This window comes from Patagioenas fasciata, chromosome 15 (genome assembly GCF_037038585.1).
Source record: "Patagioenas fasciata isolate bPatFas1 chromosome 15, bPatFas1.hap1, whole genome shotgun sequence".
NCBI classification, from domain to species: Eukaryota; Metazoa; Chordata; class Aves; order Columbiformes; family Columbidae; genus Patagioenas; species Patagioenas fasciata.
The window spans coordinates 12,808,845-13,364,142 of NC_092534.1; the positions used below are offsets into that span (position 1 = coordinate 12,808,845).

Below are 555,298 nucleotides of genomic sequence, written 5' to 3' on the forward strand. Positions count from 1 at the left end.
CCGAGCAGGATCACAGCAAAGAGCTGAGCAACAACCGCGTGGTCTGCGTTCCTGCAAGGGCCGATCATCCCCAGGGTGTTCACTGCACAGGGGATCCCCGAGGCTCTTCCCACCAGCTGGGGAGCAAACATGGAGGAGCTCAAACCCCAAGAGCTGAACCACTCGTGGGTGTTGCAAACCCAGAAACAACCTCCACATTCAGAGCACAGGAAAAGAAAACCACAAACCCACAGCTCCCGCCAGGCTGCAGAGAGCAGCCGGCACCCTCCGCTGCAGCATTAACACAGGCTGCGGAGCACAAGAAGAGAAGCTGCCAAATTAATGTATACTCTGAGTTTATTTCTCCATTTCACACAAGGACAGCGGATTACCCGCGCTGGGCTTGAGATAACTTTCCAATGCCTGCCCATGGTTGGGGCACAAATCCACTGAGAAACCATCCTTTGGTCATCAAAAACAGGCTTGAACCTCAGGAGGGAGCTGCAGAGAAGCGAGGGTGCAACACAACCCCCTTTCCCAACAGGGTGCGGGTGATTCAGCGTCCCTTCCTTCAGAGGGAAGATCAGCAGAAGCATCAAACTGCTGTAGGCTTCTATTTTTATACCTCTATTCAGGTCAAGATATTTAAGTACCCAAATTCACCTTGGAGAATATCACTACATTTAGTGCTAGACTTGCTAATGGAGACATTAAAAAAAGAAATGAAAACCCACTGCCGTCACCCAACACAACCCCAGCCAGCCCACGGCCTCCTGGGCCATATGTGCTGTTACACCAAGGCAGAGCTGGTTCCCTTCAGCTTGCTTAAACCAAAAGAAATATTTCATTCCCCAGGAAAAAAGCCCTCCACGAAGAACATGGATCCCACTGCCGGATTTTCACGGGTTCCATGTTCCCACCCTGGGGGGCACAAGGAAGGCGTCTCATTATTTTCCACCTTAGCCCCCGCCTGGCTGGATTGAGCTCAGATCCGATCTGTTTAAACAGCGCTCAAGCCCACGCTGCTGTACCTGCTTGTGAGGATCTCCCAGCATGTATTTCAGCAATGGAACCGCAAAGCCGGCAGCACTCGAGGCCCAGAGGGATTTCGCGTCAGGCAGCAGCAGGCGGGCAGCTGAGAAGACAAGCTCCACCTTTACTACTGCTGCGTTCCTGCTACTGGAAATGGCATCGATTTTCTTCCACCCGAGAACAGGAACGCAGTTGCTCAACCAGTGGCACAAGTGTTGGGATTAGATCAGGTAACGTGTCCAGGTTGATTTAGAAGTGTTGAACAGCCACGATGAGTTTTTAATACCTGCACCCCCAGCACTTCACCCAGGCCTGGCAGGATGTGGATGTGCTACGAGTCCCCGCACCCCACAGCCACTCTGGTGGTCGGGAAGATGTTCAGGTGCTTTATGAGTATTTTGCACTTCAATGGTATTTTTTACCAGCATTTCAATACACATCACAGCTAAGGATTCTGCTGGTCACCGGTTTGCTCAGGACTAAAGTTTGCACCACTTCCCTGCCCCATCCCCCTGGGGAAAGGACAGATTTCCCCTAATCTCCTCAAAAATATATTTACCACATATCTGAAGGTCTCACTACTCAATCCAGGCTCTCCAAAAGGTATCTCCCCACTCCCCCATCCGTAATTCACTATTTCAGCCTCTGCAGAGCTCTGAGTTGTGTTGCACTGGTAGGATGCCAACCCCCTATCGATCTCCAGACTGCTACCAATGAACCGCCCTAATGGGCAACTGGCAGGATGTCTGAAACACCAAAGGGAACTTCCACTCTCTGAAACCTCAAGTCCTCCACAATTACAGGGTACGATCGATCGACAGTAAAACATGAAGAGACAGGGTCGCTGCACAGCGTACAACACCAGCTCTCTGCTGTTTAGAATCCAGAGCTCCCAACCAAACTCCTTCCTTCACAAAAATCACGTTCACTCGGGTCCCAACTCACAAGTCTGGGAAGAGATTACTTGGAAGGCAGATAACAGCCAACTTTAAAAGAAAAACGGAAGTTTTAAACGTGAAGGGCTGTATAAATCATGTCTGTTCTCCGAAACGTAGATTGCAGGCAGCTGCAGAAGTCTTGCCAAAGCCAAACCATTTTCTCACAGTTCAATGAAAACGAGCGGAAAAGCAGAATTGCACCACTCGGCCCAGCGCAAACAGGAGGCAATGGCAACGTACGTGTTCAGCAGAAACCTTTGGCAACACCGGGGCGGATGAGCGCAAGCCTCTAGATAACCCTCTATCCAGATAGCCCTTTTCCTCTGCAAAAAGCAGATTCCAGCTCGCTTCAGCCAGAGGAGGAGGAAACCCGGGCCCAAGGGCAGAGGAAGGCTCAGATCTCTCAGGAGAAGCTTTATCAGCTCAGGCTCCCTCCAGCGACCCCTTGGCTTCAACAGTCTACACCGTTCAGCTCCTTCTCATTACAGAGTCATCACACAAGTTCCCCTTCCTAAATCTTTCCTGTAGCAAGCAGCTTTATTTTAATAATGGGCAATTTCTAGAGGCCAGAGACAGCGCAGAAGTACCAATCGCACAGAAAAAGAGACCGGCCAAAGGAGCAATAAACACGCACAGAAAAGCACAGGAGCAAACAGCATCCTCTGTAAAAATGAGAGGCACAAAAAGCACCAGGTACCAGGGTGGTAAAGGAGGTTTTTCTGTTTTCTTTACCAGCTCAAACACAGAAGCAAAATAAATCAGAAGAGCTGACTGGAGTTGGCCTCACGTAACCGGGATGGTGGGTTTACAAACACCCCCAGCCAGCTCTGTACCACCCACCCAAACCAAAACTGATGGTTGTTGTTTTCCCCATGGCCGCCTTTCCGATGGTCAGGTCTCGAGCATTACTGCAGTTTCAGCATTAAGGGTGTGATTAGTGATGAGTCTGATTGGCAGCAAAACCCAATAACTGCAGGAAAGCTGGATGGGCTCTGGAGAGGTAGCTCTGGAAACAGCCTGCTAATGAAGTACCTTCCAATTAAACCATCCAGAATTAGTGGCTGCAATCACTTCCCAGCCGGAGCCAGGCTCCGTGCAGGGGGCAGAGCCACGGCTGCGGGAAGGGCAAGACCCAACTACTGCAAAAACGGGAACAAGGACTCAAAAAGTCAGTTTTGTCACAGTCCCCCAACCCTCGTTCCACGAGCGACACCTTTGGAAGTCAGACCTTGCCCAGGTTTCTGTCTTGCCATAACCACGGAAGCCTCCACCGAGATGGTGCTTGGTCATCCCTCCAGAAGCGCCGTTTAAAAGAGTAATGTGGTTTAAAGAAGCAATTCAGCCACCTGCAACACAAGTCTGCATTTTTATTGAGTTAGTAAGGTCTCAACGGATTCCGATTTAAGTGATTTATAAGAAACTCTCCTTTCTCACAGCAAGAGCAAGGCCTGCCCCAGGAAAGCGATGAACGCAAAGAAATCACATCACCAACGTACAAGCAGCATCACCCTCCGCAACGGCCGGATTTCTCCTCACACCTCGGACTCGTAGCACAAACCTTAAATCACAGCAATCAACCCATCAGCTTTCTTGAAATCTAACTCAAGCACGGCAGTGACAGATTTTGGAGTGGGATATAAACGCTACACAGAGTCTTGAAAAAGCAACACGGCTGGAATATAAGCAATACAATTTTAATTCTGACCAGTCACCTACAAACCCCTTGTCTTTCCACTGTTCTGATGGCGTTATTAAATATCACGTTCGTGACATCACTTGGGAAAAAATGACACAAAGATACAGACATTATGATACAATAGTACAAATGATAAATTATTTATACAGTAAATAATGTCAATAGTCAGCACAAATTCATAAAAAGCAGCCAGCTCCCAGTATTATGAAAACAGTTTGGTAAATATTTAAATTTTAACACTTGTAAAGGAAGCAAGTCTTGTGAGATTCTGCTGTGAAAAATAAACCATAGATTTCTCCACAATTTGTGCAATATTAATACATACAGTACACATTAGAAACTGTAACAGCAAAAGGGAGGATGGATAACAATAGTTGTCTTAGCTACGGGACTTCAAAAAGACTGTAAACACCACAACCCACCATGGTTTTCCTTCCCTGACCCCTCAATGTAGTTTAGTTTCTATATAGTATAAAACTGAATAAATAACTGAGCTTATTTTGGGTTTAAAATTATGCCAAGATTTTTTTTTTTTAATTTTTTTTTTTACAAAATATTTAACACTTTCTCTTCGGTCAATTTGACCAGTAAGGCTATTTCGGGATACTAACATTTTTAAAAATTAAAAGCACTTTGAATATTTGCAAGTGAGAAAAGAAGGGGAAAGAGGGAAACGCATTTGGAGCGATACGCCAGAGCGGACGCGATGGGATCCGCACGGGAGGGCGAGGAGGGAGGAAGAATTATCCTGGAGAGCAGTTAAATTATCGCAAAAAGAGATGGACCACTCTGGGCACGACTGACGCTCCCCCTGGCCAGGACAGAAACCACCGCTCAGCATCACCACCGCGGCTCCAACCCAGGAACCCAGCGGATCTACCAAAACAGCCGCTTCTCCTCTTAAACTCGGGTCCTGCCGCAAGCCCCAGGTTAGGCTGGGAATCTCGGCCTGGTTAGTCCGCAGCCTAATGCTTCCCAGACCACAGGCTGGGCTGATCGCTCTTCAGAGTGCCCTGTCATGGCTTATTGTGCGATATACATCTATATATATATATATATATATATTTATAATGTCAAAGTAATACAGCTCTTAAAGAAGTGGCTTGGTAAAAGCAACAATTTGCCATTCAGCAGTTTCATTAAGCTCGGGCTCCCTACCAGACCTACAGCATGTTTATATCGATTCATGGTGACTCTGAACTGTAGATGACTTTATAATTTTAAATACTTACTAAACAAACCCCATCTTGCCTCCAATAACAGTTTTCTAGTGTTCAACGAGAGGATGCGGTCAGAACTTTTTGGCTGAACAGACAATGCCCCATCTAACTGTTGCAAATGCATTCGGGTGACAGACTAAGGGAAAAAACATCAAGTGACTTCAACTCCACTGTTGATAAAATTAAACTGGAAAAATAATGAACAATAAATCTTGCCACAGATCAATTGGAAAGCACTTTCCCCCCCATTCTGCAAGTATCACACCCTTCCTGGTCTACACTTCTCAATAACTTCAACAACAACAAAAAAAAGGTATTTTTCCTTACTCTGAAAGGCAACATGAATGGTTTTTTGTTTTGTTTTTAAAGACATACTGGGTGTGGACAGCAATTCTCCTTCCTCCTTTATAAAAACAAGAGCAGATGAACATTCCGAATCCTACTTGCAAATTCAACAGCGGTCAAGAGGATCGAACAATCTGCATAGAAACATCCACACGTTTAGCATTCCGCGTACTAACAGAGCTACACTGACCTACACAGCTACAAACCTGTGATTGTACCCTAGATTTGATAGTCTTCCAGCCTCCCCTGCCCACCACAAGATAGAACCCGGTCCCTTCCACCTTCGCCAGCCCACACGACTCGGGGCTGGCACAGTCCCACACAGCATCATTTCATCACAACACACAACTCTGGCAATTTATTTCAGCTTTGTTTTGTATTTGTTTTCCCCTCCTAATTATGGAAAGGCCACCAAGATGCATCAGTTCATTGAGGAGATGCCCCCGAGGCAGGAGCGAGCTCTGGGACGTCCCTTTCCATGGGCCGAGCTCCAGCGCTGCTCCAACGTCCCCGAAAAGACTGAGTTTCCCCCAGAAACGCCGCCCAAAACCTGAGCGCGATTTAGTGCTGATGAGTCCAGACATGCAAGTTAAACCGTCTAAGTCGAGCTTACAATTAATAGTTGCAAATGGAACCTGTTAATAACGTGGAGCGCACCTTTCATTAAGAAAAATTAGTCAAGAAAATGAATGAGTCGTGTTTGTACATGAGAATTTTTAACATCTCAAGAAGTATTACAAGGAAAAAACAGCCTCTCTTGTGATCTTCATAAAGGCTGAAGGTCTGTCCGTTTTGGCAGTCGGAAAACGGGAACAAATCAAGGGAAAGGCGACTTTAGTGTTTGTTCTTTTTAATGTAGTCTTAAATCACGTTATGCTCAAATTCAATTAATCTAAAAATAATTAGTCACGAGAATTTGTTTTGATTTGCATTATGAATACTTCATTTAAAAGTAAATATTTTAGTGTTAATCTTCCCTTTTAAACTCTCTTTACAGAAACAAAGAGCTAAAACCATAAATAAGAGGGCATTAAAACCATAAAAATGACATTTGCCAATATCTTAATTTTTCAGCCAGACTGGATAAATCTATCAAAACCAGACAGTTAAATAAGAACCACATTATAAAAATTAGCAAAAAAAGGACTATTAGGTAACTCTGCAAACTCAAATATGAAACTGTACTAAACAAAATATGTGCAAAAGTATACAAGAATAACTGCATATAGCAAGGTTAAGCCTGAATTAGTTTTAAAGCTTGCCCCGTTGAAACTGAATCCAAAGTTGTCCCGCTGTATTTTTTTTTTCTCCTCTTCCAACTCACATTGTAAGTCAAATAAAAACAAAATACACATGAAAACTTCCAAACGAAGCTGGTACTGGACAAGCACAGAGCAGGACACTCACTCAGCACGAGTGCAGCATGCCACTCACAGAGAGTTCCTCGGGAGTCCTTAGAGAGTAGTGTACAAATTCAACACCGCATACAACAGCACACGTTATACTCGACAACTTGAGAATGTTCTTGGGTTTTTTTTTTTTAATCTGTGTTTTTACGTTTTTCTCTTTTTTTGTTGTTTTTTTTTTGGTTTTTTTTGTCCTTTTTGAGACAAGCTTGCTTTCTCGGTCAAACCTCTGATAGGAAAGCAGTGCGATTTTTGCGTTGCAATGTTTAATGCATAAAAACCAGCCGCCTGGGCCCTCCGAATCGTTCTCTTCTAAGAGTAAGGACTATGGGTGAACCAACAGTCTAGAACTGTGTGTAGGTATGTGCAAAACATTCACTAGCACTCTGAATCTCAGGTCTATCGTACGGGCATAGGAAGTGACAAATGCAGGTATAGAGTAATTTCAGGATCCAGCACATCATCTGACATCTACAAAATGGCCAACTGGAGTTTAAAATGCCAGGTTCTCCCTAGAAAGTGTATTGAAATGATTAACAAAGTAACAAAATGGGCAGAATCTAACTTTGGTGAAAAGTCTGAACATTTCACGTAATGCTCAACAAGCCAAAGTAAGGTACCATCTGTAGCAAAGACTAGATTTAGATTAACTGGTAAGTAGAGACAACTCTTCAAAGATCATAACTGTAAACTGCAAATCTACTTCCAAGTCTCTTACACACCGTTCAGTCCACACAGGCCACGTTCATCGCGCTGTAAAGACTTCAGCCTGGAAACACTATGAAAAGAAAAGTTCCTTTAATTGGGTCTTTATAGGAGAAAAGGGTTAGTTGTATTTGTAGCCTGGGAGGCTGACGGCGGGATTCCCGTACTGTGGAGAGGTTGGGTCATTGATCCTGCAATGCTCACGTTCAGCCCCTGGCCCATCCTCGTTAGCGTGCCCATCGCTGGTATCGGCGCCATTCCCACTGGCACGGGGGCCATGGAAGACAGAGGTATCGGCTCCATGCTCATCGGTGGCACGGCACTGAAAGAAGGGCTGGTTCCCATCACGGGACTCGCTCTCATCTGGTTCAGAGTGAGCGGCTGAGGCTGATTCACCTGGAAGGGGTTGATTGGAGTCGGTGCTGTAGCGGCACCTGGTTTGGAGAGAAGAAAGGGGAAAGAGATGGCACCTCCATGAACACGAGGGATTGGAGATGGTCTTTTCTCTCAAAGAACACACCTTCTGTCCATCCCCAAAACACCCTGTGGAGAAACCTGCATGGGTGTCATTCAGCAAACTGGGGCTGCGCTGGTGCGCACGTACAGTCTGTTTCCTTCAACCTACCAAGGCCACAAAACAGCCCTTTGATGACCAAGTTTCCGCTCCTGATAGTAGTCACAGGAGAGAGAGGATCTAAATGTGGTTACCTGGAACATGCCTAACCGTGACACCCACATCGCTACTTATTTTTTCAAAATGCTACTTAAAATTTGCATTACAGAAGAGAACTGCAGGCTCTCCACACTCCTTTACTGCAATCTGGCTTCTGCAGATCTGTGCATTTACTTCAAGATCTCGCCCAGTCAACTCCATTTAGAAGCTGTACATGTTTCTGGCACCGAGTTTTGACAATAATTCATAAAGTAAACAAGTTGTTTCCGAATTACAGCGGTGCTAGAAAAAGCAGCGAATAACTTTCCCAGCGTTTGAGGTCCTTTGGGCTGCTGCCAACACTACAAATTCCTTTTACCATATACGTATAGCGTTATTTGGATGGCCCAGTGACCCCTCATAAACTTTTTGTAGTAACCGGTAATGGCAGATACACAGACTTCCTCTTGCTAAACACTGCCAAGGCTGTTCAGAATTACTGTTTTTTTCCTACCCAAGGAGTTTAATAAACTGTCAAGTTTTTTCCATTGGAAGAGTGAAGAAAATAAATACTGAATAGCATTTTAAAGTATTTCACCATACTAGCCTCACAGAGAAGTTTCACTGCATATGAATAGCTTTTAAAAAATAGATATACCTTCCATGTGTTTAGTGTCACCATCCAAGTCTACTCTGAGTAAAGACTCACTTCTAACAGGGGCCAATTTACAGGAGAACTGCAACAGCCCATTTTTTTTTCCAAAATACACAGAGAGTGTGTTTTGATCAGAACTAGTTTATCACGGTAGCCTAAAGACAGCCTAACCAGCAACCCACTAGACGACACTGCAGAGTTTACAACCTGAAGCTCAGGCTGTTGTCAGATTCTGTGCCTGCTGTAGCACAAAAAAGGGCAATTCCCACCCTGCTCCCACAAGAGCCTGCCCCTTATTACCCTTTCGAAGGATTCCTGGTGGTGCACATTCGCATCTTACCTGTTCTGACAATCAATCGGCTTTACCTCAGCCATTCTGAATAACCCAAAGCGTTCTAACACAGATCATTTGAAGAAAGTAAATGTAAAAGTGGAAGAAAAATTTCTTGAACAAAGCTCAGCCAACAGATCAGCTGCAGATGCAAGAGAAGAAACTCTGTGTGCTCGGAGTCGGCAGTTTGCCTTGAAATCATGGTAACTCCCCCTCCTGCTCTCAGGAGAGGTTCAGGTTGGACAGGAGGAAAATGTTCTTCACCCAGAGGGTGCTGGACACTGGAACAGGCTCCCCAGGGAGGTGTCACAGTCCCAAGCCTGACAGTGTTCAAGAAGAGACTGGAGAACGTTCTCAGACACATGGTGTGAACTGTGGGGTTGTCCTGCGCAGGGACAGGATGACTCAATCATCCTGGTGGGTCCCTTCCAACTCAGGACATTCTATGACTCTATGCTCTCTGTCATGATCTGTTGGCTTAAGTAATCAAAAAAAATAAGCCAATACCAGCTTATGTTACATCAAATAGGACTGAGTTATGTAGAATTTTCCTATAGAAAGGGAAAGCTAAACTAGAAAACTATAGGAACGTGCAGAAACAGACCTGGCGCCAAGAATGGATTCAGTGAAGTAACCGGTTGCGGTGGCTTAGACACCAGTGAATCCAGGTTCACCAAAGCAGCGTTGGGACCCAAAAAAGACTCGGGGGTTTTCCGAGCTGCACTTTGTTTGCCTGATGTTGCGCTTGAGTGTTGGGAATCAAAGAGATCAGGACTTGTGGTACCGCTATGCTGAGATGGCAAAGTGGAACCTGATTCAGCTGAAACAACACAAAGAGAAAAACAAAACTTATCTCATTAATCTACATAGTCAAGCAAAGAAAACCCGGAAGTCTCTGACAACAGAAATGTTTTAAAATCTAATGTTTGTATTAGTCAGATTTAAATGTTTCAGTACATGTTACACCCTTATAGCACGCAAGCAGATAAATGTTCTTTAGAAGAGCATGAAGAAGCTACAGTTAGAGTTGCAGCGCTCTACTGAAGGCACTACCTGATTTTCCCTGATGAATATTCTCACAACTACGCTGCAACCGATGGGACTAAGGGTTTCCAAGGAAAAAAATATTCCAAAGCCTTGGCTCCTGCCCTTGCACTGTGCCACTGTTGCACCCTTCCTAGGGAGATTCTGCCCAGGCCTTCCCTTTTGTGATAAAGTAGCCCAGCCCAGCTTTGAATTAGTCACCACTCTTTCAGGTAGAACCATCCTGAAAGTACACAGTATCTAAGCACTCACGGGTTAAGGTCTGGCAGTTTTTATTTTCCTGACTAAAGACCAAATAAAAAATAAAGCATTTGTAGAAGTGCATTTGCTCATCATCTTACTGTTGTTACACACTAGAACGTACACATTCGAGAAATGCAGTCAACATTGTTCTGTTTGACTCTCTGAGCATGAGCCATACTCCAAACATGCTGGAGTTGTAAATTTAGAACTCAAACAAATTTCTGGGTCAATGCCATGAAAGGTTACAGAGTGAAATTCTATAGCTTACAATGCAAAAGGCCGATTCCCCATAAGTTCATGCACAGGCCAAAATTTTAACAACAAGCTTTTAATGCTGCATTACCACCAGCTTTAATCTTTGCCTTTGCAAAAGTCAATTTTATTTATTTTAATCAAATTTAAGAATAGAGACATTTGTTGCTGAGACTATCACCCAGACTGTCCGCATGCTAAGAATTTGATTCATACCTGGCTTTTTGGAAGTTCGAAGTGTGTCAAATTCAGAAAAATCATCTTTAACTGTACCATTCAAATTACTGAAGAGGTCAAAAGATGTACTTCCTGTTCAAAACAACAAGACTGTTGTCATTTGTCTGTCATTTACAGATCTCTGGATGCATCACACACCTGGTCCTACTGAAAGTCATTTCTAATCCATCCATGTCACCAAGAAGTCGCCCTGTCAGGTTCCAGGACAGCAGTTCAGATCTGCTCGAGTGCTCCTACTCTTCCCCAGGACTAGGATAATGTCACAAAATCGTCCTTTCTGACAGTATTAGCCAACTAATTCAGAGCGATGTGCTTTTGAATCACCTTAGCATGCTGGGTTTGCACTGTGTGTCTGCACTAGACAGATGTATAAACAATACATTGCTGCGGAAAAGGAGAACGGCGACAAATTTAGAGCCTAAACTATAAAGTGTGTTAAGCAGCCCTCAAGTAAAACACAGTTCTGAATACAGGTCCAGAGACAAAAGTATCATTGCTATAAATTAAGTGATGATTTGAGTTACGCTTCCCAAGTTAAAAGGAGCAGGAATGCAACAGCAAAGGTTATCTACGCCAGGTAGAGAGGGTGAGGCCCCGTTAGCTAAAGCACCAGAACTTGCGCATAGTTTGCAACAAATGAGAACGTAACATTTTCAGAATGTGGATACACCTGTACCTCAAAATGGAGGAAGAAAAACCACACCTAAATGAACAGCACTCGCACTCCTGAAAAGCTTTAAAGTTTGCTCTTTTTTGGTATTAATGTTTTTCTAACTTCGTTTTAACCTTCAACACATTTCCAGCAAATGAACATGCAGACTTAGTTCCATAAAGAGCATAAAGAGACAAAAACCCAAGAGAAGGAGTGAAGACTGTATGTAACAACAATACTTCTTCTCAAGAACAAAGACCTGCCATAGTTAAAGAACCATTCTTGTAATGATCCAGTTTTTGCCCTTTGCCCAGCGAAAAGCTGATTAGACAACTTTTTGCAGTACTCAGACTCCTTTTTTTATTATTTATCACGATGAACAACTCGCAGAAAACGCATTTAGGATGCATTTAGCCACGGTGCCAACACGCAAAATACCAGGTATTAAGACCCATCGAGGCTGCATTAGTTACAGAGCATAAATAGACAATTACATTAGCACCTGCTGTATCTTGCTACACAAGGGCTGAGGGACAGTTTCACACCCTCCATCTGAAGGAACAAACCTTCATTTGCACCTCTAAACATCTCCGCAGAGCAAGGAGCTGCTCAACCTGTCAATCTGCCTCTGCAGAGACATCCACCTGCAGAGCTATTTATCATGATGAAAGGTAAAATTAGAGTATCATTCATTTCCAGAAATTAAGTCCTTGTCTGATTGAAGATAAAACCCATTTAAAAACCCAACAGCAGCAGCAGCCCTAAGTGCTCAGCACTCATCCACACATCCCAATAAAAGAATGTAGAAGGGACAGAGGATGAAGAAGTGACATGAATTCAGAGCTCTAAGTCAGAATAATTACACTTGAAGTTCTTTTTGCTGCTAGCTACTACAACTCCCATTTATTTTCCAGACCAGTACTGCAAATTGTTCAGCATGGGATGAGATCATTTCTCACCAGAAGTAGAGAGAGGTTTGTTTGCAGGTGCTGGTCCCCAAGGATCCACAGAAGGTTTTGCTGCAGTAGAAGATGGCTGAGCAGGAGCCCAAGGGTCAACATTTTTGGACAGAGACTGAGCTGTGGATCCTGCTGGTGCTGCCCAAGGGTCAACAGAAGCAGCTGGTTTGGCACCTGCGAAAGAGCCAGCAGGAACACACGTCAATGCAGCTCTACTTTGGAAAGCCTTCCTTGGAGATCGATGCCTCTTATGAGTCATTATTGCCAATTAATACCAAACATGAATAGGTGAAGCAGTTCAACATGAGGAATACTTAAGAGTACTTAGGAATTCCCGCCTAAATGCAACATTAAATACTGGTAAAGAGTCAAAACCCACGACACTGGACACAAGTTGTAGTCAGAGCAGGAGCATCCGCCTGGTCTGAGACAAGTTGTTTTTGTGGCACAAAGACAACAGAAGCTTCGCTCTTCTCCCCTTCCTTCAGATTCAAAATGCACACACAAAAACGCAGCAGAGTGCAACTTCCATTTGTTTCTGGTTGGAAATGTGTCAGGGAACATTAGTTATAGAGTATGGAAAACAATCAGAATGGACTAATATACGGTCCTTATCAAGCAGGACATTGTACACTGAGGAACTCGGAAAAGCTCAACAATAAATAGTAAAATCTTTTAACCAAGCATTCCTTCTGGCAGTCTGTTCTTACCAAATGATTGCCAGGGGTCAGAGGCAGTGGCTGCAACTGTGGATCCTCCCCAGGGATCAGTTTGGTTTGCAACAGCAGGAGGTCCCCAAGGCTCCGTTTTCTGCGGGGCCGGTGCCGAGGAGGGCAGGGCATCCATTAGGTCCAACAGAGTGGTATGCTGAGGACAGGAATCAGCTGAGCTTTAATCAAAGGCATTACCAATCTCAACTACAAACCCATGAGAGTGAAGAAGCAATTTTTTTTTTTCCTTTTACACACCTGCATTGACAAGTAGTTTGAAATTTAACCCACAAGGAAGCAGCTTTAAGCTACACAACAAAGCAATCCCAAAAGCATTAAAGAGCTCAGTATTAAGCTATTTTGTGTTACTGTATTTCAGCTTTTGGCAGCATAACCAGGAATTTCTTAGTCGAAGGCACTACCTCCTTCTTTTTGGGAATTTTAATTGTGTCTCTGCGACTCTCCTCCAGAGCCATCTGTAATCTCAGATCATCTCCGCGTCTGAGGCGCTCCTCCTGCAAAGGAAATCAACACTGTTGATACAGACCATGAGCCTAGACTGTGCTGAGCCTAGACTGCGCTGAGCCTAGACTGCGCTGAGCCTAGACCACACAGTGGGATTGCCAGCATTATTTCATGTAATTTGTACATAACACAAGCTGAGGTTATAAATATTTCTTGTGGTTCTTGTCTCAAATAGAGGTCAGGAGCACCCTGAGCCTGTAACACCAGTGTGATCATAACAACAGCCAGTTCGGTGACTGCAATTTACCCTTGTGTTGTTTTGCTCCTAATGGCAAAGGTATAAATGAAACATTCTTGCCAAAAATTCAGCTAAAATGCTAGAAACACTACGGAAGTAAATATCCCATCTTTAAATTACTGTAATATTTTTGAACATTCAGATCACCACTGAAGGATACAGAGATTTAAACTTCACATTTCCTGGCTTTTGTCAGCTTCCTTCCACATCCGATACAACTGGTATAAAGAATGCTAAGTGAATTAATCCAGCCAACTCCATGCGTATTTTGCAGGTTTTTAAATATCTTTGCTTGCATCACGTCTTTCAGAAGTTGACTAACTCCCTAGCTGGTATTTCCTTTGCAATTTTTAAAGCTATTTCAACTGTTAGATTCTGATTTTTATTTTCTTTAACTTCACTGCTCAATAATGACAAAGCTTACTGGGTGATAGTTTCCCTTTCCAAGCACAACGATACTAATGTCTAACATAGAACAGCAAGTTAGAATTGTCACAGGAAGCCTCTAAAATGTTATAGACACTCTGCTGGCTGACTTGAATTTTCACTCGTAGCTGAGGTTCAACAACTTTGTTATATATTAATATGCATTAAACTTTACCCACAATTACAGTATTTACAGCAAATTCAGAATGAACCTCCTAAGAATTAACAGAGTAATATAACTCTTGTGATAGATTAGGAGCCAAGTTATTTTAAACCAGGTTCTTTATATAGTCTAGTACTTTGTGTCAGGTCACCCTTCAGTTCCAGACTACCTCACCAAACGAGCAGATCATTCAAAATGTCATTGCAATCAGAATTCACTGACATTTCTTATGCTCGCCCTATTAACGAAGGTTTCTCAGGACTAGTCACGTTCTCAGTTCTTCCTAACTGAAAACATCTTCAGTAATGTGATGATTAACATCCTCCCACACCAAGTCTCCTTGCAAAGTGACTGTCGTCTCCCACTAGTCTCAACAGCTCAGAGGCTGCAGTTACTTTAAAAAGAGATGAAATAAATAAAATAAAATAGCAACATCTCCCAAAACGGCCTTTCTCTCTCCCCATTCCACCCAGAGCAAACCCCAGCTGACACTAAAGACAAAAAAAAACCCCAAAACACCCCAAAAAAGGACTGTTGTCTGAACAATCAAAGCATGGAGACTATGGCAAACCTACTCGAGCACTGACCTGCTCCGCCACCTCCCGGCTCATGGCCAGCGCCAGCTGCAGCTGCAGTTCCTCTTCTCCGCTCGTCTGGGGCCGGGCCTGCTCGAGCTCCGAGGAAACTCGAGGGGATGTAGCTGTTGGAGGCAAAACCCAGCAGATTTAACACCAAACAACGAAAAGATATCACAGGTTTGATTATTTCTCTGACCAGAGCACCCCAGTGTGGCAACAGGTCCCCCGGGTGCCATGGCCACTGACCACCAGCAGATCCATGGACTGTCCAAGATAAAACTGGTACCAAGGCCAAGGTTAACGAGGCAGGGAGAACCATGCAAGGCAGTTCAATTGCTTTAAAGCAAAAATGTCCCTAGAAAACAATGGCTTTTTGTGTTAGTGGGGTCATAATATCAAGGAGTATCACCAATGAACACTGGATACGCTGTGTCAGTGTATCAGGGCCTCAGGGGCAGGACATTGACTTCAAAAACTGTAGAACTGATCATTCCAGAAAACATTTATTGGTATTTCTTACATCTTTCAATGTCAGTAAGAATCTGCTGGGAGTTGGCCAATATCAGGGTAAAACTGGATACCACCCACTCTTCTGTAAAATAATACAGTCTTAATCGGGCAGATAAAGAACTATTCTGAACTGCCAGGCAGGCTCTGAGAGCAACAAGCCAGCGATTCATACCCAAAATTCACAAAAATAGTGTCATTCTGTTTAAAAAAAAAATAATCTGGTATATATGTTAGAGGGTGGTTTGGTTTTTGTTGTTGGTTGGTCTTTCTTTGGATGAAGAACAGAATAATAGCAGCTGGTAATCTCCTCCACTCCTCCCCAAAGAACAATCAAGATCAACAGCTAAAATACACAATTTCTCAATTCACAAATATTATTCTACTGATGTTTTCACTACAGTAGCACGCAGAAATTCCCATCTGAATGGGACAACACTAACAGTTCTGTCACTATACAGTAATTAAACAATTTTTGTCCCCCATCTCTCCCTCTGATAATTCTCTAGCATCTAAATCATTTATACAGACATTTCAGCTTGGCAAGGAAGTTTGTATTGAATGGTTGGAATGATAATTAATTTGGCAAAAATATACACTGACATTTAATATAAAGGAACCATATTTTTAAACTATGACGTCAAGCTCACAGAAATCATGTTGTTTCTTAATATTTCAGCTAAGAGTGTAAAAATTAGATTGCCAAACTGTAATTTTTAAAAATACTTTTTCAGTCTCTACTTCAATCCTCAAAGTTATTTCCCAGTCTTGTGCCCTCCCAACTTCTAGGCCAGAATGGCACAAAATAAAAAGCATGACCTTCTCTGTAATCCAGCAGCCAGAAGGTGACTCTGGGTAAATGAGAAATGTCCTTTCCACCACATGCCCAACGTGCCATCCCATCCCACTCCATTTCTAATGGAATAAATTAATTTATCACCCAGAACAATTCATTCTACATTGTGCTGATCCTGAAGTTTTTATGCCAACCAGACAAGCTCCTTAACTTCATATAAGGATGTTCCTCATGCCTCAATTCTGTTACTTTTTCAAACTTGCTCATATAGTCTCTAAATTTAGCCCACTTCAGGAGTACTTTTTGCTCCAATAGCCACAGAGATGCTCTCCAATATATTACAGACTTAAAGTAGGAATAAACATGGCATCAGATAAGAGGATGTCTGACAGCATGGAAAACATAAACTTAAAAGTGTTTGTAAAATATGAATATTCTTAAAATATGAAAATAAAGCGAATTATTAATAAAAAGAAAACAGGATAAAACTCAACATGAGGTTACCAAAAGGTAGCCCATGACAGAAAACTGAGATCCTTCTCTGATTCTTCAGTCAAAAGGAAAAAGTAGTAAAGTTAATCTATCTGGACTCAAAGCACTTGATGACGCTAAATAAGATGTTAAACAGAGGGTCATGTAAGAACTGGAATAGATCAAGAACCAGCTGAAGAAGAGATCGCACCACCCTGCCTGACACTAAAGGGCCTTACAAACAGCTTCTCAAGAACTGGCTTTAAGGTTTTATGTAATAAAGAAATGCAAGAGGTCATATGAAAATGCAAAGATAACGCTAAGAAAAATTGTCAAACTAAAGGGAGAAACACGAATATTCAGAAAAAGAGATGACTGAGAAGGGAACAATAGAAATGGGATGATATAGAGCAAGAAAAACCATTTGACGGCCATCTCTTACTAACTGGGGACATTGACTGGAAGTGACAGAGATGTAAAGAACTTTCTTTAGTACTAAACCACACAACTCCAGCCACCAACCTCATACAGTTCCTACTGACACCAGCACTACTGCAAAGTGTCAGTTGGAATTCATCTAACATACCAAATGCAATTCTAGGCAGTCAAACCCAAGACAGGTTATTTCCAAACAGAATGGATGTGGAAACACTTTTCTTCTGAGCACAAAGAACATTTTACGTGTTTATCTTCGCAAAAAGAGCACTGAGCAGTTTAGGGTTGCTAAATACATTGGGCCTGCAAATACTACAGAGTGAGAAAAGCTATAAGATAAAGGGCAAGAACCAACGGTATAAATTGACCATGAATAAATTTGAGATACAAATAGAAGCAGCTTTCCAGCAAGAATTTAGGAGGAAAATGGCTGTGCACACAAATGGGACAGCAAAAGTCACCTGAGAACAGACAGCGACTGGACCGTGATCAGGTAGGTACCTCCTGCTCTTCTGTTTCTTTAACTGCAACTGTCATTTCCTGCACATTTTTCCATCTCTGTTAACATTACTACATTCCATAACAACTAGGAGGCTGATGGTAAAATGACTTTAAAATGATGTGAAATAGGTTAACCATTGGTTTTTCTCCCATTTCCCACATGAAGAAGTACTTACTGAAAGTAGTCACCAGTTCCAGCTTTCACCAGCACGGAGCATTTTGTGTATTTAAGAAGCAGCAGTGGTTGGATCCCACCCCAAGCATCTCCCTCGCCCTCCCATGGCAGGTCCTCACCCCAGCCCCACAGGTTTTGCTTCGGCCGAGCTCCAAACAGCAACTGGTGCTCAGCAGCCCCAGGGGCTGGACACAGATAATAAGGAGTCTCACAGATACAGTTTATTTCTTCTCGCTTTTGGGCTTTCCAGCAATTAATTCTACTTGGTTTTACTAACTCTAAATAGAAATTCAGAATTCCTTTTGAGGAAACAAAAAAGGGGGAGGGCGGGAAACTGTCAATTTGAAATTCTTCCTTAGGCTTCCCATTAAAAAACATCCTCACATTAAAAAACATTTATAAAAATATTGCTATTTTACATTTAAACTCCTGCAGCAGTTGTAAAACCATGTACATTAAATAGCTGCCAGTACATTTTTTGAAAAAGGATTACAGGAAATGTAACAAACTGGTTTTGGTAGTAATCTGACATGTTTTATCCAGCAACTTCACTCCTGAATTCCTGCAGTGTTTTAACTGCCCTCCTATATTGGCCTCATCCTGTATTAATGGTTGAGTTGAAAGGATCCAGCATAAAGTTTATTGCCTTAGAACAGCTGCCACACAAAGAATCTCTTATCCCACAGCACATGACAGTTAACTCAGATGTTTATGTGAGATGGGACTCAATAGATCCATTTGGACCCGTTCAGCCCTGCTTTGGTGCTGCTTTGAAAATATGGAGATCAGCTCCCCTAGGCTGCCCAGCAGCAAGCGCGTGGGATCTACTGCTGGGATCAGGGACCAGGCTGGCTCCTCAACCAGACTGGAGCTGCAGGGCGGGGAAATCATTTCCGACCTCAGTTAATCTCTAAAGCAGGATTCCGCTCCACCATCTGTCTCTAGGCCAGGCTATGACGTCTTTCAGATGTATTTATTGGTAATTTACTATATTTTGGCTCTATTAAAAGGCCTCCATAGATGGCTACAGGTTTGGTTAGCGAATTAAAGTGTATATACAGCACACAGCTAGAAAGCAGAGTTGTTGCCCACATTAATGATAAAAACCAGTCCCAGCATAAAAATCAGAGCAAGTATTTCCATTCAGAAGCATGTGCTTGGTTTTTTGGCGCTGCTTTTTTTTTTAATATCACCCTACACCAAGTGATGGCACAGAGTGCCATGGAAAATAAGTCCCAGCTTTGTAATTTGCAGGTGGCATTATTAAGAACAGATTTCAGTTCTTAGTCACATCTGTTCGGAAAGAAAAGCTGCTTCCTCAATCAGTATGCCTACAAAAGGAGACAAAAACAAAGCTGACTTGGAAAAATTAGAACAATATCAAAGTAAGAACTCAGAAACTGAAAGCAATTCACTTGGGAACCAAGCAGAGATCCCATTTGCTAGTCTTTAAATGACAGGCTATTCAAATAAAGGTGGGATACTTTCAAAAAGCCAATCTAACCTCTCGAACTATGAAAGGGCACGTGCAAACTGCTTAATCTAGAAGGAATTGTGTAATCCACCTTTCCGTTGGGAACTGAAGAGATCTTTCATATACAAGAGAATTAATAGCACCTATTAATGTGACATGGTGGAGCTGATCAGCCTCACTGCATGATTTCTAATTGCACTGAAGCAGACAGAGCACTTCTGAAATTAATTTAATGCTGAACAAATCCTCAAGGCTTGTTTGGTTAAAGAACTTTTTTTTTTCTCTCAAGTGATCCCCACACTCATCTCATTAGACAATTTACTACAACTACAGAGGCCTGGTTAAACCACTGGCACCCCCCCACCTTTACTCAGGGCAACAAAAACAGAAGTATGAGAGGATCAAATCAAGTTGTCAAGTGACATCTGACTGATAACACAGTAATCTACCAAATTCCCTTTACACCTCAAACTATAGAAATCATCCATGCAGCTCATCCAGGTTCACTGCTGGATGATATGCTCTATATTCCTTAAGATGGAAGGTCAGAGATGTATTCCACCCTGCAAAGATGCAGAACAGGTAAGAAAACTTGAAAAACAGGAGTATTCTGAATTTCCTATAATGCCAAACCCAAATTAGCAATTCCTCTGAATTGTTTTCCACTCCAAGAAAAAGAGAAGACTAAGCTGAAACAGACGAGTGAACAAAAATTTGCTGACGCTTCATGAAACTGCTTTAAAATGATGAGTCCACTTAATGTGAATAATCACTGCAATATAAAAACTCATCATTTCAGCTAAAAGAAATTGCTCACAAAACCTTTACAGGTAAGGTTAACACACTTGGCATTTCATAAGATCCATAAAAGCCCTTCTCAGTCTTTCACCAATCTTTTCTCGAATAGGCTGTAAGGGTAACGAATCTGATTTCTCAGGCAAGCCACCCACCCTCGGACAAAGCACTCTCGGAAATCAGGTCACACTGTGCAACGTTGTGTTGCTCCCGACTCTGCCCCGTTTGTGTACGTGAAATCAGGGCATTGAAACACACACCAGTCTCGCTCTGCCAACATTTCTAAGTGCAACCAAACCCAAAGCAGCAGATGGGCATGGAAAGTGACATGTGTACAACTCAAAATAACACAGGTAGGTCCTGGTTTAGGCAAAATAGGATTGGATCTCTTTGAAAAGCAAGCCTTCAGTAAATTTGGTTTTAAAATAGGGAGGCAGTACAGGGAGAGGAGCAGTATTGTCCAAGGTTCCTTCAAAGCTGAAACTAACTCAAACACACTAACTTCTGGTGGCAGGGGTGACAAGGAATTGGCTTTCTCAGTCACTTCCCTCCAGGTAGAGGTTTTTTCCACCCTTTTTCCGACTCCTGTAGCCACCCCAGCCACGAGGAGCTGCAGCAGCCATCGCTTTCCCAAGCAGCCACAGCTCAACTGTGACAATCCTGGACGGGTCTCCTGAAGACAAGACAACCCGCCCCACGATGGTTGAGAAAGAACAAGGGAATCATATCACAGAATCATAGAATAGTTCGTGTTAAAGGGATCTTCCCAGCTCCCCCAGTGCCACCCCTGCCATGAGCAGGGACATCTTCACCAGCTCAGGTTGCTCAGAGCCCCGTCCAGCCTGGCCTGCGATGTCTCCAGGGATGGTTCATCCACCACCTCTTTGGGTACCCTGGGCCAGGCTCTCACCACCCTCATTGTAAAGAATTTCTTCCTCATGTCTAGCCTGTAATCCAAGTTCCTACACTTGAGCCCCTTCTCCTAAGAGCTTCTGCAGGTCCAAGGTGTTCGAGCACAGCGTTTTGCAGATACTCCAAAGTTTAGAGTCTAACCCACCTGCCTCACAGCAGCACCCATGGGTGACACTTCTGTCATGCTGATGACTTGGGTGTAACAACAGAGTAATGCTCCTGTGTGAGCCCCTACTGAAAAAAATATTTTTAAGAGACAGTTACTAGATTCAGGACTTTATCAAGACTAGTAGCTCTAACAAATGCACTCTCAGGCTGTAAACAGTACTGCAGTTCAGACTTAAGAGTTCTATATTAAGAACACCCTACTTTTCCCCATGCAGCCATAAATCCAGAATCCTATTTAAGTGGTCATTGGCAGCTGTAGATGAAACAAGGCAAGGAACAAGAGGCTCAAGTTTTCAAAACTGGGTGACTAACATGTAGCATAAAGACAATCTTTAGATGCAAAGCCAGATTAGGGGTGGGGAACTATTGCTCCAAAAGATTTCAAATATTGACCTCGTATTCCTTCCTCTCCCCAGTAGTTTTGTTTCAGCACCACACAAGAGCATTCCCTTAATGTGAAATAAAACCTGATATCAGATTTCATGCAACTCCATACAACTTACACATTTTCCAAAGTAAATAAAAACTCCAATGTATTTTGTCATGGAATACTTATTAGCTTTTAATCTGAACATCAAGGCCCTGGCTTAGAGCTGGAAGACAGCCCATTGTCCCCAGTTTGGCAGAAATTGTTGATAAAATGGAGGTTGGTAGAAGTTATATTTTTGCTTTTAGCTTTATGGTATCTCTCTTGGCTTCCACTTACAGATTACAGGACTAGATAGCAAAAACATACTAATACGTTCACAAATGTTTGCTTCAACTGTCAGTAGTATTCACATGCCGTAATGTAGTCCCTAGAATTATACAAGCTTTACAGCACCGAGATCTTCAGGTCCAACAGAGTCATTGAGGCAAAGCTTTGGGGAAAAGGATTTTATTAAAAACTATCATGCTTCACCATTTCACTTTCCACAGTTTCTAAGTGATTGTTAGAGATGAGATGAAAATATCTACAAGGAAACAGGGAAAATGTCTTTATTTGCCCCTGTGTCCTGCCTGCAGCAATGAGGACGATGGCACATCAGTCAAGAGATCCTTTTCCATCTTGAAATCTCCCGCACTACACAGGCTATCAATACTGCTTTTACTTTTTCGTAAAGGATGAACTTGGGACACGAAGACCAGCAGCTCTACAAGAAAAACCTTTCTGGTCCAGCGCCAAATACAAAACCCCAGTTCTTACATCCGCTGTCAGATATGAGGCTGCACATTCACTGAAATAGCAAGAGAAGAGCAGCAGTTTGAGCACTGCAGTGTTTACAGCCAACGCTGTGCAGCTAATTCAACACTTTGAAGAAACCGAACAAAACCAGGTCCCTGACTTATCCAATGTCGCATTTGCAGTAACTGACAGAAGGGGGAAGAGATCCCCCATGGACAATCCCAACACATTATCCACGGGAAGTTACTTGTTCCCCTAGCGATCTGTGCTGGGGAAACCAGCTCAGGCTTCTTTTCTTCTGCAAGAAAGTATTAAAAATAAGGATATTTAATAATGAAACACGATCTTTTCAAGTTAGTGGAATGCATTCAGCTAAGAATTCTCAAAATCTGCAATCCTCACTTATTGCATCTAGCAAGGAAAAGTAAAATGTGCTAAGAAAACACTGGGAGATCACACAATCATAGAGATTCATCTCTCATCCAGAGATGAAACATTTCACTTAGCTATGCTGGTAAAAACATTGTTCCAAACTTTATTTATATTTGAATGTTAATAAGACATGCTAAATATTTAGCAAAGAGGGTGGACGTACATGTTTTTAATAGGCAAATCTCATGCTATAGGTTGCAGATCTACATGCCTCTGATCTCCTCTTCAAAGGCTCAGAGGAACAAGACAATTCTGCCAGAATACACAGTACAGCAACTGCATCTTAGAACTGCCATAAAGAGAATATTTCCCAAGAGCTAAGCATAACTTAAGTCCTTTTATATATTTTACTGAATCCATATTTTCAGAACAAAAGGAGGGTATCATTAGAGAATGAAAGAAAACACAAAGGATACAACCTCTTTCACTTCAAATAATGAAAAGCATCTTTCTCGTTAAATTTAGAACACACAAGAATAACCTTACATTTATAGAACACTAAATGTCTGGATTTTGATGAAACTCCTTCCTTGTTTCCCAGGATAAAGGACAAATCTCTACACAAAGTTTTCCATATGGGAAGTAATTAGCACAACTGTTTGTGAGGTGGTGGTTTGCTCTGTATACTCAGTAAAACCATACAAGAAACATATTAAAATTTCAAAAGATACAGATCATAACAATTAACAAGCATCTGTATTTTTACTGATAGACAAAAATCAAGTCCAGGAGAATCTACAACAGAGGAAGAATCTAAAGGAAAAAAAAAAAAGCCTGAGATTTCTAAAGCTTCTTAGATACATGTATAGTGGAGGAGAAAAAAGGATTAAGAAATCGTTACCTCAAAAGCAACCCTGCAAATAGAGACATACAGCAAAATCAGATGCAGGCAAATGAGAATATCCAGTAAATCAGCCCTTCATGCCGAAAGAATAACTGAACTTGTTTCTCGACATCTAGTCCCCCATCAAAATTCTTAAAATGTCCAAGGGACAGCAATTCAGAAATACACCTGCACTGCCCAACCCTTGCTGTGAGGGACGCTAGTGGTATTTGACGTGACAAACAAGAGTGACCTGCACTAATTACAGTTAAGAGCTGGTGAAGAAATCACCCTGTGGAACAAACCAAAGGTGCACTCAGCATACCTTAGTGACTCTTATTTCAGTCCTAAGTTTTAACCAACAATAGTTCAAGCTATTGACTAAATTAAGAATTTTTGTTGTAGGCAACAGAAGTCTAAAGAAGAAATGTTATCATACTGATAATAATATACATGTTCTTCTTTAAATATTCACACTTGAATCAATGCTTAAGCATGGTTATTACAAAAATCTAATATGTTTGTTATTTCACTGTTAAATAAGAGACAAAATAGAAATCTTCATACCTGGAAACCTCATGTACTTTTTTTGAACCTCTCATCCTAAAAGCATTTTCTTAAAAAAAAATATATATATATATATAGTTTTCCTGCTTATTTCCATAGCTTTAATTGCACAGAGATTTTCTTCATCCCGGTTTGATTTGTCCTGCTGCCTCCTCCTGCCTTCCGCAGAAAACGCCTGTACATGTCAGGGCTAGTGACACCATTCATATATTTATAATTTGAGAAGCGCTTGGGAAGACGGGACATGACAAACTTCAGATTCTTAAAACTGGTGCTCAATCGATTCACCACCCTGGCTCAGTTACAGCCCTCCACACACTATAAGCATTCATTTAAAGAGAAGATTTTTCCTTCAGAACTAGACCACAACCACTGACATTCCAGCCAAAGCAGCTTTCATCAGATCATTACTTATATTAAGAAGGATTTAGTGTCAAATCAGGGCTCTTCCTAACATGGCAGGGAGCTCCCCCAAGCAGTGCTATGAAGAATCCATTCTTTCCGCAACATCGTATTTTTTTAAAGAACGAAATGTAGTATGTAGTACTGATACTTACACGCCAAATGTGATAGTCTAAACAAACACTGACATATTCAAAGGGTTACTACTCTAACAACTGCTGAGCAAGCAATAAAGGAAATTAAATACCAACATTTTTCCTAAAAATAAAATAGCAGCAACCTAAAGAAAATATCTAGCAAAAGGATCCACGAAATACTCTGTATTTCTCCTTTTTTTCTTGAATTATTCTTAACAAAAACAACCCTCAACACAACAAATATTCAAGGACTCCTTTCAAAACCAGAAACAAACAAATCCATTAAGAATTTCCCTACTGAGACTGGAAGCCTATCACATCAGACATTGGAGTTCAGTCACAAAAGCGGCTCAACAATGTCACCTTTGGGAACCGACAGTAAACAACTGCTTTTTAAATTGGTTTATATCAACACACACATCCTCTCCAAAACAAACATTTAACTGGTCATTTGAAGAGACATTAGTGCCACAGAGGAGACCTACAAAGACTCAGCCATTGCAAAAAGCCCTCGCAGTCAGAATATTCATCCTCCTAGCAGGCACCATTTCTTCTCACATCTAACAGCAAATCAGAATATAACATCTCTGGAAAGAAAAGGAAGAGAAACTTCTTTTCTGTGCATTTGCTTGTACTTACAGCCATGGTAAGATGCCGGGGATCCTCCAGACTTCCCATATTCTTGCTCCGAGTAGCTGGTGGAGAGGTTTGGTTGGCTGGAGCCTCGGCCGAAGGTGATCTGGTTGCTCCCCACTCCAGTGGCCACCTGAGCCATCCGTTCTTTGGTCTTCAAGGCCTGGGCCCTCTCTGTCTTGAGTCGCTCATCATCCTTCAGAAGAGACACCAGCTGCTTGGATTTCTCCCTCACATTGATGCCCTGGTCTTTACCGTCTCGATCAATATACTGAAAATCTTTCAACGTCTGGATGGCAAAAATATTCTCTTTACACTGCTGCGCCACTCTCTCAGAACCAGTTTTAATCAGGTAATCTAACAGAGTAAGGGCCTTGTATACGTGTCGCCAGTTCTTGCCATGGTCATTCAGTCGTTTCCAGATCATGCTCATAATTTCAGAAAAGGCCACAACGTTGTAAGTCAGATCTGCTATTTCAGTCATTAATGAACTGGAGGGACCCCAGGGGTCATTAGAGGTCGCTTCTCGAACTTTTATTTCGGCCTCTGAATAATTGTTCACAATGTTCTTCATCTGCCGTCTAATAGACGAAGTCGTCATTTTTATTTCCCTTTTTAATGAGACAGATTCCAGAACACAAACAAAAACGGGCTATATCTGCTCCTCTAAGAACGTTTCTGAACTGCGAAGGCTCCGTATCAGTGGCTTATTTGTAACACGTTCCACTACAATCATTTCCTCTCTTCAAGAGAATGACACGAGAAAACGAAAATCATGACCTGAGTAAGGAAAGAAAACAAAACACATTAGTTGCGTCTCTAATTATTCCTACATGTCAAGCAATCTATATCCACTTTTGACAAGTTTTGCTACAGTTAGCTGATAAATTTTCTCCCTGCGTATCTCCAGGACACCTGATTTTGAAAACAAATTGCTATTCTCACAAGTAGTATCAAACATCGAAGACTGAAAACCTAGACTGCTGAACAAGACAAAAGCAAGAAAATACCCATGCTCATGCAAATGCAAAACTTGAAAAGCAAAACAGAAAAAGTCCATAAACAACTCGTGGATTTAGTTTCCAACAAGGTAAAACCTACCTAGAATTTTTAATTCTAGAAGTTACAGTGCTACCTTGCAGAGCTGAGGAGAAGCCCCAAGAGAAATTCCGTGTTTAGCAGCCATTAGCTTCCCTCTGGCAATTGACAACTGCAGTTTGCAGCCACTGCTGTAGGAATCTGCGTACCCAGAGAATAAGCAAACCTCTTAAAAATTAACCAAGCTATTTCTGAAACCTCGGGTAAGTTTAAAGCACTCTCAGTTTCAGGGAAGAGATCTTGACTAGTGCTCTGCATTCAGCTGAGGCCTGGCGAAGAGAAACGAGCACCAGAACGATGCACTCCGACTTCAAGGCGACCTTTAATGCTAAGCAGATTAGACAGGAATACATATATATATGTATTTCAAAATGCATTTACTTTGTGCATTTGACAACACTCATCAGATCCACAGTTTCTTCTCCATGTGTCCTTCAAACAGCACAGAAGAATTTTTAATTGTATGAAAACAGAATTGGAAAACCAAAGTGACTGGCAAGGAAACCCAAGGACAACCTTCGAAGCTGGAAAGCTGTTTCAGTTATTTATTTAAGGTCACTGTTTCATGTAAACAGAGGCCTATTAAGCTTTAGCATACATTACTTGAGTAAACTGGCAGATTTGGTATTCATCAGTTGCTTGAACCCCAAGCATTGATTCTGTGACTGAACTTGCCAGATTAATAGAGATTGCGCATCCGAGACATCCTCTAATAACATTTCTCCAAACACTCCAAAGAAGCAACAGTATCACTTACAAAAGACACAGAAAGAAGCACAGATTTCAAGCCTAACATTGTTATCATTCCTTGAATTACTACCCTGCCATTTAGAATGAAAGCAGATTTAAGCGTCAGCTTGGAGAACCTGCAGCTCTATAATGACCTCTCAGAATAACGGCATTTACCTTTCCTAGAAACCATTCTAGGCCAGTTAAAGTACCACAGAACAGGTGCAATGAGTTACTGCATTTTGTTCCAGTAAAGTTAATTTTTGGCAGAATAAAAAGCTATTATGACATCATGGAAAACTAAATGAGACCAACGCTAAACTTGAGGGAAACTGCATCATCCTTTTCCCCAATAATTAAAACAAGCTGTAGAAGAATGTCCATCTGTTGTCAGATGCCCAGTAGCAACCAAAACAAAAAGGGGCATCTCCTGGAGCATGTGCAGGTTTGTGCATTATAAACCCAGAATCTGAAAAGGCTGAGCCTGTATAAGCAATCCCAGGTGCTCATTGCTGTTGCTTCGCTCCAGAGGTTAACGTCGTCCAAATCTCTTGGCTCCCCTGCCCTTGTGATCACTCTTTCATGAATCACTCTCAAAAAACGAAGCATCAATTAAAAAAAAAAAATAAATCCCACAACGCACAGATCTTACTTAACCTAAACTATTTCTTTGTGTCAGTAATGGGCTAAGGCAAGTTCCCAGACAAAGCTGAAACAAGTTATCTGTGTCTGATAGAAAGACGGTCCCAAGGAGCTCAAAGGAGGCTGCGGGTGACAACTTCAGGTGGTCAAACAAGAGTCAGCAGAGGAAACCAGTGCCCTCCTGAGCAGGAACACAACTGCCTGACAATATGGATCCCAGATCAGAAGAATGCAACACCCCCTCTAAGGGCTGAGCTTGTCACCCAACCTGACAAGCAGTAACACCACAAAAAATGAAAACCATGAGAACTACAAAACCTCTTTAACCACTTCACTAAAAAGTCCACCAAGTCCAGCATCCTCAGACACAAATCTTCATGTACAGAGCATGAGAAAAGAACATATATATTCCCTTGCCTTATATTACCAGTAGCTTAGGCACCTTAGATGCAACCTGTGCTGGAGGCTCCTCTGCCAGCAATGGGCACACTGTGTCTCTGCCAACCCCTTTTTTGAAGCCACTTTTATTTCCCATTGCACCCTCAGCAAGAACACAATGGCACAGCGACCACACTACACAAACAAGGACTTCAGCTTATTTTAAATTTGGCCATTTATTCCCCATGCTGTACACTGGAGGCATGCTTTCTAACAAAAGAACAAGTCGCCTTTGGCTTCTTTGTGTCACTCATGATTCTACAGAAATGGGCCATCTCCTGGAATTCAGCTCCTCTATTTAGTAGCTGCTCCACACCTCTGATCATTCCTGATGTCTTTCCATGCATCTACTACACTTGCATTTCTTGAGATATTCACAGTTCCAAGCGCTCTGCATTTCAGGTTTGACAGTAACAAAAGTTCATATCACAACATAGTCATTTACTGCTTAAGATTTCCCGTTCTTTAACAAATACTTTCTAAAAGTCCATTCGCCTCTTGGTATTTGTGCCTCTACTCAGGCACGTTTCTTCTCCCATTGCCAAGGCACTGAGGCTATTCCATCTGCCATTTTATCACTTACCAGATCTTAATCTTCCTCCTTTCAACTAAGTTTAATTTAAAATTTGACTAATTTGGTTCAATTTGGCCTCCTCATTATTTAGAAATGATCTGAAAAAGGAAGCATTCGCAAGAGCGCTGGTTTCTGGCAGGACTGTGAGAACCAATCATTTACTCCTAACCCTGTTTCCTGTCTTTTAACCCACTGTAAATCTATGAAAAACATTCCTGTCTTATGAGAGTCTTGTTTCTTTAAAGGCCAGGGATGAGAGTCCTTACCAAAATATTTTTAAAAGGCAAGTACAGTAAAGAAGCAAATGGCTCGCTTACCTGTGCCTCCACAACTAAAGAAATGAGAAAAAATTGTTTCAATACTTGCTACAATTTCACAAGCTTTTGAAAAAAACAATTCATTTTAATGCTGCACACAATATTTGGAAAGGTAAATTCTACAGTATATGGGAACACCTGCTAGTCCTAAGTAACATCAACTGTGGCCAGTGAAATAAATACGTGCAGAATTAATCACAATTACAAGACAAGCAGGCACACTGGCAATCAAGGTGCAATTTCACGTGCTATCTCAAGCTAATTGTGAGCCAGCGCCAAACCCAGTGGCCTCCAACCGCTTCCCCTTTCTTCCTCTTGCATCAAATCTGGCAATCACACAACACCACAGAAAAATTAATCAACTTAAGGTCTCACAGAAAATTAGCTTTTTAGCTGATCAAGATGCAGTGACACAGTCACAAGCTTTGCTGCGAGGCAGACTGTGAGAAGAGTAAAAGCAGCCCAAGCCCAGCTTCACTTTTGAAGGAGTTGAATAAATATAAAATAAAGCTGTCAAACTCCAAAAACCAGCACCAGCAAGTGAAGAGTTTCACTCCTGCCCAACTACAGCACAGGCACAAGGAACCCACACACCTGGATCAGAGAGACCCAAAGTGGACGCCTGGAGCTTTAGCTCCTCAAGAAACCCACCAGCAGAGACTGGGTCTGGATGGCGCTTTGGAAAAACCAACCCAGAGCAAACATTTCAAGAAGAGAACACACCAGATTAAGTGAAATGAGCATTTTTCACTCTTCCAGAAAATTAAAGATTTCGCTGGCATGATTCTTTACCTTCATAGCTTTGATTCATGAAAACAAAGGCATTTAATGAGAATCACATTAATGTCTAGTTTCTTCTTTTCTTGATGGAAAGACATGTTTTCTAAACCTATTATACTTTTAACCCATTAAAGATAATTTACTCTAAACTTCATTTCACTCTATTAAGATCACAAAGGGTGACTGGGGTGGAAAGACAATAGATGTTTTATTTGTCCTCCCAATCTGGTTGTACCAACACTGGAGATGACCCTCCCCGAGAGCTCTGTGTGCCTTTCACTATCTGCTTTACAAACTCGGCTTCTACACCACACCAAGGATGCATTTTACTTTATTATTACAGGCTGTGGAACGCCGTAACAGCCTGCCTTACGGTTAAAGAGATCAAAAAGCCAAATATCCCTACTGCATAAAAGTGAGAAACCATTTCTAACGCGTGATTAAATACTTACATAGAAAGTTTAGGTTTTTCTTTTTTTCAGCGACCTCAGTGAATTAACTTCTCACAACAAACCACAAGGAAGTACAATGCACTTGCAACTTCAGCACAAATCTGAGTTTGCATTTTTAACAGTACAATTGCAAAGAAAGCAGAAAGCAAGACCAGTTGATTAAAGCTGCTGTTCCTTGCTAACGACAGGAAAAAGGCGATCAGCTTGAAGAGATTTCTTTAAAAGGTTAAAGAGAGGGGAAGAGTTGTTTTCTTGTTCAGTTTAGGCAAGCCTTCCTGATTTTCTTTCCCTTGGTCCTTACAAGCCATTTTCTGTCTGTTTAGTAGCTTGTAAACTTCAAATACATAGAAAAGGCAACGTACAATTCTGCAGACTAAAAGGTGACGCTTACCTGTGCTATCGAGGGTAACCTGGAGGGGAATATCCCGTTCTCTTTTTCCTATTTCAATAGTATCATTACACAAATAGAATTCTTGTGGTCCTTTTTTAGATACAATGTGCAGACAGAAGGAATTCTTGACTGAATTTTCAACAGCTCGCTCTCAAGAGATTAAATTCAGTAAATGAAATCTACATGAGGAAACCATCTTTAATTTGCTCAGACTAACACAGAAAGGAGGCCAAGCCACAAAGTCCTTAATAAACTTAGTTCAAAGAAACAGCCACACAAATCCACCTCTAGACAGGCTTTCAGCAGAATCCATTCAGACCTCTGGAATGTACAACCCAAACCAGGGTTTGTCTGCACTGATAAAATGCCCTTCATATCAAGCCTGAAAGCAAATACATACACAGTCCAGCTAAGTATGGACCAGAAATATATGAAAAGTCTCTAGTAGTAAGTGGACAATAAAAAGTGTGACATTTAAAGTTAAACATAATCAGAATTTGCATAAAATTTCAGTTAACATTGTATGTTAGATTAGGTATTTACTGCAAGTAACATACATAAAAAGTAAATTTTTGAAAAGTTATTAATACCACCATTCTATCATTCAGGCAGTTTCTACAGACATCTTAATCTACATAAAAATATCCCCCCTTTCTTGAAATACACAGAAAGATGACTACAAGTTTTCATCCAAAGATTCATACTGCAACTACACAAAGAGATTTTTCTGGTCATCACTAGAACATACACTCCAACAGCTCAAGCAGGTTCCTTTACTCAGTTCACAGGACTATCCTCAACAGCGACCGAGAGACCAAAATCCTACAACACTGGGGCACAAGGTGGCTGTGCATCCAGACAGCTTCGTGTTCTGAAAGCACATCTGCGGTATCAAGGCATCCAAACAGCACCATCTTGGATATTTGTACCCCACGACAATTTCAAAGGAACAAAAATTAAATATAAAGTTTTAAGAGCCATGGAGAGCATCTCCTACACAAGACATGCTGAAGCAGCTGCTGTGAGAAGTTCCAACACATTGTAAAGCTGAAGCATGTGCCTTACCCTAAAACGTGAATCCACACAAACAGTTCGGTCTGTTCTCCTTGCTATCAGGGTGGAATGATAGCGGCTGGCAATCCGTGGGGACCTGTATTCCAGGGTAAATTGAAGAACCCAGGGCCTGGAAAGTGCTTCTTGCCAGGCTGCAAAGAATTGGACTAAGAGGAAAGTGCTGCCAGATGCTGACTGAGGAAGAAGATCCCCCAGACAGACACTGAGAACACACCTGCACAGAGCAAAAAGCACCTTCTCAACAATCCAAATCCTAACAATAAGTCAGCTGTTATTTATGGCAAAACCCCACGATTCCTATTGCCTACTGCTGTCAATTCACATCCTAGTTTTCTTGTGCTAGCTCGTTACATGTACAAACCCAAACCCACCATGCTTTGAGAAAGTCTCCCTTTCCACAAACAGGAACCAGAAACCTTTGACAAAAAATATGGAGCACAAACCTTTATTTAAAAGTCAATACAATAATGCAGAAAAAAATGCCAGCAAAGACATTTTTCTTATACTGGATCCCACACTGCTAGAGAAATCTATTTCATGTTTCCCCCCCCATTCATAAATAATTCTTGCAGAACAACTGGATGACCAGAGGCTATCACTACACTGCCCACGGTATAATATCCTACTGTAATACAAACATTGTTCCCAAAACCAAACAGGAAAAAAGGCAACTGTACAGAGCGGTCACTTGGAGCATGGCGCTCAGAGAAGCGAAGCAGCTTGGCACTGTACAGAGAAGCCAACAAGCACCACACTTATTAGCCCTCTCTCATTATTGTACAGCAGATAAAACAGCAATTCATGTGTATAAGACAGTAAAACGAAGACACTGAGATTACCATCAATGCCCTTCCTCAACCTTCAAAGTTATTTAGGAAATTAGTTACAAATACAGATTGGCAAATCGTTTGAAGAACAGGGTTAACTTCAGAAGAAAGGTTTCATTTCCATTTTTCACAGCTTAAATGCTTGTCTTCTTCAGTGTTATTTCTGAGAAGAGGAAATGGTTCGAAATTTAAAGTTTTGGAAGCTTTCCACTCCCTTTTACAAATGAGAGAACAAGGTCAGCTTTCACAGACAGCAGGTGGCCAAATTATTTCTTTATTTAAAGAGTTAATACTGAAAGATAATTCTCCTTCAAATTTATGCATATTCATGAATCCCATGATTAGATTCTACACTGATTTTTTTAGTCATGCCTCAAGACTTGCAGAGAAAAACTAACTCTAGCTTCTACAGCCACTTCGCCATAAAATAGATTTAGACACACAAATTTGTTTGTTTTCTCTGTAACACCTTTGCTTACTATGTGTCTACTTAAATTACCAGGGCAGTATTTGAGCTCAGTGGAGAGCTTATCTCATTACCGACAGAGCCTACAGGAAGAGGGAGCAAGGAGCAGAAATCTCTCATCTGACCACTTGGCTTGGGGACCCACCAAGCCAGAGCTGCCGGTGCTTTGATTTTCGCAGTCACATTTGACTTCGCAGCCCACAACGCAGCTGGAATTATTGACAGCGTGGGAAGCAGTTGCAAATACGCTCTAAAGTGCTGCAAACCATCCAAATTCAACCCACTATGGAGGCCTAATTTTAGGATTACAAGCTTTGATAACACCTCTTTTAAAATAACACGTTCCTCCTATGGCTGGTTCAAGTGTCATCGACAGAACTACCTGCATTTCAAACAGATCTCAGTTTATTTTTCATTAGTAATACAGCAAGTACCTGGTGTGTAATGAATAACAGAATATTGCAGAATTACAAAACAGTGTAAGGTCAAGCCATTATGCACTGAACCAGAAATTCTAAATGCAAATTAATCCAACACAGCCCTGAAAATACCTACCCAAACTCTCAAAAGGAATTTGTTCTCTGGGGATTACCTACTTGAATGAAATGTCTTTTATTCTCACAAATAGAGTAGAAAAATAGTAACCTAATGTGTGCTTTAACAAAAAGGTAATAATATGAAATAAATTCAGTTTACCAGGTATATTTGAGCAGCATTTTCCACTGAACTAAAGACAGTAGGAGACATTTCTCTCCTTCCATATTTTCATTTTGGAAGGGGGGGAGATACCTGATCTTCTTGCCAGAGAATGCATCTTAAAATCTATTACTAATTAGAAAAATTCAGCCTTGTCACCTAGGTTGCTTACTGGGTGACAGGCAACCACCAAAGAGAAGTCATTAGATCTTATCTCCCAACAGCTCAGAGCCCAGATAGATCAGTCCGAACACAGGCAGAACTTCAAATAATAAAATCTAAAAGCCTGCAAGACTATCAAACACTCGTTACATTCTCTAAGCCACAGAATTTTCTTATACGATGGGAATTTTTAAATTTAAAACTGACAAGACCTACTATATCCATATATATCTGCGCTCATGTATCAGACCAGGTGTGTTGGGAAGGTACCTGCTACTTAGAATTACCCAACGATTTCATTAACTACATACATTTTGCACTTTATTATTATGAAGCAGACGTCACCACGAGCAGTTTTCTATCCACCTACACACCCCAGACAGGCAACCACATTAATAAATTCAGTAGGCCAAAGGCAAATGTTCATCATGACAAAGATTAGGTGAAAAAAATAATAGTTTTAACTCTCCATGTTACTCCTGGCAGAAGCTAAGAGACTAATTAATACTTCTACTTTACAACCTGAATTTCTAATGAAAAGGACTGTTCAAGGAGCAAAGCCATATCTGTCCACACATCCAAAACACTATTTTCTGCCCTTTAAATTGTTAAGCGTGCTGTTGCTAACACAAACTACAAGCCTGTAAAGAAACACGACTGATTTATTATCCTACCTACATTCATAGCATAAAACTTGGAGCACCATTCCTTGCACCCCGCACTTGCACACTCATCTTGAAAAGTCACCACATGGTCTTAATTCAACTATCAATGGTGACGATTAACATAAGGTTACTTTAACCCTCAGAAATGAAGCTACATGTGGTTGTGTGTTCACGACTAATTAAGTTGCTATAAAATTCTAAAGCAGGAAACATATATCCTAAAATCCTCCATGCACCCTGCTGGAGAAGCATTTTGGCCCAAAGCCAGGGTTTTACACTAGGCTCAAATGCTCGGCAGTCAGGCTCAGGGAGGAATCGAGGATGCGGCTTCATGTTACACTTCATCCTCAGCTGGCTGCTACCAAAGGACACATCCTGCTCCTACCTGCTCTGCTGTCACCTGTCACCTCCCCGTCCCTCATGCCAGATCTCGAGATAGAATCAGTTCAGTGAGCTGACCTGACAAACTGTGGGAGGCGAGGGGGAGATGGATAGCTGGGCTTTCTGACAGATCAGGTCACCAAACCAATTAATCCCAAGGTCGCTCTAATTACTTTAAAGTACACCACAAATAAGGGAAGTAACGTTCATTTCAACAGCCACAGTCACCTACAGCTGCATTTCACAGTGCAAAATGTAAAGCTGCACCTTGAAAGATCAAATTGGTGGTCAAGTTAAAGATGACGGTGCAGACCTGGGGCTTGTCTTCAGCATGTAACAGCGCAAGAACTGCAGCGAGTTTTCTGGGAAATATATTACTGCTTAGTTGTTAGTAAAAGTAACACATTCATTTTGTTTCATGTTGAAGACAGCATAGAAAAAAGGAAACTGGGTCCTCTAGTCTTTCAAAACTGCCTAACATCTTCAAGCCTTGAACTCTTTCACACTGATCTTAGCCATCTGTTCTTGTAACACTTGTTATTCAGCTTTCCCTCTTATTCCTCCATATCTTTATCTTTTGGAACTATACACATCAGTTTCCAAAATCTTTTCCAAACAACCCTACCTCTTTCCGCTCTTCCTAAAAGAGCCGTCTAGTATTCCTCACATCACCACCTTGGCAGGAACAGCAATGCCACCCCAAGGAGTGCTGTGGGCAGACAGGACGCGCAGCCAGAGGAGGGGACGCCCCAACCCCACCGCCTGGATTTGGACTGGGTTACACTTCCCATGAAACAGCACCCAAAAATACTGCTGGTCGCTTTGGTCTACCTCTGTGCTGCCCCAGTTTCTGATTTTGAGCTATGTTCTTAAGCTCATCTTTGATGGAAGTGAACCATTAAAAGACAAAAAAATCAGCACATTTGATATAAGAATTTTTCCTCATTGTGTACCTAAAATTTTCTAATTGCTTCATTCAGGCACTAATAAGAATCATTTCTATTCATAAGTGAAAAGATTTGTTATTATTTTGGTTTAGTATTACTTTGTTGATTTTTGCAGAATTATGAAAAAAAAATCTGGCTTGAAGATGCCAGTGAATCCCACATTCTCCCATGCAGATACACAGAGATTTTCAGTTGTCACTGTAACAATTTCTCAGGTTTTCTGAATCTACCCTTCAGCAGTAATATTCTACCTACTCTCTTATATATTCTGGATATTTAGACGGAAAATTATTTGAGTGGGAGTTAGCTTGCGCTTCTCAAAGAGGATGACAAAGACTCGTTACTAAAAAGCATCTGTGCCTGTTCCATTATTAAAGGTCATTTTCCTCCTGGCAGCTCCTGCAGAGAACACGTTTTACCCTCTTGGCTTTGAGACTCTGCATCCAGCAGCCCCGCACGTGTCCTTGGGACTCCACGCACCTTGTAAGAGTCCAGCTGGAGAAAATACCTACCATGTGTAATCAAACCTCAAGACACTGATATTTCTGAAGCAGCTGATTACAGCTTGAGACATAGTAAAAAAAAAACAGCAAGTAAATCCCATGTGTAGTACTACTACTATCTGTACCTCCCATAGCTGCCTCGTATCCCTGTGCTGTGGATTATTGCTTTAACCACTGTTTTAATGCAAGTCACTATTCTCTCTCTTTAGATTTATAAACAGAACAAGAAAGTGACTTAAAAACTCACGCACTCCATTTTTCTGATCTTTTTTGGAGAGCATTCCATCTAGTCCAAATGGACAGAAGAAATTCCAGTCCATTAACATCCATCAGCTAACAGAAAGCATTATGAATTCATCAATATTGCTAAAACATGTGGGTACAGTATCATTCTGAATCATTTAGTAACTACATCTGCAGCAAGAATAGCTCAAACAACTCACCTTACACTGCCAGCAACCATCTTCCTGAAGGAGGAAAAATGAATGTATTAAGATCACCTTCAATTTTCTTATCCCTCTTGACAGAGTTGGTGGTGTCTCTACACACCAGCATTTCCATGACAATCAAATCCTGTCTGATGTTGGTCCCCTCTGGACATCAGCTTCCTTACCCAAGCCACTTGCAAGAAGTTTTCACTGCTCATTTTTCTGCAAAGCCTGACTTTTCCCTGCTTGTTAACATCCAGGTCAAATGTGTTAAGTCTTAATTTAAGTTTTCGATTTGCAAAGAAAAAAAAAAACACAAAACAAAACAACAAAATAAACCCCACACATTGTTCTCTCAACACAAGGTTACTGCCACTGTTACAGTGACACACACCTCTGATTTTTTTGTTATCTGTTTACAAAGCTATGGAGGGACCATCATCCTTCTCCAGCAAGAAGTGATGAGTTCTATACATGAGAAAAGCCAAAAGCTACCAAAATCAGTCAGTCTTAAGAGAAAATACATTATGGACTAAGATGAAAGTGTAACCACCAAAAAAAGCCCACACCTGGGGTTGAGAATACAGGCAGAGCACTAGGGGTAAAAAGGAGAGTGAAGAAACCTTATTATGGAGTATAGCAATATTAAGTTATTGTTCTCAGAACAGTGAAAGAAAAAGGTATTTACTCTTAAAAAAAAATCAGACTTAATAATATAAAGAAACAAAATCATTACCAAAGTCTAGATTAGAAACTACTTTGCTTGTTTTGCCATGTTCAGGTATGTCTAGTCTGGTCTTCTCTGTTTCACTTCAGTTTTTAAAATAATAGTAAGTATACGGCACTTTTGTTTACACTTTCAGTTATAATGATACCTAATCTAATTAAGTCCAGGAATAAAAATGTTGTTGTTAAGGTAGCCTTTACAAACCGAGTACAATTAACTCAACTCTCAGTACCGTAGTTTCCTTAATATAGAAAATGTCTTAGAATACATACACTTACACATGTATCTACATATCCTTAACTCCCACGGCTTAATTCAATTAATACTATTAAATCTTTAATGCTTAGCTTCAAAGGCTTTTTTAATTTTTAATAGCTCTCATAGGTTAGCACGAATGTTTTAAGTCTTTCTACTATATTTTAAATAAACTCCTCTTTTCTTTCCGCTTTGATGTTTGCCTTTCTGACAACCCTATACTCTGTGAAGCTCCTGGAACTTTGTTTTCTGTGAAATGATGACATTACAAACTCAAAAAGATATGTTAATCACTGAGCTGTAATCAGGGATTTTTTTCTTCTCCCTCTCACCTGCCCTCTGGGCTGGGAGTTGGCAACAGAATCACTTTAATCAAAACAATGTAGAAAGCCAGGAGGAGAGAGGATGCAATCGGGAGGGACGGGGCTCTTATTTGCATCTGTTCAGCATGCAAGCGGCAGGCGGGGCTTAATTCTCTTTTACTCTGGTTTCCCATGAAAGGAGAAAATGCAAAAGCCACCACACGTTATTAGAATAGTTAAAATAGGCATTTTGACAAAAGAGAGTTGAGATTCATGGAAGCATTTAAAGATGCATCTGTTGCACAAGCCTGATAGGCACAAAACGTGCTTTTAATGTAGACTTTGCCAGTACCAACAGCATTACCACTATAAATTGGGTCACCTAAAGCTCCGATTCGTAGATATATGATCTACACAGACAGGCACACATATATCTATAATTCACCAGTTCTGCTACCTGGTAGAAGTGCCACTGTGAGCACATTGTGCTGACACCAAGGTAACTTGCACCAGCGTGTTTCTCCCCTTCCCTTCCTCTCACTCCCTCCAGACCCCCCCCACCTTCCACAGCTCCATTTCTAAACTTTGAATTCGTGAGACAAGAAGTCTGGTGGCGTATTTCAGGCCTTTCTATAAAGCATAAACTAAAAAAGGGGAAAAAAAAAGGCGCAGACTTTCATCCACCTCTAACATTTATTTTTCTTCTGAATAAGAAAAATAAATCTCTTCTTAAAATAAAACTAAAAATCAGAATTTCCATGGACAAGAAAAAGCACTATAGTATTATATACATTATTCAAGTTGACTTAAAAAAAATTTAAAACTGGCTCTGTCTCAAGGCATCCAGGCACAATTTGGTGGCAGCACGTACATAAACAAAATTCCCTCTGCATTCCAGATGTTCAAGCATGTTTCTTGCATTTACACCTGGGAAACTAACAGTACTAAAACCCAATGTGGTGTATTTGACATTGACTGTAAGTCAACGACCAGTCCCAGATCCCCAGACCACTCCCACGTTCAAAGTCAAGTACGTGCTTCCATACTTTGCTCCATCTAGAGCATAAGCTGCAGAACAGAAAACCCCTCATAAAGCATATTAAAAACAGTCTAATGAAGACAATCTACAAAAGTATCCTGCTGTTCTTCACCTCTTCAACATTTCAGCAGCCTGGAACATGGAGAGAACAAGAGAGCTCCAACCACACAGAGCCCTCCCCAGCATTGCATGTCTGCAATTATAGAACATGTTCTGTCTTTTAAAGCCGATGTAAATATTCTCTTGGAGATATCATATGTTTGTATTGTTGTGAAATTAAATATATGCAGACACTATTAGTTGGCAGATAGACACCAAAATGTCAATTATGCTATTCAGTGTGCTTAAACCAGCCAGTTAGGCAAAAGGAGATTATTCACTAGGTAGTCAAATGTAAAAAAAAAAAAAAGCCAGACATTTCAGTCTCTCTCAGTGTTTCACAAAGGGGTCAGCGATTTGTAAATTTTAAATGCGACACTTAAGCAGTTTTGCAGACTAAAAAAACCCCTCACATCCTTTGATGATATACCTCAGTGCTTCTCTGCAATAAAACAGCTTAAGAGTGATTTTGCTGTCACACCACCTTTTATAATTCAGCGTCTCTAAAATTTAAGAATTCTGAAAACCACGTAAATAAAAACAATTATAAACCTTACTTTACTTACTAAATCTCCCCAAGAGAACTAGCAAACACATAAACACAAATATCTTTCAGAGGAGCCATCCAAGTACTAATCTTTTAAAACCTTCAGAAAGCAGTTGCTTTGCTGAAAAAGTATAAAAAACATGGGCTGCATAATTATAGTCCAGTGCAAAAACAGACTTCCTGTTCTTCTGAGTAGCATGCAGAAATTTCTGCTTTAAAAATACACATAAGAAAGTTCTAGAGATTCCCCAAAACTACAACTACAATATTAAAAATTGATTTCTGATCTGCATTTGCTTACTTCTAAGAAAAGCACTTGGTGTCAACCCTATGCTAGCTATCTAAAAACATTCCAATGACGCATTATCTTTACTTTCTGAGAAACACTCTCCTAAATTGGTAGACAAAGTTTAACTTAATGAACTCTGCTCAACGACAGCAGCAAAAAAATAGCAACACTTCTCATCAGTAATAAGCATTCCAAGCTCTTAAAAAAAAAAAAAAAATCACTGCAAGCAGCATAATATTACAAGAAGCAATCATAAAACCATGCAATAAGCCAGGATGGGCTCAGAAGGCAAATATTTCATGAGATAACAGAACAGATGCGAGTCTTATGCTTTCAAATGGTCATTACAGAGAGAGGTTTTTATCAAATGATTAAATACCTGGGCAGGGCCATCTTAAAGCTTCACCAGATCTTCCCTGGATCTGAATATTGCTGGAAACGCACAATTCAGATCTTTCTCTAAACAGACATTCCTATTCACATTCCAGCAGTGTCACAAAATGGTAGGGTGTTTCACTGATTAATTAGCTAACTGAATAATTAAAATTATTAAATTTCTGTTTTTCAAATAATAATTCAAGTGCTTTCCTTTACATATAGCACATGACAGAGTACATTCTGCTTAACCATCCATCAGAGAACGGGAGGCGTAGTGAAATAGTTCTATTTAGAACCGAAGGATGAGGATATATTAATGATCTTCAATTTTGGCTGATTTCATAGCGTTAGAGAACAGGCCGGATCACACATCTGTGCCTTCCTGCTGTTGTCACAAGCCTCAGCCCTGTCCGAGCAGAGTGGAAAGTTAGTACAAAGGGAGCTGCAACACCAATGGGGTCAATGGATTTGGCTGAAGAAATTCTGCTAAAAGGAAAAAAATAAATAAAAATAAGGAGAATGACAAAACTAAAACGCTGCTTGGGGCCTGTTCACCCAGTTAGCAACACAGAATTAGTCACTTGAGAAAAGATTTCCTACCTACCGGGAAAGCTGTTTGAGGGAGTCTCTCAAGTCTGCATCTCAGGGGAGGAAGTTGCCTTTAAAAATACTTTGTTGTGCTTTTCCCTAAGGAATACGAGAACTGTATATATCAGTTATTTTAGTGGGTTTTGACCATGAGGCCCTACAAACAAAGGTCTTATTTGTGAACTGTACAATCCTCACACCAGTGAGCAATTACTCACGCGATTAGTCCCAATGAAGTCAGAAGAACTGTTTGAGAAATTGCTTGCCAACCTAAGGGTTGCACAATCAGAAAAAAAAATATAACAAAAACACAGAAGGGGATAAAATGCATCTGACAAAAATGACCATCAAGAAATAGCTGGTGACAGATTGTTATTTAAGTAGAAGGAAGTGATTTAAACAGTCAGGAGCAGTTGTAATAAGATTATTCTCTATTAAGATTCTTAAAATGTCTTTGTTCTAGCAAAGCTATGAAAAGACCATTGTCCTTGTAAAGGTTCAGAAACTACTAAATTGATATTAAGTCTAGAAATTAACATGATTTCAAAGCGAGCAAGAAAAAACTGTACAAGAACATCCCTGACATCATTAGCACCTTTGTTGCATGTCAACATTTTTACCTGGCATGGATACAATGTATATTGTGGTATTTCTTGGTGGCAAAACTCAACCAAAGAAAACAGACCCAACAAACAGAAATGCAGAGCGAGTTCTGTTTTTTAAATAATGAAAAGGATCAGTTTGATTTTAGTAGGCACTTCATTATGTGACATATACAGAAATGCAGGAAGGTCTCTATCAGGTTATACTGCAGGGAGATTACAGCAACATCTGGCTGCTGAATTTCCCTAGAGAAACAGATGTGACATTTTAGCCCCGATCCTCACACTCCATCATCTATCTTTAAGATACCTTCTAGAACAACAGGCCCAAATACTGGCCATAACTACTGCAACCCCGAAAAACAAGCCTTCCAATTTCCATCTTGAAGGATGGCCATAAAACATCTCCAGGTAAGGTGTCTGGCATGATTTTAAACTAATAAGCAGCTTTGAAATAAAAAAAAAAAAAAAAAAATTACTTAATTTGTAGAAGTATTGTTCATTGTCCTGCACTATTAGCACTGTAAGCATAAAAGAGCAAATGATTCACAGATGAAAGGGATATAACAGAAATTTCCATTGAAAAAGAACATCCGCCAAAATACTGGGTCTAAAGATGATCAAATCTGTGCCATAGGAAACATGTACGTGACCCAACTGGGGAGAGGAACCAGGAATGGTATTCAAATAAGCACTGAACCAGATGTAAACATGTGCAAAGTACAGGGAAATTATGAGGGCAAGAAAATAGGAGGAGACAGAGAGAAGTCTAAAAAAGAAAAGACAAGTTGGACCTTTTCTACAGCAGCAGATTGCACACAAGTGTTCTCCTGCCTGGGTCAGCCCCCAAAACTATTCTACTTCTCATGCCTTGCACATTTAATATATTTTTATCATATAGTTACATGACAGAAGACTCAGCAACTGTAGACAACATTAATATAACAGCATTTGGAGGAAAGACAGAAGCAGCCAGCAATGTGGAAGAAAACTGCAGAAGTCTCATGCAAAAATTTCAACTAATTACTTTAGGCAGCTCAGGGAGCTCTACTCCTAACCACAGAAGAACTACGTGAAAATAAATGGTGTGCATCAGGACAACAAAACATGCGGCGCTGGAGATCTGTTAGAACTTCACCCAGCCACCTCCACCATAAAACTCAGATAAGCGGAGCCTCCGAGGCAGAGCTAGGGGGGTTCTGGGCTGGGACTGGTTTTACCCAGTGGTGCTGCTGGAGCCAGCCGCGCTGCGCTGCCTGCGGGGACCAACGTGTGCCCGGGCTCTCTGCTCCGTGCTCGTGTTTCCCACCTGGAAAGAGCCGGCTTTTGCAAGTCGGAGCGCAAGCCAAGGCACAGGCAGCATGAACAGACCAGGTCTGACCTTGAACGTGAGCTCAAGGCACTAGTAAGAGGCATTTGTGTTAACAGGCCTGGGTGACATGAAAACAGATATACACACTATTAACAATTAATGCAGTACAGGGCATTGGTTCAGAGATCAATCTTTAAGCTAAATTTTTGTAAAAATAATAAAAAAAAAAGCTAAAAATTATCTATGCAGAAAAAAAGCATTTCACTAAGCATAGTGATTCAAAGTAATATTTCCATGTAAAAATGCACAATAGCAAATTACAAACCAAATTCTGGTAAATATCTCCAGTTGCCAGTGACATTGCAACTGGAATCACAGAATGTCCTGAGTTGGAAAGGACTCACAAGGATCGAGTCCAACTCCTGTCCCTGCATAAGAAAACACAAAATACTTTTATACCAATTTTCTAATTAGTAAAATCCTTCATATAAACTTCACTATTAGATATTTACATGCATTTAACTTTTTGTGGTAACTCTGAACATATATAATAGTTTGAAGGAACTCAATCTCCGTAATTTAAGCTACTGTCTCCTTAAAAAGTGCCTATGACCTCTAGTTACCTAAAAAATCCCACACCTTGGAACTGTTTGATCTAACTATTTTGAATTTTATCATTAGTTTGGAACACTGTCATAAAGTCAACCAAATCCCGAATTTGAAAACCAAAAGCAAAACCAATATCAGCAAAACGATAAATAAGCAATACCAGCTTTTCTGCAGCTTTGTGCCTCCTGCACCACTCACCAAGAGCCTCAACTGCGACAACCGCTTGGCTCTAAAGTCATCCTGGAGCTTAGTTTCTGAATTCACTTATTCTGACATACAAGCATTCTAAATTCCAGCCCCCTCCCCCACCAGAACAGGAAAGCAATCCTGTAACAGCCACCTAAACTGATTAATTCTGGGACTTTTTATGGTCTACTATTCAGCACATAGCAGTATGTAACCAAGCTGCAGAATACCAGCGCTAACAGACCTACAATTAGAGCTAGCAGGTTTTATTCAAGAGGACAGCATACGTGTTGTTCTCCTCCACGGTGTCTCATGCCTTCTTAATGAGCAGCCTGGCTACTGGAATACACAAAAAAAACCCGCTGTTCTTTGAAGCACTTAAGACAGCAGGATACTGGTACGTTGCGATACTTTCCCTGCACAGATCAGAGCAAGGGAAAGTGGAAAAAGCACATTACAGATGTTCATACAAACCAAGCACCTTTCATTTTCTATTAGCAAGATCCCAAGAGACAGTTTAGCGCTCTGCAAATATGGCACTGGAAGACTGGGAAGTTGCTTCCTGAGTACCAGTCATTAAATAAAGATTTTAGAGTAACATATTCTTCTAGACTAGGCAAAACCATTTCCCCATCCTACATACGAGATCTAAGAAAAACAGGATCGTGAATATCATAACCATTCTGTATTTCTCCTAAACCAGATTATCATTTAATGATTTCTCTCTCAAAAAGAAAACCACAAAAAACAAAACACCAATTTCACTATCAAGAAAAACTATCAGCATTTTTATGAAGTAACAAATCAGGCCTTTGGCATTTCACAGCAGTGATCCAAGATTTGAGGCTTTTTAAAAGCTCCAAGTTTTAAAGCAATCAAACGGCTGACAGATGAAACAAAATTAGCATGATTAACCAGTTATGTAAATAATGATGTGGTCAGTATGAGCTGAATTCATCTATGATCATTGCATTATACAGCACTGTTTGCAGTGGACATAGGATGTTTGTCAACTATTCATTAAAAATGACTGTAGGAATAATGGACGTGAAAAACAACATGAGCGTTACCATCCGGGCTACCTGACAACCAGCTCTCAGGTATCTCTTCTCCTGTTAGGACAAGATCATCAGGTAACTCGCAGATTGGACTTTTCTTGTCCAAATATTATCCAACGCTACTTAACTCTTACCTAAAGAACAGGTCCATTATTTTTTTTTTCTAAAGAGAGAAGCCCACCCTATTAGTATGTCATTATATCTCATTTCTTAAAGGCAGATATTAGTTTTCATTTGTCAGCACACGTAAAAGTCAAGAACCGTCCTCACAGAGGGATGATGTCATACGGTTACTTGATTGCATCAAGGAAGTTCCAATCAGCACCTGTAAGTCAAACTTCCTGAAGTAAAACTTGCCATCAGTTCAGTCTTATCGGAATTCGTCTCCAGGAATGCATACTCATGGTTAGTTTGTACTTGATAATTTTCGATAACGCAGTTAAATATTTAATATATGGAAGATTATCTCTCAAACTCTATCTAGCTAGTTTGCCATTACCTTGAGTTTATAAACTAAAAATTATCAAAAGTTTTGATTCTTCACGATAAAACACTATATATGAGTTTGTTCAAAATAGTGTATCCGAGAATCAGCCAAAACAAACATATTTGAAGTACGTCCTAAATAGGCTTCATTTTGCTAAGGATAACATTACAATGTATTTAGAATCAAAAATCATCCTAAGACCCCATATTTTACATCCTAACAATCCCATTTTCTATGACCTTGTCTCGCACAAAACACAGCAACACATTGGAATTATGCAAGAGTTCCATATTACCATAAAACATGTATTTCAGCAGAGAGAATAATAAAACTTAATCCTGTGGCCTGATTTGCATTTTGAACTCCTAAAGTCAGCCTCTACGGTCCATAACATCCGCAAGACATCTTGACAATCTGAACAAGCATTTCAGGCCTCCTGTTGAAAATGTACACATATAATTCAGGATACTTAGCAGATTAAGAAAAATAAACTTATCTGATTGATGTAAATTTTGAATATAACTTAGCTTTTCAGATCAGTGACGATGCCATACTTAAGAAGCAGGGGAGAAGCATTATAATGTCCATTGGCCAAATAAAACCAAGATCAATTGTTATCAATATGGCTTTAAAATAGGAAACTTCCATTGTAGGTAGCTGTGATAATTCTTGTTTTAATATGTTTCACAGCAACAATACTGCTTAATGTAATACAGCACACTGATTACCCAAGAGCAATCTATAGCATCAAAGGTACTGCACGTAAAGATTGGGGTGGGGGGAAATAATATATATATATATATGTATAAAATAAACTATTAAAAACAATTAATGCACTATTATACATCTTCCAAACGGACTGTGCTACTGAGGGGAAAAAAAATAAATAAATAAAATGAATCCTACACCACCAGAATTAAGGTTCGTAAGGCTGTGAGGAGGTGACGGACAGGGCGAAGCAGCGGCCCCCGCAGCCGGGAACCCCCCCGGTACAGGCCGCCATCCCCAGGTGGATCCAGGGACGCGGCCGGTCCCATCGCTCGGCCCGACACCGCAGGCCAAACTTTCGACCGGCGGCGAAAGCCCTTCCGGGGGCTGCCAGGTCGGAGCACCCCGAGAGGCGAAGGGCCGGGGCGATCGTGTCCCCGCCTCCAGCCCCGGCAGCACCGACCTGGCGGGGCCCGGAGGCGCGTTCCCCGCTGCCGCGGCCCCGCCGCCGGGCTGCCATGACGGGCAGGAACTGTTGCTGCCCACCCCGCCGAGACAACAAAGGCCACCCCGCGCCCCCGCCGGGGCTGCCCCGCCGGCCGCCCCACACCCCACGGCGCCCCCCGGCCCCGCCCCACCTGCCCCGGCCCCGCGGCCTCGGCCGCCGCCCCGGCCCCGCAACCGGCCGGCGGGCCCGCTCCCTGCCCGCAGGGAGCCCCGGGGGGCCATTCCCGCGCCCACCCCGCACCCCGACGCTGAGGGGAAAGGCGGGGGGAGGCTCTTCCGCCGCCGCCGCCGCCGCCGTCCGTCCATCCCTCCCCTCCCGCCCTAAGCGCCCCGCGGCTCCCGGACTGACCTGGCGCTTCGTGCGGAGGGTGCGGGAGGAGCGGGGAAGGGGCCGTGGGAGACGCGGAAGGGGGTGTCCCGGTGCCCAGCCGCCGCCGCTGCCGCCTCTGGCTGGGTTTGACACCCACACGCACCATCCAACATGGCGGCGGCCGGGGGGAGGTGGCGGAGGAGGCGGAACCGGCGGCCGCGCGCGCCCCCGAGGCGCGGCCCCGGCCCGGGCGCGGCGGGTGGAAGGGGAATCGCAGGGTGGGGGAACGGCGGCCCCGGCCTGCGCTGCCCGGCCCCGCCGCCACCGCCCGCCCAGGGGGCAGCGAGCTCTCTCGTCCTTCCTCACTCGCCGCTGCCGGGTCTCCTCACAGCCAGGCCGGCTGGCCCCTCGGCGCTTCCGCCTGAGGAGGGACAGGGGCAGGCGGGCAGCACCCCGGGAGAGGGCCCGGCTCTTGTTCAGGCCATGTTGATGGAAGGAAGACGCTTGGGGAGCACCCTCCTCACCCAGATCGCCAAGAGGAGACCGACTTGGGGTGGGCAAGCCGTCATTTTCTGTCGGGAGAGGGGATCCCCCCAAGAGCAGGGCCCTGGGATGGTTACCAGGCACCAAAGCATCTCCTAGCACCTCACACAGTGCAGTTACCCCACCTTTCCCCCTCCCCACAAGGCCACCGGTACAAAATAAGAGCATTTATGGGTCAGGGGACATTTGGGAATGGTGGGACAGAGGTTTCTGGTCAACACACTCAGTGATGGGGAAGGGGAGCTCACAGGAGACAACAGTGTGAACGTGGCAGGAGGTGCTAGGTGGGCTGGAGCTCACATCCTCCCCTCTGGGGACAACTAAACCTGCATCTGGGATCGCAGGCTGGGGGAGGTTTGTGGTCTCATTGTCAGTACTCTGAATGTATTTGTTCCCATCGTAAAACCATGAGACAATTCAAGGAAACGGGACGTGGCTGTTGGGGAGACAGCCAGGGTTGCTGTGGGTCAGGAGAGAAGCTGGTTTGCAGGGCAGTGATCGTGTTACAGTTGGCTCCAGGCAGTGCTACTGGTCATTTAAAACCCAAATTCTTGAGAAATCTTGCCTTACCAGAGCATAACAAAACAAAGTAAACTCAGAGCAAAAGCCAGTTTATAAGGTATTGCTTTTCAAGGGAAAGGAAGGTCAAGCCAAGCACTGCAAACTTACAGCCCGGCCCTTTCTGCTGTGGAGTCAGTAGCAAAATTCCTGCTGACCTCCATAGGAGACTGATCAGGGTTTAAATACGGAAGAACTGGGACTGCAATGAAACACCAAGTAAGCTGCATTAAAAGCAACTTGTTTAGAAACGCTGCAAGTTTGAATGCTTTGAATACCATCTGGTTGCTGGGAAGCCGAGTCTTCTGCAGCTATCTGTGATGCCGGCTTAGCTGTTAACCTTGAGCTAGGCAGAATAAAATTCTGGGTGAAAAAAAAATCAAGGATCGGCACACATCTGATGCTATCAGCAGGAGCTGAAAGAATACTTCCCCTTTTTCTTTAGAAGAAAACAGCAATGATGGAAACCTAATGTTTCTGGCCACGTTCATTAATCCTAATGATTAGGTGCTGACAGTTCTAAAGAACGAGAAGAGAGCTCTTGGTTAAAATAAAACGGGAAGAACAAGATGATTCTTGCTGCCTGTCTTCCTTCCAGGTCTGGGCAGACAACGCTCCGAAGCAGGAGGCGGCTTCCTTTCCATTCCCAGCTCCATCCCAGGTGCCTCTGTCTACAGCACCAGCGTATGAATCAATGAACCCAGCAAAGAGCTCCTGCAGCTGGTGCACCTATATCAACAAAACTCTATTTTCCGTCAACTAGATCAAGCCACTTAGTGCAAGCAAAATAAGCCAGCCAAGTAAAATTATACTTTTAAAAATATTTTTTTATTACACCCATGTTAATGGCTTAAATCACAGCGTTCCTGCTGCACTGGTCAGGTACCTGATTGATAGAGCTTCACCAGGCTACAAAGTGACAATCGCTTCTGATGGTCCCCTGAGGACATCGACAGTGAGACAGGGCTCCTGGCAGTGGATCTATGGCCCTTGTTTTGTATTAACAACAGGACATTGCTGTGATTTGACCCGTGATTTTAAAGCCAGGAGCTAGTGCAGAAAACTTCTCATTGCGGCGCTGCCCATCCTTCTCTCAGGCAGGCTGTACCACGCCTTGGATGTTGACCCAACTCACTATCAAATCCCAGCCCACAACATTTCAGCTGTGTTGGCAGAGCCAGAGTTCAAGGCCATTATTCAGAAAATGACTTCGCCATCAGAAGCCAACGGTTGTGCCACCTCCCTGGTAGCCGCTCCGGCAGCAGAACAGTCCACACGGAGAAAGCAGATGGCAGCAGCAAATCCAGCAAGTGGGAGTCAAGGGGCTGTTCCATGGCAGAGAGCAGGAGGAAGACTAGCAGCACTGCAGCGCAATATCTGCCGTGCAAGAGACTCTCCCAGCAAAGACAAAGCGGGTGCAACCCCCCGGCTCTGCCCTCCCACCTTACCTAGCAAAGAGCCACTGCCAGGAAGCCCCAGGAGGGCCTGTTCCACAGCCATAATGTGAATATCGCCCACACAGCAACTACCGCCACGTGGGGCCGAGCACACCACTAATTAGCTAATGAGTTTGTTCCAAATGTCTACGAGTGACAACAGGAACGGGGCTTGAAAAGCAATGAACAATGACAAGTACGTTCATCTCTTCTCGCTGACCCCAGCCCCGCATTAACAAATAGGTCACAAACAACAGTGCTTTACAGTGATCTAATCCGCCAGCCATATGTCGGCTGACCGAAAAAATACAGGAAAAAAAAAAAGCGCTGTGCAGAGAACACCAAAAAGCTCTGCGAAAATTCTAAGGAAAACTTGATAAATATATCCCTGCAGTTTGAAATTTGATTTCCTCACTCTATTGTTTCTCATTTCCTGAGAGCTGGCTCAGTGGATCACATTTTCTGCTGCTGTCTCCAGTGCTTGTAACCAAACAAGACTGAATCTCATTACCCTGATGCATGGCTCTAACTGTATGCAATCCGATCTCTAAATCACAGTCATTTTTGCTCCATTACTGATTTTCCTTCCCACTCCTAAACTACAGGTCTTCGAAGGAATCAATTTGAAAATAGAGACTAGCATCCTCTGACAAAGGTGTGTTTAATGTTCAGCACTTAAGTCCATATTAAGTAGCCAAGTAAGAACGTGCCTCATGTCTCAGGAGGTTGGGCACCCTCCACTCGCACCGACTCCAGTAGGAGTTGGCCTTTCTCAGCCTCCCTGCAAAGCCACATGCTTCCACATGGGGTAAACAGGGACTTAAATCCTTCAGTGCCCAGTTTGGGAAATCCGCTAATTAAATGAGAATCTGGGCAAATGCAATCATTATTGTCCTTAGAGCCAAAGAAGCAATTTCTCAACAAACACAGCCCTTCTTCTGAATTTTCTGAGCTGTCTGCATATTGCTGACAGCAATACAGAATATATTCAGATTCATACAAAGTGCTGTTCACCCCAGGTTATTCCCTCCTGGATTCATGAATATTTCATTGAAATATGCAAAGTCTGAGTTACACTCTTGTCTGCTTTGATTAGACACATGGATCCATGGGGTCTGCAGCCTTACCACACATAAAGGATTTGTCTACAAGCAGGGAAGAACCAAAATAAAAGTTTAATTTCCATCATGTTTAGTTGGGTTTAGGTTATTTCTTCAAACATTTTTAAAGCAGAAGTAGTTAGAAGGAGCAAAAAATCAGAATGGTAATGAATGGGGGAGAGTCCAGCCCAGTAAGTCTGTGCCCAAGTTCAGCTGGAACTGACCCAAGTTTAATCAGAATAGAACATGTTTACAGCCAGCGTTAGGGTTTTAGTTTCATTCGTGATGCAGGCAAGCTTGTAGAGCTGTTTCCCATACAAATATTCATTCTGACAAGTTCAAAATTAATACACCTCTAATACAGGCTTTCAAAAACAGACCTTTTCTGAGCACATTAGCAGATTCATGAGGAGAGAGAATGCAAGCCCAGCACATTCTGTTTTTCTCAAAATGAATATGCACTGACAGTGCAGGAGGCAGTGACGTGCTTAGTTCTAATAATTACCAAGCACCATGTCTCTTCAGAAGTTGGAGCCATTCTCTTCTGCGGGCACCTTCCCTCATTCCTTTCTCCTTACTGCTCCATAGGTGCAGTTTGCAGTTTCTCCCCATGCCGCATGGAGAAGCCAAGGCTACAACCTTGCTTACAGTAATTCCCACTAAAGCCTCAGGGTGAAATTCCACAACAGTTTTAATTGACCTAAGTCAGGGTGTTGTGGTTCCTGCCCTTCCTCCACCACCCGTTCCCTCCCTACCACCAACACCAGCTTATACCATCTGTGATGAAGACTAATCACTTTTTTTGGGGGGAGGGTTACTACTTAGCCAGTTTAGCTTCCTGAACCAACTCACTAGAAGGTCAGATGAGCACCCACATCAGCAAAAAGGAGGTGACAAAGCCACTGCAAGGCCCCACTGACTGGTGGGGAGGTATTTTTCTTGTTTAATAAGATACAATCAGCACATTTGACCTAAAGAGCCTGCATTTGCTGCTTGTTCCCAGGCTGGGAACGCTCACTCACTGGAACTCTCCATAGTTTTCAGCAGTAAACTCAGGCCCAGGATATTTGCCATGAAGTTGGGCTCATTTTGTGTTACCATCTGGTTCCCCGAAGCAAGTGACCGAGTCAGAGCCTGTAAGCCCATACAGGAGGACAAGCATTCCCCTGCGATTGGTACGGTTCGTACTATCCCTCTCGACTTCCTCCTTGCCACGATGAGAGGACATCCTGCCAGGAAGGAGCTGATAGACAACATCACCCATCAGAGTTCCTCTTTGTCATTCCTGCAGCCACCCAAAGAATGTCACCCACAGAGTCAGGCCCTCCCTTTCACCACCAGCTCATCCTCAGACCAATTGAGGCTTCATAATAACAGCCAAAGCACAAGATGACTTGTGCTGTTGCACAAGAATCTCACCTGGCCAGGGATTATCCTCACTCCTCCCAACTGTTTCGCACCTTGAGGGAAACCACCCTGTGAGGGTCACGATGAGGAAAGTATCAGGAGAACAAGAAGAGCTCCTGGCTCTGTAGCATCATCTGGAAATTGGGTCTCCTTCCTCCTGGTGGGCTCAGATGGTGGTGTGGGCTGGGACGGTGATTTAGGCTGGACCTATCTGGCTGAAGAGGGAGGCAAAAGATTTTGTACACTAATAGAAAGTGGGAGGGGGAAAGTGAAGTGTCCCTACAACCAAGCAGCGAGTGGTCACTGCTGTCAGAGGACACAGTACACTCAGGCACAAAGAGTTTCACATTTATGCACAAAAATCCAGGGCCCATCAGAAAAGCACCACCTTGCCCACAGGAGGCAAGTGCACTGATTCATCTCACACTTACCTGGGGTGAACCAGGGATACCAGGACCAAAATCGGCATTTTCGCACCAAGAGTAGTGCCTGGCAGCACAGACTGGCTGGAAAATCACATCAGCTTATAACCGTGGGAACTCAGCAGCAGAGCTACAGCCATTTCTAGCTCAAATTGCATAGTATCGCGCTCAGTCCCAGTAGCAAAGACTGGACCCCTGAAGCAGACGGAGCACTGGAAGCTGCAGGCATTTTGAGCTCTGTCTCTTTTAAACCAAGCAATCAGTAACACAGTGCTGCTGTGTCCCCGGATTACAGCTGGATGCCCATCGCTGATTATCAGAGCTGAAAAGCTGATAGTTTTTCCCCTCGACAGATGAAAACTGAGGGCTGTCTATTTGGTTTGTGTTTACACAGAACCCAGCCAGTCGCTTAATTACTTGGCCCAATTTCTAGGTTTCCAATTCCCACTTCTACAAGTGACTTCCTCAGTTCCCAGGCTCACAAATCCAGTTACAACTTTCATATCTGCGTTCACAGTCACAACTCTGAGCTCGTTGCTGCTGCGCCATCACAAAAAAAAGCATCTCATCCTCAACAGGGCTTCCCAGGTATATTCATAATGCAGAAAAAAGAAAAAACCTAAACAACAGTGCAGAGCTGTAAATACATGATCCTCATGTAATCAGCAAGCAGATTTTAAAAAATTCACCAGCTGGTATCATGACAAGATATCAGGACTCCACAAAGCAAACAAACTGTACAACACTGCGGGCAAGAATTTCTCAGGAACGCATTCAATTCTAACGCTATCCAACCAAGCTGCTCCACGGATCAGTCCTGCTGAACAACTGCTCCACGATATACTTAAAACCAGAAGGCATCCTTGGTTGAAGAAAAATGTCCATCTTCAACAACAGCAGGTTTCAGTAGCCACTTGAGCATCTTGGCTAGTCTAGCAGGTTATAATTGGCTGTAATTAATGCTTCTATAATACAAGCTTATACATCCTTATGGTCTGAATGAGATGGTGAAATACAGGATTGCTCCCTGACCTTGTGAATATTAGAAGAAGTCAAAGGAACCGATTCCCTTCTGATCTTCAGAAATCAAACATCTCTGTGATCAGAGATGGCAAAAGGCAAACAGCAGCGCTGCTGGGAACTGGCTGTGCGCAGCCTGGTTTCTTCTAAGGCACAAACCACAGCGGCCTCAACCTCAATCAAAAATAACTGCAAAGCAAGTTGCTGAAGACAGTAGGTTTCCTCAGTCCGTCAAGAAGCCTGTTTTTATGCTTACACGTCACTCAGAGCGTGTTGGGAGGGTGGCGGGTGCAAACCATGGTGCAGCCACAATAGGTTTTAGCAATACTGAAAGTGGCCTTCAGTGAGATGCGTCAGCTGAATAACTCGATCAGTAAAGGTGAGAGGCAAATAAGCCTAAACTGTCTGATGTGTTGAAAACCCCACATCTGTTATCAGTGGGCTGGAAGAACAGCTTGTGACACCTGCGCAGCTCAGGTTAACAGTGCTTTACACTCAGCAGGATTTGAACCACTTGGAACAGACGGGCTGTGCAGATGATTTCCTCAGCTGAGGCCACCAGTCCGACCCTCAAAAGAAAACTGACAGATATTTCCAGACACCCTGTGTGTCTTGCTGTCTGTTATTTTGCTTGCAATCCTTCATTACAGGCACATTGCAAGGAGTGGGTCTGTATCAGCTTTTGCAGCTTGCACTTGGTTACCATCAGAGAGAAACATGAGAACCAAGTGTTCTCCCTCTGGCATGGCACAGCCTCCCATTTTGCTCCAAGATCAGAGCCTGGGGGGAGTCAGGAAACTGAAGATGCTGTCATTTATGGCTGCCTCTTTCAAGATACATCTTACAGACACAGCTTTGCTTCAGGGAGCATCCAAGCCCCATGTTCCCAACATCCTAGGAGAACCTAACAAGGAAAGATGTGTCTTCTTACGTATTTCCAATACTTGTCCTCCAGCATTCGCTATGGACCACTACTGATGTTTGGATTCTGGACTGGATACCTTTGGTTTTAAGCAGGATGAATGCTCTTATTGTCCCACGCACTGGCTCTCAGCTCTGCACTTCGAACCTGCGTGGATATCACCTTTGGAAACAGAAGCCAAGTGCAGCATTCATGTGCCATTTCTCAGCTCTCCTTTCCCTGAAAGCTCCACCCCCACTTGCCTTTCCCCAGACTCTCCATTAATGGGGATGCTTTACACCTTCGAGTCTAAAACCTCTCCTAAGCCACACAGACAGGTAACATGCTTTTTAGGCCTGCAGCACTCAGGGTGCTCAGACCCCATCCTACACAGGTACACTTAAACAAATGCTAAAATGTTTTACTGAACCAGTAAATGCAGCTGCCCTGGGAAGCCAAGAACAGTGCAGCCGCAAACCTCTGGAGGCTGCATTGCTGGTCCCAGCTAAGGAAGCAACATGCAGATATCAGCTTGGGCTGCGGACTTTGAGTTTGTCCCCTGGCCTCCAGAGGGAGAATATTCCCGAGCTGTTTTGGAGGTCTCCCAGGAGTGACTCCAGCCCTTTGTGCCCTGTGCACTCAGTCATAGCCGTCCCTGAGAAGCAACCAGCCCCAGTCTCCCACGCACTGCCCTTAGCTCTGCCAAACCCACTTGGAGCTGGAGCTTGCCCCAGATTGAGCCATTTCACCTCATTTCTCATCTGAGCCCTTGCAAGGAATCAGATGCCCCATGGTGCCTCCAACCCCCTGCTCCCAGGCAAGCCCAGAGAGGCTGAAATCCCAGCGCCTGCAGCTGGAAGGACCAACAGGGCCCCAAATGCTTCTCCAGCACCAGAAGACACCATCATGTAACATTAATATGACAAGACAACATGTGGACATAACACACCAAAACATCCTGCTGCCAACCAATTGTTAGCTCCATGAGCTGGCAAGGTGCTCAGATGTGCAAAGCCTGTGATGGCCAAGACAATCAGGCAACCGCAGCTCCCCAGCAGAACCCAGAAGCCACCAAACCCCAAACCCAGTTCCTCTTTCAGCCTGAGAGAGAAGAGAGGGAAGAAGGATGGAAAGAAGAAATCTGCATTTCAGATGCTTGCTGCCTGATGAGCTGAAAGGAACACTTCATATATAGCAAAATACTGTTATATGTCTGTTTATGCTTTGCTAGATGTTGCAAGTGCATCTGTATGTATGCATGTGCCATACATACACCTACATGGGAAATATTTTTATTTCCTGTGCTAATGTTAGTGCCTTACACTACTCAACCCATGAGCATGGCCACACTGTTCCTTTGCCATTAACTTCCCCAGGAGGAGGCCCTTGTCCCCAGTTTCCTGGGGTTCTCATGAACTCTTCCATTAAAAGAAATGCTGTCATTTCCAGCACTGCAGGAACGTTTCTGGAGAAAGCAGTGCCTCAACTTTCCCTTTAAAATGAAAAATTGCCTTGTAGGAGTGCTGCATGTAGCATTTGCTAAGAGAGGCAGAAATCAAGAGCATGCAACTTGAAACTATCCCCTGGGCAGTTTTCCCTTAAAACAGACCTGATCCTGGTCTCACTTACACAGGCAGATATCTGGAGAGGCTTTTGTGACATTACCATGGATTTCCACAGCTGATGTGTCAGAAATCGCAAACCAACACAGCCCTGGGGAAGAATCCATCAGGTTTTTTGTGGCATCTTAAAGAAGTCTTTGCTCACTCTTTCCTCTTGCCTTGCACAGGCAAAAGCCCCACTCAGGAAAATGACCCGAGTGTCCTGTGCCACCAAGGCAACAGCAACAGCTTTATTTAGCTCAGTTTTCTGAAGAAGTAGACGCAGTAGCACTGTGTGGGTAGGGATGGGCAAGGCAACGAATGTGGATTCCCCCTCACAATTTTTGAGGCCATTTGCTCATTTCAGATGAAGCTGATGACAGCCTGAGCGGAGTTTTCACTTCTACTTCATTTCTCAACATTTCCTGAAGATGAGCAGCTGGGGAAGGGAGAGAAGTTGTACTAATGAGGAACAGCTCAACCCTACATCAGACCTCAGAGAATCCACACAGACTTGCTACCTCAAGGTCCAGCTCTATAGGATCAAAACAGCTGCACCAAACACTGTGGCAGCAGCAATAAATCAGAGTGAAAGCAGAGCCAGGGGCTCTGGGAGCCCAGGGGAACTCCGGAGTCCATCTCCTCCTTCCCCGCAGGAAAGGGCACCGCGGAGCAGCCGGGGAATCCACAGCTGCACCTGCATCCGTCGCTGGCCGGACACAGAGAGCTTCAGTGCTCCATCTTCCCTCCACTTCCTCCCTCTTGTCTTCCCCATCTCTGCCCTGAATAGGAGGTTTCAGGAGGAGCACAGTGCCCGGATTCTCTCGGGTTTTACAGCACATCCGGCGCTCCGTGCATTATCCCAGCGGGCCCTGCTCCAGCGGCCTCCTCCTCGCTGCCCGGCGCATCGCCAGCCTGGCCAGGGGTGCAGCAACACATCCTCAGCCCAAGGAAGCCACAGGCAAGTGAGACTTATCCCTCCAGCCACCATCCCTTTGCCATGGGTGGTCCCCACAGCTGACTCACACCATCTGCCCTAGCACCGACCAAAAACCTGCTGCACAGGGCTCCTGTTCTGCACACCTGCTCCCCTCCAAAGGGAGCCAAATGCTCCACAGCTGAGTCCCCTCTGCACCGGTGTTCCCACACAGCCCTGCCTGGGATGTCCCCCTGGGCATGTGCTCCCCCAGAGCAGCCTGGGGGTGACAAGGCACCTGCCCAAACAAGCTCCCCACACTCCTACAACAGGAACAAGCACAGGGTGGGTTTGGTGCTGAAGGAGGAACTGTGGCCGCTCTTGCCACACTTCCAGAGGAAGGCGTGACATGAGCTATGGTTTAATTGGTTATTAATAACTTCTTTGTTAACAAGCCAGCCCTAAGGAGGAATTGAAATTTGACTACTCCTCTGGTGGAGAGCTCAGCCACCCCTCCACGAGCAATCATTCACAATTTCTCCCTACATTGTTTTTATTCTCGGAAAGCACAGACCTCCCCAGTGAGTCACGGCCCCCTCACCTACACACGCGTCACAAGGCTTCTTGGTTGTTTTTTTTTCTTTTTAAAATCCTAGAAAAATAACAGATGCTGTTGTTGAGGGGAAGCTTCTCAGAATCTGTTCAACCACCAGGCTGTGTCTGGATGTGACCCAACTCACAGTTCCCCTAAAACAAGCCTTCTGGGAGCCACAGAGCTCCCCTGCCCATAGGTAGTTACTCCTGCCAGCCTGTGCTGCCTGCTCAGGGTGAGGAGCCTTCCCCCATGGCAAACACTGACAGCAAATAGCCTTCACACCCAAACCCCCCCACCTCCCTGCCCAATTTTTTTGGTGCTTCCAGTTAAAGAAGCCCATCCATTTTACATCCCATGCAAATCAAAACAGTGATATGACTCTCTCCACCTCCATGGTATGTTTCCAGCCCTGTCTGGGTATGGCTCCTGAGGGCCCACAAGAGACAGCAAAGAAATCTCCACTCCCACACATGCTGCAGCACCAGTCTACCCTGATAATATTTGTGTGGCAACCTCACCTTCCCCATAACTCACCTGGGCAGCCCAACACCAAGGATGAAGATTGGAGGCCAGGCACCACAGCAGTTTTTCACCACAGGAGCCTCATCAAACATTTCCAGAGCAGCACCCAGCAGGTTCAGCAGAAAACTAGACATGAAGAATAAATTTTTTACAATTAAGATGGTGAAGTACTTGCCCAGGTTGACCAGAGAGGTGGTGGATGCCCCATCCCTGAAGACATCCCAGGCCAGGCTGGACGGGGCTCTGAGCAACCTGAGCTGGTGAAGGTGTCCCTGCTCATGGCAGGGGTAGCACTGGGGGAGCTGGGAAGATCCCTTCAACACAAACTATTCTATGATAACATTGCTCACAGAGCTTAAAGCAAAGCCTGGGTTGACTTCCTTAAAAGCACCCAGCAAGTCTCAGAGTTAACTCAAGACCCATCAGTAACCACAGTAAGGTCCCAGGACAGAGCCCAAGGACGAGCACAGCCCAGCCATGGAGTACACAAGATGATCAAGGTAGAGCTGCATAGCTCAGTCTTCTCCAGGTCACACACAGGGAAACCACATCTTACAGACAGAGGAGCAGTCCAGGTCCTGCTCTTGGGGTGTCCCAGGCTGCCAAGGGGAACAGTCCCAGGGAAGAACAGGATCTCAGGAGCATCTCAAAGACACAATAGAAGACACACCCTCCTCATCAGCCAGAGCCCAGCTTCTGCCTTCCGTTTACATTTTATAGGGCTCAAGGAGCTAAATAGCCCTCAGCTGTTGCTGGCCCTGATGGTTAACTCATTAACAGTTAACATCTCTGTAAATGATCCTCACCTGAGTCTTCATCACAGCTGTGTCCCTGAACAAAAACAGAGGCAATGCCTGTCCCTGGAGCCAGGCACCAGCACTGGTCACATCCAGCAGCCCAGAACTGAGACCTGGGAGCCCCACGGGACATCTTCCACATTGGTGCCCCTAAGGCTGCTGCTTGTTGTGTTTTGTCTCCTCACCAAAATCGTGTTTGGCCCTTTCCGAGGAGGCTGGTCCCAGCTGCCATCCAAGGCTGGACACGTCTTGAGGAGGCTGTTTGGGATGATCTGCCTCCTCCATGACCCTTTCCTGCAGCTTTGGGGTTGAATTTCACACCTGAGACTTCAAGCTTTCCAGTCCTTTTCCAGATCCATCATCAGGCCCACATGAGGTCCCATCACCAGTCTCCTGCCCTCAGGTTTTCCCCAGGGAGCTCGAAGCACAGTTCCACTTCCCATCCCACCTGCACCATGGGCAAGAGTGACCTGTTCTGATTTATTAGCCCAGAAACCCTAATATCAGCCCCAAACACCTGAATTGACCCCCAAGGAGATGCAGCTCCATGGCTGGAGGCCACCAATGCCTCAAAGGGCGTCTTGAAGCTCCGTTTGAGCAAGCATGGCAAACTGGTTCTGGATCTGCTGGCTGCTCCTCCTGGGAATGTTTTCCTATGGGTCCTGTGGGATGATGAGAGGTTCAGAGGGGCCTGATGCTCCCAGGATTGACCATGCTCTCTCTATACTCAGTTACACCAGGGTGTAAACAGTGACACAAGCTCCTCGATCTGAGCTGGGCTTTACAGAGAAGTATGGTTACACACAAGGACAGTCCAATGCTCAGGAATTACTGACATGGCCTCTGCTCCAGCAGGAAAGTGCTGCCTCTGAACTCCTGTTTACCACCACTGAAATGACATTTTCAAGCCCAAGACATCGTTTCCTCTTGCTGTGGGGGCTTAGTGGGGCACCTGCTTCCTCCAGAGATGGAGGATCCCCATCGCATCCTGTGCTCCAGGTGTGGGTCGGTACTGGTCCCCAGGTACACAGGCGGCAATGGGTGATGTGACACCTCTAAACAGTGTGTGCATCAGCAGTGCCAGCTGCTGACCCCTGAGCCTGGCTCTATTCACGTGGCGTGAGCTTAAAATTGGGCTGAATCCCTGCAGCCACCCCCAGGGTGGCCAGCCCTGCTGTTGGGGTCACCTCCCCATCACCTTGCTCTCCATGTCCCAGCACTGGGGACAACCTGGGGGAGTAGCTGTGTCCCAACAAGTAGTCTGGGGCCATGTTCCCACCCTGCCCAGTGTAGGACGTTTATTCTGGTCTCCAAGGTCTTGCTGGGGGGCAGCTGGTGGCCGGTGGGATGGATGACCCATTCTCCTCCCTCCATCACCTGATTGTCCATCCCTCTTCCTCCCCATCACCTCACCTTTCTGGCTCCATCCCCAGCCAAACATGCCAGAGTCGTGAGCTCCATCCCCAGCAGTGCTGAGTTGGCAGCACTTGGGCTGCCTTCCCGTTGAGGCAAGAGGAGTTGCCTCACACCCGGTGCTCAGGCTTGTGTGCGTGGGTGTGAGGACAGCGTGACGGCCATGGCAGCCAGCCCGTGACACACTTCTTGGCTCGGTGGGCAGCTCTCCTCTACCGGAGACAGAGAAAGTGGGAGGGGAACAGGCTGTGGGGTTTTCTTCTGAGAAGAGCTGCCCGTAGTGTCACACCAGCTCTTTTCTCTGTGGCTCTCTTGGGACGGTGTTTTGCCCTGAATTTCCTTTTGCAAGGGGCAGCACAGCGTGTGTTGGGCTCTCTGCGCTGGTGTGTGATGGGGCAGAATCTGTCCCTGTCGCTGCTCACTGGCCAGAGCAAAGCCCCTGTGCACACCGGGGGCTGCAGCAGGAGCCACTCCCATCATCCAGCCCTGCCACCATCCAGACCAGGCTTACAGCCCACAAAGCCAGGCTTGAGACACCCGCTCCTCTCCCGTCCCCTTCCCAAAATGTCACCTGGGGCCACGGCACTGCAAGGAGCTACAGAAGGAACCTGCCAGAGAGGAGCCCAGGATCGCCTCCTTAACAAAGCTCCCCGGGCCCGCAGCGGAAGGGGAAGAGGCTCCCCTCCCTCCTCTTCCTCCCTCGCTGCTGGGGATTGTGCAGCCAGGTAAACACAGGATGTTGATGAAACAGGCTCGACAGATTGGGCAACCTGGGAGGGAAAGGGTGATGCCGGAGCCGGCTGCGCCATCCTCTGCCTGTCCTCGGGGACACAAAACTCTGTGTGGAAAGAGCAGCAGTGTGGGCTGATGGTGTCACCGGGGCAGGGTGGGCTCCCTGGTTTGGCTCTCTCCCACCCACTGGGCACCCTTGGCTGAGCCACTGCACCTCCATGGCCCTTCGGACTCCCTCGCAAGCCAGGCTGATGTTCACAGCGTGCAGCCCCAAGCACCTTGCTATACCCAACCTAGGTGACCACGGGGCACCCTCAGGGTCCCTTTGAACACCAGGGCCATGCAGGACACAGGGATGGGGATACAGACTTTGCCAGGATTGTACCAGATCAGGCACTGGCTCTGCACCCACCACTCATGGCTGGCACTGTGGGGACAGGCTCTTCCCTGCTCCGGTACAGCATGAGCTGTACGAAATATGGCTACTTGACAAGGCACAAGAGGGAAGATAAGGGGAAAAAAAATTAAAACCCAAACTTGTTCTCATGCTTCTTGGATGTCTCAGGCTGGCGGTTAGTCAGTCCTTGGCTCTCAGGCTGAGCCTTGCAGAGCTCTGCAGCACAGCCCTATGGCTGGCAGCCGGGCACCATGGGGGACCCTGCTGCTTCTGGGGGCTCCCCTGAGAGTGGGATGGGACGTATTTGGGGTTGCTCATGAGCAGATGGAAGGATTATCCCAGGGGATGAAGCAGAAGAGACCCAGCCCCTGGGCAGGGACAGCAGGCGGGAACCAGGCAAGGGAAAGGGGGACAAGGAACAAGATGTGGTGCGGGAGGTGGCTGAACAAGGATGCCAAAGGGGCTGCCGGCTTCCTTAGAATATGAGAGAAGGGACATGTGGCACTGTCCCCAGTGTTCTCAGTGTCCCCCGGGACACTGCTGCCATCTGCTGGCAGGACCCAATCCTTCTCCGGTCCTCAGTCTGGCCAACTGTGCCAAGTCTTGGGGACCCCTCTGTCACCCACTATGCTGTGCCTCGCTCCTCTGCACACAGGGCAGCATGACACCGTGCATGGCTCCAGGATCATGGGCTCAGCATCATCCAGTTTGTGCCGGTAGATACTGGGACAGGATCAGGCCCTTGGCCAGGAGCAGGGTTGGAGCAGCAGCTCTGCTGGGGCCAGTTTCTCCAGGGAACATCCAGTTCCATGTCTTTCCAGGGATGCAGAGGATGCTCATCCCGAGATAGTGTTTTCCCGCCTCAGTCCCGTCCCCTGGGTCTCACTGGACTGTGGAGATTCACTGAGTCCTGTCCTCCTCGTGACAGGCGTGTGCATACCGAGCCTCTTCCCATGGCCTCTCCTGCCATCCCCGGCATTCCCAGAATTTCCACTTCCCCTGGGACCTGCTGGGGATAACTGTCGGGGACCAGGGCCTCGCTGGGTCTGGGGACACCCAGGGCCACCCTGCACATCCCTCTCTGCTTCCCAAGGGTACCAGGTCCCCAAAAAAGGCTTCAGACGGTGTTATATGGTGTTTGCTTTTCAGATGCACTTGGGAAGGGGGCTAAGGTTTGGAGGAGGTGAATCACCAAGCCGGTGTTCCCCAGAGGCCCTGCGAGCACCGTGGCAGATGGCAGCCACGTCCTGCTCCTTGCTGGAAAATGCCCGAGTCCACAGGCAAGGATCGAGCCATAGCTGTCCCTGGCTTAATTCCTTGCAGCAAAGCAAAACCAGCATCCAGAGTGTTTTCTGTGCATTTCATGCCCTGCCCCACACACATGATAGGAAGGCTGCACAGCATCACAGACTTCCCCACTGGGAAGGATGCCCGGCATGTGAGCCCTGTGGACTCAGTGCTGGATGCCCATGACAGGTGCAGGAAGTCTAAAAGGGATTTTTTTTCCCCTAGCCCTATAAAACCAAGTTGGAAAAAATCAGCTCCCACAACCCAAAAAGCCAAAATCAACTGTAGTGAAACCTTGCTGTTCGGACGTGGGACCTGGCACATGGATTTTGGTCCAATTTCCAAAGAATTGTAGAATCACAGAATAGTTTGGGTTGGAGGGACCTTCCCAGCTCCCCCAGTGCCACCCCTGCCATGAGCAGGGACATCTTCACCAGCTCAGGTTGCTCAGAGCCCCGTCCAGCCTGGTCTGGGATGTCTCCAGGGATGGGGCATCCACCACCTCTCTGGCGAACCTGAGCCAGGCTCTCACCACCGCAGTGTACAGAATTCCTTCCTCATGTCTGGCCTGAATCTCCCCTCCCCTTTAGTTTAAAACCATCACCCCTTGTCCTGTCAAGCAGGTGTTTGCTTCCATCCTGCTCCTCTGTGCCTCTGCCCATCCCACCCTCCATGATCTTTTTTCTGCAAAAACAACTATTCCCACCAAGCCACCTTTCAAAGGCTGTGCTGGCAGCTCAACCCTTACAAACCATCAGAGAGTCCCCATCAGCACTCCCGGCCCGTGAGCCGTGCTCTTCAGGCTTCGCCCACATCCTCAACCAGCCCATCACCATCCTCTTTCCTCTCAAAACCCCACGGCTGCCCAACGCCACTGCCCACGTCCCACACCAGCCAATGCTCTGGGGTCCTTTTACAGATGGAGCTCCCCCTCTCACCTCCCAGCACATCTGGGCAGCTGTGCCCGATCGCGTGGCACTCACCGTTTCGTCCCGGCAGCGCTGACATCAGCACGGCTTCCTGCCACCGTCACCACCACGCTGCGCTCATCTCGTGCCCCACAGCCCCACACTGTGGGGCAGCAAGCCCCAGGCAGTCCCCCCCCCGGCACGGTGACCCCCCTGGGACCCTCACCACTGCCCAGTGACAGCCAGCGCCATGGAGTCAGTGGCTCTGTACAACTTCCAGGCGACAGAGAAAGACGAGCTGCCCTTTCAGAAAGGGGACACCCTGAAGGTATGGGGAGCAGAGGGGTCACCAGTCGCGGGGGTCATGAGCCATGGGGAGGTGCATGCTGCTGATTTGGGGGACAGAGCGGGCACATGGAACGGGGTGACACTGTCGCCTTCATTGCACGTGGCTTTGTTACCTCTTCGGGGCTTTCTGTGCGGTTTAAGCAGCCATCCCTGAGGTTTTCGGGGTGCGGAGCAGCACCCCCAGCAGTGGTGGGTACCACTTGTCTGTACCACCAACCCCACCTCCAAAGAAGTCCCACCTGGGACAAGGCATGTGGCCTCCCTGGCCATTGGTGCCACCAGCTGTGCCCTTCGGCAGCCCCCCAGGGCTGGGACACATTTTCCCTTCCCCTCAGTGGCACCGGGGGCTGCAGGGACCATGTGCCCACCCAGATACCAACCTGGCATCCCAAAGAGCTTCAAAGGGGCTCAAAACATCCCTCAACACACCCCCAGGGCACTGTGGCCTTGTGGTGGGGATGAGGGCACCCACTCCCTGCCACTCTGCCTAGCCACTCGCCCTTCCCTGCGGGGCTGATGCCAAGATGCTGGTAGCTTCTCCCGGACCCCACGCACCCAGGAGCCCCCCATGGATGCACCCAGCCCCGGGGACGCCGAGGACACAGCCTGGCTGTAACCCAGGGCCCCAAACCCGCTGTCGTGCCCGTCCCTGCCTCCCTGGCGTGTTTTCCTCGGCGCTGTGCTGCGGGGTTTCGGATCCTGTTTGCACAGCTGTGCTGGGCCCCTGCGGGGGAGGCTGGAAAACAGTGCCACGCGGAAGCGGGTGTCAGCACCCCTTGCTCGCACTGGGGCATGTCCTCCCATGCAGAACCCAGCTGTCACCACCACAGGGGACACAGGGGGCTGGCTGCCACCCCAGTTCCTCCAGTGACAGATTTTACCCCGTTCTCTGGCCAGGGGTTTGGGGCACCGCTGGGCACCCCCCAGAACCCACGGTGAGCCAGACCAACTGTGAGCCAAGCTCTGTACAGGTCCCCCCAAACCATGTCACCTTTGTCAGAGCCCACTTTTCCCCAGGTTTCAGTGGGGAACATGGCGTCTGGGGCAGTGGTGGAGACCCCACTTGTCTGCTCTCCCATGGGGACAGTGGCTGGGCTGACACCTCCCTGCTCCTTTCCTGCCTTAGATCCTCAACATGGAAGATGACCAGAACTGGTACAAGGCTGAGCTGTATGGCCGCGAGGGCTTCGTCCCCAAAAATTACATCAAGGTCAAGCCACACCCGTAAGTGCCATCCCATAGGGATGGGGGGCTCGCAGCCCCACTCTGGTAGCACCCACCGGCACCAGAACATCCTCTCCCACCACCCAGGCAGCAATCCCAATGGTGCATCCCGATGCCCAAAGGTCTGCCATGAGCCAGGGTAGTCCCATATGTGGGGAAACTGAGTCACAGAGCCATGGGGTCTGCCTGCTGGGTCACTCTGCCATTGCCACCACTGCCAGGGGAGACAGGAGGCAGCAACGTGCTCATGTCCCCCCAACACACAGAAATCCAACCCTCACACCGGGCTGCCCGCTAAATAAATGATAGTTGGGGAACAACAAAGCGTTATGGGATTACGACTGCATTAGGCACAATCCTATTACCATGTTATTAAAGCCCAGCATAATCCATCCCTGCTTTAACCTATGTTTTATGTATCATTATCCCCTGGTAAATCACATTTAAATGCCATCGCAAAACCTGCTCGCGGCTGTGGCTGGGGAGCGGGAACACGTGGGCTCGAGGCAGCCTGGGGCAGATCCCGTGGCCTCCCCAGTGTTGGTGAACAAACCAGGACAGGCGAGATGCAGCTTTTGCCCTGCAGCACCTGCGGGGATGGCACCGGGAGATGCTCTGTGCTAAAGTCCATGATTGATCATTCAGGGGACAATTTTAACAGATAGCAGAAGGTGTCTGTGGGCAGGGGCTCCCAAATTCACAGAGACTCTGCTCCTCCACCTTGCTCTGGCAGCTGTCAGCAATGCAGGCGGGAAGGGTTTCATCCTGGTTTTCTGCTCTTCAGCCCCCCCACACACTTAGCATGTGGCAGGGCTGTTCCCACAGGGGGTACGTGGGACGTGGGGACAAGTGTGGGGACAGGCAGCAAAGTGGAGGATGAGGTCTGTGATGTGGGGAGCCGGGTGACAGGATGTGGTTGCAGCTGTCAGTGATGCTGCACGAACCCTGCGTGGGGACACGTGAGCACCTGCAGCACCCTGCTGTCCCCCCATCTCCGCCAAAGTGCTGTGACAAATTGGGGGTGGAAGGGAAGGGAAAAGCTGCTGTTGGGGGGTCATGGCCCTGTGGAGTGCCCAGTAGGGATCCCATACCCACCTGCACCAGGGCTCCCGGTACATGCATCCCATGGGGTGAGGATGTGGCACTGGGGTGTCCCCGGGTGTCAGGGGGTGTCACATGGCTGAGCCCAGTGTCCTGGCAGGTGGTACGCAGGCAGGATCTCCCGGCACCTGGCAGAGGAGCGGCTCCTCCAGCGCCAGCACCTGGGAGCCTTCCTGATCCGCGACAGTGAGAGCAGCCCAGGGGAGTTCTCCATCTCCGTCAAGTAAGCGGCCTTGGGACGTGGATGGACAGATGGTGGGGTGAGCAAGGGTCCTGCAGCCCCCACTTTGGGATATGAGGCATCAGACCACCCTTGTGTGTGCTCCTCGACATGGAACTGGGGAAGGGACGAGCTCCCTGCCCCATCTGTCTCAAAGGGACTGGGGGCTGTGGAGCTGCATCCCCAGCACATCCAGGCACAGCCTCGCACAAGGCCTTCCTCTGCTTTCTCTCCTTCCTCCTCTTCCTTTTTTTGCTCCTCTTCCTCTCCTTCCTCCCTTCCGCAGCCTCACGCTCCACCTCCATCCCCACCACTTCCTGCCTGCACCCTGCCCGCACCCTGCCTGCACCACCGGTCTGCATCACTGCTGGGGTCCCTTGCTGGGGCGCCCCTAAATCAAGCCATGTGGGAAATGATGGGGCTGGGGCCCAGCTGCCAGCACAGCCCGGGAGACATGGCCTGAAGGAACAAGGTGCCCAGAGCATCCCCAGGGACAAAGGGCTGCAGCATCCCAACGCCACGGGGGCGATGATTTTGACATCAGCACCCTGGGCTGTACAAAGGCAGAACCTGTCCCCAGGGCTCACACCCCATCACTGCCCCTTCCCTGCCCAGGGCTGGGGTGGCAGGAGCTGGCCCCAGGCCAGCCAGGCACTTTCTCATGCTGCTTAATCTCTAATTAAGCATTTAAGGAGGTTCTTGCTCATAATGAAAGGGAGCAGTGTTCTGCCATGCATCACCAGTGTGGCCGGGTCCCTGCCCTTGCCTGGGGGTCTGGCAGCAGTGGGTCCCCACAGGGTCTTCACACCAACCCTGCATTGTGGGGGGACCCCAACCTGCCACCCCCAGGTACACACTGAGGGCATGGTAAGGGACATCCCAGCCTGCCCATCCTCCTGTGGCTTGGGGATCCCTGGGGTCGCAGGGGATTTGGGAGCCTGAGCCTAGCCTTTGCAGTTTCCTCCTGTATGTGCTGAGCTGAGACCTGAAGCTCTCATCACACTTTTCTCAGAGATGTCCCATAGTTGTTTCCTGGTCAAAGTCACTTGTGGCTGGTGCTCTGCCAGCCCTGACCCCACAGGCATCCCACCGTTCCAGGCTCTGAGCTCCTCTGTGTGTGGGATGAGCTGTGTCAGGTCTCAGCTGCCTGCATGCTGGGGACAGTCACCCACTACCTCGCTAGCAGGGCCAGGAGTGACCCCAGTGCCACTGTCACCCCTGGCCATGGCATTACGGCTGCAGGGGGACCTGTGGGCACAGCTGTACCCCCCACAGCCCCTCCAGAGCCCCAAACCAGTGAGCAGCTCCTGGGCTTTGCCCGTGATGCTGGAAGGGGGTTGGTTGCTGCCCCCATCCTGCAGCCATGGTAACATCCATTCTCCTCCTGCAGCTACGGGCAGGATGTCCAGCACTTCAAGGTGCTCAGGGAGAGGAATGGCAAGTATTTCCTCTGGGAGGAAAAGTTCAACTCCCTGAATGAGCTGGTGGATTTCTACAGGACGACCACCATCGCCAAAAAGCAGCAGATTTTCCTCCGGGACGAGGACCAGACCCAGGAGGTAACTGTCAGGGGATGGGGCTGTGCTTGAGGTGATGCTGAACATTTCCCCAGCTCCCATCTCCCATCCTCGAAGAGACACCCCAGGTACCCCCTCACCCTGTGCCTTGGTCCTTGCTACATGGTGGCACAACCTCCCTGTCACACTGGGAACTCAAGCAGTGCAACCCAGTGCAGAGGGGCTGGTAGATGGGGGCACCTCTCCCCCCACCAACGCCTGCCCTTGACTTTCCTCCAGGTGAGGAGACCCAAATTTGTGCAAGCCCAGTTCGACTTCTCGGCCCATGACAGCTCCCAGCTGCCCTTCTTCCGCGGGGACATCATCGAGGTCCTGGACTGCCCTGACCCCAACTGGTGGCAGGGGAAGATCTACGGGCGCGTCGGCCTCTTCCCCCGCAACTACGTCCACCCCATTCGCAAGTGACGGGAGCACCACAGCCCCTGCTGCCCCCCACTCACCGGAGCTGCTTTGTGCCTACACACAGACCACACGTCCCTCTGTCCCCACGGACGGTGACTGTTCCAACGCTGGGGCTGCCGACGCATGTGGTCCCAGTGGCGTGTGGGCTGTGTCGTTGGTAGAGTGATCTCCATCCAGGGGCTGCCTGGCTCCCGGCACCCCAAAACACCAGCTTTGGCTCTCTGTGACGCAGGAGAACCCCATGGTCCCAGCGCAGGCATCGCCTGTGGGTGCTCTCCGGGGTGAGAGCACAGAGCATTGAACTGGGGCCATAAAAACTTATTCGAAGCCGTGACCCAGCAGGGCGGCAGCAATGGAGGGGACAAGCACCTGTGCCCCAAACCTTCACTCCTCTCTGGACCCTGGAAGCAAGGCCCCAGGTAACACTGCAGAGGGGTGTGGGGGCTCAAGGCTGGTCTGGGGAGATTCAGTCCTGCCAGTGCTGTTCATAGCTGCAAATTGTGGCTTTTGTTTTAACATTATATTTTTATTTAGAGCTAGTAAAACGTGTTTGGGTGACACCCTTGAGTGTGGCTGCTCCTTTTCTAGTGCCACCACAGTGGTCCTGTGACCACATTCACTGCTTCGCTGTGGTTTTCCTTCCTCTGCAGCCCCATTCACTCACCCCAGTACCTTCCCTGGACCCCTCCTGGGGTCTCACTGACCCTACAAATGCCCCCACACACACCTCACAACCCTGCTGGGATGCATTCAGAGTCTATGACGCTGAGAACGCCCAGTGGATTTAAACATCCCATGTCCCAAGATGTGACAAATAAAAACTATCACCCAAATCCCCATTTCTCCCCCTCTCTCCCAGCACCTTTCCCATGTGCCGGGGGTCTGGCAGGCCACTAGGCAAAATAAGCATAGCAGAAAATATTGACGCACATCAGGATAACAGCGTTGGTGGCGCAGATGCGGGCCCAGAACGGGGGCTCTGTGGGGTCCCTGAGGGCCACGGTTGGGGGTCTCTCAGGCTTTGATGGCTGCTGGCTGCCTAGGGTGGCTGGGCAGGAACCTGGCACAGAAAGACGGCAAGTGTAGGGGACAGGAGGCCGTGGGGACCAGCCACATCCAGGCAGGTGGCACAGCCCTGGGGAAACTGAGGCATGGCGTATCCATGCTGTCCTGACGCCCATTACAGGCAGGGAGCAGAGACACTGAAGATGTGTCCCCTGCCAGACACCCCCAAGGACACACTCACCATCAGGGGGTCCCTGGGATGTGCCATCCATGGAGGGTTGGGGCGGCTCCCGTGAGAGGGTCCACCAGGTGAGATCCTTTAGCTGGAAACCATGGTGAGATTTGGTGAGAAAACACCTCTGGGACAGACCCCCTCATACGATCCCCTGGCTGAGGTTGGGGTGCAGCTGCGTGACACCCACATCCATGACTGAGGGGGTCCGGTGGGTGGGCACAGTCAGGAGGGCCGGGGTGGGGGGTCCCAGGTGCCCCGCTCACCTGGGCCAGGGGTGGTGGGGGCGTCAGCAGGCTGCCCCCCACCACGATGGCACCCGTGATGGCGCAGAGCAGCACAGCGAAGTGCAGGTAGTGGATGCTGGCCAGAATGTGGGGCCGCAGGTCGAGGGTGCCACAGCGGGGCGGGGGGTGAGCCAGCTCCAGCCCCATCCTGGCCATTCCCAGCGCCAGCCCGACCATCAGCCCCCAGAAAGCTCCCTGCACAGGAAAGATCCAGAGTGGGAACAGTCACCCTGTGAAGGGGAAAAGCCCCCCAGGGAGCTGCTCCCTCCAGCCAGCCCTAGGAGAGGGTCAAGCAGCTGCTGCACATTTGTAGAATCACAGAATAATTTTGGTGGGAAAAGACCCTCAAGATCATCGAGTCCAACCATAACCCCACCCCTGGCACTGCCCCATGTGCCTGAGAACCTCATCTCCATCTGTTCAACCCTCCAGGGATGGTGACTCCACCACTGCCCTGGGCAGCCTGTTCCAATGCCCCACAGCCCTTTTGGGGAAGAAATTTTTCCTAATAACCAATTTAAATTGCTCGTTGGGAAAAAACCCCATACCTTGGCCAGTCAAGCCATGGCTCAAACTTGCACTCCCTCCACAGGGGTTGTCCGCTGCCCGCCCCATCAGCCATGCCACACTTGGTGCACATGCATGGTGGCACCTGCTTCCTCCTCCTCTTTGCACCAGTGACCCACCAGCTCCCCAGAGAAACACCAGTCAGACTCGGTTCCTCTCCCAAAAACCCTCCAGCATCACTTCCCAGCCTCCTGAGTCCCACTGTATCCCTGGAGCAGGGCACCCAAGCTGTCTCCAGGGCCACCCAGGGTTGTACCTGCTCGTTAGCTCGGGGCCAGAAGACAGCCAGAATGAAGACAGCGGTGACAGGAGGAGCCAGGTAGCTGGTGACAGCCTGGATGTAGACGTAGAGCTGGCCGCCACTGGAGCTCTGCAGGATGGGGATCCAGACCACGCTGAGGGCCACCAGCACCACCGTCACCACCCTGCGAGCGGCAGTGACACGGGGTCAGACTCCAGTCCCGGGCAGCATCACCGTGGCGGTGAGAGGTCCCTGGGTCCAGGGTTGGGTCCCAGCACTGGCGGATACAGGCAGGTCAGCAGGAGGATGCTCGGCACCAGGTAACATTCCCATGGCCACCAAGGGTGACAATTATGCCAGTGCCGGCTCCATCTCAGGTGGGCAAGTACTCCCCAGGATCCTGCCCAGCCAGGGGGCTGCTAAGCTGGGGAAACACCGGGCAGTGGGAACTTCTGCTATGAAAAGCCTCCAGTCGCCGAGACTGAGTCTTCTAGCCAGGTTTAGGTGATGTCCTCAGCCCAAAGCAGCCAGCTGAGAGCTGGGGACGTGTACTGAGCTCAGCTCCCCCCGGCCAGGCTGCGACAGAGGGCTTTGTTTGTCCCCCAGCACCCCCCGTCCCCATCCTCACCCAAAGCCCTGCTGCACCCTGCAGCATCAGCCTCCTCCAAAGCAAGAGGCGCTGGCCAAACTCCAGTTTTTCAGGCCCAGTCTGAGCAGGCAGGCTGGGCAGGACACGTCCCAAAAGCTGCCATATTTATAGCTTAGCTCAGCTTGTTTACAGCTTTGCAGAATTACCTACGTCTCCATCTGCTCATCTCAAAAAGCAGGAGGAATTAAAAATAAAATAAAAAAGCAATGAAAGCATCTCTAGATGGAGTCCCCCCACCTGCCTGGCAAGCTGGTAAGAGGAAGCAGCCTCAAAACACACACCCTGACCCAAGGGGTGGGAGAAAACCCCATATTTCATATGTCTTTAAGACACAGACAATGCTAAAAGGTCATGGGAAAAACGGAGTGTCTGAGTGTGGTGGGGAGCTGGGGGTGCCAGGTGGCCATGAGCCCCTCCACAGGTCAGGGTCCAGGTGGGGATATGCTGTAGAGCCCCAGCACAACATGTTGTGGGGTTCTGGGGTGATCTGGGGAGGATGGGGTGTTCTCACCACCGTGCCATCGCCTCAACACAGAGCACACAGTGAACACCAGTGGGGATTTCCAGCCACCAGCATGGCTGTGGCTGCAGCTCACACCCCTTGGCCCCAGCTCTCTCCAGTCCCACCAGAAAATCCCTTCTCTCCCCATGCGGAGCCAGATGGGGCACACAGAAGGTGGCCAAGACCCACCGATGGCTGCTCAGAAGCAACCGTGAGCCGCATGTCCCTGCACTGGCAGGTAGGAAAACCTCAAACTTGCAGCTTAAAGAGCTTTATTTTTCATCTCCAGAACATTTATCATTTGCTATGTTCCCGTGGGGCCGTACGGCGGCGGCAGTTCACAGCACCCTGAGCCCACAAACCGCCCGATGCACGAACGAACCGCCAGGGATCGACGGCAGCAGCGACTCCTGCTCCGGGCAGGCAAAGCCCTTCGCAAACGCTCATTAACCACCCTCACGAAAGCTCCACGGTGTTATTACACCCCTTGTCACTGAAGCCAGTGTCAGGGCGGGGCGAGGCCCCAAGACAAGCACCCCAGTTCCTCTGGGGGAGCTGTGCGAGGCTGTGGTTCCCTGGGATGGATGCCCATCCCCTTCCCACCCTCCGGAGACGGAGGGTGCCAAGAAATAGCTGCTCCCGGAGCCGCCGGACCAGCCAACCCTCCCCACAGCCCCAGCACAGCCCAGCCAAAGCCCTGACCCAGATTCTCTCCTTGTCATTGTCACTCCCCATGCGCCCCAGCACTGCACCGGGACATTCCCCAGCGCTGACTCTGCCGCCCTGAGCGTGGCACGCAGGTGGGTTCCTGGTCCCCCTGGGAGCAGCTGGGGCATGTGTAGGCAGCGCTGCCCTTTGCCACCCGGTGATGGTCCCCTGGGCTCTTGGCCTGTGACCTTGGCAGGGAGCAGCCATCGACTTCCCCTGGGGAACAGGCTGGAGGCGGCGAGGAACAGCCCTGCCCCTCCAAACGCCCCGAACACCCTGTCTGCCTTTCCAGCACTTTCATACATCAAATAATCCCAGGGCTTGTTTTCCTTTCATAAACAGGGCTGAGCACAGGCACTTTGCAGGCTCCCAGGCACCAAAGGCAGATCACAAAGGGCTGGACCAGCCCCACCGGTCTCCCCGAAACCCATGGTCTCCCCGAAACCCTCCATTCCTACCTGCCCACCAAGAGCAGCTCTCGCTCGCCAGCCCCCGGCCTCAGCTTCCTCCAGATGTCCATGGTGAAGAGGGTGCTGCTGCTGTTGAATATGGAGGTCAGGGACGACATGAGCGCGGCCATCATCACGGCGATCATCAGCCCCCGCAGCCCTGCGGAGGAGAGAGAACATCAGGGAGCAGCTGAACTGGGGGCAGTGATGGGATGGGGTGGGATGGGGTGGGATGGGATGGGATGGGATAACCCAGATACTTTACCCAAGGGTAATGCTTTCCCCTCCTCAGGCACACACCGGGATCTCCCCTGGGGCAAACACGGGGTTTGGGGACACCCAGCTGCACCCTGGGATGCCCTGGGGTCACCCAAATCTCCTGACCTCGCTTCCACAATCACCTATGGGTCTGCATGGGCTGTTTCATGAACAATCCCAGCCCCCAGACAACCCACAGGGTCCCCCCCAACAATTCAAACCGTGACGGGCTGCACAGGCAGCCCTGGGGTGCAGCAAACCCCAGCGGAGATGGAAGTGCCCCCCCTCCCCCACCCACCTACCGCTGGGCATCAGCTCCACCACCAGCTTGGGGTAGGCGATGTTGGAGCAGCCCACGGCAGCCCCACACACACGGGTGCACTCCTCAGGGTCCACGCAGCCCACAGCATCTAGGAGACAAAAGTAAGTGACGTGGCAGGACCCCTCATCAGATGCAGACCGACCCAGAGTCCCCTCCCTCCCCCAGCATCCCCTCCCATTAGGCTGGATATCAGCCCTTCGACTACAGCCACATTTACAGCCAACAACAGCTGCCCCGGGGGGGGTCTCCAGAGTCAGGACAGGCTCCCCCCAGGATCTGGGAACATGGCTGGAGGTGCTACCTGTTCCCACGCACATGGCCAGGTGGGTTCATGCACCATTGCAGCAATTACCCCGCATGGGCAGCACCCGGGACGCGCTGGGCAGCTCACCAGGACTGTCAACGCCCAACAGCTTCCATGTCTCAACGAGCGCTGAACCCCTTTTTAAAATTTTAATTGTTATGCTCATAAAATATTGAGATGGATGGAAATTAATGTCAGGCATGAATATGGATGGGCTGCCCGGTTCTGCATCCTCCCACCCAGGAGCACAGGGAGTCACGCGGGTGATCCCCACGCACAACCGTGAGCATCGTCCCAGTGCTCCTGTGTGGTGACCCCCACCAAAACAGGGTACAGCCCCTGGCCAACCCCCAGCACCAGTGGCTAGGGAAGGCAAATACCAGCTGGTGACACCCCAGGGCTTTCAGCAAAGGAGTGAGGGGTGCAATGGGGTGCAGGCAGCAAACTGCAGGCAACGCTCAGCCCTAAAAAAGCCCAGCACTACAAAAAGCGCAGCCTGGGCTGCCTTTCCCCAGGATCAGAGTCAATGCCAGGGCCCCAGTGACTCTGTCCTCCAGCAGCTGTGAGTAAAGCTGTCATCATCACTCGGTGCCTCAGTTTCCCCCTCTCTCAAACACCACGTTGTGTGCGGCTCCATGCAAATGGCTGGCAGCCGGTGGGTGGAAGATGCTCCAGAGGGCAAAGCAGCGTCTGGGTGTTACAGCCCAACTGAAACACCCGCCCCAGGGCTCAGCGCTGCCACTGAACCGCTCGGTGGGACCCGGCAGCGTGCGGGAAGCGGGAGCCAAGTCCATGGAGAGCAGTCGGAGCCCCAGAGCTGGGAACAGAGCCCAGTGTCATTCCCCACTGCCTCGTTTTGTTATTAGATCCCTCTGTTAGAGTTAGGAAATTAATTAGCTTGTAATTAATGCTTCCATCTGCAGCCAGGAGGAGCCAGCCCCAGTGCTGTGTCTGCGCCGGGTGCTGCCTGTCCGGCTGGGTCAGCCTGGGGCGACTGAGCAGGGACACCCGCAATGGTGGGGACCGACCCGCTGGGCCACAGGGGTGCTGAGCTCTGTCACCCTTGCTGTCCCAGCAAGGTGGCCACCACCGCTTGCTCAACAGGACTGGGATTTCACCCAAAATACCCAGTTTTGCCTCCAACACCCTCAGCCTCTGCTGCACCCCTCACTGCCCATGTCGTGGTGTGGAGGTGATGTCCCAACACCAGGAAACCCCTGCAGGGTCAGCGCAGCTTCTCCGTGAAGTCATCAGCTCCATCTGGAAAACCACCTGAGCCCGTTTTCAGTGGGAGCCAAACACTTCCTCCCTCCGTATCCTGATCCCAACACACAGTTGTCACATCCCTGCATCCCCCTGTCCCCGCTGCCACCTCCTGCACACCACAGACCAGAGCTGGGCACAATCTGACACACAATTTCATACTGGGAGGTGGGCAGGGGGGTGATTTTACCAGCCTTTACTGTGCACTTGCGTAAACCCTTTAGCTCCAACGCAAAGGGAGAAAAGCCACTGTTTCCTCTCAACAGCCCAAATTCCTTCCAATCCCTCCCTGAGCTTGACCCTTTGCCACACCATGAGTACTGGACAGGGATGGGGCAGCCGGGATGCTGCGTGGCCACCATGTCTGCACAGAGGAGCACTTTGGTGGCCGAGCACCCGGACAGACGGGCGGCTTTGCCTGCGGAGCCTGACTCAAGCTGGGCTCATTTCCACGGCTGCGAATCCAGCTGAGCTGCTCCAGCGCCAGGGAGCGAGACGCAGCCCCTGGCGCTTCCCTTTCTTTTTTTTTTTTGCATAGGTGCAAGAACCTGACCTTGATTCTTGAAATTCATCTCTATCTGAGTTTCCAAGTATAAAGCTCCATGGTTCTGGCTTGGAAGCACCAACTGATTAATCCAGGGTGGGGGTATTTTGCCCATTATTAACGCAATCTGCCATAGCAAGGTCAAGTGCTATGACAGTGTCCCTGCTGCAAATCTTGCGCCAAAGAAGAGGAATGTTTGGGAAGGGGATTGTATAGAATAAGAATAGACTATTTTCAGTTGGAACGAACCTACAATGATCTCTAGCCCAACTGCCTGACCACTTCAGAGCTGACCAAATGTTAAATCATGTTATTAATGACATTGTCCAAATGCCTCTGAAACACCGACGGGCTTGGGGCATCAAGCACCTCCCCAGGAAGCCTCTTCCAGTGTTTGACATACCTCTTGGTAAAGAAACGTTTCTTCATGTCCGGTCTAAACCCCCTGGTGCAGCTTTGAGTCATTATGGCAGCTCCAACCTGGTGCTGCCCCCAGGACCCACCTGGGCTCTGAGCTCCCGCAGCAGCATGAGGATCCTTGTGCTCGGCACAGGAGGGGTTAACCACGAGACAGAGCTGCTTTCCTGGAAAATACTGGCTTACCAGGGGGAGATTTTAGGGAAGAGACTTTTTTTTAATGACAAACACTCAAAACCCCTCCCCAGCCACCCACCGACCTCCCACATGGTCCCGAGGGACCCCGGGGTCGGGGCAGAAGTGTGAGGCCAGCATCAGCTGAAAGAGTTAACGTGCAGCAGGGCTGGGAATGCGTGAAGGCAGCATGTGATGGCAGGTGGGGCAGGGCGGAGCGATGATTCACTCTTTTGCTTTTCCTCTTTTCACTTCTTGCTCTTACCTGTCCGGCCCGGCACTGTGTGTGCTGGCAGGAGCCCGAAATAACCGACCAGGGCAATGCACGAGAGGCTGATGGAGACGCTCGCTGCCGCAAAACCCACCAGCTGACCCGGTTCTCCAGATACGATAACCCAGGACAGCATCTGGGCTGAGAAATCCTGCTTTTCTCTGCTCCCTGTTAAGCCTTTTTGTTTGTTCATTTGTTTTCCACTTTTTCTTTTATCCGGTATTATTGTTGTCTTGAAAGAGTGGAGGATGAGAAGAGCGTGGAGCCAGAGGTAGAGGACCTTCCCGGTGGTGTGTGCCTGCCCGGGGCCATCTCTGCCCCGCAGCCCCAGCCGTGGGAAGCTCCAGGTTTTCCTCACTGGCAGAGCCGGGAGCAAGTGAGAAACCGAATCCTCCTCCCGGGCCAAGAAGAGCTCCAGCGTGGCAGGAGCCGGTGGAGAAAGGAGCAGAACGTTTCCCCAGCTGCGCATTGAGCCGGGGAGGGCAAAGCCAAGCAAATCGTGTATTTAAAGACTGGGGAATAATTGATTCCTTATTTATTGTTGACATCCAGTGCTCACCGGAGGTACAGAGCTCCCTTCAGAGAGGGCACCGGTGTGCACGGTCACCATGGCTTTCTCCCAGGTGCAGTGCCTGGACGACAGCCACGTCAACTGGAGGTCCAGCGAGTCCAAACCCGAGTTCTTCTACAGTGAGGAGCAACGCCTGGCCCTGGAGGCACTGGCCTCCCGTGGCCCTGATGCCTTCTATGAGGTCCTGAAGAAGGAGAACATCAGGGATTTCCTCTCTGAGCTGGAGCTGAAGAAGATCCTGGACACTCTGGAGACATACGACCCCGGCTCCGAGTACATCCCACGTCACGGCAGCAGCGCGGGGGACAACGAAGGTGACCACAACAGCCAAGGGGATGAGCAGGACGTGGCCCCCTCCCTGGAGTACTGGCCCCAGCGGTCCGACCGCTCCATCCCCCAGCTGGACCTGGGCTGGCCCGAGACCATCGCCTACCGCGGCGTCACCCGCGCCACCGTCTACATGCAGCCACCCATCGAGGGGCAAGCGCACATCAAGGAGGTGGTGCGGAAGATGATCTGCCAGGCTCAGAAGGTGAGGTCCGCCGCGGGGACAGGGCAGGATTTTGCCCAGGCTATCCTGCCAAAGACAGATCCTAGAGTCCAGCTCAGCCAGGCAATCCCCATCCTGCGGGAAGTTCTGTCTGAGCAAAGGCGTTGGGGTCAAGCACTTGGATTTTTCCGTGTTCGTTCAGTGTAACCGATATTTGGGGATCAGGTTTTGCTGAGGATGCTCTTAGCCTGGTCCAACGCTTCCTGGAGCAATGTGGCCCTTCCCATGATCTGTACAGCAGCATCATTAATCCTAGGGTCCCTATGGGGCTGTGGGGAAAACCACCGGGGAGAAAAATGGGTTGAACTGCTTGCCAGCTGCGAGCCCATGGTCCCAGGCACCTCACGGCTGGTATTTCCAGAGCTCTGTGTGACTGTGTACGGCAACACACAGGAACCGGAGGAGCCAAATTCAGCCCTGGGGCAAAGCAGCCACCGGTCTGATGCTGACATGTAATGAGGGTCAAGCTTGGCCTGCACTCACTGTGGTGCTCCAAGGTGGCCTCATCCTGGCTTTAAGAGGAAAAGGATGAACTGATGTGCAGGACAAAGCTGGGGAGATGCCAAAGGGATTTGGGTTGAGGCTTGTCCTCCCTGTGGCATCAAAGCAAGGAGAAAGGAGGTGGGGTGCAGGAGCGATGGAGTCAGGCTGGTGTCATGGGCAGGAGGAGCAGGGAAGGAGGGAGATGTGGCATGTGTTGAAGGCCAGAAGTGATATTTCCCAGTGACCCAGTCCCAGCTGGGAAGCACAGGAGAGGTCAGTATCTGCTAGTTTTGTGGTGCTTTGAAGCCCTTTGAGCTCTGTATGTCCACTCCCTTGAGAAATCCAGCTCCAACCCTAGGGATGCTCCAGCAGGAAAACAGGAAGACCCTTTCCAGGGTGGCCATGGAGCTGGGGGAGACAGGTGAGGATGTGTTGGGTCTGCCTGGCTCCAGGGATGGTCCTGGGGCTGGCAGATCCTGGTAGGAGGGAAGCCTGGTGGCACACAGCCTTCAGAGGATCTCCAGGACCAAGGGCTGTGGGTCTGAGCACAAGAAGCTCCAGCTCAGGCAGGAAAACTTATATCCTGACATGTCTGAGGCTCACAGGGATGGCTGATGCATCAGATCAGGGCCGGGGACAAGAGCCATCTCTGGCCACTGTCACCTTGCAAAAGCTGACATGACCTGTCCTTATCTGCAACATTTCCCCCACCAAAGGGCTTTGCAGTGAGCAAAGGGAAGGGAAGGCTGAAGTCCCTTGGGATGGAGGATGGGAGAACTCACCCACTACAAATGTCTCATTGTTGGGTCTTTCCAGCTGCCTCTGACCTGGGCTTGCAGCTCCTGCCCGGCTTTGCCTACTCACCGCTTCCCACCTGCCCCCACACCGACAGCATCTCCTGAGTCATCCCACCACCTCCTGCTCAGCAGAGCGGCGGGTGAGTCAGGCAGCTGCCAGGCCCCGCTGCCGGCACCGTCCCCACCTCTCCCCGAAGCGTCTCCAAGCCGCAGGGACGGGGCCGCGGTTGATGCCGCTGTGCTTGTCACCGGTACCTTGATGCCACGTGAGCAGGACTGGGCTCTGCTTCCTGGTCCAGGTGGTCCCTTGCTGGTGGGATGAGATGTGGTGACACCACTGGTGATGTGCAGGATCCTGCTTGGTAGTTGTGGCATCCCAGAAAACATAGACATGGGTGTGTAACTTCAAACCTGCAGTCTGTGGGGCTTCCAGACCCCCCATCTCCTATACGAGGACCGCAGTTTGTCACACAGCTGCACCCAGGTGACCACTGATGCGGTGGTCCTAAGCATGGGGACACTGGGCTAGACCCCCCTTCCCCTGCACCCAGAGCTTTCAGCTGAGGCTTAAAGTCTTCATGGCAGCTCAGAGGTGAAAGGGTTCAACTGAGGAAGCCAAGATGGGACAGAGAAACAGTCCAGCTGCCACCCCGTCAGATGTCACGTAGGCTGGCCATGTGGCACATCCTTCCTGCAGTGTTCCTGCGGAGATCCCAGCTGAATTGTCCCATCCGACCGGGCAATACCCGTGCTCTTCATCCTCCCGTGAAGGAGCTCGGGAGAGCGTCAGTGCCACATCCCAGAGCCTGACCCTTGCTCCAGCTGTTGTCAAAGCCACTCAGTCAGGAATACTCCCAGGTGACAAGCACCAAACACTGCCACGCGGGTTTGCTGTCCTGTGGCCAGAAGAGCAAAGTTCACCCGACAGACGGCCCAGACAAGGAAAGTTCAGAGCCCGCATGAGCACTGCTGACGCTGGAAAGCCTCCCAGCAGCTCCGAGCTGGGGTGAGGAAGCCAAGAGCTGGGATGTGAAGCCCCTTTGATGGTGCAGATGAACCTACTTGCCTGCAGGATCAAGGCCAAACGCTGCTGAGTTCAGAGCTTTGCTCTGCGGAGAGGCAAACCCAGGCGAGCCGGAACAGGGGATGCAAATGATCTCCTGCTCTTTCTCGGAATAAATGGAAGCCAAGAGAGGCAGGATCCTGTAGCCATGTCCCTGCTCTCCCAGCAAATCCTCATCTTCGTGGGCAACAGAGGTGGTCAGGGACATGGGACTTCATCCTGGAGACCTTCACCAGGTCCAGGCATGGCACGGCTGTCTCCATCTTGATGCGGATCCCCTTGGGCTGCAAAGCTCATGGGAGGGGTGGGGAGGCACCTCTCCTCCTCTCTTCTTTAGATTTTTTTGGATTTTGGGTCAATCTGACCAGAAACCAGAGCAGGCTGAAAACACTGACCTTGGCCAAAAGCCACTGGGGACAGCAGTGATTCTGACCTCTTCTCTGCACCTGAGGTTCCAGGCTGGGATTGTGGTGACATAATTAACCTGAGCAACTTCCAGCAAAGGTTGGGAGGTTCTATTAATTACTGTTTACAAAACCTTCTGCCATTCCTGGATGAAAGGGGTGACAGGGGAGAGCAATTATTAACGTTACTTGTCCCACCTCTCCCTCATCCCAACGCGCTTCCTCTAATTGTGCCTTGGTGCCTCCCTAATTTATTGAATGCCCACGTGGTGCGCCCCAAAAGTCATTATCTGATGACTCAGAGTGAGCTAATAAAGAGCTGTAATTTCCTCTATAAAACATGATCCTGCAGTTTACGTGCTCATCCAAGCTGTTCAGTAGGATCCCAACACTGTTTGCCCAGTGTCTGAGGGGATGTGATGCTCGACACTCCTCATGGTGTTGGGGCCTGGCACCAAAACATCTGCTGCATCCAGTGGACCTTGGCAGCTCCTGGGAAGAAAAGCATCACCCACTTAGGTGCTGGGAGCTGGAGATTCAGGACTGGTCCTCTCTGCGCCCTCCAGATGAACAGCAAAGGGATGGCGACGCTCCTGAGATGATGCAGCAGCAAAGGGGTTTTGGGAAGAGACGCAACTCTCCTGCTGCCAGGAACCATCCCAGCACTGAGCACGAGGTTAGAGGTGACAGAGGAATCAAGCTCGCTCCTGTCAGCAGGGTTTGCTCCAGACACTCCCATTCCCTGGGCTGGGGAGCAAACAGCACACAGGATTTCACTTCTCCGGAGCAGACCAACCTCCATTCTTTGCAGATTAAACCCTACACCTGGGTTTGGCCTGGACCCAACTGGTCGCAGCTCAGGTTCAAGCACAGAGAGCCCAGCAGCAGATTTCATCCCTGTGGTCCCCGGACAGTCACAGCACCAGGAGCGCTGCCAGCACTGTTCTCACTCTCCCCAGCCCATTTCGTGCCAGGGCAGCGCGTTGGCAAGATTCTGTGTGATCCTGGTGACAAACGAAGGCCAAGCCTGCCCTGCAGGCAAGACGCGGCGGGGAGGGAAGCAGAAGCATTGAGAAGCGACGAGATGCACCAGCCCAACAGGAGGAATCGGGTTGAAAACGTGGGCATTTGCAGCACGCTGCCTGCTTGCCATCCCCCACCATGAGCGGTGCTGGGTGGGGTGGACATCACCGTGCCCTGCTCGCATCCCTGCAAAGCATCTTCCCATCTTCAGAGCCATGGCAGCGAGCCAAGGCCTTGGGAATGCCAGGACCACAGTGAGAAAATGCCTTTTTCCTCCCAAAACAGAAGCAATACTATTCTCATCACCATTTTGTAAGCCCTCAAACGCCACTGGAGAAAATGCAGCGCACAGGCAAAGTGACATGACCGTGGCCACAGGTAACATCGGTGTCAGAGACATGAGGAAAGTGACATCAAACACACCTTCTCCAGCTGGGGAGACACTGTCCCAGCGCAGGTGTCCCTCACCCAACACTCACAGCAGACAGCACAGCCCCTCCCCGGTTGTTGCAAATAGAAAAGCCAAGCCCTGAGCTTTAGGAGTAGCTTTGAACCTGTCCCACTTTACATTGCTGGCGAGACAAGCGCAGCCCTAGCTGGACAGCCCATGCAAAGTGATACCCAGTTTTCTGCCTCAATTTCCCCGCCAGGACATCCAGGACATGCAAAACACATGAGTGGGTGCACAAGAAAACAAGGATTTATCCTTTCATGACAAGGGCTGTTGAGAAGCTCTCAGGTGAGGATAAAAGGAAATTTGGCGAAAATCAAGTGGCACAGCCATGAAATCGCCTCTCACTCAGCTCACTGGCACCTCCCGAAATGTTTGTGTGTGGCCAGGGTTAGGGAGGTCGAGGCAGCACCAGAACCAACATGGGCTGGGGCTCCCCACGCAGCCTCGCTCCTTGCCCCATTGCCTGCAGAAAAGGAAGAGCCGACAGTGTCATCATGCACAATCCTCTTCCTAATTAAAGCTCTCCACCTCCTGTGGCACAAAGCTAATTAAAAGGCAGCTTGGTGCTTTGAGAACCCTGGTCTGAACGTGCCTGAGTGTACAAGTGCCTGATACCATCCTGATCCCTTCTCTCCCAAGGAAGGAGCATCCTGGGGCCTCCCTGTGTCCTCCTGGAAGGGCAAAGGACCAAGAGCCCCCATCTCCCCTGACACAGGCACAGCCACAAACATGGTGGCACTGACGGGTTTCCAAGCATGGGACAATGACATGGTGACACGCCAGTGCCCTGAGGACAAGCTGCTTTCCTGCGTGGCTGTTGCAACCCCGTGCAGGACGAGGGGAGGCAGACAGGTCTGTGCTACCCGATTGCTACCCAGGGATTGCACCGAGATGCTCAGCTGCCTGCAGCCCCTCTGCCACACACATCTCTGCACTGCTGTGCCATGGGCAACGCCACCTCTGGGAAGGCAAATCCACAGGCGTGGAGTGAACTTTGGTGCCCAGAGAACCATCCTAGCAAAACCCCAGTGCAGCTGGACACGGCACAGACCCACCTTTCTATCACACGTGGGACTCGCCCCAGCTTCACCACAGCAGCAAATTCCCTGGGTGCAAAGGCAGCTCCGTCTTACAGGGAACAGTGACACTGCTTTGTGACAAACCCTGTTGTCACTGTATGGGGTGCTGGTACCATCGTCCAGGCTCCCAGGCATGCAGTGAGACCAATAAAGCGATCCGCAGCCCTGATAACAAAACCACCAACCGTCCCCAGTGCTCTGCTTCGGGCCACCCTTGAACCCAACCACACCGCCAGCAGCAGCAGCCTGGACTTGGAACATCAGCCAGTCGCAGGCACTGGGAGCTGCAAACTCCTGCCTGCTCTTAAGCAACCTTGCCAGCTCACACCCTAGCCTGTTTTTCAAAAAGGTATTGAAAGTCATTTCGGCTCCTGAATGTATCCCAGGGGTGTCCAGATACTCGGACAGACAGACATCCTTACATCACTGGTGCTCCCCACGGTGGGGCTGCAGCAAAGAAACACCAAACTTCTCAGCCAGAAAGTGGTCTCTGAAACACGTGGAACTTGTTAGAAGCAAGAAAGTTAGATTCTCCCTGAGAAATCCCTTTTTCACAAGTATATTATGTTACAGGCCACCACAGAAGACCAAACCTGTAGTGACAGCAGAGGAACAGGACAGGGGGCTCCTGCTTTCCACCAGCTACATGCCAGGGTTGCCACCTGGCCATGCCCCACAGACTCACGTCTCTTCTCTCTCTAGGTCATCGCGGTGGTCATGGACATGTTCACCGATGTAGACATATTCAAGGACCTCCTGGACGCGGGTTTCAAGAGGAAAGTGGGAGTTTACATCATTTTGGATGAGACCAACGTGAAGCACTTCCTTCAGATGTGCGAGCGAGCCCACATGCACGCCGGACACTTGAAGGTACGGGTGACCCAAAGGGACTGGGGCCGGGTGACCTCTTCCAATGCAGGGAGATAATCAGAGCTATCAGCCCTGCTCCCTCCTGTCTTGGGGGCATCACAACCCCAAAACTTTGGCAGTACTGGATGAGTTAAGTCCATTTTCCATGTAGCCAAAGCTGAAGGTGGTGCCCAAACCCAGAAGCAGCAGAACAGAGGGGAGAAGTGAGAGATGGGGACACAAATTTCCCCACAGCAAAGCTGGACGCAGAAACCCCAGCAGGGCTTCAGGTACCAGCCGGAGCTGGTTTGGGGGCAAATGAGGGATCAGGGGGCTGCAGAGCACTGCAAAGCCCAGGGCAAACCTCTATTTTCAGCCCTTGCTGGTGAATAAGACAGCAAAAGGGATGGTGTGAGAGGCAGGATGCTCTGCCAGGGCTGGGTTGTCACCAGCCCCAAGGTCAGGACTGGCAGGAGCAACCATCGGCCAGTTCTCTCACTTTCAGGCTTTCTTGCAAGTCAGAGGCTGGAATTGAAACACTAGATTTTCCCCTTTTCTGGGTCCTCCACCCCAGCACGGGGCCAGGAGTGGAGCAGGGAGCTGCTTGTGGCCCTGGCAGCTGCCAAGGACGCCCTCACTGGGCAGCGCACCGGTGGGACCAATCTGCCCGCACACACCGTGTTCACCCACTGTGCACAAATCCTGTTTGAAAAGAGGGAAGATAAAGCAGCACAGAGGATGCCCAGCAGCACAGGAGCTTGGTCCCCAGCCCAAAGTGCCCAAAAAGTCCTTACACATCTCTGTCCATGTGGGGGGTGCAGCAGAAATCACTTTGTATGGTATTCATGCAAAGGTGGAGGGGCTTGAGGGGGCAGAGGAGGGGACATGGGGTTATATCAGCCTCAGGAGTTAGGACCCTTATTCTGGACAGAGCCCTGTGCTCTCTGCTGGGCACAACCCTCCAATGAACAGTGACAGAAGCAAACATGCTGGAGCAGCCCAGCAATTTAAACCCGGGGCTTGCAGACACCCCTCTCCTGGCTGTGCTTCACCCGCTGCCTGCGAGTCGCTCGGCCTCGCCTGTTGCTTGGCAGAAAAGTGATGTTTCTGCGCCTGACGTCACCCGGCCGCGCACATCAGCTGCCAAAGGGCTGGCGGGGATGCCCGTGCCCAGGCAAGCTCACCAAAATTTGCTTACGGTGAGGGCGAACCCCCAGCTGAGCAGGAACATGTAGGAGCCACGACACCCTCAACACTGGGCTGGGACACAGGGGGAAATTAGGGACCCCCTTCCCAGGGAGCCAAAAGCATCAGCCAGCCAAGCATCACACCTTCCCCAGCTAACAAACCTGCCAGCCCTGCTTAATTGCTGCTCACAACAATTAAAGCAGACTCAGCTGAGCTTTGACCCATGTCCAAACTGGTATCCTGCAGACTGCTGCTGCTCCAAGACCAGAAAAGCCAGAGCTGACGCACGCCGGTGTTTTAATGCAACCCGGTGGAAGGACTGGAAAAGCAGGAGAACATCTGCAGAGCTCGGCAACACGTCTAGAAGTTGGGATTTGCCACACATTGCAGCCAATTTGCTGGCATGGGACGCAGGAGGCAGTGAGGAAACTAGGGCAGTGTCTGGGAGCTGCTGCTTCGTTAGCCAGGAGATGCTAACGAAACATCGTTATCTCAGTGCCTTCCACGCTTCACAATTAGCAAGCCGGCTCGGGCAAGACGGTCGCTTTGTTGAGCAACGGCGAGTGTTTGTGGAGTGATTCAGCCCGTCCCGGGCTCGGCAGGCGGCCACGGCGCCGGGCGCTCGCTTGCTGCACGCTCGTCTTGGGAGAGATTAAATAAACAGATCTTACCTAACAGCAGCAACACGCCGGGAGCGAGGAGGCAGGGAAAGGGAACCAGCACCCTGATTCTGGGGAGATGCGGTCCCTGGGGTGTTACCTGAGAAAAACCCACGGCTGCTTTGGGCCGTTGTGTGAAAGTCTGGTTTGGAATGGGAAGCATCGGCATCCTGGGGGAGCTGTGAGTCAGGGACCCCATGCTGGCGATGGGTAGAGGGCTCAGCCTTGGGTGCAAGCGTTACCCAGCAGCTGCTGGTGTGATCCTCAGTCCCTGGAAAGCCACATGTGTAGGAACAACATGGGACACGGATGGGAATTGTCACCCCAACCTCCTTGCTTGCCAGCCGCCCGTAGTGCTGCCTGCTGCTGGACACTGGGGTGCTCAGCACTGGATTCCCCCCAGCCACACCAGGAAAAAGCTGAATGCTAGAAAATACAAAAAAAAACCCCACAAAACCAAACAAAAAAACCCACAACAAAAAACAACCGCCCTTTTCCACCTAGTGTGGAAAACTTCCCTGGAAACTCAGCTGGGAAAGCTTTTGCTTTTGCACCACACTAAAACCAGAACTGAATCCTGTCCCTCCTACCAGGTTCACAGGAGTGGGGACCGGGGTGCCCAAACTCAGCTTGCACGCCAGCTTAGGGCTGTGCTGGGTCATGGGCTACAGGGCGAGGGGAGACCCCAGGGAAGCAGATGAGGAATGCTGGAGGTGGGGAAGACAAATACTTTGCATGCTTTTTAAAAACAAAACAAAACCACAAAGAAGAAAACCAGCCATGGAAGGGTATGACCTAGTGACAACACAGTGCATTTAGCAACGGCTTTGCCAACATCTCAGCAGGAACAGGAGGAATGCAGGTGTTTTCTTGAGAAAATATTTTCTCCTCACCCCAGGGAGACCATTTGCAGTGAAAGATGCTATCTGCTCCACTGCAAAAATGTGCTGGTGCCCTCCAGAAAAAAAAGAAACCACAGAGGCATGAGCCAGACTGAAGATAAAAGTCACTTTCTCAAAGCCTGGGCTGCCCCTCCATGCCCTGGCTCCCTGCTCAGGGAAATGTCCCACTCCCCAGCCACCTCCGCAGGGACACGCCGTGGGATGAAGCCTGTTGGCCCACGTCTCCCGGTTTCGTTTCCCAAGGGTGAAAAGATGTTGCCACGCTGTTTTTCTTTCTCTTTTTTTTTTTCCCCCACTCATCATTAAAAACAGGGGGAGATGCTCAAATTTCAGAGCACAGCGAGGGGGTAGCCAGGTGGAGGACAAGCCCACTACCATCAGGTCCACATGCACTGTCGTGGGGTCACCAGCTCCCCCTAAAAACCCTTCTTTGTACATCTCCTGCTGGGTCAGAGGTGGAGAATCACCTCTCCCATGGTGACATTTGCACAGACTGCAAGAGATGGAAAGTTTGGCAGCAGTGTCACACGGGGCTCACGCACAGATGTGGGCAGCGCTGAGTTAGAAAACTCTGCCCAACATACGGGCAAAGTGGGAAGTTCTTGAAGCCAACTCCTTGGTTCACTGGGTGGCCTGAGCAAATTATTTTATCTTCCCATCATTGTGGGCTCCTGTGAGCCGGCCTTGAAGGACATTTCCCAATGCTTGGAGGGGCAATGGAGAATCCTCAGGTGTTGGTGGAGGTGTGACGATGCTCTGCAGACCAGCCCTTTGCTTCTGCTCACACCTCTGCCTTTGCTTTGCAGAACCTGCGAGTCCGGAGCACGGGGGGGACAGAGTTTTTCACACGTTCAGCCACCAAGTTCAAAGGGGTTTTGGCCCAGAAGTTCATGTTTGTGGATGGGGACCGAGCCATGTGTGGATCCTACAGGTAATCAGCAGCATCTTCCTTGCCCACTCCGCAAAGGTGTTGGTCAAAGACCAACATGGACCCATGTGGTCCAAGTCCTGGTCTCTGCTCAGCCTGGCCCCAAGGCTCCATCTCAGACTTGCTCTTCTCCTCCTAACCTGGGACATCATAGAATCATATAATAGTTTGGGTTGGAAGGGAACTTCAAAGGTCACCTAGTCCACCCCCCCTGCAATGACCAGGGACATCTTTAACTAGATGATTTTGCAAGGCCTTATCCTGAGATTTGGAGAGGGACCAAGGGGCCCCCCATGGGCAGGTCTAGGACAGAGACCTCAGAGGTGGTGGGACACCATGTACTTCTGCCATGGATGCAATGATGATAGTGCACAGTGCTAGGCAAAAGGCTCCAAACCACAGCCAGTCCTTGCTCTCATGTTGACCTCAGGTTTTCCAGTTAAACTTTTCCTACCCCAAATGTTGTCCAATTTGTCCAAATGAAAACTTGCTTTGATAGAAACAGATGACTTTCAATAAGCTTTTCAGCTCTAAAAGACAAGTTTCATAAACATGGAACTGAAACATTTCCTACTTTCTGGCCACAACAAAAAACATACATTTACGTGCCTCCTTTCTTAACTAACCTAAACTGTGAAAGGAAAAGCGACCAACACTAAAGTGAAAAACTAACTGGCCCACAGCAAATACCTTTTATTTTGACTTCAAGTTCCGTGTGATCAAGACTTCAACCCTTCATTCCAATTTAGGACAAGAGCTTTTCCTTTGATCTCGTTATTATTAATGTTGACAGCGAGATCACGTCCCTACCAGCACCGTCCATCCCCTGGGGAAAGCCAGGGCTGGGGAGAGGTGTGTTATTTCCCAGCGAGCGCTCAGAGAATTTCCAACACATTTCTGTTCCAGCTTCACCTGGTCTGCAGCCAGGACGGACCGAAATGTCATCACAGTCCTCTCGGGCCAAGTGGTGGAGGCGTTTGACAAGCAGTTCCAGGAGCTCTACCTCATGTCCAAGGGAGTCAGCCTCAAGTCCATCTCCATGGGTGAAGAGCCTGAACCCGAGCCCGTAACGCTGCCCTCTGTCGTGCCGGTGACCCCCGCCAACGCTGTGGTGAAGAAGCTGATCAACCCTAAATATGCCCTGGTGAAGGCCAAGAGCGCTGACCAGATCAGCAAGACTTCATCTGAGAACCAGGATAAAAACCAGAAGATGGACAACAAAGGTAAAGGCCTGCCCGAGGGCCAGGCAGGTGACAGGCATGGTGACACAGCAGACCTCTCCCTCCTCATCCACCCTGGCCTCCTGAACCTGGAGAAAGCCAACATGTTTGACTATCTGCCCACCTGGGTCGAGCCTGACCCTGAGCCTGGGAGTGAAGTCTTGGGCTACATCAACATTATTGACCCAAACATAAAGAACGTGAAGCTCTCACAGATGAACCGCATCAAAGTCTGCGATGTCTCCCAGGCCAGCGCCCAGCACCGGCAGATGCTGAAGAACAGGGAGATGGAGATGAAGAAAAACTCAGATCAAGAGCCACCTCTGGTGTCTCCCTGCCAAAGACAGACTGCGCAGACCCCCATGGAAGCTCCTGCAGTCCCCGCTACCAGCCCCATTGAAGGCACCAGCTGGACAATGAAGCAGACAGGCATGTTTGCCACTTCACCATTGGGCCACCGCTTGAAGCCACCAGAGGAGACACCGGAGGACATCAAGCCCCTGGTTCCAAAGCCAAGGACAATCCCTGTTGGTGTTCTCGTGACCAAAGTCATTACACCCTGTGACAGCAGCACTGCCCCAGAGAGTGACACACAACCACCACTGGCCAACCACGCGGGCATGAAGCAGGAACTGGAAGAGAACCCCAAAGGAGCTTCAATGGACACCTGCCATGTCCAGCCAGACCGGCCAGTGGCAGGGCCACAGGAGGACAAAGGGCCACCCTGTGCCCACAATGGGGTGGGAGAAGAGGAGGAAGAGGAGGAAGAGGAGTACATCACTCTCAGTGACCAGGAGAGCTACTCCAGCAGCTCTGCTGACCACAGCTACCGCCGCTCCAACGCCTCCTCCATCTCAGATGAATATTTTGAGGTGAGGGATCGCTACGGGCCACTCCGGCGAACCAACTCGGACGTCACCCACAACGGGGAGATCCTTCCCATCCAGAGGAAGCTCAGTGACCCTCACATCAGCCGGGGCACCTTCCTCAGCCCCCTGGGAAGCCTCCCATCCCTGAAGCACGTCCGCATGGAGGACATAACCAAGAGGAGGAGCAACGCCGTGGAGATTAGGTGTGTGCTGCCACGCACCGTCCTGGATGGCAACAGCTCCTACCCCAGCAGTGCTACACAGGTAGGACTTTTTACTATAAACCTTCTCTATGTTCCTCCACCCTACAAAGCCTGCAAACCTGGAGGTGACCCAGCCAGCCAGCTCAGCCAAGGTGTGGTTTCAGCCCTAAGTTTTGGTGTCGCATCCTAGATGCCAAGATCAGACTCCTCATACAGGAGACTAACAGCCTACACGCGGCAATAGTAGGAGTCACCCAAGAGGTACTCTTGGTTGGGAAGGTCGTGGCCAAGTCACAGCTCTTGGTGCCTGGGAGTGCAATGGGAACGGCTGGTAAAAGACAGGTTATTGGGAATTAAAGATTATCTCATGGCCCCGTCCCACAGCCCATCAGTGGTGGCATCGTGCCCAGCCAGGGACAGACTGCGCATGCAGGCGTGTCCTTTTCAGGCTTGTTTTCTAGCTCCTCGCAAAACTGATTAGCATCAAAGTAAAAGCGCTTGGACAAGTAATTAGGCAGAGCAAGATGGTGGAGAAACAGGGATGGCAACCTCTGTGGGCAAACATTGCAGTCAGCAGCTTCGTGGATGATCCACGAGTGATGCCAGACCTCATCACGCCATGGGGTGCATGTCAGCACCCCGCTGCAAAACATGGGGTGCACACCAGCACCCCCGCCACAGCAGGAGCATCACCCCATCTAGGCAGAGGGATTGCAGGGTCAATCTTCTGTTTTTCCACCCAAACACTGCAGCCTCTTGCACCATCACCAAACATTTTGGTTTCTCCGCACTCGCTGTTTTCAGAACATTCAAACCCTCCAGGGCTGAATCAGCAGCTGAAATCACTGAAGCCATTTGAGGTTACCCCAGCTGAGCATCTAATCTCTATTTACAGGGATTTAAATTTACTAGCCCAGAGTCCACTTGCTTCTCCCTTCCCAACTGGTGACACAGGCTCAGAGCAGGGTTTTAATCGTCACACATGACATATTCCCTTCGCGTCCTGCGGAGCTGCACAGGGTGAGGAGCACCAAGCCCTTTGATGCTTTGTGACCCAGGTACCCGGGTGCCACCTTGCTGAGAGTAGCAGATGTTCCTGCAATAACTTCTTGTGGCCCTTTGATGAAAGGCAGATAATTAATACACCGTCAGGGTTAGGAAAGCCAGCGTTCAGCTGGTGGAAATGTGCAGAGAGTTGTTTCTTTTGTGTGTAAAAAAATATAAACCAAAGCTCTCTAGAAACCTCAGCTCTGACAGGAACCACCATCAACCCCACCAAACGTTTTTATTCTGGGTCCACATTTCTCATGTGCTGGCCCAGAGCTCAGCATAGCCCAAAATCCAGGTGGAGGCTCACTCAGGATAAACATGATGTTTTCCATTACATCAAGAACATGACATCCAAGTCACCCCTGGAGCATTGTCCTGCCAAAATACATGGAGCAGTCCTGCTCGCACCAGGTGCACGGTTCATAGAGTATAGGAGAGTTGATTGACGCACGTTGAGCACAAGGAGAGCACTGGGGACATGCAGGTCCTCTCCTGTCCCTCTCCCTCCCACAGAGCCCCCAGAACAGAGGTTTCCAGACAAATTCCCACCCTGTCAGCTCTGCGTCCACACGGCAGGGCCTTACCTGGGTACAGGACCCTGCTGATCATCCCTGGCATGATGATGATGAACAAGGGCAGCATCTTCAGGTAGCTGGCCAAGATGGAGCCGGCCTTGGCGTGACTCAGGCTCTTAGCAGAGAGTGACCGCTGGACGATGACCTGTGGGAGAGCAGCCACCAACATCTCCTGCTCCACAGCAGTCTCCTCCTTGCTAAACTGCATCCTGAGCATCTCCAAGTGCTGGAGCCACCAGGTATCAGGCCCAAAGGCAGCTCTCAAAAGCAGTGTAGATGTGTACCCAACCCACGGGCTGGGTTTCTCTCCAGACCAGTAACGGGTTGGTGTTGTACCATAGCACCACAAAAGCCCAGTGCAACCACAGCAGCGTGTCCTGCTGCCAGGATCAACCATTCCTCACCACCATCCTCTCCCTTCTTGCCCCTTCTATTCAGCTTCCTCCCCAAAGAGTGACCACAATGAAATGGACACCACGTCCAGCCTCCTCCCACCACAGCTCTACCAGCCAAACTGGCCAAACCATCGGACCTCAAAGCTCTGGCCAAACCGTGTCCATTCACAATACAGCCAGCCCTTGGGCTTTGAGGAAATCACTCTTCAACAGGTATCATCTGTAGGAAATGCTGGCTATAAAAGAGCTCAGGCTCTCCCCAAAGGCTTACAGAAAACTGCTCAGCATCCAGCAGGATCTGGTCACTTTTGAGCAAACCCTGGCTTGTGCCCCTGGTGGGCAGGATGCTGGTTCCTGGGATGGGATGCTCAGGGAACCTGTGGTTTAACTTCTGTCCAAAAGTCAGAGTATATCAGGAGCCACAGAACCCATCATCCGGCTGAGACACCATGTGCACCACACCAGGCACGCCATTACCTCCAAGGGAGAGGAGCTAAATCACCCTTAGTCCTTCCCACCTGAAGACATCTCAGACCTTAACACTGATTTTGAGCAAAATAAGTAAATCAATCTAGCATTACCTAAGCTAAACTGCTTTAATGCAACCCTCTTGGTCAAAGCAGGAGGTGTCTTAAGGACCAGAGAGGCCATTGGGATACCAGGACTAAAACACTGAACCCCGAGATGATGGCAGCAGCGTGGCGGAGATGCGGCGCAGGCAGCACGGGGGGTCGCAGCAGCGGCAGGGCAGGTCGGTGCAGCCTCCCGGCTCCTCCTGCCATCAGCACCTGTGCTCGCCAGATCCCATCTCACCTGGGTACATCTGCAAAGGGTGCAATCACACCTCCCGATTGCGGTGCAGACACACCCAAGGAGGCAGATAAATATCTGGTGACCACAGCTGTGTGTTAAGGCCTTACCCAGTCCAGAATTAAGTTTAATGGTGCTTAGACCCAATCCAAACGTGTCTCTCAACCCAGCTAATCAGAGCCACCCCCGCAGCGGTGTTGCAGCTCGCTGTTGTCTGCTGATCCCACCTCCTCTCCCAACCCTCCATCCTTTCATCTTATCTTGGTAGCCATCTAATCCCATAGGTTGGGTCTGGATTACTGAACACTCTTTGGGCCTGAAATTAACACTTAGATGATTAAAACGGGTGCTCAGGCTGCTGCTGGAGAGAAGGTGTTGAGATGCTGCTGGCGTCCTTGGTCCTGGGTCTCCAGGCAGCAATGACTTGGCTCGGGACAAGCTCTGGGCTGCCAAGGCTGCTCAGGAAGCACCTGCTGAGATGTTGTGATGTGCAGGACAGTGTGTTGCCAAAGCAAGAAATCGGAGGAGCAGCACTGGTTAAGACTTAAGGCAGTTTTGAGCTGCCACCAGTCTCAGAATAATTTGGGCAAGGCAGTGCACCAGGTGCCAGAAGGATTTGTCCACAAGGATCAAGTCCACAGTGCAGACACGTGAAGGGGTGCCCTTGTAGGGGCACAGCACCCTTCCACCAGCAGTAACTCATCTCTTTGCTCTTTAACAAACAGGGGACACACATCTACCACTACAAATCCAGGAACCCCCTGGGCAGAGAACAAGGCAAGGAGGTCTCCTGCTCCCCCACACACGAGAAACACCTCGGGGCCACCAAATACAGAGGGGATGGAGCTGAACCCAAAAAGACCATTGCAGGCAGCCAGCCTTACTGGCAGAGCAAAGCCTTCAGCCCCAGCAAGCCCACCCAGCCCGGCCACCTCTCCCCAGGCAACCCCAAAGCATCAAGCAAACGCTTAACTTCCCTGCCAGAGAGCCAGAAGACAACGGAGGAGATGAGGACACCCCTCGGCATCCCTCTCTCCAAACTGTCGCAGTCCAAACACCTCAAGAACAGGGTTGCGGGAACCACAGGTACTTCTACTGACTCCAAAAAGAAGCCCCCCGAGATCACTGGCCAGAAGGACCACTAGGCACTGATGCAGGTGGACTTGTGTGGTGAGAACGGTGGTAGAGCGTGCCTGGAGCCCAGGCAACGCTGTGTTACATGGGGCAGGGGATTCTTGTTTACATTTACCTGGTCGGTGCACCAGTACCACGTGGCCATGATGGACAACCCAAAAGTCATCCCGGTCCAGGGCAGATCTCCAGAGATCGGGTCTCGGAAAAGGTGCATCGCATCCGCTCTGGGCAGGTGGCAGGTAGCGTTGGGAACGATCTTGGATGGCATGGCTTTTAAATAGGCCTCTTCCAGGTTGGGGTAACCTCCGATCTCATTAAAAGCTGGAAAGTATGGTTGGGGGAGGCTGGTCAGAGTCGAGCAAAACCCAGTGGCCTCTGAGATCAGCTGGCAAAATGCTCGCCAAATTGTTAGCTCGGAAGTGCTGCCTGGAGAGTGAGGGCTTGTTTATTATTGTGTTTTCTTCTAGTTATTTAAGAGACTGTTGTATTAGCATTTTGCACAGCACGTCCCATTGCAGTCCACCCTCCCTTTGGAGGGTGATCCATGTCCTGGGAAAAAGGCTCTTCAAGGGACCCATCTCTTTCGACTTCGTACTGTAAAAGCAACCTGTTTGTTAAAGCACCCCAGTCCCAGAGCAGGGGAAACTCTCCTAGGACTATTAAAATGCAAGATTAGGTAGCCTTTGACTTGGTATATTAGAGCTCAAGGTGCCTTGGCACAAGTCTCCAGCCAATCTCCCCAGAACCCCCAAACACAGCTCCATCCCCAAACCTCCAGCACCCAGAGGAGGAGAAAACAAACAAACAAACAAAAAGACGACACTTCCCTGTATTTTTCTTAGGAAATGGGATCCCAGGCCTGGGTCTCAGCCATGAACAAGCTCCGGCAAGCAAGGCTCCAAGCCCTCACAGCTGCCTTGGCTCCCTCCCGCGCCACAACCACCAGCCCCAGCAGCAGCTGCCGAACCCCCAGGCTCTGCCCTGGCCCCCAACACCTCCCCACTCCAGGGGGAGCACAGGCTGAACACTGCTTGTAGCTCCCCAGTACCCCTGGCAGGAGAATTTCGGAGCCAGAGGCATCACTTTTTGGAGGAGGGAGGGATGGGAGGCACCCTCCCTGCTCCCCCCACAGCCACCCACGCAGCGGGTGCATCAGTACCCCATACCCACAGCAGCTGCTGGCGCTCAGGAGAAGGGAGGAGGGTCTGGGCTCTTGGTGGCTCTCACGGAGGGGAGACTCCAGACAAGACCCATGACCATCCCTCAGTGGGTTTTGCCGTCTCTGGTCCGACTGTCGCATTCTGCATCCCTCCCACCCTCCACCCAGTCTCCCTCGACATGGCAGTGTGAGGTGGGAACGTGCTCCTGAGGATCACACCCATGAGCTGCTGTCTTTAGGCCAAACAAATCCCTCAGGCATTGGGTGCTGGACACCAGGATCAGCATCACATGCCAGCTTGGGCAAATCCCAATTTCCAAGATGTCCATCCTGCTTCATTGTCCCCTCCCACCCAAGGACAGCCCTTTCCCTGCAGCCCTGCCAGTCCCATCACCAACCCACACCCCCCTCCCCATCCCAGGACATCTCCCCAACCTGAGGCTTTTGGGGAGTTTGCAAAGGGGCATCATCCACCATACGCCTCCTTTGCAGGTCAGCCCCCCATATTTCACAGGGAGTCAGTGTTTGTATAATAAACTCCTCTTGCTCTTGTGCAAGCAGCTCTGGCCTCCCTCCAGCGCTTGGTTTATCCAGGCACCGGCTACTCCCAAGCTTTGCCTGGGCGTTGGGCACCAACAAAGGTTTTCCAGAGGCAGAGGGTGAGCCCTGAAAGCAGAGATTTGCACCCAGGGGTGCGGGCTTGCTCCCTTCCCAAAGGTGTTTGCTGGCAAGTCACGACACCAACGCCTGCTGAGATGGAAGAGCGGGGCAAAATCCTCTGGGCAGCGGGAGCTCAGGCTGCAGATGCTGAGCTGCAGCCCATGGGATTAACATTCCCACAGTGAATGCCAAGCAAAGCTAGGGATGGCACAGTCGGTTTTATCCACAATGCCGGAGCAAGAAGAGCCACCACTAGCACCGCCACCAAGATCTCTGTTAAACAAAATGATTTGTCTGCAACCCCTCGATCTGCTCCCACTTGTCTGACTCAAGGCTGCTCTGCCCAGCATCACACCCAGGATTTGCACAACTCTCCCGCTTTCTCTTGGGAGATGCAGCCTTGGAACCAAGCAATGAGCTTTTTTGGCCCTCCACAGCAGCAGGGGGGTGATGGTCTGGGCAGAGCAGACCCAGAGCAGTCACAGCTCAGCAGACGAGTGTTAACGTCGCTGCTGCAGCTGTCACAGTCTGCAGCTACAAACAATGTAGAATATGGAGAGTCTCCTTCATTAGATGAGCTTGACAAGAGCTGGAAAACACCAAGCACCCTTGAGCACACCACCCTCTGGACCAACCTCTGTGTCCTCAGGTCTCCCAGGACCCAAGGGAAAAATCGGGTGACCAGCTGCTTGTCTTTCGGCTGCCCTGGATCAGTCCCTGCCCTCCCTGCACACACCGTGCCAACGCCTGCAGCTTGGCAAAGCCAAAATAAAAAAGCTGGGCTTCGCAGTCACCGAAGGGGATTTTCCAGACTTTGCCTACCTGCCCTCCTACTCGGGCTCTGTGTTTTGCTGCACCCAGCCAAGCTCGCCAGCCACAAGCCTCAGAGATCCCCATGGCCAGCTGCAGCTTCAGACAACCACCAGCAGCATCCACACACCTCATCTAATGCAATGGCTGTGGCTTGGACAGACAGCGCGTTCCTCTGCCCAGCACAGCTCCTTGCTTCTGCTGGGGTAATTAGTATTATTGTCGCTTCTCCAGGAAGCATCTGTCCTTTCATTTGGTATTTTGTAAATATATCTTGCTGCGTGCAGGGCTCGCCCAGGAGCAAGCTCTGGTTCTGTGGGACCAGGCTGACTGCTCCGCAGAACTCCTGGGCAGCGCTGGGTCAAAGCCTTTCCTACCTGCCCGCCTAAGCAGGCTTCTCCAGGAGATGGTGGGAATCACCTCAGGAGTGCCTCTGGAAATCCTCCTCTGTAGTTAAACACCTGCCTTTGAAGCCAGGACCTGACTTTTTGCCTCCTACTCCCAGGGGCCAAGAGCCCCGATGGCAGAACAAGGCTGATGAAAGCTCCCGACCTCGTCAGGGTGCTCTGAGCTAAATGCAGAGACACAACAGCGCTGAGGGTTGGGGAAGGGCTGGCGAGGAGCCATGCTCAGCCAGGAGGAAGGCACAGCACCACACTCAGCATCCCCCAGTACCTCGTACTGGCACCACCTTCTGCCATGCCATTCCCACATGGTGGGATCCCATCTGAAGACACAATGCTGCTGCAAGTTTTCCGGAGCAAAGCTGGAAATTCTGCTTTGCTGTCAAATGCTCGATCAGTCTCTTGGAGTTTGTGGACTAGAAATAAACACGTGGAGCAGCGATGACTGTGAGAAAGTCACCAGTGCTGGGGACAGCCCCTTATGGAGGACCAGGGGGATGCTTTGTGGCATCTTCCCCTGGAGAAACAGCACGTGGAAGCACAGTGGCAGACACAGAGGGACCACAAACTTTCTGTAGCTGTTTGTCCTGATAGGCATCTTGACCACTGAACTGCTCAGACTGAGTTTTTTTATTTATTTCCAAGACTGCTCGAGTGGGCAGAGAAGGTCCCCACGGAAAGGGGATCTGTGCTGTCCCAGCTCTTACCTTTCACCGCAAGCACGATGGCTCCGAGGACCATGATAAGCGTCTGCAGCGCATCGGTGTAGATGACGGCCGCCAGCCCCCCTGTGTGAGAGCAAGGCACAGCGTTGGGAACAACAGTGGGTTCAGGCTCGGCTCCGTCGGGACGTCCCAATAAAGCTGCCCCCGCTCATGGGGACGTGCCTGTCACCGGCCTTGTCCTGCCAGCACTGTGGCAATGGGGGCTGCAGCGGGAGCGTGAAGGGGAACAGCCCCTTGGGGGTCCCTGCAGATGGGGTGGGGGACCAGTCAACAACTGCAGGAGCTGCCGCCCTCCCAGGGCAGGGAAGGGGACCCAAGGGATGGCAGGAGGGGAGAGATATGGAAGAATTGTTTTACTCTGAGGGTGGTGAGAGCCTGGCCCAGGGTGCCCAAAGAGGCGGTGGATGAACCATCGCTGGAGACATCCCAGGCCAGGCTGGACGGGGCTCTGAGCAACCTGAGCTGGTGAAGATGTCCCTGCTCATGGCAGGGGTGGCACTGGGGAGGCTGGGAAGGTCCCTTCAACCCAACCTGTTCTATGATTCTACACAGTCCCATGTCCCCACACAGTCGAGGGGACACCACCCAGGTCCAGCCCCAGCTCTTTGGCTGCTCCAGCATCAGACCAGATCCAGGACATTGATCTCATCCTTCACCCCACCTCTCCCTCACACCATACCAGTCCTCCCCCTTCAAACACCCCTCAGCTCTCCTCCCAACCCTACACTTTTATTTTTCCAGCACCTGATGCTTAGTGGGGTCCCCTAGGCCATCCAGCCAGCAGCATTTCTCCCTTTCCACCCCAAGATCTCCCTCCAGACCTGTTGCAAACCCAGGACCTGCTTACTTGGCCAGAAAACAATTACTCAGCACACACACACACAAAGCATTAAAAAGTAGCGGAGCTAGAGAAAATGGGTCAAAAATTGAACCAGTTTCAACCCCAGTCAGCGATTCACATCCCAGGAATTCAGGGCTGCGCCCTCCCCAGCCGTGCCTGGGACACAAAGGATGTTCTCAGGAAGGGAATGACACAACGATCACACCCTCTGCCTGAGCTCACACTTTACTTCACAACGAGCCTTGTGGGCAGGAAAAAAAGCCCGAGATGGGATTTGCTTATAACCAAAGTCTTGCAAAATCCACCTTGTTTTGGATATGCTTAAAGTGTTTCCCATTTTGACAGCTGGGATGAGATAAAGAGGGAGAATTTACTGCCTGGTGTCTCCACCAGCACTACCAGGGGGAAGGAACGTCCCAGCCAAAATAATAACCCAAAATGCTGGCAGGGATACACAGCCTCACAGCCCAAAATCAGGATTGCAAGCCAGGAACACCCATTTTCCAAATCCAGCTCCGAACTCCTCATCGCCTCTGGATCACAAAAGAACCATATGGACCGAGCCTGGACCAAAATATCTGGTCCTACAACAGGGAAACATGGGCATGGACTATTCCTGAAAACTTTGGGGAGGGAGGGCAGCAAGTTGCATGGCAGGCAGGACAAGTGGGAGGGAAACGGGCTGAGTAAAGTGTTCTCAGATTGCAGCTTCCAGAGTAATAGTCCTGTAATAGGAGAAGCCCTGATTATTGCTGTTACAAATAGGTACACACACAAGAAAGCACTCAAATAGGTGGTGGAGGAGGATTAATTACAATACAAACGAGAAGCCATAATGACAAAGGAGAGGTCACGCACTGAGTCACTGCCTGAGCTGACACTCAGAGGATGTTCAGATCCTGGCTGGATAGGGCGGGGAGCACGAACCCCGTTAGTACGAATCCCCAAAGACCTTCCAGGAGCAAAATAATAATAATACTAAAATAAAAGCAGGAGTGTAAGTTGTGTGGTTCAACCAGAGCAGAAAGATTGAGGTCAGCAGATGCTGAGCAACCTACCTGCGATGGTGTAGAGTCCAGTGACCACCAGCATGAGGACAGTTGAGAGGTAAAGGTTCCAGCCCAGGCAGACTTGCACGAAGAGGGCCCCTGAGTACAGGTCCGTCTGTGCGTAGGACAAGAGATGAGGGCTGGGACAAGTGACATCTACCTGGTGAGACAGCACTCAAGGGCTGTGCAAGGGCAGCACAGCAGGGAAACGGTCAACGCTACCTCCTTGCTGCCCCAGTACTCCCAGTTCCCCCAACTGGTGGCCATGCCCTGATCTCCAGGTGGCATCTCACCATGCTTCCTGCAGAGCCCTGGAGATGGGGCACCTGGTACCACCCAAGGGGCTGCGCTCCCCCAGGACACCAGCACCCTTGGGTGCTTCCCAGAGGCAGCCCAAGCCACCTCTCCCAGCCCAGCATCCCCATGCTGTTCCTGCACCCCATGGGGCCAGAACTGGGGGGTGGTCATAGCTGATATTTCATGTTCTGCTTGGCAGGATTCGCTCTCCCAGCACCCCTACTGCTGGCAAGGGAGCTGCCAAGGACCAGCTCAACAGTCTGGGTTATCAGATGGGTCAGGAGGGAGGCAATGAGCCTAAAAATGTTGCTGAGGGCTTGCGGGGCATCTCCCCCCAGGTGCAGGAACTTCTCAAGCTGTTTGGTGGCACCTGCAATGGCTTTAGCACTGGATGGGACAGCTCTGTGCTACATCGCTTGAGCCCGTTGCTGCTGCTCAGGTGGGTGCTGGTGGGACAGGGCAAGGGGCTGCAGCAGCTCTTCAACCTCTGCAGCCACCCCAGGGTCAGGAGCACACATGGGCAGCCCCAGCATGGAGAACAAGACCTCCAGGTCCGCCATTCCTGAGCACTGCCCCAAAAAGCCAGGTCTTTGCTGAGCATCTCTGGGAAAAGATCTCCTCCTGGTTTTGCACAGATGGGGAAACAGAGGCACAAGCAAGTGGCACAATTTGCTTTTGGCCCCAAGAGAGAAGCAGCATCCCAGGGGTCCTGCACCCCAGCATGGACCAGCACAAATGTATCCTCCAACATGTCCCCTGACCTTTGCAGTCCCCATTGCAAAGGCCCTGGAAGAGGTCTAGGTTTTCTGCTTGGACACAGGACAAGCTGACCCCATGTCCAACCCATTGCCTCCACCAGCCCCAACACCTCTAGTGCGTGAGTCACATCCCAAAGGGACATTGGGATCGTGCCTCTGCCCAGAGGAGCGTGCACAGGCCTGTGGCTCAGCTGCCAAACTCCCTTGAGATAACCGACACCGCAAAAGTGACCATCGTTTCCCACCCATGAGAGGGCTGGACGCACGTGGGGTGGTCTGGTCACAGTCTTGTGGGAACAAGACATCAAGTAGAGACTCAGAGGGAGCTGGGGCAGCTCCTCCAACAAAAGCAGTGATGCTGCGGGAGGAAAGGACTCGTGTCACCACCATGTCACCATCAACTCTCCACCCTCAGCCAAGATCTAGCCATCCCCAGTGCTGGGCTGGGAGATCTTCACAAAAACCCTTGTTTGGAGAAGGAAACGAGGCCAGAAGGGGCAGGAAGAGGCAAGATGAGCCGACTCCACGCCCTCGCCCGCAGCTGTGACGGCTTCCAGCAGCCAAGACTTCGGCTCCGATTTGACGTCTTTCTTCACACGCCTCCCAGAAACCCTCCCCCAAACAGCAGGGCTTTCTTGCCCGGTCATGCGGGAGCAGTCACCTGGGATTAGTAACATGGAGCATCGGTGTTATTTCCCATGTCGTGCCTCCTCCCCCAGCTCTGCCCTTCCTCCTCCTCCCAGCGCTGCTCCAGCAAGCCCAGGAGCTGAGGACCATCAGATAATGGAGAGGGGCCACGCAGGATCACGCAATGGGAAAAACAAGGCATGCACCACCTAACGTGGCTCCATCAGCCATGGAACCCAGGAGGTGAACACACAGCCAGCTTCAGCACAATGTGAAAGCCCATTTCCTGAAAGATGAGCCCACGCCATTAGGCATGACATTGGTTAAATCACAAATAAAACTGACCAGATGAGCACTTACACCATGATCTTGAGGATCCTAATTCAGGCACTGTTCCACGACATCTGGACCAGGTTTTACACCACAGTCATGTCTGGCATTCCCAAGGGAGGCACCACATGTCCTCAGCTGCACTTGGGCTTGGCCATGTCTCTGGGACAGCCCTTACCGGCACCCAGAAGCGATTCAGCTCTGGAATGCCCTGCTGAAGAGGAACCAACTCATGGGCAGCCATGCCAAAACCTCTACCACCAGCTCCTCTGACAGCTTTGTACCACAATGCAACCCAACCACAGCCTGACACCACAGAGACCACCAAGCAACCCTACAAGAGGACACCTAAGCCATTCGTGCAGCACAAGCTTCAGCTACAAGGCAGAAAAGCCCCAACCAAGGGTCTTCTGCCATCTCCTCCCAACACAACCCAAAGTGGGAACCCAAAAATATCTTGAGCCTCCCTAGCACAGTACCAACCAAGCATCCTTGGTGTCTTCTGAAGCTTCTATTGTCCCTTGGAGGGATCTATCACTTGTCATCTCAGCACCAGCCAGAAAGTCACATTCCCCCATGACCACCTGCTTCTCCAGCAACCCTTCCCCAGAGTCCAGCTACAAAGACTCAGCCCCGGACAAGATATTTCATAATCACTTCTCCTGGCTTTCTCAATGCTTAATCATTTTTTGCAGTCGCCTGCAAATGAGTCTAAGCCTTTGCTATGAGGAAGCAGAGGTATCTCCACCTCCCTTCCTGGTAATTCTGCTAGGGTGGGAAAAAAATAAAAGCGCATGTGACTGAGTTGTTAATAAGACATCTCAAATACAAAAACAAGCTAATTAAAGCCAGGCATGACCTATTCACAAAACAAGTCCTTTCAACTGCAAAAGGCGAGGAGAAGCCTTTGAAGTCAAGCCTCATAATCCAGTGAGATCCCTGCCTTCACCGGTGACCTCACTTGGAAACTTGTTCTTACCCAACATGGTTAATGCCTTCCCAATGAAAGCTGGCTTTAGAGACAGCTTGGATTTAACAATAGGTGAAGCCAAAGCATCGGTAGAACGAGTTGTCCAGGGTGCAGAAGTCTCCAGGGGCTCTTTGCCAAGGCCAAGATGCCTGTGAAACTCCTCACGTGTTCCTGGCCAGAGGCACGGCAGCTCTCAGCAGGACCTTGGGCTGCCATGAACCACGGAAGGTTGGGGTCCACCAAAGGGTAAATTCAAGAGAGGAGGGACCTGCCCCAAAAGAAAAGCCAAGGCAGCAGCGCTGATGCTGTGTCTCAGCTCTGCAGAACATGAAGATCCATCCGTAAACTCAACATCTGCAGGCAGGGGAGGTAGGAAAAGCCCAGCTGACCCTGGACTTTGAGGCATCCCCCAGAGAGGACCAAAGGAACCCCGCCAGGAGACAGCACTGCCTAATTGCTCCGGGTTTTGCATTCTCCTCCCACGCTCCCTGCTGCGGTCACCACTGGGGACAGGACACTGGACCAGTTTGGCAACGCCTCGTGTGTCTGCATTCACCCCAGCCCACTGCTGGAAACAACCATTGTTTGTGAGATTTACCATGAATGGAGCCAGATGCCACAATAATCCCCTTATTAGGCTGATTCCTCTTCTGTTGCATCCTGTGTGACTCAGAGACCAGAGAAAACTCAGTAGACCAAAGAAACTACAGCCCTGGCTGAGAAAAGGCGCAGGAAGAGGCACTTGGGAGCGTCCACCAAACACGAGGTTGTGCTGAGAAGGGCCAGGAGAAGCGCAGAGGTTCCCCTTGGGGCAGGCACTGCGTAGAGGTTGTCTGCAAGTTCATCTGGTGTTAAGCAAGGGGTGACACCACAACAGTCTCCCAAGCTAAAAATAAACTTGTAGGACCATCTCTTCCTTCTGGGCAAAGCTTGCAGAGAGACTGGAATCCAAATGGACCAAGCACATCCCCATGGAATGGTAGGGCACCGCTTCATAAGAGAAAAGGGAACATCTGTGATAGTCTGGAAAGAAACTCAAAGACAACCAGCCCTCAACCAGTGATTTCTTTCTTTAAGTTCAGAGCAGCAAGAACAAACTACCCCACCAGGAATCTCATCCCAGCTTCCAGCCTTTCCTGTCAAACGCCAGTAGGGATTCACACAGATCCTGGGGACCGACACCACAGACACTGATGCTCCAGCATCTCCCTCGAGCTCCTCCTGGGGCTTCATCAGGAGCAGGGAGAGATGTCTCCTGAGCAGTACACAAGAGGGGAGTAAGCGACAACCATTTACCAGATGTTAGGACAACTGGGGAATAATCAAAGTGTCATTGCCCAAACTTGCAAACCGAATTGTGCACAGCCAGGGCTGTTTGCAGCCACTCCATCCTCCGCATCCCGCAGGGGGACACCCAGGGGAACCCCCTGCGGCTCAGCCCAGGGCCTGGGGCTGCAAAACCACCAGGGATGAGGCAGAAATGCTGCACAGGGAGTGACGCTGCATCCAGCCAAGCTGGTGTTTGCAGAGCACAGAGCTGGTGAGCACAGAGGCAGACACCGAGTGTCTTGCCATGGGGAAACACTCCAGCATTGGCCCTTCTGCCCTGCAGACAGCCTCTTCTTGCAGACAGGCACATGCAAAAGCACATTTCTTTTAGCCCGTGAAATGCAGAAGCCCCAGCAGCCGCCAGGTCAGATGGTGGTGCAGGGTTGCTCCTTGGGGAGGTTTTCTCCTCCAGACCATTTCTGAGCTGTTTGCTCTTGATCTCTGCCTCGCTGTCTCCAATCCCCCAGGGCTGTCTGTGCCCGGCTCTCTCCTGTTTGCCCTGGGCCTGGTGTCACAGGCTCTTTAGCTGTTTTACCTCAAATAAACCCTTCCCAGAGTTACTGATCAGGCAGCAGGAGCAGGGGTTGCACACAGGGAACTGCAAATGAGGCTAAAATAGGGAAAAACATCCCTGATGGCATCTCCTCACCAATTCCCACCTCCTGTCCTGCTCCCTCCTGGAGCATCCCTGCAGCAGCTGCTCTTCCCTGGCTTGGCTACACAAAGTTTGAGCCCCAAAATATTTTCCTTGCTAGAAATCAGTGACAGAATTGTCACAGAGTTGAGTAGGAGCTACTTACTGAGATTTTGGTGAAGATGGAGAGCAGGAGCGACAAGGCAGAGAGGTACATGCGGATCCTCTCCCCTCCAAACCTTCGCTGGAGATACTCGGGCATCGTGACAATCTGTCAGAGTGAGACGAGAGTGACAGCGGCCCTGGCCAGGGCCCCGCCGGGGATGGTCCCAGGAAAGGCAAAGGGACAGCTGAACTCATTTTAAATTGGATATTAGGAACAATTTCTCCCCCAAAGGGCTGTGGGGCATTGGAACAGGCTGCCCAGGGCAGTGCTGGAGTCACCATCCCTGGAGGGTTGAACAGACAGACATGAGGTTCTCAGGGACATGAGGCAGTGCCAGGGGTGGATTAATGGTTGAACTCAATGATCTTGAGGGTCTCTTCCAACCCAAATGATTCTGTGATTCCCAGAGCAGGACTCAGGAGTCTTGAGGATAGCGGTGACAGCCCTGTGGGGAGCAGGGAACCTGGCCAGGGCCGTACTCAGCTGGACGTACCCCAGATGAGATGTAGACCGGCACGAACACCCAGGCCAGCGCCAGGAGAGCGTAGGTCGCCTGTTGGGAGGGAGAGCCAGAAAAAACCCCAATCCTGCTGCAGCTTGACACCGAGTGCACTGCCAGACACCATCCACCGCTCCTGACCAGCCCAGGTTCACCTTCAAGTGCACATTTACAGCCCCAAGTGACTTCAGATGACACATGTTGGGGCATGAGGCCATGGTGGAGACCCCCCCATCCCACCAGTAGGAGCCCATTCGCCTCAGCCCTTCAGCTCCTGACCAGATGTTTCCCACTAATTCCTTGAGCACGGAGCAAGCTAAATGCCATATTTTTGCTGCAGAACCCAAGGACTTTGGATACAATGTGTAGGGAAGCAGGGAACAGGTGACCCATTCAGCCATGTCCCCATCAGGGTCATGCAGGGGCTGGACTGGGAAGCTCTGCGCTGAAATGTCCTTTTTTTCTGAGTGCATGGACCTGAGCTGACTCCAAACTCAGTCTACGTGCACTAGACACAAGCTGGAGAAGCTGAGTTAGCAGAGCTGTGTTAATTACCCCCTGCACAACTCCTCCCAAGCCTTTTCAAAGCTGCCGTGAGATGGGCCATCTGCTGCGACACAGCTCAAGAAATTAATTTGCTTAATCACACAGCACGTTCCTTACATTCCACTCGAAGCCGGTGACAGCGATTCCCCCGGCAGCGCCGGTCCCGGCCAGCCCGATGAAGAGCCCCGAGCCTTCACTGCTGGCGAAGAGGGAGGCGCCGATCTGCGGAGGAGCAGAGGAAATGCTGCCGGTGCTCGCAGGGGGATGCTTGGCCACCGGCTCCCCGCGGCTCGGCACGGCTGTCGTGCCAGCTGGACCAGCTTTGGTGCTTCCCCAGCCAGCAGCGCAGCCCCGAAGGGATAACTCAATAAAAAGAGGTGGCAAAAATAACATCTGAAAGGGAGCAGCAGAGCACAGACCTCCCTGCCAATTCTGCTTTTAAAGTGTGGCCGAAGACACACCATGTGTGTGAGGGAGAGGTACGTATTTTGCAAGAAAAACCCTTAACAGGCTCCAATCCAGGTTGCCATGAGACCCAGCAACCAGTGCTCTGGTGCATTCAGCTCATCTGGACATCCTTGGTGGGTTTTGGATGGACTTTCTTGTCTTTGGGAGGATGAGGAGAAGCCACACACGTTGCTGCATTTGCCAGGGTGGCCACACGCCCTGCCCAGAGGTGGCCCTGTGCAAGGAGCCAGTGCCAGACATGGGAAGGACCTGCGACCAGCTTGTCAAGATGATACAAAAAGGAGGGAAAAAAGCAACTTGGGGCACCCATGTCTTGTTGGAGCCACCAGGACCACAGGGGGCTGGTGGTGACAAATGTGTGACTCCAAGAACTCTCCTTCAAGTTCAGAGCAGCCTCCAACAGGACCCAACAAGCCGGGTGGGCTCCAGCACCCTTAGGGCAACGAAAAGGGAAACGCAGCTTGGAAAAGACTGATCCTGGCAGGAGGAGGCGCGCAGGGAGGGGGAAAGCAGGGACGCAGAAGAGGGAATGGTGTTGGATGTCCCTGTGCCGCCCAAGGTGTCCCAAGAGGGACAGATGTCTCTACTTACTGGCCACCATGCCATGTCTCTGCCAGCAAGGAAATAGCCACTGACGGTGTTCCTGTTCACCCTGCATGAAGACTGGGAGGAGAAAAGATCAGCATGGAGCACCCTTTACCTTCAGACCCAGACAAGACACCGAGAACCCAGGAACCGAGTCTCCCAGACAAGAAGCCAGGAGACAGGAGACTCTGGATAATTAATGGGAGCTCTGCAACTCCAGCTTAATTACACGAAAGGGTGGCAGCACCCCGAGTACCTGGTGCCATGAATAGCACAAGGAGGCTCGAGAAGGGGAGGATGCGCCCAACCGACCTCCATCCCACAGACAGGTTGGCTACTAAAGCCCAGCTTTGGCTAGGAGATTTCTGCAAGGCAGAGTAAATGACTTTGGAGATCCTTTGTCTGGAACTGCAGGTTCTGTTAGAGGCATTTGTCTCAACACCCTTTAATAGACAAGATTTGCTTACACCCGAGGCCAGGGGAGAGGTTTGTGCCGGGGTTAATTCCACCTGTTTTTCAGGCTACTGGAGTCTTTCCATGGGGGCTTGGGGGTGGAGGGTTTGTAAAACAGAACAGCCAATAAAGCACAACACACAAAATACATAACAAATGCAAACTAAGTAACAGAGGGTTTCAAAAGGCAGAAAAGTCAGCTCTGAAAATAAACCTATTCAAAAAAGAAGGCAGAAAGGGAACAAGAGAAAATCCTCTTACCCATATTCCCACCGCAATGTTCAAGGAAAAATAAACCACCACAACAAGAAGGTCAGCAATGCTGAACTGCTGCGCGGGGGCGAAGGCTCCAGCAGTGGAATTGCGCTCCATCCTTCCTCTGCCTCCTTCCTCACCCTCAGCCTCATGCGGTCACCGAATCAGTAACTCGTTAGCAGTCGAGGGCATTTATCATTAAACAACAGGGCGGCAGGAGCTCCCCGTAGGCAGCACCACCTGATTTTGGTGTCTCACAAACTAGCAGCTCCTTAATACCCACTTCTCTGGGGGTTTCTTCTGCATTGATTTGGAAGAAGCTGCGGCTCCAGTCCAAGCTGCTCGGGGTTTTAGACGATTCCTGGGACACAGACCCAGGGCATGGGCTCCCAGCGCCTCTTGCAGCGGTGCCTTAACTCCAGATATTGCTGGATGAGAAACAACCAAGAGTTTTGTCTTCTACAAGCTGTAAAACCCAACTATTTTTCTTGCAGAATCAAAGCCTGGAAAGAATTTGCACGATCTTCTGCCTAGTTAATTACTGTAGAAGTTGCTGAGTAAAGCAGAGATTTTAAGTGTTTATTACATTTGAAGGATCCCAGAGAAACACCTCTAAGAATCACTGGCATTTCTGGTGATCTGATGATTTTTGCTTCTGGTAAAAGCACATGGCATTTTGGTAGCTCTGCTGTTATGTGGTGTAATGGAAGGAGAAGGAAAAATGCCCAAGTGAAGCCACACATGCTTCGCTCCCTTTTAACCACTATGAAAAGCCAAAGCACCAGCAGCTCAGTCTCACAACCGCAACTTATTCCCAAATTCTTGAATCCAAATCAATACAATAATTGCACTGCATGAAATTCAGCAAAGTTGGGGATTTTCTACATGCTAAAGCGATGACCAAACACAGGAGTTGGGTGAACATCCGAGGTGGAGCCTCAGCACCCAGTGAGGACAGAGCAGCAGAAACACTCACAGAAGAGCTGAAGCAATTCCTCCAAAGGTCAACACGGAACAAGCAGCAGGAAAACAACCTTTAAATTTAATGTTTTGGGGCATTTAGCAATTCTGCAGTTTGCTGCTCTGGATGCTTGGCTGGCTCTTTGACAAGTGGCAGCACATTTTCTAACCATGTATTACAAGGTGTCACTAATATAATAAATACACCACAACTAGCATGCCCATCACGGAGACAGGTCAGCGTGTTTCTCTTTGAAACAGCCGCTGACGTGCCCAGGAGCAGGTCCGCACACTTGCGAGAGGAACTGCAGTTCTTCCTCACTGCTCCGCTGGAATTTAACCTGCATTAACACATTCCAAGGACACAGAAGTGTTAATATGTCAGCTCGGTCTGTCTATTAACATCACTGAACTGTTTAATAACCTACTGCTATGGAAGTATCCAACAGAATAATCTTATGAAAGATAAGCTCACAACCCTTAAATGCTCATTAATTCCACCAGTTTTCTCTACAACAGATCAAGAAATGCTAAGTCCCCAAGACTGAAGCTCAGAGGGTGGCAGCGAACAGGCCGTTCCACCCACACTGACCCAAGGATGGCTGGGAAAACAAACCTGAATGAGCTCTGCTGTGTTTTTTAGCTCATCCATACATCCAGGCCAGGCCACAAACCTCAAAAAAAACATTTACCTGTGATGAGCTGATTCAGATTTTACAGCTGGAACCTCTGCCTTCCAGAATCTTCCCAAGTCCCTGTTGTTTCGTGACATCCAGCCCCCGATTTGGCTCCCTCCACGTTCCCTGAAGTGAAGCAGAGCACTGGACATGTGCTGGAATCGTCAAATTATAACTGATGCACAAACTTTTCTGACAGCACCTGCAACTGGCCAGGGAAAGGTTCTGTTTTGCTTTTTACAAGACTGCTCAGCAGTAGACAGAGAAATAAGTACCAATATTAGGGAAAAGCGGTCTCTGCTCCTCATCTGCAGGGGTTTCACTATAACAACAAGCAAAACGCACATTATTCTCCTCACTGCCAAGAAGCCAGAATTCTGTTCCTATTCCAAAGTAACACATTAGCATAAAATATCAATTCTTGATTTCTTTCAGTAACATTAATACCTGCGGATCATTTTTAAGGGAACACTTTAGAAGATGAGTGAGTAGGACGTGAACATTTTTAGAAAGCTCACACAAAACAAATCTTTATTCTTTGTCGCAGAAAATAAATACAGGTGCATATTTCATATGCTTTTCTATAAAAGCACTCCTACAAAATCACTGAACCGCATACGACAGTACGACCTTTTTGGCTTTTAAAATGCAAATATTATACAGTCACTTAATTTTATTATCTTTTAAAGCACTTGTAGCAAGCAGCTTTGGAAAAGGAATGCTTAATTTAGAAGCCAAATTCTTGCCTCAAGTGTTTTGTGGGTTTTTTTCCATCAGGTATATAGTGCAACTAACCCAAAAGCAACTAGAACAGTTTTCTTGTAAAATCTTTATTCCCCACCCACTCCCCCCACCCCAAACAACCCTGCAAAGGAAAAAAATAGCTCTTAAAAACTGTTCTACCTTGATACTTAAACCAAGAGGAAACAAAAAAGTGGCTCAACAGAAATATTAAGGTAAGCATGATGCTTCACAGCTCGTTATCTGTTCGCTTCCAGTTTGGCCCGGAGTGTTTATTTAGAATAAAAAACATTAATCATCCAGTCCTATATTTCTGAAAAGGTATGACATGGACTCCCCATTATGGATCCTGCGAATGGCTTCTGAGAGGATCATGCTGATATCCACAGTCTTGATCTTCGGGCACTGGAGTTTTTGTATTTCGTGTGGAATTGTGTTTGTAACAACCACCTACAGAAAGAAAAAATAATTATCAGAAAGACGCAGCTCTGTTATGTTTTGCACCTTCTGCATCAGAACTGCTAACAGGAATGTCCCACCCACCAGATCCTATGAAGCCACCGTTCCTGGTAAAAGAACAAGATTTTATGCTACTGTCAGGGTCAAAATCTTCGGAAGAGCCACGCGCTGCTATAGGATTGAACGTATCCATGGATACCAACGGCACCGTCCTTCCCCCCTCTTTTTCTGCCACATGGGTTTAAAGGAAGGTACAGAAATATTCCCCACGCTGAGGGGAAGTCTGCGAATACCAGCAGTCTGTCGGCTCACTCCTGCCCTAGTTTCCCACTGCTACAGTTTAAGGACACGTAGATGCTCCCATTCCAGCACACAGCTCCACAGTAAGGAAGCCTCAACCCAAAAACCTCCCAGCTAAATTCTTAATGCCAATTTATTTTAAGAATTGAGTGAGGAGCAAACCAAACCAAACCCCAAACCATTTATCAGAAATTCAGAATCCATGCTTACTTCATCGATTGCAGATTCCTCTATCAGCCTGGGAGCATCTGAGGACAGCAGCCCATGTGTGGCCATGACGAAGATCTTGTAAGCCCCCCGTTCCTTGAGGGTCTCGGCTGCAGCAAGAAAGCTGTCAACGTCATCTATGATGTCATCCTGTCCAAAGAAATGGAGCCGGTGAAGATTCACCCTGTCCTCAGACGGATCAACACAGCACACTCAGACTGACAGCTCTTTCAAGTCTAACTTTTTACAGCCAATGCAAAATGAGATTTTTATTGATGCTGTTCTTCAGACACCTGAGCTAGATGGTAAATGTGAAAGAGTGGAAAAGCAGAGTGTCTAAAACACAGCAACACCAAGCAGCAAAGGGTGTGCTCCATGACGGGAAGAAGGAAAAGACAAATGACATTCATTCAAAAACCAAACTGCCAGAAAATTGTCCTTTTCCATGACAAGGCCAGAGATTACACCCCACTTCAGAGAAACCGTGAGACTGTATCATAGCTACTTCACTGGCATTTCTGTATTCAGAACAGAAACGTGACAATTTTCCATGGTCTAAGGTATAAGCACCTAAAACTCCTCACCTTCAGGCAAGCACTTAAACAGTAATTTATCTGGTCTGTTCATAAAAACAAGGTTCAAATGCCACTTTTTCCGGCATGGATCACTTCATCGTTCACGGTCGGCTTCACTAAGTGCAGAGAATGCTGCCTCATGGTATAAAAAGTGCAGTATCAAAAGCCCACCATCAACCAAAGTTTAGTGGCTGATACAGCAAAAAAAAATCTACTTGATTTCTGCAACTTTAACATATTTAAGATAGTGTATCTAAAACTATGGTATCTGACTTACCACAATGATAGCTATTCTTCCTCCTACATCTCCAACAACTGTGATGGGTGGTTTTTCCTTGGGAATCAGCACTGATCAATGGCAAATTTTTTTAGAGAGGTAGAAAGAAGAAACAAAGAGAAAGTTTATACAGTTTACTTGAAGTGTGGAAATGCCAACTTTGGTTAGGTTATAGAGAGAAGTGAAGAAACAATGATTTCAACCATCACAGGGAAAAACAGTAGGATTTTAACACATAATTTTTTTTTTAACCTTTGTCAGAATATTAACTACATTTATTTACACCCAAATTCTTAATCAATTTAATTAATTCTTAATTTTAATACAGAGAATAGAGTGGCTTGCAGGCACATCCAGTTCAGTCACCGTACTGAGATCCAAGCTAGGTTTAAGCCATGAAGTTTTGCTGGCACAGCTATAGATCACATCCACCTTCAGCAAAGTTATTCTGTTAAGGCCCATGAAATTATCCAGCTACACACAAAACCAGTGTCAACTCAGCTTATTAGCTCTGTGCCCCAGAAATATTCCAACAGGAAAAGTAAATGGCAGAAAAAGCATGGCCTCTCTGCCAGGAGCTTTTCTGATGAGCTGTAATGACACAGCCCCTCCTACGCAGGGACATAACTCACATCACAGACAAAGAGCATCAAAAAGGAATCTTTCTCCCCTTCTACTAAGAAACAAGTTCTATTCTTTCCCCCTAAAGAACCACTCTCTTTTGATGGTCCCTCCCATCTCCCAAACCCATGAAAACCCCACAGGTGAAGGCTTTCACACGCAAACTAACTTACTGGGTATCTCCAAACTGGGATGAATAGCAGCTACATTTTTGGCCGTGGGTGGCGAGTGTCGACCATCCACCATGTCAGACTCAGCATCTTGAGCTTCCCCATGAATCACAGCAATTCCCAACCGTAACCGCTCAGCGAATGACTGTGCCCTGTAGGGAAAGGGTTAAAAAACAGAAATACATTCAATTTAAAAGAATTTGCATACTTGCAATCCTAATCTATTTCCATTTTATTTCTTAAGTTTTGGAGTGAAATGATCCTAAAATTTTAGGAAAATACATAGAAGAAACCACTCTCCCATTAGCATCTTGTTTTCACCAGGCTTCTAAGAGTGAGAATAACCTTAAAAGTATCCAAACAGGCCTTGAAGCAACAGGACAAATGCTGCAAGTCACGTAATGCTGTTAACTCCCTTCTGTTTTGCCCAACAGTCAAAAACACATTTCCTAGTCTTCAGCATTCCTGAGATACAATGCTTTACCAGGTCTCATCCAACGGTAACCAAGAATAACCTAAATGACCAGACTGTCTTTATGTAATAGGAAAAAAAGATACTCACATGAAGACAGAAAACAAGTGTTTCCCTATTTATTTTTAGCAATGTGTGCTAAATAAAGACAATATCCCTGACCTTCTGACACATAACCTTGGGTATCTTATAGAAAAGAGCATCCAGGTGGCCATTTTACCTGACAAACTACTCTTTGAAGTTAAACAGCCTGGATTTTTACAAGCTTTAAAAAAGTTCCTTCACTATGCAGTATTTCTTCAAATGAGAAATTTCTGTAAAATAGTGAAAGGTTAGCTGGGGGAATGGGGAAAGCAGACAGTCACGAGAACAGGGATTTCACAGACAGTGCTTGTATCCCAGGTACTGGAAGCAGCATGTGAAAATCAGCAGATTCATCCTACCTCACCCTGCACACCCAAAAGTTCAGTATTCAGCCTAAGGCAGTGACCTCGTCTCCTTCTGGTCAAAGGGAGAGTGGCGTGTCCAGAGTGAGTCACTTTGTTCTAACACTGGCATCTAAGACCTATGGCCTGAATCACCTCCTTTACACTGAAGCCTTGTTTCACTACGCAAACAACTCAAAGTCCAGAGAATAATTTGCTCAGTTAATTAAAAATGAAGAGTCTTCTGCCCTGTGGTTATCATACAGTCAAGATTTTTTTTCAAGTAGTTAACTACAGATAAATTATGATTCCAAACATTAAGAGCCATGACTTAGAAGGCATAATCCTATCAATGAAAACTTTAAAATGCAATATTAAACTGAAGAAATTTCGAAGTAACTGTAAAATTATTTATTAATTTCCAATAAGCTCAGAAACTACAGAAACCCTCTGAACTCCATCAAGCAAAGGTTCTCTTCCACAAGTAGATGTTCACCTGAAAAGCGTTCTCCTTCATTAGGCTGAAGAATTCAATCACCCTTTTCCAAATACAGTGTGCCTGCCCAAATACTGCTCCTAAACGCTCACATGTACACGTGAAGCTGAACACCACAGCTCGGGGATCTTCACCTCCACAAATCAGTTACAGGTAAAACTTATCTGTCTGATCAGTTAAAGGTATGTGTAGACTGTTTGCTGGCATGCAGAATTACCTGACAAGCATAAAAATGCTTCAGCGAATGTCTGCCTATTCCTAAGACGCAATGCATCAAAGACAAGACAATGTAACATAACTGGCCAAAACAAAAGAAATCACATAAAAAGTACTGCTGGAAATTAAAGATGACAAAAAAATCATTCCCCTTGCTAGACTTCTACAAATTAAAGCATTTCTGATCTGCTACATAAAATAATAAAACCTTTCTTACAAAGAGCATCATGGTTCCTTGGCATGGAAGTCTAGGTAACTTTTCAAACTGTTTGGCACCACAGCAAATAAAGGATCTCTTCAACCATCACCCAAGTCTTACACCACCTGCTGAGAGCAGTGTAATTCCAGAGAGTTTAGGAACAGTCAACCAAAAAGCTTCACAGATTAAGAACAGTCATTTGGCCAAAAAGGGCTTCACAATCAAAATAATCTCAAACATCAAATTCTGTTTCACCATCCCAGATTGTAAAGCACATGTATTTAGGATTCGATCAACCATGTTCTAAGTGATGACCAGATTAAGCAATTACTTTGGATTAACGGCATTATATTTCCAGCTATTTTTCTCCATTTACAGCAGGAAATTTATGATGTAAATGCACACAAATAGAATACGATTAAATGCCTTATTTATCCTAAGCACTGTATTGCTTTACCTCATCCTTTTGTTCCTTTGGGTTTTTTTAACTCTTAGGTTTTAGCAATGATGTAAAAACTACACATCCGACAAAACAGAAGTGGTCAGGATTTGAAGGCTGCATCTTCTAATTATTGGACATCTGTCCTTCCCTTGATCCTAAAAACAAAATCACAGGAGAGATTTCCTGCTCTAACACAAGAGAGCAGATCTTACCCACCTCTTTGCAGATGCAGGTGATTTGGCCACAATTACAGCATTCCTGTAGTCTGGTATCTGTAGTAAATAACAGATAGCAATGTCTACTTCATATCTTTAGACAATGTTAAACTCAGTAAGAATTAGAGAACTCTATTTTGCCCGAAGAATTTTAAGCATTGAACATTTTACCTAGCATAAGAAAGCAACCTCAAGAATGCACGGTACATGATCAGGGTTCACAGCTCAGTAAAAACAGGTACTTAGAAAATGCAGGTTTTAGCTTAAAACTGTATGTTAATGTCCTGGTTTTGTTAAAACTTGACAGTTTCATAAACACCATGATATTTTACAGATTACACAAAAGTAACTGCTTTAGAACATCAGGGCCACATGGACAAGTGTTAAAAGAAACAGGAAACCCTCAAAATTAAAGCTTCATGGTCAACTTAAAGTGTCTTGTGCCTGCACCTAGAAGTCTTTAATCACTTGCAAACACAGCATTTCATCTGCTTCCTAGTTTTAAGGTTGGTTTTCAGAGTATATAAGAAAAGGAAGTAATGCTTCTCCATCACATCACACTGACTCTTTACATGGACCATCAAAACAGATAAAAATTCCACATCCACTGCACTGATCCTGGAGCCACAGTCTGATATTGCTGCAAACTGTCTTCTGTGCAGATCAGCACAGGAGGATGCTGCTGCAAATGCTGACAGTAGCAAAGTGGGGAGGTCAAGACCTCTGGGTTTCATTTCCAGGTCTGATGGGGACATCAGTCACTCCTCACAAGCACCATTTACTCCAAAGTTTGCTGCTCCTGCCCTGCCCCATCCTCATATTGGCTTTTCACTCTGGACCTCCTCCTTTCTGTTTAAGCAGCGTTTTAGTCCCCAACTGTCAAAAGTTTCTTATCCTCATCTCCGTTTTCCCTGCAAACAGCGACTCTGCATCAGATTTCTTTCCTTGCCCATAATTTCTCGAGCACCATTCACACCTCCAGCCCTCCTTTCCAAAAGCAGCCTATGCTCCCTGTAATATCTTGCTTTATGCCCTTTCCCTGCAAACTCAGCGTTTTCCTTCACTGTGCCACCATGGGACGATCCGTCTGTCAGGGAGAGCAGCTTACAGAGATTGTCTGTCATCCTACCCGTTGTCATAACCACAGCCACTCTCAGTTGCAAACAAAGTCCAATCCTCAGAATCTCAGTGTTAAGAGACAAAGACCCTTCACTAAATACCTGCAAATTTATCTGTTACAGCTGTAATTTCACAAATCTGGGAGGACAGTACCCTGACATGCAGTCCATCACCTTGCTGTCAGATGTTAAATATCAGTTCCAAAGCACAGAAATACTTGGGGTTTTTTTCCAAACACAAGCAAGGTAAGTTCTTCCACAATCTTATCCTCAAATGCACTATACAAACCACACTTGCTGAGTATTTCCAAAAGCACTCTACCCGAAATAGGCATGGAAAATAAATAATTAAGTTCTGAACATGGATATGTGCCTAACCAACCGAAAACAAGAGCTTTTCTGAGGACATGTCAAGCAACACTGACAAGCCACAATGCTGCTAACTCCACCTACAACACTGGGAATTCAGCATGCTCTGTCCTTTATAAAAACTGAAGTTATACAACAGGCTATAAAGATTAACATGATGGAAGGTATGGACAAGGCAGGGCCTGTCACTTGATATAATACAGGCTTTGATCTTGTTCAGACATCATTGCCTCATTTTTCCCCTGCCAAATTATCAAATTTGTTCTCAGCTCTTTAAAAATGAAGTCAGAAAGCCGGAAATGTAATCCAAAAGCTAGTGAAGACATCAACCATGTCTTGCAACAAAGAGCTACATCACTTTGAAACTAACACGTATGCACAGGAAACAGAGAAGACACTAAGTACTGAACACTTGCTAAGCATACAAAAGAAAATAATCAAATTATTTTTATACCACATTAATTTCACCGACTGGACTGTCTTCATCCCAGAACACCAAGTAATTCTCTTTGCACCTATGCATAAATTCCGGACAATGAACAACTACAAGCCCTTGTCCTCTTGACTTTCAGTTAAATGCATTTTAAGTGACCTTCATTCTGATCAAACCGGACTCTATTTCATGCTATTCAATATATCCATCAGAACTCCCTCTTGAAACATTTTTAATGCTTGGGGACTCACAGTGCAAGATACATAGCAAGCTGCTGCCACTGTGAGCATGAGACATACAGTAAATTCTTCCTGCGCAGCACTGGATCAAACTTTTAAGAAAAGGTACTATAAATGACCTGGGTGGAAAAGGTACTTGCTCATGTAGATCCCATGTGATGAGATACACCCAGTCAACTCAAGTTTTAGCAAGTCATCTCATGGAGTAGTAGGGGAATGAAGAAATGAAAAACTGAAAGTATCTTTTAGGACCTTTCTACACGTACTTCAGCAGATCTTTACAAACATTCATTTATCAGACTGCACAGCAGAACTAGGCTCCAAGCTGCACCAATTCTTTGTAAAGCATTGAGAGGTCATAGATCAAAATGTTCTTCCATACTAAACCAGGAACATAATCTTGTTAGTGACGATAATCCATATGTTCAAGTAACATAACAAGGCACAACTTGTCTTGTGTCTGAATATTTGGTTTTCCACTTTTTTTTTTTTTTAACTTACAAAGTGATTACAGTGTGCAGTATTTCTCTCCTGGTATACGAGATGAATGACTGTGGCAAAGCCAGAGCCTGAAGTTTTGTTCTATCATCCCCTTTGACTCTAACATCAAATGAAATTATCATAGATCAAATGGTAACTGATTCCCCAAACAGATTTTAACACTGTGATAACAAAATCATATGTTTTTTTGTTGTTGTTGCTGGTTTTAAATTGAGGCATTAATCTCTCTATAAAAAGAAATAGCTTGGATTCAAAAGTAAGAGTGAGCTAAACCTTTTCTTTCACCAACAAGAAAGCATTTGCATTATTCCAAATTACCATTAGTCAGAAGCATAATATATCTTTACCTACAATTATCATTTGCACAATTTGTATACATGAATCTACCAGCAGTGCTTCTCAAAGCACTTATAAAAATAAGATGGAGAAACAGACACACAGAACCTGAGAAATTAAGCTGCTCAAGTCATAACATGCTGAACAAACAACAGGTGAACATTTCCACACCAGAAGTCATCTGTTCTTACGTTCAGAGTGTGACTGACAGCCCTCTCATAGTTTACAACTTGACTTCCGAAGTGTTTCCATAATGCACTATAAATTACACCTACACATGCAGTCCATCCTACAAATGTCAAGGAAATGGAAACAAGAATGGAAGAGGATATCAAGAGCAAGAAAATCCTCATTTTTTTTTAACTACTACTTAGGGAAATATATCTAAGAAGACAGAACAGCATCACTGCATGGGTAAGAAAATGCCAGCTCTTCATAAAAGCAAATTTTAAGCCTGTGGGAAGAAAAGAACAAACTGCTCCAACACCAATGCCTCCCCCAATATGACCTTTCCCACTTTAAAATTCTGCGTGACAAGTTTGTCTTTTCAGAGGAATTTGTTTCAGAAGCCCTGAGTCATGACAAAAAATAATTTTTAAAAGCAACTGTAATAGCAGGCCTTCCTCACCTCTTCTTGAATGTACTGTAGTAAAAACGGAGATGCCCTCAAGTTATCAACTGGAATATTGAAGAAGCCCTGTATTTCCTTCTGATGTAAGTCCATGGTAATAAGATGAGTTAGCCCTTTAATAAAAAAAAATAAAAAGATATACAGAGAAGCACATCAAGAAAAGAGAGAACAGACATACTCTTTATTTCTCTAGTAACTTTAACTGAAGTTTGTCCAGAACAAAATACCTAAACTGCATGAGAACAAGAATACTACACTTAAACTACATAGCATATTCACTCTTTAAGTACACCAGCATTATCATGTTTTGAGATTTCTACTGTCATTTTAAAAAGCAACCTCGGAACACTCTACATAATTGACTCAGTAGTGCCACGCTGAGGCAGGCAAGATATTTCTTCATTTGACACATGACAAAATGGAAGCACTAAAAAGATAAATTGTGCTGTGCCACACAAGACCCCAGCAGCAAACATCAGTGTTCTGAACTCCTGAAAAATGGACCCAAATCCTAATAATCAAAACACTTTTGTCAAAATAAGAAACCTGATATCATTGGGTTCACTGTAACTGCTCGTCTTTCCCAGAGACAGTAGCAAAAAGAAAGCAGCATAAAACATGTGGAAGGCTGTGAAAATGAATTCTCATTCTCCCACGTCATCTCAAATTTAAAGGACAAAGTGTATTAAGCTAAAAGGTAAAAAACAGGCTAGAACTGACAAGACACAACTGTTTCAGAGTGTTAGAAAAGCAAAGAACAATATTAGGAGAGAAGGATACCATGGCCCAAAGAAGCAGAGTCCAGGAGACTCCTTCTGCCAGCTCAGGAGGACACATTCTAAAATGACTGTTAAAGGTCTGGGGTTTTTCTATGAACTCAACATTTGGAAACATTTCTAATTACATCCCCCTTTCCATATAGGTTTTAAACTCAGGAAGGACGTGGCAGTTATTTTTCAAAGTCTCAGCTTGTGCACAGACCTTTCTAAATCTGAAAGTTGAGAACAGGAGCCCGCATCACCCTGATTATTTCCTAACAACCTGCATTCTTACCAGCTTTGCACATCATGGAAGCCAGTAATTTACAGACAATGGAGCCCCTTTTCCTCATCTTGCACTGTTTGCTGTACGGGAAGTAAGGAATCACTCCAATAATGCTTTTGGCACAGGAGGTTTTACAGGCGTACACCATGATCAGGAGTTCCATAATCGTAGTGTTCACATCCCTGGAACGAGAAGCATCTAGTTCTGTATCTCGGGATTAAAACCCCTGTATCCAACACAGTATCTATACGAGCTCCAGGGCAGCAGAGAGGATGGTGACTGATCTTCACTAAGAATCCAGCTGTGCATCTCAAGACAGCAAGTGCCCTGAACCCAGCATCTGAATTCTTCACTAAAATTACACTTCAGTATTTTTTTTTTTTGCTTGGCTATTTTGGGTAGTTTTTGTTACACCATTTTCAAGCTTTTGGTAATACAGCATGTTGCTGTAACAAAGTAGCCCATAATTTATATCAAACATCTTTCTATTGTGCACAAAACAATATATATATCTATATTTTCTTTTTTATATTGATAAGCTTTAAACAAAAGTTTCAGACTTTACAACATATTCCTCTACTGTTAAAGCAAACAGCAGGCTAAATATTTAACAATTACCATCTATTTTCTGTTCTAAATCAAGATTGGGAGGGTATCTTTTTAGATGAGAAGTGGTCATCAACTAAGAGACCTACTACTTCTGTTGCCATTAAGAAAAACGTCTTAGCATTTGTAAAGGTCTTTTCACATTAAAAAAAGTTGTTTTCTGATTCATGGGACACATTGCCCAGGAAATGCTCCTCCTACATTTAGAACTTTGTAATGGTGCTGGAGACGGGGTAGCTGAAAAGGGAAGAATTTAAACAGAATGACATAAGCAAAAGAATGCACTTAGCAAAAGAATGCAGAGACGCAGGGCAAAGTTTCATTAACATATTCACTGAAAATTAAAATAGAAGTTAGCTTATACTGAAGTCTTCTTTGTGCACATACTAAAAAAAAAAAAAAAAAAAGACAAAAATTGCACAAAGGCAAGCACCTATCTAGTCAATTTAAGTTTATTATACTGTATCATATACATAAAATGCAAAGAAAACCTAAACCAGAAGCAGTCCTATGGACAGGCCATGTCAAAATGCTAGCACACCATCTTTAAACAGTTACTCACTTTGAAACTGTTTGGATGATAAAAACATCCTTTCCTCTCACAGACTCCTGAATCTGCACTCTTGTTTCTGCCAAGAAGAGAAATATGTAATATTTGCAATAGCAAAACTCAGAGTCTAAGAAAAGGGCAGCCAATATATGCACATCATAGTAAAGTTTCTAGTTTTGCCTCTTTCTTACCTCTGTTTGGCTCCTGATAAACCAGAACCTTCCCCATCTCAACTCCTAAGCGCCTGCAGGAACAGAAAAAAGAAAACCAGAAAATATGGGAAAATGAACGGCAAAACAAATGCAAAGTCCATATAATGCAATAGTTAGTGAAAAGGTCATATTTCACAGGAGTAAAGAAAGAAAAGAAAATCCCAAACCAGAAAGCCAGTAGTTACAGTGGAAATCTCTTAATAAGGCATCTACAATTTCCAGAAGCTGCACTGCAGACTAAGCTGAACTCATTTTCAAGTCAAGCTCATAAGAACAAGCAACAGAAAATAATAAAAAGAATAATGCTTGATTACTAAATTATGTTAACAATTTCTAATTTTTAATATGTATTTCTATACATGTTATATATATGTTGCCATACATACTTATATACCCATGGCAACATAAACATGCGCAGTGCTTAAGAGATCACTTTTAAATCATTCTTCTTTACAGAAAAAATCCCAAGGTAAAGTGACTAGGAAATACTAGTGAGCTCTATTTGATGAATAACAGAAGACTGATGTCTGCTTTTAGTTCACATCAGCATTGGCACAAACTCCCATCACTACAAAAAGGAGACAATCATGCGCTGGGCACGTACACCCAAGTCCTTGCAATGTGTAACTCCAACTCGTTTGTACTCTCCTTTCTCCTCCTGTCTCTAACTTTGGGTACATTGGCCTCAGGAAGAAACCCAGCACGCATAATACTCTTGGTAATGTTACGGATCCTAATGCTGCTATAGTAGGATGGTAGAAATTTCCTTACGTCATGAAAGTTCTATTGAAGCTACTCATGCATTTGAAGCTAAAGAAATGTCCCCATCTAAAATATGCAGTGAGCAGGATGGATGCAGCTTTGCCATCTTATGAAAACTCGGTTACAAGAACATTACAAAAACTTCTGCTGTGATTATTTAATGCTCTCCAAACATTTATTTTCCCGCATGTTTTCTACAACATATCACAGCTAATCACAACTCGCCATTGATCGATTTAAACACAAGTTATTTTCTTTGTTATTGATCTGCTGAAATATGCTGCACAATACAGTACACTAGATGTTCTTGCAAACCCTGGCAGTTTTCTCGTGCAACTTTCCTTAAACAGATAAATCAGTCTTTAGTAAAATAAATCCCATCATAACACCGCCAAGATAAGCTCAACTGCCCTGCAGGAGATTTTACTTACTCAGCAATCCTCTTCGATAGTTCCATGCATGACGAATTGGAATTAGCTGAAAACAGCACCAGTCCACCCTTGGTTATATTCATGACGGCCCCAATTTGAGTTGATAGCACACAAAACATCAAACCTCAGTTGTTTTTCCACTTCTAAAAGGCTGCAAAAGATTAAAAGTCTGTTGAAACAATAACATTAAAAAGAATAAACAAATTTTAGCTGTTTAGAATTTTTTTTAATTTATTTTTTAGTTTCCCATAAGACTCTATTTTCCAGCATCCTTGTTATCACCACTTTAACAGTACCAGGAAAATATCCCCACAGACACTGTGACCCACAACCCATGTCGTTACCCACTGAGCTCACCGTACCCAAGGAGATGGCACAAGGAATGGGGCTTCACCCTGCCTTGCTTTCCTCCTCCCGACCCAAAATTTACAAACCCTCCAGCAGAATGCTGCCCTGGAGGCCTCCAAAGACCCCCACAGACAACCTCCTCACTTCTACAGGTTTTTTTTCTCTTTTTTAAAATGTTATCCTCAGGCTATCATCTAGTAACGTGGAATCTCTTTTGCATGTACTTGTCCAGTTCATTTTCCAGAACTACCAGGTAGAGGTAGAACAGAGCTGAACAGAGCTCTTGGGTTCTGGCTTCCTGCTGATTTGGCTACAAGGGTCTACTTCCATAGCTGCATACCTTTCCATCACTTTGTAATAAACTATGAACTTACAAATAAGGATGAAATGTAAGGAAGAGTTCAATAGAGGTGGTAGCTGTAAATAATGAGCTCTTGCACAATGCATCCACTTGGTGAAGCAGCTGTCATTCTTTGATACTAATATTTCTCCTGTGAAAACAGGAGAAAAATATCAAGAGGAAATCTATACTATTTTTTTCCAAATAAAGGCACAAACCACTAATCCTGCCAATGATTTGATGGGATTGCATCTTCACACCTTTTATATTTATTTGTAACATCATATTTTCATTACTTCTTCTAATATAACATTTTGTTCAAATAAAAAAAATTAAAAAAATCACATTGACCAGCAGCCACCAACGGACCAAAGCAGCATTCAACTCAGAAAGTCCCAGGCTATTGCACTTTGCTTCTGCTACGTACACAGACCAATCCCTCATCATCCATTTTGGCGTTACATAGGGGACTGAAAATATCAAATACAAGTAGGATAATTCAAAACAAAGTCAATAGAAGTTATGACAAATCAGTAACTTCTTTTCCAGCAAACATCTCCCTGTTGAGAAACATAATTATCTAATAGTCACACACAATTTGTTCCGAAAAACTGATGGTGTATCAACTATTATGTACTCCAAAACAGCATGTAAGAGAAAAACAACAGCTTTCATACTTAGAGAACAGCTGGCTAGCTCTATAAAGAAATTCATTTGGTCCACGTTACAAGAAGATGTACTCTTGCTCAGTTTGACCTTGTTAAGAAACTGTATCCGATTCATTCTCAAGTAAGAGTCAAAGCCAAGTCAGGAACTTGCAAAGCACCTGTGCTATGCCCAGTTGCTGTGAATAAAAACCCACCTGTCATCAAAACTTCCAAGCTGTGAAGAAAGACAGCATAAATAGTGACAATTTCAGCAACTTGAACACCTACATGTTCTGACCCCACTAGAACCTGGTGTGCTCCACTATCCCACCAAAGCCGGACCCCACCCATCACAGCCTTTGCTTTCAGGTGAGAACATTAAAAAAATAATCCTAGGAGGCAATATGGTTAGACATCCAGTCTAAAGCTCAGCTATATCCCTCCCAAACTAAGTACCAAACAATTTAAGGAGAATTTAAAATGTATTTCTTAGCTAGCATTCCTTTGTTCTGCTGCAACTTACTCTCTGTAATTCCCAGCTGTTAACTAATGGCCATCACCATAAAATATTCATAACAGTGTTAGAGATACATCTGAAACCTGAAGTGAGCATGTATGAGAAATGCTTTCAGGTCTCAGAACACCACCTGAAAAGATCCAGCTTGTGCAATTAGATGGGAACAACATGAAGACAACTTTCAATGTTACTAAAAGTATTTGTATGGTGTTTTGAAGACTTTCTTTTCCAGTTATATTACCTTTCTTTGTTCAATGGATTAGGGAAATGAGAGTTAAGAGATCTGCTCAAAGACAAGTGTTGTTGGCTCCTGATTATTGCTCCGGGTGCATTTCATACCACCATAAGTTATTGACATATTCACAAGAAACGCTGAACATAGTTCATATAACCACAGGTCAAGGACTTTCTTGGGGATGTATTTCAGCAACAAGTGGGCTACAGTGTGTAGGGGGAAAGTTGCATTTGTGGAGTAATACTGATTTATCATCCAGGTGTTGGAATGAGAGCAAGCTCACAAAACTTTATTAGATGTGTAAAGACCTGACTCCGCAAGGGTACAAAGAATCATAACCCCCTGACTTGAGGTGGACAGGTCTTGCAAGCCTGCATCAGATTTGGGAGAATACATGCACCATGGTACAGGCTACAACCCACACACTCCTACCCTTTCTTCTGGGCTGCACACAATTACACAGATATCATGATAAACATGAGAATTACCAGACTGGGTACATTTACACCCTACTCCCACTGGTTTCACACCTCCATAAACTGAGCATGTCCACACTGAAAGCAAGAGATGCAGGAATAACTGTATGGAATCATCATGGTACTAAAGAATTGCTCTCCCCAGGGGCTGGAAGGAAACTGAGCCCTCTCACCCATCACCCCAGGCAGAGTTTCCCTGGCCCAGAAGGTCCCTCCACACTAACCGCCCCCTGGGCTTAACACAGAGGGTCGACCCTTGCACCCCACACCTCCCTAGAGGTCCTTCCGCTGCTCCAGGTGGGTCACACACGCCCTGGGAGGTGGAAGCTCACCCAGGCATCCCGGGGCACCGGAGGATCCCGTCCCTCCCCTCAGGGCAGCGCCCCGGCCGCGCCGCAGCCCCAGCCCGGGACACATCGAGCCGCTCTTCACCTGTGGGGCTGGCGAGGAGCCCCCGGAACAGGTCACCCAGGAGAGGGCCCCCCCCTCACAGGGCCCCTGAGAGGAGAGCGGCGAAGCCCCTTGCCCATGCGGGGGAACCCTGTGTGGGGATGGGGAGAGAGCACTGGGGATGTCCTGCCCTCACACAGCCGGCTGAAGTGGGCTGAGCCGGGCGGGATGCCCCTTTCTGAAGGCCTTACCTGCCGGCTCCGGCTTCCCGGGCCCAGGGAGAAGGCAGCCCGGCCGGAGGGGAGGGGGAGAGGCAGAGGCGGCGCCGGAGCTCAGCCCCTCCGGTTGTCCGAGTGCAAGATGGCGGCGCCCGCGAGGGAGGGCGCGGACAGGAGCGGGCGGGAGGGGCGGGCGCCAGGCGACGCCCTCCTCCCCCTCCCTTCCCGCCGCGGCCTCGCGGAGCCGCCGCCGGCGCCATCTTGTCCCCTTGTCCCTGCGATGCTGGGGGTGAGGGGGGGATAATCACACACACTGTCGGGACGCCAACGCCACAATTCAGCTTCCCCCCGCTACAATAAAAAAAAAAGTGGGATGGGTGGGTAACATCTCCCACCAGGGTTGTGAGAGCCCCACTGGAAAGCCGATACATCATGAACCAGCAGATGTCTGTGAGGCAACAGGGGTTCTGAGCTTCCACACCCGCATCCAAGCCAGAGGAATGGCCGAGCGCTGCTCTGGGCACCACAGCGGTGATCCTTGCCATCCCCACAGGCACCAGGGTACCAGCACTGGGCCCAGCGTTTGGGAAGAAGGAAGGTTTTCTGGAAAGCAAATTAAGAAACAAGTGGTCTCTCAGTTCACTTACACTGTGAAAGAATACACAATACGTCCAGCATTCCCTGTCCAGGACCTCTTTGCAACATACATGGGTTAAAACAGATGAAAATGCATTTGATAGCTGCATAAATATGCCAATTTTAGTCACGTTCTTTATCACAGGACAGCACCCATGACAAAGGTTGTGTCCTTTGACAAACAGTCATCCTGCACAGCTCCAGGAGGATAAAGCTCTTGATTCCCCCTTTCAAGTAAATAAACAAGCACCGTGTTTCCCACCAACTGGCGATCTAGAACCTGGTCTAAATTATACTTTTGCAGTATGCCCAGCAGCATTTTATGGATCAAAATTTTAGCATTTAGCATAAAGATACAGATCAGGTACTTTCTGCCACAGATTTTCTAACAAAAAGCAATTAAACTTAATTATCCCTGGACCACATGGTGCATTGGAGCACCCCAGAAGTTGCTTCTCTGTATTGGCCTTACCACGAAAGAGGAAGAAAAGCCACCAGACTGCCAGGACTGCTCACCAAACGTGCCTGCAAAAGGACAACATCTAGATTCATATTTTGAAAGCACAGTTTCTGCTTTTATAAGCTGTATTTTCCATTTTAAATATCCACATGCCAGCGTTTCCCCTGTGTTTCACAACACTTGCTCATTGCTTCTTGCATTCCAACACTTCACCAATTGTCTTTTTTTTTTTTTTTCCCTGTTTAGACAGACTCTGAGCTGGGGAAGGAGAAGCAATTTAACCAGGGAAGGAAAACAATTTAACCAGGAGCTGTGGAGCAGCTGCCAGATGCAGAGCACTCACACAAAGCAAAGACAGATGTTTGAAATCGGTGAGCAGAGGGGCCATGAGCCTTTTCATACCCTCCCAGAGATGCAGCAACGATTCTCTGCCTTTCATAGAGGCTCTTCTGAATTACACTTCCCTGTAATAAAACAGACCTTTCCCATCGCATTGCCACCCCCACCCTTCTCAGTCTGTATTTTTCTGCTTACATGCTGGTGCTTCCACACTTGATTTCAGGGTCATTGACCTTAGTGGGTTCTTTTTGGACAAAGGGGAAGGGAGTTTTGAGCTTTTTGTCAGCCTCTTCACAGAGCAGCAGAGATTTCTCTTAGCATCAGTGTTCATCACAGGATTTCACTATGGGCTGGTATGACAGAGCAGTTTAAAGCTAGAAACAACACGTGGTGAAGCACTGACCCACAATGGAATTCGCTGCCATCCCCAGAAGCATTTTTCAATACCCTAGGGCACCCAGAATTTGCTGACTATTTGATTTGTGCTGCCCCAAATTACTGACATTGCTTAAGCAAACCACAGGATCAGGAACTACAAGATCTTCAGATCCTTTTTATAGGGCTACTGCTTTGTTTTCTTAGAGCAAATAAAACTAATTCCTGTCTCTGTCCTACCAGTCGCAGGAATGCAAGTTTAAATCTTGGCTCCCAAGGGAGACGGATTGGTTAATTTTAGGCCATGCTATCCAAATCCTAAGAGTTTAACAAGTAGTTTCTCCAAAATGAGCACACGGGTTTTATTTCATTTGTGTTCATCCAATTAACAGTCATCTAAGGAATTCTGAAAAACTGCTGGGTGTGAATACACTGGCTCACAGAGATTTGTGGTTCCTAATCCAGATGCAACCCTGGCAAGCAAGGATGTGCAGAAATAAAAACCCCACACCTAGCCCAGACAAGGTGAAGGGCACTGCTCACCAGCGCTTGGCCAGACAGCAGCTGCATCCATCACCCGAGAGAAGACAAATGCTACTGTCACCCGGTCTCCTGAGCTCCATCCATCACTGCTCAGCCAGGCTGGATTTTTTTTTTAAAGGTGAATGTTAAAACTCACCTACCAAATGCCTTGACAGTGAGAATTAGCAGACATGGTACACAAAAAAACCCACAACATTTTGATTTAATCCTAATGGACTCCTGTGAATAGGTTTGGTCTCTCCCAATGGCTGGTCCTACAAGGCATCCCAAAACCATCCTCCATTCTGCATGCCCCCTCTGAGCCTGCCGGCAGGTTCTGCAGCACACAGGCACCTCCACAGCGAGCACAGCCACAGGGCCACCACCTCCCTGCTCCCCTCCCTCCAGCTCTGCTGCCTTGGGAGAAACTGCATCTAATTTCCAGAAGATGCTGGCTTGGATGGTACCCAGCTAGGGATGCAAAACTCAAAGTGGCTAGAAATGTATTTCTGAATCAAGGGAGGGAGGGAGGAATAATTTTATCATTTCTTGGAAGTGATCTGGAAAATAGCATCCTTCACATCTGGGAACAAAAGTGCCTGATAAAAGGTCCTGAGCAGAGCACACATCTTTTCTATGTGAAGGTCTCTGTAAGCAGATAGTACTCTTCTTTATAGTCATATTTTTTAATCAAATATTACTGCCTACCCGTGGCTTGGCCATCTGCAGGGAATAAGCACTGACTCATTTTGCTGCAGTCCTGTTCCTCCTGAGTCATGGAGCTTCGACTGAAAGCCTCAGTGAGTCCAGTTTGTTTTCCTGTTTCTAATCACGCTGTCCATCCATTCCAGGTCAGTCTGCAATGATTAACAGAGCTGCTGCACCAGCTTCAGCACAGGGTTGTCTCCAACCAGCCTTCAGACAAAGAGACAAGAGACTTGTTGGAATACCCAGTGTTTAACAGGTCACTGCACAAACATCTCAAGCTGGATGAGAGGACGAGGGTTTGAACAAACACTGCACTCAGACGAGAACTGGCAGTAGCGCCTTTTGCTTTGCCCACGGATTCTCTTTGCCTTGCTGCATTTGTATGCAGTTCCAGCCTGCAAAGTCCATGTAACATCCAGTTAACATCCATCACAGATGTGTTTGCACTTTGATTTGCTTTTAGACAAAAGCAGTTGAACTGGACAGTGAAGTCATGTCATTTTAGGGAATTTAAACAGCTACACAGCACCAAACACACGGTTCCTCTTTGTCCTAACTACTGGGTCCTGGCATGACTTGCCATTCATTGCACCAAGCTACAGCTCCACAGCCACAGAAGGAACAAGCTCATGTTGTGCCCTGCACAGGCATTTAGCAAACATACAGGAAGGGCTTGAGTTAGTCACTGGTCACTGTAAAACAGGCTTGCAAATTAAAGCAGAAGTTAGGATAGGAGAAGAGATCCTGTGCTTTACATACACAGCTGCACAGAGAGAGACTGGGGAGTGTAACAAAAGATTTGGTACCAACCCTGCCCTGTACAGCTGAGCAGAAACTGGGAAAGGAGCAGGGAAGGACCGAAGTATGACCAGCAAAGAGCAGACTGTTCCCTTCCCAGTTTGGCACCAGGACAGACCCTGGATCAGCACTGGGAAATGAACTGCGCTGGGTGGGACCCTCACCCCCCCTGCTACACTGAGAACAGGCCAGGAGACCTGGGTGAGGCTTGGCCATCACCAACACCTCCCCTTCACAGAGAAACCTTTAACCAATATCAGTCCTCTAAGTGCCATGTTGTTTCCTGCCTGATTTCAGCAAGCTCTGGAAGAGGTTCTGCTGTTAGACCTCTGGGCACTGTCTTTTACTCGACCGTATCTAACTAGTCCATTCCCCAAGATTCAGAGTAGAACACTTAAAAATGTTACTCACCAGGAAAGCTTCACCAGAGGAAAGGCCTAGGGACTACTGGGTTTCACACGGGCTTTTATTGTCTCATTAAGTGCTCCTGAATGAGAACTTCATCACCCGCTGCAGTGTCCCTCCCATTCATTTGCACCCATGATCATGCTGCTGGTACTTTCAAGGCTGTCTTAGCTCCCACATCCCCTCCTCTCTCTTTCCTCTCGACTGTTCTGAGCCCAGTTGCTCTTTCCATGTCCCAAAGAGAAAATACCTTTTCCTCTTGAGCACTGCTTGCCACAGCCTCCTTGGCTGTTTTTTTCCCTGATGTCTCTGCAGCTTCTCCCAGCTGCAGTCACCTGCTGTACTCTCTCCTCTAAAGCAAGGCAGTGGCAGCTCTTGTTGAGATTCCTGACTTGCATGCTTGCTAAAACAGGGTAGAACTGCCAGGCAGAGCAATAATCCATGGCTGTTGAGGACCTACTGTGTGCTGCAACCACTTGAGGTTCTTGATACATCTTTGTCTGAGATCCTGTCTTCTTTACAAAAGCAGCTGTGTCACAAAACCCAGTTACACCATGGTTGTCCCTCAGCGTGATTAAAACACCTCAGTTATGTTCTCTTGCACTAAAGGTATAAGAACATTCTGCTAGACCCTAATCTGACCAAAACTGTAACACTGGTGCAGTGCCGCTTAGGCCTTTGATTAGATCAGGACAGGACACGACCAGGCTGTAATTGGATTCTGCCAGTTCTTTTTTCAGCATACAGAGGTCTATCATCCCTCACCTAAACTGGCCCCATGACATAATTCATCCCATCTATGCCAGCTAATGAAGCATCACTATCCCTTGCTCCCATCCTTCAAGGGCAGCTCTGAACCACTCCGAAGACCCAGCCAAAACCTTTAGCCAAAAATAACCTGCCAAGTCTTTCAGAGCTCTTCACCAACATCTTTTGGTGATTCCATATTTACCTTGCCCAACCCCAAGGTACTAATCACCTAATCAGACTCCTCACCCTGGTCAGCTAATTCGTACCAAACGCTCTACCGAAACTTAGTCTCCTATCAAAGCTTATTCTCCTTGCACAGCTCCCTGTGCACAGCCTGAGCCCTGCAGGTCCCAGTGGCTCTGCCCATCCCTGCTCACTGTTTGTATGAGCAGGGCTGCCGGATCGGCCCCTCTGTGGGACCAATGGGGCCTCACGCTGGTGGGGCAGCGGGTTCAGCGTCTTTCTCAATAACTGCAAATACTGGGAGTGTTCAGGCTGTTCCACCCATCCGATCGCATCTGAAAGAGCCTTGAGAGCAAAGCTGCGTCAGAGGGGGACACAGCTGCCAAAAAAGTGGTTTGACCTCTTTGGATTGTTTGCGTGCCTTTGGAAAAAAATTTCCCCCTCTTTTTTTCATTCAAGCGTTTCTAGATAAGCACATGACAAACGTAAGTATCAGAGAGAATGAACAGCTTGCCGCCTAGTTGGGAATGTGGGACTATCACAATTATCACTGTGGTAATGAGATAGTCTGAACATGAGAGAACTCGATACAATGGGAGATTTATCTTGGAATCAGTCCCTTGGCACCTGACCCTGTATTGATGTCCACGCAATTTCTCATCGCACAAAGGCTGCGGATCAGCCCCAGAATGACAGACCCATCTCTATCTCAAGTGCGTCTGTTCCTGTGGATAAAACATTTGCTTCCCCGTTTTTGGGAAATGTTCTCAGGAATGTCTGTCTGCAACCTTTCTCAGTCCCTTCCCTGTCACACAGGGAGATTTTCAGCTTTGTAAAGACACGCTATTTTGCTTAGACATAATAATGTGACCCACAGAGTGGAAGTGACTTCTGGGAGGGATATTGCAAGAGAGAGAACAGCTTGGTCTGGATTCTGGAGCAGGATGGTGTTAGCCAGAGAGGGAAAGCGTGCTGGGCTTGGCTGGGATGCTCTGTAGGTTAGTTACCTACTGGCATTCCTGTGGTAATTCCTTAAATCACCCACACACTCTGCTTCATGTAAATCATGTTGTCCCGTGAGAACCACGTACCCGCCTTGGAAGCCTGAATGACCCAGAAAATCACTTTCTTTCCTACCACAAACCAGGTCAATACTTCAAGTCCTGACCTTCAAGAGTGCCAGGGTGAGGAGAGAGGCGTGACAGGAGTCTGAGGCCTTGGTCCAACACTCTCAGAGCCTCTTGTCACAAGGAATTACGTGGCTCTGCAAACAGATAAGGCAAAGCAGAAAGAGCAAATGCTGGTCTGTACAACCTTGACACTTCAATCAATGCTGCAATTTACCACCAGGAGCAAGTCAACAGCCCTGGAGTTGCAAGCTGCATAGCAAATGTTGCAGTTTTATCTGGATGACAGGCAACAATTTGTGGCATAGGGTAAATCTCTCCGTTCACTCATGCTTGACATATGGATGGTCTCATTACATTCCCTGTTCTCAGCGGGTTTATGCATGAATTTAAGGTTAAGTACATGCATGTCTGTAGGATCACGACTTTCACTTAGTATCGCTTGGCCCAGCAGACCCATAATTAATCCCTAAATGTTCAAGTGACAGCTCTCACTCGATAATGTCATCCACGCGGAATAGTGAGGTACATACAAATGCATATGTTCAAACTGGGAGTTAGAGATTTTCCAGCCCTTGGAGCAATGAGGCTCCAAGGCAGCTTCCTGGCAGGATGGATGGGACATTTTACAGGCAGATTGGGCTGGCCAGGAGAGGGAGGTGTGAGACACTCACCTGCTCCTTCAGCTGCTGTTCCCTTTTACATGACCAACATTTGGTACTATGAAAATTCAAGCAGTTTAGAGGCTGATCAAGCCTAGGAAGAAAACCCCCACCATCTTCATCTGAGCAGTGTGCAAATGAGAAACTTGATCAGACCCAGCTTAGCCACACTGGTTCTTCTTTCTTCTCCAAACTGCTGCTTTTTAAATGTACCAAAAAATCTGAAACCCACCGATAAGCCGGAACTGTGGGCTGGCAATCAGAGCCACATGGACAGGGTGCCCCAGGCAAGCCCTCACACCCAGGTCAAGCCCTGTCTACTTCAGTCATGAAAGCTGGTGCTAATGCCAGTGGTTTCCAAATTCTGAGTATTTAACCTTTTTATCTAGCTGTTTTATTACCAAAGATGGGCATGCTCAGTCAGATTGGATCGAGTTTTATCCCACAGGCAATACAACAGGCTGGGTACATTTTACATAACTTTAATGGTGTTTAATATTCATTCACCAACAGTAGAAAATGTCAGATTTCTGCTATTTAAGGGCCAGAAACATGTCAAACACACACACAGACAAGCTTTGCTCAGAAACTGTATGTCAAACCTGAGTAAGTGGAGCACAACCAATAAGCTGTCCTGGCACATGTGGGGAATGAAAAGATGAGTGCCTTACTAGCTATTGGAGACCCTACAAAAATACACATGGCCATTTCATTTAATCCTCTTTCTTTCAAAGATGTATGATGGACCATAGGGGATGGAAAACACAGAGGGAAACAAGGCAGCCAAAGAAGCGGCACAAGGAGCAAAATGTACTTTGACTTTCCCACCTTGCTGCCACTCCACATGGTTGTTTAATTCCTATAGTATATTAAGTCATAGTAGGTTTGAGATACCCCCAAAATGTCAAATCACTCTGTGTTAGCATGCACAGCCCTTTGCAGCCCCCAGCCCTGCGATTACAGCTCTGAAATGAGGGGAAATCGAAAAGAAAAAAAACAAGAACTGCCTTCTCCACACCAGTGCCCACTCAGCCCCTCGGGACCTCCGCTTCCGAAGCAGACCTGGACTTTCTCCTGCTGGTCAGGCTGCCCAGGACCGACTCCTCGCTGAAGGCCCCTTCGAAAGTTGACAGGATGGACTGGCGAAACTTCTCCTTAAAATCCGGCCCCACAAATACGTACAGGATGGGGTTGATGCAGCTGTTGAAGAAAGCAAGGCTGGAAACCAAGGGGATCCCAATGTAAAGAGCCATTTTCATCTCGTGACTGGAAGAGTTTTTGGATATTTCCAGCAAGGAGAAGACATGATAGGGGAAATAACAGAGGAAAAATGAGACTGTGACAGCAATAATAATTCTGTATGGCTTCGCAGAGTTGGCTAACTGCCGCCTTTTCAGCTTGACAGCAACGATGCTGTAGCAGATGAGAATCACCGTGAAAGGGATGAGGAACCCACATAAGAATCGTGTGATGATCATTGCTTTGTGGCGCATCCTCCACAGCTTCCGCGTAGCCTCGGACGTGTAGTCACTGGACAGTGCAAAATTATTATAGCAGCTGGTGATGTTCCTGGAACTTACCACGGTGTCCCGAAAAACAAGGTATGGGGAGCTGAGGAGAAGAGCCAGGACCCATGTCCCCAGCGCGATCCTGGCCGCCAACTCAGGATTCCTGCGGTTGTGAGACCAGACCGGAAAGGCCACGGAAACACAGCGGTCCATGCTGATGACCGTCAGGAGGAAGACACTGGCAAACATGTTGAGGAATGCCATGGTGCTGTTCAGCTTGCACAGGAGCTTCCCGAACGGCCAGTGGAAGTCCAGGGCGGTGTAGGTGATGCTGAGGGGCAGGAAAAAGGTGAAGATGAAGTCAGCGATGGCCAGGTTGAGGAACCAGACTGAGTTCACCGTCTTCTTCATCTTGAAGCCTGCAATCCAAATGACGAGGCCGTTCCCTGTCACCCCCAGCAGACAGGCGATGCTGTACACCACCATGGAGAGGACGTGCATGCTCTTCTGGAGGCCAGAGTAGTAGTCATGGGTGGTGGCGTTCTCAGATGGTGTGGTGGGGGAAGCAGCAGAGAAGGGTGAAGGGGAAGAAGAGACACTCTCCATCACCAGCAAGCCCAAGTCCTGAAATTGTAACAACACACACCGCTGTCATCTGCTGCCCTGCGGCTCAGGGGAGGTGAAAATCTTTTGCTAGCAACTGTACATAAATGTATATGCAAAGCCAGATTATATACTTACAATATAATTAATATAAAGTCCTTCTCTATAGCATCTGCATGTCACAGAGACCACTGCGACCAGAGAAGGCTGGTTTGGCTGCTGGTGTCGGTGTCACAACACCACCTCCATAAACGGCCTCCAGCAGCAACCCGAGATGGGCCAGCAGCAGAACCGTGGAAACCCAAATCCCTCTGCTGTGACGAGTCTTCTTCAGATGACCAACGACAAATTAACAGACCAAAAAACACATAGATTAAGTAAAAAGACTGTTCCTTCAACACATACCTTGCAGGGAGGTGCACAGACAGCAGAACAGTACCAGAGGAGAATTCTGCTGTAACTGTCAACCCGTTACCCACAAAACACGCCCCTGGTCAGCCCTGGATTCCCCTCGCCCCCTGCCCACCCCACCACCCGCCTCGACTCACCGCCGTGCTCCGTCAGCGCTCTGTCCGCAGCGGGTGGTCTCGTCCCTGACTCCTCTCTCCGGTGGGTGACTCACCCTGCCTTCTTCCATTTTCCCCTGGCTTGGGATCACGAGGAATTTAGTTGGATCTCTTACTCCCTAATCTTGTTCCTCAATTTGTGGTGCATTAATTTAACCCCCAAAGCCCCAGCAGTCGCAGGCTCCTTTGGGCTGGCTGGCCAAGCCCATCCCCTAACTCAGACTGGAAGCACAAGGAAAACTTGGCCCCTCTCCTCCCTACACCACTCGTCCCTCCAGGCAGTTTCCTTCCTCCGGAGCACGAGGGAGCACCGGGACCCCTGCCCGACTCCAGGGAGACAGGGCAGACTCTGCTCCCCACGGCAGAGGCACCACGCCGGTGCTGCCAACCCGTGCCATGGCCTGGCACGCCTGCTCGTCTTGAGACATGGCCTCGGGCAGCAGCCCGGCCGGGGAGGGGGTCTCCCGTCCTCCGGATCACGGGGGAGGCGAGGGGCACCCCCGGATCGCGGGGCGCTGGGAACACCCCAGAGTTGGGGGAGAGGACCCGGCGACAGGCGGGACCGGGTCTTCAGGGTGACAGCAGAAGGATGACATCAGCGGAGCCCCCTGGATGACGACAGAGCGGTGACGCCAGCGGAACCCCTACCCGCCCTGCCCCGGCCAAGGTCACCCACGCCCCGGCAAACACGTGCTGGCAGCGCCGCCGGCCCCGCCTCCGCGCGGGCCAATAGGACGCGGGGCGGTGGAAGGACGCAGCGCTGATTGGTCCTGATGCTTCCGGAACATTATCCGCACTGCCGACATACTGGGGACGAATGAGACGCTGATTGGTCGAGGAGCGGAGGGGCGTGTCTGAGCGATCTATGCCAGGTGCGCGGGTTCCCGCGCGGTGGCGGAGCGGGAGTGGGATCGGGATCGGGATCGGGATCGGGATCGGGACCGGGACCGGGACCGGGATCGGGATCGGGACCGGGACCGGGACCGCAACAGCAACAGGGCCGAGCCGGGAACTGTGCTGCGGGGTGAGAGCCGGGCAGGCAGCGCTGTTGCCCACCAGCGGTGCCCGGGCGGGGGAGGGCATCAGCGGGAGCTTCTCGGGGTTGTGGGGGGGGAGGGCATCAGCGGGAGCTTCTCGGGGTTGTGGGTGGGGATGGATCTGGGTACGGGGAGTGCAGACCCACTTGGGGATGGAACATCAAGGCTGGGGTTCATCCCTGCTCCAGGTGAACTGCCAGGGCCGGACCAGTGTCCTGATATGAGGGTGGAAATGGGGGTGCTAGGTGGGGATCGGGGAGCTCTGTATCCTCAAGCGTTCTGCAGGTCTCGCAAGGTGCAAGTACCGCTGTGATCTGCTTGGTAGGGATACGCTGGACCAGGTCGCTCTACTCAAAGCCAGAGCAGTGCACCCTGCCCTTTCTCTTGCAGTGTTTTCCCCAGCCCAGCTTTTCTGATTGCGGGGACTCCCTCTCCACCCAACCCAGGCTCGGGGAAGAAAGGCGACCAAGCGTCCCTGCCCAGCAAGGGCAGAGTGCAACAGCCCCACACCAAACAAACTTCAGCAGTTTGACACGAGCAAACTAAGTGCAATTGCTCAATGACCTGCTCATGGCCCTTCACTGGCCTTGCAGGGTTAATGGATAAAGAAATGCATTGTTTTCTGCCAAGGCAGAAGCTGGGCTGTCATGTCTGCCCAGGAACTTGTGCTCTGCATTGTAATGTGAGCAGCGGTTCCCTCTCAGGGCCCAAGTCCACAAGCTGTGTTTGCTTGAGTTAGAGTCTGGAGCCAGACTCCAACTCACTGTGGGTTTGCCCTCATGGGTCTACACAAGAAGGTAGCTGAGAGATAACATAATGCACTTTAAAAACTTATGTCTGTAGGTGTGAGCACTTCACTGCCTTTGAAATTAAACAGCAGTTTTAATAAGACCACTTGTGTCTATGAGGGTGTCTGCTACCGTTTCCTAGAAGCCCTAAGACTCATGGGTATACGGGAGCAAGAGGGAAAGTAATTGCCCGTGTTGCTGATCTGGTTTGGTCTGTGCACAGGTTGACCATGTCCCCAGGTGTTTGTCCAGGTGCTGTGGAGCAGTAATGGGAGAGTATCAGAAATTATCAAAGTATTATAATTAATGAACTAGTCTTAAATCAGCAGGGCAGCCTGTTTGTTTTCCTTACCCAGCAGCAGGTCCCAGCCCATGGCCGGACCCTCTGTGCTTCTGGGGAAGATGTGGGGTGCGAACAGATGGAGTGCAGGGACGCAGCACAGGGGTACTCAGCCTCACTGCCATCCCAGCCCATCCCACAACGCCCCCTCTCCACTGGCAGGTGACATTGGACGCAGCAGGAGGATGGAAAACTCAATGCAGAGCGATGGGGGCCTCCTCAGCGCGGAGCTCTGGGCCTCCCATAACAGGGTGATGATAGAGCCGCTCGAGAGCAATGACCCGGAGGTGAGACCCCCATCCTGGCCCTTGCCTGGCAGCCACTTCTTTCATCCCCCAGACAGCCACAGGGATTCTGTGCTCCTCAAGCCAGGGATGGGGCAGGGAGACAGTCCAAGGCTGAGCCGGTGGGACCCATCCATCCTCCGTGCCCTCTCTACCTGCAGCGAGAGGTGGAAGCGGCAGGCATCCTCCAACATGGTTATAACTTTGCATCTATGGCTCTTATCCTCGGCTGGAAGCTCTAATGTCCACACCAGAGTAGCCAGCCCACCAGGCCACGTGGCAATTGCCCTTGACTCTTGAGCCCAAATGAGATCTGAATTATCTGGCAGATAGAAACAAAAAACATGGTCTGTGACTGGACACAGGAACTATTTGGCATTGGCTGTACTGAGAAGGGATCTCCCCTCCTTTCTCCAGCACCTTTCTAGACCCCTCCCCATGACCCATCCCTTCTGAGGGTGCATCCCCTAGAGTGGAGTCAGCACGGGTGAAGCTGTTTCTCTCCCCTCCCAAAGGTGCACAGCATCATCAAGAAGGAGAAGCAGCGGCAGAGGCTGGGGCTGGAGTTAATTGCGTCGGAGAACTTTGCGAGCCGAGCGGTTCTGGAGGCCCTGGGATCCTGCATGAATAACAAATACTCTGAGGGTTACCCAGGACAGAGGTAGGGGCTGGGGCCGAGTCCCACCCAACCCAAACCCTTGCAGGGAGGGAGAGGAACCACCCACGGTGCCAGACTTCACCTCTGGGAAGGAAGCGACATCCTGGCGCTGGCATCTGACCCTCTGGTCCTTGGCCATGCATGGGACAATCTCAGCAGGTCACATCTGCTGCAGCTGCTGTCCGGGTGACTGTCACAGCCACGGCATCATTGGGTCCTTGGTCATGGGGTTTGATTTAGCTGCTGCCTCATCCTTTACCGGCAGGTACTACGGTGGGACAGAGTTCGTAGACGAGCTGGAAAGGCTGTGCCAGAAGCGAGCCCTGCAGGCATATGGGCTTGACCCTCAGAAGTGGGGTGTCAATGTCCAGCTCTACTCAGGTAACAGGATGCTCAGGAGAGCCCAGCTGGCTGCACAGACACGTCCCTGGCACCCATAACAAGCTCGGTGTGCTCTCGTTGCAGGATCACCGGCAAACTTTGCGGTGTACACGGCTCTGGTGGAGCCCCATGGCAGGATCATGGGGCTGGACCTGCCCGACGGGGGCCACCTCACCCACGGGTTCATGACAGACAAAAAGAAGATCTCTGCCACCTCTGTCTTCTTCGAGTCCATGCCCTACAAGGTACAGAGAGCTGCTCCAGCCAGAGCCACGATGCTATTGTCATAAGCGTTGGTGCCTCTTAAAGTTAAAAGTGCCAGTGTCAGGCTCCTGGCACCCTCTCCTGCAGGACAGCATTGTGGCTGACCTTCACCCATACCAAGGTGGCTGAACCTTCCTCTTCCTCTCTTCTTTGAATCACCATCCCTAGAGAGGTTTAACAGATGTGGAGATGAGGTTCTTAGGGGCTTGGTTTAGTAACAGCATTGGGTGAGCATTTGGACTCAATGATCTTAAAGATCTCTTTCAACCAAACTGATTCTATGATTCCTCTCCCAGGTCAACCCCAAGACCGGTTACATCGACTATGACCGGCTGGAGGAGAATGCTCGCCTCTTCCACCCCAAGCTGATCATAGCAGGTGAGGATCAAACGCTTACTGACCTCCTTGGGGACACCCCTGGGTGGGGGTGGCTCCCTGAAGCCAGTAGCACCCTGGTAACCCCATGGATGCTGCAGTGCCAGGAGGAGACCTCAAACACATCCACACTGGTGGAAGCTTAAGTGCTGTCCCCACCATAGGGCTGGACGCAGGGTTGTCCCAGGGTCCTTGAGCATCTGCTCCTCTCCCTTCCACATGCCACCTCCCTGCAGGTGTCAGCTGCTACTCGCGCAACCTGGACTATGCCCGCATGCGGAAGATCGCCGACGCCAACAGTGCCTACCTGCTGGCTGACATGGCCCACATCAGCGGGCTGGTGGCTGCCGGTGTCGTGCCGTCCCCCTTTGACCACTGCGATGTCGTCTCCACCACTACCCACAAGACCTTGCGGGGCTGCAGGGCCGGGATGATCTTCTACCGCAAAGGTACCTGACCTGGCCAGGGAACCAGGAGAAACGCTCTCCCCAGGCTGTGGGAGCTGCAAGTTAAAGCTCCTTCCTCCTACAGCTGGGAAGGAAGGAGGGCAGGCAAGTCTGGGGTCTCCTGGGAGCATCTGAGGAGCTTCCCAGTGCCAACCATGGCCCAGGTTTGAGGAGGAACAGCTGAAATCCCTGTTCTGAGACACCAGAGGGTGAAAGCTCATGGGAGAAGGGTGTGAGTGACCCTGATCTCCCATCCTGCAGGCACTCGCAGCGTGGACCCCAAGACAGGCAAGGAAACACTCTACAACCTGGAGAGCCTCATCAACCAGGCAGTTTTCCCTGGGCTGCAGGGAGGACCACACAACCACGCCATCGCAGGTACGCAGCCAGGCTGGCCACGAGCTCCAGAGTGGCAAAGGGAGATGGCAAAGGTGTCTTGGCTGCACTCTGACCCCCAGGAGCAGTTTGGGGGTTCCAGAAGTCCCGAGGGGTTTGCAATCTGCAAATACTGCCCCAAGGAGCAGCCAGGCTGATCCAGCATTGCCTGAGGAGCAACCAGGCTGGTCCCATCTCCTGCCTTGGAGCTCATGGTGATGCCACCAGCCTGGTTCAGGGAACTGTGCATCAGTTTGCTCAGCTTCCAGGATGGTTCTGCTGGTGGTGCCACACGTCCCTGCCAGCTCTCCTGCTGGAGTCCCCAAAACCTGACCCCACTCCACGTTCCCTCTGCAGGGATCGCCGTGGCGCTGCGACAGGCCATGACGCCCGAGTTCAAGGCTTACCAGCAGCAGGTGGTGGCCAACTGCAAAGCGCTCTCGGCTGCGCTGATTGAGCTGGGCTACGACATCGTCACGGGTGAGGACAGGTCTCAGTAGTGGGATGGGGCTGACCCCAACGTGTGGCCCGGAGTCCGAGCCAGATGATGACAGCAGCACGTGCACTGCCGTGACAGACAGGGCTGTGCCGTCGCAATTCTTCAACCTCCACAAAACCATTTTGAAGCAGCCCTCTTTCCCAAGGGCAGGCACCCCTTCTACCCCCAAAACCTGGTGCAATCCCAAGCCCTTTTTTGCAGCATTTACCCCGATCCCACATCCCCACCAACCCACTGTCTCTTTACAGGGGGGTCCGACAACCACATGATGCTCCTTGACCTGCGCAGCAGAGGCACAGACGGTGGCCGGGCTGAGCGGGTACTGGAGATCTGCTCCATCGCCTGCAACAAGAACACGTGCCCTGGTGAGAGATCCCATCAGCTCCTGCCCTCCGTGGTGGGGATCTCCCGTGGCCCATGCAGCACTTCCTGCAGGGCTGCCAGCTCCCAGTCCACCCCACATAGTGGGAACCAGGCTGAAATCCCGTGCGTGGTGGTTTTGGTACTGGGTTTGGTGATGCATGACTTGTCCTGGTGCAGGTGATGTCAGCGCCCTGCGCCCCAGTGGCCTGCGGTTTGGGACACCAGCTCTCACCTCCCGCGGCTTTCGGCAGGACGATTTCCGCATGGTGGCTCAGTACATCCACAGAGGTGAGGCTGGGGCCATACTCACAGGCAGGGACCTGCAGGGCTGAGTCTCAGCTCCAGCAGCAGCTCTGGGGCTGGGGCAGCTCCTCTGGGAGAGGAGGCACAAGTTGGGTGGTTGTTGCAGCAGCTGGCAAGGGAAAACACACACCAGTGTGAGAAAAAGTGTCACGGGGAGCAGCTGAGGGACCTGGGTGGGTTCAGCCTGGAGAACAGGAGCTGAGGGGAGACCTTCTTGCTCTCTGCAACTGCCTGAAAGGAGCTTGGAGCCAGGAAGAGTCGGGCTCTGCTCCCAAGGAACAAGCGCCAGGAGCAGAGGAAACGGCCTCAAGTTGTGCCAGGGGAGGCTGAGGTTGTATCTTGGGAACAATTTCTTCTCCAAAGGGCTGTGGGGCATTGGAACAGGCTGCCCAGGGCAGTGCTGGAGTCGCCATCCCTGGAGGGGTTGGACAGACACAGAGATGAGGTTCTCAGCGACATGGGTCAGTGCCAGGGTTGGGGTAATGGTTGGACTCGATGATCTGGAGGGTCTTTTCCAACCAAAATGATTCTATGATTCTAAGTGAGGAGTAACTGTCCAACCTGCACATCTGGATGTGGGGGAGGACATCTGGCCACAGCTGGGACTAGCCAAACCCTCCCCACTGTGCAGGCCGAGAGCCCAGAATAGAGCTGTACCTTCCGCAGTGTTGTTCCAGCTGTTCTCAGCGGTCCCACACTGGTTTCCTGGGGCAGCGAGTCCCTCACAGCCACGTGTGTCTCAGGAGCAGCCCCAGCGCTGCTCTGGGGTGTGTGGGGCTGCCAGAGCCACGGGATGTGGCAGCTGGGGGCGCAGGCACGAAGGCCGAGTGACATCTCCATCCCCGCAGGGATCGAGCTGACACTGCGCGTGCAGAAGGACATGAGCCCCAAGGCCACACTGAAGGAATTCAAGGAGAAACTGGAGGAGGAGAAATACCAGGGGGACCTGAAAGCGCTGAAGGAAGAGGTCGAAGCCTTCGCAGGGACCTTCCCACTCCCAGGGCTACCCGTGCTGTGATGGGAGGCACCAGCGCCGCAGCCATGACCATGCCTGGGATTACCACATGCTCGCACCCCCAAACCGAGAGCAGCACCCCGGGGCCTCCTCCCAGTACATCCCAGCTGGCACTGGCTGCAGCGGCTCCTTCCTCACCTCTCCCCTCCCATCTGGGGCACAGGAGCCCCTGAGCGCAGCCTCTGCGGGGATACCAGCCTCGTCACCGCTCAGCAGTCAGGACCCAGCACCGGCTGACCCGCAGCCTCACGGCCGCGTTTGATCTTGTGCCTTCACCCAACACGCCAGCCCAAAGCATGGGGCAAGAGACTTCACAGCCATAACAGCTGGTTTTCTGCCTCAACTATTTCCTTTTGTGCCTTCCAGGCTCCCCAGGCTGTGACAAAGCCAAGCCTTGTCCCAAACCCACCGGGAACAGCCCTCCCGGGACCACTGTCCTGTCCATCACCAGTGTGTCTGGTATTTTCTCAGACCTCTGCGCACAAATCTTAGGTAGAACCATTTTTTAATAAGCACGGTAAAATTAGGAATTTAACCACAATGTATGACAAGAATTATACGCTTTAAAAAATACAACCAATTTTTTTTTTCTTTTTGTATTTCAAAAATATCTGAACCCAAATAAATAATTTTTTTTTAAAAGTACATTTCTCAGACTAGTCATTTGGTGTTAACATCTGTTAAACTCTTGTGCAGTAACACTTACAGCACAACACTAAGACATGCTTCTTGGATTTCTCCCAGTCACACTCGCCCTAACTACTGACGCAAGCATTCGGCACGCACAGGCACACACACGGAACTCGACATGCAGTGATAGGATACAGTGCTTTAAAATATATGAGAATTCATCACGGCCTCCTCGCCGCTGCCAGCCCAGCCCCATCCCCACGCCAGCAGTGGGACCGGGTACCCTGTTTCTGCCTTCCAGTTAAAATGCGTCTCTGGGACCTGTTTGCAGTGGGTTTGTGACCCCCCTGGTGTTGGGTACAGTCTGTTGCTCTGAGCCGGTGCTGACAGCGCGGAGCGGGTGCTTTCCTCCCACCTGGGCACCTTAGGAGCATTTTCAAAGTGCTGCCACAAGACCCAGTTCCTGCCCAGCCCTCCAAAACACTGAATCCACAGCGTGGGCTGTCACCCCATACCTGGCTGGGGGCTCAGAGCCCCCCCACGCTCACCAAAAAACAAAAAGTCACCAGATCTCATCCCTCAGCGCCTCTCCCACCCCTTACCAAGCGGTGAATATTGCTGGAGTAGAGGCAGTACTTCCCTAGGCAAGGCAAGGCAGCTGTGGAGCTGCTTAGGAGTGATTGCTACTGGATGGAAGTAAATTGGAGCATTATTCTCTGAGAAACGGAACCTGTGTAGGGTTAAATATCGCCCACTCCTATGGCTGACCCTCCTCAGGTGGGAGCTAAGAGTGATGGGCAAGGGGTGACAGCCCGTCTTGAAAGCATAGGAGTCAGAAAACGGAGCTCTGTCCTCGCGACCGGATGAGACCTTCACTCTGATAAATTCTTGGTCAGACTTACAGCCTCCTCTCGCTGACAGCCAGGAGGGAGTGAGGAGGGAGCCAGAGCCGGCGTGTGGCGGTAGGGGCATGCTGGCAGCACTCATGGAAGTGAGTGGCACTCGGGTGGTGCAAGCTGACGAACACACATGCCAAAGTTCATCATGGGAGCTGTTAGTGTGAAGATCGGAACCTGTTATAAGTCTGCTAATATGGGGAACGAGTGAGGTAATGCAGTGAAGATGATGAAAGAGTCTTACAGTGCCGACAGAGGGATCCTTGCTTTACAGTAGCAGACAAAGAAATTACTGAGCAAAGAGGAATTCGGCTCCCGAACCACTCGGACTTCTCCTGATTTCTGCCGCCGCTACAGGCACCACGAGCAGTGCGGACAGGCTGGGCTCTGGCTGTGCCGAGGTGCCACAGCCCGACATGATTCCCCTCTCCTCGCACCCAAGCTCAGAGTTCTCTGCTGCGAGCTGCTTTAGGATGACAAGATCCCCCCAAGACACATTTCCCCACAGCTCCTACTCGAGCTGAGTTGCAGAAAGCACAGAGCTCCCATTTCAAAATTGATGATGGTGCCAGCAAAGCCCCAGGGGATCCTCCCAAATCAGAGCCGCTTGGTGGCGGAGAGATGAAGCAGGTCAGAGAGGTGATAGTGCAAGTATTGCTCAACGCAGCCTTGAGTAGCAGCTACTACAGGTTGGATAGAGAGAGCAAGGAGTTATTGATCAATTTCTGAGCGCAGCTGAATGCCACAGGCAGAGACCGCTGTGAGTAAGAGATCAGCCAACACTCACCGTCGATCCTGCTCCGCTGCTCTGTGCTGTCAGCCCCAGGGAAGACGTGAGTCAGCAGGAAAAAAGTTTGTTGCTCCTTCCTCAAACCCAAACAGCCCCGGGTTGTTTTCCAGCTGAAAACAAGCTCTGGTGTGAGCTGCAGGTCAGGCAGGATGCAGGGAGCCACGGTCTGTGCCGTGTCACCAGTGTTACTCATTGACACACCTCTCATCTCCGCTTCAGTACGGCAGCCATTCAGGTGCACACGAATCGACATGGGGACATCTCAAGTCGCTTCAGAACACAGGAGTTTTTGGTGGACACCGAAGTCTTGCACCAGCAGACCCAGTTCACACATGATGGGCACGGTTAGGAAAGGAAAAGGCCTTTAAACACGCTTTCAAGTTGTGGGGGACTACGGTGGGTCCGTGGATTCCCTGACGTGCAGCTCCGCACACAGGCACACTGCTCACCTCCAGCCATGCTGCTTCCCAACTGCCACCTCAAAACACTGTCACAAGCAACCCCTGACCTTAGGAATCCCCCTGGAGAGCACCACGAGCTAAATCTGCCCAGGCTGGCAGCCACCGGAAACAACACTACCACTTAAACCAGTCTTAAAACAGACGGTTTAGAGCTCCAACAGCCTCCCCATGGAGCCTCCTTGCCTTTGGGTTTCGGAGCAGCATGGTTCTGGCCACAAGTTTCAGTGGGGTCTGAGCCGCACGACAAACCCCAGCCTGTCACAGAAACCTCCCCGGGCATGGATGGAACGTTGTGTTCACCTCCAGCACAATAAACAGAAGTTAAAAAATCCAAAAACAAATAAAACAACACTTCGGCTCGTCTTGTACAATCTCAGCTGTTCTCACTCCATAACAAGAGTGCTAAAAAGAAATAAAACCAAGGTTTTCTTTCCCAGCAAGGCTTTCCTTGCTTAGAAGTACCCCAGGGGCTGGTACCACTCCATGGATTGGGCAGAGCAGCCCCCGGCCCAGGACCAGTGGCCAAAGAGTAGAATCTCCTACAGGACTCCAGTGGGACACACCGTGCCCAGGTACAAAGCTTTTGGCACTGACAGGAACAACCTGAGAGTGTCACCACAACCTTTATGGCACAGGCAGCAGAATGGAAGCTTTGAAAGGAAAATCCTCAGCATATTCTGCCCCGTCTGGAGCCAGGAGAGGTAGTAGAGACACTACAAAGGCTCAGCCAAGAAGCAGCATGCAGCGATGCTGACCCTGCTGTACTGCAAAGCACAAAAGTCAATTCCCCGACCAAAAAACAAACCAAACTATTATGGATAAAATGTGGAATTCGGTACATTCACCCCTGATCTCTCCTGAGCACTAGTATTGCACCAACCTGCTCTAACAGCTCGCTGTCTCACAGCTGAATTGCACTGTTCATTTCCCCATCGCAAAAGCACCTAAAAATGAGGGTCCCCCGTCTCCAATGAGTTCCCCTTGCTCCTTAGAAGGCCACCCTCTGCCTTTGGGAATTCCCGATTTCCCTCCCACCCTTCTCGGAGGTTGCCCAACAAATGGGACGTGACAAATTAACAAGGCACAGCACTCAACATTCACAGCAGCGGGCACCTCGATGCTCGCTGGCATTAAGGAATCCTTCTACATTCCAGATCTTAACAAAGCTGAGAGAAGCACACGCGTCTTTGCTGCTCTCCCATCCACCCAGGGACAACCTGTCCTGGGAAGCGCCAGGAATTTCAGAAAAACACAGGACTGGACACACCATCCACTGCTGCTGCGCACAGATGGGTCACTGCAAGCTGCCGCCCAGCCAGGGAGCTCCCAAGCTACGCTCATGTGAGACACAAGTCAATTAAAAACTTTCACGTGGCTTTTACATCCCCCCTCTGGCCTCTACACCAGCTCCACAGAAGGGACAGATGGGATTTTGGGCTCTGGCAAAAGCGTGCAGTATTTTGAGGGCTGCACACTAATAAATATTGATCCCCAAGACAGCCCATCTCTCTCTCCACACCGTAATCCCCCTGTGATACGCTTTAAAAGTCAATAGTGCCCCTTCGAACGTTTAAAAACGGAGTGCTTGGTGGTTTATGTGATGGAACATCTACATTTGTGGCTACAGGGAACCACACAGCAAGCCACTCCCTCAGACACTGGTTTCTGTGGAGCAAACACATCAGCTTCTTCGCTCCTTCCCAATGGATGAGCTGCTGCAGACGGCGCAGACGCCAAGCACGGGTGATCTGTCAGACTCTGAGCACGCAGGCAGGCAGCCAGCCCCTGGGCCAGCCTAGATTTTGTACAAAAAGCTGGGGACATAGTCAAATCGGAGGACAGGGTTCCCCCCCTGGCCAGGTTCCTGAATGTACCGCAGCTTCAGCAGCTCCGCTAAATACTGCACGATTTTGATATCTTCATTGGCAAGGCCCAGCTGGAGCTTCAGAAAGTTCATTCTGCGCTTCGCAACGGATTCCTCCGGTTCCCTTTCGTTGATGGGAAGGTGCAAGTGATGGCAGAAGGTGAAGAGGAAGGCTTTAGAACACAGCTGGGTGAGGATACTTTGGACGTGCATATAGTAGGTGCTCCCTCGCTTGATCTGCGTGCGGTGATCTGCCAGCCGGGACACCACGGTGCCTTTGTAGAGCGGGCAGCGCAGAGTTTTACTGTCGGCATCCAGAATGCTGATGTAACGGCTGTAGCGGCTCAGGGCGTGCAGGACGTTCACCCCGGCAGGCGACACTGTCCTGAAACGGCAAGGAGAGAGGTCACAGCTGGAGGGGACCAGAAAATTAAGCAGCGAACTGTGTCTTTGCTTGTATCACACGTGCCTTCCCCCTGGTGAAAGAGCCTCTGTGGGCAAATAAAGTCTAGCACAGATGGAAATGGCCAAATAATCTCCCGGTCTGATAGATCCCCAAAAAACCATGATCTCCTGGATCCCCACCGTGTGCTCATCTGCACTGGGTGGGTGCTGCTCTATCCCCCACTGCGCTGGGGGCAGTTTCCCTGCTTAGCGACATGGAGACAGGACGTGTCTGGGGAACAGAAGTGAATCTTGCAGCAGCTGGTGGCTTCTGCATGTGACGAGGACTTGAGAACCCAAATGAGCTCCATCCCCTAGCCGAAAGCTCACCTGTCCCCCCAGATCATGGGTTTGGGAGGGAGCTGCTCGAAGGTGGTTGAAACCCTGAGAGGAGTGAGTCCTCCTGTCCTTCCTTTAAAAAGAGAACTGGCCTTAAACTAGAATATTCCTCAGATGAGCCTGAGCATTTTTAACTCGAGCACAAACCCATGGCACATTCACAACATGCAATTATCCAACAAGCCTAAATTAAAGTCATTTAAATGCAAATCACAAGCCTACGCAACCTCCACCTTCTGCTCCTCAATTTTGTGTGGGTAAAGTCACTGGAGATGCAGCTCCTAGTCCCAGATTGGGAGCCCCAACTTGTGGGGTCAGGGTTGTCCCTGTCCCCAGCAGCCTCTGGCCTCAGAGGACACAGCACCTGCACTGGAATAATTAATTTAACCTCTGGGTTCCATCGCAAAGCCCTTGAACAAACGGTTTGCTGAGAGCAGCCACGTTAAACTCGACACTTAATTAATATTCCACAGACTTACAAGCAGTTCTTAAAAAAAATTACTTTTGTTTATAAATATGGTATCTAAGCACAGACATTGAGCAATGAGTAAACACTCAGTGCATTTAAAAACCTCCCTGACAGACAGAGAAGTCTGGGAGCAGCTGTTGGCAGAGTTGTCATCCCACCTCACGAGCGCAGAAATGAGGATAAACACACGGTTTAGGATAATTTTGTCATCCACAACCCCCAGTGATGCAACACTCAGCAGCCCAGAAAGCAGATTTCTGTATTTTGATTTCCACACTGCCCAGAAACTCTTTGAGGAGCTGCTCCAGCCCGGCGCTGGGCTGCCGCTCTGACTTGTGTCTTCCACGTTAGTGACAGCGATGGCCATTCCTTGTCAAACCTGCACCCCAAGCGCCAAACATATTCTGGTAACGCACCAAGAAAAGCCTTTTCATAACAGCAACAAAGTCAGGGCCAAAATCTTGCCAGCTGAGCAATTACTCTTCACTAATATAAACTACATTTCAGGGTTGGGTCCTTGCCTTTGTGATGATCCTCACCCTGAGCAGGAGTTTCCTTCGCATCTGAATTGCGGTTCAGGTGCAAAACCCTCCCTGTATCAAAGCATCTATTTCACAAACAAAATTTTAACTAGAAACGTCAGAGGAGTTTTAGCAGGAGCCAGAAGCAGAACACAAAACAGGACTCCAAGAGTGCTCTGGTATTGGAGCAACCAGGAAAACAGCAGGACTTGAGTGTTTTTTCCGTACTTGGCCATGCTAAGACGTTAAACCTGAGGGAAACCTGCCCGAATTACTAGTCTGAGCCAGCAGAAAGGTCCCAGCACATGTTTTAAATATTAACTCTCAAGTGAGATTGGATATGAAGAGAGATAAATCTACCTCCCTTCAAAACACATCCCATAAGCAAAAACTTGTGTACGTAATTAGACAGAGACCTCCCCTGTGCACCCATTCCCCTCTGAAATTCTCACTTAGTTTTTATCATCCACCTCAACACCGATAAAGCCACGATTTACCTCTGGAGTCCAATCAGCTTCCACTTCTGGAAATCCACCACATGCAGAGGGGAAGTCACCCAGTGCTTCACGGGCTTGGTGTACACCCCACAGTTGGGCACGAAGATGGAAAGCGCCGTCACCAGCTTCTTGACGATGTTTTCCTCCTCCCCCAGCACCACCAGTGTCCTCCCACTGAGCAGTGAGTAGATGGCAGGGTGGGCAAAGGGGTACTGCCGGATGAAGCGCAGCGCGTTCTGCCCGGCCTTTTTTTTGTGCCTTTCGCTCCCCTGGCAGGTGGGGTGAGCGGGGGACGGGGTCCTGTCGGAGCAGGTGGAGGCGGCACTGCTCATGTAGCTGGTGGAATCTGAGTACTCATCCAGGCTGCTCTTGCTGAGCTCCCGGCTGCCCAGCGGGTAGCGTGAATCGAGCTCACAGGGAAGGAGCCCCCCCGAGATGCCGTCGTGGGAGGCAAAGCCCCCAAAAGTCCCACGCAGCCCCTGCTCAGCCGGGCGGGACGGCTGTGGGGGGATCCTGACGACCCCCTCCTCGTCACAGGGCTTCTGGCCCAGCTCAGCCTCAAGGAAGTTTGGACTCTCCTTCCCGATACAACAAGCGGAATCAACCTGTGCCAAGCTTTCCTGTTGTGAAAGGTCTTCCCGCTCGTCGGCGTCACCCGGGTTTAATCTTGGGGTGAAGCGAAGGCCTCCGTCTTCATCATCATCCAGGTAAGGTTCCTCGTTAATGGCACTTGGGTAGCTCGCTTTGAAATCTTCTGGGATGAGAGATTCAGAGGGGCAGGTGCTGAGCACCTCGATGCTGTCCTCGCTGACCGTGCGCCGGCTGCCCACCCTGCTCCTGCCTGCCTGGGGGCTGGGGCTCACGGGCAGGCTGCCCTGGCTCTCCGATTTTGGCAAGCCGGCAGTGGATTTCTCCGTCCCCAGCACCTCGATGCTCTCGCCACTGCTGATGCTGCCTTTAATATCAGCGTCGAGATAGTCCAGGTTCTCCTGGGGCTCGAAAGTGACAGATTCACTCATTTTGGGTTCATTGGTGTCCTCGAGCTCCTGCTCCATCTTGATGGGCACAGACTCCACGCTGGACTTGTAGGAGCCCAGGCTGATGACAACTTTAGGAGCAGGGGACTCTTCTGAACACTTTCTATCGACAGCATCTTGACTGAGCTCCTGACAGCCTCTGTACTGTTTTTCAGGGGGTTTTTCATCCAGAAAAGAGACATCCTCGAAGAGGAAGTTCGTTACGGTTTGTTGTTTCAAGAGCGCTCTACTGATCTGATCTGTCAGGAGGTAGCAGACATCACCTCTGAACGTCCTCTCAATCTGATGCAACTGGTCAAGGGTTTGGGTGAAGAAATAAATATCACAGAGCTCCTCCAGCGTCTTCAGCTTCTTGTCAAAGCATTTGGCAGACTTGGCTTTGATGAGCTTGGGGGTATAGGACGGCGCATGGGAGTAAAGGTGCGTTGGGCTGGGCTCAGCTTGATCCGAGGTACTCAGGTCCTGGTCACAGCCCGTCTCGGCTGGATCCAGCGCAGCCTCTGGCTCGTAGGGGTGGAATTCGGACTCCTTCAGTTTCCTGTAGGGATATGACCGGATTTGTTTCAGCAGATCTTGGTGCTCGATGATGGACTTTTCCACGCTGGCCAGCTCGTTGGCCTTCTCGATGGCTTGGGTGGTGTAATACCCTTTGTCATTGGCTTTCTTCTGTATCTCAGTTTCATTGTGCAGGACAGTTCTGGTGTAGTCGAGATCTTTCAGTTTCTTTTCCAGTTCATTAGCAAAAGCTTTCCTGTTCCCCGTCTTCAGGCATTCAGAGGCTTTGGAGAACTCAGCAGAGAGTTCCTGAAACTGCTGCATGATTTTGTGCTCATCGGCAGAAATGTATGCCATGCAGAAGGGCCTGACAAAACCCCTGGCTTCCAGGTCATAGAGCGTCAGGTGGTGCACGTAGGCGAAGGCTCCTTCCTTTGAGTCCCCCAGCACCACCTTGGAATCCTCCACAAAGTTCAGCTTTGGGTAAGCAGAGCCGGGCGGGTGCCCCACGAAGGAAGCCTGGTAATCCACAGACATGATCCGGAGGGAAAAGTAATTGAGGTCGAAAGTGCCCGACACTTTGGCATCGTCGGGGATGGTCAGGAGGGGCTGAGGCCCCACTTGCTCCGAGAACTCGGAGATGAGGATGAAGTCGCGGGTGAACTTGGAGCCGGCGACCTTGGCCCAGGGGTTGGCGCCGTGGCTGGCGAAGGGGAAGAGCGGCACCGAGTACTCCTCGGGCAGCGGGGGCTCGCTGCACAGCTCGTCCTCCAGCTCCTCCTCCCTGGTGAACGCCACCACGTCAGGGGCGCTGATCATATTTCCCGCAGGACAGAACCGACGCGGAGCCCCGAGGCCCCCCCGGCCCCCCCGCCCCCGCGGGACAGGCCCCGGCACAGCAGCCCGGCCCGCAGCCCCTCGTCCCGCCGCTCACGCCGCCGCCATGGTCGGAGCCGCCGGCCCGCGGCCCCGCTCCGCCGCCTCCTCACGGCCGCTGCGGCCCCGCAGCCATCTTGGGGTCACATGACGCCCCAGCCTCTCACCCCGCCACCCGGAAGCGAAGCTGGTTCCCTCCTCCTTTTCCGTTGTTTCTTTTTTTTTTAAAATCATTGCTGTTTCTTGACGTTTTTGAACCCGGGACGGGCCCGGTGACGGCGCGGAGTCCCGAGGCGGGACGGCGGGGGGAGGTGGCTGAGGGGCGACGCGGGGCATCTTGGGAGCTGTAGTTCTCTCCCGCCACAGGGGAGCGCTTTACGGCAGGACGTAACGGTGAGGGAAAGCGCGCCGCGGCCCTCCGCGCCTTGCGACAGAGCGAAGCGCGGGAGTGAGGGAGGTGAGTGAGGAGAGAGCGGCGGGGAAACGGGAGGGGAAACGGGGGTATCGGGGAGGGGCTGCCCCAGGTGGGAAGAGCCCGGCTGGAGTCGGAGGGTGGTGGGGGTCCCGGTTGTGGCGGGCGGGGCCAGCCCAGGCCTGAGGGGAGGCCTTGGCGGGGCAGGAAGCGGGTTGTGATGGGGGGAGAAGCTTCTCCAGCTCCGTGCAGCTCTGAGGGGGCTGTGGCGGGCAGAGGATGCCCTGGGCCGGGCGAGGGACATTCAGCGATCGCTACAAGGAGGTGGAGCCGTGGGGAGTCGGGCTCTGCTCCCAAGGAACAAGCGCCAGGAGCAGAGGAAACGGCCTCAATTTGCGCCAGGGGAGGTTGAGGTTGGATCTGGGGAACAATTTCTTCCCCAAAGGGCTGTGGGGCATTGGAACAGGCTGCCAAGGGCAGTGCTGGAGTCACCATCCCTGGAGGGGTTGAACAGACAGAGATGAGGTTCTCAGGGATATGGGGCAGTGCCAGGGGTGGCTGAATGGTTGGACTCAATAATGTTGAGTGTCTCTTCCAGCCAAACTGATTCAATGATTCTCCATCCTTGGCAGGATCCAGCCCCAGGACAAGGCCACAGCACCATGTCTCTGCCTCACAGGAGCTGTCACCCTCTCCAGTGATGAACATCTCAGCAAGACTCTCAGCCACCTGCGGGGTCAGGATGCTGCCCCAGCGCCTCTTCTCCCGGGCCGCAGAGGACATGGCATTGCAGAGGATCCGGAAGGTTCTGTGTGTGGCTGAGAAGAACGACGCTGCCCGGGGGATTGCGGATCTGCTCTCCAACAGCAGAATGCGGCGGGTGGGAACACACCACATCTCCTTACCGCTTCCCCATGCACGTACGGGTCTGGCGTAGCTGGCTGGAGAGGATCAGCTCAGCAGCTGTGCAGCACAATCCTAATCTCAGGTGTAGCCCATGTTGCAGCCCCAGCCCACTTGGCAGAGCTCGGCACAGGCAGTTCCCATCAGCATATGCAATATCTCACACTGCTTTTGTCTCTGGCTACTTCTGACCATGCCAGGGTACAAGAGCAGCTTTTGTGGACAAACACCACTTGCCCAAATGTATTTGGGAGTCTCAGATCCCCTGTGCTTGTGACTTAAGTCCTGTTGGAGTTCAGCTCCTTGTACCTGATCTGCCTTCTCCAAGCACTGAGCTCTGGTCGAAGGTTTCCCGTGTCATTCCTGGCTTTGCAGTGTCTGCAAAAGGCTTCAGGAACTGAAACCAGCTGCTGTTCTGTATCTCCCCGTGAAAAAGCACCATTTCTGCAGCGTCAGCAAGTGTGAGGGGTTTGCTGAAGTTCACATAATAAAGCAAAGATGGTCTGTGGTTTGGAGAAGAGTTCAAAGATCTCTCCTCTTTGCTGCTTTGTTGTGTGACCATTAACAGTTTGCATAATTACTTGGTATTTCCATGGTAAGGAACCAGAAGGTGCTTTTACACCATAATTATATTTGAATGAAAGGTGTTATTGACATTCTGAGCACTGACAATCCCAATCAAGGAAGATATCTTCCTCCTTCTATTCATCAGGAACATAACTGCCCAGCCCCATTAAACAAATCTGTTCCCCACTCTTTGTAGTCACTTTCAGTGGCGTGATAACCCCAAGCCTGGTTTAAAATACTTTTACACTGGAAATCATGGTTTCAATGTCTCTATAAATGACACAGGCAATTTCTATGAGCTGCAGTACCTGGTTTGCATGTGCGTCTCTGTGCTCTGCCGTAACAGCGAGGCGGAACGGGTTTGGTTTCTGTTTGGAGCCAGAAGCTCATCAACTCTCCTTTTCCTTCTAGCGAGAGGGGTTTTCCAAGTTCAACAAGATCTACGAATATGACTACCAGATGTTTGGCCAGGTAGAATTTCCTTTCATTCTGCTGCTGGATTAGAAAAGTGCAAAATCCTGATTATTAAAAGCCATTTGTCAAAAGTTATGAAACCCATTGCCAGTGACGGGAACATTTTGTCCAAAGATGAGGAAATGTCAGATGTTCTTTTCTTGGCTCAACCACTGACCTGTTTTCTAGCTTTAATTCTTTCAACTTTCTGGTTTTATATCAGCCAAACAAGTATTGCCATTTAGAATTGGGAGCTTTTTCCAAAAATTGAGGATAAGTCCACAGATTTAGGGAGCGAAGAGCTTGTTGTGATCCATTAGCAGGAGGGAGGCATCACTGATGCGTAAATTGAGAACTGCATCAAGGTCTTGGGGATGTGGGCAGTTTTTAGCCAACGATGGGCACTAATTACCTCGCTCTGTCTCTTGCAGAATGTGACTATGGTGATGACGTCCGTGTCTGGACACTTACTGGCTCATGATTTTAAGCTGCCATTTCGCAAATGGTTGGTACTGGGGGGTTTGTCACCCTCTGCGTTCAGCCCCAAGCTGGGAGGGACTCTGCCACTGCATGCTGATGGGTGCCAAATTTTAGGTAGAATAGCAAAAATACTGTCTTCCAAGTGCTGAAATACCCTGAAGTCATAATAGTGGGTAAAATACATTAAGGCAGACCCAAGGAATTAACTGGATTCCAAAGCCTGATTGTTTTGTCGTGCTCTTTGTTGAAATAGGAGCTGTTGGGGGAAGTGAGGTGCTTTCTCCGTCTTCCCTCCCCTTTGTTCCCTGTGCTTGAAATAAGAAAAGTCGCTTGTTTAGGGCAGCCATCCAGATTTGCAGTTACCTCTGGTTGCTTTTCGATTCTGTTGTTTTCAAGCGTAACTCAGCATTTCACGCAAGCTCAAAGTTGTCTAAGACAAGGCCCATGATAAAGTATATTATTAATTCCAGCACTTGAACATCACTTCCTTACAAGACAGCACCAGTTAGTGTCTCCCAACACATGTTTTTGTTGCGCACTCTCTTTATCCTCTCTTTCCCAGGCATAGCTGCAACCCTCTGGCTCTTTTTGATGCTGAAATTGAGAAGTATTGCCCTGAAAATTACTTGGATATCAAGGTACATTGTTTTTAAGAGTTTTTCTGAAACTCTTGAGTTCAGAGGTTAGTTCTACAAATATTGTCTCAGACAGGAGGAGGATTGGACCTGTGTCCTTAACGTCTGCGTTTCTAGAGCTTAGCAAATTCCTCCTGCTTTTCCTAGGACTACATACGCTGTTCATTTGTGACACCAAAAGGCTGCTGCTCATGTACAATTAACTGCAGTAAAGGAACAACTTCTTTGCTAAAAGTAAAAATTTTTTTTCCAACAAAGTGGAACTGGCAATTATGTCTCAAATTTACCAAAAATATAACATTTTCAGCAAACAGATTGTGGTACAATCCAATCCAAACGATGTTTATTAACAGAGTCTGATGTAAATAAATGACTCAATTCTTTTGAAAGCTGCCTAATCTCATGAGAGAGACAATTTCAAAATGTTATTGCAACAATCTATCTCTATGGATACACGTCGCATGTCGTGTTCAGTCAGTGAGTCATTCTGAAATTAAATGACAAAGCAAGTGGCCTGGGATGTCTCACATCTCACTCCGGGTTGTTTTCTCGTCTCAGAGAACCCTGGAACGAGAAGTCCAGCAGTGCCAAGCTCTGGTGATCTGGACCGACTGTGATCGAGAGGGGGAGAACATCGGCTTTGAGATCATTCACGTTTGCAAAGCTGGTGCGTAGAGCATCTTCTGCATCAGTCAGAGTTCTGCTAACATGCTGATGTAACAGTTATCGCTGCTCAGAGGCCGTTTAACAGTCATGTTTTCAATCTTGCTGTGTCCAGGTTAAATATTTTGACTGTAGTTCTGATCAACATGTGGCTTTGATAGACCATAAATATATTCAGCTATTGGAAAGCTTAGAATAGTTTGACGTCATGCTTTTTCAAAGCTGATTATTATTTGCTCCTTTCCATTGGTGTTTGAATTGCTCTTTAATTTTTTTTCCTCTCATGTCTAACAGTAAAGCCAAACCTCCAGGTTTTCCGAGCCCGTTTTTCAGAGATCACGCTTCACGCTGTCAGAACAGCCTGCGAGAACCTCACCCAACCAGATCAAAAGACAAGTGATGCTGTTGATGTCCGGCAGGAGCTGGACCTCAGGATCGGTACGTGTGCAGGGAACAGCTTCGTTATCAGCATGTGGTTTATTGTCTGTAAGTGCTTGAGCTCCCTTAGGCTGCTGCGCAAACAGGACGGCGTCCATCAGGCTCTTCCTCACTTCTCGTCTGACCACATTGAATGCACATTGTTAAAGCCCAGCAAGGGGTGGTTTAGAAAAATCATGTGTTACTGTCTCCTCAACACAAGACAGAAATTCCCTCTGTGGTGTCGTAAACCAGATTTTTAGACCAGATCTAACTAAATCACATCTCATGTTTTACTGGAAAACACTCTTTGAAGCAGATGTTAGGCTTATAGCTCACGCAGCACTGACAAGCTACTGCAACTGAGTATTAAGCTTAGAGTAAAATTAATACTCAGAGTATTAAAAAGAACCATCTGAAATGTTGTGTTTATCCTTCGACATTGTTGTGTTGAGTCCTGGTGTTCATTTTGTTTTCTCAGGTGCTGCCTTCACCAGATTCCAGACACTGCGTCTCCGGAAGATTTTCCCTGATATTTTAGCAGATCAGCTGATAAGCTATGGCAGCTGCCAGTTCCCAACACTGGGGTTTGTAGTCGAACGCTTTAAAGCTATCCAGGCCTTTGTTCCTGAAGCCTTCTATAAAATTAAAGGTATGTTTTGGGAAAACGAGTCCTGGACTCCGTTTGAAAGGGCTTGATATGTACAGAAAGGAAAAGTATCAGGGCAACAAACGAACTGTGCAGCAGAGGGGGTTTCCTCTTTTTTTCCATGACCACTAAGCAGAACTGAAAGGTTTCCCATTACTCTGGCCCCACTGCCTCTGTTGTATTTCTGTTGTATCGCTACTATTTCACTCCGATCTATTATTCTCCACAGTGACACACGATCATGAGGACGGTAGCGTGGTCTTCAACTGGAAGAGGAACCGGCTCTTTAATCACACAGCGTGCCTGGTCCTTTACCAGATATGTATGGAGGTCAGAAAGCTTGTAAATCGTTGTATAATCCAGCATCAGCCAAACATTTCCCCCAGCCACCTCGCTCGAGATGTTTAAAGACCAGTTTGTGTAAACTCTTAAAGAAGGTTTTGCTTTGTTTAGGATCCGGTAGCGACTGTTGTTGAGGTTGGGAGCAAGCCGAAGAGCAAATGGAGGCCCCTGCCCCTGGACACTGTGGTACGTTTGAACTGTGCTGAAAGGACTTATCGGAAAGAAGCTTTAAGCAGATATTTTACCCATCATTTGGAATGATGCACAAACACGTTTTTTTCTGGCTCCTCCCAATACAGGAACTTGAGAAGTTGGCTTCCCGCAAACTGAAAATAAACGCGAAAGAAACCATGAGAATAGCAGAAAAACTCTATACTCAAGGGTAAGAAAGCAAGACTTGGCTTGGTAAACTTAATTATTTCAAAAAGAAACGGCCTTTAGTACAAAATGAGAAGTATCTTGGAGCACCTTAAAGTGCTTTCCTGTCTTTTTTTTCTTAAGGTTCATTAGCTACCCCCGAACTGAGACCAACATTTTTCCCAAGGAGCTGAACCTCTCTGCTTTAGTGCAACAGCAGACACAGGACCCAAACTGGGGAGCGTTTGCACAGAGGATTTTGGATCAGGGTGGGCCAACCCCTCGGCGCGGAACCAAATCAGACCAGGCTCACCCTCCCATTCATCCCACAAAATACGCTGCAAACCTCCAGGTGAGTTTAACAAAGCCAGAGGGAACTGGGTGATTTGTATTGCTGGATAAATAAAGATAGAAGTCTTAATAATATGGTCATTAGCACAATATCGGCACCTGAAATCTCACTGTAATTTCTTGACCTCTCGTTAACACCAGAGGACACTGACCCTCTTTTTCTGTTTGATATTAGGGCAGTGAGCAAAGACTCTATGAATTCATTGTGCGCCATTTTTTGGCTTGCTGCTCTCAGGATGCTAAGGGACAGGAAACAACTGTAGAGATCGACATCGCTAATGAGCGATTCATTGCTCAAGGACTAATGATCCTGGCCCGAAATTATCTGGAAGTCTATCCTTACGAGAAGTGGAGCGATAAGGTGAATACCCCGAATAACGTAGATGGGAGAGGCTAAAATACCGGGAGCTTAAAATCGCACTTCACAGCCAGCTTCAGACCCCTCTGCAGAGTATTCTTTGACAATTCCTGCCCCATGGGCTGTTTCCCCCAAAGCGATCTCTGCTGAAAACCTGTGCAGCTTTATTGTGCCAGCTTTGGGGAGATTCTTCCCCTTCTGACACTGCAGCAGAGGCCACACAGGGCTGTGGGGTTGACTTTACTCACCCAGAGGAGCCGCAATCGCTGTTCCGTGGGCTCTCGCAGCTCATTCCTGGCTAATCCCGCAGGCCCTGAGCCTGGATCTCCTCCAGAACAGGGTGCTGCTCTCTGCACTGCCTTGCTCTTAACATGACATTTTGCCTTCAGCAAACAGACCAGGAGGCAGTTTTAAAGAGATTCTCCTTCCCTTCAGGTTATCCCACTGTATCAGAAAGGGTCTCGCTTTCAGCCCACTACGGTGGAGATGGTGGATGGGGAAACCAGCCCTCCATTGCTCCTCACAGAAGCGGATCTGATTGCTCTCATGGAGAAACATGGCATTGGTCAGTATTGGCAGCATGGCCTTTTGCTTTTGGAAGAACTTTGCTCATAAGTTTCTCCTCAACTTGTCTAACACCAGTTCTGTCCCACCTTCAGAGTAGGGAATGCTTGAAATGTCACTTTTGAGAAGAAATCACTTAAATGTAGAGAACAAAGGGGTAGTAGAGGCCTGCAGGCAAAGTCCAGAGATCTTGAGGAGCCTGCAGAGTGCCTCCAGTCCCACGGAGATGTGCGATCTCGCGCACAGGCTGTGCCTGCCAGCACATTGTTGGCCTCAGTGCCTGTGGGACACGAGGACAGTGCTACTCCTGACCATCAGTTGTCTCCTCCCTTTAGCACCTTGCATTCTGCAACAGGCACAGGGGGAAGTCACTTCTTGGCATGTAACTGGGCTCAAACCCATCTGCTTTCAGGGACTGATGCCACTCACGCCGAGCACATCGAGACGATTAAGACGCGGATGTACGTGGGCCTTACAGCAGATCAACGGTTCCTGCCAGGCCACCTGGGCATGGGGCTGGTTGAAGGTAAGGGCAGGCCAGTTTGGAAGGTGGCAGGTTCCTTACTTGCTCCTTTGTTTCGCTTACCGTGCAGTATGTTCCTCAGGCTACGATTCCATGGGCTACGAGATGTCCAAACCTGACCTTCGAGCTGAGCTGGAGGCTGATCTGAAACTCATCTGTGAAGGGAAGAAAGACAAATCAGTAGTGTTGCAGCAGCAGGTCCAAAAGTACAAGCAAGTCTTCATCGAAGCCGTGGCCAGAGCCAACAAGTGAGTTGTGTCTTCACCCTCTTCCACTTGCTTTGCTGTTCTGGGAGGTGCTGGCTCTTCTGGAGTGCGATCCTGTCACACTCTTTGCCTGGAGCTCTGCCTGGTCTGCGTGGGCATTTGCACAGGAAGGGATGACTCGCAGCCTGGCACGCTGTTGTGATTCGGTGCCAACTAACTGCTCATCTTGTTTTAAACTCTTCAAGATTAAATTCAGAGCTGGCTGAAGGAGATGGTGACATGCACTGACCTTTTTCAAGTTGTACCCTCACCTACCCTGTTCCAGAGACACAGTGCTGAGTCAACATGCTGGTGGAGAAGCTCAGAGGGGCTGCGTGTGGGGCAGCAGGGCCTAATTCACCACAGTGCCTGGTTTCTCTTTGCAGAGGAAACACACAAGATGCTCTGCTTGTTGTTTTTTATAGGTTGGACCAGGCCCTTGCTCAGTATTTTGGAGAAGCCACAGAAATTGCAGAGCAAGAGGAGGTCTACCCAGCAATGCCTCTTTCCGTTCGGAAGTGTCCACAGTGCAACAACGACATGGTCCTGAAGACCAGAAAGAACGGCGGGTTGGTGATCTTCCCTCTTGTAGAACATAGCCTGCGGTGGTGGTTTATGTTTTTCTAGGTGTTGTTTGTTTACCTGCCTTCTTGCAGCAAGCATGAAAGCTTGAACTGCAGCTAGCTGACTCTACCAGCTGTGTAAGCTGCGTGGACTCAGGCAAACCTCTCCCTCAAGTACGTAGTTGCCCTTAAAATTTGTTGTTTTGATCATTTCTGGTGCCTGAGAAGATGGGAGAACAGATCACTGACTGTCTTGACTTTGCCTCTTCCTCATCAGTGCCTCTGTTCCCCTGCAGGTTCTATCTCAGCTGCATGGGCTACCCAGCATGTAAAACTGCGGTCTGGTTTCCCGATTTTGTGCTGGACGTGGCCAGGGATGAGAGCGTCTGTGCTGTGTGTAAACCGCATCCAGTTCACAGGTATGTCATACCAGTTATCCCGTGGGGAAATGCAGCCCCTTGGACGTTGCGTGTCAGCTGTCAGGGCCAGACTTCCATGGACTGGGCAACCATTTTCCCCTCAGATCTTGGTGAGCTGGAGCAGCACTTTCATGGCTTGGAGATGGAAAAAAGTGGAGTTGGGGAAACTTAAGTATAGCAGAATTTAAAAAATAAAACATGAAAATTCAAGTCCAAATTGAGGTCTGTTGGTGACAAGTGATGTGAACTGGGAGACTTTTATTCTTCCTTTCCTTTTAGGCTAAAGTTTAAATTCAAGAGAGGCAGCGTTCCACCCATGATGCCCCTGGAGTTTGTTGGTTGCATCGGGGGCTGTGACGAGATGCTAAAAGAGCTCTTGGACCTGAAGTATTTACACAGGTCATCCCAACCCATGTCAGCATCCAGCCAGCAAGTGAACCGCTTGCAGGTCAGCAACTCCAGCAGGGCTGGCGGTGACAACCGGCACATGAGGGGGACCACAAACCTGGCAGCAGGACATCTGCTCTCCTTGAGCTCCACGAGAACGCCCAGGCCTGTTCCTTCCGCCGCTCCAGACGATGGGAACAATGCCGTGGTGTGCAACTGCGGGAACGAAGCCCTGCTCCTGACTGTGCGCAAGGAAGGGCCCAACCAAGGCCGGCAGTTTTACAAATGCAGCGCCAGCACCTGCAACTTTTTTCTTTGGGCTGATCAGCACTCAGAGGACAGAAGCGAGGCGGCTCCCTGGGACTCTGCGCTTCCTCGGCCCTTTGCAGGAAGGGGCTCAGCAGAATTCCAGCGCCCAGGAGGAGGAAGAGACCCAGGGCTCTTTGGAAGCAACAGCTCCGATTCGAGAGGTGGCACGGTCTGCAAGTGCGACCAGCCAGCCATCACACGCACCGTCCAGAAGGATGGGCCCAACAAGGGGCGGCAGTTCCACACCTGCTCCAAACCCCGAGAGCAGCAGTGCGGCTTCTTCCAGTGGGCAGATGAAAACGTGGCGCCAGGTGAGGCTGGGCGTGGGGCGAGACACGAGGTTTGGAGGCTGCGCTTGGAGCTAAACTTGAAGCTAAACACACTCGTCACACATGCATAACGCTACTGCAGCACGGCAGCTCTTGTAGCAACTCACACATTTAACAGACTTCAGGTTTTTTTCTTTGGAACAGCTGTCAGCAGCATTATAGCACTTCAAATCTTGCTGGTAACAACCAGGTCTGGCTTACCTCCCCAAGTGCTGATGCATATAGGTTCCAGTATAGGTTGGGAAATTACATATTAGAGAGCAGTGTAGGGGAAAGGGACTTGGGGGTCCTGGTGGACAGCAGGATGACCATGAGCCAGCACTGTGCCCTTGTGGCCAGGAAGGCCAATGGCATCCTCGGGTGTGTTACAAGGGGGGTGGTCAGTAGATCGAGAGAGGTCCTCCTTCCCCTCTACTCTGCCCTGGTGAGACCCCCTCTGGAATATTGTGTCAAGTTCTGGGCCCCTCAGTTCCAGAAGGACAGGGAACTGCTGGAGAGGGTCCAGCGTAGGGCAACAAAGATGATTAAGGGAGTGGAGCACCTCCCTTATGAAGAAAGGCTGAGGGAGCTGGGTCTCTTTAGTTTGGAGAAGAGGAGACTGAGGGGTGACCTTATTAATGTTTATAAATATATAAAGGGTGAGTGCCATGAGAATGGAGCCAGGCTCTTCTCAGTGGCAAACAATGATAGGACAAGGAGTAATGGGATCAAGCTGGAACACAAGAGGTTCCACTTAAATTTGAGAAGAAACTTCTTCTCAGTGAGGGTGACAGAGCACTGGAACAGGCTGCCCAGGGAGGTTGTGGAGCCGCCTTCCCTGGAGATATTCAAAGCCCACCTGGACACATTCCTGTGTGACCTCACCTAGGCGATCCTGCTCCAGCAGGGGGATTGGACTGGATGATCTTTCGAGGTCCCTTCCAATCCCAAACATACTGTGATATGTCCTCATAGCACACATCTGCTGAGCTCCGAGCTGGATGCTTTGCTTCTGCGTGCCGTAAGCTCAAGTGTCTGTCTGTCCGTGACTTGTTGGATAAAGCCCAGTGCTCTTCCCAACGGTCTGTTTAGGAATTTGTCCTCCCAAATGACGGTGCTCAGTTTGCAAGAGCTGTTACTGACTCAGTACAGGGTTGAAGCAGCAGCACCGCTTTTGGAGATCTCAAACCCCATTCTGTCACGCCAGGGAAACCGCGCTGCTCCTTCTGCCCTAGTTTAGGGATTCAGTGAAAGGCCAAGTCTTTCTGAAGCTTTGATCAGAGCTGAGAAACTGAGTGTGGCTGCTGTGGAAAAGTGCTGAAAACAAGTACCCATAAAAAAAAAAAATCACAAAATAAGGTTGCAAAAGGTAGAGCACTGACACAAAGGGACAGGAAGCAAAGTATGAGGTGGAGATGTGGTCTTGGGGGAGATCTTCAACACTGGCCTGCTCCTCCTTAGACGTTAGGACCTAAAGGGGTAGAATCAAGTTTTCAAAACTCCTTAAACCCCAAGTTTTCCTCTGGCATGTGTTGTTTCTGCCTCAGCTGCAGAACAGGGCTTGCAGCCAGGCAGAGCCATTTCCCCTCTTCTGCTCCAACATTGCTGTATTGCTGCAGGACAAATGGTTAACGTTTAACTGTTGAGACAAATCTGAAGCAAGTGCAGTTCCAGGAACAATCTGAGTGGCTGAGATAGTAAAATCATTGATCCTCCATTTTGAACTTCTGTTTCTCTACCTACTTATATTTTCAAAGGTACTTAAACACAAGTTGTTTCTCTTTAGGGCCATCTGGAGATGTCGCTTTGAATGACTTTGGCAGCAGTGGATACTCCAGAGGGTTGGGAAGTAAAGCCAAGAGACCAAGTGGTCTCTCCTCAGGAGCCACTGCCAAGAAACCACGGACCTGTAGCGTTTGTCACCAGCCTGGCCACACAAGGAAAACCTGTCCCCAAAACCACTGAGGCTGGGCAGACACATCTCTGGAGAGCCTGAAAGGTCCAGCCGGGGTCATGAGCTGCTACAGGAGCAACTGCTGCTGAAAGGAACTGCAGTTGAGAAACAAGCCTGGCAAATGGTTTCTGGAAGGGCAGGTTGCAGGACGCTGCTGCCGAGGGAGACCATCGTCCCGCAGGAGTTCCATGCCTGGGCAGTGAGGGTTCCACCAGCTCTGAAAGGTGGTTCTGCTACTGGTGTCAGCCTTTGTTTTCAGCTGCTTTTCTCCTGAGCAGATTGGGATAGTCTAAACATTTCAAGGAAGCATTTAGAAACTGAACCTGCAGAGAAAACAGCGCTGGAGCTTGTCCACCCACAGCTCCCACCGCGCTGGCGGTTCTACACAGCTGTTCTACCCGATGAAGAGCTGGGTCATAGCTGCCAGGACAGACACCGCGGCTGCTTCTTGCCTCTTCTCATTCCCAACCTTCCACAGTGTGGAATTTTATTTGAAGTTGCCTTCCAAGTTGACATTATCTGAGCAACATTCCCATTTCTTTCTTGTCCCCGTGCCATACCACGTACCTCGGTTGTCCCCAGCCGGGTAGGTTGGCCAGGTGCGGAGAAGCAGGATCTGGAATCTCAGCTGGAGGGCTCAGGAAAAGCCTTCAGTTTAGGCAGCTCCTGAATTTGAAGCTGAGTTCTTCCTCAAACCTTGAGACATGCCTCTGTGATGCTGCTAGCTAATGGAAGTTATTTTTGTCAAACTAATAAGTTTCTTATTAAACGATTATTTAATTTTCATATTCGATACAGTGACATCTTAATTCTGCCTATTATTTCGTCCTACTTAAAATAGTTAAGCTATTACTGTAAAAGCATCCACCCAAATCTTGCTCTTTCCACTCACTCATCGGAACAATACAGAATCTTGGCAGAAACTCCCCACAGTGATTTAGAACTGAGCTGCAGGGGGTATGGAGAGTGGTTTTATCTCATCGGCTGCAGCACTGCTTCCCCGGGGAAGGGCAGGCAGCTGCTTGAACCCGATGGGAGGTTCCGTTTTCCTGCACTTCATTTATACTGAACTCCCTGGGGTGCCAGGCTGCCTCCTCCCGCTGTACAAAGCCAGGAGATCCACGAGATTCCCGTGTCCACTTCTGCCAGAGGACAGCGTTCAGATTTTTGCCCCCAATGCTGCTTCTTTGGGACACAGAGCGGTTCCCTGAGTCAGCACCGAGGTGACATGCAGAGAATGTTTTAACACTGCAGCAGCCCATCACTGGCTCTAAATCTATGGAGTAAGGTCAGAACTCGGGCTGCGTTTCCCTGGACCCCTCACTCCCACGATAAAACAGCTGCAGCCTAAAAATACAGACCTGACGGCTAAAATAACAGGATTACGAGGCTTTGTAATGCAATCACTGAGCTGGCAAAAGCACGGCAGGAGCCCAGGGACAGGCAACTGCAGTGGGAAGCATTTGGGCAGCAGCTGGGCAGCATTTGGGTGACACAAATCAGCTGTTTCCAGCTTCCCATGTCCAACCCTGCTCAGCCTTCAGGCAGAGCTGCCCAGTAAATGTGTCCAGAGGACTCACGTACTGCAGCCAGTCACTCTGCAGCACAGAGGTTTGGAAAAGGAGAAGGAAGGTCTGGAAGGATGGGGTCTGACCCCCACCAAGCTCTCTGTGCAGTGGGGGGACACCCTGGGTCGTTTTTGGGCACTTGACCACAGCTGAAGCATCACTTCAGCCCTTATCACAGGAAAGGAGACAAACAGCCAACACAAGAGAACCAGAATGCACAGGAAAGGTTTATTCTCATCGCTGACACCTGGGAAGTGGTTTGGAGGAACAAACTAAGTCATTTCAGACTGGGAGGAAAAGCACTTTTTTTCCCCCTCCCATAAACAAGATGATAGCTGTAAATAAAACTAATCCACAACAGCTGCTCACACTTAAGTCCACAGGACTTCTCCATCTCCACCAGTGTGCAAAAACAACTCTTCCCATTAAATACAATAATATATTCCTTCGCCTCAGGACTACAGCCAGAACCAAAGCCTACTAGCAGCCACTCAAAGGAAAAAAACACAAGACAAAATAGCCAAACAAAACATACCTTCTGAATAAAAAGCACAAACCGCTTCAGTTCATGCGAGCACTCTGCTCAGAGCATCATTCCTGCCCCGTATGACGGGGCTCTGGGGGAACAGGACCCCCAGACAGCAGCAATACTTGTGAAAAGGTCACTGGACAGGCTGGACGGGGACACGTGGATCATTGCAGAGCAGCCAGTACCACAGAGGGACACTGGCAGTGTCCCACCCGCCTGGGAGGGGACACGCAGCCCCGCTGCAGCCTCCACTGAGGGACCCACACCAGGAGCTTCCTGGGGGTTGGGCACAATCCTCCTGGTACCGCCTGTTTTGGGACATCTTCCAGCAAAACCGCACGGTGGGACAAGGGCCAGGAAGCCCTGTCACTGCGCTGGACACACGTCCCTTCCTCGAGGCAGAGCCGATTCAGGCAGAATGCAAAGGTAGGGCTGAGCTTGCCCCTTTGGCAGCTGAAAAGGTTTCCAAAGAATAACCCCTCAGCCCATTTGCTATAGCTGTACCTCCAAGTGCCCAGACAACCCCTCAGGTCATCGCTTGGCAATGTCCTGCAGACAATGAGGCTCTCACCCCATCCCAAATGCCAGCTGAGGGCATGGCACAGTGACACAGAGCGCCCAAGGGGACACCGCAGCCCATGGGGGCTGCAGGACACAGCAAGGACCTGATCCTGCCAGCTCCGGCTGGTCTCGGAGTGCGAGGGGAGCCCCAGAGCTGGGACAGGTGGGGGACACTGGGAACCAGGCACCAAACATGCTCCTCATCGGCTCCCAGCAGACGGGACTCACCTGCAGGTACTCGAGGCATGGGCTGCACAGAGCCTCCCGGGGAGAGGCTCCTCACACCACCATCCACCTCTGCTCTGTCTGTTTTATTCAGACAGAAAATAGTTTGGTTTGTTTGTTTGTTTTTTCTCATAAAGTGCAAAAACTTCGCCTCTTACTGACCAGTCAACTAGAAGCATCACAGCCCTCGCAGCGGGGAGCAGCAGATGGGTGAGGAACACCCTATGCTTGGGAGCTCCCGACGCACCCGTCATTTCTCCGTCAGCAGGAGCTCCGGCTCAGATACGGCCCTGTAGAGCATGAAGCCCATCTCATCGATTTCCTCCTCCGACAGCTCGCAGAACAGGTTGATTTTGTGGTTGAAATAGGAAGGCAGGACCCCTTTCTCCAGGTAGCCCACCAGCTCCTCAAGCACCTGCTGGAACCTGTCAGCAAGGTCTTCTTCTGCCCAGTCCGTGCTGGCAGCACTGAGGTGAAGGATGACATGGGTCAAGGGGCTCCCAGCGAGTTTGTGCAGGGCAGGATGAGTCTTGCAGACGTTGTTCAGGATGCAGAGGCAGCACTGCCGAATGCCGGAGTCACCAGCATCCAGCTCCTTCAGCGCCGAGACCTCCGCCCTGTAAAAGCTCTCAAGCCAGAGGTTTTCTACCAGTCCTTCAGGAGGAGCAGCCAGAAGAATCTTGTCCTCCATTTCCACCACTGGGAAGAGGGTGATGCTCAGCTCGACCTGATCATGTTTGACTTCCAGCTTCAGCTCTTGGGAGGCCACCACGGGGTGGATGACGCCGCCCAGCAGGCTGCCGATGGCCGGCCAGTTGATGGAGGCCACCAGCAACTTGTGGAGTGTCTCGTTGAGCACGTTGGAGGAGAAGTACTGGCCCACGATGAACCTGTCCCACGGGCTGCACCCACGAGGGAAATACTCCAGATCAGTCCTCTTGATCATCCAGTACTGGGGGTTCCTCACCACCGTGTCCTCTCCCGGGATGAGGCTCCACAGCGCGGTGTCGAGGACCACGGGCAGCATGAGGTGGACCTGCTCGGCTGTGAGAGCCCTGAGGCCGTCAAGCAGGGGACCACTGAGGAAGAGGCTGCCAAAGGGCAGCTCCGGGCACTTGTTCCGTAGGAAGTTCTGCAGTTGGGCACAGATGCCCCTGGCCAGCTGCAGGACAAGGGACACTTGTGCCTCGGGCACAGCCAGATGGTTGCTGTAGTGGGAGAGGAGCTTCTCCTGCAGCGTGAGGCAGCGCGGAGGGCTGGACTCCAGCCGAGGGGTCTCCAGAGGGGCAGGGGAGACCCTGGGCTCTGTGAGAAGGGAATGGGACAGAGGGGAGGGACAAGTCATAGCTGTGACAAGGTCACCTGCAACCTGTAGCAGCTTCTCCTGCTGCAGCTGAGGGGGAGGCATGGGCTGGGTGACCAGCTCCCAGCCCACCTCTCTGGATGTGAGTGAACCTGGCCTTGCCAAGAGGGGCACCACCACGTCCTCTGACCTTCACAGCACTTTGCAGCCAAGGCAGGGCCCAAACTGACCTCAAAACCCAACAGCACCCAGTCCCGTCCCCCAGCAAGAGATGGGTAAACCAGGCAAAGCACCAGCAGCTGCGCAGGGGACTCGCTGCCAGGGTCCCTGCGAGCCTCAGCCCCACTGGTTGTCCCTGCTGTGCCCAGGGAGATCCAGCTTGCCCCGATGACGACCCCATCGCTTGAGTCCTGGGAATGATCCCACTCCAGGTCTGGTATCTCAGGACCTGCTCTGCGCTAAGCCGGGCTGCTTTCCCACTTGGAAAAACACAGAATCAGAATTTCTTTGGTTGGAAGAGACCCTCAAGATCCTCGAGTCCAACCATTCCGCCCCCCAGCACTACCCCATATCCCTGAGAACCTGCTCTCTGCATCTGTTCAACCCCTCCAGGGACAGTGACTCCACCACTGCCCTGGGCAGCCTGTTCCAATGCCCGACAGCCCTTTGGAGAAGAAATTGTTCCCAATATCCAGTCTAAACCTCCCTTGGCCAACTTGATGCCATTTCTACATCTATCTCTGCAGACAGCCAGACAAGGCAGCCTTTGTGTGCAGCAGCTCCCGAGTGCACCTTCCTCTGGGCTGACCGAGAAAACGAGCACAACAGACGCCGCTCCAGAAAAAACAAAGCCCCAGCAGCCTCCACCTCGACACAGCAGCCGAGACGCCCAGGACATTACCAGAGGTGCTGATACCGCAGGCATTGCCTAAAAAGGGGCCGCAGCTCAGAGTCCTCCCAAGAGGGAGGGGACAAACGTGTCAGCTTTCCCATCACTGAGCTAAAAATAACACAGAGCTCCCAGGCTGCCAGGAGCAGCGGCACAGCCAGCCCAGAGCACATCAAGGTGATCGTCCCAACCATGGCAGGAACTGGCACTGTGAGCCTCACCTGTCACCGGCGGCCGAGCCGGAGAGAGCAGCGGCTCGCTGAGATCTTCCCTTCTCTGCTTTGGGGCAAGGTTTGGGGTCGCCTTGATCAAGGCCAACTCTGGCCAGCTCTCCTCCAGGGTCTTCTGCTCAGCTTTGGGATCGCCCTCATCACGAGGGCTGGTGGCTCGGTCTATCAGCTGGAGGGAAGGAAAACATTATTATCTCCGAATGTTTCCCTAAGGTCACACCCTGAACTAACCACAGAATGGTTTGGGTAGAAGAGACCTCCCCAGCTCCCCCAGTGCCACCCCTGCCATGAGCAGGGACATCTTCACCAGCTCAGGTTGCTCAGAGCCCTGTCCAGCCTGGCCTGGGATGTCTCCAGGGATGGGGCATCCACTACCTCTCTGGCCAACCTGGGCCAGGCTCTCACCACCCTCAGGGTAAAAAATTTCTTCCTCATGTTTAGCCTGAGAGGGGACAACAGCCCCTCTGGTCACACACGGGTAGACACAGCCCCAGATAAGGCTTCTACTCACAAAAATATACAGTGTAGGGGACGACAAAGCTGCATGTTTTCTTCCCACAGGTTTTAAGTGGGCAACAGTCAGATGTCCAGATGTGAATTAAGGCCAAGATGCCTTTCTTGACGGGATGCCATATCCCAAATGTGTGATGTTCCAGGAGAGAGGAGTGTGGGGCTGCCTGTGCCCCGCAGGGCAGGAACCAGCAGAGCTCTGTACCCACGGTGCTGCCACCAGCACCGGCAGCATTTCTGCCAGACCCCATGGACCAGCTGGGGAACAGCCAGCGAGGTCTGCAGTGCATCTTCCCCACCGCAGCCAGAGAGTAAGGCAGTTTTGAGCCCCAACAGCAGCCACACCAGCCTTACCCGCTTCACGGCCAGGGTGGCAATGGCCAGCACAGCCGCGCCAGTGACGCCCAGCACCAGCCTGGCGTTGGCCAACAGGAGGTCGAGGACACTGCCCAGCCCGTTGTCCTCCTGCCGCTTGCCCCGCTGCCGCGTGAACTCGGCCATGGTCGCCCTGTGGAGAGGAGCAGCGGAGTGTCACCCAGGGTGGGGGAACTGCCTCCCCGGGGGACACAGAGCCCGCAGGACTGGAGGGTCTGGGGAACGGGGATTTCTACCGGCCCTACCGCTCCCTTCCACCTCCAGGGCAAAGGCTCCCGCCGCCGGAACGCTCGGGTGCAGCGGAGGAGCAAGGGTCACCCTGGAGAAGGATCACCCACTCCTCGCTCGGCCCTGCCGCAACGGCCTCCGGAGGAACCGGTGGCGCAGAGCGAGGGGTCGGTACCGCGGCCCACGCCTCCGGGAAGGACCGGATCGGAGCCTTCCGCGCTGCCGAGGGGAGGCGGCCGGGCAGCGGGGACAGCGCCCGGGGCCGCCTGCGAGCCCCGACTCGCTCAAGGGCAGGAGCGGAGCGAACCCGCCCGCAACCCCTGCTGGCTCCTATCCGCGTCCGCCCCCTCCGCCCGCACTCACCTCCGCGCTGCCGCTGGCCTGCGCGTGCCGGCGCGGCGGCACGCCCTGGAGGCCCCGGTGCGACCCCAGCCAATAGGGGCGCAGCGCAGCGCGGCCCCGCCCACCGGCGCTCGGAAGCAGAACCCGGTTCCGCGCCCCTCTCCCGCCGAGCGTCACCGCCGGGGCGGGGCCGGGCGCTGAGGGGGCGGGGCCGGGCGGGGCGTGCGGCTCCGCCGGGTCCCTCCGCCCTTCCGCCGGCAGCGCCATGGCGGCCACCGGGGTCCTGCCCTTCGTCCGCGGCGTAGATCTCAGTGGCAACGACTTCAAGGTGCGGGGAAGGAAGGGGGACACTGGGGGAGGGAGGGACAGCCCGGCCCCAGGTGATCCTGGGTCCCTGCACAGCAGGGCCGGTCCCCGCAGGCTCAGCTCCCCCGTCCCGGTCCCCTGGGGCTGGGCGATGTCGCCCCCCCGGTGCTGTTCCTGTCTCCAAAACGGGGGGGGCTCATCTAGGGGAGCTTTGGCCCCTGACCCCAAAACCACTACAGGACTTGGCGATCCCTGACCCCCCCGTCCCTACAGCTGGGCAACCTCTCCCCCAGCCCATGGGGACCCAGAGAGCTCGGTGATGGTGGCCCCCCCAGGGCCAAATCCCATGAAACTGGGCGATCCCAACCCCCCCCAGCTCCTGATCCTATAGGACTGAGTGGTCCCAGTCCCCCCCAGTTCCCAATCCCATGAAACTGGGTGATCCTGCTCCCCACAGCTCCCAATCCCATAAAACTGGGCGATCCCATCTCCCAATCCCATAGGACCCCATAAGATCCCAGTCCCATCCCATAGGCCCCAGTCCCCGCCAGCCCTCACAAGGCTGGCCACACTGGGGTCCCCAAATCCTCACCCCGTTGGGGCAGGTGCTTTTCTCACCCTCCTCCTCCTCCTCACAGGGCGGCTACTTCCCGGAGCATGTGAAGGCGATGACCAGCCTGCGCTGGCTGAAGCTGAACCGCACGGGGCTCTGCTACCTGCCCGAGGAGCTCGCTGCCCTCCAGAAGCTGGTGAGCAGCACGTTTTGGGGGCTCCAGGGCTCCCACAGGGGCTGTGGGGTCAGACAGGGCCCCGCGCGGCGGTGCCGGGAGCCCGGTGCCTGCCAGGCTCGTGGCTCATCAGCGGATGCTCTGGTGTCTAATAATAGGGCTGAGCTACAACGTGTGGTTGAAATTGGATGCAGGGGCTGTTAGGAGCGGGGTTGAGACAGACTTGTACTGGGTTTCACCTTGTTTTCCTAGAAAACCAGACTAAACCCCATACTTAGATCCTTTGCCCTCTAATAGAAGGGAAGAATGAAGGTTTAACATGGAGAGGATTACGGTTTTGAGGCTTCTTTTTCCTCCTCCTTTGCTGAAAGATATAAAGAGCAGCAGCTGGCAGCTGCCTGGCTTTGCTTTTTGGGCAGCTCAAGCTTTGTGCATGGCCAGGCCCTTCGTGGAGTCCATGCCTGAGCTTTGCTTTGGCGGCGTCCTGCAGCACGTTACAGACATCGTTAAATCAGCGTCACACAAACACAACACTTAAAATGCTGCCAAAAAGTCCTCGTCACCGTGCTGAGTGCGCCCTGCTCGGCAGCAGCAAGTGGGGAAGCCCTTTGTGCTGCTCAGAGCTGGGCTCCCCATCTCTTGCCAGATTTAAACCCGGCATCTCGCCCCCAGTCAAGGGGTGCAGAGACAGTGTGGGCACACTGGGACCAGTTTGAGACTGGGAGCATCCAGCATCCTTGTGTGGGTCAGGGTTGAGCTCACCCTGTGCCGTCAAAAGCCCCCAGCTCCCCTGGGATCCAGGAACCCCCCATTGGCGTGGGGGCCTGACCACAGCCCCGGCTCCTGTCTCTGCTCACTGGGGTTCTCTGGGGTTCCTCACAGGAGCACCTCTCCGTGAGTCACAACAGCCTCACCACGCTCCACGGCGAGCTCTCCGGCCTGCCCTGCCTCCGGGTAAGTGTCCCCCCATCCCATGTCCCACCTGCATCAGCGCTGGTGTCCCCAGGCTCCTCTCAGGTTCCGGGGACACCCCAGGATCGTCCCTGGCCACACGAGGGGCTCAGCAGGCGCGTGGCTGCAGTTCTGCCTCTCTGTCCCCTTCCAAGGCCATCGTGGCTCGTGCAAACAGTCTGAAGAACTCGGGGGTCCCTGATGATATCTTCCAGCTGGATGACCTATCGGTGCTGGTAGGTGCAGAGCCTCCTCGGTTAATGCAAGAGCCAGCTCAGGCTCCTGGGTCCCGGTCCTGTACCTCAGTGGCCCCTTGTGCCCTTTTGGGGAGCACAGTGGGGCTGAGTAGCATCCAGGGTGTAAATCAGGGCTCAGTGCTCCCCAGCTCCCTTCAACTTTTGCCCGTTTGCCCCAGGACCTGAGCTACAACCAGCTCACAGAGTGTCCCCGGGAACTGGAGAATGCCAAGAACATGCTGGTCCTCAACCTTGGCCACAACAGGTGGGTCTGGGTCAGGGCAACCATCTCCCCCTGGTCACGGCCACTTCCATCCATACCCCTCTCTTCACTTTGCTCCCTGCCCCTCTCCGGGGGGAGCCCAGGGCTGGTGTGGGTTCTGGGCAGCCCTGAAGATCCCCATGTCCCCACAGCATCGAGACCATCCCCAACCAGCTCTTCATCAACCTGACGGACCTGCTCTACCTCGACCTGAGTGACAACAAGCTGGAGAGCCTCCCGCCACAGATGAGACGCCTGGTTCACCTCCAGACCCTCATCCTCAACAACAACCCCCTCCTGCATGCACAGCTCCGGTAAGGTGCTCACTTTCCAGGCTGGATCCCACAGTTTTGGGGCTGGGCCAGGTTCCCTATCCAGCCCTGACACCATCTCTGCCCCGTGGTTCTCCCTGGCATGCAGGCAGCTCCCGGCCATGACGGCCCTGCAGACCCTCCACCTCAGGAACACCCAGCGCACGCAGAGCAACCTGCCCACCAGCCTCGAGGGGCTGGTGAACCTGGCAGGTAGGACCAGGGTGTCCATTCCCACTGGGCATGGGGCTTTCTGGCCAGTGGCATCACGCCATTGTCTTCCTCCCCCAGACGTGGACCTGTCCTGTAACGACCTCAGCCGCGTCCCCGAGTGCCTTTACACCCTGGGCAGCCTGCGGCGCCTCAACCTCAGCAGCAACCAGATCACGGAGCTGTCGCTCTGCATTGACCAGTGGACCCAGCTGGAGACCCTCAACCTGTCCCGCAACCAGCTCACCTCCTTGCCTGTACGTCCCTGCCGACACGTGGGGTCCCTGCCCATGTCTCCATGCCCCCAGGTTCTCCCTCACCCCTCATCTCCTTCCACAGTCGGCTATCTGCAAGCTGACCAAGCTGAAGAAGATGTACCTGAACTCCAACAAGCTTGACTTTGATGGGATCCCCTCGGGCATCGGCAAACTCGCCAACCTGGAGGAGTTCATGGCAGCCAACAACAACCTGGAGCTCATTCCTGAGAGCCTGTGCAGGTCAGTGACAGCCCACAGCTGGATCTACTCTGTCCCCAAGAGGGGACACAGAGGCTGTGTGGTGACAAAGGGTCTGTGAGTGTCCCTTAAGGATGTGGCCTTGGCCTGGCCCTTCACCATCCTCTGTGTCCCTCAGGTGCTCCAAGCTCAGGAAGCTGGTGCTGAACAAGAACCGCCTGGTGACACTGCCGGAGGCCATACACTTCCTGACGGACGTGGAGGTGAGAGCCCACCACCCATGTCACCACGGGCTGGGGCCACCACAGCCCCCACCTGGCCTTGGGACCCCAGGGTTGGATGGGACAAGGTGAGGACAGGGGATCTGGTGGCCAGTATATGAGTCTGGCACATGGCTCAGCCCAGGCAGGAGGTAATTTGGGGCTCCTTCTGCATCTCCTCACCTCACTGAAGCCCAGGGTGCTGCAGGAGTCTCCCATCCCACCCCACACCCTCAGTGTCCCCATGTTTCAGAGCAGTGAGGTCTCCTGTCACCTCCTTGGCAGATCCTGGACGTGCGAGAGAATCCCAACCTGGTGATGCCCCCGAAGCCGGTGGATCGCACGTCGGAGTGGTACAACATCGACTTCTCCCTGCAGAACCAGCTCCGCCTGGCCGGAGCCTCCCCAGCCACTGTGGCGGCCGCTGCCGCAGGCAAGTGTGCGAGGATGTGGGGACAGTCCCTGCCTCGGGGCTGGGGTATGAGCCATGCCCCTGGCATTGCCCCAGGGCAGGCATGAGTGTCCCAGCTGCCCCTCACCCCATCCCCACATCCCCAGGGAGCAGCACCAAGGACCCTCTGGCCCGCAAAATGCGGCTCCGGCGCCGCAAAGACTCAACCCAGGATGACCAGGCCAAGCAGGTGCTGAAGGGAATGTCAGACGTGGCCCAGGAGAAGAACAAGAAGATAGAGGTGGGGTGTGGCGGTGGAGAGCAGCCCCGCGGTGCCCCTGGCCCACCCCAGGTGGGACCCCATTGTCCCCAGCTTAGTGACCTGCCCTCGTCCCCGTAGGAGAGCGGGGAGGCGAAGGCGCCAGACCTGAAGACACGCCGGTGGGACCAGGGGCTGGAGAAGCCGCAGTTGGACTATTCTGAGTTCTTCAGCGAGGACGTGGGGCAGCTGCCCGGCGTCTCCGTCTGGCAGATCGAGAACTTCGTGCCCACACTGGTGGATGAAGCTTTCCACGGCAAGTTCTATGAGGCCGACTGCTACATCGTGCTCAAGGTACCGGGCCAGGACCAAGGGTCCCCCACGTCCCCAGCCCAGGGCCGTGGCCATCCCCTTTCACACCCCATCTCTCCCCAGACCTTCCTGGATGAGAATGGGTCCCTCAACTGGGAGATCTACTACTGGATCGGGCAAGAGGCCACGCTGGACAAGAAGGCCTGTTCCGCCATCCACGCCGTCAACCTCCGCAACTACCTGGGGGCCGAGTGCCGCAGCATCCGGGAGGAGATGGGAGATGAGAGCGACGAGTTCCTCCAGGTGACACCAACCCCTGGCCCCCCATCCCCCCCCAGCCCATCCATTCCCACCCTCACCCCCTCCTTGCCCCCAGGTCTTCGACAATGACATCTCCTACATTGAGGGTGGCACAGCTAGTGGCTTCTTTACTGTCGAGGACACACAATATGTCACCAGGTACGGCTGGGGACAGGTGCTGGGGGGACACATGGGGCTGGGGGTGCCCCATGTCCCACCGTGGCTGTCTCTCCCCCAGGCTGTACCGTGTCTATGGGAAGAAGAACGTCAAGTTGGAGCCAGTGGCACTGAAAGGGACATCGCTGGACCCCCGGTGAGCAGTGAGGGGACACAGGGGGACTGTGTGGGGACAAGGTGCTGGCAGGGGCCACCCAGGACATTGTAAGGAGGGGGTTCAGCCCACCCCACTCTCTCCTGACCATCTCCTCACCTCTGTGTGTTCCAGGTTCGTCTTCCTCCTTGACCACGGCCTCAACCTCTTTGTGTGGCGCGGGCGCCAGGCCACACTGAGCAGCACCACCAAGGCCAGGTAGGGCTGGTCAGGGGGTTTATGGGGGCTGTGGGGAGCCCCCCTGCCATCTCATCCACTCCTGCCACAGGCTCTTCGCCGAGAAGATCAACAAGAACGAACGGAAGGGGAAAGCGGAGATCACGCTGCTCACCCAGGGTCAGGAGCCCCCCGAGTTCTGGGAGGTGCTGGGGGGGCAGCCTGAGGAGATCCGGCCCTGCGTGCCCGATGACTTCCAGCCCCACAAGCCCAAGCTCTACAAGGTGGGGACCCACCATCTGTGGGGCCATCAGTGCTGCCAGGGCCCTGCAGCCACCCTGACCCCCATCCTCTTTCCCTTTCAGGTCGGCCTGGGCCTGGGGTACCTGGAGCTGCCCCAGATCAACTACAGGCTCTCGGTGGAGCACAAGAAGAGGCTGAAGGCAGATCTGATGCCAGAGATGCGGCTGGTAGGATGGGGTGGGGACATTCACAGAATCACAAAATAGCTTGTGTTGAAGGGACCTTCCCAGCTCCCCCAGTGCCACCCCTGCCATGAGCAGGGACATCTTCACCAGCTCAGGTTGCTCAGAGCCCCGTCCAGCCTGGCCTGGGATGTCTCCAGGGATGGTTCATCCACCACCTCTCTGGCCAACCTGGGACAGGCTCTCACCACCCTCAGAGGCAAAAATTTCTTCCTCATGTCTGAGCTGAATCACCTCCCTCGACCTGCTGGCCGTGCTCTTTCTGATGCAGCCCAAGATACAATTTGCCTCCTGGGCTGCAAGCACCCATTGGTGGCTCATGTCCCATCTTTCATCCACCAGTAGCCCCAGGTCCTCTCCACAGCGCTGCACTCCCACTTTGACCAGTGCAACTGGTTTTGTGTCCCCTCTGCCTCCAGCTCTGCCCTGGGAGGGGCAGGTTTGGCCAGCGTGGGGGATGCTCTGCCCTTGCTGGTTGTTTTTTTGGGAGCAGGCAGGCGGGGTTTTTTCCAGCCACGGATGGCTGACCTCTGTCCCTGCCGTGCTCACAGCTGCAGAGCCTGCTGGACACCCAGAGTGTGTACATCCTGGATTGCTGGTCCGACGTCTTCATCTGGATCGGGAGGAAATCCCCACGGCTGGTGCGGGCAGCGGCGCTGAAGCTGAGCCAGGAGCTGTGCGGGATGCTGCACCGGCCCAAGCACGCCATGGTCACCCGCAACCTGGAGGGCACCGAGTGCCAGGTGCGGCAGCGACGTGCCTGCAAACAGGGAGGGAGACCAGGGGACAGGCCCCTTGATGGGGTGCTGTGTGCCAGGGAGCGTGTTGTGACCTGGGGTCCATTACTTGCGTCTCGATTTAGGTCTTCAAGTCCAAGTTCAAGAACTGGGATGACGTCCTGCGCGTGGATTACACCCGCAACGCCGAGACGGTGCTACAGGAGGGCGGCCTGGCTGGCAAGGTCCGCAAGGACGCCGAGAAGAAGGACCAGATGAAGGCGGACCTGACGGCGCTGTTCCTGCCCCGCCAGCCCCCCATGCCCCTCAGTGAGGTAGGGCTGGGGACTGTCCCCCATGACCCCCTGGATGGTGACAGAGGGGCTGGGTGGCTGTGAGGTGATGGAACATGTGGGGCTGCAGGCGGAGCAGCTGATGGAGGAGTGGAACGAGGACCTGGACGGCATGGAGGGCTTCGTGCTGGAGGGAAAGAAATTCGCTCGGCTGCCTGAGGAGGAGTTCGGCCACTTCCACACCCACGACTGCTACGTCTTCCTCTGCAGGTGACACCTGGCTTGTCCCCTCGCCAGGGCTGCTGGGCCCCCTTCTCCCTGCCCAGATCCCCAACCTGCCCCATCCCTCACATCACCCTTTGTACCCTCAGGTACTGGGTGCCGGTGGAGTACGAGGAGGAGGAGGAGAAGAAGAAGAAGGGTGAAGGCAAAGGGGAGGAGGATGGTGAGGAAGAAGAGGAGGAGAAGCAGCCTGAGGAAGACTTCCAGTGCATTGTCTACTTCTGGCAGGGCCGGGAGGCCTCCAACATGGGCTGGCTCACCTTCACCTTCAGCCTCCAGAAGAAGTTCGAGAGTCTCTTCCCTGGCAAACTGGAGGTGACGCCACTGGGAGGGTCCCCCAGCTTTGCCTCCCTGCTCCCCTCTGCCCCCCAGGCTGAGGGCTGGGGAGTGGCAGAAGAGACGGGGGTGCAACTGGGGCTTGGGATTGTATTTGGGGAGGGTCCCTGCTGACACCCACCCCTTGGCCAGGTTGTGCGTATGACCCAGCAGCAGGAGAACCCCAAGTTCCTCTCGCACTTCAAGAGAAGGTTTGTCATCCACCGGGGCAAGCGGAAGGAGAAGACCAGTCCGCCCCAGCCCAGCCTCTACCACCTCCGCACCAACGGGGGGGCCCTCTGCACCAGGTCAGCCCAGCACCCATGGGTGTCAGGCCCCAGGCAGGGGATGTGCTGGTGGCCACAACTGCCCCAGCTCTTGCTGACCAGACCTCCTGGGCTTTTTTTCTAGGTGCATCCAGATCAACACGGATGCTGGTTTGCTCAACTCCGAGTTCTGCTTCATCCTCAAGGTACCGCTCATGGCTGAGCATCCCTGAGGATACTCACTTGTCCCCCTCCCTGCTGGGGTGGCTCTGACCCCTGTGCTCCCCGCAGGTGCCATTTGAGAGCACAGACAACCAGGGTATCGTCTACACCTGGGTGGGCCGGGCGGCTGACCCTGACGAGGCCAAGCTGGCCGAGGACATCATGAACCAGATGTTTGATGACTCCTACAGCAAACAGGTGAGTGGTGGGGACACACAGTAGGGCTCAGCGCCAGCTTACCTGAATGACAGCGACCAGCCAGGCTCAGCCCATCCCTGTCCTTGCAGGTGATCAACGAGGGAGAAGAGCCTGAAAACTTCTTCTGGGTGGGTATCGGCAGCCAGAAGCCCTACGATGAAGACGCTGAGTATATGAAGCACTCCCGGCTCTTCAGGTGGGTCCTGGCCCAAAAGAGGCTGTTTGGGTCTGTGCTGGGTCCTCTTCCTCAGCCTGATTGCCCCTTTTCCAGGGGCTCAGTCCTCCCAGGACACGGCTCCCCACGCCAGACAAAGCCCTTCTCCCAGCTCTGTCCGTCCTGAGCATCAACCAGCTGAAATGGCTGCCCCAGCACGTCTCTTTTTGTGTGAGCCAAGTCCTGACAAACTCATGTCTTTGATGCAGTCCCCCTATGGCTCTTCCCACAGGTGCTCCAACGAGAAGGGCTATTTCTCTGTATCTGAGAAATGCTCCGATTTCTGCCAGGATGACCTGGCTGACGACGACATCATGCTGCTGGACAACGGGCGGGAGGTGAGGCCGTCCTGGGTGTGGGGACGGTGTGGCGGGGGCCAGATCTGCCGGTGGCTGCATCAGCTGAGCCCGGTGTCACCTCCTTCCTGCAGGTCTACATGTGGGTGGGCACCCAAACCAGCCAGGTGGAGATCAAGCTGAGCCTCAAGGCCTGCCAGGTAGGGACCCCCTCCTCCTTGCTGCAGCAGGGGGGCAAGATTTCGGCTTCATCTCCCCTCAGAGCCCAAATCCTGCCCTGAGCACTGCAGTGTGGAGCTCCCAGGCTGGGGGGACAGCAGCCCTGGAGGGGGGTGAGTGTCGGGGACCGCCACTGCTATCCTCCCCTCCCAGGTCTACATCCAGCACATGCGCTCCAAGGACCCCGCGCGGCCCCGCAAGCTGCGCCTGGTGCGGAAAGGCAACGAGCCCTGGCCCTTCACCCGCTGCTTCCACGCCTGGAGCGCCTTCCGCAAGCCCCCCGCCTAAGTAAGGGCCAGGGGCACCCAGAGCTCCGGCCACAGCCCCCCATGGCACCGCCGGGCCCCCCCCCAGCACTCTGTACTGCCGCACACGCCTGCGCCCAACAAAGCACGACTTGGAGCTGCTTCTCCCCCAAGCTGGGACCAGCAGGGAGCACCGGGGCTGTCTCTCTGCCCCCCTACTCAGCCCCTTCCCAAGGAAGGGGGGAAGCAGATAAGGCAGCATGGGTCCCTGTTAGCCCCCGCTTGGGGACACTGCTGCCCCCAAACCAGTGCCAAGCTCCCCCTGCAATGGGGGGACACGAGCATTTCCCAGTTTGGGTGGGAGGATGCTTTACTGAAGAGCAGTGGGCATGGGGGGTGAGGGGCTCTCAGCCCTGGGTATTAGAGCAGCCCTGCTCTCTTTGCGGGGGAGGGGGGGCACTGGACCCCAGCCCATCAATATCATATCAATAAAGGCAGCATTCCCCCCCAAGGCCGTGCCAGGCTCTGACTGCGCCCGTCTCACTCCCAAGCAGGGTCCCCCCCAGTCTGATCCTGCTCCTCCACAGCTCACGGGGTGGGGGGGAATCCTGGCACCCCCAGCTCCAAGCCCACAGCTGAGGCTCCCCAGATACCTGCGGCCCAGGCAGATGATATTAAATGCTTTATTTTCAATATTAAAAACCAGTATTTTTAATAACTAAATGCTAAATTCATCTTACCAAAAACAAAAAAAACCAAGATGAGGTGGGGGGGGTTCTACCAGGGACACTACAGCCCCGGCCGGCAGCGACAGAGCCGGGGTAGCGCTGCCCCCCCAGCCACACACGTACCGCAAGAGAGCCTGGGGTGGGGAGGGGGGTCCAAAATGGCCCCCAAAATGGATCCCCAAAAGGAGAGAGGCTGAGCCCCAGAGCCACATAGGGACAGGGACAGTGTCACTGCAGCCCCTGTGAGGACAAGGCTGGGGAGTCTTGGGGGGTGGGGGGGAATTTGGCACAATGAGACCCCCAGGGTGGGGCAGGAGGGGGCCAGGAGCCGGTCTGTCCCCCCACAGTGCATTCCCCCCCGCCACAACCCACCCGTGGCAGGAATTAGTGTCACAAAGGAGCTGCAGGCACTGAGCCCAACACGGAGAATAGCCCTTGGAGAAGCCACTAAGAGAAAAAGGCCATTTGTGACCCCCTCGCCGTGTCCCCCCCGGGCTGTTCAAGCCCTCCAGTGGCCACCTGGTAAGCCAGGGGATCCACGCTGGGCTACCCCCGGGAAGGGGACAGGGCTGTAAACTGCAGGGAGCCGGGCATGTAAACACAGACCAGGGGATGGAGGAACCCTGCCTGGGGGCTCCCGGCCCCCCACCTCCCCAAGGGACCGAAACTGGGGGACAAGGTGGGGTTCACAAGCCCCAGCCCTCCCCGTATAGCCAGGGAAGCAGCAGCACCCCGTGGGAGGGGGCTCTGGAGCTGAGGACAGTGACACTCGACTGTGTATAAAAAAGAAAATGATCTTCCCCGGGAAGAGTTTGTGCCCCACGGTCCCGGCTCAGGGGGTCGGGGAGGAGGTGGGGGGACCGTGCCGGAGCCAGGGCTGCGCCAGTGGCTGGTGCGGAGGTTAGAGAAGAGACGAGTCTATGTTACGTGGGGAGGGGGTGTGGGGGGGTCCAGTCGAGTCACGCGTCCCGGGAATCCGAGCACCGAGATGGGCCGGGGGCAACAGCGGGTGCCAGCAGTGCCTGAGGGGAACAGCCACTGAGAACGGGACCTGGGGGTCTGCAGGACATGCAGCCCTCCCCACCATACTCCCCATGCCTCTACAAGCCCCATGGATGCCGGGGCATCCCAGTTCTGAACCCTCCAGGCTCCATGGAGTTTGCAGCCAGAGCCGTGTCCTGGAGTCATAGAATCACTTCGGCTGGAAGAGACTCTCAAGATCATCGAGTCCAACCATAACCCACCCCTGGCACTGCCCCATGTCCCTGAGAACCTCATCTCCGCGTCTGTTCACCCCTCCAGGGATGGTGACTCCAGCACTGCCCTGGGCAGCCTGTTCCAATGCCCCACAGCCCTTTGGGGAAGAAATTGTTCCCCAGATCCAACCTCGACCTCCCCTGGCGCAACTTGAGGCCATTTCATCTCCTCCTGTCACTTGTTACTTGGGAGAATAGACCAATCCTATCCATGCTCCAGCCTCCTTCCCACCCCTGTGCCCACCTGGGACCCCTCCAGCCCCCCACACACCTCACTTGATGAGGATCCCTGCCGGCCGGGCCTCCTCTTCACTGACGTTCCTCAGGTTCTTCTCGGCTTCCTCTGAGGACCTGTGGGACAGAGTGGGATGAGGGGTGGCCAGGGTCACCCCTATGATCCCTCGGTGCTGGTTACATCATCACCCCCCTGACTTACGCCAGGAAATCCTTCACTTCCTCCACGGTGATGTCCCCGGTGGTGTCCAGTGGGTTCTCCAGGCTGCTGTTGGGGGAGTCGATGGGGCCAGGCGAGAAGGCAGCTGGGTGCTCCTCTGGGGACCCTGGGGAGACAGGGAGGGCTAGGGGGCAGCTGTGAGGACACAGGGGACATAGCAGAGACTGGCAGTCACTCACTGTCACTGTCACTGGGGGAGCGCTGGCCCTCAGGGCTGTGCGGGACGTGGGTGCCATTTGCCTGCGGCAGCTTCGGCGTTGCTGTCAAGCTGTTGCTGGAAGGGACACAGGAAGAAGTTACCGCCAGGGCCAGTGCCATGGAGTGGGGGCACAGGGGTGCTGGAGGGGCAAAGCCCCCGGGGACACATCCCACCTGAGGCAGGAGGTGTCCTGGAGCCGGGCGACCTCCAGCCGGCACAGCGGCTCCGTCACGTTCCTGGCGCTCAGTGAGAAGCGCTCAAACTCAGATGGCGAAATTAGGTAGAAACCTGGAATGGGGAGGGACAACAAAAACCTTCTGTGGGGCTGCAGCCAGGGACAATGTCCCATCTCTGGGGAAAGGCTGAGATCTGGATCTGTTCAGCTGGAGAAGAGAAGGCTGAGAGAGGATCTTACTGATGCTGACAATATTCAAGCCTGACAGTGTTCAAGAAGACACTGGACAACGTCCTCAGACACATGGTGTGAACTGTGGGGTTGTCCTGTGCAGAGACAGGAGTTGGACTCCACGATCCTTGTGTGTCCCTTCAAACTGACAATATGCTATGGTTCTATGAAATATCTCCAGGGTGGGTGTCAGAGGATGGACCAGACTCTGTTCAGTGGTGCCCAACGACAGGATGAGGGGCAATGGGCACAGACTGAAACACAGGAGGTTCCATCTGAATATGAGAAACTTATTTCCTTTGAGCTGCCAGAACCCTGGACCAGGCTGCCCAGAGAGGTTGTGGAGTCTCCTTCTCTGGAGACATTCAAAGCTGCCTGGACACGACCCTGTGTGATCTGCTCTGGGTGAACCTGCTTTAGCAGGTGGGTTGGACTGGATGATCTCCAGAGGTCACTTCCAACCCCAGCCATCCTGGGACTCTGATCTGCCAGAGCATCACCCTCAGCCCAGGTCTGGTGGCCTCACCCTGGCCGTGCTTGGTGAAGACGCAGGAGGCGATGCCGCTGATGTCCTCCTTGCGGATGCAGCCATAGTGGACCTGGGGTCGTAGGCCAGGGATGGTGAAGATGTGGATGTCCCCCAGGTTGGTGAGACAGGCCAGGCAGTTCTCCAGCCGCTCCTCAGAGCTGGCACTGGCCAAGCTCACCAGGGCCACCTTCCGCACCCGGCAGCCCTCGTGTGCCGTCAGCTTGAACTTGGTCTTGGCGCTCACTTTGGGCAGTGTGAAGACCTGGGGAGTTGAGAGGAGTCACTTGATGGGGGGGAACAGGAACTTGCAGGGTTTTTGGGGACACACGAGCAGCCGCTCGCCATGGGAGCCCTTGGAGCCTCCACACCGGGGAGAGGCAGGGGAGTGCCCCAGGACCTCACCAGTCACCTCCAGCCCCATCCCTGCACCTGAGGCGATGCGGACACCCAGAGAGGACAGGGGACACGTTGTGGGTGGCCCCTGCCAGGCTCACCTTGAACTGCTCCTCGGAGGAAATGAGCATGGAGTGACTCCCCTGCATGTCAGGGGCCTTGGCCAGGTCCCGTGACACCTCGTATGGTTCGGGCAGGGGGTTCCCCCGCCCATCCAGCACGGCGATGGCCACCACCGGCGCCCGGTGCATCAGCTGGATCTCCTTCCCCAGCACCGCCTCCACCGCCCGCTCCGAAAACTTCTCCTGCGATGGCACCTCCAGGGCGTAGGCGAAGACTGAGCCTGAGTTGGTCCCTGCCCACATTGTGGGGCCATGGTGGGCAGCTGAGGGGACAGGAGCAGCGTCAGAGTTCCCTCCCTACAGCACAGGACCAGCCAGACCCAGCTCTGGGGGCTTTTCCCAGGAAAGGGGGAGGTCTCACCATCTCGGAGGAAGGTGTCAGCGAAGTAGAGGCATCGCACCACCCCTGAGAGCGAGTCGTCAGCTGAGCGCGGCTCGATCCGCCGCTGCACAGGCGTCATCTCCACCTCGTGGGGTCCCGCCTGCTCGGCCAGCTGCGCGTTGGCTTCGTGCACCTGGGGAGTGGGACACAGGGGTCAGTCCCTGCCCAGCGGAGCCAAGGAGCAGCCGTGAGGGCCCCCATCTGTCCACCTTGCTGGAGGGGCTGCTGGCGTTGAGCCGCTTCTTGCCCGAGACGCGGCTCTTGCGGATGCGGCGGAAGGATTGGCGCAGGGACTTCTTGAGGGACTTCACGCGGGACAGGGGCCCCTCCATGGCCAGCGAGTCATTGGGGTGCAGCGTACACCTGTGGGCACCAACACTGCTCAGCACCTGGACCCCCGCCACGTCTCTCCCCGGCAGCGAATTTCCCCCCATACCTTGCCAGCACGGGGTTGCGCCGGTAATAATCGAAGAGTCCAAAGCCGTGGCTAGTGCCAAATGCCACCAGGTTCCACTCGGAGTGGAGGGTGACAGCGGTGACGGCAGCGGGGGGGACACACTGCACCAGGACGCTGGGCTGGAAGCCGGGGGCAAAGAGCAGGGGCCCGTTCCTGGGCGCCAGCCGGTCGTGGCCCTTCCAGGTGAAGCCCTCACGGTCCTGCAGCAGGTCCACAGTGGCCACGCTGACCGTGTGCTCTGACTTCTCATCACTCAGTTCCATCACCAGCACCTGCAGGGGACAAGCAGGGACGGTGGGGGACATGTGCCAGCCCAGGACAAGGACAGTTACCCTGCTGCAAGCTAGGGGCCAAACTCCATGGGTGGAAGCCCTTCACAGACAGGTGTGGGAGTCATAGAACAGAATCATAGAATCATTTTGGTTGGAAAAGACCCTCAAGATCATCAAGTCCAACAATTACCCCACCCCTGGCACTGCCCCATGTCCCTGAGAACCTCATCTCCACGTCTGTTCAACCCTCCAGGGATGGTGACTCCAGCACTGCCCTGGGCAGCCTGTTCCAATGCCCCACAGCCCTTTGGGAATAAATTGTTCCCCAGATCCAACCTCAACCTCCCCTGGTGCAACTTGAGGCCGTTTCCTCTGCTCCTGGCGCTTGTTCCTGGGGAGCAGAGCCCGACCCCCCTGGCTCCAAGCTCCTTTCAGGCAGTTCAGAGATCAGAAGGTCTCCCCTCAGCTCCTGTTCTCCAGCTGAACCCCCCAGGGCCCTCAGCCGCTCCCATCACACTTGTGCTCCAGCCCCTCACCAGCTCCGTTCCCTTCTCTCAACTCACTCCAGCACCTCAAGGGCTTTCTTGTTGTGAGCAGCCCAAAACCAACCCCAGGATTCGAGGTTGGGCCTCACCAGTGCCATGTTACCCCAATGGGGTGCTCAGGTATCCCCCCACCTTACCTGCCCCGCCGTGCCGGCCACCACCATCTTGGCCGTGTACTTGCAGAGTGCGATCTTCTGCACACCCAGGCGCGGGTCATCACTGTAGGGATCAAAGCAGCCAACCTGCGGGGGGGATTGGAGGGGTTGGCACCTTCACACAGCTGCAAAGCAGCCTCCCCCACGCACCCCCTTGTGCCCCCCAGCAGCTGGCAGGCACCGGCTGCAGGGCACGGGCCGCTCTGGGCATCACGCCCAGGAAACGTCTGTCCCCACGTGTCCCCTGGCTCTCTCCCGACAGCAGAGCGGACCCGTGAGATGGGACACATGGAACAAGCGTCTCTTGTGTCCCCACGGGGCGTCACACAGCAGCTGTGCCCCGCGCCAGGGGACACGTCCCCCGGGCGCAGCAGTGATGGCTCCGCCGGGTGCATCCTCTGTGCCCAGCTCTGGGCTTGCCCCCCCGGTGTGGCAAAGGCAGTGGGCTGCTGGGGTTCACTGCAGCGTCCCCCCCACCCCGGGGACCTCACCAGTGTCCCCTCCACCTCAGGGACCTCACCTTGCGGAAAGGCGGCCACTCCTCCTCGCCCGCCTGGTTGAGGCTGTCGTTGTGCTCGCAGTCCGTCTGGAAGATGCTGGCAGTGCCCAACTTGTAGAGGGGCTTCAGGGAGACCCCCGAGGCGTCCCAGAACCGCACCGTGCCATCCTCGTGCCTGGGGGGGGACACAGGGAGGCCCTGTTAGCACAGGGCCCTGACATCTGCCCGGCTAACAAGAGCCGCCTGTGTGCATGCCAGAAGGGGGGACGGGGAGGGGGACAACGCAGTGGGTGACACACTCCTACCCAGCCACCAAGCTGAACAAGGCGGGGGCTCAGCCCACTTGATAGGAGCAGCCAGAGCCCCCCACATCCCACTCTCACCACTCCATCCCATGGGAAGGTACTGAGAATGTCTCCCCTAATCCTCCCACCCGGTGAATTTTGGGTTTCCCAGGACCCGTCCTCCCCACTGCCAGGCCACTCACCCGGTGAGGAGCAGCCCCCTCTGTGTGGGCTCCTGGGCCAGGTTCTTCCCCCCATCGATGGGCCAAGCCTGGAGGGACGGAGGGAGGGATGGAGTGAGATCATCTGCAGGGAGTGGGAGCAAGCATCACCCCTTCACCAGCCCTTCCTGGGGAGCTCAGGGACCCCCATCACTCACCGCAGAGGAGAGCCGGGGGCTCTGCTGCTCGCCGGCGCTGATGATCCTCTCCCAGAGCTTGAGAGGCACATTGGAGACATGGCAGGAGCAGGTGATGGCAGAGGAGTGGAGCGGTGCCAGGTAGGGCGCGGGGATGGCGGGCCAGCCCGGCGTCTGCAGGTCGATGGCCACCAGCTCCTCCTCCACCAGCACCACAAGGGCACGCGGGTTCTCAAAGCCTGGGGACCGGGGGGACATAGAATGATTTGAGTTGGAAGGGACATTCTAAGCTCATCCAGTCCCACTCCTGCCATGAGCAGGGACATCTTCACCAGCTCAGGTTGCTCACGGCCCCATCCAGCCTGGCCTGGGGTGTCTCCAGGAATGGGGCATCCACCACTGCATGGCTGCTGCCAGTAGAGACACCCCCATCACCCCCTCCCCAGCAGGACGTACCTCCCTCAGGCGTCTCAGCGCTCTGCACAGTGAAGAAGTCAATGACGCGGGAGGTGAAGTCCAGCGTGGCCAGGGTCTGGCCCTGCAGCACGGTGACACAGTGCCTGTCACCATAGCTGGCCCGTGGCATCCCCCCACTGAAGATGATGAAGGGGTTCCTGGGAGGGTGAAGCAGCCTCCATCAGACCCCCTACCCTGTGGGGCATCTTCCCTCACAGCCCATGTCCCCCTGCCCTGCACCCATCACCAGCCCAGCACGGCTGCTGGGGGGGTCATGCCAGAGCAGTCCCTCCCACGCCACAGGGACATACCCCGACTCGCAGGTCCGCCAGAGGATTTTGCTGATGGCTTTGCAAGGAAATGGACCTGAAACGAAGATTTTCACCCTGCACTTGTAACACTGATGCTGGGAGGGGGTGATCAGCCCCCAACCCTCCCAAGTCCCCTCCTCCCTGTACCATAGGGGATGGTGGACATGACGGGCTGGTGGGTCCTCTGGCCGGTGTCACCCACCGCCCACACCATGTACCCGCCGTCGCTGTGGGAGCTGACGATGCTCTTCCCGCTCTGCTCCCAGGCCAGGCTCTCCAGCTGCTGTGGGGGCACATGGCGGGGTTAACACTCAGGATAGGGGGTTCACACGAGGCCACAGCCTCCCCTGCTCCCCCAGCAGTCCCAGTACCTGGTTCCCCAGGAACAGGTGCTGGACGGTTCGTGTGCTCTGCTCCCAGAGGGCCACCAGCCCCCGGCTGTACCCGATGAGGAGCCGACCGCCGTCACGTGGGTGCTCCTGGATGGACTCCACGGGCCCCAGCGCCTTCCCGCAGCGGTACTCATCGGGGACACTGCATGGGAGGGGGACACAGGAGGCTCAGGGGGAGCTGGGAGCGGTGGGGAGGGGGCACGGAGCCGGCGGGGCTCACCTCTGCAGGATCTCATCCGGGAAGAGGGTTTTGTCCTCCAGCAGCATCAGGTCGGGCAGGGTGACAAAGTAAACCGCGCCGCCCTCCGTGCCCAGGCAGGCCACTGCGCCGGCGGCCATCGGCAGGACCACTGTCACCCGCGTGATGCCGGGGGAGCAGCTGGGGGCGAGCAGGAGCTGTGTCAGCCCCGGGCTGGGTCTGGGGGAGCGGCACAGAGACCCCAAACCTCCCCTGCCCCAGTGCTGCATCCCCATCCCTGCTGGCCCAGAAGGATGGGAACAGGGACAGCACCAGCGCGAAGAGCAATTAGAGCCATTAATCACCTCCAGCACTGCCAGCACATATAAAAAGCCCAGGGCTGAGTTTCCCCCCTCAACACAGCATCCCAATTGGGATCGGGGGAGCATCCCAACGGGGAAGCCACTACTGAGGGGACCTTGGCTGCCATCCCACCACTGGCTGCTCCCACGTGCCGTTCCCAGTCAGCTGCAGCATCACTCTCAGCTGCAGCCCCTTGAGGAGGAGGCAGCTAGGGACCCCCCCTGAGGCAAATACTTATTGCTATCGGACCCTGGGCGTCCTGGGAGGCCGAAGCTGCGGGTCTCTTCCAGGTGGGAGCAGCCGTCCTTCTGGCAGATCTCCCAGAGGTGCAGAGTGTTGTCATCCAGGAGGGAGAGGAGCCAGCCCTGGGTGGGGGGGACACACAGCAGGGTGGGTGGGGGGGTGGGGGAGCTGCCACCAGGCCCCCAAGGCCACCCACCTACCTGGCCAGGGAGGAAGTGCAGCTGGGTGACAGTGGCCATCTCCTTGTGCAAGCCCGTCAGCTCCACGCCTGGCGCACCATATCTGGGGCAGCCGTCAAAGAAGTAACGAGGGTAGAGCTGCCCCCTCCCAATCCCAGAGAATGCCTGGACCCCCTGGATCCCCCCCCAGGTCACAGTTCTGCAAACAAGAGCCAGTTTAGCCCAAAGGGAGAGGCAGGGCTGAGCATCTCCAGCAGCACCCCGGGGATGCAGAGGGCACCCCAACCGGGACACCGCGGGTCAGGATGGAGCCAGTGAGTGTGTGAGGGCCAGGCCGGCCCCCACCACCCTCCTCTTCCTCAGCCGCAGGCCCGTGGCCGTGCAGAGGTGCCTGCGGCAGCCCCGGCCAGCCCAGCAGGCAGCGGCGGCAGGGTGGGGTTCGGCATGCGCCGGCACAGCCCCACTCACCCGACTGGTCCCGGCTCCTCCACCGGCAATGCAGGAACCGGGGCAGGACCCAAGGGCAGCTCCGGCACCGCACAGTGCCCCCCGACCCGCCACTCCCCGCAACCCTGCAAGCCGCTTTCCCCAGGCACGGGATCACCGGTGCATGGTGTGGCTACAGCTCGGCGCATCGCGTGTCAGGGGTTTGTGCCTGTTGGCCCCTCAGTCCTTGCCCCTACTGCTGAGAACTGGCCCAGCGGCTCTGCCCGGACAGACAGGCAAGAGCTGTCTGGCAGCGCCAGGCACGGTCGAGCCGGCAGAGCCAGGAGAGAACCAGGGAGGTTTTTGGGGAGGCCAGACACGAGGGTGTTCAGGGGGAGCACACAGGGGGCTCTGGGTGCTGCAGTGATGGGGGATGCCACCCATGCTCAGGGACTTCCCCACCCAATGGTGCTGCTGGCCCAAAGACCAGCAGCCCTTGGGGAACGCTGGTGGCACGGGCTCACCACGATTGCGGTCTGAGCCCACGGACCCTCAGCTGCCCCAGGGGACACCCCAGGCTGTGGCAGCCCCCCGATGTTGGGCTGCCTGCAGCCGGATCCACCCATCCCGGCCGGGAAGCACCCATGGGTGCCCCCACTAACCAGTAGCACCAGTCAGGCCAGCTGTAGCTGCCGCCTCGCCCGGCACCGTGAACCTCCAGAAGCATCTTCTCAGTGGCAACCAGAGCAGGGCTGGGTGGCCACCGGCTGCAGTGCCAGCATCAAGTACAGTGTCACGGGAAGGACCGTGCCACCGCCAAGCTGGGTACCACCCCAAAATCATCCCTGTAGAGGATGCCACGGCTCCGCAACCTCCCACAGCATCAGCCCTGCGGTCCCGGGGGGTTCGATGCGGGGGTGGCCACAGTCAGTGCCCGGTGGCGAGGCAGCCGAGCAGAGCGGCCGGCGACGTCGCGGCGGGGGCTGGCACGGGGGCAGCCCCGGCAGAACAAAACCCGCCATCTTTGTGCTCGGGAGGCAGTGAGCCACCGGCCTGGGGGAGGGGAGCACGGTGCCCCCCCCCCAACTCTGACCCCAACCCCAATGCGGGCGCAGCTGCCCCCGCGCCCCCCCCCGCATTCCTGCGGCGCGGGGCCCCCCGAGCGCGGCCGCATCCAGGCCTGGCCGCCCGCCAGCAGCCCGCTGAAGTCTCCCTGCACGCCGCCGGCAACAAAGCCCGGCCAGGCCCCGCGTCCCCCTCGGCCCCCCCGCACCGCTGGCCCCCCACCCGGGACCGGGCTCAGCGCCCGCTGTAGCCCCCCAACGCCAGCGCCAAACCGACCAGAGGCCCCGCAGCCCCTTGCAGGGCTCATCCAGCAGCCGCCACCGTGTTGTCCTCCCAAAGGTGGCACGGTCAGGAGCCCTCCGGGGATAAGGGGGGGTGACACCAGGAAGCACCTCCTGCCCAGGACAGCCAAGCCCCTCTGCTCCCTCGGTGTTTCGGGCAAGGCGGGGGCTTCCTCTGTCTCCCCCTCTCCAGCCCAGCTGCAGCCCAGCTGGATGGACGAGGCGCTGCCGGATAAGCCAGCACAGCCACGTCTCCCAGTGTCCCTGGGATGGGGGCAGCTGGGGTGTGTGTGTGTGTGTGTTTGGGGGGGGGTCCTTACCTCCTGCCCTCGGGGGTTTGAAAAGGATACAGTTTGACGGCTCCCGCCTTGGTGCCGATGGCCATGACACGCAGGATGGGGTCGTAGGTCAGGGCGCTGGGCTGGCTGGGGAATCCATGCTCCACCGTCTGCCGCAGGGACAGGCAGGTCAGAGCCAGGACCCCCCACCCCTGAGCCCACTCAAACCCCCTCTCGCCCCCACGGCTCCATCCCACACCAGCCTGAGCTTCATCCCTGCAAAGCAGGACCATGAGGATGCTGCTTCGTCTCCCAGCGCCACCGAGGAGAAAGTCCTTGGGGAGGGGGGACACCAGTCCTCACCCCATTTCCACCTAACCCCTCAAAACAGACCAAACCCACCAGCCACACCAAGGGCCGGGGTAGGTCTGAGCTTGCACAGGACACCCCACGAGCCACTGGCACCTTGGGGAAGGAATCCCCCACCCTAAACCACCCTCCCAAGGTGTGGATGCCCCCAGAGGGGTGAGCAGGGTCCAGCTCAGCCCCACAGGGACCCCCATGATGATGTCCCCCAGGGGTCCGCAGTGCCGAGTGGCAAAACCAGGCAAGCGGGACCCGCCGGCACCAGGGACGTCCCCAACGGAGCAGCGTGCCGCCTGCAGGCACCTTCCCAAGGAAGTCCCGGCCGGTGACGACGTGCCCGGACTCGCTGGCTGGGGAGAGGCAGCCCGGCTGGCAGCGGGGGGACGCGGGGGGCACCCACCGCCCCAGCCCACGGGGCTCCCGGGGGTGCAGCCCTGGGGACAGCTCAGTTGAGTGGCGACGGCGGGATCAGACGATTTGGAGGCCGCCGGAGCCAGACTGGCCGGATCCTGACCCGCTCCCTTTGTCTGGGGTGGCTTTGCACACCCGCTGGCACAGCCACCGTCACCCCAGGGCCACCTTTGGGAGGGTGACAACATCCCCAGCCCACCCAGGGGGTCCCAGCTGGGTTGAGGGGGGGAGTTCGCGGACACCTGTGGTTCGTGCTCCCTGTGACAGCCCCAAGCAGGGTCACCCCAAATCCCCCTGGGATGCTAGAGGGTGGTGGTGGGAGCAGCATGGGGACAACCTGATGATGCTTTAGGTTGGGGACTGATATGACAACCCTGGCAAAGACCCTCCAATGCTTCCCCAAAATGCAGCTCCCCAAGCCCCGAATGAGGGACCCTGCTGGCAGCCCTCCCTCCTCCCGCCCGGCCGTGGGGCCGCATCCGGCAGGCAGTGCCGGCCCGGCCAACGCACGTTCCCGGCCAAATTACTGCAAATCCCCGGCAGATCTGGAACTCGGGAGGAAAAACAACCCTTAATGGGAGGCAGGTGGGCAGCTGGCGGCCCCAGCTCTGGAGTTGGGCTGCTCCCTGGCCCCCCCAGGACATCCCGCTGGGCACAGACCCCCCAAAGCGCCTGCATGGGCAGGACCTAGCCATGGGATCATCCGTCCCAAAAGTGGGGGGCTCTGGTTGGGCTGAGCACTGTACCTCAGCCAGACCCTCACCCACAGCAGGGAGTTTGGGATGACAGGGCTGTGGGTGCCGGCTGTGACCCCCCCTACTGCAACGCACCCCGGCACCTCCAGCCCAGCCCCACTGCAGGGTGAGCTGGGGGTCCCCACCATGAGTTTGAGCGAGTGCCTGGCAAACAACCAGTGCTGCGCTGCTGCCGAAGGATGGACAGACAGACGGACACAGTCTGGGGCTGCTGTCGGTTTTCTCCAGTCCCCACGGCCATGGCAAGGCGACGGTCCCGCCACCGCGGGGCTCCCGGGATAGGGAACACGGACCCCCAGACGGGCACTCCCAGCAGAGCCCATCCTGCTGGGGAAGGGTCCAGCACCCCAGGGCTGGTGGGATCCCCAGGTCATTTGACGAGCCCCAGGGGGGTCCCCACCTTGAATGAGGGGGCCAAGCAGGAAACATCCCTGGTGTTGGCGGGAGGACAAAGCTCTGGGCCTCTGATGCCCCCGTCCTTGGGGTGCAAGGGGACCCCCAGCCCCAGGGGTCATTACCGTGGCTCTTCCTGCTGATGTAGGGGGTCCAGCCCCCCCATATCCCAGTGCTACAGGTGTTTGGGGTGAGTGGCTGAGCCTCTGCATGGGGCACACAGCCTGGGATGGTGCAGGGTCAAACAGGATGGGGGCCATGGGGTACCCCAAAAAATGGGGGCAGCATGGGAACCGGGATGCTAATGGGAGCCCTCACCCCCGTGGTGCCTGGTAAGGGGGTTGTCGCATCCCGCCCCAGGGTGCCCTTGGGGTGCGAGAGGGGGTGCACCCTGCACCCCAGGGGAGGAGAGCAGCCCCCCCCCGCCTGCTCCACGGGGGGCATCCTGCTCCTGGGGTCCGGTACCCACGCGCGGGGATGCAGTCACCCCGCGGCACCCCCTCCCCTAGGTCAGACCCGCTCCCCGGGCAGCCGGGGGTCCCGGTGTGTGGCTCCACACTGCGGCCGCACCCCCGGGGCTGCACCCCGGTCCCCGGGGGGCGGTACCCCGCGCACTGCTCCCCTCCCCGGGGCAGCATCCCGCCCGGGGGCTACCGGAGCCTGCGCCACCGGGGGAACAGCCCGCACCCCGCTTCCCGGGCTCGGCCCGACACTCCCGGTGACTCCCTGTGGTCCCCACCCCTCCGGGGTCCGCCGCCGCCGCTCCCCCCGCCCCGGGCGCACCTTGCTGAAGGCGAAGAGATCGTGGCGGAGGCGGTCGCGGTGCGGGTCGGCGCCCTGCCGCCGGAACCGAAACTTCATCATGGTGGGGCCGGTGGCGGCGCGGTACCGGGCGAGGCGGGCGGGGCCGGCGATCCCGGGGCCGGTACCGGGGCGGGCGGTGCCGGTGCCGCTCCCGGGGCGGGCGGTGCCGGTGCCGTTGGAGGGCGGTCCCGGTTGCGGGTCCCGGTACCGGTGCGGGTCCCGGTGCGCGCGCCGAGCGCCGAGCGCCGCGCGCCGAGCCCGGGGCAGGCACCGCCGCGGCGGGGCGGGGCGTAGCCCTGACTGACAACCCTATGCACCAATCACCGCCCGACCGCGCGCACCGCGCGGCGCAGCCCCTCCCACCAGCGCTACGCATGCGCCTTCGCGGGGGACGACGGGATTTGTAGTTTTTATCCCCACCCCAAGCGCCCTCTACGGGCGCTTTATTTATTTATTTTCTCTTTTCTCGTCTTCCTTTCCTTTTTTCTCTCTGTGGTTGGGGGGACACAGAGGGCACCCCCAGGCTGCTCACCCTGGTCACAGGGCCCCCACAACCGCGGTGTGTGTGGGATCCGGGGCCTCATCCCGGCCTGCAGGCCCCACCACCATGGGTGTCCCAGTGACACCGCGGCCACCAGGCCTGGGGCTCGGGGAGCTGAGCACAGCCCTGAGCGTGCTGAGCGGGGCCGGGACCAGCACCCTGTGCCTGCTGCCATTAGTATTTGGGCCCTGTCCCCAGCTGGGTGATGGCATTGGCCCGGGGTGGGGGTGAGTCACCTGGGCAGGGCAGGGCAGCCCCTCCCTGCTGACTAACCCCGGGGAGATGCCACTTTGGGTGATGCGGGTTTTGGCATGGAAAACACCCTCAGGGGAGTGGGGGCTATCACAAAATCACTTGGGTTGGAAGAGACCCTCAAGATCATCGAGTCCAACTGTTACCCCACCCCTGGCACTGCCCCATGTCCCTAAGAACCTCATCTCCATCTGTTCAACCCCTCCAGGGATGGTGACTCCAGCACTGCCCTGGGCAGCCTGTTCCAATGCCCCACAGCCCTTCGGGGAAGAAATTGTTCCCCAGATCCAACCTCAGCCTCCCCTGGTGCAACTTGAGGCCGTTTCCTCTGCTCCTGGCGCTTGTTCCTGGGGAGCAGAGCCCGACCCCCCTGGCTCCAAGCTCCTTTCAGGCAGTTCAGAGATCAGAAGGTCTCCCCTCAGCTCCTGTTCTCCAGCTGAACCCCCCAGGTCCCTCAATGACTTGATGCCCTGGGGATGGGCTCCTGGGTGGACAAAAGGAAAGGGTTTGATCCTCGGAGATGGAGAAGACATCACCAGAGTGGGCAGGAGCTCACGGTGGAGGAAGAGGAGGAGGAAGGCCACCCTGCAAGGCCAACAAACCCCATCCAGCCACACCATCCTCTCTCAGGCACTACATACCCACCCACCAGCCAGGGAGGACAAGGCGCTTCATGCGAGGCTGAAGCGCGGGGTGCAGCCCCTGCAGGTGGCTGGGGACAGTTGGGGACCAGGCACTGGCTGCACCAAGTCCCCAAGGACGGAGAGCAGGAGAAGGACAGAGAGCCCAATCCCCGCTTTCTAGGGCAGCACAGGAAGGACAGACACCACGTTTGGCCGCCCCATCCCCAGGGAACCAGAGACTCCCTTTATTTAGAAGCAGTTCCCTGCAACCTCGTTTCTGCCGGGGGGACGCGAGGCACAAATCCCAGCTGCCAGCACCACCACACAGGCAGGCAGAACGATGCTTTCTGCTTTTATTCAATTAATGCAGCAATCTATACAAGAAAAAAAAAATTATAATGAAACCATGAAATTCCAAACCCTGACAGTGAAGAACCAAATTCTTCCTAAGAATCAACCAGGATTAAAAGATTCCCCCCTCATCAGACTGTACATAAAATAATCTCTGCCCCATTTACAGCGTTTCACACAGTACTTCTGGTATCTCAAACTTCAGAACTGTACAACTTTGTTACAAACCACGCTTTTTCCTAGGAAAAGCTTAAGGAAAAAAAATATTGCCACTTTCTTTTTTATTTTTTTTTAGATTTTTGTTCATAACAAAACAAAAAAAAAAAGAGAATCTTTAAAAAAAACAAAACTAAAGTCAGCCAGAACTCGTAAGTGTGGGCAGGGGCGCGGGAAGGAGCAGAGATGTGCTTCTCAGCTGAATATTTCTCCTCCCGATGGGGAAAGTGAACACTTTTGGCAGATAAAAGACTATTTGCTGCTGGTGGGGGTCTGGACCCTGTCCCCCCGCGCACTGCTCAGAGCATCGCAGCCATTTCAACCCGCGGGGTTCGGACACTTAGTGGCGAACGCAAGGTGCTAACAGCACCAAAACTCAAGGGACGGAGCTCTGGTCGCGGCAAAGGGCGGCTCGTGCCAGTACTGCGGGTGGAAGCCCCTGATCTCTGGGATGAGCCGAACATCCCGGGGCTGGGACTGCAGCTCCTGCTGACGTAGCAGATCCCACTGTCACAGCTCTTGGCTAACAGCTGGATGAGAGCTCAGTGGGTGCGGAGCCAGATGTGGCAACCCAGGCTTCCCTGCCTGCATCCCTGCCTGCGCAGGGACCCACTGCAGGTTGACAGCCCCTCCCTGAGCCCGCTCACTGCTTCCCACCAGCAAACAGCCCTTTCTTCCCATCCTACAGACATATCAAGCCCACGCGACCGATGCATGAGCTTCAGTTTGATGACCAAGTCTCCGAGATTCAAAAAAATCCCCAATTCCTCCTGCTCTTGGCAGAGAAGCACAGACAAACACCACTTTCCTTCCCATTCCTCAGGAAAGACAGTTCTCGTGGTCTGGGTGTGTGGGACCATCGCACTGGACGTAGCCTTATTCCCAGTTTGTGGCTGAGGTTACACAGACAACACGCTGTGGGTGGGTGGAGAAGAGGTCAGACCGCACGACCAACACGACAAAGCCAATGATGTGACCAGGATTTTTGAGCCAGTCTTATCAGACAGGTGACATCAAGGGATCTGGACATCTGGATTCATGTGAAAAATGTGTCTTCTCATTTCGTATCAAGGTTTCACTCTGATGTTGTTCAGTTCAAAAGAGTTAAAAAAACACGTTATCTACACATATATATCTCTATGTATAGAAAATGTCTGTACAGGTGGGGAAGATACCTGCCCACACGCTAGGGACGACTCAGCCAAGAGATCAGACCGGTTACATCCCACTCTCCCTCTCTTCAAGGTGTCAAGCCCCAAACCAGTCCGGTTGAAAACCAAGCTCATACGAGAACACAGCAGCTGGTGAGCAGCTCCAGCGAGGAGCAACTCCTGTCCCTCCAGCCACGGCTGCTGGCTCTGACCCACAGCACGAGCAGGGGGAAGGAGGAAGGAGAGAGCTCCTCACCACAGCACGCAGGAATCCCCAACAGGGAGAAGAAGGACACTCACATGTGTCCAGACTGCACGAGGACCAGGATGAGGTGATGGTTGGTACCGGGCTGGAGGTTTAGACCTCAAGATCCTCATTCAGCCTTTGGCGGAGATTGAGCCAACGTGAATCCCTCTCTAGGGAAAGCTCAGCTGCCTCCAGCTTCGCTTTGACACCAGGGTATAGTACCCATATTGCAGAGTGTAGGTGTAAAATTGAGAGCTGGTGGGGGAGAGGGGGCTGCACAGAGCCGAGACCTCCGGCAGTGACCGCTGCCAACCAACACAACACCCGCACGGAGGAGAGCGCAGCCAGGCTGAGTCCGGAAAGACAATCTGGAGCAGGCAGTGTTGGACATCCTGCTCGCAGGTTGCCAGTTTGTCAGAGGTATTTGCACCAGCTCTACGGAGGAGAAGGGATCACTGCTCCCTGTGTGCCATTTGCTATCAGGGGAATGCCAAGCTTTCCAAAACAGGGGGTTTGTAGCCAAGAGCTGGCCTGGATTCTCTGCAGAAAGCTGGGAGGGTAAGGAACACCCATTCAAAGACTACGCGTGGTCTGAAAATTGATTTTTAAAGGTTTCAGAAGCAGAAGTGTGAACTTTGTGATCACTAGGCAAACAAGAGAGGTTCCTTTGAAGGCTGGCTGCGAGGTTGTGCTCATGCCTCTGCATGGAGCCAATGAGGGCTCTCATCAGGAAAACAATTGGGTAAAGGGAATCAGAGACAGCATGACAATAATTTCCTTTGCACTAATTTGACCGCTAGATCCAGCCTCAGCAATAACCCCAACAACAGGTGAGCAACAGGAGCTGCAGAAGTCAGCAGGGAAGGAAAAGGACAGTGAGGACCAGATGTCAGCAAGCGTGCTCAATTGCAAAGGAACGGCGCTCCAGGAAACAACTGGGTTCTGGTTTGGGTGTTTTGTTTTTCTTTTACTGTGATCCCCTCAAGACAGCAGCAAACAGGTTTCAAAATATATTACATCTTTTTATTGCCAAGCGTGCAGACCATGAAGTGTGTGGGGGACACGACACTAAGAAAAACTACAATTTGAGGGAGGGCAAAGCAGTAAAAATTTTAAAATAAGACTACTCCTTACAACTGCCAACACTTAGGTTCAAAGAATCTATTTGAGGAAGTTTCTTAAAAGTTTGGTTCTAAATATGGTGTCGGGCCCCAAACTTTGAAAATGCTGAGGCTTCGATCTGGCCTAACGCAAAACGGGTGGGAGGAGAGGAGGAAGGCGGCAGAGTTTCTAACACTAAATCCACGGGGCCAAATGCCCAATTCTTAGCATTTTCTGTAGCAACCAGAAAACTCCCTCCCCCAAGAATAAGCCAGGAGGGGAGGGGCAGCTGCTGAATGTGCTGAGCTGGGGCCAAACCAGACCCTCGCAGCGTCCTCACTCCCAGAGCCAGCCTGGAGGAGACGCGCCACAGCCACAGCCTGTTCCTGCTCTGACACAACTCCCTCAGGATCGGATGCTGTTCTGGGACGCTGTGCCACCTCAACTCTCTTGTTTTCTCCACCTAAAAGGAGCAATGTGCTGAAAACCAGCCCCCAGGCAGCGGAGAACAGCTCTTCTCAGGAGGTCCCAAGGAAAGCGTCCGCACAAGAACAGCATCTCTCTTCCTGCTCTTTCCTCTCGCCAGCAGCACGTACTCGATGTGCTCACTCACTGGGCAGCCCCAGGGCTCCAGTACATACCTCAGGTTAATACTGGGCCAGCCTCAGTGACACCAGTTTCCTTCCTCCTCAATCAAAACACTCCCCTGGTCAGCCCGGTACTGAGAAACCAGAGCTCATGTACATTCTTCTCAGAAAGGGACACAAGGCTGCGAGCCCACGCTGGCTTGGGAAAAGGGACTAGAAAGGAAACTTATGGCATTTAAAACTGGTACTAAAGTGCAACAAAAAAATGTCCTAAACTCTTTGAAATCAATCGCAGTAAGAGGCGTCTGCAAAACTTCAAACTTCCAGTTACTGCAGGGCACCTTTAAAACAAACCCAACAACAACCAGGTAAGAGCAGACCAAGGAGCCCTTTGGTGAAGCAAAGAATACGAGGCCACCACAGAGTGTTTCAGCTCCTGGGGTCAAACATCATATTTAGAACATTTGGAAAAGAAGAAAGTTAAAGCAAAAAAACAAAACAAAACAAAACAAAAAAACAATTATTGAATCTTGCGCAATGAAACAGTTAAACTTTTTGGTGTTTTCAAAAGAAATCCCAACAGACAGCCTGGCATAACTTTATCTGCTTCCTAAGGGAGAGATGCCCGCTTGACTCATGACTCAGGACACCATGTGCACTGGACATGTTCCATCCTTACATATGTCTCAGCATTCCTCCATTCATAAAAACCAAATCGCTAGATCCTTCCTGTTTACCCTTCAGCCTGAAAGGAAAAACCAAAACTGAAGCTAGATGGAAGATAGCCAGAGGGAGGAGAAAGTTTTCACAGACTGGAGGCAAATCTCATCATCTCCGCGAGCCTGGAAAGTGCAAATCCTCAGTGTCGCCTCATTTTAACTTTCCTGGCTGGGCTGCCATCCTCCTCTTCCTCGTCACAGTCCTCCGTGTACTCGTAAGACCTTCGCCAATAGTTCTCAGAGCTGAAGTTGCTCCGTCTCCTATGTTTTGGTAAGAGGACTGAGCGCCTGTTCTCCTCTTTATCCATTTCTAGAATCCGTGGCCTATGGGGGGAGAGAGAAAGCGGGAGTGAGAGCACATCCACCACAGGATTTAGACATTCCTTGTGCAGACGCTATCTGCAGTTTTGCATTCTTCGAGCGATATGACCAACTGTTTCCACATTGCCTGTCCAGTGCTGGGCACTGGGCAGAGCCTGAACACATAATCAAGGTGCAGCTCCCACAGGGAGGCTGAGAACTTTGCTTTTGATGGAGCAAGTCCTTCCCCTTCCCAGGACAAGTTTTGGTCTTTGCCTCCAACAGGAACACTTCCAAACAGCCCAGTCACCTCTTTCTACGCACAGCTTGTGGCCCCAAGAGACATCCCTTGGGCAGAGGGGTCTGTCTCTCGCAGCACAGAGTTGTGTTCCTTTTTAAGCTGCTGAGGTGCTTGTGCCAGATTAAACCATGACTCCAAATGCCTTTGTCTTCTCGCTAGTTCTCGCAAACGTTACCACAGTGCAATCAGTTATTTCTGCAAAACCACCTCAGCTCTCAGCTGCACCTGGGCTGGTGGGCTGCAGACCACTGATTTTATCCTCAGTGGCAACTGCTGAGTTCTCTAAGAGATACCACTACCTGATATCCGTGCTGTTTACCAATGTTATATCGGAGTCTTTGAGGCCAAAAGAAGAGAAAACCGTGTGTTTGACACTCATTTGCTGCAGGAGTCTACACAAGCCGCCCCCACCCCGATAAGGTCACATCAGGCTGAACACCAGCTCTCACGGCTCTACAGATTTGTCCTGCATGATCACCCCTCCAATCACAGAGGAAAGATTTTGTTTGCAGTTGACCTCCTTGATTTACCTTCCCAGTCTGCATCCAGGTGAATGAACACCGCTCACAAACAACCCGTCCCCACCCTCCTCACCCCCGGACAGGTTGAAACACGGGCTGGGACCGAGCCCCAGGACCACGCCAACTTCTATTTTTTTACACCATGTGCAGAGAAAGACGTGTCAATCCTGGGGAAGCTTTGGAATTGGAAAATACCAAAAAAATTGCATGACAGCTGGCAGACTGGCTATCGGTACATTCACACGCAGCATGGTGGTGTTTAAGGGAAGCCTTGTTGCAGAGCTCAAGCTGTCTGAAACCTCAGCAAGGAGCTCTCCTGAAGGTCAGGCTTACACATTCACACAGTCTGGTTACACACAAAAATAAACACATGCAGCTCTGCAATCAAAACAGGTCTGAGAAGCTTCCCAAGAAGACCTTCACCTTTCCCAGATAGCAAAAATTCACATTCTCTCCCAAGACTGCTTTCATAATATAGTTGAACGCAGCTGCACAGGTTGCTTGGCAATAGAGGTCAAAAATAATTAGCTGCAGGGAAACTATTGTTCTGAACGACGGCATTATCAAGACCCAGCCAAATCTATTGCTTCTTCATTATGCCACTCACAGGATAAACAATGTAAGCTGCTTACAGTCAGAGCTTAGCCTCCGCAAGCCTGGGAGGAAGGTATAAAGAACCTCATTCTGATAAAACAGATCTGTACGCCACAGAAAGCACCCAGGAGGTGCAAACTAGGATGTTTTTTAAGTGTGCTGTGCAGCCTCTCTCGTCAGAGGCCAGGAACCTCAGACACACACCAACCTAGAGATATGATCCAAAACATCGCTCTTAGGGGAGCCCATCCTACCTGTGAGCAGCATCGGGATCTGCTTTGCGATGGGACCGCTTGGGTTTCAGAATCTGGTCCCGGTTGTTTCCTGACAGACGGTCGGAGTTATAACCTGGTGGCAACACAGAGCTACTCAGGGATTTTGTTTCCAATCGAGGTGCATCTAGTCTTGTTCTGCAAATAGTTAAAGAGAAGAGAATTTGCAAGGAGTTTCTACAGAACCGCTAGTGAGCTGCAGCAGACATTTGTCCTAGATGTGCTGAAGCACAACCCTCGATCCCAGCCATGCAACTTAGGAAGAGGGTCAGGACCATTACACTCAACAGCAGAAGCAGCTGCAGCTTTCTCGTACTTGACGCTGCAGCTTTAACCTTTACTGCATTGGTTAGAGGGAAGAGGAAGGTTTAGAGACATGCATAGTCATGAGGTGTGAACGGTGCTGGGCTCGCTGCAATCCCAGTTACAGGATACAGAGCAGAGGCGTTGCGGCCCCTGTGAAATCCTATAAAAAAAAAATCACAGTGACTCGTTGATAACTCACAGCTCCAGTTAAGCCACCTGGGAGATGCCCTGTGAAACTTACCATCGCCTACGACAGTAATAACTGCTTCTATCTGGCAACTCCCTGCTGTCTCAATACCTCATGGGGTCAGGCGTAAACTAAGAGGTTTAAAGAGTTGAAGTACAAGTCAGGAGAAGGTCCAGCAAACAGAAGCTGCACCACATCCCTTAAAGCACCACCTTGTTTGTGCTGGGATAGAAAAGTGCTCGAGCTACCCCAGAGAGTGAGCACAGCTCATCCCAGAGCAGAACCGTTGCTGGTCCAGGAGTGACTGTAGCCACAGACACATGGAGGGAGGCAGCAGGAATGAAAACTGGGCAGCATGGTCTCTTATCACGGCGCTATCACCGTCTCCAAGCACAGCATGGTCACCAGTCTCAACTTACAAGCACTGCTAAAAACCTATTTCAAAACACCAACTGAAATTTAAAAATGGGCAAAACACACTAAAAGATGGTACTGGTGCTGCAGAGAGAATCCAAGCCACTTCCCAGAAGGAAAGGTACCTTGATATTGTTGCTGCAGCCTGTTTCCCTCCTTGGGATTTGGGATGAATACAGAAGGGGTCTGGGTGAAAAATTGGGGAAGAATCACTACTTGCTGTCTAGTGCTGAACTTTAGCTCCTGAGGGAGGTTTACACAGGAGAATCCCAGCCTAAACTGCTGTTAGGAAGCACATCCAGTTGCCAAGACTCCTCTCCACCATCAGGAAGAGACTCTCCAGTTAACCATGACAATGCCAGGCGGTACACGCGAAGCCAGGCCCGGCAGCCCAGCTCTGCCCAGCGCGCCAGAAACAAGGAAGGTTTCCACAGGCAGCTGCCAGGCTCCACAACATCGCCGTCCAGAGCTGCTCCGGGCTCCAGGGCTGGACCCAGTCCAGCTCCAACACCAAAGGCATTGCGGATCCTGCCCCAGACATGTTAGGTGGTTTAAATACCTCTCAAATATAACAGCAACTGCAGGCTGGCAATTAAAATAAACAAACCACCAAATATACTGCAAGGGCAAGGGAACAACAGCCATGCTCTCTCTGAACACAGAGCAACACAGCTAGGAGCTGCAGGAGCAGGTACAAGAGGCTAAATCAAAACAGAGAGCAAATTCCCTACCAAAGCTTAAGTTAAACAGAATAACTCCCCGATGTAACTGCTCACAAATGGCAGCATAAATGCTCTAAAATGACTTTCAAGACCTGCTTCTATAGGTCTCATTTCTATCCTTTACCTCTTTCAGCATCTCATGAAATTGAGAGCATGGTTCCTCCCCCCAGCCTCTTGCTCAAAGCATTTCCAAACCTCGCTGGCTCCCCACAGTCCTGCACTCCGACACGCAGGAAACGCTGTAAATATCATCACTGAAGTGTTTATGACCTACTTGGTAACCACATCGCTCTCCAGCATCCTGCAAACCCCAGCCGCTTCTCCAGCTCGCACAGCTTTGCTCTCCCACCGCTGCCAGCAAAAACCATCTCTAGAATCAGGCGCTCGGAGCGGAGGCAGGAGCAGATCCAGACTCGAACGTCTGGGACCCAGCAGGCTCTGGCAGTCCGTTCAGAGACAAATATCCCAGCTCCTACCTGCAGCAAAGTTTATGCTGCTGTATGACCCAACTGATCCAACCCCGCTGGAGAGCTCGAGGCCGATTCTTACCACGAAAATGAGGAAGAGGAGTTTTACGAGACCGCTGGCTGCTCCCAAGCCTCCTGTGCTTGCAGGGCAACCAGCAGAAGTAGCTGTTTTCCCGGTTGCATAATATTCTATTTCAGATTGCACAAAGTCGCATGATCCGGGGCTAGGAAATGGCATTTGCTGCGGCGCTGGATGCCGTGGGGATGCGGGCGCAGCTGAAGGTCAGCACAGCCCTGCTGTGTGTGCACGCACGTGGGGCTCGGCGAGGAGACGGCCACCGTCACAAGGGATAAACAGCAATTAATAAGCTCTGTTTGGCAGCAATCAGCGTGTACCCCTTTGGCAAACTGGCAACTGCAATCTATTCACCAGAGCTGCTAAGCTCTACGGAGATTACACAAAAATAATTACTGGGGGGGGTTTCCACTTTGCTTGAGAGAAAAAAAAATAAATAAAAATCTTCTTGTGGTTTCATTCAGCCTGCAAGTTGAATCAGCCCATCATTCTCTGTGTATGATGGGGCAGAGACACCTTTGCTTTAACACTAAGCAAATCCAGCCCTTAAAATCAGGGGAAGACAGAAGGACACGGTGTTACGGAAGGACGGCGACGCAAACGTAGCCCATACGGCTCTGCTAGGAGCTAATGGGCCTTGTCTGCTCAGGTCAGCCGGGCACGTCTCAGCCAGAAAGGTTGCAAAAAAAAGCCTGGTTGCACACTGAGGGCAATCGGGCTGGCCTGAAATAACTCAACTTGAAAGCAAGAAGTAGACTCAGTTTAAACATGTAAGATATCTGCAGCAGTTTGGGCAGCCTTAGCTTATTTAGCTGAGCCTGTCTTTTCTAGGGAGAAGCTCCACAGCCCAGGACAGGCAGCTTCTCCACCCCAAAGTCCAACTAAAGCAGCTACAGGGTTTGGAGGTGCATTCCACTGCTGTTCCTCAGCACTCACACCGCTTTTCCTTGGCTGCGGAAACCAACAACACAAACACAAGAGCCTTCTAGTTCTTGTTGCAACCCTCTTGCCTTAAACCTCACGTGGCCATAACCAACTATCAGGTGGTTTGGTTCTGATCTTTCTTTCTTTGATCCCCCTCTTTATCACCTGCCACATCTCCTCCTGCCTCCTTGGGTCTGTGCTGATCTTGCCTGGCTGACGCCTCAGGGCTGCTGTTTTTCCTGCCTTCATTCCATGGGTCTCTCTAACCAGATGTCCAACTCCGCTCCACTGGCTTTGTGCCAGATCTTCATGACGTTGACAGACTTGTTCTGAATCCAACTCAGCAAGTCTCAATCTAGACCACTCACCCGCGAGACTTATGCCAGCGTGGGCCACAACTGCAGCCCCGCCATCAAACCCAAGCTTTTGTCTGGGTTTACAGCACTCAAATCATGTGTGTTTTCACTTGCAAAATGATTTCTTGACAGCAGAATTACTGCTAACACCTTTTAAGGCACAATCAACATGGGTCAAGAAGTGGCAGTCACATTTTTTTGGTCTCCTAGTAGAAGGAACTGATGAGAGGGGACATTTCTGGCCACAAAAAAAAATAAAAAAGGTTATACTGAGGAATTTGGGGTGGGGTTGGTTTGGTTTATTTCCATTTTATTTTCTGAAGAGTTTAGGAACAGATACTGGCTGACGAAATGTCGTCAGCTGACCAGGACAGTGCATCTTCTAAAGAGGAAGCATGTGATACAGCAAAAAGAGCTCGGCTTCCCAACACTGACTTGTAGGACAAGCTCTGTAAAGCTATCACTGAATCCACCGCATCCATTTTCCTTCGAAGCCAGTGACTCTCTCCCTCTCCCCAGGAAATGAAAGCTGTGCTACCAATAAAACTTCATCTGCTTTATAGGAGACTCTTCACCGTAAGCATCAACTTCAAAGGACTGTCCAGGTAATTCACATACGTGGATATCGTATGATCAGACACCTGAATACACAGCCCAGAACAAGAGAATTTGAAACCCTAGCTGTTTGGAGTTAGGAAGCCGATAAAAGCCAGGTGTTTGGACACAAAAAGCACTTGCAAACCCAGACATTACAATGAAGTACTGCTGCATAGTGCCAAAAAGTGATTAACTCCACAGTAACGAGTCCCATCTACTCCCACCGGCCACGCGATGGGTACGGCAAGACATAAAGGAGCATCAGATTGACATCTAATCAAGACACAAGATCAAGCCAGCAAATTAATAAGCAAGACAGTTTTACAGTGTTTCTTTAAAAACACCTCAGGAAACATCACAACACCATATCCAAGTTTATCTTACTGTCCGGAGGGCTTCAACACTTACTTTCGAAGGATGATGACAGCTCTTCTCTCCTTGATGTCCTGTGGTCGGATACAGTGTGTAATTTCATCGGCTGCGTATCCACTGACAAGAGAAAACAAAAAGCCGCTGTGAGAAAGATGACAGGCAGAAGCAGAAAGTGGTTACCGGCCTCAACAACTCAGTTTGGCCAGTCACTTCCTAACCTCCACCAGAAATTCCTCCTCCAAACACCATCCCCAGCCCCATGGGAGCTGGACTTATAGTACAAGAAACTTCAGGGAAGAGTGAGGACAGTCAGGGGTTTTTTTCTTTTCTTTTTTGTACTCAAGTTTTTTAACATACACCAGAGGAAACTGCCACCTGCCACAACACTGTGAAATAAGACATGTAGGAAATGAGTTTATGAAGCGTAAATTCAGCCAATCTATCAAGAAATTAGAGAGCAATAGGGAAAAAAGATCAGCATATTGGTCCAAAGCATCTCCTACCACATATCCCCCAGAAAAACCATCTCTCATGGCTGAGATGCACAGCATACCCAGACACAAACACGTAGCGGAGCTGATGAGACGATCTGTTATTCGAGGAGGGGGGAAAGCCAAGTGTCTCACCCCCTCACATGGGCACAGACGCTGCTGTCCCAGCACCCTCGCCCTCCAATTCCCCCTCACATGGTGCATCCTCAGCCACGGCACAAACATCTCCTCCAGCACAGCCCAACCCAACACACACCAATAACCTTCAAATCCAGAGCTGCAAACCAAGCCATGCTCCTAAAACCTCCCTGCTGCAGGGCTCCCGAGGCGAGACAGCTTCCCTGGGCCGAAGCAAATCACAGCCAGCTCGGGCAGCCGCATGGTGTGAACTGTGGGACTGTCATATGCAGGGACAGGAGTCGGACTTGATGGTCCTTGTGGGTCCCTTCCATTCTATAGCCACGAGCAGCCATTCCCAGCAGGAACATTTCACCGGATGAGATGACTTCGCCTCCCCACATTTCTAGCAGACAGTAGCAAAGCCACGGCCACCGTGGGCCCCAGCCACCTGCAACATGCAGGAACAACTTTCTCGTGGCTGCTTCAGTTTCTCAGCACAATCCTGGGGTTGCGACAGGTCCGTGGAGAGCGGCCGCCACATCTGCTGGGACAGATGAGCCACTATACTGGGAGCAAATCTCATCACTCATGTGGGTGCTGAGAAGCAGGTCTGAGAGCTGGGCCTGCCCTCTACCTGCTGTTTGGAGAGTGACTATTCACAAAAGAGCCTTCTGGAATCAAATATGGGGAAAAGAGAAAGTAAATGCCTTCAGAGCCTCCTGAAATGGCTGGCAAGGAGAAGACAACCTTTGAAGGGACATGGGTGAAGACTGCTCATACCACACAGAGCCAGCACACCCCACGTTAGTTTAATGTGAAGCAGAAATCACTGAGTCTGCTCTCCGGAGGCTTTACCATGAAGCTGCCACCACACCGAGTGCCACCCAGGAGCACAGCCAGGGACATCGGCTCGTAGGTTATTCAGGACGCTCAGAGCCAAGACCTGTACAAGCAGGTGTTCTCTGGGGATGGGACCAGGTTTCCTTTATCTGATTAGATAACCCACCCACTCACTGAGAAACACCTCCCCAAGATGGATTTGCTGCTTTGAGAAGAGAGTTAAGAGTGTAAAACCTGATCACTTAAACCAGGGGTTGGTGTCCATCCCCCCCAGTCCTGTGGGGCACTGCAGAACAAGCCAGCGTTAGATGAAAGGGCTTATAATGATGCTCTATTATGTTCCAGGAATCTCTGCGTCAAGCTTCAGCGAATTCGTTAATGTCATGCACATTAACATTCAACTCGGCACATCCTCAGCGACACCCCGAACATCAGGAAAAGGTCTGTTGTCACACGAGATGTCAACCTGGCCGCTCGTTCCCCCTCCCCAGGCAGGAACCTGCTTTCCAGTGAGCTTTCGGAGCAGCACCAGGCAGAGCTCGTGGTCCCAGATACACACAGGCAGCACCAAAGTAACAGCCCCAGCACTCCCGTCTAAGGCCCTAATGGGGGCCCACCAGTCTGCCTCAGTGCCACACTGCTGTGGGAAAAGCCAGATTGTACCGTATCACATATAGTGACAGCGTCTCTCTGCATGACCCGCCTGCAGAGGGGTTCACACAGGCACCAGGTAGAAAAACGTAAGAACAAGGTTATTTGGTTATGTCACACTTGTTCTGTTTTGTGCTGGCACAAACTTCTCGCCCACTGCCCGGCCTGGCTCCTTCCTGATGACGGGTAAAGGAGCAGACACTGGAATGAAACACCCGTAACGATATCAAGGGTCTACCCGGAGAATTCTTGTGCAGAGGACAAACCTAAAGCACTAGGTAAGAGGTGACTTGGTAAGGAAAACCTTTAACTGCTGCTCACGAGAACACCTGAGCATGACATCTCCAGCCTAGAACACTTTCCAGAACACAGGGAGGTGCAGATACATCCACACGCTCCCCCCATTAGCACCTCAACTCCTAAGCAAAGACCTCACACCCCAACTCCTCCCAGAGTCTCAGGCCGAGCTGCTGCTGAGCCACAACATAAGCCATTCACATAGAGATGAAAGCAGATTTCTTTTTGTACAAATATCACCAGAAAAGAAGCCTTCTGCACAAACCCCACCAGAAGTTCTGCAGAGCCTCTGACGAGAAATATTTCTAGGGGCTGACCACAGCCGGGCCAGCTCAGAGGCAGATGGACCTCACACATGGTCCCATCGCAGGGTCTGAGCAGCTCGAGGCTCCACTCGTGGTTCAGGAAAGCTGCTGCCACAAACCACGCATGTGACACCGACCAGTTCAAGCAGAGCTTGGACAAACCTAATTGCCTCGTCACCGCTGGCACATGCAGAACTTCCTCCGCACCAACAGCCTGTTCTGAGGGATCAGACTTTTCTGGAAAAGCACCTGATCCAGGCAATTGCAGAGATTCCTCCAGCTGGGAATAAAGCAGGTTCATCCTCCAGAGACTCCGATTAGCTCTGATTATGCTACCGCCAGCCATGCCCTGAGACAGCAGGAGAGACAAACATCACGACATTTCCACTGCTATTACAAACAGCTGGGCGAGGACCTGGAGCACTCAGCAGCTGCAGAAGGGAAGCCCGTATGGCCTGCAAGCTCTCAGAACCTGGGAAACGTTACCTTTGGTCACTTATTCCTCTGGCCAACTGCAGCTGTGCTATTTGCAACCACAGTTCTCAGACGCAATGCTCAGCAATTAAACATCTGGTGCAGTGCTGAGATTTGCCACCTACAACAGCGGCTGCAGGGCATGGTGTAGGGGTCTGGCTGGCTCTGCACCCCCCCCCGGCTCCCTCCTTTTATTCCAGCCGAAGCCTTTGTCACAGCACATGTTCCCCAGATGAACCAGCAAATTCCTTCATTTCCTCCCCATTGCTTCTATCGATTGATGCTTATCAAATTATTGCTAAAAAAAGAAAACCCACAAATGTGGTCCAGCCAGCAGCCCCCAGGAGACAGCGGATGGTCCATCCGACTGAAATCCAGCTTAACTCTGACTGCCCAAGAAGAGCAGCATAGGCGGAGGCAGCAGCAGGACAAACCTGCAGGAGCAGCCGCATCGTGGGGCTGTGAGAGAAGAGTGGACTGGAGGAGGTCTCTTCTAGGTGTCAAAACCTAGAAGGGGGAATCACTGCAGATTTCACAAGGAGAGGAGGAAAAAGCGTCTCACTGGAAGTGCAAAGGGCTTGCTAGCGGGTCACAGGGTGGTTCAGCCTTTGCGCAGCCCAGCCAGGAGAATCTGTTCCACCTTTTAAACACTAACCTGTCATCTGGAGATCTGAATACTTTCCAGTGAGTTTGAAGAGGGTTCAGTGTTTGCAAACACCACAGTCTGCTTCACAGTAGGCAAATCAAGTCAAGGGATACGGGGAAAGCACCTCTGCAGACTCTCTGCTGGGCAGGCAGCTACAAAATTGGGAAGACAATCTGGAACAGGCCATGTGTGATCTGGGGACAGCCTGAGAACGATGTGGGGGCAAAGAGAGAGATCCAACAGCTTGCTTTCGATCCTCACGATTTCCACGTGGTAACCAAACACACATGGCTACCCTGACTTCCCCAAAGAGGGCGGCATGCCAGGCACAGCCACTAACCCAGCAGTATTTGAATCACAAGCATTACAAGCGTGCCATTTCGATCTGTGCCGTTTCCCTATCTCCAGGGCAACTACCTTCAGCAACTGTTCACTGAGAGGAGAAAAAGCCAAGTTTGGGGATTTGACTTAAATACAGAGCAAGGGCTGGATTTTGGATCTACCCCTAAGAGCCCATCGATGGTCTGCACCTCTCGCCGCTCCTCCTGAACTGCTGAGGTTACAGGGGAGACAGGAGATCTGCAGGAACTTGCATCCAGCCAGGATCATATCATCACACAACAATCACTTTGGCAGAATCTCTCTTAAGTGAGTGCTAAGTATCTGCTAACTGCTGTACCAAAATTGAAATAATCCCTGATTTAAAGTCTATTATTTGCTGGAAAGCAGAACATCTAACCATGGATTAAGCTAGTGAACGCCTGCGGTGGGTCACTCAGAAAGCATCGCTTCTATTTGGAGGGAAAATGATATCTTCATATCTTCGTTTGATTTGTACAATTGCTTCAGTCACGTCAATAAGCTGATTATGGCACCCAGGTGACACAGGCCAAGGAGCAAACACACAGGCCTGGGAGACACCCTGCTCCAATGTCGGGAGCCCTTCCCAGCAGTTTTGGGGGATGAGGGAGGGTCTGGGACAAGAAAACATCATTCTTTGGTCCTGGAGCAGACAAAAGCACCTCTCCCTCCTCCCACCATCCTCCATGTCCTGATCCTCCTTCCCACATAGCGAGTTTTCCTTGGTGGCTTTGACTACAAGACTTCAACCTGACCCTGCATTTACTGCTAATGCTTCAAAGTGAGGAAACACTCTCACTGTCCTTAAAAAAAAGAGACTTCTTGCTACAAAAGGACAACTATTTACTCCAAGGCCCCCAGGAAAAGGCAGCACAGGGGTTCACATCGCCAGCAGAAATATTGGGGTAGAAAGTTTCCCTCCTCCTGTCTAAGAGGAGGAGACAGGGAGCAGAGCAGTTGCCTCCATGCCCAGGACAGAGCTTGCTCTGCGGTAAAAGGACATGCGGCAGGACTGGTCCCCCAGGTCCCATTTCACAAAATCACTGACCTCTGCCCCCCACACACTCTCAAGAACAAGAAAATTTCCTCAGCGCCGGTCTTGCTTCCTTCCACAGCCTCCTTCATCCCTTGCTAATCCCCAGAAGTTACCTAACGCCAGGGGTACGGTGAGGATTAGTTAATGTTTGTGCAGCTTTTCTGAGATAAAAACTACGCGAGATATCAGCATTTATTATTGATGCACTAGTCAACGGTGTGAGGCTGGGGGGGGTGGGGGGAGCAAAAATTCCTTCCTGAACCCTGCAGCGATCACTTTACAAGCCAAAGCAGGGGATTGTGTTACGGCCTGGGAGCCCTGAAAACTGGCCTGGACCTTCACCGGTCCAAAACTAAAAAAAATATAAGAGCTCAAATGAGGATACAGTTGGTAGCTCAGAGCACTGCTGGCAGAGCCTGGGCGATCCTGCCCCGGCAGGGATCACTCCCACGTCGTGTCCCCGAAGGTCAGCACCGAGTTGGGCAGCGCTGGGCTTCGAGCTGCCGCTCCCAAGACTGGGACACTGATGGGTCCGTATGTACCCTGCCTGTCCCCTCACCTGCCCCACTGTACCGGGAGGCAGTGGGGATTAGGCAGCAGGCATTTCCCAGTGCCAATCCCAGCTTTACCACCGACCAGCTGCATGACCTTGGGCAGGTCATTTCACCTTCACAGCTCTTTACCCATTTGCAAAAACGCGCATAAACTCCTTTCTCGAACCCACGACCCACCACGTTTCCCAGTGACAGTCCCATGGGGCTCTGTGATCCGGTGTCCCCATCGGCATCGGGCAGGGAAGGGTTTAGCATTCCCAGTTTACAGACTGGGAGGCCGTTCACACCTCCTCTCCACGCTTAAGGTCAGGTCAGGGAGGTACCGGCCAAACTAAGAATAGACCCAGGAGCCCCGTCCCAACCAGCTGCTCCACTCTGACCGCTCTTGGGCAGAGGATCCATTTTGTGCCTCGATATGTTATTTTAACCATTTACAGGAACTACGGCAAAGATCGTCTCCGTAAGTCACCACACTCCCACTAGAACCTGCCTCGAGCTCCGTGGAGAGGGCACCCACACAAAAATCAATCACCCATCCAGATCCCATCCACCACAGCACCAGGACCCCCCTCCAAATCCTTTCTTCACCCCTTCCGCCACAGCGAGACTCTGCACGCCTACAGCCAGGCGAGATCAAGCCCGAGCTGCCGTCGGGATGTGCATCCATGTGCCTCATGATAGCGTTACACAACCGAGACCCGGCACATTAGCGGAGGCCTCGGCAACGCGGGCGAGTTACCTGAGCACCGTGACGCTTCCCCTCTTCACAGGCAGGAAGAGAACGGGCTCCGAGACCCTGATGGGTTTGAACTGGAATTTACACCCGAAGCAGAGAGCCGAGTCGCTGAAGAAGGAGACGGAGACGATGGGCCTCTCAAAAATATGGATGGGGTCCACGTGGGAGACAATGCATCCCCCCGGCTGGTAGTCGTTGATGACGGCACTGTTCACAAACCCCTCGGGAATCACCCGGTGCTCCACCAGCTTCCTGATCACCAGGTCGTGCACCCACTCGGGGATGGTGTCCACCTCCCCCCGCGGGTACAGCCGCTCCTGCCCGGGGCCCCGTCTCTGCAGCTGAGATCCGTAGGTGTAACCCTCCCCAAAAAAATATTTATTCCGTAGCGGTGCCCGATCCACTGTGTGCTCCTTGTAGAGCCCCTTCTCTGCCCGGGACACCACGTCCTCGATGCGAGCTTCAATCTTGGCGCACTCCTCGGCGCTGAAGAGGCGAAGCTGCCGGATGCCGCTTTTGACTTTCCGAGCTTCTTCCTCCTCCTTCTGCTCCTCGTAGTCGCTGGGCTCGGAACCGGAATCCTCCTGGTGCCGCCGTTTGCGATCGTAGGGGGGTTCAGGGGGCTCCCGGGGGAGGCTGCCGCCGCCACCGCCTTTGTGGCCGTCCCGGTAGGGCATCATGGACTTGAGCTTCTCCCGCAGGTCCGTGTAGCCGCTGCCGGCCATGGTGCGTCCGCAGCCCCCGCCTCTATCGATCCCGGTGCTGCAGGCGGCGGCGGGGGACGCGCAGCTGCTATTCATGGCACCCGCCGCCCTGTTGGGAGAACCCCGGGGGAACGGGGACGTGAGGACGGGACTCCCCCCCGCTCTCCGCCCCCCGCCACCCTCCGGTACCGCCATCGGTCGGGCCGTGCCCGCGGGAGCCCGGTTCACACCGCCCCCCCCAGCCCCGGGGAGACGGGACCCCCCTCCCTCTCGCCCGGGGGGAAGGGCCCGGCCCAGCAGACGCCACACTCACGGCTTGGCCCGGGGCGGACAAAGCTGCCGGTGCCGGTGCTCACGCGGCGGCCGGGCCTGGCACATGCCCAGCGGCGGCCCCGGTGCGGCGCGGTGCCCGGCCCGCTCCAGCCGCCGCGGTGCTGCCCATGGCGGAAGGGGAGGAAAAGCGGGGGCCCGGGCGGCGGTTGGCGGTGACCGGGGGTCTCGCGCAGCCCTTCCCGCGGCGCGAGCGGCGCGCTACGTCACCAGGAGCCAGCCCGACATCCCGGATCGCCGCGGGGCCGCCCACCGGGCCCGCCACGCCCCGACGCGCACGCGCCCCGCCACCCTCCCCGGCCCCGCCCCCTCATACGCACGTACGGGCGACGCGGCGGCCCCGCCCCGGCCCGGCCGCCGCCACCTCCGCCCGCGCCTCGCGCCGTAACGGGCACCGGCGGCGCCGCGACGCCCCGCCCCGCCTCCCGGCTCGGCGCTGATTGGCTGGGGGGCGGGCGCGAGCGGCCCGAGCCGGTGGCTGATTGGGCGGCTGGCGGGCGGCGCGGGGGCCTAACGGGCACAGCGGCGGGTGGATGTTGGGGTAGCCGCCGAGGTGCCTGCGGGCGCAGCGGCGGGGGGCGCGGCCGCCCTCTGGCGGGCGGGAGGAGCGGGACAACCGACCGGGGGTCACCCGCGGGCGCCGCGTTCCCGCACCCCGGCAGCGGGAACCTCCCGGGCTGCCGGCGGGGGGACGGGCACGGGGACCGGTGGAAGGTGATGGAGGGGGCTGATGCATGGGGACACGGGGACACTGAGGCACGGGATGCAGAAACATCCTCCCAGCAACGAGCGCAGCACAAAACCACGGACACCGAGTCGGGCCGGGCTGACGAGCGTGTGTAAGCCCCGAGAACGACAGCAAGGCGCCAGCAGCACGGAAGAGACAGCGGCCACCAGCCGGGTTGGGGACACCCGGGGTCGCTGCGCCCCGTGTCCCCCGCGGCGGGGCTGGGGGGCTCAGAGCAGGGTGATCTCGCTGGGCGGCAGCGTCAGCCTCTTCTCCCGGGCGCCCAACAGCATCTCCATGTGCGCGGCCACCACGCGGCACAGCTCCAGGCCCTGCTGAGGGGTCACGCCGTGGGTGGCCGTGCCACCAGTGTGGGACACCCAGCAGGGTCCCCCCCGGGACATCCCCAGAGCGTCCCCCACCTGCTCCAGCTGCAGCTGGGTGATGCCCTGAGCCAGGAGCTCTCCCAGCGTGATCTCCACGTAGGGGGAGCTGGATCCGGCCGCCGGCCGCTGCGTCCGCGTTGACTGGATCTCCTTCAGCGAGAACTTGGCCATGGGCTCCTGGGGGAGGGGCAGGAAGGTGGCTCATGCGCCCTGGCAACCCCACCGAGGGGGCTGAGGACCAGAGGGGGAGCGGGAGGCAAGAACAGGGGTTCCCTGTCCCCCCTAAGCCCCCCACCTACATGGGTTTCCTTGCTGAGGAAGTTGAGGCCGTTCTGGTTGACGGCCAGGATGCAGGGCGAGATGATGGCGTTGTTGCTACAGCTCTGGATGTAGAAGAAGGATGAGCCGAACATGGGGTAGGCGCTCAGCAGCCCTGCAGGGCAGAGGACAGGGACTCAGCACCCGCTGCCATCCCTTCCCACCTGGGCTGGCACCTCAAGGGCTCTGCCAAGGGTCCCAGCCAGCCCCATGCCTCCAGGAGCTGGGTTGGCTCCCAGGGCCTTGCACCACTTTAGGCTCTGGACCAGGAGCAGGACCCAGGAGCAGCCAAGGGACCCATTGCAGCCGGGAAAGCAGGTGGCCTGGGGACAGCCTGTGCTGTCACTGCGATCCTGCCCCCCACATGCAGCATCCTGCTGGCCCCAGAGCACCCCAGGCCCCACACATGGCCAGTGTATGTCTGTCTGTCCCAGACCCCATGGAGGAGCCACCAACAGCATCTCATCAAAATGGCATCCCCAGCAGCATCATGTCCCCAGCAACATTGTACCCCCATTGGCATTGCATCCTCATTAGCATTGTGCCCTCATTAAGAGGACACAATCAGTATTGCATCTCCAGCAGCATTGCATCATCATTAGCATTGCATCCTCATTAGCATTGTACTCTTGTTAGGAGGACACAATCAGCATCCCACCCCCAGAAACATTGCAACCTGATTAGCATTGTGCCCTTGTTAGCATTACATTCCATTGCATCTCCAGCAGCATTGCATCCTCATTAGCATTGCATCCTCATTAGCATTGTACCCTTGTTAAGAGAACACAATCAGCATCCCACCCCCAGCAGCATTGCAACCTCATTAGCATTGTGCCCTCGTTAGCATTACATCCCGTTAGCATCACCCCCCCCCCCCGTTACCGTCACCTCATGGTCCCTATGCGGTCCCCACTCACCCAGGAACTGCGCCCGTGCCTGGTGGGCACTGAGCGCCTGCACCTGCTGCACATGCGGGGTCACCATGTGCAGCCAGGACTGAGCCTTCAGCAGGCGGAAGAGCTGTGGGGGGATGTAGTCCTGGACCTCCCGCCTGCAGGGACACAGAGGTCAAGGACAGCGTCCTCCAGTGGGTCCCGCACACGTGTACCCCCCCAGACCCCTGCCCTGGGCATACATGGTGGGGACGTGGTGACGGTCCTTGGCTCGGTGCTGGAGGGCGGCCAGCTTGGCCACGTGCGGGAAGTGCTGCTCTCCTGGCCTGGCGGGTGGCAGGACAGTGAACAGTCCCTTGAGGTAGTCAGGGAGCACCTGGGGAGAGGGACAGAGCACAGGAACACGACTCGGGGACATGGGATGAGTGGAGGGGACAGGGAGGTGGCCCCAGGGGTGTCCTGACCTGGTTGTAGTGGACGGTGACATAGAGCTCGTTGTCGAACTTGAGGGGTTGGCTCCAGACCACGCGGCGGCACCAGAAGGTGTAGCTGGTGTCCCGGAGCTCTGTCTCGGCAGCCACATCCAGCACGTATTCCCGGCGGGTCAGCGGCCGCACGCTCTGCCCTGTGCCACCCCGGGAGCCTGAGTGTGGCCACCACACGTGGCATCCGCCGGGGGCACCACCACCCTGTCACCACCAGCCCCTCACCTCTGTCGGTCACCACAAAGAGGATGTATTCGTCGAAAGCCTCTGAGTGCTGCAGCCCCATCTCACAGCACAGCTCCTCGATCACGTCCAGAGCCACCTGGGCACGGGGAGAGGCGTCTGGGACACTGTCACCTCACCCTGCCACACTCGCGGCCACCAGCAGGTCACCCCATACAGTTCTCCAGGGAAGGAATCTCCCTTTCCCAGAGAACCAAGTCCCCCAGCTTGGGGACACCTGAGGGGTGCAGCCCCCACAACATCTGCACACTTGAGGTGCCCACAACTGGGGGGTCACTGCAGCTGGGGGTCACCGAGCCGCTTGCCCCCTCCAACTCACCGAGCATGTCTTGATCTTGAGATGCCTCTCGATGCCACCGGGCAGAAGGAAGAGCTGTCGCTTGGCGCTGCGTCCAGCCTGTGTGTGGGGGTTGACACACATTGGGGTGCAGGGGGGCCATTCACACAGCAAGACCCCAAAGGACACCCCAATTCCCAAGCTACCCCGCAGGGACCCTCCCATGGGGATCATCCTGTAACTTGCCCACCCTGCCAGGGTGAGTCATCGTGCCCCCCACCCCATGTGCACATAGCTGCGGACCCCTGAGAGCTCAAGGCACCCCGAAAGTGCTGCCCTGGGAGAGCAGCCACACAAAGGACTGGGCTCCCTGCACCAGCAAGGGGCCAACAGCTCAGCAGTATCTGTGGTGATCCCAAGTCCATGGGGGGACCTCGAACCCTTGGGTGGGATCTCAACCTGGCATCAACCCCATTCCACACCCCACGGGCACCCAGTCTCACCACCATGGCCTTGAGCTCCATGCTGCTGGGGAAGAGGCTGCGACCGCCAAACTGCAGGGTTTTCCGCAGGTTTTGCTCACAGGCTTTGGCGATACCTGGTGAGGACAGGGACCAGGGTGAGGACAGGGCTGAGCCACATCTCCAGAGCCCTGTGACACTCCTGGGTGTCCTTCCCCAGCACCCTGGGGCATGTCCAGCTCCTACCCTGGTACAGCAGCTCCGGGCGGCTGCTGACATCCTGGAGAAAAGCCAGGAGGAAGGGCCGGAGCACCTCGGAGCACTTGTAGTACGCAGCGAGGATGTAGAGCAACCTCCAGCCCTTCTGGCAGCTGTCCCTGGGGTTGGCAGAGCTGGGGCTGAGCCCTCCGGAGAGGGCGAGGGTGTCCCCAGCAGCTGCCGTGGCACCCACCACCCCGGGGAGCAGCAAAACCGCCCTGCGAGGGTGGGGGTCCTCAGGGTGCAGGGACTCACGGCTTGGAGCTGGTGTTGTTGGTGACCTGCTTGATGATCTGGCAGTACACCTCATCCCGCAGGACCTCGTGCTCCGCGCACAGCTGGGGAACAGGCAGGGCTGTCAACTGGCTGCCACCAGGAGACCCCCAGGACTTGCCACCCCGGCGGGGGATTTACCTTGAGGATGGTGCTGACGGCGTCCAGCTCCGTCTGCCCCCGCAGAGGGTGGTCGCCCATGAACTTCATCACAGCTGGGGATGACAAAGCCACACAGTGACACAGCTCACTCTGTCCCCTCCCTGGGGACACACTCCCCTGGGTGGGGGCAACATCCTGGGCTCCCAAGCCATAACGCAGGGGGCAGAGGGGCTGGAGGAGCTACAGCCCCCCCAGGCCACCCCATCTGCCCATCCTGGTCCTGTCCCCACCCTCCTCTGAGGATGGGGCTGGCGGTGGCCATGGAGCAGGAGGATGGGGCACTTGTGTCCCCCACGTACCTTGGAAAGCCTCGGTGGCCAGTTTGCTGGTGCCGCCATCCACAAATTCAATGAGTGACTCCTGGATGGGGGTCTGAGGGGGCAGAGTGTCAGCCCCCAGGGACAGCCAGAGGGGTGGGATAGGGGTTGGGGTGGCATTTGGGGAGATGCTGAGCATGCCAGGATCTCGGAGGGACCCACGGGTGACAGCAGGAACACCCCAATACACTCTGCTTCCCCACACCTTGGTGAACATCAGCATCTCCAGCACATCAGGCACATCCCTCTTGGCCTTGGTCCCACCAGAGTCCCTGGGAGAGGGACAAAGGAGCAGGTGCACACAGGTGTCCCCACCATGGGGCATCCCCATCCCACCACTGGGCACTCACATGGTCCCGTGCCGTGCTGCACGGAAATACCGCCGGGCGAAGGCCAGCATGGGGCACGTCCCCACGTTGTCCCCAAGTTGCTCACCACTGTCTCCCTCCAGGCCCTCTTCGACAGTGGTGCTGGAGGGACACACCTGCGGAGCAAGTTAGGGGGTGCCGGGCACAGCCACCACCACACCGGCGACATCCCCAGGGCCAGCACCCACCTCGGTTTTCCGATCCAGCTCCTGGGCCACAGCGGTGGATGCCACAGCCACGGCCACGGCGGCTGAAGCTGCCACCTTGCCCTGCTTGTCCCTGGGCTCCTCTTTCCTCTCCGCTGGCAAATGGACGAAGTCAGGGGCTGCGACGGGCTGGACATACTCGGCGGGAAAGAGCCCTGACCTGCCATGTATGGCCCCAAACTTCCACCCTGCGCCAGGGAGACAGTGGGGATGGCCCTGGGTTGGCAGCCCTGGGGGTGACCCCCCAGAAAAGCCTCTGCTCGCTCCCTCCTGCCCCCTGCACCCCAAGCCCTTTCCAGGGGATCACACTGCAGTTTTACGTGGAAACGGTTGCAGTTTGGCATTGATCAAGGACCAGAGGCCACAAAGCACATTGCTGGCAGGGACATGGGGCAGCATCTGGTGCCACTTGGGGTAGAAACCACAGGGGAGCAGCCCCCTGCATCAGGTTGCTGCCAAAAAGAGCCCAAATGATGCTGCGAGTGGGTGACAGAGGCAGGGTCCTGCCCCGTGCCCCAGCCCCAGGAGAGGACATGGCTCAGGGCAGTTGTACACACACCGGGGATGTGCAGGGAGACAGCGTGGCACTGCGGAGTCACCCACCAAAATCCTGAGTGCCCGTCTTCAGCTCCTCCAGGTACATCACCTTCTTGCGGACCACGCAGCCGTAGTAGTGGTCTGTGGTGACACAGGGCATCGCGGGGACATGGGGTGTCATGAGGCCAGGGCACAGTCACCTCCGGGGCCACTGAGGCCATCAGTCCTCCTATCTCTGTGCCCCATGTCGAGGGTGTTTGGCACATAGCAGAGCAGCAAAGCTGGGGGCCATGGGGGGCCATGGGGGCCACTCACCTCTCTCGGGGTGCTCCAGTGGCTGCAAATGGATGATGTCCCCTTTGTGGAAGCTGAGCTTGTCCCCATCCTCCGGGCTGTAGTTCCTCACGGCCACCACATACTGGGAGTCCTGGGCACGGGGGGGCTGGCACAGCCCAGGCACGCGTGCACACCCACGTGCCTCCATGCACATCTATGTCCCACCCAGCACAGGGGCTTCAAGCACCCACAGCCACAGAACCACCCTGGGGTGCCACCCCTCAGCCCCAGGCACAGTCCCATTTGCAGGGTGCCCTTTGCTGCCCACCCCAGCCCCCCAAATGTGGGCACACAGGTGGATCCTGGCCCCCAGAACACTTCATCAGCCACCCTGGAGCCCTGGGGCACCCCCCACCTTCCTGAGCTCTGTGATGAAGTGGTCGACCATGGCCTTGACCTGGGGGGCTTTGGGGGAGAACAGAATCAGCTTCTCACTGCGCAAGTTGAACTCCAGCATGTTCCTGGACGGGGTGGTGACGAACAGCACGTCGGTGTAGCTGAGGCAGGATGAGGGGAGGCTGAAACATCTGGCACCCACAGCCCCCACCTTGACCCCTCTGGGCTTCTCGCCCTCACCTGTACGCCCGCAGCACCCGCAGCTGCTCCCCGGGGACATTGGTGCCCTTCACCAGTCGCAGCAGCTTGACACCAGCATGGGACACAGCCAGGATCTGCACACCCGTCCCCACACTGCCCTGTGGGCAAGGACGATGCCTCAGCTGGGGGCACGGGGCTGTGGTGACCCACCCCAACACCCACACCCCCATGGCTGGACCCTCACCGTGGCGGGGAAGAGACGGGAAAAATAAACCTCACAGCCATCCCGGGCAGCAGCAATGATCTCCCTCTTGACGCTTTCAGTGGCCACGGGGCTGAAAGAGTCCAGCTTGTTTTCCGCTGCGGGGAGAAACACCCCCAGTGAGGGTCCCCCCATCCCTGGGGAGGATCTGGACACAGGGTTCAAGGTGAGAGCAGGAAAGGAGCTTGGAGCCAGGGGGGGTCGGGCTCTGCTCCCAAGAAACAAGCGCCAGGACCAGAGGAAATGGCCTCAAGTTGCACCAGGGGAGGCTGAGGTTGGATCTGGGGAACAATTTCTTCCCCAAAGGGCTGTGGGGCATTGGAACAGGCTGCCCAGGGCAGTGCTGGAGTCACCATCCCTGGAGGGTTGGACAGACGCAGAGATGAGGTTCTCAGGACATGGGGCAGTGCCAGGGGTGGGTTAACGGTTGGACTCAATGATCTTGAGGGTCTTTTCCAACTGAAATGATTCTGTGATTCCATGCTCAGCCCCTTCCCCAGCCTGGCAGCACTGTGATGGCAAGACAGGTGTACCCCCAGGGGACACCCTGAGGCAGCAAGCTGGGCTGAGACTTGACACAACTCATGACTTTGTGGAGAACTAAGTCACCAGGGACGCATTGCATTTGAAGGCAAAATTACCCCAACTTTAAGGGGAGCTGGTTGTGACTTGGAGATGATCAGGACATGAGGACCGGCACCAGAGCGGCTGGGTGTGACCCACTAGGTTTGGACCCCCAGGTGGGACCCCCAGCCCGGAGCAGCAGGACGCAGGGGTGTGAGTGTTACCGAAGAGGGATTTCAAGCGGAGCCGCTCCTCCTGGCTGATCCGGAGGCAGGTGTTGGAGAGCGTGTCATTGAAGATCTGGGGAAGGGGGTGAGGAGCAGCGGGGCCGTGTCGGGGGAGCAATGTGCACGGCCCACCCCCAGCCGAGGTGAGGGGATACCCCAGCTCCCGGGGGACCCCTGGGTGACTTCGGGGCCAGACGTGCGCCTCACCTGCCGGAAGATGAGATCGAGCACCAGCGGGTTGTTGATGCTGTCCTTGGGGTAGAAAACCTGCCAGGAGGGAGACCCATGTGGTGTTACTCTGCAGGGCTTTGGGCTTGGTAAAAAGCCCCCTTTATCCCCACACCAGCCTGGCTCCAGAGTCCCCCCCAGCCCCTCCACCTCCTTGCGGATGTATATTTTCCAGGGCACATTGTGGTAGGTGTAGAAATCCTCGCTGCAGCTCCGGTGCAGCTGGGTCTGGACCTGCTGCCCCTCGGCTGGGAGCTCCCGTGAGACAGAGACTGTGAAGGGACAGAAAGCCCTGAATGTCTCTGATGGGGGACAACCAAGATTCCCTCTCCAACTGGGGAAACTCAGGCACAGAGGCCAGCTGTGGGGCAGTAAGCACAGCAGTTATCCCATGAGGATGCTGTAGAGCTGGACCTGTGCCATCAGGCTTCACCCAGTGCCGGCAGGGAGGATGAGGTGCCCCACTCCGCTGTGACCCCACCACATCATAGCCCTGTGATACCTGGGGGCCGAGTGGCCACTGGACGTCCTGTTGGTGCTCGCAGCTGGTACCTGCTGCTGGTGACCGGCCTCACCGTGGCCACCGTCTCCTTGGGCCCCTATGAGGCAGAGCGGGGCTGCAGCCAGGGCTGGCGGCTCCCCCAGCCCAGCATGGCAGCCATGGTGGGGCACAAGGGACATGGGGGTGGCCACATCCCTACCGCAGCTACCGGCACTCGGGCTGCTGAGAGCTGCTCCTTCAGGATCTGCATGGCTTCCTCATGGGGGTCCAGCTTCTTCCCAAAGAGCTTGCTGCAGAGACAGCACCCCACATTGCCTGCATCCCGGCATCACCTGCACCCCAAGAACCACCTGCATCCCCAGAACCACCTGCACCCCAGCATTGCCTGCACCTGGCATCACCTGCAGCCCAGAATAAACTGCAGCCCAGCATCGCTTTCACCCCCAGCATCATCTATACTCAGCATCACCTGCACCCTGGCATCATCTGCATCTCCAGCATCACCTGCATCCCAGCATCACCTGCACACCAGCATCATGGCCGGCACACACCCCCACAGGCAGGAGAAGCCCACAGCTTGGTGGGGGCCAGGGTGTACCTGGGGGGCTGGGAGCCACGTGGGGCCAGCTGGCACTGCCGGATGATGTTGCGGATGTCGTGCGTGGGCCGCGGGAAGTGCTCCGAGTTGAGCCGGGAATTCTGCACCAGCTCCCCCGGCCACCGCCGGCCCACGGGTGCTGTGAGGCCAAGTACACGGCTCAGGGGGGGGCGAGCATCGTCCTCCCCATTGCTGCCCCATCACACCGGGACCCCTTACCAGCTTTCTGCGTGTAGGGTCGTGGCTGGGGGGCGCGGGCGGGGGTCCCCTCTGCTGCTCTGCCCTGCAAGGGACACTATGCCATGAGCACCTGGCATCCCACCAGCTGCCCCCATCCCTGGGCAGCAGCTCAGGAGAGCTGCCCCACAGAGCTCAATTCCACCCCCCCAGTCTGTCCCACTGACCGGGGGCCCAGGCGGCTGATTGGCATCTGCCTGGTGCGGCGGGGACGGGGCTGGCTCTGCATCTGCGATGGCAAAGGGGTAGAGCTCAGTCAGTGTGTCCTGCAGCCCTGTCCTGGGGCTGTGGGGTGCTGGGTGCAGGGGTGTCCCCCACACAAGGGACATGGGGTCAGGTGGGGAAACTGAGGCAGGGAGCTGGGTCAGGATGCAGGAGCAATCGGGGCGCTTACCCCTTGGCTGATGCGATTCTGTGGGCTTGGGGGGTCCGGTCTGCTCAGCATCACCACCATTATCCCCTCCTCCTGTGCCGCCTCCTCCCTTCATTCTCTGCGTGACGGCAACCGGCTTCTCCAGCTCCTGGAGCACACGTGTCAGCAGATGGAAGCCAAACCATCTGCATCCCCAAAATGCAGGGCTGCCTCAGGGACACCCCTCTCACCCCATTGCCATAAGAGAGCACAGGGTCGAAGAGGCTGTCCAGGTACCGGTCCAGACCCCTCTGGCCGCGCGGCTCCCCAAAGTCCCCGTCTGCTGGGGGACAAGGAGGGATGAGCGGGTAGCAGCAGGATGTCACAAGCATGGCAGGGCTCACCATCATGTCAGGGTTCACAGCCCCCCAGAAGCTACAGGGTCCAGGTGTCCTACCATGAGTGAGGTATGTCTCCGTGGACGGCAGTGTGGGGGCTTTCACAGCTGGGGGAGGAGGCACTTCATCCAAATCCAAGCCATGTCCCAGCACCCTGCAGAGAAGGAGAATGTGCTCATCCTGCACCCGCTGGGTGCCAGGCCCCCACCCAGGACCCCAACCCACACCTCTGCCAGTATTTCCCCCAGCAGCCCCACGGCAGGGGACACATCCCTGCCCAGCTACCTACGCCCGGCTGTCCCGGCTGCGGCTCTCGGTCCCCTCCCATGCGACAAGGAAGCAGGACTTCTGCTTGGGAAAGCCCCGGAGCAGCTCGAGGTCAGAGACGAGGTCCAGGACATAGTCATGACCGGCCAGCTCGGCCCACTGTGCACCCGTCTTCATGGCCACGGACCAGCCACGCCAGCCCTTAGCCAGCCCCCTGCCAACAGCGGGACACGCTGGGGACAAGCATGGGCTGCCAGCAGCGTCCCGGCTCTGCAGGGACACCCTACCCATGAGCTGGACATCCCAGCTCCCAGAGTCACCCGAAATGTCCCTGGGGTGATGCTGTGCCTGGGTGTGTGGGTGCCAAGCTGGTGCGTACCTGTGCTTCAGGACATCCCCTGCCAGGTCCTCGCCTGTGCTCCAGGAGTGGACGGGGCAGGAGAACTGGTCACCTGGGGAGGGAGGGGCGGTGAGCAGGTCACCATCTTGTACGTAACAGTGACAGGGTGGCCAAGGGACTGACCCTCCCCAGCCCCGCACCGTTGAAGCAGTGCAGGTCCAGCGCCATGCTGGCTTGCTGCCGGTTCGCCGTCCACTCCAGCAGTGACGGGGGGAAGGTGCGGGCGGCCGCGGCACCCAGCTGTGACCGTGCCATGGCGTGCATCAGCTTGCGCTGGCACACCGGCTTGTAGCCAGCAAAGGCGTAATCAGAGACAAACCTGCGGGGAAGGGAGATGCTGCAGGAGGAACCCAGGCAGCATCCCTGGGCACGTGTGACAGGGACCACAGAGGGACTAAGAGCATCTTAGACAAGGTTTCTCAGGACATGAGCTACTGCCAGTATTAGGTTAACTGTTGGACTTGATGATCCTAGAGATCTTTTCCAACCAAAATGATTCTATTAACATGATTCTATAATTCTGTCCTTGGAGAGACCTGGGCATAAGCCCTGGGCACATGTGCCAGGCTGGCCCTGGAGACCCTGGAGGGACCCAGCAATAGAATCATAGAGTCACTTCGGTAGGAATAGACCCCAAGTTTTTCAAGTCCAACCATTACCCCACCCCTGGCACTGCCCCATGTCCCTAAGAACCTCATCTCCGCGTCTGTTCAGCCCCTCCAGGGATGGTGACTCCACCACTGCCCTGGGCAGCCTGTTCCAATGCCCCACAGCCCTTTGGGGAAGAAATTGTTCACCAGATCCAACCTCTACCTCCCCTGGCGCAACTTGAGGCCATTTCCTCTGCTCCTGGTGCTTGTTCCTGGGGAGCAGAGCCCGACCCCCATGGCTCCAAGCTCCTTTCAGGCAGTTCAGAGATCAGGAGGTCTCCCCTCAGCTCCTGTTCTCCAGCTGAACCCCCCAGGTCTCTCAGCCGCTCCCCATAAGAATGTCCCCAGGCACGTGTGCCAGGCTGCCTGCAAGGGTCCCAGCCAACCTGATCCCTGTTCCCATCCCCAGCCGTGACTCACTTGAGCAGGTACTTGTCGAAGGCGGTGGAGGGGGGGAAAGCGCTGAGGCAGGCGGCCAGCAGCAGCCAGCCCCGCTCCTCGTTGTTGACGTTGGTGTTCCGCCAGACCTGGTTGGCGGCTTGTGCCAGGAGCTCGTCCCGCAGCCCCGGCGCCGACAGCCCCTTCTGCACGATGTAGTTGCCAAAGAGGGTCTCCTGTGAGCCACCCAGCCTTGGGTCCCCCATGAACCGCAGGATCTGCCATGGGAACAGCGAGGTCCTTCCCTCCATCCCCGTGCAGAGAACAGGCAGGGGACTATGGTAGCAGGTCCTGCATTGTCCCACCTACCAGCTGGAAGATGCTGAGCGCCTCGTGGCACAGCTCTTCATCCAGACGGGTGAGCGGGGCTGCCAGCGGGGCCGTCAGCATCCCGAACGCCGGCTCCTGCAGTGACACCCGCACCCGTGGCTACCCGGGCACTGGGGACAGCCCCAGGCCATGGGGGGGCTGGTCCAACAGTGCTGAGCATGGGGTTGATGCTGGATGGGGACTGTGGGGCTGTGAAGGGGCTGGGGGGCAGGATGGAAACAGGGACGGGCTCAGGCTGTGCTGGCAGCACCGGAGATGCCGACACCTCCGTGAGGCTGAGAGCAGGACCCAGCCCCGGCGCTGTCATTTGGGGAAATACGTGGCAAAAACAGGGGGCGAGGAGGAGGAAGGGGACAAAGTGACCAGGGGTGGGGCTGGGGTCTCGAGAACAAAGCGACCTGGTCTCCCGCCCCAGTGTTTCCAGATCCGCCCCGCGTCGGGCGTCCAGGAGGGCTCGGCGGGTCTCTCTCCGATAACCTCAGCGGGGTCCCCCCGGGTTCTGGAGATGACAGGAACCCACGGGGAGGGAAGAAGGCCCTGGCTGGCTCCCCACAGCACCGCGGCCATCCCAGAGCCGGCCCCTGTCGGACCCCGTGGCACCCCCAGGGCCAAAGCCGGGGCAGAGCCCGGTGGGACGGTGCGGGGAGCCGCCAGGCAGAGCCGCCACGGGGACCCTGAACCTAAACCGCTCAGCCACGATCAGGGTGCCGAGGACTCCCCAAAAGCCGGCTGCCCGCTGGGACAGGCTCCCCGCTGCCGGGCCACGGCACCCACCTTACCTGGAAGTGGCCCCGCACGTACTTGGCCATGGAGTAGTCGTTGATGTCGAGTGGGAGGGTGAGCTGGGGGTCGGGCTGCAGCGGCGGCGGTGGCACCAGGACCACGCAGCCAGCATTCACCTCCCGGGAGGCTGCAACACAGTGGGCAACTATGGCACAGCCGCAGGGATGGGGACAGCAAGCTGGTGTGGGATCCCACTCACCTGCAGCGGCCTCCAGCAACCCCATCAGCTCGGCTGGGATCTCCAGGTGGGTGACGTCCACCACCTCCCTCCTTGTCAGCTCCTGCCGCCACGACACATGGATGCAGCCACTCACCACAGTGTCACCCACCCCAGCACCCATGGGTGCCCCGGCCAGCAGCACAGAGAGCAAACAGCGAGGACGAGGGCACGGACACGAGTTGCATGTGCATCACATGTGTGTGTTCCCCCCAGCACCGCAAACCCCAGTACCTGCTTCATCCTTTCCCTCTCCTCCTCTGCCCGTCGGCGAGCATCCTCCTTCTTCTGCAAGCAGAGCAGCCACCCTGAGTCCCCGACGAGATGGGGGGAGACCCACAGGCAGTGGGACATCCCCTGGGGTGCCATCGCCCCCCCAGCATCACCACTCTTTCACTCCAAAGTTGCACAGCCCATACCCCATGGGGCATTGAGGCGGTGGTGTGGATGGGGTGTAGGGGAGCTTGTGGTCTGGCGGTGCTGCTGTTCCCCCTCCAGACCCACCACTGAGTGCTTGGGAGGGTGGGAAAGAGTGTCCAGGATCCCCCGCATGATGTACCAGCCCCCACCTCACCTTGAGATACCGCCGGCGGTTCACGTAGATGTGCACCAGTGACCTGAACTTGATGAGCGTGCGCCGCATACGCCGGTACCGCTGCCTGCGAGAGGGCACCCGTCACCCTCTGCCACCTGGCAGCACCCACCCGCCGCCCCACCCGGGGCCCCCACCTGGCCAGGTAGCCCCGCGCCCGGCTCTGCAGGAGGATGATCTTTCGGCGGAGGGAGCGGAATCGTCTCATGATGAAGAAGGTGCGAGCATAGCGCTGAAGTGTGAGTGCGGCCAGGTGATGGGCACGGGCTCGCTTGCTCTCCAGCGCCTGGTACAGCTGCTCCTTTAGGAAGAGCTGGGAGCGGGGGTGATGCCGTGAGCCCCCCATCTCAGCTGCCAGCTCCTGGGATCCCTGGAGCCGATCCCCTGCTTGGGACCGTACCTTGGTGACACCGACATAGTACATGCTGGGGCTGACGGGGCAGAGGTTCCTCAGCATCTCCACGCAGTTGTTCCCATTGGGGATGACGTTGGACCACATGTCAACGAGGCAGCGGTACCTGGGTGACCCCACAACACCGTCACCATGCGGGACCCCCCGCAGGACACTGGTACAGACCACCCCAGGACACTGGCACGGACCCTCCCCGCAGTGCTGACCATCCTGCCCGGGAAAGCAGCTTCTCCCAGTGTTGTGCGCTGAAGGGGGGGCTCCCACCTCCCATTGTGGGGGATCCTCAGGCCAAATGCTGCCCCCTAGAACACCCACAAGCTTTGTGGTGTCCCCTCTTTGGGACCCACAGCCCGCAAAGCACCTGTCGATGAAGACGAGGAAGGGGATGCGGATGGGGAAGCCCTCCTTGCGAATGCGGATGGTCTCCAGTATCCCTGCATATCGCAGCTGGCTGCTCACCACATCAGCCTCGAACAGCCCCGGCTCCTGGTGGGACATGGGGACAAGCCTCGGTGGCTGCACAGGCAGCTCCCAGCCCAATATGCACCCCCCCACACTCCAGCACCATGTGCAGGCAGCACCAGCAGTGCTGCGGGCAGGAGAGCCCCAGGTGGTTCTCACCTTCTTGTTGTTGGGTTTGAGGCAGCGCACGAAGAAGGGGTTGCACCTGTGTTGGAGAGACCTTGTTGGCCACTGGGGACAAGGGACAAAGCCAGCTGGGCCACCTCATGGCCTGGCTGCCTGCCCTGACCTCTCCATCTTTTCCACCAGGTCCAGGAGAGACTGCTGGAACCGGGCAGCCACGGTGGGAGCCTTGTACCGCCGCGTCCTGGTGCTGCTCCTCCTGACCAGGCTCCTCTGCCGGGCCATCACCTGGGCATGGCCAAAGAAGAGGTTGGCCACCACCTTGGGGAGAGGGAACGGGTTAGGGAGGAGGAAGGTGGCCAAGATGGTGCAGCATTTCTCCTGGCTCCTCTCCACAGCCCAGCCACTGCCTTTTTGCCCACTCCTGAGTGAATCAGATCCTGTATTTGCAGCTGGGTTCCCCGGAGGGGGATGGAGATGATGGGGGTGGAGATGGGGATAGAGATGGGGATGGGGATGGAGATGGGAATGGAGATGCGGAAGCACAAGAACAAGCCACGTGCCCATTTATGCCAGTGCTGGAGGGGTCAAAGCCCAGAGGAACCCATGGGAAGTGGCACAGGGTGGAGCTGGAAGAACCCTCTGCTTCTGGTCCCCTGGGGTTCGCTGGCCATGGGGACACACACTTGAAGATGTGAAGAGCGGTGTGTATGGAAGGGGGGTGTCTGTGCCTGACATCCCCATAGCACCGCACAGCCAGAGCCAGGCAGGGCCCTACCTTGGTCCTGCTGCTGATGAACAGGTCCAGCACGTCCTGACGGACCTGGTCATAGTTTTTATCCAAAAACTTGTGAACCTGATAAGAAGCAAAACCTCACAGTGAAGAGCCCAGTGGCGGGGGGAAGGAGATCCAGGCTGGGATGGGGGGGGTCCCAGCCAGACCCCTGGGTTGCCCATCACCTCCTGGGACAGGATCAACCGCATAAACCTTCTCTTTAATCCTCCAAACCCCAGCTGGGCATCCCACCCCCGCACACCTGGTAGGTCACCTTCCCTGCATAGTGCTTGATGGTGAATTCAGGCAGGGGCATCTTAGGCTTGGTGTACAGGGGGTTGGTCCCGTGGTGGTAGTGACACTTCTGGAGGAATGTGTGGTCAGTGGCCTGGGGACAGACAGAGGGGTGAGGCACAGCTTGGACAACTCAACAGCCCCAGGGACCACTGGACAACCACCCAGACCCCACTGTCATCTCTGAGCAGCCATGTGGTCATGGGCATCTGCTGCTCTGTGCCTCAGTTTCCCAATTGTCAGAGAGGGTGCAACCACCCTTCTGTGGTAGGACGAGAGGAGTGATAGGATGAGAGGAAATGGCCTCAATTTGCACCAGAGGAGGTTGAGATTGGGTCTTGGGAACAATTTCTTCCCCAAAGGGCTGTGGGGCATTGGAACAGGCTGCCCAGGGCAGTGGTGGAGTCACCATCCCTGGAGGGGTTGAGCAGACATGGAGATGAGGTTCTCAGGGACATGGGGCAGTGCCAGGGGTGGGAGAACGGTTGAACTCTATGATCCTGGGGGTCTCTTCCAACCAAAATGATTCTGTGATTCTTACTTTTATGGGACAGCTGAGAAGGGGTTTTCAGTAATTCTTACAAAAACAATTCCTCTGGGGGAAGCTGCTCCAGTGGCACTGACCTGGGACCTCTCAGGGCTTGTCCAGCCCAGAGGAAGCTGGGGGAATATCTCAGCTTGTCCAGGACAGCCCAGGACCACAGTGTCACCCCAGGGACCGTGACCACCTAGTGCTGCCATCCTTGGGCAGCCCCTCACCTGGGGGAAGCAGCTTTGGTCGTCGAGGATCCGCAGGATGCCGTAGGGCTTCTGGGAGATGAGGTCGATGCAGGGCTGGTTGTCACTAAAGGGGATCTCCTTCCACTCAATCTGCTCCCGCAGATACTCCTCCTGCGGGGCCAGCAGTTGCTCAGCCCCACAGCGATGCTGGGCACAGGGCAGAGCCCGGCACCACTCCCCAGCCCACCTGCTCCTCCTGGAAGATGATCTTGTTGAAGAAGAACTGCAGGTACTCATTGGCATAGTTGATGCACAGTTGCTCAAAGCTGTTGAAATTGAGGTCCTGCGAGAAAAAGGGGGTGCAATGACTGAGACCCTGCAGCCCCGGGGGGATGGAGCCAGGATGGATCCTGCTCACCTCGAAGCCGTAGATGTCCAGGATGGCGATGGAGAGGGCCTCCTGCCGCGGGTACACCAGCTTGTTGATGCGGTCGGTGAGCCAGGCGAAGAGCAGGGAGTAGAGAGTCTTGGCAATGGCATCCCTGGGAAGCGGTGAGATGAGCAGAGCGCTGAAGCTCCGGTACGGCACAGCATGGTATGGTATGCCATGGCATGGCATGACATAGAATCATTGAACAGTTTGTGTTGAAGGGACCTTCCCAGCTCCCCCAGTTCCCCCCTGCCACAAGCAGGGACATCTTGACCAGCTCAGGTTGCTCAGAGCCCCGTCCAGCCTGGCCTGGGATGTCTCCAGGGATGGTTCATCCACCACCTCTCTGGGCAACCTGGGCCAGGCTCTCACCACCCTTACAGGGAAGAATTTCTTCCTTATGACCTAACCATCCCTTTCCCCAGCCCAACATCTCATTTCCCACCCTGTCCCCAGGGCCCAGACACCCCTGAATCCCCAGACACCCTCACCACTACAGCCCCCCATCCATCCACCTGGCATCCACGGCACTTTCGACTGTCAGGGGGGTAAAAATCTTCTCCCGCAGCGTTTCCTGGTTGGGGATGAACAAAACCAACAGTGTGATGGAGTTTTGGCAACACCAGCCACGGTCCCCAGGGATCAGGGACACCCCTTCCTACCTGTGCCCCCCCTACTCACCGTCACCTTAAAGGTGATGGCTTTCTGCAGCCCCTCGGGAGACACCTGCAGCAGCTCGGCCACGGTCCGGATCTCAGTGGCACTCACCACTGTGGCCACCTCCTGGCAGTCGGTCTGGGGGACACGGTGAGAGGGTGGGATGGGGTGGGATGGGGTGACTCCCCCCCTACCACACAGAACCATAGAATCATAGCATAGTTTGTGTTGAAGGGACCTTCCCAGCTCCCCCAGTGCCACCCCTGCCATGAGCAGGGACATCTTCACCAGCTCAGGTTGCTCAGAGCCCCGTCCAGCCTGGCTTGGGATGTCTCCAGGGATGGTTCATCCACCACCTCTCTGGGCAGCCTGGGCCAGGCTCTCACCACCCTTACAGGGAAGAATTTCTTCCTTATATCTAATCTAAACCTCCCCTCTTTCAGTTCAAATCCATCGCTCCTCATCCTATCGCTATGTGCCCTTCTCAAAAGTCCCTCTCCAGCTTTTACAGAGTAAGATATTAGAGAAACACCTTACTCTGGAGAAAGTCTGGTATTTCTCTAATCCTAAATGGGACCCAAGGAGCACAGCTCAGTTCTGCTTTGAGTACCTCGTATTTTTCAAAGTAGACATTGCCCAGGTGGAGGACGGAGGAGAGGATGCGGAAGATGCTGTTCTGCTCCTCCACGCTGAAGCTCAGCACCTCCATGGTGTTGAGCAACCGACGGAAATCCTCCGCGTCATCCTTGCCGGGGATCTCACAGTTCCCCCCCTGGCACAGCCCCCCCGCGGTGCCATCAGTGGTTTCGGGGGTGCAGCACTCAGGGTTTGGGGGAACACGCTGCCCTGAGCACCCTCCCCATCCAGGACTCAGGGACCTGCCAGCAATCTGGGCTTGGGCAGTACCCCAAAAAGTGGGCAGAGTGGCGGGGTCTGGAGTGGGGGGAGACGCTACCTGGTTCAGGTAGTAGTAGGTCTCGGCGCCCTGCAGGCAGTACCGCTGCCGCTGCTGTGCGGGCAGCCCTGCCAGCATCTCGTAGAAGATGTGGTAGTTGCGTTCGCTTTTGGCCTGGGAAGCAGAGGACCAAGCTGGGGTGGGGGCAGCAGGGGGGGCGGGAGGGGGCAGAGATGGGGACCCCCTCGCCACCCACCTGGAAGACCACGCGGGATTTCTCCAGTAGGTACTGCGAGGTTATGGCACCGCAGATCAAACCGCTGCGGGGGCGAGAGCGGGCACCTGGCTGGCAACCTTGGTGCGAGCAGGGGCTGTGCCCCCCCCGTGCCCACCACTGCCCCCGGCACACAGGGGGGGTCCCTACAAGTCCCCAGGTGCCCCCCACCAGGGACGGGTGGGCAGGCAGAGGTGCTCACATCCGGCTCTTGAGCGAGGGCTGGAGCTGCCACACCCCAGGGTGACATGGGGCACCCCACATTGGGATCAGTGGGGACAAGCCGTGGTGACAGGAATGGGTAGCAGAAATGGTCAGGGTGCCAGCCCAGGGCATGGCATCCCAACGTTGTCTTCAGGGGACATCACCTTTCCCTCACCAAAGCTTGTCCCTAAAATTGTCCCCCCGTATGTGTCCACCCAGGGCTGAGGGACAGCCTAGCAGCAGGGCTGGGAGCCAGGTTGGGCACCTCCAGGGCGGGGGGACACACAGGGGTGGGGGTCAGCCACACACGAGTGTTGCTCAGCATTACTTACTCCTCCAGAAAGATTTCCACAAATTTCCCAAACCTGCTGGAATTGTCATTCCTCACGGTTTTGGCATTGCCGAAGGATTCCAGCAAGGGAGTCGCCTCCAGGATCTGCCGCAGTCACAGAGGGAACTGTGGGGTCAGCCTGGGCACCCCAACATGCCACAGGCTGCCCCCATGGTGCCGTGACCCTCCTTGTCACCCTCCCACCCCTGCCACCTCCTGCCTCGTGCAGACACACATGGGTGCCCAAATTCCAGGTGTGCACCCTGGCCAGGTTGCACAAGGGTGCAGAACAGTGCAGGGACCCCCAGCATGTGCGTGCACCAGGCTCCATCTTCCTGTCCCTACTGTCCCCCTGCAGCTGGGGTGACATAGCAGAGATGCCACGACAATCCTGAACCATCCCAGCCCATGTGTCCCCCCCTCCCTGGTACCTCTATCTGCCGTGATCCGAATGGAAGCGTAGGGACAAGGAGAGAGCGGCAGAGGCGTGAGCAGGGGGTGGAGGAGAGCACAGGGAGGTGGGACAGGGGACAGGGACACAGGGACATCTCCAAGGCAGCACCCTACCTGCGGGGCAGTGCTGCGTTTCTGGCTGATGGCTGCCAGGTAGCGCAGGATCAGCTTGGTGGCCTCAGTCTTCCCTGAGCCGCTCTCCCCGCTGAAATGCAGAGAGGGGACACGGCCGGGGCTGTCACCAGCTGAGCAGGGGACAGGGGGGTGCATCCACAGCAAACACACCCAGCACACCAAACCCAGAGCACCCATGGGGCCCGGGGCCAGGCAGGCTGTCAGCAGCATTCTGCAACTGGTAATTAGGGCAGTGCTAATTAGGGATCATCCCAGGGCGGGTACTAGGTAGGGGACAGCTGTGTCCCACCTGATGACGATACACTGGTTGTGTTTGGCATCCATCACTTTGGAGTAGGCGACGTTCGCGATGGCAAAGAGGTGCCTGGGGGAGTTGGAAGCAGAAATGGGGGGGTGCAGTGCCATGTCCCCCCAACATGGGGACCCCCCGCTGCACCGTGAGTGTCCCCATGCACAGACACAGTGGCCCAGCACCCTGAGACTGAGGGTCCTGGTAGCCCCAGGACCACCCAGTGCAGGGGTTGCTGTAGGATCCAAGGGTGGGTGACAGCATGTGGGGGTGTCCCTGTCCCCACAGGGTGTTTGGGGACACCCTGGTACTCACGGGGGGTTCTCGCCCAGTGCTCTGCCCTCATACTGCAGAACCTGCTCCGTCCCGTAGATGTTGAGGAGCCGGTACGGGTTCACTGACACCAGGATGCTGCCGATGTAGGTCTGGGGACAGAGAAATTTGGGGCTGTGAGTGCCTGGAGAGCAATGACCCCCCTGGCAAAACCCTGAGCATGGTGGCCTTGGGAAACACTGTACAGCCCTAAGCTTACGTAGATGAGCTGGCGCTCGAACCGTGTGCGGATGTTGCTCAGCACTGCGGCCTCCTGGAGGTCCCTGGCATGGAGCAGAGGCTGTGTTAAGGGGTGGCAGGGGGACGGGAGGTGTCTGCTGTCCCCAAGCGTGTTCCCAGCACACCCAGGAGACTGGAGCAGACCCTGTGTTGGGACAGGATGGGGAGCAGTGGGGGCTGTGGGATGCACAGAGCGGGGTTGTAGCATTGGCCCCCATGATGTTGGGTCATGGTGAGTGACAAAGGGGACAGGGACACTCACTCCAGCTGGGTCATGTCCTCCAGCCCGTCCTCCTCCTGTGGCTCCTGGTACCGCACGATGGGCAGGCTGCACAGCGACTGCATCTGTACCAAGCACCCCCCATCACCGCGGGGCCACACTGGCCCCCTCCGGTGTCCCCAGACCACTCCAAACCACCATCTGTGACCCCAAACCAGACCCCAAAGCCAGCACTGGCAGGGACCTCGAGCAAGTGTCCCACAGCCCCCAAACAGGTGCCTCAGCACAAGTGTCACATATCAGGGGAGAGCAGCAGTGCGGAAACAGGGACATGGGGCCACCAAGGCATCTTTGGGGACTGTCCCAGGAACAGCACTGGTGTCACTTGCCATGGGCAGGTTAGAATAGGCAGAGGCAGCTGTGCCCACCCCATCACAACACCCCACATTTCACCCAAACTGCCATGGCGGCTGCAAGGGATGGGTGACAGAGACCCCCGTACACGGTGACATCTCCCGGGGGAGAGATGGAAGGGTCTGAGGTGGGGACTGAGTGGTGGGGCCAGGGGCTGCTCCCCATAGTCACACTCAGAGGTGACATGAGGAGGGTGACACAAGGCGGGTGGCACGAGGAGGGTGGCACGAGAAGGATGTCATGCAGCAGTTCACGCTGGCAGCCAGCCAGGTGGCGGGCAGGAAAGCAGACACCCGCCAGGTCACCGTGTCACCTGTGCCCGTCCCAGCTACAGATCAGGTCTCATCATTTCCATACGCGAGAGTCAAGTGTCCCCAAGGGGGCCGTGCACGGGGGACACACACACAACAGGTGATGACCACCCCCCTTTCCAACCTACTCCCCACAGCAGGACCCCCACCATACCCCCATGCCCCCATAGCCCGTTGGCCCCACCCTGGGTGCTGCAACCCCCCTGGCACCGCTGGCTTTATGCCCCAGTGAACCAGCAGCCACATCCACATGCCACCTTGTGCCCCCAGCTGCCACCTCGCCCCCCAGCTCTGACACCTACGATGAGCCCCCCACCACCGTTACCTTGCTTCGCCAGGGCTGTTTGGAGCCCAGGTACCGGTCTGCCCAGGGGTGCCTGTCCTTCCAGCCACCCCCCGCCGAGCGCTGGCTCAGGTACCGGCCGATGTCGGCTCCCCGCTGGCTCGCCCAGCGCCGGGTGGGCTGCCGGGGGAGTCCCTGCTCGGCCGTCCAGGCGTCGGGCATCTCCCGCACCCGCACGACGTGCTGCGCGGACCAGTGCTGCTTGTACATGCGGGACGCCCGTCGGAAGGAGCCCAACCTTTGCACCTGCGGCGTCACCACCGCGTAGCGGCCCCCACCCTCCTCCCCGGCCGCCTCGTCGCCATCGATGGGCTCCGCCGGCACCGGGGCTCGGGTTCCGTGGCGGGGGGTGATCGGGGAGCCGGGGGGGCGGCCGCGGGGGGACGGGAAAGCGACACGACGCTGCGGTGAGGGGCTGCGCTCACGGCGTGAGGAGGAGGAGAGGATGGGGCGGGCGGCGTCAGCCCAGCCCCGGTGCCCCCCCGGTGGGCTCGGTGACCTGTGGGTGCTGCTGTCCCGCCGGGATGGGGGCCGGGGCGAGGAGAGTGAGCGGGTGGAGGGACGGCGGATGGGCGGTGAGGACGAGGGGGCTTTGGCAGCGTTCATGCTCCCCACGAGCAGTGACGCCAGGGACTGAGCTGGGGAGGGACTGCGGCCCCCCGCTTGGGCTGGGGACGGTCTCGCCGAGGGGGAGCGGGGGGCCATCCCGGCAAGGGGCTGCCCGATGCGCTGGATGAAAGATTTGGGGGAGCCGGGAGCGGGGCTGGGTGGGGGGGGCACCCCGGCGAGACCCCGCGCAGCGCCCTGCCAGGGGGGCAGCTCCTCGTCCCAGGAGGGGCCGGGGGGGCTGACGCGGCGGCTGCCGGGGCGGGGGGTCGCTGCCAGGAAGGGGCTTCTCTGCAGCGGCTTCACCGCCTTCGTGGGGGGCTCAGGAAGCCGGGGCCAGGCCTGGGGGAGCGGCAACCCGGGGGGGCTGCCCCGCCGCGACGGCCTTGGGGTCGGGGGTCTCGCGGACCCCGCCGTGGGCACCCCCAAACGCCTCCCCCCCGGCCCTGGAGAGCAGGGGGCGGCCGGCAGTGGGGTGGGGGGCTCAGGGCTGAACCTCCGAAGGCTGGACCTGAGTGGGGGGGGTGACCGCGGCCTCTCGCCCCGCACGCTGCTGGGGGGCTGCCGGGCTGGGGGTGATGAGGAGCGCCCGGGGTTGGCGAAGGGGTTACGGACTGATGGGCGCCGCACAGCCCCTGACTCTCGGGGAGGGGGCTGCCCCCAGGGCCCCACCAGTGTGGAAGGGTCCCTGGCCAGAGATGCTCGTGGTGGGTGGTCCTGGCCCCCCAAACCAGCGTTCTCCATCCCCGCCAGCCTGCGGCTGGAGCGTCTGTAGGAGGGTTGGGGGGTGCGGGGCTCCCGAAATGCCCCTGCACCCCGAGGGGGGTGGCTTGGGGGCTGCGAAAGGGAGCGCTGGAGGAATTGCCCCAAAGGGCTCCCGCACGCCCGTGCTGCCGAAACTCGGCGCCCCGGAGATGCCATGGGACGAGGGGGTGCCAGGGATGGCGGTTCGTACTCATCATAGTCATCGTCATCACGGGCAGTGGGCAGGTGTGGGGACGGCAGGAGGGGGACGTCCAGGCGATCTCTGCCAAAAATTTTAACCTGGGGCCTGGGGAAAAGCCTGAATTTCCTATTGAGGGAGAGCTTGGAGGAGAGCGTCTCCCGCATGCCCCGGAGCGAGGAGGCGCTGAGAATGGAGAAGGGGTACTCTCCGTCGTCCTCCTCCTCTTCCTCCCACTCCTCGGGCTCCTCGGCCTCAGCGATCTCCTCCAGGCCCAGGGCATAGGGGTTACAGGAGGACTGGGCATGCGGCGCCCACCCTCCCTCGCTGTACTGGATGCGATGCTCGGGGTATTCGCCCCCGTGGTACCCCCTGGCAAGGGGCTCCCCGAAGTCCTCATAGGGGTCTCCCCCATAGCCGAAGGGCCCCACCCCCTCCTCGCCATACTCTGGGTCACTGCCATAAGGATCATAAAGGGTGTGGGGGGACCTGCCACCAAATGGTCCCTCGTCCTCGAGCTCTGTGTAGCCGTAGGGGTGCCCTGGATTGTCACCCTCATCCCAAAACCCCCTGTAGAAGCCGTACTCCTCTGTCTCGTAGTCAGGGTAATCAGTGTAGGGGGTCGGCACCGTGTCCTCGAAGCCATACCCCGCCGGGTAGGCTGGGGGTTGGATGTAGCCTTCCTCCTCCTCGGCATAACTGTGCTGGGGGCTGTAGGCTCCATCCTCCTCCTCTGCGTAACCGTGCCAGGGACTGTAGGCTCCAGCTTCCTCTGTGCGGCCATGCCGGGGTCCATAAGCTCCATCCTCCTCCTTGGCGTAGCTGCGGCGGGAGCCGTAGGCTCCGTCTTCCTCCCTGGCATAGCCACGCCGGCGGCTGTAGGCTCCATCCTCCTCGGCCCACCCGTAGCGCGGCACCGGTGGTTCCGCCGGCAGACGCTGGGAGTGCCGCCGGGACGGGCGCCGCACGATGCTGCCGCGCCGGTCCTGCCCGTGCAGCGCAGCGCCAGGGGCCGAGAAGCTGCTGCCACCACCACCGATCCGCTTCATGTTGGCCCGGTGCCTGAGGATCTCGTCTTCTGCGGGGAACGGCAGCTTCTTGGCGCCGATACGGGAGAGCCAAGCTGTGTCGGCCGCCCGGCCGCCCCCCGCCAGCCGCCCGCGCCGGGACAGCACCTTCCTGGCCAGCCAGCCCGTGGCGGCGGCCGCCTTGCTCAGCACCTGCGCCCGCGGCTTGAATTTCCTTTCCGGGCGGCGGCGGAAGAGCGACGCGCCGTCCTCGGCCGCCTGCCCGCCCCGCCGCAGCAGCAGGAACGACGGCTTTGCCGGTGAGGAGCTGCTGGCCGCCTCCTTTCTCTTCTTGCCCACGCGCTTGAAGCGAACCATGAAGTTGGAGGTGGACTTGAGCACCGCCTTGTTCTTCTTCTTCTTCTTCCTCTTGGTGCTGTGCTTCTGCAGCCCCCAGAAGAAGCGGGACGTGTTCTTGAACTGCCCCTTCTTAGGCCGACGCAGCCCCAACTTCTTGAAGCCCAAGAAGAGTTTGGAGGTGCTGCGGAGGCTCCGCTTCGCCCGGGCCTTTGGTGCTGCCGCCGCCTCCTCTTCCTCGGCCAAGGTGGGTTCCATGGATGCTTTGGGCTGGCCCTTGGCCTCCGTGCCCTTGGCCCCTTTCTTCTTCTTGGCATTGTCGGCTGCCAGCCCCATCACCAACTTGGAGGTGCCTTTCAGGTTCTTCTTGGTCGGCGCAGCATCGCTCTCGCCCTCCTCCTCTGTCTCCGGCTGAACCTTTTTCCCCCGGCCCGGCTTCTTCACCACCACCCCCTTGAGTGCCCCCTTCTTCTCCTTCCCTTTCCCCTTCCCCTTCTTGGGCTCTTCCGCAGCCATTTCCTCTTCATCCTTCTCCTCCTCCACCACGTCCGTCTCCTCGCCCTCCTCTGCCTTCAGCAGCTCTGTGTCCGAGGTCTCCTCTGACTCGCTGGGCGCCTCCTTCTTGCCCTTCTTCCCATCCTTCCCTTTCCCTTTGCCCTCCTTCCCTTTGGCCTCTGCATTCTTTTTGGGCTCCCCCTTCTTGCCAGCCATCCCAGCGGTGATGGATGCTCATGCTCCAACCCCAGCAGGACCCTGGGAGACGATGCCCCGCGCCGGCACAAGGCAGCTCCCGGCCCAACGTCCAGCTCCCAACCCCGCAGCCTGCCCCGGGGAGAGATTTACCTGCACCTGGTTTCGGTGAGGCACGTGCGTGGCTCCCTTGGCCGCCAGCAGCCCCCCATCTGGCATGGCGCTGGGACGACAGTTGCGGCACAGCCTGGCGGGAGCTGCCTCCTGCCTCCCCGTGCTCTCGGCAGCACGGGGCTGGTGCCGGGCTCGGGCTGTAACCCAACCGCCGGGGCTCGCGCCATGAATAATGTAAGGGATGCGCCACTTCAGCCCTGAGAGTTTTCCGAAGGAGCGGGGAAGGGCCCCTGTGGGGGGGTCCAGGGGAGCGCCGGGCCTCGCAGTAGGGAGCATTCCCCCAGCAGGACAGCACAGAGCACCAACACCTCCCCAAAACCAGACCCTGTCACCTCCCCACACCTCCAAGTTCCTTGGGGAATTACTGCCTTCCTCTGGCCAGCATGAGGGAGGATGAAGCGCATGGATCTGTTTGACACGGCAAAGCCAAACCACGGCACCAAGAAAGAAGAGAGAATTTGCAGAGCCCAAGGCACCAGGAGCCCGGCCAGGGCAGCACCGTGGCGGAGGAACCAGCACCAGAGATCGAATCCTGCAGTGCTGCTGGCAGGCAGAGAGGAGCCCCGGGGGTGCCCCCACACTATGCCAGGCACACCATGTGTGTGGGAAGGTGCCACACGTGCCCACACGCGCTGGTGAGGGTGTTGGCGTGTGCCACACATGTGCCCCGCGGCGGTGCCGGCGGCGTGTTCACACACACACGTGCCCAGGCGCGGGGTGACCACATCAAATGTTAATGCCGGGGCTGGATTCCTGTGGCTGCAGGTTCATCAAAGTTTAAGCAGCGGCGCTGGGAAACTGCTGCCCCGCGCAGATCGGGACCAGCATGGGCAAGGGCAGCACCCGCTCCCCGCCTCACAGCGGGTGTTTGGGGAGAGCCAGGGGAGGAGAAGCAGCTGCATCCAGCTGTGCAACAGCTGGGGAAACCCAAGAACCAGCAGAAGTCGCTGGACTTAACCCATTGACCTCCCCTAGGACCAGGAGAACCCCACAGCTGGCCCTGCTCTGGAGTGCAGCAGGAGCGCTGGGACTGCGGGAAAGTGTGAGTTGGAAGGGGACACAAGGAGTCTAAAGGCAGCAAACAGGCAGGGACAACCAGAGATGAGGGGACACCGTATGCCCCTCCCCAGAGTTGAGCCCCACACTGCAGTGTTCACACAAGGACCAACATCACACACAAAGGTGCCACCCTGCTCCTTCCCATCGTGGCCTCCATGAACCCAAGGGATGTGCCACCCTGCTGGGGGACTCACAACCACTCACCTAGGGTAGCCCAGCTCACCCGCATGGCACCAGGCCAGCTCGGCACCCCCTGAAGCCCCCGGCTCTGCCACGCCACGCTCTCAGCTCCGTTGAGTCCCCCAGGGACCGTCACTCCCCAGCAGCCGCAGCACCATATTTGCTGCACGGCAGCTGCTGCCACCCAATGCATATTTGATAACCGCTATTATTCTCATCTCCACTCCCAAGCCAGGGGACGGGAGCTTGTCCTCCCTCTGCAGAGCTGGGGAGCGGCTGGAGGGGCAGCCAGCGCTGGTCCCTGTTCCTTCATCCCTGTTCCTTCTTCCCCTGGTGACACAGACCCTCCCTGGGATGTAGATTTGTGCCACCTCTGTGTCACAAACCCCATATGTGAACAGCTTGTGAATGGCCCTGACCTCCAAACGAACACAAGTTTAGGAGAAGTCCCAGGGACACAGGGGTGGTCATCCCCCCTTCTCCAAAATATGGCTGGCACCAACCAGGCACAGGGAAGGGATATGGCACCCGTCACCCCAACAATACCCAGCAGCAGCACATCTCCACCTGCCTTCCCAAAGCATCTGAGAGCCTCAAAGCTTCATCCTCCCCAATCCAGCCCCAGGTTCCTTGCACCACACCACACCGGGGACTGTTTTCCCATGGGGATGGAGCCCACAGCTCTCCCAAACCCGGGGAGCATCCCTCTGTGGGCACCGCACTCCCCAAGCCACGAAAAATCCTCCGCTTCCCTCTCCTCCGCACAGACACGTCCCTCCTGCTGTAATGCGGTGGGTATTTATTATGCTGATTCCTCAGAAAGCGAAGGCTTAACTGCAAATTACAATCAATAGCCCAAATCCCCAAGGGGCAGGTTCATCATTTAAGCAGGCAGCAAGCAGAGGAATTCTAAACGATTTGCCAGCCATAAATCCCTCCTCTCTGCTGGCTCCCCAGCCAGCACCGCACGGCGCACGGTGCCGGGTTGGGGTGACCCTTGTCAGCGTTTGAAACAATTAAGCTGTCGCTGCGGATCGTGACTCTTATAAACAGCCCTGAGCGGCGCTTTGAGATGTCAGCGTGATGGGGCGAGGGAAGCGAGCCCGCCGCAGTAACTGTCTCTCATTGAATTAAATGAATGTATTTGGAGTCAGAGGCTCTTTTTATTACTTTGCAAACGATTCCTGGCTAAATTAAATTATAAAAAAGAGTGTTCAGCCAATCAAACCTGCTTGATTGCCTGGAACAGGCATTTTAAACGAAGCACGCCTGGGGCCGCCGCAGTTTCCAGGCTGAGATGGAAGGCGGCCGATGGGCTGTGTCGCAGCCCATCCACCCGCTTCACACCCGCAGCGATGGCTCCGCAAGCAGAACCAACAGACTCACGGAATACCAGGTTGGAAAGGACCACGAGTATTGTGTGGCCCACAAGATAAAGCGGGCTCGGGGCAGGATCCCTCTGGGATCGGGGGACGATGCTGATGGAGACGGCGACAGCTGAAGAAGCAGATAAACAGCAGGGGCTGCGGTGCCCAAGAGCAGATCCCCAGCCAGGCTGCTGAGGGCGGCTTTCTCTGAGCATCGTCCATCAGAGAAAATGCAGCAGGTTCTGCTCTTTGAGGGGTCAAACCCACAGCTCCCGCCTGCAACCGCACTCCATCCCCCTGGAGAGACAAAATTCTCCAATATCACTCAGCAAGAAGGCTCTGAGCCCATCTTGCTTCATTAACTCCCCTGCAGAACTAACGAGGGGTCTGACCAACTCCAAAAACCTCAGGAAGCTCCAGTTCAACCCTAACACTGCGGTAGATTTCCACACCCCCTCCCACCCTTAGGACCTTGATTTCTCAGGATTCAGAGAGATCTTCAGGCAAACCTGCTCCTACACCAAACTGCAGCGTTTGCAGCTTTTAACGTTCGTGCAGAACAATTAGGGAAGCTGTCTGGAAGAATGAACACTGCAATTAAACGCAAGCGTTGTCAAATACATCTATAAATTTGCTACTCTCACTAAAAAAAGAAGTTAGCTTTTTCTGGTTTAACTATTTTACTTCATCCCCATTCCAAATTTAATCGCGTTCATTTTGAACAGGATAAAATGCCCCATTTCCTAAATGAAGAGTAAGGCTAATTAGACAGAGGGTTTTTTAACGATGGCACGCTAGACTAGTCAATTAGAAACACACACACACTGAGAGGCAGGCGCTAACTAACCAAGGACACGTTTCAGCAGGTAATACTGTGCATTGCAGCCTCACACAAGCACCAACCGTTTCCCAGCCCCACACACGACCTGGCCTGAGGATGCAGCCCGGTCAGCACTTGTGGCTGCTCTGGGGCTTGGGAGGCTCTGGGGTTTGGAGTGAAAAAGTCAGAAAACCGGGGACAAAATGAAAGCAAAAGAACTGTTTGTGCAGGCAGCTCTGCCTGTGCAACCTTCAGAGGAAATTTAAAGGGTAAGTTAATGTGCTGGAACGCCATCTCAACCGATTCACGCAGAGAAGCGCCCGATTTCTCCAGCCACCTCAGCCAGAATGCAGCTAATTTGGAGCTCGTTCTCCGCTCGCTGCCACCGCGGTCGGGATTCGCTCTGCTCTCAGCTGCGAACAAAGCCAGGGACAGGGAAGGGAACTTTCAGAGTTCAAAGTCACCTTCCTAGCTTGGGTGTTGTGTACAATATCCATTTCCCATCACACCTCATCAAGTCCCCTCCACCCTCAGAGGCCTCTTGCAGCCGCTACACAATCTCTTCCCTCCTACAATCTCCTGCGAAAGCATCCAGGATTCCTCAGGTGGCCGAAGATAAAAAAAGAGTTAGAAAATACAGTGAACCATCTACTCACTGCAGGCAGACACCTACAGTTCACATGAAATAGCAACTTTTATTTTCTCAAATAAAATAATCCTTCCATTTCTGCTCGATTGGTTTAGGAGGGGTGGGGAGGAGCACGCAGGAGGGAAGGAGCTCTGCTCAGACAAGTTTGCCATCAGACCTGTCCTCACAGTTCAGAATCCACAACAGACCGAAGCCTTTTTCAATGAAAGAAAATAAAAGCTATTGGCAACTCTTGATCCCAGAAGGAAAGAGCTGTTCTCTATCAGGCACTCTTAATCGTTTAATGTCAGTATTCAATGAAAAATCCCAGATTTCTGACGAAAAATACCCAGACAAGTAACAATGTTTAACAGGGCTGGGTAAAACCCACAGTGTGGGATGGTACTTGCAGTGGTTACTGGAATTTAGGGGCATGACTGAGAAAGAAGCAGATCCCCAGAAACGCTCTTGGGGACTAACAGGCAGGACAAGAGCAAAAGAAGAAACTCCCAAGGGAGCTCCTTGACAAGCGATACACCAGAAGTGAATCCTCGCTGCAGCCTCTGGCTCCCCCATCGTACCCTGCTGCAGTGTGGCCAGATGAATCATTCATTAAGAAAGTTTCATTTCTCGTTTCTCTCAGTGCCAGTCGGACCAGGTTGTCCTACAAACCTACTGCAGAGCTAAGGAGAGGCACAGGGTGCCAGGGTTTAATGTTAATTGAGGTGGGACCATTATAAATTCAGCAGGGTTGTCTCAGACGCAGAGACTGAAGTCTCCAATGGTGAAAGCTGCAGAGACAACGTGGCCAGTAAGTAGGGGAGGGAGAATGTTCTGTTTCAGACCAAGGCTTAAATTAAGTGAACAGATAAGCAGCAAAGCCTCAGGAATGTTCTCTCAGCCCTGGCTTCCCTGTGCCAAAGCACAAACCCATAAACTTCCCACCGGTTAAGCCACTGGTGGGTTAACACATGGATCCATGCGCAAATCCTACTGGGGCAGGACATTGCTGGCTGGGAGAACTGTGTCCTAGAACTGGCTTGCTTTTTTTTTTTCCTATTAAGAAACATTACTTTACCCAAAATGCTGCAAGATGGAAACCCATCTTTCCCCTCCCCACCTGCAAGTACAGCAGCCTCATTTTCTGCCTTTCTCCAAGAGAAGGAGCTTCACAGAAGCTTTCCTCGCTGTAGAACACATCTCCCTTTTTCTTTTTTTTATTTTTGTTTTGTTTTGTTTTGCTTTTACGTGGTCAGTTCCAATTCTAGTGACGAAAGACAAGGCCAGGCACCAGCAAAGACGGTTACTTCTTTACGATCTGAATGACATCTTCATGCTCCATCATATGGGTTAAGCCCACCCTTTGAGGGCTGTATTTTGTGCTTGTCCCCTTCAAAACAAAAGGAGGAGAAGGTTTAGAAGACCAGTCAGAGACACAGGAGGACAGAGGTTGCATTTGTTGTTACACACTTACCCACACCAAGGCATATTTGAACTGGCTGGCTAATGATCTGTGAATCCGATGGCACTGCAAGACAGACAGCATGTGAGGCAGTTCAATGACATGACTTAGCGAACAATTACCTCAATATCCGGGAACTAGAAGCAACTTGGGTCTGTCAGAAATTACACTGGTGACTTTAGGAGCCAGTTAACAGCACTTGAAAGAACACAGAGCAGATACAGAGCAATCAGCAGGCCACACAGAGCCCATTTCACTGCTTCTGGGTGCGTTTTCACTGGACTGCACTAAGGATTTATTTTTTTTTAAACTTTCATAGCAGTTAGGAAAGAAACCTGAGGCAGATGGAACGAGTAAAGGTAACAAAATGAAAAGCCCAGGTAAACACTGGCATATCCTGAGTTTTATGAAGCACAAATCCCAGCAGGCTCCAGGAGGAACCTGCCTTCTACAGACAAGGAAATGTAAAAGATGCAGAGAAATTACCACGTGCTCCACAGAGGCCCCTTTCCGTAGAATGATGGCATCTGTAAAGTCTGGTCTCTCTGTGGAAAAGCAGAAGAGGGTGAAAAAGAAGCATCAAGTGTGTTGTAACACACTGACACCATCTCCCACTGCCTTGTGCTTACAGCCCCCAAATTCCTCCCCCCGTTACACTTGCCAGCTCCCAGACAGAACAGGTGTCTGGGTACCTGAAAGCATCAAACCAGTTCTGTAGGAAATCCAGTGCCCAGAAGTCCAGTTACCCATGCCAGACAGTCAACAGCTTCCTCACTATTCACCTGCTCCAACTCCATTCCAAACACTTGACTCAGGAGAAGCAAAAGCACCCAAGTAAAAACACACCTGCCCAAGTAAAACCAAACCACTCTGCAGTTTTCTGTAAAATCCCTAAAAATTTGTAGCTTAAGAAGCTCATAGAAAGTTATCTAATCTCCTCACATCCCCCCAAGTTCAGAGTCACAGCTGCTCACAACTGGGAGAAGCTGCAAGTGAATTCTAAAGCAAAAGGAGGATCAGAGCATGGGAATTGCCCAGCCCCTATGACAGAAACAGAAGATCTCTTCTGGGTGCAACGGGCTGAACAGCTGACCACAGAACGTGCATAATAAGGAAGAAAGCTGCAAACTTGCAAACTTTATCTCCTTATCTCATCACACAAAATCTTATGAAAATTCAGCTCTTCTAGTACAAAGAGAATAGGAGGGCTGTGGTGGGATATATGCACGGCTGGATCAGAAAGCAACTCCCAAGAGCTGAAAGCTGATTAGGGAGAGCATAATTGCAGCATTTCCAAGAAACAAGAGATCACTGACTGCCAGGCGCCCAAGTCCCGCTGGCAGCCTTTCTGCCTTTGATGAGCAGCCGCCCTTTGTGTCTTTCAAATCTTCTGTTCAGCGAATGGTCACTTACGTCCTCGCTTCTTGGTGTAGATGCAGGTAAGCGCCAGGTACTCCCAGAGCTTCTCCAGCAAGTAATCCAGGTTCAGCTTCATGCCACAGCTGCAAAACACCAGGAACATCTCCATGTTTACTGCTGCTGTGATTTAGAGATCCAGAAGAACAAAGTGAAACATCTTATTGAAGTGCGAGGGAACAAGGGGAAAAGCCTTTAATGAGACCAGCAAAGGAAAAACAAAAAGCGAAATAAATATGGCTTTCAGAAGGGCAGCTTTGAAGTAGTGAAGCCCTAGTCAGATATATCAGCACTTCTAAAGAAACAAGCTGGACTGGCTTAGTCTGGCCTGCAGACAGTGTGGGGAAGCCAAGCGGCCTCTGCAGGGGAAGGAACCCTGGAAAAAGCTGCACAGCGGCTCCGCTTCTCATCCCAGCAGCTGCAGGCAGCCCTGGGAGAAGCCCCTTCTTGGGAGAAGCTGGAGGAAGAGGTAGGAAATGAGCCACCGCACCATTCAGGCCAGGACATCAGGCAGCTCGACAGGCTCCTACCTGATTACAACGCTGTGGGGTCTCCGAGCAAGACGATCCACTTCCTCCATAGATATCTGGTCAATCTTGTTATAAACCTAAGTCAAAGGGAAAAACAAGACACCCTTTAGGAAGTTGTCAGCAACACTGCGAGGAAGTTAAGACATGTAATGTAGATATAACAAAGCAATTCCAGTGTCTGAAATGGAAACTCAGATCCTGTCAGCCAGAGGCTCTTGGTAAGACTAACTGTTAAAATTCTGAAGCCTAAATTTAAGTTTGGGCTTTTTAAAAGTTCTCAATTTGCAACACGTTCTCCAGTATCTTCGATCTCACTGTAGATGCAGTTGCTATCAAACAGAGCCATTAAGTGACCTCTGGCACAAGGGACCAGCAGTGAAAACCCCCGTGCAGAGGTGGAGGCGGCAGGGGAACCAAAGGGAGCAAACCCCACGTCACCAGGACAGGCAGCTCGAGCTGCAGCAGCCACCAGAGGGCACAGGGAACACACAGACATGCAAAGCTGGTAAAAAGCTCCCTGTTGAGCTGCACTTTCCACCTCTTAAACCCCAAATCGTTTCTAAAGGAACCAGGAAGCCTCAGTGTTGCCTTCAGCAGAGAATGGAGATGCTCAGTGTGGCAGAAGGCAGCTGTTCCCAAAATACTCACATAGAGGCACGGCATGTAGACCCTGTTGCCTACAATCACATCAATGAACTCATCAGGGGAACAATCCTCTCTGAAAAGGACCTCGGCGTTGAAGATTTCTGAGGTGAACGTTGTCAAGGCTCAAATCTCAACACATCTACGCATCAGTGTGAGCCCATGGACTCAGCTGGCTTGTGAAAGCCTGTTCTCAACTCAGCAAGCACCAAAGACACGGCAAGGCCATCCCACAGCAGGTACCACTCAACTCAAGAGCTGCTGATGGCTTAAGGGTCTCCCATCTCGGGAAAGGATACTGTATTCATGGAGGATGAGCTGCACCAGCTTCTCAGAGCACTGAGTCAATGTGACGGTTGAGTTGAAGGAGATACCTCCACCCTTCTTCGGCTGCAAGGAGGCAATAGAGCAACTTAAACAACAGCCTGCAAAATCCACAATCCCCCTTCAGTCTGTCCAATGTGGGGCAGCATGCAGCGACCTCAGCTTTGAGCAGGCAGTCAGACACAAGCCCAGGAAACCTCACCTTGAAGTAGATATTTGGTTTGCTTTTGTTCAGCCGGATTCCTACAGATTCCAGTTCTTTCTCCAGCAGGGCCCTGCAGGGACACTGTATGTTACGACCATGAGACTGAGCACAGGCAGGTGACAGACCTTTCCTTTTTAATTATTGTATTCATACAGCTTTGTCATAAGCTTTTACTACAATCTAAACACCACAGCTAACTCAGGGCAGAGTCTGTGGTAGAAATCTGGGTGGACATCTCCATCTGTAGAGCTCTGTAAATGCTGCTCCCAGTCAGCTAGTGTGATTCTAATGGAGCATGGCCTCCACCTCACACTCAACAGCTTAAATACTGGTTCCCCAACAGGACACACAGGCAGCTGGCATGTTTTCTGTGTCCACCACCTCACAGCTGCACATGCCCCAAGGACACACTCACCTCTGTACTTCACCCTTTGTGGCATCCAGCATCATAATGACGACATCTGCTGTCCTGGCCACAGCGATCACCTGCCGGCCTCTGCCCTTCCCTGAGAAGAGAGGACATGGTTGTACATCAGGAAGATGAAACAGCTATGAGCTCTGCGACAGGTGGGGACTCCTGCCCTGCACAGCAGCTTGGAAGCAAAGAAAAAGATCCCTCAGTGCCATTCTGGGTGCAGTCAGCTGCTGGGAGTGTATCTGGTCCATTCACACTGTCTCATGTCCAGCACAAGTCCCAACAAATACTCTTTGCTGCTGCTCCTGCATCACAGGTGACATGAACTAGTGTGTGTAAAGCTTTCTGAGTACAGCTGCATGGATGGAAATGACACCTCTGTCAGCAGAACACACGTGTACAACTACAGCAATGCCAGGTAGCAGAGACAGGTCACCCAGAACAGCGATGTGAACCCGGGCTGCTCTGCAGAGCGGTCACCTACACCTTCTGGTCAAAAAGGAGACAGAATTTATTAACCAGGCTGTGCTACTCCAAGAAGAGGCCATTAGGAGATTTGCCAAAGTTTCCTAAGGCAACTTCTGACATGATTTTTCTAAGCTTCATAAGGCATCTTCAGGCATGAGCAGCCAATCAGGACATATGACGAAGCAGAGGGACAAAGTCAACAGCTCTTCCCAGAATCAGGAGTCAGTGGAGGACTGGCAGGAACTCAGGAAATTGGCCAAAAGAGGTTACTGTTTAGCTGTAATTTCCCTCTCTGCCTCTCTAGCATCTTTCTTTAGATTTCCTCTGTACCAGAAAACAGATGAGCAAGATAACACTCACGCAAGAAGGTGAGAAGTGACTGGCTTGCTTTGGTTCCCACCTCCAGAAAAGCATCTTTCTGCTACATATAGAACCTTATGTGGGCTCAGGGATGAGAATCGTGCCTCACATAAGATCAAGGACTCTAAAATTTGGAAAGCCAACGTGGGAATTATTGGCCCAGGAAATCTGCTAATGTTTGAGACACCCAGGTACACTACTGAGGGCAAGTCCCTAATTTATAAGAAATCAGAGATGAGCCAACCTTGTGCTGCTCCTTCGATGATTCCAGGCAGATCCAGCAGCTGAATGTTGGCTCCTTTGTACTGAAAAGGAAACAGAAGGATGGAAAGTTGAAAGCCTGGTGTAGGGAACTCACGTTGCCTTGAAAACCCTAAGCAGGTGCTGGAGTCGAAAGCCAGCAGAGAGTGGAACGGAATGAACCTGACAGAGCAGGAGAAGTTCGCACAAAGCCGATGGCTGTTTTGTTGAGGGAACCTCCAGAGTGTTTCCTATGAAGCTGCACTTATAGAATCATAAAATTGTTTTGGTTGAAAAGACCGTCAAGATCATCGAGTCCAACTGTTCCCCCACCCCTGGTGCTGCCCCATGTCCCTGAGAACCTCATCTCAGCATCTGCTCAACCCCCCCAGGGATGGTGACTCTACCACTACCCTGGGCACCCTGTTCCAATGCCCCACAGCCCCTTCCAGGAAGAAACTGTTCCCAAGATCCAACCTCAACCTCCTCTGGCGCAACTTGAGGCCGTTTCCTCTGGTCCTGGCGCTTGTTCCTGGGGAGCAGAGCCCGACCCCCCTGGCTCCAAGCTCCTTTCAGGCAGTTCAGAGATCAGAAGGTCTCCCCTCAGCTCCTGTTCTCCAGCTGAACACCCCAGGTCCCTCAGTCGCTCCCATCACACTTGTGCTCCAGCTCCTTCCCCAGCTCCGTTGCCCTTCAACACCACACACTGCAGCTCATTATTAGGTCCTGACCTCCTCAAGCACCACACAATTGCAGTTTGACAAAGCAGAGTACAAGCGCAGCGTTATCCTGAATTGATGGAAAGGGAAAACAATTTCCTAGTCTAATGAGAAAGCACTGCAACAAGCAAGTGCCACCACCTCTTACCGAGATGGATCAGAACTATTCAGCTGTGCTGCAGGTCTTACAGCTCCAGGAAATAACGGGAGACTTTCATCCATTGGATCTGCAGGGGCGTGAGCTTTCAAGCTCTCGTTGCAGTGACGTCCTTGGTAACGGCTTCAGTGAAGGGCAGCTCAAGGCTGGGTTTGGATGACTTACAATATCAGTGTTCGTTTTAAAACCATTACAGTTATTTTCATCATTTAACTCTGCTTTCAATTCTAACCCGAATTTCCTCATTACTCTTCCACACTTTTCAGTTTGATGCCCTTTATCACTTGCTTTACTGATGGATGTTCAGGTCACCACTAATAAAACTCCTCAAGGACAGGAGTAGTTGTATTTTTCTTTCCAAATTGATCACAGTACAGATTGCCTCTTTTAAAGCTTCATTAAAAACAAATCTGTCAAGGTTTCCAGCCATCTGGTCAATGGCGCCAATAGCGGTTATAAAAAATCCAGTGGAGAATTGTCGGATTGCTCTGGTCAGTCACAAGGCAGCGCATGAAACCCCGATCGGGCAGTAAATCCTGAGGAGTTCTGTGCCTGGGGAAGTGCTAAATCAGCACCACAAGTCACAGAAGACCTGATCCCTCAAGGACTCAAGGCCTCCTAAAGCTTAAAGTAGAAATCAGCAGAGACCTTTGGATTTCACCATTTCTTAGTGGTGGCACAAGCATAACTGGTATAAACAAACTCATTTACAAGTCTGGACTTCTTATCACCACTGCAACGAAAAGAGGAGAATCCCACTTACTTCTATGACGCCCGGGATACATGTCAGGGTTGTGAACTCGTAAGACGCAGCTTCGCTGGCAGTTGAGGTCATTAAACTCAAGAACGTGGACTGAAATGCAAGAAATCAGCATCACTAGGGATACACAAAGGGAAACATCAGTAAATGTTCAACAAAATAAGTGACACCAAAGCATCCTCAGCTTTTAGAGGTTGTGTTGTGGCTGCTGCAGGCACAGGGACTGAGGCAGCAATGGGACAGCCAGCGCTTTCTCTGAACCATGGTAAATCCTGGACTCTCACCCATTTTCTCAGCAGTGCTGTGGCTGGACAAGACTGATTTCAGGCTGTTACCACAGCGCACCGCACGTAGGACAAACAAGCGTCTTCCCTGGCTCTAACTTTCCGCTCTCAGCACATAATCACTCTCTGTTACCGCATCGCAAGAGGTGAAAGACAAAGGGGAGACAGAGATCTGCTTTACAGCCACTGCTGAGCACAGACTGGAAGCACCAGACACCACGCGGTTACCGCAGACACTCACTGACCTTACCCACGGAAGGAAAACCGATCAGCGCCACCCGGGCATCTCCAGATTTCATCACATCGAAGCCTTCTCCTTTAGCGGCTGAGGATTTGGAAGGTTCTAGCAACTGAGCTCTGTATTTTGCAAGCTTTGCCTTCAGCAAGCCGAGGTGGTACTCAGTGGCTGGAATAACACAAACACCACAACTGGTTGACAGAAAGTTGCTGATAATTTACTTCTAGAAATAAGAAAGTTCCTAAAAAGAAACACTGTGGGTCTCAGTCAATGTCTTCACCACCACTACTCATTAGCTGCTCCCCAGCTATTCTGTAACCTTTCGAAATATCAGGCTTTGAGAGCACATCTTCTAATAACCCACACACAGAGTCAGACTTGAGGGAAATGGGCAAAAACATTCCTAAGGAAAAGGAGCAAAACCAGAGGGAGAGCAAGGGCAGGAATGAGCAGGTGGAGGGAACCAGAGATCACAGGGGGAACAGCCACTCATGGGCCAAGGTACCTCCTCACCCCACCACATTCAGTGCTTCAAAAATGCAGGAACTTTAATCCTCCTGCTCTTGTCAAGTATAAAGACACGTTTAACTTGGAGCTCACATGCATGGAAGTACTTTACTGGATTATTCTTAGATCGGATATTAGGAAAAAATTCTTCATGGAAAGGGCTGTGGGGCATTGGAACAGGCTGCCCAGGGCAGTGGTGGAGTCACCATCCCTGGAGGGGTTTAAAAGGCCTTTAGACGAGGTTCTCAGGGACATGGGTTAATGCTGGAGTTGGATTATGGTTGGATTCGATGATCCTGAGGGTCTCTTTCAATTGAAATAACTCTATGACTCTAAAGAGGGGAGGGGGGGCAGCCCCCGCACCCCCACCCGCCTCAGGACTCACCCTCTTCCCCAAACCCCCCAGTCACCCCCATCCAGCCCCTCGTACCCCCCACAATCCCCCACATCCCGCCTCCCCCCGGCCCGGCCCCTCAGCTCTTCCCCTCAGCACCCCCACCCCTCACACCCCTGCACCCCCCTGTCCCCTCACCTTTGTTTTTCTGCGTGCGGGCGATCTCCTTCTCGATCTCCGAGATCTTCTCCAGGATGCCCATGGCGGGGCCGGGCCGGGCCCGTCCGGCTGCCCAGGCCCCGCACGCCGCTCGCCGGAAGCGCCGCCGGCCCGTCCGTCCCGCTCAAGCGTCCGGCCTTGTGCAGCCGCCGCCTCGCTCCGGCCGCCTCCCGCGACTCGTACCTCGGGTTCCGCCCGCCGCCTCCGCTGGACACGGTGCGGGGCACACGGGGTCCCCGGGGAGCGGGGCTGAGGAGAGGGCGAGCGGGAGCTGCTCGCAGGGAACGGGCTGAGGAACCAGGCGGGCTTCATAGCAGAACCCTCTGCGCAGGACTCAGCCCCTCCTGCTCTTCTAATTATGGCCAGATCCTGCATTTCATAGAATCACTTTGGTTGGAAAAGACCCTCAAAATCATCGAGTCCAACCGTTCCCCCACCCCTGGCACCGACCCACGTCCCTGAGAACCTCATCTACGTGAGCCCTATCCGGGAACAAATTGTTCCCCAGATCCAACCTCAACCTCCCCCAGCGCAACTTGAGGCCGTTTCCTCTGCTCCTGGCACTTGTTCCTGGGGAGCAGAGCCCGACCCCCCTGGCTCCAAGCTCCTTTCAGGCAGTTCAGAGATCAGAAGGTCTCCCCTCAGCTCCTGCTCTCCAGCTGAACCCCCCAGGTCCCTCAGCCGCTCCCATCACACTTGTGCTCCAGCTCCGTTCCCTCCTCTCAACTCGCTCCAGCACCTCAAGGGCTTTCTTGTCCTGAGGGACCCAAAACTGACCCCAGGATTTATGGCAATCAGCAGCTTATTGGATTCCTGGAGAAACCCTTGAGTGGGAGGATGAAGCACAGCTCTCCCCCAGCACCAAGAAACGCTTTGGTTGATAAACACAGACAGACACAGACCCCTGAAATACATTTCATCTTTAATTTGGACGTTGATCACTCGGCAAAACATCCCCTCGGCCCCGGCTCCCCCTGCCCCTGTGCAGCCACCATGGTTAAAAAGAGACATCGCAACTTCTTCCAAAACCAAATCCCCCATTTCCTACCTCTGCACCCCAAATCCTGCCCTGTTCTCTCAACACGCCACAACATACATAACAAGGCTCCTCAGCTCATCAAATGAGTCAAAGAAAAAGAAAATCAAAACGAAGGCTTTAAAGGAAGGAAGATCTCAACACCGACAGTCCTTCAAACCTCTCAGCTCGGGACCTGCTCTGCACCCACCACACATGTCCCACGGGGCGGTTTTGGATTTCAGCCGAAACTGGCTTCAGGATGGTGGGAAGGCAACAGGCAGAGAGCAGGACACTCCTTCCTCATCCTTCTCGCAACATATCACATCTCAGAGAAAAACTTCAGAGGTTTTTGGGGTAGTTCTACATATTAAACCACCCCAAGACCCTTCCTAACCCAGCCTCCGCCAACAACCACAGTGTTAATTCAACTAAATCACGTCAGAAACTCAAGTGTCTAGCCCTGGGGAGGGCAGCAAACTGGCATTGCCACTGAAATCGCACCCAGCCGGCTGTGGGGCGCTGTGAACAGCCAGCGGCAAGGGGTACCCGAGTCCACACAGCACCTGGGAGGAGGCTTCACCCCCACACTTGGTCACAGCAGAGCAGCACCACCGGCTTTCGCCGCTAAATCCAGGACGAGTCCCAGCACCAGCTGTGAGGAAACCCCGCTCCCCATCACCAAAGGGGACGAGTTTCTCCAAGAGGAGAAGAATAAAATGGGAATTCAGTTCCCAAATGCTCTGCTCGCAGCTGCTCTTTCCCCACACCTCTAATCGCTCTCCCACTCCTTTACAAATCCACCCACCGCGGCCAAGACAACGGCACAGGCTTCCTCCAACCCGGGGGGGCTCCTGCCAGCTCTGCCCCCGTTCTCCCGTGAGCAGGTCTCTCTCTGTTTGTGCTGGGGAAAAGGAAGGATCCGCGGCGAATGGCACGCGCGAGGCGGGCGCTTTCCGCATCATCTCCTGAGAAGAGCCCGGCCGCTTCTCCATCATGCAAGATCCCGACTTGGAATATAGAAAATGGGCTCATCGAGACCTGAATATTCTCATTAAGGCTTCAGCTGCTGCAGTAAACCAGACAGACGTGCTGCCAAAGGGAAGAAATTGAGTTAAAAAGAAGAAAACCCGAACCACCTTGGTGCCAGACACGCGGAGGCTTCGCTTTCCTCTCCCAGGCTCAAACCCGTCCTCAACACCCACCCGGCCATCGCAACACGCGCCTGCTTGGAGGGGGTTGCTTTTAAAACAGCCAAAAAAACACAAACTAAACTCTCTCAAAAGCCCCACAGGTGGGACTGTCACATTAAATACACAACCAAGGCCAACTTTTAAAATGTCTTTAAAAATAAAACAAACAACAAACCCACACGCGCATACACACACACACTTTGGCACACAAGCCTTAAGTTAAATCACTTGAAACATTTCAAAGTCAGAGGAGAGCTACTGGGGGGGTGTTTGTTGTTTTGCTTTGTTTTCTTTTCTTTTTTTCCTTGTAAAAAGGTACCAAGCAGAGGTGGTGGTGAAGCATGAAGAGCGAGTACAAATGCTGAGCAGCCGCAGAGCCGCCCCTGCAATGCCGCTCACCACTCGCACTCCCGTTACTTTCCCAAAGCGATTAGCTGATTACATACACAGATATAAAAACTAATGCGGACATTCCCGGTTTTCAATGTGAAAACAGTAAAATGTAATCGAGTACTTGTGCATTTGCCATAGGGTCCTTGGGAAAAGGAACCATAAAAATACTTTTATTAAAAGTTTTTTTTTTTCTTTTTTTTTTCTTTTTTTTTTTTTTCTCCTTTTTTACCCTTAAGTAAAGAGCAAATATACACCTATAAGCAGAGTTCAGATCCACTTTACTTGAGAGCCTGGAAGTCCATACATCAAATTAATTCCCAGTGGCGTATCCAGACATCGGAACAGTTCCCAGCTCCAAAGGGCTGGCGTTCCTGCAAGCTCTGCAGCTCCGGCTAAACCTTGTTAGCCAGTGCCAAGCAAAGACTCATTCAAGCCTCATCCATCTCAGCCAACACCCCCTCAAACAGCCCCTGCAGACTACTAAGAATAGAACCAGTTTTGAAGAGTGCAGGAGACCAGTTTCATTTCACCACCTGCTCCCTGCAAACCAGAAGCCCCTGCGGCCGAGCAGCGCTCTGCCACACAGAGCCTCATACACGGGAGCGTCAGAGCTGGTTATCTGGGCAACAAACCTGAATCCTGGCGATTTCAACCCATTATCAGACTGTAACAAGGAAAATACAAGCACCGAGCTTATATTTTCTTATTACTCAGAGGACAAACCACTGATTCCCAGCTACTAAGAAACAGCTTCCAGAGGAGAGCTGGGCAGAATTTCAGTGATAGAGAAACTAGCTGTGCAATAAGAAAGTGCATTTAAAGGTAGCTCAAAACCAGATTAAAGATCAAATCGCCACTCGACAGGAGGGAGAATCAAGCTCCAGCAGCCGCGCTCCTTGGGCTGGGTGGGTTAACGTTCAGGCTCTCTCTCTCTCACGAGTCCGAGGGGCAGGAGAGAAGCGTGCATTCCCATGCTGCGACGGGGACACAGTTCTCCTGGCAGGCCATGCTCTCCTGCCCACTTTGCGTCCGTGCGGTATCAGTTCTGGACAGGCTGTCACCGGAATTCGTAGATAGGAGCGCTGTGCTCAGGAACGTGAGTTAAATTCAATGACTGATACCTGGGAAAGAGGGAAAAGGGAGACAAGAGGGTTATGCAGAGCAGGAGACATCCCAGTGGTTGGCTCTTCTCTTCCCTCTTGGGGTCTTGGGGGTGTCCAGCACCCAACACCTGCCTACCCACAGTGCCAAAACCCTGGAAGGAGCCAGCATCGCTACTCATTCCCATTCTTTGAGCCACCGGCAGCCAGGCTGCATTCGGGTGGGCTGCCTGTGGTTTTTGGACAGCTTTTGAAGTTCAAAAACTTTCATGTTCAAACAGTGTTTGCTACAAGTGCAAATTACATTCAGGTCTTTCAAAGCTCAGCTCAAGGGGGTTTGTCTGAAAGCTTCCCAAGTACCTTCCCTCCCCCCCAGCATTTCCAGCCACCCTACAGATTCACTTGCCGCACGTGACAAATATCCAAGCCCGTCAGAGAGAAAAGATCTCTCCACAGCTACTTGTCAGATGGCTTTAACGAGAAACCAACCAATTAACTTTGACTGTTCCCTGTGTCTTGTAGCAGCACCCCAAGGACCTTGGACTACAAAGCACTGGCTTAACAAGATTTCTGCATAAAGGGAGCAACAGCCAACCTGTTACACGCGAGAAAGCACTCAGCTCCTTCTCAAAGGCCCCTCTGACATCCTCTGACAGACAAACTCAAAGTGGAATCACTGGGCAAAGCACCAACTGAGGGAGCACATGAGGCCAGGCTGCCTTAACGCACCTGTCCCCAGGGGAGGGCAGGATACACAGCTTCTGGAGGGATGTTTTTAGTGAACCACAGCCCGTGTCTGCCACCCAACATACCTCAGAGATGCACCTCTTGCCACACATGTCTCCAGACCTCGTATCTCCCCTGCGCCACATTGCCAGCCCAATTATCCCCAGCTGTGCAAAAAGAGCAGCGCTTTACAACCCACAAACAGGCTGCACCAGCCTGCTCTGGCCACACACGCCCTCCCTTCTGCCCCGCGGTCCAGCCTGAACCTCCTTTCCAGCCCAGAGAAGCATGTCCTGGACACTCTGAAGGCTGGGGACAAGCAGAAGAGGAGTCACCGCTTCATTTGAGGAGCCACACGTCAGCCCGCAGGAGGAAAGGAGCTTCCTTACCATTCTGAACTCCTATGGTAGTAATAGCCCTCTATAGATGCTGCTGACTTCTGGAAGCAGATGTAATAGAAACCAGCAAAGGAAGCACCACTGATGTCTTTGATAGTGTGATCTGGGACTAGGAACTGTTCCTGCACACAAAACACAGACTATATTTTAAAATGCTGGTCAAACGTTACCCTCCCATCTGAATCTGCACCCCTAAACTGAATACTATCCCCCATTAACAGGAAGGCATTCCCGGCTGAGCGCTCCCTGCGCTTGCAGCAGCCCAGACCAGAGACCAGTGTGTTCTTTCATCACCTGCTACTCTAGGAATCTCACAGGGAAGCAGACTACTGAGAACAGAACCAGTTTTGAAGAATGCAGGAGACCAGTTTCACTTCAGCACCTGCTCCCTGCAAACCAGAAGCCAATTGCAGGAATCAGAGCTGTCTGGTGATGAAAAGACAGCTCCAGGGAGACCTTATTGTAGCTTTTCAACGGGCTTATAAGGAAGATAGAAAGACCTTTAACATGGCCTGTAGTGATAGGACAATGGGTAATGATTTTAAACTAAAAGAGGGGAGCTTTAGATTAAATATAAGGAAGATATTATTTGCTATGAGGGTGGTGAGACACTGGAACAGGTTGCTCTGAGAAGCTGCAGATGCCCCATCCCCTGGAAGGGTTTGAGGTCAGGCTGGACAAGGCTTTAAGCAACGAGACATTCCTGCCCATGGCAGGGGAGGGGGATGTACCAGATGATCTGTAAAGGTGTCTTCCAACCCAGACCTTTCTGTGATTCTATGATTTCCTCCCATCACAGCTGCACAAAGAGGGAGGAATCGATCCAGGTGAAGAGCAGAGGTGCAGGCTGGCCAGTCTGCATCACACACAGGCCCCGCACAGGGACCAAATACACCAATTCTCTCATCCTCAGCAGCATCATCAAGCAAGATTTTCCTGTTGTGTTTTCAGCCGTGACTGCAGCCCTTAAGGACACAATTAGCTGGCTAGACAGGAGTCACACTGGAATTTGCAAGTGTGGTGGGTTACGAGGTTGGAAGGGTCAGACCTTTCATTAAACCAGCGTAGTTGGAAGAGACTTCAGGCACCACAAGCCTTTGTCAGTCACCTGTAAGGAGCTCATCAGAGAAGCAGACATAGGGAGTTTACCTTCCATCTCATGAAGACATAGTCCCCATTTTTCAGATCCTCATAATCGAAATCATCAGAGTTAAATGTTTTTGCATACTGGTAAAAAGCTTGGAACTTCCCCTGAAACAAAAAAGAAAGGAAGAAAAAAAAAATCAGGATGTTTATTTCAGGAGTAAAGCTCAGTAGTGCCAGCTGCTACTTAGGAGGGAAGAACTGCTACGGAACAGGGAATCCTCACCAAAGGGGCTGCTAAATGCACACCCCAGGACAAGCACAGGGGAACACAGAGGATTGCCAGACACCCAGGACCACATCCAGCTGGAAAAGCTCCTACACTTCCAGAAGAAGATATTCTGACAGAAACATAATAAACATCAAAGTCTGGTAAACAGCAGCGAAGGTCGAGGCGGGGAGGCAACCAGCTGGCTGCTGTGGCCCCGACCCAGCACACAGTGACAGACACACCCTGCCCTGAGCACAGGGCTGGGGCAACTGGGACACAGGTACCAACCAACCTGTCCACACCAAAGGGGCTCCTCTCCCCTTCTCCACCCCATTTTTGTGATAAGCCTTTAAAAAAAGGAGTGTGTTCTCCTAGGGGTACACAAGACGGGGATTGTTCCAGCTCCTTTCCAACCCCAGGGCTGGTAAGTGGAAAACAAGACACCTCCACCCTTCTCCTGGGTCAGAGCCAACAGCCTGCTGAAGGAACCTTGAGTTACAGAGATCCCAACACAGGAAAGGAGGGAGACACTCAAAACTAAGAACTGTCCAGGCCCTTTTGACAGCTCATGCACCGACACCCTCTGCACCTCATCTCTGAAACAGCTGCTCAGCCAGGGCTGCATCAGACCCACATCTGTCCCCCCAATTTACTTACCCAGTGTTTACGATCCACATCTTCGTCAGCATCCCATTTGCGCGTTAAGAAAGGGTGCTTTTTACTGATTATTTCCCCTTCAAAGAAAGTGGTGAGGGTTGGGTATTCCTAGGAGAGAAGAGAGACAAAGGGGAGGTCAGAAGATTCATCATCTAGAGACAGGAACTCAAAATGCAGAGAGAGGAGCACGTGCCCAGTGAAAAGCAGCATTTTGCAGGAAGAGCTCTGGATAATCTAAGGCTCCTGTCCCTTCAAGCAGCACGCTCTGCCCCACACCTCTCCAAAGCTGACTTGTACGCACATGCAGCCTCCACTCTCTTATCCTGGCTTCTTTCTGCCTCTCTCTTCACTTCAGGAGACCAGAAGGAGCCATGTCAGAGATGGACTGCAGGAAACTCCCAGCTGGACCATCCCAAGTACTCTTTACAGCCAGTGCCACTGCCCAGCGGACACCTGGCAGTTGCTGCAAAGCCCAAGGGCTGGATGAAGCCACCTCAGTGGGGTGGAGGTGCTTCTCCTCAGCTGTGCAGTGGCACCAAATTAAGAGAACACAAACAGGGAACAGTGGGCTCAGTTGAGGTGAGTGAGATCCTCAAAGGAAGGAAATGGCCTCAGGTTGCGCCAGGGGAGATTTAGGTTAGATATTATTAAACTATTTAGTGGTCAAATTTACTATATGCTCAATCTCTCCACTTCCTATTTCTGGTGGCAGCTTCTCCTATCCCACCAGGAAAAAAAAAAAAGCCTTTCCACAGCACCTTTTCCTGTTGTTTTGCAGTTAACACTCACCTCTGTAAGGCCTTTAATCTTCAAGTATCCACAGAGATAGGAGTTTTCCATATCCACATGCTAGAAAAGAGTGTAAAGTCCAACCATAAGCATATGCACGAAGGGACCCAGTTGACCCAAAGCAGTTTCTAACTCCTCTGAGGCCAATTTCAGCTTCAACTGCTACAGACTGCCCAGTTTATTGCCCAACACTCACACTGCAGCCCTTCCTCACGGCTGGGAACCACTCGGGAAGAACAATTACAGGTGCCCAGCTCACCTGTGACAGTTCCCACATCCCAGGCCTGACGACACCCCCCTCATTTCCAGCTCCATCACACTGAGGCAGCACCCCCTGCCCAGAGATCTCTCATGGGAAGCAACTCCCCCAATCCACCCAGAAGAAACCAGACTCAGTTTTCTCCATGTGAGAACACCACTGGTAGAATAGCCCACACCCCCAGCACCCACATTTCCCAGTCAACTGCTACCAGTGAACTGACATTCAGGTGAGAAAAAGCACCTATTTACTGGAGATAATTCAGGCTGGAGGAAGAAATTGTGGCCCTGAGCTTCACTAACAGCTTATTTAACAGGCCTGACCCACATCTCTCTAACATGCTGTCCGTACTCTCTGCCCAGGACCCAGCACCAGACAACATCTTGTGCATCTCAAAGAGGCCTCTCCTCAGTCTACCGATTTTGTGCAATCCTTCTTTTGAGTTACGGGGCTGCATCTCGCTGCGCAGAAGCTAGCAGGGGGCTGTGCCTGTTGTTCCAAGCACCTTTAAAATCAGGGGATTTTCCAAGCTTTCCAACCGCCGCCACCATCTCCAGATCAGTTTTCAAGGGGAGAAGCGAGTTATTTGGGGAAGCGCAAACATCATCTGTGAGAAGATGGATCTTCCCCACTTGTGATCAAAGAAAAGCGCCATTTCTCTGCACTCAGCAGCCACCTCTCCTCAGCTGACACGCGCAAAACAGCAGCATTTTTAGCACAAAGCCCCTGCGAGAAGGCAGTGTGCAGTGAAGCTGATCAGCCATGGGATGTCCCCAGCACAGCAAACAGTTCCAGGTACGCTCATGCTGCAGACAAGGGGAGGACTGCACGTGAAAACAGATGGCCTGGTTCAAACGCTACCCCATATGCTGACCCTGGGGCTCTGACGCTGCTCCACAACGCCAGGACACGCATTAAGCTCCATCACCATGGTCACTACGTGCTCAATCACGGTCCCCAAGATCCCGTGGGAACAAAGCTGTGACTCGCAGGATGCTCAGCGTGTATCAGACACCTGGCTTGCCCACGTACTAGTGACTCCACACCTCGCCAGGTCTGCCCAAAGCCATCGTGCCAATGCTTACGACTAAAAATAAAGCACACAGGGTGACAATGACTGCAGGGAGGAACGGGAAAGCCACACGAGCTGGCATCCCCATTCCTTGGCACAGCTGGGCACTACAGCTGTCTGGCTGCATTCCTGCCACAGACAAACCACAGAAATTTGCCCCAGGCTCCCTGCTCAGCCTGGGGGAGCCTCTGACACCCCAGGGATGGGGAATGCTGGGTCCCAGGTCCAGCCAGGGGACTGGGACCTGGATCCCTGCTGATCTCCAGCCAGGTCTGAAACACAGGCTGTCCCAAGGCAGGGACTTCCCAGGACAACACCCACTCTAAGCCGGGCTCTCAACCTTCTGCTCTGTGGCACAGGTGCATGGAGAGCCTGAAGGGAATGGGGAAGGAATCCTGGGTTATGAACCTTGCTCGGAATAAGGCAAAGATGTGGGGTGAAAGGATTGAGGGCAGTGGGGTCTCCTCAGGTTTCAAGGGGAAGGGAACAAGGAGGTGGCCCTGAGGGTAAAAGATCAGGGTCTTCTCCACTAATCCTGAAAGGAAAGGGAGGACACAGGGGGACAGAGATCCCTCCAGAAACTGGGGACTCACAGCCACTTCCAGGCTTGATGGCACCAGGGGAATCACAGGGAGGCACTATCAGGTGAGGGGAGCGGAGTGGGATGGACCATGGGCCTTTCCAGCCCCTCCCGAGGTCCCTGGTCCCACCTCAGTGGGGCTGAGGGGAACAGGGATGCTGGGACTAATGGAACGGGGACACCCCTCCTTAGTCACAGACCTCGCTGGGGTCGAGGGGCAGAAACTAAGGACACGGCAACATCTGCTTCTGAGGGAACTGGGGGAGCGCAGACACCGACCCGGGGCGGGCAGCAACGGGGGTGCGAGAGGAACTCGGGGCGAGGACGGTGGCAGCCAGGAGACCGGGAGGAAAGTCGCCCGGGCCTGAGGGGCCCGGGAGGGCCCAGGAGCGGCGGCCGCAGCCTGACGGGACCGGGGAGGCGGGACCGGCGAGCGCGGCCTGAGGAGCGCGGAGCCGCTCCGAGCCCGGGGGGAGGCGGCACCGGCGGGCCCCTCACCTGCATGACGACCTCCACCTCGTAGGCGTTGCCTTTGCTGCGCTGCTGCCCGCGGAACTTGGCGCCGCTGTAGAGCAGCGAGGTGGCCACGCCGGGCTGCGCCGTGTTGATGGGGGGCGGCGGCACCAGACTACTGGCGGCCGCTCCGGAGGGTGCCGAAGAGGCCGAACCCGCCGCCCCGCCAGCGCGGCACCGCTCGCTCCGCACCGGCATTTCGGGAGGGTCCCCGGGCGCCAGCGTGGCCGGGGCCGAGCGCGGCCGGGGGCGCCGCCCGCTCCGCTCCCGCACGGCGAGGCCGCCGCCTAGCTCAGGGCCTCCCGGCAGCGCCTCCGCGCACTCCCATTGGCCCTCGCGGGCGCTGCGGGAGGGGCGGTGCCGGGCGCTGATTGGCCGCGGCGGTGGGGCACGCGCTTCCTCCCGGCAGGCGCAGCCGCGGGCGCTGCTGGGAGTCGTAGTTTTTCCTCCGCTACTCCCGGCGGGACGGGGCGGCCGAAGGGGCAAAACGCGGTCGCGATGGGGATTGGCTGTCGCCGCGGCAACATGGCGGCGCCCGCGGAGCCGCGCTGAGCGGGAAGGAGGCGGTGGCGGTGGTGGTTCCTTCTTGCCGCGATGTGGAGCGGCTGCCGCCGGCTGCTGTGGGGACGCCCCCCGCCGACCCGGTTCCCCAGACCGCCTCCTGCCGCTGCTGGGAGCGGCCCGGTGGGGCCGGGCGGGGGTCGGACCTACGCCCCGCCGGCAGGTGAGGGAGCGCCGGGGCCTCTCCAGCCCCCATCGGGGAGGGGAACCGGGACCCTTCCCTGGCTCGCTGGGGGCTCCTTCCCTGCCCTGGGGGCTCCTTCCCCCGCCCCTGGTGGGGCCTATTAAAGTCACCCCGGGCGGGGCAGGGTGGGCTCGGCAACTCGGGGCGGGTGGGGAACGGCCCGATCTCGCCGGCGGGGCCGGGAGCGCTGCCGGCGCAGCCCCGCGAGGTCCCCGGGGCCTTTCAGCATCCCTGGTAACGCGGCCCCGTTGCGGGGCCTCCCCGCGCGCCCTTGTACTGGTGTTCCTGGGGGTTCGGAGTGGGGGTCGCTGGCACCCTGGCCAAGCCCTCGCTGCACCCATTTGCTTTTGTGTTTTCGTTGGTTCTAGGGGGATGGGACCCAGCCGGGGTGGTTCGTAGAATCACAGAATCATAAACAGTTTGGGTTGGAAGGGACCTTCAAAGGTCATCTTGTCCAGCCCCCAAGCAGGCACGTTCTGGGCCACGTGTACCCTCCACAGATTTTGCTGGAAACGTGTGAGTTTGAGGACAGTCCAATGAGCCTCATTCTGTGTAGGGAAGGCTGCAGAGTCACAGTGATTCATTGCGGGGTGTCGGAGCCCCCTGATGTGACTCAGGTCCCCCCTGGGGTACACACACATTCATCTTTCAGAGCTGCACCTTAGCAGTGTGGAGTTTTCTGAGGCCCCAAAGCTTGCAGGGTACTGAGCTTGAGCAAATCCTCATCTCATTCCTCAGCGGGAATGACCTTTTTTTAATAGCTTAGAATAACAGACCTGCAACCTGGTTTGCTCGCTTCACCCTTCATGAGGTAGATTTATGGGTCTGGGATTTACGATCTGGTTGCTGTCATCAGGGGAATGGTTTGCAGATTCTCCCTGCTTTGTGTGAGCAATGCAAGCTTTTGCAACACGTGCATGCAGCAGCTGGTAGGAAAAGAGGCTGCTCTTGAAACAGACCTGCAGTTCCCTCAGGCTCACCGTGCTCCTGAGCAGGGATGTGTGGGCTGGAGGTGGCTACGGAGCTGGTTCCTCCCCTCGTGACTCCGTGACACACTGCAGCATGGACAACATGTCCCCAGCACCATCCAGCTGTTTCTGTCGGTGTTTCCAATAAACCCGTCACAGTGGAGGGAGCAGCATCCTGCTCCAGCACACTCTGAGCCAGCAGCTGTGGCTCTGCCAGAAGCTGCATCATCAGAGTAGAATCATAGAATCACTTTAGCTGGAAAAGACCTTTAAAATCATGAAGTCCAACTATTAGCCCAACCCATGTCCCTGAGAACATCATCTCTGTGTCTGTTCAACGCCTCCAGGGATGGTGACTCCACCACTGCCCTGGGCAGCCTGTTCCAATGCCCAACAGACCTTTCCAGGAAGAAATTGTTCCCAATATCGCATCTAAACCTCCCCTGGCACAATTTGAGGCCGCCAGGCCACCTTGAGGGCTCTGGCTGCAATGGGACACAGGGGAAGGTACTGAACCTCCTCTAACTCCCCTCTGATCGGCTCTGTTTTTGCCCCCAGAGAGGAAGCGGTTTTACCAGAATGTGAGCATCTCTCAAGGAGAAGGTGAGTACAGATGCTGGGACAGGATGGAGGGACTGGTAACTGGGAGGGACATTGTCACCCCTCACTGCTTCAGCAAGCGCGTGACGCATCCGCACCCCAGGCTGTGTGAGCCAGGTGTTTGCCACCAGCCTGTTGTGCCCTTTCCTCATCTGGAGCAAAACTGTGTGGTTGGAAACAGCTTCCAAGACTATTTTGGGGAAAGTATGTCCAAAATGATTGTGGGAAACTCAGCTATCTCTGGTCCTGTGCTCCTGTGAGCTCCAGTTCTGCTCCCGCTGTGGGGTTGTCTGTTGTTCCTTAGTGCCTGCTCCTCTTTGATTCCCCAGGATTTCTACTCTGATTCCCCAGGAGGCTTCGAAATAAACCTGGACCATCGGAAACTGAAAACTCCCCAGGCCAAGCTCTTCACTGTGCCCAGCGAGGCCTTGGCCATTGCAGTGGCAACAGAGTGGGATTCCCAGAAAGACACCATCAAGTTCTACACCATGCACCTGGTGAGCCCGACAGCTCGGGACACCCAGACCTTGGCAGGGCAGAACACGGTGTGCTGGGAGCAGTCGCGTCAAGGAACTCGGGATTAAAGCCAAGGAATCACAATTCTGTAGACATGAGAACAGTTTCCAAATGCAAAACATGGAGAAAGCAGGTTGTCCTGATGCTCATGGAAACAGACAAGAGGCTGGGACTTTGGTTGGGCACTGGGGAGAAGCTTGTCATTGTGAGGGCAGTTAGATACTGGCTGGGTGACTGTCTGGTGGGGAATCTGTCACTGGGGGGCTTGAGAAGGAGCTGGACAGTTACTGGAAGGGTAGGAGGAAACGGGATGAGCTCTGGAGCAGTCGGTGAGTGCTGTGCCTTGGTCCTTCATGGACCTGCTCCTGAGGCCTCTGAAATCAGTGAGAAGATTCCTATGAAGTGAGCCACATTCTGGCCCTGCACCCCTTCCAGATGTGCTCTCAGTTTTCTGCCACAAATTATTCTTCTTGGCTTTGTACAGCCGTTTAAACTGCCTTTATCCCACAGACCACCCTGTGCAACACAGCACTGGACAATCCCACGCAGCGGAACAAAACGCAGCTGATCCGCGCGGCCGTGAAGTTCCTGGAGACCGACACTGTCTGGTACGAGATGTGGGTTTCGCTGGTGCAGAGGCGAGGTTGTTTTGTCGCAGTGTTGTTTTTGGAAAGGTCGTTGGGGGAAGTGGGGAAATGTCTGTGGTAACTCAGTCATGGCAGGGCTCTGATCTGCCAGGGAGCAATCGTCCAGCATGGTTTTGTTCTGCAATCTCCCAGCTATCGCGTGGAGGAGCCGGCTGCTTTGGCAGAGCTGCAGAAGAATGAGTGGGATCCCATTGTCGCCTGGGCTGAGAAAAGGTACGAAGTCAAAGATGTTGCTGTCTGTATATGCCCTGCTGAGGCCAGGAGCTCTGGTGCTTGTGACTCTCAGAGCTGCAACGTCCATGAGCCCTGTGCTTTTCTAAGGGGCTGGGCAATTGTTCCAGGTACAACGTGGCAATTGGCTCCTCAACCAGCATCCTGGGGCCAAACATCCCTGCCAGCACCAAGGAGACTTTCATCAGCCATCTGGCATCCTACAACATGTGGGCCCTGCAAGGTGAGAGCGGCCGTGCTAGCAGAGGAGACAGTTTCTCTCTATGGGGCAGAAGAGTGTCTGTAATGTTTTTCCTCTCCTGCTGATATGCTGAGATAATCAGAAGGTTTATGTTTTCATAAACCTTCTGATTTTCCCTTAGCTGTATTTGTTATGGGTGTTCAGGATCTGACTGCTGGGCTGCCAGCTGTCCACTCTGTTCTAGCACAAATAACTTCTTTAATGCCAAACTTTTTAGTGATGTAGTCCCCAACTTTGTTACCAGGAAAAGAAATGGGGTTTGTTTGGCACTCCAAGTGTCCATGGCTCAGTCCTCACTCTTTCACCCTTATAGCTCACTTGATCTTACCTGATACTGCTGAATGACACATAAAGAAATTAAGCACCATTTGTTTCCTCAAGTCTTCAAATGCAAGACTTGAATGAGCAGCGGACAGTGAAACCCACAGAAGACACTGAGCAGCAAAGGAAAGGTATTGGGGACAAGGTTCCTGGGGCAGGGCTTGCAGAGCCTTCCCGTTTCACCTGTAAAGATATTTTTTGATGCATCATTTCTTTTCCTCACAGTTTGTAATATGGGTAGGCAGGGTGGAAGTGAAAAGCATGTGCCTCCCCTGGAGAAGGGGAGCTGGCCAACTTCAGACCTGAAATTCAAGGTCTGGCCTAGACTGGCAGTGCAGGACGAGTCTCACTTCAGTTCCTTCCTTAGACCCTGTCTGAGCGCAGGCATCTCTGTTATCAGCTTGAGCTGAACTGTGAGTGCTCAGCAGCTCTGAGCCCTTTTTGCTTCTCCTGGCTGTGCGTGTCTGTGGGATTTGCTCCAGTCTCTTGGCCACTGGGCACTCACTGCTCCCTTGAAGAGGGACGTCTGGCAGCCTGGTGGTGTGGCAGAAAAGATCTCTGCTGCTTTATCAGCTGTGTCCTTTGCCGACACGGTTCTCCCAGGGCACAGCACACCAAACACATTTGCACGGTGTTTTTCTACACATGGGTATGGATGTGGAAAGCTCTTTTAGCACCAAACAGAATATGAGTCCCTCTCACCCTGGACTTTCAGCTGAGATCTGGAACATTCACGTCTGGATGGGTGTCACCTCCCTTTGCACAGGGCAGGTTTGTGGCAGAATAAAAAGAGGCGGTTTTCAAGGCAAATCCTTTGTCACTGCAGTGACAGTGACCAGAACAGAGCTTTGTGTCTGCTGTTAACTGCAGATCTGACGCTGAACTGCCCAGATGCAAATGGGAGGTATTGGAATCCCTGAGGAGGTACCTCGCCCCTACTGTCTCTTCAGAGTGTATGAAGATGCTGCTATAATGCTGAAAAAAACAACCATGAATCTTGTTTGTTTTGGGTTATTCCCTTCCAGGTATAGAATATGTAATCACCCAGCTGAAATCTCTGATTCTGTCCATGGGTCTGATTGACAGGCACATTACAGTCGAGAAAGCTGTGCTTCTGTCTCGTCTGGAGGAAGAATACCAGGTAAATGATGTTACAGAACAGCCCTATAATTCAAATAGCAATAATCTCAGCATGACAAATGCATCTCCCTCCACAAATAACTGGCGAGGGAAGTGCCTGCTGTTGCAGAAGAGGTTCCACTCCACCAGTCTCCCCATTTGAGAGAGTTTGGAGTGTGCTTCTGTAGAGCAACACCACGGGTGGCACAGCCCAGAACGCTCGTGGGGCTGCCAGTTTCTCTTTGCAGAACCCAGCTGGCTGCTTTTCTCCCTCTTGAATCTGAAGTGCAGAGTTGTAGCTGGCTTCTCTTGCTCTGGCTTATCCAGCCTGGAGGCCTTGGTAGACACCAAGGTAATACCTTCCTTGCTGGAAACTGGCCTGATGTGAAGCTTCCCCTGACCCAAAAGTGGGTAAAGTTGATGGGAATCTTTCCCTTTTAAGGGGCTTTGCCTCAGACACCAGTGCAGATGAAGGGTTTCCTTCCACTGAATTTGGCTGGACATCTCCCTAACCCTGTAGTCAGTGATCACACAGCTCTTGAGGGGGTTGTTTCACAAAAGGGAGGCTAAGAGTTGCTGAGCAGGTCTGCACATAATCCAGTTCTGAACTGACTCACGTTCCTCCTCTCCTTCAGATTCAGCGCTGGGGCAATGTGGAGTGGGCCCACGACTATGATCTGTGCGAGCTGCGTGCTCGCACGGCAGCTGGGACTCTCTTTGTTCACCTCTGTTCAGAGAGCTCAACTGTAAAACACAAGCTGTTGCAGGACTGAGGCTGCTGGGTGGGACGCAGGCAGAAAACGCCTGGCTATGAACTGCTGGTGTGACCCAGGGGGCTGGTAACCACCCTCCTGCCACCGCTCCTTCCCCGCGATCAGCCTTGTGCTGAGTGACTGTGACTTTTGTGGGCAGCTCCTCGCTCGGGCCGCCTGCTGCAGCGCTGCGCCAGCAGTTTTGAGCCCACAAGGAGGAAAGGTCAAGGTGAGCTTCTTCTGCATCCCCAAGACAGCAGCTCTGACTGTCACCGGTGTCTGTAACTCATCAGAGGAGCTCCCACGAAAGAAACGCCTTCCCGGGCAGGGCACGGCACAGACATACCCAGCATATGCCACATGTCTTCATAGCTGCCAGCTCCTGACACACACTTGTTATGGAAATCTGAAAACAGACTCCATTGCATCTGTTCTTCATCCCTCAGCGTGCCTGTATGTAACACCAGGGTCTCTGATTAAAGGCACGCCCCTGCTTGATACCGAAAGCCAATGCTGCTGAGTATTTCTTTGTTTTAATCACCAAACCGTAGCCCAGGTCCTGAGCTGCCAGGCTCTCGGCAGGTGCTGGGATGGCTGCAGGCAGAAAAATAAACACAGAGCAGAGCTGAGCAGAGACCAACTGCTAAAGAGATCTGCTCTCTCCACATCTCTGTGCGACCCCCTCCCTGCTAAATGCCCTGTCCTTGCAGCCAAGGAGTAGCAGGGAGGTGACTGTGTAGTCCTGGAGCAAGACGGGGGGAGAACCTTGGCTCCTGCCATCTTCAAAAATGCAGAGCACCACGAGCCAAATCTGTGTATGACAGGTAGCACCTGCCACAGGGCTTTCGGAGAGACCTGTTCTCTCCCGAGCACATATGCAACCACCCTCTTTTAACCTTCCCACCTTTCTCCTTGCTGCCAGCCTGGAGCCGCGCTGCCTCGGCCAGCATCATTCCTCAGAAGCTGCCCACGACTGAGCGGAGCAGCTGCTGTCACCGAGCAAGGAGGGGAATTAATGATTCCTCGCTTGGCTGTTGCGAGCGGTGGTGTGTGAGCTCCCGTGGAACCATTGATTTCCCTTCCTGCTAGCTGGGGGCTGCTCTGTTCACACTGCAGAAAGCTGGGGTTTTTTTGTGAGGTGGTGAGAAGACAAGGCTCTCAGGCACGCAGAGCCCCTGCCAGCCTTGTGCTTGCTGAGCTGGAAACCCGCTGTTACCTCGGGGGTGGTTTGATGGAGAACACTCCTTTCCCAGGCTGCTGCCGCATGCCTGTGGCTCGCAGGTTCCTATCGAAGCTTTCAGGCGTGATATGCCACGATGATTTGGTTCCATCAGCTCACAGCTGAATCCATAACCCCTTGTGACCAGGCCTGAGCTCTGCGCAGGTTTCACGCCAACATGATGGAAGAGACAGAGCTTCGTATGCTCTTCTGGAGTCAATAAGTAGCTTTTATTTGCAGTTTATGGTGGGATGGAAGAATGCCTTTAGCCTGAAATGTCCGCGGCTGCTGAGGCAGAGAGAGGTGGCCGCGCCCACTGTGTGCTGCTGGGGGCTGTCCGTGTGTCCCCAGCTACGGCAGCTGCCTGGCCCACGGCAGATCTATTCCATTGGCTCCAGGGTCTCCATGTTATGTAGCTCCTCCTGGAGACTGTCAATGTACTGAAGGATCTCTTTGACATGCTCACGGTTCCTGTCGACCTCGTTTTGGAAAGCCTGAACAGATTGAAACCAAGCAGTGAATCCAGAGACTTGTCAGGGTCCCTGCTGTAGTGCAGAGTGCTCCAAAGGTCGGGGAGCGTCTTTCCTAGCAGTGGCCCCACCACTTGGGCCAAAACTGTCTGTGTCCCATCCCCCTGAGCGTGAGGGTCTCTTACCTTCTCTGTCACAGAGGCCTGCCAGCGGTAGGTGTTGGTGAAGATGTCGCTCTCTCGCATATCAATCTTCCGCAGGCGGACGCCATGGGACACGTTGGCTGCATTGACAATGGTGTTTTTGTCCACAAGGAGCTGGGAGGTAACATGACCGGATGAGAGGAGGGGACGGGCGCGCAGCAAAAGCAGCGGAGCTCGGAACTAGCAGCACCATAACTGTGGTGCTTGGTGGGGGGAAAATCAGCCCTCTGTGTCAGATGGACAAAACCCATGCCATCATCTACTCTGCTCTGGTGAGACCCCTCTGCAATGCTGGTCCAGCTGTGGGTCCTGAACACAGGACACACATGGACCTGTTGGAGAGGGGCCAGAGGAGTCACAGAAATGATCCGAGGCTGGAACAGCTCTGCTGGGAGGACAGGCTGAGAGAGCTGGGGTGTTCAGCTGGAGAAGAGAAGGCTCCAGGGAGACCCTGTTCTGGCCTTTGTGTACTTAAAAAGGGCTGAGAAGAAAGATGGGGACAGACTTTTTAGCAGGGCCTGTTGTGATAGGACAAGGGGTGATGGTTTTAAACTAAAGGAGGGGAGATTCAGGTTGAACATGAGGAAGAAATTGTTGCCCCTGAGGGCGGTGAGAGCCTGGCCCAGGTTGCCCAGAGAGGCGGTGGATGAACCATCCCTGGAGACATCCCAGGCGAGGCTGGACGGGGCTCTGAGCAACCTGAGCTGGTAAAGATGTCCCTGCTCATGGCAGGGGTGGCACTGGGGGAGCGGGGAAGTTCCCTTCCAACCCAAACCATTCTGTGATCAGGATGAATCCAGTGCTTTACTCTTCACAAGGATATGTCCAGCCCTCGCTATGGTGTAATAGTGTTATCCCTAGTAGGGGTGGGGAAACTAAGGCAGCACCCTTGGCCTCACCTGCTGGAGCAGGCAGCAAATGCCGGCTGCCGGGTGCTCTGCCGCAGGCAGGGCTGCCTCGCAGCACATGGCAGACCCCTGCGGGCAGCTGGTGTTGAAGCAAAGCTGCGTGTGATCCAGCACGCCTGGCCTAGCAGCTGCGGGAAGTGGGAAATGGCACTTGGAAGGGTCTCTTGCACTAGCGGCACTGGCTGTAAATCTTCATTTTTGGAGAGTTGCAGCTTCTAATCAAAGCAGTGACTTCCCCCATGGCTCTAAATAGAGGGTGGCTTTGCTAAACCGTAATGACTCTCCTCCTGCAGCCAAGTGCAGCTGTTGAACAAATTGCTTCTCCCTGGAAATGGATGGCAGCGAAGCAAAATGGGTGCACAGCGACGGTGCAGAACTGCAGCCATCTGCACAGGCCATAAAGCAGGGAGCATCCCCGGGGGGCGAGGGCTCTGTTTTGTGTCTGTCAGCTCTCAATTACCTGGAATAATAGGGGGGCTGGGATAAGCCGGACAAAGCGAAACCACAGCAAATGCAAAACTCGAGTCATTTAGCCACTAAATGAAGGAAGCAAAAAGGTCAGCAGCGTTTACTGCAACGATCTTTGTGCTTTCCGAAAGGCTCCAGGGACCTTCGCTATCACAGCAAGACTGAGGGCTCAGTGGAAGGCTCCGCTGGAAATGTCATGTCCTGTCCCCAGATCAGCTCATGGGCTGGGGAGCTCTAGGCTTGGATTCTGAAATCACTGAGGCAACCAGAGCCCCATGCAAGGAGTCAGAGCAGCGTTTGGATTCTCCTGTGGGAGTGGGGAGGATCCGAACAAAACCAGTTGCGAGTGCGGCAAAGATGCTCCCTAAGAGCCTGCTGGGTCTGTCTGTCTGGAAATCAGCCAGAGGAGTGAGTTGTGCTGGAGGCAGCAGAGGGACTCGCTCAGCACCTCTCCTGGGCCACCGCCGCCAGCTCTGGCAGCGCCCAGGGAAACCTGCAGTGCATTTTATCCTCTGTCCTCCTCAGCACAGATGTCCGGCAGCACTGCGGTCCAGCCAAGTGGCTGGGGCCCTTTAGGAGGAGGTTAATCTCAGGTTTAGCCATGGCTTTAGCTGTACTGAGCCTCCTAGAAACCCTGTCCCTTCTGAGAAGAGGCTGTGGCCTCCTCTTTTTGCTGTCCCCCAGCAGAGATGAATATTTTGGTGTACTCACCATGCGAACTTCATCTGGTAAATCCTCCTCAAGCTCATTCTTGACTGATTTCTCCAGCGTGGTGATGCAGATCTGCAGCAGCTTTTCATGGTGCCGGTTTTCCAGGTCCCGGCACTGGTTCATTGTACAGAAGCTGGATAAGGAAAAAGCTGAGCACACCACTCACTTTTAGAGATTAAATGGTCTCCTGTAACTACAGACTGAGTGTCCATGCACCGGTAGCTATTTCATTGACTGCTGTGGCAAGAATGTACATAGAAAACAGTCTAAGCAGCTTCCCAGGGTTGTATCATGGCTGTGTGGAGTAGGAAGGAAGATTCCCAAGGGAGAGAAAGCTGCATAAGTCCTATGGAGTTTCAGCACAGGAGAACTTAGATCTTCTTGTGTTCTCCAGAGTCTCCACAGAAAGAAGCTGAGTACCTTAAATGACCATTTCTGCAAAGCTGGGAACAGATCTTTTCTGTTGATTAAAAAAAAATTACCAAATTCTACACCGATGGCTCGTTTCTGGATTTAGAGGCAAGATATACATGACTGGGAGGTCGAGGCCAACATACTGTCAAAAGGATATATTCCTTTAATGTTTTCAATGAATGTTGATGCTACAACAGCCATGTTTCCTTTAAAATCATTTGCCAGTTCCTTAACAGAGGGAAAAAGAGGAAATATTACAATGAAAATTTGCATAAACATAAAAGGGAGTCATGAAGTCTAGGAAGAATCTACAATTGATTATCATTTGGACTCCTTGCTGTTATTAGCACAGTTAGAAACTGAACTGCTTTGAGCATTTAAAGTGTTTTGAAGGTGTTGCAAGATTTATTTTCCTTGTTCAAGGACAGAAAATCAGAATCAGTTTATTGGAGGGAAGCTAAGTGACTGATACCTTTACCCCGTGTCTGGAGCAAATCAGCTGATCCATTTTACCCTCACCTGAGTAATTCAGAGTGCCGTATTCCCATATACTGCCATGCTGCAGTCTCCTTGTATGTACGGAGAGCCTCTTATCGGAAGCATAACCAATGCCAGGGCTTACTGTAGCTTTTGTTTTAGTCCTCAGAAACTAAAATTGCTGCTGCCTATTACCTCTCTCAAAAATGGCTGATGGAGAATCTGTCAAGTGTTGCACTTAAACTGATAGAACAGTTCACATCCAGCCACCCAAACCCTTCAAATCCAGAAGGGCGCACAGGGGGAAAAGCTTCTGCTCGTTCCGTCGGTGACTGCGGATACACGAGGACCAATTCAGGAAACACTAAAAGGCACAATCCTGGTGCAGTAAGGAATCCATGATGAGCTGCTGCTTTCTGTCATGCACATTCACAAAAGTAAACTGCCGCATCTGCTTGCACACAGGCCACAGTTCCTGCCTGCTAATTTTTAAACAGATTACTTTTTTTTTTTCCTTAATGAAGATGCACATTAGCAGCCCTGCCCTAGTTTTTGAGGAAAAGTCTGGGGAGAAGAAAGGCGGCTATTATGCAAGCAAATGCAGTAAGCTGAGCAGGAATGTGTGTAATCTTATTCATAGCAAAGATCAGCTTCAAAGAATTACACTTCTAGAATCCCAAATGCGTACCCCACGCTATGCCGTGACTCCTGTACGCAGACCTGTAAAATGACTGAATGACCTCAAGTCCCTCTCTCTAAAGTCTGGGAAATCAGCTCAGACAGATGCAGAGGACTCTGAGGAACAGAAACGTGTTGCAGTGGATCGATGTCCAGAGCCTGACCTCACCCAGATCAACTCTGAGCAGAGAAGGAGTAAGATGCAGACAAAACATCAACCTGACTTGGCGCAGTGAGCTGCTAAACAGAAGGGTGCAGCAGTACAAAAGTGACCCCCCCACATTCTGGACAGGTGGTGTCACAGGTGCGTGTGTGGCCCTTACCTCCATCTGGTCAGCTATCAGAATTTCCAAGGTCATGAGCGCTTCTGACAGCTGATGGATGTCCGCCTTGTACTCAGCTCGTTTAGACTCAGCAATATCCGAACTACCAGCATTATGAATCTCATCCAGCGTCTAAACACAGAGATACATAAATTACTTATAGTTTGTGTTCAGCACTCCACTGCAATTTAATTAACTTGTTACGTAGGTGAGAAAAAGTTCCCGCTGCTGATTAGCTGCAATGAAAATGTGATGATTCAGGAAGCCTCTGGATTTCCATACTGGGTAGTCAACAGTGCTGAGCGATGCTGCTGCGCTAACGATCCGGGCAACGTGCTGGAATTGGTGAAAACGCTTCCTCATCCTCCACTCAGCACCTGACTGCAAAAAAGAATTAGATCCGTGACATTGCTGGCCATGAAGACGAGATTAACAATCATGTTGTGGAAAGAAATGCAGGGCTAAATCCTGATCCCCGTTGTGTTGAGGAGAATCTTGACTGACTTCCATATGGTCAGGATTTAGTATTCTGAATATGGAACACCTATGATTGCCTGCCTTCCTCTTACAGCGAGGATTTATTGCCCTTTGGAATTAAATATTGACGTCAGTTTTGTAGCAGACAAGATTTATGATTTCTGGGATCCAAAAAAGAGTCCTCTTGTGCTGAGCAATGTATTATTTTCGAGTCTGTTCAAAACAAGTTAACAATCAAATGTTAATAGGAGGAAAAATATAGAGGTTTTAAGATGTCTAATCCATTTCTGAGAGGGAATGGAATGGGCTAAAATAAGGAAGTCTTATGAAAATCATTGCCAAGACTTGTGTCTGAAAATGGACTAGACTCCTCAAAATCGCAGTGTTAAAAGGGGGGAAGGGGCGAGCACGGTATTTTCTAATGTAAACAAGTTAGGAGGCTCAAAAAGCCCCCCAGGCACTCAAGCTGCGCCTCTGGGAGCAAAACCTTCCAAGTTCGAGGCCTTTAATGCTTCTTAACCAACTCCAGAGAGCAGAGTTATTCTACAGGTTACCCAAGTTTGCACGAAAGGATTCCAGGGAGACGAACAGCTCCTAAAAATGGTTTATGGATTTCAGTCTGCTCAGACCTCTGTGCCTGCTGAACAAATCCAGCGATTTTACATGAACGGGGAAACGTTGTTAAAATACAGTGTTCGGTTTTGACACCGAATCCTTCAGTATTTATGTGAAAACTGTCACGCTGACCACCATGTCCACAGGACAAAGACCAAGGGCCATGTTTTCTTGGAGGTTTTTTTGGGGGGAGTGGGTTGGTTGTGGTTTGGTTGATTGGTTGTTTTTTTGGGGGGCGTGGTTTTTGGTTTTTGCTTTGTGTTTTTTATTATTACTATTACTATTACTATTACTATTACTATTACTATTACTATTACTATTACTATTATTTTAAATAAGGATATATTGGGAATTCAAGTGCAGGTTAACCGAATATGGATATCAGTCTTTCTCTGTCACCTTCTGGTGAGGCTGCAAACCCATGTCCCGACGAGAGTTGACAGAGCCCGACTGCCAGCATGACTCAGCAGGGTCCAAGGACCCGGGCGCAGGGTGACTCAGCAGCCTGTCAGCGTGTGACGAGGCACCTAAATATAATAAAAGTGACCTGGTTTTCAAAGGGAGCCAGCGCTCGTGACTGTGCCGGTGTCAGCTGTCAGGGACCTGCTCTGCTGACAGTGTTCCCAGCCTTTAGCATCCCCCTTATTTATCCTGTGGAAACAAAATAATGATTCATCTATTATACATGGGCAGAAAGGGATCCAGCTAGAAGCTACGTCCGTAGCAGCTACAATGGGTGGCTGGAGTTGAGCAGAATGAAAATTAAAATATAGTTTCTGCTTTAAAAAGACTAGAAATACATTACAAAAACTTTACCTAATATTTTGGTTAAAATTCTTCAAGCTGTTGTTGACAAAATGAACCAAAGCAGAAGATTACTTGAAAAGAAGCTGAATACCCTGCAGTCTCCTTCCTTTTCTTCCCCCTTTGTCAGTGAAGGAAGAGCTATTGGAGGCCTCAAAGAGAAGGGGAGTGTCATTGAATCTGCTAAATCTCTCTATATTTTTAAAATCGACTTCATCAAAAATATTTAAACTAAAAGAAAGGTTGAGTATTTCCATTTTCTCAAAGCATCAAAGGCCCTTTACCTTTGAGGACAATAAGCCAACACTAGGCTATGTTAATTTTGTTCCACGCTGAATTTCCAGTATAGATGAAAGCTGTCTGTGTTAGCTGGTTGTGGTTCGCCCAAAGGGTTGAAACTTCAATCCCCAAATTATTTTCCTACATAAAGTACTAAAAACCTTTTAACATAATGTTAGTTAATGACATTACATTAGCTCACACAGTGTTTCTTGGTGTAGATTCCTACTGTAAAAACCATGTACAGATCCGTGGCTGAGCACTGGGGGATGTTGCCCAGTCTCCATTCTTGGACGTGGTCCTGGCCACTGCTGTTGGTGGCCCAGCTGGAGCAGGACACTTGGACCAGGCACCTTCAAGAGGTCCCCACCAACCCCAACCACTCTGCGATCCTGCCATTAGGGACCAAGTACCAATTCCTGGTACAACAGTGTAAATACAAAATCACAATTCTAATTTTAACAGAGCTACCCTTGTTCTCAGTGAAAAGCTGGTATGGATAAATCAGGTATCAAACCAACAAAAGTATAACGACATTACCGTTTTGTTCCGATTTTCGAAGTCTAGGATTAGTTTTCTGCTCTCTTGCTGGTGGGCTGTTAATGCTTCGTTACGGCATTCATAGAATTCGGAGACTTCAGCTTCTCGTTTTTCATACTCTTTCAGGCCAAAGTTAAATAGGTTCTCACAAACCGAGACAAACTCCTCCCTGTATGTGATACTAGTTAAGGTATTTTGCCTGTTCAGTGGGGCAACATGTGATGTTCTTTCTACCTCTGCAAGTTTGAGCATCACGAGTTACAAGCTACTCTTCCATAAAGTTTGTGGTTCTTGGCAGGAGGAGGCTGCCAAGGATTCTGTCTGTGGGTCACTTAGTCACATTTTATGTATAGGATTTTGTTACCTTAAGGGAATGAAGAATGTATGTGGCCTTGAGGGGAAAAAAAAAGGAAATACATATACCTGCCTGACTCTTTTCTGGCACAGAAGTGGAATGGAGCATACAACCATATCTGTCTTCACAAGTGTGAATACAATGTCTGCGTAGTTAATAAATACAGCTCTGGAGCCTATAGCCAGAGCGCAGAATAAACTACTGACTTGGTAGTATCACAAAAATAACGTCCATTTTTCTTCCGCTATTATCTTGGCAATGGGATTGTTTCTAGAGTCTATTGTAGTTAAGCTGTGATGCATTTTTCCCCAACAGCGTAATGCAATTTTAAGGAAGGTCAAGTTACTGGCCTTGACAATGCTCGATTAATCTGAATAAGAAAAGAAAAAAGGAAAAAAGTGTCCATTTTCTGATCCCCCGTGTAGGAACAATGATCAGAAGAAAGTGCTGGCCTGAAAACTTCACGTTGCAAGCTCTGGCAGGTTGGGAGATATGCGACTTATATCGTTCTGATTAGTCTGTTCCTATCTCCTACCACTTCAATTTCAACATGATTTTAGCAACTGCACTCTTACAATCTAACTGACAGAGATTTATCTTATAGCTCATTTTAAACTTTAAGTGGATTCCAGACTTAAAGAAAGTACAAAGCCTTGATTCTTGAAGGGTCAGAAGAGAAGGCTACCGAAATCGTGTTTGATTCAAGTGGAGGAAAAGGAATATGATAATTACAATGGTGAGAATTTAAAACGTTCGAATCTCATGACCTGTTGGTGATAAAACTGAGTGGTTTTACAAATCAGATGTTTTAAGCTGGGCTGGCCAGCTTGCCAGTAATATAAACCATTTGTTTTTAGCCCTCATATTTCATGAGATATCAAGCCTTAAAGCTGTCAGTGGTCTCACGGTCTTGCAGTGGTTTGGGTTTTTTTGGTACCATTCCAAAATTGAGTACAGACTGTCTCAGATCTTAGATCAATGCAGCTTTCAGCCCTGGACAAAAGCAACGGGTGAAGAATCCCCATGGATACGCCTCCTTCTTAACTCAAGGCATTATGGTTTAGCTGTAGATACTCTAAACCCAGGAAGGATATTCCTGCAGCAGGTCAGCCACTCTGGGGAGGGAAGCCAGTTTGGCAGCTTCTGTATCGTCTTCGTACATATTGTCAAACAGGAATGATCCATTCAGGTACTCGACAAAGGCTGTCTTTGAAGAGAATCAGAGCAATATAAGTAAAATAAATAGTGCCAACCTGCTGCCAGCCAGGATGTGTCTCTCCTACAAGCACTTTACCAGCAGAAGAACACGGGTGCAGGCACAGTGATACCAACACAATAGATACACCAAGCAAGGCATGAAAGCAGCCTGCAACCAGCATGAAAACCAGCCTGGCTTTGCTGCTAGAACTCTCTAGCCTAAGGATAGAAAACACTGGTTAATCTTATACAGAACATTCACACATACAACCACACACTACAAGGCTATTAAGCTGTTCAGATAAGGAGTCAGTGGACTTTGGGGATGGATGAAGAGCTGCAGGTGTCATCCCTGTCACAGCCTCCTGCTCTTTGGTCAGTCTGATCTTCTAGAGGTCTGGAGCACAGAGCCAGACCATAAGGGAAAGCACCGTTCTGCCTGGTCGTTTCTTCAGTCTGTTCGTGGGACTACTGTGATCTCTGAAAGCCCTGAAGAGTTTAACCATAAAACTAATGAAAAGCATTAACTTGGTGCAAAGGAGGAAAAAAAGTCATTGCACCACGAAAGTGCTAACAGTTCCCTCAGAACTGTAATTTTCTTAATCTCACATCAGGCTGATAAGATCCTCGGATATGATTTACTATTTGACTTCGCAGGGTCTACATTGTTCAGCCAAAAGAATTACGTTCCCCCACGTCACGTGTATTCCACAGCAGTTCCTGTTTTCATTCAAAGGATGAGATTCAGAGATCACAGAGCTTAATCCCAGCCTTAGTTTTAGCACTGTCAACGCTAACTCTCATTAAATCTTCGGGCAGGTAAAAGACAAGTCAATATGCGTTGCGATTCTTTCTCCTGAGACAATACACAAGCAGCCAAAGAAAACACACCTTGTGGTACTCCAGCTCTTGCTGCTTTGTCTGTTTTTCCTCCAACTCAGCCAGGACCTGGGCCTCCTCACCTTCCAGCAGATCGGTACGATCTTGATACTCTAAAGCTGCAGCTTCTCGCTGAGAAATACAGAGAAATAAAATATTTTTATTAGATTATCCATCATCGCTCAACAGATCTGGGCATAAGCATTCAGTCTTTCTAGAACATGCACCTGAGTGACATCTGCAGTTCTGCTTCTTTGTGGGCTTTTTATTAAACTACTTATGAAGCTTCTAATCCCAATTTTGTTGGCATATTAGTCTGACTCTGCATTCAATGCATCTGAGCTGATTCAGACCCAGAAAACCTTTCTCTTCCCATTTTCTCATCTTCAGGGTTGTTTTTTCTTTTTTTTTAGCAGGAGGCTCTGCTTTGATTTCTAGAACCTGAACTCTGATTTGATCAGCTAGCGAGTTTAATACATTTGCTAGGGAGGAGAAGACTCTTCTGAGGAGTGGATGACAAGGTAGTAGCAGGGGCAAGAACCTAATTAGCTTGAAACTGAAGCTTGACAAACTAAAGTAGGCGGATTCTATGATGTACTGTCTGTACCAGCAGGGACTGGGCTCTATGACCTGGAAAGCCCTTCCAGTCCTATGGTAGGAATAATGTATATTCCAACTAAAGCTCCTGCTCTGCGCCAAGCAAATTTAGAATTAATCGTGTATTTAGTTAGCTAAAAAAAAAACCAACCCAAAAAGCCCTTCTTTGTTCCTTTAAGCCCGCAGGCTGACAGTCTGTCAGTCCGCTACCAAAACAAGCTGCTCAGTGAGCAGCAGGACCACCAAGACTCCTTTCCCCCAAATCCATGTCTCAAGACTGATCTCCCCCAGGATTTTCGGATCTCTCAGGCTGGTACTCACACTGCAGCCACTCTGTGGCAACATTAAACCCTCTCCCACACGCAGCTGCTGATTTGCACAAAATCTGTGAAGACATCGTGCCTCTGACACCTCTCTGTCAGATTTGATAGAATTTGGCCTACAGGTTCACAGCTGTTAGGCGGAGGCAGAACAAATACTGTGTGTTTCTGTAAGCCTAATTTCTGCAGGGAACCAGCCCTGAATGCGACAATATTGCTGGCAAACCAACAAAACAAATGATCTGTAAGATGCTGTTGCCTGATTTCACAAGGAGGGAATGCAGAAATCCTTACCGTGCTGTCGCTCACGAGCTTGAAGTCCAAGTACATTAGGTTTGGAAGATAAGCAACAACAAACAGCATATACCTCTCATCATCGCAGAGAGGGTTCCCCGTGAGATTCAGTGTCCGTAAGTTTTTAAACCTCCTGAGATAGATCACCTGTGCCAAGGAGAAATAGATGCTGTGCTTCCCAGTGCTGGGGAAATATGCAGCCTTTTGAAATTCATCGTTCTTATTACAATTATGTTACAACACATATCCTGCTCTGCTGCCAAATGCAGGTAACATTAAATTAGGAGTTTCTAATGCTTTCAGGAAAGGAAATACTTAAATTTACATTGCAAATACATAAATGATGGGTGTAGAGAGAAGGCCTTTAGCTGGCATGGACAAATCACAGGTCTTAGATTGATACGCCACCCTCAAAAGAACCCCAAATAAACCCTAGTCTGTGCTCCTTCCTTTTCTCAGATGTAGCTACTTATTCCTTTTCCAGCTTTCACGGGAACCATCAGGAATTTTGCCATGGCTATATCGGTAACAGAGCCAGGCCCGCATGAGTCAATAGTCTGAAAGAGAAATAGCTGGAGTAAGCACTTAACGCTGGGATAGCTTACCAAAACCATAACTCAGACTGCAAGGGAAGCGGAATCCTAAGAAGAATTTTCTCCTCTAAGGAGGGGCTCAGACATGGTGAAAAAGTCAGGTTTAGGATATTTGGTCCTTTGACAGGGAACATCTGCAAAGACAGGGAGCACTCACATCTTCCAGAGTGGTCAGGTTGTTCTTTCCTATGGAGAAAATCTGCAGCTCTTGCAGTGTGTCCATGTGCTCAATTTTAGATATTCTGTTATTGTAGAGACTGAGGTCCTGCAGTTTGACAAGGGTATCCAGGCCCTCAATTACTTCAATATTGTTGAAGGACAAGTCTGGGGAAGAGTTTATAGAAATAAAATGTTTTACACGCAGAAATTAAATTATTTCTAGTAGAATGTCCTGATTCAGATCTTGCATTTAGCTTGGTTCTTGATTTAGGGATTTATGTACAGGAGTGTTCAGTGTCCCACAGGAAAGGCTCAGCATTAAATCTGGTTCAGGAAGCTATGCAGACATCTCCTCCTTGCAACTGCCCAGGCAACTTTTAAATGAGAGGAGCAGTTGATGTCATTCAATGCAGAGTCCACATACCCAACCTGAAAGTGATTTCTACTTTATGTGGAAATTCAAAATACAAGAAAATAAGTGGGGAAAATATCCTAAAAAGGGGGGTGTTTCTGTGACAAATTTGCTACTCCCTGCCTTGTTTCTTGCTGGCTTTTTCCTGCCACACCAGTGCTCACTGCCATGGTCATTCCCATAGGACCAACACCTACCAGTCCCACGCTCACAGTCACCCAGTTGTCAGCAGAGCTATGCAACGGCAAATACTCACTTTAGCTATTTCACGTGTTGATATTTTCTCTTATCCTGACGGAACATCTATCCTAACACCTACATTCATCATGACTGAGGGCAGTATTTGCCCTCAGGCCAGTACCAAGTGATTTAGGAGTCCAAAGATGGTTGGTGAGGTTACCAGCTGTCTGCACCACCCCAGCCTCAGCCAACACACTCGTGCAGCAGCTGCCGAACCACCACGGCCTTTGGGCAAATGAAACCCATGAGCGAGCTTCAAAACACTCTGCTTGCATTGTGGTGATCAGCTGTTGATTCACAAGTGCATTAGTCATCTGTGCAGCAGAACAGCGCAGACAACTGGGAGGAAGAACCCATTAGACGTTTCAAGATGTGCTTTTGAACCGAAGCCCTGTTTTCAAAGGTGGCTGAGGATATATTTATGCTACCAACCAGCAGTGTGGCTGCAGTTCCCAGAGAATGCTCTAAGCCATGGATCTGTAGCAGCAAGCTCATCAATTTGCCCAGAATCAAGACCCACACCACTGTGCAACACTGCTATCACAGCCTGAGTTTTGAGTTGTAAGTAGTCACATAAGACCACAAGGATGGGCAATTCTCAGGACAATGATGACAAGCCCTGCCCTTAAGCATATAGAGGTAAAGATTGTGGGTTCTATCCTCCAAAATGCCTGTGTTAGCTTCAAAAACAGAATACAGGCTTCTAAATCACAGAGGTGTTTCCATAAAAATTTCTGAACGTCACCTCCAAGTACAAACCCTGGAAACAACCTTGACATCTCAGCTTCCTGTTCCTGCCGCACCAAATGTATTAAAACCAGTTTTTAAACATTTGAAGGATTGTTTTGCAGCTCTGATATTCAGGCATTTTGACATTTGACAGTCAAATGAGGGAACACAGACAGCTGACAGCCTTCCCTGGGAAAGCTCCTATCAGCCGTGTTTGAGGAGGAATGTGACCTCCTGGCTTTTTTGCAGATTGTGTCTGACCTCATATGCCTGTATCTTACCCAGCCATACAAGGTGAACCAGACACTCCAGAGCTTCTATCTTCTCAATTATGTTGTTGTCCAGCTGCAGTTTAGTCAGATTCTCAAACTGCCACAGATTATCAATCTGCAAGATATCTAAAGCCACAGGGAAAAAATTAAAGGTAATTGCTTTTCATGGGAAACAGCTTTCAGTTCAGCAGACACACTATCTTGCACAAGGAAAACATGTCCAGTCTTACCTCTGAAATGATTTTCAGCAGATTACAACAGCGTGTGCTGACTGCCCTAGAGAGAGGTCCCCTGGCTGGACGAGATTTCAATGAAACAGCGCAGTTAACCTCAGTGTCCTGCACCAGTGCTCAGCGCTCATCAGCGATGCCAATGAGTCGCCGAGGGGACGCTGACTACGGCCCTGCAGTCAAAAGCGGCTTTATGAATCCACTACTAGGAGGCCTTGACCTTCATTTTCCTCTCCAGCTGCAAGAGGGAGGTTTGGGACGTGATTCTGTTTTTCTCTGCGTTTGCAGGCTGGCGGTGCCCAGCTGCTCCCAGGATTCTCATCACAGGAGAGCAAGTTGGGGTCTGCTCTTTCTGTGAAGGCTGCAGTTTAGAAGTAATCAATATCCCTGCACTTAGGTTTCTCCAAAAACAGAATCACAAGGGCAGGCCAGGAGGCACTACAGCAAAACATTAGGACCAAGGTGACAGAAAATACAGAATGTTCTCACTCCTGATTCTCTTTTGCCACCACAGTGGCTTCCCAGAAGATTTCATTAGCTGTTTTATTGTTGTTTAGCAAGTGCAGTGTAAAGCAAGGAATTGAATGCACAAAATATTCACACAGTTCTATATTTTACATTTGCAAACAAACACATGCAGGATCAGGTAACAGGGAGTTTGTTCTAAGGAACTCAACCAATACACACATTATTTTCTTGGAGCACACAATGACTAATCAAAAGCAGATTTTTGCCCATGAAACCACACACCCCCAAAATACTCAAATATTGAGCCAAATGTTCTTCTTTTTCATTTTTTGAATGCACATTTACAACTCGTCTGACGGCAAGAGGCAAGCTGCGATAATTCTATGGATGACCGGAGGAAGCCACTGAAATGGGCCGTAATCACCATAATCTACCAAATAGCTCTCACATAATTGCCAGTGATGGCGGAGCCTGCCCAGGGTTTGATTTGTCCGCGGACAGAGGGGCCCAATAGCCTTGTGGCCTGTAGGTGTCACCACAATATAAATCTTAAATAAGAATAGCAGTGACAATAATAGCATAAAGTTAAGCAGCTTTAAAGTCACCCATCAGCAGAAGCACCCAGCTGCCTCTAATGATACTACTTCATATGGATATGACTAAAAATGCAAGCCCAGGCGTTACTTTTCACACAACAAATCCAAGTTTATCATGATTGTTTAATTGCCACTTATCCACTTCATGCTTAACTCTATTGCCTTCTCACAAAAGAAGAAGAAGAATAAAGTATTTCTACCGATACTCACTTCTAAAACTAAGCTGTAGCTCTGTCACATCTTTAAAATCAGTACCTTCTTTTTTGGCAAGCTGTCCAATGTCCTCTGGGTACTGCTCTTCAATGGCTTTCTGAATCATTTCATCATCAATAACGTTTGGCTCAATGCTGTTGTGTGACTGACTCATTTTTAGACGGTATCAGCCTTAAAAGGACAGAAAAGAAAAATTAATTATATCACTGCCTGGCTACTATTTCCAACATTAATTAAACAGGCATGACAATTCCAAGGAATTAAAAGCACAAATGAGCATTAAGAAGATCTAATACTTCACAGCTGATGTCAAACACAGACTTGACTTTCATCACAACGTTACTGATGCGACTCTAAGCTCAGCCTTATAACCCAAACACTGTAAAACAGCCAGGCACAATCACATGAAAACTTCCCACCACGTTTGAGCGTTTTCCATGAAGAATACCAGAATTTGGCCAGATAACTAGATCAGGAAAGTAGGCCCTGTGCAGCACCTACAAACAGCAATGGTCCATCTCATGAAACCCATCTTCATGAAGAGGGCACATTTGAGGCTCTGTGTGCCATTTAATCTGGTTTTAAAAGGTAACTTTCTCATTATGGGCAAGTTGGATTTATAGAGTAAGAGGCGTGCATTTAGAGCATAGGAAAATTAACAACAGCAGTTCACTAAATGTTAAACACCAACATCATAATAAAGGTGATTATAAATTTGAGGAAGGAGGAAAATTTATAAACAATAACAGTTATTTTCTGAAGAAAGTACTTAACAGAGACCCATAGTAAAGGCTGTCTTGTTCAGTCAATATTTAATGCTGAACACAAACAGCTTTGCTTTGGGAAACAGACAATTCTGTCAGTCAAAACTTTCCATCCTGGCTTTCTAATTTCAATATCCTTGATGTCACCCTGGAGGCAATGAGACTACTTATCTTTCTAGAATTCTGCACAGTTAATGAATCAGTATGAAGGGCTTAAATCTTCACACTTTTGCTTGCGTAAGATGTCTATAATTATGGAAGAAGTTCTGCTGATTTTTTTTGCATAGGAGGACATGAACGATAAACATCTGGGTTTAGAGAGCTCTTGCGTCATCGTGGCTTTTAATTAACAAACCAAACCTCTCTATGACTGTGCTCAGTACAGGCCAAGGATTAGCAGGTTCTGGGTTTATTCATCCTTGACCTGCCAGACTTTACATTTTCCATGGGTTTGTCCAGCGGATCTTTAGTCAACGTCGGTCCCACAGACATCCCTGCAGGGCCCAGGACGGGGACCCTGGCTCTGCCTGTCAGGGTGGCTCTGAACCGGGTGGGCTGCCGCCTTCTCCCCGAGAACCATCCAGGCCCAAACCTCAGCCTCCCGACCCCTCAGGCCCCGGGTCCCCAAGGCTCCTGCCCACTCCGCGCCCCCGGTTCTCGGCCCGGCCCCCACCTGCGCCTCGGCCCCAGTACCCGGCCCGGTTGCTAAGGAAGCCCAGGTGCGTTGCTAAGGTTGGCCACGTGACACGCTCAGCCGCCAATGGTCAGAGAGTGGGTGAGGAGGCTGGTTGCTAATCAGAGCGCAAGAAATCCGTGTCAGCCAATCAGCGCCGGTACGGCGCCCTGGAGGCGGAAGGAGGCTCGTATGATTGATGTTTCTTTTGTCCAATAGTATTAGAGAATGGTTTGGCTATTGCCCAATGAACAATGCTAGTAGTTGTGCTCCTGCTGTCAATCAACTGGAGGGCGTGGAAAGGGCGGGACTATCGCGGGGGCGGACCCCTCTCTTGACAGTGATGGACACACGCTTTAACCTATGACTCCATGGGGCGTCCAGCCGCCGCCCAATCGAATGCAAGGAGGCGGGCCACGCTTGGCAGAACGAGCTGCGGTTGGTGTGCTTGGATGCCAGTCAGGGCAGGGTGGGGGAGGGGGGGGGCCACCGGGCCGCTGTTTGTTGTCATCCCAAGATGGAGTTTCTGCTGGGGAACCCGTTCAGCACCCCAGTGGGGCAGAGCCTCGGTAAGGCGGCCGGGGGCTGCGGGGAGCGCCGGGGCGGTCTGAGAGCCAGAGGGGCTTCTGGAGGGGGTGGGAGACCGCAGGCCGAGGGAAGCTCAGAGGGTGGCGGAGAGGCTGTGGGGGTTAGCGGGGGGTTGCGGGGATCTCTGGGGGTCAGTGGGGCCTCTGGAGGAGTGGAAGAGTCTCAGGGGTAGCAGGGTCTCGGGGTTGCTGGGGACTCTGGGAGTGGGAGGGGTTGGTGGGTGCTGTGGGCCTTGGTGGCAGCTGTGGGGTCAGTTGGGCCATGGAGGGCTCTGTGGACAGCAGGGACTGTGGGATCAGTTGGGCCATGGAGGGCTCTGTGAGCAGCAGGGACTGTGGGGTCAGTGGGGCCATGGAGGGCTCTGTGGGCAGCAGGGACTGTGGGGTCAGTGGGGCCATGAAGGGCTCTCTGGGCAGCAGGGACTGTGGGGTCAGTGGGGCCATGAAGGGCTCTGTGGGCAGCAGGGACTGTGGGGTCAGTGGGGCCATGGAGGGCTCTGTGGGCAGCAGGGACTGTGGGGTCAGTTGGGCCATGATGGGCTCTGTGGGCAGCAGGGACTGTGGGGTCAGTTGGGCCATGAAGGGCTCTGTGGGCAGCAGGGACTGTGGGGTCAGTGGGGCCATGGAGGGCTCTGTGGGTGGCAGGGACTGTGGGGTCAGTGGTGTCTTCGGGCTGTGTGCCATGAGGAAGGAGCAACTCCACGTCAAGATGGCTGATGGATGAAGGGAAGTGGTCGCATCCCCCAACTCCTCTTCCCACACATGAGCACCTCGTTACAGAGCAGCTCTGTTGTTCAGCTGCCTTTTCCCAAAGTGTTGAAACCTCCCTGGACCTGTGTGTATGCAGGGAGGGTGATGTGGTTTAGAGTTACAAGCATGTGCTCAGTTTTTAGCCCAGAGCTTGAATTGTGGTTTTGCTAATGCTTCAGTGACATTAGGCAGGTTGTTCAGAGTATGCTTTCACAAGCCCTTCCAGGGTTGCTGTGTCTGCTCCCTCCCTCACTCTCAGCTGTGGCAAGTGTGGTTTTGGTCTGGGTTGCCACGGCCAGGGCCACAGGAGAAAGCCTGGGTGCCACTTCTTCAGAGTTTGCTGCCTTGCCTGTGGTTGGGTGGGCTGTCATTGCCTTCCACTTGCTTCTCTTGAGCCCTGAAGGAGTACAGGAGCTGTCATGTTGCAGTGGGATCGACCAACAGTCTGGCTCAGGTTCCTGCAGCATGGGGACCGTGGCACATGGTCCCAGAGGACAACGCGATATTCGGTTGAATGCACTTGCGCTACCATCCGTCTCCAGTAAAACCATGCTCATAGGTTCCTTGATTTGTTTCATAAGCGAAAGTTATTCCAGTGTCTTATTTAGGGATTATATATAGTATATTATATACTATATATAGTATAATTATATATAATATAGACTATGTCTAGTCTATAGCTGTTTTACCTTAATTTACGGCATGATGGAAGTCTTGTGTCTTTGGAAATTGAAGTGGGAAAATCTTGCAGAGTCACAGGTCATGGCCTCAAAACCCACAAGTTTTTTTATCGTAGTTGCCTGACCCACACGTGCAGAGGCGCCCCCATGTAGAGCTAAAAGGCCCCTAAACAGGGAAGTCTCGCACTGTGCTGTGAAGATGGCTGGACTCTTGCTTTGTCAGACTACATGGAGCATATGTATAGCTTGCTGTTTCTCTTTAGCCATCTGGGGTGTTTATTTCTTCTGCTTAGAGAGAGGAGTGCCGAGAGTCAGAGGATAATAAGAACAGTGAAATTTAAAGATGATTTTAAAGTGCATTTGCTTTGTTGTGCTTGGCCATCTGACCACATCTGCCAGGACAGCTGCTGCTTTGCTGCTTGGACGAACCATCTACAATGAGCATTGTTAAGGGAAGGCAATAATTTCTCATCTATTTATGTTGTTTCTTTTAGCATCAGTAAGTGGTTTAAAGGGGCTTCCTTAAGACTTAAGAATTGCTGGGGTGGGGTAGCAGTAAAATCTGCTTTTCTGGCCTTCTGCCTTTCTATCTCTGGAGCTCTTACGTCCCTTTGCTCGCTTCAAATGAGCCGTCGCTCCCAACTTAGAGGCTTTGAACACAAAGCTCTGAGGGAGCTGCTTTCATCAGCTAAGGTTAGGTGTGTGTGAGGGGCTTATAATGCAACTTCCTATAATGCAAAATTCAGCTGCACTTTAGGAATGTTTTTTCATCCCCAGGGGACGAGATAGCTGCAGATTTTATTTTGGAAGGAAGTTTTTTCTGCTTCTTCTATCACTGCCAGCTATCCCTTTCTGAGACAACAGTAAAACAAAAGCATGCCTTGTTCTCAGTGCTATTTGCCCAGTGTTTCCACAGGTTTTTTTCAATGAGCTTGTGGAATATAATTTTCCCTTATGTTTCTCTTCATTCTTTAAAAGAAACAGAATAATTTTGTATTTCTGTTTAAACATATTGTGTTGAACACAGTTGTGATGTTTTCAAGCAAGGCCTAACACTCACCATAAGGGAGAAGTGCAGAAAATTATGTAGGTCCATCGGCACACCAAGAATCGTGTTCTCTGCCAGGCAGTAGCAGTGGTTCACATGAAGATTTAATTAGGGCCAGACAATGTCTGCAGATAAATGCCAGGTCTGAAAGAACAAAGATGTCAGAGAAGGTTTGGGGAGAGCTGAGAGAGGTAATACGAGGGATTTTCTCTTTCCTCCTTCTCTTTATCTGGATAATGTCTGAAGCTAGACAGGCTTTTTATGTTAACTCTTTTGCTTAATGTGGGAAAGTGATGCTGGGATGAGCCCGGAGGATTTGTAATGGAGATGGATGGAGTCTCCTGCATCTAAAGTGCCAGTTTCAGTGGCAGCCAGTTCCTCATCGCTGAAAGCTACCTGATTTTTGGCAACTGTCTAAAAGTCTACCATGGCTATTCATTCCAAACCTCACTTAATTTTTTTTAATACTTCAACTGACCTGTGGACACTGAACTGTCCTTGCATCTCTAGCAAGGTCCCTCCTGAGCAGAGGGGGTGGCTTTTGAAGGGCTGTTGTGTGGAAGGCCTTACTTCCCAAAGGTTCTGTGAGCAAATGGTGCTTTTCAGCATCCTGCAGAACTTGGAAAAAGTTTTCATGGTTCTTTACACCCTCACAATGTCACTTTTGTTGGTGGCCAATGCTTTGAGCAGGTCTGCTTGGGAAGGTCCCTGGGCAGGGGCTGTGCGTGGAGGCTGATGTGAATCATAGAAAACGGGATCATTTTGATTGAAAAAGACTTTCAAGATCATCGAGTCAAACCATTACCCCACCCCTCACACCACCCCATGTCTCTGAGAACCTCATCTCCATCTGTCCAACAGCCCTTTGGGGAAGAAATTGTTCCCCAAATCCAATGTGTGCTGCTGATGCTTTTCACCATCACCTGGTGAATCCAGCAGCTGTTGGTAATGCTGGACCTGGAGCCCAGGGGGACCCTGGAACTTTTGGTGACAGCTGGTGACACCGGCCAGCTGAGGAGTGGTTGTGCCACCACCAGCACCAGAGAAGGTCTTTGTGGAAGCTGGGAAGAGTTTAGAAGGTGGAATTTGGTGCTGTGGGTTTCATAGGCTGCCGAGTACACCAGACCTGACAAGATCCTTTGTGGCATTGAGTGCTGGCCTCGTTCTTATCACTGAGCTGTTTATTTTTTCCAGCTAAAACTATAAATACAATAGACTAGATCCTTAGAGGAGGACTATTTCAAAGAATCCTCCTGACTGGCGAGGGGGAGAAGTACAGGACGATGTGTAGTAAACCGGCGAAGACAGACTGCTTGCTTTGGGAAGAAGGGCTGGCCTGGGGAAAAGCTGCAATTTACAGTAGCAGGAATTTACCTTGAGGTTCAACATCCTGCCATAAATTGCGTTTTTATCTTTCTTTGTTCGAGGGAGCCATCTTTAAAGTGTCACCACTCTATTCAAGGTTATTAGAACAAATACCCTTAGCGTAGGTTAGCGAAAACATCTTAGGTGATTAAAGCTGATTGAATTACAAGAATGTGGAGTACTGGTGACTTTTTTTTTTTCCTTATTTGATATAGGCCATATGGCTTGCACATGAGGACGCAGTAAAAGCAGTTACATTTTGTAGTTTTATGGTTTCTTTACTCCAGAGGCTTTGCAAAGGCTTCATGAGAGTGTTTATTTGTTTGAATCCAAACCAAGTCTTGCCCCCCTGGCTCCCTAAGGTGCAAAGGGCCAAGATGGGGCAGCGATGTGTGAAATGGACTCCTGGCAGGGCCATGGACGGGAACACTGAGGTCCAGTTTTTGGTAAGGGCTACGTGAGCTGCTGAAGTCAGCTTAACTCGGAGCCAAAGACCTGCAGGGAGAGAGCTCCAGCACCTGAGTTAAACGCCGAGAGACCCGCAAGTTGATTTTTAACAATATAGTAGAAATTAAGGTGTTGTGCACAACTGGGAGCGAGGGTGTTGATCGGAGGATGCTGTTCTGCATCCGTGGTCCCCATCAGTGACAGGAGGTTTGAGCGAGGCTACTGGTCCAGGCACTTGCCTTGGAGACTGTTTTCGGAGGAGGCACCGTGCAGCGATTTAATGCAGGGTATTGTTGTTTAAGGAGGCTACAAAAACAAGGTTTCAGCAAAAGATACAGAGGCACTTTATTGAAGCAACAGCAAGGCAGACAGCTTTTCAATTGATTTTTATCAAAGCACTTGCAGTTTCCATTCAAGGCTGTTAAACTGATAATAAATATGGTGGACAGGGTCTGTTTCCAGAGCTGCACTTTTGTTCCCCACTCTTTTTTTAAAATGAGAAAATGCCTCAGCTTGGGAGCTGTATAAACACCTTTTTATTTTCCTTTCTATAAGAAGCACTTAAGACCTTTCTTTGGGTTTCTCTATCTTGAGATTTTTATGAGTCTTAGAATAAAAATGGTTCCTAAATAAATTAGTTGATGGTTACCTGCAGGAATAGGGAGAGGTATTACAGCGAGCAGCCCCTGGTAATCCTGCAGGAGGAATTAACCCGGGCTTCCTTGTCCGCGTACACAATTTGTTCCCTTCAGAGTCAACTTACTGCTTTGCTGTGCTGTAAATAAATAATTTTTTTGAAAGACAAACCTTTTCCCAACACCAGAAATCAGAGTTGAAAGTACAGACTTGAATCTTAGAATCTGGTACAAATGAAAGTATGTGCTTGCAGCACGCCGTTGGGCTCTGAATCATCTCTCTTTTCATTAATTGCATTATAACAAAATAGAACGTCCTAAGAAAGACACTGGCATTTACGCATAACCACTGGAGTATTGTGCCCTGTTCTAAGGGAAGTTTTTCTCAGTACACAGCAGCAGGAACTTTTCTTGCTATCAGATGCCCAACAGCATCAAAAAGATGATTTGTGTCTTTTCCCACAATGAAGAGGGCACAAAAAGTGCTCTCCTCAGAGTTTAGGTACATTTATAGTTACTCTGGAGCTGGTCAGTCGTTTAGATTCCAGCTCCCATACTGTGCATCTAGAATTGTGCTAGTCCTGCAAAAGAGGGGCTGATAAAATGCTTTTAGTTTTATAAGATTATTTGGATCTGCTTTCACTTCACGACAATGGATTACGTTGTAAGGAAAATCTCCATGAAATATGAAAATGGATATCTTTGCTTTTAAAGGAGCAAATAAATACTGAGTCATGAATCTGGCAACTTGCAGAAACTACATGTGTGAAGCTGGATAATTAGTATAATACCATTTAATACCAAGTTTCTAAGGCTGGATTTATTTTATAGGCACAAAAGCAGATTGTAGTTCATGAAGGTATTATAGCATGTATTTTTGGGTAGTGCAGTTTTATCTCTTCCAGCACAGTATACTTAAATGTACATTCCATATGCTTCTAATAGGAATCTATATGTGAGGGGTTGCGGTGTGAGGACAGCTCGTTCCCAGTTTGATGCTGCTCTGTTCATGTACTTGGCAGCTTTTTAAGCTGCAGATTTAAAATATGCTTGACTAAAAATACAGTTAGAAAATCCCCACAGATGCTTCCAACTGATTCCAAATTTCATCCAAAACAATTTTCACCAAAAAAACAAAACCCTATTGTGTGTTTTCGTTAGTTAAATTAAAACCAGTTTTAAATCAGTCTGACTTTCCTTTGATTTTGTAAATGACATTGGATTTTTAATTAAGCACTCTTTGAAGGTGATCAGGGCATTGGGTGGTATCCTCGGTGATCACGGTCAGTGGAGGAACAGCAGCAGTCGGTGTAAAATAGCGATGTTGTTTCTCTGGGGAAGGAGGATGCTGCCTGGTACCCGCAGGGCGGGCGCTCTCAGGGCTGGCCTGGCAATGCCTCTCCTTGTCTGACATCTCGTAGTTGACTCTGGGTCAATAATTTCACACTATGCATTTTGCTTTAAAGATCCGTGCAGTGTAGAGGTGATAAAAAGCAAAAATGCTTGGAGAACACAGGCGAGAAAGAAGCATTGTAAGAGCCCCAAGAAGTCAGTAAGTGAGCCCAAAATCCAGCCTGTGTAACGCACTTTTGCTCCCATATGATCACCCAGAACTACTTTTCCATTTTCTCATTTGCATCCACCTGGGGAATTACTAGTTTTATACACAAAATAAACTTATTGCGGAGTATAAAAATCCCATCTAGAATAGACAAGCCTTTTGCTTGGTCATTCTGCTGACTGTTCTCAACTGTTTTACTAGTTTCAGTTGTCGTCAATGGGAAAGGGCTCTCTTAAAACTGATGATTCTTGAGCACAAAAGATGCCAGTCTAAAGGCTTTGCTACAGCCTGGTCTCTCTTTCCTCAAGAGCAAGTCTTCACCTTATTTACGGAGCCAGATCTTCCAAACTGTAGGTGCTTTTCCTATGGTTGAAAAAGGGGAGATGCAAATAAATTCAGCCAATCTATTATTGACAGCAATGTCTTGACATTTAAATATATTCTCTAGGATTTTTCTGTACCTGCCAGAATTATGACGTGGGCCCCATAATGTAGTAACTCATTTCAAAATCAAGGACTAGGGAAGAAAATAAGTCCATGTATCTATATACCCTGTCTGTGTTTGGGTAATTCCTGGCATGGCCACGTACAGACTGTTTACCTGTGCTTCTATATATCTCGGTTCACAGAAACCCTTTGGCAGCTCAGTGTTTGCAACGTAGCCTCAGAAGCATCAGGAGACCCAAAAATGAGAAGATATTCAGGAGAAACCTGTTGAATAGTTTGTTTAGTTCGTCAGCCCTCTGGTTCTTTGAGAGCGAGCCAGTCTGTTCCCCAGCTGGTCCTCAGGAGCCTTCTGGGTTAGATTACTTTGGGAAGAAATTCTTTGTTCAAATCCAGATCAAAGAAAAAGTCCACGAAGCGAAGGCACGGATTGGTGTTATAAACTGTGTTTGAAACCTGGGAATTTTGCAGAGCGTTGGTTTCTTATTCTTAAGGAAAGAAAGACTTTGTTACACGCCAAACGTGGTCAGAAATGTTGCGGATATTGTTAACTCGGACAAGTTGCATCCTACGTATTTTCATGGGATACATCTACTGCAAGAAGTGCTTTTGTATTTAACACAAATTAAAAAAAAATCACATTTCTTGCAGAAAATCTTGCTTTTAAAAATCTGGTATTTCCTGACCTTTTTTTTTTTAAACTTTAATTTTGACTCAATTATAGCTTTCTGTATTTATTTTCCTTTTGAAAGGAAAAGGGCGTCCTTCCTTGCCTATACGCACAACAAGCTACCTTGAGCAGATTAAACAAATCGCAAGCTTCAGCAGCTTTGCCAGCACATTTTGCGAGGTCTTTATGCTGCACTAGACCTACAGGCCTGCGGTGTTTGTTATAACAGCTCCCCATCACTTTGCCTTCTCAGACTAACAAATATGTCTCTGTGTTTTAATAGAGGTATTTTACTTAAGCTGTGATGACCAAATACTTGCTAGAAGAGGGATATTTTCTAAAGTGAATTGTTGAATGAGGTGATCCAGAGATGAGACACTGTATTGTAGCTCTTCCTTCCAAAACATCTTTCATTGCAGTTGATGCCAAGGACATTGGGCTCAATACAAATGCTTTTCCCTCTCTTACATGAAGCTGTTGAGAATCTGAACTCTCCAGTGTTCACCAAAAAGCGCTGCTCTCAGTTAATGCTGTTAAGGAACATGACCAGTTAATTGGTTCCTAATTTAAGATTAAGAGAGAAGATATGCAAACTTTGCTGGAATATTTCATCTGGAGAGAATCCTGAAATGGATCTCTACATTATGACCAGTTCTGACCTGAATGCTGTCTGGTATTTTTCTGAGCAGTTGTTATGGGGTGTAGATATGATAAAGTGATGATTGGTAGGGAAAGGAAGGAGTTAAGCAGGCACCAGCATATATTTGGTTTTGGGGTACCCTTATGTTTAAGCTGTTGTAGTAAATAGCTTGTTTTTTCATTATCTTTGAGCTGCCCTTTCTCTACTGATTTTCGGTTCTTCTAATTAGAAGGGTATTTTAGTGAAAAGAGCGATCCCAGACCTTTGTGAAATTTTCTGCCAGTACAAATAATGGTAAATCTGAAATCACTTATTAGACAAGAAGTTGTTATGGCAACTATAAGATGGTCGGCTAATCAGAGAGTGAGATCAGTTTTTATTTACAAGCGTAATGAGCAATTAAGTTTGAGCAGCTGTCAGACTTGGAAAGTGATTAAAGTTCAGCAAACAACCCAAATGGGTCAGTGTTGAGTTCTGGTGGTTTTCTGACACTGCGGCTTGATCATGTGTGGGTTTTATCTACTATAATTAAAACTGCCTTGAAAATCCCCATCTATGCCAGTGACTTGGCATAGCCAGTGAGTAATGAAAAATCCCTTTTCCAGCCAGGTTCTTTAAAGGGTATCGGCCTTGGGTCTTGCCGCAGCTAATGAGATATTTCACATGTAGCATCCTTTAAAGCAGACCTGGCTTGAAGAATCATCTCCAGGCTGTTGATGATCACCAGGAAATGGTTCAAATGGTGGAGCCTGGCTCAGGCCGGCTTTGCACCTCCGAAAGGCATTCTTCCATAAAAAGCATCGTTATAGAATCATCAAATCATTTTGGTTGGAAGAGACCCTCAAGATCATCGAGTCCAACCGTTCCCCCACCCCTGGCACTGCCCCATGTCCCTGAGAACCTCATCTCCGTCTGTTCAACCCCTCCAGGGATGGTGACTCCAGCACTGCCCTGGGCAGCCTGTTCCAATGCCCCACAGCCCTTTGGGGAAGAAATTGTTCCCCAGATCCAACCTCAACCTCCCTGGCGCAACTTGAGGCCGTTTCCTCTGCTCCTGGCGCTTGTTCCTGGGGAGCAGAGCCTGACCCCCCCTGGCTCCAAGCTCCTTTCAGGCAGTTCAGAGATCAGAAGGTCTCCCCTCAGCTCCTGTTCTCCAGCTGAACCCCCCAGGTCCCTCAGCCGCTCCCATCACACTCGTGCTCCAGCCCCTCACCAGCTCCGTTCCCTTCTCTGAAAGGCTTTGCTGGTTGCTTGGGAAGCTGCTGCTGGGCTCAGAGGAAGGATGTGCACAGTGCACGTGAACATGAAACACAAAAGAAGCTCAGAAAGTGTTGATTCACCCTGAAACATAAGGGGATACCCAGGAGAGGCTTAACCTCAACTGGAGCAGTTGGAGCTTGATCACTGAGCCCCCACCAGTGACCAGGACCAGGCTGGTGCTTTCCCAGGCAGGAACAGTGACACTAACGCATATCAGTGTCGATTGCCGAAGAGGATTCAGTAGGTTTTATATTTGTTATTCGGTATATTGACTTCTGTGTCGTTGATTAACAAGCTGTAAGCAGCAAAGACCAGAGAGCTGGTTCTCTGTAGATTCCAGAAGATCATACGTGTTGACGTTGGGGACGTTTGCTTGCCATCGCCACCCTGCAGTTTGCAGAACACATTAGATCAGCCCTTTTCATTTCCTCGGGTTTGCTTCCCTGCTGCACATGGCAAATAAGCCAAACTGTTTGTAAGCTGTGCTCAAAATCTGTGTCCTAGTTAGAATTTTAACTGTCCAAGGACCAATATTGTTATTTGCCAAAAGTATGCTGCAGTCCCCTGAAACATTTACATTGTTTTTAATTTTACTACACTAATAGTATCAAATGTGATTGCAGTGGAACATGAAACATTGGGACAGATCCTAACCTGAAGAATTTACGAAGTCGTGTGACTGGATAGCACAAGTCTCAAAATAGGCCTTTGCATGGTTGGTCTGAGCTTCTGGTATTTACACTTTGTATTTATCAGTCTTTTTTCAGGCTTAGCTACAGCAGTGGCACATGAGAAACACGGCTGTAGAAACAGAGCGGAATTTTTAGTAGGGTTATTGGAGACCGAGAAATCCGCATTTCTCAGCCTGTACAGGGTGGAATTGCACGCACGTATCTTCTTATGATTGTTGCCCGATTTACGCTCAGGTTTTGGAAGGGTTTAGCCACTAAGCTTTTGCAGGCATAGCGAGCTTGGCGTGTTGGAATGAGCAGCAGCAGAGCCCTTCAGTGCCAGCAACCTTGGCAAACGTGATTCCTGTTCCCCTTTTCCCCGGCTGAAAACAGCAAGTGTGTTCCAGACACCGATCTTCAAGCCGCGGAGTTACTGGAGAATTTGAATGGGATGGGAGCTGGATGCACAGACCTGAAGAGAAGGCTGCAAAATTGAAAAGCAAACTCAAGCATTTCACCCCAGAAAGCACGAGCTATCAGCCCTCCGAAGCTGCAAACTTGTCCCTGTTTGCTCTTCTATGGGTGGGATAATAGTTTTCCAGGGACACAGCTCTCACCTCCGTGGCTGGAGATACACAGGAGAACTGGGTGTAGGAACACGCACATGAAATAGTGGCTGCAAGAGTTGTTTCAGTTCTTTTGTAACACATTTTAATGATTGGGTATGAATGTTTACTTAAAAATCTGCTGTAGGACGCTCAGCTAAAGAGTAAAGCTTGTTCTTGTAATTGCTTTCTTTGCAGGAATGAAAGATTTCTGCCTCTTTTTTCACCTCACTAAATGTAATTAGTGTTTTCAGTTTATTTTAAGCATGTGAGAATGTGGGCAATTGACTTTAGGAGTAACCTGCACAAAAATAATATAAATAATACTAATGTAGGAGCCTGATGGATCATCTTTGCCTCATAGTTTGTTTGCAGCAAACAACATGTTTCAAGTGAGTGAGTGGGAGGGAGAGTTTTAAATATACGGGGATGGATTTTTAGAGTTTACAGCTGACGTGGTTTAAAAATTCTTAGAACATTTCATCCATGAAAGGCAATTAGTTTTGTTTTATGAATATGAAAAGCACGTAGCTTGTAAGTACTGAAGTGAAGTCCCAAGTGAGTTATTAGAACTTGCTTTACTCGTGTAGTACAAAATTAGCCATCAAGAGCTGATAGATTTCAAATATAGCTCACTGACACACTGATCATCCATAACTTTTCATAAAGACGTTTCTTCGGTCTCACCTGTAATTACTGGATGCTGTTGAAATCCTGAACAGGGCGACCGGTCACCAATCAGGACACCTTCTTGCTCTTGATGGTGCTTGCGACGTTTTATGCAGCTGGGCTATCAAACGATGATACTGTTCTGCCTGCAGCTCCGCGAGGTAAAACTGCATCTGGATGCTTAGAATATTAGAATATTCCTCTTTCTCTTACCTCCTGGTAGCATCTTAGTGGTCAAATACACTTTTCCACTTTGTAAGATGGTATTTTTTTTCTGCATGTTTGAGGGAATGTTTTAAAAAGTGATTCGCAACAGTTTATTCAAGGAACTGAATACTTGGGGGCTCTTCAAAATAACAGACCCACTAATAGAGCCTGTAGGCATCCGTGTTAACAAAGAGGCTGAGAAATAAATCAGTACTGTCAGCTGCCCATTCTCTCAGATTTTTAAATTAAGGCCGATAAAATGAATGGACTCCGCTCTTCATTCTCCTTTTTTTTTTTTGCAATTTTGTTTTGGCATTAGGACAAATTCATGTATGTGCATTAGGCAGCTACTTAGGAGCTTTTTTGGAATATTGGGCTTGTCTTTCTGGCTAGTAAAAGCTTCTCAGCTATAAAGGGTCCTTGGAAAAAGACTGTTTTTTTCAGCTTCTTTAGCAAGTTTCTTTGTCTGGGCTTTTTTGCGACTGGGGAAGAGCCAAAGACTCAGCTATTAAGAAATTTTGCATTCCTAGGGTTGATGAACAGGTATCATTCATCCAGCATTTTAATATTTGAGATTCTCATTTAAGGAACTGGTACCCCCAATTAAGAAACAAGGTAGTGCCCCCAATCCAAATTCATTGGAGAAATTAAAACAATATAAAAACTCTTAGGCAAGTAGTAGGCTACAATCCAAGTTCTGACTATGGAAATGACTAAATGTATGATTTGGTATTCTGTTTTACCCTTGTCAAAGGAGGAGGAGATTTGGGTAACAGTCCCAATACAGTGACCTGTTTAAATAAATAGAGTCGTATGGACAAGTCATAGCAGTCACAGTCTAATTCAGAAAAGGCGAATCCGAGGGAGAACGTTCTGTTGCCCGTAAGGTTTTAATTGATGCTTTCACGCCTCTAATCTAGAGAAGAAAGGTGGATGCTCAGAGTGTGATAATATGAGACCACATCAGAGATGTTTGCAACGTGTCGAGCCATCATCTCCACTGGTACAACAGTACGGGGGGACATTCTGCACGAGATGTGACATGTCATAAAGGAACATTGATTTCTTGCTCCCCTACAATAAATCACATGGTAAACATCTCCATTCAAATCCATTAAAATCCATTAATACAGGATATATATTTTAAAACTGCTTTGACATTTCTGATTGAAGGCTTTAGCGTATTGATTTCTGACGAGAGTGGGTCCTTGTTTGTCAACCGTGAAGCTGCACCGTACTTTGAATATCATGGGTTTGCAGCGAGATGGGAACATGGCCAAGGTCACTACTGGGAGAGGTGAAGAAACGTGCGGTGCAGGCTGAGATTAGGGCGGTTTTAGGGAAAAGCGCCTCTGAATTATGCTTTGATGAGCTGGGAGCTGCTGCGGTGTGACCTGGCTCTGAAGGACAGCTATTTACGGTACGTGGGTCAATGTGTTAGCTTTAATGAGTGTACCAAACAGAGGAGGAAGGCTGGGTTTTGTGTTTTGTTTTTAAAGCTGTGTGGAATAAAGAAGTCAGAGGGATTTCACTTTTTTAAAGCAGCAGTAGCCTGTTTCTGCCGCCTGTTTTGAAAGAGCGACTTAGACACACGTCATTCGGCAGAACACGCTGTCAGCAGCAACAATTCCTGCTGATGGGCGAGCTTCAGTGAGAAGATTCATAACAAGAGTCTTTATTGTATAGAAACACACCGTTCCGCTTGGGTTCCGGATTCCAAGTGCTTTTAAGGACTATGACTAAACCATCATTTGTGCCCGAGATGAACGACATCTGAGTACAGAAAGTGCCTGGAATAGGTTGCCCCATCGGGCCATTTTCACGTAATACTGGAAGGTTCATCTGGTTTTACAACCTGCACATGCCCCAAGACCTATGAGATGTGATAGACTGAGTCAGGCTGGTACATTCTTTTGCCTAATCTGCTATTATTATTAGGATTTCTGATTTGTGTTTCTTCTTGTTCAGGTGAAGCTCTGATCTGAGTTTGAAGGAAAAATTTTCTTTGTTATACAGCTGTTAATATTTGTTTAATATGTATTAATCCACTTACCTTGCCCTGTTTGGCTGCACAGCTGTGCTCAGTTAATCAGCTGTGGTTTCCTATTCCTGAGAGGCTGGATCTGTGGGAGATGTTGGGCAATGTCTTTTTTGTAGCATCTCTGAATTGCAGGAATGTTGTAGCATAACTGTGAATACCATGTGATGTTTAAAAAGGCACAGTAATTGCATATTATATATTCATGATTGCAGGTAAGTGCGATTGGGAAGGCAGGTTTGAAGTTTGGCATTTGGGCGGCAGCTTCAAAAAGAAGAAAACCTGAAAGTTAATTGGAGAAAATGACAGTTCCCAGTTTACCACTGTGCTTTCAAACAGTGTTTGAGCGAAATACTCGTTATGATTGCACATATGCATGTCCACAGCTTCACTTGTTATTTTGTTTTAATGTAGACTCCTCAGTCATTATAAACTATGATTATTCATGTATTCAACCCCAAAAAATTTGACAAAATGAGTAAAGGACAGATGACTTCATCCCAAAGATTTTCTATGTAAGCATGGCTAAAATCAGTTGAAAAATCATGCCGCTCGAAGTGGATGACCGGTGCTGCAGCAGTACAACCCAAATCCCATTTTTCTGTGCTGCCTTGCCGTTCACATTGAGCCCGTTTGTTCTGGCTGACTGGCTTTTTCTTTGGAAGTGTAAAGCTCAGCATTTTCAGAGCAGTGTGAAATAAGGAATGTAGAAAAAGGACTTGGAGCAGTGAGGTGGCTAATTGAAAAATGCTATTGGAGCTGTGCTTTCTAACAAAGAAACTGGCAGGCTTTTATGAGTAAGGCACTTCAGAGTTGAGTTTTGATCTTGAATTTTGAATGAGTCACATTTATTTTTTAATAGCAGCGTTTTGATAAAGAGGAAAAAACCTCCTGTTGGTTGCCATAATGTCTAAGTGTCCGTGACTGTCTTTCTAACAGCAAATGTAGAGACAGCAAGAACAGACCAGGAGTATCCAAGTGTGTTATTCTGGTGTATCTTTGCCTTCCAAGTGAGATGTCTTGAATGCATCAGTCATGCAGATGCTGAGGATCTTTAGTCTTTGCTTGAGCAGCTGAAATACGTTTTGCTGGCCTCGGTGTGGTCTTTCCCCAGGTCTTATTGACGGTGCTGTGCAGGTCATTGACGGTTTCTTGAATCTAAGAGACACACTCGCCATCACAAAATGTAATGATGCTTTACAGCAAAGCAATTCTATAAGCTACAGCTCAGAGGAGAGATGTTACCGCCTCATTCAATAGCTCATCTTCCCCTGTGAGCTCTCTTGTACTGCCTTGCAAAACAATTTATGTGGGTTTTTTTCCTGAAAGACCTTTGTGCATTCTATAAAAGCATTTTGCATTTGACCTCAGCTGGCAGCCCTTGAGAGAGCTCTGCTGAGCCAACGGGAGCGGGACCAGCAGGATGGGAGTACAAACCTGCTAATGCTGCAGCTTCTGTTCCCTGTCACACGTTACACGGGGTGCAATGTAACACATCTGACTGTTTGATTTGGTGATTTCAATCTCGGAGCACAGCTGGTGGGCAGGTGGGCTGTGAAGAGGCAAGACAAAGATCTAAGATGCACCATCTTCTGAACCGCCAAGCAAAAAGGAAAAAAAACCAAGATGTTTTATGGGAAGGGGACAAATCTGGAATTGGAACTTTCTGGGTTTTGTATCTCTCTAATGCGGTGCATTGGTGTGCATGCTTCTGGCATAAACAGAAGGTGATTTTTTCATACATAATTCCTCCCAAACATATGAATCGAAGGTCTCCGAAGCAACATCTGGAGAAGTCGCAAGAGAGAAAACTGTGACTTTTCTGAACACAGAGATCTGTTCATTCGCAAGATTCTGGTATTCAGACAGAAAACAGCCCAGTTCTTCCACTTTCATGTGATGTGATTTCTACCTAGTGCAACATTTAACTTCCATTTTTGCCTTTTCTTCCAAGAACATTACGCAGCATCACAATCATTTGTCGGTACTTATAGCTAGACCTTTTTGAGGGATTTTTTTTTACCCTGCTGTCATCATTTAGCTAGAGTAGAGCTTCTCAGTGCTTCCTGCAGCCAGTTTTTTAGTCTCAGCTGCATAAACATGCAAATGGTATGTGAGTTAAATATCGCATAGGCTTCAACCCTTGCAGCCACCACCCTGATTAAGATCTTCAGGTTCTCTCGGTAGGTTCAGTGTAATGGTCAGAGATAAGAACTGGAAGTGGGAAGCAGGGAAGAGTGAGCAGTTCTGCTTTCTTTCACCCATATGTGGACAAAGTCACATTTTAAGAGTGTCCTCAACATTGAACCGTCACTTTGAAGCACAAGTAGAACGGCCAGGAAAGGGCTGTGAGAGCAGCTTCTCGAGGACAACCAGATTTAGCTTTTCTTTGTTAGGCCTCTTTGAAACTGGGTTTAAGATGGGTGGGAAAGGTTCTTCTGTTTTGTTGGTTTGTTTTTTTTCCTCTGCATTTTAAAGAGCATTCCTGTCCTGCCCTGCACAGCCTGTTTATCAGCATTACACAGGCATTTGTGACATGATTTCCCTGTGGTGACATCTCTCAGGTCGGAGCAGGTTGCTTGGGAGGGGTGTGAACTGAGGCTGTTTACACTCAAAACCTTGCCGTACTGAACAGCGCCTTCAAAATGCCATGAAATGCGCAGGATTCCAGTGTGAGCAGGGAAATACTGATATTGCCATTTGGCAAAGCATGGAAATGCAGCCACGAGAGTTAGAACTTGGAGGGAAGTTGCGGATGAAAATACACCACAAGTTTTTCTCCTTTTCATCGCAGACTAGAGATAAGCGAACGCTTGCGTGTGCATACACGGTGCCTGAGGTCTGTAGTGTGTCGGGCATGAGGTGCCAGATTATTTCCTTCTACCAGAACATTGACGCTTTAGTTTGGGACACGCGTCGGGAACCGATAGCGTCTTGTTTCTGAGAGAGGTTTTCTGATGGTCTCACTGAGGGTGTCACATCCCCGTGTCAAACAGCAGCTCCTGGGCCCTGCCGCCCTGCCACGGTGACAAAGTTGGCGTTAAAGCAGCAGCCGGAGTTGCTGTGGGGTCAGAAACTTGGCAAGGAGCCCGTGGCACCCAGGCTGGGACGTGCCAGCCCTTTCCTTACGCAATTAAACTTCACCAGAAACTCTTCAATGAGGGCAGGGGCAGGAGGGACTCCGACTCATTGCCTTTTTCCTTGTTTAATTTAACATCAATTATGTCCCTCTGGAATCTTTTGGTCATGTTCCAGAGTCCTCGTGTGAACTAGTGCCATTTAGATGCCTTTTAATGAGGTTCAAAGAGATTGAGGAACTGGTGGCTTTTAAAAAGGTTATTTGCATGATTTGCATGCCATTCCTTCCTAGTTCTGTGGCAGGTTCCAAAATCTGTTCAATCTTGTTGGTGATATAAGTTTGCTGTTTGAGGAAGAGCCTCAGAGTGATGCAAAATGTCCAATAAATACTGGACAGATACTGAATATTTTTAATTTACTGCATTTAGGCTGTGTTGGGCAGGGATTCTCTTACAGATGAGTGCAGGCAGAGCTGTTTCACCAGAAATCCAGAACTGCAACCTGCCGCGGTTTGGCTTGGGAAGAGCCCTACAGTCTTTCAATTCATCGCAGCGTAATACTGAATCCTGTTCTTCAAACAAATCCCACATGAGCCCGTCTGCCTCTCTGCAGCCAGTTCACTCCTTTGTACGAGTTGCGAGAGCTCTGCAGCGGCAAATCTGGGTCACACACCCTACAAAGGACAAGCGACTACGGATGACAAGAGCTTCTGTGCTCTCTGCCGCTGAAAAAGAGACTAAAATTAGCTTCCGACTCTTACCCGAATTAAAAATTACCCAAGGGGAAAAGAACTAATTCTCAAAAAGACAACTGTTACGTCTTAAACCCACACAGTCTCAACCACGTATTACACCAACTAAAGAAATGCAAAAATAAAAAGGTGGTAATCAAAGTTTCTGGGAGAAAGGGGATTCCGTTTTCCCTGGTGTATCTCGGAAGGGAAATTGAATGAGGTTATTGGGGAACCCAGATGAGTGTTCCTGTGCCACCCTCCGTACAGAGCTGCAGCAGCATCTCGTCACTCTACCATCTCCAAAATATCACGTTTTCTCAAAATAAGCGTGAACTAAGTGGGTCTTACAAGACCAATGACTGACTTGGCTGCTGGCACAACTTAGTGTGGGATCAGCGTTTTCCACAAGCATTTATAAAAAGTGAGGGCAGAACCAGAGAGTACAAATATCGCAAAGTTGCTGCCCGATGCCAAACACTGTCAAGAACACCCAAATTTGTTAATATAGTTTTAGATCAAGAAAACAAATCAGATGCCTAGATTAAGGAATGCCCTCTGTTTAAGGTGTAATTGGTGATTTTGCAGCACTGTGCTTATAAATCCTTTGCAGCTTTGGAGACCACCTTCTCCAGCAGAGCCCAGGTAGGGAGTTTTTTAATATCTGAATATTAAGGATTTTTCTCTAATGTTAAATGTTTTCCTAAGCAAGCAGGACTATATGGAGGTGAAGGCAGATCATGTTCTATACCAATAAAGCCTTATGAATAAAATGCAGCCAAAAAAATGCTTGTTACAAGTAGTTATATAGAGATAAATTCCCGTATCCCAGAAAACATTGAACAGCTCTGCCTGCACTCATCGGTCAGAGAATCCCTGCGCAACGCAGCCTGAGTGCAGTAAATTTGATTTTGGATTTGGATTTTGCGTGTGCCGTCTGGTTTGTCTCAGCCTCCCACAACCGCTGTCCTTGGAGCTGCTTTAGCCACGATTCTGGCGTAGATGAGGCACTGAAATTTGAATTACCTCGACACGTAGTCTTTCTCTAAATAACATCCCATAATTGCAGCCTGTGGGCATCTATATCCTCAGTCGCAGTGATAGAAATGTTAATGGGAAAAACATCGCTGGTAAACAGCAGAAGAGATGTGTGAAGTCCTTGGAGCCTGGCACTCTCAAACAAAATCTGCTTTGTTCTGGGGGACAGATTGGGGTCAGCTGTAAAGGCAGAAGGAGAGCCGGGGAAGATGGTACCTGTGGTTTTGTTTCTGCTTTAAAATTTTAGAAGTTTTCTTTTTTTTCTTGGTTTATTTCGCATTTAAAAAATGCTTTTGTTTACCCTATTTACTTTCCAACAGCGTATGCCAGGGATCTGTAGAAAAACCTGGACTAATTTAGTGGAGAAGGTCGTGTTTGGCTTTGAAGGTCCCTTTTTTAGGTCTCTCCGGGGACAGACTTAATGTTCACCTCAACAGCAGCGAAACGGAGATGGGGTCTGAGTGCTGCAAGTGAGAAGGGCGAACAATTCCAGGGATGTTTTAGGCACCACTAGGCAGAACTATACTGATTTAGGAGGAAATGCCACGGAGGAAATAGTTCTTGTCAATGGATTACTTGTAGTTCTGGTTATGCTGCTCTTGCAGACGTGTATAAATTAAGCTGCCAGTTGGCATCTGCCACTGTCACAGTGCTATAGGTCACCATCCTGTAGGATTGAGTCCTATGTCACACATAGTGAGGGAGCATTCAGGAGTGGGAAGGAAGGCGAATTGTGCATAGGGGATGTGTACGTACCCCGGCATGGACCATGGGGACACAGCATGGGCCGGGGGAGCAGCACCCAGCCCCTGAAAAGCAGATATTGAGGGACCACGTTACACAAATAAGAGTCCCAGGCAAAAACAGGTACCTGTGAATGATATCGTGACCTGGATGGTCATGTACTGAATGTTTTCACATGCTGGTGGTTCTTTTCACACCGAAATTCTGCAAATTCTGTGTCCAACTACTAAAAGAGGGAGGAGGTCTTGTTGATTTTGGGGAGATTTTCCTACCTCATAACTTGCCAACAGTGCAGCATCTGAGAAGTTTAAATGGGAATTAGCTGACATTTTCCTGCTCCCCCAGGAATTCAGGAGTCTTTGAAGAACAGCCTGTCTATGTGGGCTGAAGGTGCTGAGCTTGAGGGATAATTGATTCTGTCTGGAAGCCCCTGTGCTGGTCCCTAAAATCAGGAGGGAAGATTTGACATTGCTTAGAGTCTGTGGGGAAAGGTGGGACTTTTATTTTTGTCTTTCTTTTACTGGATGGTTTCAGCTCAGAATCACTGAAGATGGGCTGAAGTATAGTAACTAATCAGTAAGCATGAAAAGATTTATTGTATTGTTTTTTACTTTCCAGAAAAGGCCACAGATGGCTCTCTGCAGAGTGAAGACTGGACACTTAACATGGAGATCTGTGACATTATCAACGAGACAGAAGAAGGGTACGTGCTATTTCAGCAGACTTTGGAAGGTTCAGGAACACAATTTTCATCCAGCCATACTCGGCATGTGAGGAGGTGCAGTGAGTCTGGGGAAAGATGCTCACAGTTTGAATGCAGTTTGCATATGAGTTTTCCTGCTCCTTAGACATTTCAGAAAACTACTGTATGATGCAGCACTTTCTGTGGTTGGTTGCTTGGGAAGGCTGGCATGAAAAATGTGTTATTGGAGAGGGTACTGAGTTTGTACGTCTGGGGTTCTTGTCTTCAGCGCGTGTGTCTCTTTTCAGTGCTGCAATGCTATGAATTGCAGCCATTTGAATAGAGAGCTTCTCCGATACATCTGCTTCGGCATCAGAAAAGCTGCACTGCTCGCAGTTTGCAGGAGAACTGGTTGCTGGTTTGATGCTTTGGGCCTTTTTCTGAGCGACTGCCAATCTTTCCTGCTTGATCACCATCCTGCCTTTTGGGAGGCTTCAGGCACTGCTCTGGCCTTGACTTGACTATGATATCTTGTCTTCTTGCATAATTCTACATGACCCTAGTTTGGTTGTAGTCTAGTTGTCTGAAGTTAACACACATGCTCATGTCCAGCTGGAAACAGTAACTGATTCCTTTTCCCACAGTATATGGTATGTGAAAAGATGTTTTTTAAAAATGGTATGTTTCTCCTTCAGCCCAAAGGATGCCATTCGAGCGCTGAAGAAGAGGCTGAATGGAAACAAAAATTACAGAGAGGTCATGCTGGCGCTGACGGTGAGTGGGGGCAGGCTGGAATGCCTCAAAAGGGCAGAACCCTTTTCTTTTGTCATTTTCCCTTTCCTGGCACTCACTTGAATGTACACACTATTTGCTTTAATAGCCACTGCTCTGCCCTTTTCTTCTCTCCAGTTGCCTCCTCGCTTCCTTGGGCAGAGTTACTGGAAGCTTTGCATAGCGTTTTTCTGACTCATTTGATTTCTGCTTTTTTCTGGGCTCTTTTTTATCCCAAGTACTGACTGAGGAAAGTTAAAGTGGCCCAAATGGGTCTGTGTAGCCTTTGGGTCTTTCCCTTGTACTCTCAGCTCCTTGTGTCCTGTTTTTGCACTCTGAGACAACAGCTCTGGGCTTATCTGCAAGAGAGGATGATGAACTTGCCTTATTTTCAGCTTCATAAGTAGCTGATGCACAATTTCCCATGTGAACGGATCTCTGTAGGAGGCTCGCATTAATTTATGCTGATCTAATTTCACTCAATAAAGTGTAAATTATATTCTGTGCGTTTAGGCAGCACTGCTAAGGTGGGAGATAATTTGGCAGTGACCTTTCCTGCGATGACTTTAGGGCTTTCCTGGGCAATGCGGCGCTCCTGAGTGCGCGGTCTGAGGAATGAGCAGCGGTAACGAGATGGAGTTACACCGCTGTGGGGAGGCGATCTGTACGATTCTTTCACACAGCTCTTGCTGCATCTCCCTGACAAAGCGTGACTGTACTTTCTGTCTTCTTGCCATTTCCCATCCTGGATTGTCATTTTGACAGATCACTGAAGACCAAACCATGAGATTATCCATTGTGCAGGAAAGAGTGAAATTCATCAGGAATGAGTCTGTGTCATCAGGGCTGATGAAAGTAGCTGAAGTAGGAGAGTAATTACAGACTCCTCAGATACAGAGTCGCAGTGGTTATTAGGCATGGCTGTAAGGAGAAGTGACGTTTTGGATTTATCTCCATGCTAATCATGTTCTTCAGAGAAAAATCAACAGCTGTTCTTCCGTGGCAGTTGAATGGCAAGTGGAAGGTGCCTCTAGCGAGGTTGCAGGGGGAAAATGTGTCAAAGTATAACCCGTCAGAGCATTCACAAGGGAGTGTTTTGAATGAGTGAAGATCATTCACCTGAATTCCCAACTCTGAAACATGGCTTATGGCTCAGAGCAACCGGGTCCAGCTGTGTTCCAGGCACCTAGAAGCTGGTGGAGTGTCACAGCATGATAATATCTCACTGTGACAGATAATATCAGGTAGTATCTCACTGTGTCTTACCTGCTCTCGATGTGATGCTGTGTACTCAGCTGTTCAGCTGCACAGGTTGGGAAGTTCTGCTTTAAAGAGGAAGAAACTTTATATTTCTTTGCCTTGAAAACAGGCAAAGGTAGATTACAAAAGTGCCCAGTATGTTAATGGTGGGTGAGTACATCTAAATGTATGTGTAGAAAATGAAGCTTTTTATAAAGTGAGGGAAGAAAAGGATGAAGGGTAAAAGTGCAATTTCTCCTCTGTGTTCTCTCTCTCCCATCAAAAGTTTTAAAATCAAAAACAAAATTGGAACCCAACCACATAGGTGCTGTGTGTGTGATTAAGCTTTGCTTCAACAATTAATGGGTTTTTTTGTGTGTGTGTGTGTAGGTGTTGGAGACCTGCGTGAAGAACTGTGGCCATCGCTTTCATGTCTTAGTGGCGAACCGTGACTTCATAGATGGTGTTCTGGTGAAAATCATCTCACCCAAGAATAATCCCCCCACTATTGTGCAGGATAAAGTACTAGCGCTAATTCAGGTACACAGCTTGTCTCTGCTTCCATATGTCGCTGCCTGAAATAAGGACTGTCTGCTTCAGTGCTACGCATCGCTAAACATGCTGTCATTATTAAAAATGTGGCTAGTTTTTTATATGTAAAAACAAACAATATATCCAGATTGGCAGGGAGGAGCAAGCATGCACATGCATAGATATTTTATCCAGGGAGAAATGTCTGGATTCTAGTTAAAGAGGTACCACTGTACACCAAAGCAAGAGGACTTAATAAAAGATAAATGGATGGCTTTGCAATTGAACAGTCACATCTAGAAGCTGGAGACCTGCTTCTGTGACAGGCTTGTCATCTGTGGCCAGGGAATTGCCGAGGATCGCGCTTTTGCTAGCAGTTGCAGAACACTTACTTTTCTGTGCCTGTTTTCCTGACCGTAAAATGGAGCCGTTTCCCTCCCTTAGAAAGCTTTCTGAATTCCTTTTGAAGATGATTATAGAAAAGTAAATGAGCATTTAGGAGTTAAGATGTTTTTGGTGTTTTTTCTCTGGTTATTGTGCAGTACAAGTGCTCTGTCAGATCCTTGCCTGCAGTGAGGACGTTCAGCCACAGGCCCGGCTGCCACTTCTCCTTCTGTGCAGCACAACAATAAACAGCCACGTTAATTCCACAAGCCATTAGCAACACATGAGGAAACACTGGTGCCTGCCCGGAGGAAATTTGACAATTATAGGAAGCTTTATCACTAGGCTCCTATGGCCTATCACATACACCAGAGACTAAAAGACGCTGCGTATTTAAAATGATATAAACCTGCTGCAGTGCTTCTTGTGGGAAGGTACTTACAAATGCACAGCATAGTTTTTGAAATATACTTCTGATTTTTGTGGCAAAGTATGCAGTTGAATTTCTGCTGGTTTATTTGTTATTTGGATACACGGGTAGGAGACCATCATTAGAGCATGACAATGTAAATGAGCAATTTCCAAACAGGAGATAGGCTGGGTGGGGGAATTAGGTGAGTGTTGCATTGGGGTCTGTAGGCTCCCTTTATTTCTTGTCTCTGATCTCAAGGCTTTTTTTTTAAAAAAAATAGCATAAAATTAATGAAATTATTAAAAGCAATTCTTGTGCATCTGGCTGAGCCCTTGGGGGTCTGCCTGCTTTGGTGGGAATGCTGGTGGCGGGGAGATGAGGTTAAATACTGTCCCAGAAAGAGCAATGGTGTGTGTTTCCATACTGTTTGCTTTGCTAACGTGTTTTCGAGGGTATTGATTACACTGGGTCCTGCATTTAAGTGTATTCCCAGTCATCAATGCAACTAAGGTGGAAGCATTTGTAGCATAAGCAAAAAGCCACAGTCATTGCCTCAGTGTATTAAGCAGAGCTTTATCTGAGCCGACTTAGTGCACTAGAGCTAAAAGCCTCACTCTGGGTGCTAAATGCCTTTTGGTATAAAAAGCCTGAGAATGCTGGAAGTTGCCTGTGGGTGGGTGCTGTTGGTGTCTCTTGGCTGGAGGTGGTGCAGGACTTGGTTCTCCAGATTGCCTGACAAGTTTGGAAAAGTGATTTCAGTCACTCATCTCAGCTGCCCTATGGACACGCTCACCCAAAATATCCCATACGTCACGACCACTTTGCTTAGCTTAGAATTTGCTCTTTAGAGCTCCCTGCAGTTGGAATTAACTCCATTCCAGGGGACTGAACTCAGCTCTGCCCCACTAACATTACATTTATCCCCTTCCACAGGCTTTTTACAATTTGGTATCAGGAATTAATAAGAGCAGAAATGAGAGGATTAATAGCATAGGCCTGGCAGCATGGAAAAAAGCTGTACAAATGGCATATGTCTTCAGCCATACAGCTCCTGTACTCCTGGGCCTTTCTGTACCAAGAGCAGATAAAGCTGCAATCCCATTTCTTATCTAGAGACTTTACTGTTTTGAAATGTTGGGCATCTTGTGTTTCACTTTCTAAAACCTATTTCTCAGTGCATGTGAATTAGCATGTTTTACTTATTGCTTATCCTTCTTCACCTTGCTAAAAGGCCTTGGAAATGTTCCTTATTGCTGTGCCTCTGGTAAGAGCTTCCCTATCACCTCGGAGTTCATCCCACCTTGCTGCCCAGCACTGTCGTCAGAGGTGAAACCAGGGGAGCATATTAGTGGCACAGCAAATTGATTTGAGGGTCCGTGTGTTCAAAAAGTGTCTGCCGCTGGAAAAACTGCCTTGTGATGGTCAATTCCGTGATTTGCAATGGTATTTAATTAACCAGTTTGGGCACACTGAGGTGCCAAATGGGATTTATACAGCAACATCCTTAAGTATCTACTTTTGATAGTCTGGCCCAAGGTCTTAAAAGATCTGAATTCCATCTCACCTCTGTCATACACTTGTTTGGAGAATGGGCAAGTCTTCTTAGCTCTGTGTGTAGCTCCTTATCTGTACAACAGAGCTAATATTACTTTTGCCCGGTTGATTTGTAAGCTGTCTAGGACGGGGATTGTCTTACGATGTGTGTAGGCAGCACTTAGGACAATAGCACCCAGTCCTGCCTGTGACCTCGGAGTGACACACTAATGGAGATAATGCAGCTAGAAGAAGAATGCAAATGAAAGTGTCTCCTTTCTCCAGGGAAGAGAGTTGCAGAAGAGAGAATATATTAAAAAGGTAGAGTGCAAATGAGGTGAGTTCACTGTCATTAGTGCCTACAACAAAATCTATAGGAAGCCTGTGACAGGGAGGATGCATTAGTACATCCTCCCGGACACACAAGCCTCATTAAAAGTTGGGGGCAGCAACGCAGCATATTTTCACCTCTAAGTTTCTTTGATTTATTATTAAATAGAGCATCCCTTGCCTAACATTTTTCACTCCTACTTGCAAATGGGCTTCAAGTAGGGAACACCATTATGTGGAAGCATCATTCAGCTGACTTCTCGTGTAAATTGGAAATGCAGATAAAATGCAAGAGTAAAGTTACTTGTGCAGTCAGTACCTCAGTCAGAATTAGGGATGGTGCGGAAGGTCAGTTCCAAGGAATCAGAACGGCTCTTTGCAGTCGGAGCTGTTTTCTCTGGCTCAAATCGGGCTGTTTGGACTTGCTCTGCATCAGAACAGTTGATGCAGTTAATTTACTCTTAACACAGCTGAGAAGCAAACTCAGAATTGGTAGCTTGCAACTGATAATGGATTGGCTCCTGGGCATAGAGGACAGGAAATGCTCTTTCTTAGAACTGAACAGAATAGGAGTGTAAGTTAAATATTAAAATAGTTTCATGTCTTCTTTTGCTGTCTTTGATTTCTCTCCTCTCAAATAAAAAGTGGTTAAAAACAGCTTTTAAAGTAAAAATAGTCGAAGAACTATGACTAAATTAATTAAGTTCAGAGCACACACACGTCTCGCAGTAATTCTGGATCCACCACACTGATTCTCTGCCTCACCTTTGTGGGGGTTTGTGTAGTGCTTCATTTTTTATTGTGTTATAATATTTCAATTTTTCCTTCCCCCAAATTTTTAATACTTGGCTAATTTCCAGCAAAAGTGAAAGGGGGTAGAGGCTTTCAAGCTATTATGCTCCCAGCAACTTCATGAGTCCAGGAGGCTGGTGAAGAGAAACACTTAGTACTCCCGCTGAAGGAAAAGCTCCAGTGTGAATTGAGGCCTTTTTAGACACCGGAGAATTCATGCGGGAGAGATATTATGAGTGTTCAGGCTGTGGGAAATTCGCCTTTTAAACTCGTTCTTTCTGACACACCGGGGTGTCTGAGTGTTGGATGTGCTCGGTAAGAGCCCAGGCTTCATTAGTTCAGCTGCTCAGGGGACTGCATGTTTCACAATATAAGAACCTCAGAAACTACCTTTTTTCCATTTAAGTTTGGTCCAAATGCTGAAGAAAACCTGACAGCTGTGTGTTTCCTTTGGCAACAAGCGAGGACGTTTCACAAAGTAAATCACCTAAGATTGTTGTATGATTTCATGAATTTTACTTAGATCAATTTAATCTTTCACACAGACTTTTTCTGGTGGGTCGTTGGCCGTATACAAGAAGAGATCAGCGTGCAATCACTGCTGAGCAGCGGAGATTGGAAGAGGATTTCATTTGCATTTACAGATTCGGATGATGTCAGGGGTCAAACATCGCTCCTGTGCCCTGGGTTCCTCTCTATTTTATGTTTGAGTAAAATGTGGACGTGACCGTCTTTTATTACGACAGGATCTTTTAGACCAGGTCTGATGATTACAGTTTCCCTTTGAAGCTGAAATCCATGAAAGCTTTTGTAGTCAGTCTCTGTGGTCAGGGTGGAGCAGGAACTCGGTTTGGAAGATTTATGGATAATCCCTTGTGTTTTCCAGGCTTGGGCTGATGCCTTTCGAAGTAGCCCTGATTTAACTGGAGTAGTGCATATTTATGAAGAACTCAAGAGGAAAGGCATAGAGTTTCCCATGGCGGATCTTGATGCTCTGTCTCCGATACACACACCACAGAGGGTAAGATGCAGCATTGCAGTCCCAGGGTTGTTTTCCCAAGATGTCTAAATAACTGGGTAATTACTTTTCTTTCCCTTCCTGTTTCTCTGAATTGGGCTCATTTTCTCACTCCTGGAAAGACTTTTTTCATAGTGAAAGGGCATGTAGGAGAAGCATAATCCAGGTGCATTTGACAGACTGATAAGCTAATGGTATCTCCTCCCTTGAGTCAAACATCAATCTGAGAAGAGAGTTTGGAGGAGGTTTGTCTACTTGTACCAAAAAAAACCCAACAGACAATGCAATTAATTTGTTCAGAGAGAATCCAGCAGGATATATGATTGAGATTTACTTCTTTTGCTCCAAAGTGTGGTTGTTTCTGTTGGTGATAACCCTGAACCAAGGCCTGCTTGTCTTTTAAAGGCGAACAGTGTCTGAATGTCTCACTGATCCCACGGTAGCACATGATCTTTGCATCTCTGAAAAGTTCTGTCTGGAAAGTTGACAGAACTGCTGCTAGGAAGTAACTTAATGATCACAGGTGTTCTGATTATTCACTCTGAAAACTGAAGTTAATGAATCTTTGAAGTGGGAAATGCAAGTGATCAAGGACTGAAAGATTACAATACTTGTGTCATGATTAATTAAATTCAGTATCTATGTATCACTTTTTTTTTGTAAGCCTGCAATTTAATTCCTAATTTAAAATAATTTATAATTACTTATCTTTGGCTCTTGTTTTTATTTTGCTTCCCACTTTTCTTGTAAAGCTAAATTAACTTAAATGAATGTGGGTTGGGTCAAAAAATATGGGCCTGTGTTTTTGTTGCAGCTCTCTGTTTATGGGCTGGCCTGCCAGTCCGTTCTCACAACCACACTGGCCTTTTCCACAAGGTGCAATTATGTTCTATATTTGAACGTATTTGGCCTGAGGTTGCTGACAAAGCAAGTGCCGTCATAATTCAGCTTTTGAACTCCTGTCTTTCCGATGTGGCAGAGCGTTCCTGAAGTTGATCCTGCAGCAAATATGCATAATTCACAGCCTCAGCAAAGGATGAGCACCGGTTCTTATTCTTCGTCTTCTCCAACGGCGTATTCTGCTCCTCAGGCCCCGGCTCTCAATGTGATTGGTCCCATCACTGCTAATTCAGAACAGGTATTGGGATAATGATCCTTCTGAGTGAGACTCTTTCAGCAGATCAAATTAGAAACCAATTTGCAGAGGAACTTTCATTTTAAGCCTTTTGACTTTGGTTGCGTCGTAGATCTGGTTGTACTTAGCAATCTTTCCTCCTATTACACTGTAAAATCTGAGCTTTTGATTTGTATGTATGGCCTCCTAATGGCAGCAGTTACTAAACGTCACAGTCTGGTATACAGTCCCCTCAGTGGCTGTGCGGTGGGTTAGCAGTTATTCTCATTAAACCTCCTTCTTTAAAGGCATAGAATGTCTTGCAGATGCAGAAAGTCTTTCTAACAGGGAGTTGTCTACATCTGTAAGACCCTTGCGAATGCTGTAATATAGGATCTTCTTTTCTCTCTGCAAAACTACTTCAGAGCCAAAGATCCTGCTCAAAATTTGTACATCTTTCCCCACACTTGAGTGAGGTGTGCAAGCTGTACCAAGGTCTGCTTTTAGCTCCTGTTTTCAGTTCTCTTCCATACAAGCGCAGCACATCTGGATTTGTGATGATAGTGAGTGGTTCTCCAAGATTGTTTTATTTTTCTCTTGCTTTTCTACAATTCTCTCCTGGGCAAGCTTTTTATCTTTACATTTTTTGTTCCTCTGCTAGAATGTGTGGAGCCTCAGATATCAAGTCAGACAGAACCAGAGGTGTCACAAAGTCAGTTCTTGAAAATGATCTGCTTAAACCACAAGATTATGCAGGATTTTGCTGTCTTTTCCCCCCCATTTAGATTGCCCGGCTGCGCAGTGAACTGGATATTGTTCGTGGGAATACAAAAGTGATGTCTGAAATGCTGACAGAAATGGTACCTGGACAAGAGGATTCCTCAGACCTTGAGTTACTCCAGGTAACAGTTCCCTAGCAAATATGATTCTGATTCTTTCTGTGCTGGAGTGTCTCTGGCAGGGTGGTGGTGGTGGTGGTTGTTGTAGTTCAGTTCATTGGTTTGCTTGGTTTACATGATGACTGTGGGCTGTGCTTGACCCTGGTTAGTCTCATCACTTGCTGTTCTTCGTTTGTTAAAGCTTCCAGTGACACGGATTTCCTAACTTCCCCTGAAACTTGTTCCAGTGCTTTCTTCTTTGTGTAGTTGGAAATTTTCTCTGTGTTGAGTATAAGTTCTCCTTTACCACAAAGCAGCTTAGAACTGTCACAGGTTCTGTAAGCTCTGAGCATTTCTGCTGCTTTTACACCCTCCATCATCACTCACCAGTGTTAAAACATTCCCAGGCACTGTGTAGGAAAAAAAACAGTCGGTGTTTCCAGCTGGACTAAATATTTCCAAGGGTCTGTGGATCCTCTGCTACCTGAAATCTTAGATATGAGCTTCCAGAAGCTGTTCTGTAGCTTCTCCTGAAGGTAGTGTCTTAAGGCAAAGTTTCATGCTCTCTGAAGGGTAATCAGAAGGGATTTCTTTGCTGGAAAGTCTTGATTTGATGCAGCATTTATTATCTCAAGAGGGAAAATGGCGTAAGCTGGACTCACGTCTCAGGCTTCCCTAGGCCAGTGGTAGTGGGGTGGCCTTTTGGCTGAATAAAGCAACACAGCACCACGTGCAACCCAGATGAGGAATACTGCGATCTCACATTCCAGCTGCTGCTGGTGTCGTGTGCTGTGACATGGTGTTTGCCTTTCCATAGCTTCAGAAATAGGCTTCTGTTTGATCCTCCAGCAGGGAGGATGGGCTCCCACAGCAGTGCGTGTGGAGAAAGGCAGGGAATTGCTCTCTGTGGTACATCAGAGTTTGAAATCCATCCAAAAACTGGTCTCTCCCAGGCAGCGGTATTGCGTGTTTGTCTCCGAGCCATCGTGGCAGCTGATGAGAGGCTTTGCAATAAAGAGCCTTTCAGTTACTGCCCATTTGGGCCGGACTGCTCAAAACAAAAGCAGCTTCCAGGAAACTACGACAAACCAAAACAGCGAAACAACTACCAACATCTTGACAGCGTAACCTTACAGCACAGCTTTAAGGTGGAAGAATTTGATCATAAAATGGAGTGACAGCAACGATTCTTTATTCCAACTGGTTCCCTTCTTTGACTGACGCATCCTAAATCTGAATCACAGGGCTGGGGAAGAACCCGGTTTTGATCACAAAAGATGGTTGGTCTTTTGGAAGCTGTGAGCCGGGTGCTGCGTGCAAGGGCTCCTTGCTTTGAGGTTTATATAGCCCTCCTCCTTAAATAATTCCTGACATTTTCTCCAACACTCAAATGTAAACAGCTTGCTGGAGAGCCAGCTCTGAGCAGAATAGATAGGTACTGTCAGCCCTCTCGGAAAGGCAGCAAACAAACCTCTGAAATGTCACAATCTGCTTCTAAAGTGATGGGATCAAACCTGACATTGGAGAACACATTCCTCAAGCTGTTAAGGCAGCTGGATTGCACTGGGTGAAATTTATCCAGAGCTTAGGATGTCAGAGCAAGCAAGGAAAACAAACACATTTTTGCTTTCATCCTGAAGGTTGTGTACCAACAAGTCGTCCTTGTTTAGTGCTGAATTTTTGCTGTGAAGTGGAGCTGGGGGGGTGGAAGATGACAGAGGGACACGCTTTAGTTGAAATGTCAGTGCTTATTGAAGTAAAACCGTGGGCCTAAGCGGTGGCGACGTGCCATATGTCACGTTTCTGCTTGTAGTTCCTCCTCGACATACCAGCTTTGACCTTTGGTCTTGAGGCCTTTTGGGAGTAAAGAATTCTGCTAAGTAACTGGTGCTGGAAGAGATACCCTGGAAGGATGAGAACTCCTGATTTAGGCAAACTCAAACCTAGATTTCTTGGCATGAGAGATCTCTAAAATAAATGCCTTTACTCTATATTCTTTACATTTTTCTTCTGAAACTCCCCTCTGCCTTTTTGCAGCCTCTTGCCTGTGGCCGTGCTCAGTTGAAGGGCACATTTCTGTGTGTAGTTCAGTACTGGGGTGTGTAAGGTGCTCATCTCTTCATGTTCCTGCTCCGTGTTTTGTGTCCACACTCAAGTTCTCAATAGTTGGGTCGTTCCATGTCCGCAACACCTCTCTTCCTAGCACACACTTGGTTACTTCTCATAGCCCTGATGAACCTTTTTACCCGACTTGTTCCACCATGTGCATCTTTTAGTTTTTAAGGATGATATTGCCAAAAAGAGCAGATTGAATTTCCCTTGAAAACTCTCTTCTGGAAAGCTGTTGTGTTAACCTGTTTTATTCTTAAAGCAGGTGACTAAAATGCAGATATTTATTTTCTGAAGTGCTCAGAGTTAAAGAAGAATCAGGATGTTGAATTGTAAATAGGCTCTCAAGGTTTTATGCCATCGTCTCTTGAAGGGCATGTTTGATTAGATGTGCTTTTGGGTGACATTTAATCATGCAAAGATAGACTTGTCTTAGTGTTTCTCAGCCGGGGGATACATTTGGCTGCAAACAGAGCTCAACTAAATCTCCTTATTGCTATCTGCTTACCAGAATGTGTGTGCACAATGCATTCCTCCTAGGAACTGAACCGAACCTGCAGAGCTATGCAGCAGAGAATTGTGGAGCTTATCTCACGAGTGTCCAATGAAGAAGTCACAGAGGAACTGCTGCATGTGAATGATGATTTAAATAACGTCTTCCTCCGATACGAAAGGTGGGGCACCTGTTCCGTCAATATTTACATTCGTTCTGGGTTTCCACTGAAGTGTAGAATAGGTCAGTTGACAAGAGTTGGCCATTTGGGCCAATGGTCTAATATAACAAAATGCAGAGAACCAAACCACAGAAAGCGTTTATAAGATCCTTTTATGGTCTTTTATGGTAACATTCCTGTTTCAGTTGTTTCCTTTAATACTATGATTTAATTTTTATTGACCTAACCATAGAATTTTTGTGGACCATATCTGTAAAAAGCAGGACAACCTTGTGCAAAACTCTGAGCTAGCAGAGACTTGAGCCTGCAAGTCCCTGTTGTGTGGGGCTGTACAGAACTTGGGACTGAAAACAGCACAACCACAATCTCTAGTTCTACTTTCCAGCTTGGGCTCTGCCTAAATGCTTGTGCTGCTTCCTGGCTTAGGGAGGCTCCCGTGAGCTCTCTCTGTGTTCTCATCTCTGAGCTTTCTAGTTCCAGTGCTGGTGCAAGGGGAGCTGGCTGAGGTGGGTGGAACCTTCCTGCATATAAAGGTTTTGTTTTTAAGTAACACTTAATCTTGGACAAAAGCCTGTCGTGCACAGAGCTGAGGTTTGGAAGAGTTGATCTGCGGGAATCATCCCCGGGGTGGGACTTGGGTCATAGGACTTTCGACACGTTAGACAAAGGCGCTGTCAGCCACATCTGCTGCAGGAGGTGACACGTGATACGGCAGCCTTGGGAAAGTTTAATCTTCCCCTTAATGACAGGCCTGGGGAGTGAGGCACTAAAGAGTACCCTTTGTTCCTTGCTCTTAGCACGGGGCTTTGTTTCTCAAGCCTTTAAAAATAAATTAGACTCTAGATCTGTGAATCTGTGCTGTCACAGCAAAGGCTGGAAAGAAGACTCAGTGGCCTCGATTTTTGTCTTTGATTTAGTCGTTCAGAGGAGATTGGGGCAAACTTTGAGACAAATGCTGGCTTTTTATGTGGAATGGTATGTGTTTCATGCATGAGCACGATTCTACAAGTGGCAGAGTGTAGCTGTCACGAAGACTTAGTCAGGTCACCCTTAATATTTTTTCTATTTTCCTCCATCTGCGACTTTGCTGGCTGGTGCTAATGCATTCGTAGTCATTATACACTGAAAGGTGAGCTGAGTGATGTTTCCAAGCTATTCATGGTAGAATAACTGCGCTGGTCTGAGGGTTTCAATAAATTCCAGTTCCTCCTCTGCTATTCCAAAAGCTCCACATCCATCACGCTGATTTTTGGGCCGGGTACCGACCTCTGTCAGAGACTCAAGCAGCAGCTCTGGCCTTCACTGTGAAGCTTTGGATGTAAACGGATGTGTGGTTCATAAGCCTTTTGGTGAGAAATATGAGGTGGGAGGTGTCTTGGGTTTCCAGCTAAGGGAGCTGGATTTCCAGTAATAACAAACACCCACAGTTCCCTAAAATTGAATTTGGGGCCTGAATTTGGTTTTGCTACCTTTTAAGTCTGCATTTTCCTCTGTTACATTAAGAAAACACTTTAATTTGCTTGAGATTCCCTGTTGCATTTTGTCCATCTGGGAGAAAAGTCACAGGTTTATATTAATATTATGGATTGTTTTTTACTGAAAAGAGAGGTTACATTTGAAACTACTTTTAAATGAGGAAAAATTCAAACCTCAGAGGAATCACGCTGCTTTTCCTGCTAAGGAAGGAGATCGGGCTGGCTTCAGACAGGCCTTTGGAGGAGGCATTTTCCCTGATTTTTTGAGTTCATTCAGGCTGGGTTTAGGTTTGCGACCCCAGGTGCACAGCTGGTTGGGGAAGGAGTAGAGAAGAGACCAGATTTTAACCAACCAGACTTCTCTCCCTAAGAAGTATAAAGATTTTTATCATTACTTTCTGTTCTTGGAAAGACCCAACCTGTTTGAACACAGGGGCTGAGGATCTTTGAGCTGACCCACAACGTTATAAGAAATGAATCTGCCTGGGTAGGGCTGCGCTTGCATGGATGTGGCTCCGAATTTACGTGGATTGCAGCAAGAGGGAGCTGTTAAGTGTGAGTAAAACTTGCTGCGGTGCTCGGCTGATTTAGCTGGGAGCATCAATCTTGCTGCTGTTCCTCCTGGCCCTTGGCTAACAGAATAGTCTATCACAAGGCACTTAATGGTAAACAAAACCACAAAGACAAATCCTACGGTGTTTTTCAGACCTGTGTGTGCTGCAAGATCAAATTAGTCAACTTAATATCCACATTTGCCAAAAAAGCAGCTTCTGCAACTATCCTCCCTTTGTCCTGGCTTGGAGTTCAAGTTTTCAGGGTTCCCTCTTGAACCAACAAAAACTAAGTTCAGTGGCAAGCGTGTTGCAGCTTTATTCTGTACTCAGGTTTTTCACTGTCAATTGGAGGCTTTGATAGTTCATGTTGTTTTGTTTTCTGAACAGATTTGAACGATACAGATCGGGACGTTCTACACAAAATGCCAGCAATGGAGTAAGTACCTGATTCAATTGTTATATGAGTAGCTGCACTGTGTTTAGCCATATTACTATCACTAGTATCAGACCTTTTACGTGTTCAGCCCTGTGGCTGATTCTGGATACCAGGAAAAGATTGTAATTATGTGGCAAACATCGAGTGACAACTTCTAGCGCAGGAAGACATTACACTGAAATATCTTTGTTTACAATCCCTGATGGATTTCTTTCCTCTATTAACTTTTTTGATTGCTTTTGGGGCATTCACAGTGTCCTTAAGCAGTGAGTTGCACAATTTTACTACACATTTTTACATATTTATGTAGGTATTTATATATAATAAATATTTTGTTTACATTTGATCAAGTCATTTGATGATTTTTATTTGCTCCACCTAATTCTTCTCCACCGTGTCTTACAATACAACTGTTCAGGTTCATTTTCTCCATGCCACTCACAATTTTAGGAACCTTTCTCATCTCCTTTTTCAGCAGCCCTTTTCTAAGCTGAAGATTTACAGTTCTAATTAGCCTTTCAGTTCAAACTATTTTATAGTTGTTTTATAGTGTTCAGTGTCTGAGTTCATGATTAATTCACACATGGCACTATTACATTTTCTATTCTGCGTTGTTCTAACCGTTTCCTCTGTTTACCTGTTTGATTGCCACTTCTACTGCAAACTTCAGCACATCGTAACTTTAGTCACAACAAAGAACTTTCGTTCCTGAAAACAGTTTATACCTAATGTGGAAGATGGTAGAAAGTTCAGTTTGACTTAAATCCAATGTTGGTCCAGTGCTAAAAGAGGTGGAGACCACAGACTCGTTAGCTGAATCTGAAGAGATGTAGCTGACCTCCAGGAGAGTTTCCTGCTGTGCTGAGCAGTCAAACTGAGGGGTTTTTTGGTGAATGACCCTTTTTATTCTGCACCCATCACCATAGCGTCCAGGAGGCTGCTCCATTTGGCACTATGCAAGAGAGATCATTTTAAGAAGCACCCATTATTTTTTGGTGTTTGATGTTGCACTGCAAGAAGAAATCTCTGGCATGTGTAACTTGCTGTGTTTCTTGTGTCACAACAGGTACTGAACGAGGTGACAGAAGATAACTTAATAGATTTGGGTCCTGGCTCTCCAGCTGTCGTGAGCCCGATGGTTGGGAACTCAGCGGCCCCGTCTTCACTTTCGTCACAGCTCGCAGGGCTTGGTGAGTTCCCAGTCTAAATAGTGATGAACATGAGGCTGCAACGCACGGACTTTTTCAAGCCTAACCAGTCTGTGGGTCTCAAACAGCACGCAGGGGCTGCAAGGCAATCCAGGTGTATGGTTGTGGGAGCAAGTCTGAGCATTTGCTGAGCTCCCTGCGACCAACCTGAACACCCCGTGCCAGCCCTTATCGCCATGGGCTGTTGGGATTTACAAGGAGCCATTTCTCACTTGTGGGTCAGGGCGTTTCTGTTCCCTTGGGTTCTCCGTTACCTGATGAATGTTGCCCTGTAATCTTCAGAAGGTTTGGGTACGTGGTGTAGAGGATTAGGAAGGCTTTCCCACTCCCCTGCACTGTAGCAATCTGTATTTGGGAACCAGCCTGGCACCAAGGGAGGGATTTATTAACTAAAAGGGAAAGTGAAGGAAAATGTGCTGATTCTTGCCCACGATAAAATTTGTACTACTACTTTTGTTTCTGCTTAGGTTTACCTCTTCATTAAATCAGTCTGATGAATGTTCTTGATTCCCCTTCTACAAAGAATATTTGAAATCTTTGGACAAAAAGTTTTGTGCAGCTGTTAGGTGTTTTACATTAAATGAAACCAAAGATTGCTGGATAGGATCGCTTGATTTGACTGACGGTTCTCCACCTCTTTCAGCACTGCACCAATATCATATCACTTGATTTGAAACTGCTGGTTTCATAGTCGATAGCTGAAAGATAGCATTGTGGAGAAGACTGGCATCCATGCCTGAAATTTTGGACCATGTTAATGAACGGTAACTATCTCAGGATGAGATCAGCAGCAGGTGCACACCAGTTCCCAAATGCTGGCTTCTCAATGAGGAGTTCTTACGGTGCGGTGCTTCCAGACAATCTCTACGTTTGTCTTTTAAGAAATGCATGATTAGCAGCCTCCAGCCTCTTCTGGACAGAACTGCGCTCAGTGTTGCAACTATTCACTGGATGATCTCTGTAACAGTCCTTATTGTTAATGACTTTCTCTATAATACACAGTCATGGTTGTATATGGTTTGCTGTTTCACTGGTTCATTCTTTTTGCCTCTGGTTGCAGACCTGGGTACAAACAGCGTGAGTGGCACCCTCAGCTCTCTACAGCACTGTAATCCTCGGGATGACTTCGACATGTTTGCACAGACGAGAGGCAGCTCCCTGGCTGAGCAGCGAAAGAAGTAAGTTGGAGTTTGTCTTTAGTGCTGTTTGAGTCACATCATTGCTGTTTTCTATGGGCATAAATCTGAAGCTTCTTGACTTCACTCCAGACTAAAAAAGTAGTTTTGGTGTGTGCTTTTGTGCTTTTAATCCAATCCATGTCCTGTTGGTCTTTATTAGCATGAGCAAGTGGAGAAGTCCCTGCTGCTGGGCAGAGCAGACTGGCTGAGTAATGTTATAGACTGTCTTAGTTAATGAGCTCACTGGAAACTTGGAAATGAACTTGCCTTTACTTCTGCAGATGCTTCCTCTCATAAAGGCTCGTCATCCCATCCACCCGGCCAGTGCTTGGGATACAGGAGCACAGGGCTCCCTCACCTGAAGGTTATGGACATACTTGGGTGAATGAATTACTGTCATCAAGGGCTTGGAAACAGAACTATCATCCAGTTTGACTGCTGGGCCAAAGAGAGAGCGTGACTCTCGCAGTCTGTCGAGGCAATGTAGCTTGCCTGGCTGCCATGCTGCCCCTAATTTGTTTGTATGCACAGGGTTTGCATCTCTAGACTGCAAACCTGGCACTTTCAAGGGCATTTAACAGGTCAAATTATGTTAATGTAAAATAAATGGATGCACTTATTAAGAAAGCCTTTGATCCCTGTCAAGCATGATTCAGTAAAAGACATACTGAGGTATTTTTCTTTCTTATATTATTTTTTGCCTACTTCTGGTTTCAGATTCTAGCAGATGTAGTGGCTACCAGCAGTCAAGATATCATAAATATGTTGTCTCAAACAAAGAAATGTTGTTAAATAGCTTAGCTTGGACTTTAGCAGATTATCAAAAATTTACCAGCCCTGGAAAACTTGAGCCAGCAAATCTATTAGGATCTTAAATTTGCAGTTATCGATATAGCTATCGGTGCCACCTCAGCTGTAGTGTTGGTGTTGAGATGTCCTCTGCCATAGAGACCGCTGGAGATTTCAGGCTGAGAGCCCTGGTGTATAGTCAGAAAGGAGATGCATTGCAGAGAGATCTGATGGAGGTCCCTCTGTCTCGCGTGCTAAATGAAGCATGAAACTGGTCTTCCCACACTGCTTCTCTATCTCCTGCGAGCTGATGGAACAGGGAGCACGCAGCAGGCCGTGATTTCACACGGGAGGATTGCTGCATCTTCCTTGGGTTGTACGCTGTACAGACAGAGCAGCGGTGAGGCAGGGACGATGTGACTGGCTGTGGTGTGTGGGTTTGAGCCGCTGGGCACTGTGTGAGGGCCTGGGAGAAGCGGGGATGCTGGAGGGGAACGTGCTGCTCCTGCTCGGACATGCAGTCCTCCCGGGGGTGATTTACCAGCAGGTGTTGGCAGCTGCTGCTCCTCATGGTTCACCACTGTTCTCTGAGAAACAATGCTGTTGCCTCTGTCACTTGACTGCTACATGTCCCTTTTGCATAGCAATTTAAGAAGCTTTTTAAAAAATCCAACCTCTGTAAATAGTGCATTTCTCTGTGTGCTTCTCTGTAGTTGCTTAGTTACGTTTCATCTGCCTTCAAGTCTCCCTCTGCCTCCCCCCATGTGCGCATCGAGTTCAGGCTTCCAAATGTCATCTTCAAAGCTTTGCAAAACATAATCTGCAATCAGGCCTCTTTTCATAGTCCCCTGCTGGCTCTTGGACACGCTTATAGCGCCTCATAACCTATTTGCCTACCTTCTATAATGCCAGTCTTACTCTTTTTGCTTCAACATGCTTACAGAAACTGATGGACGGTCTTTATGCAGAGCACACTCCTCTTCTTGGAATGCACTTAGTATACTTGAAGTCTTGTTAAGAAAAAGAACGTGCTTTCTGATTTCCAGAGGCATAAATCAGAGTAGCGAGGGCGTTCTGCGTGGGTGACTGCTGGACTTCCTTTGAGTTCTGTGGTTTGTTCCTTTCTTTCAGTGTGACGTATGAGGATCCACAGGCTGTCAAAGGACTAGCGTCTGCCCTGGATGTTCGGAAACAGAACACAGGAGGGGTAGGTCGTTGCTCTGTGTTTTGTTATCTGAAACCCTGCTTGGAATCCAAGCTGCAGGCAGCTGCCTTGACCGAGACTTCTCATTCTGTATTCCAGCCACGTGCTAGTACTGAGTATTTTGAAATTGGTATCTGGGAGCAAGTACGTGCTCAGTAATGATCTCTAAAGAGCTGCTACTTGGCACGCCGGCCTAAAAGACTTCAAAATCGTAGTGGGTAAATTCTCCTGTGTTGTTGCAGCTTGCCTGGGGGGGTCTAGATCTTTGGCTGGAATCACTGCTGAAAAGATTAAGTGTGGGGAATGTCTTGTGAACACTGGTGTGCATGTGTTTAGTTCGTTTTTGCTTTCCGAAGTTGTTGCAGTCTGTATCTACCAGGTTTTGCTCTGAGTCCACAGATACTCGAGCAAGTTACAGAGAGAAATTACGTAGACTTTGAATGCTTCGCGTGCCTCACCATAACTGCCCTTGCGTGCAGTCTGTTGTGTCCCAGGGCAGGCTCCTGCTCTCTCGTGTGGGCAGAAGAGCCCCAGCGCTGTCACCTCACAGCAGCTGGCACTAGAATCGTGTTTGAGAGAGCGAGCTTGGCCAGCTTTGTTCTCACACCTTGGTGAAGGCAGAAGCAAAAAGACTTTTCACATCATCCCTCAAACCCTTCCACTTTTTAAAACTGTCCTGCTCTTTCGTACTCAGCTGTGTGTGAGTTTTAGGATGACGGAGCAAGATCAGAGCCTTTTCCTGGTCTGGTTTCAGTGTGTGTTTACCACTAGGGAGCACGGCAGAGCCAGTGCAGCAGGCAGATGCCTCCCTCCATGGAGAATTGCCCCCCCAAGCCTTGGCTGATCCCCCCCCCCCGGTTCCTTCGTAAGTGGAAAGGGGAGCGCTCGGGGCAGCTGGCATGCCTGGCAGCTTGTGCTCTGAGCCAGGGAGAATTTGTGTTTGGAGCCAGCTGGGGTCAGGTCACAGCTGCCCACCTGCCTGGGCCACAGCTCAGGGGGAGCTGGGCTTCAGCGGTGATTTCTGATGGAGCATCCCCCGCCCCACGAATCTATCTGCTTGTTCCCAGACCCCTCCTCCCGCAAGGAGAGTCATTTATAACCCAGGTCAGCCCACAAAAACCCATGCCAGCAGTACTGAGGGAAACGGGGAAGCAGGGGAGGCAGGGCAGGAGTGCGTTGAGGGCAGGAGAGAGGAATTCCTGAAGCCAGCGTGACAGCCCAAGCCCCCAGTACCGCTGTGTTATTGACAGGAGTTGCGAAAGGATTTGAGATTCTGCTCTTTGTTCCTGGCTAACGAAACGCAAGGGGCTTGCATTTCGCTCCTGGGCGAGGGGGCTGCATTCCCTTGGTAGCCACAGGGTCATGTCCTTATTTATTAACACTTTTGTTCTCAGCCAATTCTGCTTGAGGCACCGGTGCGACGTGTCATTCACACCAGCATAGCGGCTGCTCTGCCCGAAGTGTTGTCAGTTCAAAGGGCTGTGTTCAGGCTAATCTGACGGTCAAAGTTTTTTTTGAGCAAACGCTTTATGGGTTGTGGGACTTTGGGCTCTGAGATGTTGTAGAGACTTTCAGCCTCTTCTCAAAGGTCCTGATGACTGTGTCATGTAATCAGAATAGCTTGTTTTGAAATGCAGTCTTTCGGTAACCACCACTTTTTGTCAAGTGTTGTGAGGCTTGTGGGTGTCTCTTCTTAAAGGAAATAAAAATTAAACTCTCCTAAAGTTACCAGCCCCAGCATGTGTAGGAAAAAACTGGCAGTGCTCCGTAAATGAAAGGCATGCGTTAATTTGGGTAGAGAGCTAATTTAAGAACAGCTCTAGGGAGGAGCCAAAAGCTACGCAACGCATTCTTCACACACATCTTGTTCCAGCACAGTTGTCCGGTGGTAAAATTCAGCACATCCAATGTTTCTAATGTAGCCGTTCTCAGAACGGTCTATAGAGAGACGGCTGATCATGCGGCATTAACTGTCCTTTAATATGATTTAGCAGCTGGAAACAAGATGAACTAAAAATACACTGTTTTCTTAATATTGCTTTTCCATGTTGGGAATTGCTTTTGTTGCCACAGAGTTGTTGCATGACCACAACTGGGAGGAGAGGTGTCCAAGAAACAGCTCTCTAGTGTTACACAGATAGTAGATGAAGTTGGAGTGATTTCCCTCTTTTTCAACACAAGTGCCCTAAAGAGACATAAAAGACGACAGCCAATTCTCTGTTCTCTGTGGTCATGGGGACAGGAGAGGTATCCCATGGATTTGGGTGTCTGGATCGAGGTACATAAACACACCAGGGACAGTGGGCTGGAACCACCGTGCTCTGCCCGTCCCCAACAAACCCCTGCAGAGCCAGAGAGGATTCTGCATCCAGCCCCTGCCTTGGGGGGGAGATGCTGAAGGTCAAGAAGCCTTAAGAGGCTTCCTGAGAGTTTTGCGTTGCTGTGCGGTGCAGCCTGCAGCCCGCACGGAGGGAACTGGATGCATCAGCGATCCGCTTAACCTCTGCCGTTCTGGAGAGGGGCAGTTTGAAAGGCTGCCAGAACACTGCAGCAAACCACGGTGACTCACCCTCCCGCTCCACGCCATCATTAGAGCCGTCGTATGTCGTACCCTTAGAGTTCGAGGCAGAGGCTGTCTGCCGAGATCCAGGAGGTAAGTCGGGTGTGCTGCAACTCAGCTTTATAAACAAGGGAAACTCCACAGTGCGTAAAACTAGTGTTTCCAGTAAAGCCTGACTGATTTAGGAGGTTGTATAGCCTACTCTTTTTCTCCTTCTAAGAAGATGACAAACATCAGCCTCACTTTATTTTGGTTTATATATATATATATTTTTTAAATATCAGCATGGAGGAAGTGCTAAAATTCTGTGAACTGTCTGTATGAAGTGCAGGGGTAGGGTGAACTCTGTCCCTCCACGGACAGAGCTGGCAGGCAGCAGAGGGGGATGCAGCTGCTGCCAGGAGCTCACAGACAGCTGTGTGTGTGTGTATGTCTATCTGAAGTTTTTAACTTGCTGCTTTTACTTTATCACGGGTTGTTGCTGTGGTTTCTCTCTTATGGACCTTGCTGTTCTCAACACAGAGGAGAGGTAAAGGTGGGAACTCAGACATGGAGCCCATAGACAAGTGGCTAATTACACAAGGAATGGTGAGGACTTCACCAGTGAAGCAATTCCTACTGCCCACCCCAGTCCCCTTACCTAGAATAACCATCCTCCATTCACCTCTTGTCCTGCCCTACCGAACCACTCAAAATCAGACAGTACAAGGAGTTTATTTCCCACCTACGTCATTACCTGGGGCAAAGGGAAAGATTTGCACTGACTTCTGATTTATCTAGCACGAAGGCCTGTAACCAACCGAATCATTTGTAGGACCCCACATCACCTCAAGAAGAGGCCTGGGGATCCGACTGGTTCCTTATACTGTCTTGATTTATTTATGCAGTATCCGCTTTTCGAGGGATAAACACAAGTCTCATGGTTCTTGTTCATGAAGAGAACACTTTCTACATGTCTTTAAAGCAGCTTCTTCTGGTAGTCCTTAACTTCATGGTCTAGAATAAACATACGGAGCTTGTAGGATTGTACCTAAATTAATTGGGTAGTGTAAGGATAGTTCTGCATGAAAGAAAGGGAATGGGAGAACTGCTACCCAGATTGACGCCTTCCATCCCAGTCAGGGAATTACACTGGCATTAGGATTCAGACTCCAAAAGGTACAATAGTATTTCTGGCTTTAAGGATTTAATTCCTGTGTCCAGTGATGCCAGTGCTCTGATAAAATCAAGCTTCTGAAGCTCGCTGAATCTTTGCACATTGTGACCTTGTTTGAAGTTGTCCTTCGTCAACACGTTTGCAGAGAGAAGTTCAAAACCCTGCTTTAAGTGCACAAGTCAGAAGTAGGTAAAAAATAGCCTCAGCTATGCCTTAAAGCCAAGTTCTAAGACAAATTTTGTATTTTTGGACAATATAATCTATCACTAAGTGTCTGAGATTAGTAACAATAATGTGACCAAACTACAAAGTGCTCCTGGGAAAGTCCTGGCTGCAGCTGAGCTGGGAAGGGGGCAGTGCCGAATTCCCCATGGGCTGGGCTGCGTGTCAGGAGGCCGGTAGAATGGGAATGCCTTGAATACCCCGGACATAGCTGCCCAGTGCTTAAAAAGAGAAACATCCCGGAGAGTTTAAGGTCGAGAAAATCCAGAGTGTGCAATATCAGAGTGCACCAACTCTGTGAAACACTTTGCATTTATTCTTCCAGGTTTAGGGCTAATCCAGGTTATTTTCTGAGGGCTGGTTTGTGAATTTGTCAGACATCTGCATGGCTGGTGTGTGCACAGTGATTTGGACACGTGCATATGTACGGTCACCTCTGCCTGCCTGTGCAAGCACCCAAAAGCAGTTCTGTGCCTGGGTAAACCCAGCTGCAGGTGCCCCCCGTGAGGAGCCAGAATTTCGTTTCAGTGATTGTCAGAGACCCACAGCTGGTAACGTGAGCATGAAAAAGCTGTAAAATGAGCAGCTCTCGCTTTGCCTCTGATCCTGTTGACTGTGGTTCACAGAGACTCTTGCTTTTGGGTGGCTCCGTTGCAGCCAGAGATGTGCGATGCCGCTGTTAGATGTTCATCCATAATGAATAATCCAGTGATTGAGTTAGTTCCTCTTCTTTGCCTTTCCGCTGTTTACGAGAGCAGGGAAGCATGAAATCGGCACCCCTGCTGTTCGCACCGCTGGCACCACTGCTTTATTAAAAAAACAAGCACAATATTCGTTCGTTGGCTTGTGGTTATTCAGTCTGGAAAAAGGATACTGCAGCATTCACGGAGACATACGGATCTGGGGAGGGAAGGGGATCTGGCTGTCCAGCCAGTCGCTGCTCTTACAAGCCTGTCACCTTGTTTGTGTGCTAAATATGAGAGAGAAATACCTAAAATAAAACTAAACTAATCATTAACTCCGTTTCTCTCTTAACTGGATGTAGTTCTTAACTGTATTTATTAATACAACTTTGTAGCATTTGCAATACCAGCAGAATAACTAGCGTCCCAGGTATGAACTTGATGTGCACATTCTTTGGTACTTAGGAATGAGAGAGAAAGAGGGAGCAGCTGGCACGGCTGTTACCTATGTCTGTGCAACACTGAGACCACTGAAAGGTTATTCCCCACCTGCCAGAGGGGGATTCGCATCCCTCATGGCCTGACATTGTTCTTTCCAAACTGTGATATGTTTAAGCGTAGGGGTGAGTTCTTCCCACTCCGTTTCTGTGCATCCCGGTTCACCAACACACCTCTGCAGAGGGAGGCTCACCCAGGGCTCCGTGTGTGCTCTCCCAGTGAATTTGGCAGCATTGTTTCTGTTTCAGCTTAATCCGCAGCTCAGTTCTGCTGACAAGGTGGTGCCTGGACCACAGAGATGCAAACCACACCTTTAGCCATTCCAGCTATGCTGACAGAACTAACGCAGACAAAACGATATCTGCAGGAAATGTTCCTGGTTCAAATGAGGTTTAGGGCTGTCAGCTGAGCTCTTCGGTACCAAATCTGTTTGCAGCGTTAGATCTGGATTTTTGCGAATTAGGCCAAGCATGTGTCACACAGGGGTCTGTATCAGCAGCTCTTAGGCACAGACTTTAGCACCAGGCTACCACATTTTAGTGCAGGTAATTCCCGGTTCCCTTCTCACGAGTTCGGGCACCTATTGAGATTTGCATGGATATATTAATATATTCATTTGTTAGAACCTGTCACCCCACTCACCACGTGGGTATTTGTTTACAAAAGTGAGGAGCAGGTGTTGCTTAAGCCACCACATCAGGACAGACGGTATTTGGGACAGTGACAGGGGAAGAATGAAGCTGAACCAGAATTCACAGAAAGTGAGATGAACAACTTTGGGCATTGCGTCCTGGCCACCAGCAGCACTCCTGCCTGGAGAGGAGATTCCTCTCTATAGTAATGTGAGTAAAGATTAAACGAACCCTTGGCTGAGATGTTGTTAATTAGGAACAAAGTGGGGTGCCGCTGTGGGTGCCTTCAATAGAGAGATAGGATCTAAGATGTGGAAATGACTTGGTAACAGGAGACGGTTGAAAGGCGTCATCTTCTCGGAAACTAAAGCGCTTGAATTGTGGCCAAACTTTGGGTGTGAAGATCTCATTTCTTCGGGGTCGTAGGACCCCATGTTCCCTTGTTCTGAAGACCACGTGGCCTTCATTACCCATTCAGCCGTGGCATGTTAACGGAGCACTCTCCAAGGACAGCGTGATACCCCCTGTGCAGGACGTGCCCATCGGATCCAGCCGGGCTGGTGGTTGTTGGGGCACAACGGGCTGTGCTGGGGAACACACCACCCCTGAACTCCTGCCTTCCCCGTCCACGCGATGTGTAAACACCGTTCCAAGTCATCAAGTAGCTAATTCAATCCTTACGTGTCGAGTCAAACATGTTCTAATATTGAGGCCAGGAGGCTATTTCGAGATCACAGCAGCTTTAAATAGATGGTAAGCCTGGAGTAGTAAGCTGGAATAGGCTGCTAGGCTGCATCGGAGGCTCTAGTTGTGCTACCATGGGGATGACGGACCTTTCCTTACTATTTCTAACTGGGGGGTGAAGAGCAGATAACCGAGTACCAGTGTCAGCTTTGCTAAACATCTAGAAAGGAGTAGAATTAACTAAGCTATGACAAGGCAGTAGTCTAGCAACAATTAGCATGAACCTTGTTAAACATTTTAAGAACATTAATGAGCTCACCTAGAGACCTGAATTGTCGTTTCATACCTGCTTCTTTTCCAGAGGGATCATTTTTAATAGAAATAAAATGTGATAATAATAACCTTAAACTGTCTTTTTAAGGGTAGAATATTGGATTTTATGACTTCTGAGGAAATATATTGGCAATACTCTTTGGCTTTTGATTGCTAGTGCGAACACCAACACCATCTAACTTAGGTATGAACCTGAATTCCAGATTCCTGTGGGTTTTGTGAGATTGAACTCTTGCTTTTTGTTCTCCCAACCCTCCTTTCCCATTTCCTTTTCAGGACTGTTGAGATGATCCCATTTGTAGGGTTTTCAAAGGCTAAATAAAAAAAGGAATTTGAACAATGAGCCCAACTTTTAATTAAAGCCAGTTACTTAAAGTACCCCAAAATATTTTGTGGCTTAATTTCCATTTACTTTGAGTATACACTTTTAACAAAGAAATCGCAGTGTTGTTACAAAGCCAACTCTTGCAGCCAACACTGACTATCTGGGGAGCTGCCTCACCAAGACTGAGCTTCACTAGACCATGTATATTTGCATAATCAAAGTATTAACGAGACTGTATCCCATTCTGGAGCCATTTCCATGTAGTCCGCGGCTGCCACTGCCGTTTGTTCCCAGACACTGTTGTCTTTTTTAATGTGTAAACTAGCTAATTTATTTTTACATTGCTTCTGTCGTGTTTTAGGGGATTAGTTTTAACACAACTCCCCTCCACATTCTTCAGTTTAGAGCTTTTGGAAGCGAGAGCCTTGCCAAGTACACAACCGACTGGCAAAAAATGAACTTCTGTGTGTGGTCAGCTTCAAATGGAGTAGAAATGGTACAATGTTATAGTCAAAACATTTTAAAACTTCCAGTTACTCTGGAGAGTTTCCCTCCTCTTTATTCTTAAATTAAACCTGATACGTTTAACCCATGTTTTATGTGGAAAAATGGGGCTCAGAGTCTGAGGAAAGTAAATTGGAAGGTTGAGCGGGGAAGGAGCAATAGGTCCAAAGCCTTGTCTCTCCTGGGAAGACGGGGCAGCTTTTTAAAAGGTCAGTGCTGAACAGCAAAGGGCTGACATGTTCCAGTGTTTATCTCACAGCTCTCTCCGCTTCTTATGGATGACCTGCGAGAAGTGTTCTTGCACTTCCGAGGTTACTGTTATATAAAGTAGATCTGTCTGAAAGTAGAATTCCCTTTTTTCTTCTTTCTTTTGTTTTCAATCTTACAAAACACAACAGCGCAGGCTCCTGGGCTGCTGAGCTGTCTTGCTCAGTCACCTCTTGTGTTTTCAGGTTAACCAGGATGTGAGTTGCTGTTCCTCCTAATACAGGGACCAAGGTACCACCACACTTTTTAGAACAGCGGCTCTTATTTTATTCACAGAAAAGTGAAAAACCTGCTGTTTACCTCCTCCCCTCCATACATTATTTTTTTTATCCTTAAAGAAACATAAGGACCTTTCTGAGCTGCAAACTGGCCGGCAGCTCTGAAGGTGACACCTTCCGAAGTGTAACTTATTTGTGTAGTATTGAGCAATACAGGAGAGAGACAGCAGTGAACTTCTGCAGGAGGTTTTAGCTTGCTGTAGGCTGGATAAATTCATTGCTTTCTATCCCTGAAGCCAAGATTTTCCAATGCTGTTAAACTAACAAGTCAGTTCTACAAGATGCAACTTGTCCTTGGGAAGGAACACGTTGGAAGGTGTCTGTAGAGTTGGTAATGGCCCTCTGGGCCAGCTCACAGCAGCTTCAGAACACTGTGTTATATGTGCATGATCCAGTTCTCCATTGCAAATTAAAAAGAGGGAATTATCCTAAATCTGGCCTTTCCAAAGGAAACTGCAGCAACCTATTTTCTGCTTGTACCTCTGACCCTTCTTGGATCTGTCATGTGCACTTTGTCCAGCAACGTGCAGAGTCAGAGCCAAACCATCTTCCTGGTGCCTCTCTTGGTGAGAAGTGATTTGGATTGAGCCCTGGATTTCCAGTCCCTTGACACAACTAACCCACCTTAGCGACCTGACCTCAAGCAAGGGCTTAATTGACCTCCTCAGCACAAAGCGCCACTTGATTAGAAGACAAAAATTCTTGAGGAGCTCCACTAAACTGCACCAACCTCTGCTGCTGCCTCTGTAATTCAGTGTCTGTGTCTTCTTCCATGAGAAATCCATGACAAAGCTACATCTCCCAGGGAATTCATCTGCAAAGCCTCTGTCAGCTCTTCCTCCTGTGAGAGGTTTCAGACAAAGCCGTGGACAACTCCTGACGCCTCTTTTTCCTCGGAGAGCGAGGTCTCCTGCCGCCAGCCCCACTGCTCAGCTGCTGTGCTCTGGCATGGAACTTGCGTGTCCCACGTTGCTTTCCAAATGTTTTTCAAATTGTCCTTACGAGATCTATTGTGGCGTTTTCCTGTTTACTTCTGTAGCCCTGTGTTGTAGTTCAGTCAGGAAATTCTACACCTCGCACGCAGGAATTTCCCTTCGCTGACCCTGTAGTGCTTTGTGAAATAGAATCATAGAATCACAGAATCATTTTGGTGGGAAGAGACCCCCAAGATCATCGAGTCCAATCGTTACCCCACCCCTGACACTGCCCCATGTCCCTGAGAACCTCATCTGCATCTGCTCAACCCCTCCAGGGATGGTGACTCCAGCACTGCCCTGGGCAGCCTGTTCCAATGCCCCACAGCCCTTTGGGGAAGAAATTGTTCCCCAGATCCAACCTCAACCTCCCCCAGCACAACTTGAGGCCGTTTCCTCTGCTCCTGGCGCTTGTTCCTGGGGAGCAGAGCCCGACCCCCCCTGGCTCCAAGCTCCTTTCAGGCAGTTCAGAGATCAGAAGGTCTCCCCTCAGCTCCTGTTCTCTCCCAGCTTCCCTGCAGCACTCTGTGCTGCCTGTCGCAATCACACACGAGCGGTTTTATCTCAGGAGGGGAAGAAAACCTCCCCTGCCTTTCTATGAAGCCCTCTGTGAGCGGCAGGCCCTGGTGGCCTGGCTGCAGCACCGCGGGGCAGTGCCGGGAGGATGCACGTCGCGCTCTGCTCCTCCGCCCCATCCTCCTCCTCGCCTTCACCATTAGGACTCCGCACTTTGCACCAGCACACGTTGGGTTCTGCTGCGACAGGGTCACCTTTGGCAGAGGAATGGGGACAGGGAACTGGGACCGTTTTGCTTTAAACTGGTGTGCCGAGGCTGGGTGGTGTGGGAGGAGGGTCTGGAAGGAAACGCGACTGTGTGCCCTGCGCTCAAAATCAAATTGTTTTTGTAGGAGTGTTGCCTGAAGACTTTGAGCCCCTCTTTTAGCTGACCCTTCGCTGTGGCTAATACTCATTGAAAAAAACAAAAGGTGGAAATTTAACATTTCAAAACCTAACTGATATCCAGTATTCTACCCTTAAAAGCTTTTCACGATCAAGATTAGAATCATCAGTCTATCTTGATGGTTTTAATATGTGGTCGAGAAGTTACCCATCTTACGCTGGCATTGAGTCACATCATTCCCCATAATCTTTCTCTTGTTTTTTTTTTAGCCTTGTTGTTCATAATTTCCTTTCAAAGTGTTTCTTTATTTGAAATGCCATTTATATTTTGTTGCCTCTTTTTTTTTTTTTCCAGCACATTCTTACATCTTTGTTTTTGTTTTGTTTTTAATCTTCTTTCTGGCGTTTTCCATCGCTCTGTGGCCATGATTGTGGATGTGTTTTGGTTTTTGCCTGCCTTGCTGTTCTCTCGCTGCACTCCCTAGATCCCTGTTGCACAGTCCTCTGTCATGGATGACATTGAGGAGTGGCTCAGTACCGACTTGGTGAGACTTCTTTATATTTTCATTTTTCACATGGGCAATAGCACTTGTACGGATAACTTTCAATGCATTGCTGAGTTACTGGTACTTCTCATAATGAGAAGAAGTGAAAATTCTAGATCTTATATTTCCCTTTGAGGGGAATATCTAAGCAAGAGGAGATAGGGTTGTGTTCAGCAATTCAATCAAAACATTCTTTTTCTCTGAGTTGTTATATTTTCACATCACATTAACAGCACAGAATAGCATGCGTTCCAGGTCCCCATATAGGAAAGCTTTTAAACATGTGCTGAAGTTTATCATCTGTGTTCTCCACTGAACTTAAAGCACGCTTTTAAAGCTTTGCCAGGATCCACGTCCGTGCGTACGTCCACGCATGCTGAATTGGGGCTTAGACTCCTTTCAAATTGAGATGTCTTTGTTAAATTGGCAAGCGATCTTGACATGTTTCACAATGGTAATAATAAAAATTTGTAACAGTCGCTCTTCGATGTTTATAACTTTCAGTTTCTCCTAAATGATTATCGTCTGGTGATTATTAAACAAACAAACAAGACATAGAACTAAAAGTAGCTTTTCCGTCATTCTGCAGTTTGTTTTGCTGTGCCAGAACACATTTGGTTTAAGCAGTCCCAGCCAGTACACATTTATTCCAGTCTCTTTTTTTAACGTAAGCATCTGACTCAAATTAACCAAGTGAATTTTGGGGATGGGCGGTAGGCTGCGTTTCAGACTCTTCTTTTAAACATCATTTAGTGAGCTGAACCATTTCCTTGTGGTCACCGTATCCCTACAGATTGTCTCCTTCCATTATTTCTTATGACTTCAGGGACCGTCCCCAGAAAACTCCCTGTTCCTAGGGTCCCCCAGCCCCTCATTGTTCCTGTGGGGTTCAGGCTCCGCTCCCCAGCTCATCAGCCCTCGCTCCAGCACCGGAGGAGCCAACTGTACTCAAAGGAAGAAAATGCTCCTTAAGCAGATGCTGGGTTTCGGTGTTCAAGGTTGGCTGTCTCTGAAATGTCACTGCGCTTCAGGTGCAGGTCATTTTCTCAGGCCTCAAAACAGTCATTTCCAAATTTAATTACAAACCAGCCTCATTTTGTTAAAGAAACACAGTAAACGTAGCATATCCACTCTGCTTAACCAGTAAACTTTTGTCTTTGCCATTTAAATTAATTTAACGGGAGAGAAGATCTTAATGGCGAGATACCGAGGCAGCTCTGTCCGTCTGTCATCCCCTAGACCGTCTTGCTCAAAAAGAGCAAAGCAGAGAACTGCTGTGTAAATGTGTAAATGCCCGGACAAGCCTGGGGGTCTCACCACTGTCACTGCACTGACTGCCTTGTCCCCGGTCCCCCCGGCCATGGGCGGGTGCAGCACAAAGATGCCCTCTGAGAAAGTTTGAACTGGATTTTTGGTTTCCATTCTGGATTCTTCCCCTCCTTTTTTATTGATTGATGGTTCGTTTCGTTTCTCTGCTTCCCAGCTGAGGAAGTTACAGGTTAGTTTAGCTAATGGTTTGTTGTTTCCTTACCCTTTTCGGGGTACATTGGAACAAACAGTATTTCTGCATGTGAAGCAGCGGCTGCTGTGTGTACCCTTGGAAACCTCTGTGCAGTAGAAAGCTGGTAGCTGCTGGATGGCATTAATTCTCAGGCATTAAAATCCTTTGTGATGCCAATCAGTACGTTCCCACTCCCGTGACAGAGAAACCAGGCTGTGGACAAATACGTTTATTTTTCAAAGCAGGTCCAACATGAGGTTTTCAAGTAGTAACATCCTAATAGATAGAAAAGGATGCCAGATACTCGGACTTTTAATTTCCTTATTGAAGCACTGTTGGCAGTTTGCATGTTGAAATGCTCAGCCTTTGTATGCCCATCAGCATCTTTCATCCAGCCCACCCAGTCCTGCCTTTGTACAGCCCGGATGCCAGGAAAGCTTCTAGATTTTTATATGCAATCTGAAATGAACTCCCACAGGAGGAACATTGGCCCCCAACTATTTTGCAGCATTTGTCCTTTGTCAGCTTAAAAGTGCATTTTTATTTGAAGACACAATGCAAACCGCAGCCCTGACTTTTTAAAGGACTGTGTGACAAAAGATGGCACCTTGCACAGTGTTTATGTGACTCGCACGGATCAGTTTTTGAGCAGGGCAACTGTCTGAAGTGGAAACGGCGGCCGGACTGCCATTCGGGTCCAACGGGGAGAGTTTAGCTGTGCACCAGCCGCCTTCAGAAGCATCTCTAGCGCTTGTTCTCTTGCTCATATAGTTAATATGTGGAAACGAGTGCTGGAAACTGTCCGTTTGCATTAAATGTGGGTAGAGGATAATAGCGAAGGGGGAGCATTGCCTGTGCGTTCACACACCTTTTTGTTCCAATTGCAGAAAGGCGAGGAGCTGGAAGAAGGAGTGACCAGTGAAGGTAAGCAGAGATGCCGCTGGCCATGAGCCATTCCCAGGTTAATGCGCAGACTGAATTCTCTGCATTGATCCTGCTGAGATGCTGACTTCTCCCAGCAAATCCTTCTGCACTCGGAGAGGCGAGAAGAGAGCATTTTAGAGAGAAAAAAAATAGAAAGTATTTATGGTGTGAGCAGCCCTCCTGGCTGTAAGCACTGTTCTGCCATCTTCCTTGGCTCTGCACTGCGTTTGTGCCAGCAGGAATGTGTCCCCGAGCTGCTCAGCCCTTTGGAATGATGTTTCCCGGCTTCTGTCACAGCCGATGGCGTAGCATGGGTTTGATTCCCTCTGCTGCCTGAGCTGGAGTGTCTCAAAGGACATCTGTGCCCTGTCCTGAGGAAGTCAGGCTGTACAAGTGCCTGCGAACACGGCCTGACAGGACGCCAGGCGCTGGGATTTCAGACCCTGCCAACCTCCGTCCCCGGGCTCCATGTGCAGCCTCAGTTCTTACCTGTCTTCCTTCTTCTTTTTTTTGCATTGCAGAGTTTGACAAATTTTTAGAAGAGCGAGCCAAAGCGGCGGAGATGGTCCCCAACCTGCCGTCCCCTCCCGTGGAAGCCCCCACCCCACCAGCAAATCCTCCCGGCAGGAAAAAGCAGGAGCGCTCGGAGGACGCCCTCTTTGCACTGTGAAGATTCACCCTTAGCCGCCCTCCCACCCCCGTGCTCTGCGGGCGAACGTCGCCGTGCGGCCACTTCATCCTCTCACAGTACTTACCTAACAACGACCCTTTTCCCCCAGATTTCATAGATTGCTTCTCTTTCCCTCCTCCCAAACAATCTACCCCCACGAGCTGACTCTTTCTATTTAAGTCCAACACTATTCCTCTGCCAGACCACGATTCTCCAGCGCTGCTTAGTCCCCTCCTTCCTATCCCAGCTGCGCAAAACCGGCTCTTGATGCCAAAAACCCCTTTAGAATGCATGAGTACGTCACACCGTGTCGAAACAAAGGACCGGAGGGGTGAGAGCGGCCTTGCCCTTCCATTTTTGTTGGGATCATCCTCTTCTGTAGGCAGGTCCTGCCAAGTAGACTGTTCTGTCGATCAGCATGGAATTGACTGAGCTGGAACATTCAGGAGGAGTGCAGCTTTATTTTTAGATAAAATGTTAATGTATTGGCTTTCGTGTCGGATTCGACAGCAAGGAACAACTGTTCCCCTTTCAACATGTGCTTCACAAGTTAAAATCCTTTACTCTCCCACTCACACATCTCCCGGTACCATATGGTGGTCGCTTTTCCCCACTTGGTGCGGCGCTTCGCATTCTAAATCTCACAGGGTATTTTTTTCCTTGTGTTTTATCTGGGCTTGCTCTAGTTTGAAAGCAGTCTGTTAGCCATGTCCAGTAGCTCTGGCAGTTGACAGGAATGAAAAATGCTGAGCTAAATGGATGCTGTAAGGTTAGTGCATGAAGCATTTTGCTCTTTGGGAGAGCATTCTCACATGAGGATATTTTCTAGTATGTTTGCCATTTAAAATAGCTCCGTTATTTTTTTTCCTTACCTTAGATTCCTTCTTCAGTGACTGCAGAGCTCTGCATTTGTCTCAGCTGTTGTAAGTAACATCCGCACAGATGGATGGGACTTGCTCATGGACTAGGGGTGAACTGAGGTTTCTGGATTCCCTGCCATGCCTGGTAGGACAGACATGCTCGTTCTTGGGGGTGGGTATGAGAAAAAGAGGCAAACCCAACAGAGGTTCATACGAAAATGCTGAGGGAGATGGTTAGCGTGCAGGAATTAGCCATAACCGCCTGTGCTGGAGGGGAAACTCCTCATTTCCTTCTAGGTTTGGGTCTGAGAAAGTGTTGGATGGTTGTGGCTCTGCTATTTGTAATTTTTGCAGTGGCCTTGGATACTTCTGCCCCTTTATTAACTCCCAGCTCCTGCAGGGCTGCAGTCTCCCTCCTGTCTGTGCAAACAAGCGTATTCGCTCGCTCGCCAGCAGCAGGGCCGAGAGCGCAGCTCTTGCAGGAGCTGCCAGGAGGGATTGCAGCGTGCGCTGTGCCCGCCGTGCTGGGCTGACAGGCAGAGCTGGAGCCGGCAGCCCCAGCCATCGCTGCGTCTCCCAGCCCGTTCCTCGGTAGGAAGCCCGTGGCGCAAGATGGCAGGATCAAAGAGAGAGCTGAACGCTGCGCGGCAGGAGGATCCCCCATCCTTTATCAGATGAACGCTCTGTTCAGCAGTGCTCCGGCTCCTCTTCCTCAGGGCGCTCGTCGGCTCAGGCATCCAGCCACTTTGTTCTGACTTGGCATGTCTGGGCTTCCCGGGATGCCGATGTGTGTCGAGCTCTCTCAAAAGTTGTTCTAGACTAAGAAACCGTGCTATAAACAGCTGATGTGAAAGCGATAGAAGCTTTTATCTGAGCGTAGCTATTTCAGCTCATAACATACTCTCTAGGGCACCCCACACTTTGGTAGGTTGTGACACATAAAACCTTTCACCAAATGGCCTGACTGCAGCACCGATGGTCTTTGGGAGCGGTCATATTAATCTTTGGAGGGAAGCCTTGTTTGGTGCAGGATTTCCAGGCCGTCCCAACTCAGATGTCACTCTGTGCCGTTCCTGCTCATCCTCTTCCAAGATCTCTCTGTATGTGGCTGGGCCCAGGGGAGCTGCCCCGCCACCCCCCACGCTGACTCAGCACCTCGTCACTGCTCCGTAGCTCTCTGCCCCCCGGCCGCTGCGCTGTGCAGAGAGCAGCGTGGCTTGCAACTGAACAACGAAAATCCGTGTAAGGATGGAGGTAGCTTGGAGATCAAGCTGCCTCTTCTCCCTGCTTGCTGGCCTCTCCCCGCTTGAAGCCCTTTTATGTGGGCCTGCAGAGGATTTCTCTCCATTTCATCTTCTCTGTGGCTGATGGAAGGCGCCGGGACACCCTGCCTTGGTGTCACGTCTGCTCTCACCCACAGCCCTCGCTGTTTAACCCACGCTGAGCCCCACGCGCAGATATCAGCTCCCAGACACCCCGCTGCCAGCTCCTGCCTCGCTGCCACACATCACATGGGGCCACCAGCTCCCAGAAACCTGAGGAAACTTCTGCTGCGATGCTGGTTTGATTTCAGGCAGCGTCTGATGGGTGATTGCTTGAGCAGTCTTGCAAGCACAGAATGAATTGTTGGTATTCCTGTCAATGCAAAAAGCTCCGTGGGTGTTTTAAATGTGTATTTTCTCTTCTAAATCCTTGAAACACATTGACCCTGTAAATGGCCACATCAGGTGATTCTAAGCATGTTAATCCAGCTTCCCTGCCAAGCCAGAGGAGATAATCGCATTGCTCGAGTGTGGGTACATGGTCGAATGATGCTGAGTGACGAGGATATTGCCAGCGCTGTCACCAAGCCCCCTGGCAGATTTGCTGCGGATTTGCTGGCCCTTCTTCCCCCACCCTGAAGCAGAAAGAGATGGGGGGGGAGCAGGGACGTTAATGCTGCTGCTTTCTGTAACACTAAAGCTGTCCTGGGACTTCCGAGTTGTTGCTATAGAGAGAATCTGGTCCCTTTCCAGAAGACCCTGCGGAGCTGTCAGTGACTTCTCCCTCCAGCCAGGGTGTAAAAGAGATGAAACAAGGAGGCTGGGACTGAGGGGAGAGAAGGAGCGTGTGTTGGCACAACTCGAGGGACTCCGTGCTCCCCGCTGACACCGCATGTCACCTCATGGAAAGCAAGGACACTGCTTGCAGGGGGTGACAGGTGCCGTTGGTACAAGCAGTGGCTTTGCTGGGAGCAGGGCAGCGCTCGGGAGGTGTGTGCTCAGCCTGGGGCGAAGGCTTAAACATCCTTTTGGTGGGACACTCGATGCGTCTGATGAAGGTTTGGAGTTAAATTTGGAGCCGGGATCCACCAGACCTGGCTCTGGTGGACTGAGCACACAGGGGCTGGAAGCACCGAAGGGGACAGGGCGTGTGGTTGAGCCCAAACCTTCTTTAACAAATATAACAGCTGCCCTAGAGCTTCCCTAATGTCCTGTATCAGGATCTCTCATCTTCCCCGTCCTCTTGTGGTCTGCAGAAAACCTGAGCGGTGGAAATGGTCTGGAGGAAAGGGAAGGGGTTTTTCACTTCAGGAGACCAACCTCTCGGTTTATTCTTCCTTTGCTTTCACTCTAAGTGCTTCCTCTGTGCGAGTGGGCAGAGGACTCGTGTGGCTCCGACACTTGGGAGAAGAGGGACGGAGCTGCAGCCTGATCCGCTTTCCATAGGAAATAACATCCCAGTGCTTTCTAGGCATATTAGGAATCGCAGCTTGACACTCAATGACACTAAATTATTATTGGGGTCCTTTGTAAGTTCTAATCATACCCTGTTCTAGGTTAAAATATTTATTTTGTCAATATATTTTCTTTCCAGTGTGTTTTTTAACCTCTTCCGTTAACCCTTCATGTGCTGAGATGTAAGAAATGAATGGTTTCTATTTAAATATATCCTTTTGGGTTTTTTAATTGTTATGTGTAGATTTCAGCTGCGTCTTTCGCAGGTGTAATAGATAACAATGTGCTGTACAGACATTTAGGGTGTTTAGTAGGTAGGTAAGGCTCATAGGAGAATTGCTCATAAAAACATAGCATGGTGTCTGTTAAAGGGAACAGCATAAATGCAGAAACTGGTCCTTACTGGGACCTTCACGTAGCCTCCAACATACCTTTCCCCTCCCGATTATCACAATGTCTCTGAAATGTGCTGATCAGATCAGCTCGGCCGTTTCCAGGGCTGGTTTTACACCTCCAAGCTGAAGAAGGATTTTTGGGGGGACTTCCATTCATTTGACTTCATTCGCTTTTTTTAAATGGGATACATTGGCCGTTTCCGCTTTTAAATGGAGGGCTCCGCGGAGCTGGCTGCGGTGGCGAGATGTTTTCCTCCAGTGGTGGAAGAACAGACCCCAGTGGTGGTTTTGGACCCCGGGTGGGGACAGTAGGGGCGATGGGTCCCTCCAAAAGCTGCCGCAGGAGCTGGGCGCTCGCCCCTCGGCCACCGCAGCCTGTTCTGTTCCTCTGCACTCAACGCTCTCCTGCTTTCACGTGCGAGGACAGGACACTCAGAGCAGGAGGGCAAACACAGCAGCGCCTCAACAGTTTTATTCCTTTAATGAGTTGTCGGGTCTCTTGCGGCTGCTGGGAGTGCTGAGGAGTGGGCAGTGCCTGTGGCACCTCCATCCTCAGCCAGCTCATTGTTTACCTCCAAAATGCTTCACCGCAAGGCTTGCGGAGCCCACCCTGGAAAATAAAACAGCTCAGGAGTTATTTTTATGGAAATAATGAAGCAGGTAATCAGTGAGTGGATTTACAGCCTTCTTGGCGGTAACCCCGGTGCTGCCGGGGGCGTCCACTCATCCCTCCCTGCCGGCCCCAGCCTCCCGGCTCCATGTCCCTGCCTCCTTCCCCGTCCCAGATTGAGACGAGGTTGCGTTTCACCGAGAGCCGATGCGTCCGAGCCGCACCGAGCTGCGGTGCCAGTTCCCACGGCAAACCGATGGCAAACGTCCCACCCTGCTCCGTGTTTTTATGAGTACGAGCTCCTCATTCTGTACATGTTCTTATGAGCTGTCGTTAACCCTACGAATGTAACCTGTGTAATAGCTTCTCTGTATATTACAACTGTAGGCTTTCCAGAGAAAAAGTGGATAATATTTATTTACTGAAGATATTGGATATTTTTTTGTTTGGGAACGGGGTAGGGGGAGAAGGAGGACATAACTGTTTAAAGAGGTTGACTATGTAAAGAGGAACAAAATACACAAAAAGCAAAGAAACCCAACACTAAAATGTTGCTATATTCACGTAGAAAGTGTTTATGTTAAGGGCAATACAACTGTATTAATCTGCCATTGTTTAACTTGCTCCAGAAATCATCTCTACTTTGGTTCCTGCATGTGAGATAATCCAATAAATACACCACTAGTGTGACCTGGAGGACGGTGTCCGGCTGTCTGTCAGGTGCTGTCTCGCTCCGCAGCTGCTGTTGGGTGCCCGTCAGGTATCAGAACATGACACAGGCTTTTGGGAATCCTCGGTTTCCTCCAAATGCCAGAGAACCGGGTGTTGTCACCGAGAGAAGGGTTGTCCCCAGCGGAAGATGCTCTCGGTGTCTTCACGTGGGTCTTGCTGTGCGCGGTGCCGTGTTGCCGCTGCTGGTAAATTCATTCCACGCTAAAGCTGTGGCACAACTTTGGAAGTTAATGCACAGGTGACAACCTTAGTGCTTGGTGGGACACCTGCCCCCCTTGCAGGGCTTCTTGCCAGGTGGTTCTCAGGGGGTAACTTTGGGTCACCTGCCTTGGTGACCTAGAAAGTGAGGGGTAAGGAGCTGTTGTGCGCTGTGGTGCAGGTGACATTCCCAGCCCACGCGATGGGCGACTTTTCCTGACTCATCATCCAGGAATTTGCCCCAACATCCTCACTTATGGTTGTGATGGGCAGAGAAGAAGGACAAGCAGCTATCTAGGAACCCTGGAGAAGTCACACGCCATTACTTTGGCCAAAACCGAACACATTTGACAGAATGATGCCCTCCATCGTGCACGTGGAGATCAAAACTAGTGGCCTGTGGTTTCAAAGCTGCTTTGGGGAAGGGGGGTGTGTGTGTGGAACAGCTTGAAAGATGGGTTTCCCCTCCTTGGAGCTGCAGATTACCATGCATTAAATCCGGCTCTGCCCCGGCTTGTTTTCCATCACACAGATCATGTGCCTGCCTCTGTGTCTGGTATATTTGGGTAGATTCATGGCCTGGTTCTGAGGAGAAAGGTGTGGAGCTACCACTGCCCTGACAGAGCAGAAATCACACAAAAAGCACCAGAACATGAATTTCCAGCGCTATGCAGGGGGACGACAGCCAGAGCGGGGGCTGCACCGCACCGACGTGTGCATGAGGTAAAGATCCGACCCCAAGTTATCACTGTCTCATCAAAGGACAAAGTGGGTGCAAAGGGAAGAGTCTGCAGGACAAGCACATGGGGACATTTCACACATGTGCCCCCCCCAGCCTCCAGCCGCTGGTGACACCTGCATCCCCAGACCGAGCGTGGCTTCCTTGGGTTTGGGAACCCAGATGAGCTGCTCCACTCCAAACCTGCCCGGGATCCCACAGAGACCGTTCAAGCTCCCAGAACCGACTGGGGGTTTGCAGAGCCCGGTGCGGGCTGAGCCTCGGCCAAGGTACGTGTCACTTTGTCATTGCTCTCAGCACTGGGCGCCGAGTTTGGATCCCAGTGCGATTGGGAAGTGCCTGCACGTGCGTTTGCCTTTCCCATTTCACCTCGGGGTGAATAAACCCTGTGCAGGTGCTGTGCGGCACGCCGGGGTCCGGCTGCGTGTTTACATGAGCCGTGGCTCAGGAAGGGATAGCTGACAAAGCAGAATTACAGGTAGTGAAGGAGAGAAGAGGCTTTGAATCTGTTTGCAACATGAATTAATGATTAACACTGCGTTCTGCCGTAGCAAAACAAACCCCAGAGCACGCGGGATGCTGAGAGCTGTAGCTGGACATGTCATTGAAACCCTGGGTTGCTTTCAGCGTGGGGTTAATGTCTGGGGTCTCACGTCTGTCTGGGCACAGTGTTTTTGGGGGAGTCCACCGGGCTGTGGGGGGTGGCTGGATAGGGGATGTTCCACACAAGGTGCTGCATTTGTGCTCTGCACATCCCAGAGCTTGTCGCCGGTGCCAGCGCGGCTCGCGGCGATGCTCCCGCCGCCGGTGAGCCCCACGCAGCCGCCCGAGCCCGCTGCAGCCGTGCGAGCCTGCCCGGTCGGCTCGGCAGCCAGAGCCCAACCATCTCGGGGCCGGTTTGTTTTCTGTCTCATCCCTGCGGCTTCCTCCCAGCCTTGCGCTCAGGAAAACATCTCAGCGACTCCAGAGCAACCACGTGGCCCCGCTGCCATCCCCGCAGGACCGACATGATGTAATCGCGGGCCCTGAGCCGTGATGCAGAATCACTCCACTCCGGGCCGCCACGCTTATTGGCTGCGTGGCCCTGGTCCTACGGGCGGGGTTTTCCCTACCCCGCAACCCAGCTCACCCCGGGGAGCCCCACCCCGCGTGGCATCCATCGGCCTCCAATCCCACCCACCCCATCCCACGGAGCTACCGGGGTGCTTCATCCGTCACAGTTGCACAGAGGATGCTGCTTGTTTGCTTTGGTCCCCCGGAGCAGGGGAAAGCACCGTGTGTGGGTCCCGGGGTGCGCATCCCCTCTGGCTGTGGGGGAGTCCTGCAAAATCTGGCTTTGCCTGCAGCTTGTGCAAAAATAAGAATGTGTTTATGTGTGTGATTTTGTACCCTCCATGTCTCACAGGGAAAGCTGTGTCCTGGGTCTCGCGTGGGTTATTAGCTACGTGTGGCCCTCACATTCACGCCAGGCTGCCCTAAAGCCTCACAGGGCCACGGCACATCCGTGTCCCCAGCCCTGGAAACCTGCCCTCTCCTCCTGCAGCACACGGACAGAATTCTGCAGGGGCTTTCCTGAAAGCGAAGGGAAACCTCCCACTGCCATGCAGCCCAGCTTCTCCTCGCTGACCCCAATAAAAATGTGGGGGAAAGCATAAGGCCCCCTGCACACCCCATGAGCGGTGGTGGATCTCTCAAAGGTTTTTCTCTTTAGTACAGTTCACTGCGGGTGAGCGATGTCCCAGCGGGTGCCAGTGACCTGTGTGCAGGTGACGCTGCCCCAGACGTTGGCATGGAGCTGAGCCAGGACTCCCTGGGCTCGTCCCCAGCTGGGGCACGGGTCAGTGTCCCCAGCTTGAGTGGGGTGAGGGTGCAGAGGGGACTCTGTCAGGGCTGTGTCAGGGCTGTGCAGCGTGGCTGTGCCACATGCCATGTGCTCTGCTGCATCCCCAGTGTGCTCCATGCCACACCAGGGTGCCCCGTGCCAAGCAGGGGGTCCCCATATTGCACAGGGGTGCCCAGTGTGTCATCACATGGGAACTGGTGAGGCTGAGGGGGGAGGTTTTGATGGTGCAGCCACATTTAATTAATTCACAGGTAGCCTCAGATCGCACTCAGTGGCGCGGAAGACGAAAGGGCGAACTTTCAGATGGCCAAGTTGCAGCACATTTTCTTTTCCCGAATTATTCCCAGCAGTAAGACAAACCACACAGTGCTGCAAGGCAAGACCCACACGCTGAGACCCACCCCATGGGCAGCCATGGGGCTGACCCCAGTGGCACCAGTGGTTTTCCTGGTTCCCACAGTTCATGGTACAGGGGAAGGTGCTCATAGGGCAGAATCAGCCCTTGGGCATCTTCTAACTGGGGTCACGGGAGCTTCTCCCCACCTGGGACATCCCATGGTCGGGCAGTGGTGCTGGGACGTGCCCCAGACCCTGCAGCTGGAGGGGGAAGGCAGATGTTCGCAGCTGCCTCAGCACTGAGAACTGCAGTAGCCTCGAGAGGTGACACGGTGGCCCAAGCTCACACCAGCATGTGGCCTCCACGAGCTGGAGGCTTCTGCAGCCATGGCCACCACCTTCTCCCCACACTGCCCACCTGCCTGCTCCCACTTGTGTCCTGATCTGGGGCTAATTGGTATTCAGTGCCCAGCCGAGGTACTTAGAGCCCAGCCCAGGTATTTGGTGCCTGTCCCCAGGGGCTGGTGCCTGTCTCAAGGGCTTGGTGAGCGTTCCCAGGGCTCAGTGACTGTCCCCTGGGCTCGGTGACTTTCCCAGGGACTGCTGCCTGCTCAGGGGCTGCAGCCTCCCTTGCTCCCTGCTCCGTTCCTGCTGCACCAGGTCCCTGCCCGCTGCAGCCTGGGGTCCCCGCCCGGGGTACCCGCTCGGAGTCCCCGGGGGTCCCGGCGCGGTAAAACGGGCCGGCGGGTCCCGGCGCCGGCGGTTGCGGGGCGGGGAGGCGGTGGCGGGGCGGGACGCGGCGGCGGATCCGCCTCCACCCCTCCCTCCTTCCCTCCCCTGCCCGGTAGCAGGTCTGGGCACGGTTCGCGGGAGCAAGTTGGCGGCTCGTCCCCTTCCTCCCTTTCCCCGGGCCAACGCGGCCATGGCGGGTGCGGGCGGGCGGCCCCGCAGCTCCTAGAGCCGCCGCAGCCCGGGAGCCGCCGCCGCCGCCGGGATGAGCGCTCTCGCCTTCGACGACGCGGCCCTGGAAGGGCTGACGCCGTCCCTCGGCCTCTCCGGGGCCAGCGACATCGACACGGCCCTGCTCAGCGACATCGACGGTGCGTCCCGACCCGGGGAGCGGGCTGGGGGTGTAACCGGAGCTCGGTGCACGGCCGGGGGATGGGCTCGGTGCGATGCCGGCGCTCGGTGCATGGCTGGAGCTGGAGAGAGCAGGCTCGGTGCATGATCAGGGAACCGCGGACTGGGACATGGCCCGGGGGAGCGGGCTCGGTGCATAACCGGGGTTCGGTGCACAACCGGAGCTCGGTGCATGGTCGGCGGGAGCGGGTTCGGTGCATACCCGGGATTCGGTGCACAACCGGGGCTCTGGTGCGCAGACGGACACGGTGCATGGCTGGGCTGGAGGGAGCGGGCTCGGTACACGGCCGGCGCACCGGGACACAGCCAGAGAGACCGGGCTCGGTGCCGGGCCCGGTGTGGGGGGTACACCGAGCTGCTGAAGCGCGGGGTCGGCACAGGGCGTGCGGTTCGGGCCGGCTCCGATACCGGAGCCTGTTCATGGCGGGGGCTCGGGGAAGAGCAGAGTCCCGCAGGGGCGGTGTGGGGAGCAGGACACCGGGACCCCCGAGCTGGAGGTGCCGGGACAGCCCCGACGGGGCCCCTACCGACCGCAGCATCGTGTCGCCTTTCGCCCCGCCCCCTTAGTGACGTCACCGCCGGGGTTACTCCCGGTCGTTCCCTCCAGGACGCCTGGGTTCCCCGAGCCACCCAACCGGGATGGGGGATGGGAAAAGGCTCTAACACCGGCCCCAGGGCTGAGCGGAGCATCCCTGGGGCTGGGACCCAACAGCACCCACAAGTTGGGAGTCTGTGGGGTGGGGATGCTGCCAAGGGGACCACGTTCCCCAAGGGGACCCACTCCCTAGTGCCAAGGGGACCCGCTGCCCACCACCATGCCACTGAAGTCTTACTGAAGCCAAGCACAACATTACCATGGCTTTAACCAAAAATTGGGTTTCGCAGCCCTGTGCCCGCCTTGCCGCATGCTCCACCGGCTCTGCCAGTCCGCGCCGCATGGCGCGGACTGGCAGAGCCGGTGGAGCATGCGGCAAGGCGGGCTGGTGGTGCCTGGAGCCATATGTCCTCTGGCAACTGGGAAGGAGGTGGCATCTCAGGGCTGAAGGCTCATCCCAGCTGCACTCGGGATGGATCAGGGCAGATCCAGATGCCACCCGGCTGTCCCCGGTGTGGTTTTGTCATGGGAAGGATGGCAGCGGCAGGCGGGAGCGGTGCTCTGGAGCTGTGCCCATGTCACTTTGGGTCCTCTGGGACCCTCGCCAGGGCTGAGTAGTGCCCAGTGTGGACCGGCCGTGTGGGGTGAGGGTGTTTTGCCACGGTCCTTTGCATCATAGCCATCCAGGCCACCTCATGCTCCCTGGTTCCCCGTGGTTCTCCGTGGGTTTACCACCGGTCCCCAGCTGACCACAGGTTGTCCCCTTGTCCCCGTGCCCACCCTGGTGTGGCTGTGGGATGTGCAGCCAGCGATACAGGTGCCCTATGGCCACCCTGCCAGAACCCACAGCCATGTGGTCTGCCCCACGGGACCCCACAGCCTGAAGCAGCAGGGTGGGGGCAGCTATGACACCCCCAGGTGCCCCTGTCATGCCAAAGGTGTGGGTGGCAGCGGGTGTCAGGGATAGAAATATCCCGTAGGCACTGGGAGAGCTGTGCCCACCCCCAGGGCTGGGTAGAAGGAAGAGGGGTCCAGGATGGAGCCACCCCCTCCTTACACCCCCAAATTTTGCTCTCTTGCCCCTGGACCATGAGGGAGTTTTGGGGGTCTCTTCAGCAGGGGGCGGATGAGGCTGGGAGCCCCCGTGGGAGAAACCGCACCTGCATAGAGAGGAGTACCAAGGGTTTGATGTCTTGGGGGCTGCACAAAGACCCCGGTCCTTGTGGGGGCGTCTCCAGGTGCTGGGCATTATCGAGTGAGGAGCATCACGTTGGGCTGAATGGACACGGGGCTGGATGTGAGGGGTCAGGGGGAACTGGGTGAAGGGGTTAACGCCGACTGACCCTGAGTAACCGCCAGCGGGTGCCGACAGGGTGCCCGGCAGTAACCCCAGGCCGGGCTCACCTTGGCACGACCGCAGGGCTGTCTGGGGGCGGCGGGCGGCGATTGGCGGAGTCGCATCACCCCATCGCTGGCATCGCTCCAGGCCTGGCGCGGGCAGCGGCGGGGAGGGCGGCGCGGAGGAGGCGAGAACATGGCTTTAAAATATCCTGCTGCCTCGCTACGGGGCTGAGCGGGGGACACAGCCCACCCCTGGGAACCCCCACCCACCGACATGGGGTGCACCTTTGAAGGCTCCCTCTCATCACCATCCTCCTCCTCCCCGCCCTTGGAGTCACTGCCGTGGCCCCTTTTGGGGTGCCTGCACCCCAGGGGGTGTCCAGGGACTGTGCAGCTTACGGAGGAATCCTGGGGGGGTGCACTTGGGGGTACCACACCAGGGGCATTCCAGGGCGCCTCCGTGGGGACACCTCATGACACCCCAGTGTGTGTGGGGGCTGGTGCGTTGATGGGGACATGGAGCAGGATAGAGTGCCCCAGCCCAGCACCATTTAACCCTGCGCTTGCCCAGCTGGCCTCCAGGTGGGTGCTGTGACCAGCACTCCTGGCACGTCCCGGCTGTGCCAGCCCCTCTGTCCCAGCCCCAGCACCCCCTCACCCTAATACAGGGGCTGTTTTGAGGCTTGGAGGGTTTGTAGTCTATGACAAATGAATGAGCTGGCACAAGCCCTTCTCCACCCCCCTGGACCTCAGAAACTGGCTGAGATCTGCCCCCAGATCAAGCTGGAAACCTCTGAATGCTGGTGGCCAGATTCTGGCACCACCATTGCAAGCACCGTGCCTCAGTTTCCCCACTGGCAGGGGATCTGAAGAACAAGACAGAGCAGATTCCTGGGCTTTCAAGGAATTTTTCCCCTGGGTTACGGGGATCCTTCCCCAAAGTGCTGAGCTATGGGGTGGGCAGCATGGGGTCAGCTTTGGGGGCGCTGTGGGAGGTATGGGGCCAGGGCAGCTACTGACAGCATGGTGGGGGGGGCCTGTTTTGCAGACATGCTCCAGCTGATCAACACACCAGACAATGACTTCTCAGGGCTATTTGACTTGCCGTTCGGTGCCCTGGACAACGCTGTGCCCCCCAGGCCCACCCCGGCTCCGGGCACCCACAGCACCTTCCTGGGACCCAGCAAACCGCCCCCCGCCGCCCCCACCGGCAGCGTCTACTCGGGTCCCCCTGGGATGCCGCCCTTCGCCCCGCAGCCCCCGGTGCTGCCGACGCCGGCCCCGGGTGTGAAGGAGGAGGCGGCCGTGCCCAGCAGCCAGGCCCAGCCTGGGGTCCTGCTGGCCCCCAGCTTCGTCCCTGCGACCCCCAGCCAGTTCAGCTCCCAGCCCTTGGTGGGCTACCAGAACCAGCACGGCTTCTCTGGTGAGGATTTGGGGGTACAGGGAGGGTTGTTGTGAGGGGTTCTCTCTGGAGGGGGGGATGCGCCCCTGTGGGATGGGGGTGTGTGGGGTGGGCTGGTGCTGGGAGGGTCTGGTGACATTGTCCTCTGCTCCATGTCCAGCCGTGCAGCCTGGGGGTGCGGGGCAGCCCCTGCCAAGTCCCCTGCCTGCCCCCCCGCAGCCAAGCCAGCCGGTGTCACTGCCGGCCCCCGTGCAGAGCGTGGCACCCCAGCAGCTCCTGGCCCCTGCCACCTCCACCCCACAGCCCGTCTCGCCCCAGATCCAGCCAGTGCCGGTAAGCCTGGGGCCAGGGGTGGGGGGGTCCTAGTGTCCCCCCATTCCCACTGACACCCCTGGCCCTCCAGGTCCTGCTGCAGCCCCATTTCATCAAGGCTGACTCCCTGCTGCTGGCAGCTGTCAAGACGGACGCTGGCAGTGCCAAGACTTCCAACACCACCTCCCTGGCCACCAGCGTCAGTGGCTCGGCCACCACGCTGCAGGTGCCGGTACGTCCCACAGCCGGGGAGCTCCGGGGTGGGGGGATGCTCCAGGGCCAGGGACCAGAGCAGTGACTGTGCCCCTGGACTGGATGCTGGTGAAACCAAACCTTGCGTCCTGGGGCAGTTTTGGGCCCCTCATGCCAAGAAAGCTCTTGAGGTGCTGAGCGAGTTCAGAGAAGGGAACGGAGCTGGTGAGGGGCTGGAGCACAAGTGTGATGGGAGCGGCTGAGGGACCTGGGGGGTTCAGCTGGAGAACAGGAGCTGAGGGGAGACCTTCTGATCTCTGAACTGCCTGAAAGGAGCTTGGAGCCAGGGGGGTCGGGCTCTGCTCCCCAGGAACAAGCGCCAGGAGCAGAGGAAACGGCCTCAAGTTGCGCCAGGGGAAGTTGAAGTTGGATCTGGGGAACAATTTCTTCCCCAAAGGGCTGTGGGGCATTGGAACAGGCTGCCCAGGGCAGTGCTGGAGTCACCATCCCTGGAGGGTTGGACAGACAGAGATGAGGTTCTCAGGGACATGGGGCAGTGCCAGGGGTGGGTTAATGGTTGGACTCGATGATCTCAAGGGTCTTTTCCAACCAAAATGATTCTGTGCACCACACTGATGCCACCTTGCATCACCACAGGCGCTGGTGAGCGGAGGGACCATCCTGGCCACAGTGCCGGTGGTGGTGGACACCGAGAAGCTGCCCATCAACCGGCTGGCGCCCAGCGGGAAGCCCATGCTGGTGCAGGGCAGGGGCGAGAAGCGGACAGCGCACAACGCCATTGAGAAACGCTACCGCTCCTCCATCAATGACAAGATCGTGGAGCTCAAAGACCTGGTGGTGGGCACCGAGGCCAAGGTGGGAGCCCAGGGGTGCTGGGGCAGGGGCATACAAGATGGGGGGGCTTCACCCAGTTTTGGGCTGAGCCGTTCCTGTCCACCGGCAGCTCAACAAGTCAGCAGTCCTGAGGAAGGCGATTGAGTACATCCGCTTCCTGCAACAGAGCAACCAGAAGCTGAAGCAAGAGAACCTTACCCTGAAGATGGCTGTGCAGAAGAACCGTGAGTGGAAGGGAAAGTCTCACGGGGGGGGGCTCAGCCATGGGGCTGCTCTACCCCCCACAGCATCCCTAACCCTGCTGTACTCCCTGCAGAGTCCCTGAAGGACCTGGTGGCCTCTGTCAGTGGGGGGACCAAGGCAGAGACCCCCATGGAGGTGGCAAAGGCAGAGGTGATGGAGATGCTGACGCCGCCACCGTCTGACGTGGGCTCGCCGTCCCACAGCAGCCCGCTCTCGCTCAGTGGGGGCAGCAGCAACAGCAGCAGCGACTCGGAGCCCGACAGTCCCCTCTGCGACCACGGCAAGGTGTGGGCGGGCTGCTGGGGGGTCCTGAGTGGGGCAGGGGTTCTACTGTTTAATGCCAGGATGCCAAGAACAAAATGCACCAAATGGGGAAAGGAGCCGAGAGCCCCGGTCTAGCTCCCTGAGGCTGCTCCTCACCCAATTTGGGGCTGGAGGGAGGGGTGCGGGGGCATTCTGGGAGACAGTGGGGTGCTGCACCCCTGTCCCGTGTCTGTGCGCTGTGCTCTGCGCCCCATATCCGTACTCTGCTCTCCATGCCCATGCTGTATACCCCATGCCCCATATCTCATGCCCTATCTCTTGTACCTGTGCCCTATATTCCATGCCTTATAACCCATGCCCTGTACGCCATGCCTGATATCCCATGCCTGTGCCCTGTGTCCCATGCCTGTGCCCTCTGTCCCATGCCCTGTATCCCATCCCCACATCCTATAACCCATGCCCTATATCCCATGCCCACACCCCATCACCACACCCCGTGTCTGTGCCCCATGCCCTGGGGCTCACAGCATCTCTGCCCACACAGGTGAAGCAGGAGCACCCGCCACCCTCACCCAGCAGCCAGGGCATGCTGGACCGCTCCCGCATGGCCCTCTGTGCCTTTGTCTTCGTCTGCCTCTCCTTCAACCCCCTGGCCTCCCTCCTCCGGGGCTCTGGTGCCCCAGCTCCTGTGGGGAGCCTGGGCACCATTGGCACCAGCAGGAACATCATGGCTGAATCTGGCACCGTGGGTAAGCTCTGGCATGGGGTGGGGGCTCTTGGGTGCAGGATGTTGGGATGGAGGCTGTCAGGGTTCTGGTTGTTGGAGTGGGCACAGGGTGGAGGCCACTGGGGTGGAGGCTGTCAAGGTGGGCATGGGGCAAAGACCATTGGGATGGAGGCTCTCGGGGTGGGCATTGGGCTAGAGGCTGTTGAGATGAAGACCGTCGGGGTGCAGGATGTTGGGGTGGGTGTGTGGTGGGGGCTACTTGGGTTGAGGCTGTTGCGGTGGAGCCCATCACGGGGAGGCTGTTGGGGTGAGCATGGGGTGAAGGCCATCAGGAGGTGGGCTTGGGGTAGGTCTGAGGCTGGAGATGATCAGAGTGGAGGATGCTGGGGTGGATACAGGGCAGAGGCCATTGGGTGGAGGCTGTTGGGATGGACACCATTGCAGTGGACACCATTGGGTGGAGGTTCTTGGGCTGGGCACGGAGTGAAGGCCACCGGGAATGAGACCTCAAGGTGGGCACAAGATGGTGGCAGCAGGGTGGCACTGACCCCCTCCCCATGCAGAGGAGCCGTGGGGGTGGTCACAGTGGCTGTGGCCCACGCTGGCCTTCTGGGCGCTGAATGCAGCACTGGTGCTGGGGGCGGTGGTGCGGCTCTTCGTCTTCGGGGAGCCTGTCACACGGCCACACTCTGAGGCCTCCGTCCTCTTCTGGCGCCACCGCCGGCAGGCAGACCTGGACCTGGACCGGGTAAGCCACACCCTGCACGATGTCACCTGCCCCACCCACCATGGCCACGCCCCATTTGATCCCACCTGTCCCAGCACCTGCTCTCAGGGTTAGCCCCACCCATTTCACAGTACCCCCCCCCCTTCCATCAGCCCCGCCCACCTGACCCCACCCTACATCTTCCACCTGCTGTAGCCCCACCCACCTGCACTAAGCTCAGCCTATCTGGCCCCACCCTGACACCCCAGGAGCACAAGGTGCCCCACCCACCTGCCCCACCCCTTCCACCTGGACTAGCCCCACCCACCCCTCTAACCTCCCCCCACCCATCACACCTTGCCCCACCTCTGTGTAACCCCACCCCTTTCCCCAAAAAGCTCCAGCCCCCTCTCATTGGTTGTGCTCCCCGCACTCACCGGCTGTCCCTGGGCGCAGGGCGACTTTGCGCAGGGGGCTCAGCACCTGCGGACGGCACTGGCGGCGCTGGGGCGGCCGTTACCCGCGTCCCACGGGGACCTGGCCTGCAGCCTGCTCTGGACACTGCTGCGCCACCTGCTCCAGCGCCTCTGGGTGGGCCGCTGGCTGGCCGCCCGCGCCGGGGGGCTGCGCCGTGACCCCCCGCCCGCTGACCACGTCCGGCAGAGCGCCCGCGATGCCGCCATGGCGTACCACCGCCTGCACCAGCTGCAGCTCACCGGTACGGCCCCGCACCGTGGGGGGCTGGGCACGGGGCCCCATGCCCTGCGTCTCCCTCACCCCCCCATCCCCGCAGGGAAGCAGGCGGGGGGACACCTGTTGGCCATCAACCTGGCACTGAGCGCCGTCAACCTGGCCGAGTGTGCCGGCGACGCCGTCTCCGTGGCCACCCTGGCCGAGATCTATGTGGCGGCCGCCCTGCGGATCAAGGCCAGCCTGCACCGCTGCTTCCACTTCTTGGCTGTAAGTGCGGGGCAGCCCCCATCACCATGGTGTGGAGGGTCCGGTGGGTCCCCCCCTGACCTCTCACTCTCCCCCCAGCGCCCCTTCCTCTGCAGCGCCCGGCGCGTGGCCCTGTCCCATGGTGGGGCTGTGCCCCCCGCTATGCAGTGGCTCTGCCACCCCTTGGGCCACCGCTTCTTCGTGGATGGGGACTGGGCTGTCAAGGGTGTCCCAAGGGAGACCATCTACAGCTCCGCTGGCAACCCAGGTAACACCCTGCCACCCTGATACCCCCATTCCCCCATTTTTGGGGTGCGGGCATGCCCGCTCACCATCCTTCTGTGCCGCAGTGGACCCAATGGCACAGGTGACCCAGCTCTTCCGTGAGCACCTCCTGGAGAAGGCTCTGTGTTGCGTGGCCATGCCCGAGCCCGGCCGTCCCGCTGCCCAGGGAGAGGGGTAAGTGCTGGGTGCGCACCCTGCTCCGTCTGCCCAGTGTGGGGCTGGCCCCACTCACAGCCCTTCTCCCCGCAGGCGCTTCTCCGACGCACTTGAGTATCTCCAGCTCCTCAACGGCTGCTCCGATGTCAGTGGTGAGCCCGGTCCCACGCCCTCCATCAGCTCTGGTTTGGCAGGTGTCACAGGTGAGGCTGGTGTGTCCCCCCGTCCCCCCAGAGACACTTGGTGTGTGGGGCCATGGGGTTGATGAACATGCACTCGTTTCCCTCCTGCCCTGCAGGCACCGACCCCGTGTCCAAGTGGTGGGCATCCATCATCGGCACAGTTATTCACTGGCTACGTGGAGATGAGGAGGGGGCCGAGCGGCTGTACCCGCTAGTGGAAACCATGCCCCGGGTGCTGCAGAGCTCTGAGTGAGTGCTGGGGACATCAGGGACGGGCAGGGGTGACACAACTGTTCCCAGCAAGGGGTCTGCAGTGACCGTGTCCCCCGCCTTGCAGGAAGCCCCTGCCCCGCGCTGCCCTGCACGCCTTCCGTGCCGTCCGGGCCATGCTGAGCAAGCAGGACGGGAGCCAGGCCAGCCTGAGCCACTGCGAGAAGGCCAGCAGCTGCCTGCGGGAGAGCCTGGAGCTCGGCAGCCCCCCCAAGGGCACCATTGACAAGGTGAGCTGCCACGGGGGGGGACAACATGGCCACCCAGACCTCGCGGGAGGTGCCCCTGGCCCTCGCTGGGGTGCATTGTAGTTGCATTGCATGTGTCAGACTGGGAGTGCAATGCCCCTGCCATGCAGCCCGGCGGGGGCCCCGTGCAGCAACGCCTGCCCGCAGGGACCTCCTCAGCCATCTCACCATCCGTCTGTCCGTCCGTGCCCCCGGTCACCCAGCTCCCCTTGTCCCACCCAGGTGGTCCAGCTCCTGCTGTGTGACCTGCTCCTGGTCACCCGCACCAACCTGTGGCAGCAGCAGATGGGTGCCAGCCAGCAGCGCAGCTGCCTCTACCAGGCGTCCGCCCTCGAGCTCCGCGGCTTCCAGCAGGACCTCAGCAGCCTGCGGCGCCTGGCCCAGACCCTGCGCCCCGCCATGCGCCGGGTGAGCCCCTCACCTCTCGTCCTGGTGGGTCCCTTCATCCCCTGCCCCTGGCTGCGCTCACTGTCCCCACCTCTCCAGGTGTTCCTGCATGAAGCCACCGCCAGGCTCATGGCCCGGGCCAGCCCCACAAGGACTCACCAGCTGCTGGACCGCAGCCTGCGCAGGAGAGGGGTGCAAGGCAGCAAAACAGGTGGGACATGGGGTAGGAGATCCCCCCTGGCCACCCCACACCCTGAGGACACCCCACTCCCCACCCGCATCACCCCAGGTCATGGAATGCGGAGGGTTTGGTGGTGGCACCTGCTCTGGGGTGAATGAATGGCCGTGTCACCCTGCCAGAGCACCCAAGGGAGGGTGGGTGGCTTCCAGTGGCACCCTTGGGGCTGACACCCACTCTCTACTCTGGTGAGACCCCCCTGCAGTGCTGGTCCAGCTCTGGGTCCTCAGCACAAGACACACATGAGCTTGTTGGAGAGGGGCCAGAGGAGCCACAGGAATGATCTGAAACTGGAACTGCTCTGCTGGGAGGACAGGCTGGGAGAGTTGGGGTGTTCAGCTGGAGAAGAGAAGGCCTCGGGGAGACCTTATTGTGGCCTTTCTGTACTTAAAAGGAGCCAAAAAGAAAGACGGGGACAGACTTTTTAGCAGTATCTGTTGTGATAGAACAAGGGGTGATGGTTTTAAACTAGAGGAGGGGAGAGTCAGGCTGGACACGAGGAAGAAATTCTTTACGCTGAGGGTGATGAGAGCCTGGCCCAGGTTCCCAGAGAGGTGGTGGATGAACCATCCCTGGAGACATCCCAGGCCAGGCTGGACGGGGCTCCGAGCAACCTGAGCTGGTGAAGATGTCCCTGCTCATGGCAGGGGTGGCACTGGGGGAGCTGGGAAGGTCCCTTCAACCCAACCTGTTCTATGATTCTATTCTCCCTGCTTTGCAGCCGGTGCACCCGAGAGCCACCCCACGCCGCGGGAACACGCCGAGGCCCTGCTCCTGGCCTGCTGCCACCTCCCCCCTGGCTTCCTCTCGGGGCCGGGCCAGCGCGTGGGCATGTTGGCCGAGGCCGCTCGCACCCTGGAGAAGCTGGGGGACAAGCGGACGCTGCACGACTGCCAGCAGATGATCATCAAGTTGGGCAGCGGCACCACCGTCACATCGGGCTAGCTGGGGAGGGAGGGGGCACGCTGCCAGCCCCCCCGCCAGCCCCTCCCTGGTTCTGGGATGTGGGGAATGGGGTGGCGTAGAGGAGCGTGCCTCAGTTTCCCCCAGGAGGGGAGCCCCTTCTGCGGGATGGTGTTTGGGGAGCAGTTTTTAAGGTGAGGGGGTGGGCGGTTGGGGCTGGGTAGGGGGATGCCCAGTGACACCGGTGGCAGCTGTGGGGATTCCCGGGGTGGGACAGCCAGGTGTGGGGCACTCCGGGTGGGCTCGGCCACCCCATGGCTCAGTCCCTGTCCCCAGCCTGCTTTGGTGACGGGACGTGGGGACCTCTAGTGACACTGTCGCAGTATTGCATGGCGCTGGGATGCTTGACCAGCCTGGCCCCAGTGCCATCCGGTGCCCTGGCACAAGGTAGAATCCTGTCCTCACCCCCCTCTCCTGGTGTCCCTGCCCGGTCCCCCGTGGGTCCCACAGGGTGGGTTGGGGTGCCTTGGCATTGCCGTCATTGCAGGGGGAGGAGGTTTGTCCCCATGGTGGTAGCCAAGGGCCCTCGCCCCCACTGTGCCCCCCCGGCCTGTCCTTCCCCCTCTCCAGCACTGACCAGTATCCCCAGTTAGGCGCTGCCACCACCCCCAGGCACGGCCAGCCCTGAGCGCTTTTGGAGAAGGGATGGCAGGTGACACAGGGCTTCCAGGGGGCTGGTGGGTGTCCCTGTCCCTTTGCTGCACCCCCTCTTCTTTGTATATAGCCCCTCACCCTACCCTATCCCCCCCCCGCCTTGCCTTTTTAAACGGTATTTTCATAGTTGGAGAGTTTTGTACAGACAATTAAAGCTGATTATTTATACCGGTGTGTGCTGGACTGGGGGGGTGGGGACAGACACAGAACTTGGTTAAGGCAAGGGGACCCCCCCCCAGGCTGTGGGTCCTGCCTTCATCCCGCATGAGAGGGCTGCACAGGATGGGGGAGACAATGGTGACAGGGACACTGGGTGCCAAGGGACTCCAACGCACCCTCCTTACCCCAGGATGAGCTGGGGGTGCTGTCCCCCAGCCAGACCCTTGGTGCTGGTGGCACCTGGGGACAATGGGCCAGCCAGGGGCTGGTCCAGCCCGGGGGGACCCCTGGGAGCCCCCCGGGAGACAGAGAGGCCACGAGCAGGGTGCCACGTACTTCCAAAACAATCGTTGTATCTTTATTGACGCTCTGAATGCAATGACCTGTTTTTTACTCTTAAGGAAAATAAACATCTTTTAGAAACAGCTTGTTACACACAATCTTCAGTGTGAAGCAATATACTAATAAGAACACTAGTCTTAACATTTACAGTCTTCATATATATTATATATATGTATATGTATACATATATATACACTATATAATGAGGCAATATATAATACACACGGTTTACCATTTTACAGTCATATGTACAAGATGTCACTAAAAATAGCCGGATTTCAGGCAACACTGCCAGGGACACCAGGATTTTTTTTTTCTTTAAATTAATTATTTTTATTATTCTTTCTCTTTTTTGTTTGTTTTTTTAAATGTGTGTTTTTCACTCCCGTGTCCAAGCCAAGCTGCTGAAAGAACAGACGTTTTGTGGCCAGCAAACCTTGAGGGCGAGGGCTGGGTGGGACAGAGGGGACAGCAGGAACACGGGGCGCTGGCTCTGCAGGGTTGGGGTGAGGGAGATGGATGGGACCAGCGCTGCGCCCCCCCCCTTTGCAGGATACTTTGCAGGTGGGGGGCAGCTGGTGGCTCTGTTTTTAGGATGGGATTTGGGCTTGAATTGCCATGGGTTGGGTATTATTTGCTACCCGCGCCGGGGTGTGGGTGGTGCAAGGCTTGGGGGTTTGCAGAGATTGGGGAGTCATGCAGGGCGCCCTGTGGGTGACACGGGTGGGGGGGCAATCCCAGAGCTGGGCAGCCCCCAGGGTGTCTAGGAAGGGATGTGAAAACCAAGGGAGCTGAGTGAACTCAGCACTCAGGGCACGAGGAGCAAGCCAGGGCCATGCAGAGGGAGGAAGCAAGTGCCTCCTCTTCCTCCAAGAACCCCGCTGCTGCCTGGAGGCCATTTCTGGGTTGTTTGCACTCTCTTGCACCAGGATAAAATCCTGGGGTTCAGCACCCAGAGCCTGGGGTTTGTACCCAGGGCCACGGGCTCTGCACCCAGAGCCTGGGGATTTGCACAAGCACAGGGAGCAAAGCCCAGCACCAGCAAGAGGAGGTGCTGGCGAGGCTGAGCAGAGGCAGGACAGTGGGTTTTTGGGGTCCTTGGCAGCAGGACCAGGTGTCCCCAGCCCAGCAGTGCCAGTGCCCCATGGAGCGGGACAGTAGTGGGTGCAATGGGCTGGGAGCCGGAGGGAGCGAATGGGGCTGGAGCAGCCTGGTGGGTGCCCACCAACCCAGCCACGTGCCCATCACCCTAGTGGGGACCCAGCTGCTGGAGACAGGGCCTGGCACCCTGGGCCAGGCAGGGTGTGGGCAGACAGGAGATGGAAGAACAACATGGATAAAGGAGAGTGGTGTTTCAAACAGCAGGCCGTTGTTTGTCTTCTTTTTTTTTTTCTTTTTTTTTTTTTTGTCCTTTTTTTTTTCTTTTTTTCTTTTTTTTCCTTTTCTCCGCCGCACATATATACAGACAGACACCGTGAGGTTTGCTAAAGGCAACATCTCAGATCAGATCAGTGTGAGATATGGAGAGCCGGAACCCGCGGGGGGTCCGGCGGCCCCACAGTAAGACAACATCGCCGGGACCCCTTCTACATGGCCCCCCCAACCCGAATCCCCCCCCACCTCCCCCCTGTGCAGCCATCCCAGGATGGGATCCCGTTCCGCCTCCCGCTCAAGCCAGGCCGGGTTTTGCCGGGGCCCGGCGAAGGGGCAAAACCCGGCGCTGGATCCGCCCGCCCAGAACGGGCTCGGGGCGGGAGGGGGCCGGGGCGGCAGCGCTGCGCCCACCTGCAGCGGGGCGGCTCCCGGTACGGCTCGGCACGGCTCGGTACGGCCCCGCTCCGCTCCCCAGGGCGCTGCCTCCTCCGCCGGTCCCTCGCTGGCGGCAGGGCGGGTGCCCGCCGGGAGCTACAGCGGCTGCCTCTGCGGGGAGAAGAGAGACATCAGCCCGGTGGTCCCGCTGCAGAGTGTCCCCATCAGCAGCCACCCTCCCCACCCGCGAATAACTGGGTGCCCACCTGAGATTGCAGCGCTTTTAGCACGGGTTCAGTTATCACCCCCCCCCAGCCCATCGGTGCTCAGGGAAGGGGGATAATCACCAGTACCCTGGCTGGGGGTCCCAGACCTGGCACCCACTGGCCTGTCCCTGCAGTGGGGGGTCCTGGGGGGCCTGGTGTCATCCAGGGACATGATACCCCATGGGGCTGAGTGTCTCGGGTAGGTGTGCCATGGAGTGAGGTGTCCCTGGGGGGGTAGACTGTTCAAAGGTAGACCCCCCTACCCCAGGGGCTGCAAAGCATTGGGGGTGTGTGCAGGGGGGTTCTGTGCTTACCTTATGTTTGGGACATTTCAGAGAGAAGCTCTCTTCGGTTAACGAGCAACCTGCGAGGAGAGGAGAAAGCCGTGTCAGGGAGTCCCCATACTGCAGGATGGCTGTCCCTGAGCAGCAGGGACACAGTGTTCTCCATGGCCTCCCATCACCATCCAGACCAGCTGCAGCCCTTGCATGAAGGGTTCAGCTGAGGACAGCCAGCCAGCGCTGCCGGTGCAGGGATCATCATTGCCCCGGCTGGCAGGGAGCCATGAACCCATCCTGGGCTCGGGTGGGCTCCAGCAATGTGGAGCAGCCAGCCAGGTAGGAGGGTACCAGGGGACCCCTGTACCCCTGTCCCCGTGGCCGGGCTCACCTGTGTCGACGGCACACGCGTAGTGGTAGGTGTGGGGACACCCCTTCTGGCAGCAGCCCACGGTGGCTCCCGCTTGCTGGCAGCTCGAGCACTTCTTTAAACACATGCAGGAATTCGGAGCAGGGAAGGAGAGATGCAGAGAGACAGAGAGATCCCATCAGAGCCCAGCGAGGGAGCACAGCGCCCCGACAGCCCCAGCCATGAGGGCAACGCGCCGGTGTCCCTGCACCTCTCCAGCCCCAGGCAGCATCTTTTCCTCCCGTGCCCACACACCACAAGTGTCACTGTGCCCTTTGCTCAGCTGTCTGCAGCCACACATGAGCTTCTGCCCACCGCACCGCTCCCCTGGATGGCAGCGAGCCCACAGCCATCCTCCACGGAGCAGGAGGTGTGAAGGTGAAGGGACATGGCCAGGGCCGTGCCATGGCTCCATGGCAGTGGTGGATGAGGATCACGGTGTTCCCCATCTCCTGCGCCGTCCCCAGTGGGTGCTGCAGGGACGGGAGCCCCCAGCCCCATGGAGTGGGCAGGGAGCCACACTGTGACCATGCACACCAGGGAATATGGCCAGCCCCAAACCTGGTACTGGGGGGCCTGGTGGAGACCCTCTGCTGGGTGGCTGATGCCTCCCGCTCCCCAGCACAAAAGCCCCATGTTCCAGCAGTGTCCTCCCTATTTTCCTCCCTCCATGTACCTGTGTTCCCTTCATTCTGAGAGAGGAGAATCATGGAACAGTTTGGGTTGTAAAAGACCCTCAAAGGTCATCTAGTCCAACCCCCTGCCATGAGCAGACGCACCCTCCCTCTAGCTCTCCTTGGGCCTCCTCTCCTTGGCCATCACTGTGGCATCAGGCCATGTCATGCCTTTTTTTGTCTTCCATACTACCTTCACCAGACTGTGTCTGTCCCACTTTGAGCTGCCCCCTGTGACACATGGCTGGGCTGGGGGATGCAACCCACCAGGCTCAGCATCCTCATGGTCCCAGGGGGGGCCCTGCTGTCCTCCTAAAGCATAACACCAGAAACACGCTTCTATGCCTAAAGGAGGGGGGTTTAGGTGCTTTCCGCCCCGCTCTCTCAGGGCAGCTCCTCATGCTCAGATGCTCACGGGTCAGCCCTATTAATTTTCATCCCAGCCAGAGGCGCAGCCGCAGGAACCACTCCGGCTGAAGGAGGCCAGGGGGAGATGTCCCCCCGGGGTGCTGTGCCATGCCAGGTGGGCAGCTGAGCTCTTACCAGGTCAGCAGCCGCCTTGACGGCCTCCTGCAGCCCATAGAGCTTCCCCGCCACCAGGAAAACCCCAGCGGTCCATACGGCACAGGCCTCGTGCAGCCAGTGCTCCTGCGTGTCACCCGCCGGCTCCTGCGGCGGGGACTCGGCCTTGTGACATTCGTGCCGCCGGGGCTTTTCGGCCGCCTCCTCGCCCTCTGTCCTCTCGTCACAGCAGTAGCAGCTCTGCAGCCTACGGAACATGCCCCGCGGGCTGGAGCGCAGCGAGCTCTGCTTGGCCACCTCCGCGGCGCCCTCCGGCCTCGCCGCCTTGCTGCCGGCACCACAGCCACCCTCTGTCCCTCGGGGCGCCCGGTCAGCCGTGGCGGCGGGCGGGGTGGCGTCCTCGCCCGGCCCCTCCACCCGTGCCTTCTCCTTCAGCCGCGACTTCTTCTTGGGCAGGCAGTCCTCGGGGTAGTAGGGCCCGCAGAGGTCCCCCAGGTCCTTGTAGTTGGCGGGGTTGCGGCACAGGCAGCAGACCAGGCAGGCAGCGCTCAGCGCCTTCGACACCACCGGCCCCATGTGCATGGTGGAGGAGGCAGGCAGAGCTGCCCGCGGTCGCGGTGCCGGCCCAGCCGGACCCCGTTGCAGCCGGGCTTCCTCGCCGGGAGTGTTGATGACGGTGCAGGCGGTGGTGAACTCGCCACGCCGTTCCACGTGGACGTAGGGGGCGAATGGCGGGGCCCGGCTGTCCGCCCGCAGCCGCTTGCAGGAGATGTATTTCAGCCGGATCTCGGGCTCGGCGGGGTGCAGCAGCGGCACTTGCTGGGCTTGCCGCCGCCGCTTGCCGCGGCTCTTGCACCGCGCCGGCACCGCCTTGGCCTTGCCGTGGGCCAGCCGCTTCCGCTGCCGCTTGGAGTAGCCGTTGTAGTTGGAGTGGTTGGCCCGGGGCTTCGGCCCCCGTGCCGCCCCAGCAGCAGGACGCACCTCAGGGGGCCCCTCACCGCCCCCGGCCTCCTTCTCCTCGCTCTTTGGTTTCTTCCCCTCCCGCAGCACCTCCTCCCCGCCACCCGGGCCGGCTGCACGCTCCCGGGGCAGCACCGGCGGTGCAGGGCCCAGTGGAGCCTTGGCCATGCCCAGCGCTGCTGCTTTGCCCTTGCGGTTCCTCTTCTTGGGCAGGAGCCCCAGGCTCTTGGCTGCCACAGAGCTGGGCTGTGCCCCCAGGGCTGGGGCATCGGCCTCGCCCTGGCAGCCCTCGGCTGAGAGCTTCTTCCCGCTGCCCAGTTTGCCCTTTGGTGCTCGGCCGGCGGGGTTTCGGCAGAGCTGCTCAGCCAGCGGTGCGGTGGGTACCTTCTGTGCCGCCGCCGGCTTGGGCAGCCGTGTGTCACCCGCTGCCGGGGCCACCCCACCGTGCTTCACCGCCCGCTCCCTCTCTGTCCCTACTGGGCTCAGGGAAGTGCCGTAGGTGGCCACCGTGGCCGCCACCGTGGCTGCCGGTTTGCAGGTAAACTTCTTCAGGTTGGGCGAGGTGATCTTCTGGACAATGGCCTCCAGCTTGAGGCCACGGCCCTTGCGGGGAGGCAGCACTTTGGTCTTGGTGGCCTCCTGGAAGGCTGCCCGGGAGGTGATTTTGATGCAGACGTCGGGGGCCTCCTTCGGTGGGGGGGGCTTTGGGACAGCTTCACCAGAGCTCTTGGGGGCCAGCTTGGCTTTCACCTTCTTGGCCACAGGCATCTTCTTGAAGAGGCTGGAGGGGCCCTCTGGCTTCTCCTCCTTCACGCCACCACTGTTGCTCCGCAGGACCAGGTTCCTCTTCTTGGCGGGGATGGGGGAGATGAAGGTGGATTTTCTCTTCAGCGAGTGCAGGGGCCGCTCAGACATCTTGCCCCCCATGCCTGGCCCTGCTTTGGGCAGCTTCATGCGAGCACCCACCTTGCCCTCCTTGTGGGGGCTGCCTGGGGCCGCCAGCTTGAAGGCAGGTGGGAGGTGGTTGTTGATGAGCTTCTTGGGTGCCTTGCAATTCTTCAGACGGACATCGGCCGCTCTCTTGCCCCGCCGCCTCTTGGTGTAGAAAACCTCCTGCGTCTTTGTCCGGGAACGCAGGATCATCGACTGCTGGTCCCTCTCCCCTCCCTCCACCACGTCCCCCTCCGGCGGTGTCGGCCCTGCTGCCTCCTCCGCTGTCACCAAGCCCGGCACCAGGATGGCGGTGGCATCGCTGGCATTTTGGACCACCTTGGGGGTCAGCCGGCCGCTGCGCTTCCTGGCTTTGAAGGCCACCCGCTGCTTCACACCGCAGCCAGGCTTCTTCCCCAGCTTCTCCTGGTGCGTGGGGGCCTTCAGCCCCTCCAGCGGTGCTGGAGCACGGGGCTCAGCCAGGGCGGTGAAGGAGCGGGTGCACATGCGTGCTGGCAGACCCTCGGCTGGAAACCGGGGCGTTTGGCTGTGGGCGTTCTTGCTTGGCACGTCCGCCGGGCCGTCTGGCCCCAGGCAGGCACCGGCCATGCCACCGGCTGCCAGAAAGTCACTGAATGGGCTGGGCACGGCGCTGCCGGGGCTGTCCCCCTCCAGCAGCCGGCAGTGAACCCTCTTGTTGCGGAGGCTCTTGCCCCGCGAGACCGGCTCTGTTTTCCCCGGCGTGTTTTCGGGCACGAGCTGCTGCTTCACCGCCATTGATGGGGCAGATTCGGCATCGGCCACCTCTGGGGGGGATGTCTCCCCTCCACCGCTCTCCTCCTCAGGCTGGATGTGGGGCAGGGAGGACTTAAACCAGCTCTTCACCTTGGTCTCCGTGCCCACGGCAGGGCCCAGCAGGATGACGGACTGGCCGGAGAGGCGTGCAGCAGGAGCCGAGCTCTCCTTTTCCACCGTGCTGACGGTCTCCTCCGCGGACACGGGCACCTCGCTGGAGGACAGCACGGCGGGCATCTCCGGGGGCTTGGTCGGCGAGGTGTCGTATGTCACCGACTTCTGCTCCGAGCCGGCCAGCTCGCAGAGTGAGGAATACTCCTCCACTTCCAGGTCCGATTCCTTCAGCTCCGGCGAGGAGATGATGGGGATCTCACTGAAGTCCCCTGTCGAGCAGCAGTGCCGGGTGTCCTGCAGCCACCTCTCGCTGTCCGCCTTTGTGGCCTCATCATAAGTCAGTGTTTCCTCCTCTTCCTCCTCCATTGCCTGCTGGCCAAAGTCCCGGTCTGGCTCGCTCTTGGCCGGCTGCTCGCCGTCACACAGATCCAGGCCGCAGGCATTTTTTTTCTCCTTGCAGGAGCCCACCAATTTACTGGGGAACAAGCCCTTGGGCAGGTCGGAGGATTGCAGACCCGAGCCCAACTCCTTCCACCGCAGGCACGCCTCGCCCAGGCTCTCCTCCGGCCACTCAAAGTGCTCCATGGCATTCTCTGAGCCCTCCGAGTTGGCGGTGGTGTTCGAGTAGCAGCTGTAGCCGGCAGCTCCCGCGCTCGACGTCGCTGCCGGGATGCTGGGCTTGGAGTTGAAGGCCAGTGGGGCCGTGTCCTTCAGCGCATCCTTAGTCTCAGCATCCACAAACTCCACCTGGGGACCCTCATACACCTCCTCGCCAAAGTCCTTTCCAGTGCTGGCCCCTGAAGCCTTGTCCAGCTTGAGGGGCTCGGTGAGGGTGCTGGAGTCACCCTGGCTGGGCCAGGTGCCCTTCACCATGGAGTCCAGGCAGGGCCGGTGGTTCTCCAGCTGGAAGGGGGACTTGGTGGCCTCCTTGCTCAGCATGGGAGAGTTGGCCCAGGTTTTGTCTGCCTTCTCGCTGATGGCATCCTGCAGGACAATGATCTCAGAAGCCAGCTCCTCCTGGGACAGGGCACTGAGGAGCAGCCGGGGACAATCCCGTTCGTTGGTCACATACTTGGTGAAGGTCTCCAGTGGCAGGCTGGCGTGGATGCTCTGGAAGGAGTCGTCTGATTTGGTGGACATGTCATCCGGGGAGGTGACGGAGCAGGTGGACACAGACTCGGGCTTCGCCTTGGAGTTGCTGTTGACACGGGCAGGGCTGCGGTTCTGGTTGCAGTACAGGAAACTCCTCTCCAGCTGGTCCTCCGACCCACTGAGATAGTCGGCGTCCTGCGTCTCTGTGTGGACAGACTGAGGGGTGCTCAGTGGGTCGGACAAGGGGGTCCCCACCTGCTCTGCCGAGTAGGTGCTGCTCTCAGGACTGCAGTGCTGCCCCTTGAGCTGCTCGGGGGTCCTCGCCGGGGTCTTGATGCCCTTTTTCTGTGGCACGGCTGATTTGGAGAGCAGCAGCTGCTGGACAGTGTTGGAGATGTTCTCCACCTGGGAGGTGAGTGCTGTCAGGCTCTGCAGGCTCAGGTCCGACAGCAAGTTTTCAGGCAGCTTCTCCTTTTGCAAATTTTTGCAGTTCCCAGATTGAGCATCAGGGCTCGTCCCGTCAGTGGGAGAAGGGTTCAGCAGTGGCATGAAATGGCTGTGGTCGGTGATACCAGCTGGGAAGGCGCCGGTGCTCAGCGGCTGCTGGCTGTACTGGAAGTTCTCCAGGTTGGGCATCAGCGGGGAGGGAGTGGAGCTGTAGGACGGGGACCTGCCGACGGAGCGAGCCGGCGAGTGGCTGGCGCTGGGGCTGAAGGTCTGGTAGTACTGCTCCGGTGTCCGCACGGGCGGCGCATCACCCTGGCAGTAGGTCTGACCCGGCTGGTTGTAATGTTGGTACTTGGCCAGGTTTTGGTAGTGGAGAGTCTCTGGGGCGTGATGCCGCCCTTGCAAAGTTTGCGGTGGCTGTGGAGGCTGAGGCGGCTGCGGGGGCTGCGGTGGCGGAGGCTGCGGAGGCTGCGGTGGCGGCTGCGGGGGCTGCTCGTAGCCAATGCGGTTGGGCTGGTAGCCGTGCAGGTTGGGCACGCGGGGGCCGGGGGCCAGGCTGGCAGCATTGCCCAGGGGCCGCTCCAATGGCGGCTGCCCCGAGGGTGCCGTGCAGCTCTTGTAGGAGTGTGCAGACTGGCTGCCCCCCGGCACCGAGGAGTAGGTGGAGGAGGCGGGGAAGGACTGGGAGCGCTGCCCAAAGTGGGGGCTCTGCGAGAAGGGCATAGGTGAGGAGACATCGTTGGGCAGCTTCTGCCGCTGCAGTTTGGGGTAGGGGAGTGCGGGCGGCTGCTGCTGCTGCTGCTGAAAGTGAGTCCGGAACGGCAGCGGGGCAGCCGACGGCTCGTGGTACGGCCGCCCGCCCGCCAGAGCCGCCGTCTTCTTCATCAGATTGTCCTCATACTTGGCCACGCCGCCGGGCAGCGCCTGTGGCTGGCTGCCCCACGCCTGCAGGCTCTCGTCCCCCGAATAACGGGCCGGGTAAGGGCTGTTCTCCTGCACAGCGTAACTGGAAAAGGCCGGCCTGCCTTGCAGCTGCTGTCCGGCTAATTGCTTGTTTCCCCGGTGGTATTTCTCCACGGTGCTGTTCTCGTAGCCCGCGTACGGCAGTTGCTGCTGACTGTAGTACTCCTTCGCCACCAGCCTCTGCCGCTCGCAGTTCGGCCCTGCCTGACTTTGATGCCTGTAATTCTCCAGGCGTGATGTATCTTGTGAAGTCGGCTGGTAGCTCTGCTGGTTGCCATGGAAACCACACCTTTCTCGAAAGGACTGCATGGCGCGGGCTCGTTATCTGCGAAGAGAGAGAGAGGCGAGAATTCAAATGAAGCGTCGCCACCGCGGAGGGCCGGGGAGCGCGTGTGCCGCGGGGGACATCGCCTCGCCTGCCGTGGCATCACCCTGCTGGCACCACGTGGCCTTGCCGCCACCCTGCGGCACAGCACCTGGCAATGCATTGCCCCGCATCCGGCAGTGCCTCACTATGCATCACATCACCCAGCAGTGCCTTGCTTTGCATCACATCGCCCTGCGTCACATTGTGTTGCCTTTCACCTCCCTGTATCGTGTTACCTTGCATTTCACCTCCCTGCATCATCTTACATTGCATTGCATCACCCTGCATTGCCTTGAATCGCATCGCCTTGCATTTCAGCTCCATTCACCATGTTATCTTGCATTGCATTGCTCCGCATCACATTGCCCTGCGTTACATTGCCTTGCATTGCATCGCTTTGCATCACATTGCCCTGCGTTACATTGCCTTGCATTGCATCGCTTTGCATTTCAGCTCCTTGCATCACATTACCTCACTTTCCATTGCCCTGCATTGCATTGTCCTGCATTGCATCGCCCCTGCATTTCATCTCCCTGCATCTTGTTCCCTTGTATCGTGTTATCTTGTATTGCATTGTCCTGCATCACATCACATCATATTGCCTTGCATTGCATTGCCCTGCATCACCTCACCTTGCATTTCACCTCCCTGCATCATGTCACCTTGCATTGCATCACCCTGCATCACATCGCCTTGCATTTCATCACCTGGTGTTGCATCTTTGCACTGCATCACCTTGCATTGTCCTGCATCCCACTGACTTGCATTTCATCACCTTGCATTGCATTGCATTGCATTGTATTGCGTTGCCTTGTTTTGTATTGCCCTGCATCGCATCACATCACACTGCCTGGCATTGCATTGCCTTGCATCACATCGCATCACATCACGTTGCCTTGCATTGCATCTCCCTGCATCACATCGCCTTGCATTGCGCCACCCTGTATTGTCCTAGATTGCAGCAGCTGGCTTTGCATCACCTCGCATCACTCTGCATCGCATCACCTCGCTCCACATCACATCGTTTGGCGTTGCATCGCCTCACCTTTCATCACCCTGCATCACCTTGTCAGACCTCCTCGCATTGACCCCGCAGCATCGCCCCGCTCCGCAGCACAATGCCCACAAGCAGAGGGGTGGTCGGGTCCTGCTGCCTCCCCCCGTGCCTGCACCGTGCCCAGCCAGACCCTGACGCCACTGCTGGGACCTTCCCCACCTCTGTGGCCCGTCCTGGCTTTGCTGGGTGAACAAACCCCCTCCCTGCAGCCCCGCAGGGCACAGTGACCCCCTGCACCAGGTGTGACCCCTCGCCTCTGCAAATCGTTCACCCCCCTCCTCACACACCCTCCCTGGTGACGCCGGCATCCTGCGAGCCCCTGCGAACACCCCGCTTATCACCATTCTTTTTAATTATTGAGGCTAATTACTGGAAGCAGCAGTGTGGAGGGCCAGAACCGCAGGCTCTGCCGCAAAAAAAGTCATTTCAACTTGCTGGCTCTGCCCGGCTCTGCCTGCTGCTGCCTCCCGCAGCCCCCCCGGCGCTCCCCCTGCCCGGTGCGATGCCATCTGGAAGCTGTCTGCTCCCGCCAGCCCAGCGCCTCGTCACCATCGTCATTAAACCTCATTTCCAGCCCCGCTCCCGTTAGGTGCAGGGAAGCGCCTGGGTCACCGGTTTGATCTTGGAGGCAGCTGAGCAGCTTGTGGGGCTAATGAAGGGCCTGAGAACAGTGGGGACACATCCTGCCCGTCCCCAGCACCAGCAGGTCGGAGGTGCTGGGGTGAACATGAGACTGTTCCAGCAGCAACTTGAGATTTGGGAGTTCAGGTTAGGGCAGCCCCAAGGGTCTGCAGCTCCCCAGGGATGTCCCCGGTGCTGCTCCCTTGGTGACGCGCCACAGTGGTGACCCTTGTGCTGTCCCCTCTACCTGTGACGAGGGGAAGAGATGGGGTGCTGGTGGTGTGGACACCAGTAATGTCTCCTTTTTGCACCTTTTTGGGGACTACGTACAAAGACGAGGCTTTATTTAGTTATATTTCCATAACCACCAGCATCTCAGGGATGCACCGATTGCACAGTGCCCCCTGTGCCACTGGAACCGAGCTCAGTGCTGCCAACATGTCCTCCTGTCCTCCCTGTCCCCTCCATTCTTGGATGCTTTCCATATCTCTTCCCCATATCAGAGCTGCACCTCGCAGGCTGCACAGGCAACTGGAAGCGGTTGAAGCCCAGATCCCAGGGAAGGGACGGGTCAATTAGAAATCTGGTGAGGCCAGTGCGAATGTCCCCACCGTAGCGTGGGTGCGGTGCTGGCCTGTCCTGTGCCGGGGCTGCCGGAACAAAGGCAGCAAAATCAAAGCCAGGCCTCTGGGGCAGCCCCAGGTGGCGGTGAGAAAATTAAAGGGAGAAAAGGGCCCCTCGTGCTCCACGTGGAAGCAGGTCTGAAAAATGAAATCAGCTTGAGAAGACCTTGGGTTGGTGCTTTGATAGGAGCTTTTTGCCCCCTGTTCTCTTTAAATATTAATTATTGTTATTAATTAATTATTGTTACTTTTCCAAACAGCTGGGACAATGCAAGGCTGAGACGGGGCAAGTCATTCAGTTGTGCTGAGGAAGCACATGTGCGGGGTGTGCACGTGTGCAGGGTGTGCAGAGCTTGCATGCATACAGGGTTTGCACACTTACATAGTATATATCTGTGCAGAATTTGCACGCTTGCAGGGTGTGCGGCGCTGTGCATGCAAGCAGGGTGTGTGTGTCCATAGGAGGAAGCCCCGCAGTGGGATCAGGCCATGGGGACACAGGGACACGTTCCGGTGCCTGGCAAGGGCTGGGACTCATCCTGCACCCATGGGCGTCCTCTTATAGCAGTCACAGTATGAGGGGCTGGATGAGACCCACCGGGCTGCAGCTGCCCGTTGCTTCCCTACCCAAGATGAGCCGAGATCCCACGCCCCGAGCCACATCCCCATCTCCATGCAGGTACCAGGTACTCTGCTGGGGGTGATGCTGCTGTTGGGGGCTGGGAGGGGACACACTTGTCACCAGCAGCACCTGGACGTGTCGGCAGAGCCAGAGGCCAGCTCTGCCCTCGGTTCTGCCGCAGCTTTGCCGGAGAAAGGCCGTAACAGATGTTGCCGCCTGATGTAGGCTGTTTCCGAGCAAACGCTTTAATGGCATCAAATCAAGCTGTCGACAGCAGCAAGGTTACAGCCCTGCCTGGGAGGGGGAGGCGGCCACAGACGTGTCCCCAGGGCCCCGCATGGTCACCCCCCCTCCACGTCCCTGCCAGACGTGCTCTCCTGGCCCTGAAGAAGTTTCCAGCCCAGCTCCTGCAATGGGAATCGACACCGGGCCTTCGGCGCATGGCAACAGCCGGACACCTGCCCTTGGCAGCCGGGAAAGCCACCGCAGCTGTAGCCAGTGGTCACAGCAAGGGAAGGGGTCCCCAGGGCGTCCGTGGGAGGAGGTGGGGACATTGGGCCATCACAGTGCCCAGAGCCAGCGCAACCCTGTCCCTGCAAGGCAAGGAGCTGTGCTTGTGTCTGACTACAGCCACCCGGGAGCATCCTGTCCCCACGGTCCCCGGGGATGCATGAGCAACCCAGTCGGCCCCACATCTCCCAGCACAGCTCCACTGTCACCCTTTGAGGACACACAGGACCTTTTGCACTTCCCAGCACCGCCGCATGACCCGGGGCCATGCTGTGGTGCATGAAGCCATGCTGCAGTGCACGGAGCCGATGTGGTGCATGGAGCTGATGCGGTGCACAGGGCCAACGCAGTACATGGGGCTGATGTGGTGCATGGACCTGATGCGGCGCATGAAGCCGATGCAGTGCATGAGGCTGATGCAGTGCACGGGGCCGACGCGGTGCCCAGGGCCGATGCCGGGAGCTGAGCCATTGCACTGCGCGGCACAGCCAGCCCAGCGCAGCCCCGGCGCTGCCGATGCCGCCTGCACAGCAGCTCGCAGCCTGCCCACTGCTCTGGAGGATTTGTGCTGCGTGGCTGAGTTTGGTGTCATTTTCCTCCCCCCCATCCCTCCTTCCTTCCTCTTTCCTCCCCCTTCCCCTTGGCTGGCAGGGAAACAGCAGGGCCAGATTCGGACCCTTCTGCAGGCACCCCAGGACTTTCGGTGGCAGGGCACCCTCGGTAAGCAATTGAAACCCCCAATACCTCAACCCTCGGGGCTGCCGGTGTTCCCCTGCCCCCCAAATCCCAGTCTCGCTTCCCAGCTGCTGCTGGTCCCATGGGGGCTGATCCGGTCCCCCCAGCCCTGCTGCTCCTCCGGCTGCTCCTGCGCCATCAACAAGGACTCAGCCACTATAAATAGCAGCCAGCTCTGGCAGGGGGATGCTTGGCCAGCGGAGCACCGCGGAACCCTGCTCCCCACCCCAAAACCCCTGCGCCAAACCCCCTCCCAGCACACACTTCCCACCCAGGGGTGCAGCGAGGGGCCACTGGGGTGGGGGGGTGAAGGGATGGACCCCCCTCACCCCTCCTCGGTGGCTCTTGCAGGGGAATAAGCACCTATCAAGGAGCATCAGCCTCGGATTTGTTTAATTGTGAGCTGGTGGAGTTTAAAGAAACCTTTTCTGGCCGGCTGCCACACCGCAAACTGCTCCAGAGAATTGGATTATTAAGGGAGGAGAGAAAAGGGGAGGCAGAGAGGGGAGCCAGGGGGGTCGTAGTGTGGGGCACAGCACCGGAAAGGGCGTCCTGCCCCAGGAGCTGGGAATGAGAGGAACTTGGGGGGATGGACAGACAGACCGACCTCCCGGACAGTGCAAAGGGACCCGCTGGGCTCGGTCAGACCCTCTGGGTGGTTGTGGAGCTGCCACCGTCCGTCTGTCCCTGCATCCCTTGATGTCGCTGCAGTGCCTGGTGCTGGATGATGGCACCCAGCTCGGTGGGGCCCAACACCCCTCTGGGGTGCACCCCCTATCAATGCACCCAATAATGCCCCCTCCTTCCGATGAACCCCCTTAATACATCCTCCCTCCAATGAACCCCACCAATGTACCCACTCAATGCACTGTCCCCTAACAAACCCCTTTAATAGACCCTCTAATGCCCCCTGTTAATCTGCTGACCCCACAAAACCACTTTTAAAGCAATCTCTGCCCAATGCACCCCAACGATGCTCCCTCCCCCAATGAACCCCTTTAATACATCCCCACTCCAGTGCACCCCTTTAATGCACTCTCTCATTAGTGAACTCCTGAACCCCTTTGATACACCATCTCTTCAATGAACCCCTCTTTAACACCCTTCCTCCAGTGAACCCCATTAATGTACCCCCTCTCCAATGCCCCCGATAATGCAGTCCCCCAAACAAACCTCTTTAATACAATCTGTCCAATACACATCCCTAATGCTCCCTCCCCCAGTGAACCCCTTTAATACACCCTCTCTCCAGTGAACCCCTTTATTGCACCCTCTCTGCAATGAACATCGTCAATACATCATTCCCCCAATAAACCCCTTTAATACATTGTTCCTCCAATGAACCCCTTTAATACCCCTCTCTCCAATGCACCCCCATTAACACCCTCTCCCCAATCCCCCCCATCACCACCACCATCTCCCACAACACGAACACTCCATCCCAGTGCAGCAACTGGGAGGCGAACGATATCCACAGGGCAGACCCCAGCCCCCCCACACCCCCATCCCTGCGGTCCCCCCTCCTTTTTCGGCGCTCAGCCGACCGGAGCAGCTGTTCCCTGCACACTTCACTTGCCCGCAGATGATGATAAATGGAGTTGGGGCTGCGCCGCCCATCGCGCGGGGGTGGGCGGATGCAGGGAGTGAGGAGGAGGAGGAAGGATAGGGGTCCCCATCTCCTGCAGCCCCCCCAGATCATGCTGTTCCTCCCATCCAGCTGCTGGGGAATTCCCTCTGGGGGCCTTGGCGGAGGGGTGGAACCTGCCCAGGGAATTCCCATCCAAACGAGGTGCAACCCCCATTGACGGCTCATCGCCAGATTTTGGGGGCACAGTCCCTCATTCCTGTGGCCCCCCCAGCTTCGCTCCTCCCCGGCGAGGAATTTTATTCAGGAAAGGAAATAAAAACCCCACCATCCCCTGCAAACCGCGCTCATGACTCAACGTTTCTGCTGGCCCCGGTTGCTCCGGCGCTTGCCAGGGGAAGCCCGTGGCCTCCCCAACCTCATCCCCTCGCATGGAAATCCGGCTCGTCCGCCAGCTCCTGCCTCTCTCCCCTTGGCTTTTCCTCTTTCACTTTGGAATGATGGCTGGGGGGTTCCCGACGTCAGGGCTGGGAGGTTGGCAGAGGGGTGGGCTGGAGGATGGGGGGGTATGAGAGTCGGGGAAAGTTGGGGTGTTTCTTTTTGCTGCTGGAAAATGCCAAGGGGGGATTTGAAAAGGAAGGGAGGGAAAAAACAAAAGGGTTAAAAAACACGGGGAGAAGGAGAAAAGTGAAAAGAGAAAGAAAAAAGAAACACGGAAAAGGAAAAAAAAAAGAAAAAGGAAAGAAAAAAGAAAAGAAGGAAAAAAGAAAAAAGGCGAGAGCAAGAAAAAAGAAATAAAGAGAAAAAAGAAAAATAACAAATAAAGGTAAAAAACAAGTAAGAAAAAATAAAAAGAGACAAAAATAAAGAGAAAGAAAAGTAAAAAGGAAAAAGGAAAGAAAAATATTAAAAAAGAAAGGAAAAAAGCAAAAAGAAAGAAAAAATAAATAAAGATAAAAGAAAGACAAAAGAAATAAAAAAGAAAAAAAAAGATAAAAAATGACGAAAAAAGAAAAGAGAAAAAAGGGGAAAACAGAAAAAAGAAAGAAGGGAAAAGGTGGGGAATTTCGCTCCGGAGCACAATCCATCGCTGGACGTAACCCGGAGGGACGTGCGTGAGGGGTCGACACCGGCCGGGAGCGGAGAATGAGCTCGTGGTGGGGCTGGAAACACCGTGGAGGTGCCGGGGGGACCCTCCGCACCCCAACCTTCCTGCGACCCACGGCAGCCGCCGGCGCGGGCAGATGGCAGCAGGGACGGGCAAGAGGAGCCCGTGCCGGGACACCAACGGGCACAACGGTAGCTGTGGGGTGACCATGCGGTGGCCATGGGGTGGCCACTCACCACCACGGTGACCTTCAGCCAACCCTCCAGCCTCAAAACCACCGAGCAGTTCGGTGTCAGCGCGGTGCCAACATGAGGTGACAGCCCGGCCAGGTCTGGGCACACTCCTGTTTTAATTCTTTACTTATTTTCTGCCTGATGGGTCGGGATCCTTCTTCCTTCCTCCCTTCCTTCCTTCCTCACCTCCCACTCTTGGCCTGACTCACTTCAACTCCAATAATAATTAGCCATCCCGATCACTACTGTGACTACTAATATTAATCCTCCCTCCCTCTCCCATGCCCTGTTTTGCCCCCCTGCCTCAGTTTCCCCTTGAAGCAGGGTGGAAACCGCATCCCTGTGAAGAAAGCGGGGAGAAGCGGAGCCACGAGCGTGGTGCCGGTGCCGAACCCGTGTTCTGCGGTGTTTGGCTGATCATTCCCAATATTTCCCGTGCTTTTCATCTATGCAAATCGCTGGAGAGACCCTCCCCGCAGAGCAGCCTCCCAAGCACTTGCTCATGGCTGTCAGACAAGCTGTTTTGCTGGAACTATATAATCAAGATACTGGTTCATTAGTGGGATGGAAGAGGTGCTGGATCCCCGAGGTGCTGCTGGACCCCCCTTGCTGGGTGAGGTAAGTGGGGTGCCCCATGGCATCCTTCTCGGTGATGCTGAGGCCCCACAGGGTTTATGATGCTTGCAACAAAAACAGAAGGAAATAAAAGCTCTCGCAAGGATGGGAGAGCAAACGGATCCTCGTCCCAGTCCTGGATCCACTGGGCATGTGGCTGTCTCGGGATCCGGTTACTCACGGATGCTGGGAGCAGATGAGGTTGAACATGCAAGAGTGCGTTCCCTGGGGAATGTGATGGGGATGGCTCATGGTCCCCACACTGTGCTGACCCATGTGCTATCCGGCCTGGCAAATCCACACCAAATCGGGCGGCAGGACCCAGCACCCACCCAGCACCGCAGCTCAGAGCCATCCTGCACCCCGCACAGGGCTGCAGTCTGGATGGAGCCGTGGTTCAGCTGCGTGTCCAAGTTTGTGCGCGGTGTTGAGGCTCCCAACAAATACCAGTTTGGGAGCTCGGGGATGGAGCAGGCTCGCGCCCTAGCCCCATGCTGGGGTCCCAGACCCCCTCCCCTGGCGGGTGTCTCCATCCCCAGCAGCCCCAAAGACCCCAGGAGATGGCAGGTGGTCGTCACCACCAGGACATTTCCAGTTCTCCCAGCCGTGCCACCAGCTCCATCCTCTCTGGCTTTGGTGGGGCAGCTTCTGCCCCAGCCACAGCCAGTTTTTCCCCAAAAACTTCCAGCAAATTCACACTACAGTGGCCAAAACCAGCTGCTGTGGGATGGCAGCTGATGGGCAAAGGACAGACCCTGGCACCTGGTTGCACCTGTCCCACTCCCATGCGCCTGCTCCCTCTCTGGGAGGTGATGGGGCTTTGCCACTGGTATCCCATGTCCCCACCATGTCCCCACCATGTCCCCTCTGTGCTGGCAGGCACACAGGGACACTTAAGCCTATGTTTTGTATGAGTGTCACTAAACATTACCAGTGTTCCCAGTCCCATTGAGATGCCCTCACCGAGACCGATGGGCACCAGCCCATCTCCCCTTCATCTTCCCACTGTCCGGTTTCGTGGCATCTCCTGCCTTTGCTTTCAGGGCAGCTGCTCTGCCGTACCGAATCGCACCACCCAAGCTGGAGACCCAGCGCCCACCAGCTCCCAACTGCTGGCACGGCAAATCCCCCTTGGCCATGGCATCCTGTGGATGCTGCGCTTCGGCATCCTGCAGACAGGTCTGTCCGCCGGAGATGAATTCGGCCGCACCGCTGCCAGGCTCTGCCCTCTAAGTCATCTCCCGCCAGCAGCAGACAGCTCGGTAATGAAGCGTAATGCTCCGGCACTCCCCTGAGTGACAGTGGCCAGCACCGGCTGCGTCCCGGCGCTCGGCATGGCCTCCTCTGCCTGCCGGGGGACAAAATGAAGGGAAGGAATGAGCAGCCCCTTGCCACGAGCACGGAGCAGCACATCCACCAACCAGTACCCCCGGCTGGACCTTGGGTTGGGGTCCTGAGCAGCAATCCCCTGGGAAAAAGGAAAAAAAAGAAAAAAAAAAAGAATAAAAAGAGGTTGAGAAAAATAAATCAAGTCTAAAAAAATAGAATAAAAAGGGGGATTGAAAAAAAGCACATTGAGGTTTGATATCGTGTGATAAATTATTTTGGTATTATGTATTCACCTTCTCTAAATCCCAAAGACAAATACCGGGGCAGGTGAACTGGCAAAGGAGGTTTCCACAGGCCTGGTTCCCGGTTATTGACTCTGACCATCACCACAGGCGCCGTCCCAACCTTCTGCACCCCCCAAAATCCACTCCTTTTGTTCCTGCTGAAAAACCAGGCAGGGGGGCAAAGAGGAGGGGAGAAGAATTTGGGGCAGGGAACTTCCAAAAGGGATGATTAAGGAGTTAATCTGCCTGAAATAGATAAGGAGCTTAGAGCTGCTGGTATTTGACTGTCCAAGTTTGGATTCGGCGTGTCTTAAACACTGGCTGGAATGTACTTAGATATGACCAAAGCACACGTCCCCCTGAGGAATTACCAGGTTGCCAATTAGATTTGCTTCCCAGATTCACTCAAACCTTCACAAGCTTCTTCAGAGCAGGAAAATTGCTGCTGGTCCCCGGGGAGGCGGCAGAGCAGCCGCTACGGCACGGCAGAGATGCCGGCAGAGATGCCGGCAGTGCACGGGTAGGCACCGGCATTTGCAGGCAGGCAGCACCGCCACGGTGATGGAGGGGACGCCCATGCCAGGGGGTGAGGGCACCGGGCATGGTCTGGCAGGTGCTGCTGGGGGAATTTGGGTGGTTCTGGGTGTGTAGGGATGCTGCGTGAGCCTTGTTGTGGTCACAGCTTGGCATGCTGGTGTGGTGGCTGGGCTCTCACCGGACCAGGTTCAGCATAGAATCATAGGATCAGTTTGGTTGGAAAAGACCCTGAAGCTTATAGAGTCCAACTGTTAACCCAGTCCTGGCACTGCCCCATGTCCCTGAGAACCTCATCTCTGTCCAACCCTCCAGGGATGGTGACTCCAGCACTGCCCTGGGCAGCCTGTTCCAAAGCCCCACAGCCCTTTGGGGAAGAAATTGTTCCCCAGATCCAACCTCAACCTCCCCTGGCACAACTTGAGGCCGTTTCCTCTGCTCCTGGCGCTTGTTCCTGGGGAGCAGAGCCCGACCCCCCCTGGCTCCAAGCTCCTTTCAGGCGGTTGTAGAGAGCAGCCCATGGGGCTGCAGAACTGGGTTTGTCCCTGGCTCCAACCAGGCTCCTGGTGTTTCCACACAGCCAAAACCAACCCAAACTACCCCAACCTGGTTCCATCTGAGCCAGCAGCAGCCAGAGCCATCGCGGCCTCTGGACACAACACAGAGCGGAGCCGCGATGCCGTGCAGGGAAGGCAAACAAGCACCAGTGGCGAACACCCGGCTCCCGGTCCCCATGGGCATCACCAGCCCGATGCTTGGATCAGCAAGACCCCCTGCCTGTGCTGGGGTGGGGGTCACCACCCAGGGGGCACAACCACAACCACCAGTGGGGCCAAGCGGCAGTAGCAAAGCAAACACCATCCTCTGCAAAGCATCTCTCTGGCCATTCATTTTAACTACCCCGCTCACATCCTCATTATTTATGACACTCCAGAACGTGGTGGTGAAAGTAATCAGGTTTGGAGGTTACAAGAGCACCATGGAGCCAGGACCATCACGGGGGATCCCCATCACCACATCCCACACCCCAACGCAAAGCGCTGAGCTCCTTTCCCATCTCAGCAGCACGGAAGGGCTGTGCTCACTAAATCCAAGCTGGGTTTCTCTGCTGGCATCCCAGTCCCATAGAAAGGTGTCGGGAAGGGCACCGCGTCTCACCGGGCCGGTCCCGGCATCGCCAGAGCAGCAGCGGGTGATGGAAAGTTGCTGGAACATCAGCTTCAGATGCCAAGTCCTGGTAACAGTTGCTATGTGAAACATTCAGAGGTGGAATTTACTGTCACAGTTAATAATAGATGAAGGTTTTAGAATTTTTGATGCTTTACATTTTAAGCCGTTTGATTTATAATGTTTCAGAAAAGGAGGGGAGAGATGGAGAGGGGAAAAAAGGCAGGAGCTGAATGGCAACGTGTGGTAAACACACCAAGTGGCGAGATGGGTGGGGGCTCCATCCATCCCCCATGCCCATGCCCACCCCTCAATCACAGCTATCAGGACATCTCTGCCAAGTACAGGAACCACGGAAGAACATCCCTACGGAAGAACAGGGCACAATTGGGACCAAGCCCCTCAATCACCAGCTCGCACTTCTTTTTTTTCCTTAAATCACTGCATCTCTTCTCATTCTGCCCGCACGCCCCCGCTGGTGTTTTCATTCCGGCGGGTTGCTGGGTTATTTACTTGCTGGCGCTCCTCTCCATTCTTGCAGGTGTATTTCAAGTAGGCTCCTTAAATAGCAGCGAGCCGCGCGCCCGCGGCGGTGTGCGCTGGGTCGTGCTGATTAGCAACACGCTGCCAAAAAAGCCAAGGGTCTCATTTCTCCACCGAGCTGCCGCCGCGTTGGCACAATGAGGCGCCCATGCCCCGGCACGCAGGGACGCTGCGGCCGGGTCCAGGGGGCTGGTGCTGCCGTGTCCGCTCCCGGCCTGAGCTCTCCCTCCTGGAAAGCAGCGGTACCGGTGCTGTGTGAGGGACCTCAGTGTCTCCCTGTGTCCCTTAGTGTCCCTCAGTGTCCCTTGACGGGCTTCAAAGCTGCCCGATACTTGGGATGGCTGCAGCTCCAGGACCTTGGTCCAGCTTCTCCCAAATCCTGGAGCGTCTCAACATCCCGAATGTGTGTGTGGAGCATCCCAACATCCCAAACGTGTGTGATCAGGAGGATTTAATCCCAGCTCAGTGGGGCTCTGGGTCAGGCACAAGGTGGGGGAGCAGGGGGGGACCCCACAACTCTGCTACCAGCACCAGGCTCGAAGTGATGTCCTGGTAAAATGATAGGGGGGTGGATAAGAGGGGTTTTCCGCTCTGCTCCCCCAAACCAAGAGAGATGTCATGGTGCAGACAGCAGGAGCTGCGTCGTGATGCCAGGGAAGATGAGGGGGCTGGAGTCGGGGTGCTGGAGCATCCCCCCTCCAAAAAATGGAGACATCCCATCCCTAAACAGCTCCATGGCTCCTGCCAAGGCCCTGGGTGCACGAAAGGACCCCAGGAGGTGGCTGTTGTGTGTCCCCCACCACCAGCACCCTCCAGCCCCTCTGGAGACCCCCACTACCCCCCAGAACTGGGAATTCCCAGGGGTCTTGGGCTGAGCTGCCCTGTGATGTCTCAATCAGGGCTGGTGCGTCGCCCCATTTCCATATGCACCGCCTGGCCAGAGTCGAGTATAATTTCTTTATGAAGCAGCTGTAGCTCGCCTTAATGAGGAGGGTTATTCCACAAAGACCCGTTACTAATGGGCTTGGGGGCAGGCAGCCCCCGCGCACAGAAGCCTCCTGCCAAAACCAGCACCACGATGCACCCAGCTCTCCCCCGGCCACGGGGTTCCTGCCAGATTTGCACCCACGGCTGTGCACGTGCTGGTGACCTCCAGCTTGGTGGGCTCCCAGCAAGATCCCGATGTCCCCATGTCTCTGCCAGCTGCCTCTCTGTGATAACAACCACTTGCAGGTTCAAAAATGCAACCGCATGGCACGTCTTGGCGTGGAAACCATCCAACCCTTCCCAAAGAGCTGGTCTGGGAAGGGAGATTGAGGTCAGTGTGGCACCGCTGTCCCATGGTACCCACAAAGTCCCTGCTCGACAAACCAAACCGCTGGATGTCCCCATCCCGTTGGGCACCCGTTCTGTACCACAGTCCCTACCAAAGACATCGCTCCCGCTGGGCAGAGGCGCAGCCGCCGGCAATCCGTCCCTCATTACCAGCACCGCCTTATTAAAAAACATTAAATATCTTTAAAACCCAGGACTCCCTCCAGAGCAAGTCCCTCCCCACAGAGCCCCGACAAATTCATTGCACCGGTTCAGCCCTGCCACTCCTCCCCACTGCCCCCCAGGGATCCCCCGTTAGCGGCGGGTGCCTCGTTAACCAGCGTCGTGCCGGCGATTGGCTGAAACTCGTTTGCGGCGTCAAGCGGCATTGCCCCAGACACCTTCTCATACGACCGGAGGCGCAGTACATCCCAGGGCACTGTCACAATATATTAAGACGCAGCGCTAAAAATAAGCAATGGCAAAAAATAAGCACGGAAATCGCAGTCCCTGCCTGTCCCTGCCAGAGCCCCCATGGCCACGCGCAGGCTGGGGAAACAGGCAGGAAAGAGGATTTTGCTGGGTTTTGTTAAAACGACGTGTTTTTCCTTTCCCTCCGCCCCCATCTCTTGCCTCCCGGAGGCCCGAGCCCTATGGTGACACACAGGTCTTGGTGACAAATCATCCTGGACGGGGTGGTTTCTCTACATCCCGGTGGTTGGGGCTTGGAGCGGACCCCTTGCCCACCCCACACACCCAGCACGGGCTCTGCTGCCCGGCCAGGAGCCGCGGGCGCAGCACCACGTGCTGTCGAAGGACGGCTGGGTTTCAGCCAGCCCCCTGTTAGATGCCACATCCACGCTGGTGCCCCACGGCTGTTCCCATCTCAGCAGCTCCCCAGTGAGGTTCACAGCTACAAACACCCCATTTTCCCCACTCGCTGCTCCCTGGGTACGTGCGCACCGGTGCGGCACAGCCCATGGGATGGGAGCCGGGAACATCATCCCTCTCAGGGATGCATTTGGCACTGGAGCACCTGGAGAGGGAGCAGACGCAGGCAAGAGGCTGCCTGCACCCACCCCTCTGCCTGCACCCACCCCTCTGCCCTCACCCATCCTCTGTGCTGGGTCCTGCAGGGGTGTCAGAGGGACCAGAGGGGACACAGCCTCTGCTGTCCCCAGGAGGCGAAACGGCAGCTGCAGGCTGGGGGACAGCTCGGTGCCGCGGCTGCGGCTGGAACGAATGCATGCACATACCTCTGCCCCGGCACGGGTGTTTGCTCTTCTCTTCCGCGGCTGTGATTGATTAAAGGATCAGGGACATCTGAGAATGGAGGCAGCAGCGGCAGCAGCAGAAGCAGCTCCCTTTGGACTTGGAGAGCTTCCTTGCCTGCTGCTTGCTGCTGCCGTTGCCTGTCAGGCAGCTTTTAATCAAGGTTTGCTTATATCTGCAAAGGCCTTTCCCAGAGGGATGAAGGGAGGAAAAGAGGGGGGGAGAGTATATTAACATGCCAGCCACCCTCCCTCTCCCTCTCCTTTGTTTATGGAGAGGGTCAGTGCCTGGAAACGGCTGGTGGGGACATGGAAAGGCGCTTTGGGGGTGCTGGGGGTGCCGGCGGCGCGGTGTGGCTCTCGGCAGGTCCAGGTACCGCGGCATGGCCACGGGTAGGAAAGGCATCGCCAGCCGGCTGGGATGCTGTCAGTAATGGCAACGGCACATGGAAGGAGCAGGACCCGGTGGCCAGGACTTGGTGGTCTCCTCCATACATCCCTGGATGCCTGGTGTGTCCACACGGGTGCTGCAGTGGGAACACGGATGCAGGGATCAACCTGGACACCCCCAAATTGTGGTTTCAGCCTAGACAGACCAGCACTATCCATAAACCAAGCCTGGCCAGGCCGGGGGAACCCTGGCCCCATCATCGCTTCCCCAGCCCTGCAGACATTCAGGGTCTCCCCTCCTACAGCAGCACCAGGGCTGCAGAGGGACCAACACCAGCCCCAAACCTGCCACACAGCACCCCAGGGATGGGTTTGCCCCACGGCATCGGGATTTCGGCACAGCACCCACCACACCCGCGCAAGCGGCGCAGGAGGACGAGTGACCCCCAGCCCCGCGTCCCCCCATTGACACATCTGCCTCTGCTGCCATTCGCATGCATCACTTAGGCCCTGCGTGTTATCTTATTGCTCAGCTAATGACCTGCTAAAAGTATTATGTGAAAAACCGCACTCTTAGCCAGCCATTAAACTGGTTAGGACCAGCGGGTCATGCTTTATTGCTTTAATAACTGAGTTTATGAAAGGTCGTCTCATAACTGATAACATGCATAATTTTTGTAACTTAATTAATGCTGCTAATATACTGGAGTCTCCATCAACTGCTGTTGCAACTGATGTGCAGTTTGCATCCAGAGCGGGGCTGGGCAGTGGATCCCAGGCCGGGCTCTGCCCTGGTGTCCTTGCCAGGTGGCACCCGTGGTGGGAGCAGGGCACAAATCTGTGCCAAAACCCTGCCGGGACGCTCTTCTGCATCAGAGCATCGCGTTCCGAAATGCCCCAGCTGGGAAGGGCGATGCTGCAAGCGGGCAAAGGGGGATCAGGGCCAGACACTGGTTCTAAACCAGTAAAAGTAGGATTTCTGTGCTTCCCCCATATCCAGCCCATGCAGCAGCCACGGGCAGAAGCAGGATGTGCAATCAGGGCAAGTTTTCCCCCAAGAGGGACCAAAAACCTCTGTGGGATGGGAGTCACTCCAGCAATCCCATACATCCCCGCCTGGAATTAAAACCGAGCAAAAGCGCTTTGCTCTGAGCAGGGATTTGGGGCTTTTCCCCAACAGGATTTCCCCTGGGAGCCCCGGGACTCATCCTGCTCCCCGGCGATGCTGCGGGAACAGGGCAGGCTCCTGGTGCTGCACATCAATCACGGCCCCACAGAAATAAATACCACCGAGCCGGCTGCCTTTCTTCCCAGCGCTGTATTTTTTAAGGACAACCTCCTTGACAAGAACACATTTTTCTCATTAAAGGCAGAAAAGAAAATAATAAAGAAGCAAACAACTCCCCACCGGCCCCAGCACACACCTGGGGGGCTGAGCGTCTGGCAACCGGAGGCATTTTTCCAGGCAGCAAAATTGAGCCCTTCCCTTGCAAAACAAACAGGGAAAAAAAACCCACCCAAATGTAAATAGGAGCCCAGGTGCATGCGGTGTGCAAGTCCCTGATATGCTGCCACCAGCAAATCTGGTGAGCTGCGAATCCCCGGCACCGCGCATCCAGCGCTGCAAATCCGAGCTGCTCCAGCCGCCTGCTTAGTTTTGCAAATTCTTTCCTGCTGGCTGAGAAAAGCCAATATGTCTGCTGCTCCCGCTCCAGCGCAATAATTGTTCAGTGCTGGTTATCATCCTGCCAGAAAGGCACGAGCTACCGCTGGGGCACTCTGCTTGCTGTAAATGCAGCTAGATGATTTCCTAGCAAATGCAAGTTTTCCAAGGAAGTGGGTGGAATCTGCTTGTCTCTGATTAGACAGCTTGGGTTTTTGTTTTCCTGGTGCTTTAGAGACAGAAGCAAAAAAAAAAAAAACGGAAAAAAGAGGCATAAAATATGTGGCTTTCCATCCCCTCTGCCCTGAAACACAGGCTCGTGCGCATCCCGGCGATGGTCCCCCTGGGACGCGCAGCTTTGCCCACACTCTGAGCAATGATCCTGTGGAATGAGGCTATGATCTTTCATCAATCATCGCTTCTCCCTCCCGCGCCCGCTCCCCGGGCTGTGCCCGCGCCGTGTACGGCCCCGCGGCTCCGCTTCTCCTCCTCACCTACAAAAATCCGAGGTGCGGGGTTGAAACCCACCCGCCCCTCAGTGCCCATGAGGTCAGGACCTTGCGCAGGGCTGGGGGGCATGGGGCAGCCCTTCTGACCCCCTCCCAGCTCGGCATCACCGAGGGATGCTCGGGAGGGGATGAGGGATGCTGGGGAGCCCTCGTGCACGGAGAGGTTTGGAGGGTGAATCCCGAATCCCCAGGGAAGGGTCCAGGCTAAGCGGGATGAGGCGAGGGAGGTGGGATCAGGACAAGCCCTGAGGCTGTGGAGAGGCAGGGGGAGGAAAAATAACTTGAAATTAAGATTTCCTGATGTTCGGGGGCTTGGAGACCTTGACAACCCCTGCGTCCATCTGGCTCTTCCTCTCTCGCAGCAGCTCACTCCCGCATCCCCGTCTATCCGTGAATACCAATTATGGTTTAGGAGAATGTATATCTGAGATGTGCAAATACAAAAGGCAGGAAATAAAAGTCATCTCTTACTGAAGAGGAGAGGTAACCATGACTACCTGGGACCTCATTTAAAACTGTGCCGGCCGCAGGCTAAAAGGCAACGCTTCCTATTGTTACACACGTTTACGGAAAGCTTTGAAAACCCGTTTTCCCCCCCAAAACCAGCTGGGAAGTAAGAATGAAAACGAGAATTGGAGGAGGGGGGGAGGATGTAGAAGATATTTATTGGTGTTTGCAGGCTGGTTTTGTGTCCCCCCTGCGCAAAAACAGCCGGCGAGCTGAAACTTCAAATGAGCAACTCGGAGGGAGCCGGAGCGACGGCGGCTGCGGCATCGTGGCTCCAGCGCCACGTGGCAGCTGGCTGGGATCCTGCGCGGCAATGGTAGAGCCGCGGCTCGAGCGCTCGGAGAGAGATGCATCCCGGGAGGAACACGGGGAGTGAGTGAGTCTGTCAAGGGCTCCCAATGTTGCAAACCTGTTGGGATGAGCCGGGGGCTTGTGGGGAGCTGGAGGGGCTGGCGGCTCTCGGTGCCGGTCACAGCCATGCCGGCGGATGGTGGGATCTTGGGGGTGCCCCAGGCAGCCTGGGCTCACCCAGCTCCTGTGTGCTGTAGATGTGGGTTTCAGGCTGCACCCCGCAGGAGGGATGCCCAGGAGGTTTGGGGTGACCAGGAAGCACCGTTTGCCCAGACAACTCTTGTCACCAGCCGGGTACGCGGTGCTGGCACAGACCCGGGGGACACTGGTTCACTGTCCTGGGCCACCCGGCTGCTCTGACACGTGTATAACTGTGATCTACCCCATCCGCCCCAAACACTGGGAAAGCCATCCTTTGACCACCAAAAACTGGAAAAGCCATCCTCCAACCATCAGCCTAACTGGGACCTTGCACCATTGTCGAGCTCACAGTTACAAGGCTGATGACACGGCAATTAAATTACCCATTTTTTGGCTCAAAAGCTATCCCACCTGCCATGCCAGCAGTGTGCCCCTCACCAAGGCAAAGCCAGGAAAAACAGAGCCTGTGCCAGCGCTCGCCCTTCCCTGCCACCCCAAGAGTGGCTGTCAGGTCCCTGGGGTTTTGGGGACAGTTCTCACAGGGGATGGGACTGAGATGTCCCCTCTGCATCAAACACAGCCAGCCACTGCTGGGGAGGGATGTCCTGGCAGGAGCTGGTGGCCCCGGTGAGGAGCCAGCGCGCGGTGCAGAGCGGAGCAGCCACTCCGGCGCATCCAGGCCCTTGGGAAGTGCCAGCAGTTCCCACCTGGGTGATCAAGGGTTCCTGCTCCAGCCTTTCCCTGTCTGATGAGGAAAACTGACCTCCCTACACACACAGACCCGCTACACCCAAAGGAAGGATCAGTGCCGGATGGCGACGTGCTGATTCCCCACCGGGATAAAGCCAATTCCCCATTGGAATTAAACCCTGCGACGGGCGATGTGAATGGGTGGGATGGCGGGAGGACGGGCAGCTCTCCTCCCCGTCAGCGAGTAGCTGAGAATGGGGAACCCCCATCAGCCCCATGGTGTAAAACCAGGCAGGACAGTGCGGGGGGCACCACAACGGGGCCTGATCCGGGTCCTGCTGCCACACGGGGTGCAGGACCCACCGCTCCCCCTGCGCTGTGTCCCCCGCGCCCTCCCCAATCCCCATCCTAGGGGGGATCACAAAACACCTTCCCGGCCTGGCCAGTGCTAAAGAAGGGCCCTGCAGGTCTGGGTGTGCCGGAGCCGCCCCAGCACAGCTCACCGGCACGCACGGCCAGCGGGAACCACCTCGGTGTGTCTCGAAACCAGAGGCTGCTTTTTGCGTGGCACCAAGAAGCATCCCTGCTGGTTGCAGCTGAATGCGGCGCTCACCTTCGCCCCCAGCATCCCCAGCATCTCCAGCCAGCAAAGCTCTGCCGTGCCCGCTGCCGGCATGGCCGTGCCCCCCGCCACACCGGACCCACACCTAGGACCACACAACGGGGCTGCAGGCAGGAGCCCAAGCCAGGAATTATGGTCTGTACAAAAGACAATGACAGTGAATCTTGTTACTGGCTTTTCAGCAAACGTAATTCCTTTTTATTAGAAAATTAAAGGGTATGAAAAGCTTTCCAAGGCTGAAGAGCTGAAATGTGCTTTCATAAAATATGCGGCGTCTGATAAAACGGATTTGCTTGTCTGCCTGCCCTGGCCCCCTCCCCACTGGTTATTATTCCCACCAGCAAGGTGATGCCTATTGCCAAAACACCAGTCCTGGCACAGCCGTCTCGTGTCCACGGAGACCTTTGGGGACCAGCGCTGCCCCCCGGTACCCTGGCCACCCAGCCATGAGGCACCACGTAGGTTGCAGGGTCAGTTTTGGGGTTTTTTTTAGCTAAATAAAACTCCAAGGAGCAGTTTTTCCCCTCCAGGCTTGCAGGTAAAGGCTGATGATGATCCAAACCACCACCCCAAACCCAGCCATGAGGATGCAGTAGTTGCAGGCAGGAGGAGAGGTGATGCCACGCAATGCCAGACAGCAATGGGTTCCCCCCAGACATTGCACAAACAGCAACTATTAAAAACCACCTGGAGACTCCATCCCAAAGAGAGAGACGTGTCAACCCCCATGCACCAACACTGATCCTCATACAGAGGTGCATCAGCCAGCAGGCAGCTAAGTTAATCTGAAAAATCTCATTAACTTTTCCCTCCCTCTCGTTCTTTCCCATGGTCCAAGTGAACCTTCCAGGTTTGCAGGGTTAAAGGTTTCTTGCCCTCTCCTGCTTGGACTTGCCGAGGCGATGGTCACAGGCAGCACCGCCTTTTCCACCTTCCGTGGGCAGAACGCCCCTCGCCAGCGCCCACAGACATGGACAGCAACACCAGGGCCCGGATCGACCCTCCACGTTCTGTGTTTCCAGTGCCAGGGTCAGTTTTGCCTCTGCAAGTCCCTGGGGATGAACAGCAGTGGGGTGCATCCACCCCCATGATCAGCATGGCCAGGGGATGGGGCATGGGGACATTGCTGTCACCACTGCGCTGCCAGGCACAGGGTGGGCACCCTCTGATAGTTTGTCATCCTTGGCATGGGGAGGTGAAACAACGTCCCCTGGGTGCCACCAAGGAGCTGACGCCTTATCTGGGAGAGGTCCCAGCAGCCCTGGCCACTGTCCCCAAATCATTCCAGCCCTGATGATGTGACACAGGGACAGGCGGGGAGGGGATGGCAGCACCACGGGCATGAACCTGCTGCGGTGTGTGGGACAAGCCACTGGAAACGCAGTGGGTGGGGACAGGAACAGGCAGCACCCAGCCATCTCCCTGTGACCATGCTGGGCACCAGCATCACCGCTGCAGGGAGAAGCGACCACGGCGGTGACACCGCTTGTGCCACAGGACCGTGCGACCCCACATGCCCTCTCCATCCCCTCGCAACGAGCTGCGACACAACCCAGCTACGGCAGCTTCTCGTTTCCAACCCCACCCGCCCCGGTGGCTGGGGCCTCCCGGTGCCGCCGGCAGCGCCGTGCGTGTTGCGGCCTGGCCGGCTATTACCAGAGGAAGAGCCGTAACACTACAGCAAACCTCCCCGCTCAGCCCTGCTACAAATCAGGGTCAGGCGGCAGCGCTGTTAGACAGAGCCTGCTGCTACGTGCTCCTGCTCCTAATGTCCTCCCCACCACGCTTCGCGGGGACGCAGCGGAGACGGCAGACGGCAACTTGGCCCCACTGCCCACCCAGGGCATCCTGATCCGACCCCCCCCATCACCGTGCTGGCCCAGAACTGTGTGCCCCCGGCTCACCAGCAGCGATGGGGGTTAACACCGGGGAGGCATAGCCAGGGATGTGTTTTCTTTATTTTCCCCCAGGGCTGCTCTGGCTTTACCTTTAACATCTGCAAATGTGGTTAAAAGTTTGCTGTGCCTATTTTTAGAGCCTCTCACCACATGCGATTTCTCCATCGTGAGACAGGAAACACAGATGAGGTCTGTTCGCCACGGAGCTGCTTTCTCCTCCCCGGACGGCCTCCGACCTCCTCTGATCTGCACGGTGCTGCCACGACACCGGCCCCATGGTCCCCAGCTCCCGGTGAGGGAACCGCATCCTGCAGCAGCAGCTGAGAGCCAGGAGAGCTGTGTTCATGCCACCAGCTTGCCCCGTACCTCAGTTTCCCCAAAGCAACAGCATTTGGCTTTGCTGCAGAGCCCAGAGCAGCGCTAAGGGCTCAGCGGCTGCTGCATCTCCTCAACCACGGGATGCACTGATCATCGGCACCGGGCACAGGTGCCAGCAAAGAGACCCGGGTGGGGATGCACACCACCCACCCTCATGCCCACACATGCTGCTCTGTGTGCCCCAACCATTCTGCTTAACATGAAATGCTTTGAATCCGAAGTGGATCTTGGCTGCCCGGATGCCACCGGCCCTTCTGCCGCCTGTCACAGCCCCGTGCCTGAATCCATGGCACGGGGTTGACAGCCCGCGAGCGCGGCTGCGGCTGGGCGGCGCGGGTACCTGCTGTTTGAATGTCAACACCTCATTTATACATCTTGATTGGCTCTCATCAGCCATGCTGCGTTACACCTGATTGCTCCGAGCCCGTGCGGGGTGCCAGACTGCAGCGCGTAATTTCATTTAATTGGCCCTCCATCCGAAGCAAAACAGAAATAGAGGAATAAAGAAACAATAAAGCATCATCATCCCCCTAAAAAAATTAGAATCTCTGCGTATTCGGGGCTGGTTTTATTTTGCAAGCATGAGCAGATCGTGCCGCGGGCGGTGGGAATCCCTTCCCGGTGGTACCGGACCCCACGCGAGTCGTGAGATGCTTTGCCACCCTATGGGTTTGGTGCGCTCGTGCTCCCCTCGTCCCACGCTGAGCCCCGTGCTCGTGTCATGCTTGCCTGTGCTCCCTCTCCCGCCCGCTCTCGCAAACCACTGAGGCTGAAATTTCAATTAAGAAAGAGAAATAATTACCCGCCGCTCCACATTTCCTCTAAAATGGTAGCCAACGCCAGCAAGCCGAGTCACCGCCTCCCGCCGCGTCCTGGCGCGCGCCGGCGGGCTGGCGTTGGGCTGACATTTTCAGGATAATGTCGGCCCAGCGGCTGCTTGCCGGTGGTCACCACCACAGCCGTGCTGGGAGGTCGACACCACGCAGGTGCTTGGCAGTGATGTTCGCTTCCTCGGTGAGAGTGGGGCTGCTGAGAGCCCCCACTGCACCGGCTCGACCTTGTGCCGGGTCTGACCCCTGTGCCTGATGCTGCCCACACCCGGCCATGCCCCCAGCACGGGTCCGGGTCCTGGCACTGGGGAGGGCAGCAGCCTCGGCTGCACTGGTGACACTGCCGGCACATGGGGCACCACCAGGGAAGGGTAAGTGGACCCACCTTTGGGACGCATCCCCAGCTTGGGGACACCAGCAGTGTGGTTGTAACAGATGTCCCAATCCAGCTCTTGCTGGGGCACCCCAGGGTACCCAGAGCCCCTGGCAACAGCTCTGCTTGTATTCACCCCAACAATGTTCCAGAAATCACAGTTCTGGGATAGTTTTATGTTAGCACAGCCAGAGGGAGAAGAGGAACAAACGCCATTGGGGCTGGAAAGGGCAGAAACCCCCTTCAGAGGACGCTGCATCATCCAAAACTGCTCCTGCAGCTTCCCCTCGCCTGTCAGCCTGTGCTGGCTCCAGCTCACGTCCCGGTGGGTGGTACGTCCCTGTCACAGATCCCTGTGGTCTGTCCCCACCTGCACAGCCAGAGGTGTGAGATGGAAACACCAGGAGAAGGCAGAGATGGATGCTGAGCTGGGCACAGGAGGCTCTGCCATCATAAGGATGAGGATGAGGATGAAAATGAGGATGAAGATGAGGAAAGGAGAAGCACGATGCACAGGGTTGACCTTGGGTTTCCTGCATCTCGCAGGTCTGTGGTTCCCACCCGCACACAACACCCCAGGCTTGAGCCTCTCCTGCTCCAGCCAAGACCCCCACCAGGCACCAAACCAGCCAGAAATGCCAATGGGATCACACCGAACTCGCCTTGGGGAGATGCCATGTTTGGGCAGCAGAAGCCTGAGATGGAGTTCCAGGAGCAAGACGATAGCGACAGCGAGACTTGATGGGGAAATGGGAGCTCCCCACACCCTGACAGATATAAACAAACTGCTGCCCAGTGACTCCACGGCCATCAGCTTGTGCCACCATGTGCTACAGGAGCTGTGCCTTGAGTGAACGGTAATTGTGCTCTCACAGCCCCGGCTGCCCAGGGAGCTCTGTGGGTGCTGCCGGGATCCATGCTGCTGCAGGACGAGCCAGTGCGGGTGATGCAGTGTGTCCCCCAAACCTGACCCTTTGCAATCAATGCGGACAGTGGCTTATTTTCTCTGCATGTTTTCCAGTTCCTCTTCCCATAGCCGGGGGGGCCACAGTGAAGGCTGCGAGTCCCATGACTCCGGCAGCAGGAGATGCGGGAGCCCTGGGCAGCAATCAAAACAACGGGGAATGCAGCAACCTCAGGTTGCAGATTAGCTTCGTTTTATAGCCAGGGAGGCAGAAATCTCCCGTGGTTCAACATCTCGCCTGAGACCACACAGGGAGCCTGGGGAAAGCCAAGGAGAGGTCGCAGGTCTCTGCGGGGCCAGAGCATCCTCTCCCTGGGGAGGGAGGGAACCTGCAGTCATTGAGATCCCATGGCTCCCCCAAACCATCGCTGCACTCCAAAAAACTTCTAAGCAGAGCCATGCATCACACCCCTTCCCCTGTGACCCCGAACACCCCCCTGTAATACCGGCGGGGGCTGCAGGAACCACTTTGGCGAAGAAAGGCTCTTTAACCAAGTTTAAATGCACTTCCCTTGACTCGGTTCCCAGTTCAGCGTAGAGGAGACCCAGCTTGGCCGGCAGCCACGGTGCTCAGCTCCGCACGTCCCCACCGACAGACACATTCCTCAGCACTGCAGCTAAGTGCAGCGCAGCCTTCGAGGCCTTCACCCCTCCTTCAATGATAATTTATGCCCTCTGACCCAACTCCCCCTTTTAAATCAGGCTGATCAATACAGAAATCAGACAATCCTTTTAAGAAACTATCTCATCTGATCCTTCCAGCTAATGATCCCTGCTCTTCTTACAGCTGGTTGCAGATATGTAGCTCAGGCTGCCGGGGGAAGCAGGAGGAAGAAAAGCCACCAGGCCAAATTTCTCCTTCCCCAGTCCAAGCAGGAGCAAACACCACTGACTATTTGCACGGGAGTGAAGGAGGAGATGCCAATCCCTGTCTTTCGGAAAATGGCAACACACACCGGCACTCGCTGCTGACCATGATGCTACAAAGAAGAGCTGGCTCCTAAAATCCGCTCCCTCAACAGTCTCGCTGCCAAACGTGCCCTCCTCCCAGGCCGGGAGCCCTCCAAGGATGTCTACCCCATCCTTACCCTTCCTGCAGGCTCCAGCCTCCCAGCATGGCTTTGCATCACCTCTTCAGCAAAGAAAACCCAGCAACACAAAGCAACAGCCCCGAATTTGGTTCCTGGTTGATCCGCGGTCACCCACACCCTGTGTCACGCACACCCGCGGCTCCCGGCTCCTCTGCGTGTCGAGGGGACACGGTGAGCACCGGGCATCTCCACCGCCTGACCGGCAAACCCTCGCCCCTCAGGGGGACCCTCGCTTCATCACACCAGCAAAAGCTCAGGGATGCAGCCGCGTTCTGCCAATAGAGGAGCTAAACCAGACCCTTGGGACAGGGAGCGATGTCTGGGGTGGCACCTCCATGCTTGGGGAGGAGAATGGCACAGCAAATGTCCACGACGGAGCCTCCAGAAGGGCTTTATTGACAGCGGTTGCATTTCTGTTTAACTGCAAAGGAACAGGGCTAACCAGCGAAGAGGGAAGCATCAGAGAACCTCTTAAGTCTGCAAATCAAATCAGCTCCTGGAACAAACGCACTCGGTAGCCAAATGTCCCCTTCTCCTTTGTGCGCGCTGGGCTTTTGACATTTATTATGCTGTTCGAGAACCACCCAGAAGAAGGATGTTTTCCTTGTATCTAAGGGCCATTTCTCACCCTGGCACACTCAGACGGGGATTTCTCCCCTGCCCAGAGCAGTGTCTGGCCCCCAGCATCCCCTTTTCACACGCACCTCACCCTGCAAACCACGTGGGTGGCAGGATGGGACCGTTCCCCAGGGATGCTCAGCACCCTCCCCACACCCACGGGGAGCTGGGAACCAAGCTCCAAGCCTGGGCCACCTCCAAGGTCCCCCTGCACGTGTCCCCCCTCCCACCCAGCCCCTTGCTCCGAAGACAGAGAGCAGATGCAGAAGCCCACGGGGCTGCGGCAGCGCAGCGCGGTGCAGGTCCTGCCACAGCAGTCACAGTGAATTACAAGGTATTAGAGCCCCGCGCCGCCGCGCGCGCAGCAGCAGTCACGGTGAAGGACATGCTATGATAGGACTAGAGTCTCCTCCGGAGAATCCAGCCCGGTGAGAGGCGGCGGTGAGAAGAGGCCAGCCCCGTTCTATAGATCACACAGCGACAGGCAGGGTGAAGGACACGCCGCTCCAGGACGAGGTGGCACGGGGGGTTTACCGAGCCGAAGGACGCGGTGTTTGGGGGGTACGGTTGTGCCTCGCTGGGTCAGCGAGTGCCCACGCCTTTGTGAGCCAGCAGCCGTGAACATTTTTAATTATTCTTTCCTACTTTATCGAGCATCTCAATTTTCATTTACGCGCTGGCCATCTCCACCTGAGAACGTGGCCGGTGCTGCCCCTTTCCATCACTGCTCCTGCATCCCCTCCCAACACAACCCAGATGGGGCCCAGCGGAGCCAGAGGTGCGTCCCCGGCACAGGGGACCCATTTGGTGACCGACCTGCCCTGCAGCTCCTCTGCACACGCAAAGTGACATCGAGGACTGTAACGGAGCTGGGCAGAGCTTCCCTGATGCTCAGTGTCCCTCCTTGGCAGAGCACAAGCACCGAGCACCAATTTTAGCAGCTGCCATCAATGCAGCAGGAGTGGTGTCCCCTGGTGAGGCATCGAGCGGTGACTAAAAGCAGAGATGACAATAAAGCAGAGGAAGCAAGGTCTGACTGCAAAGCAGCAAACCAATCCCCCCAAACCCAGCTGGGAGGCACTAACGATGGTCCCCCAAACCAGAATGGAGCCCAAGCCCTGCATGGGCAGGAGTTAATGTGGATCTGGGCTTGCTTGGGCTCAGGCTGAGCTTGGCCCCAGCACAGGCTCGGTTTGGGTGGAAATCCTGTAAACGGGAGGGGAGAAAGGTTTCCCCACATCAGGATGCTGGGACGAGTTCAAGCCTCTTAGCAGAGCATGCAGGGAGATCCCTGCACAGCTCCTACATATGAATCTACCCCCTTAAATTGTTCCCAGTGGTAAATGTGGTAGGGATCACACACAACTTGACAGATCAAGGTGTATTTCTGGTGCTTTGGCACAAGGGATACAACCAGTTGGGATTTTTGCTCAACTCTACCACTTGGGCATAGCGCAGCCACAACAAACCTATTTGAATATCTCTTGTTTCAACCAAGGCAAAGATCCAGCCTATTCTCCATGGAACAAGTGCCAAACCCTGGGCCAAATTAATCTCTGATGGATCTCTATCAACTTCATGGAGTTAAACCACAATTTGGCCCATGCACAACATGTAAATCTGTTCATTTTTCTTCCAAATTGTCCGAATACCACGGCACTTGTTAGTGCGGGAGAGGGAAGCATCCTCCGGGAGAGATCTCTTTGGATACGGCGCCAGCCCTTCCTTGTTTTATTTCCTTTGCTGCCTGAGATAAAAGGCGAGCGAGACGGTCCATAGGATGTGTCTGAGTTGTTTGGGGTAGAAATAGGAATTTCCTCCTGCCATTCCCAGTCTTTTGATAGGCAGGTGGGATGCGAGCAGGAATAACTCAATCAAGACAGAGCAATTTTTAATTAATTTGTGGATCCCTTTGCCGGCTGATCGCCTTGGAGACAAAAGGGAAGTCTCTTCTTTAACACTTGTGTGTGCCTGGTACTTTGAGCCTCCTCTTTTCACTGGTGCATCTTTGGTCTTGAAAGCCGCACAAAAGGAAGAATTCCTTGATCTTTTGCCTCGGCTTTTGCTAAGACGGAGCCACATGAGGGAGAGCCGGGTTGGGCTTTTTGGAGGGGTTTCTTTTCTGTATTTTTAGAGCCCCAAATGCACACAGAGTGGGATGGGGAAGGACATAAAGAAAAAAGTAGTAGAAAGAAAGAAAGAAAACCCAATCTCCAATGTAAGAAAGCAGAGTGTTTTCCATCGACACCTTCTGCCCAGCCCGCTCCATCCCCAAGGGGAAGGAGTTGAAAGGTTCAAGCTACATCAAGTGGTGAGTAATGCAGCAGGAGGCTGCTGCTCCATCGCCCCCTGCCCTGTGCCCGATGCTGCGGGGGGCACAGCCCGGTTCTCGCCCTCCCCTTTCCCCCCGCCCAGATGCAGGAACTTCCTCGGTGGTGACTGACACTGCAATTATCGATTGCCGGCTGCAAAGGCTTGCTCTCGCCTCCCCCCAGCTCTCTTCTCACTTGTTTTCTTCTGTGCAGCAGAGTGCCAGCCTTCAGAGACGGCTGCTGGAAAAGGCCCAGATTGACAGGGTGTCAAGATATCCGCTGCCCCTGGCTTTTAACGTTCCCTTGCAGGGGGGAGCGGGAAGAGCCCCTGCACCGGCAAGGGGAGCTCAGCTGGTTCCAAAAGAAAGGGAGAAATGAAAAGCCTTCCTCTCTTCTCCATCGAGGAGATGCTCTTGAACCACAAGCAGCTTTTTCTCAGTCTCAGCCCGGTTGCGTGCGTCTCGGAAATCTCAAGATGCTGGGAAGGAGCAGAGGCGGCGTGCCAGCCAGCCGGCCCCCTGCCAGCGGCTCCGTCCTGCCCAAAATATCAAGGCGCCCAAGAAAATCAGCACCCTCTGCACCAGGTCTCTGTGGGGTGGCACACATATGTGACCCATCAGATTTGGCTGTGGCCATTTCAGAGGTGAGGAGGACAAGAGGCATCCTGGCCAGATGAGGTTACCCGGCAAAGGCTGCAGAAGGACCAGGACTGCCCAAATCACTGAGAGTCCCAGGATGGCTGGGGCTGGAAGGGACCTCGGGAGATCATCCAGTCCAATCCACCCGATAACACAGGGTCACCAGAGCAGATCACACAGGGTCCTGTCCAGATGGGTTTTCAATGTCTCCACAACCTCTCTGGGCAGCCTGTTCCAGGCTCTGCCATCTCAAAGGAAAGAAGTTTCTCCTCATATTCAGACAGAACCTCCTGTGTTTCAGTCTGTGCCCGTTGTCCCTCAACCTGTTGTTGGGCACCACCACCGAACAGAGTCTGGTCCATCCTCTGACACCCACCCTGGAGATATTTATATCAGCATAAATAAGATCCCCATAAGCATAAATAAATCATAGAATCATTTTGGTTGGAAGAAACCCTCAGGATCATCGAGTTCAACCATACTCTAACCTAACTCTAGCACTACCCCATGTCCCTGAGAACCTCATCTCCACGTCTGTTCAACCCTCCAGGGATGGTGGCTCCATCACTGCCCTGGGCAGCCTGTTCCAATGCCTGATCCCCAACCTCTGCTGCTTGGCACCAACAGCTTGAAAGGCCTGGACCAGAGGGATTTTCTAGCGAAAACCAGCAAAGCAGGAGCTCCACGTACCCCCTGGGTTCTCCACCAAAGGCTGTGATGCCACCTCGGGAGGCCAACCTGCCTGATGGCCCTGGGAGTCAGGGCCACCCCCTTCAAGTGCCATCTCAAAACAGGGACAGTGACCCACACACGGAGGTGTCTGCAAAGCCCGGCAGCACCTCGAGCCAGCGGCCTGAAATTAAAGCTGGTTCCATGACCATCAGCGTCAGCACCTGGTGATGGGAGGAGAGGGATCGATGATGGAGAGTCTGTCGCTCCTGACGCATTGCTGTCAGGGTCAATACACAGTTCTTGGGGAGATCAGATGCCCATGTTATCTGCTTTGCCTCCGCGCTAAACCAGTGGGTAGTGGAGCCTCGTCCTGCCCGTGCATCCTCTTCCCCACCCAGAGCCACCAAATGCCACCAGGAGCATCCCCAGGGCACAGGGCTCTTGTTTTCATCCACATAGAGCTCAAGCGTAGCTGCAAAAGGTGTCCAGGAACCGGCCTCCCAGGAGCTTTATGGCTGAGCCAAACCAGTCCACTGCCCCGTGTAACATTGCCATGGGATCACACGGAGACACGGGGCCTGGGGACAGCCACCACCTCCCTGTGGTCACAGAGACAGCGGCCACCCGAGGGGGCCTGGGAGGTGAAGTGGAGGTGAAGAGACCCCCCTAGGGGGAGCCCCATTTGCCAGTCCCCCTGCCCATCCCCATGCCAAATTGTTGGGCAACGGAAAAGGCAGGAGAGAGGAACCTCAGACCCCTCCTGCCCTGCACAGGTCCTGCTGGCTTGGTGGCCATGTCCTGCTCTGTGCCCCCGGTGTCAGAGGCTCCACGTGGCTTTGGCACGATGCCTGTCCCCTCCAGGGGACACTCCAGCTGCAGAGAGCCACCCCAGACCCCCACCGGCCACAAGAGCTGTGGCAGTGGGGTTGTACAGTGCCTTCTGCATCGAGTGGCCTCACTACACCCCATGGCACCCCACAGTGCCCCACGGTAGCCCACGGCACCCTGCAGCCGCTATTGCAGCAAACACAAGCCCCACTTTGCACCCCACATGCCACACCAGACAGGATCCATCCCAGAGCCCGGGGGGTCCCATGAGGACAAAAGCCACCTGCATTCAGAGCGTAGCGTGTCACCCCTCCGGCTCCCGGGGGAATTTAGCCCCACAAATCCTCCCTGAGCACAGCATGGGCAGCAGCAGCCCCCCAGCATCCCTGGGGGACCCCGGCACAACCCCCCCGGGGATACTGTGGGATCTTATCTGCTGACAGCCCATGGAACCAGCTTGGGGAGGGGGACACAGCATCACAGCCTGACCCCCGCACAGTCAGACTTGCACCACCCCCTACCCCCCAAAAAAAAAACCCCAAGAAAACAGAGCGCGGCATGAATAACAAAAGCAGCGATCCGTAAAGACTCTCCCAAGAGGCTGCAAGTTCTTCAATTAGAGCTCTCATTATAGGAACGAGAAACTCCACGCTGTCTTCTGTACGGATAACACTTTTTTTCCCCCTCTCTTTTAAAGAAAAAAGGGAGGGAGGGAGAGGAAGGCTGCATCTCTAATGCAACAGACAGGTCTGCTGAGATTCACTTTGGCTCTTATTTTGACTTTCATCTAAAAGAGCTGCCCTGGGAATCCATTAAGTCCAATTTAAATCGTCTCTCCGCCCTCACAGCTTCTCCCCGCCTTCGCACCCCCCCCCCGGCTCCCTTCTCAACCCCCACCTTGGAAGCAAACAAACACAAAAGCCAGGCCAGGCAGCGAAGGGCAGCACCGGCGGGTTCGGAGCCGTTCCGGGGGGTTACAGCCCTCCCGGGGGCCCTTGCTCCATCTTTCTTTCTGCCCAAATAAACACAATCCGGCCACGTTTGGATATCGCCTCAATATCACCCACCTCGGCAGCACTTTTAGCGGGGGGACGATGGTGTTTTGGGACCCGCTTTTGCTCTCTGCACATCTCCCCCCCCCCACCATACACCATGCACAGGCATATTTTCCTCCGATTTTATTATTTTCAAGTACAATTAGCTCCATTAACACCGCACTCGGCAAAGTTGGATGGGATATAATCACATACTTCACTCCAGGTTTTATTCTTCTCTGTTTTTTATGTCCCCCCAGTGAGTTTCCCCACCCCCAAATCATTCCTTTGCCTTTGGGAATCACCCCCCCGCCACAACCCCGCAGCCGGGTGAGGGACGGACCCCTCGCCTTTCATCTCACCACACTCATTCAAGCTCCGCTTCTGTCGTATAAGCAGTTTTCCAGCTCTCCCCCCTACCCCCCCCCGGCTTTAACACACCCGCTCTGCATTGCATCCTATTCATATGTTTTCAATCATCGCCGTTTCGTTATTTAAAACAAAAGCACATGCCTCCCCCCCCCCAACAAGCAGCAGGCTCTGAGCCCCCTCACCGGGCTCCTCTGTTATTCCCTGGCTTGTTTTGTTTATTAACGTCAACGGAGGATTTGGGGGGCAAAATTTGCCGTGGGAGAAAGGGAGCGGGGAGGCGAAAGTCCCACCGAGGGGGTTTTCCAAAGGCACAGCCAGATGTGCGAACCCCCCGCGGCTGCTCGGGTTATCTGCTACATCCATTTTTGTCCTTTTCTTTTCTCTTTTTCCCCCTGCCCTGCCAGCCACCGAATGAAAGAAAGAAAATCCATCAAGTCAGCGTTCTCACGTGCAGACAACGGCAAGGATCGCCCGGCGCCCGGCCGCGGCACCGCCGCAAGTTTTGTGAGTATAAAACCATGCACATCGATAACTCTTAAATTAAATAAGCCTCCCCTGGAAGGTTTCCCTCCGCGGGGGCTTTCGCAGCCCCGCGCCCGTTATTATTTTAACTTTGGAAAAGTAGCAGTCAGGACAAGCAAAATGAATCCATCCCTTACACGCACGCGAATATTCCGAGTCTCAGCTCTATCTTTGTTCAGACACCCATCAATCGGCAAGTCAGGAGGGTTTTTTTTGGACCGGTTGCAAATTTCTTTATTACTTCCAGAGAAGCAAAACACCACACACCAACCCCCCCGCCCCGGTATCCCCACCGCCTCCTCCACCGCCGCCGCGAGCAGGACACACGGACACACACACACGTACGTACAACCCCCCCAAACTCCGCGGTGCCGGTGCCATGCATCCGTTCAATCGCGACCGCACACGAGTTGCACCAAGAGGAAAATAAATCCGGAAAAAGCTCCGTCTGCACGCCCCCCACCCCCAGTTCTGCTGCGGATTCGAGAAAAAAAGACAGAAAAAGGCAAAAAAAAAAGGCACAAAGATGTAGCTTGCAACAATACCTGCGATGGTCCTCGCTCTCTCCTCTCTCCTGCTGGCTCGCTCTCCTCCTCTTCCAGAGCACAGTAGCCAGATTAGATCCTTAGAAAAAAAAATGTGAGAAATAGCACAATTCTCTCTTTTTTTTTTGCCTTTTTTTTTTTCCTTCCCTTCTCAGCAGCCCTTCTGAGCTCCTTCACTAACCATTATTCATAGACCACTAGGGGATATAAGGTAATTAGAAACGGCCCTATAGCATCCAGGCTGAAAATGTAATGCCAGCGGTAGGAGTGGTGGAGGCTCTGGCTGCGGGTGGCTCGGGCAGAAAGTGCTGCTGGAGCTGGGGACGAGGTGAGAAGTGGGGTGGAGGCAACGGCGAGCGGGTGCTGGAGCTGTCCCTGCAGGAGCCAGGGCGGCCGGGGGACACGGCGGCACCGCTTTGCTTTGGGGATGCTTGGGGTTTGTTGTTTTTTATTTTTAGTTATTTTTCATTTTGGAATGGGCTCGCCGTGCCCGTGTGAGCTGTGCTGGGGCTGCGTGTGTGTGTGTGTGTGTGCGTGTGTGTGTTTGTGCCAGGAATAGCAATCAGCAGAGGCAGCACACAGAGCGCAAAAATGCCATCATGCAGGGTCAACAGAAAGCTGCAGACATTTTTTTTTCCTATTTTTTTTTTTTGTAGGCTTAATCCTCCGGAGCAGCAGAGAGGGAAAAGGAGGAGGCTGCTGCCTTCTTTATAGTTTTGATTTTATTTTTTCTCTTGTAGGATCAGATTAACCCCCCCTCCCCTCCGCACACACACACACACACACACAGACACACACAGACGCCAGCCCCGGCGATCCCAACCCTCCGCCGGGGAGATGCCGGGGTGGGACGCGGGGTCTCGCCGCCGCGATGAGCTGGGTGGGATGATGTAGGTGGGCTGGCGTGGGGATGGAAAGCAAGAGGGAGGCAGCGCGGGCTTGGACGGGAGGTGGGGGAAGGCAAATGAACAAATCACACCTGCAGCTTTCTGCACACCGAAACCAGCTGCAGCCCAAGCGGGGACCAGCAGGAAAGATCCAGGCGCGCAGGCTCGCGGCGCCGTGCATCTGCGGGGATTTAGGTGCGCGGTAGCTCACCGCTGGCAGTGATTGCTTTTGGGGGGCTTATTTTAGAAAATGGAGGGGGGGAGGAAAGGGACAGAGTAACAAAGAGCAACCCATCCCAACGCACCACTTTTTCCAAGGGGTAAATAAAACTCGGCGCAGAGGTGAGGAGGGGGAGCTGGTCCCCTCGGGAAGGCAATGACTTTGGTGGCCCCGGCACACCAGGGTCGACGCCGTGCGGCTCCGTGCCCAAAGGGTGCGAACGCCCAGCCCTGCCTCCCCCTGCGCCTCCGCTCCCGGCCTCTCTTTAATGGAACTAAAGCTGTTCACCTTGATAACGCAGCACGGCAGCAAGTTTCCGAGCCGTGCGCGGGGGGCTGGAGAGCTATTTGATCCACTTCCAAGGTGCTGCCTTTCAATTCAATCCCTTGCTCTTGAAGGATGGATAACCAGGCCCTCTCTTTTCCCTGTTAATTACTCGAGATAGCAGGAATCAGACTGCAAAATGGACCAAACCTCACAAGGGGACCCAACATCGGTCTAAGCAGACTGCTTGCTCTCATCTCCTCCATCCCCTTTCTCCCCATCCATCCCCATCCCAGCCCTAGTCTGGCTTTTTATAGCTCCTGGCCACCTCCGATTTCACACGTGCCTCTCTGCAGGACGATAAAACGAGCCAGGGCCTCACGGCTCTCCGGGGACTCGGTATTTATCCCCCATAACCCACCGATCCCCTCTGCCCTTCACAGCGGAAAAAGCTCCTCCACCATTTGGCCCCACAGGCTGAGATTGCTGCCCCAGGAAAGCCAAGGTGGGACATACCCCACAGTCATCACCCCCAGCTTCTCCTCTGGGACTGACAGAAGACTAAAGGATTTATTATTTTTACACTACAACCCCATAAATTCAGTGATCTGGTCCATCCAGGTCATTTCACAGCTCTGCTGTGTTTGAAATGCCCACCTGTGATTTCAGGAGAACCTCAGTCCTGCTCTCCTTAAACCCTGACCTCACCATGGCGAGCAGAAAGGTTGAAACCACGAGCCCCCGAGAGCCCCGTATGCAAATCAAATCATCACCAAACACTTCTGGTTTTTTAAATGCTGTGATATTTCCAGCGGCTTCACAGTTCTGTGATTTATGGGTTCACTAAGGCTGATTTCATGATTTCTCAGCACTTCTGAGGTGCCGGCACCCACATCACCTCCATTTGCACAACACGGTCGTATCTGACTCAGCCCAGCCGCCCCTATCACGGCAATTAACTTTACTCGTTAAAGCCTCCAAGCTCGTCAAGGATGCTGCTGCGCAGTTGTGTGGACAGGAAAGTTTCCGTCCTCTTGCTGAAATCCACCTCCAGAGCATCCTCGTGCGCGGTCCCCAGCCCCCCGCCATGGGTTTGGATATGGCCCCGTCCCCCTCGCGTTCACCATCACCTCTGCGGGGCAGATCTCACCCCGAGCCACCGCAAACCCAGGACAACCAGCATCAAAAAGCCTCTTCCCATCTTCCCTGCTGCAAGGACAGGGCTCACCTCGCCGACCAAAGTCAGAGGTTTCCTTGGAAGTAACACCCCCTCAGCTCCTGCTCCAGGGGGGCTAAAAAATAATGGCTCATTGCAATATTATTTCTAGAGCGGCTAAAACACAGCCATGCTGGCTCCCTCCATGTCTCACCACTGCGACCTACAAAGATAAGGTTTCCTCCTCCGTGCTGAGAAAAATGAGCTTTTCCCCACCAAACTCCCCTTCCATGCAACCCTGGTCCCCAGGAGCCCCCGGTGCCTCCACGGGATGCTCTGACCCAGCTCTTCCTTGTCCCCCTTCCTCTCATCCCTCTTGATGCTCTCACCCAGTTCTTCCTCGTCCCCCTCCCTCTCATCCCTCTTGCTGGCTGAGTTTCCCCCAGCCCGTCTCTCGACGATTGCTCTTGTCCCCTGGCTGAGGTGACACCTCGCCCCTGGTGCCCCGTGCCCATGGCTCCTTGCAGGCAGGGAGCAGGCAGGGAGCAGGCAGCCCTGCCCCAAACTCTCATCAAGCTCCATGCACCGGCTCCGAGCGGATCTGATGGATTTTCATTTCCTAACTTTGCCCTTTGGGCTATTTCTAACGAGCTTCCCCGCGCTTAGAAATAAATAAAAAATAAACCCCTTCATCTTGCAGCGCGGTGTTGGAGTGCCAGCGCTCAGGACAATCCTGCCTGCAAGGAGGCTGGAAATCAATTATATCGTGGTCACTTTAGGCAGTGGGGGGCATCATACTGACCTCCTCGGACAAGCTCCAACCTGGGACCCAGGCAACAGCCAGAAACCCCCTCCCAGAGCAAACAGGCCTTTTTTGGCCTTGGAAAATGTATTTTCCTGGTGTGATGTTCAGCCGGCACAGCACGGCCCTAGCGAGGAGCCACCGATGTCCTCCCACGACCCCATCCCCTCGCCATTCCCTGTGTCCCCAGCCTCTGGCTGCATCCTGGACTCATCCCTCCCGTCAAGAGAGAAGAATCAGTCCTGGGCACCTTCGTTTCCTCTAATCAGATGTTTTAATGAGTTTCTCAACGCCCAGCGCATCACGCTCCACGCCATCGCCCCTCCGAGGCCGGCCCCGCTGCCGCGCCATGCCGAGACCCCCGTCGTCTCAAAGGCTTCCCGTGGTGGGAGAGCGGCGATTATTCCTCTCAAAAGGTCTCTTATAATGGAAACCATCTCTCCATCCCTCCTTGGTCTCCTCCTGCCGTGACCCAGGCTCCGTCGAGAGGAGCTCTGCTCCGAGGCAGCGCCGTGTTTCCATGGAAAGAGTGAATAGCAGAGTCTTCCCAGCGGTTTATTAGAATTCTTTTTACTTCGATGGAGAGTTTTAGAGCAAAGTAAAAAGGCTTTAATGTGGGGCTAATGGAGCCCCTGGGAAGTCCAGGAAGGAAATCTCCCCTGGAGAAGAGGAGGCGTGAGGAAAGGGAGGGCAACTTTCAAGACAAATTCCTGGACAGGTTGAAGTTTTTTTCGCAGAAGCCATCTCAGGCAGCAAGAAATGGAAATGACTGTTTGTTTTATTTTTAACAGATGTTACAAAAGACCTGCCAGTAATTCAGCGAACGATGCAAAACCTAGATCCCACTCACTTTTCCCGGCATGTCTTCCGTCCCCTCCCTCTCCCGCTCTGTAAGAATGCTTATTTGCATTTAGCATATCGTATTTAAAAAAATATATATTAAGCAATAAAATAACAATCGTAAGCCACTTCATTTCTTTCCTCCCTAAGGCTTTGGTTTCAGTTTAAATCCTTGGTTGTAGCAGCTATTAATTGTTTTTTATAAATTTTTCTGTCTCTTCGCATTTCCCAAGCCCATTTACTCACCCACTTTGGGGGTTCCCCTATTTCTGGTCCCCTGTCCTGCTCTGTCCCTGACATTCCCCCAAAGGACATGACAGCTCTTGACTCTGCAAAGTGTGAAATGCAGCCTGCAGCCTCTTCTTTGGGGGAAAAATACGGGGATTTGGCTGCGGTTAAGATTTGGGGAGATGGAAAGGGGACAAGGTATGACAGGGGGGTCCTAAAACCATCCAGGCAGTGGCTGAACCAGGAGTAAGAGTCCGGCCCCTTTGCACGTCCAAAAAACGAGGTGCAGATGCCCACGCACACACTGCAGTGCTTTGAACTGGATTTAGAACCAACCATGATGCCAGAGTGGTATTTGGGGTGAGATACGGCACTTGTAAGCATCACACGTGAACACCAGACCTGGGAGGCTGGTGACAACCCTGGGTAGAGGAGCCCTGAGTCCCACAGATGCCAAACCTCCTAAAACTGAGCAAGTTTGGCAGCTCCTGGTTTAATGCTTGACGGCAAAACACAAGCCGCAACGCCCCCTCTTTTTCACCATAGAAAACCACTTTTCTCCTCCCGATACCCAGCTTTCCAAAGAGCAAGGTCCCATAGAAACCTGGACCGGCCAAATCCACGGGTGCAGGTCACAGCTCCCGCACGTATCCCATGCAGGAATATCTGGGAGAGACCGCAGCTTGCTTTTTATTTTCTGCACAAGGGATGGTGCTCTTCCAGCTCTTCCAGCGAGATGAAGGCCAGGAAATCTAGGGTGATTTTCTGCCTCGTTTCTCATTAGCAGCCCTGCATGCACAGCCTGTCATCCCGGGACACCTTATGCCGGATTCACGCTGTGTCGATGCCTCGTTTGCAGGATCCCAAGCACAGAAAAAAGGAGACGGGCTCCAGAGAGCAACCACAGGGCAGCGCTGATACAAATGGAGTGTCCCTGCACCTCTCATAAATCCTAAACCCTCTCTGATTTCCAGGCAGAAAATGGCATCCATGTGCATTTCCAGGTGACGGAGGAAAACTGGCTGTTTTCACCGAGCTTTCTCCTCCTCCTGTTACAATTCTGCACCTGGTTAGCAACTGTCGGGAAGAGGTTAATCACAGTCCTTAAATCAGGAACCTTGTTGCGGTATGCTTGGGATGCACATCTGTGCTCTCCACGTCTCATCCCCCGCGGCACTCGGGGGAAGGCGATATGCCAAAAAAAACAACCCCCCAGATAAACCCAGTCCTCCCCGAAATGAATGAGAAGCATCCCAGGATGCGGGATAACGCTAATTCCTCGAGCCGGTCCTGTGGCACACATGAAACGCTCGCTGTGCCCCCAGCCCAGCCATCAAGGCATCTCGTGGGGTTGGCACAGCTGTTACGTTGCAGAAAAGGCTTTTTAGGGGTTAGATTTTTTGCTTGTTGTGATGGAGAGGACGTGGTGTCACCTCCAAACACCTGGGGAGTGATCCGTGGGGACCACGATCAGCCCCAAACCTGGAGCTCAGCCCCACACTGGGTCAGGCCTCGGCAGAGGAAAAGCTGCAGCTCCGGCAACAGCTGCACAGTTTTGCCGCTGGTTTTCAAGCATTGCAAAGCCTGGCCTTGCTATTCTAGGGGATCACCTGGTTTTCCTAGTTTTGGGAAAAATACATGTTGAGGAGCATCGGCACCCTTTGGAGAAGAGCCCGGCTGGTGCTAGCACCGCAGAGCCGGTGGCGTTAACCGGCAGAGACGGAGCCTGTTACGCTCGTGCACGCAGCCGCACGTGCGCAGCCCGGAAAATGGAAAGGAATTGATCCCGGAGGCAAATCTCTTTTGTTCTAACCCCGTTGCTGTAACTGGATCTCCCCAGGTCCTCGGCTGGGGAGCCGCAGCGGATCGCATTGCCTTCATGCCTTTACCCGGTGCCAGCTTGTCACATCCCCCTGTCGCCGGCGGCGGGGAGAGGACGAGCGAGAAGGGGAGGCACGGCTCGCAGGGCTTGTTTATCTCACCGCCGCACACGAGGGGTGTACGGCGGTAATGAGCAAAAACCCGAGAGGGAGCAGATTGCAGATCTGCGGTACGAGACCACCCCCAACTCACAGGCTGCCCCTTTTTAATGAGGTTCCCCCCATCATCCCCCCTGCGCCCCGACAGCCTCCTGCCTCTCCCTGCTCTCTGGTTTGAGCGCACAAATGCTGATTCACAGGGAGGGAGGCGTTGGGGAGGCAGAGAGAGGAGCGACCCGGCGGCTGCTGCCTGCGCAGGCAGCGCTGCCTCTGTGCAAGACAACCCCAGAGCGTCCGACCTCCCCGGGAGCTTTTACACTGGTGATTGGAGACAACGAAGTCGCTGCAGATTAAATCTGCTCTGTGCTTATTCCAGCACCTCTTACGGAGTGAATCTCTCGTCTCTCAGCAAGGTGAATTCATCCTCCTTGCTCCCCGGGAGAGCTTGTATACTGATTTTTCTCCCCTTTCTGCAAAGGGGAAAGCCAGGTGAAAGCACGAGTGTGATGGGGAGCGGCTGAGGGACCTGGGAGTTTCAGCTGGAGAACCGGGGCTGAGGGGAGACCTTCTGATCTCTGAACTGCCTGAAAGGAGCTTGGAGCCAGGGGGGGTCGGGCTCTGCTCCCCAGGAACAAGCGCCAGGACCAGAGGAAACGGCCTCAAGTTGCACTGGGAGAGGTTGAGGTTGGATCTGGGGAACAATTTCTTCCCCAAAGGGCTGTGGGGCATTGGAACAGGCTGCCCAGGGCAGTGCTGGAGTCACCATCCCTGGAGGGGCTGAAGAGTCGGAGATGAGGTTCTCAGGGACATGGCATAGTGCCAGGCGTAGGTTAATGGTTGGACTCAATGATCTTGAGGGTCTCTTCCAACCACAATGAATCTATGATTCTATGATTTCACGCCAAGCACCCAGCACCACACAGCGAGACGCTGGGATCACCAGGATGGAGGGTGCGGGAGCTGGGTGGACGGCACACGCGCCCCTGGGGAAGCGCTTTGCTTTCCGAGCTGTGAGGCAGAGCAAACAGAGCCCTGATCTGCTGCTGTGTTAGAGCCCTCGCTTGTGGGTGCTTTGCTGCATCATCAGCAACCTGGGCCCCACCTCCTGGATGCCCCTCGCCACCCCTACGATGCTGTATCTGCAGCCCTGAGGCTCAAAAACCAAAACCATCTTTTACTTTATTGCTCTCGCTTTTCCTGCAGCGCTGTATCTAAGCCATGCAGGTCCCCTGATCCCCTCTGCATGGGTGAGCTGGCCGCTCATCTGGCTCAGTGAAAAGCCATGGTGCATCTGAATAGATTTCCACCATGCAAATGTAAAGGCCCCAGTGGGTTTGAATAGGAGCCCTTGAGGTATTATCTCAGCAGTGCCTCGAGGCAACCACCTGAATCCTTTCACCACTACTGCACAAACCCAAAATGTCTCCAGCGGCTGGGGATTATGGACAGACCTTGCAGGAGAGCACCCAGGCCACCGCAGCCCACGCCGTCTGCTCTCAGATACCCCCACGTGCGCCCAATCCTCAGAAAACAAGGCACGGTGATGCTAAAACGACGAAAGCCCAGATGCCAAGGCAGGAAACCAAGCTGAAGTTTCCACATTAATCATATCGAGCTCTATTCTTTTTCATCTATTTCAAGGCAAGTCAAAAAGAGGTTCACACTCTCCCCTGGCAAACCACAGAGGATGACGTGAGCCTGTCTCTTGCATTGCAAGTAGAGTGTGTCAAGCAATTAGCAAGTAATCAGGAATTCAGATAGGGTGGGTAGAATACGATCCCTCAAATCTCTGACAGGAGCAAAACCCGTCCCAGAGTTTCCCATCAGGCGGGGAAGGCAGCAGAGGGAGCAGGGGCTGTTGGTGAGCGGAGCCGACACGGTGCCAGCGGAACCTGCTGCCATGAACCATCTCACGTTCAGCGTGTGCTGTAGCTAAGACGCCCCAGGTGTCCGAGCAGAGATTTTTCCCTCACTCATTCCCAACCGGAGCAATTCAGAGTCCCGCAGATCTGCTGGGTTACCCAAGCCCCTCTTTGCACGTCGCATCCCTGGGCGTTGCATTAACTCTTGCTACTGTCACCAGGTCTACCCTGATGCTTTCTGCATCCTCCCAGCAGCCCAAATCCCGCTCTCCTGGAAATTAGCGGCAAAACTGATGCGAGAGCAGGAACAAACCTTCAGGTCTCTCTTCGGGAAGCCATTTGCACTTCGGCCCCCTAGTTCTGCTAAACCAACATCACACAAAGCCCTGGCGCAGCACACAAGTGGTACGGTACTGTCTCATGGCGCTGGGCTCTGCGGCCACGGTGTGCATCAAAGACACCTTGGCAGGGGGATATGCTGGTTTGTAGCCTTCCCAGACACCAAACAACACCCAACAGCCCCCCAGAAAGAGAGGGCGGATTATCCGGGGGTCCGAGCGGCCAACCTGGGCGCTCGCCTCCCTGCGGGTGCGGGGCCCGGGTCGCAGAAGGAGCCGTCGCGATGGGTGGGTTGCAAAGGGGACGCCTAATCTGCCACCCGCCCTTTCTCCTCGCCATTGCCAAGGTAGCAGCAGACAATGCTATCTGCGGGGTTGTGAGCCGGCCCTCCTCCCGCCGTCTCTTTAGCCAGAAAACTCTCCATCTGTCTCCAGATGGGGTGTTTCTACCACTCCAGTCAAACCGATTCAGAGTGGAACAATGATGCTTTGTTAACAAAACAATTTTTGTGTGTCAAGCCCTCCTTCTTGCGGGTTTTCCCCCCCCCCCAGTCCCCAGTGGGTCAGCTTTGTGTGGCGTCCTACATTTTGTTGTTTCTTTCACATTTTTAAAGGCTACGTATTTTAGTACAAAAGGTGCCTGCAGAGCAGCTTTTATCTGCAAGGCAAGATTTGACACATAGGCAGATCACAATTGCGACAGGAGGTTCGTGATGTGGTGGTTAAGGGTGGTGTCAGGACCTTCAGAGTGATAAAGCGTTATTTCCAGTGATTTTTTGCCTCCAGGATAAAAATTAGAGCTGGTCCTACAACTGCTTATAAAGCTTCTGTGAGCTGGAATCCCCCAAGGGCTCACGGAGGGAGTGGGGAGAGAAAGTTTGAGCTGGCGTTGGTGCAGGGCGGGCGTCAGCCGTGTCCACCCGTCCTTCTTCCATCCTCCTGTGTGGGACAGGGCATCTCTGGGCTTGATGGGACGGGTACACAGAGCAAATTTATGTCCCTGTGAGTAAAGCACAACCCCCTCCCCAGCACAGACCCCGCGGCAGTGAAACCTCAGCCCTCCCGTGGCCACAGCCCCCGAGCAAAGATCCTGCGGTGCACCTGGTTTCTCCCCAGCTACACGGGCTTGGATTATCCCCCTCACCCTGCAGCAGGGAGGAGATGTCTGTTTCTCTTCCGAAGACATCTCCACCACACAGGCCTCCAACAACATAAGTTCTTTTCCTTTTTTTTCGCCCTGAAGTAACGAGCACACAAACCACCTTCTGCTCTGCACATAACCAGCAGCTCACAGCAAATAACCAACCTGCTGGCTCCAAAGCAAACAGCTTTGTGTTCCTAAGCAGGCTGGCAATTTCTACACAAGTGGGACTTTTTCTTCCGGCCCCCGCCGCGTTCGCAGGGAAGTTCCCTCCTCCTTCCTATCCTCAGGTAACTGCATCTTCATGGTAACATCAATATTTTTATGAGTCACTCTCCTTCTTCTCCCCTCCTGCTCTGGCCAACACCCCTTTGCTTTAGAGATCAAAGCCGTAGCGGACCAGCTGTGTCGCGTCCTTTCCTCTCCAGCCCTTTCCATCTCCATTTGCAGCCGTTGCAGCACAAGCCCCTGCTGTTCTGACAGCGCTTTGTGCCACCCGTTCAGCGCCACAGCTCCGTGCTCGCCCTCCATCCTGCTCCTGCCACCCCTGCTCCTGCTCCCGCCGCGCTGGGAACACGGGGGACCCTCCGGAGCTCTGGGCACGGTCCCCTCGGGCACACACAGGAGCTGCCCTGCTTGCCGTGTGCTGCTTCGCAGGAAGAAATGTGCTCAGAGAAGGGAGAAATGGGATAATCCACTGAAATCCCACCCTGATTCCCCGTGTTTGGAAACTCCTCCATGAGACTGCATCTCTCCTCCAAAACAGCAGCTCCCTCCGGGCTCATTCTGTCACGGGTGCAACTTCAGCTGGGAAAGTCCAGGTCCTTCTGAGAAAGCAGCTGAGGGAACAGAAACCTCCTCCACGTTCAAATGCTGCTGAACATCTCGTGCGCTGCAGCAGGGATTTGCAATGCAACGGGGGATAATTACTGCCAGGGATGTGCTTTTCGCTGCGCCCAGGAAAACCTGTCTGGTTTTGGCCTCCAAGGGAGCATCACCCGTGTGTGCTCAATGGATGCTACTCCCATCTTTGGGGAGCGCATCCTGACCTTTGTGGTCTCTCCTTTTGCCTGCACCATGTGCACCTCCCGGGTGACGCGATCGTATGTCAAGCAGCGTCATCGTCCCCGTTTCCCAACACCTCGCTGTAACTCTTTGCCAAAATCTATCCTGGAGTTGTCTCTTCTACAAGGGCTCTGAAGAAAGCATCGCATGGAATTAAATCTCAGGGCTTTTTATATGTAAAATGCTGAATTTAGCTGCTAATGGCAATTCCCAGCAGAAAAGGATGGTTAGTAGTGGCGGGTGTATTTATGAATACTTTTTAAGCAAATGCTGTGAGGCGGGAAATCTATCGGTCCTCGTGGAAGGCTCCCTGGTTTGCCGCTGCGGGCACCTAAATGCAAAGTTTAAACGCGGCTTTGGCGTTTTGTGCTCTGCTACACACATCCCTCTCGAACCTCTTCTCTCGGAAATGGTTTCTCGGCTCCTCTCCCGCGGTCACGCATGTGTCACCGTGACCTGCCCGGCTCAGGGAGGGAGGCAACATCGCCGTCCTTCACCAGACACTCCACTGCCTCGGCGGTAAATAAAAGTCAGGGGATCTACTTGACTGGGCTCCTTAGCTGCTCTCTCCAAAGCAGTAAAGGGCTGACATAAAAAATACTCATGTCCTGCATTTCTGGGAGGTTTTCACTGAGAGCGCATTGTTTTTCCCCAGCAAAGCCAAGAAAGAATTTACAGTCGGTCAGGGCAGTGAGATTGCTCAGCTTTCTCTTCCCTGGGACAGAAACCCAGTTTGAAACAGATTGCTAGCAGCTAAATGCAAGTTCCTTAGCAGCTTCTAGGGTGAAAATATTCCCTCTCCACATCTCCTTTTATGTCCACAACACATTATTCCGGTGGAGGGCTCTCTTGCTAAGAAAAGCTGCGATAACTCCCAGCCCCGTCTCCAAAGTGGTTCGGGTATGGGAGCCAGCTCCCCACTGCGCATCCCTTGGTCCCACTGCCCAGCTGAGATGTCCTTAATTCCTCCATCTGTCCCCTCCAGGCTCTGGCTGGCTCGGCTCTCAGACGATGAATACAGCAAGCTGCAAGGCTGCTTCTCCTAAATGTACGTTTCTCCTGCAGCTTCAGAAGAAATGATGCCTGCTAAGTCCCCCAGCCCGCTCCGGGGTGCTTCTGGGGCTTTCCGTGCTAAGCCACCTTTGTCCCGCACACCGCATGCAGACAGACAGGAGGTTCACACCAAAATCCACCTCTCCTCTCTGCCTTTAACTGAACGAAAACAAAAAACAGATGGAAAAATCAAAGGCTGGCAGCGCGAAGCATGTGGGCTGCACTTGCATCAGCCCTCCTGGGGCTGCCGAGTGTGTTCCCTCCTGCCTGGGGGTCCCAGCGCAAAGTCAGCGTTGCCCAAAAACTTGTCCTGCTACTCCCTGCTGCCAACCACCGAGCAGCATGGAGGTGAAAGGGACAGAGGGGAAGAAGCGAAAGCACAAGGCAAGAGCAGATTTAGCGTTTCACACTTTAGGACGGTCCAGAAGGAGCAATTTCATCCTCCAAGAAGGATTTGCATGATGGTTGCACATCGCAGAGCAGCGGCACAGCCATGTCCTGGGCACTGAGCTGCTTTTAACCGAGCTCCATCCATCCCACACACTCGCTGAAGCAGAGCCCTGGCAGAAGAAATAGCTTGTGACCATGGAATTAAGACTGCACCCTAATGAATGCACGCCACGCTGCCGGACGTAAGCCGCTCAGGTGTCTTTAATACTGGGATTTCTTATGCGCTCAGTGCCTGACTTCGTAACCTTTAATAATGCATTTTTTAGTGTTGTTTCTATGTGCGCACGAGCTGATCTTCTTTTACTGTGGCCTCTTCTTTTAACCATCTTTCTAGGATAAACAACACCCGGACTCTTCCATGTCCCTCCTTGGGAGCTCACCAGTGTCCCTAAACTTCCCTGAGCGCTCCTCAGTTTTGCAGTCGCCCCTCGGCAGCGGGGTGAGCCGTGCAGAGCAGTGACGGGGCTGCTGCAGACTCCACCCCAGTTCCTGCTGGACCCTCCTCGCCCGCCGATGCTTGGAAGTGGCTCCTGCCCGTGGACACGAGCCTGATACCCCCTGTGCCACCCCAACGCTCACCGCGGGCACGGCGGCAGGAAGGGAACCTGCGGCGAGGGCAGGGGCCGGCGGCATGTTTGTGGAGTAACGCTCCAACTGCTCTAACTGCTTGTTTACGCCGGGCCCGGGGAAAATCACCCCTGGGGATGGAGAAGCATCCAGAAGCCTCCAAGAGCAGGAGAAGCTCTGCATCCTCCTGCCTCCTATTTTGCTTTCAAAAACATCCCCAGGGAAAGGAAAGGAAAGGAAAGGAAAGGAAAGGAAAGGAAAGGAAAGGAAAGGAAAGGAAAGGAAAGGAAAGGAAAGGAAAGGAAAGGAAAGGAAAGGAAAGGAAAGGAAAGGGAAAAGAAGAGTCATCCAACAGGAATGTGGCTCTTTGGTGAGAGCTCGGGCTCCCCCTCGGTACCCAAGGATGCATCAAGAAGCGTTGCCAGGCCAGGAGTTGCCACGACACGCTGGGAGAGGGAGAAGAAGAGACAGGAACCACCTTAAGGGAGGGGAGCTGCTAGCAAAACAGTTAAAAATGACTAAATACTTTCCCAATATCGCTCCTCCACGTAAGCTCTGCTGTAATTGCCCTTGGGAGGTTGCACAACGGCGAGAGGGAGGGGCAGGTGCTGGCAGGGAGGGAGACGTCCCCAGCCGCCACACCAAAACGCGTGCAAAGCTCCGTCCCGGGCACCGCTGCCATCCAGGAGAGACACTCGGCATTACGGCACAGACGTCTCTGCCACCTTGGGGCCTCGCTGCTGGATTTAGAACCCGCGGGGCCATTCCTCAGACGAGCTGCAGGACTCCCGGGAGCACTCGCTCCTCACACCTCTGAGACACAGCGGGTTGCCCCGGGGAGCAAGAGCAAAAGCGAGGAGGAACAGAGCCCACGTTGCACTGTGTGGGGAAAAAAAGAAAGGCAAAAAAGAAAGCGAGAGATGTAGGGGCTTCATGCAAGCGCTCTGGGAAGTCTCACGCAGAGCAGCAGGTCTTTAAGACAGTTGCGAGCACAACATGCAAGCGTAGAGCGGTTACATTTCTGGATGCTTTTATTAGTGACATTCAGACAGGGGCATCCACTCGACTCCTGCTTGAAGGAAAAGGGCTGACTCATTCTTCCAGCGATGCTCGAGAGCGGGACACAACGCTCCGTAGCAGCAGCACGGGGTCCTCTCCCGGTCCATAAGCCAGATCATCAGATCCGGGCTCAGGCTCCACGCACATATGCAGGCATCAGATAATCCACGGATGCGCTGCGTCCCTGGATGGAGCATTTGCAAGCCTTTGCTTCCAAAAGCAGCTCGCCGGTGCTCGAGTCGAAAGGGAAACCTCTGAGAGATTGCAGTCTCGAGGTTTAAAACATCTGTGGGCCACCAGCCATTAAATGGGATGCTATGCTGGTTTGCTGCTATTGGGTCTTACGCCAGGTTCATCACCGTGCTGGCTGGGTACCGTCCAGCAATGCATTAAGTGATGTGACTATTTCTGTTCTCATCACATGTTTGTTCTCATCCTCTCCAGGGTGTGTGTGGGGGGGAGAAAAACACACGTTCATTATGGAGCGTCTGATTTTGGTAAGGCTTTTCCTTTCTCTGCGTAACACGTGCTGTTGGGCTGTTGGCAGAGGAGAAGGGGGATTTTATTTTCCTAATATCCATATACTTAGGTATTTCTGTTAGAGGAGGGAAAGTCAAAGAAATGCTAATCAAATATCCAGGAGTGCACAGTGCTGACATCTGCACCTCGCTACTATATGGCCTTTCATTAGCATTACCTAAATGTACGACCATACAAAGAGCAGATTTCCTTAGCAACAGGGCTGCCTTCATATTTCCTCCCCACTACCCCCTGCCCTTAGAAGAAAAATGACTTCAGCTCTTTTGCAGAGCCGCGCTTGCAGCCGCTCCGCGATGCAGCAGCGCTGTACAGCCCTGCCAGTCTTACTATATGCTGCATCTGGGATGCTTTTTCCTCTCTACGCCGGCACCCGCGAGCCATAAAGCAACCTCTTGACTTAGCTCTTCTGTACAGCCACAATAAAACTCCTCTTTTTTTTTCCTAACGGAGCATATGCAAAACAGCCCTGTAACAGCAGAAGGGGGGGATCCTCTCCTCCAGATGACTTACAGCTCCCCTCGCTGAGGGACCGTGTCCAGCACGCGTGGCAGTGCCAGCATCGCCGGCTGCCACCTTCTCTGCTCCCTGCCACCTGGTTGTGGGGTGCTGGCTGCCCCCCCTCACCGCACAACACTGTAAAGCACCTCATTTTTGAGGAGGGAGCTGCCAACCCCCCCCTTTTCTCCCCGGATCTGGGCCAGAAAGACTGAACGCTCCATCCTCTGCGCTCTCCCCCGGTGCCACAGCCTGGCGCGCTGGGCTATTTTAAGAGCTCGTCTGGGAGACTGGCACAGGCACCGCGCTGCCGGGAACTCCCTGCTTCTCTTTCAAAATAAAAAAGCCGGAGGCTGGGAACCTACTGGGACTCACCCCTGTGATTCCCAAGGTCTGACCCTCCTCTCGCTGGGACTGGCGCAGCGTTGCTGAGTCAAACGGAATTAGTCCCAATTAGCGGTGGTGAAACAGGAGGAGAATCGTGCCCTCCCCGGCATTTCAACCCCTCCAGACCCGGGCTGTGACCGCGAAGCCTCCCCCTCCGGCTGTGCCCCTGCTTTTCATCTCCCAAACCCGCTCTTTCTGTGTCACCATGCCCTGGCTTTTCCACACGGATACTCTCCCCTTTTCCCATTACGATAGGGTCTTTGATTGCACGATCGCGTAACTGTAATGAGACAAATATTTATTTTGCAGATATGGGTTAATCAGACCGAAGGTATAGAAATATTTCATGTGCTAATCAGAGTACCTTCAGCAATCAGTATAGTAAATAACTCAGGTAAATTAACATAGGAGAGTTCCCTTATCAGGTTTTAGTGTAAGATATATGTGCATTAAGGACTAATTTGCCCTCCCCCCACAGATTTGGGCTGGAGCCCAAGATGAGGTTCAGACCAAGGTTCCCTCCCATCAGCTTTCACGGGAGCTGTGTGGGCTTTGCTCCCGGCAGGATCAGACGCCGGGATGAATATTCAGCAGCGTGATCGCCTCGCCTTTGTTTTCTGTGCTCTGCACCTTTAAATTTCCAAGGGCTCTGCTGTTTGCAGCTCAGACAGCCTTTTTGCATTCAGTTCGTTGCAGGCTGACACAGAAGACACGATGGAGCAGGTTGTGTCTCCTGCTCTGAGCCCTTCACGCCACTCTGGCAGCGTTTGGGGGCCATTATTAAGAGCCGCCAGTAATTAGTGAATTCCTCCTGCCCCAGCGCGGTGCGGAGCAGCCGTACGTGGTACCCCGTGGTGCCAAGAGCAGGGATGCGGCAGTGGCTGCAGGGATGCTGGGCTCCCGTGTGGGTCCGGAGGGGAAAAGAGCGGGATAAGTCAAGCGAGAGCCCAAGAAGGGCTGTTTGCTGCAATGGGCCTTCCTGGGGTTCTCACACAAGCTCCTGCAACTTAACAGTCCCAGGAGACACCTTATGTGTGAATGTGAGAGCTGCCCAGATCCCTCGGCCTCAGTGTCCCTTGCTCCAGTGTCCCCAGACCAGAAGTGGCTGTGCTCCTACCCCAAAGCAGCTCCTACAACCGCATTTTCCTGGTTTCACTCCGAAAAAGCTCCCACAGAGGAAAGACGGAGGAACCTGGAGATTCTGCCTTTGCCTCTGTTGTGTTTTGGGATCCCTGAGAACAAAAAAGCAGTGGAGGAATGGCAGGCATTATAGTAACGATGGTGACAAATTTAATTAGAGCAGGAAGCTCTGGAGCGGATTTCAAATGGCAACACGGCATTTTGTGTGAAAGCATCGCTCTGCTCGTCCCCCTTCGCTCCCCGCCTCCACCACGCAGCTCCATCCGAACCCACCCCACCCCGCGGGATGCATCCCTCTAATTTTCCCACATGTCGTCCCCTTCATCTCCCCCCCGGCCCCGACTCCCCTCAAAGACCGACACATTCCCGCGGTCTGGAAAATGCAACCGTAGAGCAATTCAATAATACAGCGGCCAGATGTGCAACAGTATATCCAACATGTCATTCAAAGGGCTCCTTCAGTGGAGCCGAGACATGCTATCCCGCAATCTTAACTAATACATCCTGGGGCCCTGGAGGAGTTGATGGATGTATACAATTCCCTTTCCTACAGCTGTGGTCCCTTTTCGAGGGGGGCATCCAGACTCAACAATAGCCCCGCTGTTGCTTTCAAGAACAAGAACCTCTTCAGATAACCCGGGGTTTAATCCTGACCCCGCTGACGGCCGCTCGGACTCTGCCGAGGCCGGTGGGGTTTTGCAGCCAAGGGCTGGGGCAGGATCTGTCCCCGCGGACACGATTTCTGACGTTTCACCTTGTGCTACAGCCTCTGAGAAACCTTGGTAACTGGTTGGAATAGAACCACCTTGGGGAAAAGGCAAGCGGAGAGGAGCAGGTAATAAGATTTCTAACTGGTGCTGGTAGAAAGAAGGAAGTAATATAACAGTTTAATTAATCTATGCCTATTAGCGTTATTAAAGAAAACAGGGAGCTATTGGAGATTTACCTCGGAGAATATCATCAAACGGGGACCTTCTGCGGGGAATTTTATGTCTCTGTGCCCAATTTATAACCAGCACGGAGGTGTGGTGTTAGTGACAGCCAGTGCTGAAATGTCACAGTGCTTAGAAGTCATTAGCTGGGGACACAGGGAGAGAGAAAGAGAGGATGGAGGAGGGGACAAGGGAGAAATGGGGAAGGAAGGAAAAGGAATTAATTTAATTAAAAATATCTTTAGAGCCTGTCTCTTGATTTGTGTGGTTTTGGGGCTTGGCAGAGCTGCTGAGAACGGTGTGGAAGGAAAATCAAGGTTGCTGGGGCTTTTTGAAGCTGATAAAAAAAAATAAGCACACTTTTCATGTTCAGGAAGATAAATCCCCATTTTCTCAGTCTCAAGACAATCCAGTTATTTACTGACAGTTTTACTGTGAAATAAAAAGGGCTTTAAGCTTCTTTCTACTTGATGTCTCCATAGCCTGAATATTATTAGATCCCAGCCTGGTGCAGCTGGAGTTTTGGTTAATAAATTTAACGTCATTAGACAGAAAAGCCTTCTACTGAATGTTGCAATTTTTTTTTGCCGTTGCAGTCAGACTGTATGTAGGTGGTAAGAATCAAAAGAAAGGAAGTACGCTTGGCAAATAGGGGAGTGCTAAAAAAAGGGTTTGCTGGTGCTCGGCGCGAGGGTGTTTGCCCGCAGACGGGGCCGGGCTGAGCCCCATGGGCGGACGCCCCACAGCACCGCGGCAGTGCCAATTTCACAGCATTTCTCTGAAAAACGCTCCTGCTTTTACAGTGATGGAGGATCTTGGGGTGCTCGGCCCACCTGAGGGGGGTGGCACTGTGGACAGCGAGGTCTCGTGTGGTGGCATCACCCTGGGGCAATGCGACGATGCTCAGGGGCTGCCTTGGCATGGCCACCATAGGGGGCTTTTCTGAGAGGAAAAGTCTCCTTTTCCACTCAAAATGCACTTTGGGGACATCGCAAGGCCAAGGGTTGGCGCTGCAAAGTGTGTCTCAGTGGGACAAGGAGGGCGAACAGCCATGGTGGGGTGGGTGAGGAGAAGGCAGATGGCGGCAGGGCCTCCGTCCTCCCCCACGGGAACCAAGCAGCTGCGGCCCCTCGAAGCGGGGCTCACTCCCACGGAGGGAGAGCTCCCACCTCAGACCAGGCAGGGCCCCATTCTCCCCTCAGGGAGATGCCATCTTGGGTTTTCCTCCGCCATCCCATCTCCTCAGCTGCTGCTCTCCTGCTGCCACCCCCGCCATGGCCACACACCTTCTTCTGCCAGGAAACACGCTGGCCGGGAGGAAGGTGCTGAGGAAGATGCTGAGGAAGACACTGCAGCACGCTTATCCCCCCAACACACACTCAGCTCTGCTTCTTCCCCAGCTCCTGCCTTGACACAAGACATGGGTTGTTGGGCATTGGAACAGGTTGCCCAGGGCAGTGCTGGAGTCACCATCCCTGGAGGGGTTGAACAGACGGAGATGAGGTTCTCAGGGACGTGGGGTAGTGCTAGATTTAGGTTATGGTTGGACTCAACGATCTTAAGGGTCTCTTCCAAGCAAAATGGCTCTATGATTCTAAGCAGACAGTTGCCATGGCCAGGCTCTCCTTCCCCATCAACAAGTCTGAAGCACGGTGGGGTTGGGGGAATGCTAATTTTGGGGAGCTGGTCCCTGTGCATTCGCTAAAACATGTCCCACATGGTGGATTTCTGACCCCAAAACCCCACAGGCGCCACAGACACCAGAAGAGGGCTTTGGTGGCAGGAGTGGGGACCATGAGTCACCTCCCACCCGGTGGCCCCGTGGCCGTGGGTTTCACCCCACACGGAAAGAGGCTTCACGTCTGAGATAAGCCCTTTTACAAAATAAACGGGGGGGAAGCAGGAGAGGGGTCTGGGGGAGATAGCGAGGGGCCGGGCAGGGCCGGTTGTGGAGCCGGGGGCTGCCGGGACGGGAAGGAAGCGGCTGTTGTGGGAGTAACGTCAGGAAGAGCCTTTGCTGGGGCCCGGGCGGGCAGGGAGAGGGGAAGAGCAGAGAGTTCACGGGACGGGGAGGAAGAGCTCGAGGAAGAGGAGGCCGAGGGGAAGGGTCCGGTGTGGGGACAAGGAGCGGGGTGAGCCCCTGGGAAGCGGTGGGTTGGGAGATGCCTGCCTGGGAGCACAACTGAACCCCAAACTGTTGCTTGATTTGGTTGACTCCCCCACCCACACCAATTTCTAAAAAAAGCTTGCTTTTATTAAAAAATAAATAATCCCCCCCTCCAATGAATAAAAATCAAAACAAATACGTGGAAGAAGCAAGGGCGGGTAATTAGCAGCAGATGGCGGGTACCTCCGTACCTGCGCACCCCCATTTACCAGCCTTCGCACCTGGAGGTGCTCCCCGACCCACCGCTCCCGCCAGCAGCCCGGGCAGAGGCCCCGATCCCGGCGTGCAGACAGCAGCACCGCGAGCTGCTGTAGGGAAATCCAGTTTAGAGCCAAGGCAATGCATGCAGAGTCATTAATCTAGGTCTAGTGCCAATAGGGATGGCTTTGCACTAGAGCCTGGGCCCCTTTGTAGTTCAGACAATCGGTCGTATTCAAACAGCGCGAGATAACACTGCAGAAAGCTGAGACCATCGAAGCTCATTCCTCCTGTCAGGGGCGGGGGGAGAGGATTTACAGGCAAAATAGCATTGCATTAATGGGACTGCTCAGTATTCTGCACAGACGCTCGCGGATAATGTCTTTGCAAACTAACTGCAATAAATTAATTAAATTAATCTACTATGCCGCGCTTGTCCCCACCCAACATCAAATTCAAGGATGATCAGGGCTTGCCTTATCCTCCATAGCCTACGAAAGAATCTGATCTCACTTGCTCTAGAGTTTCTGAGGCACTGAATTGCAAAGTACCACCTGCCTCACTAAACTAATCACCAGCCTGGTGGTTTAGATCACATCAGTTTTACATGTAATTAAGACTGTCCAGGAGGGCATGCAGCTGCTTACATGGTCGTTCCCTCTTATACAGCAACGTGCCTCCTGCTCAGATAGGTGCAATTAAACAAGCCTGTTCACAGTCATTAAGCATTAATGCACCTCATTAGCATAAGAACTGGAAGAAGCTTTGATGCAGGGAACCCCGCAGGAGAAGGATAGAGAGAGATGTACACACAGACAGGAAGGCGAAGGGCTGGGCCACCACCTTCTCCTGGCCCCACCAACCATTGCAGCTCCATTTCTCCAAAGCAATGAGCCATACCGTGCCCTCCTCCCCAGAAATGGGACTGGGTTATCTTTCTTTCCCCCTCCCCCTTTTCTAAATTATTCTGGTGGAGAGAAAAAAAAGAAAACACCACGCAACCAAACTGTTGGGATATTAACCTAGCGAATCCATTAATAAGCTGAACTCTCTGTTGGCTTTGACACAGCGCACTAAAGCTTTAAAGAGACAGGGCCCCAGACACTGGAGATAGGGGCAGAGACAACAGAGCTAACAAAGAGCCACTGTTGCCACGGCCGTGGCCATCTCGGGTAGGTCCAGCTGTCTTTGGTGTTCTGTTTTCCAGACACAAAGAGCAGACTGAACCGTTCTGGTCTGAATGGCTTTCATTTGATGGTAGAGAAAATGAGAGGGAAGAAAGAATCTAAGTAAAGTGTCCAGGAGATGAAAAAAAAAAAGAAAAAGAAAGAAAGAGCATGGTGTGCTGCAGGTCTTCAGTGAGAAAGGTTGCAGCTCCCCAGAGCACAAAATGGGGCTGTCTCGGGGTGCAAAGGGAAGGCGATGTCACGATTTCGGAGCAGCGCATGGCATCGCGAGCGAGGAACTGCGGGATGTTCGCCCCGGGGGAGCCGGGACGGATGCTGCACGTCTCCTGTGAGCTTGCCCAATGCTTTGCATAGGTCTCTTGGCATTGCCAGACCACAGGCAACAAACGGCTTGTCTAACTTCGTTTTAATCTCAAGGGAAAAACCTGTGTTTGTCCAGCTCCTGGCACCACCAGGCTCAGATCTCGCAAGGAGACTCCAGGCTGGACCACGGCGTGTTCACGTGCAGAGCTCTCAGCCAGCTTTACCGTCACCATGGCAAGAAATGGGCTTGTACAGGAACGTGAATCAGCTGGAAAAAGTGAATCTCCCAGTGAAATGGCCTCAAGGAACCACCACGCTCACATGGTACCACAGGGCTGTTCCAAACCCACGCTCCAGCCCAAACCGTACCCCAGGGCTCCATCCTGGGATGGGACGGGGATGTTTCCACCCTGAACAACCCTCCTGCTGCAGCTGCAGCCTCGACATGCCCAAGTCATGCCCTTGCCTCTCTACCAGAGGCCAAACCTGCATCCCATAAGACTGAAAAACAGGTCTGAAAGGTCCAGTCCAGATTCCTCTGTTATAAAACGCAGCTCTAAAAGATAGAAATGGAAGCTGAGGCCTGTTAAATCTGTGGATCCACGGACTGGAGAGGCACAAAGGCACATCCCTACCGTACGCACTCTGGCCCTCCATCTAGTCCAGTTTTAAGTGATAAAAGCGTTCATGACTGCAGCTCTCATCTGGGAAGAAGAACAAACAACCCAAGCAGATCTTACCACTGGGAAATGGTTTCTAAGGGTCTCCAGAGATATCGTCTTTCCTACGCTCATTCCATTAGTGCTGTGCATGCTCCATTGTCCCAGTCTCTCCCTCCTTTGCGGTTACATCCTACAAATACAAACAGATTTCGAATCCCCTGTAGCTATTTGGACCACGTTGATAATAATTTTCCCTCCTTGAGCACCTTTTATCTAGAGATCTGGAAGCATCTCCCTGGCATTAATAGTTATTAGCGCCTGCACCATCACGCGATGCAGGGTTAGCACTGTCACATTTTACAGGTGAGGGGAACGTGGACACAGCACAGTTAAGAGATTTGGTCCTTCCAAGTAGAGCATCCTCTCGTGCCCTATGGAACAGCACAGGGATGGAGGCGTTCAGCCCCTTGATGAATCGCACCCTAAACAATTTGCCAACAGCGTCAGAGAGAGGAAGAGATCCCAGGTTTGCGCCTGAGTCACCAAACCCTCTGTTTTCCCTTCTGCACCTAGAGAAGCCAATGGAAAGTCTCCCGTGGATGGCAAATAGGAAGGTCATGCTTTTTGAGTCAGTTCAAACAGCTTTTTTTGGGGGGTTGTTTTGGGTGAAGAGGCTTTTACCGCACAGTCATTTTGATAAACCCAGGAGCCGGGCTTTTACCCAGCAACAGGCTGGGAGAATGACTGATGGAGACCATGACCCCGGTGAACCACAGCCTTGCTCCCCCAGTCCCTTCCCATTTGCCTTTTGTGATTACAATTAGTAGTGGGGGCTGGCAGGTGGGGGAAAAATAACATAAAATAAAAGGTCCCCCCGCCCTGCCCCGCTCCCACCCCCTCATTGTCTGCGTGAGGCTGGCGGAGCCTCCGCACACTGCAGTCCTCTGCCCATTGTACTGCTGAGAACATGCGAACAGACGCTCTCGGGCGATGGGTTTTATTGAACGCAACTTCAATGGCAAATGGAGAAAGGGGGGGGGGGGGAGAGAGGAGGGGAGAAAAAAAAAAAGCAAGCCTTGAAAATCCATGCCAAAAAAAAGAGGTGGGGAGGGTGTTTTTTAATGCAATCAATGGCTCCTTCCTATAACTCTGCCTGTTGTGAGGAAATTTCTTTCCAGTAGCAGCCAGCAGCAGTCCCAAGGCTGTGACATTGCTGTAACGCTTGGAGCTCAGCTCTCTATCTCTGGCAGCAGCCCCGTCTTTTTGTCATTATTGGCTGTGATTGCAGGGGGTGCACGCCAGCTCGCCGAGCGCTGAGATATTGCTGCCTTCCCCTCCCTCCGGACAACCTGCCCTCCGAGAGGAGTTTGGGAGGAGATGGGGGTGAAAGAGGGAGCTGGATTCTCTCTGCCTCCCCTGAGTAAGCTCCTATGCGAGCCCACGTGGATAGGTAGAGGTTCCCAAGGCCCTTTCGGAAAGCTCATTAGGAAAGTAGTGACAGATGCATTAGCTATTAAAAAAAAAGAGGGGGAGAAGCTATCATAGAACTTTAAAAAAAAAGCAGCGGCAGCCGCCCGACAGTTTTATTGCTGTCAGATCCTTTTTTTTTTTCCAGTGGGCACGTTGCAAAGCAGGAGAGGTTTGGGGAAGTATCTGACGCACGCACGCTCTTCCCATGCTCTGGGCTGTCAATAAGCCAGCCGGGGTATTTCTCACCCCCCCAGGAGGGACCTGCCAGCTCTGCCTATTGCCACTGCAGCCACTCGCCCGCAGCATCTCCTGCAGAGGAATTTTTGGGACAGGCACGTCTGGCTGCAGGAAGAACCCACTGGGATGCCACGGGGAGGGGGGGCGAAGAAACCTGGGCGTCAGCTGCTGCCGTCGCCGACTCCAAGCTGCAGCCTGGGGAGGACAGGTCTTGGCATGAGATGTTCCCTCCTGATCTAAGCAGAGACCGCTGAGATGGTGAGAGAGCCCTGCGTGCCGGGACCTGCTGGCCCTGCGAGCTCCAGCAAGGAGCTCCATGGAAGGACGGGCACGGGTCACGTCCTGCGACCGCATCGGCTGCGCACTCGGGCTCCCAGCCCCATCCCAGCTTCCCCAGCACAGCCCTGGGAGACTGGGGAAGCGGTGTACACACGTGGCAGTGCACTGCACGCCCGCAGGACTGCAAGGAATGGGCTCCTTACACCCAGGGTGGGCAACGCATTTGGCAGCAGCTGGCAGCCACGGAGCCCCGCGGAGGGACAGGGGAGCCAGCATGGGGCAGGGTGGGACGTGGTGGGGACTGGGTGAAGTGTGGGTGCTCTGGATGGTGGTCCGGGCTGCTGAGGTGCGGTGGGTAGGGGGTTGGCGATGGGAAGGATGGGGAGGTAAGATCAAGGTGGGTTTAGTTCCGCTGCCCATCCCACGAACCAAAAAAGCCACTGCCGCTCTTCCACCTGCGTGAAGAGCAGAGCCCAGGTAATAACAGGAGAACAACAGATGTTGCACCTGCGTGACGGCTCCCAAACAGTGCCAGACGAGCAGGAATTCGCATCTGAGCCGCAACGCAAAGCTCTTCCTACAGCAGCGGTGGGAAGCGGGGATCAAAACGCTGCTTCCACAACCCAGCACCTGGGTCCTGCCTCCACGCACATTTTCCACAGACCATCCTCATCACTACAGGACGCTCATGCCCGGCACAAGCGGGTCCCCCCCGAGACCTCTGCGTCCCTCAAAAAGGGGCGCAGCTATTTGAAAAGCAACCAGGCAGGTATTGGAGGCAGCCGCCAGCTCGACCTCCCCTCCCGACCGCAGTCAGGAGGCAGAAATCTCACCGGAGGAAAACAGCAGCAGCAGAAACCGTCCCCCTCAGTCGAGTTTTAAATGGCTCTCGGATCCCTTCAAACAAATCTAAATGCACCGATCCTATTGTGTGCATAAATCTTTGCACCGGGGCCTGCACGCCTCCACACTATTGATAAAGAGAAACGAGTCTTAAATATTTAATGAGCGAATAAACCCGTTAAGAGGATATGATTAACTGCACGCCACAGCTCTGCATTTAAGGTGTCCCTGCTGTACCTTTAGAGGGGTTTTATTTTTAAGGGAAATCGGCAGCAGCAGCTGGTGGGAGCGAGCAGCGTGAATGGGAACGCCGGCACAACGCTCCACTTCGGAGGCATAAATATGCCACAAGAACCCGTGCTATTAAAGCGGGGGGGGGACGGGTGGGGCTGTATTGACTCAGCCTGATGGCGGGGGGGGGTGGGCAGAAAACAGAGCCAAGGAGGTTTTACAAGGGGCGGCAGGAGCCAGGCTGTCAGAGCAAACATCTGAACTCTGCACCTTCCCGAGATGGCGGGGGGGGGACAGGAGACCTTGGAGCTATTTCCAGCTGAAGGGGGGAGCTGGGGTGTGACCTTGGGCAAGTCGCTCGTGGTCACCCTGTGCCTGGAGTCGAGCTCTGGGTGAGACACCCCGAGTGTCGCCTCCCACGGATCACGGTGGGACGGGGAGCCAGGCTGGTCCCTTCGCTCCGCCACCACCGAACGGGAGCACCAAGCACGGCCGCGGCACCAACTCACCACCGGCCCAGAGGACGTTTCTCAGGCACATTAACAGTCATCGATGGAAGATTTTATGAAACCAAGCGCTATAAATGTCCCCTTGCTATGTGGTTTTTTATGCTTCTAAATTATTTTGATCATTATTTTTACCGGAGCGAGGCGAATAATACAAAACAAACCACCGTGAATCATCGCTCCAGTTTTTAGATATGTTAAATTTAGCTGTTTTGGTGGCACCTTTCTGTTTATATTCTCCAAGTGTTTCTTGCCAACAAGTTACCGGCAGGGATTTTTGGCCAGGAATGGGAAAAAGAAAAAAGACAGACTGTTAATTTTAAGTGGCAACTGAAGATATTGGAAGAAAGTGAATTTCAAATTCTTAATCGCAACAGCTCCCTCCCCAAACCTCAATTCTAAAAATTAAGCCTGCCCAATCGGGAAGCCGAAATCCATCATGTGATGTAAGATCCCAATTAAAACGACCCTCATTCTTGAGACCGAGTATTCACAAAAGAGCAAAGACCGCGAATTATTTGCAGAAATTATCTGGAGAACAATTTTGAATAATGAATACAATGGGGGAAATCGCAGTCACTTTGAATACTTAATGCAACTACAAAAAAAAAATCATGAACAATTTGCGAATAGAAAAGAGGTGAAACGCGCGGAACAGATCATTTATCACAGTCCTGCCACCACCAGCGATTATTACGTACGAATGATGCCCCTGTACGGCTGTAAACGCTGCAGAAATTACCTATAGCGACTGATGGACAGATGGAAGTCATGCTTGGAAATACACCTAATCGAAGAGGCTGTGCTACCACTGAGAAGTGAGGGACCCAGATGCCCGTGACCTGGTATAAATCAGGGTGAAATAACCGGGGAAACGGGACGTGCAAGGCGACCCCGGGCAGGAGGAAAGGATGCTCTGGGTGACACAGCCGAGCCGGAGCAGCTGTAGGGAAGAGGCGCGGAGCCCTGACACACACTGGCCAAATCCCAAGGGACGTCAGTGCAGAGGAACATGGAGGACGAGCTCCAGGATGGTGTGACCGTGGCTGGTGGAAGGGGTGGGAGATGATCCTGCACAGGCAGGGAGCAGCAGGGAAAGGAGAAGCTCCAGGTAAGGCTGGATAACACACGGGTGGATGAATCTTCATGGAATGCTGGCTCTGCAACGGGAAATATTGTCCTGCTGGCCACACTGTGAGCATCCAGACATCGGCAGGGGCTGAAGCTGTGAGCTGGGGCTTCAGCAGATCCCACTGTGTCTCGGCCATCTCTCCTCAAGCCATGGGCTGAGCCAAACTCTGGCTTCATCCCAAGAGCTGCTCCCATGGCCGCCTCTGATGCTCAGAGCGTACAGGACCAGAGAAGCAGCATCTGCTAAGACCTCAACTGTCTTTCTTGCTCAGGGGCCAAACTCCACATCTTTGCTAGATATACTTTATCACAGCATTAGCTGTGATCAACTGGCACTGAGCATGGAGGCCAAACCCTCAGCAGGCTTGTGTTTCTGCAGACAGGGTTGAGCAGGGAAGGAGGAACTGAAGGGAGAAGGCAAGAAGGGTTTGGGGGACAGGAACAAGTAAATGAGAGGGTGCTGGAGGACCCTGGGGGACCACAGAAGGACTTGAAGGAGCTGAGAGAAGGCACCAGCATGGAAAAGCCGGGCAGATGACTGCAGAGGACGCGGAACAATCGTGATGCTGCCGAGATGGAAGGAAACAAGCGACCCTGAGCAACACTGGCTGCGGGGTCCAGCCACGCCACTTCAATAAGTTTTGTCCCTCCCTGGTGCACAGCCTGCCTGCAGACCACCCGTCCCAGCTAAGACCCCATCATCCCAGGCTGGATCACCACCCGCTGGGAGCTGCGGTCCCTGAAAGGTGCTTCAGCTGGGGGCAAACCCTGCTCTTGCAGCCGCTGCCCGCACTTCACCGCCGAGCATCCGACTGCCCCGCGCTGGGCAAGGTCTGAAACCCCGCTGGGGCGAGCGCACGCTGGGCCTCTTCCTGCCCAAACACCGTCTGCACGGCAGCGCGGCAACGCTCCGGTAGAGATGCAGCTTTTCTACATCCCAGCCCGGTCAGCTGACGTTTACCGGGGTAACAAAAGGTTATAGCCGGATCACAAGACAGGCTGACAATGCATCTTCCCCTTCTGGGGAGGAAAGTCAAACGCTGAAGTTGTAAAAGGAGTCCAGTAGTCTTTCGTATCTTCTTCTGCCTGCAGTTCGACACGTGGGGAGGTGGCTCCTCTCGTCTTCCTTTGAAATGGAAGAGGAAAGGAAAATGCAGAAAATTGCATTTTAGGCGCAAGAATTAAAAAGAAAAAAGTCAAGTTCTTCTCAGGTTTCAGGTCAAATATTCCCCAAAGCTTCTGTTGTGGTAGTCTAAGAAAGCAGAGGCTGAATCTCTCGAATTCACTTGAATTTCAACAAGCCGGGCTGTGTATGCACAGGAAAAGCTGTCTGTTATACGCCCAGACTGAAGCACCAAGAGAACCACTCAGGAACCGAAAGTCATTATTTGTTATTAACTCACCTGGAATCTGTGATTTCTTACATGTTATTTTGCTACTTCGCTGCAGAGCAAAACAGCTCCTTAAAAGAAAAAAAAAAGCGAAAAGCAAATCGTCCACCAGTGTGCGATCGTCTTTCCAGTGGACTCTTGTAGGTCACCATCAACCTTGATCAAAAACAATTAAGACTGTCACGGTGGTTTTAAGGTTTTGTTCTTTTTCTCCTCTATTTATTGCAGATTCCCTGTGTGGTGGCACTAACCGGTCCCTGCAGAGATGGCCCTGCTCCAGCCTCCTGCTTTTCCAGGGTCAGGCAGGCGCTGGGTGTTGTGTTTGGCTGGTTTTGGAGCGAGGGTGTTTGCTTCAGGTGTCCACGTAGAGCAGAATCCCCTCGGAAGGCCATTCCAGGCAGGAAACTGCTGCTGCCGGTCTGGGAATCGCATGGGGAAAATCAGTTTGAAAGCTTTTGAGTGAGGAGTTTGTTCTGGAGAGATGCAGAACTGCCGGGATCCCACTGGCTCTGCTCCTGCCTGTCCCACGGATTCTCCTCAGCACCAATTTGGATAGAACGGTGGTTGCCGCAATGATTTCATGGGGATAAAGATTTGTTGGGATAACGACTTAAGGTGCACAGGGCACTTCTGTGCCCCAGCTCTCTTAGACCACTCACGTGTTATCCTCCTAACTTTGCAGACAGGGAAACCCGAGGCACAGAGGTGACTCTGGAGATGGCCAAGGCCCCAGCAGTAAGTGAAGATGCGAGACTCGGGTGCTCCAAAGATGCCCACGTGCTGCAATATCAGCGTATCACCCACAGCCCAGCTGAACTTCCCCAGGGTCCCTGGACGAGGGATCTCCCACATCCCCTCTGTCCCCAGCTCAGCCACCCTGAGCCACTGGCCTTGGTCCCTCTTGAGCACCAGTTTCTGCCCCACTGATGCTCCGGGTACCACCTTTCCCACCACCATCCCCTGGAGGGCATCACGGCGGGGCTGGTGCATCTTCATCACAGCTGGTGACAGCAGTGCAGACAATGACATTTGCTGCAGGAACCTGACATTGAACCCAGCCAGTCAGAACGGCGGGTGTTGTGCTGGCAAGGGCAGCGGCTCCGCTCCGACACCATCAGCTTAGCGAGGGGACAGGAGAGGGAGGGGAAAGGAAAAAAAGCCGAAGCAGCAGCCAGACAGCTGCCTCTTCCTCCTCCTCCTTTTGTGCAGAAATGTGTTTTTGTTTGTCAGTCAAACAGATTGTTTTCTCCTTCTTTGCAGGCCAATTGTTTCTGCTCCTGCAAGATAAGGGATTGAAAAGGGCTATATTTTTATGGCAGTGAATCTAGGCCCTCCGAATTGGAGGGGAGACATCAAGTGGGAGGAGATTCCTGTTCAACCCAACGCTCCTCTCCCCAGTTCCACTCTCCAATCCTATTTCCACCCCCGTTTTCCTTTTTTCTCCTTCCTCCTCCTGCCTGGAGCTGCCTCTCAGCCCTCTCGCTCCTTAATCTCTGTCTCTCTGGTGGACTCTCTGGTGGAGGTTTACGCAGCTTTGTCCTCTTTGCACCATCTGCTGAAAAGAATCCATCTTTCCCCTCGCTGCTCTGTCCGGCGGCTCCTCCTGCTCTCCTCCCCCCCAAAAAGAGGAGAGCGAAGCTGGTGCCACCGCATGCGTACGTCCAGATGAACAAAACCCAGGAGGGGATCTTCCTTTTCTCTGAAGGCTTTTCCCAGAAAGCGCCTTGGAGAACCAGACATGGGGCAGGAGCAGGAAGCAGAGATGAGGGAGGGAAATGATTAATAAGAGCAAGTCCAGGTCAGGATAAGACACCAGGTTCCTCTCCTGGCTTCTTCCTTTCCCTTGTTGGACTCCCCTAAATCCACAATCCAGATGGGATGCCATGACTCACAGTGATGGAAACACTGGAGCGATGATCACTGGACATCATCAGCATCGTATTCACACCATCGGAGCGGGTCCCCAAGCCAAGGGACCTGGAGAAGGTCCTTGCTCCAGAGACCATCAGCCTCGCAAGTGGTGGGGACGCCTGTGTCCCGAGCTCACGTCCTTTCCTCCTGGGTGCTGATCACATCACACTTCGTTGTTTGGTTCTGAGGACCGGAGAGAGGTTTTGCCTCCCCTCCTCGGGGGAGGAGAGCCGGGAAGGGGACAGCGTGGTTCATATCCAACTCATAAGCCTCTCAGAGCTCAGGCTTGAGGACTGAGATTCACTCAATTAATTTTGCTTTGGCAAAAAGTCCATTTTTATTGCTATTTCATGCCTTCAGTATAGATTTTCCCTGCTCGTCTCAAAGGGATAATAAAACCCGACTAGTTCTTTTTATAAAAGTCTCACACTCCCTCTCTCACCGGGCTCTGTGTTCCCCAGCTAGAGATGTAAATTTAAAGGGGAAATGCTGTCATTTAAAACAAAACAAAACCAAAAAAAGCAACTCAGAAAGCCCATCTTTGAGCGTATTCCAGCTCTCAAAAACTAGGCCATGCAACCAAAGCAAAACCCAAGCAGCCGCCTTTCCGCAGCGAAGCGGCCGCCCCGCAGCGATGCCCACCCTCCCACCGGGACCAGGACCCCAGCCCCGGGCAGCCACTTTCCATCTTGCATGGCCCGTGGTGGCTCTCGGCTCGCTGGCACGTGGAGGTTTTTGTCAGCTGGGTGCTGGAGAATGCAGGTGGCAATTGCTGCTTGGAACTGGTTCTTTGCGCTCAGCCGTGACATTGGTTCCACAGCACCTGTACCTGCCTCCCTCTTCCTCCCCTTCCTCCTCCTCCGCACAGGGCTCGGGGTGACAACCTCACTGCTGTCAGCCACGAGCAGCTGTACGAGCCCTCCTGGGGGAAATCCCAAATCCACATGATGCTGAGCAGGTGGGTTTTGAGCATGTTTCTGGACAGGACAATGCTGGGACACATTCTGCCTGCTTTTCAGAAGGGCTGGAGCTGCGGAGCATCCCTCAGAGAGGTGACGAAGGGAAAAGGAAACTAACAGCCTTTCCTCTGCTTCGTGCCCTGCTGCAGGGGATAGGATGCGAGCAGAAGCCAAGTTGCATTGCTGGAAGTGTGTCATTAGTGAGCAGCAGCAATCGCCTGGGGACAGGGTGGGTTCCCCAGCACCTGCGATTTTTAAGAGCAGGTTAGACCCAGGTATTCACCAGGCATGGCCTGAGGACGGACCCAAGACTGTTTCCCTCTGCTTTGTATGATTCAGTGACGTGCATAAATCCGCCATCACTGGAACCCTCCCTGCCTTGGCAAAACCAGGAGCAAATCCAAAGGAGAACGCAGCTGCGCGAGGCAAGAGGAGCTGCACACGTGCCTGCGCGGAGCCAGCCGGCGAGCTGCCCTGTGCCGCAGCACGGGACCGGACCGGTCGGGAGCAGCCCGAGGGGCGAGAGCCAAGCCCTTCACATTCAAATATTTCTCCTTCTCCCCATCCATTTCCCTTTGCACCTCTGCGAACCTGCCTGCGCACCACAGCTGCCGGGAACTCAAAGCCCTGCCTGCATCTGGCAGCGCCGGCAGCGCCCGCGGCGAGAGGAAACCCGCAGCTCGCTCTGTTCCTGCAGGTGTGCCTCCAACCGACTAAAGTTTTTAGGGCAACTCGTGCCAGCATGGGCAGGAGAGGAAAGACAAGGGTGAGGAAACCCCCGGCGATACCGCGCTCCCTGGTTAACTGATGGTCCATCACACCCGGGCTCCGCTCGCCATGCCCCCAGCGAGGCTGTGACGTGGCTCTATCAGTTAAACCAAAGTTGTGCCGTTTCCTCTGACGGCAGAACAAACCGTCCTTCCCCGCCGCAAGCCGCCAAGCCTGAGGGGTGCTAAAGAAAATAATTCTGCAGCTCCCCCATTTTGGGGGAAATCAGCCGGCATCCCTAGATTTTTCTGCAGAGCTCTCACAAGACTCGACCCTCCGGGCTGGAAAATCCTTAGCGAGCTGCGACAACCTCTGCAGCTCAGGCAGAGGCGAGAGATGATTAAGACTGGCTGAAATCTCACAGGACTCTGACGTGCGAGAGGCCCCACGCAAGACAGAGAAACACACTGGGCTGCTCCTTGCAACCCGTGACTCCCCCCACCTTAACATGGGGCTGAAGGGAGATCGGGGACCGAGCAAGGCCAGGAACCAGGTCACTGCCGCTGGTTTCCAGGCAGCAAAGGTTTGGAAGAGCAGAGGATCATTTAGCTGAGCGACAGTGAAGGTTCAGAGCAGAGCCTTCAAATTACACGCTACAGAGCACTTTTCCTGCCTAAAAGGTCTCTGAAATGACTGTGGCGGCTCTGAAACGAAGCACTCTGTATGCAATTGTTCCCTGGGGCTTGCAGAGGAGACAGAGCCGGGAGAGGAGAGGTGGGTCTGCGGTCCTTGGCACAGGCAGCTCCTCATCAGAGGAGGATGCACACTTCTTCTGGGCTCCCTGGCACAGCCGTGCCGCTTCCCTAAATCTCCCCAGCAGTTTCTACTGGTCGTAGTATTTCTTTTTTAATTATTATTTTTTTATTGCCTACTTCCTGCCTTTAACTTCACACAGCTCCCGGCCCTGGGCTGCAGAGCTGCTGCTCAGGGTGCGGGTGCCCCCAGCCCAAACTCCGAGCCCTGTGCGCAGACCCACGCTGAACCCCCCACCACCACCACCCTACCATGCCTGAGGCACACTGCGATCCCATGGTGAATGGGGAGGGAAGGGCGCTCAGGGGAAACGGGTCCTTTTATCCATCTCACTTGGCTCCTTCCCATCCTTCTCCCATCCATCCCCCAGCAGCTCAAGGTCCATTTTCATCAGACAGTGACAGACACCAGACCTAAGCACCTGACCGCACAGTGCTGGGGCATCATGCACAGCCAACCTCTGCCTCATCCCCCGTGAACCCCCCGCCCTCTCCCACCGACGTACAGGTGACAGCACCCACGTCCCCAGAGCCACCACAGTGCTGCTCACCCAACTCGGGGATGCAACCTGCTGCCCCATGGAAAATGGCTGTGGGTTGGGAGGGCTCTGCAAAGTCTCTGTGTCCAGTAGGAAACCATTTCTGCACCCTCAGAGAGGTTCTGGTGATGCCCATGAGCTGGGGCAGCCAGAGTTGAGCTGGCAGAGTGCTCAGAAGGTGCTGGTGCAACCAGAGACGCCTTCCCTTTGCTTGCAGAGCACCCCAGGAGTGCTCTTCCCACACAAAACCCCCACTGTTGGTTTTGTTCCTCCAAAACATCACTTTGGGAGGTCACCCGAGGGCAGCCAGCCTGGGCATCGCTTGCAGCCAAGGGGAGAACAGGCAGGAACCAGCGGCCACAAGAGCTTTTGCCAAGCCAAATTTGCTCGCATCTAAGGGACGGCATCGCATTCCATCAAAGGCGGCGGGGAACAAACGCGCACCCCAGCAGCTCCCCGCTCTGACGTCAACGAAAACCTCCGGCAGGTCTGTGACGTCAGCTGCGACACTTTGTCACCGGCCGGAAAGCCCTGGGGATGCCGACCCCCAGGCAGGGGGACCAGGCTGGTCAGCATCTCGGCTGGGATCCCTGGCTGTGCATGCACCAGGGCGCCCAGGCTGCTGCTCCAGCTGCACATTTCCAAGGGATGGTGGGAAGGGGACACACACACACTGGAATTTAGCTGGAATTTAGCAGCTTAAAAGCAGCTGCAGCAGAAGGGCTCGGGGGGGGGGATGTAGGGGGAGCTGGGGGGTGGGCCGCGGTTCCCAACCCGTCTTTCTCCAGGGGGAGCTTCAGATACACCGAGCTCTCCCTCCGCGTCCCCACGCAGCCGGCCGGGAGCACCGCGGCCACCCGTGGGGCCGGGGGGGCCGGGGAGCCCCTCGGTGGCCCCCCCCCTCCCCGTGACGTCACCGTGCTAGGGCCAGGCTCGCGCTTGGGGTGCCGAGGTGGAGGGGGGAGTCGAGGTGGAGGGCGGAGGGGGTCGGGCTGCAGCTGCAAATGCGAGTGCGGTGCGATGGGAGAGAAAAAGAAGGGAAGGGAAGGGAAGGGAAGGGAAGGGAAGGGAAGGGAAGGGAAGGGAAGGGAAGATGCCGGCAGCGCGGGGGGACGCGGTGCCGCCGCCGCTCCAGCGGCAGCAGGAACGCAGCGGGCTCGGCGGGAGCTGCGGCTGCAGCCGGCGGCGCGACGCGAAGCAAGCGGGGTGGGAACGCGGGGCGGCGGGCAGGGACCCCCCCGCACACCGGGAGGGCACCGGGGCTGCGGCCCCCGCCCCGCTCGGGCAGCTCCTCTCTCCGCCCGCCAGAAAACGCCTGTCACCTCCCACCCTCCCCGGGCCACCGGCCTCCCGGGGCCCGCCGCGGCCAGCGCGGCGGAGCCGAGGCCCTCCCGGACCGCCCCCCGGAGCCGTAACCGGAACCTTCTTACCTGGCCGGGCCGTGGCCCCGCTGCGTCTCAGCGGCGGCGCTGGGCGGGGGCGGCCCCGGCGGCCATCCCCGGGCGGCCCCGCCGCTCTCCGCCGCGCCGTGCGAGCCGCTCGGCGGTGTCAGCGGGCGGGAGCTCCGCGCGGCGCCGGGAGGGAGGGGAGGAAAGTCGGGGGCATGACCGAGCGCCGTCGGAAGTGCACGCGCGCCCGCCGCCCTGCCCGCGACGGCAGCGACACCTGCCGGCCGCGCCGGGGGCCCGCCGGGGACCGGGCGGCGCGCGCCGGGAACGGGCATCGCGGCGGCGGTAGCGCCGGGCACGGCAGCGGGGGATGGTGCGATGGGCGCTGCGCAGCGGGGACCCCACGACACACGGGGCACTGGGACGGGCGGTGGGCACTGGGCGCCGGTAGCAGGCAGGGTATGGCGGCTACTGGGGGGCACATGCTGGGCACCACGTACCGGGCAGTGCACGGTGGACACCGGTACCGGGTGCAGGGCACACCCGGCGGGTGCTGGTGCTGGGCAGGGTGAGGTCCCGGGCAGTGGGGACCACACACCAGATCCTGGGTCAGGGCTCAGATCTGGATTGGCGTCTGGGTCTGTCTCTGGGTTTAGATCCACGTTTGGATGTGGGTTGGACCACACGTGGGACTGCACTTGTGTCTGGGTCTGGATTTGGATCAAGGTTTGGAACCACATCTGGATTTGCATTTGGAGCTGGATTCAGATCCTCATCTGGATCCGCATTTGCATCTCAATCTGGAACGCACGTCCTTTGCAAAGGATGGAGGTGACGTGTCCGACCCCCCAGCTCCCCGAGCATCCCACGGCAGCCCCAGGGGCTGCACAGAGCATGGGGTGCTCACCCCCCAGGGGTGCTGCCCCCTTCCCCTGCCCCAGGCAGCCTGGGGGGCAAAGCTGGGGTCTGCAGCAGCCGTGGCAGGAGTCCCGGCCTCCGAGCAAGGGGAGGGACAAAATGGCAGCGGTCCCGCTGGCCTTGGCTGTTGCTCAGCGGTGCGTCTGGGGCTGAACGTGCTCCAAGGAGGAGCTGAGGTCAGGGAGGGGGACGAGTGCAGGAAACATATTAAGTGAGGAAAATTGGCTGCAGCCAGCGCTGCTGCCTAATGCTTGCTCGGGATTTTCCTCTCCATCAGGTACCTGGTACAAGTCCTTTCTGATCAGTGGTTGCAGCCGGTTTAACCTCTTGCATCTCAAAGCTGCCACCAGCACCCACTCTGCACCAAGAGGGGTGGCACCCAGGACCCCTCCTCGCTTGTGTCCCCAATGCTGACATCCAACTTTGGCCACGGAGACGTGTGCAGGTATTTTTAACAGGAAGATTCTGGGCTCTCACAGCACAGCTGCTAATTTATAATCCTGTTTGCCTATTAAAATAAAACCCTCTCTCTCATTCCCGAACGTGAGAGCCAAAGCGAAACTATGAGGAAGTGCCCTGTTTGCAGAACACGCTGTGAAACGCACAAAGGAAACAGAGCAAAACCAGCATTTTGCACGTTTTTTAGCCTCATTTTAGCTGGGACTTGGAACCGCAGAAGGGAAATCTTTTCCAGCAGGATGTGCACAGCGGGGGTGTGTTGAGCTGCTGGTGTCCCTTTGGAGCAGGGCCACCTGCCTGCCGAGGGACAGCAGCCTCTGCGGGTCCCTGCTTTGTCCCCAAGGGGTGTCAGGTCCCTTGGGGGTTCCAGGGCTGGAGCAGCGTGTCCCCCATGGGGCTGGCCAGGCGGGGATGGTGTCTGATGGCAGGAAATACCTGCTGCCTCCCCAGCCAAAGCGAACAAGAGGGAGAGTGTTTGGAGAGCGGCTGCGGCCACGTGTGACAGGAGGAGCCTCCAAGGGACACACAGGCCATTGTTCCTTGAGTGTGTGGGGCGGAAATTCGGATGGACCCGTTGTGTGCTGCCCTCCTGGGGCTGATCCTGGGACCCAGGAGCTGCTGAAGCAGATCAGGCTGGGAATTTATCAAACCCTGTGTCTGGTGGCTGAGCTGCTTGTGGTGGTGGTGGGACAACCCGCTCGAGGGGGCTCTCCAGCTCCTCACGGCTGGAGCGTGGCACGTGCCCAAGGACTTTTAGCCTTTCCAGAGCTCTCACTGATATTTGTCATGGCCCTGCTGCCTGTCTGTCTGTTCTCACCCCGCCAGCGCCCTGCAGCAGCCTCGCAGTCACCTGGAAAGACATTTTCATGTGGTCTGGGTTTGATCCGTGCTTTGCCATTTCTTTAAGCACTCCCTGGTGTTTTCCTTTCGCCTTTAACCACCAACGCTCCCCCATTTCTGCAAAAAGGAAGAAAAAAGACTTGCAGAATGTGCCCAGCCTTGCAAATCCCTAATTACCCTCCGCACGTCCTAGCGAATGGGCTGCCCTTTAAGCAGCGCTGCTGGCAGCAGGGGAGGGTTGCAGGCTCTCCCCGGAGCAGCCGATAATGCTGATTTTCCCCACTGCCCTTGCAGGGCGAGCACAGGGGGTTTGTCCCGCTGCTCCCACCCCAGCTCCGCTCTCCATCCCCCAGCACCGGTCCCTGCACTGGCTTCCAAATCTGAAGGGGTTTTTTAGTAAGGAGGCTGCAAAAGGGAGGAGAGAGGAGAACATGCCGCTCTCCTTCCTCCCCTCCACGCTTTGCCCTTTCTCAGGAACCAGCCAGATTGTTTCCATTAGGAGAAGCTGAGGATCCAAGTGTTTGTCGATGGCCAGGAGAAGATTTGCTGATCATAACTGTCCTTCCCTAGAATAATTTTGAGTGAGGTGCTTGGCATGTAACCATCCTTTTATGGTAAAATTAGGGATAAACGCTTGGTGGATTTGCATTTGAAGTTGATTGATACATGGCATTAATGCACGCATAGATAATTTTGCATTTTGAGATTGCTGAGCAAGGAATAATTTTTATTTTGGGTCAAAGATAAGGGCATTCTGTTGAGATGAAATATGCGGGGGTTTTGATCTGTGTCACAGACGGTGCGTTTCTCTTTGCTGGGGAAGGTGACGGCAGGCCCACATTAGCCATTCCTGCCCTTGCTTTTAAGTGCTTTGGGTCTGTGCCTGATGCAAGGAATAATCCCCCGCTGTCAGTTAACACCAGGACATGGTTCCAACCTTCTGAGCTTTGGAGTTTCCCATTAAAAAAAAAAAAAAAGAAATCTATTCTATTTTACTTATTTTTGTGCAGGCTGCGCCAGCCCTCATGGCACAGCCCAGGTCGTGCTGGGAGGTACGCAGGGCTGTTGGCCCCATTGCGTTGCTCGAGCTCTCTGGGTTGCTGCGTGCTGAATACGATTGGGCTTTTGGGGTATGTCCACCTCAGCTGGGCATCTATTCCCTTGCAGTAAGGACATGAGCTCAGCTCCCCTGGGGACTTGGTCATGGAGGAGAGGGAGTCTCCTTTGGGTCCCCAAGTTATGAGGGTCACGGAGCTGGGAGCTACTTTGCTAAATGTATCAGCACAGGGCACCTCTGGGTGTGAGAAGTCACACAGTCATTTTGCTTGGAAGAGATCCTCAAGATCATTGAGTCCAACTGTTAACCCACCCCTGGCACTGCCCCATGTCCCTGAGAACCTCATCTCTGTCTGTCCAACCCTCCAGGGATGGTGACTCCAGCACTGCCCTGGGCAGCCTGTTCCAATGCCCCACAGCCCTTTGGGGAAGAAATTGTTCCCCACATCCAATCTCAACCTCCCCTGGCACAACTTGAGGCCGTTTCCTCTGCTCCTGGCGCTTGTTCCTGGGGAGCAGAGCCCGACCCCCCTGGCTCCAAGCTCCTTTCAGGCAGTTCAGAGATCAGAAGGTCTCCCCTCAGCTCCTGTTCTCCAGCTGAACCCCCCAGGTCCTTCAGCCGCTCCCATCACACTTGTGCTCCAGCCCCTCACCAGCTCCATTCCCTTCTCTTAACTCGCTCCAGCACCTCAAGGGCTTTCTTGTTGTGAGGGGCCCAAAACTGACCCCAGGATTCAAGTTCAGTCCATCCATCCATCCATCCATCCATCCATCCATCCATCCATCCATCCATCTCCCAGAGGAGGGGGCTCCAGTAAGGTGGAGCACAGGGGCTTGTTTTGGCAGGGACAGGCAGCAGGAGGTGATGCCATTCACAGAATAAAGGGCGGTCTAACCAGAGGGAACCACACAGACATTAATTAGGCAGGCAGTTAGATCCTCAGGTGCCGGTAACTCAGCAAAAGCACCAGGCTATTTGCATGCAGGAGATGACAAGTGATCATGTCCCACAGATAGGAGATAACACCCCTGCGCCCCTTCTTGTCCCTTTGGTCCGGTCCCAGGGCCACCGCAGCCAGCAGAGCAGGGGCTGTTGGCAGCAGAGCTGCGTGCCAAACCCCCTCCTCCTCCACCAAAGCAAGAGGGAAAAAAGGCAGGAGGAGGAAAAAGCGGAGATGAGGAGCAAAATAAGCTGTGCTACAATATGCCCCGAGCAGTCACTTGTGCTTGAGGCCATCTCCACTGTGCCACCGAGTGGCTTTTTCCAGGCCTGGCAGGAGAAGCCTGGAGAGGTGGGAAGGGGGCAGGGATAAGAGAATGAGGGAGATGGCTCCAGCCAAACAAACGTGCATTTGAGCCTCAATAGGTTTCAGAGGCTGCGACATGTTTTGGGGATGAAACCTGCCCTGGGGCCCCTCCCAGCGAGCAGCAGCGCTGCCAGTGAGCTGCAGGCATCGCGTTTGTCTGGCTGCCCGTTTCCTTGTTACACTGAAAATGGTATTAAAAAAAAGGAAAACCTACAACAACAAAACATATAGCACCAGCCCCCCTCCACCCCCTGTCTCCACCACCCAACAACAACCAAGAAAGGCAAGATCTTTCATAAGCCCGGAAGATGTCACCATAGAAACAGAAATCAGACCCACTCCAAGGATCCTGCCGCCTGGGAAGGCGATAAAATGTTTTCTATCGATTGCTGTCGGGAAAGTCACTGCTGATAAGCCATCCGAGGAGAAATGGAGCGGGGATGCAGGGATGCGGGAGCTCTTCAAATGAGCCTTTCGCTGGTCCCTCGGCTACCCCTGTGCGCTGGTCGGGGCCGAGGAACCCCAGGGCTGCTCTGCCCTGTGCTGGTGGCAGCGTGCGTATGCAGGAAGAGGAGGTTTGAGTGTTCAGTGCCTTCACTCTGGTGATGTGTGCATGCCCTGGCTGTCAGAAGCATGAAGTGGGAAGTGGGAAGTGGAAAGCCCCGCTGTCTGCTTTCCCCTGTGCTTTCGCAGCAGAGCAGCTGTTTTTGGTGAAAACGCGCCACGTTGGGGCAGCTGGTAGAGGTGGCTGAACTTTCTCATGGCTCCTGGCATGGCATCGCTGGGGTTTGGCATCATCGGGGTTTGGCATCACCAGGGTTTGGCATCCCCTTGCCTCCCCTTCATATTGGCACTGGTAAACCCCATGGTGCCCGTCAGCCTCGTGCCCTCGCAAGACTCGTGTCCCCGTCCCCATTTGTCCGCAGGTGGCTGCGGTGCGGCTGGGAGCATCCCCATGGCTGCAGCACCGTCTGGGAGGTGCAGGATCTTCCCGGTGGCTCTTCCCCAGGGTGCCGCACAGCGCCAGGGCCCAGCTTGCGTGCCCTTTGAAGAGATGGAAAATCCTATTATCTGCTCATTCTTCTCCCAGTGTGAAGCTTCAGAGCATTCAGCAGCAGCCGAGTGTGGTCTGGCTGCCTGCAGCTCCGCGGTGCCTCCGCTCCCACCCGCGTGGGAAGGTCTCCAGGTCACCGTGGATGGACATCACCTTCAGAACCCCTGATCTGTGCCACAGCTGCGGGATACAGCTCTCCCCGCAATCCCGTTTGCAGCATCCAGCAGTGGGGTGCAAAGGATGGGTGTGCAAGGAAGGAGGATGGGGGGTTGTAGGCTGGTCCCCCCCGCTCCATGGGGAGCTGAGGCTGCTGCTGCAGCCTGCAAAACGTCACGTCATTAAAGCCGGGAGGGTGATAACCCATCTTGCATGCTCCATCCCCGCGGCATCTTTTCTGCCAGTAATTGGCAGCAATAAAAGAGGCAGTTAATCCAGGCCAGCGTGGGACGCAGGCATGTTGATGTCTGCGGTGAAAGGCACCCTGGCAAGGAGGAGCTGGGGAAAAATACGCTCCTGGGCACAATTTGCAGCCCTGGAGAGCTGGTTGGAAGCCACAGGGAGCATTTGCTAGGGATTTTGTTAATGATGCAGGCGCAGCCTTCCCAGCTTGGCCTGTGCTAAAGCTCTGGCTCGCGCAAGCTGAGGCTGTTTGGCTTGAACTTAAACCAGCTGCTTTCCACTGGCTGGTGGATTTTTGCCTTGTTACTGGGTGGCTCCATGCGGGAGATGGACAAAGGAGCAGTTAGTGGTGATATCACCTTGTGGGGGTTCTTCTGGAGGGTGAAAAAGGGTTAAACTGGCTCTTGTTACTCAGTTATTTTAGGATGGTAGCACTGAAGGGAGAGCAAGAGGATTTCTCTCCGCATGGGAAGATGGAATTTAATCAATACTGACAACAGCCATTCACCAAAACAGGCTCATTTGTTAATGAAAGCCAGACCTGGCGAGTCCCCAGGGAAGATGGCTTTGGGAAAGAGGGGAAGGAGACGCAGGGAAAGTCAGGACTCCCTCTCCCATGCCGCTGGTTATTGTGAAGCCAGCTTGCATTTGAGGTTGATTTTCCCAGCACAGAAAGTTTTTGGTTTGTTCACCTCGGAGGTGCAGGATGCCCAGGACCGGCCCTGGTGGCAGCAAAGCGACGGCCCCATCCCCACCCTGGGACCTGGGTCCATGTCACCCCCAAGGCACTGACATCCCAGTGTGCAGAGGCTGGGACGTGTGCGATGACAGCAAAGTCAGCCCAGAGCGATGGCGTGGCAGGGGGACAACGGGGAGGACGGGGCCGCAGGGCTTTGCCCTCCAGCTCAGACCACAGCCAGGGGACCCATGCAGTGGGGTTTCCTTCCTCAAGCAGAGGTGTTTCCATCCAAGCCATGTGATCCATTGGGTTTTCTAGCACATATTTAACTCAAACGCCCAATGAGGTGGTGGGAGAATAATGTTTTTGTTAGAGACGTGTGTTTTCTCCTCTATCCTTGCAATTAAAAGCAGAAAATAAGGCCAGACACCTCTGAGACTGGCGCCTTCTGACAACACAGCACATGGAGAAGAAACCTAATTTCTGTGGTTGGCAGGTGGTATTTCCCTGCTGTTGCCAGCTCTGTGCCCTGGACCCGAGCTGAGCTCGCTCTTACACAGTGCTGGGGGCTGCCCAGAGCCCCCCAGGCAGAACCAGGGGCTCAGGCATCACCTGGGGGCAGCTGGGGCTGCTGGACCGGGACCTGCCTTGGGGATTGCGCTGGGCACGCAGGGGACCGGCACCATGCTGAGCCACGGTCAGTTGGCACACCTGACTTTGCTGGTACCTGCAGCTGCCTCCCAGCCTGAAAAATCACTAGTCTGGGCTTGCTGGGCTGTAAGCATGACTCTGAGATTTAAGGTTTGACAGAAAGTCCAGCTGTTCACCCTCTATGTGTCCCCAACTTCCTGGAAAACCACAGAAGACAGCGAGCCCGTGCGTCCTCCTGGTCCAGTGCAGCGTCAGTGCAGTGCAAGGACCGGTCCCTGCTGTGGGGAGGGGTTGGCTTAATTCACTGGGCACTTTTTTTCCCTTCTAAAAAGAAGCATCGTGTCCCTCAGCCTTGTGGTGTGGCCGCAGGGCTGCTCCCAGATTGGAAAGAAGGAAGATTTTGATCCCCCGCCAAGCCTGCACAATCCCATCCAAGTTCACACTGGCAGATAATGAGCTTTAATGAGCAGGCCACACTAATTGGTAAGTGATTCCAGAACTGTCTGTGGCACAGGCGAGGGAAGAGCAGCGGCAGCTCTGGGTAAGGAGGGGGCCGGGCTTGGCGGCCCCGGTGCTCTGGAGGGCAGGGGCTGCCTGAGCCAGGGCTGCCTGCAGCAAAGGCAGACATGAGGAAGAAATCTTTTTACTATAAGAGTGGTAAAACACTGGCCCATCTTGCCCAGAGAGGTGGTGGATGAACCATCCCTGGAGACATCCCAGGCCAGGCTGGACGGGGCTCTGAGCAACCTGAGCTGGTGAAGATGTCCCTGCTCATGGCAGGGGTGGCACTGGGGGAGCTGGGAAGATCCCTTCAACCCAAACTGTTCTGTGATTCTGAGGACTGGGGCTGTCGGCAGCAAGGGCTCTGCCTGCCCTGCATGGGCGCTGCCTGCTGGGCTGCTGGTGGGGACTGCAAGCAAGACCACAAGCAGGGTTTGCAAGAGCAAACCCATGCCCGGCTGGCTTTGCAAGCCTCACCAGGGTGACATATGTGGGCAAAAAGAGCCACAGCAATAGCTGTGCCTCCTGCTCCGAGCTCTTCAGTGGGTGGGAACCGGGGCGCAGGGAGATGGTGGGTTTTGCACCACGGGTGATGAGCGGACAGAGGCCAGTTGCCACCTGCAGCCCTTGAACCCAGGGCAGGGTGACCTGGGCAGCCAGCCTGAGTAGGCAAACGTACAGTGCTGCCAAGGCAGCCCTAATCGGAGATCATTGTAAATTCCCCTCTCAAATGGAGTGGAAAAATGCTATTAAGCTAATATAACATCACAGGGAAGGAGGTGCTGCTGCTGATGTCTCCAGGGAATTGGGCTGTAATGAGGGGAAGGAGCAGGAGATGACAGCAGCTGGTGTGCTTGGGGTGGTGAGAGCACAGACCCACTCAGGACCACCCAGACCTGCTTTGATGTGCCCTGCCTCAGTTTCCCCACGTGGCCAAGGGGCAGTGAGCTCTGCTCCAGCAGCCAGGAGACCCCAGGAGCTGGTTGAATAGCTTATTTGGCACCAACCTGCTGTACAGTGTGGGGAAACTGAGGCACCAGAGAGCTTGTCAGAATCACCCAGGAGATCAAGTACAGCAGCAAGACCCAGCACCCCCTGGGTGCCTCGGTGCCACATTCCTGAGGAAAACGATCCACAAGACACCTTTTTAAATAGGAATGTGTCCAGGAGGGCAGCTGGAGCTGGGGTCACTCAGACTGTGGGCTTTGGGGTGCCTGTGCCAGTTGGTGAGCCAGAACTGGGGAGCAGCACGGGGAGGGGGGCGGTGGTGTCGCCGCTGGAGTTGCTTTGAGTGACATTAAACACGCCAATGGCTGATGCAGTTCCCTGGGGGGGTGAGTGCTTTTCAGCTGCCTGGGGGTGCAGGCCTGGTGGGGGAATCATAGAATCACAGAATAGTTTGGGTTGAAGGGACCTTCAAAGCCCATCCAACCCCTGCCATGAGCAGGGACATTTTCACCCGCTCAGGTTGCTCAGAGCCCCGTCCAGCCTGGCCTGGGATGTCTCCAGGGATGGTTCATCCACCACCTCTCTGGGCAGGATGGGCCAGTGTTTTACCACTCTTATAGTAAAAAGATTTCTTCTTCATGTCTGGCCTGAATATCCCCTCCTGTAGCTTAAAACCATCACCCCTCGTCCTGTCACTACAGATGGGACAACCTGCACCCAAGGCAGGTCGAGCTCTGCCTGAAGCTCAGGCACCCCGGGCTGTGAGTGAGGAGCTTGGGGACCCCCCAAGGAGCAGAGGGGTGGTTTGTCCCCAGCTGCAGGCCCTGTACCAGGTCCCCGCAGCAGCCGTGCTGCCTTCCCAACACTAAGTGGCAGCGTCTGCCCGGCTTTGGGGCAGCAGCATCCCCGGGGGGGTGGTTTGGCTGCAGCATCCTCGGGGTTGCAGGACTCCCAGCCTGGGTGCAGACCACACTGGGGGTGTCCTGCCGGGGGATGTCCTCACCCACACAGCCACGGATGTCAGGGTTAGCTGGGGTCACCGCTGCCTGCGAGGAGGGAGGTGAGAAGCCGGGCTGGCAGCTGTTGGTACCATCTGCTGAATTAGAATCACAATGCACTAAACAAATAGTGTCTTGGGGGAAAAACGTGCTGCTGGAGGCAGGGAGGTATTTCTGCTGCAGGTATTGCTATGAGCTGGTAAGGCAGCATGGGGATTTGCGGTGCTATAAAGAAGCGAAGGGATATAAATGAGCACTGGGAGTCGTATCCTGCCCGTGTGTGTGTCTGTGCCTACAGAAACAGGCTGAATCTTGTGCTGGATGAAGTGCTGACATTTTTGGGAAACACTGCTCTGGGTTTTCTGCAGCACAGAATAGAAGGGAAAAGAAAAAAAATCAAATTAGTATTATGAGGGTTTTGGTGGAAGCCGCTGGTTCAGCCCAGCATGATATCAAAGAGATAGTGTGACACCAGGGCAGCCCCTGGTCCCTCCCAGGCATGGCCCTTGGCACGACACCAAATTATATCCTTGGGAATCGCACCCAGCTTGCCAAGATATTGCTGTGCAGAGCAGAAGCTCCAGCTCCCACACCAAGCTGCCGCTGGTCCTGCAGCCTGTCCTGCACCACTGGGGCACAAAATGCTGCGTGGGAGGTCAGGATCTCCCCAGCCCTGTTCTACTCCAGTATGTGTTTTACAATCCTGCCTGGACTTAATAGAATAACTATAGCAGGCTAGATGATATCTGCACCTCAACTCCGTAGTTATCTAGAGAGGCAAATGTAACCTGCAAGTTTTCCCACTGGGATGGGGACAGGTACAGCTGACGGTCACCTGAGGACGCGGTGGCTTTCGGCAGCACTCAGGTCCCAGCCAGCCCCACTCCCCGGAGCCATCGCTTTGCAGCTGTGAATGCCGATAAAGCACAGCTCGACTCTCTGGCCACCAGCTCCAGCACGTGTAAGCCCCTGGGTGACGATGCTTTGTCACAGCTAAGCGCTCACGCCGTGTTTGACACAGCCCAGTTGGCTGGCATGCGTTCCACTCCACATTTATCCCTTCCAATTTTGGAGCAACCACCCGCTCAGAACCATTCGCCCTATTGCAAACAGCCCAGGGCTCTGCTCGGTGTCTTCTCGCCCTGTCCTGCACCACCCATGCTCTGGAAGGCTGTGTCTCCTGCAAATTAAAGGACATACATGCTAAACCCCCTCAAAATCCTAGAGAAACCCAGCCTGGAGGTCTCCAGGGAGATCACTGCTATTCAGTGAGAGGGTGCATAGGAATGGTTCAAAGCTACACCGGGGGTTTAGACTGGACATGAAGAAGCATTTCTTTACCGAGAGGTTGGTCAAACACTGGAAGAGGCTTCCTGGGCAGCTGGTTGATCCCCCAAGCCTGTCAGTGTTTAAGAGGCATTTGGACAATGTCATTTGTAACCTGCTTTAATTTTTGGTCAGTCCCGAAATGGTCAGACAGTTGGACTAGAGATCATCGTAGGTCCCTTCCAACTGATAATATTCTTCTATTCTATTCTGCTCTAATTTTGAAACTCAGTCCCAGAGCCACTCTGAAACCCTTTGGCTTTACACATCTCCCTCATCCCCCATGCCAAGGTTCAGGCTCTTGAGTTATTTCCATCATCACCAAACAATTTGTGGCCACCTGCCACTGCTCACAGGGACAGGGACACTCAGATAAACCATCCAGCATCTCCCCCCACCCTCCCCGGTGTAAATCAGCACAACACCACTGATCTCAGCGGGGCTGATTTACACTGGCAGAAGGATGCTCCAAAGTACAGCCGTGATTTCACAATCCCATTAGGACCCTGCCACTTCCGCAGGAGGGACACAGCAGGTCGGTTTGTCTTCTGCTCCTGGAGAGAAAGACACGGCGATGAGCGGTGATGGCACCGGCAGGATCGGTGCTCTGAGGGCACGGCTTCATCCCAGGAAGATAAAACCTCTGTGATTTACAGCAGACAGGAGAAACCAGTCCCATCTGCTACCCCAGGCACCTATTCTCGTTTTAGAGCATGAAAGCTAACTGCGAGAAACAGCAGAGCTGCAGGAAAAGAGCCTTCATGGGCATGGATCCTGGGGAGGGAGAAGCTGCAAGGCGATGGGAGCTGAATTTACCTCCATGGGAGCCCTGGATAAGATAAACATCGTTTTGCAAATGGAAGAGTGAGACAGACAAACTAAAAAAGTCACCCAGAATAAAGAAAATATCAGTGCTCTCAAATCCTCCTTTCCTGACCCTTCCTCTGGTCCCCATATGCACAAAGGGCATTTCACCCAACACGATGCACTGCAGCTGGTGCTCACGCACACAAGCAGAGCACAGCCGAACAAATCACCCCTCGACCAGGCTAACAAATGACTAAACAACTGCAAAGGCACTTTGCAGCGTCGTTTCTTTCGACAGATTTAGCAGCAGACTGGCTTTTACGGTGCAGCTCTCCCTTCAGTCACTTTATCCAGCCTCCATAACGTACCACCCCCTCAAGAAAAAAGGAGGAAAGCCATTAAAAAACCAGGCCATTTCAGATAAAACAGCACCCACAGACAAAATGGCTCCTCGAGGACTGCTGCAGCCCTCCCTGCTTGGATTTAAAGGCCAAACAATTAACAGAGCAAACTGGGAAAGCACTTACGGAGAGGGGGTGCTCAGGTAGGGGCTTTGCTGCAATTTTGGGGTGCCGAGGCTTGGAGCAGGAGCTCAGCACAGGGGTTTGCAGGTCCTACGGGTGGGATGAAGATGAGGAAGACCTCTCTGGAGGATGCAGGTGGGGGAGATGAGCATCGGCTGCAACTCCTGGGCTGGATGCACTGGTTGAATGAGCTCCTGGAAAATGTCTGTGCTTGGGCTGACACAGATAACACCAGGATGGTGTGAAACGTCCTGCAGGCAAAACCTGTCTCTCATCTGGCTCAGCCGACCTTCTGCCCCTCATCTCAGCCGTGCCCTCAACATTTTGGGTTAATCCACACATTTCTAGGGGAAAGTTCCAGCTGCATCACCCCAGCAAACAGTGGGGTCCCAGCAAGCACAGCCTCTCCCATCTCACCTGGGCACCCCAAAGGATAGTTGACTTTCTCATGGCACCACCGCTGCCAGGTGCAGCACATCTTGCACATCTTCCCTTGCTTCTCGGCAGAAACATCACCAGGATGCCCTGTCCTCATCCCCAGAGGTGGGGGGCCCACAGGGCCACCCCCATTCACCTCATGGCTGAACAGCTAGTGGAGAAAAAAGAGGTTTTAACCTCAGACCGACTGCAGGGAAAAAGGCTTTCCTGTGGAAGTGTTAATTGAGATTAATTGAACCATGGGGAAATGATTTGCACTTGCCAAATCAATCACCTGCTGCTCATCACCCTGGGTGCATTTTGCTCACAAGCCACTATTTGACCAGGGCACGTGGCTGGTATTGAGCTTCCCTGGGGCTACACCCCAAAACACACCCCCCTTTCCCTTCCTGATGGTTTTAGCCCTTTCCGCCTGTCCCAAAGAGACCCCTGAGACCTTTGCCAAGCGGACGTGTCTCCCCTCAGGCAGACAGGTTTGTTTTCTCCGCTCTCCTGGCACCCTCTTCTTGGGGCAATTTAGCAGCATGTTGGTTCCTTTTTAACACTTCTTGTCACAAATTTTCTCAGGTTGGGTTTTTTTAGTGCTCAAACATGTTATGTGCTGATGTGTGGGATTTTGGGGGTTTTCTGTCCTCCCTTTCTGCTCACCTCTGCTGATAGTAGGATCAGGCCAAGCCACCAGCTCCTCTCCCCACTGTCCCCAAGCTCAGTGTTGCCACCAGCTACATTTTGGGGGGTGGGAAGGGAGCTGTGGGAGGACACAGGGCAGCCCAGGGACATTCCCAACCTCAGGGCAGGGTTTGACCTCCATGAGCCAAATCCTTCCCCTTTCTCCACCTCCCTCATCCTTCCCTTCCTCCTCCAGGACAATAAAACTTGGGCGGCTCGTCCCCCGCAGAGCTGGGGCGATGCTGTGCCAGCAGCCGCAGCCTTGGAGAGCCGAGGACACGCCGTCCCTCTGGGAAAACTCCCTGGAAATTCAAGGCCAGGCTGGCACCGTGTCCAGCATGCTCGGAGGAGGCTGGATTTACTCCTGACCGTAATAATTGTGTAATGCCACAGCCTCGCTGTGTGCCCCTGGTCACATCCCTTGTTCCCCAGCGATGGTGATACTGCTGGAGACTGTGGGTGAAAATATAAACGTGATGGAGGGATGGGGCAGGAGGCTGCCAGCCCCACGCTGTGCTCCTGGTGAGGCTGGGAGCTGCAGACGTGTAATGCCGCTTCTCCCTCGCGGTCTCTGCGATTAGCTTAATAGCACGGGGAAACAACAGGATGAAAGATTCGCTCCCCTCCAAGCACTAAAAGCCAAGTTTCAAGGTTAATTGTCTGCCCTGTAGGAATAGCTTTTGCACGCTGCAAGGGGCTTAATTAGTGTCATTTTAGCCAAGCAGAGGGAGCCCGCCCCAAACCCATACCACGTGCCCACAGGTCTATTTTCCCCTCCACATGCCGGATGGGGAGGTGATGGATTGCAAGTGGCTTCCCTCCATGGGGCTGGATTTGGGGCCAACCATCAAACCTCAAGATACTCCTCAGCAGCTGCTGCGGCCTCATGCCCCATCCCTGCACCCTGGGTCCTGCACCCGGTGCTTTCTGAGCCTGCTTGCATTGTCCCATCACACTGCAAGCTAACGGAGCAGGGGGAAAGCATCTGGATGCGACTGTGCAGGGAATATCCAACATGAAAGGCAGCGCTTAAGGAACGCTGGAGCAGTTTGCTGCAGGTGCAGCACAGCTCGGAGCCCTGCACAGCGCCGTGGAGGTGAGGCCCGCCTGCCATGCACTGATGTGCTGCAAAGGGGCTGGATCCTGCATCCTGCCCCCTTCCCCACATCTATCCATGTCCCCCCAGCCAGGGGAGCACCCATCCCCACCAAACACTGAGCGCGCACTGCCAGGCTTGCCTTTAGTAAGAGGCACAAGGAGATGGAGGTGATTTCTCTTCCTAATTAGTGTTGTGCTGCGTTCCCCTACCAGCTGCAGGACACAACTGCCCTCCACCCAGCTGAGATTCGTTTGCAGCAAAACACCAATCCTGGCAGACAGTGAGGGGCCAGACGCCGTCCAGCACTGAGCGGGGAGAGGTGGCTGCTTTGAGTCCTGCCTTGCAAACCAGGGCTGGTGCCAGCAGCGGGGTCTCTGCTGGCACAGGGACAGCCCGTCTGCAGAGGTGACCCAGGGCTTTCCCAGCCCAGGGCAGCTGCTTCTTGTCGCAGCATCCTCAGCAGTGTGGGGGGAGCAGGGCCCTGGGTGCCCCCATGGAGGGTCCCCATGTCCTGGTGTGGTTTCCCATCACCCAACATCCATCCTCACAGAGCCCACAAGGACAGCCGTGACCTGCTGCGTAATCCAGGCCATGAGGCTCCCGGGACGCCGGCCTGTCTGGGCTGGAGCAGACCTTGGGGAGGAGCAGCCTGTTGGGATTTAAAGTTTGCCCCACACTGAAGAATTCACAGCAGCCCCCGCTAAACCCATCTGCTGGCAAAGCCTCCTTATTCCTGCTCCATCCACCTCCCAGCCCTGCTGTCCTCCTCCCAGCCCTGCTGTCCCCCTGTCCCGCTGTGGGGGTGCTGGGTTCCCCCCCAAACTTCCAGCACTGCTCCAGTCTCTCCTCCTTCCCCTCTGCCCTTTGCATCCCGTTTCTCCTCCAGCAGCCAATGTCCAAATGGGGCCCCAGGGGCTCCCCACCAGCAACAATAAACTGAAGCAGAAAATATCTGTCCCAACAGCCAGGACCAGCGACTTGCAGCCCAGCCAGTTGCCCTTTCTATGGGGATCTGCAAAAAGAAAAACCCAAAAAACAAACCCCAAACAATTCTTGGCAAGTGGGTGATGCTGTAAGCAGGCACTCTGGCAAAGGCGACGTCTGGGTTTCAGTGCTTCCAGGCAGTTTCTGGCTTCTGTGGGTGTGGGAAGAAAGAGGGAACAGGGACAGCACCTTGTCTTTAGCAATAATGGGATTTAAAGCTTTAAACCTTAAACAAGGTAAACAATTGTCTCTGGCTTAGATGGGGAAACTCCAGACTTTTTGTTTCAGGCTCTGTTTTCTACAACACAAAGATCAGTTTGTGCTCGGTGTTCTTTATCTTGCTGAAAAGGTGAAGGAGAAAAATTGAAAGGTTGACTCCCAGCAGCTTATTTTGCTGAAAAAAACCCCTGAATTGACACCCAGCAATGCCCCCCAGCTCCCAGTCTGCCTATGGGGGGATCACGACAGCAAAACCTGGTTGCTTGATTCAGGGGGTTTCCAAGGGCCAAGGCAGGAGCCCCCCAGCCCCCTGGCTGCCATTCAGGGCTTCAGGCTTCTGATGGTAAGGAGCCATGTATTTTTAATTCATTTAAGAGAATTAAGCTCATCTGTGTCTGACCACTCATGTTGCCTCTGCTTTCATAAATTTCTAAGCCACTTGCTTGGTTTCTTTTGGCTCTGGCGGGGGTTTAGCATCACAGGGACGCCAATTTCCTGCAAATTCAACAGATGCTGGGGAGCAGTGGGAGATCCTGTTAGACCCATCTCTGTGGTGGGGGGCATTTTTGGGTGCCCACTCTATCATTCTCACAGGGACCTTCCACCTCATGACCAGTCACCTTCTTCCCGGGGTCCCCAACCTTCTTCCCACCTTCCTTTTGAGGTGATTCTGTGATGCAGCTCATAAGCAGCTGCAAAAACAGAGAGGGGGGAGAAAAAAAGAGAGAAGATAAAAATAACAGCATAGGGAGTGGGTTTGAAGTAAATAACAGCAAAACATCAAAGAGGGGGGGGAGTGATGCTCTGAGGAGGTATTTATAGCCAGCTCTGGTTTCTCGGGATAAACCTGCGTGCCCCATGGAAGTGTTTTCCCTGTTTGTGTCCATGACCTGCAAGCCAGCCCTTCCCCAGGGGTTGCCTGGGTGGTTTAAGCCTGGAGCAGAGCACATGCCTGCAGCTTTTAGAGACTATTTGGGAAAGGGCTGATGCCCTCAATAGGCTCTGAGCCCGGATTTCCACAGCACTGAGCACCAGGGCCAGGTACCAGCTGCAGGGCCATCATGAAGCAGCCCCCTCAACCAGGCTTTGCCCCCCACTGACTCCTGAAGGAGGGATTTTGTCTCTCTGCAGCCCTCCTGGGTGTCACACCTGAGAGCCGGGCTGATTGCCTGGAGGAGCGAGGGACGAGAGGTGGCCATGGAGGTGACGCTGGGCGCTGTGACTCAGCTGCCTCCATCATCCCCGCTGCGGCGAGCATCAGGAGAGCGTCTGGATGGCTCTGCACCCTGATTACACGTGTCTGGAGTGAGGGCACACACCCCATGGCTGATGATGTGCGGGGAAGGTTGTTGGAGGCCGGTTGAGCCCTCTACAGCTTGCACCATATGGGCAAAGGTCCCAGGGGTGCGCAGGGTGGTTTGTAGATGCAGAGAGGACTGGGAGGTGCAGGCAGCACTATGAAAAGCTGCCCGGCCTCTTTGGGTGGACCCAGGGGCTGTTTCTACCTTCTGGCATGGCCAGGGAACATGGTAGCAGTGACCTTTTCATCTGCCTCTTGCGTCGGGAAGCCTCAGCTCCTCTTAAAGCATCTGTCCCCATGAAAGGTGCTTTGGAGGGATTTAAATGGTTTGGGGGATTTAGAGCTTTGAGGGAGAGCAAGCCAGCAATAAACCCTCTAGCCAGCTGTGCAGAATCAGAACCTTCTGGAGATGAGAAAGCCGGGGGGATTTGCACCCTCCTGGAGCCCCGAAATGTCCTCCCTCCTTGCAGCCACCTCCCGGGCCGGCTGAGCAGCTGCCAGGCTGCGGCAGCAAAGGCTCCTGCACGCCCTGGCTGCTGCTGCTCGCTAATCAGACACGGGCTTTGCAATTAAGAACGTGGAGTACCCTGGGGACAGAGCTGGCTATTTGAGCCCAGCTCAGACAAGTTCAGGGAGGGAGAGACCTGATTTCCCACTTAGCAGACAGGTCACGATCGGTGGATTCATTGATCCCAGAAAGCAAAGCTGCTTCATTAGAGACATGCTGGTGATGAACGCGGCCTCGGGGGGCAGGGAAACTGTTGCGAATCCTTCCCTAAATGTTGTGTCCATCGAGCTCAGAGTGAGGAAGCTCCTTCAACAGCACAGCTTCTTCAGGGGGACCCTGCCCCTTTCTGCAGTGCCTGTCACACACAGGGCTCTGCGGGCACCAGAACTCCCTGAAAAGACGCTGAAGCTGGAGGATGCTCCTTATGGAAGTGCTGCCATGTCTGTCCCCTTTCTCTGTGGCTGTCTGCACCGACATGGGAAAATGGCATAGGATCGTAGAATCATTTTGATTGGAAGAGACCCTCGAGATCATTGAGTCCAACCGTTAACCGACCCCTGGCACTGCTCCATGTCCCTGAGAACCTCATTTCCATGTCTGTCCAACCCTTCAAGGATGGTGACTCCAGCACTGCCCTGGGCAGCCTGTTCCAATGCCCCACAGCCCTTTGGGGAAGAAATTGTTCCCCAGATCCAACCTCAACCTCCCCTGGCGCAACTTGAGGCCGTTTCCTCTGCTCCTGGCGCTTGTTCCTGGGGAGCAGAGCCCGACCCCCCTGGCTCCAAGCTCCTTTCAGGCAGTTCAGAGATCAGAAGGTCTCCCCTCAGCTCCTGTTCTCCAGCTGAACCCCCCAGGTCCCTCAGCCTCTCCCATCACACTTGTGCTCCGGGCCCTCATCAGCTCCGTTCCCTTCTCTTAACTCGCTCAAGCACCTCAAGGGCTTTCTTGTTGTGAGGGGCCCAAAACTGACCCCAGGATGTGAGGTTTGGCCTCACCAGTGCCCAGCACAGGGAACGGCCACCGCCCTGGTTCTGCTGGCCACATCCATGCTGGTACAAGCCAGGATGCTGTTGGCCTGTTGGCCACCTGGGCATAATGCTCTATGTTAAAGCAGCACAAGCTGTGGCTCTTGTCAGGGCAGGGCACTGAGGTGAGACCCACTGGCGTGCTCCCTAGCTCCAAGCTGACAATGTGAGGTGTACCTGGGGTCTGTTGGGGTTTCCAGAGCATGGGGTGCTCGTGAGGGGTGTTCAAGCAGATGCATGGACATGGCAAGGCCTTGGGGAGCTGGTTTGGGTGCAGGCAGCACAGGCAGGGCAGAGGCAGCCCCAGGCAATCAGGACACACTGATGCTTGGCAATACCCTTGTGCAAGGTTCTGCCCTCTCTGCTCCCAAACCAGAACCTTGTGCACACAAAATGTTTTGACTGTAAAGGCAAAAGGGGCCGTTGTTGTTCCCCTTTGCCTGCACGAAGGACAGATCCTGCTCTGTCCTCTGCTGTGTTTCTGATTTGCCCTGCCCGGATCAGCTCTCTCCGGAGGCAGGTTTCCTCGCTGGTTCCTGCCAAGAGTTACTGGCAATAACTTCTTGGTGCCCTTCAATACAGCTGCTCAAGACAGCAGATGGGGATGTGGGCTGTAGCTGTGCCAGACCGGTTGCTCTGTAATCCTGGTACAAGATAAGCTGTGCTTATGCAAGTACCTCCATCTACACCCAAAGTTCCCATTCCTTCCTGTAAATACCCACTGAGATACTGGTGTCGTTACTGGGAGCACAGTGGGAACAGCTTCACCAGGGGTGAGCATCACCCACGAGCTGGAGCAGGTCCCTGTATGTTCCCTTCCCTGCATCACGACTTGCACATAAGCTAACATGATAACAACACCCACAGGCAAAAAAGCAAGGGAAGGACTTTGAGCCTTCAACGTGGATATTTGGGAGGTTTTCCTGGTTCTCTGCGTGTGGGGAGCCACACAGGGGACATGGCTTTTAAGGAGGTTTCTGCTCCAGAGAACTACACTATGCTGCTGGTTCAGGATCAGGGATGTCATCCCGCTCCTGCGGGTGTTAGGACTTCTTGTTGCTAATTCGTTCTTTCAAGAAAGCATCTCCCGTGGGCAAACCCGCCTGGCAGGACATCCCGACGCCAACACAGGCATCCTCAGCTTTCAACAGTGACAAGTCTCCCACACCGTGACATGTCCCCTGCACAGAGGCTGTTGTTTGACAGCTGCTCTAGGAGCAGATCTCGAGCTCCCAAGCATTTGGCTCCACTTTCTGGCTCACCCTGATACACAAAGGAGCTGGAGGCAAAGCATCTTCTTCCCAGCCTGGCTTTCAGCTTAGGAACATCTCAGGCTTTTGGAGTATTCCAGTACACAGAGATGATTTTGGTTGCTCTTTGCATCCCTGGGCATTTAAAGGACTTCAAGGAGCAGTTGGGGCACAGGAAGAAGCAAAGGAGCAGCTGCCGCTCTGGATTTACAGGGATCAGCAGCCGAGCGAGTCCCCAGCATTAACCAGCATGTAACTGGGAGCAGAGTCTGATTCACACACCATATGCTCCCAATCCACCACGTTCAATCAAGCCTAATAAAATTGATAGGGGAGCATTGAAAATCTCGTGATTAATTCTTTATGATCTGTAATAGGGGACCTGTGTGCCAATTACTCGAGTAAATCATTCATCAGAATATAAATAGAGCTAACCTCCAGCACAAACACTAGAGGATTTCCACTAGGATTGCAGGTCTGGATTGCAGCATCGCACCGCTGGTGACAGCGTGTCATCTGATGGAGGACAGAAGAGCATCTGCCATCTTGCTGCTTCTGCTCAAGGTTTCCACCCTGTGCTCCAGCATTCTTTGCTTCTCTCTAGGCTTGCATCACCATTCTTCAGTCTGTGTTTTGATGCTCTGTCCTCCATCTCCATGACCCATCAATTCAAACCTTTGTAGGTTTGCAAGGGTTAAACTCACAGGGGTCAGCTTTATTTCAAGGCAGGTTTGAACATAAAGGGATACAAGGGATTGGGAAAAAGCCCCCAGCCCCACACTGCACCCATGGGACCTCTATAAACAAGGGACACAGCTGGGTTGGAGGAAGCGGTTTGCAAGATCAGATATGAGAAACCAAGGTGACCTCCAGGCTGGGGACAACCATAACCTCTGGTTTGCCTGGCTGGAGCCACGGGTGAGAGATGGGTTATAGGAGCTGCAGGCAAGCAGGGGAGCTCTTGAGCTTGTCCCGCTTTCCAGAGGACGGCAGCAAGGGTCATCTGCGGAGAGTGGAAGCTGTGGGTGCTTTATATCCCCTTTTATTCCTTTTTCTCAACAAGGAAACCAGTCCTTTGGCCTGGAAGCTTTCTCTTGGGTTTGTAAGGAGAAATGTCCCTCTGTGCTGAAATTGACCTGGCTGCAGTTTCTCAACTAGTACCCCATTTCTAAAGTAAACCCAGCCAAGAGCACTCCTTGCCCTGGATTTCCATGTGTTGGGAGTCCCCTGGTTCTCCTTGTGCTCCCAGGAATTTGGAATACTCCTGAGCAAACGGCAGCTTGCTGAGCTGCAGCATCCTACTGACTCGCAGGCAGCGAGCATCCTTCACCGGACTGACACACAAATGCATCACAGAGCTGCATGCAATATGTCAAACGTGGAAACCCTTCGGTGCTGCTGCAGCAGATGCCAGGGGACACAACCATGGCTGCACGATCCCCATGTGCCATTAACACCCTGCTAATTCCCTCGCCGGGGGGATGTTTCCTCCTCTCTGAACACAGCATCATCGCCAAACAGCAAAACAGCTCCCAGGCCTCTCTCCAACAGGGCAGCTCATCGTCACCATTATGAATGACTTCGCTGAAGTGCCTTCTGCCCACACAGGCATTTGCAACTCCACATTCATTGGTGACCTCTCAGGGCCCTGGTGAGATTTCAAAGGGCGCCGGTGGGGCTGTTCAAGCTGAGAAGGGACTTGGGAAAGCCGAGGGCAATGCCCTCTTCCTGTGACGGGTACTTGGAAACGGAGTGCTGGATAAAAGGCACGTCATGGGGAGAAGGGGAGGGATGGGGACACAGAGGAAAATCGAGGCCTGCAGAAAGCCCTCTTTGTCTCCTTCACAGCTGCTGGGATGTTTCTGAGGTGGGATGGAGGCTGGTGGGAGGGGGCCCACTGCTGCAAACACCCCCATCCCTCTTACATGGAAAATGTTCCCTGGACAGGGGGTTTGACAGCAGGAATGGTGTGGGGGCTCCGGTGGGATTCCCTGCCCCAAACACAGCCAAACTGTGGCAGGGGACTGGGTCCTGCAGCAGATGCCTTAGCTCGGTGCCCCCCACCGTGGGGGTAACAGGGCAGACGTGTCTGTGACAGCCCAGCTCTGACAGTCTCAAGCGAGGAGCCAGTGAGACAACTCACCCCGCTGTGCCTCTGCACCGTCCATCTCTCCCTCCATCCCTCAGCAGACCTTTCCTCCTCCCAGCCTGTCACAATCTCCTTGTACCTTCCCAGCCGCAGCACTGGCAGCACCAGGACATCCCCTCCTTGTAGCAGGGGGGACGGTTTGCTAATTCCCTCGCCAGGGGATGTTTCCTCCTCTCTGAACACAGCATCATCGCGTTCCCCACTGTGTCCCCTTCGCCCTCCCCGCTGCCCCAAGCACCCAGCTGGTGGGACTTGCAAAATAAACATCCTCCCATCTGCTCCCGCACCCCAGCCTGGGAGATGACAGAGGCGATAATTACACACTTGGTGCAGCGAAATTATCCAGCACAGGGGAGAAGAGGCCGGAAGCAGCTGGAGAGCATCCGTGGGGAACGATGCTCCCACCCACAGCGCCTTCGTGCGTGCCTCACCCCAAACCGCTGCAATGTGTAGTGGCAATGTGCTCATCAGGCACAGGCGGGATGCGGTCCAGCCCTGTGTAAGCACCCCGAGAGCAGGAGCTGACCCTGCACATGGGGAGGTGGGGATGCACTGGAGCAGCGAGTGGTTTGGAGCAGCAGAACTAAGGAAAACCCCCTTCCCATGGGGCCAAGATGGGCATTTGGGGTCCTCTGGCTCTCCTGATGCCGTTTTACTATGCAGGGCTTCACGTGAGCACGGTTTTGGTGCCTGCCAGGGCACGAGTGCTCAGACCTTCCCCACTCCCACAAGACCTCTGGGAGGGATGTTTGCAGTTCATTCATGAGGCTTCCTTCATACCAAACTCCCTTCTTGAAGATAATTTATTTCCCTTCAAGTGAGGATCTGAAAAAGCGAATGGTCCACGCAGAGATCCACAGAGGTCGGTGGGGATGATACTACCTGATTTCCTATGCACAGGTGGGTCCAGGTCTGCAGCATAAGGTACAACATCCCAGAGAGGAGTGAAGAAGAGAAATTATATCAGCAGTAATAATAAAAGCAATTTACAACAATTACACATGCTGAATTGTCCTTAAAATAGAATAATAGAACCATAGAGTCATTTTGGTTGGAAGAGACCCTCAAGATCATTGAGTCCACCTGTCAACCCACCCCTGGCACTGCCCCATGTCCCTGAGAACCTCATCTCTGTCTGTCCAACCCCTCCAGGGATGGTGACTCCAGCACTGCCCTGGGCAGCCTGTTCCAATGCCCCACAGCCCTTTGGAGAAGAAATTGTTCCCCAGATCCAACCTCAACCTCCCCTGGTGCAACTTGAGGCCGTTTCCTCTGCTCCTGGCGCTTGTTCCTGGGGAGCAGAGCCCGACCCCCCTGGCTCCAAGCTCCTTTCAGGCAGTTCAGAGATCAGGTCTCCCCTCAGTACATCCATACTTCGTGGCTTTGCATTTTGCTCAGGAATAAGTAATACTGGGCAGGAAACACAATTTCCACGGCCTTTCCATCACCGGAACAACAGCAGAGCTGCGTCCCTCCCCGCCAAAAACGGGCAGGGGACAGGCAGGGGTCGGCAGGGCCGGGCCTCTGCCCCCTCTGTAGCGCTGGCACTTCGGTTTCTCGCCCCGACTCGCACGCAGGGCCCCGGGCAGCCCCACGCCGAGTGCCTCGTGGGGCGAAGCCCCGACCGCGGGGGGCCCCATCCCGCCCGCTCCGGGAGAGGGGGGAGCGGACGGGGGCCCGGCGGCGCCGCGGCCCGGTTGCTTCACCGGGCAGGGTCGAAGTCCAGGCGCCGGCAGCACGGGCCGCCCTCCCCACCGCCGCGGCCGGACACACGCTCGCAGCCCGCGACGGAGGCGGCCGGGCCCGCGGCGAGGTCAGTGCTTCCCCGGTGCCGCGGCCCGGCCCGGCCCGGCCGCCAGGCCCGGCTCCCCCCGCGCCGTGCCGGGGCCCAACGGGCGGCGGAGGCGGGACTACGCTTCCCGGCAGCGCCACCGCGGGGCCCCGCGCTCGGCCGGCCCCGGGCCGGGGAGGCGGCGGCGGGGAGACCCCGGCCCCGCGCCATGGCGGGGCTGCCCGGGACGGGTGCGGGGCGGCGGGCGGCGGCGGCGGGTGGGGGCCGGCCGTTCCCGCGGGAGTGCTGCGAAGGGCTGGGCGGCCTGGACTACGGCCAGGTACCGGGGGAGGCGGGGAGCGGGCGGGGAGCGCCGGGCTCGCCGTGGCTCCGAGAACGGGCCCGGCCTGGGGCGCTGCCGCTCGGCTGCGCGGGGGCGGCTCGGGCCGCTCCCCCCCCACTCCCGGTCTGTCCCGGTGCTACCGGGGGAGCTGGTGGCAATAACTCCCTGCGGGCACTGCAGCCCCCGGGGATGCTCGCGTCCCAGCCGCAGCTGCCACCGGCCCTGGCCTGTTGCCACCCAGGCCAGCACAGCACGTTCTTCCCACGTGGCGAGGGCTGCACCGGCGCTAGACGGGGCTGAATGGGCGTCCCATGGGTGCTGCTGGCGGCTCGCCCGGGTGCTGGTGCAGCTTAGGACGGGAGATTCAGGCTAGACAGAAAGGTGGTGGGTGCTCCATCCCTGGAGACATCCCAGGCCAGGCTGGACGGGGCTCTGAGCAACCTGAGCTGGTGAAGATGTCCCTGCTCATGGCCAGGGTGGCACTGGATGAGCTTTGAAGGTCCCTTGAACCCCAACTATTCTATGATTCTATGCCCAAGCAGCTCTCGCCCTCCCTAAATTTGGACCTGCAGGCAAGCGGGCAGCATTTGCCGCTGTTATGTATCACCCTGGGGGCAAAGTTGAATGTTCTGTGCCTGTTACGTGGCTGCCTTGCAGAGACAGCTCATCCTAATGGGCTCCCCTTTTATCCCTAAAAGCACATCCTGGGCACAGGCCAATCTGCCTCCCGCTGGCAGCAACGAATTTGGTTGTTTGAGGAGGAGAAAAGAAGGTGAGTGCAATGTTAACGATGTTGCTAGCCAGGAGTTAGTAGGTCAAGAAGCTTTTGTTCAGCCCGTGCTGGCAGTACGTGCTCAGCCCGTGCTTAGCGCCGTACGAAACAAGAGGAAAGAAGCTGTCCTGGTCCCCACGGGTTTGCAATTGAAACAGGACCAGACAGTTCAGTCCTGTTGTTGGCAGCTGTCTCAGTGCCCAGGTTATGGCTTGACAGCACTTGGTGTGAAGGGACGAGGTCTGATGGCAAAGGGAGGGGAGGAGAGGGGGAGATGGCTCAGAATCAGGCCCTGAGGCTGTGCCCACCATTCTTCACCAGCACCCACGTCCCGAGGGCTCGGATGGAGAAGCTGGGGTTGTTTGGAGGCAGCTGCGGAGCCCCATGCGGATCCCCCCATTTCCCCGGGGCAGTGCGGCCTTTGCTGGTTGCACTTTGCACCGTGGGAGGTTGCAGCTGTGCAGGAGGCACTTGGAGAAGCTGGATGTGGCCTGGCACAGCACGAGAGCCATTCCTGAGGCTTTTGCTCCTGGCTACAAGACACGGCAGGTTTTGCAGCCCCTCTTCATGAATCCCACCTGCTCCTTCAAAGAACCTGTGAGGCACCAGCGGGAATTTCTCTCCTGGACGAGCGAGGTGGAGCTGATGCCTTTTCAAGCCTTTCCTGTCCCCTGGTGTCCAAAGGACTTGCAAACACAGCTGTGTTTGGGAAGCAAAAACCTTCCACGTCTCGATGTTCTCTTGATTTTTTTATTCAAGAGAGGGAAGGGCTTGGGCTGGGCTATTTTGTCTTTTGTTTTCATAGTTTTTGGAAAAAAAGGAAAAGGCACTGGCTGTTATTCATCCAAATACCACTGCAGGGAGAGGGGGCAGGGAAGGAGAAGCAACATGGTTTATTGCACGTAAAAATGCTGACGATGTCAGGGAGCCGTCCCGGGAAAAATACCTCTTTCTTAAAAGGAGAAAGGGGAAAAAAACAGCGAGCTTTAAGGGTTTATTGTTGTTGTCATTAAGACAGGGAAGTCTTTTGCAGCTTCTTACCATGCAAATGCATCCCCCCTCACTGTAGAGGGGGTTTGCATCATTCTTACTTTCTGGAAGGCAAGTTTGAGGCTGACACAGTTCATTACTTGGAGTTTCCATGCAGAGCAGCATCCCTGGGACAATCCTCCGTCCTGGGGACAGCGAGGTCTGTGAAACGGTGCTCCCTTTCCTGCCGTTTGGCAACACGCTCGTGTTGGCAGCTGCCCCGTAGGGCTGGTGCTCGTCTCCACAGCAGCGGTGTCCTCGTAGTGCCCGTGTCCTTCTGGGTGCTGCTGCAAACGCAGGGGCTCCCTGGGAGCCTGGTGCCCCAAAGTGTGGAGCCCCCACCCCTCTTCTCGGCTCTGCACCCTGCCGTCGCACTTTGCAAAACTTAACGACACGTTGCGTGGGGTCATTAAAAGATATGTTTGCTCTTGTGGGCAGCTGATGCATTCGATTTGGGGTGAAGTGCCCCCATATTCGGGTGCAACACCCGGAGCCCCCTCAGGAACCCGCACCCGCAGTAACCGGCTCTCCCCCTGCAGGTGGATGTGACAGCCATGGCTTGGCTCTTCAGCTACGTAGATGTGACTGACTCTGGCTTCATCGCGGCTGTCCTCGCCATCGCCTTCAACCCGCTCTTCTGGAACGTGGTAAGAGCCGCCTGTGTGTCGGCTGCCCCATTATTTTTAGCCTTCCTTTGCCAGCTACGTGGGGATCTCCTTTGGGCCTCAGCGGAGGAAAAGCCTCTTTTGGGGACATCTGCTGGGTCGGGTGGGGAGAGCAGTACTCAGTTATTAGGGGTTAGAAGTGGGTGAGCAGGGAGCTGTGCTGCAGAGTGAGCTCCTGGGCCAGGGGTGGCTGTGACGGGTGTCACTGAGGAGGTGAAGGCAGGAGCCAGTGTGGGATGTAAAAGGAATTAGGAGCTGAGCTTGGGCAAGAGGGCAGAGCAATCAAACCCGACCTTCAGCTACCTCCTGCTGCACCTCCCACGCCAGCAGCCCAGTGCTGGTGACACTGGGACTGAGCAGAAATGGCACTAACCCCCGGCGGGGGCTGCACTGAATACACTGCCTGCTGCTTCCCCTTGAAATGTGTTGGCAGCTGGTTGTGTGTTGATGGCAGGAAGCAAAAACAGTCAGCCAAAAGTTAACCTGAAGAAATTCCCCCTCCATCACGCCACAAAGTCTGGCAGAGAGCTGCAGAGCTGGCAGCAGGAGCGGGGATACCTGTGCATGGGTGATGCTTGCTGTCTCTGTGGGTGCCATCGCACCTTGGGAGCCCAGACTGGAAGAATCTCTGGTGTCTTTTGCTGCAAGAACAGCGAGAAGCATTGCCAGCCCCGTTTTGGAGCATTGCAGAGCCAAAGTGCCCAGTGGGGAGCCCAGCACGAGGTGGGTCCCACCCCATAGCACCCCCAGCAGCACCACTGAGGTGTGGGGTGAAACCTCCTCCCCACCAGCGCTCATGGGAACGGGATATCATCTCAGCCAAGCTTCGCAAAACCATCCACCAAAGCTCCCCGTAGGGATTCTCACCCTGGGGAAGCCTCCTTAAAAAGATCTTATTTTTCCAGAGGGGGAGGACTCGGCTCTCTCTGAGCACGGGGGCTCTTGAGATTGTCTCATGCTGGGCTTTGGAAAAGCGAGGCTCTCCTGGCTGTGAGTCACTTTAGAAACCTCTGTCGGAGCTCTTTGTTGCAGCCTTCCTAATTTTTCATGCAACTCGTTATTAAAAAGTCTCACGGTGTCTGAAATGCGAGCTAGAATATGCCACGTTATTTCGACTGTGGAGTCATCATTTAGCATAAAGAATCAATGAACAAGAAGATTGAGGATGTGGTCTCTGGGGGTAGAGACCAGCTCCAGCGAGAAACTGCATAAAAGGGAAAGAAAAAAAAAGCACTTTATTAGCATCTGCTGCTACGCCTGCGACTCGCGGGACGCCTGCAGCTTGGGAAATAGCCTTGCTTTTTGGATCGAGAGTTTGGCTGCTGTTAAAGGACGAGGAAAGCTGATGTAACAGCGGGAAGCTCATTGCGCTGCTGTTGTCCCGTTCCAGCGTCTGCCGAGCGGTGCCGTTGGCGGCAGGTGGCACTGCGAGCAAGACGTGCAGGGCCTGCGCCCGGGAGCAGGAGACATCTCCGCACCGTTTGCAGTCCCGGTGCCTCCATCTGTGCGCTTGCTCTGCCAAGGTCCCCGAGCATCTCCCTGACATTTCCAGGTTCTGCCAGTCCCGGTGTTTGGCTCGTACGAGGCTCTTGCAGGGGGCTGTGGGACCCTGCTATCAGGTGCATTTAAGTGTCGCCAGCCGTCCCTGGATTTTCCCTGACATGCTTTCTTTGCCTCTTCCCCATCCTTTTCTCCATCTGATCACTGTCCCCTGCCTGCAGCTCTTCTTTCTTTCTCTGCATCCCTGCACAGGCTCCCTTTGTCTTTCGCTATTTGAGTTCCTTCCCGGCAGCCGAAATCGCTTCTGCATCTGAATTACTTTGGGCTTGCAAGAGCTTTAGTGCAAAGACTGGATTCCTGTGCAGTGCCAAGCACTCCCTGCTCTCTGCACTTAATAAATAGTGTGGGGCCCTGGTCAAAACCCCTCCTGTGCATGAAATTCCCGATTTGGGTAGGAATTGGGTGGGGATGCATTGATTTAGTTCAGCATCTGAATTCCCCGTTCCTGCTGAACTCTGGCCAGGTCTGCCTCTTTGCAAAGTTTGGCGCCGGGTTGTCGTCGCTGTGCGGCGTCTCTGAATAAATATGTGGTGGGGAAACCCCGGCTCCGTGCGGCGCTCGGCCAATGGAGAAACACATCTTAAGGCCTCGAGCATTGCGAGGCATTTGCCCTCCTAAACACCAGGCGTGTTTCTTTGGGACAAAACCTGCAGGATTTGGGGACAAAGCACAAACTCTGGTGGCAGAGAGGGAGCACGGCTCCTGAGAAGACCCTGATGCTCGTTGGGTTGATTTATGTGCTTCAGTGGAGAGAGCAATTTAGAGGAGCAGAGCCTAAATGAGGCGATTTGCAGGACTCCAGCCGGGCTGTGCTGATGCTCCCTCCTGTTCTCTGCAGGGGAGAAAAGCTCTTTGAAAAAGCCTCAGGACTCCCAGTTCCCACCCTTCTCCCTGCAGGGATGTGCTGGGGGGGGTACCATGAATGTCACCCTGAGGTCACCTGTTTTGTTTTCCCCCCCAAATCCAAGGCTCTCACCCCCTCTTCTGCTTCCCCACTCCATGCCAATTAAAATTCTGCCCATCCCAGAGTGTCCTTCAGGTTACATTACCCATGGCACAGCTTGGATGTGTTCCTGCACTATTCTCTGTTTTTCTTCTGCTGTCTCTGCTTTCCCACCCGCCGTGGCTGTTAGAAAAGGAGCTGCTGGAACCGTGGTCCCACATGATGCAGGGTGCAGGTGAGGCACCAAAAGGCACCAGCGAAACCGTTTTGGGGATGATGTTGCTTAAAACTCCCCAAGGATGTTCAATGCAGCCGGGAGACCTGACCTGTCATGGGGCTGTTGAGGGGCACCCAGCGAGGAGTAGGCACGTCGCTGCAGCCCTGCCGTAAAACATTAATGAGGTTAGAGCAGTAGAAACTTCAATAAATCCCATCTGTGTTTGGAAAGCCGCGGAACAATCAGAGAAACTTCCCGTCCCTCGGTAACTAAGGAAGGTATTAAATAACAACTCCTCAGGGACAAACATTTTGCAAGCCAAGAGAGGCAGATAAACCTGCACGCGGGCGGCTTTAAAGAGCTTGCCGAGCCTTGGCATACAGGGAGTTTCTAGAAAGCTGGAAGGTTTCTGACACTCTCGATAGCGAACAGGCAAGTGGCACAGCCGTGAGCCAGGTATTCTGACGTCCATCACCACGCAAGTGAGTTTCGAGGGGGGAGTGCATCCATCAGCAATCCTTTTCTTGGTTTGAGCCTCTTAAAAATTTACGGCTGGCGTCACGGCCCAATTTAGAAATGGCACATCTTCAGCTGCTGCTCGAGAGCTCACTCCTCCCGTCACCGCCGGTGACCGCCCCAAGACACCCGTGTATCCCGCAGGAATCCGCGGGGCGAAACCTCAAACGTCACAGTTGGGAACGGGCTTAGCGTAATTTAACGTGATTTTAAAGAAAATAGACCCCATCAGACAAACGTTTAATTCTTCAAGGCTGCAGCTTTCCCTGCTCGGGGTAACAAGATCTCTGTTCTAGACTTCTGTCAAGTGTTCAAACTGCGTGAGGTTTTGATTAAAGAAGAGGTTGCAGAGGGACCTGGGCTGACAACGCCTGGCTCCTGATGGATGTGTATCTCTTGGTTCATTTATTTTTAATTTCCCATCCTTTTCTCCTCCTTTGGAGACTAGAGGAATCTGCCAAGTGGATTAGAAGTGCTTTGCAGGCACTGGCAGCCCGACTTCCCCTCCCTCTGACCACTTCTTGCTAAATTCGGAGGAAGGTGCCTGGCTCAAAACCTCCCCACGCTGCTGGGAAGCTGTTTGGATTTAGACCTTAGTGGGCCAGACTCTGAGAAACCTCCTGGGGCCAGGAGAAAAATGCCTGATGCCGGGGGATTTCAGCAGTTCTGCCTGTCTGTTTTACAGACGGGAAGGACTGAGCAGTGGGTTGATGGTGGTGGGTTAGCGCCTCGCTGGGGAAAGAGAATTGCAGGGTGTGAAATGCTGTGCGAGGGCTGGGGCTGGAACGGCTTTAGAGCCTCACGCGGGGCACACCTCAATGAGCTGAACTTTACAGGGTTGGGAGGTGAATGAGTCCGAGCAGGTGATTTAATGGTCTTTTCTGGCCTTCAAATTCTGCGAAATTGCAAGAGTTTCGTGAACTTCCCCGCAAACCTCCGCCCGCCTGCAGCTGCGGTTGAGAGCAGAAGAACAGCCCTCGACCATCTTCTGGAAAGTGCTTTTAGATCCCGTCGTAGAAGCCACGGCACAGCGACGATGATTATCTGCTTATAACAGATGCTAGATCAATAGCAGGGCTTCAAGCTATGCTGCAAGGCAATTGACTGCAGAAAGCGTTTCTTTATTGGGGTAAAGCTGGGCTTCCAACAAGGCTTGGATTCGCTCTTACATCTCCGGTCTTAAAATGTCACCACCAGCTCTGATGCCTTTCATCCTTTGTGCAGGGAGAGAACACACATTATTCATAATTGGACTCTCTACCAGGCAGAAATAGCCGTTTTCATTTCCTACAATGGCTGAGAAAGAGCGAGGATTTGCTTTTTTTTCTTCTCTCCCCCTCCCCCAAGCAGCATTTAGTGGCAATTTTATTCCGAATGACTTGGTAACGCTCTCCACGCGGGCGGCAAGGGCTCTGCAGCGATGCCGTAACGCGCGCGGTGAGCAGACGGTATCGATTCTCCAGCCGTCTCGTAACGGAGCAAGTCCTGGCCGGGTGTGTAACACTGTGCCTGTTTACCTCCTAAATTTAGCTTTTCCAGCGTGTCGGCACCGCTGTGAGCCACATAACAGACACCAGAACTGGGTCACATCCTCCGGCCTGCAGTGACACAATTAGGAGCGCTGTCACCTTGAGAGAGAGACACATCCTGCATCAGAGCATCAGTCCCCTGCAGCCTCCCAGCCAGGGGTGCTGGGGTTTTCATTGAAACCCTCATTAAGAAGCTGTGCAATATCTTTTTTACGGTGTCCTTGCAGGCTGAGCTGCCTGTTGAGCCCAGCCTGGCCAGGAGCTGAACTGAGATGCTTCATCTGTGTGTCAAGCCAGGCAGGGTCTCAACCTCCAGGTACCAACTGAGCTTTTTCCGTGCCCATCCCTAGCGTGAATTTGGGATCCAGCTGCCGGGCAATCTGCCTGCTCAGCGCTTCTGTAAACCGAGGTCAGAATCCGTCTCTCACCTCACAGTTCCCTACAGATTGTGGCCAAGCTGACCCCAAAAGCAGCCTTCTTTTTTTAGCTTCTGCAGAATGCTTCTCTAGAAACCCAGGGTGTTTGTTGTATATTCTGGACTTTTCTTGTTTAGTGTTTTAAAAATAAACTGCGGGCTGCTGGCAGCCCTGCTGGAGTAAGTCAACACACACATAAAAGATGAAAAAACTTATTTAAGGCATATTTTGCGTATGTTTTCATACGCAAAAGAGGATTATCTATAAACCCTAAAAGTTGGGAGAGGCCCTTTACTCTCAGTCCCACTCTATCCCTATCCTGCCCTGCTGCCGCTAAACACTTTCTCCCACTGATAAGGTGGCAGCTCAAGGCTGCTCATCTATGAAATGGCAATTCTGTGACCTTCTGCATCCCGTGAGACAGGGTAAAAAAATGGCAGCTGGAGGCAAAAAATGAACTAGTATGATGTACTGAGACCGGGAGGTGTGGAAGATGGTGGGTCCTCTTGAGTGGCTCTGGGTTTTGGCAACTGCTGGAGCCCTGAGTAGGGAAGCCCATCGTGTTCCCCGGGACCTCGTGTGTCCGGGGTGGGACGAGGCTCCCGGGCTCTGTGCTTGTCGCAATCGCAGACGTGAGCCGGGTGTTTTCCATCTGTCGTGGCACGGAACATTTAGCAGAAGCCTGCCCAGTTCCCAGAAGGATGTGATCTCCCAGAATAGGTGGCTTGGATGAAGAAATGCAGAGACATGCAGTCTGCTGGGTATGCTTGGGAGGTCATGGTGCAGTTGCATCTCCTGCGTGCCTGGAGGTGCGTGTGGGGAGTGCTGGGGTTGGGGTTTCATGGTGGGGGTGCTGGATCTGGTTTGCAGCAAGCTGGTGGCACACGCGGTCGGCACCCCAAAGAAAATACAATCATAGAATCATCAAATAGTTTGTGTTGAAGGGACCTTCCCAGCTCCCCCAGTGCCACCCCTGCCATGAGCAGGGACATCTTCACCAGCTCAGGTTGCTCAGAGCCCGGTCCAGCCTGGCCTGGGATGTCTCCAGGGATGGTTCATCCACCACCTCTCTGGCCAACCTGGGCCAGTGTTTTACCACTCTATTTGTAAACAGTGATTCCTCATTTTCTCTGTTTTCTCCCCCTTGATGAACTCTGAGGGGACACATCTCCAACTGCGCACATGGCAGGATGGAATGGTTAGTTAAGTAGACCAGTAGATCGGTAAGGCAAACCCTCCTTCTTATTCCCCATATATTGTGTCCCCAATGACATGACACAGTAGTTGGCAGTGGCACTTGGCAGGAGCATCTCCCGTCTCTTGAGTGTGACACCAGATAGTTCAGCAGCCCTATCACAGCAGCACATGTCGGGCAATGGTTCCTGCCAAATATCAGAAGCCTCATCTCATTAAAGCAAACAAGTATCTGCACTCCCCCAGCACTGCCTGCATCAGCTCTCTTATATCCATCTCTCCTTCTTAAGGGATCCTCACAAAGCTTTGAAACCCCTGTACCCCGGTCTGGGGAGAAATAGTTGATTTTTGGAAGGTGGTGGGGATAAATAGTTGATTTTGGAAACCAGTGCTGATGTGTTACATCAGGGCTGCGGAGTGGGGTGAAACAGCCCTTCCCTGCAAGCCACTGCTTAATTTTCCTTTTCCCTGCCAAGCCATCCGAACCTCTGTGCTTACTCCCATGCAGAGGGGCAACTGTCTTACAAAATTATGAATGTGCTTGCCGGAAAAGCTGGAAGCCCCAGGCTTGTGCACCTGCGTGGGGCTTCATCAAACTCCTCCAATCTCCCAGTGAACGTTGGGGTCAGGGAAGGAAAGGCTGGTGGGAGCTCTCGATTTTCCCACGTGTCCTTGCAATCATGAGCCTCCTTGGTTCATTACTTACTTATCTGGATTTGGCAATATCTTGCTTGGCTTTTTTTTCCTTGCAAGCCCTTTTTTGTTCCCTTTCTTTACTCCTCCAGACCAGGGATGATGCAGCCGTGGGCTTGTTCTGCAGGCTGGGACGTGCGAACCGCTGCTTTGTCTGGCTGAAGGGTTTTCACTCGCTGTCTGTGTAGGCACATTCATTTTTGGTGTGATCCTTTTTTTTTTTTTCGCTTTTTGGGAAGAAAATGCAGGCTGCGAGGAGCTCACACCCCTGAAGTGGGTGAAACAGAGATGGGTTTTAGCAATTCTCTCTGCCTTTGGCTGTTGCGGGGAAGCCTGACCGTCAGGGCTCGCAGAACGCCTTCCTCGCCTCCTTTGTGCGGTGGGAGGTTTGCTCATTATCCGGTTTGTGCTTCGCTTATGAAAGAAACTGTAATTGTAGCAGCTCCTCGCCATAAAAGCACAAAGACATTTTCAGGGAAGGAAAATGTACATGCAGCTTTTCTGATCCTTTACAGTACTCCTTCTCACCTCCTGCCCTTTTTCCAGCACCAGCTCTGTGCTGGCCTGGTGCTCAGCGTGACTGCCTTGGGCTCCAGCCTCTTCTTTGCTGTAGAAATGCCCCTTTTAGAAGGAAAAAGTTGAGCAACCTCTTTTTCAGTCTTCTTGGGTGAGGACGGACCCCACATCCCCCCATGTAGTCAGATATTCCTATTCCTGCCTTTTCCCCCAGAGCTGCGTTTTCTGCCACGAGTCCAACAGCAGATGCTCAATCTACAAAAATCCCAGGGAGGATTTTGAACTGGAAAAAACACCCCATCCATCCATCTGTGACTACAGAGTACACCTTGGGGTACGCATGGCTGTTCCTATTAAAAACTAAATGACCTCAGACGAGTTACAGCATTTTTAACTACTAAGCATTCCTATTAAATACCCTTTCCTGTTTTATTTTTACCAGGACGTTGTTTTAATGACTGCAGAGTTACTCATTTGGTTCCCAAGGCTGGAGAGCAGCAGTGAGTTAGTTTCACTTCAAGACTTTGTCATGCAATCGTTTTCCATAGATTGATGTACTTGGAAGCCAAAGCGAGTGCGTTGCCCAGCAGAGGAATGTTATTTGGTGCCGATGTGTGGTCATCCTTAGCTGGAAGGACTTGCTCAGCCTCCTTCATCCTCCTCTGTGCAGGGCTTCAGTACAAATGGATGGAGCAAAAGGCTGTAAGAGGGTTTGAGTACTCATGCAGAGCTCATTTGTTCATCTCAGCGCTGGGCTTTGAGGCTGCAAAAGTGGCAAGGAGCTCCCCTGGGGTGCACATCGCTGGCTCTGGGGATGGTTGGTTGTTCGCTTGGGTTTTGGGTTGTATTTCTTGCATTGAACAAATCCCATGGGGCACGTGGTCACACCCATCAACACCCACAGGACCCCCAGCGAGAACACCAGCGAGCCCGAAGGGCGCGATGGGTCCATTTAACCCTTCAGACTGTTCTTACTCGTTGTGCCGCGCGCTTTGAACATCTCATCCCCAAGGAGAGGGGAACACGGCGCCCGGCTGCCCGCGTTACATAAAGATCAGATTGTCCCTCTCTATTGTTGGGACGACAGCAGCATCGCAAACATGCGTGTCCTCTGCGCCGTGGGAAATGTTCCCAGGGGAGGCTTAACACGCGGCGGGGAACACGATACGTCGAGCAGCGAGGGGACGGGAGGCCCTTCAGCCGAAATCGGTGCTCTGCCGAGTGCGGCCGGTGCAACCAGTACCTCTGTTCCAACGAACTCTCACTCCTCTGTGAAAGAGTATTAGATTTCTCTTGCATTTTGTGCTCTGCAAGGTGTATTTATTTTTTCTTCTCCATTCTCCGTCCCCCCTCCCATCACAGCCCCTGGGAGAGCGATGAGTACACGCTGTCCAGAGGACGGGTGTGTCGGGAGTCCTTATTAGCAGACTTAGTCCAGAGAATTAAACCCTAATTTCACAAAAGGGCAGCGAAAGAGCGGCTGCGGCTCTGGGAGAAACCGAGCCGGCGTTGTGCGTTGTTTGCAAATCGCACAAGAAGTCCTGGTCTGAGGCTGCCAGGCTTGGTCATTAGGGTATTATGACCAAAAGAATAACTGTTGCGTTTCTTTACTATTTAAAACAAAGTAGTGTACAAGAAACCAGCTATGTCTCCTCTACCATGTTGTCACTTGTGCTTCCGCTTGTTTTGTTTTCAGTTTTAGGCAGGGCTGTAAAATGTTCCTCATCGTCTCCCACTTCACCTTTTGACAAGCCTGCTGCAAAATCTGCCTTTGCGGCACCTGTCATTTTTTTCTCCCTGAATTAATTCTTGTGTGTAATTGCGACTTGCCGCAGGACGCTGTCTTGCTCTGTTAAAAAGGGAGATGCTAATGAAGAACATTGGGTACCATATTACGGGAGAGCAAGGCTCGACTCTCTGGGACGCGTACTTGCCGTACTGTTATTGCCAGCCCGGGCAGAAATGGTGTTTCTGTCTCTCGTCAGTCACTGGCTAATGATTGTAATTTTTACTTGCTGAGAAACTCTGGATATAATGGACTTCATTAACGGATACATGAGAAGCTACCAGACCTGCATTAGGGGGAGAGAGGAAGAAAACAACCCCTGCGTGGAGGCAATTTTATTATTTATTTGTCGCAATAAGAGTGATCCAGAATTAGTGTCGGATTCGGCTGTGTGGCTAATGAGCTGGGCTGAGCTGGAATCCAAGCAAACCTATTAACGAGTGCAAACTGCAACGACGATGCCCGTCTCTGAAAACCCTCACATCGAACGCCAGATCCCAGGCAGTGCTGGGCTGGCTTGGCTGCTTGCTCTGTGGTTGTGTATCAATGTGTTTGCGTCTCGAGAGGCTTCTGATCATCCCCGGCCTTTCCCCATCCCCTGCTCTCCTGCCAGCTCCTTCTTATTCTTGTATGTTGGGTGAGCCAGAGCTTCTGATTTAATCTTTAAGACAACAGAGCCAAAGTGTTTCCACTCCCATGGGCCACGTCTGCTCGAAGAATTGCCCGACTCGAAATACTGCAGCATCCAGCCGCAGGTTTCGGTTGCAGGCAGCGGCACCTCTGCAGGTCCAGATGCTTGGGGACATGGTGACAGAGCTGGGTGCTCACACTGGTATCCAAACGTGTATTTGCAACTAAATACAGGTCGTATGGAAGAGCCAAAAGGCACTTGAATTATCTGGCATCGCTGATAACAGCTTTGTATGGTCTCTGCAATGAATCAGAGGCTGCGCGAAATGTCAGAGTCATTAGGTGACCTCAATCTCCTTTTACCTGGAGCCAGTGAAGACTTGTTGCGGCTCAGTAAGAGGATATTTCTTACCTAGGATGCACTTGCTGAAAACTGTCCATTTTTATTCCAGCCAGAATAACTGGTTTTTAATCAAGCTGACCTTATTTGCAGTGACGATAGCGATTCGAACCAGAGGTTTGCAGTAATTGGTGGAAAGCTTTGAGGAGCAGGATAGATTGTTTGTGACGAAGGTAGGAAGCTTTATCCCCACATTTAAAACCAAACCCAAGGTTTTGAAGCCCGCAGCAAATTCAGAGGGACTTGACCTTGGCACTGTGGATCCGCTGGGATCCAGGGCCTGATTTGGAAACAACACAGTGGAGCAGAGGCGTGAAAATAGGAGGGGAGTCTTAAAAGTGAAAGAGGCATTTGTCTTGTAACGTGGCATTTGTACTGAGCGCTTGCTGACAGCGCGGTGCGGCAAAGAGTTTGTCTTTCTAAATCAATGCCAGTTCAAACACCGTCAGTGCTATTGTTGGATCGCTTTGTTTGAAAAAGGGTCTTTTGGGTAGACAGCCTGTTTCGGTGGAGCGCCCGTGTGTATAACACTTCAGACACTTTCCCCGGCTTTGCTTTTTTTAGTCTCGCATGAGTGTGAGCAACAGGAAAACAAAAGCAAGCAAATAGAGGATGTGAGATGGGCAGAATAGTCTCAGCGCTCCAGAGACCGACACACACCTTTGCTTCTGCTTCGTTTGGGAAGGTGTCATGGGCTGCCCCAGCAAAGTCAGACCTGTTTCGCTCAGAGAAAACGCTCCAGGCTTCAAAAACACAAAAGTATGATATTACGTAGTTTGTGGTTTTCTGGATGGGAACTGTGTGCAATGGGAAGCTGAGTGCAGGCCAAGTCATTTGGGCATGGAAGATGAGGAACAAATCCGGCAAAACACTGGGCAAAATGCCTCCTCGTCCTGCGTGCGAGATGCTCATCCAGCAGCGCTTGACTTCTCCCTGCGCTCCAGCAGAGCCCCAGACACTGGTGCAGGGGCAGCCTCTGCCTTCCCCTGATTTCAGGAGATTATTTTGTGAGGTTGTGTTATGGGTTAGAGGAGATGGGTGGGTCCCGGCTGCTCCCCGTGTCCCTCCCAGTGCTTGGCCATCCCCACCACGTCCCAGACTGGGACTGGAAAGGTCCTTCCCCATCCCTTACTGCGCTCTGGAGAAATCATCATTTTCACAAATACTTTTTCCATGGGTTTTGTTGGCCGGGAGGGTCCGTTAGGGCTGCGCAGGCTGGAGCGTGTTGCCCTTCGCCTGCTCAGTCTTGGGGAGCTGCTCATAAGGGCTTTGTGTGCCCACTCAAAATTAATTAACACAGCTCGTTCTGGGTTACTTGGAATCACCTGCCTTCAGCTTCCAGCTCTATAGACATAAATCATGAGCTCCTTGCCTTGAGGAGAAACTGTTCAGAGTTTGTGTTGGAAATTGCTAGCAAATACAGCCCGTATTCCATGTCATTTTTGTTTTTATTGAAGAGGAGAGATGTGGCTCATGGAACATGGACAGACCCGGCCTGCCTTGGCGTACGTTAAGCAGGGGCTTGTTTTCATTGCAGCCAGCTAATGAGATGGTACTTTGACGAATCACATAAACACTATTAGAGAAATGAGATTTATTATCTAGGTGTTTATCATGAGTGGATTCAAGGTAAAGACTCATGCGGAGGTAATCTCAAGGGATGGCTTTGAGGTAAAGCGTACCTGGTCCTTACGAAACCCTTATCTGTTTAGCTACCGGCTTGTTTTGTTTCCGCAACTCAAGGCTGTTAGCTGGGGTGACCTGTGCCATTTCAGTCCAATTACTTTCACTGGGGATGGGTACCGGAGAGTTATTTTTTAGGCTAAGCTCATGGCGGAGGCAAACTGGGTTTGCTCGATAGGCGTCTTTCCACTTCTTCAGAAGTGGAGTCACTTCTCTCTGTGTTGGAGTGCTCAGGCTGGACCCCGTTGACCCCTTGACGGTAGCATTTGTCGGGAAGGGAGTCACCAGAAGAGGCTCTCAGGTTTGCGTTGCATCTTCTTGATTCTCTCGTTTGGGTGACAGGCATTGCGGGCAGCAAGGCTTTGTCACACTGGCTCGTCCCAGCACTGCGTCTCCACAACCAGCCCCTTGGTTTGGGAGAGCAGCCCGCCCCGCTTTCTGCTTGTAGGTCTCTTCTTCAGTCCCTTGGATATTCTCATTTTTTTGCATCCCTTGGTGCTTTCCAAGCCTCGAGTTCCACTGCAAGAGCCTGCAAACGTGTGTTTTTTCCCTCCGTGAAACTCTCTGTCGCCTGGGTGAATGTCCCCATCGTTCCAGCTGGCTGTTCCACACCGCAGCGTCATTGCGTAGCCAGTCTCCACACCAAAACCCTGCTGCTGTTTCTTTTGGCTGGAATAAACAACAACCCCCCCCATCCACAGCCTGTGAAAAGCAATGGAAAAGTCTTCCTTGAGTCAAATTGACGCCTTCCTTTCCAAACTGCAAGGCTTTGGCAGACACGGATAAGCTGAGCCGCCCCCCTTGGCTGCAGCTCGCTGACAGCTGTTATTGCCATCGTACTGGTGGGGAAGTGGGAAAGGGGGGAAAAGCTAACTGGTGTAGCCTGCTGGGGAGACCTTTAGTGGCTGAGCTGGCCATCCCCATCTATTGGAACACGTGGCAGGTCTCCAGTTATCAGGTCGGGGTCCCTGCCCTGCTCCAGACTCACACACATAGCCACAGGTTGTCACTCGTTGTCCCCAGTGCCTGTTGCTCAGCCACAATCCCTCTCTGGGTGCGTCTTTTCTTGGTGCATTAACATAAAAAGGACCTTTACAAACTGTGTGGGCAGAGTCTCCGGCCTGCATTGCCCTGCAGCTCACATGACACCGTTCAGATGGTGCCTGTCTCTTCTAATATTGCTCCAGTGTTTTAATTGCATGAACTGGAAGCTTCTGCGCCAGTACTTAGTGAGGGAACTTCTAAGGGCTTTAATCATTTGCTAAAAAGCTTTCGGGCTCCATTACCGTCTCGTGGCTCTCTGTAATTGAGTGCCGGCGAGTTGAGAAGCCTTCAGAAAAATAACATGGTCTCTATTTCAGGTAGTCCAGGGCCACCGTGGCTTTTCCCGTAGAATCACAGAATAGTTTGGGTTGGAAGGGACCTCAAATCTCACGCAGTCCAGTCCCCTGCTATGAGCAGAGACATCTTCACCCAGGTCAGGTTGCTCAGAGCTGTGCCAGGAGGGACAGGGGTGAGGAGCAAGGGTCCCTGAGCAGTGCTGTGGTGGGATGGGGGGGCTGCAGCGGCAGGGCTGGTGGGATGAGGACTTGGGAAAGTCCAGGCTCAGATGGATGGAGGGGTAGGCGATGCTCCTGCCCTGCCAGAGGGACGGCAAGAACATCTTCTCTCTGGCAACCAGAGATGGGACCCGAGGGAACTGCAGGAAGATGTGCCAGGACGGGTTTAGGATGGACATTATGAAAAGGTTCTTCACCCAGAGGGTGCTGGACACTGGAACAGGCTCCCCAGGGAGGTGTCACAGCCCCAAGCCTGACAGTGTTCAAGAAGACACTGGACAATGTCCTCAAACACACGGTGTGACCTGTGGGCTTGTCCTGTGCAGGGACAGGAGCTGGACTTGATCACCTTTGTGGGTCCCTTCCAACTCAGGACATTCTATAATTCTAAGTGACGGCATGTGGGGTTAAGGCCCCTGGATGATCAGCCAGCCCCAGTGGTGGTGGCTGAGAACTGGTGGCTTGTAGCGTGTGAGGATGCAGGAGAAACTGGTCTGCTGGAGGCCAGAAGAGGGAAGACATCCCATGACAGCAGATAGACATGTACCGACCAACCATGGGCATCACGGCGGGTGTGAGGGGGTCACCACTGCCTGTCTGCCCAGCCCCAGCCATGGGCTAAACCTTGGCGGGTTTAAGGCACCTTCCAGGATCACACATTCACCTGGGGCTGGGCCGGTGCTCACCAGCATCACGGGGACAGCAGCTCTGGCACGAGGACGGCAGCTCTGGCGTGGGGACAGCAATTCTGGCATGGGGACCGTGATTCTGCCGACTGGCGCTTCCTATCGCCGCGGCTGCTGCACGGGGAACGTGACTGCGGGGAGGTGACGGCTAATTGCTGCAGCGAGTCAAGGACTGTTTAAGCAGCTAATTAATTCCTCCTAATCAGCCCTTGATCTGTTGAAAACTGCATGGCATTATCTCCTCTGCTGCAACACCTTGATAATTCCTGTCTGAATGGCCTTCACGGAGAACATATTTAAATAAACTCAATAGAGATTTCAGACAGATAGCAACTATAATTACCAGCTTGTACAAATTAAACCGTGGTTTGTTCTGTTCTTTTTCTCCTGCCTTTGCTGCCCAGAGCTCCTGCTAATCATGTTCTCGCTGCCAGTGGCACGCCAGTCCCCGGGGCGTTCTCTGCACATGCCTTCGGAACGCCGGTGCTGGTTCCCGGTGCTGGTGCGGGTGCTCGGCGGGATGGTGTTTGGGATGAGGCTGCACACGGGCACACGGCAGCCTCGGCTGGTGCCAGGGGCTCAGTGCCGTCCCGGTGAGCTGCTGGAGCTGCCCCACACACCCCTCAGGGCTGCTGTGCACGAGCCTCCCCGGGACCAGCCCTGCTCAGTTTCCCTTTTCTGTATGGACCTGGACCGGCTGTATCGATGGGTTGAGGCCAATTGTATGAAGTTCAACATGACCAAATGCCAGGTCCTGCACTTGGGTCACAACAACTGCATGAACGCTACAGGGTGGGGAAGAGCGGCTGGAAAGCTGCTGGGGGTGTTGGTGACAGCAGCTGAACATGAGCCAGTGTGTGCCCAGGTGGCCAAAAAGGCCAACAGCATCCTGTGTTGCACCAGCACTGGTGTGGCCTGCAGGCCCAGTGACCGTCCCCCTGTCCTGTGCACTGGTGGGGCCAAACCTCAAATCCTGGGGTCAGTTTTGGACCCCTCAAACCAAGAAAGCCCTTGAGGTGCTGGAGTGAGTTCAGAGAATGGAACGGAGCTGGTGAGGGGCTGGAGCACAAGTGTGATGGGAGCGGCTGAGGGACCTGGGGGGTTCAGCTGGAGAACAGGAGCTGAGGGGAGACCTTCTGATCTCTGAACTGCCTGAAAGGAGCTTGGAGCCAGGGGGGTCGGGCTCTGCTCCCCAGGAACAAGCACCAGGAGCAGAGGAAACGGCCTCAAGTTGCGCCAGGGGAGGTTGAGGTTGGATCTGGGGAACAATTTCTTCCCCAAAGGGCTGTGGGGCATTGGAACAGGCTGCCCAGGGCAGTGCTGGAGTCACCATCCCTGGAGGGTTGGGCAGACATGGAAATGAGGTTCTCAGGGACATGGGGCAGTGCCAGGGATGGGGTAACGATTGGACTCAGTGATCTTGAAGGTCTTTTCCAACCAACTGATTCTATGCTTCTGTCTCTCCTGAGGTTTGCAGTCACCCAGAAAAGCAGAGGTTTTTCTTACCTAGAAGCAGCACGAGCACTCAGACGTTTGCTTTGAGCAGCCGCAGGAGCCCAGCTTGGCCCCAGGGTTCAGCCGATGCTGCCCTTCCAGCGATAAACCATCCAGACTAAGGGCTGCCAAGTGCAGGGGCTCAAGCGTGGTTCATTAGGAGGGATAAGGTCAGGCCATGCTCATTTCCTCCACGGTCACTCAGGGCAGCCAGAAAGGCTGGTTCTCCTGGCATTCGGCAAAGGTCAGCCAGCCCCGGTGGGTGTATTTACATTGGAACCCGTGCAGCGTTGGCTTTGCTTCCCTGCTCACTCCTGGGAGCATCACAGTCAGAGTTTGGGTGCTCAAGTGTATCTTTTTCCTCCCTGTCTTTTATATAAACGTAGCAGCTGCAAGCAAGGCTCTCTTCCAGCGTCCAAGCAGTGACAGAGAGTGGAGAAAGTCGTTACGGTTTAACGAGCGATTCCAGGGAATCAGAAAGGAAAAATGGATTTTTCATACAGAGGAACAGGTCAGTGCCTCAGGTCCCTGCAGGTGAAATAAGGGGAACATGAGGTTTTCTGCGCGTTCATCAGGTTGTGAGCTGGCCAGGGCACGTCTCCTGCGATGGGAGATGCTCACGTGGAGCCACTTAAGTCCAGATTTGGGGTTTCTCCTGCCCCAGCGCTGCAGGAGAACGCACCCCCAGGGCTGGCCTGGGAGAGCTCAGACTGGAGGGGACACTTTAAAACTTTGCTCAGATTGCTTGAGTCTTAAGGCTTTGTGGTTTTAATCTGGACTGAATTGTCCGTGCATCCCAGGCTCACCCTGTGCACGCACATCCTCTCAGGACCAGGGTGCAGATGTGCCCTGAGGAGCTGATCATCCTTTCTTGGGGCTTTTAGTGAAATTTCTGAGGTTTAGGTCTCCTGGTGCGTCGCTTCTTAGACCTCACATGATGGAGCAAAGTCCTTCATCCTGGCAAATACTGCGAGACAAGTATGGGGAACGCAGCGTATCCTATTCCCTGTCATTTTTTCTCCGGCGTGAACTTGGGCATGAACATTTTAATGCCAACAGTTTGGCCAGGGAAAGAGCATCCCCAGAATTGGGCAGAGCATCTCCCGAAGCGGGCAATGGATTTGGGATTTCCCAGGACGCTCCCCAGAGAAGCTGCCACTCACCTCAGCCCTCCCGTGCCTCAGTTTCCCTTCCATTGAAGGCACCTGCTAATCCATCCCATGCTGCAAGGTTAAATTCACTTGTGCTCGCACCGTCTTTTTCAGGTACTATGGTGATAGGGCGATGCGAGGACGTAGACTGATTAGCATTGAGATGCGAAACGTCCCTCAGACCTGAGCGTTGGGGTGTCTGGTTTCACTCCCCATCTCTGGAGAGAGCCAGATATAGAAATGGAGTCATGCAAAATGGCACAAAGTCTCTATTTCAGAGCTGGGCTCGAGCAGATTAAAATGTAGCGTGTTCAAAAGCCAGCTTCCCTGGATGGCAGGCAAAAAGAATCCATTTCCTTGAAACAAATACTAAATATTAATGAGAGGCGATGGCCTGCCATGCAGGCAGAGCTGTAAAGAGCATTTCCAGTTGATCAGCTGCGGGGGCAGGTTGGTGAGACAAAATTGCTTTTCGAATGGATATTTGTGACCCCTCTCGAGGTGGCTCGGGAAGGTTTGCCTGCCCCCAAAAAAGCAGAGAAAACTCAGAGCGTTTCCATTTTTCTTCATGGCAGCCACTGGAGATGCGTGCCGGTGCTTTCATTGTTGTTTATGCGCTCACCCGAGCGGCTGGGGAGACGGTTTGTTTCTATTAAGTAGAAATCAACCCCAAATTCATGTTGAGGAGGCGGCGATTTTCCCGGAACATCAGCCGGCTGCGCCTGCCCCCAGTGAGCGCCAAAACGGGCTGCCAAAGGCAGAACATGGGACCCAAGAGCCCTCCCTGGCTTCGCAGCCACATCCGCTCCTTGATTTAGTTCAATAACGAGCACTGCGGGGAAACATTAAAAAAAAATAACTTACAGCCCTCACCAATTATCCTAAAGTGAAAGCAGAGGGCTGGGAGCTTTGGAAAAGGAGCCTTGATTTTTGTTCTATTGCTTTGACCTTTGGGTAAGTCAGGAGATTTTGTATGAACTCTGTTTCCAAACTCGGAGGTTAGAAAATAAATAAAAATGCTCCTTTTCCTCCCTATCAGGGATGCACAGCTGGGGTATGGGGCTTCTTCCCCCACGATGTTGTGTTCACCCATGGGCAGCACAATGCTGGGCTGTACTGGGAGAGCAAACAGCAAACTGGGAAGAGCCAGAGCCATCCCCTGATGGCCACCAGCGTCAACCCTGCCGTGTCCCGCGCTTGGCCGTGGAGGATGCTGGAAGCACTTTGCATCTGTCACGCAGGAGATGATAACACGTCGGCTCATAATTTTATAAAACCATTAAGCCAGCTGCACAGCCATGGGTTGAGCGAGAGCTAATTTTAGCCAGAAATGACTAAAATTAGAACTGAGCCAGAACTAATTAGTCGTTCAAGGAATAGAACCAGAACCGGAACAAATTAATTGTTGCTGAAATGTCACCGTGGGGCCTGGCGGCTGCCGTCGCTTCCAGCCCCACGCGGGATCCCACTCTGCTCTGCTCATGACGGCTCCTCGGAACGGAGCCCACGGGCCCGTCTGGGGGCTGGGACACATGAATAAAAGCTGGCGTCTCGATCCCAGCGACGACGTGAAGCAGCGTGAGAGGGGCTGTGCTGGGAGCGATCCCAACGCAGCCGATCCAGCTGCCGCCCCGAAGGGCTCGGGAACGCGTCCCCTCGCTCCATGGCTGCCCAAATGTGCTTATGTAAAGGCAAAGGGAATTAGGAGGGGAATTATGAGGCCACCTCCGTGGCTCTTAGCAGCATACAGGTTCTCTCATCCCAGCAGTTTCAGCTCCGCCACTGGCTGAGATGCTTTGTGGAGCTCTCAGAGCTGTTATCCATGCAAGTGCCGCCAGAATAATTTCCAGGGAATTGGGAAGTTGGTGCAGGTAACTGGCGCGTGGTGGCATCTTTCCCCTCTGTGACTCAGTCACCTGTATGGTCACTTCTTTTTTACTTTCCAAAGGTGGTAACTCACCCTCTATTTCTTTTTCCACTCTCTCAGCACTCGAACAGCAGCTCCCATTTTAGCAGCAGCATGACGCACGGTGTTTTAAATTCAATTTAGTATACAAACTATTTATACCAGCCAGAAAAAAGGCAGTGAAGCAGCTCTTTCTGTCATGAGTGGATTTGTAATTTCAGAGCAATCATTGCATAACTAATTGAATCAGCTCTCAGCATGTGAAATCAGCGCCCTGCTTATCGGAGGTCGTCATCGTTCTCCCCTCCCGAAGCCAGCGGTCCCCTCCACCAGCAGCACTTTGTGCTTCTGCATCAACCTGGCAAGAAAGTGGGACCCGCAAAGCTGCTTTTCTCTGCTCAGAGAGAGCCAATAATTTACTAAATACGCTGATAGCAAATGAATAGCTGGGCTGCAGGTACCCCCCCAAAAGCTGCCCAGGCTCCATGCGAGGGAGTGAAGTGCATTTGAAGCTAATGAAGTGGCAGCCGTGTCTGAGACACAAATTGGTGCTGAGATGTTCTGCTGATTCCCACCTCCCACTTCATTGCCCGGTTGTGCTCTGCTTGGCTTGAATTTAGGGGCTGGTCCAAACGCCAGGCCTGAGAGTGAAGCCTAAAAGAGGCGATAAAAACAGCGACAGCTTTCTGAGGGATACAGGAGAGGCAGGAAGCAGAGCAGCTGTAAGGATTTTCATCAGCTTGGGAGGAAGAGTCCTGGATTTGGTGACTTGGGTAGATCCAGCCCAGATTTTGGGAGCAGGTCCTGCATGCCGCAGCTTCCTGGCCTGAGAGGGCATCTCCTCAGTGATGAGGCATTTTGGGCAGGGGCCTATCACCATCTGCTTCTCTGCAGAGTCATAGAACAGTGTGTGTTGAAGGGACCTTCCCATCTCCCCCAGTGCCACCCCTGCCATGAGCAGGGACATCTTCACCAGCTCAGGTTGCTCAGAGCCCCGTCCAGCCTGGCCTGGGATGTCTCCAGGGATGGGGCATCCACCACCTCTCTGGCCAACCTGGGCTGGTGTTTTACCACCCTCATTGTAAAGAATCTCTTCTTCACGGAGCTTAAACTCGCAGCCAGAGGAAGGTGTGCTGTGAGGGATGCTGATGCCTCCCCAGAGATGCTGATGCCTCCCCAGAGATGCTGCCTGCGTGTATGAGTCCTGGGCTGGGCTGACGTGCTCTGGGGGCGGCATTGAGACAACTGTGCAGGGATGGGTGAGGATGTAGATGAGCCCTTAATGGCTGTAATTGCTGAGCGCTAACAAAGGCCATCTGGTTCAGCCTGCAAAAGTGGAAGCAGGTCTCTGGGCAGAGCTGGCCAATCTTATTCTGTGTGAGGAGCTTGCAGACTTTTCTGGATGTGCACAAGAAAGGTTTGTTCCTGCCAGGTATGATCCCTAAGGCTGGATGTAGGAGATGGCAGAGCTCAGAAAATGAGAGCTGGGTGTCCCTCTGGTCCACCCCCGACTCAGGGACTTGTGTTCTTTCCAGGAGAGCAATACTAGGCTCCATGGCAGGGGCTTGTTGGCTTTGGTGACCTGGGGACAGCCTTAGCAACGCTCTCAACCTCGTTGGACAGATTCTTAGAATCATTTTGGTTAGAAAAGACCTTTAAGATCATTGAGTCCAGCCGTTAAACTAACACTGTCACTAATCCGTGTCCCTAAGAACCTAATCTCTGCATCTGTTCAACCCCTCCAGGGATGATGATTCCACCACTTCCCTGGGCAGCCTGTTATCCAAGCCACATATTCTGTAAAACTGATGTATAGGGTTTTTTTCCCATGAGCCAGTGCCTCAGTGCTGCTGGCTGGCCTGGCAAACAAGCCAAGCAAGCAAGAGGCAGCTTTCATCCCCAGGCTTGGTTTAATCCACATCCCATCACTGGCCTCCGCCTGCAGATGCTGTGTCCTCGTGGGGCTCATGCTCCTGGGGCAGCCCGTACCTGAGCACCCCCAAATACCTGTTTTATTATTGTGTTTTCAGGTAGCCAGATGGGAGCACAAAACACGAGCGCTCAGCCGGGTCTTCGGCTCTCCACACGCTGCCTGTTACTGCCTGGGTGCCGTTATCCTGATGCTCAACTGCGTGCGGAGCCACTGGTAAGGAGCCGACCTGCTACATACCGGTGCAAAGAAATGTCCTTACAGGGTGGGGGGATGAGGAATATTTGCTCCGGAGTGCTGGATCCAACCCCAGCATATTGCTTTTACATGGTTGGATACCTTCAGCCAGCAGCAGATTCATTCCAGGATTTGTAATAACGACAAGGGACGTGGCAGCGTGGCCAAACTCATCGGTATCAACAGCCGCTGAGTGCCACAGGTTTCTCTGCTCGCTGGGGACAGTTTCCCCCATCCTGTGAGCAGCCGGGGTGACAGGAGGGCATTTGGCACAGGATGGATCATACGTAACAGTGTATTTTTTAATTTTCTCACAAGAAATCATAAACTAAATTAAACCTGTTTTTAAGAAGCCGCAGTTTCCTGTGTAGAAGAGCAGGATTATCTGTGCACTTTGCAAACACTCTCTTTAAACTCTTATCTGCGATCTCTTCAAATCCCACCTGTGCCAGCTAATAGTGTGGTATGACTGATGCGCCGAACACCAGGGGAATATGTCCTTTGACGCTCTGAGTGCAGCAGAGAGGTTTACTGCAGAAGGTTTCCTCAATGCTAGCAATTTATCTGCGATCTGGTAGGCTTTATCTTCAATGTTGTTAGGAGAGACAGACTCTCTTACTAAATTCCCAGATGCAATTATACCAGGGTCAGAGCTAATGGGTTGTTTAGTACTTTGGGTAATTTGCCAGGCGTGGAGATCTCAGGTTGGAATTTGCAACATGTATTTAAGAGCTTTGCCTTCCTGGAAGTGACACCACGACCTGCCCCTGCCCTTCTGCGTTTGTCCCAGCAGTTTATTGCAGAAACTGGATGAACCCTTGCGATGAATGGGGCCGTAATTGAATGCAGGCGAGGCAGAGGGCATGTGTGTGTTCTGCTGATGTCTTACCAGTGCAGCAGGCTGCGATTTCACTGGGGAATGTCTCGGCAATCTCTTTCACAAATGACATAGTCTCTTGTTGTCTGGGAAGCAATGCAAAGCCTTGTGCCTGCCTTTAATTAAAAATAATGTTTGATGGAGGCACAGTCTCCGTTCCCAGTGGTCCTGCTGGCTCCTGGGTCAGCGAGGCTCGCTGGGTCACTGATGGGGAACTGCTGGGAGAGCCAGAGGGACCTCATTTGTCACAGCCCTACATTGTGGTTGTGCTCTGTGTCAGGAGTTTCGAATGCTCTGGGGCTCGTTGCGATGGCTCTGCCTGCACAGCCCGTGAGTCGGGCCCTAAAGGAGACAGCAAGGTCAACCCAGGGGGCTGGAAGAGCCCCATTTGGACCTTGGTTTTGGAGGAGAAGCTTTAGAAGATGGGGCAGCTCAGCCCAGCAGAGTGCGGATGAGATGCCAGCCCACCCCCATGGGCCAAAGGCCACTACAGGTGACTGCAATATGAAGTTGATTTTGTCCAGGTGTTTCAACAAGGTTGGCTTATTCCCCTGCCTTTCCTTGGCACTGAAGTTGGCCCGAGTGACGGCTGGCAGGCTTTGGAGGCTGTTCAAGCAGGGCCAGCCCTTAGCGGTGGGAGCGACGGGACGGTTTCGGGGTGGTCAGCAGAACAGCAACTGCCAGAGTTGCCCTGTAACGCACCGTTCCCAGCTCAGCGAGTCCTCCATAACTGAAACCCGGAGAAGTTGTGGTGTTTGGGCAGGATTTATCCTGTCCCTTGCCCTTGTATGAAGATATCAGCCAGGTCCAGCCCAGGGTGTGCCCAGAGAGGGATTCACAGCTCACACAACACGGGCACTGTCATCTCAGTGGCCAGTGATGCCAGGAGGGATGTGTCTCACCCGCTCCTGCTATTTCGCTTCTCCTTTTATGTTATTTTCTGAGTCACTGGTATTCTGAACGCAGGTTTTCACTCCTCAGCCCTGCGGAGCCGATGCAGCCGGCAAAGCACAATCTGTGCCTGGTGCTGGGGCTGCACAGTGACCGGGGTTGGAGCGTGCTGGCTGCTGACAGTGAGCAAAAAGGCAGCCCGGGGGTCCCTCCACCCCCAGTGCTGTAATCCAGCCTTTAAACCTCTGCTCTTTGTGCTTCAGGGACTTTTTACGTAGGTGTGGGCTGCCAGGGAGCAATTGAGGAGCCCACGAAACGTCTCTTTTTTTGTTTTTAAAATCCTGCTTCCTTTTTTTTTGTAACTCAATTTTTGAAAGGCTCCAAGCTGGGGGTGGAGGGAGGGAAGGCAGAGCCGACAAAAACTTTGCGAGCAGGTTGGCATCGTGGCTGAAAGCCCCGGAGCTGGGCTGTGCAGCTCTTCACCGCCCACCTGTCCCCGGCACCGTGATGCTTTGGCAGACTTTGCGCCAAAGGGATACCATGGGTGTAAGAAGAGGAGTGTCTTGTGTTCAATTAAGCAACTAGGTGCTTCCCAGCTCTGAACTTCATTATCAAGCCTCAGCTTGCTTCTGAGAAGCAAACCAGAATGACCTGCGACCGGGGGGCCCCTGCTTAGTCAACTGCACAAGACAAGCGTCCTTAATTGCTTTGGTGCACTCATTATTTTCATTACAGCCCTGTTCTTTCTGCAAGAAGCAGGGAACTTCCATCACCAAGGCTCTTATCTGTGAAAACAATTCCTGAACTTTTGAACTATCGTCACTACGTCCGCTACCCCTGCGGTTTATGGCTGTTATCTGTGTGACACAGGACGTGACAACCTTCGCTGTCCTCGACTTACAGCCAGTGTTGCTCTCCTACTTTACCATGGTGTTGATGTATTTCCCTGCAGCAGCTCTACAATTAGCCACTGGGAATCGCCTCCTGCATGGAGAGGCTTCTCGCTTGGAGATGATGCTTCCAAGAAAATTAATCCACCCCAGGACAGGATTTTGCACAGGGAAGAGTTTGCTTGTCATTGCCTGGTAGTACCTTTATGCTCAATGCTATTTAATTTTGTGAGCTCGTACCATGAACAAGCATGGTGTAAATGGAATCGATTTGAGAACCACGCAGCCTTTTGTGCAGAAGTGACCAAGTTTGATGACAGGAACCGAGTGTGGCCTGAAGGAGCCGAGGTCTCCTCTGAGCCAACAGCACCTCCCGTCCCCTCCAGCATGGCTGCCAGGCATCCACGTCCCCACCACAGCTTCCACAGCCCCCGGCTGACCTAAATAACACACAGACAGGCACTGGCAGAAAAGCAAAGTCATTATTGGGGAAAGAAGCTGTGAAGATGATGACCGGGCTAACAATAGCCGGTGGTATTGGCAGGGCAATTTGAGTGTTGTTGGGGTTGTTTTGTTTTGCTGGGATTTTTTTTTAAACAACGAGATCTTTTGTTGCCGTGTGCTTGCAGCAGCCTCTGTTGCTGGGCACCACCACATGATTTTACCCCCGTTGCCTCCTTTTGCAAGAGGAACAAAACCTCAGGCATGGGGGACGGACAGACGTCCCGCGTGGCGAGCGCGGCCCCTTGCAGCGGCGCCTGCTGCCTCCGAGATGCCGGCTGCCGGCCCTGCCGCGGCTGCCTCGCTGCCCGCTGGCCCCTGGCCCAGTTCTGCCCCAATTGCATTTGCCAGCCCCAGTTTTCAGACCAGTTTTTGGGATCAGGCAGAGGAAGCGCTGCTGGGCTGCTCCCACAGTGACCCAGTTTGCTGGACACAGTCTTTGCCCTCCTTTGAGGGAAAGGGATTGCAAAATATGCTCAGTGCGGGCCACCAAGAGAGGCCCAGAGACCTGAAAACACTCAGCTTCTCTCTCAGTACAGTATTTCCAGGATTGCTTCATGCTTCATGCAGCCTTTGGGGATGTATTTTGGGCTGTAGGTTTGGTGGGTTTTCTGGTGTTGCAGTTGCCATTCCCTGGTTGACTTGTAGCATGGAGGGTGTTGGTCTCTTCTCCCAAGTAACAAGAGACAGGACAAGAAGAAACGGCCTCAAGTTGCGCCAGGGGAGGTTGAGGTTGGATGTGGGGAACAATTTCTTCCCCAAAGGGCTGTGGGGCATTGGAACAGGCTGCCCAGGGCAGTGCTGGAGTCACCATCCCTGGAGGGGTTGAACAGTCATGGAAATGAGGTTCTCAGGGACATGGGGCAGTGCCAGGGGTGGGTTATGGTTGGACTTGATGATCTTGAGGGTCTTTTCCAACCAAAATGATTCTGTGATTTTATGGATCAGCTCCTGTTTGGCCGATTTGGCCAGAGCAGCGCTGATGGATTTGGGCTTTTCCCTACTGGGGTGGAAAATGGGTGCCTCTGGTGTCCTGCTTCACACCGGCAAGCGTGGGGAGATGTCAGGGGAAGCTTCATTTCCCCGGTTTCCACTTGCCAAAGCTGGGGGTGCATTCTAGGTGTCTCTCCCCGATGGCAAACGTCCTCGTGACAGCAGGCAGGTATGTGATTAAAGTAGGTCGCAGCCCACCCAGCCCTCCCCTGCGCTGGTCAGAGGGATGCTCCTCACCATGGCAATCGCTCCGCTCAGTACATAAAGCATTTCCAGGTACCGGTACAAAGCGCGGCTTTAACTCACGCCCTCTTGGGTGCCAAGCTGGGCCCCTGCCTTGTCGTGCAGCCAGAAATAAATGCTGTAACAAACGTGACTCAGAGGCACATGGCAAAAGGGACTGGTTTAATGACAAACCGGCTGCATGACTTGCCCTCCCCAGCAAGGGAGGTGGCCAGTGCCTTGTCCTCCCCCTGCCAGGGAGGTGGTGAAGCTCCCCCGGCACGAAGGAACAGCCGCAGATGCCAGAATAATTGACAGCTCCGTGCTGCTTGTCGTGGCCCAGCATCATAAATGTTTAAAAGGTTTATTTACCAATTCTGAAAACTCCTGTGCGCATCATGTTTAATGCAAATAGAGAGTGTGTTTAGGAAGATATAAAGCATTACTAGAGGGAAAGGCAGTCCATTATCTCCGTGCAAACACCTCGCTCTCTAGCTGTAAGCCAAACAGCAGGGGACCGAACAAGACATGCTGATGAGGATGATGAATGCAGGCGTATCCGACCGTGAAAAGGAAGGATGGGATCATCTGGAGCAGGGGAGGCGGCTTTGCCAAAGCAAACGGCGTCACATGCTGGTTGCAAAAACCTCCAAGGCTGATTCGCATTCGACAAGTTCATGCTCTCGAAGCCACCTTTGCTCTTCTCCTGCTCCAAGTCAGGTCGCTAGCATGGGACAGTGGAGCCTCAAGGCTGTAAGGTGGTGTGAATCCAGCTCATCCGGAGCGAGCAGCAGCGTCCGAGCGCCCAGCTCTGGCTGTACCTCTCTCTGCTCTGCCATCTCTTTGCTGCGATCCAGACGAGGAGCAGCTCGGTGCTGCTCTCCCAGAGCTGCCTCCCCAGCCATCAGCAGCGTTTTGATCTCTGTGAAACCCCATCCCAGTGCTGGTGCCCTGTGGAATGGTCCTGGCCAGATGCAGCGTCAAACCCCCATTGCTGTGAAAAAGGCATTTGCATCTTCCTCTGTGGGAGCAGATTGCTCCAGAGCATCCCCGGGCATGTCCCGTTCTGCATGGAGAGCGCGGCCAGGCCAGGGTTGCTCAGGCAGATGAGCACATCCCCGCAGAGGGATTTTCTTTCCTCCCAAACCCAGGCAGTGCTGCCAGCAGGAATGCGCATTTGGGCTTCCTTATAGGGGAGACTTGTGTCATTTAAAAATAAACACCAGGGAAAAGATGCAAAGGGTTGTGCAGCTGCTTCACCTCGCAGCCGGGGCTGTGTGTTCACATCAGGAATGATTTTAAGTTAAACCAATGTGAGCCTGGTGTGCTGGGTGCTGGAGGGGGACAAGCCCTGGGGACGTGTGTCCTTACATCACCCAGGGCCAGGCTGTCCTTCCTCTGTCTGCGTTCAGCTCCCTGGCAAAGGGAATTTCCCTGTAATTTCCAGCGTGGAAATTCTGAGTTAAATGATCAAGTGTAAATCACCAAGACGCTGTGTTCTTGCTCACTCCCAAACACATTACATTTTTTCTGTTTTGCTCCAGTCCAAAGTGAAGATTAGATGTCTTTCTCCAGGGTCCTAAAAACTCCCTGACAGTAGAAAATTTAGTAGGGAAGAGCTCCAAGGAAAACAAAAAATATCATCCTGCACTTTGCTTGGTGCGTGTAACTTGTCATCTGGTCTTTGAGCCTTCAAAAGGTGCGTTTCCAGGTGCTTGTCCGTCAGCCAGGCAGGCAGGATTGTCCATCTCAGCTTTCATTTGGGCAACAGAATAAATCCAGGGATTTGCAGGGCTTGGGGAAGGTGGATATTGAGGAAAAAAAACCTATTCCAAGCCCTGTAGGTAACGTCATGGAAGCATTTTCCAGCCCAGGAGCCCGGGCAGGAGCAGCGGTGGCCGGAGGCGCGGTAGAGCTGCTGTTCCACTTGAATTTCAGCCTCCATGGTGCTCATTAAAAAAAGACTCAATGTTTCCTACCTCATGTGTCAGCAACATGTGGAGAAACGCAGTGTGCAGCTCTGTGGGTCTGTTATCTCCTCTTGCTATTATTAATGGGCGTTTTTTTAATGACGGCGTTGTCTCCTTTGTAGGCAGACGCTTGTGCCAGAGCTCTGTGAGATGCTGAGCCTGCCAGGCCCTGCTCCGGGAGGAGGGCAGGGGGCTGAAGGGAGGGTCGCAATTATTCCACTCACAAACGAGTATTTGGAAGGTCAGACCTGAAATGCCTGGATAAGCCTGGAGTGGAGAAGCTGCGCTCGCACTTGAAAATGTGTGTTTCTCTAGTATTTTCCTTTCGATGTTCCCGTCCTCCCCCTGACTGTTTGGCTGCAGCCGTGAATCACTCCAGGGCACGTGGCTAACGCGTGAAGGCTGCAAAATATTGTGATGGGGAGGAACGGGGGTGGGAGCACGAGAGAACCCAGCCGATTGTTCCCAACCCTGTGCCGAGGCAGTGCAGCCTCCGGCGTTTGCATGGGCGTCTTCGCCAGAGCTCGCGGTCATGATGGAACCTGAGGTTTGGAGAGCAAGGCAAAGCTTTTTGAGGGTGATAAAATACTGACCCGGGTTGGCCAGAGGGGTGGTGGATGAACCATCCCTGGAGACATCCCAGGCCAGGCTGGACAGGGCTCTGAGCAACCTGAGCTGGTGAAGATGTCCCTGCTCATGGCAGGGGTGGCACTGGGGGAGCTGGGAAGGTCCCTTCAACACAAACTATTCTACGGTTCTTTTAATATTGCAGTTCAGTGGGCTTGATATTTTCAGGATTGAGCAAGGGCTGCAAACAGAAATAGCTGCCCCAGGTCAAACCCTGGCTGCTCATAAGGCTTTGGCTCCTTGTTTCTCCCTTGAGTAACATCCAGGTGGAAGAAGAGACCTGATGAAGGGTCCTCCTCAGCAGCATCCCCTCCCAAAGCTCCACATCTCACAGGTGGGTGATATTAGTAATGAGACATCACAATTAACGGCCCTTGTTGTCTCTCTGACAGCTTCACAGAAGCCATGAAGAGCCAACCGAAGCTGGAGGGCTTGGACTGCCACTGGGCCTATTACTCAGGCTTGGCCATCTTGTCTGTAGGGACCTTGTTTGTCATTTCCAGCTTCTTAGCACTGGGATTCACCGGGACATTCCTAGGTAAGCACTAAAAATTCAACAGATTAACCAGAAAGTGCATTTAATCCTTGCAGGGGTCTTTTGCTAGGGCAGAGTCTGTAAGAATTTCCTTGTCCTTCAGAGCTGTTAGATTTGGTCTTGGCTTTATGACACCAAAGTGTGATGGATCTAACCATGTCATTACAGAGAAGATCATGCAGTGAGTCCCATCACCTTCAGTGTCAAGCCTGAAATTTTAGAAAGCGGGCGATTGTCTGACAGTCCAAATGCCTCCCAGAAAAGGACCCCCAAGCACAGACCCCGCGGGCACGTTGGCACCGGCACAGCGGGTGTGAGGGGTCCGGCAGCCTTGTTCTGAGCCCCCCCGCTCCACGCACGTGTGGAGACAGGATCTTGTTTGCTCTTCCCTCCGCGATAAACCTGACGTTCGTTGACAGATTCTTTAATCTGCCGTTTTATGGCAGAAGGCATTTTGCGCCGCGTCTGCTTTCACATTTAGAGAGTAACTCTATTAGCGTTGTTGACTTTAAAAACATGCCAGTATGTGTGGAATTCATAAAAATAAAATAGAGACAGGAACAATAAATATCTAAGGAAAGGGGCAGCTCCCGCTGGCTGAAATAATCACAGCCCTGGCTTTGACACCGCATTTAGGCTGTGCTTTTGCGAGTGCTTTACAAACCAAATTCAATTAGCTCCTGCAGAGTCGTCAGGAAGAAGAGAGGGAGGTAATAAGCCTTCCTGGTTTCAAGTGGAGTTGCAAAGAAATGTGTTGAGTTGGCCAAGATCCTGCTGCCAGAAATAGAGCTCAGCACTCCTGAACATGCACCCTCACCCTGCATCTGTACAGCCCCGCTCCTGTCCCCGTGTCACACCCCTGTCCCCCAGCATCCCCCAAAATCGTCCCCAGGAGCGATGCTGTGCCTGTGGAGATGTGTCCAGGGAGGCCAGGCACAGGAGTTACCCACCAACCAGAGCTGCCTGAATGCTCCTGAAGTTCAGCCAGGGCTGGGGCTGTTGATGTAAAGCCTGATTCATCCAACCAGGAGGATCCACTGGACCTGAACCACTTGGGAAAAGCAAACGAGTGAGTCAGGCTCAGCAGAAGCGGCGAGGGTGGCCCTGTCCCCCTCCGCTTTGCGTGGTCAATGGCTCCTACATTCCCTGGGGCTGGAAGAGGCAGATGTCAGTGATGCATATCGGGCACTTCTGCTCCATCCTCTCTGCTGGTGGAGGTTCTCCTGGCCACCAGCACACCAGGTTGAGCCTGCGTGGCTTCCAGCCATGCGTGACGCTGCCCGAGCGAGGCCAGCTCTCCCTGTTAGCCAGGGCATGGTGGGCAGAGCTGTAACAGGGTGCGCAGATGCCATGACCACACGCTGGTGCAGCCGGGCTGGCTCAGGGCCTCTGTGCCCAGCTGGAGCCCTGCAGAGCTATGGGCTGAGGGTGGTTCTCAGCTCTACACAAGCCCCCATGAGTCCAAGTCAGCGAACTCTTAATGCTGTTCAGCATGGTTTCTTAGCCAGCTGTGGGGAAGAGGAGGAGTTTGCAGGTCTCTGAGGATCTCACATGGGATGTTCTCTTGCTCAGGATTCACCAGGGAGACCTTATTATAGTCTTTCAGTACTTAAAAGAAGCCTATAAGAAAGATGGGGACAGACTTTTCATCAGGGCCTGTTGTGATAGAACAAGGGGTGATGGTTTTAAACTAAAGGAGAGAGATTCAGGCCAGACATGAGGAAGACATTTTTGCTTCTGAGGGTGGTGAGAGCCTGGCCCAGGTTGGCCAGAGAGGTGGTGGATGAACCATCCCTGGAGACATCCCAGGCCAGGCTGGACGGGGCTCTGAGCAACCTGAGCTGGTGAAGATGTCCCTGCTCATGGCAGGGGTGGCACTGGGGGAGCTGGGAAGGTCCCTTCAACCCAAACTATTTGGTGATTCTGTGGTACTTCCAACATCCTCCTGCCCACAGGGTTTTGGTGATGCAGGAGGATTTGGGTCTCTCAGCAGCGACAGCACTTCAGGCTGCAGGTAGCGATGGGCTGCTCTTCTTTGGCAAGAAGGGGGTTATATCATCATCCGCCTTCTTTTCACAGTCAATATCTGAGCTCGAGAGAAGTTTTGACAGAGTCCCTGACACCCAAGCACTTAAAAAACTTATTGCAATGTGAGCTGAAACAGGCAGGGCACAGACACTGCGCCGGGGCTGTGCGTTCAATTCCTCTTCATCAGCACATTTAGGCTTTGGAGCGGCTGCAGAGCACTTTGTCTCTGAAATGTGGGCTAAGCAGTGCAGTGGGAGCCGTGTGAGTCACCCTGCTGTGACAAACCTTTCTGTGCCACCCGTCTCCCACCCAGCAGCACCCACGGGGTGGGATGCAGCCACCCCCCCTGCAGAACGGTCCTCCCGGGGCCCCATCTCCATGCCCTCGCAGGGATTTCAGCACCGGCCACCTCTCCATTTGCCCTGTTTCCCGACAAATGTAGTAATGAGGGTTTGGCTTCCCGCAGGCCGAGGGCACCAAGAGGCAGCTCTGCCTGTCTGAGCCCATCTGTTTCAACCCCAGCGCAGTTCTTCCCAGCACTGATCAAGATTTCAAATAAATCTGATTTGACCGGAGTCTGTCACTGGGCTGTGGTGACACTGGCGGCTCCTTGGTGGTTCCTCAGCTCAGTTTGGGTTCCAGGGAGCGTGGGGGTCCCTGCAGAATGCATCAAGTGGCTTTTTGCTGCCGTGATCCAAAGCGTCAACCCCGCACGGTGAGATGGTCACACCGACCTCTAGCAAAAAATAATAACCCAGAGGAGATGCCAAAATCCCTCAGCCTGACAAGGAGCGGATTCCTGTTCTGAGGGCACAGTGGAGGCTCAGGAGATGTTCAGGCTGATGCTGTGCAAACCAATGCACGGTCCTGAGCACCTGCCTGAAGCGGAAAATGTTGCAGATCTCTGGTGGTCACGTTCACTTAACTGTGTGGGTTTAGAGGCAGGGTTTACATCAGAAAAGCTCATGTGTTTTGCTTGCAGGGTCCCACAGGTGCTCAGAAGCCCCCACCAGCCCCACGAACCCAAGGCTTTGTGCGAAGAACCTTCTCGGTGCTGGCGCCATTCGGGGAGCGAGGTGTTCAGCCCAAAGGCGAGGGCGGGCAGGGTATAATGAAGCGTTTTGACACATAAAAAAGCACAGCTATGGGCTGTGGCAGGGGGTGATGTGTTCTTTCTGCCAGAACAATCTCAGAGATGCATTGCCAAGTAACTGTGAGAACATATAGTATGAATACCAGGCAATTATCTCACTTAGTGGCCTGTAGTTAAAGCCCAAAAGCATTGTCTAATTGGGCAGGCGCTGTTTATCCTTAGAAATAAATGTTTTTGCACCATGTGAGGTCAAAGAAATTACACTACGATCCAGGTAATAATAATAACCTTGAATAGTTTGCACTCCTATAATGCCTTTTGTATGGATTTCCAAGCACTTTCTCACCATACATTAATCCTCACCACCCTCCGCGCTATAAGAAAGACTGATTTTATGATCGGTGCGCAATAGCACCGGGAGGGACGGAGGAGACTTGGCCAAGGTCAGCGCACGGGCTGGCAGCAGAGCTGGGAACGTGACCCAGGGCTGCGGCAGCTCCTGGAGCTGCTCCTCGCTGCCTGGTGCTGCATGGTATACAGTGAACACAGAGCAAAATCCTCGCTGGGCTTGGTGGTCTCGCTTGTAAAGACCAGCAGAAATCAGAGCTTGGCATTCCAGCCCTTTTTTCCCCAAAAAATGCCGCTTGCAAGCTGCACAACATCTCCTTGCTTGTCGTTTCCAGGCTTCTTTCAGGCGGGTGGAAGGATTATCCCGAGGCAGATAGGGAACTGGTTGGATGCTGACAGCTCTGAAAGCTTTCCTCATTACAGATGACAATCACCTATTATCATCATCACCATCATGCCGATAATTGAATGTTTTGTAGGCAGAGGTGCTATTTTCTGAAATTCTGAGAAATTCGCTGAACTACGAGATGAGGGTGACACTGAATGAGGGCATTTGGTGATGGTGGTCGTGATTGTAACATCTCGAACCACCATTACACTGCGCTGGGCTTGTTTCCCCATTAAATGGTTTTGATCCTCTGCATTTGCTTCCCCATCAAGCAGCATCAGACGGGCAATTTTCAAATGAGAAAGCCAGAATCAACCAGTTGGGACCTGGAGAGCTGCCTCCTGATGAGGGATGTGGCCGCTGCAGCATTATTGCAATGTATAAATAAACCTTTCTCGTCGACAAAGAGCCATTCCCGGAAAAGCCAATAGACACGGAGTAAACAGCCAATCTATTTGTTGCTGTTTTCTCAGCCTGGAGATCAGCAGCAAAATCCCTCGTTCACCTTCACTCTGCATCCCTGGCAGGGATGCTCCGTGGCACGGGGAGGGTATCAGCATCTCAGAGCCCCCCCACGACTCCCACTTCCATGGAGCCTGATGAGAAACCCTGTTGTTTGCTCCACAGGTGATTACTTCGGCATTCTGATGGAGGCCAAAGTGACCAGCTTCCCCTTCAGCGTCCTGGATAACCCCATGTACTGGGGCAGCACAGCCGTCTACCTGGGCTGGGCCCTCATGTGAGTACGTGCCCCTGCAAACCCCCCATCGCAGGGCAAGCATGGGGTCTGGGCTCGGCGCTTGGTGGTAGCAATCGACGAAAATAATGACAGGGAAAGTGGAACATGCCCCGTTTTCTCGCTTCCCGGCTTATTTTTGTGCGCGCAAAATCTTCTGCTGTCATAAAAGACTTGCGGCATTAATTGTAGGAAAATAAATAGCGGCCAAATGCTGGGAAGAGCATCAGCAAATGCTCTGCGGCTGAGCGAGGTCCTTGGCCGGCTCTGCACGTGGAAAAATCAACAGCCGGGGCCGAATTCATGCGGGGTGTCACTCGGCAGGGGCAGGCGCTGGTACCGGGGATCAGTGTGACCCTGTAATTACCTCTGGAAAAAGCAAAACAAGCCAACGCACCCTTTCCCCCACTGCACTGTGATAACACTTCCAAAAGCCTCCTCATGTGATACAACACAGCTTAATAGCCTGCTTGGGAGGAAATGAATAGGCTGTAATTTAGCAGCAAATGAGCAATATACTCTATTCGGTGTAACAAGTTTGATGTGGTTTTCATTTAATACCACATTTTATTTATTTGCCCAGGAGAAAAATACCCTGGCTGTTACATCGGGAGCCCGCAGAGCGTTGCGGGCCATTATCACTGGGTTATTTTGCAGTTTCTCCCAAGTGTGACCACCTCCCCTCTCCTTTTGGTGAATAAAATAAAGTGCTTTGCCACTTTCTGGTCACCTTTTCAGCCGCATGGGCAGCATTTTCTGGCTCCTGGTAATAAGTAAAGCTGATGGTTTCTCTCCTGTCGCTGCTGAGCTTTGCTGATGTTCACTCTTAGCTTGAAATTGCCCCCGGCAGAGTGGGGCAGAGCGGGGCAGGATGAGTTCACCCCATATCACACCGTGGCCGGAGAGCAACTGGCACCATCACCCCCGCAACAGCAGAAAATGAGCAATTTGACCAGGAGATTTTTACATTCTTTTCAATATGAGCATTGAACTATTTCCTAGAAGCTTTGCGGAACCTGCTGATCCCTCCTGAGCTATTTCTGTCGCAGAAATCTCTTCTTCACCCCAGCAAGAGATGAGCCTTGCACCGGGGTGCATGTTGCTCCATCGGCCGCCACGATCCTTGGGCAAAAGCGGCTTGAAGGGGCTCGAGACAGCAGTCTGATTACCTCCTCCTCCTCATTAAAAGGCTGCCACCATAAAGGGCAGTGAGGCGTGACGAATAATTGCTGTTAACAAATTGCTGGAGCTGTGCAGAGTGGCACCAGGACGCCGCCCGCCTGCCCTGGGGAAGCTCTGCACAACCCTTTACATGGTGGTTTTGACTCTTTCTCTTCCCTAGGATCTCAGCTGGGCTTGCCAAGGTTTTGGGGGGGTCCCAGGTCTCTCCTGAGGTTCCAGAGCTTTCAGAAGATGTCTGGTTTCTGCCCTCGGAGGCCAAAGCTGATGTCTCAGTTCCACGGCAATGGGAGGGATGCTGGAGGAGTATGTCTGCATTTGGACAGACCTAAAACGTAGAGCATATTTTTCCTCCCTCGGTGATGTATCACGCTCCGTATCATGGCATCGGAGCCCAAAGGACTGATTCATTTTAGTTTGCGAGGGTACATACCGGAGAACATCAGCGAGCCTGGCAGCACACCAGCAGCCTTGCCTTCTTACCCATCCGACCTCCAAAGCATCGTACGGGGCGAGAGCCACTGGGTTCTCCCTCGCTGGGTACCGCGGGCAGCCCCTACCCAGCTAACAACGGCCAAATAAATGTGTTGCTGGAGAAGACACCTCCACCGCTCGCTGTGAAAACAGGAGCTCTACAAGGAAAGGACCAAGTGGGTGTCCCACGTCCAGCCCCCGGGACCGGTGAGGAAGGATGAGAGCCCACACCATCACTCTTGCAGACAACCCACAGCCACGGGGAGCCGCAGCAAAGGATGGACGGGCTTCCTACCCAAAAAAATCCTGCCAAGATCACAAAACCTTCCTGGCTGACTCTATCAACCCCACTACCGCACGAGCCGTTTCCCAATAAGTAGGTTGAGCTCATAAGAGAGAAACAACTCACCCCAAAGACAAATGGAGCGTTAGCTGTTTGGGGACAGCTTTGTGTATCTTTGGTAGGAAAGTGTTTTAACTCATGGCAACAGGCTGTGTAAATCAAAGCTGGAGCCGCAGCCAAATGATGCAATTAGAGGTCTTGCTGTCAACAAACAATCATGCAAATTTGTTCTCTCTGATAGGAATCAAGGAGGAGACATGACTAAGCATGTAATAGCAGGGGGCTGGGAAAGGAGGAAGTTGCCTGATGCTTCCTAATGAGGGAAGAACTTATTGCACAATGGAAACAGTGTAGAGGTGAAGATTTGAGTGCGTCTCTCCAGGAACCGATGTGGCCAGGCAGTACCTGATGGTGGGTCCAGGACCAGGTTTAGGTAGTTGAGTCTCTCATCTGAAGGCAACTTCTCCTGCCAGGACCAGTCCCATTGCACAAGCCTTGCAGGATGTCCGGATGTTTATCCTCACCAAGGACTGGCTAAGTACTCTTTTTTTTGCTGACAGCCAGCTCTTTTCCCCCTCAGAGCTGAGCTGCCACCAGCAATTAAAGGCAATCAGCAGCATCCTAATTAAGGGCAATACTTGCAGCCATTGTAGGATGCAGAAAGGATGTTTTTGGGGGGCAGGTGCGTGTGGTGAGCCAGACACAGCTGTGCCAGGTAGCGCTCAAGCATCTCTGCCATAAGGACAGTGCCGTGAGGCGGGTGGCATCGGTCCCCATGCTGTGCCTGGTGTCCCCTTGCTGAAGGACATGGTTCAGCTGGGCCTTGGGATGTGGCAGGACGTGTTCCTAAAACATCTTGAAATGGGCTTAAATGTGAACCAAGCCCCCAGCACCCTTCACAAGGCAGGCATGGATCTTTCCATCCGTTTCCATCCCCAGCCCTGTGATGGCTCAGCCTCCGTTTCGATGTATACAGTCCATACGTTGCTCTGTCTTCTGGGTGTCTCCTGCGCCCTGGGTGGCCGGTCTTTCAGTGCACATCAGGCATTTATTTCCCCTATAGTGCTGGCTGGGAGCCACAGCCCTGCGTAAGCAGCTGCTCAGCGATTAAACAGCTCTATAATCTCAGGACTTAGCAGCAAAGCAGAAGCTCTCTTAGCAGAGACGTGCGGGGATCAGACTTAAAAGAAATCACCGAAGTAGGCTGGGGAAGAGTCTTTGCCAAGTAACATCTGCCTAAGACAGTCAATGTTAAGGACAAAAAGAAAAAACACACCGCCCTTTTGTTTGCTTCTGTTTAATGAGCAAGAGAGAGCTCTCATGGAGCCCAGCGCCTTATTTCACTTTCTAAACCAGATCTTGCATAAGCCCCTGTACTTACCTTTTCCTTCTCTTTCAAAACAGGCACGCAAGCCCAGCTGGCCTTTTGCTGACAGCTGTAGTGGCGATTTCCTACACAATCGCAATGCTGTATGAGGGGTGAGTAGCTCTGCAGAACTGGAGAGTTTCTAATTATTTTTACCAGCTTTTAACTCCTGAGGTTTCGGGGAACTGCAGAAGTAGAGATGCTTTTTCCAATTAATTCAGCAGGGAAGGAGGAAAACGGAGGATTGTTTTTCAGTTGCTTTGATAATGGGCAGATTCCTCTCTGAAACTATTTGCTGAGTTCTAGGAACATTTACGCGTTTGTTTATTTTTATCAAAATGAGATCTTTTTTCTTTGGGTGCCCGATTCTGTCTGTACATGAACAATAAGGAAGGCACGGAAAGGACTTATTGTGTCATCTGAAGAGACCCTGCAAACAAAGCTTGCATTTTGTAGTTCCTTGGATGGGTTTCTCTGATACTTTACACCACAATAGCCCAGCAGCCCAGGATGGAGCAGCCCAGAATTATTCCCAGAAGCCGTGGTTGTACTTGAGCAGCGGAAGGTCCTTTGTCTTTTCAAGGGAGGAGGAGATGCAAAGAGAGCCAGGGTGGGTCTGCGTCTGCTGAGCATCATCCCACTGAGCGCCAGGATGGTCCCGGCTGGGAGCAGCTTGGTCCAGAGAAACCAAGCCCAGGGTTGAAGGGCAGAGTTTTTGGGACCAAAGGAGAGCACACAGTAATCTTGATTTTAATTCTTCCTCCTCTTCTTTTGCCCCTCTCTTGCGTCTCTCCCCCCTCTCTGCCCACATTCCCATCGCCCCAACCACAGGCCTTTCACAGAGGAAATCTATCGGCAGAAACAGAAGGGAGTGAAGAACAAGTAGCAACAGGTATGTTCACCGATCGGCATTTCAGCGAGAGGGGATGCTTTGCCAGGCTCCCCCACCCACAAGTGTGTTATGTGGGGATGGGGGCACCACCCTCACCCCCCACCACCCACCCAGACCCCCCTGGCTCCTCCAGAGCCTCTCCTGCACTTCTCAAGGGATTTGAGCTCCAAAACTCTGCAAAAACCCAGGCGGGAAGGCTTTCCACAGCAGCGGTTGTGTCCGCCTCTTGGCACCCGACCAGCAGCCCCCAAATCATTTTGATTATATACTTGAGAGTCAGTGCAAGGGAAAATTGCTGGGGAGCTTCAAGGCTCCAGGCTCAGTCTAAATCAGGCAGAAAAAAGCAGCTGTTGGCCATGGCAGGTGCTCCAGCGAGCAGCAGAGATGGTGCGGGAGGGCATCAGGGCTCGACCACCTCAGTGGGAAATCGAGCATCGCTGCTCCGGGCTGCTCCGTGCCTGAGCCAGGAACACTCTGCACATGGGCTTGTACCAGTTCACCCCAGAAACTCAGCCTGGGCTTGATTTTTGGGGCCAAAACTTTCTGCAAAAGCAGAATTTCCTGCCCAGGCTTCTTTGCTGGGGTTAAATGCCCCCCTGGAAGCCCCCGGTGTGTCTGTTCACTGGTGGTTGGAGAGGCTGGACAAGCACACGGTGCTGCTGGGGTTTTGGCAGCCCAGCAGCCTCTGCCCCAGCAGATACTGGAGCACCAGTGGGGTCCATAACAGTCTCTTCTCCATCTTTTACCAAGCAGCGTCTCGGATACCTCGGCACAGCGTGCCTCTCCGGTCCCCATGCTGACCAATTTGCCCGTTTTCCTACTGAGATATATCCTACTAATTAGCCCAGCAACCCCTAATGAGCCAGCTGAGCACCCCGCAGTACTGGAAGCGATCAGAGGAACAAGCCTGAGCACGGTGGCACCTCCTCGTCACAGCCTGCTGGAGCTGGAGGTCCCTGTCCCCAGGTCCCTGTCCCAATTGTCGGGTCCCTGCGGCTGCTGCCACCATCACCTTGATGCTCTCCTGGGAGCCGCACAGCGCAGGACCTACCGGCCTCATCTCCTGCACGGATTATTGGCCATCTGCAGGGGAAAAGGCAACTCATCTCTGGCCCTGGACTGGAGGGAAAGCAGAATAACGATGGAGACACCGGTGCCTTTGGTGAGTGAGGTCTGAGCGTGGGGAAGCGCCGCTCCGGCTGGTCCTGGGGATCATCCGAAGATGCTGCTGAGCAACCACGGGAAGCAAACAGAGAGTGCTCAGGAGCCCCTGGGGTGTTCAGGCGCAACCGGGGAAAGAAGAGGGGAAACTGCTGCAAACTTGGCAAAAAAACCTGCTGCAAACCCCACAAAACAAGAAGTCTTTTCTGGAAGAGGGAACTCCCCTTCCAGAGCTGTGGTTTCCCATTTGCAACTCCACACTATTGGCAAAAGCTGCCAAAAAGGTGACTGAAAAGCACATAAATGTAAACATACGACCTAAGCCACCACCCAAGGGGGACGGAGGGATGGCAACCGTCCTGTGGGGAAACCCCAGCGTGGAGAAGACCAAAGGGAAGAGTCAATCCCCATGCACACCCTGTAGATATCCCACCCCTTGCCCTGTCGGTGTCCTGGCCCCTTCCACACCCCCCCAGCATCTCCTTGTCCCCAGGGGCCACTTGAGGGTCCTGCCCTCCTGCCCCACCACCCAGTGCCTTCCAGCTGTTTGTCACTGCCACGCAGGGCCGGTGGGTGTTGGGGACAGGGCTGTTTCTGTCCCTCCGTCCCTGCCACCAGCCTCGGCCAGTCCCAAAGAGCCCAGGGCTGGATCCTGCCCTGGACGGGAAGATCCCGGGGTGACGCTCCAGACTCAGCTCACTGTTTACATATTCCCAGAACAGTTTGAGAAATAAGCTGTAAATGACCAAAAAAATAGCAGCATAAAGGCCCCGGCAGCGGCGCTGGAGAAGGGAACCGCGCTGCTGCTGGTTCCCGGTGCCACGTCTCAGCATCGCATTGTCCCCTCCGTCCCCTCGATTTTCTCGGTGTCACCTCCACAAAACGATCCTATATTTCCTTTTGCTTTTGCATGTTGTTAATTCACCCTTCGGGCACTGCTCAGCAGGAATTAAAAGCGTTGTGTTCTTTTCAGTCCTGTCTCTGTCTCCTTCCACCAGGCTCACAGACGCCATGTTCGTGTTTCACCGCTTCAGAACCTTTACCTGCGGATTTATTTTTAATTGCCGTCTCAACGACCTTCCTCTTAAAGATTTGGACATAGTATTTTATTTTTAGATAAGTTTCAACATCCCCTTCACAGTTGATGTTTATAGACAGAGGCTAAAACAGCCCAGTACCCATAGCAACCAGCGAGGGACGGATACATTGCATTATTCAGACCTTTTATGTCAGAGTTGCCAGTCCTGGCTCCAAGTCTCTGATGTAAATAAATCCCAATTTGTCGATAGGTGAAATCAGTATTTACTGAAGAGACACATGCTTGCTTGGGAAGGATAACTCTTAACGAGAATGCAGCGAGGGCTGTATTTCTGCTAATTCCCAGCCTGGGGACCATATAAGACCTTTTTTTATCACTGCCACGAGGCTGGGGACACCCCAGTTGTACCATTCGCACCCAGCCAGCATCAGCCCCTCAAAATGAGTGCCTGTCACCATAGACCCCGGTGACAGCTGCTTCCCCTGCTGTGCCCACAGCATCCCAATTGGGATTGGCTTCCCGGACTCCTTCCCCATTTATCTGTCACCCCAAACCCAACCCTTCCCAGCTCCGTCTCGCCTTTGAATCGCACAGGGGTTTTTCTGGGGCCATGCCGGATATATCCCCATTTTTAGCAGCTGTTCTCGCAGCAGCCGGAGTGGATTAATGTGTCGCTGCGTTTGCAGAACTGGTTCTGGCTGCCGTGGAGCTGGAGTCTGACGTTTCAGAGGCGTCTGCTCTGTTCACCGCAGCAAAGCCGAGGAGCTGGAAGGTGATGTTCCAGCCCACCTTTCTCTCCTTGAGGGGGCTTGTGCCTGGCCGGGGCCATTCCCGGCAGTGCCGTGCTGCTCTCCGGAGCTGCAGGGAGGAAAACACAGAGAAACCATTATTTATGTTGTTTTATAGTATTTTACCAATGAGGGATTAGGGGACTTTCCCTTGTCATAAGGAAAAAGTACATATTTCTCTAAAATTGCCTAATATTTCTAAGAATTTGAGGTTACAGAGGGTGGGGATGAAACCTTCAGGCTGAGCATGAAGCACTGGAGGTGTCAGAGCTATTTCAGCCCCTGGCTGCGGCTGGGCCGTGTCCTGCACCGATGCAGGGATGGACCCCACAGTCCCAGGCTCAGGACATGAGATTCCTGCTACTTCCAAAGGGGAAACCTGACCCATCAGAGCCCCAGGACCAGCCGGTTGCAGCCCCAGTGCTGCACCTGAGGGTGGTAAAACACTGGCCCAGGTTGGCCAGAGAGGTGGTGGATGAACCATCCCTGGAGACATCCCAGGCCAGGCTGGACAGGGCTCTGAGCAACCTGAGCTGGTGAAGATGTCCCTGCTCATGGCAGGGGTGGCACTGCGGGAGCTGGGAAGGTCCCTTCGACCCAAACCATTCAGTGATTCTACCAAGTGTAAGAGTTGGTCACCGAATGGACTGTGACACCAAGTGCGGTCCCTGCGTCCCCTCAGCTCTTGGGGATGCGCTGAGCACCAAGCAAGGTCCCTGGAAATGTGGTCACAGGTCTGTTTTCAGAACTTCATGGCTCCCAAAGCTGGTGTGGGGCTTGCTGGGCCCATCTGAGCTTGGCAGGGCGTTTGTTTGTAGCCTTGGGAAATGCCGCACACGAGGCCCTGTGCAGATAATGCTTCCCTTGATGTTCAGGTCATTTCTCCAGAGCAAATACCGGGAAAGGAGAAACTAGTTAAAGCTCAACTCCTGCCTGGCAGGGACAGCCGGGTCACCGAGTCCATCGCACGGTGCTGTGTTGGGTCACCCCGTCCCACCGCGCAGCCCCCGCAGCGCCTCTGCCCATCCTCACCTTCCAGCCGGGTTTTCTCCGCATGGCCGCTTGTGTAGCTCCCCTGTGAAACCTCATGTGACATTTTTTTGGGTGTGGGGAGATCACCCGTACAAACCCAAAGGTCCCCAGCGATGCGCATGCGATGCGGTGCCAGCTGCATCCTCACGGGATGCTCCATCCAGGGACACTCTGGGAGATGGAAGCTGCGTCCTGAGGTCCTCTCCCTGAAGATAACCTGATGGTGGGGACATCCGGAACCAGGGACACGTCCCCGAAGGCCCTGCCGCCTGTTGTGACCAGCAGTAACCCCGCTTCCATGTTTGCTTTTGCCCAGCGAAGCTGCGCTGCCCACGCTGGGGAGGAACGGCCACCAGCCTTGACGTGGCAAACAAACACAGTGAGCCAGGAACGGAGAATAAACACAGGGTGCAATCAGGGCAGCACGTGTCCCGTTGGCAGAGTGGTGGAGGAGTCACAATTCCCCTCGGGGCTCCTGCCAGGCCCCGTTTGCTGACTCCGCACTTTTGCTGTTTGGGAGGATGGAGGGACACGGGGGCTCAGGGCGCTGGTGGGGGCTCCCGCACCCATTCCCGTGCCAAGGCTGAACCTCCCCATGGCCATTCGGTGGGCAGGGGAGAGAGGCTGGTGTGTCAGCCATTGGGAGTTGATGCAAAAATAAAGATGAGCTTTGAGCACAGGCAGTACAGGGGCTTTGAGAGGCAGCTTGGACACTCACTGTTTTATTGGGGACCCCATAGTCATAGAATCATTGAATCATAGAATCATTTGGGTTGGAAAAGACCCTCAAGATCATCAAGTCCAGCCATAACCCACCCCTGGCACTGCCCCATGTCCCTGAGAACCTCATCTCCGTCTGTTCAACCCTCCAGGGATGGTGACTCCAGCACTGCCCTGGGCAGCCTGTTCCAATGCCCAACAGCTCTTTGGGGAAGAAATTGTTCTAAATATCCAACCTCAACCTCCCCTGGTGCAACTTCTAATCCAGAGAAGGAAGACAAGGGACACAACAGAACTTACTTACCTTTATAGAATAAACCAGTCTCCTCTATCCCTGCTGCACAGGGAAAGCAGTCTGGGCTTTAAATGCTCACAAAGAAATGCAATGGGAAGAACACCCGTTGGGAAGCTATTTCCAGGTGGGAAACCACCAGTCGTGGGTGCCAAGGGGATGCTGCAAAATGACCCCCAGCACCAGGAGAGCAGCAGCACCCCCGTCCCCTGCCCTTCATCACCCCTCCCAGGAGCAGACACCTCCAGCCCCAGCCCACGCCCCCCCGGTGGCCGTTACGCACGGAGCTCCCACCATGCGCCAGAGGACAAGTTAAGGGGCTGTTTTCTTTCATTTGCTCACTCAACAGCTGCTCCAGGACAGCCTGGCGAGCTGGCCGTGCTGCGCCGCATCCTCCTCGGATCTTATTGCAAAAAAAAATCGGAGGAATGTGCTGCTTTTTCCATGTCACGTTTTCTTCAGAGAGGAACTGTTTATGGAGCGCGGCTCCTTTCCGTGTCAGAATCCCCAGCGGGAGGCAGAGCCCCCTGGGAAGAAGATGTCGGGGCCGGGCTCTGCCTGCAGTTCGGCTTCGCTGCTGCACCAGGGCTGAGCATCTGCGGGAGCCTTGAGGGTTCTTGATTTGGGCACTGGCACCGAGTGGGCGCAGCTCAACCCCCCCGGCCCCAACTCCTCCACTGCCAGCACCAAACCCTGCGCTGGCCTCGGCCCCCGCCGCACCCCACAGACAAAGCAGTGGGGACAGATAGAACCATAGGATCAGTTTGGTTGGAAAAGACCCTCAAGATCATCAAGTCCAACCATTAACCCACCCCTGGCACTGCCCCGTGTCCCTGAGAACCTCATCTCCGTCTGTTCAGCCCCTCCAGGGATGGTGACTCCAGCACTGCCCTGGGCAGCCTGTTCCAATGCCCCACAGCCCTTTGGGGAAGAAATTGTTCCCCAGATCCAACCTCAACCTCCCCTGGTGCAACTTGAGGCCGTTTCCTCTGGTCCTGTCACTTGTTCTTGGGGAGCAGAGCCCGACCCCCCCTGGCTCCAAGCTCCTTTCAGGCAGTTCAGAGATCAGAAGGTCTCCCCTCAGCTCCTGTTCTCCAGCTGACCGCCCCAGGTCCCTCAGCCGCTCCCTGACCAGGTCTGCAGAACCCAGACACAAAACACCTGTGGACTCCCAGCCCCCAGCTCCAGCTGTGCACCCCTCCACCAGCTCCAGCTGTGCACCCCTCCACCAGCTCCAGCCTGGCTGGCTCCTGCCTCCTCTTGGGCTTTTATTTTTGTCCTACAACCCCAGCAGCTGTCACTATTTCCATGGGAACCCTTGTGAAACCTGCAGTGTAGCGTCCACAGGGGTCACCAAGCCTCCCTGTCCCCCGTACCCTATATTCCAAGCCCAGTCATAGCCCCTCTCCAGTTACACGTGACATTTCTCACTAATCCAAGGGAGGCTGCTGCTCTTTGGAAGGGAGCAGAAGGTGCCAGAGTTTGGGGACACATCCAGGACACGCAAACACCTTTGTCTATGCCGTATGCTGGTGGGTTGCTGCTGCCACCGAGTGAACCCCGGGCAAGAGATGGGACGGAAACTGGGAGCAGGGGATTCCTGGGTGCCCCTGGCTCTGTATGGAGCTCTTGACCCAGATGTGCCGCGATGAGTTAATGTCACCTCAGTGCACTTGGGGAGGTGTTTCCATAGTGGGAGAGCTGGGCACCATCCCCAGGGTGGCCGAGCAGCGAAGCCAAGCCCCATGTGGAGTGATGCCATGAAACTGTGACTTCATCACAGCAAACACACAGCAAAGATGGGAAAGGGGGAGCAGATGCAGAAAATCCAGAGACCACAGCATGGCACAATCGGGCTCTGGGAGCTGCGTCGCATCAGGACGGCATCTCCAGGCGAGTTCTTGTCACCCTTGCCTGGACGACTCAAGGAACTGGGATTTGAGATGTATCTCAGGCTTTCAGATTCTCTGTTAATCAAATCCCAAATGCTAAAAGGAGTCAAGAGACATTAAAAGTGCTGCTAAAGAAGTAGGGGGTAGAGGGAGGAAACAAATAAACCCACCTCCTTGGTCCCCAGCGACGGAGCAGCCCGCTTCTGCATCATATCTCATCTGGGAAAAATTATATGTTGTGAATTACGTGCTTCTTTTGAAAAGCCTTAAAGGAGATTTAATAAAATGAGACAAGCTAATAATATAGGGAATGAATAGCAACCCTGGATACTGCATCTTGATTTAATCAGACGCTTTTCCCCAGGGGACGAGTAAGAGCTATAGCTAAAGCCTCCCTTCCCTATCCAGCTTCTCCCTCTTCCTCCAGCCCCTCACTCCTCCTGCCATCTCGGGGGAGCAGGCAGGGCAGGATTTTGGGTCCCACAAGACCCCACTGTGTGTGTCCACAGGAAAGGCACAAACAGCTGTTCCAATCTTGGCTTTTTCACCTGCAGGACGCAGCTCGACCTCCGGGTGATGATACTTCCCAGGTCTGCAGTGTGCTCAGAAATCAAAGTCGTGTTCTGATGTAATTGTTCTTTCCTGAGTATTCCCACCTCACCTGTCCCGGGCAGCACGATGCTCGCTCCTGCCTCCTGGTACATTGTGCTTCCTACATTTTTGCAGAGGCTCATACGGCTGCGAGCTCTGTTTTGCTGCCTGCACAGTTCGTCCAAGCTGGACCCTGGGGAGCCGCATGTTCTGGCGCTGGGATGTTTATGTGACTTTCGTGGAATTTCCTTTCCTCAGCTACTTGCTCACGGCCGCTGGGTGGGTTTTGTTCATTGGCAGGTGGCTGGTAAACCCAGGAGGGTGCAAAGAGGGAGAGAAACAGCAAGAAACTGGGGATTGATCTGTGCTGAAGATATTCGATTCCATTAAAGGTGTTTTGTGCACAGCAGCCTGCCTGAGGCTCTTGCTGTACTGAGCAGCTGCATGAAAGAACCTGTATCCTCCAAAACCAGGCGAGGAGCAAAACACCCCCCAAAAGGCAGGGTCAGACAGTACCGAGGCAGTACGGCAGCCGGGGGCAAAATGTTGTTTTCCCTGCCCCTGCTTAAGGCTCGGGCTATTTGCAGTCAGGTCAGAAATAGGTGGTGATTTTTAACAGAGTCATAACCGTGGGAAGGCTTTGCCTCGCAGCGAAGTGGATCCTTTATCATCAATCACTGGCAGCCGGTTCCTTTCAAACATGCTCTGCTGCCAGCGGGAGATGAGTTTCTAGATGATCTTGGGGAGACTCAGCCGAACGCCTCGTAATGCTCCCCCGAGGCTCTGCGTGACTCTGTTGGGCTCTAGGATGGCATGGGCAGAGCGCACGTCCTCTCCTCGGGAGGTCCCACAGCCACTGGGGTCCCTGCCCTTGCTTTTGGGGTGTCCCCAGCAGGGTGGTCCCATCACACCCGCACCCCTGAGCTGAGCCCGCAGGGTCCCAGCAGCACCTGCCTCATGGTGTGCGCTGCCTTTGCTGTCGCCAACGAGCCTTTCGGAGGGAGCGAATGGATTTTCTGCTGCTGAAGCCTGCTAACCTAAGAGCAGGCTTCAAGCGGGCTATTTTTGCCTGTTCCTGGCACTATTAATAGTTGTACAGTTAACAATAAAAGCCAATCGAGATGTTCGATTTGTCTGTCCCCCAGAGGTCTGCACTTCCTATTCCCCCTGTTGTTTTCCATCAACCGCTTCAATTAAATGATCTTTTTGTTATTTTGGGGGGGGTAATACATTTGTGCTTTGTAACCAGCTATTAAACCTCTTCACTGTCTCGCACACAGATCAATAAACATGGGAAACTGTTCCACTTTGTCTCCCCAGAGTGTCCTTGTGCCTCTGCTGACAGGGATGGGCTGTTCAAACCACTGCTCTCTCCCACCCCACAGACAACCCCAATTCCTCCAGAAGCCTTCAGACAGCATTTAAGATAACGTCCAAGTGTGAGACCACACTCGGGGGAGATAAAAAGCTCATCAACATCCATTTCTCAAGCCGTGCGGATGAAATGCACCGTGCTCCACAAATGTGTGTGTTCTAGCTGTCCCCAAGATCCCTCTTGGTGTTGTAGATGAGGCTTCTGCAATCCTGAACCTTATTTAAGCATTACCTTTTGCTAAGATTTTCTTTCCTAATAGATGCTCACAGGTTTTTTTGATTCAAACTCATCATCCTGATGAGCTTTCCCTGGGTCTTGCATTTACCCATTGGTGGAAAGATCAGGCGCCTGATCCAAAGCAGCACCAGGGACCCCACGTGCAGGTACATGTCCTGTGTAGTCATTACCACTGAAAACAATGAATCCTGTTGGCAATTGCTAACCTAAAGATATGTAAATCCTTTCAGTTTTAGGTCAGTTTGCTCCTCTAACAAAGAGGGACTTGCAAAACACCCAGTTTTGCAGAACTGCAAAGTACTTTGTACTCGCAAAACTACAGACACTACTGACCTTGCAGCTTTAGACATTTTGAACCCTGCACATTAGCTGGGTCTTAACACACATCTCGAGACTGTTGGATAAAGTGTCCCTTAGCTGAGTGTTGCTCGTTATACGCTAAAATGATTATGTAACAAATATGCAAATGTGCAGCCTATTGGCTCTTCAGGACTGACCTGAGTAGCGATAAGTTTTTGTATACAATGGGTGTTAATTTCTGGTGCGCTAGTTTTGTTTCAGCATCCAGGCCTGTGCAACTCTGTAATAAACAATATCTCGTCTCCGGGTGTTAAAATTTGGCTGAACTGCGTACCGGGTGACAGGGCCCGGGTTTGGGGACAGGGCCCGGGTTTGGGGACAGGGCCCGGGTTTGGGGACAGCACCCGCGCCGGCCGTGCCCTCACCTGCCCCCTAGCGGGGAAGTCGATGCTGCAGCGACACCGCTTCGAGGCCGGGATCGGGACCGGGGCCGGGATCGCGGGCAACGGGACCGCAGCGCTGCCGACCCCTCCTTCAAGACCGCGGTGTCCGGTGGGACGGAGGTTTCTCCCCGCTCCCGTGCGCTGCCCCGCGTACCGGAGCACGCACGGGGTGTTTTCTCCGCTCTTTCTGCCGGGCAGCTGCCCGCGCACCCGCTGCTGCACCGAGAGTAAGTGTAAAACGGAGCAAAACAAAGCGGGGAGCGGGATGGGACCCCGCCCGGTTCCCCCCGCCCCGAGTCGCTGCGCCCGGCAAAGGAGTCCTGGTCGGGGCGACCCCACCGCGGATCCCCGGGAGCTCTGAACCGGCTGCGAGGCGCCGGGTGCCCACACCGGGCTGCGAACGGGACGGGTATAAAGCACCGAGTTCGCAGGGTGAGCTGCAAGGGGTGGGCTTGCAAGCGGGACCGGGAGCCCGGATCGGGCTGCGCAGCCACGGAGGCACAAACCGGGCTGAAAATGGGACTGGGCTGCGAAGCCGCGGGAGCTCAGTCGGGTCTGCAAAGAGTCCGGCTGGCAGAGCACCGGCAGTGTGAACCGGTCTGCAAATGGGACTAGGCTGCCTAGCACCGGGAGCCCCAACCGGGCTGCAAACGGGACCGGACGGTGCAGCACCAGGAGCCCCAAGCGAGCTGCAAACGGAACCGGGCTGTGCAGCACCGAGAGCCCCAAGCGGGCTGCAAAGAGTCCGGCTGGCAGAGCGGCGGGGGAGCGGACCGGGCGCTGACTCAGCCGCCGCCGCCCCGGGCCGTGACGCGCCGAGGGGCGGTCGCTGCCTCCTCCATATAACGCGGCGGCAGCGGCGGCCGTGCAGAGCTCACACCGGCCTTTCCTGCGAGGGGAGCGGGGCTGAGCAGCTGGGCTGATATCGCCTTCCTTCTCTTCTTCTTCTTCCTCCTCCTTCCTCTCGGCACAAGCTGCCCCTTCGCCGGCTTCAATGAAACTGGCAGCGATGATCAAGAAGATGTGTCCCAGCGAGGCTGAGCTGAGCATCCCTGCCAAGAACTGCTACCGCATGGTCATCCTGGGCTCCTCCAAGGTGGGCAAGACGGCCATTGTCTCACGGTTCCTCACTGGCCGTTTCGAGGAGCAATACACGCCCACCATCGAGGACTTCCACCGCAAGTTCTACAGCATCCGTGGTGAGGTCTACCAGCTCGACATCCTGGACACGTCGGGCAATCACCCCTTCCCAGCCATGCGTCGCCTCTCCATCCTCACAGGTACTTGGCTGGGGAGGACCAGGAGGAAGGGGGTGGTCTCTTGTCATATTTCAGATGGTTTTGTCCAGTTTGGGGATGTTTCTTCAGTGCCAGGAGGAGGGAGGTGGCATTTAGTGTGTGCATGGGGTGAGCAACTTTGCTCCTTGCATGGGCTGGATGAGAGGATGCAGGACCCAGGTGCTACCCTGTCCATCCCTCTTTAAGTGCCTCTATGGCTTAGATAGCAGGTCTCAGTGTGTCCCCATCCCTGCAACCATCTCACATTCCCTCTTTGTCCCCAGGAGACGTGTTCATCCTCGTGTTCAGCTTGGACAACCGGGACTCCTTTGAGGAGGTGCAGCGCCTGAAGCAGCAAATCCTGGAGACCAAGTCGTGCCTGAAGAACAAAACCAAGGAGAACATAGAAGTGCCCCTGGTCATCTGTGGCAACAAAGGTGATCGGGACTTTTACCGGGAGGTGCAACCTCAGGAGATCGAGCAACTGGTGGGAGGGGACCCCAAAAAATGTGCCTACTTTGAGATCTCAGCCAAGAAGAACAGCAGCCTAGACCAGATGTTCCAGGCTCTCTTCGCCATGGCCAAGCTGCCCAGCGAGATGAGCCCCGACCTGCACCGCAAGGTCTCGGTCCAGTACTGCGACATCCTGCACAAGAAGGCTCTGAAAGGCAAAAAGCTGCTGAAAGAGGGGGGCCGGGGCAGCACGGAGGAGGCGTACGGCATCGTGGCCCCCTTCGCCCGGCGACCCAGCGTCCACAGCGACCTCATGTATATCCGAGAGAAAGCCATCGGTGGCGGGCACAGCAAGGAGAAGGACCGCTGCGTGATCAGCTAGGAGCCCCCGCTCGCCCCGCAACGGGAAGGAAAGAAAGAAGGAAAGGCGGGAGAGGGGAAAGATGCTCATTTCCAAACTGACTTTGGGCAGGCAGGAGGGTGGGCAGGTGCCCACCCCCGGGTCGCCTCTTCCCCAGCATCCCTCCTCCCAAGGGATCATTTCCATCGGCTCCCTCCCCAGGGGTGCGTTTTTGGGAGCGAGGGATGTGGAAGGGGAGGCTTTGGAGGGCAGGAGGGGGGTGTCACTGGGACCAGCCTCCTCCGGGCAGAGAGACAGGGAAAGGATGAGCTGCTGGGCAGCCAGGTGGGAGGATGAGTGCGGAGGGCACAGACCTTGGCGTTTCTTTCCTCCCAAACCACCCAGCCTCGGGCAATGCCTTCAGGAGGGAGGGCAGAGACCTGACACCACCTACCTGGGGCTTTGGGCTTGGTTTTTTGTTGTGTTTTGCTGTTTTCTTTTTTTAAACTTGAGAAACTGTGCACAGACTCTGGCTCAGTGTCGTGTGTTCGTCTGTGTCTGCAAACCACGCGCAGGAGACACTTGTAAGCTGTTGCAAAGACATTGCAGAGTTACAGCCCCGATGGACCAAAAAAACTGATTCTTGTTTACATTTGTCTTGTCTGATTCGCAAGATTTGGGGAGGGCGGGGGGAGTGGGAAGGGTTTTTTAAATAATAATAATAGGCACTTTATGTAGGTACTGTTTGTCATTGACATGAACAAAAACAAAATCTTCAAGTGTTTCTACCGTGGGTGAAACTTGATGTTTTATTTTTTCTACAAAACAATAAAATCTTTTTAAAACAACACCTGTGGGTTTGCCTTGGCTTCCTCGCCCTGCCCCGCAGCAAACCAAAATCATGCTGAACAGAGACCTGAGCCCAGCTGTGAGGAGCTAAAAACTGCTCTCAATCCCTTTATTACCCCATTTTCCCCAACTCCCAGTGCAAAGGTTCCCGGCTCTCCAAGCAGCCGATTTCTTGCCACATGGGTTACGCAGAGTTTCTCAAGTGAGTCACCCAGCCAAGACTCTTTCCTCACTTTAGTAAGGCCGAGTTAGGATCCTGCCAGCCCCTCTGGCATGTCATTCACTGCCGAAACCCGGCCAGCTGACATCACTTCGTTATAAAGAGCTGATTGTGTTCCCTGGTTTTTCCTGATTAATCAAGCACACTTTAATGATGTCAACAGGGAGTGACTCATTTGCGCCCTGTCCGGGACATTGTTTTTATTTTGCAATATGAGTAAAGGAAGTACTTTGCTCCAAAGGTCAGCTTTGCATCTGATGGCTTTCAATCTCTTTAATAAGTCACAGTAACCACTGCTAGAAGTGAAAGGGAAAAGGGAAAGCTCTTCAAATAACAGCTCTCCCTGGCTCCAGCTGCTGTTTCAGTTCATTTTCAGCCCCCGTTCTCCCTCAGGCAGCAGAACTAATCTACGTTTAATACATATTAATGGCAAAAAAATTCTATCAAAGCCACAAAAGTAGGGTGGGTGAGCGAGACTGCAAACCAAACGGCTCCAGTTTCGTTTGAAACTTGGATTCAAGTTCACAGAGTTAACTTGTTCCTGTGCTAAGTGCCAGACGTTTCTTTGGAAACACGTCGTTTCTTCCAGCTCCACATATGCCCTGATTTCACAGGAACAGCAGCTGGCAAAAACCAGGGGAACCGCTGTCCAGGTGCGAGATACAAGAATTTATTGAGTTGGGACAGGCAATGGCTGGCAGAAAGGTAATTTCAGTAATAAAACGAGTGTACATTGTGCTTTGTTTATCTTGGTGTTCTGCTTCACTCAAAGTTTACACACTGGCGCCTTCCCAAATAAAGTACTAGTAAGTAGTCCAGGGGGACAGAGTAATCCTGGGCTACAGGTGAGTCCCAGTGAGCAGAATTACTCACCTCTTGGTTTAGAAAAGGAAAATCTTCCCCAAACAGACCTCGCTTCTCTTCTTTTGAAGGCACAAGTGTTACCTGCCCCTGGATGCTGGTTCTCAATGGATACTGTATTCCACTAGCTGGTTTTTCACCTCTTCCACTATTGACCTGCATCATCTTTTCAGCAGAATTCAGAGAAATGTGAGGTTCAAGTGAGATATGGTGCTGCTTACCAGGTTGTTATCAGCTGCTGTAGGAACAAACAGCAGGACAGTGAGCCCTGAAATCCAGCTTCTGAGAACATTCCATCAGCTGCTTGCAAATGTTCAAGCCACTCAAATACTTGTTTGTGGGAAGCCCCCAGGGCACTTCAAATGTGGAACTGACCCGTCCTGTTGAGCCAGACTTCTGTCATGCATGGAATAACTAAAAGCCATTGTCATTTATGGCTTTTGCTTCAATTCTGCTTGTCCCTCCTCTGTTTTAAGAGCAACATGCCCAATGTACTGCCTACAAGCTGCACTCACCCAAGGAGATTTACACACTCAAAGCCTACCGAAATCCATCCCCCTGGCAGTCCCTGCTTTGCTTTCCCCGGCACAAGTCACCCTGTTTCCAAAAAAATGATATAGAGACAAAGCAGCTGGGCTACGCGCGTCCTCCGTGCTGCCAAAGTTCCGCCCCTCCTCAGCCCACACCCCGCAGTGAATACACAAGAGGAGCAGTTTGGAATTTCAACATCTTTACTCATCTCAGACACAACCATCACTTGTTTAAAAAGAGAAACACAAAAGTGATTTGAAGCAATCATTCCTCTTTTGACACAGACTGGAAAGTGCCCCAGAGACTCTTTCCAGGAGCAGGGCCAGACAGCTCACGCTTCCCTGTTGTGCTTCCTTTTGATGTTTGGCTACTTGTGTCAGTTTTGAAGTGAAAAAAAATGTGGAAAATGCCTTATTTTTCTTGTTGAAGTTACCCAGCAGGTACTTTGGCCCTTAGTGAGGAGAAAACATAATGTCTCCTGCTTGCTTGAATATAAAAAAAACCAAAACAAACAAAAAACACCCCAAGAGAAAACAAAATGGATGCACATATAAATGCACAGTCCTACAGCAGATCAAAGTGAACGTATAGCTGTAATCACCTTATGTGAAGCACATGGTGTTCTGGTTCAGTGTCATATGCCTGTGATCCACACAGACGCAACTTCAGAGCAATGTGAGCAAAAAAAGCACAAAAGAAAGAAAAGTAAACTTCTACCACCTTGTTCTCTCCTGTTTGGCCAGAGGAGGAGGTGCCTCAGACCCAGAGAGCTGAGCTCTGCCCTTCCTACTCCTTGGGGATTTCAAACATGCAAAGGCTCTTGTACTTCTGCAGCAACTCGTTTTTGGTCCGGACCTGCTCCCGCAGGTTCTGCAGCTGCTGCTGCTGCTGCTCTGGGCTCACCCCGATGCCGGGCATGGAGCTGATCAGCTTCCTCGTCTCCTGGAACTTGTTCTTGAGCTCGTTCAGCACCTGGTGAACATCCTGGCTGTCCTTGTCCATGCTGTGGAGGAGAGAAAATCGAGATATTGTTGAATTCTCCTACTGGAAATGCCCCTTCAGCCCATAAAGCTGTCATTTCCAGTACAATCTGAGCTTAAACTGGAATTCACTGGAAAACATTCAAGTCTGCAGTTTTAAAACATGACCACAGAGCAGGGTAAATTCTCCCTCTGAACTCCCATATCTCTCTCTGAGGAAGGTAAGATTACGTATGTGTGGTGTGTGCAGGCACCTGGAAAAAGCTTCTCAGTCTCACCCGTGACCTGTTGCTGCTGTAATACAAAAAAATCAATGCAGTCAAACAGCTTGACAGCCGAAAACAGAAACTGGTCCCCAAAGTATCAGAGAGTATCCAATGGCAAATAAAATGGTACTTTGGGGCTTTAACACAACTCTCTGGGGATGTATATCTAATAAAAGAGATGCGACGGCTTTTTCTTTCATTATTTTTAAGAGCAGCACAACTGGCTCTGCAGCAAGCTCTGTGCTTTTCAAGGATCAGTGTTGTCTGACGCAGCCTCTGCCCTCAAACCCTCATTAGTGTCTGTCTCAGCTTCGTTAGCACCAGTAAAAAGTTTTACTGATTCCAGTCAAATGTGAATCTGCACTTCCAGGGTTCCTGTTAATAACAGGAGTGGGATTCTAATGGTCTTTGAAAACCAGGAGCCTGTTCAATAGCCAGACCTAAAAATAAACCTGCTTGGCATGACCAAGGCAGAGAGGTGCTCCATTATAACTTTGGGGAACTGTGACATGGCTGAGAGCAAAACTTTTAACCAGATGGTCACCGTTCGTTTCAAAAGCCTGCTGGAACAAAATATTCATCACTCCCTTCTAAATAAAACCACAGCTCGTACTCTAATGTATCCCCATTATGCAGGCATCCACGGTCAGGTTGGCAGTGGAAAAACACAGACACACACACACAAAACCGTGGCATGTCGGGGGAAGGATGGGTTGACACCGCCTTTAATGGATGACAGCTTTGTAAGCGATGTCCTCCCCGCTCCAGCTCTCCCCAAGCCTTGTCCCCTTCCCCACACGTAGAGAACTGATGGCTGTCTGTCCAGTTCATTGATCCGGAGGAATCATTATTTCAGCTTTGGGGTTTTTGTCCACTGATGGATGGTTTTCCTGCTGGATCAAGCCACTGAAGCAACTCCGTCTTTGGGAGCACGGACAGGCAGGGGTGAGGAGAGGTGGGAAGAGACTGCAGCTGCCCTACAGTAACGCAAGACTCACCGCAACGTCCGACCACAGCCTGTGCTGATGGATGCACGTGGGCCTGTCTTAAGGCTCAACGTTCTTCATTAAACCAGCACAACCCACCGGTGGTGGAGCCATGCGTTGGAATGCCACTTGACTGTACAAGGGTGAAAATATCAGCCAATCCTCCCTGGGAAAACTTTCTCGGGACCCAAACAACAATAAAGAGCACATGCCCTTGAATGTAAGCAAATTTACGCAATACAACCTTGCTCCCGAGCACAGAGTCACCTTGGAGATGTGTCTTCATGGCTGAGCCAGCGTCAAAACAGCGGGGCTGGGCTCTGTGACCAGCGGCAGTATTAAAGGATAATACATTTGCCATCTGTCAGGGATGTGAGGGAACACATCTCACCCTTTGCCTCTGTGGTTCTACTCGTCTGTAGCACTGTTCAGTGTACCTACGCCTGCCCAGGCCGCCCAGAAAATGCCGTGTGTGACGCTGAGGGAGGTAACTGGGTAGCAAAAGTGGGTGGCTCAGTGGGACCAGGCACAAGATATTCCAGGGACTGTCATCTGTGGGTCACTGTGACCTGCTCAGTGATACATGGGAATCTGGGAGGCCTCAGCCCATGGCTACTGCCCACTTTATTTATGTACACACACGCACTTGGCAATGGGCTTAGCATCACTTCTCTGGTCCAGACAGATCAGGCAGAATGGAGTTCGGGGACAAATGCCCCCCTCCAGCACAACGGGGAGACTGAGGGAAATCTGAGGGTTTGCGCTCTCATGCCCATTCTGTATCCAGATCGCTGTGTCAGGATGTATTCAGTCTTTCCTTGCCATGGCGCCTGGGCTGCAGAGTTGTCAAGCACTGAACCTTTCTCACCTTTCAGACCTTCCTGACACAAGTGAAACATCACCAGTTTCAGCACCGCCTGTGCCTTCTGAGGCTGCAAAGAGTCAAACTGTTCAGTTATCTGAAGCAATAACCCAGCGCAAGGATGACACTCCAGAGTACCTGGGCCATCACAGCGGCCGCAGCGCCCAGCTGACCCCAACACTGGCCAGGTCCTGGGGTGACTCGGAGCAGTGATGCACTTAGGGCTGTGCCAGTTCCATCCAACACCCTTCCCAGGAACTACTGATGGAAGAAAAAGGGCAAAGGAGATGCTGGGACACTGGTGGGGTGAACCTACTGCTCTGCTCCCCATCCAAGGCACTCTGAGGATGCTGGTGGTTGGAAAGCAGAATTAGAAGGAGGATCTCACTGCCCTGCTGCCCACCCAGGGCACCCCAGGGATGCTAGGGGCTGGACAACATCATTAGAGAGTGATCTCACTGCCCCACTCCTTGTCCAGGGCATCTTGAGGATGTTGGGGGTGGGAAAACTTTGAAGGGGTGACCCCATGGTGCAGCTCCCCAGCCAGAGCACCCCGAGGGTGCTGGGGGTCAGGGACAGAATCACAGAATCATTTCAGTTGGAAGAGACCCTCAAGATCATCGAGTCCAACCATAACCTAACCCTAAGAACCTCGTCTAAACACCTTTTAAACCCCTCCAGGGATGGTGACTCCAGCACTGCCCTGGGCAGCCTGTTCCAATGCCCCACAGCCCTTTGGGGAAGAAATTGTTCCCCACATCCAACCTCAACCTCCCCTGGCGCAACTTGAGGCCGTTTCCTCTGCTCCCGGCGCTTGTTCCTGGGGAGCAGAGCCCGACCCCCCCTGGCTCCAAGCTCCTTTCAGGCAGTTCAGAGATCAGAAGGTCTCCCCTCAGCTCCTGTTCTCCAGCTGAACCCCCCAGGTGCCTCAGCCGCTCCCATCACACTCGTGCTCCAGCCCCTCGCCAGCTCCGTTCCCTGCTCTTCACTGTCTCCACAGGTACCCGGGCTCGGTGCAGGGCAGCAAAGCGGTGCCCGGCGGGACGGGGGGAGGCCCCGGTGTGCCCGTGGCCGCCGTTACCATTTGATGATGTCGTGGACGAGCGGCAGGAAGGAGAACTCCTCCTGCGCGGGCGGCGGCGGCAGCGGCGGCAGGGGCGACTTCTGCTCGGCCGGCGGCTCCGGTGCCGGCGGCTCCTCGGCGGCGGCGCGGGCAGCACCAGCGGCCCCAGCACCCGCGGCCATGGCGGCCCCGGCGGCCCAGACCCGCGGCGCCGCGCAGTGACGGAGCGGAGCGGGGCGGAGCTCGGCCGGGCCGGCCCACTCCCCTGCAGCGGGCGCCGGCGCCTTCCGCTGAGCCTGGGTTTGAGCCTGGGCCTACGCTGGGGCTTGGTCTGGGCCCTCATTTGAGGTTGGGCTGGGTCTAGGCTTTGTCGGGGTCTGGGCTGCGCCTTCCCCCGAGCTTGGGCCTGGACATGTGCTGGAGTCTGGTCTGGGCTTCGGCCTGGCCTGGGCCTAACCCTGAGTTTGGCCTGGGCCTGTGCAGGTGTCTGGACTGCAGCTTTCCCCTTATCTTGGGCCTGGGTTTGCACCAGGGCCTGGACGTGGGCCAGGTGTGGGACTGGTCTGAACTGAGGTTGAGGCCAGGGCTTGGCCTGGGCCTGAGCTGGGGCCAGGACCAGGGCTGGGTCAGAGCTTGGGCTAAACCTGGGCCTAAGCCTGAGCTTTGGCCATGCCCCTGTGACCCCTCCACCAGTCCCCCCTTCCCCCAGGCCCAGGGCAGGACTAAGCTCCATGCAGGAGGTGGGAGGAAGGACAGAGCGGGGTGTCCCGCACCCTGGGGGCAGAGCGAGGAGAAGGGGTCCCCGTAACCATCCCGCACTGGCCTGGCAGTGGGTTCCAGTGGCCATCCCGCACTGGTCTGGCAGTGGGTTCCAGTGACCATCCCGCACTGGTCTGGCAGTGGGTTCCAGTGACCATCTCACACTGGTCTGGCAGTGGGTTCCAGTGACCATCCCGCACTGGCCTGGCAGTGGGTTCCAGTGACCATCCTGCACTGGCCTGGCAGTGGATTCCAGTCACCATCCCGCACTGGCCTGGCAGTGGGTTCCAGTGACCATCCCGCACTGGGCTGGCAGTGGGTTCCAGTGACCATCCCGCACTGGGCTGGAAGTGGCTCCCAGCCTCTCAGAGTGCTCAGATCAGTGTCCCAAGCCTGCGTGCATCTCTCTCTTTTGAGCCAAATCTTAGGGGAAAAAATTGCGTAATTCCACATTAACTCGATAAGCACAGCAGGGTTTTAGTGCCTCTTTTAGCTCCCAGCTTTCCGCCATGATTTTTCATTAGTTGGTGTCCTTAGTTTTACTTCAATGCAACTGGGGATGATAGGTCGAGGGGGCTGAGCAGTGGGGAAATGGTCTTTGTGATGCCTTAAAGGCAGACGCTTACGCAGGACCAGGCTTTCTGCCCGAGGGAGGAGGCATGGCTGACATCAGCCGGAGGGAAAGCAAGCTGGAGCGTTGGCTGAGAGCCTGGAACCGGAGGAATCTGGAGGAAGAGAGACGGAACTCTGGTGTCAGGGCTGGGACTGCTGTGAATCTGGGAGAGGGGAAAGAAGCACGGCTGTCATGCGACCTGCAGGTGGAATGTGGCTTGAGGTGGTGCGTGATGGAGCCTGGGAGGTGGAGGGTGATGCCCCTCCGTACCAAATGGCCTCAGAGTTCGGTTCGGTAGATGGCTACCGCTATGTTTAAATGCCTCAATCAACACAAAGGATCACAGCGCTAATAATACCAGCCACAGTCATGAATTTTTCTTCCTGGGTTGGCTTAGAGAAAATGCATAATTTAATTCTTCATTTGAAATAGGCCCCTCTGCTCAACAGTAATGGGCTGAGGATGACTGGGAAGGCAATTTTCTTTTTTTTTTTTTTTAAACTAATTTATTTTGAAAAGCAAACAGAAGCTATTTATATACCAAATGAGAATGCTGATAACTATTTAAAACACGGGGAATATTGACTGTTTGCTCTAAATATAGCAGATGCAATCGCTCAATTCGTTCCTGCTGTCAGGAATAGATCCTGGCTCGGGTGGTGGTGCTGGAATGTGCGAAGGAGCCCGGGGGAGCCCAGGTCCCGTGGAGCAGATCCCTGCGGGGAGGCCGCTGGTATTTACGGTCCTTGACCGCGCCGAGCAGGAGGTGCAGGATGCTGCGTCCTTCGCCTGGGGCTGAGCCGAGGGGTTTTTTACGGGCTGTTTCTAAAGCCAGACTTGATTCAGGCTCTATGGGGAACACTTTCCTCTGTTCGGTGCTGGTTTTAACTCTCCCCTTGACGTGACAGAGGAGGGCGGCTGATTACTGGGCTGCCGGCTGCCTGCCTCTGAGGGGTGACTCAGGCAGGTGACAATGCGTAGATGCCATTCAGCTGTACGTAAAGCGCCGTCAATCAGCGTTTCTTTGTGCTGTTCAGGTCCGATTTTGGGTCATGTGTTCCCACAGCAGCTGGACGACCTTTATCTAGTTGGCATTTCTCCCTGTTCCTGCCTATTACCTTCCCTTTCTTTTGGGAACTGCTCAGGTGATCCATCTCTGTCCTTTGGGGCTTGTCACATCTTATGGCAAGTCCACGGGAGAATAAGAGTGTTTTGTGGTGGGGTTGTGGTTCGACAGGCTCCCCTGTCACTGAAGATGCTGGTAGATTTGTCAGATAAGACTGCGTGGCCACAGTAGAGCTGTTGTCTATAACATTTGGTGTGTCCATATCCCTGGTGAGGACTGCGGGGAGAGGTGAGACCCAGCTGACAGGTCTGGATGGGCAAAATACAAAAACTTGTGAGGCAGCTAAAGCGTGAGCAGAGACGCTTAGTGTTGAATGAAAAGAATAATTTCCCCCTGGAATGTGGTAATAAACCTGAAGTGCAAATGATCGACCTGTTCCTTGCATTTGATTGTAGTTCTTTGTATAATTCACTTGCTGGAGACCCAGTTTCTGAAATGTGCATATTTCTTCAAACCATCCGATCTCCTGCATTTTAAAGCCATCACCTACACTCACCCAAATGTTTGTTTAGCCCATTATCCTAAAAAACAGCTGATCAAATAATCTGTATCCAGAGTCTCTTTTGTTATTGCCTGTTGCCTTTACGATCCCAATGTTATTCTTCTTTTTCTGTCATTTCTATATAAATTGCACCTCTTGTCTGCTTCCAAAGGTAACTTTTGAGGGATTTACTACCAGTTATCTAACTCAGCATGGGGTGACTCTGTACCTTTCACTGTTTCCTTACAATGACTTGACATTTTTATATTGATGGTCTAGCATTTCACCGGGCTCCGCTTCTCACTGCTGGACCATCTGTACCTGGTTGTGTTACCACTTTTTACTCTGTGGCTATCACCAGGTTGAGCTTTATCTCTTCCTCCTGCTCCTGCGCTGCATTGTCAGCCTCAGTTTTCTATTCAAGTCTTGCTAAGCTGCCGTGGTGGGATAAGTCTGTTGCTAAGTTGGAAAGATGTTGTCAGGGTTGCAGCCACCTGGGATGGGGTGATAGGAATGAGAAGTCACAGCTCCAGTCCTTGGCTGCGGTCAGCAGCTCTGAAATGTTGGACCTTTTTGTTAGGTCTTAGCTGTGATCCTGCAACTACTCAGGTTCCTGGCCAAAATCCCCCAGATTTTGACCAGATGGGAATTTGGTCTCAGGCTCTGCTGTGTCTTGAGTCCTGGTGTCGTTCAGGGACCATTGCAGGGCCCTGATGTCCCAGGCTTCTCAGGGGATGCTGAGGGGAATGGAGGGGGTCATAAGCTGAATTTAGTCATTTGAATACATGTTTTAGGCAGAGAAATTCAAGCCCTGGAGGTCTGGCTGCCCCCAGACATGCAGCCCTGCACCACCACATGCTCCTAGAGCTGCTGGGGGTTAGGATCCAGCTGGTGTGAACAAGCAGCACCAAATGATTCCTGAGCATCCCAGTGTCTCCTGGAGCTCCCCCGGCTTTGGCAGAGCCACCAGCTGCTGGGGACACCCTGCAATGATCCATCCTGGGGCTGTCACCTCATGGAGATGCGGTCCCCGAGAAGAACAGCTGCCTCTCCCAGGGAGCCTGGGACAAGAGGTGACACAGGAGCTTTGGCCAAGCTGCTAGTGGCTCCAGGTTGGGTGTGGGAGCTACAGGACATTGGCCTGGCTGTGAAGGCCACCGCTTCAGTGCACCGAGCCTCGGGGAGGGGAGAAAGGGGATGATTTGAGGGCACAGGGAGGATCCAGCCATCTCATGATGCTCACCAATGCCACCCCACTGCTGAGCAAACACGGGGCCGACCTGGGCTGTGTGCCACCCCGGGGGGAGGCACCTGAGCCAGTGGGCGGGCAAGGGGAGGACGGACGGCTTCTTGCGCAAGGTCAGCTACACAGAGACACGGATCCGGGAAAACAGACAGAGGAATCAGCCGTAGCCTCAGTTTCCTCTCGGTGCAAAGGGGAGAAAGTGTCCTCGCAGGAAGAAGGGGCTTGGAATGTGGATTTGGGGTGTCCCTGAGGAAACCCACCCTGCAGAGAGAAGGGCCCTTGTTACCATGGCACAAAACCAGCCCCGGTTCCCTGCTGGCTCTCGCCCGCAGCGCGGTGACTCAGCAACGTCCCCGCCATTACTTACAAACAATGATTTCGCCACAAAACATGTGCCACGGAACACACGAGGCAGCAGCGTTTGGACTCTCCATATGCAGCCATGGGCTTGAAGCAATGCTGCAGGAGCCTGCACCGGCACCCAGCGCCCAGCCGGGGCAGGGATCGCTTCCTTGATCCTCTGGATGTGCACCCTGTATGTTGGGAAGTAAATGGAGTGGGACAGCACATACACGGGCATCCCTGGGCATACGCATCCCTGTGTGCATCCCTGTGTGTATCCCTGTGCTTGTGTATCCCTTTCTGCATCCCTGTGTGCATTTGGATATTAGGAAAAAATTCTTCATGGAAAGGGCTGTCGGGCATTGGAACAGGCTGCCCAAGGCAGTGGTGGAGTCACCATCCCTGGAGGGGTTTAAAAGGTGTTTAGATGAGCTTCTTAGGGACATGGTTTAGTGCTGGAGTTAGGTTATGTTATGGTTGGACTTGATGTTCCTGAGGGTCTCTTCCAACTGAAATGATTATATGATTCTATGATCCTTCTGTGTGTGCATCCCTGCCTGCATCCCTCTGTCAGCATCCCTGTGTGTACATCCGTCTATGTGTATGCATCCCTGCCTGCATCCTTGTGCTCGTCCATCCCTGTGCTCATGCATCCCCATGCTCATGGATCCGTGGGTCCCAGAGCTGTGCTGCCCGACATATGAGCACAGTGCAGATTTCACAGCCTGCTCTATTCACAGGACAGACTTAGCAAGATAAATTTATCTGGATGGATGTAGCAGGGACCTGTAATGGGGCCGCATTAAAGACTTCATTGAAGTCCCTGCTCCCTTTCTTGGTGTCGTTCTTATTCTGCTAAAGTGGGTCAGGCTTTGTTTGTGTGTTTGTCAGGTTCCCTTCAAGTGCAGCAGGAAACACTCTTACCTGATATTTGAGCACTTCAAAATGTTGCTCTTTGGTTATTTAACGCAGGAGGAGAGGGAAGGGGCTTTGTTTCGACCTTTGTTTTGACACCACTGAAAAGACATCAGGTTAAGATTTTAGCCTGTCCTTTGAATTGCTAATACCATTTCACTATAATTGGCCTAATTACTGAAAACAGACAAATTTTACGTGGGCTTTGCAGGATGAATCAGATGTTCTTGAAGAATCCCGTTTTATATGCCAGAGCACTGGGTTTCTGGGGCAGCGCTGGCGCGGTGAGAGACACGTCTCTTTTGTGAATCAAGGCACTGGGAGATGGAGGAGTCTGCAGCAAGAAAACTTTTAATCCTTCTCCTGACCTGGAGAAAAGTGCATTTCTGCAGGGCCATGGTGAGAACAGGGTTTTGGGGAGCCTCCCGCCTCCCAATCCTGGGCTCTTTTTGGCAACTGCAGCCAAACGTGGACCCCCGGGTGCTGCCGTCCCCCTGCCCGGAGCAGCCTGTCCTCCTTTTCGGCTGTGCTGGCAGCTCTTGCCCATTTTGGGGGCCGGTAGCCCGCAGGGTGGCTTGTCACAGTCACGCGTCCCTGGCCTTGAGGAGCCCTGTTTGCCAAGGGTTTAATGTTTAGCCACTAATAAACAAAGCCTATCAGAGAGGTTTTGCTGACGAGGTGGCTAAACTTTCCTAGGAATTTTGTTGGCCAGGATGTGGTGGCATGTTTGCCTCAGATAAAGTTTTCAATGGAAAATGGCCTGGGCTTTCCTGGACCGGATTCCCTGTATCCCTCCAGCTCCCATTCCCTCACTCTTTGGGCATCGGCTGGTGATCCGGTGCTCCGCTGTGCCCCATCCTGCCCAAAAGCTTTCTTGCCATCCCAGGCACACTCTGATTTATCCAAAGAGGAGTTGTTTATTGGGCTGAGATTGGTTTTGCATTTTGACTCCAAGCAGCAAGTGGGGATTAGGGCTTGCTTCATTCTAGCAGTGTCAAAATAGGGTTTTCAAATAATGTCAAGGGGGAAAAGGAAAACCCTCCTTGTTGTTCTGACTTCAGAAATGCGTGAAGTGGTCCTTCATGCCTTTACCCCATGTGCATTTCTCATCCAAAAGTCTGACTCTTTCCCCCAAAGAAATGTGCCCTAAAGCCCAGCTCAGTAGGTGCTGCCTGGCTCAGTGACCATCGGGTGCCCATGGCTTGATCCAGCCTGGAGCTGGCTTGGACCCATTTCCACCTTCCAAATAAAGCTGATCCCAGCGTGGCTTCTCCCACAACGCCAGAAAGGGACCCCAGAGCATCATGCAAAGCGTTTCAGTCAGTAACACCGTCTTCTAAACCCAGCGCAGCTCAGCCATTTCATCATTGATCTGAATGCAAACAAACGTCATTAGAGAGGGCGTTTAGCTCTCAGATAAATGCTTTCCTGTCCTTGCTCTTGCTCCTGTGCAAAACTGTCCCTCCTGGCACTGCCAGAGGCTCTTTAGATGCCCCTGCTGGGTTTTGCTGTTCCTCCCCGGTGGTGGCAGTTCCTGGCAGAGCTGGGCATCGCGTCTGTGCCGCCCGGGAATTACACCAGGCACTGGCTGCCGGCCGGCCCGTTCCGGCATCTCTCAGCAACTGCAAAGATAATTGCCATAAGTCTAATTGTTCCTGCTGGATAACAACCATTTTGCATCATCATCCCCAGCTGCTGAGAGAATCATCCGAGTTGCTATTTCAGGGGCAGAAAGCGGCTTCTCTGGGCTGGGGAAGGCTGAACCAGGCTGGATCCGGCCACCCAAAGCAGAGACCCTGTGGTCCCCTTCTTCTTCCCTTTGCTAAGTTTTATAATGTTTTAAACCAGCTAACAGGTTCACAAACCAGGCAATTACAGGGGGGGCTGGCAGATAAGCAGATAGAAACCTCCTCCCCTTAGAAAGCAAGCCAGGAAGGAATTGCCACCACAGCGCATGGCCACTGCTCGGTGTGACAAGCTGTGTGTGTTCTCAAACATGCCATGTTGCTCTCAGTCTGGTGTTCCCCCTCGTTCTGAGTGATGACATTGCAGACAGCAGGGTATGAAGCAGCACCCGCACGCCATTGCACCAAGCAGATCCCACTCCATACTGGTGAGACAAGTGGCCCAGGCTGGGACCGCAGTGAATGTCACCCTCTCCCCCTGGCTGACAGAGCGGATGAACCAGCTGTGCAGCAGAAACTCCTGACTGGGAATTGATTTCTCCTCTACCTCCTCCTTTGCAAGACCCAGGAACCCACCGCCTCCTGGGCAGGGCCGACCGTGGCCGATGCTGCTCGGGTGCACGAGGCTGGCTTGGCAGCAGGAGCGACCATTTGAGCAAGCGGAGAGCACGGTGCTTCGCTCCCTGCACCGTGTCTGCACCTGGCATGGCTGCTGTAATTGCTGGGCGCTGCAGGATGTATTGAGTAGCAGCTGTGAGATCCCTGCTGCACTCGTGCTCACAAACGTTGGGTTTGGGGCAGCATCAGCAGAGGCTGTCCATCCCATCTGTCCCATCCCGTCCTGTTCCATCCCATCTCTCCCATCCCATCCCATCCCATCCCATCCCATCCCATCCCATCCCATCCCACAGCTCCCAGCCCATCCCAGGGCTCCACGCTTCATTTGCTTTTTATTTATTCTCCACAAACCAGGAGGCTGCAGCTGACTGCCAAGTGCAAACCCCATTCTCAGAGCAGCACATCTCAAATTAACCCCCTGGACTCTTCCCAAAGCTTTCAAACCCTGTTTTTCCCTCCCCTGCTCTGGAGGTTGCATGACCACAGCCCAACAGCAAGGAGGCAACACTAGGCATTGGGGTCTGTCCTCTGCTGCTTATTCCCTGTGACTGCGGCCAAGCTGTATTCACCATACCCTGCCTTGGCTGCTGGAAGGGGTTTGAGGACATCAATGTGGCATCAAGATGTAAAGCAAAATGGTTTTGCTGCCAGGTTGTCACTTGTGGCCCTAATGTCATGCACGAACTCCTGGAAATGGGTTTGCAGAGGATGCTGCTGAGCCTGCCTTGGGAAAGGGTGATTCGGGGCTTGAGATAAGAGTCCTACGAGCTGTCTGGGAAAGGAGAGGGAGCAAAAAATGTGTCAGGGCAAGAGAGGGGAGAGATAAGAGGTGCATCTGGGCTGGGAGCATGAAGCTGTCAGTCTCCCTGGCGCCGTGGGGTTGCAGGGTGGCCGGATCCGGGCTGGGACAGCCTTGGATGGAGCCCTCTGCCCAAACCCTCTGGCTGCAGCGGGCAGGGAACAGCCAGCCCTGTCCATGGAACCACTCTGGCTCCCCAGGGCTGCAAGAGGAAGGCTTGGCAGAGACGGGTCCCTGCAGCCCTATGGAGCCTGAACCCCACTCACTGCCAGCCTGGGGCACAGGATTTGGTGTGTGCCATGGCACAGGCCACACTCAAGAGATGATAATTTAGCACCACGAGCATATTCTATTGGTGACCATATGTTACACCTTTGGGAATTGCTTTGCCTTTTGCATCAGCTCAAACTTCGGGGGCTGAGATACATTTTGTACTGAAACAGCCTCTGCTACTGCCCAGAGAGGGTTTTGGGGGGGCTGGGAGGGAAGACACTGTCCCCATGATCCAGCTGGGCCCTCGCGGCTGATTTTGCATGTTGTCTCTTAATTGCAGTTCTTCATGTTCTCTGAAAACAAAAGGCGTAATTAGCTGGAGGACGGAAAACGCGGGGAGCCGGGAGCAGCCTGCGGAGCTGGTGGTGAGGGAGCAGCCGCCCAAGGGCTGGGCTGTTGCTCCCAGTTTTGCAGGATCCATTCTCCCCCCTCACCAAACCAGCTGCTGGCATTTCTCCTGCCACTGTCCCCATCCTTCTCCCTTGCTGTGCCGTGTCCGCTCGGGCATCCGGGAGGAAAACCGGGTGCTGGCAGCAGCTCCTCGCTCTGATCCCACCACCCTGCAAGCACACAAACACATTTCTCTTCTGCCAGCTCCGTATTTACTGGCACTGTATATACAGTATAATCCACCCACAGGGTATCCAGGCTGTACTTGGCCGGGAAGGACAGAACATCCTTGTTATTTGAAAGGTCAAAGTGAATGTCAATACCCTGTTGGCTTGAGTCAGCAAGAATGCCAAAGCTGCCTTGGGGACATCGGGTGCTTGGAGGGAGAGTTGTGGCCGTTGGTTACGCTGCTCCCTGCACAACAAGCACAGGGTCCCCAAAAGCTATACTTAAGGGTCGTCGGGCATTGGAACAGGCTTCCCGGGGCAGTGGTGGAGTCACCATCCCTGGAGGGGTTGAACAGATGCGGAGATGAGGTTCTTAGGGACATGGTTTAGTGTAGAGTTAGATTATGGTTGGACTCAATGATCTTGAGGGTCTTTTTTGCAATCTAAATGGTTATGTGATTCCTGCAGGGTCAGGCAGAGCAACTGTCTCCTCTTCCTCCTCGATGGAGAGAAACTGCTGTCACTTTGAGCCGGGTTGGAGGAAACTTGTCTCAGGCAGACGGCTGGAATTGATTTCCAAGTGACAGAGGTGCTTGCGTGTCCCTTGAGCTCCTGGCCCTGTGCCTAACGATTTTCTCAGCTAATAATCTCTGTTGGGTGGGCAGCAGAACATGTGGGGGCTGAGCACAGGGACAAGGGGGATCATTCAGAGCCTGACGTGGCGATGGCAGCGCCACGCCGCTGTCCCTGCCACAGGGACCCTTTGCATTTCTCCCCGATTCATCCCAGCAGGAGGACTCTAACGATGGCCCCATCTAACGAGAACGAAGCTTTGTTTGGGCCTGGGGGATGCGGAGGTGGATTTGGAAATCTTCTCACAGAACAGGCTACCCAGGGCAGTGATGGAGTCACCATCCCTGGAGTGGTTTAAAAGGCATTTAGAAGAGGTTCTTAGGGACATGGGTTAGTGCTAGATTTAGGTTATGGTTGGACTCGATGATCCTGAGGGTCTCTTCAAGCCGAAATGATTCTATGATTCTATTCTATGATTCTACTAGGAGCTGATGAGGTTTTGCAGCAGGGCTTTGGGAGTCCTAAGGCCATGCTGGGCACAAGGGCTACATAGTGTTGCCCCCCACAGATGCGGCATTGTCACATCGCCCTTCCCTCTAGCACGGTGCAGGGAAAAGCAATGAGAGGATGAATGTGGGTGCAAGATTCTCCAAACACGGTCACTCGGGGTGGCCCCCGGCTCTCCCCAGCCCAGCACCGGTGGCCGGGAGCCGTGGGACGCGTTGGTCCCCGCATGTGCTGGCTGGCGGTGCTGCCCAGCCTGGCACGGCTCTCACGGCCCCGACCTTCCTGGCTTTGAAAACAGGACGGGAACAAGACGCACTTTTGTTTTCAGTTCGGGAGCTGGAACGGGACCTTCGGGCTGTTCCTGCGGCTGGCGGGGAGGGGACAAACCACGCTCCAACACCCCAAACACAGAGGGCGGCCTCGCTGCACCCTTGCTCTGTTCCCATTTTGTCCTTCGGCGGCAGAGCCCAAAGCTCTCCCCGTCCTCTCCCGCAGCCTGGCTGGCTGGGGGTGCTCCCCAGGGCCACCGGCGGGGACAAGCGGCTCCAGCAAAGGGACAGCCTTCAGCTGGAAACCCCACCGGCTCTCACGTGGCTCACGTGAGCCCCGGGAGGTCAGGGAGTTTGTGCTGCCACTCGATGCCAAATGTGACTGTTGCCCTCCATGGTGTGGGGCGCTGAACTAGAAAACCAGCATACAAGGAATGCTGGTGCCCCCACCTTGTCTCACCCCTAAAACTGAGCTCGTGGCCATCAAGCAGCCCGTGGCCAGTGACCCTGGACAAGGCTGTGATGATGCAGCTAGGGACAGGAGGGCAGGGAGCGGCTGTGACTTGCAGCCAGGCCATGCTTCTGCCCATCGCCTGGGGAAAAATGGGGTTGATCCCCTCATCCAGCCATGAGCAGTGTTGGCTGGTCCTTACCTGCAGACCTTCAAGTCACAGGACTTAGGGACAATATGACCTTGCACCACCAAAATTAGGAAGGCGCCTTGGGGAGCATTTCCCTGCACAGGGCTGGCACCAGTTTGCTGTTTGGTATATTGACCACGAGGCAAGCAGGCAGCAGATGATCAGGGTTTTCTTTCCTCTGGTGTGGAAAGGGCTGTTTCTAGAAGAAAAGGCAAATCACCACATTCCTCCGATAGCCAGTGGGGACCTGGCACCTCCTTGTCACCCGGAGTAGCCCCAAGGACAAAAATTTCAGCAACTTTCTGCTTCCTGGCCCCACTCCTTATCAACCTCCCACACCCACAGACGGAGAAATAATCTGCCAGGTTCCCGTACAAGAGATTGCGGAGCTGGGCAGTGATGAGAAATTACATGTTCCCTGCCATGTCAATACACACAGCAATTGCTGCCGGTGCAAAGGCTTCTCCAGAGCTTTCCAGCAAATCCCTGGGATGTGCCCGAGAACTTCCCGGGAGCACCTGCACTCACCGGTAGGGTCACCTGCCCCTCTTGTGTGCCAAGAACCCATTTCATCTTGTTGAGTGACAAATTCATGGCACTGTTCACGGGCTCAGGCTTTTTGCAGCAGCAGTCATGGCAAGGAAACACGTTTTTAAGAAAGATTCTCAGGTAATCTCAGCAGTTGGGACTTAGAATGGTAGAATCATAGAATCATTTTGATTGGAAAAGACTCTCAAAATCATCAAGTCCAACCGTTAACCCACCCCTGTCACTACCCCATGTCCCTAAGAGCTTCAGCTCCATGTCTGTTCAACCCCTCCAGGCTTGGTGACTCCACCACTGCCCTTGGCAGCCTGTTCCAATGCCCCACAGCCTTTCCTGGGAAGAAATTGTTCCCGAGATCCAGCCTCAACCTCCCCTGGTGCAACTTGAGGCCGTTTGCTCTCATCATCTTCTTGAGGAGTTCACTAGGGAAAACAAAGCCCGTTCCCAACTGCCTGTGCCACAGAAAGCCGGTGTGAGGCTGTTTGTTTGTCCTGTGGTGTTTGGTCCAAAATCTCCCCAAATCTCCCCAAATCTTCTGCTGGCAAGAGCTCAGCCAAGACAAGGTGGGGACAGGTCCCATGGGCCAGAAGCCACTACAGGGCTGGGAACGGGAGAGTTTGTAAATCGTTTGGCTGGGAAAGGGGCTGGGGAAGGAGTGGGGACCCGCTGGGGCAGCTCCATCCCTGTCCCCTTTGGCCACAGCGCAGTGACACCCACCACCGCCTTGAACCCTCCAATGCTGCATGTTCCTGCCCCACATCCCCATTGCCCTGATCGGTCCCTTTTCCTTGAGCCAGCACAAGGGTTCATGAAGGAGCCAGGTCAGGGACCAGTTCTGGTTGAAAACATCTGCCCTGCCAAAGGTTTGCACCCCGAATTGTCCCCGCATGAGTCTGGCTGAATCGGTGCCACTCGAGGTGCTGTGGTGCCAGCACCCCCTGCACCAGGCACTTGTTTGTGCCATGGGTTGTATTTTTCCTGTGAAAAACATGATCTTTGTTTTTTGCTGCCTCAGGGCTGAACCGTTGCCCTCCCCAGGGATGGGTCCCTGAGGGCTGGCGGGATTTGTAACTTGCTGTGATTTCTGCTGGAGGTGGAGGGGGATGGAAATGGTGCACCCGGCACCAAAGGGACCCAACAGCAGGACCATCCAAGCATGAGCTTACCTGGCTGTGCAGGGCAAAGCCCTGGGGACAGACAATTAACCCTTGGGGACAGCGGTGGCATCCACAGGATGGTGCACATGTTCAGAGTCACCCATCCCCCTCCTGGGAAAACAAAACAAAACAGAAATAAGATTTTAAAATGCAAATTTTTGCCTCTAGGACAGGGGTTTGCACCTCTCTCCCCTGATCCGGGAGGGACGTGGCAGGAGCTGGCACTGCTGCAAGGGATACTGGGTGACCTGAAGGCAACGTATAGCGGGGTGAGCAGCGTTTGGATGTGGGACTGGACCTGGGGGAATCAGCTGAGCAATAAAGCAAAGCAGAAGAGTTGTGGAAATAAGGGGCTACCAAGTAACCAGGGCTTGGGGACACCCCACCGGCACCTCTTCTCCCTGCACCATCACCCTCCTCTGCAGATGCTGCAAGGGGGAGCAGGGAGAGGGGAAGGCAAAGCAAGTCCCCAGAGCCGACCTCAAACCCCAAAGCTGATCTCAAACCCCAACCATGGTCCCTCACCCCTTGGCCACCACCTCTCCCATCCCACCCAGCTCCTCCTTATCATTATGGGGCTCCGTGACCAGACCAGACAGCCACCACCGCTGTACATGGAACAGCACAGGGAGAGTTGGAGCCCTGAACGCTAAACAAAAGCATCTTGTCTTCTGCAAGGTGTCGAAATCCAACCCCGGCTGCCTCCAGGCAGCTCTGCTTTCCCTGCCCTCCTCCTCTCCTGGGTGAGAGGTCTGCAGTTGCTCAGCTCTGTTTACTAACCATGGATTTTCCCCTCCAGCTGTTTCTTTATTTTCACTGCAAAACAATGCAGAACCACCTTGGCCGAGAGCAGGTGAAAGCTCAGCACTGGTGTCTGCACCAGTTCAGACCAGCAAAGAGCTGGGCATCCTGCCAGGGGGATGGGATTGGACACAAGGGGACATGGGAAGGTCCCTATGGTGAGATCGGGTGCACAGGACTGGGGGCTGCCGTGAGTTGGGGGACACCTGGGGTGCTGGGGCATGTGGGATCACACCAAAACCAGTGCTGGCTGGGGGACTCTTGAGGACCAGCAGGGCATCTCAGGAGGGTCCTGCAACCACCAGGACAGGTTTGTCCCTCTTCTGAACCCAGGATGGAGGTGGCCACCACCTCCCGCGTCACCAGCATCCCTCCTGGGACAGCTGGGGACAGTGGCTGGCCTTCCAGACAGAGAGCTTTTGATGATGAAATGCCTCTTGAACAGCTCTGTCCCAGTGTGGCCAGACACACGGCCAGTCCATGCCGAGGTCACGCTCTTTCTGCTGGATTTCTACCAGCCAGTGAGTTATTGCAGGAGGAAAGAGATGATTTAGCATCAATTTAACCCTGTGGAAAGAGCCAGGTGTCTCTGCCTGTGGCCTCAAGCCATGCCCAGGGTGGTGGGACCCTCGTCCCACTCTCCCCTCTCCCCCTGAACATCCCTGGGTCCCTCGTTCCTGCCAGGTCCCTACTGCTGATCCGGTGGGTGCAGGTCCGTGGGGACCCCTACACGATACAAACTTCTTCCAACATACTTCCCGCTCGCTGGAGCCTTTCAGGGACCTGGGCAGACCCCACATCAGCCCCATTTTGGGTCCTCCCCGGGTTCCCAGGCTGGTTCTGCTGGGGAAGGCAAAGGGCTCCAACACAACGGGCTGTACCAGCACTGTCCCGGTCACTGGCGCTGGGAAACACCTTGGTGACCCATGAGATTGTACCTGCAGGAGTATTACCCGATTGCTGTTGCTGATAACAGCATTTTATGGCTCTTACCCTGGGAAAGGTGAATTAATTCACCCTCCCACAGCCTTAAGGAGAGGGGAGGGAGGTGCAAACAGGAAAAAAATGAGTTTGGGGAGAGCCAGGGCCAGGCTGTGCCAAGCTCTCCTGCCTTCCCAGTGGGTATCGAGGCAGCTTTGCTCTCTGGGAGAGCCCATTTACCTGCCACTCACCCCCTGCTAATATTTTCCAGCTCCAGTGCTCATTTTCACCCAAATTACACACAGAGGTAGAAGTCAAAAGGTTATTTCTATATGAGTCAGGACAATTGCTGATGGAGAGGAGAGGCAGCTCCTGCTGAGAAAAACACTGCAGCGTGAGCCCAGCCCTTTACTAGACACCGGAGCAGCCACCGAGCAGCAAAACTTGATGGGAAATCTGGTTTTCTTGGGCTGGCTGCTCACAGCGTGGCTGGGTTTGTTTAGTTCTAGGCTTGAGATACTGGTCAGACAAAAAAAAACGCTTTGTGAGTGTTGAATTAAAAGGATGATGCAAAAGCCGCAGGGTGCTTCGGCTAGAAAAACGTGAAGGGTTTGCAGTCGGCCCCGGCGCGGTGCAGGCTCTTTGGAGAACACGGGGTTCCTGCGATTAGCCCGCTCATATGACTCAATATATAATCACCAGTTACACACTAGATTTAATCTTGGGTCAGAAGTCATGGATAATTCCAACCTCGCAGAAAATGTTGATGGCGTGCTTGTTGAGGTTGTTTTTTTCTCCTCTTTGTTTGGCCCAAACAACCTCCGCAAGGCAAATGCCCCCCCGGCCCAGGGCAATAGTGGGTGGGTGTTATCTGTGCCGGCTCCTGCCCTGGCCAGAGCCTGCATCCCACATCCAGCATTCTGAACCTCATCTCATCTCGTGCACTTGTGATGGGAAGAAAAAAAAGGGATGATTCATGCCCTAAACCTCTCATCTGAAGCACAGCATCGGTCCTCAGCCCAGTTATTTTGCTGTTTGTGCAGATGACTGCAGTGAAGGTGCCCTCATCACCCCGAATTAGCAGCGATGTGGATGCTGCCCGCGGTGTCCCTGGAGCACATGGGGCACCCGGCTCAGTGCATTCTCTGTTTCAGTCTGTCCCTCTCATGTGCTGCCCCAGTTTCTTGTCTTGGGCAGTTTCTTTCCCGACTGAGCCATGAAAGCTGTTCTGCTATCAAAAAGATGTCATGGGGATGTTCATGAACGTCCTGCCTGGTGAGGTGAATTGAGAAAAGGATTTCAAAGCAGTGTCTTGGAAACATTGATCAGGGTAAAGACCTTGTGCTCTGAAGTTTTGTCCCGGGCTGTAGGGAGCATTGGCTGCTCCGTGCACCCACAAATGGATTATTGCTTTCCCACTGCTTTCCAGAGGCAGCAGCCACGATTTCTTGTGAGCTGCTTCTCTGATGAAGGCATCACCAGAGCGAGAAGCCGTCCTGCACTTTTGGACAACACAGTCTTGCAAGGACGGTTATTTGCAGGGAGTGCGTTGTCCCATGTGCCAGTGACCGCAGATGTCACCGCCCAGGCATTGCACGGGGACAAGGAACTGTCACAGACCACGGCTGAGCTCATCCATCACTGAACCTCCTCTGCGCATCGGTCTCCTCGTAGGTCATTAGGAAGGATGAGTGATCCCTCCCTTTTCTTGCAAAACCCTTTACTGTGCAACAACAGAGAGAAGGATGAAAATAGCCCAGACAAGCACAAGAAAGCTTTTCCCCATGGGAACACGATGGAGGCAGGGAAGCAGCATCACGTCCGTTTTGCAATCAGGAGAGGCAGCGAGACAAACAGACTCACCCGTGGTCGGGCATGATGATGCTGAACCACATCTCGGGGCAGACCCTCCCAGTCCCCGGCTGCTCCTGCCCTCACCATGGAGCTGGTGGCTCCAGCCCGGCGGTGCTGGCACAACTGGAGGGTTTTGCTGGCACAACTGGAGGGTTTTGCCAGCAAACTGTGGATCTGAGCCTGGGCCAGAGCCAGCCAGAGCCTGGGAGTGCTGATTCCTCTTCCCAGCCCCAGTACATCTGCACAGGGAAGAGGAAAATCCCTTTGGGACAAGGAAGAGAAAGCACTGGAACAGGCATAAATAGCTTAGTAATAATACTAATGATAGCACTTAGCACGTAGGCAGCAGTTTGCAGAGCAGAGCGCTTTACAAACATTAATTAGTGCTGGTAGACAGTTCAGCGATATGGTTCCCATTTTGCCAGCTACGAAGAGCAGAGAACCGACCATCTGCTTAAATCCTTTTTAATTTAATCCTGGGGCAATCATAGGAAAATCCTGAACCCATTTCAGCATCAGATGAAGCACACACAGGCCCTTCAGACCCTCTCGGAGGGCGGCAGATGCCGAGCATCTCAGCAGAGGGATGTTTTGAAGGGTGTTGGTGGCTGTGGGTTGTGCCCGGGGGCGCAGAGCTGGAAAACACGCGGCGGCTGTTTTCTGTGTCAATAAACACACGTGGTGTAGCCAGAGCAATGGTGGTTTCCCTGAAAACACATTGTGCTGTTGGTTCCTTTGGGGTTTTCCAGCTAGGGATGGAGGGTTTGTTTGGGCTCCTCTCGCCCTTTGCTGGTCTCTGTGGCAGTTTTGATGACTTTTCAGGACAATCAGCAAAAATTAAAGCAGCTGCCAAGAATGATTGGGGCAAGTCAGGTGGGTTAAAGTTGTACCTGGGGCTCAGCCCTGTGGGTGGCTGTGCTGGCCCTGTGTGGGCACTGGACACAGCAGCTGAGGCTGCCTGGTACTGGGATAAGCTAAAACTGCTTAATTTAAGGTATCTAGTGCTTTTTTCCTTCAAAGATATCCTGCTTTGTATTGCACAGCAAGCGACATCACTGCAACACACACAACAAAGATTGAGGGTCAGGACTGGGGGCTCAGCCAAGGGGCTGGAGACAAGTTTAAAGGCAGAATGAGCTGGAGACAGGAGCTGCACCCCCAAAAATCCTGGGGGAAACACAGACATTGCAAGGTGCTGAGCAAAGAGGGCACGTGGCTGCAGGTGCTTTTTTGCTCCTCTTTAACCCTTTCCATGGATAATTTGCAGGAAAAAGACGTAGTTGAAAACATGGAGGATGGGAAAGGCCAACCCTCCCGCAAGGGGATCCTCTTCCACTTCAGCAGCAGGAAAACATTTGTCTGCTCTTAAGCTAATATTGAAACCTGCATCCCTTTCCCAAATATTGCATTTAAATTTCCCACTCCATATGAACCCCTCAGCCCTACAGATGGAAAAGCCTGCTTAGCTACGGCACTGGCTGGTTTTCTGAGGCTGATTTATTAGGATTAGTGCCTTTTTATATTAGGTACAGAATCAAAAGTCTGTAATGATGGAATTTTTCCTCCTCTCTGGGCAGATGGGTCCTAACACAGAGCATGAAGGAAAGAGTCAAGCAGGGCTTACAATACATTTTATTTCTTCTCCAGACAAAAGAGCTCCTGAGTCACTTTGTCCCTGACTGAGCGCACCACATATCTCGCTTAAATCCCTCGCTGAGCTGAGCTGGACTCACAGCTATATTGCAATTATGCTTAAGTGCTTGGCTAAACCAGGGCGTCCCGCTCACCATTTCCAGGGCCTTTCCAAATTATCCCCCAACCTGGCCACACTTTGGGTCCAGCACAATGCAAACGGTCCAGATAAGGCTGATTTCAGCAAGATCCTCTAAGCTCAGGCTCAAGTTTGCCCCGCACAGCTCCGGCTCCCGCTTGTTTTTGCACTGTGGATGGCTTCCCCAGGCAGCTCCCGCATCCCTTCTCCACACCAGGTTGCCTCATTAAGTGTCTGATTTTAATTTCTCTCCATCAGGAGCTGGGCCTGAGCAATTACATAATAACGAGCTATTCATCCAGAGGGAGAACGCGGATCTAGGTTAATTGGTCTGACAATTGAACCCAATCTTTTCCGGTTTTGCCCAGTTTTCCTTATTTTTCACTCCTTCCACGCAATATCTGCAAAGCTCTCAGCCTCGTTAATTAAGAAGGTAACTTCACCCTGAGGGCTCTGTTGTTCTCCCCTCCCTCCTTCAAAAGCAAGAAGAGTAAAAAGCAGCAAGAATTAGCCAGTTTGGGATGAAGCAACCACCCCTGAGCAGGACGGGGCTGGTTGGGTCTGGCAGGGGTCAGATCGTGTGGAGCTGCTGCTGCTCCCCTGGGGTTTGGGGAAACAATGCTGCACGGTGAAAGCAGGTGCTGTACCAAAAGTGCTGCTCCTGACACGTTCGATGTGTCCCATAGACACATAGCAAAGCTGGGCAGCGCAGAAAACAGCAGAGTCCCTATGGCTGGGTGGGTGCTGGATCATCACCGGGGCTGCAAAGCTGAGGGGAGAGGTGGAAAGGGGTTTCTGGCTGCTCGGGAATATGCAGCCCTAAAGTTTTGGGTGTTTCTGAAACACTTTTAACCAACAAGTTTTGCTGCAAAAGCCCCGTGCATAGAGTTCCAATGAGAGGGGGATGCTGGTATCCAGCATTGCGCCCCGAGGCTGTGCCAGGCAGAGCAGAAATGAAGCTTTGTCCTTTTTGTGGACTTTTTGTGATTTCTATTTATGAACACCCGAAAGCAGGTACCCCATCACAGAGCTGACCCGTGCCGAGCCGAGTGGGACACTCACCGCCCTGTTTTCCTAGCCGCACCATACGTGAAGGAACTATAACATATTTTGTGCCTCTGTTTTCATAATCTGAAAACTCATGGGTAACCTAGAGGTTGATTTTGGACCAAGGAGGTGCCAGACTGGCGAGGTTTATAGTCAGATGTGTTTCCTTGCAGGCTGGTATGTTTTGTGGAGAATAAAGGAGCCCCATTGCAAGGGCCAAAGAATCCCAACAGGGCATTGCTTGTGAGAGGCTGTGTCTGGCCAAGCTGTGGCTGCCACCTGCAGTGGTCCCCGTCCCCAGGAGCCAGCCCAGGAGCACATTCCCCATGGTAAAAAACAGTTTGTACAAGATGCATGAGCAGAAAGCACGGCCGTGAGCCCCAGCCCCGCATTGCCCACAGGCTCAGCCCTGGGGAGGCAGGGAGAGGGTGGCGTGCTCACGTCTAAACACAATGTGTTCCACAGGAGTGTTTGTTAACACAGTCACAAATAAACAGTTTGTAGGAGTTTTGCCAGGAGGACGGGCTTAACGTGTGTGGAGCCCTGAAGGACACAGGAAAGCTGACACAGCCCATCACCATGGGCTCTGGTCTGGCCTCCCCAGCACTGCTGGGGAGAGGGCAGCTTTATTCCTCTCTGGGGACTGCATTACTTAAGTCCTCATGTACAAATAGAGAAGCAAAGCCTGTTAGTCCTACCAGGAGGGAAACCATATCGTGGTACTGGGGGAGAAGGGGCGGGTGAGAAGAGACCATCAGAACGCACCCTGGTTCCTCCTGCCCTCACCACCCGTGGTTCTGGCCCCTCACAATGGCCTCTGGCTTCGGGGTGGGCAGGACAAAGAAGCAAAGGAACAGCCCTGGGTCCTCAGGGGATTTGGGGCTGGCAGGGACGGGATGAGCAGCGACAGCCCTGCGAGAGCTGCGAGGTCCTGGGGGCAACAGGGGCAGAGCCGAGCAGGGAGCCACGGAAGAGGAGGCAGGATTTTCTCCAGGGATGTTTTCTATATAGACCTACAGACCCCTATAGACTCCCAGTTCCTCTTCTGACCCCCAAGTTTTTCATGCCCGTCTCACTCTCTGCCCATCCCGCTGCGGGGGGAGTGAGCGAGCGGCTGGGAGGGGGCTGAGCTGCTGGCTGGGGCCACCCCAGCACATTTTCCCAGCACCTGCAGCTGCGACCGCTTCCCCGGTGCCCCCAACCCCCCGCTCTGCTCCGGGCAAGCTGTGCCCTTGGGTGCAGTGCCCGGCGGGAGGGATGCGGAGGGCTTTGGGAACCTGGGCTGGGATAATCAGAATGTTTGATGGCTGAAGGAGGGTTGGATGAGCCAGATCCTGCTCTGCGGCTGCAATCGCTCCCACACGCGATCGCACAGTCCCCCCTAGTGGATATTTCTCCTGATCGACACAGCTGTCCAGCCCATGGAGCGCGGGCAGCGCTGGGCTCTGCACCTTGGCCCTGAGCAGTGGTCCTGGGTCACCATCCTGCTCCTCTCCCAAAACCAGGCACAGTGGCCCAGCAGAAGCAAAACCCGTCCGGCTGCTGCCATGGGCTGAGCCGTCGCTGCCTCCGCTCCTTCCCGTCCTGCGTATTTGGGTGACTCATCCCCTGCCCTGGCTCCGTCCCACACCACCCGCTGCCCTTGCGTCAGGGCTGGCCCCTGCAGCCCTCGCCCTCCCCCTTTGCCGGGCTTCACACCGCCTGGGAGTTATCTGGGCATCAGCCAACGTGAGAAAGAGCTAATGAATGCTCACGTGGCGTCAGCTTCCGAGGGATCCAGGCGTGAACATCGCCCGCTCCCAACCTGGAATCATTTAGAATCATTTCAGCTGGAAGAGACCCTCAAGGTCATCGAGTCCAACCATAACCTAACCTAGCACTAACCCAGCAAAAACTCTAGCACTAAACCATGTCCCTAAGAATCTCATCTAAACACCTTTTAAACCCCTCCAGGGATGGTGACTCCAACACTGCCCTGGGCAGCCTGTTCCAATGCCCCACAGCCCTTTCCGGGAAGATTTTTTTCCTAATATCTAATCTAAACCTCTCCTGATGGGTCCTGCAAGCGTGGTCCAGCTTGGAGCAGGCTGACGCAGGCTGCTCTTGGGGTGAATTCCCTAAAGGTCCCTGAAATCGCTCCCAGAACTTTTCCAGTGAGTTCGGGCAATGCCCAAATTCAGCCCCTCAGCTGAGGGCAGTGCTTACACCTTAGAGACGGTGTGTTGCCTTTGGCATCCTTTCCTCCGTGATCGATGGTGCTGTTCTGGCCAGGGCCACCTTCACCCAGCAGCCCCTGGCCATGGGAAAGGTGTAAAATCTCCCACCAGCACCAGCCCGGGGTGCTCCCCTGTGCTCAGAGCCAGGGCCAGGTCACCATCACCTCCTTCCCTTTCCTCTCCACCTCCGCCTGCCTCGGAAACTGTGCTTGTCACCTGGAAGATACACAATATCTGCAACCTGAGGCTTTTCAAGGGAGAGAAAAGCATGCAGGAGTGTGGAGGAGCAGATGCAGCCTCAGACCTGTGTTCTGGTGGTTCGTGGTGTAGTCCCTTCACCTTGCTGCATCTTTTACTGGGAAACACGTGGCCCTGGTCCCAGTGCCATCACTGGTGTCAAACCTGCTGTCTCTGTCCCTGTGCCAGGGAAAGAACAGCCTCTGCTCCAGGGCGCTGGCGCCTCCAGATGAAGGTGGTGAGTAAAGAGAAGTGGCTGGGGCAGAGTGGTGCTCGTTGCCCAAACCAGACCCGGGGCAGCGTTGTGGACCCCACAGCAGCGTCTGGGGACACACACACCCAGCCTGGGCTGTGCTGTCGGAGCTCACAGCCAAACTGCCCTGATTCCCGCCCTGGCCAGGCATTCCTGGGTGTCCTGGCACCTCCAGCTCACAGATGCGATCCTGCTCATGTCCTGGAGTCACATCAGAAAACCACAGCACAGGCTATGGCATGGACCACATTTCTCCTTGCTGTAGCATCTAGGCAGCGGCTGAGCTGTGGCAGGATGGGACTCACCAGTGACCGTGCGAATTTAACCTCTGAGTGCTTGCAAGCATCTAATGCAGCTCTCTGAGCTGGAAGAGATAAATCAAGCTGTCTTTACGGCAGCACGTGGAAGTGAGTTTGTGCTGCACTGAACTCGCAGAAAAACAAAATCAAAAAAACCCCACAAACCACAATTCCCACGATTTGTCTCAGCATCAGTGCTTGTTCCCTCTGTGCTGTGCTGATGCCAGCTACTGTGCTCAGGGCATGGAAAGCCCAGGCCAGGCAACTGGAGCATCTCTTCTCAAGAATGGGGATTTTCTCGGTTCTGCCAGGCTCCGGCATTGCTTCCAACATGCAAGCGGACATGGAACAACATGCAGTGATGGATGAGGTACAAAACCCCAGGGAGTGCCAGCCCATGACAGCTCCAGGCCCTTTGATAGCTTCTGCTCTGTGGCTCAACAGGAGATACACTTTACAACTTTATTTATTACAAAACATCTTTAAGCAGCTCACCACTACCTAAACCCACCCCTCAGCTTTATTTCTGCCCACAGGGACTCGGTCTAACAGGGTAATGGCACTGCCAGGGGCTGGTTCCAGGCTTTTTGGACATGGGGACTTGCCCAAGCCCACAGGCAAACCCCAACAACCCCATGCAGAGGGCAGAGCTGTGGGTGGGAAACTGCAAAACCCAAACTCTGTTTCTAGGAAGCTGGATGACAATAAACCCAGTGTTTATTGCACTGTCGACCTTGGTTTTATAGACATGCACTTAAAAATAAAAGCTCTGTGCATTTTGGCTGGTCACAGAAGGGCTTGAACGTTGAAAAGGCCGATCTGTTGGGCGATGGAGAGCTGCCTCCCGGTCCCCAGCTCGGCAGGAACAAACAGGCCAGCAACCTGCATGGATTTCTGTGCGTCGAGTCGGAGCCGCATGCATGAGAAACTCCAGCTCTGCTTTCAAGTATATTTGGCGTGAAACAACACGGTCTCTCTCGTATCACACATCCCAGCGAGGGGGAAAGACCCACTGGCCCCCAGAGAGCCACATCCCTGGGCTTTGCCCCAATTTTTGGGGGGAAAAGATGGCTGGTTTGGGCAGGTGCTGTAACAATGTGCCAGCTCTGGTTTTGTTTTGAGGAGGGGCAGCATGAAGGCTCCGCAGAGCTTGGGAAACTAATGGTGCCACTGGGAAAAAAGAAACAGCTCGGACCCCATGAGGCCACCACGGCTGCACACGGGGGCCAGTAGCCAGCAGGCTCCAGCAGAGCTGAGGGTACATGATGCTCAGCAGCCACAGTGGATGCCCAGGGTGCTCAAGCGCTGTCCCAGCTCCCTGTCTGCAAACCCCTGGCCAAGGTTTACAGGCTGTATCTCAGGTGGCTGCACATTCCAAACACCCCTCCCAAACTCACCGCCCAAACCAAACCCACCACCCGGAGAACACAGTGGTTTAAACAGGAAAAAACCAATTTAAAAAATCCTTGTGGTATGTAACTCTCACTGCCATGGGCCAATCCATGCTGTCTTTATGCAATCACCCCATCTCGAGAGACAGGGCAGCTTTCAGAAAGACCCAGGATAACGTGGGCTTCGTCCCTGGCCCCGCAGCAGCTGGGGAAGGCACAGACTCGGAAGCGCCGATTTCAGTAACCCCTCCAGGTCCCGGACGTGGCGGGGTCCAGCTGCTGCTGTGAAACAGGTCATTTGTTGACTATGTGGCTTTGAGCTCACACATTTTTTTGCTGACGGGCGCCCATAGGAGAGAGAAGCAAGCCAAAGGCGTGAGCAAGCGGTGCAGGGTGGCTAACCCCGGCCAGGTCATGGCTCCGTCCGTGGGGCTACGTGTTCCAGTGGGGAATTTCACTCCCACAGCTAGCAAGCCCTCAGCCAGGAGAGCGGGAGCCCTCGGTGGGATGCCGGAGGGTGTGGGGACTGGTGGGAGCGGGGGCCGCGTGGTCTCTGCCACGTCAGCAGTGACACATTTGCACACCGGCCATGATGCAGCTGGCGTGTCCCCGGGGCTTCACCTGGGGCACCACTTTCTGGTGCTCCCACCAGTGCCAGCTGGGTCGGTGCAGTTCAAGGCCAGGCTGGTGCGGCCTTGGGGAGGCAGGAACGAGCCAGGCAGTGGAGGAAGAGGCTGTGGGCACAGTTATGCAAAAAGCATCCCTCTTCAAGCTGCCTCTTGTCCAAACGCTCCCTGTCAGGTGCCCAGCAGCACTGGCGGGTCCCAGAGCCCAGCAGCCCCGTCATCGGTAGTGGCAGCTGGCACAGACATCTGCACATGCAATGGCCTCTTCACACTGGCCACACAGCCAAACCCCTCACCGCAGGGGTCCCAGCACGAGGGGAGCGGGGCTGGGGGTGCACTCCGTTCCCAGACATCCAGAGCCAGGACAGCAGTGGAGCTGCAGAACAAACTAACCCCGTGATACAGCCTCAGGGGCACCTCTGATGGGCTCCCCAGCCCTTAATCGCAACGTTCCCCCAGCTTCCTCCCTTGTGGTACGTGAGGGCTGAAAACAGCATCCATGAACGCGGACCTGACAATCCTCTGAAAACACGACCCTCAGCCCACGGTGTCTCTGCTTTATGCACTCCCCAGCGATGCTGTAGCTCCTCCACCAGCCCCCTTTTCCATGCAGCGGCATCTTCCCAGGTGGCTCCATACCGAAGAGGTCAGGACGTTCTGTGGCATTGACTGTCCCAGCGTGTGACCCCGGTGGGACGCAGCACCCAGGACCTTCTGCGTGGGAGCTGTGTGCCCAGCAGACACACACCTCGAGCTTTCCTGGCAGGCTGAGGTCAGACACTACCAGGAGAAGGGAGATGGGTGCTATGATCACACACCCTGTGTGTGGAGACCTCCATGGCTTTGGAATCCAAGAAGTCACTGTCCCATCACCAGCTGGCAGGGGGAGCCATGAGCTGCTGCAGGAAGGGCTGGCGCTGGCACTGCCACCACCTGCTCGCTGCCACAGCGATGCCCCAGGTGAGCAGCCCACGAGCGATGGGCGAGTGGGAGAAGAGCCCCTCTCTATCAGCTCTAAAGTCCCAGTTTTAAAGCTGTGGCAGCTCCTCAGGAACGAAGGAGCAGGGATTGCTCCGCAAGCTGGAGGACGGCTCCATCTCAGGTGTGACAGTGTCTCAGGGCTCTCTCTCTATGGCCAGATCCATGGGAGGAATGCTGCTGTCCCCGTGTCCCGCTGCAGGGACTCTTCCTGCAGGGAAGCGTGTAGCCGTCCTGTTGTTTCAGCTGCAAGGAACGGCGCAACTGAGCTGGTGCAGGGAGCCTGGGCAGCGTCTGCTGGCACCCTCTGCCCTTCCAGCTGCCCCTCTCCTCAGACCTGGGCACGCACCGGGAGGTGAGCGTCCCCCAAGGCAGCCCCTTGGTGCCACACCCTGTGAGGATGCACCGAGTCACCCTGTGCGATGCCCAACCATAACAAAGAGAGGAGGATGGAGAGCAGGTCCATGCCACGTCTCACATCGGACAGGGGCAGTGACACGCTGAGGGCACAGCGTCCGTCGGTCTGTCCGTCCATGGTTTCAGCCTTCAGCAGGACTCCGCAGGGATGTGAGCTGGTGACCACAGCCCCACGCGGCTGTGGGAGGCTGGTGTTTAGGTGGCCTGGCCGGGCGGGAGACGTTTGCTGTCCAGAATGGCCTTCCAGTCATCGGCCCAGGACTGCAGCCTGCGGTGGGGGTGCTGCAGCTGCAGGTGCTTGTTGTGGCAGGCCGTGAAGAGCACGTGCTCCCAGCTGGGGTTCTGCTCAGCCCCTGCAAAGCAAGGAGAGAGGCTGGCTCTTTGCAGACACAAACCCCTAATGAGAGCCCAATCAAGTAGGGAGAAACCAGTGCAAATCACCCCTGGATGCCGACTACCCTTGGGGCTGCGTCTGGTCACTCCTGCCACCCCGCGCCTCCCTCACCTGTTATATCAGGTCTGTCGTCTATGAGCAGGTCAGCAGAAACCACCGTCTTATCTCGTGTCAAAACGATCTGCTCGAGAAACTCGGGACCGAAGTGCTTCTCCACCCAGGCGTACTGGAAGGCAAGGGGCGAGCGGTGAGAGCGGGAAGGCTGATGGACGGGGCAGGGGTTGTTCAGCGCCCCCAGCATGAGCCCTGGCCCCCACGCAGGGAGGACATCTCGCTTAATAAGCTAATTACTGGGAGCAATTTGGATGCTGCTGGAGCACGAGTTCTTTTAAAGCCAAGCAGCTTCTGACATGATGATGAAATATTAAGACCAAGCGCCTTGGTGCATGCAAATGGCAGAGCTCAGTTGACGGTGGAGCTGCCGCTCCATGAAGATGCTTAGGAACCGAATTAGTGGAGCAGGAAAATGTCGCTGCTGATTTACAGCCAGACAGCCGGAGGCACATGGGGGTCAGCTGGCTTTCGTCAGGCAGCATGGTACGGGACGGGGAGCCAGAATTCGGGCCTGCTCACCTTCTCGTAAGGGCAGTAGCGGTACTTCTTGATCGGGCTTGTGCAGATGAACACGTCGGTGCTGCCGTGGGGAGAGAAATGGGGGCAGAGCATCAGTGCATGGCCAAACACGCTGATCAGACTCTGCTTCCCCCTGAGATGCACGCGGCTGTCCCTGCGAGACCCTGCTGGGTGCCTGGGCAGGCGGGTGCCCAAAGTACATCCCTCACCACACACAGATCAAACCAGGGCGATTTAAGACATTAATCCGCCATCTCGCAGGATCCCACACCTGCAGCACAAGCTCATTCTCCTTTTCGTCACCCTTGGCAGGAGCACAGGGCTGAACATGGCTGATTTTCTTGGTGACAGCTCCAAGAGTCAAATTCCTCTTTCCTCTCATGCCTGGCTTTTTTAACACTGATGTTGCATTCACAGCTTCTGCCAAGAGGAGTAAGAACCTGCAAAGCCACTGCTGCTCCCCGCTCCATTCCTCAATACCACGGGCAGGTTCCTACTCACTCTGCCAAATTTGCCATTTGCTTCACAGCTTCCACAGCCCCGGGGATTGGGTCCAGCTCAATGAAGAAGTTCTTGGATTCCCAGATGCTGATGGCTTTCTCCTGGGAAAGGAAAGAGAGTGGTAACTGCACAGGGCTTCTGGCTACACTTCTCCCTGCACGTGCATCTTCCCCACCCTTTGCTAGGACAGAGGATGGTGACACTGAGAAAGGGGGAAGCACTGGCTCTGGTCCCCTGCCACTGACCCACATTGCTTCTGTGGGTTCCTCTGTTCCCCACCTGCTAACCCACACCCACCCCATCCCATTTAGATCGGAGATGCTCTGGAACAGGCTTGGGTTTGCCTGCGCGGCCCCAGACATGGGGGGAGCAGCATGTTCCTCCAAGGTGAAACACTGAGATATCCAGAACAGAACCAACCCCCTCTCTGGTCTGTATCCAGAGGGGCACTTCCACATAGATCCAGCTGACATGGCCTGGCAGCCCTGCTGTAATGTGATGATGTTCAGCTCCAGATGCTGCCTGGCCTATTTGTCTCAATCAGATCACTTAAAATAGCAGCCGGGCTGCTCTCATAGGAAAAAGTATATTATAAGATGAACTACATGTCAGGCTAAATGCAAATGCTCTTCCTCAGGGATGCCCAGGCAAGGTCTACCAGGCAAACAGAGCATCTGGCAAGGGTTTTAAACACTTAACATGGAGGTCAGTAGCTGGGGTGCATTGGGACGGCACATGGGGAGCAAAACCTTGGGAGGAGGCAGAGTCCAGGGGCCTGCGGTAGGTCCGGCCCCGCTCCAAAGAGCAGCATCCCCTGCACTCCTCAAACAGATAACGGCCTGTCAGACACCAAGAAAAGTAATGATTTTGCCCAGACACTGGGTCCTCGGGGAGGAGAAGAGCCTGGCAGCTCTGCATGGGCCCAGGAGGAGCCGCGTCCCAGCATTGCCGCGCAGAAATCCAGCCTGATGCAGCAAAGCACTTCAAACGGTGCTGAAGTGTTTTCTTACATCAAGGACTTCCGTAGCTGTTCTGCTTCCACTTATGTCAAAAAGCATTTTGCAATCAAGCTCGATGGGGGAAGAACTAAGCTCGTATGGAAGAAAAGACCTGCTTGGCAACTTGTTCAGCACAAGATTTTGGTGGTTTTACGTGATCACAGCAAGATGAGCTCACTTCATTTAACACATCCAGAGTAGTTAAGATCAAGAAAAAAAGAAAAAAGTTATCATGCATTACCCCTGCCAAACTTTTAGCATTCGCCTTACTGCATGAGCAGTGTCCTTCACGTCCCTTTCATCAATCCCAGCTAGAGAAGACACGCTATTCCTTCAGCTCATCAAGCTCTTTAGAACTTTGCCAGTGGGGCCTTATTCACACTCATAGAATCATTTCAGTTGGAAGAGACCCTCAGGATCAGAGTCCAACCATAACCTAACCTAACCCTCGCACTAACCCGTGTCCTTAAGAACCTCATCTAAATGCCTTTTAAACCCCTCCAGGGATGGTGACTCCACCACTGCCCTGGACAGCCTACCACTAACAACAAGAGTAATTTTATTTGTAACACCTTTCGATGAGTACAACTGCCAACTGGAGACGAGACCACAGATAACCCATCAACGTGAGAAACTTCTAGAGGCAGACACCACATTTCTGCAGTGCTCGGCCCTTCTTTGAATGATAAAGTACAACATAAAGAGAGCTTCTACTTTTAGGCTCTAACTATTAAAATGAATAAAGTAATTTTCAGGCATGGGAGGGCTTGGGGTCGTTTTAAGTAAGCCCTCAATTGAAGCATCAATGGGTGGTTTGCTCTCAACTTCTCTGCTGCGTCATACCCCTCAGGTTACTATTGAGGAAGTAAATAATCCATCCAGGAAGAGTATCAATCATAGCATCATTTAGGCTGGAAGAGACCCTCAAGATCATCCAGTCCACCCGTTACCCCACCCCTGGCACTGCCCCATGTCCCTGAGAACCTCATCTCCGTCTGTTCAACCCCTCCAGGGATGGTGACTCCAGCACTGCCCTGGGCAGCCTGTTCCAATGGTCACAACCCTTTCTGCAGCTTGGCCAAATCAGACCTAGAAAAACCCAGCTATGCAATTTGAGGTGTTTTCAAGCAGATGGTCTCTAAGATCTCCTTTCATCTATCTTCGTCTATGCATGCAGGAAAAAAGAGACAGATGTGCATGAAAAACGCTGGATTTCTGGGAAAAGCAGCACAGCTGGGAGCTCTCCTGCGAGCAGACCTGTACCTATGTTTCAGTGGGAGCTTCGGCCAGCACCCGCAGCCCTCCCCAGTGCTGCACCCACAAGCTGGGAAGACCAGTGGGTCCCACAAGGCTGAAGCTCCAGCTGCACAACGCAAAGAAGAGCCACGCGCGGAGCCGGGGGACGTATAGACTCACACTCAGCTCAGGTCCCAGGCGCCCGTATTGCTCCGACACCCAGAAGCCCCTCCGGTCCTCCAGGGCAATGTAGGGCTTGTCGGGGTACCTGGCCCTGAACTTCTTGAGGAAGCCTCCCTCGAAGTCAGCCAGCACCCCGTCCATGTCCACCAGCACCCGCAGAGCCCTGCGGGACCCCGCTGCGGGGACCAGCCCCCTGCCCAGCCCTGCAAAGGGGCCGCAGCGCCGAGGCCGCAAGTGCAAGAAGCTGCTCAGCAAAATCATGGTTGGGGGAAAGGGGGGCTCGCCGAAGAGGATTGGGGGGGCTCCCCGAGGTGGGGGGGCTTTATTTCAAGCAGGCGGCCCTGGCAAGCACGTCCCTCTGCAGCGGATGGAAGAAGCGGGGGGATGCAATGGGGATGCAATAAGGGGCAGCGGGGCTGCAAGGAGGGTGCGGGGGGGATGCAATGGGGGGCAGAGGGGCTGCAGGGGGGGTGCGGTGAGGATGCAAAAGCCCGTCCTCGCCCACAGCGCCTCCTCCCACTCCCCGCCCCATCCCTCCCTTGCAGCGAACGCGGAGCAAGCGGCGGCAGCGGGAGGGGAAACCGGGGCCGGCCGGGGCACGGCCATGCGATCGCCCCGACCCGGCAGCGCAAAGCCCAGTTCCTCTTCCCGGTGCCTGACCGAGCCCGGAACGGCGGCACCGCCTTAAAGCGGCACAAGCGCCCTGCGGCGGGCGGCTCCACCGCGGCTCCTGCCTGCATTAAGCCGCTGTCGCGGCCCCGCTCCCTCCGCTTCACCGGAGCGGGGGCTCTGCGGGGCTTGGGTGCCGAGCCCGGGGGTGGGGAGTCCCCGGCTCGGACCTTCTCTCCCCCCGCATCACCTGCCCCCATGCCCGTCCCTCCCTGGAGCAGGCGGTGGGTGCGTGTTTGGGGACACATGTAGGCGGTTTGGGGACACGTACGTGGTTTGGGGACATACGTGATATGGTGATTTTTGCAGCTGAGTCTTGGCATAAAATATACCAGTTTCTACCAGTTGTGAGGGAGAAGATGATAAAGTCTTGGAGCACAAGTGTGATGGGAGTGGCTGAGGGACCTGGGGGGTTCAGCTGGAGAACAGGAGCTGAGGGGAGACCTTCTGATCTCTGAACTGCCTGAAAGGAGCTTGGAGCCAGGGGGGTCGGGCTCTGCTCCCCAGGAACAAGCGCCAGGACCAGAGGAAATGGCCTCAAGTTGCACCAGGGGAGGTTGAGGTTGGATATTTAGAACAATTTCTTCCCCAAAGGGCTGTGGGGCATTGGAACAGGCTGCCCAGGGCAGTGCTGGAGTCACCATCCCTGGAGGGTTGGACAGACGGAGATGAGGTTCTCAGGGACATGGGGCAGTGCCAGGGGTGAGTTGTGGTTGGACTCGATGATCTTGAGGGTTTTTTCCAACCAAAATGATTCGGTGATTCTACGACACACTGGCCAGGTTTTCACTCAATGTGACACAACTCTGACAGGAATCCTTAAAAGACAATATCCAGACCCCAAACAAGCATTGACATAGAAACAACGTGCCCTGGAGGTATATTCTGACACAGGACCAAAGATCATGCTGGCAAAAAAACACTCTTTGGATTAAAGTTGCTAAAGGAGGAGTCCTCGAGTGTGATTAACAGGCTTAGGCAACTGCTGAGCCAGGAAAGAAAATATTTTGATTGACAGCAATAATATGGCTTTAGTGGTTCCAAAATATTTCATCTTTCGATTCCAAAATGTTTTCTAGCAGAATATATCGTCCTTGTTTCACAGAAAGGACAAATGAGCTGTGGAGATGGGAGATTTGGGGAGGTCACAGTGTGAATGAAGGAGCAGAACGGGCAGCCAGGCAGCACATGGTGGTAAATGTAACAGTGAGGTTAGGAGGGACAATGTGTGAAGTTTCAATTTTCTGCTTTCACTTGCAACTGGAGGCATTTTGCGTGGAAATTAGGAAAAATTTAGTCCCGGAAGGGGCTGTGGGGCATTGGAACAGGCTGCAGTGGTGGAGTCACCATCCCTGGAGGGGCTGCACAGACAGACATGAGGTTCTCAGGGACATGGGGTAGTGCAAGGGTGGGTTAACAGTTGGACTCGATGATCTTGAGGGTCTTTTCCAACCGAAATGATTCTGTGATTCCACTGCAAGGAACAGGATTTCAACAGAACTTGCCGTTTCTAAGCACGTCTCTGACGGGCAGGAAGGTTTCCTTACTCCAGTGTATTGAAGGATGCACAAATCCCCTGCCCGCAGCCGCTCAGGGCTGCGTTACCTCAGCTCCTGCAGGGACGGAAATCACGATTCCATTTGTATAAACCGAATTAACACAAACCTTGCTCCCTGATATTAGGCCGAGCTGTCCGAGCAGCCACCGCCCCTCACACTGCCACACGGGCCAGCGGGATGACGCAGTCCTGACGTCACCAGCCCCGCCCCCCCGGCCCTGCTGAGTCACGGCTTCTCGCGCCGAGCGGGGCCTCCCTCGCGCTTGACGCGGAGAGAAGGCGGCGGTTGCCATAGCGACCGCGCTTCTCGCGAGAGCCGGCGGGGCGGCGGAAGTGGCGCACGGCGGCGGGCGTCGCGCGGCCTCACGCTGCCGGCGCCTGATTGGCTGGCGGCGGCGGCGCCCGTAGCGGTGGCTCCTTCCCGCTTCCCCCCGCCGCTCCCGGCCCGCGCCGCCCCCCCCCCTTCCTCCGCCTCCGCCTCCTCCTCCTCCCGCCGCCGCCCCGCCCGCAGCGCGCGGCCCCGCCGCCAGCCGCCAAGATGGCGTCGGCCCTGGAGCAGTTCGTCAACAGCGTCCGGCAGCTCTCGGCCCAAGGTGACCGCGGGGAGGGGGTGGGAAGAGCCGCGTGCGAGCCCGGGGTGGCGGCGCGGAGCTCCGCGGGGCCTGAGGAGAGCGGGCGGCGGCCGGCGGAGCTCGCCAGGCCCCGCGCGGTCGGGGAGGGCGGGCCGGGGCCTGGCGCTGCCCTCACGGTTCTGCCTCAGGCGCGGGTCTGGCGCTCCCGCCGGGCTCGGGTGGATCCCGGAGCGTTTCGGTTTGACAGGGCTGGAGGGGCCGGCCGGGCTCTTCACGGAGCTGCTCGGTTCTAACCGGGCGCAGCGACGAGCTGAGGGTGTCGAAGTGAAGCCGGCTCGAGCGGCCGCGCCAGAGTCTGAGCCTGGAAGATGAGGGGGGAGGAGCGGGAATCGCAGGGACTTTAACTGGGATGGGACAGCCCGGGCTGTCACCGCGCTGATGGGCGTGCGGGTTGTTCTAAAACACGTGTGGTTTAAAATCCGTTTGGGAAGGGGCGGCTCCCGGGGACAAAGTAGAGCGTGGACAGAGGAGTCACCGTGGGAGGCCAAGATGCTATGTCAGAATTGCCGTAACCAAGCGTTCACGAAGTGTTTTAATAACAATCGTTAGATTTGTCTCCGTTTTGCTGCCGAACTCCTAATTCTCCTGTGTGTTGGCACAGCATTTCCTACTTCTTGAACTTTCTGTGTTGATGCCCTTAAAATGTGTTCTGAGTCTCTTCCCACATGGAATATTGCTCTCTGGCAGTGATCAAGAAGTGATGTTTTCCTCTGTGGCTTCAAGCTTTATCTCTGGCCGTTACTTTTGGGTGGAGCTCAAATTTTTCTCTTACTTCAGTTTAAATTACTAAATGTACAGGTTTTTTTACTGAGGGTATTGGATGCGAGAGACAAATCGTAACTGCAAAGTGTGGGTACAAACCAGATGAAAGGTGATCATTTACAGTTGTGTAGTTTAGCTGGATAATTTTTCTACAAGATTTTGTGGATGCAAAAGGTTCAAGGGGAAACCGGTTGACTTTGTGGAGGTTTTCCTATTAGGGACGAGCCAGATAGATGCTCTCTGAGAAGGAAAATCCAGATGCCAGACAGGCTGCTGGAGGTTGTGAGAGCACCCAGGAGGAGTCTGTGTGCTTGTGGTGATGTTGGTCTTTGTGATCAGCATTTGGCTGCATAGGAGGTGACATAAGTGGTCATTTAGGTGGGCTTGGCATGAGTATTTCTGCTTACACTGTATAAGTTGTTTGGTGTGTATTTGTGGGTAGAGTCTTGGTTTGGGGCTTTTTTTCTTTTTTAGGGGAATGCTATTTGATAGGTGTAGAACGGGTGGGCTTCTCTGCTAGGGAGGACACCAGAACTAAGGTTTGCAATGCTTGAATACCATGATCCAACCAAGAGAGTTGTACAAACCTTATTCCTTTCCATGTTTATGCCTTGAGTTTTAATTCCAGGTGGAGAGAGCTGGAGTTCCTGGGCTCTGGTTCCCTGTTTGGAACGTTCGATCCCCAAGCTAATATTTTATTGCTAGGGCTTCTCAGGTTTTCTTTTTCAAAGCAAAAGGTCAGAGAGTTGAGAATAGTGTTAATCTTTGTGAATGGAGCCACTATGCCTCACTTTTTATAAAGATTTTTTTGTAAGGGTTGAGAGAACCTCTGTTTTTTTTCCCCTTGAACCTGCGAGAATTGAACATTGAAACAATACTCAGCTTCAGAAAGGTGTAGTTTTAATTCAAGTAATTGCATGAGGAAGGATTTGAAAGTAGTCCATAGCAATTGGGCTGCTTTCTTTTTAAGGTTTTTTGGGCTTACTGTGCCTTCATAATGCAAAATATGCATTCATGCTGTGTTCTTAGCTCTCAGTGAGTAGAATAACACTGTAGTTCTAATCATATGAAGTAAATTTAAGAACACATTTTTTAAAATCCTTTTATTGTTGATATTTTGTTGTAATTTTGATGTCTGCTTGAAAAAAAATGCTTAGGAGCAGACCTGAAAAGTGGAGAGGGCACTTGAGAAGGAGCAAGCTCTGGTATTGGGGATCTTTTTAGAAAGTGGAGGAATCTCTATTTGGTTTTGTATAGATTTCCCCTTTGTAATGCCTAGAAGACAGAAGGGTAGGTGAACATATCAACACAAGGCAAAATGTTACAGCATGGTAAACTGGTCAAAGTTTTGGAGACTTGGTCTAGGGAGCACTTGGCGTTGATCGGAGACCCCGCAGCCCTGGCTCCAGTGAGATGAGCTGACACCACTTGTCACGTCGTGTTTGTGTTCTGAGGGTTTCCATTGCAGTCCCAATGGCCAGAAGCTTAACTGTCACCTTATAAAAAACACGCTGCAGGTACCTCACTTGTTGAAAACTAACACCTGTGGTATTACAGAACAGTAAATTCTCGGGGTGATACGACTTTCTCCTCAGGTTATGTAGGGCAGCAAGGTGTAATGAAGTGTGGGAATGCGTGAGTGCTCCCTAATTAGAGTTTGACGACCATGTTTTGTGTTTCAGGGCAAATGACCCAGCTTTGTGAACTGATCAATAAAAGCGGAGAACTGCTAGCAAAAAATCTTTCCCATCTGGATACAGTGCTTGGTGCCCTGGATGTGCAGGAACACTCGTTAGGTGTTCTTGCTGTCTTGTAAGTGTTGCTGTCTTTTAGTTGAATATCTTAGTACTAAAACTTTGTGCAGTGAGCTGAGTTGTCAAACAAATGCTTTTCTTTTGGACGTGAATATTTTCAATGCGCATTTCTTAGAATGATCCTACACTTCCTTTGGTGATACACATTTTATTAGTAAAAACACCATGGGAAATTTATATTTTCAAAAGAATAAAAACCTCTGGAGCTTGTAAATGCCATTACTGTCAAATGGTAATATTGGGGGTTTGTTATTCTTGGGGCTGTATCCATTTCTCTTGTTTATGCCTTTGTAAGTGTTTTTCCATACATGTTCAGCAAAAAGATATAAAACTAGCTTTTAAAACTTGATTGGCAGGGCATTAGTGTGCTGAACTGTAAGCATGAAGCTTTTTTTTTTCTGGTGAAGGATGGGTTCTTATCATAGTTGTTGGGTATTTGTCTCTAAACAGCATTGAGGCTCTTGCTGCTGTCTGTAGTTTAAGATAATACTTGAATTGCCCTGGGGATGCTCAGGTAAGGTAAAGCTATTTGGCCCTGGAGCTAAAAATATTGTTTCTAGCTGTACCTAAGCACAGGTTAAGTGTCTGCAGGTTTCACTGTGATTTTAAAGCTCTCTTTTAAAGGAAATAATCAGAATTCTAGAACTTGTTCTACTACCCTTTTGGAACAAAATGACTGTAATATGTAGAGATAATGCACTTAATGTTACAATTTGCTAGCATGTCATGAAGATGCGTTATGGAATTTATAAAAAGCAGGGCTTTGCTACTGCATTCACAGAAGAATCGCATCATGGGGTACACAAAAACAGTCATTCAAACTGGTGGAGGAAGGAAGATAACTGTTTAAAAGAAGTAATATGTAAACTGTGTTATTTGAAGAGATGGTGTCAGTGGAATGTCCAGGGAGGTTCTCCTGGCTGAAAGTGCGGCACGGTAAATGGTGACATAGAATAGGACTCTGAAGAGACAGGAAAGGGGTGGCAGCACATGACAGGGAGATTCATAAGCCTTGTAGGGAAGGGCAGTCCATGATCTGGGTGGGTTTGAACTGCGTATGACAGTGAACAGCAGCTGGAGTGCAGGCAGAGCTGGGCACCTTCCAACAGCATTAAACAGAGGATTTTCTGTATATTTTTGTGATGTGTAGGATGTTGAGCATAATCATAGTTCATCTTGTAAAAGCAGCGATGTGCAAGGCTACAGCCTGTGAGCTGCTGAGGAACCACCAGAGATGGAGAGAAACTGGAAGTGAAAAGAAAAAGCTCCTATGGAGAGATACAAGTCTAATAATTTAATAGTTGAGAAATCTTGAGCACATTGAAGCAGGAGATGGCTGCAGGATAGGCAAAAGCATCCAGAGAAGTTATGTGCCTGACTGCTACAATTGATCATCATTAGCCAGTGTTTCTGTTATGATTCTAACTATTGCACCAGATAAAATGATCTTCGTTCACCATACTTTGTTCTACATTGTAATTTGCTCTAGATGGAGAGTGGGGGTGTGCACGGGCAGCACATTTTTCAATGTTGTGCAGCTCCTGGGGAAATCGTAGGCCACCTGTCATAAACACTTTCGATTTATTTGCAAAAATCTACATACATCTGCATAGACTTCGCAATGAAGATGAAGCTTTTTTATTTCTTTCCAGATGTTTAGCACTAAACCTTTTTTGTTTGTTTGTTTTAGGTT

At 52.7% G+C, this 555,298-nt stretch overlaps 25 protein-coding genes, 1 long non-coding RNA gene and 1 pseudogene across 54 annotated transcripts in view; 11 read left to right on the forward strand and 16 right to left on the reverse strand.

Annotated features, from left to right (window-relative positions):
• Positions 1–3,627: 3,627 nt before the first annotated feature.
• Positions 3,628–47,138, reverse strand: EPN2 (epsin 2). Of its 4 annotated transcripts, none has more exons than XM_065850304.2 (9): positions 46,992–47,137; positions 25,386–26,159; positions 14,996–15,108; positions 13,479–13,571; positions 13,057–13,213; positions 12,347–12,520; positions 10,715–10,807; positions 9,564–9,779; positions 3,628–7,755 (listed from the first exon to the last, which is right to left on the reverse strand). In XM_065850304.2, exons 2-9 carry the CDS (start codon positions 25,978–25,980, stop codon positions 7,427–7,429), a joined length of 1,770 nt encoding a protein of 589 aa, XP_065706376.1. In that variant the 5' UTR covers positions 25,981–26,159; positions 46,992–47,137; the 3' UTR covers positions 3,628–7,426. The 4 variants fall into 4 exon arrangements, with proteins under 4 accessions (XP_065706376.1, XP_071671468.1, XP_071671470.1 ...); XM_071815367.1 differs by having other exon boundaries at positions 14,984–15,108; XM_071815369.1 differs by lacking the exon at positions 13,479–13,571 and having other exon boundaries at positions 46,992–47,138.
• A 3,466-nt stretch (positions 47,139–50,604) lies between these two features.
• LOC139829177 (uncharacterized) lies at positions 50,605–60,874 on the reverse strand. 2 transcript variants are annotated; one of them, XR_011741530.1, is made up of 4 exons: positions 60,755–60,874; positions 57,986–58,099; positions 52,009–52,211; positions 50,605–51,832 (listed from the first exon to the last, which is right to left on the reverse strand). It is a non-coding gene; the product is annotated as an uncharacterized lncRNA (long non-coding RNA). The 2 variants fall into 2 exon arrangements; XR_011741529.1 differs by having other exon boundaries at positions 50,605–52,211.
• A 2,809-nt stretch (positions 60,875–63,683) lies between these two features.
• On the forward strand, positions 63,684–68,787 carry GRAP (GRB2 related adaptor protein). Its single transcript, XM_065850865.2, has 5 exons — positions 63,684–63,835; positions 64,982–65,079; positions 66,281–66,403; positions 67,791–67,959; positions 68,197–68,787. The coding sequence occupies exons 1-5, from the start codon at positions 63,758–63,760 to the stop codon at positions 68,380–68,382; spliced, it is 654 nt and encodes a 217-aa protein (XP_065706937.2). The 5' UTR covers positions 63,684–63,757; the 3' UTR covers positions 68,383–68,787.
• A 97-nt stretch (positions 68,788–68,884) lies between these two features.
• Positions 68,885–109,125, reverse strand: SLC5A10 (solute carrier family 5 member 10). The gene is made up of 16 exons (XM_071815268.1): positions 108,996–109,125; positions 107,350–107,771; positions 106,642–106,713; positions 105,700–105,804; positions 105,031–105,090; positions 104,538–104,642; positions 99,436–99,541; positions 97,519–97,599; positions 93,894–94,099; positions 91,449–91,584; positions 73,580–73,687; positions 73,029–73,179; positions 70,727–70,895; positions 69,883–70,098; positions 69,626–69,707; positions 68,885–69,439 (listed from the first exon to the last, which is right to left on the reverse strand). The coding sequence occupies exons 2-16, from the start codon at positions 107,458–107,460 to the stop codon at positions 69,273–69,275; spliced, it is 1,875 nt and encodes a 624-aa protein (XP_071671369.1). The 5' UTR covers positions 107,461–107,771; positions 108,996–109,125; the 3' UTR covers positions 68,885–69,272.
• On the forward strand, positions 76,563–94,212 carry FAM83G (family with sequence similarity 83 member G). The gene is made up of 5 exons (XM_065850500.2): positions 76,563–77,675; positions 83,699–83,866; positions 87,401–87,525; positions 88,429–89,875; positions 93,370–94,212. Exons 1-5 carry the CDS (start codon positions 77,181–77,183, stop codon positions 93,787–93,789), a joined length of 2,655 nt encoding a protein of 884 aa, XP_065706572.2. The 5' UTR covers positions 76,563–77,180; the 3' UTR covers positions 93,790–94,212.
• Positions 109,126–109,482: 357 nt separating the features above from the next.
• Positions 109,483–130,552, reverse strand: PRPSAP2 (phosphoribosyl pyrophosphate synthetase associated protein 2). Of its 5 annotated transcripts, none has more exons than XM_071815272.1 (15): positions 129,692–130,552; positions 128,239–128,387; positions 126,307–126,359; positions 125,232–125,801; positions 122,750–122,866; positions 122,028–122,178; positions 120,814–120,866; positions 120,635–120,701; positions 119,476–119,648; positions 118,420–118,535; positions 114,797–114,852; positions 112,334–112,482; positions 111,540–111,610; positions 110,691–110,837; positions 109,483–110,171 (listed from the first exon to the last, which is right to left on the reverse strand). In XM_071815272.1, the coding sequence occupies exons 6-15, from the start codon at positions 122,144–122,146 to the stop codon at positions 110,013–110,015; spliced, it is 1,110 nt and encodes a 369-aa protein (XP_071671373.1). In that variant the 5' UTR covers positions 122,147–122,178; positions 122,750–122,866; positions 125,232–125,801; positions 126,307–126,359; positions 128,239–128,387; positions 129,692–130,552; the 3' UTR covers positions 109,483–110,012. The 5 variants fall into 5 exon arrangements, with proteins under 5 accessions (XP_071671373.1, XP_071671372.1, XP_071671374.1 ...); XM_071815271.1 differs by having other exon boundaries at positions 128,239–128,445; positions 129,448–130,552; XM_071815273.1 differs by having other exon boundaries at positions 130,438–130,548.
• Positions 130,553–132,606: 2,054 nt separating this feature from the next.
• On the reverse strand, positions 132,607–137,158 carry LOC136108492 (chemerin-like receptor 1; annotated as a pseudogene).
• SHMT1 (serine hydroxymethyltransferase 1) lies at positions 135,650–142,613 on the forward strand. Of its 2 annotated transcripts, none has more exons than XM_071815269.1 (12): positions 135,650–135,712; positions 137,168–137,292; positions 137,805–137,950; positions 138,213–138,328; positions 138,413–138,573; positions 138,889–138,970; positions 139,204–139,416; positions 139,675–139,791; positions 140,146–140,268; positions 140,536–140,652; positions 140,828–140,938; positions 141,802–142,613. In XM_071815269.1, exons 1-12 carry the CDS (start codon positions 135,706–135,708, stop codon positions 141,969–141,971), a joined length of 1,488 nt encoding a protein of 495 aa, XP_071671370.1. In that variant the 5' UTR covers positions 135,650–135,705; the 3' UTR covers positions 141,972–142,613. The 2 variants fall into 2 exon arrangements, with proteins under 2 accessions (XP_071671370.1, XP_065706369.1); XM_065850297.2 differs by lacking the exon at positions 135,650–135,712 and adding an exon at positions 135,770–135,864.
• Positions 142,457–151,583, reverse strand: SMCR8 (SMCR8-C9orf72 complex subunit). Its single transcript, XM_065850296.2, has 2 exons — positions 148,880–151,583; positions 142,457–146,994 (listed from the first exon to the last, which is right to left on the reverse strand). Exons 1-2 carry the CDS (start codon positions 151,228–151,230, stop codon positions 146,541–146,543), a joined length of 2,805 nt encoding a protein of 934 aa, XP_065706368.1. The 5' UTR covers positions 151,231–151,583; the 3' UTR covers positions 142,457–146,540.
• Positions 151,584–151,592: 9 nt separating this feature from the next.
• TOP3A (DNA topoisomerase III alpha) lies at positions 151,593–163,939 on the forward strand. 2 transcript variants are annotated; one of them, XM_065851026.2, is made up of 20 exons: positions 151,593–151,744; positions 152,332–152,579; positions 153,581–153,640; positions 154,054–154,127; positions 154,665–154,740; positions 155,296–155,404; positions 155,695–155,838; positions 156,299–156,469; positions 156,696–156,796; positions 156,920–156,994; positions 157,108–157,190; positions 157,310–157,517; positions 157,692–157,877; positions 158,310–158,439; positions 158,851–158,964; positions 159,044–159,209; positions 159,632–159,775; positions 160,066–160,188; positions 160,468–161,195; positions 162,979–163,939. In XM_065851026.2, exons 2-20 carry the CDS (start codon positions 152,400–152,402, stop codon positions 163,155–163,157), a joined length of 3,051 nt encoding a protein of 1,016 aa, XP_065707098.2. In that variant the 5' UTR covers positions 151,593–151,744; positions 152,332–152,399; the 3' UTR covers positions 163,158–163,939. The 2 variants fall into 2 exon arrangements, with proteins under 2 accessions (XP_065707098.2, XP_071671368.1); XM_071815267.1 differs by lacking the exons at positions 151,593–151,744; positions 152,332–152,579 and adding an exon at positions 152,587–152,687.
• Positions 163,940–164,923: 984 nt separating this feature from the next.
• On the reverse strand, positions 164,924–170,048 carry MIEF2 (mitochondrial elongation factor 2). 2 transcript variants are annotated; one of them, XM_065851077.2, is made up of 4 exons: positions 169,928–170,048; positions 169,316–169,469; positions 168,443–168,620; positions 164,924–167,334 (listed from the first exon to the last, which is right to left on the reverse strand). In XM_065851077.2, the coding sequence occupies exons 2-4, from the start codon at positions 169,460–169,462 to the stop codon at positions 166,280–166,282; spliced, it is 1,380 nt and encodes a 459-aa protein (XP_065707149.2). In that variant the 5' UTR covers positions 169,463–169,469; positions 169,928–170,048; the 3' UTR covers positions 164,924–166,279. The 2 variants fall into 2 exon arrangements, with proteins under 2 accessions (XP_065707149.2, XP_065707151.2); XM_065851079.2 differs by lacking the exon at positions 169,928–170,048 and adding an exon at positions 169,582–169,910.
• Positions 170,049–170,140: 92 nt separating this feature from the next.
• On the forward strand, positions 170,141–179,827 carry FLII (FLII actin remodeling protein). The gene is made up of 30 exons (XM_065850312.2): positions 170,141–170,234; positions 170,851–170,961; positions 171,823–171,894; positions 172,047–172,127; positions 172,307–172,392; positions 172,542–172,703; positions 172,810–172,913; positions 172,992–173,167; positions 173,250–173,407; positions 173,544–173,628; positions 173,911–174,062; positions 174,188–174,317; positions 174,417–174,629; positions 174,711–174,890; positions 174,964–175,046; positions 175,126–175,200; positions 175,333–175,416; positions 175,487–175,658; positions 175,740–175,844; positions 176,411–176,602; positions 176,722–176,910; positions 176,999–177,138; positions 177,240–177,465; positions 177,619–177,773; positions 177,877–177,937; positions 178,023–178,151; positions 178,241–178,347; positions 178,598–178,703; positions 178,796–178,861; positions 179,034–179,827. The coding sequence occupies exons 1-30, from the start codon at positions 170,172–170,174 to the stop codon at positions 179,166–179,168; spliced, it is 3,798 nt and encodes a 1,265-aa protein (XP_065706384.2). The 5' UTR covers positions 170,141–170,171; the 3' UTR covers positions 179,169–179,827.
• On the reverse strand, positions 179,795–193,290 carry LLGL1 (LLGL scribble cell polarity complex component 1). 2 transcript variants are annotated; one of them, XM_065850311.2, is made up of 23 exons: positions 193,045–193,290; positions 190,409–190,506; positions 188,308–188,389; positions 188,114–188,229; positions 187,544–187,702; positions 187,303–187,465; positions 187,079–187,214; positions 186,932–186,986; positions 186,621–186,778; positions 186,186–186,403; positions 186,010–186,077; positions 185,544–185,697; positions 185,006–185,110; positions 184,031–184,323; positions 183,804–183,957; positions 183,574–183,727; positions 183,192–183,475; positions 182,695–182,959; positions 181,936–182,050; positions 181,743–181,831; positions 181,546–181,669; positions 181,381–181,460; positions 179,795–180,875 (listed from the first exon to the last, which is right to left on the reverse strand). In XM_065850311.2, the coding sequence occupies exons 1-22, from the start codon at positions 193,123–193,125 to the stop codon at positions 181,382–181,384; spliced, it is 3,150 nt and encodes a 1,049-aa protein (XP_065706383.2). In that variant the 5' UTR covers positions 193,126–193,290; the 3' UTR covers positions 179,795–180,875; position 181,381. The 2 variants fall into 2 exon arrangements, with proteins under 2 accessions (XP_065706383.2, XP_065706380.2); XM_065850308.2 differs by having other exon boundaries at positions 181,743–181,837; positions 193,045–193,289.
• A 4,157-nt stretch (positions 193,291–197,447) lies between these two features.
• Positions 197,448–213,149, reverse strand: ALKBH5 (alkB homolog 5, RNA demethylase). Of its 2 annotated transcripts, none has more exons than XM_065850629.2 (5): positions 213,131–213,149; positions 211,776–212,585; positions 205,299–205,379; positions 200,824–200,979; positions 197,448–199,177 (listed from the first exon to the last, which is right to left on the reverse strand). In XM_065850629.2, exons 2-5 carry the CDS (start codon positions 212,570–212,572, stop codon positions 198,994–198,996), a joined length of 1,218 nt encoding a protein of 405 aa, XP_065706701.1. In that variant the 5' UTR covers positions 212,573–212,585; positions 213,131–213,149; the 3' UTR covers positions 197,448–198,993. The 2 variants fall into 2 exon arrangements, with proteins under 2 accessions (XP_065706701.1, XP_065706700.1); XM_065850628.2 differs by lacking the exon at positions 213,131–213,149 and adding an exon at positions 212,790–213,066.
• Positions 213,150–213,622: 473 nt separating this feature from the next.
• MYO15A (myosin XVA) lies at positions 213,623–238,553 on the reverse strand. The gene is made up of 63 exons (XM_065850732.2): positions 234,912–238,553; positions 233,904–233,986; positions 233,622–233,685; positions 233,405–233,514; positions 233,090–233,164; positions 232,780–232,870; positions 232,214–232,317; positions 231,660–231,723; positions 231,464–231,577; positions 231,119–231,280; positions 230,533–230,646; positions 230,367–230,425; positions 229,840–229,963; positions 229,669–229,764; positions 229,461–229,592; positions 228,670–228,795; positions 228,411–228,488; positions 227,799–227,953; positions 227,669–227,714; positions 227,409–227,533; positions 227,036–227,153; positions 226,773–226,948; positions 226,618–226,702; positions 226,278–226,331; positions 226,026–226,107; positions 225,823–225,953; positions 225,023–225,118; positions 224,696–224,931; positions 223,766–223,944; positions 223,605–223,677; positions 223,248–223,439; positions 223,018–223,112; positions 222,812–222,903; positions 222,603–222,729; positions 222,376–222,437; positions 222,191–222,254; positions 221,972–222,110; positions 221,573–221,663; positions 221,374–221,470; positions 221,022–221,143; positions 220,851–220,910; positions 220,641–220,716; positions 219,835–219,950; positions 219,630–219,748; positions 219,409–219,550; positions 219,033–219,144; positions 218,784–218,858; positions 218,163–218,368; positions 217,957–218,090; positions 217,812–217,878; positions 217,589–217,661; positions 217,269–217,342; positions 217,110–217,192; positions 216,843–216,973; positions 216,639–216,733; positions 216,178–216,255; positions 215,841–215,937; positions 215,595–215,755; positions 215,373–215,506; positions 215,155–215,288; positions 214,219–214,352; positions 213,956–214,096; positions 213,623–213,865 (listed from the first exon to the last, which is right to left on the reverse strand). The coding sequence occupies exons 1-63, from the start codon at positions 238,551–238,553 to the stop codon at positions 213,764–213,766; spliced, it is 10,419 nt and encodes a 3,472-aa protein (XP_065706804.2). The 3' UTR covers positions 213,623–213,763.
• A 4,254-nt stretch (positions 238,554–242,807) lies between these two features.
• Positions 242,808–252,169, reverse strand: DRG2 (developmentally regulated GTP binding protein 2). Its single transcript, XM_065851003.2, has 13 exons — positions 252,020–252,169; positions 250,988–251,148; positions 250,462–250,551; positions 248,827–248,887; positions 247,755–247,845; positions 247,337–247,409; positions 247,110–247,200; positions 246,817–246,914; positions 246,169–246,245; positions 245,636–245,724; positions 244,709–244,767; positions 244,235–244,288; positions 242,808–244,150 (listed from the first exon to the last, which is right to left on the reverse strand). Exons 1-13 carry the CDS (start codon positions 252,081–252,083, stop codon positions 244,064–244,066), a joined length of 1,095 nt encoding a protein of 364 aa, XP_065707075.1. The 5' UTR covers positions 252,084–252,169; the 3' UTR covers positions 242,808–244,063.
• Positions 252,170–252,943: 774 nt separating this feature from the next.
• On the reverse strand, positions 252,944–262,384 carry GID4 (GID complex subunit 4 homolog). The gene is made up of 6 exons (XM_065851021.2): positions 262,075–262,384; positions 259,666–259,725; positions 258,877–258,984; positions 258,015–258,116; positions 256,857–256,987; positions 252,944–255,762 (listed from the first exon to the last, which is right to left on the reverse strand). The coding sequence occupies exons 1-6, from the start codon at positions 262,285–262,287 to the stop codon at positions 255,699–255,701; spliced, it is 678 nt and encodes a 225-aa protein (XP_065707093.1). The 5' UTR covers positions 262,288–262,384; the 3' UTR covers positions 252,944–255,698.
• Positions 262,385–262,533: 149 nt separating this feature from the next.
• Positions 262,534–268,735, forward strand: ATPAF2 (ATP synthase mitochondrial F1 complex assembly factor 2). 2 transcript variants are annotated; one of them, XM_065850721.2, is made up of 8 exons: positions 262,534–262,813; positions 264,361–264,405; positions 264,754–264,899; positions 265,429–265,526; positions 265,698–265,778; positions 265,907–266,019; positions 267,445–267,499; positions 268,113–268,735. In XM_065850721.2, the coding sequence occupies exons 1-8, from the start codon at positions 262,684–262,686 to the stop codon at positions 268,225–268,227; spliced, it is 783 nt and encodes a 260-aa protein (XP_065706793.2). In that variant the 5' UTR covers positions 262,534–262,683; the 3' UTR covers positions 268,228–268,735. The 2 variants fall into 2 exon arrangements, with proteins under 2 accessions (XP_065706793.2, XP_065706792.2); XM_065850720.2 differs by having other exon boundaries at positions 262,536–262,813; positions 267,384–267,499.
• Positions 268,736–269,656: 921 nt separating this feature from the next.
• Positions 269,657–285,920, reverse strand: DRC3 (dynein regulatory complex subunit 3). Its single transcript, XM_065850953.2, has 13 exons — positions 285,807–285,920; positions 284,367–284,540; positions 282,872–282,988; positions 281,208–281,374; positions 280,458–280,604; positions 279,259–279,378; positions 278,265–278,377; positions 276,816–276,990; positions 274,101–274,232; positions 272,780–272,850; positions 272,209–272,332; positions 270,104–270,235; positions 269,657–269,942 (listed from the first exon to the last, which is right to left on the reverse strand). The coding sequence occupies exons 2-13, from the start codon at positions 284,521–284,523 to the stop codon at positions 269,829–269,831; spliced, it is 1,569 nt and encodes a 522-aa protein (XP_065707025.2). The 5' UTR covers positions 284,524–284,540; positions 285,807–285,920; the 3' UTR covers positions 269,657–269,828.
• Positions 285,921–286,259: 339 nt separating this feature from the next.
• Positions 286,260–343,918, forward strand: TOM1L2 (target of myb1 like 2 membrane trafficking protein). Of its 5 annotated transcripts, none has more exons than XM_065850415.2 (16): positions 286,260–286,375; positions 306,292–306,376; positions 307,051–307,129; positions 308,756–308,905; positions 313,234–313,368; positions 314,345–314,503; positions 315,265–315,381; positions 318,007–318,140; positions 320,557–320,605; positions 321,672–321,795; positions 322,874–322,991; positions 324,912–324,987; positions 328,067–328,132; positions 335,486–335,545; positions 337,934–337,970; positions 338,492–343,918. In XM_065850415.2, exons 1-16 carry the CDS (start codon positions 286,324–286,326, stop codon positions 338,638–338,640), a joined length of 1,590 nt encoding a protein of 529 aa, XP_065706487.2. In that variant the 5' UTR covers positions 286,260–286,323; the 3' UTR covers positions 338,641–343,918. The 5 variants fall into 5 exon arrangements, with proteins under 5 accessions (XP_065706487.2, XP_065706488.2, XP_071671423.1 ...); XM_071815322.1 differs by lacking the exon at positions 286,260–286,375 and adding an exon at positions 297,897–297,999; XM_065850416.2 differs by lacking the exon at positions 328,067–328,132.
• Positions 343,919–347,891: 3,973 nt separating this feature from the next.
• SREBF1 (sterol regulatory element binding transcription factor 1) lies at positions 347,892–359,337 on the forward strand. The gene is made up of 19 exons (XM_065850545.2): positions 347,892–348,170; positions 351,195–351,569; positions 351,709–351,881; positions 351,952–352,092; positions 352,710–352,928; positions 353,017–353,131; positions 353,224–353,435; positions 353,959–354,163; positions 354,705–354,889; positions 355,304–355,565; positions 355,641–355,807; positions 355,886–356,054; positions 356,137–356,245; positions 356,321–356,430; positions 356,526–356,658; positions 356,747–356,909; positions 357,150–357,335; positions 357,414–357,525; positions 358,274–359,337. The coding sequence occupies exons 1-19, from the start codon at positions 348,065–348,067 to the stop codon at positions 358,495–358,497; spliced, it is 3,366 nt and encodes a 1,121-aa protein (XP_065706617.2). The 5' UTR covers positions 347,892–348,064; the 3' UTR covers positions 358,498–359,337.
• A 327-nt stretch (positions 359,338–359,664) lies between these two features.
• On the reverse strand, positions 359,665–435,845 carry RAI1 (retinoic acid induced 1). Of its 5 annotated transcripts, XM_065850688.2 has the most exons (7): positions 435,705–435,816; positions 423,336–423,447; positions 401,336–401,414; positions 363,590–369,194; positions 362,355–362,448; positions 362,000–362,049; positions 359,665–361,590 (listed from the first exon to the last, which is right to left on the reverse strand). In XM_065850688.2, exons 4-7 carry the CDS (start codon positions 369,176–369,178, stop codon positions 361,576–361,578), a joined length of 5,748 nt encoding a protein of 1,915 aa, XP_065706760.2. In that variant the 5' UTR covers positions 369,179–369,194; positions 401,336–401,414; positions 423,336–423,447; positions 435,705–435,816; the 3' UTR covers positions 359,665–361,575. The 5 variants fall into 5 exon arrangements, with proteins under 5 accessions (XP_065706760.2, XP_065706759.2, XP_071671416.1 ...); XM_065850687.2 differs by lacking the exon at positions 423,336–423,447 and having other exon boundaries at positions 435,705–435,845; XM_071815315.1 differs by lacking the exons at positions 423,336–423,447; positions 435,705–435,816 and adding an exon at positions 401,517–401,932.
• Positions 435,846–459,428: 23,583 nt separating this feature from the next.
• PEMT (phosphatidylethanolamine N-methyltransferase) lies at positions 459,429–501,882 on the forward strand. Of its 5 annotated transcripts, none has more exons than XM_065850636.2 (9): positions 459,465–459,583; positions 460,583–460,656; positions 462,225–462,332; positions 483,260–483,375; positions 490,760–490,905; positions 495,387–495,498; positions 498,896–498,970; positions 499,689–499,749; positions 500,503–501,882. In XM_065850636.2, exons 3-8 carry the CDS (start codon positions 462,240–462,242, stop codon positions 499,741–499,743), a joined length of 597 nt encoding a protein of 198 aa, XP_065706708.1. In that variant the 5' UTR covers positions 459,465–459,583; positions 460,583–460,656; positions 462,225–462,239; the 3' UTR covers positions 499,744–499,749; positions 500,503–501,882. The 5 variants fall into 5 exon arrangements, with proteins under 5 accessions (XP_065706709.1, XP_065706708.1, XP_065706706.1 ...); XM_065850635.2 differs by lacking the exon at positions 459,465–459,583 and adding an exon at positions 459,867–459,881; XM_065850637.2 differs by lacking the exon at positions 460,583–460,656 and having other exon boundaries at positions 459,429–459,583.
• COPS3 (COP9 signalosome subunit 3) overlaps positions 473,289–555,298 on the forward strand; it is an 89,304-nt gene continuing 7,294 nt past the window's right edge. Inside the window, exons 1-3 of one of the 2 annotated variants that reach the window (XM_065850967.2) lie at positions 550,789–550,990; positions 553,474–553,603; positions 555,296–555,298. The exon at positions 555,296–555,298 is cut by the window's right edge and continues 110 nt beyond it. In XM_065850967.2, the coding sequence (XP_065707039.1) occupies positions 550,936–550,990; positions 553,474–553,603; positions 555,296–555,298 (188 nt within the window). In that variant the 5' untranslated portion in view covers positions 550,789–550,935. Of the gene's footprint in view, positions 473,293–550,788; positions 550,991–553,473; positions 553,604–555,295 lie in introns of those variants that run through there. The other variant, XM_071815307.1, reaches the window with a different exon arrangement.
• RASD1 (ras related dexamethasone induced 1) lies at positions 509,667–512,539 on the forward strand. 2 transcript variants are annotated; one of them, XM_065850799.2, is made up of 2 exons: positions 509,667–510,899; positions 511,252–511,484. In XM_065850799.2, the coding sequence occupies exons 1-2, from the start codon at positions 510,614–510,616 to the stop codon at positions 511,335–511,337; spliced, it is 372 nt and encodes a 123-aa protein (XP_065706871.1). In that variant the 5' UTR covers positions 509,667–510,613; the 3' UTR covers positions 511,338–511,484. The 2 variants fall into 2 exon arrangements, with proteins under 2 accessions (XP_065706871.1, XP_065706870.1); XM_065850798.2 differs by having other exon boundaries at positions 510,027–510,899; positions 511,181–512,539.
• On the reverse strand, positions 514,333–518,521 carry MED9 (mediator complex subunit 9). The gene is made up of 2 exons (XM_065851070.2): positions 518,326–518,521; positions 514,333–515,153 (listed from the first exon to the last, which is right to left on the reverse strand). Exons 1-2 carry the CDS (start codon positions 518,487–518,489, stop codon positions 514,937–514,939), a joined length of 381 nt encoding a protein of 126 aa, XP_065707142.1. The 5' UTR covers positions 518,490–518,521; the 3' UTR covers positions 514,333–514,936.
• NT5M (5',3'-nucleotidase, mitochondrial) lies at positions 541,497–548,829 on the reverse strand. The gene is made up of 5 exons (XM_065851109.2): positions 548,168–548,829; positions 545,754–545,854; positions 545,253–545,313; positions 544,731–544,845; positions 541,497–544,578 (listed from the first exon to the last, which is right to left on the reverse strand). Exons 1-5 carry the CDS (start codon positions 548,429–548,431, stop codon positions 544,421–544,423), a joined length of 699 nt encoding a protein of 232 aa, XP_065707181.2. The 5' UTR covers positions 548,432–548,829; the 3' UTR covers positions 541,497–544,420.

Coding starts and splice junctions, on each gene's coding strand:
- EPN2 (XM_071815367.1), bottom strand. CDS start 25,980: ATGACGACTTCGTCTATTAGACGGCAGATGAAGAACATTGTGAACAAT. Junction 15,109..25,385: donor CCCGGCATCTTACCATGGCT/GTAAGTACAAGC, acceptor TGCCTCCAACAG/CTACATCCCCTCGAGTTTCC. Junction 13,572..14,983: donor CGGAGCAGGTCAGTGCTCGA/GTAGGTTTGCCA, acceptor TTTCCTTTGCAG/GAGGAGCGCCTCAGACGCGG.
- GRAP (XM_065850865.2), top strand. CDS start 63,758: ATGGAGTCAGTGGCTCTGTACAACTTCCAGGCGACAGAGAAAGACGAG. Junction 63,836..64,981: donor AGAAAGGGGACACCCTGAAG/GTATGGGGAGCA, acceptor TTCCTGCCTTAG/ATCCTCAACATGGAAGATGA. Junction 65,080..66,280: donor ATCAAGGTCAAGCCACACCC/GTAAGTGCCATC, acceptor GTGTCCTGGCAG/GTGGTACGCAGGCAGGATCT.
- FAM83G (XM_065850500.2), top strand. CDS start 77,181: ATGGCTTTCTCCCAGGTGCAGTGCCTGGACGACAGCCACGTCAACTGG. Junction 77,676..83,698: donor TGATCTGCCAGGCTCAGAAG/GTGAGGTCCGCC, acceptor TTCTCTCTCTAG/GTCATCGCGGTGGTCATGGA. Junction 83,867..87,400: donor TGCACGCCGGACACTTGAAG/GTACGGGTGACC, acceptor TTTGCTTTGCAG/AACCTGCGAGTCCGGAGCAC.
- SLC5A10 (XM_071815268.1), bottom strand. CDS start 107,460: ATGGAGCGCAATTCCACTGCTGGAGCCTTCGCCCCCGCGCAGCAGTTC. Junction 97,600..99,435: donor TGGACTCTACACCATCGCAG/GTAGGTTGCTCA, acceptor GCTCTCACACAG/GGGGGCTGGCGGCCGTCATC. Junction 73,180..73,579: donor GGTGGAGCTGATGCCCAGCG/GTAGGTGGGTGG, acceptor TCTCCTCCGCAG/GGCTGCGGGGGCTGATGATC.
- PRPSAP2 (XM_071815272.1), bottom strand. CDS start 122,146: ATGTTTTGTGTGCTATCAACTCAAATTGGGGCCGTCATGAATATAACC. Junction 112,483..114,796: donor TCACCTGCATCTGCAAAGAG/GTGGGTAAGATC, acceptor CTTTCCCTACAG/GGCACAGTCATTCGCTGAGC. Junction 110,172..110,690: donor AGGAATCTGCAATCGATGAA/GTAAGCATGGAT, acceptor TTCTTTCTGTAG/GTGGTTGTTACAAACACAAT.
- SHMT1 (XM_071815269.1), top strand. Junction 139,417..139,674: donor GATGATCTTCTACCGCAAAG/GTACCTGACCTG, acceptor CCCATCCTGCAG/GCACTCGCAGCGTGGACCCC. Junction 140,939..141,801: donor GGCTCAGTACATCCACAGAG/GTGAGGCTGGGG, acceptor CCATCCCCGCAG/GGATCGAGCTGACACTGCGC.
- SMCR8 (XM_065850296.2), bottom strand. CDS start 151,230: ATGATCAGCGCCCCTGACGTGGTGGCGTTCACCAGGGAGGAGGAGCTG. Junction 146,995..148,879: donor AAGCTGATTGGACTCCAGAG/GTAAATCGTGGC, acceptor TTGCCGTTTCAG/GACAGTGTCGCCTGCCGGGG.
- TOP3A (XM_065851026.2), top strand. CDS start 152,400: ATGAACATCTCAGCAAGACTCTCAGCCACCTGCGGGGTCAGGATGCTG. Junction 154,741..155,295: donor AAAATTACTTGGATATCAAG/GTACATTGTTTT, acceptor TTCTCGTCTCAG/AGAACCCTGGAACGAGAAGT. Junction 159,210..159,631: donor GCCGTGGCCAGAGCCAACAA/GTGAGTTGTGTC, acceptor TGTTTTTTATAG/GTTGGACCAGGCCCTTGCTC.
- MIEF2 (XM_065851077.2), bottom strand. CDS start 169,462: ATGGCCGAGTTCACGCGGCAGCGGGGCAAGCGGCAGGAGGACAACGGG. Junction 168,621..169,315: donor CCACCCTGGCCGTGAAGCGG/GTAAGGCTGGTG, acceptor CCTTCCCTCCAG/CTGATAGACCGAGCCACCAG. Junction 167,335..168,442: donor GGCTCGGCCGCCGGTGACAG/GTGAGGCTCACA, acceptor CCCTTCTCACAG/AGCCCAGGGTCTCCCCTGCC.
- FLII (XM_065850312.2), top strand. CDS start 170,172: ATGGCGGCCACCGGGGTCCTGCCCTTCGTCCGCGGCGTAGATCTCAGT. Junction 171,895..172,046: donor CCGGCCTGCCCTGCCTCCGG/GTAAGTGTCCCC, acceptor TCCCCTTCCAAG/GCCATCGTGGCTCGTGCAAA. Junction 175,417..175,486: donor AGCAGCACCACCAAGGCCAG/GTAGGGCTGGTC, acceptor CTCCTGCCACAG/GCTCTTCGCCGAGAAGATCA.
- LLGL1 (XM_065850308.2), bottom strand. CDS start 193,125: ATGATGAAGTTTCGGTTCCGGCGGCAGGGCGCCGACCCGCACCGCGAC. Junction 190,507..193,044: donor ATCTCTTCGCCTTCAGCAAG/GTGCGCCCGGGG, acceptor TCCCTGCGGCAG/ACGGTGGAGCATGGATTCCC. Junction 183,476..183,573: donor TGACACCTTCCTCCGAGATG/GTGAGACCTCCC, acceptor CTGTCCCCTCAG/CTGCCCACCATGGCCCCACA.
- ALKBH5 (XM_065850628.2), bottom strand. CDS start 212,854: ATGTGCCAGGCCCGGCCGCCGCGTGAGCACCGGCACCGGCAGCTTTGT. Junction 205,380..211,775: donor GGAAGCGTCACGGTGCTCAG/GTAACTCGCCCG, acceptor TTCTCTTGTCAG/TGGATACGCAGCCGATGAAA. Junction 200,980..205,298: donor GCTGTCATCATCCTTCGAAA/GTAAGTGTTGAA, acceptor AACTATTTGCAG/AACAAGACTAGATGCACCTC.
- MYO15A (XM_065850732.2), bottom strand. CDS start 238,553: ATGGCTGGCAAGAAGGGGGAGCCCAAAAAGAATGCAGAGGCCAAAGGG. Junction 226,108..226,277: donor AGAGGGAAAGGATGAAGCAG/GTACTGGGGTTT, acceptor TCGTGGCGGCAG/GAGCTGACAAGGAGGGAGGT. Junction 218,369..218,783: donor GACGGGCACTCAGGATTTTG/GTGGGTGACTCC, acceptor TCCCTGGCGCAG/GGTGGAAGTTTGGGGCCATA.
- DRG2 (XM_065851003.2), bottom strand. CDS start 252,083: ATGGGCATCCTGGAGAAGATCTCGGAGATCGAGAAGGAGATCGCCCGC. Junction 247,846..248,826: donor CATCGAAGGAGCAGCACAAG/GTTGGCTCATCT, acceptor CTCTCTTCTCAG/GGAAGGGCAGAGGCCGGCAG. Junction 245,725..246,168: donor CCCCACAGCGTTGTAATCAG/GTAGGAGCCTGT, acceptor GGTGTTTTGCAG/CTGTGGCATGAAGCTGAACC.
- GID4 (XM_065851021.2), bottom strand. CDS start 262,287: ATGCCGGTGCGGAGCGAGCGGTGCCGCGCTGGCGGGGCGGCGGGTTCG. Junction 256,988..258,014: donor ATGTCTTCATGAGATGGAAG/GTAAACTCCCTA, acceptor TTTTGTGTGCAG/GAACAGTTCCTAGTCCCAGA. Junction 255,763..256,856: donor TACCATAGGAGTTCAGAATG/GTAAGGAAGCTC, acceptor CCTCTTTCCCAG/GTATCAGTCATTGAATTTAA.
- ATPAF2 (XM_065850720.2), top strand. CDS start 262,684: ATGTGGAGCGGCTGCCGCCGGCTGCTGTGGGGACGCCCCCCGCCGACC. Junction 266,020..267,383: donor CAACATGTGGGCCCTGCAAG/GTGAGAGCGGCC, acceptor ATTCCCTTCCAG/GTATAGAATATGTAATCACC. Junction 267,500..268,112: donor GTCTGGAGGAAGAATACCAG/GTAAATGATGTT, acceptor CCTCTCCTTCAG/ATTCAGCGCTGGGGCAATGT.
- DRC3 (XM_065850953.2), bottom strand. CDS start 284,523: ATGAGTCAGTCACACAACAGCATTGAGCCAAACGTTATTGATGATGAA. Junction 281,375..282,871: donor GGTTCACCTTGTATGGCTGG/GTAAGATACAGG, acceptor ACTCTTCCCCAG/ACTTGTCCTTCAACAATATT. Junction 276,991..278,264: donor GTGGCTGACCTGCTGCAGGA/ATATCCTTCCTG, acceptor AACTAGTATCAC/ATACAGGGAGGAGTTTGTCT.
- TOM1L2 (XM_071815322.1), top strand. CDS start 297,930: ATGGTGCTTGCGACGTTTTATGCAGCTGGGCTATCAAACGATGATACT. Junction 298,000..306,291: donor TCTGCCTGCAGCTCCGCGAG/GTAAAACTGCAT, acceptor TTTACTTTCCAG/AAAAGGCCACAGATGGCTCT. Junction 324,988..328,066: donor GGAAACAGAACACAGGAGGG/GTAGGTCGTTGC, acceptor TTCTCAACACAG/AGGAGAGGTAAAGGTGGGAA.
- SREBF1 (XM_065850545.2), top strand. CDS start 348,065: ATGAGCGCTCTCGCCTTCGACGACGCGGCCCTGGAAGGGCTGACGCCG. Junction 352,093..352,709: donor CCACCACGCTGCAGGTGCCG/GTACGTCCCACA, acceptor GCATCACCACAG/GCGCTGGTGAGCGGAGGGAC. Junction 354,164..354,704: donor GGCTGAATCTGGCACCGTGG/GTAAGCTCTGGC, acceptor CTCCCCATGCAG/AGGAGCCGTGGGGGTGGTCA.
- RAI1 (XM_065850687.2), bottom strand. CDS start 369,178: ATGCAGTCCTTTCGAGAAAGGTGTGGTTTCCATGGCAACCAGCAGAGC. Junction 362,449..363,589: donor TCAAGGCGGCTGCTGACCTG/GTAAGAGCTCAG, acceptor ATGTGTTTAAAG/AAGTGCTCGAGCTGCCAGCA. Junction 362,050..362,354: donor CGCGTGTGCCGTCGACACAG/GTGAGCCCGGCC, acceptor CTCTCCTCGCAG/GTTGCTCGTTAACCGAAGAG.
- PEMT (XM_065850634.2), top strand. CDS start 459,771: ATGGCGGGGCTGCCCGGGACGGGTGCGGGGCGGCGGGCGGCGGCGGCG. Junction 490,906..495,386: donor ATTCACCGGGACATTCCTAG/GTAAGCACTAAA, acceptor TTTGCTCCACAG/GTGATTACTTCGGCATTCTG. Junction 498,971..499,688: donor ATCGCAATGCTGTATGAGGG/GTGAGTAGCTCT, acceptor CCCCAACCACAG/GCCTTTCACAGAGGAAATCT.
- RASD1 (XM_065850798.2), top strand. CDS start 510,614: ATGAAACTGGCAGCGATGATCAAGAAGATGTGTCCCAGCGAGGCTGAG. Junction 510,900..511,180: donor TCGCCTCTCCATCCTCACAG/GTACTTGGCTGG, acceptor CTTTGTCCCCAG/GAGACGTGTTCATCCTCGTG.
- MED9 (XM_065851070.2), bottom strand. CDS start 518,489: ATGGCCGCGGGTGCTGGGGCCGCTGGTGCTGCCCGCGCCGCCGCCGAG. Junction 515,154..518,325: donor GTCCACGACATCATCAAATG/GTAACGGCGGCC, acceptor TCTCCTCCACAG/CATGGACAAGGACAGCCAGG.
- NT5M (XM_065851109.2), bottom strand. CDS start 548,431: ATGATTTTGCTGAGCAGCTTCTTGCACTTGCGGCCTCGGCGCTGCGGC. Junction 545,855..548,167: donor GCCTGGGACCTGAGCTGAGT/GTGAGTCTATAC, acceptor TTCCTTTCCCAG/GAGAAAGCCATCAGCATCTG. Junction 545,314..545,753: donor CAAATGGCAAATTTGGCAGA/GTGAGTAGGAAC, acceptor TCCCCACGGCAG/CACCGACGTGTTCATCTGCA.